Genomic DNA, 576,716 nt, shown 5'->3' with positions numbered 1-576,716 from the left:
GTCAAACACCCCACACCCCCACATCGACACCTTACACATCCACACCCACATCCCACACACCCGCACTCAAACACACACCTCACCCCCTTCCACCACACACACACACGCACATACACACAAATATCTCACAGACACACCCCACACATCCCACACACACATCTCCCCCCCACACACACACACAGACAACTTACAGACACATCCACACATCTCATACATACATACACATCCTACACACATACCTCCCACACCCACACACACCCCACACACACCTCACATACCCACATTCCCACCTACACTCAAACAACCACACACACACCTTACATACCAATATCCCCACCCACATCCATATACCCCATACACCTATACACCTCATCCCCCTAGACACACACACACATACACACCTCACAGACACCCCCCGCACATCCCCCACACACACCTTCCCCACGTCTACACATGGGGAAAACTAAGTGAAATACTAAAATAATAATTTCTCCCCACACACAGTTCACACACACACACTTCCACCCACACTGAAACACCCTACACCCCCACATCGACACCTTACATATCCACACCCACACCCACATCCCACACACCCGCACTCAAACACACACCTCACCCCCCTTCCACCACACACACACACATGCACATACACACAAATATCTCACAGACACACACCACACATCCCACACACACATCTCCCCCCCCCCACACACACACAGACAACTCACAGACACATCTACACATCTCACACATACATACACATCCTACACATATACCTCCCACACCCACACACACCCCACACACACCTCACACACCCACACTCCCACTTACACTCAAACACCCCACACAGTCACACCCCCACACACACCTTACATACCCATATCCCCACCCACATCCATATACCCCACACACCTATACACCTCATCCCCCCTAGACACACACACACACACATACACACCTCACAGACACCCCCCGCACATCCCCCACACACACCTCCCCCACGTCTACACATGGGGAAAACTAAGTGAAACACTAAAATAATAATTTAAAGTGCTTAGAGGTAGGGTATCTCTGAATAGATTTGTTGTGTTGTTTGGGTGTTTTAAGTACCAACATGTAGGTACCAATGCTGAGTCTTAAAGTCAATGTACACCGTCTCCTCTGTGGATAATTTGCATGTTGTTACAGAAGTTATTGTGGTATATGGAATCTATACCATAGTCTGTCAGGGAAGCAGAAACAACATGGAGGCAGGAGATGAAAAAGAGATGTCAAATACACATTGGAGATAATATAGTGGGAGAAAGGAAGTAACTATGAGCAAAATTATTATGTAACAGAAATACGTTGCACAGTATACTATAAGTCTGAGTTTATATTATAATCAATTTGGTACTAGTTTATGAATTACATATAATAATGAATAATGTCTCGAACAATTTTTGATTATTAAATATAAATGTATTTTTCTGATTCTTTTTCAAAATTTAATAGAACGTCTAACATTTGACTGTCCGAAATGTCTTCTTTTTGACTGAACATAACTTCCAACATTTGACTGTCAGAAACGTCCTCGTATTGAATTAAGAAATCTACAGATTCTACACATTGTAGAAGTTCATGGTCCCGTGATTCATCCATGAATTCCAAGTCAATGGGTTCAATGATTTCCTCATTGTTCCTCTCTAGGACAATTTCAAAGGAAATGTTCTGTTCTCCTTCCATTTTTGTGCTGAAATTTGCATTAAAAAAAATCAGTAGAAATATGGCACTTATGGGTTTAAGTTCAGACAGGTAGTTTTGATTTTTTAATAGTGAAGTTAACTTTGGGCAATGTATGGTAACAGGCAGGAAGTAGAAATATTTAAAAGTGCCTGTGAAGAAGCGTAAGTAAATTCATAATTATAGCAGAGAAGCCTAAGTCAATTTATAAATATAACAGAGGAGCCTATCTCTATCTATAACTATAGCAGAGGGACAGTAAATAACTATCAGAAAACGTTTTTAAAAAATAACTTAAAGTGCCCCTTACAAATTATCAACTTACTTTACAGAAAGGTGAAGAAGACAAAATGCGAAAAACCTTTCAAGATGTACCTCAGGTAGTTGTAGTCAAAATGGTCGTGTTTCCCTCTCATTTTTCATTTATATTCATGTACATAACCAATCAAATGTCAGGAAAAAAAATAGAAAATGAAAGTAACATTTTAATTGGTTGTCAATTCTAACACTTCAGATGTGTTTTTGTTATGTAATTTACCTCAGGATATTTAGACAGGGCTACAGGCCAAATGGCTCAATGGAATTCCACTTTATTTGGGAAAATGGTAGGGACTGGTATGTAGTATGAGCTATTCTATATTTGGTGAAAGTGTCTCCAGTGGTTTTTATGTAAATTAACTTTAAACATTTTTAGGGAGCGCTTCCCAGTGCGCGCCCCGGTACGCGTACCGGCAGCGCTACGGGAGTCCTCCATTTTGTGTTTCGGTAGATTTAAGACAGAAAATGGCGGACAAACAACGTTGGGAATGGGTATAAGGGGGCATCGTAGGCACTCTTTAACCCTCTAGGTGTTCTGAGGGGGTCTTAGGAGGCCCAAATAGGCAAAAAAAAATATGTTTTTATTTTTTTCGCGGGGGGAGCGCCCAGTACTCGCACCGGGAAGCGTACCGGGGAGCGTACTAGGTGAAAAATAGTGAAAAAAAATAGAAAAAGATAATCATTTGGAGTGGTCAGAGATAGGGTAGCCCTGAAAAGGGCTTTTGGGTTCTGTGGCTGATTTAGGTACCTACAAGTAGGTACCAATGCACAGTCTTAAATTCAGGAGGAATATTCTATTCCCTTCATCTGAGAAGTGCACACCATCTTCTCTGTAAATATCTTGCATGTTGTAACGCAAGTTGTTGCTGTATATTGAACCCATTCCATAGTCTCTCATGTAAGCAGAAACAGATTTATTCACATGTTTCCGTGCTTTTTCAAATTGTGGACAAACTTGGTTGGACCACTTCCATTTCTGCCTTTGGCATATATTGGAATATACCAAGGCAGTTTGTGGAAAAAGTGCCATCAATTGCTCAAAGGTGTCCTTTAAAAGCATTTCCAGACCTACCCCAGTCAAAGTGCCCAAGTCATTTCCTCCACAGTGCACAATTAACAGGTCAGGGTGTGGCAAATGCAAAAAGGTGTTCACCAATGGAATCAATTGGTGACATTTTAATCCTCTGTGGCCAATCCATTTTATGTTCAAGTTTGATAAATCAAGGTTGTGTAAATTTCTGGTACTAGCATACCTTTGAGCCCAGTGGATATAGCTATGTCCAATAATCCAGACAGAATACATGGTCAGAGGAGATTCTGGTGCAGTTAGATGAAGTATGGAAAAGAAATGGCAGTTGGAATAATATGAGTTTGCAAAAAAAAAACCTGTGGAGTTTCAGTGCTCTTGAATCACAAGCAATGATTGGTAGAATGAGATAGGTGAAAACTGAAAGTTAGGGTGCATGGTTGTGTTCTGTGTAAGAAGTAATTTGAATGGTTAAAAAAAAAGTTATTTAAAGAATCCTTACACCAGATAAGCTGGTGTATTTGCAGGTCAAACATCCTTGCAGAGGTGATTTGCAACATTGTAGAATAAACTTTTAACCCTGGGAGCTCAGTGAGGAGGCAGTTGCTATGGTAACAGGTAGAAAGGGCTGAGGGGGGGAAGGGTGTTGGTTTGAAAATAGAGAGGGAAGAGTTTTAATTGGTTAACAAAAAGGGATATCTGTGTAGAATTAGAGGTTTTCTGTGCCTTTATGGTTTGCAGTGCCTGGAGAACATACCTTTTGCTCTGCTAAAGAAATATTGGTGTGTGTATCTGACACTGTTGTGAATCTCCTAAAGCATTTGTAAAGGTGAGTTATGATTCATTTAATATACATAGAGACTTGTATACTCTATGGAGAAGATTTGGAAGGAAATTGTGGTCTTTACACGTTGCTTTGTGTCATGCTTTTTGATAATGCTTGGTAAAAAGTTTTTACTGCATAGAGTAATTGTATTTTGTAAAATTGTGCATTTTTAGTCGTGACATGGAATGCTTCTACGTAGGACCTGTGCTGTGTTTTGTAAATGTGATGTAAAAAACGATTTTGGGGGGAAAAAATAGTTTTTACATTTTTTAAAAGGAAAAGGAATAAAGAATGTGTGCATGTTTAATAGAAATACATTTGACTCTTTACAATGATGTTACCTGTGTTAACTCAGTGTAGGAAGCATATTGAGTTTGTTTGCATAGAGGAATTGTATTTTGTAAAATTGTGAAGCTTCATGTGAAAGATTTTGCCTCAGTATTATCCCTGCTGTGAGGCAGATGGTTGTAAATATGATCTGTGCTGTCTTTCCTAAATGTGATGTCAAAAACGATTTTGGGGAAAATAAATGGATTCTACATACTTGAGTATAATATGGTGCAAAGGTTTAAAAAATGACGCATACTTGGTCACTTTTTAAATATGGGGAAAAAGGTACATGTTTGGGCTTTCCTGGGGAGCCTAGGTGGTGAGGATTGTATCTAAGTGTGCAGTGGACTAGGCTTCATGAAGCATAAAAATAGTTTTTACATTTTTTAAAAGGAATAAAGAATGTGTGCATGTTTAATAGAAATACATTTGACTCTTTACAATGATGTTAGCTGTGTTAACTCAGTGTAGGAAGCATATTGAGTTTGTTTGCATAGAGGAATTGTATTATGTAAAATTGTGAAGCTTAATGTGCAAGATTTTGCCTCAGTCTTATCCCTGCTGTGAGGCAGATGGTTATAAATATGATCTGTGCTGTGTTTCCTAAATGTGATGTCAAAAACGATTTTGGGGAAAATAAATGGATTTTACATTTTTGAGTATAATGTGGCGCAAAGGTTTAAAAAATGACGCATACATGCGTCACTTTTTAAATATGGGGAAAAAAGGTACATGTTTGGGCTTTCCTGGGGAGCCTAGGTGGTGAGGATTGTATGTAAGTGTGCAGTAGACTAGTCTTCATGAAGCATATCCCTGTCTGCATTCTTAGACACAGGTGTCAATTTGACTCTTTACAATGATGTTAGCTGTGTTTTAAAACAGTGTAGGAAGCATATTGAGTTTGTTTGCATAGAGGAATTGTATTTTATAAAATTGTGAAGCTTCATGTGAAAGCGTTAATTGTATTTTGTAAAATTGTGAATTTTTAGTCGTGACATGGAATGCTTCTACATAGGACTTGTGCTGTGTTTTGTAAATGTGATGTAAAAAACGATTTTGGGGAAAATAAATAGTTTTTACATTTTTTAAAAGGAATAAAGAATGTGTGCATGTTTAATAGAAATACATGTGACTCTTTACAATGATGTTACCTGTGTTAACTCAGTGAAGGAAGCATATTGAGTTTGTTTGCATAGAGGAATTGTATTTTGTAAAATTGTGAAGCTTCATGTTTGCAAGATTTTGCCTCAGTCTTATCCGTGATGTGAGGCAGAAGGTTGTAAATATGATCTGTGCTGTGTTTCCTAAATGTGATGTCAAAAACGATTTTGGGGAAAATAAATGGATTTTACATTTTTGAGTATAATGTGGCACAAAGGTTTAAAAAATGACGCATACATGCGTCACTTTTTAAATATGGGGAAAAAGGGTACATGTGTGGGCTTTCCTGGTACGCCTAGGTGGTTAGGATTGTATTTAAGTGTGCAGTGGACTAGGTTTCATGAAGCATATCCCTGTCTGTATTCTTAGACATAGGTGTCAATTTGACTCTTTACAATGATGTTAGCTGTGTTTTAAAACCGTGTAGGAAGCATATTGGGTTTGTTTGCATAGAGGAATTGTATTTTGTAAAATTGTGAAGCTCCATGAGAAAGCGTTTGCCTCACTCTTATTCCTGTTGTGAGGCAGGTGCAAGATTTTGCCTCAGTCTTATCCCTGCTGCGAATTTTTATCTTAGTACACAATTAATTCTGGCAGCAAAGCTAGTCAATGCAAAAGAGTTTTATTCAGATTTGCATGATTCCCTTTCATTGGTTAGAGTTCATCATACATTTCATTATATACATGACAAATTAATAATAAACGTACGTGCCCACATTCACAACGGGGAGGGGATGGTGAAGGTAGTGTCAGGGATAGGGTGGGGTCAAGGAGTAGTCAGATTCATTCAGTGGCAGATATTATTTTCAATTTCAGAAACTAAATGCATGTGGTCCCTTTAGCCAAAGGGCCACCTCAAACAGCTCTAAAAGAGTCCAAACGCTTTGTTAATTCACAGATCCAAACTCCGTTGCAGCCGTTAAAGTCCTGCTTGGGGTAGGAGATTGGTCGTAGTCGAGTAGTCAACGTTTCGACCCGTAATCTAGGTAGGTAAATGTTCCTTACGAGGCGGGTCTTCTTCAGGACAAAGGAGTTGTGGGTGGGCAACCTCCTAGACCTTCACCATCCCCTCCCCGTTGTGAATGTGGGCATGTACGTTTATTATTAATTTGTCATGTATATAATGAAATGTATGATGAACTCTAACCAATGAAAGGGAATCATGCAAATCTGAATAAAACTCTTTTGCCTTGACTAGCTTTGCTGCCAGAATTAATTGTGTACTAAGATAAAAATTCGCAGTACTTTGTCCTTTGTCTTGGACCCCTTTTCTCCATACCGATATTTACCCAGGTCCTATTGACAGTAGTGGGTTTAACCCTGTTTTTCATAATCTTATCCCTGCTGTGAGGCAGATGATTGTAAATAGGATCTGTGCTGTGTTTCCTTAATGTAATGTCAAAAACGATTTTGGGGAAAATAAATGGTTATAGTATAGAGTATAATGTGGCACAGAGGTTTAAAAAGTGACGCATCTACCTACATGCGTCACTTTTTAAATATGGGGCAAAAAAAGGTACTTGTTTGGGCTTTCCTGGGGAGCATAGGTGTTGAGGCTTTTGTCTAAGAGTGCAGTGGATTAGGCTTCATGAAGCCTATCTCTGCTGCATTCTTAGACACAGGTGTTTTGAGGCAAAATCTTGCACTTGTCTCACAACAGGAATAAGACTGAGGGAAACGCTTTCTCATGGAGCTTCACAATTTTACAAAATACAATTCCTCTATGTAAACAAACTCAATATGCTTCCTACACTGATTTAAAACACAGGTAACATCATTGTAAAGAGTCAAATTGACACCTGTCTCTAAGAATGCAGACAGGGATATGCTTCATGAAGCCTAGTCCACTGCACACTTAGATACAATCCTCACCATCTAGGCTCCCCAGGAAAGCCCAAACATGTACCTTTTTTCCCCATATTTAAAAAGTGACGCAGGTATGCGTCATTTTTTAAACCTATGCGCCACATTATACTTAAAAATGTAAAATCCATTTATTTTCCCCAAAATAGTTTTTGATATCAAATTTAGGAAACACAGTGCAGATCATATTTACAATCATCTGCCTCACAACAGGGATAAGACTGAGGAAAAATCTTGCACCTGCTTCACAACAGGAATAAGACTGAGGCAAACACTTTCATATGGAGCTTCACAAGTTTACAAAATACAATTCCTCTATGCAAACAAACTCAATATACTTCCTACACTGATTTAAAACACAGCTAACATCACTGTAAAGAGTCAAATTGACAACTGGGTCTAAGAATGCAGACAGGTATATGCTTCATGAAGCCTAGTCCACTGCACTCTTAGACACAAGCTTCACCAACTACGCTCCCCAGGAAAACCCAAACAAGTACCTTTTTGCTCCATATTTAAAAAGTGATGCATGTAGGTAGATGCGTCACTTTTTAAACCTCTGCGCCACATTATAATCAAAAATGTAAAAACCAATCATTTTCTCCAAAATCGTTTTTGACATCACATTTAGGAAACACAGCACAGATCCTATTTACAATCATCTGCCTCACAGCAGGGATAAGACTGAGGCAAAATCTTGCACCTGCCTCACAACAGGACTGAGGCAAATGCTTTCTCATGGAGCTTCACAATTTTATAAAATACAATTCTATATAACTATATAATTCAATATTTTCTTGGGAAGCATAGGTGGTGAAGCCTGTGTATAAGAGTGCAGTGGAGTTAGACATAGGTCTGATCTTCTTTGTAGTTGTGGACAGAGCTGTCTTCCACTATATTTTTCAATACAGGCCTCACCTTTTGTGCACCACTGGAGAATCCTCACCTGATATGAAACCCTGTATTGATCATTTGCTTTTTGTCATTGCTTTGTTGTTTGGTAATAGTGGTCTATAATGTGCTACTGTTTTTCTTGAACACAGATTGAAATCGTTATTTGAAGAAAAAGCAAAGATGCCCACAAAGGAAAGGACAAAGAAACAACGTAACCGGGAAAAATCAAAAACAGCAACGGAATTACAGCATTCTTCCACAACAGATACTTCAAAAAACAGGAAGAAAGCTCCTGGTAAGACAACTAAGTCTTTTTTACGCAACATATGTACATCCCAAAAAAATGATGGACAGCATGTAGAAAAAGAAAATGAGAGAGTAAAATTGAAAAGGAAGGAGAGAACTTCAAAGAATCCTAAAACTGGAGCAGGAGAGAATAATATGTATAGGAATAGAAGGCAGAATCAGTCTAGAGACATTCGTAGACAAATGTTTTGCAATAGAGTGGTTTTAAATTTGTTAAAAAACATTAGGAAAGGTAAACAGAGAGCTGCTTTTTATAAGAAAAAGAAAAGTGTAGAGAAGATTGTTGATCAGGCTTTTGAAGTTAAGAAAAAATTATTTATTTTAATAATCAATAGATTTAGGACACTTAACAAGACAATTGATGTTTTCAAATCAAACAGTAGATGGAAAAGAGTAATTAATTGGACTAATTTTTGTAAAGTTTTTTCTGGAGAATGGATGCACAGTTCAAGTTGTGAGCCATTTTTTAATGAGGAGAGTTACTTACAGGAGAATGATTTAGTGCATGCAGTTGACACCAGTGGTAGAGCGCATGAAGTGAAAGACGGTTGTCCGATTAAAAAAGAGAAACTTGTGCCTAGAGAACCAGAAGAGGTGTTATCTGATGGAGTTTTAGGGAGACGTACTAAGGGTCCAGTGTACACTTGGAAGTGTAGTAGTATTTGTAGTGTGCGACAGGAATCAATTGATTTGTTTTGTAATTTCTTATGTACATATAGTAAAAAAAGTATAAAGCAGAAAGTGAAGTTGTTGCAAGACTTAGATTCTTGCAGAGTGAGAGGAATCACAGGTTTGCAAGGCCATTCACTGGCTCGTCTTTCTAGAAAAGTCTGTCAGAGTGTGTTTCATCATTTTAGGATGTTAGCAGTGCATCATACCAAAATGAGGAAATTAGTGAGAATGTTGTATTATGCAAAAAGTCCAGCACTTAAGCTTAACCCATTAGGTGCTGCCGTCGGCCAACGGTCGTCACGGGCACTACCTCCCCAGTGCTGCGTGCGACCGCTGGACGTCCAGTTCAGCACTGGATAATGGACAGCGCAGCACTGGGGAGGTTTGTTTACGAAGCTCCTAAGGTGTTAAACAATTAAACAGTGCTCTTTTGCATGGAACAGAATTAGATGTGAAGAAGATTTGTGAAGAAATTGAGATTTGTTATTTTCGTGAAAAAGAGGACAGTGTAGAAATCGAGACAGCAATTCAAGGTAATGTGGAAGACAATGTACAGATTTTAAATACAGAAAAGTTTGAGAAGGAAATTACAAGGTTTAAGGTGAAATCAAGTGAAAGGCCGAATTTTACTTGTGTGTGTTGTCGACAGAGTCATTATAAGATTCAGACTAGGTTAGTTGATTTATATGCAAAAAGTGAAAAGATGAATAATTATGAGTGGAAAGATTTAGCAACTTATTTGTGGGTGGAGAATTCTTTTGATTTGAGTTCTGATCAGGGTATTTGTAAATATTGTTATGACAAAGTAAATCAAAACAGAATGCCTCCTAGAGCTGTTCATAATAATCTGGAGTTGGTAGACATTCCCCGTAAATTGATGGATTTAAATACATATGAGTCTATTTTGATTCAATGTGTCCATCCTTTTCAGGCAATTGTTCGCATGGAGCCTAAGATAGAGAAATTGCCTCCTACAGATTTGCAGAGAGGATTAAAGGGAAGAGTTGTTTATTTGCCCCTAGATTTGAAAAAAAATATTGATACAATTGGTATAGAAAAAGTAGAAGAGGAACCTTTACTTATTCTAGTTAATGGGGTTCCAACAAAGAGTAAAAAAATCTGGCAAGCTTTAGTGGATGTTAGGAAAGTCAAAAATGCAACGTTGTATTTAGTCAAAAACAATGAGTACTACAAAGATGTATGTGTTGCAGCAGAGGAAACAGCTACAGATGAAGACAGTGATTGTTCAGGCGGCCAAATTGAAAAAGTTGATGTGTCTAGAAGTGAAGAAATATATGAACATTATACTGTTCATCCTTTGCATTCCAAAGAAGTAATGGGGAATGCAATTGACTTGTTTCAAATGAAAACAGCAAAAGGAAGTCCCATTAGTGTATGGGAAGAAAGTTTGGAAGCTCGTTGTTTTCCACAGCTATTTCCAACAGGTCGAGGTGGACGATATGACGATCGACCACTTCAAATTCCTGCATCTGAATATCGAACTGTAAGATTATATGCTGAAGATGCAAGGTTTCGTCAATGCATTCCCTATTTGTTTCATCTACTGTATGAAAGTGACTTGTCTGGGCTTTCTTATGCAGTAAACCATATTCTGAAAAGTGGAGCACATCTACAAAATGTTTCGGCGAGGGACTTTATGGAGAAAGTGAATCTGCAAGATAATATTTTAGAATCTCATCTAATCAATCTCATGGCATGTCAGCGTGGTACAAATGAGTATTGGTACCGTCGCCATGGGGAATTGAAATGTATGCTAAGAAATTTAGGAACTCCTACATGGTTCCTCACTCTTAGCTGTGCCGAGTATGCATGGGAGGACTTACTTCAATTTCTACGAGAGGCCAATGCTAATATACAAAATATAGAATTCAAAACACCTGGAGAACTGTGTTCTTTGGATCCAGTGAATGTATGCAGATATTTTAATCATAGATTTGAAGCTATGATGTCTTTTATTACCAACAACAAAAAATCCTCCCCTTGGAGAGGTTTTGGATTTCTTTTGGAGAAAGGAGTAACAAGCGAGAGGTGCTCCTCATATACATATGTTGTTGTGGATTAAAGATGCACCCAAATTTAGAACAGATTCGGATGAGACAGTGATGAGCTTCATTGAAGAGTATTCAACATGTGCTGTTCCGAAAACTACGGAAGAAAACAGTTTAAGGCAACAAGTTTTATGTTTTCAATCCCATCGTTGTGGAAAGTACTGTCGTCGAAAATTCAGAAACAAGGACAAGTTCTACACAAAATGTCATTTCGGCTTTCCACGACCAGTGATTTCTAAAGGAAGAGTAAATAATTTGATGTCTTCTCTGCGACATACTGTGACGAGGAAATCACCAAAAAATACATACAATTTAAAAAGAGACGAAGAGTCCAAGTACATCAACGACTACAACCCAGTGATTTTGTCCATGTGGAATACTAACATGGATATTCAATTTGTTGCTGACAACTCTATTGCTGTGGCTCGATATGTGACGTCTTACATCACAAAAAAAGAAAAGACAGAACTAAAGGAAATGTGGGAGGACATTTCACATGAAAAGAGTCTAAGCAAGAAATTATACAGTTACAGTCTGAAGATGTTGTCGCATCGAGAAATTGGAGCGTATGAATGTTCTGATCGATTGTCGTCAGCAAGTCTCTATGCCAAATCTAGAACTATCATTTGGGTAAGTCTAGGTCTTGCTGCAACATGAAATCGAGTTTTGAAATCTGTACAAGAGATAGAGTATTTGGCGGAGAAAGAACCAGAAAGTACAGATATTTTGAAGACAAACATGTTGGATACATACTATCCAAATAGAAGTCATCACCTTGAGAATGCTTGTCTCTATGAAGTTCTGCAGAGATATATTTATAAGAGGAACATCAGAGAAGATATCAATAATGGAATATATGGAGTCATTGGATGTGAAGGATGTCTAGTGAAACAGAAAAAAGGTTATTTGATTAATCATCGCAAATTGAGTTGTGATAATCCAGAAAAAAGAGAATTTTATTATTTGGCTCTTTTGCAACTGTTTAAACCATGGCGTGAAGAAGAGGTACTTCTTGGAGATTTTCTCTGTTATGAAGACTCCTTTAATGCAATGAAGGATACCATAGAATGTCCTGTTTTTCCAAATTATCTGCAAATGTTGAATGAAGAAATAGAGCAAGAAGCTATAATTGCTGCAGAGATTGCGAGAGACAGTTCTCAAGGCAGTCAGAGTTCTGCTTCATTGAGTCAGGATCCACTAGGAGGACCAATTATCCAAAATGAAGCTGCTACTGCCATGGATGAGGTGGAAAGAGCTATGGAACAAGCTCAAGATGATGAAGTTAACTTAGAAGATTTGGTGAAACAACTAAACCTTGAGCAGAAACAGATATATGATGAAGTAACAGAACAGATTGAACATGGATTCAGTCATGAGAAAAAAGAGTGCTCATGTACATCATTTAAGCCTGTCCAACTGTACGTGAGTGGAGAAGCGGTAACTGGAAAAAGTTTTCTGATTAAAGCCATTGCAACTTATCTGCAGAAAAGGACTGAATCACCGCTGTCTTGTGTTGTTACCGCTCCAACAGGGCTGGCAGCACATAACATTAAAGGGATTACTTTACATCGTTTACTGATGCTGCCAGTGGAGCATGATAACAAATTGGAGTTTCACAAGCTATCTGGAGATGCGTGTTCCGAAGTTTCAAGAGTCCTGAAGAAAATGAAACTTCTTATCATTGATGAAGTAATTCTTAGAACAGACTATGATGTCTTATTTGGAGGAAAACATATTATTGTTTTTGGAGATCTTCTGCAGTTGACTCCAGTAAAAGGACAACCTGTGTTCAAAATACTCACTCATGAAGATACCAGGAAGTGCTTAGGGAGCATCGGAAACGTTAATATATGGTTAAACTTTAAATGTGCAGAACTGCTTCAAAATATGCGGCAGGCAAAGGATGAAGATTATAAAAATATTCTACAAAATGTAAGGATCGGAAAAGTAAGTCAGCAAGGGAAAGAAGCTTTACATGCACGATTAATTTCAAATTTGTACCCAAATGAAAACATTCTTCCAGAGAACATATTTAAGAAAATTAACGAGAAGAAATCTGGCATATGTTTGTTGCCAACTCTGAAAGAATGTTCCATGTTCAACAACAAAATGTTACAGTTAGAAAATGAAGAGATAGTGAAACTGGAAGCTATTGATAAAATAGAGCATATGGGAGCAACAATTATTTTGTCTGAAAATTTGAAATCAAAATTGGATTCATTAGAGAAGACTATATCTAAAACTGCTAGTTTTGAAAAGACTCTGAATGTGTGTTTGAATTGTCGTGTCATTTTAAGAAGGAATTTAAATGTTGAAAGAGGTCATGTAAATGGAGCAATGGGTTATGTTGTTGGTTTTGTGAATTACAAAAATAGAGATGTAATTGAAATTTTAAAAATTAAATTTGATGACATTGATGAAATAGAACAAATTTGTCGTTGTTCAGCTAGATTTTTGCTCGTGAAAGACTTATATGTTCGCCGAAAACAGTTTCCTATTTGTTTGGCATATGCGGTGACAATTCATAAGTCTCAAGGTTTAAGTGTAGATAGCGCTTTGGTGAACATTGGAAGTTCTGTGTTTAAAGAGGGTACGGCATATGTGGCATTATCACGAGTCAGAACTTTAGCAGGATTGTACTTGATTGAGTGTGATGAAACAAAGATTTGTGCAGATTTAGATTGTGTCAAAAGAATACAATAGGTTAAGAAGAGAGTATGCTCCACATTTGCCTCAATATCCACTGATTGAAAAACGTGTGGTAGGCCGAAAAAGAAGAAATGAGAGTAATTGCAGTGAGGTATCAGCAAAAAGGCATAAAGTAGATAAAAGTGTAATTGTAAAGAGAAACAAAAAGGATTCTGTTGAAGATGTTGTTGGATTTCAGTTTGAAAACAGTTCTGGTGTCAACTGCTATGCTAATGTAGTAGTTAATGTTGTTTTTTTTCTTCAATATTTACAAAGACAAATTGTTGAAAATTGAGAACAAACATTGCGCTGTTTATTGAATTCTGTGTTAGACAAATGTAGTAGTGATAGAGCAAAAATAGAAAGTGTTTCAGAAATTAGAAATCTTCTAGATATATGTTCAGGTCAAAATCAATTTTCACAAAATATTCAGCAGGATTGTCAGGAATTTTTAATATATATGTTTGATGTATTACAAGATGAAGGAGTAGATATAAAAAATCTATTTGGCCTTTCTATTCAATGGCAACATGACTGTGATAACTGTGCTTCATCAAGTACTACTAGAATAGACTCTGAAAGATTTATATATTTAACTTTACCAGACTGAAAATCAGTGTCTTTCAATAATCTAGTTAAAGCTGCGGATCACAATATGGTGTGTACCCAATGTAAGTCTGCAATGCTGTCCACATTATTTCTACAAAATTATGGTCACTATGTTATTTTAATGTTCCAACGATGTAGACCTGATGGAACGAAATTGACAACTTTTATTAAAAATTTCGTGGCTTCTCAGTTATCAATATCAGGAAGAACCTTTGCAACTGTAGCTATTATTTTTCATGACCGTCCTTCTACAACATCAGGGCATTACACATGCTATTTAAAAACTTCTAAAGGTTGGACCCAAAGTAACGACACTCATTTGACTTTCAAACAACGTTTGCCTTTTGGCTTTATAAATTCATACCTAGTGTTTTTACAGCCAATATTTAGGTAAAGGTAGTTGGCCTATGAAGACGGGAGGAGTACTGATATATACTCATACATCTGACACTATTTGGCCAAATGGAGAGGTGCAGGAATGAGTAAAGAGTCATGACTGAAAAAAAGGAGTATATTAAAATTTTGAAAATATTTCCGATGTTCTTGGAGCTTTTCTTGTAGAAAGTCGATGAAATGGATTTCTAAGTGAACAGCAACATACTATGCAACGAGAAAAGGACCTCCATGATATACTATTTGGCCTCAAGGAAAAGTAAGTCAATCAAAGATTAGCGTACATTTGTCATTTGTCAGTATATAAGGTTTTTTTTAAAACACAATCTTTTAGATTGTGGTTTTTTTCCCGCTGTCATATGATGAGTAATTTGAACTCACTGCTTTAAGTGAAATTCAATATATTCTGAGAACAGCAAAAATAAACTATGTAACATGTTGTAGAAGTTATTCTATACTTTGGATTGTGTAAATTAAATTGTATTCCCATTCTCTGACATCCACTCTCCCTCGCTTATCTTTGTTTGCTCCTTACTTTTGACCTCTTCTCTCTATTTTTCGTTCACTACTTCTCTGTGCTCAGTGCCTCACTCTACTTGTGTTATTTTCACTTGTGTTTATCTACCTTCTATCACTTCTTTTACAACAACTTCACTTCTCCTCTCTCGTCGTTCTTCATCCCATTTCTTTTACTCTGGTTCCGTTACTATCCATCATTTCCTTTCTTTCAATGTCCTTCTCTTTACTTTCATGACCAAATTATTTTCTCTCAGTAGCACTGTTTTAGTCGTGTTCTCCTCTCTTTCCTTTTTTTTTGCTCACTTACTTTTTTTCTTTTCTCACTCATTGTACTCCATTGTACTGTGGAGAAGTGTGGCTCACTGGTTAGAGGAGGCAGACCTGGAAGCAGAGGTCAGCCCAGGACCAGGGTTCAATTCCCGGCTCGGAGGGGTCTTGAGTCCTAAAATGTCCATGGACTCGACAATTCTCGTTCCGGTGCTTACTCGATTCACGGGTTCACACTCTGCGACTCTGGGCAATAGCTTGCTTAATCTCCACAACCGCCCCTCGCGGTGGGATGCCTGGCTTTCACCTTGCGGATACCCTGCCGGGGTTATCTCACAGGGGAATACCAGGACGGGTTCCCTAAGCAAGCGCTTAGAAACCGCTTGGTGATTTGCGCTATATAAATTCCTGTACATTTACATTTACATTTACATACTCCGCCTCACTCAGTTTTTCTCTTAGTGTGTCTACCTTATAACTTCCTCAGTCTATTTCCTTCAATTGTTGTATATTATTCTGTCTCCCTTCATCCTTTCACTCTATGACTGTTCTTCACTTACTCTCAGTTATCTTCTATTCCTCATTCTTCTAAATGCATCCTTAATTAGACTGTTTTCTGTCTCAGTCATTATCTTTTTACTTACTTCTGTTTCCTGATTTAGTTTTGCTAACTCACATTGTTTTAATATCTTTCTTACCTTCAGTTCATTTCTCAGTTCTTCTCTTTCTTTTTCTCAGTGAATCTATATGCCTTACTCTTTGTAATTTGCTCTCCTTCTATTTCTTTTTCCCTCTTTTTGTCCTTCTACCTTAGTTTATTTCCCTTTCTGTGTTCTTCACTCTAACTTTATTTCTAAATAGAGTGTTATGATGTTTTTAGCTCTTCATTTGTATCTTTTAATTTAAAATACATATTTTACTAATTATAACTTATTTTTTCTTCTCTCTTTCACAGATACCAACTGTAGTAAAAAAAATTATAGTTACATTTATTATATGGTAAGTATGACTAAAAAAATGTAGTTTGTTATCACCCTTTGCTTTAAGGTCACTAACATTTTCTCAATCTACCTCACTCCTGTGTTTTTACTCTGCTTCTCTCACTTATTCTTATTCTCCATGTTTACTCCCCTTTCCCTATTTACCCTCTCATATTCAACTTCTTTTGATCCCTATTCTTTACTTCACTTACCCTCTGTTCCCTTCCTTTGCTTTTTTACTCATTCTCTTTTTCTTAATTATTTACCTTACTCCTACACATATACCTCATCCCCCACCCAACACATATACACACCTGTAACATACACCCCACACACACACCACACATACACCTCATACACACAAAAAAAACCTCCCACACACACTCCTCAAAAACACACACACATTCCATACACACACATACATCGAACACATATACACCCCACACTCATACACTTCTCACACATATTTCACACACCTTCATCTCTACCCACACCGAAACACTCCACACAACCACACCCACAGACACACCTTACACACCCACACTCTGACCTACACCCACTAACTCCCTGTAAGTCACACACACTGCATTACTTATATTTTTTTGCTGTTTTACTCAAGCCCATTCAGGTACTGTTTACTTTACTCTCTTTGTCCTCTCTCTTTGTCACTCACCATGTGTTATCCTAATTCAATATTTCTCCCTCTTTCACCCGTCTTTACTTTTACTATGGGTAGCGCACCGGGGAGCGTAACAAGGGGAAAATAAAGAGAAACAGTAAAATAATATTTTAGAGTGCTTTCAGGAAGGGTAGCTGTTGTGTTGTGTGGGTGATTTACTTACTGCACTCTTTCCACTCCTTTTCTCAGTCCCTCTGTTCTCACAGTTCCTCACTCCCGTTCACTCAGTCCGTCTCTCTTACTGTAATTGTCTCTGTCTCTTCAGTCTTTCACTACTTGTTCATTATGCTTTCTCCCTGAAGTTCAAGCACACTACGTTATTTACAATTCTTTGCTGCTTCAAATATTCCCTTTCTGTTACTTCTTCTTTTCTTCTTTCAGTTTTTTCTCTCTGTCAATCCACATGTTTTAACGTTAGTAGATTTTATCCATCTTATTTCATCCCTCTTTAGTTATGCACACTACTTTTTTCTCTCTCTCCCTTACCAGTCTTATTTAAATGTGGTTCCGTTATTACCTTTTATTTGTACATCATTTTTTCTCTTTCCTTTTACTCTTTACAGCCACTCACATTCTTCATGTGCCTCTGCTTTAGTATTCTTCTTCTCTCTTTCTTTGTTTCACAGCCTTATATTTTTTTCATTTTCTCTCTTACACTTTCTTATATCTTTTACACTGTTTTACTATGTATTACACAGTACCTCTGTTTTGCTCTCTCTTGCTGTCTGTCTCTTAACATTACTCTCTCTTTCTCTTTCTCTTATGCTCTCCTTCTCTTGTTTTTTTTTTCTTTGTTTTTAATTGCGCTAACGGGTCGCTCCCCGGTGCGCGTACCGGGAAGCGCACCCATGAGAAAAATGAAGTCAAGAGTGCTAAAAATTTTAGTAATTTTTTTAAAAATGGGAGGTAGTTCTGAAAAGAACTTTTTTTAATGTTTTTGTTGTTTTATATATTTTTTTAGTTTTCTGAACATTTTTTTTTTTTGTATTTTTTGAACAATTTTATGTTGTTTTTGTTTTTTGGGGGGGACAACGAAAAACAGGCATTAGAAAGGGCTCAACAGGAGCAAAAAAATGTTTTTATTTCTTGGGGCGTTTTGAGCACTTGTGGTTCTCAAACGCTCTATTATTCAAATTGATACGCATATTTCAACATGAAAGTAGGTCACCACAATAAAGGCACACTATCTTCATGTGCACAAAATTCTGTTGGATGTTTGGGACCGTCTCCCTCGCCTCTGGTCCCGATAGAGTTACATGTGCCGATGTACTGGCCACAGGAGTTGGTGGGTTATCTTGCAGGTGACGCATCTCTGCAACGCTGTAATTGAGTGGATGCCACCTCTGCATATGGCGGTGCATAGTATAGTTACCATAACTATACTTTTTGTCTGTACCTCTAGACAAAACATGTTTACAAATGAGGCATGTCACATGTCGGGCATTGACTGTTTTTTGGCCTTGAGGGTATGAATAAAATTGCCAAATAAAACTGTCTTTGTGGTGGGATTTCCGGGGCTCTTCACGTAAGAACTGCCTCGGCTCTACGTCTTCTTCCTCTTCTTCTTCCTCTTCCTCCTCTGGGTTGGGAAGGAACTGTGGAGGTGGTCCTTCTTTCCTAGGTGGTGGGGGTCCACTAGCTGCAGCTACTACAGATGCCATTATTTTAACAAGCAAAAACAGGTCTTCCTCTCACAAAGATGAAAGTCAGAGTGAGGAAAGAAGGAGGGGTTTTCATCATTTGGGAAAATAAAAGTTCTAAACCAATGAAAAGTGTTATTTACAGGTCACATGACCTGTTACGCTTACGTTACGCGTCCCGCTCCGCGCCCGGAGCGCTTCCGGTAAGCTGCGCTTCGCGCCTCGTTCGCGCACCGGAGCACTTCCGAGTGCGCGAACGCGGCGCATCATAAGATGCATTACGCGGCAACGCGATACGTCGCGCTTACGCGACGCATCACGATGTTGTTCTCGAACGCGGCAGTTGTGCAAACGGTACGTTTCCCGGTACGCGGACCGGGTCGCGGCATAAAAATGAGCTAACGGGAAGCTACCCGGTGCGCGGACCGGTAGCTAAACTAAAAAAAATATATATATATATATACATACAAAAATTATATTAATTACATATAAAATATATTTTTCCTTTAAAAGAAGAATACATTTAACAGCTTTTAATATTTGCTATTAAAAAACCATTGAAATTCACTGAAAAAACCATAGGTTATAGACCATATATAGTTAGGAATTAGCATTTACAAAACCTTGAAAATTCGCCGAAAAAACCATAGGTTATAGACCATATATAGTTAGGAATTAGCATTTACAAAACCTTGAAAATTCACTGAAAAATTCATAGGTTATAGACCATATATTGTTAGGAATTAGCATTTATAAAACCTTATTTTACTCACACAAAACCATTGAAATTCGCATATATAGTTAGTTGCACTAACTATATATTTCGTGCACCCGCAATCCACTGCTGATGATGTCACATATTACATCATTCATGACATGGTCAGTGACATCACTGATGACATCTCAAATGACATCACTGATGACATCACTGATAACAACATCCAGTGACTGTATGTTTCTGTAAAGTTAAAACATGTCTTACATATTGAAGAATGATTGGATGTATAAGTGTCTGGATGAAGGATTTAGTAGGTGCATGACTGACTGTATGAGTGAGTGATTAAATGTGTCTCACTGAGTGCATGGGTTAGTGACTAAACTGTCTTAATTTGTGCATCATTATGTCTGTTGTTCTGTAAACTGCTGCATGTGTTGATCAGTAGCTATATGAGTAACTATATGGGTTATTGATTGGTTGCCCAAGTATTTGTATGGGAGACTGAGTGTGTGTGTTGGTGGTTGAGAGGTGTATGACTCTGTGCATAGATGTGTGAGCAGTTGATTCACTAGATGTATGGGTTCAAAAGTGCATGTGGAAACAGCTGTATGGGTGGTTGACTGCGTGCATGAGTGTATTGGTGAGTGAATGGATATCTCAGTGCTACATGTCAAAGTAAAGACATATGTAAAACACAGTATATGTGAGAGTTGACATATATAAATAGCTGTGCAAAAGAGCCAGTGAATGTGTGAGTGGCTGTATGGATCATTATGAAATTGTATCAGGGATTGTATATGAGAGTAAATATGTGTTAGTATCTGTTTGAATAAGTAAGGTGTGTATAACTGTATAGTTGAGGAAATGGAGGTGTGATTGATTCTTTGCATGACTGACTAGGTGTGTGAGTAACTCCATGGACGAGTGACAGTCTGTGAGTGTCTGTTTACACTGAGTGTATATAAGGTTATATTAGAGTCTGAAGAAGTTCATCGTATTATCACATGAATGATGTCATCAGTGATGTGCTCAGTCATTTCAAATGAGATGTCATCAGTGATGTCATCAGTGATGTCATTTGAGATGTCATCAGTGATGTCATCAGTGATGTCACTGACCATGTCATGAATGATGTAATATGTGACATCATCAGCAGTGGATTGCGGGTGCGCGAAATATATAGTTAGTGCCACTAACTATATATGCGAATTTCAATGGTTTTGTGTGAGTAAAATAAGGTTTTATAAATGCTAATTCCTAACTATATATGGTCTATAAGCTATGGTTTTTTCAGTGAATTTTCAAGGTTTTGTAAATGCTAATTCCTAACTATATATGGTCTATAACCTATGGTTTATTCAGCGAATTTTCAAGGTTTTGTAAATGCTAATTTCTAACTATATATTGTCTATAACCTATGGTTTTTTCAGTAAATATATATATATATATATATATATATATATATATATATATATATATATATATATATATAATTTTTATTATAACAAGTCCAAAACACATCAACTCCCCACCCTAAGAAAAAGGAAACTTAATCAAAAACACTAAGTAAAGATTCAGAAAAAGCTAAGAACTAACTGCACCTACCACTATACTATCCCTACACTTAAACTACACTTATCACTAAATAACAAAATATTGGCAAAAATGGATTTAACAGGGAGAGGAGTATTGGAAGACTGTACAGGGGGGACAGCAACCATCCTTTGTGCATGAATAGGAGAGCTTCAGGGCCCCCTGAATGGCCATGAGGTGTCCCTTGAATTCGTCATGGTCACATTTCAGACGGGCCACTCGAACATTTAATTTGTAAATATGCTCCGCTCCCACTTTGTCGGGACTGATATGTTGGTGTCCTGCAGTTTTTGATGGTGTGCCTGGTTGAGCACTCTGTGATTTTGCAACAATGGTTTGACTAGAGGTGGGTGCAGCATGTTGAGCATGTGAGGATGGACCGGGAACTGCCGAGGTTTGTCGATGTGTGCCACTATGTCATACAGCTGAAGGGCCAGGGATTGGCTGTGTCTTTTGACACCTTTCTTGGTGCTGTCAGAAATTACCTTCCACATGCCAGAAGACCTCCCCTCTCGGTACCTCTGTGTCATGTCATGAAAGGCCTTTGACACATGCCTAATGTGTTGGTACCATTCCTTACGAATTAGGAACTGCCTCTGTTCCTCCGGTGAAATGTTGTCTGATAATAAAGTAAACATGTCATGTTTGCTGATTTTCAAAAAATTATGGCATTCTGTACAACTGGCACAAACAGAATTCTCACAATTTGTTCTCTATAGACCATCATAAAAATCAGGGGATATCACACATGACCTGACAACTTCTAAGTAAATAATACCCATAATCCTAATCTGATGTTAATGACAACATGTTGACTCCTGTGATGGGACAAAGCAAGTCCAGAGTGCAGTGACAACAGTTGTGGAATAGCTGTTTGAATTAGGCTGCGACCGCAAACAACGATTGAGTCCAACAGGGGACATTCCATAAGGATGAAGTGTAACTGGCCCTTAGCAAACCATGACCATTACATCTACACGAAGACAGTAGGCTTCACTGTCTGCAATCATTGCAGATGACTAATCACAACAGGGGTAGTTAGTAGGACATTTGAAGAAATGGTAATTCATTGTATTAGAAACACTTTGGAGGTGTCAACACAGTTACACATCCATAATAGATGATGTATACATTTACTTGCAAATATGTGGAACCCTGCAGATAAATTAATATTATTGCAAGTAAAGAGGGCATATGTTGCATGAATCATGGTGTTGTGGTATTAGCCTGCTCTGCACCATTGTGTGCTATGAGAGAGCAAAGCTGCCGCATTTCCACATCAAGTTGGGCTGCACTGCTTTTCTAATAGGAGCAGTGTGAACTCCTTCCTGCTAGTGCTAAGGAATGCACCCTTGCACAACAGTGCTATGGTGTCTGACTTGAGCAGATGATAGTCAATGTGATGGAAGGATCACCGTCAGGCACTTGATCAATCATTGACCTATAGTGTTTTTCAAGTGTGTCACTCTCTGATGAACAACCCGTAACCTATAGATTGATGATTTATTAAGCATTTCACAGTAATGAGCATGTTAAGAAAATATTTGGTGTACAGTCTACACTATCATGCACTCCACAATAAGTTGGTGGCTTCCCGCCCGACACTTGGGAGCACCCTTCTGGAGAACGTTACTAGGTTCTCGAATTGGATTAGTGACGCTGTCATGGGCCTTTCGGCCTCTGGCCCCCGTAAGCTGGGGAGAGAAATCTCCTCCAAGCCTTGGTTCAACGCAGAGTTAAGGGATCTCAAACACTCTTGTAAGGTCTTGGAGAGAATATGGAGGGCCAGTGGCTATTGTCCTAGGGCCAAACAGGCTCTTAGGGACAAACAGAAACTGTATTATTCAGCCATCTCCGTGGCAAAAAGCACCTATTTTGCCGTGCGCATTGACAGGGCTAACAATAATGCGAGGGAAATCTTTGCTATTGTGCAGAGCTTTGTGGCGCCGCGTGCACAGGAGATAGTGGCCACGCCCTCAGTCCTCTGGGCAAATACTCTGTCCAGTCATTTTAGGTAGAAAATCAGGGATATTCAAGACTCTTTTCCAAAAAACCTGACACCTCCCTGGCCCCAGCGGCGGCTTAGTGTGGCGAAGGACCCAGATCATTTCTTCTCGGCCTTTTGCCCCATTGACCTCTTGGCCTTTTGCAAAATCCTTGGGGCGTTAAAATCTGGTTCCCCCAACGATCCTTGCGCGGCTCGGCTGTTGGCTGACCTAGCCGATACGGTTAATCTGGAAGTTAACATTCTGATCAACCAGTCGCTTCGCGAGGCACACGTCCCGTTTGCTTGGAAGCAGGCCCTCTTACTTCCTTTACTTAAGAAACCCACCCTGGACCCCTCGCTTCCCAGTCATTACAGACCCATTTCGCTTTTGCCTAGTTTGGCCAAGGTCTGTGAAAAGGTGGTCACCTTGCAGCTGACCAACTATGTGACAATGTCGGGCACGCTACATCCTGCGTAATCGGGGTTCCGGCCCGCCCATAGCACAGAGTCGGCACTGTTGGAGGTGGCTGAGTCTATCAGGGACTGTTTGGATGCCGGCGGGAGAGCAGCTCTGGTGATGCTCTCTCTGCAGCATTCGACACGGTTCCCCACTCCCTCCTCCTGGATCGACTTACTGACATTGGCATTGCGGGTTCGGCGTGGAGCTGGCTGCAATCCTTTTTGGAGGATAGGTCACAGCAAGTCTGGCTCCCTCTGTTTGCCTCGTCCCCCTCCCCTCTCTCCACTGGTGTCCCTCAGGGCTCCTCCCTTAGCCCCCTTTTGTTTAACATCTTTGTGACTCCCCTGGTCTATCTGGCGGAGTCACTGGGGGCTAGGGTGATGGCATATGCGGATGACATGCAGTTATTGTTTACCTGGAGAAGGGGCGAGGACTCGGTCAACACGGCTCAGCGCTGTCTCTCCCCGGTGTTTCGCTGGTTGGCCAATGCACAACTAAGTGCAATGAGGAAAAGTCGGAGGTGCTCCTGTTTGGAGCTTTTCCTGCGGGCTTCCGATCCAGACTGTGGCCTACTGACTTTCCACCTCCCCAATCAGACAAGGGCCTTGCAAAAAACTTGGGTGTCTGGTTCGAGGAAAATTTTAACTTTACGACACATGTCAAAAAACTTACAGGGATCTGTTTTGGCATACTTAAAACCCTGCGCAAATTCCTCCCCCTTCTGCTGGATGAGGCTAAAGGAACTGTAGTCCGGGCATTGATCCTCTCCCAGCTGGATTACTCCACCGCGCTTTTAGTGGGATGTCCAGGCTATCTGATAAAAAAACTACAGGCAGTTCAAAATGCGGCTCCGCATCTCCTTCGGGGTCTTTCTTCCAGGCAGAGCGTGTGGGTCCTTCTCCGCCACCTTCACTGGAACCCTGTCGAGGCCCATTTGAAATCTAAAATGTTGGTGATTGCCCATCGGGCCTTGTATGGATTGGGCCCACTATATCTACAGAAGCGCTTTTCTTTCTATATTCCTTCCTGGACCTTGCGGTCTTCGGACCAACTTCTTATTCAGGACCCACGCCAGAGGCTTGGGGGCTGCTCTTTCACCCGTAAGGCTGGTTTAGCTTGGAATGAGCTTTCTCTTGCTCTTAGGAGGATTGCGGATCCGGCTGTCTTCAAAAAGAACCTAAAAACATTACTATTTTAAGCCCATCTTTCTGTTCAGCTGGGGGTTGGGGTTTAGGGTAGCAGCGCCGGGATACTCTGAGTAGCTGAGCACTTTAGAAATGCAGTATAACATAACATAACATAACAATATACAAGGTGCTCCTGTGGAAATGGTTCTGCGTGATGATGAATGGGCTTAGAAGTGTAACAATGCTCATCCATCATACCCTAAATGTTGTGTGAAAGGGTGTCTAATTAAGGAGTTGACGTCCTATGTTGAGTGGATTATCACTGCTTTGTCACAGAGGCTAAGACAGTATTTCCAAAACAATGTTGTGACTACAGAGGCCATGTGAATACGTCATTGTGGGAATGTATCATGAGATTAATTATCAAAATTGTCAGTAATCAATGGAACATATTTAGGTTCCCTCAATCTCTTTTGCTTTGGACAAGATTCTTTTGCCAACGTTGTTTAAGTTTGATCATGTCAGGCAGCCATTTGTGAGAAATACTCAAGTTGTATTTGTGGTTATGAGACCTGCCTGTTTGACAAATAACTGTCAATGCAACTGTAACTCAAAAAGAAATGACAATTGCTGGGAGGCACATCAGTGCTGGGTATCAATGGGTTCCAGGGCTGTTCATACACATCAACAACATTACTCAGGTGTATCCCCTTAAGTATATAAACTCTGAAATGTACCTGCAATGGCTTGAGTGAGGTACACATTTTGTATTAATGAGCTCTTAAATACTGTACGTGAAACTAGGCAATATTTACATGACAAATAATTCCATGCTCAGTAAACATTTTCAATTTGATGTAGCAGTGGACATGCAACATGTCCCCATGATGACCTGTACATATTATACCATGTCAAGGAGCCATTTGGAGTTTTGGATGAGAATACATCACAAAGGTGTTTTACAAACGACAAATCCCATTCAATGTGGCTTGAGCACCCGAAATCACAGCATACATTAAATCATTGAGTTGTTGACACAGTAGATACCATGGGTACAAACATCATATGGTAATGTTTGTACATTATACAAACAATAGGCGCTAAAGGGGGAAGAAATGAACAGGCCGCCCTCAACTTAACGTATTATCAATCAACAATAGGCCTGATCATAAGATAATACACCCAAAAATTGTATATCCAGCAACAGAGGGGTCATCATAGACTTTATAACTCCCTCACAGACTTAATTAAGTCACTAAGCTGTGGTGTATCCAAGTTCTAAAAATATTTATACCAAAATAGACAAACCACCCAAATGTGCAGGAAAATGGTGTGGGAGGAAAGGAGGCACCTCACTGTCGTAACACCAAGGGGAGTGCTAGCTGGTACTCGTCAGCAAGTCCACATATCATCATTGGTAACCACCTTTCCATTCAAAGAAACATGTGTGTGTGTATTTAACAAACAACCTCAAAACCATGAATTCAAGGATATAAATAGAAAATCCTCACAACTAAAACTTGGTGGAGCTATCTAGCTATAACTGACTTTATTTGGTGCTACTAGCATCCCAGATTAAAAATGGTTCCAATCAAACCATAATCAATTTCGCCAATTAGGTATTTTCAGTACTCCTCCATGGAACCGGATGCTGACTGACATCACTGACATCACTTCTTGGCCGTTTGCAACCTGTTTTCGTACTTTGCGACAAAACTTTACCCACTAAGGGGTAAGCTGGAATATTTCATGGGAATACATGTGTTTTGCGAGTATTTTCCACTGAGGATATGAAAAATATTAGCGCTATAATTACAGTTAAAATGTTATCCACAAATTGCTACCTGATCAATATATTGACCATTTTACCAGATTTGGCATGCCTAATAACACAGCATGCATATGTGATGTGATCTGTGTGGTGTTCTGGAGTTTGGTCCATCTGGACAGTCCTGATATGAGTGATCCTGAGCTGTCAAGAGTCACTAGTTACTCAATTCAATTCAATACACTTTATTCGATTAGATTAAAATCATAAAAGGACACAGTATAAAAATACAGTAAAAATACATACAATCGATGAGTGAATACTATATAAAATCGGAGATGTTCATAAAATGTAAAAGCCAAATGCCACGCATGATTTTCTTAGCAAGAAAAGATGCAAAGATACATAACCAGAATACAATAATCTATAATAGCAGATGGGACATCATAATTCCACGTGATTTATGGGTCTTAACTTTTTCAGTCTAACAGCTGTCACCAAGTAGCTCCCAATATTAAAAATTACCCAGACATTTTGCAACAATTGCAGAAACATTAGAGCAGGTTTAACTTGGCGTAGCCACGTACCCTTAAGTAATGGGATATTATATTTTTTCCTTAAGAATGAATAGTGTTTACTATAATAGTTACTCACATTGATGTCTGTCTATGACTGGTCATGTGTGTAAGAAAAAGCATGCCTCAGTGTCACTCATTAGGGTTAGCATTGATGGTATGTGGCACTACATGTGAGGCCCCTACATCACACATTGCTGTGATGTCTGTACCAGTTAGATGGACTTGCTACACACATTTACTTGACCAACAGGCAGTCACTACTTGTATATGAGATTAATGATGCAGCATACAATGTGGAGCTATGACTGCACATTCACATTTGAGTATTTTATTAGCTGGGGGCACAGAGGTGCACATTGATGAGGGTTTGTGCAAAGGCACTCATGGCCATATTTTCAAGAGATAGATCTATGCATTTCATGCAGTATTGTGCATGACAAGATCTATGATCAGTGTCTAATGACCAGATACATTGTCTAACCCTGGGTGAAGTTCACGTAGGCACACTACGTGAGGTTACACGAAGGGGCACAAAAACTCTGCATCCCTACGCAGAGTTACGCAAGCATGCGGAGATGCTACTTTCCGCATGCTCGCGTGTCCTTGTGTATGCTCGAGAGATAGTTTCGAATTTCAGCAACGCAAATTACGAGTTTGGGGGAAATATCGCGTGAACTTCATCACTCGGTCGCCAATGGTCGCGGCCATCTTGTCTTCCTACACTTTGCATGATTCTGGGGCCTGCTTTTCATTCCCTCTCCAAACTTTTCAATCCTTTGTTTTTTACACTGTGTTTCTGATATTTTTTATGTATTATCTACCCCTCTCTGTCCCTAAGTGTATTTTTTGCATTTTATTTCTACTTTTACTACGTTTTTTGTCTTATTTTCACTGTTTTATAGTACTTCCTTTTTTCTCTCCTAGTTCTTCCCCTGACTTTATTTTTCACTGCTACATTTTCTTTTCTGCCCCCACCAACCGTAGGACCATGGCTAAGGGTACAGGCTCCAAGAGCAAGGCACTTGCGCTGAAGAAGAGTTGACTTCCCTGCATCACACTGCGCCTGGAAGGGGTGCAGGGCCGGTCCCTTTTTAACAAGGCACGGTTGACTGCCCTTGGTTTTTTTGTGCATTGCCACTTCCCCTTGACCTTGGCAGCAGGCAGCAAGCCTGGTTCCGTATATGCTACCCAGGAGCATTACTGCCGCTGGCGGCAGTGTTTTGCTGCTCTGGGGTCCGGCACAACCATAACCTGCTGACCCACTGGTGGTCAGACATCTTGGAACGGGAGCACGACCTGCTGGACCTGCTAGGTGTTGAGGTCATGGGGCTTGGTGAGTAGCTAATACTAATTGTATTATGTGTTCTTTAGACTGTGTTACTGTTATTGCAAATATATTTTTTTTCTGAAAAGCAGGAATGCTGCTGCTTACAATGCAGGTAAATTACGTTTAAAAATCTTCTGTAATTGTTATTCTTCTAGACACAGGTGCTCGGCGCTACTAATCTCACTTGTTTGCAACTTTGCGGCTGTGCTAGCTTGGGCTGATTACGTAAGAGAGTTTACTTTAGAGAACTTAAGTTAGGTAATGCTAGAGAGACTCTAGTCCTTACTTTGTCCTCCTGTCACTAAGATAGTGGTGGATTGATAGGTAGTTCAGTTACTTTGTTCATTAATATTAGTTGGTAATTTTTTAGTGATCTGCGTGACGCATCCTCGTCATGTCACATACTGCTTAGTGCTGCTTACTGGAGTCCTGAGTAGAACCTTTTGTAGTTTGTTAGTGAGTAAGCAATAGGCTTAGCAGAAAATCAGCACTAACCAACCAACAAATTGCTTTTTGCAAAAATGTATGCATGTGTCCTCCATCTATGCATTTTGAGGACTAAAATAGGTGGAAATGCAGACTTAGTGACCAATTGGCTGATCTGGAATAGGTGGGCTACATCAGGTGGTACTTAGGCTTAGGATTCTGGAATAAGAATGGAACACTGGATTAGTGTTCATACATAATAAATAGATGGCCCTCAAATCCCGCAATACTACTAGACCAGATTAGATAGGTCAATTTTATTGCAATTGTTGTTTCCAAAAATGTTTTTTTAGCGTTTTTTTAAATATTGTATCTGTTTCACACCAATCATCAATGTTTGTATCTTTCTTTAATATATCTTACATGATCAGCACCCAGGGGCAAGAAGACTGGGTCAGAGTCGGCGGGAGCAGCTGAACAATAATAAGATGGCTCCCAAACGCAGGGCCAGGACCGTTCCTCTACCAAGGGCTCTGCTGCTGGCCCCAGTAAGTCCTCCAGTTGTTAGCAATAAATATATTTCCCTAACTTTTAATGCACCTCATTTATTCTGAACTATTATTTCCGTTTCCTAATTCTATTTTTTACCAAATCTTCTTCGTTCTACACTATCTATTTCTAAATTCTTGTTATCCGTGCCTCTAACTGCCTCTGCTCAGACTTTCTGTACTACTACTTTATTAGTCTGTCTGTTGCTAAGCTTGCCCAGTTGGCTACTCTTTATTTTTATTTAAAATGTTTTAAAACTCAGATTCACCAATAGCTCTAGCCACGGAGTCCAGTCCTTTGATTTGTCCTCTTGGGTTGTCCTCTTCTAGTCTTCTTAATCTTGAAAGGCTTTTTGACAATTCCCAGCAATAATACCCAACCAGATATTTTACTATTTTTGATAGGATAATACATACTCCTACTAGTGTCTACTCTACTCTAGTAGCCGATTTGGATATGGCCGGGATGCCCGCCACCCCCTCCCAACACGTTTCCCCAAGAATGGGAATTCGGACAATAGTTGAACTTTTGGAAGGCGGGAGGGAGTCACCCTCCCGGCCGTATTTATTAAAATATGAAACAAAATTTAAAACATTAAATAAAAGTTTCATCATTATGCATAATGTACAATTTGTCATTTATTACATTTCGATGCAGTCATGTACTTTTGGCTAACATCCTGAAAATGCATACACTCTAACTCAAATTGTACATCCTAGCATTAAGGGCCAACGGCAAGGTCTTAACCGGTGTCAGATCTCTACTACCAGACTCCCGCCCTCACGGTGTGAGCGGCGCATGCGCAGAGGACTGTACCCTCATTGCCAACTGTAACTTCCCTTGTCGTGGTGGGGGCCCCCTTTCTACTCGACGCCATCTTAAGGGTCGTCCGAGTTCCCGTATGAGGTCTCTGTAGGAAGGACAGCGTGGACTCTCCCCCCATCCCCACACTCTCTATCCGCCGTCGCGGATATCCGGCCCCGGGAAATTAGTAGGAGGGGCATTTAACCACCTCCCCCCCTGGGAGGGGCCCATGGCCATCTCCCCCTAGGCGCCCCATCCTTAGTGGGTGCCGCCTCCCCGTGGAAGGGGCCAATGGCCGTCTTCCCCCGGGCGCTCCCATCCATTGTGGGTGGCGCCCCACTCTAGGGACCTTGAAATTACTGCTCACCGATCATGACCTTACCGCCCGACAAATAAATACGACAGTTGTTTACCTACTAAGGAAAGAAAAAACTCGACATCATCCTACAGTGCCATCAATTGCTCTTTCCTGCAAGAAGACATCTCTGCAAAAGGTCAATCTTTATTCTCAACATTCCTTCATTCTTTCTACCAAGGAAAAAAGGCCTATACTTCCATCTCTCTGCAAGACTTTATTTCTCCAAACATTTGCCATAAGGGGCTGGTGGGTGGGTCAAAATTGCTGCTTGTTCCGTCGAGGGCTCACGGGCAACGAGTGGTGCAGCCTTCCGATCCGAGGAACAAGAGGACGCTCCTCTGGATTCCCGCTCCTTTATTCTTCTGCGGGAGGGCGTGTACCCGTCCCCGGTACGCCTACGGGGCGTGGTCGTCTTCCGTTGAGGTGTCTAGGACAACCCCTCTTGGGCGGGGGAAGGTGCGCCCCGGCTACGCCACTTCGGGCATACCAGCCGGGCTACGCCCACCCCGCCCAAAATGGTTTCCCGGGAGGTTCGGGGCACCCATCCATACGTTCGGGGGGACCGAGTGGTCGCCCCTTTCCATATGGCCGGGATGCCCGCCACCCCCTCCCAACACGTTTCCCCAAGAATGGGAATTCGGACAATAGTTGAACTTTTGGAAGGCGGGAGGGAGTCACCCTCCCGGCCGTATTTATTAAAATATGAAACAAAATGTAAAACATTAAATAGACGTTTCATCATTATGCATAATGTACAATTTGTCATTTATTACATTTCGATGCAGTCATGTACTTTTGGCTAACATCCTGAAAATGCATACACTCTAACTCAAATTGTACATCCTAGCATTAAGGGCCAACGGCAAGGTCTTAACCGGTGTCAGATCCCTACTACCAGACTCCCGCCCTCACGGTGTGAGCGGCGCATGCGCAGAGGACTGTACCCTCATTGCCAACTGTAACTTCCCTTGTCGTGGTGGGGGCCCCCTTTCTACTCGACGCCATCTTAAGGGTCATCCGAGTTCCCGTATGAGGTCTCTGTAGGAAGGACAGCGTGGACTCTCCCCCCATCCCCACACTCTCTATCCGCCGTCGCGGATATCCGGCCCCGGGAAATTAGTAGGAGTGGCATTTAACCGCCTCCCCCCCTGGGAGGGGCCCATGGCCATCTCCCCCTAGGCGCCCCATCCTTAGTGGGTGCCGCCTCCCCGTGGAAGGGGCCAATCGCCGTCTTCCCCCGGGCGCTCCCATCCATTGTGGGTGGCGCCCCACTCTAGGGACCTTGAAATTACTGCTCACCGATCATGACCTTACCGCCACAGACCGGATAGTTGACCGACTATCCGGTCCCCCCAAATCCTCCTAAAGGTCATGCTTCCTCAAACCCCTTAGCCATGCTACGAAGTCTCCTATGAGTAAGTAATTCCCCTCCCTGGACAGGTGAACCCCATCGTTCAGATACATTTGATCACCCCGAATACACCCATGAGGAATGTTATGCAACTGCGAAGAACGGAACAATCTACCTATTTTATTATTGACCCGTTTAACTGAATGGTTCAGTGCTGACACCGAAAGGCCCCCCTGCCACATCTTCCTAGGAATCATGTGGGACCAGGCAATCGTACACCCCGGGACTCTTTTAGCCAACCAGCTAACCGCTGACAAAATTCGTTCAAGTAACACTCGTCTACCCAGTGTCACCAAGTCGTTGCCTCCCAGGTGTACTATGACTACAGATGGCGGTGACCTATACCACCCTAGAAGCCCCTCGAAAAATGATTCAAAGTGGTCAAAAACTAGCCCACCCTTCCCATGGAAGGACACTCTGAACCCGTATTCCCCAGGTGCGTGAATCGCGTCACCTTCCTTGAATACATCGCCGGCGCGCCTCACGTATGAGTGGCCCACGACCCATACCATCCTCTCTCCAGTCGGTGGCCTCTGACCGCTGGGCTCCTAGTGCTGGGTCGACCTCAAATTCCGCCCCGCGTGGCAGGCTCGCGAAACTGTAAAGTAAACAAAGACAGAAAACGTGAGTGCATGTCAATTGATCACTCACAACATGTGCAATCGCACATACCTCTTGAAGCAATTCGAGGACCAACGGCCCAATTGTTTCACTTCCTCAGCACTCTGACCCCTGGCTGTAGCCTCAGTAGCAGCCCCTATCCTAAAGGAGTGGTTCCCAAAATCGCACGGGTCCATGCCCGCGTCAGCGATTGACAGTGCTAGCACCCTCTGAAACTGAAATCTCGTTAGTGGAGTGCCATCCTTGTGTCGGAGCAAGCTCCCCCCCATGCAGCCGCCCTTAGCACCAAATAGTCTTCCACACACTTCAACGGGCAGATGGGGGACCCACGCTTGTGCTGTACGACCACACTGTTTCCCATAGCCCACTGGTCAGTCTTGGACCTGGCTATCACGATCAACATCGAATCACCCCTTATTTGGATGTGATCCCTGCACAAGCCTCCCTCCATATCTCTCTTGTTCCTTGCGACAAGTTCGCTCACCCTCATAGCCCCATGGAATGCCAATGTGAACGCTGCCCGGAACAGAACTGCTTCAAAATGGGAGGAACACGTCTCATCCAGCTTTGCTAAAAGCAGAGACAGTCTGTCTAAGCCAATCGGGTGCCTCGTATCTTGCTTGCAACCCTCAAGGCGCTGCCAGCCGCGATGGGCTTTTTTCACCAAAAAGGAACCTGTAGGGTCTTTTATGCCGTGTACCTGTGCCATGAATGAAATGGCCGCCCTATGCCTACTGGCCGTTGCCGCTGATCGGCCCTCTCTGTGCAGCGCTACCAAGTACCCCAGGAAGGATTCCTCCTGACCCCATTTCTGACTCTCTGTGGGACCCAAATATGTGCAATAGGAACGAAACGCTCCTTCGTATGCTTTCCTTGTCCTGGGGGCTAAACTCGCTGCCACGAGGTCTTGTAATCCGGGGCACCGATTAGCCATATTGTTTCGGGGAATGGTGCTGCCTCTAGGTCCGCTGTGGGTAGATAACCCCTGAATGCCTGCATATGTGAACGAGAGAGTGCATTAGCCGCATGATTCAGTACACCTGGCACGTGTTTCGCCCTGAACTGTACATTCAATCTCATGCAAAGCAGCACAATTTCTTTCAACAATCTCAAGATCAATTTGCAGCGTGCTGCCTGTTGGTTAATGCACTCGACAACAGTCATATTATCAGACCAAAACACCACTGAGCGGTCCCTGAAGTCGTCAGACCATGTCATCAGAGCAACCCAGATGGGGAATAACTCCAGGAAACCAATGTTACTTGTGAAACCGTTGGAGTGCCACCATGTTGGCCATGTTTGTGCCGACCATCGATTACCTAAGATGGCGCCAAAACCCACGCTCCCTGCTGAGTCGGTCCATAGACCTAGTTCATCTGAAGATTCCGGCGGGGAGTTCCACACGACTCGACCATTGAAGTCTGCCAGAAATGCCATCCAAATACGCATATCCTGGCGAACCTCCCCTGACAGTCTCGTACGGTGGTGACCCTCTTTGAGACCTACCATAGCTTGCGCGATAGAGCGCGAAAAGGGGCGGGCCATAGGCATCACCCTCAATGCAAAATTAAGCTGACCCACTGTTTGTTGTAACTGGTGCAGGGTCACTTTCTCCCCACTCAGGCATTGTATCAGGGAAGCCCGAAACTTGACCACTTTGTCCATTGGCAATCGGAAACACCCCTCCACAGAATCGAGTTCAATTCCCAGAAACTCCAGTGAAGTAGATGGTCCAACCGTCTTACCTGGTGCCAATGGGACTCCAAATTCACTCATGAGGATGCAGAAATCATACAGCGCCTGCGCGCAGTTCGTATCACCGGCTGCCCCCAAAAACAGGAAGTCATCCAGATAATGCATAACATGTCTATGCCCTGTAGCCTCGGTGAATGCCCATTCTAAAAAACAGCTAAACATTTCAAAATACGCACAAGAAATGGAGCAACCCATGGGCATGCATTTATCCATGTAATAACTCCCCTGAAATGCAAAACCTAGCAGGCGCTGATCCTGCGGGTGCACCGGAAGCAACCGGAACGCTGATTCGATATCACATTTCGCCATCAGCGCCCCAGGGCCTAGGTGGTTCAACATGGCCAAGGCATCGTCGAACGATGCATATCGTACTGCACAAACTTCTGGGTCAATGGCATCATTCACCGAGGAACCCTTAGGAGCAGAAAGATTATGTATGAGTCTAAACTCCCCTGGGACAACCCCCAACGGGGAACAGATGAACTCAGCCACCGGCGGGCAACGAAAGGGCCCAGCCACTCGCCCTAAACTGTCTTCTTTTGCTATTTTCTTTTCTGCCACGCCTGGGTTGTGCTGTACCGATAACTGGTTTCTACAAAAGGAGTTCCCCCGAAAATCCCCCGCCGGGATGTGGAAGCCATGTAAGAATCCCTTCCTCAACACCCCAGCGGATACATGATCAGGGTATTTGTTTAACCAAGGAATCATAACCATGAGATCAACGGGTGTAGGCAATCGGTCACCAAACTCTACCTCACTCCTGTTTAGACCCGCCTTTACCCCCCGTCCCGCCAATTTTTGATCTACATGCACTTTTCGGGTGTGAGGAATTCCCACAGCCGGCACACACATGCTTAAACTTGCATGTCCCCTGTGGTCTGTTACAGTTGCCTCTATTGAAGCCCCAACAGACCCCCCCTTTTCCGCCATTCCCGCCAACTCTGGGCTGGTAGCCCCCCCCTGTGCCTGCTCGAAAGGGCACCCCGGGCTTTTGGCGGGCCACTCCGGACCCGCTCCCGCCTGGCGAGGACGTACCTGTCGCCCCTGGCAGGAGCTGCTTGTGCCATGACACCGAGTCCAAACAATCCCAAGACAAAGAACCATCAAATTCTTTTGCTTTACGGAATTTCATGTCATAGCCTTTCCATTCTTCCCCCTCATACATTGAATAGAAATCCATAATGCGATTCTGATAGCAAATCAAATCAGTCATAACCTCGGGTTTACGTTCCCCCATCACTGCGGTAAATATAGAGAAGGCCTTAACCCAGTTCGTCACTGTCTCGTCCACCCTGAACTCGGCCATCTTGGCGCGCCAGACACTCGGGTGCCACAAATCTTTCTGTGTTTTAGCATACTCCATCTCGCGATGGTCAGTTAACAATGAAAACATGTTGACATACTTGTCTCCCCATATTAACTCTTTCGTGGCCATGGGAATGTGCTGTGCAACCTTTTCCCGCCTTGAGGGTATTGAGCCCTCCCCCACCATCGGTAATGCGAGCTTACCCGGATCGGCCGTTGCTGCCGCCGTCTTTTCCTGACCAGCTGCTGGTACTCCAGGTGCCACCTGTGGGGGAACAAGAGGAACACTCGCCTTTGCGACATCTCTCGATTGCCGCAACTGCTTTATTAATACTCTGGCTTCCTCGGCCGGATCTCCCAGGGTCACTGTGCCCCCGACTTTAGTTTTGAGCCATGCCGTCAACTGTGCGGCCAATTCTGGGGGCATTTCATCATCCTCGGTCGAGGTGATCACCACCGGGATAGGCTGGCCTAAATCTGGTTCCTGAACCGGGTTACCAGCCGGTACGAGGGGGACGATGGAGGGTACCTCTGGGACCGGGACCCCCCCCGAGACCGCCCTTTCTTTGACCCCCTTCCCTCTTAACCCAGGGACGACTCCCGGCAAGGCCGGGCCTATTACCTTTTTCGGCTGACCTGGGTCGTTCAATGCGGCCAATTGCTTCTTCACCTCCGCTAGACCTCTCCCGAGCGATTGGACTTGTCCGAGCTTTCGGTCCATACAAGCCATCCGGTTCGACAACAGGCGTAACACCCTCTCCGTCTCGGAACCCTTTCCTGCTTTCTTGTTAGGCATGGTTTCGAGTCTTCCGCCTTTGGTCGATCCACGAGGTCCTGAAATCTGTGAGCCTTCGAAACTGAAAGAGAAAAACAAGATTAACAAGTTCAAAATTGCTGCTTGTTCCGTCGAGGGCTCACGGGCAACGAGTGGTGCAGCCTTCCGATCCGAGGAACAAGAGGACGCTCCTCTGGATTCCCGCTCCTTTATTCTTCTGCGGGAGGGCGTGTACCCGTCCCCGGTACGCCTATGGGGCGTGGTCGTCTTCCGTTGAGGTGTCTAGGACAACCCCTCTTGGGCGGGGGAAGGCGCGCCCCGGCTACGCCGCTTCGGGCATACCAGCCGGGCTACGCCCACCCCGCCCAAAATGGTTTCCCGGGAGGTTCGGGGCACCCATCCATACGTTCGGGGGGACCGAGTGGTCGCCCCTTTCCACTAGTGAAGTATGTGGTATATATATGTATTTTTAGTTTTTTTTCAATCTTGCCAGTGAAAAAGAATACATAGGGGGAGTGTACATGGCATCTAAAATTGTGTAATATTTTTTCTAGGCGTACCAACCACCAGGAGAGAGCAGTAGATTTGGCAGCTGCCACAGGGGTGTGTGAGCCAGCAGCAGTGGCGGGCAGTGTTAAGTTATACTTATATTCCTTACTTATTGACAATAGTTACACACTCGCTGCAAGGGTGTACATTGAATATTGCGTGAGACTAAGTTGTTGTAAAAAACGGTTAAAGAAGACACCCTTTACTTAGCATTAGAGCAATAGCATTAGCGGTGAGAGTAGTAGTTGAGTAACTAATTGCCTCTTCTATTTGACTTCAACTCAGCTAGGAACATTTTATGGAGAAGACTAAGGGTCAGATGACCTTGATGGATGGGTTGAACGAAAAGGGAAAGAAGGGTGGAAGGAAGAAGGACAGATCAGGAAAATAGAAGTTGTATTTTCAGAATACTCCCTTGGCTCATAGTACTGGGAAAGCACATCATGAGATGCACGGGTGCTTGAAGAATGGGTGGAAGGTGAAAGAAAAGATGCCTGCCTGGGTGGATGAAATTGTATGGGTAATAGCAAGAATCATCTGGGCTGTTTCATGGGTCAAGCTCAAAGGCAATCAAGGAAGGAAGGGCACATGGGTGCTGGTTTAAAAAAAAGTTTGTGGTTGTTGTTGAAACAAACTAAGATTTGTTGAGAGGTTTGGAAGAATGAGAGACATGTTTACTTTGAATGGATAGATGCCTGGATGGTATTCATCATAGCATAGATGGAGACCGTTACTAGATGAAAAGTCTTTGAAGAGAATGTAAAAGGAAATAAACTGTGCCAGAGGAGCAAAGCCAAGGAAAATAGAAGTTGTATTTTCAGAATACTCCCTTGGCTCATAGTACTGAGAAAGCACATCATATATATTGTATACGTATTCTATCAGGCACCTCCCTCCGACTCCAAGGCCCACTCACCAATTTATTTTTGACTGTGCCAGCCTGCCATGGGTGGCCTATTGGTTGCATTGTTACACAATCAATTAAAACAAAGAACCTCACGTTGTCCCATATATATATAAGCAATGATCATTTGGATCAGATATCATCTGCCTTGTTGAAGTAGTCAGGGCAGGGTGAAAGTGAAATTGAGCAGTTGCCCTTGATGTAACAGAGTATGGCCAGTGCCACCCATAATAGAAAAAATAAGATGATTGTGTAGGCAGCGTCCCCATCTGCAGACAGTTGTAAATAAAAATAACGTGAAACTGCATCACAAGTATGTTTGTCTTGGGTGCAAGCTGACTGAGCTGGCATGCCGGCTACAACAAGGTTACTTAATTTAGCTATAAACAGCAAAGCTCTCGCAACCACAAGACAGTATGAAACATAAAGACAATAGTGACAATAAAGTAGCAGAAAGCAGCAGATCCCTATGTTCGTGTTCTTTTTCAAAAGGATGTTTTATTGGATCCACAATCAGCCGACACGTGTTTCATCGTGTTAAAGTGGAGTCAACACGACTCTTCAGGGCTGATGAAAAATAAAATTGACATGTGTAGAGTACATTTCACTGTAACACATCTGGTACATTTATCAGTGATAGAGACGTGCATGGAGGTGAAAGTGAGTTCCCAACAACGGATTGTTACGTGCCTAGTGTCCGTTTAGTGATTAGCGAACCATGCACATCTACACTCGCATCCTGGTGACGGTGGTAAAGTGCGTGGGTAACGGCTAAACCATTACTATCTGTTTTTGCAATTTGTTGTCTGTTAATATACAATGCCCAAATCACATGATCTGTTTCCTCATGCTCACGAAGAACCCGCGTTTGCGAAGGATCAGGGTGTAAAAGTGTCAATTGCTCCATTTTACTAAGCACACAAGTGAGTATATCGTGCTCAATAACAAAGTGGGTCTATGTACCAAAAACCAAAAGTTCATGCAACTTTGTAGCCTACCTGGTATAAAGACCCAGGCATCTATGGGTTGATGCGAAAATGAATATGAGTTGATAGAAGTATCTATGTGTTACAAAAAGAGTAAAAAATGGGAGAAAACTAAGAGTAGGCAAGTGGTGTGGATCGCAGGGTGCAGTAAAGTATTGTTAACTGTGGCTTACCCTGTAAAGATATCGACGGATGTGTCGATATATTAAATACTCAGAGAACCCTGGTTCCGGGTTATAAAGCTGTATTTCACACAGCTGTGTTGGCATATAAAAACAATGTTGCTCGTTTGCTCCAAAATGAGACTGCACGGAAAAGGAAAGCAAAATAAGGCTATATGAAAAAAAGCTGAGAGAAAAAGAATAGTACTAAAATATCAAAAAACTGCATATATAGTACGGTCCATTGGTAGTTCGTAGTGTACATACCTAAACACGTGTGGGTGTTTAACCGTACCGGGAGGGGATCCGAATGTTAACGTTTTAAGGCTGGTTCTTAGTTAAGAATCTCCGTAGGTGAACGAACTAAAACCAGAAAACACAAGAACGGAAGCGGGAGTGAGCATACCTCAAAAGAATGGATTATGTATCAGAAAAAGCAAGTACACCGGGTGTTGTGTTCTTACCTAAAGATCGGTATCCCTCCTCTGTGTGTTCCCGGTCGCCGTGTTCCAAAGACGGACACGTGACCGGCAACCGGAAAGACTAATATAGTCTAGGTCGATCATTGGCTAGAACGTGCTGATAGGAATACTACGTTCGAAACGTGACCGCCATCTTGGGTGTGAAAATGTATGTGAACAAAATTGAAAAATAAAATTTAAACGAAGTCACCATTCGGGGTGAAGGCAAAGTTGGTTGGAGGTAAATTCACCTCTGTTATCAATTGGCGCTCTTGCCGAAATTCTCTTTAAGAAATAAAGGATGAGATCAATGTATACGCATGGATCTGTAAGATTCTATTAATATCATCTCATGTTCTATTATTGAATATGTTTATAAAGGGAACAGAAACACAAATGGAAAAGTGAGTCGAGTCATCTATTTAAAATTGTGAAACTTCACGACCAGGTCAGATCGCGAAAAAGATTATGCCTAATGTTAGATCTAATCCATGGTGGCATACTATCCATTCCTGAATTGGAATCATGAATCAAGTGGTCCAGTGTAGAAACGGTGTGAGTTGATTCCAAGTAAACGTAGATACTGTTAGGTTGGATTGAAGAAACCTGACTTAAGCACCCATAAGTGAAATATAAAATCGCACGGTGACTGGTGACATGACAATCTTAATGTGTATATTGAGATCATTCTTAATATGAATTTATAAGAATACATGTCATGCTGGCAGAACATAAGACACAGTTTTGCACTTACTATTATATATATCATCAATGAGTAAAGAATATCATTTTAGTAAACCAGCACATTAAAGTCATACGGTAAATAATAATCAAACAGGCTGTAATGGAGTCGTTACTCCCATTATGAACTAATTATATGACCATATCTCAAATGAAGTCGTTCATGCAGTTCTCATTTCAGTCTAAACGAATTCATGTATATTTACAAATATGTTGTCATATTAAGGATAAGTGGTTCATATGCAACATTTATAGAGATAGTAGGACATTAGTTCCCTAAAAAGAATTGAAGCTCTGGGTCATAGTTCAGCCCGTGTTCCACGCATTGCAAACGCATGATCCACGTAGCCTCCCTACGTCTCAAAGTAAGTTCTCTATTGCCCCCCCTAATGTTTGGGGGGATTACGTCAATACCAAAGAAACGTACCTTCACTTCATCCTCAAGTGGTTGACAAGCTGCAATATGCAGTGCAACCGGGTATTTAGGATCCCTTTTTTGAATAGCCCGCATATGTTCAGCTAATCTCTCCTTAAGGGGTCTGATTGTACTGCCCACGTATATCTTGCCACACTGGCATTCAATAATGTAAACAACGTATCTGGTTAGGCATGTGATGTTGTGTCGGATTGTATATGTGACACCATCATGACCTTTGAATGTTCTAGTGCCATGTTTACCCCAAACACACAAAGAACAGAAACCACATTTGTAGAAACCTAAGCTGTGTGTAGTAAGCCAATCTGAGGCTGAAGTGTTAGCTGGGACTGTAGGACTAAGTTTGTTTTTTAGTGTACATCCCTTTTTGTATGTGATGGCTGATCTCTCTGGTAGCCACTCTCTTAGGGTTGAATCTTCAGTTAGCAGTTTCCAATGTCTGTTAAAACTCTTGGAGATTGTGTGGTGTAGTGCATTAAACTCAGTAATGAGTCTAATTTTCTGGGTGGAGGATTCACTTTCGGTACGCTTCTTTAAACAATCTGGTCTTGAGGCGCGACAAACCCTTTTCTCTGCTGAATTTAGAGTTTGGAGGGGATAACCTCTATTTAGAAATCTGTTTTTCATGTTTGTTAGACAGTTGTCGAATTCTCTAGGCTCACTACAGTTACGTTTAGCTCTCAGGTATTCACCATAAGGTATAGCCTGTATCTGGTGTATAGGGTGAGAGCTGCAAGCATGGAGGACAGAGTTACAGGAAGTGGGTTTCCTGTAAAGTTTACTGTGGAGTTCGTTGTCTTTTACGTAAAATTCCAAGTCTAGGAATTCCATCTTTTCTTTGCTATGTTGCATGGTAAATTGTATACCCCATGTGTTGTCGTTGAGATGTTTGAAAAAAGTAGACAACGAGTCTATTGTACCAGACCAAAGAAGAAAGCAATCGTCAATGTAGCGTCCCCAAAACAAAATCGAGTCGATATAGGCTGAACCTTTAGGGCCCCAGGTGAGATCGGATTCTAGTGCCCCCATAAACAAGTTGGCAAAGGAAGGGGAAAATTTCGAACCCATAGCTACCCCCTTCGTCTGTCGAAACCATTTGCGGTCAAAGATAAAGTAGTTATTGTCCAAAATGATCTCCATCATACGTAGTAACATCTACGTGTGAGCCCACAGCGAAGCTGGTCGGTTCGAAAGTGTTTTCTCCATTGCTTGCATCCCTAATTCAGGATTAATGCTGGTGTACAATGACACCACATCCATTGTAACTATTATGGTTTCAGGTTGCCAATCAATATCTGACATCATTCCTAAGATATGTTTAGAATCTTGGATGTAAGATGGTAAATTTTTGACTAAAGGGCCTATAAAAAGGTCCACATATTCCGCTAGTCTCTCTGTAGGACCCCCAATACCCGAGACAATAGGTCTGCAAGGCGGGAATGGTAGGTTTTTGTGTATTTTGGGAAGAGTATACAACCAAGGAAAAGTAGGTCTAAAAACCTTCAGATATAGGTATTCGTCATCGTCCAGAAGGCCAGATTGTTTCCAGTCAAGCAACAATTTGTTTATCAGGATGGTTAGAGGACCCATAGGGTTTTGAGAAAGTGGTTCATAACAAGAATTGTCACTCAGTTGTGTAAAAATCTCATTATTGTAATCCACGAGATTCATCACAACCACATTGCCCCCCTTGTCAGCCTCCCTAATGATAATGTTCGAGTTATCACTAAGAATAGAGAGTGCAAGACGTTCACCTTTTGTCAGGTTGTCCTTGTATTTAAATTTGTCATTTAAGTTCTTCATGTTTAATTTGTTTATGTCATCCAGGACATGCCTATGAAAAGTATCTATAGCATTACCCCCAGATAGAGTTGGGGTCCACCTAGATTTGTTTTTCAGGCCACTGGCCAGACCATAATCTATTTCAATATCTAGTTCTTCTAGAAGCCTCTCCATATCATAAGGGCTTTCTTCTCTATCCGTTAAAGAAAGAAGCAGATGGGTTGCTTGAACATCTTTAATAGTCAAAACTTCTTTGTCACAGACAGTAGGAGAGGGTCTAGATTCACTAGTAACATTAGATTTACAAGCAAAATATTTCTTCAACTTTAAATTCTGTATAAACTTGAAAATGTCAATTTTGCTCTGACAAATATCACCAGTGGTGTAAGGGTTAAAGTTCAAACCTTTGCCAAGTAAGGAAACCATGTCAGTGGTTAAAGGAAAGGAAGAAAGGTTGATTACTTGAACCGTATCATCTGAGTTAGTTAATTCCTTTGTGTGCCTGACCTGAGTTTTCTTCGATATTCCTCGTTTGAGGCTGCGCCTGCCCCTGTGGGTTTTGGGTCCGTGGCGCCCCTGGTTAGTGTTGTTCTGTTGCCCTTTCTGATGCGTTCCATTTCTAAAAAAAAAGGGCATATTGATAAGATCAGTGTTCTCTGTTCTTTCATTCTCAGATTCTATGAGTCCAGCAGAGCTAAGTGAGGAGGTACTCGAAGTAACTGAGCTAGCTGTAGTGGATCTGCCCGTTTGGGAGCCTTGTCTAGATTTGGGAATCAATGAATCGTATTTTTGTTCATAAGTATAAACCCTCCCATTTCTATAGTCAGCTTCATCCCTTCTGATTTGCCGGGCCTTCCTGGTCTTGATATCTGCCTGAAGGTTACTTAATTTAGCTAAACAAGAGAGAAGAAGAAAACTGGTGTACTCGAGTCCTTAGATACCACAAATGTTATGTGCTGCGCTTGCTAGTTGTACTGAGCCCCTATGCATAGAATTAATTTTCTGTTACTGTTTTTCTAACAGTATTGGTTACAATAGTATTTTTTTCTTTTTTGATATAGCTACTCCTTCCCAACCAACAGCAAAAGCAGACAGGAAGGAGTTGCCAGCCATCGCTCAGTGCCGGAAGCTTGATGCAATCCGTAATGAATATCGGCGGCTGGTGGCTCTGGTGGAGGAGGAGGAGGAGGTGGCAGGGGATGCAGCTTCCTGCAATGCCCCGGGCCTCAGCCAGGCCCCTCGAGTGGTACAGCACCGCGTTCTGACAGCCTCCCGCCGCACTTCATCCAGCACTGATGTCCCCCCGTGGATGCAATTGTCGAGCTTTTATGCGCTGCATGTTCCTCCGAATGACACGCCTAGAGGAGCAGGTGAAGCAGGTCATGGTGAATAACTGGAGACTGCAAGTCCGCCGATAGAGATCCGGTTGGATTACCCTTTTTTTATTTCTTTTTTGGTGGGTGGGCACTGGGCTACGGTGGGGAAAAGTTGGGGTTTATATATTTATGGACAATTTTATTTTTGAATTTTATGTAACGGTGATTGGTTGGACTCTATCCGTTAAAGAAAGAAGCAGATGGGTTGCTTGAACATCTTTAATAGTCAAAACTTCTTTGTCACAGACAGTAGGAGAGGGTCTAGATTCACTAGTAACATTAGATTTACAAGCAAAATATTTCTTCAACTTTAAATTCTGTATAAACTTGAAAATGTCAATTTTGCTCTGACAAATATCACCAGTGGTGTAAGGGTTAAAGTTCAAACCTTTGCCAAGTAAGGAAACCATGTCAGTGGTTAAAGGAAAGGAAGAAAGGTTGATTACTTGAACCGTATCATCTGAGTTAGTTAATTCCTTTGTGTGCCTGACCTGAGTTTTCTTCGATATTCCTCGTTTGAGGCTGCGCCTGCCCCTGTGGGTTTTGGGTCTGTGGCGCCCCTGGTTAGTGTTGTTCTGTTGCCCTTTCTGATGCGTTCCATTTCTAAAAAAAAAGGGCATATTGATAAGATCAGTGTTCTCTGTTCTTTCATTCTCAGATTCTATGAGTCCAGCAGAGCTAAGTGAGGAGGTACTCGAAGTAACTGAGCTAGCTGTAGTGGATCTGCCCGTTTGGGAGCCTTGTCTAGATTTGGGAATCAATGAATCGTATTTTTGTTCATAAGTATAAACCCTCCCATTTCTATAGTCAGCTTCATCCCTTCTGATTTGCCGGGCCTTCCTGGTCTTGATATCTGCCTGAAGGTTACTTAATTTAGCTAAACAAGAGAGAAGAAGAAAACTGGTGTACTCGAGTCCTTAGATACCACAAATGTTATGTGCTGCGCTTGCTAGTTGTACTGAGCCCCTATGCATAGAATTAATTTTCTGTTACTGTTTTTCTAACAGTATTGGTTACAATAGTATTTTTTTCTTTTTTGATATAGCTACTCCTTCCCAACCAACAGCAAAAGCAGACAGGAAGGAGTTGCCAGCCATCGCTCAGTGCCGGAAGCTTGATGCAATCCGTAATGAATATCGGCGGCTGGTGGCTCTGGTGGAGGAGGAGGAGGAGGTGGCAGGGGATGCAGCTTCCTGCAATGCCCCGGGCCTCAGCCAGGCCCCTCGAGTGGTACAGCACCGCGTTCTGACAGCCTCCCGCCGCACTTCATCCAGCACTGATGTCCCCCCGTGGATGCAATTGTCGAGCTTTTATGCGCTGCATGTTCCTCCGAATGACACGCCTAGAGGAGCAGGTGAAGCAGGTCATGGTGAATAACTGGAGACTGCAAGTCCGCCGATAGAGATCCGGTTGGATTACCCTTTTTTTATTTCTTTTTTGGTGGGTGGGCACTGGGCTACGGTGGGGAAAAGTTGGGGTTTATATATTTATGGACAATTTTATTTTTGAATTTTATGTAACGGTGATTGGTTGGACTCAATCATTTTGGACATTTGTTAGGGTTAGGGAGAGGGGTGGGTCAAGTGTTGTGGGATTTTTTACATTAGTTTATTTTGTTAGGAGATTAAATTATATTTATACTTAAACTTTACATTCAACGTAAATGTTATGTGGGGGGGTTACTCTTTTATGTCACATAGTTTCTTTCCTTTGCTGCTGCAGCCAGTTTTGAATTAAATAATCTGCCAATTTTATAAAACACAAACAGATAGATGCGGTACCCTCACTGAGTGACTTGTCCTACTAGTATTGTCAGTCTCTACTCCTAGTCTATGCTGTCTGCAACTGGACTCAAGGGTGTGGTTCTGTGAATCAATGAATTAATTTCCATTATAAATTAGGCCTTGCCCAAACTTCATCTCTTACCTGTGATTGATGTTTAAACTTAGGCACAGAGATGGCTGCATGCTGATGATAGTTAGGTTTCCCAAGATGCCATGATTGTGGTGGTAGTACAGTAGACACTGGAAGTACCATTTGAAAAGAAAGAACATGAGACTGTGGAAGGAGTAGTAGAACAAAGTACAGTACAATACACAAGAAGATTGCCAAACAAGAAACCATAACAATGATGATTAGCAATGCTAAAGTAAAATAAAACATAAAGGTGGCGGGGATAGCCTGGTACAACAAGTTACAAACTGCAGTTGACTCAAGTCACTCAACACAAGCATAACCTTTAGTGCTGTAACTTAGGAGGGGGATGATGAATCCAAGCGATGCCAGCAATTAATGATGATGAATTATGTTCCTTTGGAAAAAAACTTGACTTGCAAATATACTGATTTTGGGTGGGCATTGGCAAGTAGAAGAAATCCTCACCCTGCCTTGATTGAAATTGAATTAGTGTTGTTTTCACCACATCCGCCCCAGCAAGTGTTTGATTAATTAATGGTGTAAATGTAATTCAGTCACACTTCAAAATAAATCACACAGCCCAGGGAAAGAGGGTTAGGGTTTGATGACTGGTTGGGAAGGGGTGTTTGGGGGAAAGGCTTGACAAAGACAAACACTACAAATGGACAACAACAACTGAACACACACAGTCTTGGCAGACGACCATCATATATCTGTTAAGGGAGAAAAAGGAAATGCATACATGATGATGACTTGATGGTTAATGATGATAATTAGTACTAACTAACTGGTCTAGGAAACAGTATAGGACAGCAGTGTATTATTGATTATTATTATGCTATTTGCCTTTCCTGTCTGCCCTCAGAGAGACCCAAATTAGATACATTTTATGTTCTGTTGTACCGGGCTTCTTTTTAAAGCTAGCAGAGAAAATTAAAAAACATCTGTAGGGATCAATTTTAAGCAAAGAACAAATAATAACTACAACAACAAACACACAGTCGTAATGATTGGAGAGAAAAAAATAAAATAAATTATTCAAAAGATGATGAATGAAACTAAATTTACTGTATGTTATCCTGGTCAAATTTGGGAGTTGCATCTCGGCATTCCTCTTGGTCCTCCCTTTCATGGATGCTGCGTCCGTCAATCTTGGGTGCCACTGCCTTCCTTGCGGATGTAGATTGGTAGGTGAATGTGTTGTTATTAACTGTTTAGCACAGGGTAACGGCCGGCCTGTAAGTATAGATGGAAAAACAAAAGGGATATTGAAAAATTAAGGGAAAAAAAGCATGAATTACGGAGGAGTGCAAACACTTTCAGATGTAACATGGCTAAATCATGTCTACTCTGGTGTATGTTTCCAGCATTAACCTACAACTGCAACAGGACAGAGCAGGCCCACGGCACCGTCCCAACCACCACTTAGCTTAGGTTTTGACTGATCAAGACAGTCACAGAGCACACATATACAGCAACATAGCATTTTCCAAAGTAAGTAACTAAATCAATGCACAGCCGTCAGTCATGCCATGACTACACTTGTGACTATTCGACTCCACCACTACTACACAGACATGTAGGTCTGCTGTGGTTGTTTTTGACTTGTTTACCTTTTATGCCACTTCGTGATTTGAAACACCCTGAGTTATTCCATCAACCATCTCTGATACAACTGACTTGGATCTAGCCCTGATCTCTTGACTGGGTGAGAGTACTCTGCTTAATTCAGAGACTCTGTCCATCACCACCCCTTGTTGTAAATTATTTTGTCCACCCTAAGCGTGGAAGGGTATACTCAGATGTGAGTCCCTTGCTCATTGCACCATCAGGATTCAAGCAAGCCGGGCCGAAGACGCCTGAAATGGCAGAAACCGGTCCCCGGAAGCGTGTTTCCTTCCCAGTGTAAGAATTGGCTTTTGTAGTCTGGTCTGCCCTGTTCCCATGATGCACTGGGCCAGGGACAGACTAATTTGCATACAGCCAGGTTCTGAAACTGGGATGGTGCAATGAGCTAAAAAACGGTGTTGGATCTAGCCCTGATCTCTTGACTGGGTGAGAGTACTCTGCTTAATTCAGAGACTCTGTCCATCACCACCCCTTGTTGTAAATTATTTTGTCCACCCTAAGCGTGGAAGGGTTTACTCAGATGTGAGTCCCTTGCTCATTGCACCATCAGGATTCAAGCAAGCCGGGCCGAAGACGCCTGAAATGGCAGAAACCGGTCCCCGGAAGCTTGTTTCCTTCCCAGTGTAAGAATTGGCTTTTGTAGTCTGGTCTGCCCTGTTCCCATGATGCACTGGGCCAGGGACAGACTAATTTGCATACAGCCAGGTTCTGAAACTGGGATGGTGCAATGAGCTAAAAAACGGTGTTGGATCTAGCCCTGATCTCTTGACTGGGTGAGAGTACTCTGCTTAATTCAGAGACTCTGTCCATCACCACCCCTTGTTGTAAATTATTTTGTCCACCCTAAGCGTGGAAGGGTATACTCAGATGTGAGTCCCTTGCTCATTGCACCATCAGGATTCAAGCAAGCCGGGCCGAAGACGCCTGAAATGGCAGAAACCGGTCCCCTGAAGCTTGTTTCCTTCCCAGTGTAAGAATTGGCTTTTGTAGTCTGGTCTGCCCTGTTCCCATGATGCACTGGGCCAGGGACAGACTAATTTGCATACAGCCAGGTTCTGAAACTGGGATGGTGCAATGAGCTAAAAAACGGTGTTGGATCTAGCCCTGATCTCTTGACTGGGTGAGAGTACTCTGCTTAATTCAGAGACTCTGTCCATCACCACCCCTTGTTGTAAATTATTTTGTCCACCCTAAGCGTGGAAGGGTATACTCAGATGTGAGTCCCTTGCTCATTGCACCATCAGGATTCAAGCAAGCCGGGCCGAAGACGCCTGAAATGGCAGAAACCGGTCCCCGGAAGCTTGTTTCCTTCCCAGTGTAAGAATTGGCTTTTGTAGTCTGGTCTGCCCTGTTCCCATGATGCACTGGGCCAGGGACAGACTAATTTGCATACAGCCAGGTTCTGAAACTGGGATGGTGCAATGAGCTAAAAAACGGTGTTGGATCTAGCCCTGATCTCTTGACTGGGTGAGAGTACTCTGCTTAATTCAGAGACTCTGTCCATCACCACCCCTTGTTGTAAATTATTTTGTCCACCCTAAGCGTGGAAGGGTCTACTCAGATGTGAGTCCCTTGCTCATTGCACCATCAGGATTCAAGCAAGCCGGGCCGAAGACGCCTGAAATGGCAGAAACCGGTCCCCGGAAGCTTGTTTCCTTCCCAGTGTAAGAATTGGCTTTTGTAGTCTGGTCTGCCCTGTTCCCATGATGCACTGGGCCAGGGACAGACTAATTTGCATACAGCCAGGTTCTGAAACTGGGATGGTGCAATGAGCTAAAAAACGGTGTTGGATCTAACCCTGATCTCTTGACTGGGTGAGAGTACTCTGCTTAATTCAGAGACTCTGTCCATCACCACCCCTTGTTGTAAATTATTTCCTTGCGGATGTAGATTGGTAGGTGAATGTGTTGTTATTAACTGTTTAGCACAGGGTAACGGCCGGCCTGTAAGTATAGATGGAAAAACAAAAGGGATATTGAAAAATTAAGGTAAAAAAAGCATGAATTACGGAGGAGTGCAAACACTTTCAGATGTAACATGGCTAAATCATGTCTACTCTGGTGTATGTTTCCAGCATTAACCTACAACTGCAACAGGACAGAGCAGGCCCACGGCACCGTCCCAACCACCACTTAGCTTAGGTTTTGACTGATCAAGACAGTCACAGAGCACACATATACAGCAACATAGCATTTTCCAAAGTAAGTAACTAAATCAATGCACAGCCGTCAGTCATGCCATGACTACACTTGTGACTATTCGACTCCACCACTACTACACAGACATGTAGGTCTGCTGTGGTTGTTTTTGACTTGTTTACCTTTTATGCCACTTCGTGATTTGAAACACCCTGAGTTATTCCATCAACCATCTCTGATCCAACTGACTGACTGAATGTAAAGATACTATGTGGTCATCATCATGGTGTTGCCCAACTCAGTGTTCCGAGTGAGTCCCGATTCCATATTAAAAAATGCAATGGATCGGCCCGCAGTAGAAGTACAATTTTGTTAATAAACAACAAGAGGGGAAACATTGACTTGAGTCACTTTTAGTGTGTAGATTAAATACTAGTACACTTTGACTTCACTTCATGCATAACAAACAACATCAACACAAACACCAATCACTCGGAATCAGCGTTCAATGCATGCCATCATTACCTGTTCCTGCTCATCTTAAGTTAAGGGGCGGTCGCTCTCGACTCAGAAAGGAGGATGGCTATAGTCATCATGTTCCACTTCTTTTGGAGGGACTCGATCAGGCTCAATTTCTTGTACTATTCTCCTTCCAATGTCTGGCTTTAGTGAGTTGGGAGGATGGAGCAGGACTTGGAGCAGTGGACATAAATGCACACACCTGCATATCCAATGTGGCAATAAAAAGAGAAGACGGTGGTGATGGATTTGTTGTGATTCGAATCAGAGACAGAGACACTCACAAATTATAAAAGTAAATTAGAAAGATAGAAAGTAACTCGTTGAAAGCCTAGTTGTCAGGGCAGTAGAGCTCGTCCTCAAACTCTGTTGGTTCAACTGGGAGTAGGTAATCTAATACACTACTTCCATCACCTAAGACACCTTCCTCATCTTCCTGCTGTGATTCATGTATTTTTTATTCCGGGGGTATAAAGTGCTGATTCATTTTGATCATGGTTAACCTCTCCACGTCTTTGGGTGAGAGACTGGTCCTTTTCACTATTACAATGGCACCAGCAGCACTGAAAACACGCTCAGAAGAGACACTTGAGACAGGGCAAGCCAGATAGTTTATCGCCTGTGTGCTTAGGATTGGCCATTGGCGCCTTTTCCCGTACCAATACACCAATGGGTTTTGATCAATGTAGACCTCTGTTGGGTCATCCGGATAGGCCTGAACCATACGCTCAATGCTCAGGGGTGCTCTGCTTTGCTGGGACTCTTTTGCCTTTGCATCAGTACTGGACCTAACAAACCCTTGCTGAAGACACCAATCCTGGGCTGATTTTACTGGGGCTGAGGATCCTTCTCTTGCTGTTGTTGATAGTGTTGGTGACTGCTGTGAGCCAAACACACTGCCCTCAGGCTATAAAGTTGAACTTGATGCCAGATTCCCTGCAATACTTGTTGTGGGCAGGAGTAGTGGGCCTTTAATTACCAGTCATTATTTTTCAAAGTCACTGGCTACCTCAGCTATCCAAGTTTTGTTCTTGGCAACATCCAGTTCTGAAAAAGGAATAAATGTTTTAGTGTTCAGTACTGATTTGTACTGTGTACCCAGAATTGTGACAGAAATGTAATGTTTCTCTAGCACAATCTTAGTTTGCAGCCTTGTATTTTCAGCTAAGCGAAGGGCTAAGCTCTCCACCAACTCACATGCTTTCTTTTTATTCCTCCACACCTGCATACGTGCCAGACACTGCCTTCAGCTGTTGCTCTAGCATGTGCAACAATGGGATAGCTTGGCCTATAGTACAGCTCTCCTTGCTGACTTCACTTGTGAGAGCTCGAAAGGAAGTAGCATCTCTGTCAGGCATTTAACTAGGCCCCATGTGTCCATCTCAACGGTCATGCCTCATCCCCTAGTCTTTGCATGACATAGTCATTGATTGGTCTGTACTGCTCAAACAGATGTTCAAGCATGTAATAAGTTGAGTTCCAATGTGTTGGCACCTCCTGGATGAGTGATTTGACTGGCACTCTATGCTCACGTTGAATGATCCTCAGCTGCTTCTGTGCATTAAAAGAAAGGCTGAAATGTGTGCATATTTTTCTGTAGGTGGTCAGTAAGTTGCTGACTATGTATTTTTTTTTCAGAAAGTCTTGAACAATGATGTTAATGCAGTGCTCCAAACAAAGGACCCTGAAAAAGCCACTATCGCCCATGGCCTTAACTATATTACTGCAATTGTCCGGGGCAACACAACCAATGCTAGGCCCTCCTGGGTGCCATCATTCAAAGACCTTGCTGTTAAACTCTTGCAAAATGTTTACAGCAGTATGAGATTTCTCCAGGGCGAACTTGGCTACAGTTGCAAGTTTACGAGTGGCATTAAAAATCTCAGCAGTGTCCACAACACCTGCTGCAGATATCTTTTCTCTAACCCCCACAAAAGAGATCCAGTGTGAAGTGATGTAGATGTAATCAGTGGCTTGGCAACTGGTCCACATGTCTGTTGTCAGGTGGATATTGTGAACAGCACTCTGCTGCAAAGCTTGTCCAAGCAATTCCAGCACGTTGTGATGTAGTGCTGGAACAGCAACTGTGGCGAAATAGGACCAGCTGGCAATCTTCCATTTTGAGCTGATGGCTGTCATAAATTCCGAAAAACCCATCCCTTCCACAAAAGAAAAAGGGAGAAGGTCCAGTGCTAACATTTTAGCCAGCTTCGCAATGTACAAACGTGCCGATGGGTGGTTGCATTCGTACTTCCCCTTTGACTTAAGCATGCTGAAAATGGTAGGCTTGATTTTTTTTCTTACTCGTGCAGCTGATGCAGGTGACTTCTTGAACCCAGATGTTGTTAGGCTCAATGGCACACTTTTTTTATTGCGGTACTTGGTGTGTCAGCCTGACTCTTACTACAGTACCACTAAGATGTTGCTGAGGCTGATGACAATGTGGACAGTAGTGGTACCACTGCACTGCTGGGGACATGGCAACTTTCCGAACCAGAGAAAATGTCTACCTCTTGTTCACCTTCCACCACAATCATATCTTCTTCTTCCACTAATTCATCCCCACCAACAACAATGGGTGCAGTTTTTTGGCCGCTAAGATGCGCCTCCCACTGGATCAAGTGGTGTTTTTTCAGATGGGTTGTTTGGCCCCCGGTACCATAGTTTGTAGAAAGCTTACCCCGACTAACACCTTGTCGACAAATTGAGCATATAGCAATGTTCTCCTCCTTACTGTTAACTGAAAAGAAGTCCCAAACTGGGGAGGTGAGCTTTCTTGCACTGCTGAAGGTGCCACTTGCAATGCCAGATGAACTGGAGGGTGTGCCTGGAATTTGACTCTGTACAGTACCACTACCTACTGAGGTAGTGGTTGTGCTGGATGTAGGTCACTGACAGGCCTTTGCAAATGCAAATATGGAAGCTGGAGGTGGTGTTGGTGTTACCTGTGTTGGTGGTATCCATGCCACATCCCTCACACCAATTTGGGATGGGGTAATGTCGATCCCCATCTTCACTGGGGCAGGAGTGATGTTCATGAAGACTGGCTCTTCATCATCCTCCTCTTCTACATCTGCCTCCATAACTCTTAGGCTTTCTGGAACCTTCCTTTTCCCTAACCTTGTCTCGTCAGACTGAGCTGGTAGCTTCCAAGTGGCATATAGATCATCGGAAGCGGGGCTTGAAGAAGAAGTTGATAGACTAACCCTCCTTTTCCTTGCTGGGGATCTGGAAGACAATGGATCTTCTGAAAGAGCGGCTTGTTCTTCTTCTTCCTCTGCAGGAAGCTCGAGTTTCTGAACGGCCCCTACTTTGGAAGGAACAACTACTATTGTGGGCGGTGGTTGCTGCTGTTGTTGCGGCTGTTGTTGCCCACTTATCCACTGAGTTACCTCCTGCGTTGATTGGGTACTACTTTGCAATAATGATAAGTCAATTTCAACATCACTGCACATTGGCATTTTCGCGATTAGACTGGCTGCCTCTGCAACACTCATGGGCTGGGGCCTAGGTTGGTGGGGTGGGCCCACTGATGTGGAGGTGCTGCTCCCAGCTTGCTCCCCGGACACCGCTGCTGCAGGCTTAATTTTTCATTTCCCAAAAAACCTATTGGGCAGCACACCAGTCTTGGTAAGTGCCACTTCTTCCTTCTTCTGTTCCTTCTTCTCACTGGCAACTTTATTGGTACTGGAGGATCTGGTACCTTTCTTTGGGGCCATCTTCTTCAGATGTCAGCAGGACGCTGTTGCACAAGTTGCAGAGATCTGTGGTCACACATCATGTGTTGTCTTGAGCAGCAGTACTTCTGTCTGTCTGGTGATGATAACACCTCCTCAGTCTTTTGTGCACCTAAAAGCAAAGAAGTCAGAAGAACATCAGTGAAATGTTGAATTTGTTCTTGTGGTTCAATTACTACTAGTATAAACAAACAAATATAATATATAACTTAGTGTATGGTGGTCACACTTGTTAGTGTTATATCAATACATTTTATTAACTCAGTTATAAAACAAAATACCAACATTGTAGCCATTTATGAGACTTTGTCAACAAGGGTTTTCATGTTATACTGTGTACACCCTGGAAGGATAGGAAAGAAGAAGAACAAAAACAAAAATACAAATGTAATGGAAGTGGAAACTGTTTGTCGTTAATTATCGCACCACGTCATTCAGGGAGCTGCAGCTGGCAAAGGGGATGGAAGCAGTAAGCCAAGAAGAACAAAGGAAAGACATGCAGGCCTATATGGCAAAAGCAGCACACTACTAAACTACCACCACAAAATGGCCACCAGCCACATGGTCACTCACAGTTACAACAAGCAGGAGGCCTGGAAAACAATGAACTCAAGCAGGCCTATTATATGGCCAGACAAAGGAGGCATGCTAAACCAACACAGCTTTAATGCAAAATTGCAAACACAAAAATCCACAGGGCTAAACAAGGTTTGCAAGTTACCCAACAACCACACCACACACACACATCCAACAAAGGCATTTATTTAACACACGCGAAAAAAGTGAAATACCCCCACAAAACACATTTTGTAATTCAATCCAGTGCCATCCATACCCTAAATGATGTTTTAAATTCAACAGACACCACTGAAACAGTTGTTTCATGCACACAGGAGCAGCTTCGGGCCTACTGGCTGAAAAGCCTATTGGCAGGATACTGGGCTAGTGAATTTAATAAATGTTGCAAATTGATTGCCAAAGTTGGAGAAAATGTAGTGAACTTTGCAACATGTTTCCTTTATAAACCAAAACTAGTAGGAAAATTACATACAAAGAAAAACTAGGTCCCTACTGAAACTACTGGCCACCCACAACAATACATATAAAAAGAAAACAATGAAAGTACATCAAAATGTAGGTGCAATGCCACAATCAAACAAACAACACCAATTCTCCAACTTACTTGTAAAATCTCAAATCCAAAAATCCTCAATACAATGATATATGATGCAGCAGGCACAACTATTGATCCTCCCAGCTCCAAATCCAAATGGAAAGTGAACAAGACATGGACAAAGCACTGGGAGGAGCCTGCTGGACAGGAACAGGAAGTTGGAGAATCTGGGGCACTTCCTTCCTCTTAAAAAAGGTAAAAAGAGAAAAAGGACTCTTTGCACAGAAAAGTACAACCAAATGACAAACTGAGGAGGTTTTTTCATCCAGACCATCATTTTCGTGTATGTTTTCTGCTGCTCGAGAGATATTCTTCCGGAGATTGCAATTCTGCGTGTTTGGTATCGCAATCTTCACAGAACTTCCACAAGATGTCCGATGGCGCGTCCAAAATGACGTGTTCGCGATCACACACTCTCGTGGGACAATGCGGCCGGCTACCAAATCTCGTGACACACGCAAACGGATAGGAAATCTCCTCAGTGAATGCAGGGATCCCGGTAAGTCGCTATCATGTGCGTGAAAATGCATTTTGATACAGCAAACAAGAAAAAACTCTGTTCCACTGCAGTGTGCTGAGTTTTTGGTAACTCCGTGATCTATGCGAAATTGCAAAATATCTGCAAACTCAGCTAGCGGAGCAGATTTTAATGCCCAGGGTTACCATTGTCACCATTACAAAATATGCTAAACCAGGCATTACATGGTGTAAGGATCTTCTTGTGCAAGCAACATCTTAAGATCAGTCTAGCATGACACGAATAGTAGCTGGTATAACAATTTATTGATGTTAGTGTGCCATCCCATATTTTTCATCCCCTAAGGGCTACAAGAGCTTACAGAGACACCTCAGCTAATGCATATTTAAAATATGTGTGACAGATAGCAGAATGGAGCAGCCAAATCCAAATTATGCATAGGTCAACATGCCCCACTGAACCATGTACAGACATGTTGTAGAACAAGACTCACAGCTGAACATGACATTGTTACTTTAGAACAGCATAGTAGCACTTTGCATGTCACAATCCTTACAACAGCAAAGCTACTGATGGCTGTAAGCGCAAGCAGTCCGAATGGCTTGGAGACCATGCTGCACTTTTGTATGAGACCCAGGTGGCTAGACACAAAACATTGCAGAGTTACAGCAGACTAATGTTGAGGTCAATGCCTGCTTTGTGCGTGAGATGGCTGCCTTGTGCGCGAGATGGTGGATCCTGGCTCTTGCCATTGTTGCGTCAGCAATGATCATTACCTGGTGACAAGGAAAGGCATGTTATAGGTTTACACATTGCTGACATGAGAAGTAGGCATGGTGCAACTTGTGTTGAGCATTTAAGGTGATAGTGATCATGTACAAAAGGTGGTGTGATTGCATGACACACACCAAGAGGACACTGGTCTGAGAGGGGAGACATCTTATATCTTTGAAGTGCCTCTTAATGTCATTATGCCCGAGTAGGTTGTGCTGTCTGTTGATGTCGAGGCCCATCTACTCAGTTGATCCACAATTCTTTTTTTTTTTTTTCTTTTTTTTTTTTGGCAAACAAGTCACAAGCAAAAAGACATTATAACAGAAAAATAGCATATCATAGTTTAGAGTGATATCAGGGATAGCATCAGTATACTAATCCATCCAGTATTCTTTAAATGTTACAGCTTCAGCCTAACAAAAAGACATTTATAAAGAAAAAGAAAAAGAAAAACAAGAAAAGAAAAAAAAACAAAAAAAAAACAAGTAAGTTCATCTCATAACACTTTAACGTTTATACAAAATTAGCCCAAATCCTTTCCATTCTATCTACAGATTTTCGGCTCCTGTTCTTAGCAAGAGCCTTTTCCGTAGTATATATTTCATGTAACAACATTAACCACTCAGTCCTATTAGGTGGATTCGGTGAGATCCAAGCTCTAGCTACTACCAATCTAACACAGGAAATCGCTATGTCTAACCAACTTAGATTATGTTTGCCCCTCTCATGTATAGAAAGTAAAACCATAGGTGTAGTAAGTGGAGAACTAATCAGTTGTTTTTGATATAAAGTAATTTCTATTTCTCGCCAGAATAGTTTCAGTGCCGGACAGGAATAGATCATATGAATAAGATCTGCTGCCACCAGATCACACTTAGGGCATTTGGTACGCTCATTATTTTGTGACCATTTAGCAATTTTCTAGGGAGTATGATAAAGTTGACTGACCGTCCTGTATAGTTGAAGCTTTAGACTCGAAGAATGAATAGTCTTATTAAGAATTGTAAAAGCATTTGAGATATTCTGTGGTGTCACATTACTTCCTAATTCCAGCGTCCATTTTTGAGACAGTCGAGGACAATCATCCAAGTTATGCTGAATTAAATGTTTGTATCCTGTACTAATTAGTGATTTCTCTTTAGAGCTATACAAAAATTCCCAAATGTCCGAACTAATAATTTTTTTCAAATTCATTTTCCGTATAAAGTAATCCCTTACTTGCAAATATTTGAGTATCATTTCACTTGGTAGCGAATATATTAATTGTAAAGTCGAAAACTGAAGAAAACCCTCAGGGCCATATAGGTCTCCCAATCTCTTAATACCATAGCTGGCCCACTCTCTCCCGACTTTATCATTAAAAATACCAGGTAACCCTGGGTTGTCCCATAATGGTAAGTCTGAGTGAAAAAAGGAAGTATCACAAAATTTCATAACTAAATTAAAAATCACTACCAGGTCCCTTGCGGTCTTGAATTTGACTCGTTTGAAAAAATTCGGGTCTTGTATTCTTGTTAAAAATTTAGATGAGTTTATTCCTAGCATAAATTGATGAAAAAAAAAGGTTTTATTCTTATTTAATAAGCTCCTAAAGCGTCCTATAAAAGATGCAAAATAATATGACTTGAAATCCGGAAAATCCAATCCTCCCTTCTCTAGGGGTAACTTTAGTATCGCCATAGACCTCCTAGGTTTTTTGTAGCTCCAGATAAAGCTACTGCATATTCCTTCTAGCTTCTTAAAAAATATATTATTGACTCGAAGGGGAATAGAACGAAAAAAATATAAAAATTTTGGCAAAATATTCATTTTTAGCAAATTAATTCTTCCCAGAATATTCAATGGAATTTTGTGCCATTTTTTAAGCATCGATGTAACCTGTTTAAGTAAAGGTTCATAGTTCAGTTTGATTATTTCATTTATTTTAGAAGATATGGTCACCCCTAAGTAAACGGCCGAATTACATAGCCCAGTAACTGATTGGTTAGTTTGATAGTTCATGATAGTTTGAGTTTTATTAAAGTTTAATTTATAGCCGGAAATGTCTCCAAATTGTTTCGCTTCATCTGTAATTCCTGATAAGGCATCTATTACATTGGTGGTAAATATAGCTAAATCATCTGCATATGTAGTAATTTTGAGAGTTTTATGTTCATGTTCTACCGGTGTTATCTTCTCTTGATTCTGCAGGGCATTTATGAAAGGCTCCATAGAGAGGGCAAAGAGCAGGGGTGAAAGTGGACACCCCTGTCGAGTCCCCCTTAATATTGTGAAAGTTGATGAAAGTACCCCCGCATAGCTAATTTTAGCGTTAGGATCCCTATATATGGCCTGTATACCTCTAAGGAAGCGATCTTTGAACCCATACTGCATTAAGACTTTCCACAAATAATCCCACCCCACTCGGTCAAACGCTTTTTCTGCGTCCAGTAAAATCATACCGAGTGGGGTGAGATTAGTTGCCGCTATGTCGAATGCCGTAATTGCCATATTAACGTGGGCTGTAGTATCCCTTCCAGCTATGAAACCATGCTGTTGATCATTGACTAACTGCGGCATAAGAGATGCCAATCGGATTGACATTAGTTTAGAGTAGGCCTTAGCATCAGTATTTATTAAAGAAATAGGCCGATATGATCCACATTCCATTGGAGGTTTGTGTTTTTTCAAAAAAAACATAATTTTCGCCGTTTTCCAGGATTCCGGGGCCTTGCCAGATGTGCCTATTGAGTTCACAACTAAGCAGAAAAGAGGGAGTAATTCTTCGGCACAGATTTTATACAATTCAATGGGGATCGTGTCCTCCCCTGCCGCTTTATTAGAAGGGAGTGAGAACACAGCTAAACGTAGTTCCTCTATTGTATAGTTCTGTTCCAGATTATCTAATATCTCCTGATCTAAAAAGTGTCTTGCAGGGAGATTATCATTTAAGTAAGATTGAATCTGCTCTGGACTAGCCCTAATCTCTGGAGTGTATAATTCTTCATAGTAAGAAACAAATTGCTCCATTATATCTACTGGCTGTGTATATATAATACCATTGGGGCCTTTTATAGATTTAATTAATGTTGAAGCTCGGTCTTCGGCTACCTTATATGCCAGAAGCTTTCCTATTCGATCCCCGGATTCATATTGTGAAATTTTATATTTAAGTATCTTGCAGCTGTTTTTTTCCCTAAAAGAACTTTTCATGTCTGTGCGTATGTTCATAAGTTTATTTTCCAGAAATGATATATCTATGCTATTCCGATCCCTATCTCTAAGCCTGTCGGCCAATAGTTTTTCGATATGTAAAATATTATCTGTCATTAGCTTTGTTTCTTTTTTCCTTGTTACATTTTGTTTAAATATATATTGTTGAGCTATTCCTCTAATAAAGGCCTTACAGGCATCCCAAACTGAGAGTATACTAGCAGAATCTTTGTTATATGTAATAAACTCCTTTATCTGTTCTTTAAGCAGGGTTACAAAGACCTCATCAGAGAGTAGGTATCTTGGGAAAGTAAAAGAGCGCCCTTCTTTTATGCCTAAGGCTAAATCAAATGTAAATATTATGGGATTATGGTCCGATGACATTTTTGGCATGACCTTCATATCTCCCCTACTCAATAATTTGTCTGAGGCCCAAGCTAAGTCAATCCTAGAGCAGAGTTTATGGGGAGATGAATAGTATGTATATCCAGGTAAAGCTGGGTATAGGCTACGCCAAATGTCTTTTATATTATGAATTTTAGCTAGTTCCAGTATTGCTGCTCTGGTTTTACGCATACGTAGTCCTACTCCCTTTTTAGTTGTGTCCTGTTGATAATTCAATACACAATTAAAATCTCCCATTAAAATAAGCTCTCCTGACCAAGATAATAATTCAATGTTCAACCAATCAAATAACCGTGGCTCATCTTTGTTGGAGCCATACACTGAGCAAAAAACATATAGGGTACCCTCCAATCGTATTTGCATTATTGCCCACCGCCCTCCCTTATCTGCTGCCGTTTTAATGACCTCCCCTTGCCAATATCTTTTCTTTAAGATAGCCACCCCTCTTATTGGTGCATTTAAAGTCGTGCAAATCACCATTTCGTATCCCAGTTGACTCAGCAATTTTTTATCTTTAAAACATATATGTGTTTCTGTAAGCATTACTATCTGTGCATCATATATTTTTAGTTCTTGGTAAACTAAGTTTCTTTTAGTCTTATTGTTCAGGCCAGATACATTCCAGGCAAGACACCTGCAGTACGTCATTTTATGCACAATAAATCAAAAGCCGCTTCCCCTTTCTTATCACTCCTTAGAACTCTCTTTTTTGTTAATAGCATTATATCTTCCCATTGACTTGTCATGCCAGTTTTATTTTTCTCCCCCCTCTTCATCCCCCCCTCCCCCGTACCATAGAAAAACACCCCCCCTTTATACCTGCTGCCTTTGGTAGGGCAGCCTCTCAAAGGTGCAGCCCCCCGCCACCCTTCCACCACCCTCATTGTGTATGTCGTTTTCACTTAGACTATCTTTTATCCTTTATCATTAGTTTATCATTAAGTTGTCACATTGATCAGGCCTTTTCCACTAACAATCCCCTGAGGAATAATATTATATAGCTTATACGCTAGTAAGTTTATCTAACACCTTTTCTGCCTCCTTGACCTGATTGAGATAATACGTATGCCCAGCTTTTATAACCTTTAAGCATGCAGGTTCTTGAAGGAAAACCTGGGCCCCTACGGCCTTGAAAGAGTCAATTAGTTGACGCAGATTCCATCGTCTCTCCATAGTAGTTTTACATAGATCTGATCGAACAAAAAAAGTCACATCTTCAGTCACAATCGGAGAATTAGGTTTAGCTTTTAGAGATACCGCTTGTCTCAATAAAAAAAATTCCAAAATAAATCAAAAAAGGGCGAGGGAACTTATTGTTTCTGTTTCTATTGAGTAAAGGCAGTCTATGAACTCTTTGAAGCTGAGAGTCCCAGTCCCAGTCTGCGAGATCCGGGAACGCACGTTGAAATAGTCTAACTATGTACGCCCTGGGGTCCGCCCCTTCAGCCCCCTCTGGGACCCCAAAAAGTCTAAGATTCTGCCTTCTTTGCCTATTCTCCAAATCTTCCATCTTGGATTGTAAAGCCCGGATCTCTTCCTCTTGACCGGTGCTTTTCTGATCGTGTTTGACCGAGGTCTCCTCTATCTGTGCCACCCGTTGTTGTAGCTCTTCCACTTCTTGAGTTACTTTATTCATTTTGCCGTTAACTTCAAGTAAGTATGATTGAATTTTAGAATTATCCTCCTTTAACTGCGTAAAGTGTTGTTGTGCTTCTTGTCTCTGTTCGGTCAGCATATGTAGGATTAGAGCCATAGATGGGATCTCCGGGGATGAGGCCTCCTGGTGTGGGTCCTTTGTATTTTGCAAAGCATAATCAGTTTCTTCCTCTATTGTGGCAGTAGTTTCGTTTACATTTAGGACCATCTCAATACGTTCCTCTCTTGCAATAGAGTCTTGTCGAAGATCCTGTACTCCTTTAGGATCGACTACAATCGATTGACTTATAAAGGTGGACGGGGTAACACTATCATTATCTTGGATATCTTGGATATCTTGGTTATCCTGATTAGTTTGCAATGGAATTAATGGCCCCATAGAGCTATTGCCTGATAAGCGTAATGCCATTGTTTTTACTCCTCCCTTGGCTTGCATCCACTTACGTAGTGGACTGTCATCAATAATGGGCTTGCCACGAGTATTAGCATGATTTGTTGCAGAGGAAGGAGTAGAAAGATTAATATTCTTCTTGTTCCTTATTTTATTTTTGGCTTTCCCTCTTCCTTTTTTCCGTGGCACTGTTTCCCAATTATCCTGTGAAAAATTTCCCATATTGCCCTCCTCCTCGTCAATCAATTCCTCATATTCATCATTCGACTCTACTTGTTTTCCATAACACTCCTCTCCATTATCTTTAGGAGTTCCCATAGCTGGGACTAAGTTTTGAGTATCCATTGCCTCAACCGCTAGGGCTCCACAGTTCACCTGGGTCAGCCTAGTACTAATGGGGTCACTTCCTATGCCTAAGTCCGGGACTTGTGCCTGAGCCTGAGCCTGTGGCGTTAGCTTAGCTACTTCTTTTTCAGTATCATTATCATTGTCATTTTGAGCAACTATTTTGTCTTGTTCAGCAGTCTCAATATCAGTTGCACAAGCCTCACTTCCTAAAGCACTCTGCAAATCCCTCCTCGTATCTATAGCATTGTCCCCATTATTCTCTGTCAGCCCAGTCTCTTTGCTGACCCCTTCCGGCGCTGGATTTACATCAAATTTAGCCCCTTTGTCTTTAGCAGCATTGTCTTTATCACTAGCGGCGGGCATTAGGGATCGCAGTACTTGTTGTTGCTTACCGGCCAAGTTTGCAGCTTTCTCCTGCTTCCCAGTGTTAAGCAAGTTCTCTATTGCGGTGGCTGCTATCTCTGTTCCATGGGGCTTGACTGGCGTTTTCGCTTTGGCTGCCGCCGCCGCCGCCGCCGCCGCCCTCTTCCCCACTGCTACACTGACCGCAGGTGTGGTGGCATTCTCCTCGGGGTTCACGGTCCTAGCGCTCCTCGCTTGATTCTTAGGAGCCATGTCTGCTCTCCCCGCCTCTGAGCCAGGGGTGCTCTCCGTAATCGAAGCACTCCCCCAGCCCGGCTTGTCAGGACAGCTGGCTATGCGTCTGGTATCAGTAAATCCAATGAGCCCTCCGGATCCTGGACCTGTGGAGCCAAGCCAGGTCAACAAGGTCCAGCGAGCCCAGCGTGCACAGCCAGTCTCCGCCCTCCGTTCGCGGCCACCACCGCTGCTGCCTCCTACAAACAGCAGCCGCATCCAGCTTCCCTGCGACCTCTAACGCTCGATCAATCCGTAGGCAATCCGTAGGCAAGTTCAGGTGAATCTTAAGCTCGTCTATTCCATCAGTCTTCCTTTCCGTCATTGTAAGTTGTCCGTTAACCCGTTATTCGTGAGGTGGTGGGAGCGGCGTTCTCAAGCTGCACCCGGCGGCACCTTCAATCCGCCATCTTGGTTTTTCTCCCCCGATCCACAATTCATTTGTCAAATAATCAAATTTGTAGCCAATTTTGAGACTTTATTGAAAGGATAATATAGGTTACATTCATAGTTCAGCAAATTCCGCTTGGTTTTAAAACAATTTGTTTAATATGTGGTATCAATAGTTTACATTTAGCATTTTATAGTATGTAAAGGAAATGCATTTTATGTTCAGGAACATCTTAATGGTTTTAAATAGCTATACAATAAAGAATTTTCTTCTTCTACTCTACAAGACTTGTGAGGCAGGGGACTTGTCAGTTGGCAACAAAGAGGGTCCACTTGCATCTCCTGTATCTGTAGCTTCAAATGCATACTTAGAGTACCATGCTGTAACCAGGCTTGTATGATTGGACTAATCAAGAATTATGCTAGATGAGTCAGTGACTCAGAGAACATGTTGTGATTTGAGGCATGTAGTAGTATCCAAATTTAGGAGATGGTTGGCTGTGAAGCAGAGGAGGTCAGTGTTGTATCTGCACATTAGCCATAAACTGACTGCTTGTACCAAACAGTTTTCCATGGGCAATATGGAAGACGTGATCTGCTTGCCAATGTTGCCATTCATGAGGCAAACATGTGGTGCAGCTTATCATCGCCACATGTTATAGAGCACTTGGGTGTATATTGGATTTCCATGGATGCTAATGGAACAGATATTTTGGTCAGGCATACTCCTGACTGGAGTGGAGTGGCTTGTTGTCCACACTGTACTAATACATGAACCATACATAATGCCTGGCCAGCTTGCCCAACATCATTTCATGATGAGTATTTGTACAATGCTTGAGAGATACAACATTGTGTGACATTAACATTTCTTCTTAGAAGCATGCTTGCCTATGTGTTCAACTGTGCCTGTAGATGTGTGGCTATTTTGATTGTTGTAGTTGTGCTGAAGATCCAAATTACACACATCATGTAATTAACATGTGTAGACTTGTAGTGATAATCTAGATCTGGGTGGTGCACCTTTTGGGGGCTAAAATAATTAATTTCATGTCCGTATGAGCCAAAACAATGCCTATTCCTGTTGACATAGATTGCATGTTGTTGGCATATTTGGGCAGTACTTATTGTATTACCTTTAGCACTTCACTCATGTGTATGTCTGTTCTCTGTGTTGGCGTGTGAACACATATCATTGGAAGATGATGTAGTTTGTTCTACTGGTTCGTTGCCATTACAGTCTCATGTTGTTGTGCATGTGACATTAACACTTTATTGACATTGCATTGGCATGTACATGATACATACACATTGTTGTGTGCTGCTGTCATTGTTTGTGTTTATGTGACTATAATATTGTGAGATCCTTGCTGTTTTGTAGGATGATTCATTCACAGTGTTAGTGATGCATAACATGTGCGTATTGGTAATTCTTATGGACATGTGTCATCTCATGTGGTATTCCCACTTTCTGTTGTAGTTTGACTGTGTATGCTTGGTGTTTGTGGCATTACCTGCACTGTATTGATACATCAGTTAGTGTACCTGTACTATCCTCTGTATCTTCATCCTCCAAACCCACAAGTGGATGCAGAGCAGATTAGCCATGTATATTTGATATTGTTGTCAGTTACCTTTATTCCTGTGCCAATGCATTCACAAATATGTTGGATTTCCCATATTATGATAGTTTTTATCTATGTGGTCACAACTACGCTGATGCATCAGACATACTGTGTATGTTGTAACACGCTCTTGTATGTAAACAGACATGTAGGTGCTCCTGTGTTGGCATAGGACACAATTATTGATTCTCACTGAGGAACCATTCACATTAATTGGCGCAGATGTCTAATACGTTGTTGCATTCCCACTCTTAGTTTAATTGGTGCCATGTTCCCTACTAGGCGTGAGAACTGTGTGGCACTGTTGTTTTGTTAACTTTAACTTAACATATTGATCAACTTCAGAAGTCAGAAACCAAGCATACAAGACTGGGCTGTAGTGATATTTTATTTTTTCAAGGTAACAAGTTGTGGACTTTGTTTTTAAGAAATGATTTTGATAGGACATTTGTTGATGAAAAACTGCAGATGATGGCATTCCTCCTTGCTGTTCCAGCAGCAGAAGCTGTGGTGTGTCTAGCATCAGCTTCTTTGTCCTGGCCGCGCCCTGGATTAGCCTGCTCCTCCTGGTCTTCAGCCAATGGTGTGTTTGTCCATCACAAATATTTTGCAAAATCCAACAAGCCATTATAATTTGGAAGACCAGTTTAGGACTGTACAGGAGTCTCCTCCCCTAAATATCAGGGCACCAAAACCTTGAGTTAAGGACTCCAAAGGTCCGTTCAACAATGGCCCTTGTGCATCCCCGTGCAATATTGTAGTCTCTCTGGGCCTGTATGTTGGTTACTTTGATGGGGGGGGCATCAGCCATGGCAAGAGTGCATATCCTTGATCACCTGAAACATATAATGGAGAAATGTGTCCATTAGTATTTGCGCCTGCTGGGTTTGCAAAGTGGATTTTTTGGTGTTTGTGCATTGTGCAACTTTGTACTTTCTGCTTTGTCATGTAAATTGCCCTGCATCACTGAAATTGACTTACCTATACCTGACAGCCTCCACATAACCATGATGTCATTGGCCAGGTCCTGTGTATTACCTCCATGTTGTGTCTGTCAGGATGACTGAGTCACTCAAAAAATGTTTGAGGTTATTTACTGGGCCATTGCACCAACAGTACGTCACTCATGCACATATATTTTAGTGAGCATCATTGGTGCATGGGTCTAGTGAAGAAGACACCCTGAATTTTGGCAGGTTACTATGTTTCAACATCACCAAGATACCTCATTGTTTAACAATTGACAGCCTGAGCAAAAACACTAAAGTGAAAGCGCATATAAACATTAGTCAATAATTTCTCCAATCTTCAATAAAAAAGATTTTAAATAAAAAAAGAAAAAAAAAAACATTAGTCAATAATTGTTTCTTCTTCTTGTATTCCACGGTTATGTATCTACCAGTCAGTCTTCTTTACATATGTTGTCCAACCCCCAAAAAAATACAACACGTGTTTCGTCTATACGGCATTAAGCCATAGACTTCATCAGGGCTAAAACAAGAACAAAACAGTCACATTACAATACATAACACCCTGCACTTGTATATATCATACACCAAGTCCTTCAACCTTATTATCTTAATCGTAGTTGAACAATGTGTTATGTTAAACAGCATAGATGTGTCATAAATTCACAAAAAGAGATGCACATGTCTTAATAAGTACCAATCTTAAAGAGAGGCAAAGCTCAAGAATAAAAGTCAAAGGAAGAAGGAAATACCACCAATATCTTGCTTACATGCTCCTACACTCAGTGGTTCTGTGAATAAAGGAAATGTAAAGAAAATAGTAATTTAAGACCAAATACCACCACACCACTTGGTGCTCATAATAAAACCACTATAAACTTACCACTTGCAGAAATTTTGTTAGAAATTATACTCTCAAGATCAAAAGAAAATCGCAGTAATCCAAAATCCCTAAAATGAAGTAAAAATTATCAGTCTACTAGACTAAAATATTCAACGTGAACATAACAACACACAACTCGATTAAGTCCATGTAAATCGAATGCCACGTATATCCATCAATATAATCAAAAGAACCTATTATGAACGGCACATACCATCTAACAAGAATTGGTGTAAAGAACAGTTTGACCATACATATTTTCACATTTAAATGGGTAAAGTGGAGCACATTAAATACAGAGGCAGCAGCCAAAACTGGTCATAAGTAAATGATCAGTTAAGAGTATAACACAAAACGCTGTTTACTTAACGGGATCGCCTATATCAAAAAGCAAAATGTTAACATTTGTGCATAACTATACGTAAAATTAAGGTTATCTCAATATTCTGGCAATAACAATAACTATCTAAAATTAGATACCTTATGTCCATATCCCAGCGTTAAGGCTGGTATCAATCATCAAATTTCATCATAAATAATAGCAGGAAGAGAAGGCGTTCATGGTAGACCAAGTATCCTACAAAGACAAATTACATTCTCCCTAAAACCGTGTGGCAACTAGTTACCTGATACAAGCAGAACCAGGTTAAAAATATGTGATTCAATATAAGAACCACATTTCTCGAATATCATATCCCTTTATTAGTAAAGGACGCATCATAATTGACGAACTACTTGTAGTACCAGCGAATTTATACACAAAGTAAAGTATTATGTAATCTATACCCCTTATAATATCTATGATTAACCTAATAATACTACCTTATTCTGGGTGGAGGATAAGACGGGATATCACGCGTGTCCTAAATGGCGTGTAGCACCGAGGCCCTATTGGAGAGTCTATTTATATCAGTTGGCAAATAGAAACTGAAGATAGCAATGCGGCAGTCACTAAACTAATGCATTACCAATACCGCAAGTAAAGTTCAGAGCGTCATATTAAAAAACCTTATGTAGCTTATAATTCAAACCCATAACCTCATCTACCTCAATGTAAAAGTAAGACAAAATATAGAAGTAAACCCACCAACACAGAATATATAAGTCTGTGTGAGCGTTATTATTAAACAGCCAAAAGAAGATATGAAAGATTGAGGAAGAAGACAGATACTAATACAATCATCAACTTGTTCCACAAGCTTTATTGTTAAACAGCAAAAATAAAATTAGGAAAAATTGAGGAAAGAACTAGATATTAATACGATCGTCAACTTGTTCCACATTAACAAATTTATATAGTCCAATTTGTCTTCAGATATGTAATAAGCCATATTGGAGTGTTTATTTTTCTCAGTTAGCAAGTAGAAACTGAAGATAGCAATGCGGAAATCGATAAACTAGAGCATCCCCAGTACCGCAGGTGAAATTCAGAGTGCCATATTAAAAAAAACGGTGTTGGATCTAGCCCTGATCTCTTGACTGGGTGAGAGTACTCTGCTTAATTCAGAGACTCTGTCCATCACCACCCCTTGTTGTAAATAATTTTGTCCACCCTAAGCGTGGAAGGGTATACTCAGATGTGAGTCCCTTGCTCATTGCACCATCAGGATTCAAGAAAGCCGGGCCGAAGACGCCTGAAATGGCAGAAACCGGTCCCCGGAAGCTTGTTTCCTTCCCAGTGTAAGAATTGGCTTTTGTAGTCTGGTCTGCCCTGTTCCCATGATGCACTGGGCCAGGGACAGACTAATTTGCATACAGCCAGGTTCTGAAACTGGGATGGTGCAATGAGCTAAAAAACGGTGTTGGATCTAGCCCTGATCTCTTGACTGGGTGAGAGTACTCTGCTTAATTCAGAGACTCTGTCCATCACCACCCCTTGTTGTAAATAATTTTGTCCACCCTAAGCGTGGAAGGGTATACTCAGATGTGAGTCCCTTGCTCATTGCACCATCAGGATTCAAGAAAGCCGGGCCGAAGACGCCTGAAATGGCAGAAACCGGTCCCCGGAAGCTTGTTTCCTTCCCAGTGTAAGAATTGGCTTTTGTAGTCTGGTCTGCCCTGTTCCCATGATGCACTGGGCCAGGGACAGACTAATTTGCATACAGCCAGGTTCTGAAACTGGGATGGTGCAATGAGCTAAAAAACGGTGTTGGATCTAGCCCTGATCTCTTGACTGGGTGAGAGTACTCTGCTTAATTCAGAGACTCTGTCCATCACCACCCCTTGTTGTAAATATATTAAAAAAAGCCTCATTTAGCTTTGAGTTCAAACTCTTAACCTCATCTGCCACAATATAAAAGTAAGCCGAACTATATAAGTCAACACACCAATACACAATATATATGTCTAAGTGAGCATTATTATTAAACAGCCAGAATAAAATATGAGAAATTGAGGAAGGAGCCAGATAAAAATATGATTGTCAACTTGTTCCACATTACAGAATTTATATAACTCAATCAGCCTTCAGATGCGTAATATAAGATTATATAGGTGCAATTATCAAAATACCAAGATAAGATAAAATATGAAATTGTGAAGAATGTAAAATAATTAAATAACTTACCATCCTCTCCCACATATACATGGGCCATGAAGTATGGGTAAATTAAAAAAAAAACTCAACCTAATAGATCACATTTATTATGCTTCTAGAGTATTATGTCAATTCCTAAACAGATTATTATCTAATGCAACTTAGCTCTTAACAGAGAGGCTAAGTAACTGAGTGGAGTATTCTCATAGACTAACCTGTCTTGCTGACACGTGTAAAGCGAAAAAAACACACATGGGCATCTCTCAGACATACATTCATGTGAAGCCATATATAGTAAGATTCAGAACCCATCTCCAAGGTGAAATCTAGAAAACAGGCAAAAAGCTACAGAATTTATGAATTAGTAGACCAAGATAAGGTAAATGTTCTACTTTGTCATGAAATCGTCCAGGAAAAACAGACTAAATATGTTAAAGTTAAGGAAGGGATGTACATCTCTCACACGCAGTACAAGTATAAACTAGTACAAGTATAAACTATACAATTAATTATACAGTATATTGGGGAAGAGTTGAAGTTGCAGAGATCCCAAAAGTTAACACATTACATAGCATCTTTTGCTCAATGTATAGACGGAGAGGAAACAATACATTGAAAGTATCAAACTCCCAAAAAGTACTGCGATTCATTATCGTTATAAATTCCCTGTTCCACCGCATGAAGTCTGAGGATCCAATGACCTTCAGTCTGTCGCACCTTCAATTCCTGATTCCCTCCCCTGGGGTCAACCGGTACAGTTTCCAAACCATGAAATTTGAAAGACAGTTATTTATGTTTTTCTGCACAGTCTCTTGCATGGTTCACAATAGGATATCTCTCATCCAAATTTTTAAGCGCTCTAAAGTGTTCAGAGAGAGGTTCTTAAAGGCATCGAATGGTGCTCCCCACAAAGACTTTGTAACATTTACATACAATAATGTAAACCACTTATTTTGTGGAATAATCTATATGTTGATTAATACAGTATTTCTAGGAACCATTATATTGAAAATCTCGAATTCCTGTCAAAGCAAATTTGCACATGCTGCAATTGCCACATTTATAAATAACAAAATTACAGTTGTGTAACCATGTGTGACCCTGTAAGTTTATCTTGGGGTAACTAGAACTTACTACGTTACAAATAGTTATCCCTTTCCAGTACGTAATACTAGGATGTTTAGTTACGTGTCTCTGTAAATGTGGGTCAGCTGTAAGCCAATGCACAGGATGTTTCAAAATATTGAAAACTTTATTTGACCAGGGATGATAATTTGTAATCATTCTCACTGGTCCTTGCACCTCAGTTGCCTTAATAGTCAGAGAAATAAGGGTCTCTTCTCTAGCTAGTACGTGGGCTCTCTTCTTTGCTTTGGTGATGACATGTTTGCCATACCCCCTTGCTAGAAATCTCTGTTCTATGTCAGCAGTGCAGTCATAGAAGTCCAAATCCTTACTGCAGTTCCTACATGTCCTATAAAATTCTTCAAAAGGTATAGAATTCATTTGTGTTTTAGGGTGAGCTGTGCATTCTGCAGTTAAATTTATCACCTTCAACATATAGCTCCAAATTAAGAAAGGATATTTTTCAGTACTGTATGCCATTGTAAAAGTCATGTTATACATGGTATCAATGCTGCAAAAACAACAGTTGATGGACAGAATGCAGAACAATGTCATACAATCACCCCAGTACAGAGATCTGGGTTAAATCCATTGTTTTTTGGCTCACCACACCACCCCAGTTCAGACATGGACATATGCAAATCAGCCTTGACCCTGTGCCTTATGGGAACAGTCCAGCCCGAACTGCCAAGCCATGTCTTCCCTGGGCCAGATTCAAGCCTCCTAGGACCGGTTTCTGGCTATCAGCCGTCTTCAGCCAGCCTTGTGTGCTATACATGTTATCATTCAGATAATTAAAAAAAGAAGTAAAAAAAAGAAGTAAATCAGTAACACTGCCAGTCCTGATTAAAAGGCAGTCATTTATATATCTGCCAAAATGCATTATACAAAGAAAAACCAAAGGTGATGATGGACGGAGCGTCTTCCCTGGACCGGAATCAAGCTTCCCAGGACCGGTTTCTGGCATTACAGCCGTCTTCAGCCGGGTTTGCTTGACTCCAGTGGCAAAGTGAGCAAGGGACTCACGTCTGAGCATACCCTGCCAACTTAGGGCGAACAAAGAAAAACCAAAGGTGATGATGGATGGAACGTTGACAATACAAACACTCTCCCCCAGTCAACTGATCTGGGTTTAATCCATCACCGTTCTTTAGCTCACTCCGCCACCCCAGTTTAGACATGGCCATATGCAAATCAGTCTGACCCTGTGCCTTCTGGGAACAGTCCAGCCCGAACTACCAAGCCATGTCTTCCCTGGACCGGAATCAAGCTTCCCAGGACCGGTTTCTGGCATTACAGCCGTCTTCAGCCGGGCTTGCTTGACTCCAGTGGCAAAGTGAGCAAGGGACTCACGTCTGAGCATACCCTGCCAACTTAGGGCGAACAAAGAAAAACCAAAGGTGATGATGGACCGAGCGTTGACAATACAAACACTCACCCCCAGTCAACTGATCTGGGTTTAATCCATCACCGTTCTTTAGCTCACTCCGCCACCCCAGTTCAGACATGGCCATATGCAAATCAGCCTTGACCCTGTGCCTTATGGGAACAGTCCAGCCCGAACTGCCAAGCCATGTCTTCCCTGGGCCAGATTCAAGCATCCTAGGACCGGTTTCTGGCTATCAGCCGTCTTCAGCCAGCCTTGTGTGCTATACATGTTATCATTCAGATAATTAAAAAAAGAAGTAAAAAAAAAAGTAAATCAGTAACACTGCCAGTCCTGATTAAAAGGCAGTCATTTATATATCTGCCAAAATGCATTATACAAAGAAAAACCAAAGGTGATGATGGACGGAGCGTTGACAATACAAACACTCACCCCCAGTCAACTGATCTGGGTTTAATCCATCACCGTTCTTTAGCTCACTCCGCCACCCCAGTTGAGACATGGCCATATGCAAATCAGTCTGACCCTGTGCCTTCTGGGAACAGTCCAGCCCGAACTGCCAAGCCATGTCTTCCCTGGACCGGATTCAAGCTTCCCAGGACCGGTTTCTGGCATTACAGCCGTCTTCAGCCGGGCTTGCTTGACTCCAGTGGCAAAGTGAGCAAGGGACTCACGTCTGAGCATACCCTGCCAACTTAGGGCGAACAAAGAAAAACCAAAGGTGATGATGGATGGAACGTTGACAATACAAACACTCTCCCCCAGTCAACTGATCTGGGTTTAATCCATCACCGTTCTTTAGCTCACTCCGCCACCCCAGTTCAGACATGGCCATATACAAATCAGTCTGACCCTGTGCCTTCTGGGAACAGTCCAGCCCGAACTACCAAGCCATGTCTTCCCTGGACCGGAATCAAGCTTCCCAGGACCGGTTTCTGGCATTACAGCCGTCTTCAGCCGGGCTTGCTTGACTCCAGTGGCAAAGTGAGCAAGGGACTCACGTCTGAGCATACCCTGCCAACTTAGGGCGAACAAAGAAAAACCAAAGGTGATGATGGACCGAGCGTTGACAATACAAACACTCACCCCTAGTCAACTGATCTGGGTTTAATCCATCACCGTTCTTTAGCTCACTCCGCCACCCCAGTTCAGACATGGCCATATGCAAATCAGTCTGACCCTGTGCCTTCTGGGAACAGTCCAGCCCGAACTGCCAAGCCATGTCTTCCCTGGACCGGAATTGGAATCAAGCTTCCCAGGAACGGTTTCTGGCATTACAGCCGTCTTCAGCCGGGCTTGCTTGACTCCAGTGGCAAAGTGAGCAAGGGACTCACGTCTGAGCATACCCTGCCAACTTAGGGCGAACAAAGAAAAACCAAAGGTGATGATGGACGGAGCGTTGACAATACAAACACTCACCCCCAGTCAACTGATCTGGGTTTAATCCATCACCGTTCTTTAACTCACTCCGCCACCCAGTTCAGACATGGCCATATGCAAATCAGTCTGACCCTGTGCCTTCTGGGAACAGTCCAGCCCGAACTGCCAAGCCATGTCTTCCCTGGACCGGAATCAAGCTTCCCAGGACCGGTTTCTGGCATTACAGCCGTCTTCAGCCGGGCTTGCTTGACTCCAGTGGCAAAGTGAGCAAGGGACTCACGTCTGAGCATACCCTGCCAACTTAGGGCGAACAAAGAAAAACCAAAGGTGATGATGGATGGAGCGTTGACAATACAAACACTCACCCCCAGTCAACTGATCTGAGTTTAATCCATCACCGTTCTTTAGCTCACTCCGCCACCCCAGTTCAGACATGGCCATATGCAAATCAGTCTGACCCTGTGCCTTCTGGGAACAGTCCAGCCCGAACTGCCAAGCCATGTCTTCCCTGGACCGGAATCAAGCTTCCCAGGACCGGTTTCTGGCATTACAGCCGTCTTCAGCCGGGCTTGCTTGACTCCAGTGGCAAAGTGAGCAAGGGACTCACGTCTGAGCATACCCTGCCAACTTAGGGCGAACAAAGAAAAACCAAAGGTGATGATGGACGGAGCGTTGACAATACAAACACTCACCCCCAGTCAACTGATCTGGGTTTAATCCATCACCGTTCTTTAGCTCACTCCGCCACCCCAGTTCAGACATGGCCATATGCAAATCAGTCTGACCCTGTGCCTTCTGGGAACAGTCCAGCCCGAACTGCCAAGCCATGTCTTCCCTGGACCGGAATCGGAATCAAGCTTCCCAGGAACGGTTTCTGGCATTACAGCCGTCTTCAGCCGGGCTTGCTTGACTCCAGTGGCAAAGTGAGCAAGGGACTCACGTCTGAGCATAACCTGCCAACTTAGGGCGAACAAAGAAAAACCAAAGGTGATGATGGACGGAGCGTTGACAATACAAACACTCACCCCCAGTCAACTGATCTGGGTTTAATCCATCACCGTTCTTTAGCTCACTCCGCCACCCCAGTTCAGAAATGGCCATATGCAAATCAGTCTGACCCTGTGCCTTCTGGGAACAGTCCAGCCCGAACTGCCAAGCCATGTCTTCCCTGGACCGGAATCAAGCTTCCCAGGACCGGTTTCTGGCATTACAGCCGTCTTCAGCCGGGCTGGCAGTTCGGGCTGGACTGTTCCCATGAGGCACAGGGTCAGACTGATTTGCATATGGCCATGTCTGAACTGGGGTGGCGGAGTGAGCTAAAGAACGGTGATGGATTTAACCCAGATCAGTTGACTGGGGGTGAGTGTTTGTATTGTCAACGCTCCGTCCATCACCACCTTTGGTTTTTCAAAATGCATTATACAGTCATGCAAGACGGCCCCCGATCGGCCCCAGATGTGCGTCGCCTCAACACCCGATAATGAGGAAGGCAAAGGAGGGTGCAATTCTAGAACGCATGGTGGTCCCACATGTCTGTTGGTACCAATTTGCTCCAAATAAGAACACATTATGCTCCAAGATCATTTGTGCTATAGCTATTAGCATTTCAGAATTTTCAAACAATTCAACAGGCCGTTTACAAAGGAAGTGGCGAAATGCTGATAACCCTTGTTGGTGTAAAATGTTGGTAAACAAGGACACCACGTCTAATGTAACCAATATCATGGATCAATCCCAAGGTATATCCATGACGCTAATTATTATTATTTTTTTTTTGTATGTTCTTATATAGCGCTTGAATCACCCGGAGGCATCTCGGCGCTTGCCTTGGGAACCCGTCCTGGCTTTTCCCTGTGAGATAGCCCCTACAGGGCATCCCCAAGGTGAAAGCCAGGCATCCCGCCGCGGGGGGGCCGTTGTGGAGATTAAGCAAGCTTAATGCCCAGAGTTGCAGAGTGAGAACCCATGATTAGGGCAGGCACCGAAGCGAGAATTATCGAGTCCGTGGACATTTGAGCTCAAGACCCTGCCGCGTCGGGAATTGAACCCTGGTCCCGGGTCTGACCTCTGCTCCAGGGTCTGCCTGCTCTAACCAGTGAGCCACACTTCTCCACTGCACTCCACTCCACATAATCAGAATGTGCTTGGTGTCTCTTATTATGGAGTTAGTCACATAAGGTTGTTAAGGTATAATAAGAGCTAGGTCGCTGTGGGCCCATTTCTGATGTTCTGCTGTATCCCTACAGTTTGTATAGGAGATGTGTTTCACATTGTTTATATTGTATATTTTTTTTTTATGTATATTTTTAGATACGTGTATATTACCTACTAGTTGTATGTAACAATGGATTTTTAAATGATGAATCAAGATTGTACATGCTTTTATGATATTTTTATATCGAATAAAGTACATACAACAGAAGGTTGTAAATATGTGTCAACAAATTCCGAAATTTTTTAAGTGGGTCCGCCAATTCCAGACACAATGAGCCTTCCTGGTGCAGAAGTGGCATTCTTATGAATCTGGGGTATTGAGTAAAGACATGGGTCCCTAGGCCTGTCAATTAACAAATACAAATATCTATACTCATCATAATTTAGTAAATTTTTTGTGTTCCATTGTTTTAGTTGTTAATTAATGAATTTGGTAATCTTAAACACAGGGTTAAAAGAAAATGTCTTATAATATAGTACATTGTTTAGTTGACTCATAATGTCACCTTCATAGTACTCTTTCTCCATTACCACAATATTGGCACCCTTGTCAGCTTCCCTTATGATGATCTCGTCATTAGCGGTAAGTTGTTTTAGTGCGGCAGGTTTATTGGGAGTAAGGTTATCTATAGGTAGCATTGATTTATGACGGTTCATAATTTCTTCACATTTATCAAGTTCATTAGTAATATCCTTATGAAACACATCAATATTGTTTCCACTTCACAACTGGGGTGTCCATTTGGATTTGGGTTTGTTGGAAATCGCCCTTTTTGCAGGGTTCTCCCCAAACATTTTGCTTCTTCCTGCCTTATTTTTCCTGACCTGTGGTTGTTGGCAAAAGGACACTGGGCACTTTACCACTGCTGATCAGTGCTAAAGTGCATATGCTCTCTGTATAAATTGCTATTGTTTTTGGTTATCCATCATTGTCATATTTGTTTTACCAGGAAGTCCCTAATAAAATACATTGAGTGTGGCAGGGCTGGTGATTCAAATGCTACAAGTGGGCCTGCAGCACTGATTGTGCCACCCACATGAGTAGCCCTAAAATGGTGTCTCAGGCCTGCCACCATAGTGCCTGTGTGCAGTCTGTGAACTGCCATGTCAACCTGGCCAGTGCCCCCACTGACCAGGCATAACCCTTCCCTTTCTGTACACAGTAGACACCCGTACGGAAGGCCTAAGGTACCCCCCTGGGCAGGGTGCAGTATATGTGAAAGGTAGAGCATGTACTAGTGCAGGTGACATACTCGGGTAGTGAATTACAGCCATTTTTGTTTTTCAATATTGTAAGGCTATCTTGCCCATAGGCTATCATGTGGAATGCTGGCAACAGTGGTTACCAGCATACCTTCCCATAGGAGCAAGATAGGACATAAAAGTCTGGCATCCCTGAATTTCATAACACATCTTTTAGGAAAGGTGGTTTTTAAATCCTGTGTTTGAGAACAGCACTTTTAGAAAGTAGCTGTTCTCTTGTCTGACCTTTCTGTGTGCCTTGAGTGGTTTGTGAATTGACTGTCTGGTTTGTGAGTGACAGAGGCTGGGGAGCCCCCAGGAGGCTGGATGAGTCAGCCCTAGGATTGCATCTGCACCTTGAGTGGTGGGAGGGGATAGCACCTGGGCCTGATTAGGGCTGTGCCTGCCTTTCACAATGCAGGCTACACCTCCTGCTGGGGGGCTGACGACCCTGCCCCTCTCTCTGAAAGGAAAGGAGAGGCCAGGAAAACAATGTGCTCAATGAACACCCAGAACTGGTTCAGACCAGGCTCTGAGCCCTCCTGCACAAAGGGAACAAAGACTTTTAGGGGTATAAGTACAGCACCCCTGACTACAGAAAATTAGATCATCCTGGAATCAAGAAGGAATCTCTGCCAAGGAGAAAGCTGGAAGACTGAAGAAGGAAGACTGTCCTGCTGTTGCTTTGATGGACTGACCTGCAGTTGCTTTGCTGCCAAGGAGATGGGAAGGACTTTGCATTGTGCTGTGTCCCCTTTCTTGAAGGGATCTCCATGGGCCTGAGAAGAGCTGGCTCCCTGGAACGAAAGGAATTCACCCTCAGCTTCCCTGAACTCTACTGAGAGAGTTCTCTCCTACCTAGAGTGCTTGGCCCATGTGTGGTGCCTCTGGAAGTTGTACCTGTGTTGAGAAGCTGGAAACTAAGATTTTAAAAACGTTCTGAAAAGTTTAACGCATCGCTCGCAAGCGGAGCGCATCCCCATCAGTGCGAGGAAATTTCCGCCGCTGGGAAGGCCGAGATTGTTGCAGCGCCTGTTGCCGCTGCCAGAGTCATCGCATCCTTAACTTGCCGGACGCACCAGACCGGTGCGTAAAGATTACCATTGCTGCGAGTATCGTCGCAGAGCCTGTAATCACTGGGTGAGATCGTCGCACTACTTGCTTGAGGACTGCATCACGTCGCTGCGAGAGTCATCGCAGAGCCATCGCATCGAGGGGCCGTGAGAGGAGAAGATCAACGCCAGAATCCACACAAGTTATCGCATCCCTCCCCAAACAGACTGGAGTCACCGCAACCCGCCCGATGCGTCCAGCGGATTTGTCGCATCGCCTCCCCAGGGTCTCAGGAGTGATGCATCGCTTGCTTTTCAACGCTACAGCTTTCACTTGGAACTTTTGTCGCATCTAAAGGTACTGTTGGCTAAAAGGTGATGCAACTGTGGATTATTTTAACATAACTTGAAGAACACTTCTGAAACCATATTCTTGAACTGTGTATGTTGGATTTTTGTCGTTTTGGTCTTGTGTAGTTTAGATTAAATACCTTTATTTTTCTAAACTGTTGCGGAGTCAGTTTGTGGTGTTTTCACCGTGTTACTGTGAGTGTTGGTACAAATACTTAACACATTGCCTTTGATAAGCCTGACTGCTCGTGCCAAGCAACCAAGGGGTTGACCAGGGGTTATCTAAAGAGTGTATCCTCCTTACCCTGACTAGAAGCAAGGGTCCCTATTTGGACAGTAGTGCCTACCTCTGCCAACAAGAGACCCCCAGATCTAACAGGGCTTAAGAACACTATCTATACTAAAATCAGTGCTACATTCAAATCTTGTAAATCCTTGTGCATCGTAATAGGATCTTCTTCACTTTCTGTGATAGATAATAGTAAAGCCGTATCTCGAGTATCCTGGATAGATAAATCTCCCATGATAACATCAGATGCAGGTAGTTTATTATTTGGAATACTGGAAGAAATTTTTTTTTTAACTTCAAGTTCCTAACAAACTTATACAGGTCAATTTTAACATTAGTCATGTCACAATAGGTAGTTGGACTAAAGTTAAATCCTTTGCTTAAAACAGATACCATGCCATTGGAAAGGGTAGTTTTCGACAGATTAATTACCTGGAGTTCCCCTCCATCTTTGCTCATTGTGTGGCCCTGCTCCAAGAGCGTGTCTTCACTCACTCTTTTTTCTGGGTTTGCCTCTCCCCTTGCTCCCTCTCTTGGTCTTCTTCACATATCCTCTCTCTGTCTGCTGTTGTTCTCCTTGTTACCAATGTGTATATATTGGACCCTTAATAAAAAACTGCTTACCATCATTGTACTAGGTGCACCTTCTACAATTCATTCTTCTCCTATATATTGCTTGATGAAGCTGTACTTAAAGCACTGAGTAACGAAGCTCTACTCTCGCCATGTTGTAAATCCTGTTTGACTAAACTGTCAATTTCTTTTGCAAAAGTAAAAACTCTACCATTACAGTAGGCGATTTCATTTCGCTTTAATTTATGAGCTTTCTCGTCTTTGATCTTACCTCAAAATTATTTAACATTTCTTTTAGAATCAAATAGTTTTTCTTAGTAGCTTGTGTAAGCTTCATATCAGCTATTTCTTTCTCCAAAGCATCTGCCTCTTTTGCTGCCTGCAATACTTTTCTTTCTGTATTCTCAATAAGCAAATTCATTAACCGCATTGAGTTCCCCATGTGTTCCCCATGTGTTCTTTTTCCCAGAGGAGGAGCAAGTCTTCCTCTAAGTCATCATAAGTAGGGAAAATATTAGAGCGAAGGCCCCGTGGGATCCTCTCAAGTCTGATGTACTCCTTGAGTGTTGCCCCATCCCACCATTTTGCAATCTCTGTCCTTTTTAGCCTCTCTAACCTAGTGAATTTTGCTTTCAGGCCTTCATTGGACCTTACATTTCCCTGAGTTACCGCTTCATTCACAGAAATCCCAGCACACAGGTTTTTGAAAAGATCTTCAGCTACTGTACTTCTTTCATTTCTGGAGCACAAATATGAAAATATTGAGCAACTAGGGTAAAAGACAACCCGCAGCAGCCCCAAAAAACAACTAAACTAAACGAAGGTAGGTATTAGGGGAAATCCTGCGCAGGGTAATGTACACATTTCTACGGGTCAAATATTACGACAAGTGTAAATGCTTCAAGGCTAGCATACAACAACTACCCCATGTTGTAAAGATGTAGAACAAAGTTCACATAAAATACAAATTTAACAATTGACAGACTAAGCAAAAACACTAAAGTGAAAGCCCATATAACTATTCAATCCTTAGTCAATAATTGCTTCTTTTTAGTTTTATTCCATGGTTATGTATCCATCTGTCAGTCTTCTTAACATGTGTTGTCCAAGCCAAAAAACATGCCAACACATGTTTCGTCTATGCGACACAAAGACATAAACTTCATCAGGACTAAAACAAGAACGAAACAGTCACATTACAATATATAACACCCAGCACTTGTTTATATCATACAAGTCCCTCAACCTTATATCTTAATCATAGTTGTACAATGTGTTATGTTAAATAGCATAGATGTGTCATATATTCAACCATAAGAGAGGCACATGTCTTATTAAGTACCAATCTTAAGGAGAGGCAAAGCTCAAGAATAAAAACAGAGGACAAGAAAATACCACCAGCGCCGCTTTCGACACTGTTGATCATAACATCTTGCTAGAGCGACTAAAGAATCTTGGAGTGACACATATGGCTCTTACTTGGCTCCAGTCCTTCTAAGTGGACCGATTCTTCCAGGTCTCTGGGGCTCTGTCACCTCAAATCAATGGCTGCTTAGCTGTGGGGTTCCTCAGGGCTCTTCCCTGAGCCCCACTCTTTTCAATTCCCATATGGCGCCTTTGGCTGAGATAGTGCTTCCATTCGTCATGGAAATCATTACCTATGCAGATGATACCCAACTGGTGGTGGCTTTAAACCACCCAGAGTGTTCATCTTGCGCTCTGGGCACCTGCCTAGAGGCGGTATCCGAATGGATAAAACTATCTCACCTCAAAAGAAATGGGGATAAGACTGAACTGTTGTTCCTGGGTAAATCTCCTTCACCCTCTACGGCGATTTTCTGTCCGTCTTGTCTGGGAACTATGCCCGCCCCAAAGCATCAGATTAAGAGCTTAGGTATGTGGCTTGATAGCTCCTTCGGCTTTATCCATCAAGCGAGCAAATTCTCTGCCACATGCTTTGGCCTGATGAGGATGTTAAGGAAAATTCTTCCTCTACTTCCCTTCCAGGCACGTAGGATTTTGGTGCAAGCCCTCATCTTGTCCCGCTTGGATTATGGGAATGACCTATATTTGAGCACCCCTTAGGCTACCCTCCAATAATTGCAGGTGATCCAGCACTGTGCGGCGCACCTTCTTCTCCAGATTCCTGAAGGGCAATCAGCGGGATCTGCCTTGAATAAACTTCACTGGCTCCCATCCAGTCCAGTATATGCTTTAAAGCCATGTGCTTGCCACATAGAGCAATTTGGAAAACAGGACCTGCCATTATCCACTCTCTGGTCACTCCTTATCAAGCTTCTAGGAGTCTCCACTCCAGCTCTGCCTTCCTTGCTACTACAAGGAAAGTTCGTAGATCCAGATGGGGTGGACGCTCCTTTTCCTTGAATGCTTCCAATTTCTGGAATTCTCTCCCTCCTGTGCTTCATAGGGAACCTAACCTACAGACTTTCCGTAAACTCCTTAAAACTCATCACTTCAGTGCCACCTTTTAATTTCATTGTGCTCTCTGTCTGCTCTCTGTCTGTACGGTCCTAAGTGCCATGAGGCCTCAGGGTAGAAGCGCGCTATAGAAATGTATTTCATTCATTCATTCAATGCCAGGCACACCTGCTCATACAGTCATTGGTTCTGTGAATCAAGAAATTGTAAAGAAAAAAATATTTTAAGACCAAAAACCACCACACCACTTGGTGCTCATAATAAAACCACTATAAACTTACCACCTGCAGAAATTTTGTTAGAAACTATACTCTCAAGATCAATAGAAAATTGCAGTAATCCAAAATACCTAATCCCCTACTAGACCAAAATATTCAACGTGAACCTAACAACGCTAAACTTGATAAAGTCCATGTAAATCGAACACCACGCATATCCATCAATAGGATCAAAAGAATCTATTATGAATGGCATGTACCATCTAACAAGAATTGGTGTAAAGAACAGTTTGACCATACATATTTTCACATGTAAATGGGTAAAGAAGAGCGCATTAAAAACCTAGGTAGCAACCAAAACTGGTCATAGGTAATGATCAGTTAAGAGTATGAAACAAAACGCGGTTTACTTAACAAGATTGCATATATCAAAAAGCAAAATGTTAACATTTGTGCATAGCTATGCCTAAAAATAAGGTTATCTCAAAATTCAGGCAATAACAATAACTATCTAACATTGGATACCTTATGTCCAAATCCCAATGTTATGGCTGGTATCAATGGTCACCTTTAATCATAAATAAAAGCAGGAAGTGAAGGCGGTCATGTTAGACCAAGTATTCTAGAAAGACAAATTACATCATACCTAAAACCGTGTGGCAACTGGTTACCCGAAACAAGCAGAACCAGGCTTAAGATACGTGATTCAATATAAAAACCACATTTTTCGACTATCTTATCCCTTTTATTATTAAAGGACACATCATAATTGACGCACTACTCGCACTAGCAGTGAATTTATACACAAAGTAAAGTAATACACGATCTATACCCCTTATAATATATATGATAAACCTAATAATATTTCCTTATTCCGAATGGAAGTTAAAATGGGATATCACACGTGTCCTAAATGGGTGTAGCACCAATGCCATATTGGAGATATTTATATCAGTTGGCAAATAGAAACTGACGACAACAATGCGGTAATCTTTAAACTAATGAATCACCAGTTCCTCAAGTGAAATTCAGAGTGCCATATTAAAAAAACCTTATGTAGCTTAGAATTATAACCCATAACCTCATCTGCCTCAATGTAAAAGTAAGCCGAAATATATAAGTAAACCCACCAATACTCAATATATAAGTCTGTATGAGCGTTATTATTAAACAGCCAAAATAAGATATGAAAGATTGAGGTAGAAGCCAGATATTATTACAATCGTCAACTTGTTCCAAAAGCGTTATTGTTATTCAGCATAAAGAATATTATGAAAAAATGAGTCAAGAGCCAGATATTAATACGATCGTCAACTTGTTCCACATTACCGAATTTATATAGTTCAATCAGCCTTCAGATATGTAATATGCCATATTGGAGTGTCTATTTCTATCTGTTGGCAAGTGGAAACTGAAGACGGCAATGGGGAAATCTTTAAACTAAAGTGTCATCAGTACCGCAGGTGAAATCCAGAGTACCTAGGTATTTAATACGCCCTTCTTTACCCATTTAAATGTGAAAATATGTATGGTCATACTGTTCTTTACACCAATTCTTGTTAGATGGTATTTGCCGTTCATACTAGATTCTTTTGTTCCTATTGATAGATATATGTGGCGTTCGATTCACATGGACTTAATCGAGTTGTGTGTTGTTAGGTTCACGTTGAATATTTTGGTCTAGTAGACTTATCATTTTTACTTCATTTTAGGTATTTTGGATTGCTGCGATTTTCTTTTGATCTTGAGAGTATAGTTTCTAACAAAAATTGTGCAAGTGGTAAGTTTATAGTGGATTTATTGCGAGCACAAAGTGGTGTGGTGGTTTTTTGTCTTAAATTATTCTTTTCTTTACATTTCCTTTATTCACAGAACCACTGAGTGTAGGAGCATGTATGGCATTGGTGTTCTTTTCTTCTTCCTCTGACTTTTATTCCTGAGGTTTGCCTCTCCTTAAGAGTGGTACTTAATAAGACATGTGCCTCTCTTATGGTTGAATTTATGACACATATATGCTGTTTAACATAAAGCATTGTTCAACTATGATTAAGATAATAAGGTTGAGGGACTTGTTGTATGACACATAGAAATGCTCGGTGTTATATATTGTATGTGACTGTTTTGTTCTTTTTTTAGCCCTGATGAAGTCTATGGCTTAATGCCGTAAAGACCAAACACATGTTGGCATGCTTTTTGCCTTGGACAACATATGTTAAGAAGACTGACAGATGGATACATGACGATGGAATAAAACAAGAAGAAACAATTATTGACTAAGTGTTGAATGGTTATATGTGCTTTCACTTTAGTGTTTTTGCTCAGGCTGTTAATTGTTAAATTTGTACTATATGTGGACTTTGTTCTACATCTTTACAACGTGGGGTAGTTGTTGTATGCTAGCCTTGAGGCATTTACACTTGTTGGAATATTTGACCCATAGAAATGTGTACATTACCCTGGGCAGGATATCCCCTCCTAACTACATTTGAATAGGTAAGATACATCATTGTGAGTTATTGTGCTGAGGGTAGATGAGAGCGAAAATTCTTGGCTACTAAATGTTTTACTCATTGTGTGTTCTTCATATCTGCCTTGCCCCCGAGGTGGGTCAGTGTTTGAGTGACAGTGGCACTGCTACCTGGTGCACTTGACTTACTGGTACATGTGAAGAAAATTGACATGTGAATTGATGTCCTTGTGCATAAGTGTCTTGCTTTCACCTACCAGATAATACAGCTCTCACACGATGGTCAACACTCGGTGAAGCAAAAGACTGTAACACAAAACAAACAGCACCTTTAGAAAAGGGTTTTATGTCTACAAAATGCAAGGACTCTCTCCTTTAGAATAAGGCTTGGGGTTTTATTTCACACAATGCTCTTTAACAGAAAGGCTTTCTCAGATGCCAAATGCACAAGATTCAAACACACAAAGATATATACATCAAAAATTACTTTGGATGTGCACCTCAACTAACTCACACATCACAAAGAAAGCACCTCAAATGATCAGAGCCACTGGCAAAACATCACAATGGCAATAACAAAAACTCAACACTTCAAATGACCACAGCCACTGGAACCATGCATCACAATAGCACTCGTCAAAACTCAATACTTCACCTGGTGCTAACACTGCATCTAAGCCCACTCCTGACTGGGGTATTAAACAGCCGGGATTGAGAGCCTCAGCACCCACGGTGCCACGCTTCGAAGTAGACGTTCCATCCCGTTCGGATTCCAAACTCACGGTTTCTAAGTCACCAACCCTCAGCTTTATAATCTCAAAACACACTAGAAGGTTCTGAGAGACCTCCCCCAGTGCCAGAGGAATCTTACCAGAACTGACCATCTTCCAAGCAAGCATTCCCTGGCAGGAAGGAGTTCTCACGTCCCCTTCTTCAATCTCGCATGTTCCAGCCTTTATGTTGACGAAGCTCTCAAAGCCTTCCAGGTACATTAAACAATCTCTCACAAAGACAATAAGACCTTGAATGTGATTAACCCAAACAACTTGGAAACTGCTGTCGACGCAGATAAAGCTCAAGCAAGCCAAAGTCAGAATTCAGGATGACCTGAGGCCATGTCAAAGCCAACAGTAAGAACTTCATACCACTGCACAATTTTGCACAACTGCGTATATATTCACATTCTTCATCTCTCTATGTCCTATAGCATCACATACTTCATCTCTCAATGTAAAACACTGAGTGCATATGTGCATCACTGCCCACAACACTGCACTTCGAGACCAAAAAGTAAATTCCACAACTCTCTCTCCCTCTAATGCTTGCAAATGCACATCCCACACCTTCTGTCCTTGGCAAGGCTGTCCTACTCTGTGACAGCTCCCACTGAAAGTAAGCAAAATTACAAGAAAGAAACTTTTAAGAGAGATAGGCATATGCAGGACATTGTACATTCAGGCTAGAATAAAAAAAACACACCAAAGTCAATTAAAATAATGGTAGTCAAAGCTCATCACAGGGTGTTAGACCACAAGAGTGCCTCTAGCACTACAATGAGTTAACTTTGACTCTGATTGTATTCAAGTTGGGGTAATACCCATCGATATTGCCGTGTGTTTGTCTGTTCCCAATTGACACACTTTTGTTTGGCTACATTTGTGCATCACGCTGCTACACCTCATCTGGGGTGTCATATGGATGCACAATATGTAGTGAGATTGAGATTTCTATTGTTTGAATGCTCTTTCTATGCATGTTCCATCCTGCACAGACCCAGACTGATGTTTAATCAACTTTAGTGATTCTTTGTGTGCAGTTGGTGCTCCCTTCATGCAGCAATACTTGCAACCCCATGAGGCAGGTACCCCCGCAGCATGGTGCATGGCTGACTGGGATTTTGCATATCAGCTAATTGTGCACCATCACAAGGGAGAGTTGGTTGATCAGTCATCTTATTCTACATATGACACATGTGTTTATTTCAGGATGGATGTAGCCCAGCAGATGCATATGTCTTCTGTCACGTGCTGCATTGATTAGTTTACATTTTTGTCTGAGGAGTTCTGCAAAATCTAGATTTAGAAAGTGCTATAGTGGTTTGTGAGAGATTTTCTGGGCTATTCCCTTGTTGGGCCTACTTACATAAGTCTTGATTATTTGGCATTGGGTTCTTGTGTATAGTAGGTGGACTGATTACAAGGTATGTTGTAGTACATTTGCTACATGTGCTTTATTACATATTTGAGCTACATGATTGGGGACTTGAGGTGTGTGGTGTGTTCAGTATGTACCTACCAACAAGCAGTCAATGTCCATAAGTGCCATTCTCAAACTGCTGGTTAATGATTGATTGGCAAAAGATGTAGGGGCCATGCACACGCTCTGGAAACTTTGCAACAACATTGATGAACAGGCCTAGGTGGTCCACAATTACCTGCACGTTTATTCAGTGTGTGCTTCCTGTTCCTGTATATATGTGCAGTGTCCACAGAAGGCCCAAGTTGAACATGGGTGCAGTCAATTTCTCCCAACACATGTGGACACCCAGCAATGTCACAGAAGCCTTGCTTGTTGTCAACTTGTTCTTGCGCAGTGTTGGTAAAGCTTAGGTGCTGCAGCATCAGGCTGATGATGGCATCCAAGAAAGTCAGGATGTACCTTTAGAATGATGACTGTGAGACTCTACCCACTCTGGCAGTGGTTGTTTTTAAGTTGCCAGAGGCGAACATGTGCAGCACTGCAAGTAGCTTTGTCCGTGCAGGGATGTTCGTGCACCGCTATGAATCTGCCTGCAGCCGTGCCGCTATCTGAGTGTGCATGCATAGGATGGAGGTCCTTGTTAGCCCTTAGAGGCCTATCGAATACTCTAGCTGGGGATCTATCAGGTTGATGCATTGGCAGTAGACCCGCTCTCTTCTATGGCGACACCCCTGTGGTGGTGCTGATAATGGTGGCTGTGGTGGTGGTCTTCTTGGAGCTCCAAGCTGAAAGGGTAGTACCTCCATGGTGCCGTTGAGAATGCCAATGAGGGTCTGGGTTAGTCTCCCTTATATACAGGTGTGTTTGCACCATTTTTTAGACTAGCTTTTTCTGTCTTAAAAACTATCCACTAACTGGACTTAGCAGCAGTTATGGAGGATTATCGCCTGACAGAAAAATTCATTTGAAATATCATGAAGTGGGGTTAGCGGCAGTTTTTTCACAGGAATGCCCACCTTGCATCTCGTTTTCATTAAGTGCCGCTAACAGAAGTGGCAATCTTGTAAATTCATGTTTACACTGAAATAAAGCAGCTAACTGCAATTGGAGGCAATTTGTACATTCAGAGATTAAAAAAAAAAGCTGCTGTAACGGCAAATAGTTTAAGCTACGGCGGCGTTAAGGTCTTGTACATATCCCCTTATGAGTCTTAGCCTTTGATATCCCATTTATCCATTTTTGTTATTCCTCATAAAATAACCTTTTATTTAGTTTGTCATTTTAACCTCACGATCATTTACATTCCTCCCCCACCCCATTTCCGTCTAGATCTTTTTTTGTTCTAATTTTGATCATTCTTTTTCTTCCAAGGGCACAGTGTCCAATCCCCTCTTTTATATTTCTCCTCTACCTTCCCATCTCTTCTTCCCTTTATTCGTTGTTTTCCTTATCTGTTCCTAAGCATTTCCCCCATTTATCAAATTGTTATTGTGTTGAATGTTGACTATTTTAATATTTCGTTTTTACAAGTAAAATGTTCAAAGTGATATTCTTTATACAAGCAGTTAGTGCAGTTGCTATTGATAGTACTAAATCAGTGCTTATTGTTTAAATTGACACCAGAAGACTAGCACCTGGATGGATCGAAATTGGGTGGTTGGGTAAGGAGTAAGTCAAGTACTTTTTTTAATGACAACTAACTACTGCATTCAACAGCCCCAATGTGGCAGTCTTTACTTGCCCACAGAAGCCTGGATACTAACCTTATTGAACCACCTTTTTATGTTTGTGCCTCTACCTCTTGACCATTAAACCATCACACATCAGATCATTGTACACACAACATACCTTCGTCCTACGTTTCTTCGTATGACATTCCTTATACTGGAGACTATAAGTTATGGTCATGCACTGTTGTGATGTTTATATCAAGTCTTAAATAATATGCCGGGCTCCCGGGTATCACTCCCCACTCGGGAGTGTGACAATGTCCAATGTTTAAGTTGCAGACTCAAGAATCCCTGGTCTGTCTCCCTGGGCACTGGCTTGATGGGTGCTGGAATTCCAGCCAAAATTCAATAAATGATCTTCACGCTTTTGAAGCTTGGTTTTATCTTTTCATTTATTCATGTCGATGTTTCAACAATCAAAACTCCATATCCCATAATGCATTTGTCTTCATAAATTAAATGTATATTCAGTTCTTTCGATCCCAATGCATTTCGGCTAAATTAGCCTTCATCATCAGAAATATCCCCTGATGAAGGCAGTATAACTTTACCACGTTTTAATTAGGCCTGGGGGGTGAACTTTGCTCCATTTGCTCCATTTGCGGAGTTTACTGTGTTTTCAGCACCTCTGCAGAGCTCGCGGAGTGCAGAAAACTCTGCTTCGCGATGTGCAGAAGATTTTTTTCCCCGCTTGCGATCGCAAATGGTAAGTTTGCAAATGGTAAGTTCGCGAGCGGGAGCTGCAGCTCGGGTACAATTTCTACCCGAGCGGCAGGAATACCAGCACAAACTGCAGTTCGCACTGCACTCCGCTACTCGCAGAACTTCAAGGCGCTTTATTGTATTTTCGTGGAGTTCCGCATAGCAAAACTCTGTGAACTACGCCCAGGTTTAGTTTTAATGCTGTCTGGTCTAAAGTTTACTTCATCAATTAATTTGGCACCTGTTGAACAACACATGAATATAACAGTGTCAGGAATGGGTGATCGGGCAAAGGAAACTGCAGATTATTCCTAGGATTCCTAGCAGTCTCAATAAACATATAGATAGGATCTGCAAGGAAAGAGATGGCTGTGAGCAAACAGGAAAAAGAAGGAGAAAAGGGGAAATATAACAGGACCAGAAGGGATGCTCCAGAACCTGCAAACATGTTCATGAGATGTTATCACTAAGTTAATACAGTTCATAAAAACAAAAAATGCAACTATCACAGAAAAGGGCATGTAAATAATTGCTTTCTACTTGCAACTCCTGTGAACTGCTGGTGCAAAAACTGAAGGGTAATAGTCCCACTGAAAACAATAGGTAACAGTAATATCATCACAAACGCAAGAACAAAGGATTAATCTGAGTTAGGGCTAGCTTGATGGAAAGAACGTGAAGATAACAATAAATGTGTGCAAGGGATGACAACTGCACAGAGGAGAAAAACGCACCAACTCGAAATGTTGCCAGCAATGTTCTTCTCCTTTCAATGTATTTTATACTGTTGTGTTTAATCATTACTTGGAAAATACCCTGTCTCATTACTGGATAGGGATCATTTTTCATCTGGACTTTTTATCACAACAATTAAGCCGCAAATCATGGAATCGGTCTAAAGCGAATGTAACTGAATGTCGTGTTCCAACACCATCCAAGACCCGGAAACTAGATTCTCCAGCTAACGCACCTACAAACCTGGACTTGCTATCCGCCACTAGGACGCTGAACCGGACATTGAAGCAAGTGCCAATTTGCCAGTGCCTGATGCAATTTCTTCTCAAACACTGGCTGGATGAACACCTAGGCAGGAATTCTAAAATTCACAAACTGAGGGCCATGAAGAAAAGGGGCGGGTTCCCAAGACAATCCAATGCCCTTCAGTTAATGATACTGCAAAGTAAGATATGAAAAATGGGTGGACATGCCTATAAGCAAAAAAGTCTCCACAGACCACAGCGGAATCAACATGGGCTAAACACTAAAAGTACCCAACAAAATGTTGTTTGAACTTGTAATGCATATCTGGAAGAGAAAGGCAATGTTTTGAGAGCTAAAGATTGTCACCCACCTTGTATGAAGTAGCTTGGAAGCGGCAAGCATCTGCAAAACATTTGTATGCTACCATTGCTGCCACAAGGCATGAGACAACCTGCTTATGAATTAGATGGGGAGCACCTATCGGGAACGAAACCAAAGGTACCTTAGTGGGTGGAGAAAAGACAAAACTAGAGTAGCAGTAGACTATAATGGTGGTAGCCATCAGAGTTGGATATCCAATCTATGAAAAGTGAAACTAAAGCACCCCATCTGCAGGGTGGTGTATGAAAACAGCATAAGTATTGTTGTAGTGCATGATTTACATGTTTTGTTTCCCTATCAGATTGTGTATGATTCTGATAGATGTCATGCCTTCAAAGAGCAGGAGAGATTGTAATTTGAATCATAATTTTGTGGTGAATTGGTAACCATTATCAGTGATGAATGCTTGATGTTTTAAAGAAAACATCAGCTGTGTTAATGTCTGTGGGAATGCTATTCAATGCCTTGACAGGACCCTTCCTATTTACCACCATGACGATAACAAAATAGGGTTATGATAGAGATAGGTCTAATATAAAATCCAGGGAAATGCTAGAGCATACATGTGTATTAAACAGTTGTTGTAGCCCCACAGGTTATGTGTGCAATGATTTGGTTTATATGAAATTGCCAGACATGACAACTATATCTTGTGCTAAAGGAGCAAACACAACAGTATAACACACCAAATTAACTCCCTTTGTTAAAGCATGATGTCTTACTACTGGTGAGTCATTAGAGAACTGAGAAAGCCTGGCTTGCAGATGTGTACTTCGCATGAACACTTTCTTTGTTCTACAAAGAAGGCATTAAATGACTTAGGGGGGTTCACATTCTATCCACATTTTTATGTTGGATGACTGCTGGTCATCCATGACCTATCTAAGGAAAATGTCCACCACTGAATAAATAACAGGAGCCATAAATTCCTGGGAATTGGTAAGGATAAATGTTTGGTTGCCTGAAGAAGCAAAAATGAATCTGAAAATAATAATGTGATAAGAATAACATCTCATATATGATGGTTTCACATCTCATTCGGGGTAAAACCTGAGGTTCCTTTGATCAGTTCAGATAGGTATTCCTTGGGCATTTTCAAGAGAATTACACCAGTGATCAATCCAGTCTTTAATGACTAGTAATCAAGATCATACATCATATAATGCGGCTCTGTTGTCAGGGTTCTACAAAGAATGGAGAGCTTTGATTTCTGGATCTCATTGAGAGAAAATGGCATCTACAGCAGTTGTGGAAGTCTTGGTTTCTACTAATAAAGGTACTTCACAAAATAGAATTGTTGAGTGCTCTCTTGACTCTTGAGAAGCTTTGTTGTTGTTACGGGCCCAACAAACAGTCATTTATTTTGTTATTAGATGTAATAGGCAGTATTATAGAGGAAAACTTGGTTAATTTGACAGTAACATTTGGTGCAATCAATGAAGCCCTAAATGTCTTTAGCATGTGTAGGAGTGCACCACTGGAAAACAGCGTTTACCTTAACATTGACCATACTGGCATATTCAGTAGAGATATAATATCCTGAAAAGCTTACTTGATTGACCACAAATATGCATTTGTGCAACTTGGCATTGAAACAATTCATCCTTAAATAAGGGAGGAGTTCTGAACATGATAAAAATGTTCTGTCATGGTCTAGAGCAGACTATCTGTTTTTCTAGATATACAACAACATATGCATTCAGTTTATCACAGAAGATGTTGTTTACCCAATGCTGGAAGGCCGGCAGGGCATCAAATAATCCAAACTCAATGACTAGATATTTAATAGGTCTGCGAAAGATGTCAGTTACGCTGGTGTAATTCATCTAATTGCAGGAACCTCTCATTAAGGTCCCTCCTGTCCTCATCCCCTTCATTATAACAAGTGAGATAATCCTATCTCAACAACAGAAAAAAAGAATAAAGGAATGCTGGTACTTCCCCTCCGCATCCCTCTGGGGGTACATAACTGTACCCTCCCCAACATTTCTCCTATTCTTTTTTCTGTCTACCTACAGTTTTAATGAAGTTATGGCAACACACAACCTAGGATTGGCAAACATGCTGTGTTCTCCACCTGTCGATTTCAGCCCCACATTTGTAGGAAGAGGTCATAGTACTTTGATTGATTTCATTATCCGTTCTAATTGTTATGCAACATGGGCAGCGGATTTCGTTACACACACAATTGGAATTAGTGACCATCTCCCGCTTAGCATTAATATCTAATTTCCCCATAAAAAGGCAAGTTCTCTGGTTGAGAGTTTAGCCTGGACTCAAGGGTGTGTGCTAGAACGACAGAATGGGTTTTCTTTACGATGGGCCAAAAGCGACCCAGAGGCTACTAATTTGAAAATAATGACACAGGCAAAAATCCCAATATTAAAGTGCCTGCACGAAGATTCTTCATATACTGCTATATTGGGCTCCTTTTCAGACATTACCAGGGTAATCCAAAAAACTCTGAATCGCCCATGTAGAGATTTAAAACCCGAAAGAAATGGATGGTTTGACTCTAATTGTACTAAGGCCTATTGCCTTTTAAAAACGGCCCTCCAAAGAACCTTGAGGGACAGCAAGGAAGTTAGGAGGCGAAGGAAGGAATACAACTTAGCGAGAAGTAAGCGCAAGAGGGAAATTAAAGAACAGACCTAGACTAATCTGTATGAAGCCTCGCAAATGAGGGATGGCTCCCTTTTCTGGGTGGTTGTCAAGGCACCATTTATTCCTGAAGATTCATGGATTGATTTCTTTTCAGAAGTGTACAAGCCAGGGGAATAAACAAAATAGTAGCTACGGAACATGACATCAGGAGGGGCTAGCAAAATGTGTACCAATTAATATCAACATTACAAATGAAGAAGTACTTGCAGCCATAAAAGATAGTAAAGGAGGCAAAGCGCCGGGCCCGGATGGGACCTCGATCGACTTATATAAATACTCCACCGAGCTTTGGTCCCCATTATTAACCCTACTCCTTGAAGCAAGCTGTGTGAAGGGTTTCATCAAATCCTGGTCTGAGTCGATAATCATCCCCATTTTTAAAAAAGGGGACCGGGACAACCCCGCTTGTTACCGCCCCATATCCTTGCTCGACTCATTCAAGAAAGTCGCAGGCAGGGTCATCTTGAACCACCTCCAACAATGGGCGGAAGACAGGAATGTCCTAAGCCCTGTTCAATCTGGTTTCAGGGAGGGGCGGGGCATTGTAGAGCAGGTGTTAAACTTCTCCATTTTACAAGGAAAATATATTCAGGCCAAGAAAGGCAAATTGTACGCAGTATTTGTCAATTTAACCGCGGCATTCAACTGTGTAATTCATGGCACATTTTAGCAGATCTAAAGGTAGATCAGGTACTAATATTATTTTTAAGGCAACTGTATGCGAGTTCTACGGCTAAGGTGAGATTTGACTTAAAAGGAGAATGCACCAAGCCCTTCCACGTAAGAAAAGGAGTTAAACAAGGCTGTGTCCTTGCCCCTTTCCTTTTCACTTTATACACTAATGACTTGTTAAAGGAACTGGTGGCTAGAGTACGAGACTCACCCCAGGTTAAAAACAATCAGATTGTCTCGCTCTTATATGCTGACGACGCCGTTTTAATGGCGAGAACCCACTTGGTCTTCAGACGGCACTTGACACCTATATAAATTTCATGGATAATCAGGGACTGAAACTTAACGTTAAAAAAACCTTTGTTATGTCCTGCGGTCAAGGAAAAAAGAGATCTTGTCCCTTGTGAGCTCAGAGTGAGAAAATCGCACCTACTAAAATATTCTCCTACCTAGGTATTGTTTTAGAGGAATTAGGATCCTGGGGACCAGCCATAAAAAACAGGACATTGCTGTTTAATGATATTCGCCAAAAAGATGGGGAAAAGGCCCAATCCTATTGAAAAATTACCAGGCCAAGTGCATTAGTATAGCTGTATATGGAGCAGGCGTATGGGGAGTCTATGATACATCACCTATTCAAAGGGTAGAAAATGCATTTTTAAGATTCATTTTAGCTATTCCTCAAAGAACATCTGTTTTTTTTTTGTCGGATCTGTTTATTAGCATTTTATATGTTTCAGGATGCAGTACAAGAGAAACAATCGATTTATCAGGACATTGCGGTCATGCCGGTTCAACATTCAAGCATCTCAATTCAGTGCAAAGTGAACCCATGACGCCGCTCTGGCAATGTCTCATAAACGAAGTAGATGTGCTCAGGACTGACTAGTACAGGTGGGGCCCGCGCCGATGCCCTAAATATTGTTCATGACTATCTGGTGGTTTAGCCTTGCACAATAGCATAGCTATGAGGTGGATCCTTTAACTATGGACTTTCGCCTTGAAATGAAATTACTCTAACAGTTATACAAAAAGAAAACTTGAACAATAGCGGAAACAAACATACACCCAAGCTTACCGATCCCCCTCCCCCTCCCCCCCCAGACGCCCACCCCATGTGCAACTACATCTGTGGGCAAGTGTGTGTCTCAGGCTTGCGCGTCGAAAGGCTGGAAGAGTGCATGACAGGTTATCCGGGCAAGAAAGCACCCCAAGTTGTGTTCTAGCCTCCAGGGCTTTTGCCTAAGTCATTTCAGCAACCTATTCGCCGGCTCCCCCCGGCAACTGCAAGGCATTAAGAAAGCGCTCCCATTGTTCCGCCATGGGTTCTTTTCGGAGCCCCATCGTTTCCTCCCTTCGTATGGCTATCCATTCCGCCCGGGCCCACGCCTGAAGGGAAGAGACCCATGCCTGCGCAGTTGGCGATTTGCGCGCCTTCAACTCCTTGTGAGGAGATGCTTCGCCACCACCAACCCCAGATCTAAGAAGCGGGAAGATGCTTTATCTTTGGGCGACCTCTTGAAGTGGTGCAAGATGTACTCCGGCCAGCTAAAGGGAATGATACGGCCCGTGCACACCCCGAGCATTTCATGTATATTATTCCAGTAATCCCCCAGTTTAGGGCAGTTCCATAGGAGGTGGATAAGTCCTGCATCCAACTCATCACATCTGGGGCAGGATGCGTCTGAGCGGTTGAAGTACCTATTGATTAGCTCAGGTGTAAGGTAGGCTCTATGGACGATGAAGAGTTGTATCTGGCGGAAATACATATTGTGGGGGATGCGCACCGGGCTTTTAAGGACTTTCTCCCATTCTTTATCAGCCAGTGCCCGATACAAGTCTCGCTCCCATTTGCCTCTAAGCGGAGTCAAACTGATCTCTGTGTGAGCTCTTAGCGATGTGGCAAACCAGCGGACCAGGTGCCTGCCTCTCCCCATAACATGCAGGTATTGCATGATTAAATGTTGTTCAGGCTCTGTCACCATGTCTCTCCATCTGGCCGCCATCTGTGCTACAAGCGAGCGATGCAACAGGAACCCCCAAGGAGGCAGCCCATCCTCAGATACCAGTGTCTCATAGGCTACTAGTGCTCCATCTCTGAGGAGATCGCCCAGTGTCTGGATATCAGCCTCTCACCACTGCTCCAGCATGAGGCGTGTGATAGCCCCTTCACCACCTGGAGAGCCCTCCAAAGGTATGGCACGCCCGTACGGGAGGACCTTCCGAGTGAGGAACATGGCTCTACGAAAACATTTGTATGCCACCGCCAGCAGTAGCGGTGCGGGCTTCTCAGGTGCCGTCAGCGGGTGGAAGAGCTTAGTGACACGGAATAGAGAGTACGCGGCTCAATCCTGGCAGTGTCTTCCCAACCCCCATCCGCCAACCAGCGCAGCCAAGTAGTAGTGCTCAAAACAAGGGGTGGCTAGTCCTCCTTTGTCTGTTGGCAGAAACAGTTTCGTCAGCACTAGCCGATGACAAGACTCGCCCCAGATGAAGTCATGCAGGACTGCATTTAGCTTTGAGAAGAAGGGGGACGGGATAAATAGTGGCAGATTGGTAAAGTAGTAGAGGAGCCTGGGAAGCATGACCATTTTGGCAAGGGCTACTCTGCCTGTGATTGTCAGCGGAAGCGTGGACCAAAAGTTTATCTGCGATATGAGCGCTGTAACCGCCCGCCCCAGATTTCCGTCGAACAGGTCCGCTAGTTGGCGGTAGATCTGAACCCCTAGGTACTTAAAAGTATCAACCTGTCATTGGACTCTCGTGCCCCCCAGGCAGTACTCTGGGTCCTCCACCCCGCTATCAAATGCGTATAAACAGGATTCGGCCACGTTTACCCGGAGTCCCGATACTTTTGCGAACCGACCCAATAGTTGGGCCAGCTGTGCCGGCATGCAGTGCACGTCGCGTACAAACACCAGCAGGTCATCAGCATAGAGCGAAACCTGGTGTATTGCCTCTTTTAGGGGGATACCCGCATCCAAGGTCTGCCGCATCGCCGCTGCCAGAGGCTCTATCACCAGCGCAAACAGTAGGGGTGACAGGGGACAACTTTGCCTAGTGCCTCTGCCCACCGCCACCGCATCGGAGATGTAGGGGCCTAATCTCACACATACTACAGGGTTTTTGTAGAGGAGGTCGACCATTTGCAGAAAGTCCACATCAAACCCAAGGCGCCTCAACACCTCAGCCTCAAAGTACATCTGTTTTTAACTGTCACACAGAATTGGGGATTAAATACATTAGTGATTTCATTAATATGCAACCCCTATTATTATGGCATCGAGCATGGACCTCACCTGATCTAGTTTTAAACAGGGAAATAATCAAAGATTCTGTTGGCGTTCGTCTTTGTACAGTAAGGTTCTTTGGATCTACACCCATGAGGCGGCTGCGTCACGCCTCTCTGGGTGCCGGGAAAATTGGGTGCTGCGTTTACGGATTTTACTGCAGTTTGACCCGGCCGTCCTCTGGTAGAGGATCCTTTCCGGGGCACCATTGCCTGACTTCTGCGGTTATGGGGCAGGGAGTCAGGCATTAAGAAGATGTGCGGCAGGCGGCTGGATGGGGAATGAAAATGCTGGCCTGCCGTAAGTACTGCATAGCGCTTTTTGATTTCTTGGATGTGCTTTATGAGTGACTGTACGCTCCTGGGCTCGGGTGGCTGATATTTTCACTGCTGTTACGATTTGGTCTTCTTCTTTGGCAGTTGCCTGTGGGATTCCTCTGTCCAGGTGTTTGCTGGGAGTTGTTTCTTCTTCCTTACTGGCACTTTTGGTACACATTGCTGAGGAGCTTTTGTGACTTTGGGACTGTTTCTTTCATAGTGTGTCTTGCCAGAAGGGGGCTGCTATTCCTGAATTTTCTTCCTGGTCATTTCTTCTGCTATTCCTGGGCCTGTGGATATGGATAAAAATCCCAAAAAGAGCAGGCATGTGGACTATTCCACTTCCTCATCTGAGTCTTTTTCCTCACCCTTCCCTGTGTGCTTAAAATGGTGCAAGGAGAGTGATGATGCCAGGATTAAGCATTTGATTAAAGAAATCTTGCACGAGATGTGTATCGGTCCTCAGTCCCAAAGCTCTGTGCGTATTACACTTTCTCATTCTTCTGACTCTGAGGAGGATTGAATGGGGTTTGAAGAGCATCGGGGCAAGTATATTGACAAAGATATGTTGCCAGACATGCTGAAGCATGTCACGTCTAATATGGGGTTTTCTTGCGACGATGCCACTGGTACTTCTGGGGGTTCCTTGCTTAGCCAATTGCAGAGCACTGCGGTGGTAGATGTTCCAGACCATTCCTACATCCAAGAGGTTCTTAAACGGGAGTGGAAGGACCCTGAGAGCATCATGCTGCCCAGGTTCATGGCTAAGCTCCACCCTCTACAGTATATGTCCAAATATTTTCCTGACTCAATTCCTATCGATTCTTTTGTGGTGAGTCTGGTGGGTTGTACTTCGTTGGCTGAGGATGCCGTGGCCAGGGATCCCATGGACCTGAGTGTAGATGCTTCCCTTCGAAACGTTTTTTCAGGTTCCCATCTGGCTCTCAGGGCAGGCATTTATGGGACATATGTTGCTTGGTCTAATAACAAAGCTCTTTATGGATCTATGGATGACTCTTCCTTCTTGCCCTCAGTAGGGGCTGTTGTCTGGTGCTTAGTCTCAGCATTGTTTAGCAGTTTTAACGGCACGTGTGAGGGCAAGAACCACACTTTGCTACTTTTTAAAATAGTATAATACTCTTCAAATTTTTATATTTTCGTCTTTTTGCACATTGCTTTTTGTTCACTCATCCCACCTTCCTGTGCTGCTTTACTCCGGGCTGAAACTCTAGTTTGCTCGACCCTGGGGGTACCCGGATCTTAATCGGGACCGCACTGCACCTGGGTTGGTGTGCTAGTTGCTGGTCAAGAACTATAAAGAGGACTATGGGGAGCGCGCGCAGCGGGCGCGCCAAAGGCAAACCCGTCTGCGCCCATCCGCGCCCCAAACATGCCTCGGGCCAGGACCCCTGGCTGTTTCCAGGTAATTAGATACAGCAGACAGCAACTATTAGATCTGAATGATTGTGAGTGCAAGCCTTTCGATATCTGGCCCTTAAAAACTTCAGGCTGTACCAGTTGCGCATATATGGTAAATCCGGGGGCTGCTGATAGAGCTAACAGACCCGCCCAAGTTCAAAACCAGGGGTACTTAAGGACGGGACTACCGTCTGATGTTCATAGAGGGGGTGACATAGAAGATACATCATATAACGTCTTGACCCCCGATATACATGGGAAACACAGGCTGACGCAAGCTGCATATCAGCAAGTTCAGTGCATGTTAATAAGCATACGGTCGCTGGGAAAGCATAAATACGAAATTGAAGACCTGATTCAAAATATTTCGCCAGACATTTTTTTTTTAACAGAAACCTGGACGGACAATTGTTTCCAGGCCCGAGTGGAACATTGCATTACCTCTGGGCTATGCAGTCAAGTTCCTGGACAGAGGGGTGAACAAAGGAGGGTGGTTAGCAATTGTATATCATGACCTTTTTAACACCTTGGCTGCTAGGGAGATTCCCCTCCTGTGCTGAAGACCATTATTTACCATTGTTCATGACGAGCTGAGCTCGTCATGAGCACACGATCAGTGTACTGCATGACGAGCTGAGCTCGTCATGAGCATCGAAGGGGTTAAAGTTTACCCTGAGGCTGTTATCGATTTACCAGCAGAAGCACTTCGCTTCTCTATTAAGACACATAATTTTTGGAAGCTCCAGGGAATCCTTATCTACCGCCCACCAGGACCTAGAGCTGCTTTTTCCCAAGCCCTGATGACACATATGGAATCTTGTATGGATTCTGATTCTATGCTTATACTTGGGGATTTTAATATTCACCTTGAGCTACATAATAACAGTGATACTGGTAGACTAATAGACAACATGGCAGCCTTGGTTTTAATCAACGCATTACGGAGTCTACCCATCAGGCGGGCCATACATTGGATGGCATTTTCTATAATAATGAGAACCTGAATGTGACTAAGGTGACTGATCTCCTCTGGATAGATCATAGAGCAGTTCACTTTGAGTTTAAAGCCTCTTTGCACAGGCGCAATGCACAGAATGCTGTAGTGAAAACAAAAATCAGAGGCTGGAATAAGGTCCAATTAAACGATCTAGAATCAGCATTAGGGCAACCCCCGAGCGGGACTGGTCAGACCAATAATAGTGCAGTAGCAGATTTTAATCAATGGCTTCAGGCAGCCACAGATACTGTGGCCCCGGAGAAAGCGGTAATAAGTAAGAGACTTAAGCCCTCGGCGCCATGGTATAGTTCTGACCTGAAAGCCCTGAAAGCCAGCTGCAGAAGAGCGGAACCACTCTGAAGGCAAAACTAAAAAGAAGATAATAAACAGTTATACAATCAGGCCCTTTCACAGTATAAAGAAGCTATTACTATGGCAAAACAACAGTTTTTCACACAGAAGATCGAGAATGCCAGCAACTCAGCTAAAGAGTTGTTTAAGGTGATCACCTCTCTATCAAAACCCCAGCAAGAGGAGAAATTTCAGCCAGATCAAGAGATGTGTAATAACATGGCCACCCATTTTCAAAGTAAAGTCTACCTTATTTATGACGACCTCCAGAAGTCTCGCATAGATCTGGATGAGGAAATACATACTGAGGCAGAACCAGTTCAGACCAGTCTAGTTAGTTTCCCAGCTGTCACGAAAGAGGAGATTTTGAACACACTTGGTTCATTAAAATCAGGCGCACTTAGTGATCCAGTTCCCCCTAGAATTATGCATTTAGGGGCAAATAAAATTCTCAGCCAACTAACTCCTCTTATTAATAAGGTGCTTGAGTCAGGGAAGTACCCTATGGCCTGGAAGAAAGCGATAATTAAACCCATCTTGAAGAAACCCATTTTAGATCTTTCGGAACTTAAGAACTATCGCCCTATAAGAGGTCTCCCAATGGCAGCTAAAGTGCTTGAAAAAACTTTCAGTAAGACTCTTACTGAATACCTGGATGCCAAAATTCTGCTGGACCTAACCCAACATGGTTTTAGAACTCACCACTCCACAGAAACTGCACTTACGGTAGCAACTGAAGAGATTCAGAAGACTGTTGACAGAGGAGGCCAGACGATTTTTGTCTTGTTAGATCTGTCGGCAGCTTTCAATATGGTAAATGACTCAGTGCTAGTCCAACGGCTACAGGACATTGGTATCGGAGGTTCAGCCTTGTCCCTCCTGACATCATTTCTGGAAGGAAGAGAACAGAAATTGGTTTGGGAGGGAATGCAATCAGAGGGCTTCACTATTCCCTGTGGCGTCCCACAATGGTCTGCACTCTCGCCAACACTCTTTAACATATATATTACACCCCTGGCAAGACTTGTAAGGAAACATGGATTTGCGATGGTATCTTACGCGGATGATTCGCAGCTAATCATCTCATTAGCTAAACAACCACACAGCAGTTAGATTTCATGTATGTTTATTGGATATCCTGACCTGGATGAACCAAGCCTATTTAAAGATCAATACCGATAAGACGGAAGTCATGGAATTTGGGCCGGGACAAGCTCTGTGGAATCATATGTGGTGGCCAATAAGTGCAGGAGAATGCCCTAAGCCTTTGAGAAATCCAGGGATAATTTTTGATACCCAGCTCAATTTTTCAGCGCAGGTAAATAGTCTTACATCATCCTGTTTCTATCTTATAAAAAAATTCAGGAAAATCTTCCCATACATTGGCCAAGCTCTGCAGACGGTGGTAGTAAGCCTTCTGCTGTCTAAACTAGACTATTGTAACGCGTTGCTTCTGGGAATTGATAAAGCGCAGTGCAACAAACTACTGTATTTGCCGAATGCAGCCGCAAGGCTGCTGCTGGACATTCCCAAAGGTAGCTCGGCGCAAAGGGAATTAGAGCCCTCCATTGGCTTCCTGTACAGCAAAGAGTAGAGTTCAAGGCTTTATGCACTGTGCATAAAGCACTCTACGGGGGAGGAGCCAAGGACATGCAGATACTTTTTAGGCTCTATACCCCAGCTAGGATGCTAAGATCTAGTAATGCCTGCCTTATGCAAGTAAATAAAATTTGGAGAGCAAGATGGGGTGGAAAAGCATTCTCCCACCGGGCAGCTAAATTATGGAATAAGCTGCCATCTACTCTTCGACTGCAGCCTAGTCATCAAACTTTCAGGAAGATCTTAAAGACTCAGCTGTTTCCACAGGCTTAGTTTGACATCTGCACAACATCTCCTCACTTACGTTAGCGCCAAGATGCCGTTTGCATTCGTGTGCTTTATGAATATGAATCCTATCCTATCCTATCCTACTCTTCAGACTGTTCGGGACTTCTGGAACATATTGACAGGCAGGTGGACTTCCTCTCTGATGTTTCTATGTAGTGAGAGCATCAGCCCTTTCTGGGTGTGTGGTAACCCACCACAGTTTAGTTCTGAAAGACTGGATGACAGATTCTACCCAGAAGTCCCCGGCCCTTCGGTTGCCCTTTCAGGGTATCATGATGTTTGGTGTGGAGTTGGTGGGCAAAATGCATAGGCTTTTTAAGGAAAAGAAGCATTCCTCCTCTTTTAAGCAGTCATCGTCTTTCGCGGTTCCTTCTAAGCCCAAGTCCTTCTTACGTGCCCCCTCTAGGAGGCAGTTTTCTTGTGGCCGTGGGAGTTTTTCTTCTGGTAGGGGCCGGGACAAGAAAGCAAAGTCTTCACCTGCGAACCTTCATTCATGACTATCTGGCGACTGACTCTGGATTTTTGGTTGTAGGTCGGCTTTAGGATTTTCTCCCGGCTTGGGTGCGATCCTGTTCACATTTAAGGGTCCAGACCCTGTGAGACTGGGTTATCTCATCAAATTCTCTGAGGCTTCTCCAAACTCTGGGGTCCGCCCGACTCCCTGGACATCTTGTCTGGCCAGGCGATCGGAGCTATGTCTAGGGATACAGGCGTATTTGGACAGGGGGAAGAGGTTTTACTCCCTGATTTTCCTTGTGCCCAAAGAGACAAAGGGGTTCTGTCTTGTCCTGGATTTGAAGGCCTTGAACAAATGTGTGTTACTTCTGCCTTTCAAGATAGAGACTCTTCAACAGGTGATTCCCCTGGTTCTCCCAGGTCATTTCATTTGCACCCTGGTTCTCCAGGACACTTATCATTTTGTCCCTGTTCACCCCAGTTTTCATAGGTTCCTGAGGTTTTAGCATTATCAGTTTCAGGTACTGCCCTTTGGCCTGAGATCTGCACTGAGGGTATTCACCAAGGTTGTGGCACCTTTGGTGGCTTCATTCCATCTTCAGGGACAACCTAATTTACCCTTACCTGGACGATTGGTTGATCCATGCTCCCTCCCTGGATCTGTTGTGAGGTATCAGGAATTGGTGTGAATGGCGTTGAGGGACGATGGCGTTGAGGGACCATAGGTTTCAGCTGAATCTCCCCAAGTGTCAGCCGGTGGCCTCCCAGGACTTGACATCCATAGGGGCTCGTTTCTGCACCAATCTGAATTGGGTTTTTCTTTCTGTGTCTCGGTCGTGACCTTGTGTTCCCTTGATCGTCATTTTCTGGAGGGGTGTTCCTCCCGGACCATTTCTGGTTGCAACTTCTGGGTCTTATGGCTGCAACAATATTCACGGTGCCTTGGGCATGGTTTCATCTGAGACCTCTTTGGTCGCACCTGTTGTCTCATTGGGATCCTTTGTCTCAAATTTTTTCCCTCTTGATTCCAGTGTCTCTGTCTGCCCTCTCTGCCCTGTGCTGGTAGACGGTGTTACGAAATCTCACCAGCGGTCTGCCTCTGCAACCCTCTCCTCCAGTTGTCCTCATCAAGGGATGACAGTGCATTGCGGTGGGGGGCTATGTTGGGTCAGCATCCCTTCAGGGTCATTGGTCCCTTCTGGAAGGGAGGAATTCTTAGAATTGGCGAGAGTCACGGGGTTCCGGGATCAGTTGTTGGATTACAATGTTGTGGTTTGTTTGGACAACATGGTGAAACATGGTGAAATATGGTGAAGGTGAACTACCTAAATCATCAGCGGGGTATACAATCTAAGTCCCTGAATGTGGTGGTGATCCTGTCATTTTGTTGGGCGGAAGGGCACCTATTGTCTCTGATGGCTGTTCAATCTCGGGGGTGGACAATGGGGTGGCGGATGTCCTCAGTCATTTTTTCTGTGCCTCCCAGAAGTTGTCTCTGACTCCATTGGCCTTTTGTCTGGTGTGCAAGAGGTTTGGTCTTCTTTTTCTTGACCTCTTTGATTCCCGGCACAATGCTCAGCTTCCCCGCTTCTGCTCACTGGTCCATCAGGAGGGGGTTTTGGGGGTGGATGCCTTGACCATCCCTCGGCCATATTGCCTGCTGTATGCCTTTCCACCTCTTGAGCTGATCCCCAGATTTCTGTCTCATTTGATGTTGGAGTATCGGGAGGTGGTGGTACCCTTCTGGCCCCAGAGATCTTGGCTTCCCACTCTTCGATTATTGGCTGTCCAGCATCCTTGGTTGTTCCTGTTCCTCCCATCTCCCATGCGGCCCATAACGTTGTTTTCCTTCAGCTGATTCCTCTGATGGTCTGGAAATTGAGAGGCAGGGTTGGAGGAGTCGGGGTCTTCCAGAGGATTTAGCTGTGGCCATTCAGCAGTCAAGGAAACCTTCTACTCTCAAATCCTAAGGTCATCATTGGGGTAATTCCCAGCTTTGATGTCTGGCTCTGGCGATGTCTCAACTGGTTTGTCCCCTGCCTGATATACTTCAGTTTTTCTGGAAGGGTTTTGAGAAAGGTTTGTCTGTCTCTACTATAAGTCCTCAGTGGGCAGCTATCAGGCCTTTCCTTTCCCCTTGAGGGAATTTGTCTGATGTGGACGACTTACTTTCTCGGTTACTGCACAGTTATTCCTTATCCCGCCCTGTGGTGAGGCCTTCTTTACCTCTTTGGGACCTCCCTTTGGTTTTCTGTGCTTTGGTGGCTTCTCCTTTTGAGCCTTTCTCAGACGTTGATATGAAATTTGTGACTTTCAACATTGTCTTTTTGGAAGACATTACTTCAGCCAGGCACCTTGGGGAACTGGGGGCCCTGATGGCTCATGAGCCTTTGTTGTCCTCTTCTGAAGATAGGGTGGTTCTGCGGTAAGATTCTTCCTTTGTTCCCAAAGTTCAGTCTCAGTTCCATTGCTCCAAGGAGCTGGTGCTGCCTGCTTTGTGCTCAGGGTAGCTGGCGGATGATGATCTTCCTTGGGCTTTGCTGGATGTTTGTCGGTCATTGCAGATCTATTTGGACCACACCAGTCTTTTTGGGAAGTCTGACTCCCTGTCTTTCCTCTTGGGGAAGCAGGGCTTTTTCTTCTTCCATTGATTGCTGATTGAAGCAGGTTATCGTGTTGGCCTACTCCTTTTCTGGCTCCACTCCTCCGGTTTGGGTTCAGGGGCATTCTACTCATGGGAGGGAGGCCTTTTGTGCTGAGGTCTGTGGGGTGTCCCTGTCTGAGATCTGTAAGGCAGCTTCCTTGGTTTCTTCTACTACCTTTGTGAGGCATTACCACATTCACAATGTTCTGTGGGATGATGCTAATTTTGGTTTGGGGGTTCTTCAGGCTGTATGCTCCTGATTTCCTTGTTTTCTTGTCCTGTTTTCAATAAAGTAATGGGTTTGCTGTTGGTTCTGTGTTTTGGTGGTTTGTTGTGGAATGTTGGCCCGTTGCTCCTTGGGTATTCTCACTTGTTATATTGAAGGAGACGAGGACAGGAGGGAAGTGAGGGTAATGTCATATTACTTACCGGTAATCTTCATTACTCCTGGTCCCGTTGTCCTTGTCCCCTTCATTGCATCCCTCCCTCCCTCCCCCCCAGACTTACCGGCCTTCCTCTGGGGCTTGGTGGTTCAGGAGGACTGCTGGGAAGGGTACGGTATGTACTCCCAGAGGGAGGGGGAGGAGTAGTACCAGCATTCCTTTGTTCTTTTTTTCTGTTGGTGAGATATGATTATCTCTATTGTTGTAATGAAAGGGACCAGGACAACAGGACCAGGAGTAATGAAGTAAGTAATAGGACATTACACTGTGTTCATGCCAAAATTATAGTACAGGAGTTATATGTAATGATGTGTGATATCATGTTATTTTCTCAAACTTTTGTGGGTATATGTGACCGAAAAGTACTCAGATTTTGCACACCTCCTAATATTCATTTTAACCATTTTGCTGTTGAACACTTTGGGGCAGATTTATGAGGCCCTTGCGCCACGTTTACACCGTTGTTGCGTCACGCAAGGCGGCGTAAATGTGGCGCATCCCTACAAACGATTTACAACGTGACGCATCTAGGCAGATGCGTCACGTTGTAAAGCCCTGCGCCGCTTGTGGGCGTTCCGGCGCAGGGTGGGCGTTCCGGGGCAGGTGCGCCTCGCAAAAGTGGCTGAGTGAAATCTATAAGATTTCACTCAGTCACTTTCAGGCCAATGTTGCGTCAAAAGCCTGCGCCTGCTTGAAGCAGGCGTAGGTCTTGACGCAGCATTGTTAAGATGGGCCACCCCCGAGCCTTGCTGGAGCTGCGTCGCGCTTGCGACGCAACTCCAGCAATGCACCACCTTAACGGCACAGATGCGTCACGCATCTGTGCCGTTTTTGCCCCATGGTGCGCTGCATTGTAAATGCGGCGCATCATGGGTGGCGGAGCTGTGGCGCACTGTGGCGCACATTAACTGGCGCATCCCTGGGGATGCGCCAGTTAACATAAATCTGCCCCTTTATTCCTTACAAAGATACAAACCCACTAAATCCCAACTTAGTAAATCACTGAGTTGACTTCATCTTGTCCAAGATAATAGAGATACATGGAATGTACATGAATTTCTAATGAAAATTATATTTAATTCTTGATGTTCATTTTATGGTTTCAGCTCACCCTGGAACTAGGGTAAAAAAGATGGGAGCACCTGCTCAAAAGCTAGAGTGTCTGATAAACCTTTATTTATGTTATCTTGGTAGCAACTTATAGGCATCTGTTTCATAAAACACATCATGTAAGTCTTGTCCAAAAAGCAATATTAGTGCAAGTGGTTGTATTTTATGTTTTATATATAGTGAAGGCAATAGTGCGCCATGAACACTTAGCGTATATGGCATATGCCTACTGTTGAATAATATGGCCCAGATTAAATCAAAAAGAGGGAGAAGGATGAATTTGTGATCCCTTCAGCTTCCTTGTTCATAATCAAAAAAATCAAAGTGGGGAAGGATCACTTGTCCTGAGTAACCAGGGATTTGTTATTGTTCGTTCTGGTACCGATGCAAAACCCTCATTCACGTACTTAGGCTCGAATGGCGGTATATCTTGGTTCTCCGCTTATCTTAGGTTTCTAGCTAAGTGACTGCATCATCATTGTGTTGATTTGTGTGCTTCATCCACCCGGAGGTGAACCACTGTTTAGTACAGTAGTGATTTAGTGATGAAAAAGTATTGGTGCATAAGGAAAAGTGTTCTTGCTAAAAGGCCCGGGTAAACAAAAAGAATGCAATTTTATTAGGTCTGGTATCAGGCTTGTTAAAAATATTTTCGTGTGTAGGAAGTAATGTTATGAGGCTTCCGAACTGTTGACATGTTTCAGCCTTGGTCTGCCCAGGGGGGTCAAGTAGGCTTTCTTCAGGACCTAGAAACTAGTGAAAATTAAATCTGAAAAAACTCTTCTTTGTGAAGGTCTGTCAAGGTATATTATCCTGACCTGTATCAAGGTCTATAAGTACCTGCAAACAAAAGAGGAAACATAACATACAAACGGAGAAAATGGCAGATTGTGCTTCATCTCATGATAGTTGCTGTTTAAGTACCATATAGACCACAGGTACTCATAGTACGGCCCGCGGGCCAGGGGTGGCCCGGCAAGCCTTCCCTGGCGGCCCGCTGACCTTCCTGACATCGTACCTGTGTTGTATTTAAAAAAAAATGTAATTGTGTCTTCAAACACCGCTGGTTGCTGCAGCACGAGTCTGAGAGACTGCTGCTCTGTGGCGGCTGGCCGCCGGGTAATTCCAATGATAGTGGAGCTGCAGGGGCCTAAGAAGAGGTTAAGTACAGCAAGGCCTCATTGTCATACAAATGGTCTTTCTAAAGACCTGTGAAGTGCTCGGGTGGTGCTGTGTGTGCCAGGAGGCTGTCTCAGCCCAGGCTGACACACGCAGGGTGAGGTGAACACGCAGGGTGAGGTGAAGAGGGTGACAAAGGGAGAGGGAGAGGGAGGGAGGGAAAGGAGACAGAAACATCGGGGCTTGTTCCATTAAATATGAGCCAATGAAAACAGTTTAACATAGATACTTTAAGTAGATATACACCACCTATGTGTATCTCGCCTGCTGTCTCTAATGTAGTCATCAAGTGTTTATTTAATGACAGTGCTTATATCGAGATTACTTTACTCTCTCTCTTAATTACAGTGATCAAATAGCACGTGCTTAGCAAGAGCAGCAGCAAGTGCAGAATCCAGAAACACCGTCTGGTGTACAAATTCAAAAGGTTTCTGAGTTACATAGACGCATTCCCAACTTTCCTGCAGTCAGTGCATGTCGAAGCGCTGGTGCGCTTCCGTTCGGGTAATTATGTTATTGATGGCAATTCCTGCAGTGCAGGAGTATTGGGACCACTCAGTCCAATGCAGGTAAGCAATTGAAACTGCCAAAGTATTGCGGTCCTTCAGACAATCAGGGCTAGTGTTTAGGGCAGTGTCTTTAGAAACCACATTGTTTTAAAAACAGGCAACGTTTCTCAGTCCCGGCGTCGCAATGAACAAGATGCTGGCGCTCCCTTTTAGGGGAATTATGGTAATGGCAGCCCCTCACAGATAAATGTGCTGGGGCACTGGGATGGAGGAAAAGGGAGGGAGACAGAGGGAGAGGGAGGGAAAGGAATAGAGAGGGAGACAGACAGACAGAGGGAGGGAGACAGACAGTGAGAGGGGGAGGGAGACAGACAGTGAGAGGGGGAGGGAGGGAGGGCGAGGGAGACAGAGACAGAGGGGGGCAGAGGAAGACAGACAGAAAGAGGGAGACAGAAAAAAGAGGGAGACAGACAGAGGGAGGGAGACAGACAGTGGGAGGGAGACAGACAGGGAGACAGAGGGAGACAGACAGAGAGAGGAGGGTGACAGACGGAAGGAGACAGATGGAGGGTGAAGGGAGACAGAGGGAGGGAGGGAGAGGGAGACAGAGGGAGGGTGACAGACAGTGGGAGGGAGACAGAAAGAGGGAGACAGAAAGAGGGAGGGAGACAGACTGAGGGAGAAGGGAGACGGATGCAGGGAGACAGATGGAGGGAGAAGGGAGAGAGAGGGAGACAGGGAAGGAGACAGGGAGGGAGACAGGCATTTGGAGACAGAGGGAAGGAGACAGGCATATGGAGACAGAGGGAGGGATGCAGAGGGTGACAGAGGGAGACAGACAGGTGGAGGGAGGGAAAGGGAGACAGACAGATGGAGGGAGTGTCGTGTTTTGGCAGCTCCTGAGTTAGCGTTTAGCACAGCTACACGGTCTTTTCTGTTAACTTGACCAAAACGAACGGGGGCCATTTTGAATCCCTCTGACTTCCGTTTCCTATGAACGCTGCCTCGTGGTCAGTGTGCCCTTTCGTCCTTTCTCGATACCCATGGTCACTAGTCTGCTCGGCAACAGGCTATTTTTAGTACTGGTCAAGCGCACATGCGCACTACGCACCAATTGGTCACTCTTTAGGAATGTTCACACTAACTGACCAGTGCTGTTGAAACTCCTCCCACATGTTGGCTGTGTTCCAAAAATGACCTTATATGTACCTAAAATGTGTAACTTGTACCCGCCTATCTTTTTATTGCTATCAAACTGTATAAAAGAGGTCGCGCATCGATGTTCGGTGTGCTACTTCTTACATTGCCGAAGGGTGCTGTAGGAATGTATCACCACCCCATGGGGTCTTAATAAACTTGTCTTTTACCTTTTCCAGTGTCCGTGCCAACTTCTATACTAAGGTGTTCGAGAGTTTAGCAGAGTATGTAGGCCTGATTTGAACCCTATACCACAATTGGCGACCACGAAGGGACTCATCGGCGACTCGAATGCCCGAAGGAGAGGTCGTGACGAAGGTCAGGAAACTCGCCATGGACGCGTACGCTGCCACTGAGTGACCCGAGTCTCGGCACCCACGGTGTGTTTTCCCGTCCTTCCGATCTGACCTTCCAGGTGGCGCCGGTCTTCGACTGAGATTCTGATCTTGGATTGTCGTGATGTGCCGTTTTGGCTGATTTGACCACAGAACTTGGCAGTTGGACTTTGGACGTTTGAAAAGAAAATTGGTAAGCTTTTGATTGGTGAGGTAGTCTACTGACACTTACTGTGGCTTTTTGAAACTTTGAATTTGAATTTGAATTTGTTAGCTAACGTTTTGAATCTTTGATTTTGAATTTGAATATGTGGAGTGCACCTCACATAGGCAGGCATGTAGGGATATTTCTCTGATTTAAACAGTGCACCGTGTTAGGTGGCATTTTTTGTAGTATCGCGTTTTCGTGGTACTCTTTTGAAACATGCCTGTTTTTAGCACACTCCGTAGGATGTGCTGTTCTGAAAATGGTACCAATTATCGATTAAGTGCAAAACTGCCGGCTCCTCCAGAGGGGACTCCAAATCGTGAAATGTATGTCAAATTCGGTATTCCACCAATAATGTATAGTACATTATGGCATAAGTATACTAAAACTGATCGTGAATTACAGTGGCCACTATATGGGTCGTTTGACCTTCGAAAGGTACAGTATGTAGAACAGTGTTTGTTTCAGCGAAGGTCTAGGCAAGATATGTTTGATTGTGTGCGTATGTGGGAGAAAGAGGTGCGTGAACGAGCGAAGCGTGAGGTAGCCTTGGCGGAGAAAGTGCAGCAGAAGGCTGCACATGACAAAGCTTTACAGCTGCAGGAGAAGGAATTACAGGAAAAGAAAGAGAGGGAGAGACGAGAACGAAATTTACAGGTTAATGGTCAATTCCCTATCAGGCGTCCTCTTTATCCGGTCCTTACTAATGAAATAGATGATTTTTCCTTACTAGATCGTTGTCCGCCTCCGTACGTCGTACCTACGGCTCCGAACGAGGACTCGGACGAGGATAGTGATCGAACACAGCGTACCAGGTTACATGCGGAACGAGCTGCGGAATTACGCTCATTTGCACGAAAGCTAAATATTAATACTGTTACTGTTTCTGATGTTACTAAACAAATGGAACAGTGGCCTGATAAGGAACGACTGTATTTTTTAGATCATTTTGGAGATGAAGTTGTTGAGCGGTATAGAAAATATTCTCTCGAGTTAGAACCAAAGGAGATATCCAAGAGTCGTGAGAATTTTCGTAAAGGTCTTTTTGTTCTTTCAGATGCGGACGACTTCTTCAAGCGTTTGATTGAACTACGTAATGAAGCGACACGACTACGGGAGGTGGAAAAGTCGAAGAATTCGTCTGCGTCCGGAGCGACGGGGATATCCAAAGAATGCCCTATCTTTGAAACAGATAAGATCGCTGCGATTAATGTTAGACCTATGCGAGAAGCTGCGCCTTTATATGTCCCTCATAAAGGGGATGGCACAGATGATGATAAAAGATCCAAAGACGCGAAAGGGTATTTTGTATATAATTGGGTTTATAAGCCTTGGAATAGAGCAGATGTCATGGCGCTTAAGAATGCTTTACCTGATCCCCGTAAAAACCCTGCGGCTTTTTATGAAAATGTTGAAAGTGCAATTTCTTCGTGTATCATGACGTTAGTTGATATTGATCTATTTTTCGGGTTGATATTGCCCCCTGATATGTGGAGAGCGATTCGTAGGTTTGATGACCTCACGACTCTCGGGGCCACTTGGAAAGATCTTGTTCAGGCTGATTTAGATAGAGAACCAGCATGTAAGCCATGTCAATTAATATTAGACCTTCCAGGGGCCATACTGACAAAACTAAAAACTCTTGCCCCCGCTAAAAAGATTGATTGGACTATATTAGCCTCTTGTAAGCAGAAAGCGGATGAATCAGTTTCCGATTTTTTCTCTCGCTTCGAGGAAACGTTCCATGATTACAGTGGTCAATTATTGACAGAAGATACTGGCAGGCATCTATTCGTTGATAAGTATGTAGCTAATCTCCTACCGGAGATTGCGAAACGATTAAAAGCGAGTGAAAGTTCATGGACCACAGCAACCCCTGCTTCTTTATTGACTATGGCTCAATATTATGAAAGACAGGAATTGGAGGCGAAAGAAAGTAGTGAAAAGAAGGCGAAGGAATTGAAAACGAAGGTAATGTTAGCTCAGGTTCAGGCTACGAGAGGGAACAATAGAGGGGGGCGAGGATCGTACAGTAATGCTCCTCCCCCTCGTTCTGACATTTCTGTGAATCAATGTGCATACTGCAAACAGTTCGGGCATTGGATTGCAGACTGTCCGGTGTTTCGAGAGCAGCGTAATTTGAGGGGACGAGGAAGTGGAAGGTCTAGAAGTTATTATGGAGGGTCAAGAGGAGGTTATGGCACGAACGATCGTGGGGGATATGGAGCAAGGGGTCGTGGTCAGTCAGATTATAATACGTTTGATAATCGCAATCAATATCAGATAAATGAGGGTGGTCCTGCTGAACTACGGGATGAGCATTACGCATAGGATTGCGTAGGATGGGGTGTGGAATCGGTTGAGGTACCAGTTGATCAAAGGGGTCCATACATAGAAGCACATGTTCTGGGTTCCACTGATCAATTTCTGGTCGATACAGGAGCTACTCGTAGCGCTTTGTCCAAATACTTGGTTCCAAGGGCTCCCCTGTCTGGCGAGGTAATTACAGCAATAGGGTTCGATGGAACACCTACTTCTAGCCCACTATCTCAACCAGTTACATTTCATGTTGATAAATTTGCTGCCCCTTGTCCCTTTTTGTTGTCTCCAAATACACCAGATAATATTATTGGACTCGATATGTTAAAACACTTTCGAGCTACTATTCGCTGTGCCCCAGAAGGAGTGCGAGTTGTGTTGAATGAGAATTACCCGGAATTAGAGCGAGTGTGTTTTCTCCATGAATCTGAAGTTCTGGCCTCCTTACCGAAAACGTTGTGGGCCACTTCCGATACGGATGTAGGGCAGATGATAATTCCTCCAGTGCGTATTACTGTAATGGAGGGAGTATCTCTGCCACGTGTCCCACAATATAAGATTTCTAGAGAAGGTGAACTTGCTTTGATACACATTGTAGATGATTTAATTTCGGCAGGAGTAGTTGAGGAAGTCCCCTACAATGTTTGTAATAGCCCAATTTTACCAATCCTTAAAAGAGATACAGATGCTAAGGTTTACCGTTTCATTATTGATTTGAGGGAAATAAACAAGATAGTAGTGCCTCAGTATCCGGTGGTGTCTGACATCACCACATTGCTTACGTTGGTTCCACCGACGGCAACTACTTTTACAGTCATCGATTTGAAGAATGCCTTCTTTTCGATCCCTGTACATCCTGACAGTCGATATCTATTCGGCTTTACATTAAATAATAAATCGTACAGATTCTGTCGAGTTCCTCAAGGCTATACTGAAAGTCCTAGCATTTATAGTCAGGCATTAAAAAGACAGCTTGATTCCTTTGACTTACAGGAGGGAGTGATTCTCATTCAATATGTAGATGATATCTTACTTGCTGCAGACACGCCAGAACAATGTGAGAAGAGTACCTTTTCCTTGCTTTCCTTCCTGGCCAAACATAATCATAAAGTTTCGAAGAAAAAGCTGCAATATTGTAGACCAAAGGTGACCTACCTCGGTCATCTTTTGTCTAAGGAGGGCCGTGCATTGACACCAGATCGAATTCAAGCAATTCTAGATACTCCAGTCCCTCGCACTCAGAAGGATGTTCGCGCCTTTATAGGTTTGACGTCTTTTTGTAGGCAATGGATATTGGGTTTTTCACATATTGTTAAACCATTGTTAGCTTTGTTGTCTAAAGATACACCGATTCCCATTGAATGGACGGATGAATGTCAGAATGCTTTTGAACAATTGAGACAAGCTCTTTGTTCTGCACCAGTGTTAGGTACACCTGATTACACGAAGGTTTTCACATTATATGTACACGAGAAGGATGGGTGCGCATTGTCAGTCTTAGTGCAGACACACGGAGACAAACAGAGGCCTTGTGCATACTTCTCGGCGGTACTCGACCCTGTGGCTCGAGGATTGCCTGGATGTTTTCGAGCAGTTGCAGCAACAGCAGTTGCGATACGACAAAGTGAGGGAATAGTTTTGTCGCACAAATTGTTGGTGCTAGTTCCCCATGCGGTAGATGCGTTACTGAATCAAACGAAAACGCAGCATCTAACCAGTGCCCGTCTGACAGGATATGAGCTAACGTTGTTGGCGCCTCACATCACACTAAAACGATGTGCAACACTAAATCCTGCTACTTTATTGCCGGACCCTGTTGCTGAGACCCAGAAGGAAGAACAACATGATTGTGTTTTTCTGACTGAGGAACAGACAAAGGGTCGTATCGACTTACAGGATACGCCATTTCCAGATGTAGATGGGGAACTGTGGGTTGATGGATCGTGCGTGAGGTTACCAGATGGTACGACTTCCGCAGCTTATGCGATCACGACACTTAAGACTGTGGTAGAAACAGCACGGATACCCCAAAAATCGGCTCAAGCAGCTGAGTTGATAGCCTTAACGAAGGCATGTGAGTTAAGTTCTGGACTATGTGTGAACATTTACACGGATAGTCGTTACGCTTTTGGAGTAGTGCATGATTTTGGCCTACTTTGGAAGGAACGAGGATTCCTGACTTCACACGGAGTACACATCATGCATGGAGAATTTGTACGCGATCTCCTTAATGCACTGTTATGCCCAGAGAAAGTTGCAATAGTCAAGTGCAGTGCACACAAAAAGGTGACGGACAAAATAGGACAAGGCAATGCTTTTGCAGACCGTATTGCAAGAGAGACCGCTATGCTGCAAAATAATTTCCCCATGTATGTGGTGAAGTCACAAGCTGAACGGTGACATGATGCTAGAGAAGAAATATTAGATATACAGAAGTCAGCATCAGAGGCAGAACTTGTGAAATGGGCCACTGAAGGAGTATTGGATGATGAGGGTTGCTGGCGTAGTAAAGATATGGAGAGATGGAAACTACCCATGGCCTATTTACAAACAATGGTGCAAATGACACACGGGCTGGCACACATTGGAGCTCTCGCAATTACTAAATTGCTTACACGAGTTTGGGAAAATGCTGACATTGCTAGCACGGCTAAGAGAGTAGTGCAGACCTGTCTGATATGTTTGCAGCACAATCCTGGACAAGGGACTCATACTCCTAAAGGTGGGTTTGTTCCACCTACTGCACCATTCGAAGTACTACAAATGGATTACATCCAGCTGGAGCGCTGTAATAATCTCAAGTATGTCCTAGTAGTGGTGTGTGCCTTCAGCAAATGGATTGAGGCTTACCCTACGAAAGACAATACAGCATTGACAACAGCTAAGGTGTTACTCAAGGAATACTTCCCGCGCTACGGAGTTTGTAAACTAATGTGGAGTGATAATGGCCCTCATTTCATTGGAAAAGTAGTGGAATATGTCCTGAAGGGATTGGGAATCAAGCAACGATTCCATGCTGTCTTTCATCCGCAATCAGCAGGTTTAGTAGAACGATACAATGCAACTCTGAAGCTGAAGTTAGCAAAGATAGTGGCATCGACATCTCTGAAATGGCCGGACGCTTTGCCTCTGGCATTGCTGTCCATTCGGTCAGTGCCACATTCTCGATCTGGCCTCACACCCTACGAAGTGGTGTTTGGAAGGCCTATGAATATTTGGGGGGTTCCAAAGCCTCGTTTGATACATGATTTGCCTTGTATAATGATGAACGATTATCTGGCACGATTAACAAATGATTTGCTTTCTATTCATCAACAGGTTCGAGAGGCGCTCCCTGATAACTCCACTGGTGAGGCTCACGATCTCCGCCCTGGAGACCACGTGATGGTCAAAGTATTTGAGCGATCCAGCAGTTTGGAACCGAGATGGCATGGCCCTGAGCAAGTGCTGCTGGCTACGCGAACTGCTGTGAGAGTCACCAACAAGAAGCGGTGGATACATTCAACGCATTGCCGACGTGTCTCTCCGGATCTGGTGAGCCCTGTGGTGCTATCCGACTACAGAAAGATTTTGGATACAGAAAAGAGCCCAGCTGTCACGCCTGATGAATTGGAGGGAGCCTTCCCGGACCACGTTGTTTCAGATAAAGTGAAGTACAATCTACGCCCCAGGAAATAAGATTCCTTTTGTGTTTTTGAAACTGGTTGGTAACCGCTCTGAGGTTTGTGAAACGGAAGCCGGGAATATCAAGGGGGGGGGATCAGTTCTGCCCAGTGTAGCGACACCCGTCTTGAATCCTGGAGAACAAATCAACGGCAGCCTCGGTTCAGAACCATCGTTTTATTTTATTTTTTTCGCTTAGTGTTGCTTGTGAAGAGTATTGTTTTGTGAACTATGGCATCTCCTTCGACACAAAAAGGGAGAATTCTTGGTGCTGTTTTTTTTGTCTTGACCGTAGTGGTGATCGCAGTATTAGCCTGGACTATAGAACTATTGTTTCCTGTACGAGAACATTTGCTGCCCACCACTCCAAGTCCATCTGAACATTTTCATTTCACTCTGCCTTTTCACGAAGAAAGACATAGGCAGACTTATTTGAACAACAGCTTTATTAAGATTTTGCATCATACTCATAATATGACCAACACGTCCAATTGTTGGGTATGTGGAATGTTGCCCGGACACCAGAAGAAGGGAGGAACACCACTCATTCCTCTCCCGTTTTCTCATAATGGTTCTTGTCATGCTTGGTACACTCTTCTTTTTACTCTGCGATGGCCAACGAAAGGTGGATTACTTTTTCGGTTGAATAAAATATGCTATAACGATAAAGATGGCTATCCACACGCTGAAGGAACTAAATTCGAATGGGAAGAATATCGTCCGGACAATGTTTCTGCACCTCGTGTATATACGAATCAAAGACTTATAAATGTGACGGGCATGCATATAATAACCGTTATCGATACAAAAGCAGATTTGTGTATTAGAAATAAAGGTACAATCCCTGTAGGCCGCAGTGAATGTAATATTACACTTACCTTTGATACACCAACTGGAATTGCATTTGTAGCTTCACGTAACACATATTTCATTTGTGGAAATAAGGGATACCATCGTCTACCGTTGGGATGGTTAGGAACGTGTTATATAGCTTTTGTATTACCACCTGTATTTATTGCTCCTCCCATGTACCACAATGATTATGTTCTGTACCATGATTTCATACTGAACAGAGTAAAACGAACAATAGATCTTGATGAAATAGACCAGACTGATACCACATTACAACAATATGTAGATTTCAATTTGGGGTTATTTTCATTCGTAGGAGCTGCACTGAATAGCAGGAAGATAAGGCGGCTTACACGTGTGGTGGAAGCCGTCGCTAATGAAACTGCCTCTGCTTTAGGGAATATTACTGAAGAATTACAAATTACCAGAATTGTGGCGCTCCAGAATCGAATGGTTCTAGATGTGATACTAGCTGATAGGGGTGGAGCATGCCGCGTCATCGGAAGTAGTTGTTGCGTTTACGTACCAGATAACTCACCTTCTGTATATGATTCGATTACAAAATTACATAAGATAGCTGCTGAGATCCACCCAGAAAATGGAACATGGACCTTTTCTGGTTGGTTCTGGACCCTGCTTAGTACTTGGGGTTGGAAATTATTAACGATTCTCTGTGTTTTTATTGGAGTACTATTTTTCCTTTGTTTATGTATTCAATGTGGCCCTACATTATGTTCTGTATGTATCACAGCCTGTATTCCGTCCAAACGAGCTATTGTCAAGCAAGAGAAAATGATCAATGATGAAGTATTGAAAATAATGGCTATTGACATTGAGGATGAACATTCCGACTACGTTCACTATGAGGTAGCTTTTGCTAAACGCTAAAAGGGCCGTCTGTCGTGTTTTGGCAGCTCCTGAGTTAGCGTTTAGCACAGCTACACGGTCTTTTCTGTTAACTTGACCAAAACGAACGGGGGCCATTTTGAATCCCTCTGACTTCCGTTTCCTATGAACGCTGCCTCGTGGTCAGTGTGCCCTTTCATCCTTTCTCGATACCCATGGTCACTAGTCTGCTCGGCAACAGGCTATTTTTAGTACTGGTCAAGCGCACATGCGCACTACGCACCAATTAGTCACTCTTTAGGAATGTTCACACTAACTGACCAGTGCTGTTGAAACTCCTCCCACATGTTGGCTGTGTTCCAAAAATGACCTTATATGTACCTAAAATGTGTAACTTGTACCCGCCTATCTTTTTATTGCTATTAAACTGTATAAAAGAGGTCGCGCATCGATGTTCGGTGTGCTACTTCTTACATTGCCGAAGGGTGCTGTAGGAATGTATCACCACCCCATGGGGTCTTAATAAACTTGTCTTTTACCTTTTCCAGTGTCCGTGCCAACTTCTATACTAAGGTGTTCGAGAGTTTAGCAGAGTATGTAGGCCTGATTTGAACCCTATACCACAGGAGGAAGAGGGAGACGGAGGGAGGGAGGGAGACAGAGAGAGGGGAAGGGAGGGAGACAGAGAGAAGGGGGAGGGAGACAGAGAGAGAGAGAGAAAGAGGGACACAGAGAGAGGGAGACAGAGGGAGGGAGACAGAGGGAGGGAGAGAGAGACAGACAGAGGGAGACAGAGAGGGAGAGGGAAGGAGTGAGACAGTCGGAGTGAGTGAGAGAGAGGGAGAGGGAGTGAGTGAGACAGTCAGAGTGAGTGAGACAGAGAGAGAGAGAGAGGGAGTTAGACAGTCAGAGTGAGACAGGAGGAGAGAGAGGGAGTGAGTGAGACAGAAAGAGGGAGGGAGACAGACGGAGGGAGAAGGGAGACAGACGGAGGGAGACAGAGGGAGGGAGAAGGGAGAGAGAGAGAGGGAGACAGGGAAGGAGACAGGGAGAGAGACAGGCATATGGAGACAGAGGGAAGGAGACAGGCATTTGGAGACAGAGGGAGGGAGATAGGCATATGGAGACAGAGGGAGGGAGACAGGCATATGGAGACAGAGGGAGGGAGGCAGAGGGTGACAGAGGCAGACAGACAGGTGGAGGGAGGGAAAGGGAGAAAGACAGATGGAGGGAGGAAGAGGGAGACGGAGGGAGGGAGGGAGACAGAGAGAGGGGGAGGGAGGGAGACAGAGAGAAGGGAGAGGGAGACAGAGAGAGAGAGAGAAAGAGGGAGACAGAGAGAGGGAGACAGAGGGAGGGCGACAGAGGGAGGTAGGGAGAGACAGACAGAGGGAGACAGAGAGGGAGAGGGAAGGAGTGAGACAGTCGGAGTGAGTGGTGAGAGAGAGGGAGAGGGAGTGAGTGAGACAGTCAGAGTGAGTGAGACAGAGAGGGAGAGAGAGGGAGTAAGACAGTCAGAGTGAGACAGAAGGAGAGAGAGGGAGTGAGACAGTCGGAGTGAGTGAGACAGAGGGAGACAGGGAGAGAGGGAGAGAGAGCTAGAGAGAGGGAGGGAGAGAGAGATAGAGCGAGATAGAGATAAAGAAAGAGAGAGAGAGAGAGAGAGAGAGAGAGAGAGAGAGAGAGAGAGAGAGAGGGAGAGATGTGTGTATGCCGGGTCTGGTGGCTCAGTGGACGAAGGCGTCCGCTGCAGGGACCTGTGATCAACCTCATGGTCACAGTTTTTTTTTTGCTCTAGCCCCGCCCCCTCCCCCACTGACCCCGCCCCTACTGGTGCGGCCCTCAGACACAAACCACACTGTAAATTTGGCCCCCGAGAGAAAGTTTGTGAGTACCCATGATATAGACGGAAGAGAGTCAAGAAACTAGAAAATGGCAATTATATCAACATTTAAATGTTGCTTTGAACTGAGTTAGGAATGCATCAGAGTGTTGTAATAATGTATCTTCTTTTAGTATTATTGGTGTAGCCCAAACAAGGGCTTCTTTAGTCAAAAGTAAAGCACACACGATTCTTTAGACAAATCTGAAAAACCCCGACAAGCACAAGCCAAAAAGGACGAAAACATATTGGGAGCTCCAGAAAATGTATGAGGGGAAGCCCTGATAGTAACCAGAGAATCCACTGTAGATGGATCTTGTTGAGGATTATTTGATGGCTTAAGAGGGGGTATAGATGCTGCAGGACCACCAAAAGAAGGTGACTGCACAATCAAAGATAATGGTGCAAGTCTTCTTTGTAACTGTTTGAATTGGCTCAAGAATCATTTGCCAATCCTGAGCGTTTGTCACATCTATTTGCATTACTTGATAGTTTGAGTCAATGTAAATAAGAAGTTAGCTGCAGTACCCATTAATGCCCATTAAATTGTCCTTCAGGGCACAATACTTACATAATGTACTAAGAAAGAGATTGCTGCGAGCATACTGGGGAATAAAATAAGGAGAAAAGTGAAAATACAGCAGATCCAGATGAGATGCTCCACGACCTGGGAACAAATGTATGAGTTTTTGTTTTTGTAAGCTTTATTTATTATTTTTCAAACTTAACAAACAACATCACATTAGAGCAGAGGTCTTCAAACATTTTTGCTCCAAGCCCCCCTAAGCAAAATGTTTTGAAGTCTGGCCCACTCAAAAATGTTGTGACAAGAATTGGGAGAGCTGAGTGAAGATGGTGGGGCTTAGGAGATCATTTCAGGACTACTTTTTCTAAAGCTCATAAATCACTTTAAATATGATGCTTATAAAACAGCAAATAGATCAAACAAAAGCAAGTATTGACCCAAAAATACTGCCCACCATAATTGAGGTGTTGTGAGCCCCTTACGCTACTCGACCCCAATACAACTACACTTCCTGCACTAATGATAACTGCAGTCCTGTGTAGTAGGCCATCTCCCCTGCGTCTTTTACCCATTCCCACCATACCGGACCATCACTCCAATCTTGAAACAGGCCCCTGTCTCTTTACTCCCCTTTTTCTACAAGAGTGTCCTCCATCCTAATGCTAGAAATGAAAATAAGCTCCCATTCCCCTTTCTTTTTTTAAAAAAAGGAGATGGTCATAACTGTAATGCAATGGGCCCCTCCGATTCCTGGGCCCCTCCGATCCCTGGGCCCCTCCGATCCCTAAGCCCCAGTGCTGCTGCGTGTGTTTACAGTGCTTTCTGCAACAGGCAAGGCCCTCCGAGCACCATAAACAGGGACTCTGGTGTTAAGCAGCAGAAGGACAAATTATGTGACAGGGTTGACTAAATTATGATGCAGGAAAAGCAAATTATGCAGGATCTTGTGGAACATGTTGTGATAGTATTTCTGCATTATTTTGACATTTGTTAACACTGGCCTGACATATATTGCCCCTAATAAGTACCAGTTTAACACCCACATACAGCAATAAGCAACAGAAAGGCGAGCAGTTAATCTTTGCAAAGGGCCTTCCACTCTGCACCAACACATGTCGCTGCATTTTAGTAAAGTTATGAATTTTTTGAGAATATGCAAATTATGCAGCAGATGATGGATCATGTGTCAAATGCAGCCGATCCATAACAATCGCATAAATCCAGTGGCCCTGACTATAAATACAAAGGTCACTTTGTCCCAATGCACCAATGAGGATTCAATTATGTGTTGCCCACCTTTAAAACACACAAATATCTTTAGTGATGGTATTTGCTAACTGAGGTTTCATAACCTAAAAAAGTACATTTATCACTGGTTAGTTTAACCTACATTAATTTTTCAATTATAATGGAGCTTTTTCAGGCACATTCATCATTTGAAATTGCAAACGTTGCGAATCGCTAAATTCGGCCGTTTGCGACTGCAATTTCATCTTCTGGGATGCATCAATGTGAAAGTCACATTCGCATTTTTAGGAATCGCAAAAGTGTTTGCGATTTCTTAAAAAAATCGCAAACAATAAGGAATCGCAAATAATTCTCATAAAATTGCATGCATGAAAATTCGCAATTTGTGATTTTATTAGAAATCGCAAATTGGAATTCTTATTTTTAGAAGCACTCTGACCAGGTGGTATTTTTTTTTTCTCACAGATATTCAGGTGAAACTTATTTTGAGGGCATATAAGGAGTACCACAATGCATCTCACATTCTTTCACAATGGCTGCAGTCATTGTAGTGGCACATAGATGTAGGTTAAGAGCAGCTGCAAGGAGGAGAAGGATGATCAATGAAAGAATATTCAGAGTGCGCATTACTTTGTTAGGGCAGACAGAGGCAGAAATGTATGATAAGTATAGGCTCAATGGTGACTCTATTTTAGACAAACACGTAGGACCCAAGCTATTCCTACTCATGTTCCAGTACTGTGTTCCCTACACCTTCTTGCCTCGGGCTCTTTCCAGGGTGTCATAGCCATTGCTGGTGGGGTGTCGCAGAGTTCCCTTTCTAGATTTTTTAACAATTTTCTAAATGCCATGTTGCAAAGGATTAGGCATCACATTACTTTTCCAAGTACACAGCAGGAATTGCTGCAAACTAAGTTAGACTTCTGCAACATGGAACATTTTCCACATGTCATAGGCTGCATAGATAGCACCAATATTCCCATTTGCCCACCTTCAGAAAATGAGTACATTTACCGCGATAGGAAATGTTACCATTCTCTGAACATTCAAGCAATTTGCAACTCAAAAACAATTATCACTGATATAGTGGCTAGCTACTCTGGAAGTGCCCATGATTCCTATATATTCAGACATAGTGCCATCCACACACGACTGCTTGCTGGAGATTTTGGAGATGGATATTTGCTTGGTAAGTACTTTAAAATTTTTGTTATTCTTCAAATGGCATGTAACTCTTCATTCGTACTCAAACTTTGTGCTTTCCATTTGCAAAAATCGTAGGTGATAGTGCATATGCTGTGAGATCATTTATACTCACACCTTATCTCAATCCTACTACCCGCAAAGAACAACAGTACAACCATGCCCATATAGCAACCCGCAATGTCATAGAGAGGACTTTTGGTGTCATGAAATCAAGATTTCGCATACTTCATAAAACTGGAGGAGCATTACAATATCGACCAGATGTGTGCTGTAAGATTGTTGCGACATGTGCCATGCTGCACAACGTAGCCACTAAAAGAGGGCTTGAACTGGATTTTGAGGATGTATTACCTAACATTGACAACCAACCTCAACAACCCCAAGCAAGAATACATGGACCAGATGCAGCAGAGGGTAGGAGAAGGAGGGCAGAGATCACACAACATTATTTTTAGCAGAGGTATGACACTTACAATGTTTGTAGTGTGCTTACATGTAATGTTTATTTACTTCACATTCAAATGTAAGTCATGGAACTCTTGACACCATAATGGCTATTGTACAAAGTAAATTGATATGCATTTACTTCTTTAACTCTGTGAAAAGCATTAAATCTTATGATGTCACTCAAAATGCAGGCCATTGCAAACATGTCATTTTTTCCTTCCTCGCACCCCTAAAGCCTTATATGTAAGATTAGCAGTGCCCATGGGTATGCAACTTGCTTTGTCTATTTTTCTACTGCTACGGCGTTCTGCAACTTGGCTTGTATTCCCTTGACGGCTCATTTTTGAACCAACATCACTAACTGCCCCTTTCACTGACATTCCTGTTGTTTTCACAAGTTGCATGTCATTTGCAAAACTTTGGAGTGAGGTCATTCCTCTGGAAAGGTCCCCACAGCACTGTGTCATGTCCTTCTGCATGCCAACTGTATGTTTGATAAGCTGAGCAGTGCTGATGCACATACGATTCATTGTCCTAGTACATGCCTGCATACTTAACATTGACCTATTAGACCTACTAGAATTTCCAAATTGCTGTGCCTGCATTGCTGCACACATTGATTCCATGGCTACTGCCATGCGGTCTAGTTTTTGTGTTGACACCATATGTGCCTTTTCTATGACCTTTGTCATTTGAGTGAGACTACTGCTAATGGCACTGTTGTTAAGACTGATGTGATTTAATTTCCTCTTCGTCACCCTTATGTATTTTCCTTGTAGACGTTGCACTTTCAACAGCTTCAACTCAACAACACTGGCACTGGTGTCATCATCTAAGGTTGATCTGCGCTGTGAAGGACGTGCCCTCCGCCTATAAAATTGCTGGATTCTATGTCGCCTGCCAAGTTGACTTTGTTGAGGTGCAGGGGTTTGAGCAGAGTTTTGGACAGCAACTTTGACATTTGTAGGATCATCACTGTCAGAGTCTTGAATTTGGCGCACTCTATGTCTTGGATTTCTTGCCTGCACTGTCGGTGATGATGTTTCAGAATTAATTTCTGCTGAGTTCAGCATTTCCTGAGTAAATGACTCAGCAAAGTCAATGAAAGGAGTGTTCAGGTCTGCATCTAAGGTTAAGAGAGTGCAAACAGTATGTTACTTTTAAAGAAATGCACTTCATGTGACATTAAATAAAATACTTTCAATGTGAAAAACACATGCTTCAAGCCTAGTCATTAACTCTAACTACTTTTATGTCTTTTATTTATTTGTGTAGTCATTTCTCATATGTCAGACAATTTACAGTTCCATGAACTACAAGTACCATGATGCATTGCTTCTACCATTAAAAGAAGCATTGAGAGTACACCCATCATGTGATATGTACAACACAAGCAGGGGAATTTGAAAATTACGTATGACACTGTTAGGAGTGTCAAGCAGACACCAATAAGACATGAAAAAGTTAATCATGTTTTCTTACCTTGAGAGGTTCCAGCTTGGTCAGAAGTATCAATATCTATGAGTCTAATCACCGCTTCGGTGGCAAGTGTTCCTTCTACCAGGTCCTCGAGGGGGGTATTAGGTCTGTCCCTGGGAGACCCACCACCAGTTTTTTTAGCAGCCTTGATGCGGGTAGCAATCCTTTCTTTGCCACGACTGCGCAGGTCATACCAGCGTTTCTGAAGGTTATTGATATCTCTGTGTGCAACACCCATTGCATTTACTTTAGCTTGTATTGCAAGCCAAAGTTTTCTTTTCACCCCTTCAGGAACATTCAGGGACTGCCTACCAAAAAGCTGGTCCTGCCTCGCAGTGACCTCTTCAATTAATATCTCAAGCTCCTGGTCACTGAATTTCATTTTCCTTTTTCTGACATGCTGCTCTTCAGAAACATTTACTGAAGCCATCTCTAAAACCACAGCACACAGAAAGCCTCCCACAGTAGCTTGAAGCTGAGCTCAAACTGCCAAAAGCCACTCCTCCTGTTCAAACAGGACTTCAGGTGGGTGTAATTGCTCTCCAAGCTTCCTGGCTGTAATGAAAATGAGATGCTTCATGTGTGGTTTCTCGCATTTTGCGAATTCGCAAAATGCAAATTCGCAATTAAGAATTCGCATTTTTTTTCCGCGATTCGGTAAAAATTGCGATTTTTACCGAATCGCAAAAAAATGTGAAAAAAATGACGCATAACTTTTTGCGATTCCTTATTTGCGATTTCTTATTTCTCGCAAATAACGAATCGCAAAAAGATACGATGATGCATGTGGCAGTTTGTGCATTATTTTATACTTGGTTACCTGATGGTGAAAAAACAAAACACTTAGACAATTGTGTTCTTTTATTTTTCTTTAGCCACCTCTTTGACCCTCACCCACACATCACTCTGATCACAATTTTCATTCTTTTTAATTTACTTCAAGGGCTCTGGGTAATTGAAGACAGCCTGCAAATGCGGCGAGTAAACAAGACCTCACTACCAAGCCATCTTTATTTACATTTACTTGTTGAACCATTTGCGCCCCCCTGGGAACCCAACCACAACCCCCCAGAGAGGCGTGCCCCACAGTTTGAAGATCTCTGAATTAGTGACAGCATATGAATACAATGTGGAGTAATACCTATATGTGTGGAAGTAAATATAGCAGTAATACCTATATGTATATAAGTAAAAAATGCAAATGAGCAGTACGTTCCATACAAATTATAACAGTTGTATCCATGCATAAGTCCATCAGACAATGTTATGATTCAGGCATTGGGGTTGGGAAAATATAAAGTGCTGGAGGGGGTCTCAGCTGCACTTGCCAAGAGGAATTCTAGTCTGTCCCATATTGAGCCATTTGCAGTAAATACATGCACAGTGGTTGCCAAATGTCCCGGGGGCGATATGTGGGTGGTTGTAGTGAGGCATACAGCTATCTAGTGGTATCACAGACTGTGAAACTCTTAAGCTATTGTGCAGCAGTGGGACACCAATTTCTTTCCCAGAAGATCGCCACCTCCTGTTTGGCCAACAATAGTGCTATCTTTGTAAAGCGGCAAATGCTCTTAGGGACATCTGAAATATACCTCAGAATTGCCAGCAATGGGTCCTAGGCTATGTTTGTTTCCACCATATGAGATAGGTGTGTAAAGATTGCTGTCTAGAAATTACCTATGTGCAAGCGAGTCCATGCAAGATGGATGTAATCGGCATCTTCTGCGTGACACATAGGGCAGGTCGAAGAATGGAGAGGGTCTATCTTGGCCTTGAAGCTGGGTGTGATGAATGTACATTAGAAAAATTGAAAGTGTATCAATTTATGCCTATTATTAACCCCTTCGACGCTCATGACGAGCTCAGCTCGTCATGAGTTACGCCTCTCGTACACTCATGACGAGCTGAGCTCGTCATGATCCGCGGGTTATTGAAAAACTCAGCGCACAGCGGGAAAATGCTTAGCGCGCATGCGGTTAAGGGAGAAAAACTTAGTTTGCTGGCAGCAAAAGTTACAGACATTGGGCCTCATTAGGATCGTGGACGGACGCCCCAGAGGATGAGGGAACGTCCGCATGGGCTGCGGCGTTCCCTCATGTGCGATTAGGATGTGACCGCCAGGATATTTAACATTGCGGAGGGTGCTGCTTCAAGCAGCACCCGCCGCAATGTTAAAAGTGCATGTTTAACATTTACATGCACAAAGCGGCAGGCACCGCGGGGTGCCTGCCGCTTTGTGCATGTAAATGCTGGGGGGTACCATAGGTACCCCCCATGTGCACCCCCCACCCGCCAACACCCTGGGGGCCCGCAACGGGCCCCCAAAATCAAAAGTACACATGCTTTTCCACGGCGGAAAAACCGCCGCGGAAAAGCATGTTTAGAAATGCATCCTAATTCGGCTGGCGGTGTCTGATAGACACTGCCAGCCAAATGAGAGCTTTTCCGCCGCGGTTGTAATCCGACCGCGGCGGAAGAGCGGCGGACAGAAACCAAGACCCACCAGCCATCGTAATGCGGCGGTGGGTCTTTGGTGAGTCCGCAGAGGATTTTCCGCCTCCTCCGGGCCGGAGGTGGCTTCCGCCGGCCCGGAGGAGGCGGAAAATCCTCCATCATAATGAGGCCCATTGTCTGGGAGGAGGCAGCACAGATCCTCAACTCAAGCCTCCAGCTATCGTTCATCTGTCACGGGCAGTAATGCAAGGCAAGCTTTATACAGTTTAGAGACCAAGTGACCTCCCACTGTGTCCTCTATAAGGCTTGTAATGGGGATGAAGTCCGCCGGGGTAATGGGGTAAGAAGAAACCCAGTGGCGTAATGTGCTTTGGATACGATGTACAATGAATCTGTTAATTAGGGTAGCTGTGGCAAAGCGTGTGTACTCTGCCCAGGAGATAGTGTGGCCATCTGGAAAAAAATCGATGCATAGCACATCAGTGTGTTTGTAATGATGGACTCCTTAAGTGGGTGTGGCCATCGACTAGCAGCAAGTGGCATTGTGGGGGAGTAAAGTTGCTCAATCCTCAACAACCTCAGGAGCCTGTGCCACACTCAACAGGTAGCAAACAATGGTTGAATATCTGGAGAATCTAAAGGTAAGCAAATGGGAAGTATGACATTAAGAGCGATCTCTCCTGCATGATCGTGCTCCAAACTCGAGCCTCACTATGATGTCGGAAACTTGCATACTGGAATTGTGCAAATAAAAAATAAAGGTGCAAGTGCTGCACCCCAAAACCACCCCTCTCATACAGTAAAACCAATGCATGCCAGCCCCCCCGTGGTCTGGGGCCTGCCCACATAAGGCACAGGAGAAGACCTCTCATCATGCCGAAGAATGCATTTATAAGGGGAATGAGTATATTTAGGAATAGATAAAGAAAACAAGGCAGTACCACCATTTTAATAATGGCAATACAGACAGATATCAACAGTGGTAATTGTATCCATCTCTCAACCTGCGATGTCAGGATGTCAGGTGGTCGACCGCAGGGCTGTAATTCAATCGTAGGACTTGGTGCTTAACCCAGTAAATATGAATTCTCAAATACTTAACAGTGTCCTCCCACCACTGCAAGTGGTATGCACAGTGGAATCGCTACGTCACAGAGGTCAGTGGAAACAGCTCTTCTTTCCCCCAGTTAATTTGCAGTCCAGAATAGAGGCCAAGAGGGTAGATGTATCAAGCCGTTTGCGATTCGCAAAGGCTGGAATTCACAGAATTCTGGCAATTGCGAATCGCAAATGGTCTTTTTGTGTGTTTTGACATGTAACAAAAAATCGCAAAATAAGGAATTGCAAAAATTTGCGATTCCTTATTTTGCTTAAGCATTTAAGGAATCGCAATTTTGCGATTCCTTAAATGCTCTGTATGTAGCATTTTGAAATTGCGAATTTAGGTTAAGAAATCGCAAATTACCACCAACTTGTAGTTGGTGGTAATTTGCAAATTCTTTTGAAAATGCACAATTTGGCATTTGTGAAGGTGGCATGTGACGCACATACATGCCCATAGGGCATGTATGTGCGCCATATGCACACACATTTAAATTTCAGGGGTGCAGCAGGGTGTTCTTAAGACTCCCCTGCACCCTTGAAATTATTTTCAATTTGCGATTAGCAAATTGCGATTCGCAAATTGAAACTTATTTCACAATCGTCCTATGGGCCTCCTGGCCCATAGGAATGAATGGGAAATTATTCCTTAATTGCGAATTCGCAAATTGCGAATTCGCAAATAAGGAAGAATAAGAAATCGCAAGTAAATAGCGAATTTCAACATACATCCCATTTGCGATTTCTTAATAGCGATTCCTTAAAAATTGCAATTTAGAAATCGCAAAAGGGTATGTTGATACATCTACCCCCAAATCTCTGAATCTCCTAAATGATAGTGTCAAGATTCGTAACCAAATTTAAGAAAATCTAAAATGTCACCTGCGTATAATGAGAGAAGTAAGTGACCAGGGCTAAACTGCAATGCACCCTGTAGCTGTCTCTCCTGTAAGTGCTGTACCAGTGGGTCCATGGCAATAATAAATAAAAGCGGGGATATTAGTCACCCCTGCCTAGTGCCCCTGGCCAAGGTGAATGAGGAGGTCAGGGACCCATTCCCCCTGATGAGTGGTGTAGGCAGCAAGTAAAGGAGCATACACCCTGTGGGATGCCAAGTTTCTGAAGTGTGACTTATAAAAAAAGCCACTCCAGGGAGTCAAAAGCTTTTACTGCATCTAAAAGGGAACAGCAGCTGGTATGTCTGGGGATATCCTATTCAGTATGTAAAACGTGTGCAGGTTAATAGACATAGACCGATATGGATTAAACCCATATTGGAAAGGAGAGACCATGGTCTCAAGAAGAAGAGAGAGTCTAGAGGCACGTATTTTTGCAAGGACATTTGTATCGAAATTCAGCAGCAATAGGTTTCACCAACAGAATTATAATCGCATCCCGCACGGCAGGGGGAAAGCTCCCCATGTCCAGCACCTCGGCATAAAGTTCCAGAAGATGGGGTGGAAGCAAACATTTATACGTTTTATAGAATGCTCCTGTCAGTCAATTGGAGCCCAGGGGCTTGGACCAATCCATAGAGTCTATGGTTGAGACAATCTCTTCCATTGCTATTAGTTCAACTCAGAAATTGATGCTGTGGGGAGGACAGCCAGACCATTGCCACCTCGGAAAGGTAATCGACAAGCTTGTGGTCTTTCCCCGAGCATCAGAAGGTATAAAGTGCAGTATAGTAACGCAATAATTCCACCAGAACTTCACCATTGTCCGAGGGCTGAGCACATCTGTGAGAGTGAGTTCAGGAATATAATCACTGCCCCTCTGTTGACGAAGCAGTCTAGCCAGTGTACGGCCAGGGCGCTCACCCTCACCATACCGTCTTCCCTAGCGTACTTCTCAAGGAAGTTCACCTCCTGAATCACTATGTCGTGAAACTTTTCAAACATTTGAGCCCAGAGCCATAACTGAGCATTATCTGGTCCCCGGGCCGCAACAGCAACTATCTGCTGTAGAGGGATGTATGACTTTACAACGCATGCTATTACAACGCATTCCTTTACGACGCAAGTTTTACAACGCAAGTCGTTACAACGACTTGCGTTGGGAGGGCGCTGGATAGTGAATAGTTTAATTTACTATTCCAACTCCAGTCCCCGTGGATAGTAGGGAAGGTGTTGGAATCTATTCCCTATCCTAGAGCGCCCCCCAGCGCAAGTCGTTGTAAAAGTTGCGTTGTAATGGTTGCGTCGTAAAGGTACTTCGTTGTAAAAGTTGTGTTGAAAAGGATGTTCCCCACTGTAGAGCATACTCAACCCTCTCCAGGGAATGGCAGATATCACAAAGTGTACTGCTTAGGTATTGTCACCCCACGGATATAGGCCTTGAAGGGTTCCCAAAGGGCGGCCTGTGTGGAGATGTTGCCTTAATTGAACACAAGGTATTCGAGTTTAGCTGAATGCAGTTTGTCCTATAGAACAGAGTCAAGAAGAGCCTCTTAGGGAAAGATCCAAATATACTTAACACCCCCCAGGAATGGAAAAGTCAGCATTAAGGACACAGGAGCATGATCTGACAATGTGCAGGGGAGGCAGTTCACCTTACCTAGCCACAGCAGGAACAATTACGATAGGAGCCAATGATCTAAATGGGACCAAGTACCATTTTTGTGTAGTTCCTATAAATCTATATAGGATCTGCATGTTTATACAACATAAACCGTGGATCTGGTAGGAACTGGTGTCCAGACTGATTCCAGCCACCCCACTGGATATGTTCTCCTGTATACCAGGTAGCTCACAGTGCCACTATGAACCCCTCTTTCCAAAGAGCAAATAGTTTCTGGCAACTATAGAACGTGACAACCCTGACCCCTCAGGGATCGTGGAAACTGTACAGTACTTTTCTTTCAGTCACTCATGCTCACTTTGTCTCAGAGTGATACACAGAATAAACGATGGGGACACTTTCAATAACCATTTATTGAACCAGCGTCATTCTAGTGTGTGCTGCAACAACCATAAGACAGAAACATGTATAAACGGATATAAGCACCAAGAGAATAAATGGATGGTAGATTTCTACCATAGTGCTAAAACAATAGATATATGCAGGTATATAGATACATGATAGTAATAATACATACTCCTATCATGCTAACCCTAACTAGATGTACTGAAATGTAACTAGCATGTATGTAGGTGTAGAGCCAAAAAATCCCCGTAGGATAAAACCAACCACATTTCCTGAGGTGCGAAAATGAAGGACCTCTTTTTGCAGGAGCTTTAGGGTCTTGTGTCAGCATGTCAGCATGGAAGTCTTTCTCCTCTGCCCGCCCCAGCAAAGATATGGTGTTTATATACTCAAAAGGTACCCTCAGGGGTTCTACCTTGCTGTGTCATGTCGGCCGAGGATGACGTAAGGGATGATCCTTATACATAGTTATTATGCAGAAAATGCGGAAGATGATAGTTGTGCTGTGATTCTGAGAATCCTTGTGCATAATAAATGAGGCTAGCTTTGAGAGAAAACCACAGGTCAGCACAACCTGTTATTTAGTATAATGGCATGGCAAATGCAGGTGAATGGTTAGGTGTCTACCCAAGCCTATATTGTGGTACATTATAAATCATAACACCATTTGTTGCCGAGAAGTAGGTATGCCTCGGGGTTAAGGTGGGCCGATGCCGCCACGCATTCTTAAGGGAGTATGCGGTACATAAATCCTATAAAACCTGAAGCGCTCGGGGCTTCCCATCTGGGCTGCTTGTAGTTGAGTCGTGAGCAGGTATTATTCATAGATTAATGTCGCCCCCATTATGATGTGATCAACATCCACCCTCACCAGTACAGACAGGAATTCTTTGAAAAAGTCTGATGAATCTACTTTCGGCGCGTACACATTTAGTAATAGCCCCTTCTGGCCCGCTAGGCTGGCCGTGACCAAAACATACCTCCCCTTCTTATCACTGAAGAAGTCTGTAAGTGTAAGAGGAACTGAACAATGAATTAAAGTGCAAACCCTGCAGGAATATGTACTTTAGGTAGAAAGAAATCTGTGTGGGCACCAAGTGGAAGTGTAGTAAAAGGACGAGCTAGGAGAGAGATGTGTGCCCTGTAAAAACGCCACCTTCGCCCTTTGCCGGACTAGGTATTGTAGTACTAACTTGCCCTTCCAGGGGCAATGGATACCCCTAATATTCAAAAGTCAATTTTTTCTCTGATATTGATACTAGGGACATGATTCCTGTAAATACTAGATTTACATGTGGTTTCAAAAGTTAGAGTTAGCATCAAATAGACAGTTGCTTGAATTGTGTATGATTAAGCACTACAAAAGCCCTTGTTCCAGCCTTGTGGTACTGGTACTTAAAGCCGCCACTCCAAGTGCAACCCCAGAACTCATTTCCCATGTGAACTATCGGGGTCTCAAATCAGTTATAAAAACTGATGCATACCTCAACCCTTGAGCTGTGCCGCTCATAGATAGGTTGGGAGCTGACAAGCTGTTCTGTGCTTTTAGGTACTGGCAAATTGCCCTAACTGAAGGGGCTGAGGAGAGGTCTGAATTTTCCACCACAGGGGACTACTTACAATTCAGAGAGATGCCCATTGGGTTAAAGAATGCCCCTACTACCTTTCAGAGGAGGGTTAACATGGTTATGGCTAGGATGGAGGCGTTCAGGGCTGCGTTCCCAGATGAAATTGCAGTCTTTAGTTCCAGCTTAGAAGATCACCTGTTCTATACATCCAGGAGTTACTCGAGGACCTGCTACAGGCATGCCTGAATATCAAGGTCAGCAAATACCACACAGGGCAGGAATCTGTGGTGTATTCGGGACACCTGGGGGAAAATTTACAAGAAACTGATGCAGTTGTACAGATGCCTCAGTTTCCCTGCGTCTCCATACGAAACCCTTGTGCCTCCATGGATGCGCCATATTTACAATACGGTGCACTATGGCGCAAATATTGACAGATGCGTCAGAAATTCTGACTCATCTGGGGACCCAAAAGTGACGCATAGATGGAGGTACTCATGAAAGTGATGTAACTCCAGTAATGCGCCACAACAGATAGGTGAGTCCCATCTAAAAAGCCTTGTGTCATTCCTTATGCCTGGTCTGAGCAGGTATAGGAATTTTGACGCAGTAAAGGCGTAGAGTGACGCAGTGAAATGTTGGAAATTTCACTGCGTCAGTTCTACATGGTTCTAGATGGTGGGCATGCTCACCCTGCATACATTATACCTGATGCAGGTATAATGTGATGTAGGGCTTTACACCGTGACGCAACGCATCTCCCTAGATTGGTCACGTAAATGTGCTGCAATGTGGTGCATTGTATATGCCTCCACTACATTTCAAAAAGTAATGCAATGGTGGTGCAAAATTGTCTCAAGGGGCTTTCAAAGTTTCCCCCTGGTGTCTGGGGGCAAAGTGCAGACCATCCAAGCCAAGATTGAGACTAACCTGGCTTGGGAAGCACCCACAACTCTGAATAATGTGAAGACCTTCCTTGGCCCCACTGGATATTACAGGCGGTTTGTCAAGGCATATGGCACCATTGATGCACACCTAACTGAACTAACTTTTAAGAAGCAGTTAAAAAAGGTGATCTAGACAGAAGCCTGCCAGACAGCCTTTGATACCTTCAAGGAGGCGATGTGTAAAGCACCAGTGCTCAAAGCCCTTCCGTCTCCAAGAAGTTTTTAGTGCAGGCAGATGCTTCAGAGGATGGCATAGAGGGTCTGTTGGCAGAGATAAATAAGAGCAGCCTGGACCAACCAGTTACCTTCATCAGTAGAAGGTTGCTCCCCAGGGTATTCAGATCTGGACACCGAAGAAGCTGAGAGCATACCTGTTTGAGACACACTTCTGGGTTCAGACAGACCGCATGCCCCTCAGATGGCTCCTGCATATGAGGCTTGAGGATCCCAACTGTAGAGGTGGTCCATCTACCTACAAGGAATGCACTTAGCAGTGGAACACCACCCTGGGTCTTACCACTCCAATGTTGATGGTCTACCCTTATTCTTCCACCTTAGTCTTGAGAACTCCCATTGGGGCGGGTAGTTCTCCCTACTGTCAGCTTGGGGGACACATGTTAGACCTGACAGCCTTTGGTGTGGTCTTTCCCCAAACGTTTTGCCTTTTTCCCTCCTGATTTATGAATTTAATTTGTGATGGTCTTATGACTCTGTGCTTTTTACCATAGCTAACCAGTGTTGTACTCTCTCCTTTAAACATGGTACAATTGGTTTACACGGAATTGGTACATTAAATTCACTTAAACGTTCTTACTGAAGTGGAACTACCCAGTTCCTTTACATGAAATGCTACTAGTGGGCCTCAAGCACTGATTGCACCACCCTCTTAAGTAGCCCCTTAAACATGTCTCAGGCTTACCTAGCTTCAGTTTTAAACTGCCAATTCGACCTGGCAAACTAAAACCTTTTGTCATGCCCGAACCGCCCTTTTATTTACATATGTGAATTCTCACGCAGGTACAAAACAGCCCATAAGGCAGGGTGCATTGTAATTAAAAGGTAGGACATGTGTTTTTAAGTTTTACATGTCCTGGTGGTGAATCACTTCCAAATGTTTGCTGGTATTGTGAGGACTAACTCTCCCATAGAATAACATTGGTTATCCATATTAGATTAATTTTGTGTTAATCTTGATTGGGGACAGGTAGCAATGTCATGTATGGTCTCAAAAGAATTGTAATAAAAAATCCCATATATGGTAAAGTCAGACTTTAATCTGAAAATGCCACTTTTAGAAAGTTGGTATTTTCTTGTTCTAACCTTATGGTGGCTGCAGACTGTGTCCTGAGTCCCATGACTTTGAATATTTAGCAGTTGGTCTTTGTGTATTCCTCCCGGACATTCAGTCAAAAGAGGACTAGTTGTTTGCAGGGTGGGCCATCCTGCCAGGATAGGTGGGATAGAGCTGTAAGCTGCCACCCTTATATTTCAAAAGGCAACCTCTAGTACACCAACAAAAGTACTTGATACTAGCCTCTTGTCACCCTAGATCACTTAGATCCTGGGCAGGGGACAGAAGGATATTTCCAGAGCCAGATCTAGGATAGCCTAGAAGTTTCCCCACTTCAAAGGATGGCACCAAGTATAAGTGTTGGACCTCTTGAGCCACTCTGCAGTATACTTCTTGGCCAGAGAAAGACTTCTGAAGGACTTCCTCGTTCCCCACAGAGAGACCAAGGCTAGTAGCCTGACCGGACACCCAGAAGATTGCCCTGCTGCTAGAGGCCTGCCTTTCTTAAGGAGGGCTGGACCATCTCCTTGTTCTCAAGCTATCTGAGTGATTCCAAGGGTCAGTTTGTTGACCTCCTTTTCAAAGCTATAGGGACACAACAAGCTCCAAAGGCTCTCCCTGTAACTTCCAAGCTCACCTGCTGCACTGGATCTGCCTTGACCTGCAAGTGGACCTGCCTGAGCCCTACTGGCCGCTGCTGGAGGGAGCTGCTAATACCCAAGAGATGCCTTCTCATGTCTTGGATCCTTGGCTGGTATCAAACAGAACTCCACCTGACTTAACTGAAGGTTCCATCAAATCTGGGGTGAAATGGCACAAAGTTGCCAGGTGATGCAAAGCCCCACAAAGCCTCACTTCAGAGCTGAAAGCTTCATAAGAGCTAATGTAAGTGACACCTGCCCCACAGAGTCTCGCTGCACAGCTTCATTAGAACCAACACTGGTGACGCAAAGCAATGCAGAGCAAACCTCCCAGCAAGGACATAAGGTATAATCCTCAATGGGACAAACTTGGTCATGTACCAGGCCTGCACTCCATTGCAGTCAGCCTGAACTTATGAGTTTGTCCTGGACCCGCGACCATATATCCACAGTTAACCCTTTCTGTTTCTTGGTGAATAAAGATTTAAGATTCAATATCTCTAGTTCTATTCATTGGAGTGTTCATGTTTTGGTAACATTTTATTTATTACAATGTACTCAATTTTATTAAATTAGTTTGGAATTGTTTTGTTTTTTCACTTTATTACTGTTTGTATGCTGCATAAATAGTATACTTTACACATACTTCCAAATTAAGCTGACTGCTTTTGTGCAAAGCTACCACAATGTTAAGCATGGATTAATTTAGCTACTTTTTTTTAGTTCACCCTGACCAGGTTTGTGGTTGTTGCTTAAGAAGGTTTCTCACCCCCATAACCAGAAAACCCAATTTCTTACACTTTCTAATTCCCACTCTAAACACTTGAACTGACTCACTCACGAATGCCTCCACAGAGCTAGACAATCACACACGTAGGTGTGGTGCATCCCACTACATATTAAATTCTTCCCACACATGCCAAAACTCTTGAACAATTATTCCCTTTCTCAAAACATTACCAATAAACAAACTAAACTAGGGGTTTATCTCCTTCAACCCCTCTTAAACTTTATCCCTACTCTAAATATAACTAAAAAGAGCTAACACACCTTCTACTAGTAGTCTTCCACTAATCAGAGACATTTTAAGGCCTGGTAATGTGGGCTATTTCCCATGACCCCACCCTCAGGAGGCCCCTAGGGAAGGGGAACTTTTTCTCTATTTGACCTTGGTATCTTCAATTTCTCTAACACAACCACTCTCTGCCTGCCTTTACGCCTGACTCTGTCTCTTTTCCCTGTGTCATCTTAAGCATTTTGGGGTCACTGGACAAGAAAGATTTCACATATTTTTGTGCAATCCAGGTTCTGAATTTTTAAGATATATTCAGTATTGTTTGGCATTATGTGGACCGTAAAATGTTGTCTTTTGTGCGGCCTCCAATATCCTTACGAAGACACTGCCACTACTCATTTTATACTGTACTAACTTATACAAGTTTGTGATTACAAGACTTGCACTATTAACCTAAAAATGTATACTGAAATAATATTTATTTCAAACCAGATGCAAATTAATTTGTTTTCAATTACTTTTGTAATGTTTTAAATAAGCGTATATATCTATTACAACCCTAAATGCATAAACAATGGAAGATGTTTCTTCTTTAATACGTTTTTCAACAAAAGTAACAACATTTACTACATACAATTTGAATAGGAGCCCAGACCAGTGGCCTTCCCAATGCTTCTATCGTTAGTTGGGCAACTATGCAACTCTGGTAAAAGGTGAACAAAGTATGCGAAGTTGCAAAAGCATGTGTTGGACACTTCTCACTCAACAAACAATGGCAGACGTGCACAGAAAAATCCACAAGTTAAGTCAATTATAAAATCAATAATGAATAAATCTTATTTCTTTCCTGTTTCCTGTAGGTTCAGCTATAACATCTTTTCCTTATGCCATAGGATGTTGCCTTGCTAAAACAGATGGAAATAAAAAGACGTGCCTTGCCATAGTGAGTAAGTAAAACAAGTTAAACAAGTTAAACAAATTGCTGTTTCAAATCAGTAATCATACCTATGCTACACTCAACTCCTTCCTCATATAAATCAGATCAATATTATTCCTCCTCTTACTTACTCACACATTTGCAGCATCACACCTCTCGGGTATCTCTAGAGGTGCTAATGTTAATGTTAATGTTAGTAGGTATTTGTAAGCGCTCGTACGCCCGGGGGCTTCATGGCGCTGTAGAAAGGAACGAACGCAAAAGTCACAGAAAAAGGGGGAGCAGCTCAGCAATGCGCCTGAATGAAAAGCCAGGTTTTCAGGGAATGTCTAAAACTGAGGATGTTATCATTCAGTTTCAGATGAAGGGGAAGGGAGTTCCAGAAACCAGCTGCAAGATGGTCAAAACAGCTGCCTCCAAGACGTTTCCTCTTATAAGATGGGACAGTCAAAAGGGATTTGTGGATAGACCGGAGGTTACGGGAGGGAGTGTATCTCTTAAACATGTCTCTAATGAAAAGGGGGCCAGAGTCATGCAGAGATTTGAATAAAATGCACCCTGTTTTAAAAGCCACACGCTGCTCCACGGGCAGCCAGTGTAGCTGTTTCAGGCCAGATCTAACAGACTGCCTCTTAGAGAGGTTCAGGAGGAGTCTGGCAGCCTGATTCTGAACCAGCTGAAGGCGTTTTAGCTCTCCAGCTTGAATGCCAAAATAAAGACTGTTGGAAAAGTCTAGTCTGGACAGAACCAGGGAGATGACAATCTGAGTGAGGGCAGCTGGGGAAAAGAAGCTGGCGATTTTCTTGATTTTCTTCAGCTGGAAAAAACTAGCTGAGACAACTGCTCCTACTTGTTTTTTGAGAGAAAGGTCCTCGCTGATGTGTATTCCCAGACTCTTGACCGAGGAAGACTTAGATGGAGGGGCTCCCATACTGGAAGGCCAAAAGCTGGGGTTCCAACTGAGAGCACTCTGTCCCGGCAAGACCAATTCAGTCTTGCCAGGGTTAAGTTTCAGATGACTGCAGTTCATCCAGTTTAAAATGTGGGACATAGTATTTTGAAATTCAACCACAGCGTCCTTGGTGTTTAAAGGAAAAATGAGCTGCAAATCGTCTGCATAGTTGAAAATTGTCACTTTGGCCTTCCTAAGGGAGTACAGAAGGGGACGTAGATATAAATTAAAAAGCAGGGGTGATAACGAAGAGCCCTGCGGGACTCCACAGGTAGAAGGTATGGTGGCAGCAGTGAAGGGTCCCAGTCTGACAGCCTGAGTGCGCCCAGTGATAAATGAGCGTATCCAGCTCAATGCCAGGCCCCTGAGACCTGCCTGCTCGACACGGTCGACCAAGATGTTATAGTCGACCGTGTCGAATGCAGCCGAGAGGTCCAATAGCACCAGAGCCTGATGTATTCCTTCATCCGCATTCCGTCTCAGAGTGTTCTGCACCGAGAGAATAACCGCCTCGGTAGAGTGACATGGGCGGAAACCCGCCTGATTCGGTGCAAAATACTCTGATTCTTCCAAGAATTTGGAGATGCTGTTACAGACATGAGCCTCCAAAAGTTTGGCACAGTAAAACAGCAGGGATATGGGCCTATAATTTTGCAGGTCCTGCGGGTTAGCTCCTACTTTTTTTATCAAGGGAATGAGAAGGGCTTTTTTAAAATTTTCGGGGACTTTACCCTGAGTGAGCGTACCATTCAATAAAGAAAGTATACCCTCAGGAATACTGGTTCCCACTTCTTTCAAGATAAAAGGGGGGCAGATGTCATCAGGGGAGCCTGATTTAACTTTGGCGAGGAGTTTGAGTAGCATAGTGCTGTCAACAGGGGGGAGCAAGCTCAGGGTCGCAGTATTGTGGAAAGTGTCAGTCAGTAAGAGCGGAGACTGAGTGATGGGAATGCTTTGTTTGATAATGCAAATTTTATCAGACAAAAATGAATTTAGAGAATTGCAAAGCTCCTGAGTAGGAGCTACCGGGAGAGACGTTCTATCGCTAGCACTTAAATTCTCAACGATGTTAAAAAGCTCTTTGGATTTGTTATGGGCATTAAGGATCTTTTTAGAGAAGTAATCAGTTTTATGTTCCTGAATGAGTTTTTGGTAGTCCTTTCGTGTCTTACAATAGTTAACTCTATCTACTTCTAAGTAGGCTGTTCGCCACTTGCGCTCCATTTGACGGACTTCAAGTTTAGGATTTTTCAAAAAAGGTGTTAACCACCTATGAGAGTCATTGGGGCGAGAGCGGGGAAAGTTGGTGCAAGGAGCATAAGCATCAGCTGCCTGAAGTAGCCACCTAGAAAATGCTGCTTCCATTTCTTCAGTATCCTGATCTAAAAGAGGACAGGAAGATGTTAAGGTGCCAATGAAGGCAGAAATATCAACATTCTTCCAGATTCTAGTCTTGCCTCCTATCTGGACCGGAGGCTTCCTACTATTTTCGATGGTCAAGGTGAATTTGATCATGAAGTGGAATTGATAGCCAGAGGAATGTTCTGAGACCAGATTTGGTCAAGGCTGTGCCCTTTTACATGAGTAGGGAAGTGAATCTGTTGAATGAGATTCATGTCTAGAAGGACATCTTTCAGTGCAGCTGCCTGAGTACCTAACTCAGCCGAATCCAGCCAAAGATTCAGATCGCCTAGCAGCACAATTTTTTTATATGAAATTATTAAGGGAGCAAGCTGTTCTGCTAAGGCTGCCGCAAAACTGGGCATATTTTGAGGGGGGCGATATATGAGAATCATAAGTAGAGTGCCGCTATTGTTATCCATTTTGATAATCAGATTATCTGAGCATATGAGGTCCAAGGACGGTAAAAGGGAGACTTTATGGGTCTTACGAATGATCACAGCGACCCCCCCGCCTCTTTTGTCAGCGGGTCTATCCGCATGCAAAATGTAATAGTCGGAAGGAACCGCTGCCAAAATGTCGGGTAGGGAGTCTGCATTCAGCCAAGTCTCCGTAAGAAATAAAATATCAGGCTGCTCAGTTTGAAGAAAAAGAAAGATGTCCAAGTGGTGCTTAACCATGGACCTAGTGTTAAGATATGAGCATTTAAGATTGGTATTTAGGTTAGGAGAGGGTGGAAGACAATCTAGAGGGCTAGGCCTTAGAGTTTTAGCGATAGTAAACTCTGGTCTCAAGATACCATAGGTGGCAGCACGTTTTAAAACATAAGCAGGAAGGGCGAGTCCCGCACTAGTAGAGGGTCTAAGTAACAGTAACTCAGAAGAGGAGTATTTCTGTTTTTGACCAGGGGTTGTGGCCCCGAGCCCCGGTCTGCCGCGGATGGGCGCAGACGGGCTTGACTTATGCGCGGCATTCGTCGCGCCCGCTGCGCTCGTCCGCTGCGCTCCTGTATACACATTGGTTATAAAGCCTGCCTCCCGGGAGGACTAGACCGCTAGATCCGGTCCAGCCCCACCTAAGATGGCGGCTCGCCTCACCCTCCACACAAACGGCACAAGCCGCGATGGACCAGGGCGGGTAGCAAAGATACAATCACTACAGCCGGTAAGTAAAGTAAATATAACTACAATTTTAAAAATGAGCATAAAAAGATTCTCGAGCGCTAGCGCCTAAATCGCGCCAGAGCTGCTACAATGTCTTCCAGTGACAGCGTTATTACCACGAGTGATTTCAGGGTTCCCAGAGGGCTAGGTTGCTGCCACCAACCAAGCGTTCTCGGTAGGCTCTGAAACAGGGAGCGTTTTAAAGCCTGCCTCCCGGGAGGACTAGACCGCTAGATCCGGTCCAGCCCCACCTAAGATGGCGGCTCGCCTCACCCTCCACACAAACGGCACAAGCCGCGATGGACCAGGGCGGGTAGCAAAGATACAATAACTACAGTCGGTAAGTAAAGTAAATATAACTACAATTTTAAAAATGAGCATAAAAAGATTCTCGAGCGCTAGCGCCTAAATCGCGCCAGAGCTGCTACAATGTCTTCCAGTGACGGCGTTATTACCACGAGTGATTTCAGGGTTCCCAGAGGGCTAGGTTGCTGCCACCAACCAAGCGTTCTCGGTAGGCTCTGAAACAGGGAGCGTTTTAAAGCCTGCCTCCCGGGAGGACTAGACCGCTAGATCCGGTCCAGCCCCACCTAAGATGGCGGCTCGCCTCACCCTCCACACAAACGGCACAAGCCGCGATGGACCAGGGCGGGTAGCAAAGATACAATCACTACAGTCGGTAAGTAAAGTAAATATAACTACAATTTTAAAAATGAGCATAAAAAGATTCTCGAGCGCAAGCGCCTAAATCGCGCCAGAGCTGCTACAATGTCTTCCAGTGACAGCGTTATTACCACGAGTGATTTCAGGGTTCCCAGAGGGCTAGGTTGCTGCCACCAACCAAGCTAAGCATACTCCTTCACTCTGACGGGCAACGTTTATTGGCAACACGCAAAACAAAGCTTTTTTTAAAAACACCATTGCTAGCCAGTATTCCTGCATTGGGCTGCAGTCATTCACTCAGCCCCCACGTCCACTCAGAGATCCTCATATTCTCATGAGTGGCAGTGGGGAAAATATCTTCCACCGTGCAAGAGGTAGGATACTTTACATCCCCCACCAGCTGCTGCTTACCAGGCAAGCCATAATCATGGGAGCTGCAACAAGTGATAACCACTGTGCTTCATTCTGACTGCGATGTGTGGCACAGTCACACCTGCATCTTTTGATTGCCACTTTGTTTTAATTTTTTTTCCAAACTTCACCGGCTGCACACAAAGGGGCATATAACCAAGCAATAGCGATAATTCTCGCTATTGCTTGGTTAGAGACAAACATTTACCGCTGAGCTGCGGCGATTTTTATCGCAGATAAACCTTGGTATTACCAAGGTTTATCGCAAATGCGTTGAAAAACGGCCGCAATGCATGAATATCGCTGATAAGTCAGCGATATTCATGCATTACCGAGCTAATGCTCTTAGCCATGTTATCCACCTCCCATTGGATAACATGGCTAAGAACTGCTCAGGGCAGGTGTTAGCTTTTGGAGATATTCGCGCTTAGCGCGAATATCTCCAAAAGTTGGTAATAGGAGATAGCGATGTTAGCGACTGTTTCCAATCGCTAACATCTTGGCACGCCCACTTTGCATGTCATTAGTGATAAATATCACTGACATGCAAAGTGGGGCCCAAGATGGTCGCTATCTCCTACTAGCTGTCGCTAACTGGTGTTAGCGACAGCTAGGTAATAGAGAGGTAATTTTATCTCCGCTTTCTTGGCTTTTAAAGCCAAAAAAGCGGAGATAAACCCCCTTGATAATATGCCCCAAAGTTTGTAAAGAATATGTAAAGTTGCAAAGAACATGCCTTGCCAATTTCATTCATTTCTATCTTTATTTCGATCACTTGGCTCATACAAGATGTACATCATAGATTTAAAAAACATTTGTGAATAGTACATGTTCATAAAACAGGAATTAAAAGAAAATCATTACAATTGTCATCTTATTGTACAGGTTCAAAGTGCTGGTGCAAGTTACAAGTTCGACTGGTACATACTATAAAAAATCACATTTCTAGTAATTAGTAAAAGCAATTACAGATCATTCCGGTTTAGGCTAGTCTGTGCAATGAATTATTATGAAGCTTGTACCAAATCTGTATCAGAATTCAAAATGTAACGAGTGCGCTTATGCCACATCGCAGTTAAAAATTTAGCTATCGCAAACACAGTTGAAGGTGATAAATCCGTCTTAAGTGTTCTGTGGGCTGGAATGCAATGCCTGAAACCTACGTTTTTAAGAAGATGAACAAGCCAATACTTTCGGGGTTTTTGATAAGCTTTACAGAAGAATAAAACATGTATTTCATTTTCCAGTTGAGATGGACATGCAGGGCATTGCTTGGCGGAGGAAGAGAGGGACCAGGTACTTGTGAATGCTCTGAGGGGGAGGGTGCCATACCTCCACTGTAAATATAATTTCCTGGTCAAGGCCGGGCAGATGCCATCAAGGACATGTTCCAGGTGGTAGGAGTCTTTAAATTGAATGAATGACCTTATTAGAGACCCCAACCGGATGTTCCCTAGTAAAGTGTTTAATTTTAAGTCATAATGTTCCTTAGATAAATGTTTGCGTGAAACCTTGCTGCAAGCGTTTTCAGGGTCTAACCATAATTCTGGCCTTCCCAGAATCTCGCATATTTTTTTTATATATTTTAACCAGGGGATCTTCGTTGCATTTGGTAAGCTTAGAATCTCTTTCAGCTCCATCCTATATGTCAAGAGCTCTGTGGTCCAAAGTCGTCGCTGATCCAGCGCTCTCACTAAAATATTGCACAAATGACACTATCTACTACCACCAAACTTACAATACAACACTAGGCCCATATCAACAATAGAGCAACTGAATCATGAGGCGATAAGATCTAAATATGTTGTTTAAACTATCCACAATAATCAAGACCAGCTTATCATTTTAGAAAGTTTATTTAAACACATCTAGAAAAACTTAGGTTTTGGTATTTTATTAAACAAGCATTAGAAAATGTCATAAATAAAGATTTATTCAGAATTAATAAAAAGAGCATAAATCAAGAATTATTATTCATTAGCAGGAATAAGTAAAATTAAGCATTTCCAAAATCCTAACTATCTCGCTGTCTCTACCCTCATCACCTAGTAATAAAGTAATTAATAAAAAACTCCTTTCCTCACGTGTAAAGTCCATCAGCATAACACGTCCTCCAGAATTTCTCGAGCGTAAGCCAACTATGTGTTCTCTGAACCCATTCTTATACCCTAAATTAAGCTGAGCTAACTATTTTTCACATTCCAGCAGACGAATTCTAGTTCTCCATTGGCTGAGCCACCTCGTACCACAGTAAACTGTGACACCTCCTTCTTACATGCCCGGGCAAATTCACTAGTTCATTGTTCATGTAGAAGTCTTGGCAGCTCTTCCTTAGGCTGCTACATTTTGTAGCGAAAGCACGATTCTTCCTTTCAACCTTGAGCCTGTCCGCTCTGAACTCCCGTGGCACGTTAGCAAACGTTAGCAAATTTCTCCAAAGAGTCATCTTTTTAGCAGTTCATTCCGAAACCTTTCAAAATAAAAGCTCAGAGGCTTTTTCCATCCTTTCAGAATTATTTTTCCTTGGGCCATTTTCATCATTAGGCCTCTTTTCAAAGAGCGTCAATTTTCTGCGCCACTTCTCCTGCGCCACTTTTAAAAGTGTACTATTTTCCTGCAGCCATCTCTAAGCTTCATTTGTAAAACTATTATATAAACAAACACAAAGAATAATTAATGCAAGAAATACAGTTTGTTCTGTTGCCTCCCATCATTGCTAATAATTAACCCATTAGTCTAAATTACCTAGCAGTAAAGCACAAATAAAGCAGCATTTTATATCTACCATTCTTCATTGAATCCAGCAGGGTTCTTTATACACCTATAAAGAATATAGTGACACCACATAGACAAGGGAAGCAAAATAAGCACATGCCATTATTTTAAAAACAGCTGCTATTAGTTATGACATGACAATAGACAAGATTAATTTATTATTTTCCACATACATAAGAATGCAACATAATGCACATTTATGAGCACACATGTTAATTTCCCGCGTGTTCTGTGAAAATGCAACTTTAAACTAGATTGAATTAGTACACACACAGCACAAATTGTTAGCATTATTAATTTATTTATGGAAGTGTGACTTCACAAGTTTAAACAGATTTCTGTTTTCTATCTCGCTCCATCAACTCCCTCATCTGGTGATTAACAAATCACCACACCACCACCCAAAAATTTAGCAAAAATTTTATCTAAGATGAACATGATTCAATTTCACCTGTGTTAGTAGTTCTAAAGACTTATCTCATCAGTTTATCTACAATTCTCATATTGAGTTTTAAGAGACCCCTCTAGTTCTATTTCTTTCTCTTGTGTAACATACAACTGAGCTTCAATAAAAGTGTTGCAAAAACTATAACTAATAAAGTGTCAGTATCTTGCTTGTCATATTAACCTTAAACTTCTCCTTGATAATTTCTAAAAGAACAATAACCTAAATTAACCCAAGCAGAATTATTAGGAGCATATATATCAGAGACATCTTACAACATTTATTTAAAATTAAGCATCTTGAGCTTGTTGAATGTATTTTCATTAAGCTTGCAAAGAAAAATAAAACAAAAATTTTAAAAATGTTACCTAAATTTTCTAAAAATTTCTAACACCCCCCTTTTTCAAATTTTTTTTTATTTTTTTTTATATATACTCTTTAAACCTTCTAACAGTTTTTCTTCGACCTAATGTCACAAATTAATTTTTCAGCGAACATAATTTCTTCGACCTTGTGTCATCTAACACATTTTCTTCAGCCTTATGCCAAAAACAGAAAACCAAAAATGTTTTAACAGGTAAGTACTTCAATCATTGTCACTTTTGTTTTCAATCTCTTTCTGACTGTGATTATTTACCTCCATTACAGGTATCACTTCTATTTTCTTTCCTGCCTTACTTTTCTTTTCACAATCTTTTTGACTTGATATCTCATCAATCTGTTCCTTTGATCTGTATCTCAATTTCAATTTTAGGCCTTCAATTTCTTCTGGCCAGTTATCACTTTTTCTTAGTAATTTCTTCTTTTGCTTGGTCACTTTACATTCTGTTCTCCAAGCTCCTTTTCTGAATTTTCTCATCTGAGAATCTTCATCACTCTCATCAGTTTCAGTGTCAGAAATTTTCATTCTGGACTCAGGTACTTCTTTACTCAGCAGCTTCACTCCGTTAGGAACATCATCTTTGTAGCTGGTACTTGGCAATTCATCTTCTTTTTCTTCAATTACCTTCAACTTCCCAGTTTCAGAATTCTTGTTCCTGCTTTCAGAGCTACTTTTCTGCTTTTCAATACTCTCCTGGTCTTGAATCACAATCTGATCACATCCTTCTTCTGCTTCTTTTTCTGGCAGATTTCCATCATTTTCTGAGTCTTCAGTCACAACTTTCAAGTCTTCTTCATTCAAGGCTTGTTTTCTTTTCATATTCTCCAGATGTCGACCAACTTGTCGATCTTCAAGATCTGGATTCTTTTCAGGCTCTTCTTCAGAATCTGAATCAGCAATGACGACACTATCCTCATCAGGATTTTTAGGTGTAGTTACACGAAAAGTATGGCCAGTGTCAATCCACCTCTTCAGTCTTTTTCACTTCTCTGCATTTGTTGTGACAAGACTGACTGGCCTCCTTTTCTGCCACCTAGGCACTAGACAATTTCTTTTTAGACTAACCTTTTTCCTGATCCTTTTACCTGGTAATAGATCAAGTACTTGCTCTTTTTCTCTTGTTTGCACTTCAGTTTCATCTTCATCAAACACAGAGATCATTTCATCTGATAAATTCCTGCAGTTCTCCAAATTGATGCTATCATTGATAATCATCATTCTTTTCTCTGGTATGAATGCCTGTCTCATGATCTTGTCCATCATAATATCACGTGGACTTAAATCTGTCTTTTTATCAATAGTGTTTCTCAGAAACATCAAAACAAGTGGAAGAATATCTGTCCACTTTGTACCTGCAGCTAGGCACATTTTTACATCTCTGTCTTTTATAGTACCGTTCTCTTGCTCCTCAACATCTGAAATTTCTGTTCTATCTGTATAATGGAGCAATCTGTTTTCAATATGTCTTTTGCCATCTGATAATTTTTCAGCAGTAATGTCATCATTATCTCGCATCTGAAATGTTTCAACCCAATTTGAAATCAAACAGAAAATCACAAAAATGTAGCACAATTTGTCATGCAGTGACATCTCACAGAAATCCTTTTGTAATCCAGTTAATAATTCACTCTCCTGTCCTTCCGTTCCCAATCTCACAACTGTTCTCTTAATTGTGTTCTCTTGCTGACAAGCCAGACACCTCTGGTAAAGAAATTCTGCAATTTTATGGTACATTCTGTCCATGTCAGTAATCATGCTATTTAGCAAAACTACTCTGTCATCTTTGTGTATCCAAATCTCATCCTCATCTCGCTGTCTAAAATCTGTTCTCAACCATGTGTTTCTCAACCATGTGTTTTTCTCCTCATGAGTTGCTTCATCTTGTAAGTCTTTGACTACCTGCCATGTTTCAACTACAGCTGTTAGTATTAGTGAACTCAAAGCATGTTCATCATTCTTTTTGTATGCTGCACATATCACGACAGCAAACCTTTCTGCCAATTGAATGTCATCAATCAACCTTTTAATTATATTAGCATTTCTGTTAAGTGAACCTGCAGAAGTCAATGTTTCAATCTGTTGATCAATTGTATCCTTTACCTTGATGTCTTCACTCAAAAGACCATCATTTTCATTCCAAAATTCTGGAAGTGCATCTATTCTTTTTAGACTGTTTTCTTGTTCTTTATTTAATCCTGTATCTGTTTTGTCTGTCTGCTCATTAACAAAAATTTGCAATGGCAATGAAGCCATCTCAATCTGCTGAATCATCACCTGTCGCTGTATTTGTAGCTCTTTATTTAGCTCATTTATCTCAGTTTCCTTTTCATTTGACCATAATTTTGACTCATCAGGCTTTATCAATTCAATCAGATCAATGTCAGACCTCGCACTTACTAGAATTGAGGTCATCTTTGATTCTTGCTGAGTTGTAATCCCTACCAGTTCAATCTCAAGTACAGTAGAATAAACCTTTTCAGTTAATGGGACCTTTAAAACTGCGGGACTAGTTTCATCTTTTCTAAGTACAGGGACTATCTCTGTTTCCATAATTTTCATGGACTCTTTCAAATCATTTATTGAATTCAAATAATCAGGAATATTAATTCCAGAAGTACTAGGCATTTCAACATGCTTTTCTGTCACGTCAATTTGAGAAGAAGTTTGAGCTGGGACTCTTTTAATCTGATCTGGTATTTTTGGCGTTACATTAATCTGTTCTGGGGGTCTTCTTGAATTTCTGTTCTGATCCGTATTTACAACATCATTTTTACATTGATCAACTTTTTCTATTCTGACACCTTTATTATTTACATTCGTTAATTTGGGAATCTTTAATTTACTCTCACATTTAGCAACAACCTTTTTCATTTTCTTATACAAGGAAGACATTTTCTTTAAATAATTTGGTAAATGTACTCTCTAAATTTGCCTTGCAGCGTTTGCTGATCAATTAATTAATTAATTTAACACTATCAGGTGTAGAAAACCTTATAATTTGGTCAATTTAATATATCTCCTAATTTACCTGTATCACTAATTATAATTAACCTGAAAAGAAAGTCATTAATTTGCAAAAACAACAATATAAAATATTTCATTTTGCAACAACTAAACACCTAAAATGCAATCAGCTATTTTTAAAATTTATTTATTTTCACTTACACACCTTTCCGCATCAATACCTGTGAAAAAAGAAAACCTGACCTGTTTGCCTTAATTTAAACAAAATGTCTGCTTGCAAATAACCTTTGACCCCTATCTGCTTTCTTCTAACCCACACACCCTTTAAACCCCATAAATCACTAATTCCAATTATGTCACAACACTTGCTGGCTGCTGCAAAACGAGTCAGCTGTAACAAGCACTTTTAAAAGAAAAGAAACCATGCGATCTAAATTTTCTAATTATAGAACAGAATGTTTCAGCAAAAGCTTTCCTTCACGCTCTCTGCACACGATATTAGTGGCACAGCATGTATTTCAGCACGAGCCTCTCTCCACACTTGGCTGAATGCAATGTTTACTTTCAAGGATCCTTGCAGTGATAAAATCACTTTCAACAGTCAACTACCAACTAAAGCCTATCATTTTCAGTAAAGCGTGAAAGGAGCAATGAAAAAGCACAGTTATTTATTATCCACTGTAAAAGCTACCGTCAGGGAGTGTGAGAAAGAACATTGCGCACATGCGCTTTACTGACAGGGCATCTGGTAACACCTGTCTAATTGAACCAAACACTGCCCTGTTCCCACGCTGATGTGAAACTATGAGAGGACTGCAGAAAAGGAAAATAAAATGCTCTAGAATATGTCCTTTAAATCTGTGCTTAATATTGCACACTCACTTGTAAGAATATCTGCAGATACCAGGCATAAACGACAGACAAGGTCTGTACTAGCAAATATAAGATAGCGCTAGAGTAAAAGTAAACAAACAACACACATCAACCAATTGCAGTCCCTCAGCCAATCACAACACGGCGCTCCAGCCAATCAGAACGCGGCTTTCGCGAGCTCAGCCAATCACAGCACGGCTGTAGCTATAACGTTATGCTGCTGCTGTAGTCTCTCTCCCCTCGCGCTCAGCGTCTCATTTATAATATTAGCTCAATACTTAATATGAGGAACACTATGGCTCATAACATCGTGCCATTAATTCTAAAACAGCACGCAACACTCATCGTCAGCTATACACAAATCAGCTGTGACACGCAACGAATCAGCCATGACACACTTTCCTTTCTTTAAATTAATAGCGCTGCTGTAGCGGGGACTAAAATTAGAATGAGGACACTCACAAAATATTAATAACTATTTCCGAAGTGGCAACGCGCCTCAGCCAATCACAGCACTGTTGACAAGGCTTCAGCCAATCAGAGCGCTGTTTGCTCTAACACTCCGGACATTTCAACCAATCAGAGCCCAGCTTCACTGTGATTCGTCAGACTGCCCAGCAAATCAAAGCTTTGCTTTGCCCCGAAGCTCCTAAATACTTCAGTCAATTTCAGAGCGGCTCTACCATGACGCGCCAGACATTGGAACTAGAGCGCGGCTGCCCACACAGTCATTACGGCTCTCAGCTCCTCGCTGCTGTTTTTAGCACCTTGCGCCTTGCCTCCCCTTTCACATAGCCCTTCGTTAGAAAATGGAATTTAATATAACGTGCAATCGCTTTTATTTTATTTCAATTATGCAATTTTATTTAGTGTGTACTCGTGCAAACACATCAGTTATTACATGCTTTTCCCCTTTTAACATTAACGCGTCGATGATAAGGGGCTAAAGCGGTGTTTTATTTCTATATTTTTAAGTATAAAACACTTCCTCGGCAGGCAGTAATTATAAAGCCCACACTCGAGCCTCAACCAATCCGGTCGCGGCTCCCTTATGACGCTGCGCGTCATCAGCCAATGGGTGCGCGGCTCCTCAATGACGCGCTGAAACAAGGGGCATCTCTCTCTATGAAGCGCACTCTTCACGGCCACAGTCAGTTTCCCTCCACACGCGCTACTACATAGAACACCCAGGGCCAATACACATTCAGACCACCCACCAGAAGTAATAACAAATATTTATTACTGGGGCATCTATCTATGAAGCCTCGTCCAATCAGAGCACAGTTCCCCTGACTAGGACACGAAGCGGAGCCTCGCCCAATTAGAGCGCGGCTCTACCTATGACGCGACGGCGTTCTAACCAATGGGAGCGCGGCGGCTTCAACACACCCAGCCGCTGCAGATCCAAGCATTTCTCCCTTCGCGCTTCAAACGATACACAATAGCGCTATAAGGAAGGGAATTAAAACGGGCACTCTACTTTATTTAGAGTGTGTTCATGCAAGTTTAAGAACACTTGATAAATGTAAAAATTTTCGACAGGGAACCATTCTAAACATTGGAGCACTGTCAACAAATCACAGCACAGTTCCACTGTGACACTTTAACCAATCAGGGAGCAGCCCTGTTATGATGCTACGGCACTCTATCCAATGGGAGCGCGGCGGCTGTGACGTAGGCAGCCGCTGCGGCCTGCAGCTCTCCCCTTCGCTGCTCACTCGACAAATGGCCCCTCCCTCACTAAATGTATTTCAACAAAGCGCGCTACTCTTATGACACAATTTTCTTTAAAACAACAGCGTGGTTGTAACGAAGAAAATCAAAACGGTCATTCTTTTCTATTTTCACTATATATCGGGCATCAGTTCATGTAGATAGCTTATCCACTAGGACATGCTCCTTACTTTTATCATTAACTTTGGGACATATCATTAAATAAAAATCTTGACAGTCAGTAGTGACGCGCATTAGCCAAAATAAAGCACAACACAGAAACGCTCTACAGCCAATCATAAAGCTGCTTTTCACGACGTTTAAGCCAATCAGGGGGCAACTTTTCTATGACACGCCGGAACTTTCAGCCTATCAGAGCGCGGTTGTTCTGACGCAGACTGCAGCTGCGGTTTCAGGCTCTCCCCACACGTTCTCACTCGCAAAACCAGCCCCTCCCTTTCAATTTTCGATCGGGCACATTTTAATTAATTTAAATAGCGTGCAATGCTTTTTAGTGTATTTAAACACTGCACAACATCTTAAAAAGTCTTAGAATGGTATAGACTTTATCCTGAACTTTCCTAAGTACCTTAGAATTACCTTTGGTACAATTTAGTAAATACATAAAACGAACTCATCTGTCTGTTTCTCTAAATAGGATAGTTTACATACATTCAAGTATTCACACCTCGGAATAGTCGGCGCTATTCTCATAAGAATAATTTCCAATTGCCAGTAGAGCAACTCTTACTCTACCCTTCTAACAAGTAAAATATGAACTCATTTTCCCCAGAACGCACAACTAAGTGACTGTTCGAAAGTTCCACTTGAACATACCTTACAAAACAATCACGCACTTTCACACGGAAAAAATCCCTAAATTCAAACACACATGAAACGCCTACAGGACTCTCACCTGTTTATAGATATCATGCACCGTTAGCAAAATAACGACGTTCTCCGTACAGGACTCTCACCTGTTTATAGATATAAAACATGTACCCCAACAGGACTCTCACCTGTTTATAGATAATCATGCACCGACATTACCCTACCCTTCACTCAAGCTCGAATATAACTAATACTCTTATCACAGTGAGTTTTACAACAGGCGCTTTGTCCCTATTCTCATGCTGATCAAATTTCTTAGATAATCCTCACTATACAACATTCACACCTAGCCCTAACATGTGTTGCACGACCACAACACTGTGTTGCACGACCACAACACGTGATACACGGCGATATCACTTTTGATACACGACGATATCACAAAAAGATCAGATGTCTTGCGTGACTACCTTCTCATCACACAATCTGTACCGGTACAACTCACATATAGCACAAAACAAACAAACTTAACATGTGTTAAAATTTAATCCTATGAATTTACCAACATATATGTATCATGCATGTAACATGTATGTCAAAAACAACATATATAAACCGTCCTCTGCTACCATGAAATTGATCCAGCGCTCTCACTAAAATATTGCACAAATGACACTATCTACTACCACCAAACTTACAATACAACACTAGGCCCATATCAACAATAGAGCAACTGAATCATGAGGCGATAAGATCTAAATATGTTGTTTAAACTATCCACAATAATCAAGACCAGCTTATCATTTTAGAAAGTTTATTTGAACACATCTAGAAAAACTTAGGTTTTGGTATTTTATTAAACAAGCATTAGAAAATGTCATAAAGAAAGATTTATTCAGAATTAATAAAAAGAGCATAAATCAAGAATTATTATTCATTAGCAGGAATAAGTAAAATTAAGCATTTCCAAAATCCTAACTATCTCTCTGTCTCTACCCTCATCACCTAGTAATAAAGTAATTAATAAAAAACTCCTTTCCTCACGTGTAAAGTCCATCAGCATAACACGTCCTCCAGAATTTCTCGAGCGTAAGCCAACTATGTGTTCTCTGAACCCATTCTTATACCCTAAATTAAGCTGAGCTAACTATTTTTCACATTCCAGCAGACGAATTCTAGTTCTCCATTGGCTGAGCCACCTCGTACCACAGTAAACTGTGACACCTCCTTCTTACATGCCCGGGCAAATTCACTAGTTCCTTGTTCATGTAGAAGTCTTGGCAGCTCTTCCTTAGGCTGCTACATTTTTTAGCGAAAGCACGATTCTTCCTTTCAACCTTGAGCCTGTCCGCTCTGAACTCCCGTGGCACGTTAGCAAACGTTAGCAAATTTCTCCAAAGAGTCATCTTTTTAGCAGTTCATTCCAAAACATTTCAAAATAAAAGCTCAGAGGCTTTTTCCATCCTTTCAGAATTATTTTTCCTTGAGCCATTTTCATCATTAGGCCTCTTTTCAAAGAGCGTCAATTTTCTGCGCCACTTCTCCTGCGCCACTTTTAAAAGTGTACTATTTTCCTGCAGCCATCTCTAAGCTTCATTTGTAAAACTATTATATAAACAAACACAAAGAATAATTAATGCAAGAAATACAGTTTGTTCTGTTGCCTCCCATCATTGCTAATAATTAACCTATTAGTCTAAATTACCTAGCAGTAAAGCACAAATAAAGCAGCATTTTATATCTACCATTCTTCATTGAATCCAGCAGGGTTCTTTATGCACCTATAAAGAATATAGTGACACCACATAGACAAGGGAAGCAAAATAAGCACATGCCATTATTTTAAAAACAGCTGCTATTAGTTATGAAATGACAATAGACAAGATTAATTTATTATTTTCCACATACATAAGAATGCAACATAATGCACATTTATGAGCACACATGGTAATTTCCCGCGTGTTCTGTGAAAATGCAACTTTAAACTAGATTGAATTAGTACACACACAGCACAAATTGTTAGCATTATTAATTTATTTATGGAAGTGTGACTTCACAAGTTTAAACAGATTTCTGTTTTCTATCTCGCTCCATCATCGCCAGAATGATAGTGGTTTTAAACCCAATTCCTCCTCTATTGATCTGAGGCCCAAGTCTAGTCTAAGAGGGAGAAGCGGGGTGCTAGAAGGTAGGGCTGCCAACTGCCTGGTGAACTTGTTTTCTGTGGTCATCAAGTTTAGGACAGGTGTATGCCCCCACAGTTCTCCGCCGTGTGTGACTGCCCCCCTCACCTGCATTTTGCAGATTTCAAGCACTGAGCCGAGGGGTTTATAAGTCGATCTATTTGTTATCCTAGAGATACCACCTGTTAACTGCGCCAATTTAAGATTGGCCTTTATTCGGTGAGTATCCCAGGTCATATTTTGATTGAGAGTCACCCCTAAATACTCGAATGTTTGAACGCTCTTTAGTCTCGATGTGCCTATAGTTGGGTTAGGGCGAGTTGAGGATGGGGGGTTAAAAATCATATATTTAGTTTTCAGAGCATTAATCTCCAGCCCCCGCTCCCCGCATAATGACACGAAGCCATCCAGGACTCGTTTTATCCCCATCGGGGATTTGGACAGCAGCAGTGTGTCATCCGCAAACATGATTGCTGGCACCCTGCTGCCGTTAAGCCTTGGGGCATCAATATCATTAATCCTAGTTAAGTGGGCGATTACCCCGTTGACAAAGAGGCAGAACAGTGTAGGTGCGAGCACACAACCCTGTCTCACCCCTCTGTCAATGGGGAATCTTGCCGAAAGCATCCCATTCCTACCGCACCTGACCCGCGCAAAGTTTTCTTGATGGGGTCTTATCAAAATATTCAAGATATCAAGTGGAATGCCCAACTCCGCTAGCACAGACCACAGTTTTCGTCTTGGCACCAAATCGAAGGCGGCACGCAATTCTACAAAGACCGTATATAGGCTGCCGCCTTCGATTATCGCTTTTTTCCAAAATAGGAGATTAAGACGAAAGATCTATCCGTTGTTGAGATTTTCTTTCTGAATCCTGCCTGGTAAGGGCTCAGAATAGCAAACGCCTTCAATCCAATCTTGGAGGCGATCTAGTATCAGTCTCCCGAATAGCTTTTGCGACACAACGAAGAGGCTGATAGGCCTGTAATGGGCTGGTAGCAGAGGTGAACCCTTCTTAAATATAGGAACAATCTCTGCCCCCAGCCAAGTACAGGGCACCTCCATGCCCCTCAGCACGGCATTGAAGATCGTCAGCAGGTTTGGAGCCCATACGTCTGGCTCTTGCTTAAAAAGGTCACCCGGGAGCCCATCCAGGCCAGGAGCTTTGCCAGATGCCAGCCTAGAAATAGCAACTCGGACCTCTTCCTCGGTAAAAAGATCCCCCTCCAGTTGTAGGCCAATAGTTGGCAATGGGCGAGTTAGGGCCCCATCTGTATCCACGTCAGCTCCAGTATAAAGAGCTTGAAAGTGTTCTTGCCAGACCGTGGCTGAAATATTAGGTTTGAAGGCCGAGAGTAACTCATTGGACCCCGTATTTACTCTTCGCCAGAATTTACGTGAGTCCCTATCTACTAATGTGGCGGTGAGATTCTCCCATTTATCCTGATCCCATTCTGCCTTAGCATGGGTGATCAAGCGCTTGTAGTCCCTTCTCCTTGCCTGTATTACAGATCTGTTGTTACCTTGCTTTAGGGAAATCAACAGATCTGCTTTAGCCTTTCGGCAGGCAGCGTTGTACCACATAGGGCGATGGCGCATGCTAACCCCAATTTTTACTGGGGAAAAAAAGACTTCAGCAGTAGTCTTAATAAGCTCCTCATGAGCGGACCAGAGTTTTTTATGCATCTCATGGGCGTTGGGTTGCACCACTAGTACACTCACCTTTTCGAGTATGGGAATAACGCAGCCATACAACTCTGAAACATTTTCTGGATTGGTGGCTAGTTTTTCCCACCTCACTCTACGTCTGTTGTTTGCCAGGGACAACCCTATAGTGGGCACATCTTCGCCATCCCTATGTTCATTATCTAGACTGGGGAGAAAGTATTCTAATTCAAGCGCATTGTGATCGCTGTCATCCCTCGCTATCACCCTGAAGTCCTTGATTTTAGACCAGGAGGACAGTTGGAATAGAATATACTCCAATCTTGACTCCTTCCCCATTTTATTAAATGTACATTTAGAGGGCATGTCTGAATTCAGACGCCCATTACAGGCCCTAATAGCGTGTTTGAGGGTTAAGGCGGTGATCTGAACTGCTAAAGGTGTCCAGGCTCTGGGGGGAGGGGCCACCGTGGGAGGTACTAGCCACAGCGCGTCCTCCTCCATTGACGTTCCATCTAGTAATCCTGTTAGTGGCTCAAAGTGGCAGTTCAGATCGCCCCCCACCATGAAGGGTATATCCTTGGCAATATCATTGAGGAAGGTGGAAAGTTCCTCAATGGTACTTGACTCCCGGGTTATATTCACCGGCCTAGAATAAACATTTACCACTGCCAGTTTGATGGAATTGGGCAATTCCATGGGGACGCACTGGACGTCCTCGGAAGCTGTGGGGTGTGATGTAGCCTTGCAACCCAGGTGGGTTGCCACCCAGATGGCAAAGCCACCAGAGGGACGCCCCTTGCCCCCCCATCGAGCAGGAATGGAAAATGCAGCAAAACCAAGGCGATTATGTTCCTCTCTTGCCCAAATTTCTTGAAACATACAGACATCCTTAGAGTCTATAAATGTGCTCCAGTCTATGGAATCGAGCTTATTTCCCAAGCCAGCCAGGTTCCAAGACAGTATCTTTAACGGAGCTGGTTTATGATGAGAAATCGAACTTGGGGTAACTCATTACTAACAATTGCAGACGCCTCCTTTGGAAAATGTTTGCTGGTCACACACATGTTAAATGAGTGCATTAGTTAATTATAAACATCTTCAGTAAATAAATATTAAACACCATGTATACGCTAGTGCATCAACCTCCTGTCAGAGGTGCTAGAAAAAGACCTCTCAAATTTAATAACATCTGCATAGTGGCGATACTCTGGGTTCAGGGACCCAAAATACACTTTTGTGTTGCATTCACCAACACAAAGGCCCTCACAAGCAAGGCCTCTTCAGGAGGGTTTAGCCCTTCCCAGGCTGTGACATGCCGTACTCTTAAGATGGAGGGGCTTGCAGCTAAAACAAGCATTTGCAAAGCAATTGGTCTCGCATTTATGCGAGTTTTTGCTACTGCCATTGTAAATGACAAAGCCTTTTATTTATGTTTTAAAAACTAAAAGAAAAATAAAAGGTATTATTATTTGCAATGTTAATAGTTCAAAGTAGCGTACATTTTCAAAACCAACACATAGATAAAAGGTTTGTCATTTACAATGCCAATAGCTCAAACTTTAGCAAATGCGAGACCTATTGCATTGCAAATGCTTGTTTAGATTATAGTAGCAATCTGATTCCACTCATACAACGTTGGTTGCTCCCCCACCCCAAAAAAACATTGACCTATCCTATCAGACAGAATTCACATACATTTATTGAATATAATGTACCTATTTAGGACATGAAATAATTAAATACAAATAATTCTTCTTTAGTGGGAAGCAGGAGACAATAATACAGTATTCGATCTGCACAATGTGTAACCAGGAAACCTGGGTTCACAACCCAGCTTTCTCACTTGACCTTCAATTGTGTGATTTTAGCAAATCCGTTTCCTTCACTGAGACCGATTTTAATGATGTTGCAAACAGACAGCCATAGATAAAATATGGTCAGGATCTCTGGTATAGATTACCCCTTTTTCATGTATGTTAATGGGGCAATTTTATTCCTCATAAAACGATATTGGCACACCGCAAGCGGACATGCATCGGTTCACTTACACCAGTGCCGTCTGGGCATGGGAGTTGGGTTAAAGGTTATGTTTTAACACTTTGACTTGAAAGAAGCCAATACAGTCCTAAGATGTAATCAAGTGAAACACAAATTCAAGAAATAACCCATTTTTAAACTGAATAAATCTTAAACATATTTTACCCTATTTTTGCCAAGTCATTTCAATGCAGATTCTTTATGGCTCTGGACTGTTTTGGCTATTAGGGCCGAGCCAGCCCCTCCCTGGCTCCGCTTTCCCTGTGCATTTTCAGGGTTGTCCCCCTCGGCGGGGATTGAATATTATCCTTTCCCACTAACACACTCCTTTTGTTCTCAACATTGAGGGGAAAACGGGGCAATTGTATGTGTACTTCCATTAAAAGAGACAATTGTATGTGCACGTCTATTAAATAAGACAATTGTACATGCAGGGGTAGGAAGGCAGGCATTCTGTAGTCCTCGGTGCAGGCCGGGCACAGGGGTTGCTGTTGGCGGGATGCGGTGAAGAGGTGGCGGTTCGGTGTGCCAGCTAGGAAACACGGATCTTTGTCTGGCAGGGGCCGGCAAAGCGCTGGGGCCCGAGACCAATGTAAATGTAGGCCAGCCCATTAGTAGGCAGAATGTGGTCGGGGTTGTCCGGTGTCACGCTGCAAAACAGGCTGGATACATACGCATCGGAGATGAAGTCACTGCCATCACTGGGGGAGCAATAAATAAAAAAAAGAACAAAATAATGCGCTATGGTGTTGGGGGAAGCTGGGGAGTGCAAGCAGTGCTGTGTGCTGCAGCAGTGAGAGGGTGGAAAGCTAGGGCGGCGTGCAAAACATTGAAACCATTAACAGCGCGGTGCTCATGACGAGGATTATGTATGCAAGTGGGGCCTTAAAAAGAAACTTCCCCTCGGACACCCATTAACAGCAAGAGCACACTAAAACTGGAGTTAGGCGGTGCTGCTTCCGGAATAAACGGAAGTCACGCATCGGATCTACAGCCAATAGTAAGCCCTCAAAAGGAAAGCATTGCCAGTGTTTACAAATGGCAAACGGCAGGAGAAATTCCCCGGCAATAGGCAGAGTTGCACCCCTGATACAAATTACTTGATGTCTTGGAGAGACAGCGCTTGCGTACTGCCTAGGGCGCTAGGCGATACCTAAAAACAACTAGCCCGTCTACCTTCTCCTGAAAGTGTTAGGTGAATTGGTGGAAAGCCTGGTTTCACCATTCAGCAGATGACAAAAAATATAAAACCTAGCAAAAATAAACAATGCGGTTTTTTTCTTAAACAATAAACATCAGGAAAAACAGTAGCATGCAGGAAAAAGCAAGAGGGGGAGAGGGTAGGAAGTATACGTGGGGTGTGAAAAGTAAAAATGTAACTTTGTGTCACCTCCATGATTCAGCCACTCACTTGGTAAAGGAAAATTAAGAACATTTTGCACTAGAAAACTGCTCATACGGCAAGATGTCAGGCGCTGGTATATCATTTACATTTTTGCAAATTAGGTTATAAGGTATGTACATTTTTGGGGCAAGCATCTTAAAGTGTGCAAACATGTATCCCTACGTTGAATCATAATATAGTGAAGAAACCTGACTCGATATTGAAACGGCAATAGCACCAACTTGTTTGTTAAAGGTTCTTGTGCATAACGGCCAGTACATTAACTAGGAGCATCACTGTTTTAATTCATCGATAGTAGAGGAAGCAAAGGAACATAGGCGATCAAAGCATGTGTAATCAAATGAACAAATGAGTACTAACTAAGCAATCAAATTGACTTGAGTGGCCGTGTGGTATTAAATTGGTGTGCGCAAATCAAATCACCGGGAGCAAATCTGATGAAGTAAATAATTTCTTTACATATAAACAACATGATGAAGACTTTACATTGGCTAGTTCTATAAGAAATGTTCCGCCAGTTGCCCAACCAAAATGAGTATGCAGGACCATCTACCCAGCAATTACTGGATTGTGTTCAAAGTTTGACACTGTATTAAATACGTTCCTATCAGGATTTCCGTAACCAAGAAAATTAGGCACACTTCTATGTCGATATCAAGTAGTTTTACAGGATAATTTACATTGCATCATGGTACAGCAGGGATTTCCATACAGTTGCCTCACTTTCAGGACCATCGACTGGTATTTCTGGATCTTATATCTAAGAGAGCATATATCCACATCTTACATCTGCTTGAGCGAAGCAGGGAGATAATGACTCTTTATGTGCACCCTGAAGCAACACTTGCCTTTTTTCAAACAGAAGGATTACATTGATCCAAAGTCCCTTTAGGAAGCGGGCACCATCCCTCGCCACCCCTGCCCACCAGATCAGACTCTACATCACACTTCTCATTCAGTTGCTGTGATGCCCTTCTAGGACTTCATTCCCAGAGGTCGCATCCTGCCAAGCATGTCAAACACCTTTCCGGACATTTAATGGACCTTCCACTCGAGCTCATCCTTGCTGAAAGAATGATAGAATAAACAATACTTTTTTTTATAGAATAAATTAAGTGCTTAGTGTATTTTTTATTTTAGAGGGCATATCGATTTCACATCTCACAGATAAAACGAGTCTGGTTTATTTAAAAGTTTTGCTTTCGAGAGGGCTGTTTGAAAGGGTATCCATCAGAGAAATGTCTAGGCATGACTGGCTATTCTGAAAAAAAATGTTTTTTCCACCCTGTAAATGATTGCAATTTACCTTTCGGTCACGAGGAATACTCTTATGTTACGTATTGGGAAAATATGTGTCTTTCTGTATTATGTATTTTGACCATTTCCACCATAGGTAGCATGCAGAAACAAAAAATGCATGCGAATGTTTACAGATTGTTAAGAGTATCCTGAACATTTGAGAATACATACAGAAGGCCCATTTACCAAAAGAGCATGAAGATGTATAGAAATTTACAATACATTACATAATAACTGTTATGTACAAAGGACGAGAAAGCCAAGAAACAGCACACCTTTCACTTAAGAGATATTGCAGAGATACTACCCAGCATTCTTGTAAGAAGAGTGTTAGACCTGTCGTTCTTAGTGCTATCTTCCTCCAACATTTTGCCTGCTTACCTCTAATTTTTGCTGTATCTTTTTGTTGGCCTTAGGACTCCGAGCACTTTACCTTTGCTGAGCAGAACTAAAGTGCATGTGTTTCTCCCCTAAAACATTGAGGCATTGGTAAATAGCTGATTGGCACATTTAGTTTACTTATAAGTCCTTTATAAAGTGGTATACCAGATACCCAGGGATGTAATCTAAGTGCTACAAGTGGGTCTGCAGCACTGGTTGTGCCACCCACACACATAGCATTTAATACCTGTCTCAGACCCCCCCCCACCCCCCATTTCAATGCCTGTGTGTGTATTTTACTGCCACTTTGACTTGGCATTTATAACCACTTGATGAGTCTTAAACCTCCCCTTTATTACACTTAGGCCACCCCTAAGGTAAGACCTGGGTAGCCCTATGGGAAGGATGCTGTGTAACTAACACGTAGGACATGCACTTTTGAGTTGTATATGCCTTGGTAGTGACACACAACTAACTTAGTTTTTCACTCTTGTGATGCCAACACATTCCATCTGCTAGCATTGGGAATTCCTTAAGACACTTTTAAGCTATAATTCCTAATTAGAAAAGAGTGGCAAAATCATGTTTCATATCTTTGGAACCGTGATGATAAATTCTTTTAGTGGTAAAGTGGATTTGACATTACTATTTTTTAGAAAATGCCACATTTCTCTGCTCTAAGCTGTGCTCTGTGTGACTGCAGGCTATCTCCAATACACATCTGGGCTGCCTAACTGCTACACTTTGTGCATTCCCTCTAGAAAACCACAAACACAGGAAGGTGAGGCTCATCTTCATTCTGGGCACCCATCTGATTCATCTGCATTCTGATGGGTCTTACTGGTGAGGGAGGAATGGGAGGAGCTGACACTCACACTTCAATAGGGAGTGTCCTGTCCACTTGCAAAGCATTGATTCACCCCACAGTTAGCCTGGCAGACAGGACTGGGTTAAAAGTGACTTCAGAAAGCTCCTTAGAAGTCACCCCCTGCAGTTTTGGGTATATGTACTGAGGCTTTGACCCTACCAAATCAGTACACTGCTTGACCTGGGACGAATTCTGCATAGGTAAAGACTGCTGTGCTGTATCGATTGCCACTTTGCCTTGACTGACTGTTTCGAGGAACTACTTCTCTCCTTTCTTGAGCTGCCCTGCTGCTTGGTGATCTCTGTCCTGCTGAGGACAAGGACTGGACCCATCTCAATTGAACCCAGCGTGTCTCCAAGGGCGTGCTGGCTTACCTCATGTTTTCTAATGTCTCAGGGACACTAAAGACTTCCTGCAAGCCTGCTGGTTCTGCTGGGCTCTGCCAACTGTGAGTCCTACCCTTGCCTGAAGTGCCTCCTCCAGTCTGGAAAATTACATTTTTGACTGCTAATATCTTCTAAGCACTATTTTTGGTTTAGTCTTTAAAAATTCATACCTCAACTTCTACTTATTGGATTTTTGTTGTTTTGGTCTTGTTCTACTCAGATACATATTCTCTTATTTTCTAAATCTGTGTGTAGTCTTTTATAGTATTTTAATTGTGCTACTGTGTGTGTTGTAAAAATACTTTACACGTTACCTCTTAAATTAAGCCTGCCTGCTCTGTGCCAAGCTACCAGAGGGTGCGCGTAAGTTAATATAAAGTGTGCATCTAGCTTACTCTGACTAGGCTTGTGGTCCCTACTTGGGCAGGGTGCAAACCTCTGCCAACTAGAGACCAAACTTCTAACAGGTAGGAAGGCCCACATAATATTTGTGCCGCTAAACAAATCATCCAATAATACTACATGTACTTTTTGCCGACAAATATGGATAAGCAATTAAAACACCCATATACCAATGAAACCTAGAGGTCACAAATTCAATTTCAGTGTGCAATGGGTTTAGAACTGCACATGTCAAATACATACATATTTTGATCATTAGCCCCCATAAACACAGTATTGTGCCTGAATTGGTTTATTTTGCACTAGTATTATGTTGATTCTCAAAAGTCAGGGAAATGTTAACAGTTTTATTGCCTCCTTTAGCCAATTATTAACATTTAATTGTATGCAAACATTGAAAATACATTTTTTATATATAGTCTTTGGGAAAACACTGTAGAATGTTTTAACTGTAAATAATTACAGTCTAAGTTTAATATCGTTGACGATAAGGACTGAAGTTGTGAAGGGTCATATGTACAGAAATGTGCCAACATCTTTCACTTTCTCTCCTTCTCTATGCATCAGGAAATCGTCTATTGCATTCTGCACTTGCTTGACCACATCCGCACGGTGGAAGATAGTGTCAGGCAAGCACCAGTGGCGGGAAGGTCACTGCCTTGGGGGGTGTGTAAGGGTAACTACAACTGGGACATGATCATGAAGAGAGGCAAAATCTCCGACTCCTCCTTCAGAAACTGGAACGCCTCTGTGCCAAGGAGGCATGCATAGGTCCTATGGACACTCAAATAGAATGAGTATTCGTGGCTATGCAGGTGGGTAGGATGCCATAGATCCGTAATCCCCAACTCCCTCAATCTATCTAGGCCCCTCTGGGAGAGTGCACCTGTCTGGCCTGAGCGCTGCATGGATCTGTCCCTCAAATTGTCCATCACCAAGTTCAAGCCCCCCCCCAACAGGATCCTACGGTCTATTGTCGGTGTGGCTTCAGTCAGTGCTTCGTGCAGAACCTTTCTTGTCCCTCAATAGGGGCATAGATGGACGCTATTGTGAGCGTCAATCTCCCGATGGCGAACTGATATGTGAGAAGTCTCCCTCAAATCTCGGCCTCTCTCTGAAGAGCCGTCCCTGGAAGGAGCAGCAAACCAAGATAGGCACCCACCATTTTGGTAACGCTACAAGAGGTGAACTGAGTGGGGAACAAGCAAGATTTAAGGCGGTGACAGTCCCGAGCTAGTAGACGCATCTCCTGGAGGAGGCAAATGTCTGCTTTTGAGTGTTCTAGGTAGGAAAGGACTGCCCTCTGCTTGAAAGGGTTGTTAAGCCCCCTCACATGCAGGATAAGGATGCCATCCAGAGAGTAAGAGACCAAGAGCACTCCTGAACACTAGGGCCTAATGGGCAGGGATGGTTAATCAGTAAAAGTAGCCTAGTAAAGGCGATATTAAAAAGCAGTGGTCGAGGGCCCCCAAAAGAAGAACAAAAGAAAAAAGAAACCCCAACAAGAACCATGATGTCCTGAGTAGATACGATTTCTGACCGGACCCAGGGGGGAGCCAAAGGATAAACTCCCCCATCGGGGAAGGTCGCAAGCAAACAACATCTTGAACTTAGAAGTCCGTCATGCCGAGATGAACAAAAAAGGGTCCAACAAGGGGTCCATGGAGTGACCAAGATTATACCCTCCCCGCCTCCCGCCTCAGTAGAAAAAAGAACACACAGGCCCTTCTAAAGTCATGAGGAGTGGGTTTTTGCTAGTTCCTCAGGGAGGCACACCAGGGTGACCCTCTGACTCAGTGTGATTTCTGTGGGGTCCGGCAGTTTAGGGAGCCTTCGGCGTCGTTGTCTCTGCCAAACCGATGGCGAAACATTCACAGCAGGGCTCAAGCCACGACTGCTCCCTTCCTCATACGGAATGTCAGCTCCAAGAAGTCTGCTAGCCTCCGTCAGGGAGAGAAGCTGGCACTGTTTCCCGTCTGTTGGACCTGGGGTCTCCAGACCACATAGGGTAGCCTGGCACAGAGTAGGACGGTGAAACCCAAAGGCAAAAGTGTTAAGCTTGCGTCACACCTTTACAGTAACTCAGTGTCCATCCATTCAAAAATAACACTACACCAGTTTAGAAAAATACGGTTCACTTTTATAAAAGTTCTTTTGTGTTCACTTATTCCATCAGATTGTTTTGTCTTTATTCACAACAAGTATTTCTCCATCTGTCTCTTTACATCAAATAAAAATTCAACAATACATTGCATTTGATGATACGCTTTCTATCCAAAGAGATAAAAATTCAGCAACAACCTTGGCACTCCAATCATCTAGCAATTACTTCACAGTTTATATTAAGTGAACAGCAAGTTGGAGAAATCAAACTGTACAGTACCCTCAATACCTCGTGGTCTTTTTAAACATAAAGGAATAAGGGTTCAGCAGTCAGTTCCACAGTTGATTCTCTTGGATATATGAGTTCAAGCAGCTAAATAGCTAAATGGAAACAGGCAGGTTAATCCTTTATCTCATATAGCTTTTTTGGTTCACTCTATGACCACATTAGATTAACAGCATAGCACAATAAATCTTCTACGCCCTGAATAACCTGCACAAAATCATTCCCTTCAATCAATCAGGGCTTATCCCTGGGTCAGCCTTGTTACCCCGACTCCCATCTGCTGGGAGCTCCCTTAGCTATATCCTGAGGATTCTTTATCCAAGAAAGTCTCTTCCCAGGCGGTAGATTTGTCACATAAACAAGTCCAATAATCAGGGAGACCTGTCTGGGACGTAGTTCATAAAGTTCGAGTCACCCAAAGCCTGCAGTATATTCCCTTAGTCTGGGCTGAAATTGCTATAAAAGGGGTAGGAGCTTCCGACGGCTTTCCCTCCCCTCCTGTTTACGTTCTCAGCTTACTTCTTTTTCTCCGCAGTCATGCCAGGCCCTCCGGCCCAGGAATAAGTTTTCTTAGCCTGGCCTTGTTCTCCAGCTGATGCGGGTTTTCGATGGGTGGCGGGCTCACTCCGAAGCCGGTTCCCGTCTGTTTACCTGACAGAGTCCGATGCACTTTCTCCTTGGCGCTTCCAAGATCCTCCCCCTATCCGGTTTCACACGGGAGGGATCTCGCCTGAGCCCAGCCTCCGTCAACTCCTCCCCTCCTGTCTAACGTCGCGCTGCACTTACTGGGCAGCGTTTCACTCACTCCTCTTCCGGCGCTTCCGTTTCACCCCTGTGAACCCTGTCCCGAGTGCGCTGACAGCTCCGCTAACTCAGCGCAGCGTCCCTCACTTCACGAGACTTCACAGATCTGCCGCAAAGAGCCGCCCAAGCGCGAGGGACCCCAGGATCAGCCGACAGCCACCCCACTCGAGTGTGTTCCTGGCCAAGAGGGGGGAAAACAGCCTCAGGCAGATCACAGAGCTACAGGTAAACCAGGTCGCGCCAGGCGGCTGAGTATCCGTTAAGGTCTATTTTCACAGGTGGGGGGGTTCAAATTCTAACAGAAGGAGGCAGTCTCAGGGGCCCTCACCTGACCTTCTTCAGTACATGCCCCGTTCTACTTCTGAAGGCAAACACTCCCTTTTAACCTGAGGGGAATAAGAGGTAGATACCCCCGCTGGGCCAGATCAATAAGTGAGGGATAGCGTCAGCAAGTAGAAAGAGCAGCCCCACGAGACAGTCAAGCCCTCCACACTGTGCCAGCCTCCTCCTCTCACAGCCTGTACTCCAACTGAAAAACACTCCACTCCACACGACACAAAATGGCTGCCCAACATTCAGCCTTTTATAGGCTGACCCTAGAATGTCCAGAGGAGTCCAGAAGGTTCTGGAAACCCTCATACTGTCCTATGGACCTGAATCCTGAGGTAACCAGGCAGGTGGCAGTTGAAAGCCACCATTTTGTGGAACCTGGGGATCCAGTCATAAAAGCACCTAGGTCAGGGAAAAAGGGGGGTTCCAAGGCCTAGAAACACCTTGCCCCAAGAACAACACCATAAAAATTCCGGTGGACATAAAAAAACAAGGTTAGGAGGCAGAAAGGGAACAAAAATAAATAACCAATAGGAGGGACCACCCAAAGGGCTGACAGGTCTAACACGGGTCCCCCCCAGCTGAAAGTGGGGAGAGCTACCCAACCCCTTGGGAGTTCTCATCACTAAGGCGGAAATACCTGGAGAGACCGTCTGCATTGGTGTGGTCCACTCCAGGTCGATATTCCACCCGGAAGTCCATTCCCTGTAGGGAGATGGACCATCTCAACAGCTTGGGATTCTCCCCCTTCATTTGCATCAGCCAATGAAGGGGTCGATGGTCGGTCTGAACAAGGAAGTGCGAGCAAAACAGGAATGGCCGCAACTTCTTCAGAGCCCATACCACTGCAAAGGCTTCCCGCTCAATTGCACTCCACTTCTGTTCCCGGGGAAGCAGCCTCCTAGACAGGAAGACAACAGGTTGATCCAGACCCTCTTCATTGAGTTGCGATAACACTGCCCCAATGCCATGCTCTGATGCGTCTGTCTGGACAATGAATTCTTTGGAAAAATCCGGGGCCCTCAGGACCGGTGCTGCACACATTGCTCGTTTCAACTTTTCAAAGGCTTGCTGACAAGCCTCCGTCCAGACTACCCGTCGAGGTTGCTTCTTGGATGTGAGTTCAGTCAGGGGTGCCACAATAGTGCCATACCCCTTCACAAAGCAACGGTATTAACCAATAGCCCAGGAAGGCTCGGACCTCAGTTTGGGTCTTGGGGGGTTCCCATGCCATGATGGCGTCAATCTTTGCCTGGAGGGGCTGCACCGTTCCCCTACCCACCAAGTGGCCTAGGTACACAACCGACCCCTGCCCGATCAAACATTTACTGGCCTTGATTGTCAAGCCAGCCTGTTTCAGGGCCTGGAGAACAGCAGTAAGTGACATAAATGGTCCTCCCAACTGCTGCTGAAGACGGCAATGTCGTCCAGATAAGTAGCGGAGAAAGCCTCCATCCCAGAGAGGACCTGGTTCACCAGCCGCTGAAAGGTGGCAGGGAAGTTCTTGAGCCCAAAGGGCATTACGCAGAACTGGTAGTGGCCCTCAGGCGTGGAGAAGGCTGACCTTTCCTTTGCTCCATCTGTAAGGGAGATCTGCCAGTACCCTGAAGTAAGGTCAAAGGTACTCAAGTATTGGGCAGCTCCCAGCCGGTCAATAAGTTCATCCGCCCTAGGGATCGGATGTGCATCAGTCTTGGTCACTGAATTCAGTCCCCGGTAATCCACACAGAACCTTATTTCTGGAGTGGTGCCCGGTGGGGCAGCTTTCGGTACCAGAACCACCGGACTGGACCAGACGCTACTAGAAGGTTCAATTACTCCTAGCTCCAGCATCTTTGTGACCTCACTGTGGATGCTGGCCTTCACCTTGTCTGACAGCCGGTAGATCTTAGACTTCACAGGTGGGCTGTCTCCTGTGTCCACATCATGAGTACACAGGTGGGTTCTTGCCGGGACGAGGGAGAACAACAAGGAGTACTGCTCCAGGACCTGACGGCAGTCTTCTCGCTGCTCAGGAGTTAGGGATGGTGAGAGAATCACTCCCTCCACCGACCCATCCTTTTCCTGAAACGAAAAAAGATCAGGGAGAGGCTCACTTTCCTCTTCCTCTGCTCCATCAGTCACCATCATTAAGATGACCTCAGGCCTCTCATGGTGGGGTTTGAGACGATTGGCATGCAGCACCCGTAGGGGCTGTCGAAGGGTCTTAAGATCTACCAGGTAAATGGCCTTACCCTTCTTTTCCATCACCTCAAAGGGGCCTATCCAGCGATCTTGGAGGGCACTTAGCTCTCCAGGTTCCATCACCCACACTTTCTGGCCAGGCTCCAATTCCACCGGGTGAGCATTGTGGTCATACCACTCCTTCATCACTGCTTGGCTGGCTTCCACGTTGTCAGAAGCTTGCTTCCACAACTTAGCCATTTGGCTCCGGAAGGCCAGCATATAGCTCACCACATCCTGGGGAAACTTCCTGGGAGTCTTTTCCCATCCGTCTTTCACCAGGCTGAGAGGTCCACGCACAGGGTGCCCACAGAAGTTCGAAGGGGCTGAAGCCCACTCCCTTCTGTGGAACTTCCCTGTAGGAAAACAACAAACAGGGTAGGAGGACGTCCCATTTCCTCCGCAGGCTCTCAGGCAGACTTCTTATCATGCCTTTCAAGGTCTTGTTGAACCTTTCCACTAGACCATTGGTCTGTGGGTGAGAAGGAGTGGTAAACCGGTAGGTAACTCCACACTCCTTCCACATAGCCCGCATGTATGCTGACATGAAGTTGGTCCCCCTGTCGGACACAACCTCCTTGGGGAAACCCACTCGGGTAAAGATCCCCATCAGGGCCCTAGCCACTGCAGGTGCAGTAATGGTCCTCAGAGGAATTGCCTCCGGGTACCGTGTGGCGTGATCCACCAGAACCAGGATAAACCTGTGACCAGCTGTAGTTGGTGGATCCAATGGCCCCACAATGTTGATACCCACCCTTTCAAAGGGAGTGCTAACGCCAGGAAGTGGTTCCAGGGGAACTTTCCGCTTCACCCCTGTTTTCCCACTGGCTTGGCAAGACACTCATGTCCGACAGTACGTGTCGGATGCCACCCTCATCTGAGGCCAATAAAAGTGGGGGACAAGCCGGGCAAAGGTCTTGTCCTGTCCTAAGTGTCCTGCCAAGGGTATCTCATGAGCCAGTTCTAAAAGAAAGGCTCGGTAACGTTGAGGGACAACCAAGGCCCGTGATGAACCGTGCACGGGTGCCTTAGGTTCACTGTAGAGGAGTCCATCCTCCCAGTAAATATGGTAATTCCCAGTAACGTTCCCTGCTGCCTGGGCTTCGGCCTCAGTCCCTCAAGGGTAGGGCACTCATTCTGGCCCTTACAAAACTCCTCCCTGGTAGGCCCTCCCTCCACATGCCACTCAGCAGGGATAGGTAAGTTCTCCAGGGAGACAACGTCACACTCCACGGACTCCTGGTCCACCACCACAGGTGGCCTATCTGTCTCATGGGGCGTGGAAGCCGAGGCAGGCGTCTCCTGTCCCCGGTTCTTTCCCTTTTTGGCAGCTGGCTGGGCTTTTGTTCCAGGCTCCAGTCCAAGTGAACTCCCCCTCCGGGTAGTCGCGGACCTTGTGCTAGCACAGGCCCAGTCAGGTGTACCCAGCATCTCAGAATGAGTCCGGTATTCCACCTCCTGCCAAGCATTGTGCTCCATATCATTCCCCAGCAGACAATCAACTGGCATGGCAGGGCTTACGGCAACTCGAAGTGAACCTGCAACCCCTTCCCACTCAAAAGGAACCTTGGCCACAGGGTAGTGGCCCAATCTACCATCAGCCATCGCGGCGGGGTGGAGTACATGTAGAATCACCTGCTCTGGAGACACCAGTTGACTCCTTACCATAGTCATACTGGCTCCTGTGTCTCTCAGAGCCTCCCCTCTTTGACCATTGATGGTGACCCACTGCCCATACTTTGTAGTATTTGAGGGCACCTGGATCTTAGGAACCATCTCCCGATCTCCCAGGGACACTAAGGTGACACCCGCCCACTCCCCCCCTTATCTAAGGGCAACTCCTCCCCGAGCACTACACTAGCTACTCCCCGGGCTTTTCCTCCAGTGGGAGGGGGCGGTCTCTTTGGGCACTTGACATCTCCCTTATAGTGTCCGACACCACCACACTCAAAGCAGTGGACAACCCTTGGCTGCAGACTTTGGCCAGGATGAGGGTTTCTGGGCGGGTTAGCCTTAGGGGTGAATCCTGTTCCCTTTCCCTGGAAACTGTTTTGGGGGCCTTTTGAGAACTTCCTCTTTTTATCTCCCCCCTCATTCTTCTGGGGGCGCCCTGTCCGGTCCTTTGGGAATTCCCTCCAGTCCCCTTTGAGGTCACCCGGGTACTAGCCCAGATGTCCGCCTCCTCAGCAAGCTTCCGAGGGCTGGTCAGCTTGCTGTCCACCAGGTGTTGTCGCAGCTCGGGAAAACATTTCTCGAGTAGGTGCTCCTTGAGAAAAAGGTCATACAACCCCTCATAGTCCCTCACCTCGCTGCCTTGTACCCAACCCTCTAATGCCTTCCTTGCGTAGTCCAAGAAATCCACCCAATTCTGTGTGCCTAGTTCGTGACTACCCCTAAACTTCTGTCGGTATTTTTCTGGAGTCAGTCCAAACTTTCTTATTAACGCCACTTTCATGGTGGGGTAGTGGGTCTGCTCTCCCTGCTCCAGGCCCAATAGGGTATCCCTTCCTGCAGGAGGCATGTATTTATACAAGCCACCCCCCCAGTGTTTCTCCAGTATCCCATGGGCTCTTAAGGAGACCTCATAGGCAGCCAGCCACTTGGCGATGTCATCCCCTGCGCTGTAGCTGGCGACTACCTCCTTTGGTAAATAGGGTCTGGGTTCCCTGGTTGTATCTTTGGATTCGCTGCCACCATTAGGAGTACAGGGAGTCCCTACTTGCAAGGCCTTAAAGTCTAACTTTCTGAGACTCAACTCATGAGCTAGCCTCTTCTCCTCCCTCTCCTTCTCTAATTTTGCCAACTCCCATCTTAACTGTCTCTCCTCCCTCCTATCCACTAGTTCGGCTTCAGTCAAGCTTCTCACGGAAACACTGCTGCCCTCCCTTGAGAGTGTTCTGGGACCTGTCAGTAGGTTCTCCTCCCCAGGTCGGTACAATACATCTGCCCCGATGACAGTGTCCCGCTCCTCCTCTTCCTCCTCCTTCCCATCTGGGTGCGCTGCCACCCATGCTCTCAAGCTGGTTTGGAGTTCCCCCTTTTTAGCACCACGCTTGAAGAACACTCCCATATTTTGGCAAAATTCTCTAAGTTGGGCCACAGTATAGGTATCCAATTCTTCCAGAGCAAATTCCATTTTGCCAATGAGAGTCAGGGACAGCCACTTGGAAAAAAATAGTTAATAGGGTAATTAGAAGCTACCTCCACCCACCACCAGGAGTTAATTTGGAAAACAAAAATATAATTAGGGAGTCCGCTAGGAGAAAACTCCAGGTGTAGGTCTGTGGAGTACACTACGTTACTATTGAGTGGACGCAAGCACAAGCTCTATCCCACCGCTGAACACCAATTATGTTGGACCTGGGGTCTCCAGACCACATAGGGTAGCCTGGCACAGAGTAGGACGGTCAAACCCAAAGGCAAAAGTGTTAAGCTTGCGTCACACCTTTACAGTAACTCAGTGTCCATCCATTCAAAAATAACACTACACCAGTTTAGAAAAATACGGTTCACTTTTATAAAAGTTCTTTTGTGTTCACTTATTCCATCAGATTGTTTTGTCTTTATTCACAACAAGTATTTCTCCATCTGTCTCTTTACATCAAATACAAATTCAACAATACATTGCATTTAATGATACGCTTTCTATCCAAAGAGATAAAAATTCAGCAACAACCTTGGCACTCCAATCCTCTAGCAATTACTTCACAGTTTATATTAAGTGAACAGCAAGTTGGAGAAATCAAACTGTACAGTACCCTCAATATCTTGTGGTCTTTTTAAACATAAAGGAATAAGGGTTCAGCAGTCAGTCCACAGTTGATTCTCTTGGATATATGAGTTCAAGCAGTTAAATAGCTAAATGGAAACAGGCAGGTTAATCCTTTATCTCATATAGCTTTTTTGGTTCCCTCTATGACCACATTAGATTAACAGCATAGCACAATAAATCTTCTAGGCCCTGAAAAACCTGGACAAAATCATTCCCTTCAGTCAATCAGGGCTTATCCCTGGGTCAGCCTTGTTACCCCGACTCCCATCTGCTGGGAGCTCCCTTAGCTATATCCTGAGGATTCTTTATCTAAGAAAGTCTCTTCCCAGGCGGTAGATTTGTCACATAAACAAGTCCAATATTCAGGGAGACCTGTCTGGGACGTAGTTCATAAAGTTCGAGTCACCCAAAGCCTGCAGTATATTCCCTTAGTCTGGGCTCAAATTGCTATAAAAGCGGTAGGAGCTTCCGACGGCTTTCCCTCCCCTCCTGTTTACGTTCCCAGCTTACTTCTTTTTCTCCGCAGTCATGCCAGGCCCTCCGACCCAGGATTAAGTTTTCTTAGCCTGGCCTCGTTCTCCAGCTGATGCGGGTTTTCGATGGGTGGCGGGCTCACTCCGAAGCCGGTTCCCGTCTATTTACCTGACAGGGTCCGATGCACTTTCTCCTCGGCGCTTCCGAGATCCTGCCCCTATCCGGTTTCACCCGGGAGGGATCTCGCCTGAGCCCAGCCTCCGTCAACTCTCTCCTCCTGTCTAATGTCACGCTGCACTTACTGGGCGGCGTTTCACTCACTCCTCTTCCGGCGCTTCCGTTTCACCCCTGTGAACCCTGTCCCGAGGGCGCTGACAGCTCCGCTAACTCAGCGCAGCGTCCCTCACTTCACGAGACTTCACAGGTCTGCCGCAAAGAGCCGCCCAAGCGCGAGGGACCCCAGGATCAGCCGACAGCCACCCCACTTGAGTGTGTTCCTGGCCAAGAGGGAGGAAAACAGCCTCAGGCAGATCACGGAGCTACAGGTAAACCAGGTCGCGCCAGGGGGCTGAGTATCCGTTAAGGTCTATTTTCACAGGTGGGGGGGTTCAAATTCTAACAGAAGGAGGCAGTCTCAGGTGCCCTCACCTGACCTTCTTCAGTTCATGTCCCGTTCTACTTCTGAGGGCAAATACTCCCTTTTAACCTGAGGGGAATAAGAGGTAGATACCCCCGCTGGGCGAGATAAATAAGTGAGGGATAGCGTCAGCAAGTAGAAAGTGCAGCCCCACGAGACAGTCAAGCCCTCCACACTGCGCCAGCCTACTCCTCTCACAGCCTGTACTCCAACTGAAAAACACTCCACTCCACACGACACAAAATGGCTGCCCAACATTCCGCCTTTTATAGGCTGACCCTAGAATGTCCAGAGGAGTCCAGAAGGTTCTGGAAACCCTCATACTGTCCTATGGACCTGAATCCTGAGGTAACCAGGCTGGTGGCAGTTGAAAGCCACCATTTTGTGGAACCTGGGGATCCAGTCAGTAAAGCACCTAGGTCAGGGAAAAAGGGGGGTTCCAAGGCCTAGAAACACCTAGCCCCAAGGACAACACCATAAAAATTCTGGTGGACATAAAAAAACAAGGTTAGGAGGCAGAAAGGGAACAAAAATAAATAACCAATAGGAGGGACCACCCAAAGGGCTGACAGGTCTAACACCGTCCATGTGGAAAATCAGTCGGAACAGGTGCCCCCAGGAATAAGAAATATCCCGTTGGTGGAGAGGGGATGTGATGGGGTGAAAAAGCCTGCGTTTCTGCAATGTAATCGCCGCCAGGTCATGGTAGAGGACCGGATGTTGGTCCTGGTAGCCAATTGGATGCATGGTCCTGGCCTTGTAGAAGGTCTCCTCTTTTGTGTGATAGTCCTGGATGCTGGCCAGGATTTCTGCCAGAGCTGCCCTGTCCGCTCTAGGGGGCCCACCTCCGTATTCGCATTAACTCCTCGGATCCTTATGTTGTACCTCCGGGATCGATTTTCCAGATCTTCAAGATGTGTTTGGAGGTCTACCTGCTACTAATGGATGCGGATGACCTCCTGCTGGAGGGCAGACAGTTCTGAATCTCTATCGTCTCCTTTACCCTCAAGTGCCGCAACCTGTTCCCCAATGTCATCAACGTCCCTGTGGATGTCCTTGATCCCAGAGGTGAGATCGCGTTTCATGGCTTGCAGGTCCTCCCAGGGCGGACTCAAGAAAGGCATGCGTCACCGGTTCCTCTCGAGCTTCTCTGGGTGTTAGGGTGGACTCGGTCTCTTGAGACGAATGAGCCATCTTGGATGGGCCCCGTTGGGTGCGAGAGAAGAGGTCTTTCACTGTAAGGTCGGGCTTAGAGTCTCTCTTTGTTTTGTCCCTCCTGGGTCGGGTAGAGGTCAAATATCGACAAGAGAATGAAACGAGATAAAGCCCTAGTGAACATTTCATCTTTTCCAGTAGCTGATGGTATTGTTTGGAATAAAGTACAATTCGATAAGTATGGTCCAACAGAAATTTTGCAAATTCCATATGTCTTCCGAGTTTCTTTGGGAGATGTTGTGTTACCTGGAATGCACTCTGGCGATTGGGATATCAACGCTGTTAACTCACTGTTTTCTGATTTATATTATTACACTGTGTTTGATACTGAAGATTTGTATTTAAATTTCACAAATTATGCAGATTTGTTTTGTTACCACATTATGGCCCTAACATTTTACTTAAGGCCAATACACAGAGACCACAATTTAGTTACACACAATGGGAGCATTGCCCAACCCCTTTTGAGGGGCGTTCAAGTACTCAGAAAAGGAATTTGACCTACTTCGTGGCTATAATTTATCAGACCCGAGATCTTATATTTACAAATTAAATGACTGCTCACAACAATACATGCTTACCCACACCAAATTGGTTTATTCTTTGTTCTTCATAACTTAGTTGTCCATAAAATGTTATGAGTATTGAAAGGACACAATTCATTTAAAATCTATATAGGGAAGTAAAAGTTGGCAGGTCCATGGTATTGAGTCCTTGCACCGTGCCTGTTTAATACCGTCTCAGCTGATATTTTTAAATCAGACAGTTCAGCAGACTACTTGCATTTGTTTGGTCACTGCTAAGCATTTAAAGGCTCCATCAATTCCATCCTTGACTGCCTATGACATATTGAATACACACACCAACTACACCATTGAGTATTTAACTGCTATGTTTCCAAACAGTACTTTTAATTTATTTTCTATTGACCCCTTCTGGTTTGTTGAGGTGGTCCATGGACACCAATGCCTGCCATTTGAGTTTTACTAATGCCACACCAGGGTTCACTCAGAGTTGACCTGACCCTCGTTACCCCCAGTCACATCCACATATTCTGTTGGCAGATTATTACAACAATGGTTGGAACATTCCACACTGCTGTCTGTTAATCAACCGCTATCACTTTGGTCAGGTGACATTGATCTTGCAGATTTTCTTTTAGGTCCAAAATCCCCGTGCACTAAAGGTTTTGCATGTGTAGCATATAATGAATTTTGGAAACTTTCCCAAATTGAAGACGCAGTACGCTTACGTGAAATTGATCAGGTTAATTTGGCAAAAGTTCTTGCTTCGGCATTGTAAAAACATTGAATTGCTTATCTATAAATGTCTGTATGTTATTCTTTTAAAAGATGTCGCTTTCATGTGCGTTTCATTGTTGTTGGTAAAGTGCATTTCATTATTGTATGCAGACATTGTTGGTAAAAGGACGATATATTTGAATGGTTATGGCAAAACTCGTTAATACTTGACTTGTAGTGCCCAATGCTTGTTGCTGGAGCATAGAAGAACTTGTGATAGTTGATTGTAATACAACGTGTATACAAATGACACGTTTCTGAACTTGTGCTAACTGATTTCCCCAATGTGTGCAGAGAAGCGTGCACAGGAGCCTATTTAAACCCCACCTGTCCCACAACCCAGCACTTCGGTTTGTGCCTTTCAAAACGTCTCTTATCTGCATCCGTGTTCCCGAGTCTCCAGTTTTCTGAGGAAGGCATCCGGCTGGATTTATGTCTCACCCGGCGCTCTTCCTCTGATTCCTGTCAGCGCCAGATTCCCGTAATCTTTCCCTGCTGAACTTCCGGTTGGTTTTTACTCCTTCCTACGGAATGGGAAGACAGAAGAAAACAAAAGTCAAGTGTTAACGTTGCCTGGCAGCACGATCGCGGGCTTCAATCTTGATTTCTGAACATTCCGGTAAGGTTTTTTGAGCATGTTAAAACTGTAACAAATACTCTGCATACCTTTCTGGGCAAAAGACTCTTCGGACAAGAAACTAAAGAGGAGTTCCAGAACTTTTAAATCTAACAGCAATTAAAGACTCAGTTTGAGCTCAACAGTTATTTCAGAGCTCAACGTTTTCTAAAGGCTGCAATAGAATATTTTCAACCTTTTAACCTCATGCGTGCGGGCGGAATTCCGCTCGTACGCTGAGGTTTTTCAAAGCGCATGTTACGTGACGAGCTGGGCTCATCATCAGCGTGCGAGGAGGCTACGCCATGACGAGCCCAGCTCGTCATCAGCGTGGAAGGGGTTAAAGTACATCCCATTTGTGATTATCATTGTCATACAAATATTATATTGTATGTATGTCTTTCAGAATCCCCCTCTAGGACCAGAATCTGGTGCTCAGAAGGTACTAAATATTCTTGCCATGCATGTGAACATTTTTCATTGCTTTTGAATCATAGATGAATACAATTGTATTTTATTATTTAATTTTAGAAAGGTCAAACCCCGAGAAGAATTCACCCTAGAGCTCAAGTCTATAGAAAGTGCAGACAATTCAAAGAAAGTGTCAGAGCATCCAATAATAATTATTCAGAGCTTGGGTTAACATTAGAGATACCAATAGTGTGTGTGTTGTGTTTTTTAGAGTGCATTCCTCACCTTCAGACCAAAGAAAAGCACCAAAGAAAACCAGATCCAGTCCCTAGAACCCAGAGAGGCAAGCTAGAAGTCAGTCCCTCATCAAGCTAGCAGTGTTTGTCTGTCTCTCTCTATGCCATTCCCCTGCCCCAGGAATCAGTCTGGGTCGGTACCTTGCCGTTCCTGATTGGTTTCAGGTGGAGTTGGGGATTAGCAGCATCACGAAAGGAACATAACAACCGATTGCAGGTGAGAGTTGGTCGTGACATTTGGTTGACAACAGTATAAATATGCTATCTTCTTGAATATTTACATTAGATAATATTGTATCATCTGTTATTGACAATGTCCAAAATAAAGTGTCGACTTTGTATCATGGTTAGAATCAGCTGCATTCCTTTATGCAATTTGGTTGGATGTTGCAAACACTGAAAAATGGGGAAGTTCCTTGGGATATTATTTGAAGGCTTCAACATTATTTTTACCATTTAATTCGACAGATAAACAAAAACGTTTATCAATGAAAGAAGCAACATACACTAAGTTACACTTTGAGAAACTAGAACAGTTACCATTTCTGTGGCAGAAACTGATTCAGCAGTGTGGATAGTACATGGGGTTAAATCCTTGCCCATCTCACTTTTCCCGTTTTCATCTTGCATGAAACATATTCCTGTAGTTAGCTATGAGCCACTTGGAAGCAGTTATATTCATGAATTATGGTCATTACCATTCACATTTTGTTATCGGCGAGCGGACAAGGATGTTTTCCTTAAAGGGGAGGACTGTGATTCTACAGTAGGACACTCCCTTGTTTGTAAACAAGTAAAACTTCATGGCTTATTTTTTATAGGGGTCGCGGTCCCTGCTTTCTAATGGCAGTTATCTTATCCTAAATAACCAAAACTGCTGAGGCTTACGGGCCGGAATCCTGTATATAGTCACAGTGTCCCAACGTGTTACATGTTGCAGCATTTACAAGAAAATAGCTCAGAAACAAGCATTAATGGTGTGTTGAACTTTCTAAGAGTGCTGCAGAATGCAGCACACATAGGAAAAGCAAAAACAAGGAGAAATAAAAGTATTTCTCTGCGTTGCTCCAAACTAATGCCTGCTTTTGCATGGCATTAGTATTTGGCGTTGCCTCAGATTTACAGATCTATGCAGATCTGGGACAACATCAAAAGGCAATGGGTGTTTTGTGATGGAACGCCCACAGCAACACCAGCTGAATGCCCCTTTCATGCAGAAACCTGCGTGAAAGGATACCATAATTACATCTTGTTGTTAAGCCATGCAAAGTGGTTTATCGCTGCTCTGTAAATATGGTGCATGGCATTACGCCACCGGAAGGTTAAAAAAATTACGTTCCTGTGCCGTAATCCCCTTGTACATATGTTCCTATATGTTTCAAATCAACGAGTATCATGAGATTAGTAATGGCAGCAGCCATTTTGGATTCATGAAATATTAGTCTCTCATGTTTTCAAAGCTTTCTTTTCTAGGCTATCAAAATTCTTAGTTGCTGTAGTTGGAGACTTGTTGGCAGAAGGCTGGAAAGCACTGTGATTTCTTCTGAATTTATCAAATATGTATTTGGTAACGAGAAGTATTTTACTACAGCACTAGAAGATTTTAATTTGCAGAATAGTACTGGAGCATCCTTTTCAAGGACTGTGTATGTATTTTTTCCCAAAAACAAGAAGAATCCACAGCTTGTGAAGACTTTGCTTATATTACGTTTGAGTGATGAATGTTACCTAGGCATTATTTGAAGTGGGCAAGCAAGTGTATAATATCAGAAGGAAAAGCACAACACTAACAACCATTACATTGCAACTGATGACCTTGTTAGCATGAGAAGCATTGCGATCACAGACTTGGTGCATAAATTACTGTGGAGTTCTTTATATAGAAATGCATAGTAAAGTTCAGGATATTTCATATATCTATCATAAAGCCTTTTCATTGATGTTTCAGCTTTAAGATGTCAGAGCACGTCAACCAACCAAATAGAGTTGGTTATAAGGAGATTGTCATAAGATATATTATACATCATATTTGGAATACAGATCTGGAATGCAAATGATGAAATACTAAAAGCGGTTTCTAGTTGAAGATATCAATCCATCTGTATAACAAAGAGAGTGAAGATATGCAGTATTTCTTTCTCTCTCTTGTACAGGTCTACTGCTGACCAATATAATAATCCTATGCATGGCTGTAAATAGATTTAGCACAGTGAGACATTAGCTCCTGTTGGATCTGGATCCCAGGTTAGTGCATACCTGATACAACCCTTTCCATGACATACAGGCCAATTGAGTCACCGGTCTAAAGCCCTGTGCCTCATTCAACACGTATAATGTATGTAGGGTAGGCGTTCCCCCGCAAGTAAGTCTTATAGAAGTGGCACAGTGTAATCTATGAGCTCATGTATATATTAATTTCCTTTACATGAACCTTGTTACTATTATAGCCTTATAATTTCATGCTAATATTATCTGAATGTGGACTATTTGGAAAATGTTTGAATCCTTTGCTGAACTAACTCAAGCTTTCATTGCTCAGGCTGTTTCCACTGTGGGCAATGTCACTGATTGCATCAATTCACTTTCCCACATTATTTATACTAGATTGGTCATGTTATTTTGCCACATCAGTATTTTCCCTTTTTCTTAGTGAATTATTTCTCTTTTTTAAAACATGCTTAAATCTGAGTTTATCATTTACACTTGTCAAGTGACACTCAAAGCTCAATTGTGAGTTGGGTGGCAAAGTACTCTAGGGTGTGGTACTGCTCTATCCAATTATAACCAGTCCAGAGGACCTGATTTTACTGCCCAGAAATTACATCTGGTAAAACCAAGCATATTGGGGTCATGGCTGAGGCAGCCAAGATAGCAGATGTGCCCTAACTGCTCTTCCACAATCTCTTCTAACACATTAGTGTCCCCTCTTTAGCCTTGTTCAGCCGTCCTGGGGCTCATTGTTGCCTGCCGAAATGCCGGAGGAAGGATTGACACCAGCGCCCTGCTGAGAAGATTCTAACATGGTGGCGACATGATACATCTGGTCCTGTGAATGATCGTCTAAGTCGCACTGAGTCGGGGATCACAAGTGAAGCATTATTGTTTAATTTTCTAAGGTAGCTCAGGGAAACCTTGCATTTTTAACAAATGTGTTGATGTGGGCTCTCATATTCAAGTTCTTGTCCAGTTTAATTCCTAGGGATTTGGCTGAGTTCACTATGGTCTGGCTGTATTTCAGAGCAGTTGATCCATTCCAGTATGCCAGTTGAACTTCTAGGAGAGGAGATGGTTGCTAGCACATATGCTTTAGAGTCTCAATAATGTTTTTAATCTCTTCTAGGGATGAGATTTTAATGTACATATGTGTTTCAACTGTATACTTTTGGAAAGAGATGTTGACGATACACAGAGTTTCAGCTAGTGGTTCCAGGCAGAGATTAGAAAGCGTAGGGGAGAGAGTTGAACCTTGGGGAACTCCGATCGTAATCGGAGAAGGAGTGGAAAGCTAAACTAAGAATCTTTGGGAGCTGTCACAGTAGAAGGATTTAAACCATTCAAGGATGATTCCCCCTAATCCCATGCTGTTTTCAAGACAATCTAACATCTTCTCTTGGTCTCTGTGTGGAATGCCGATGATAGGACCAGAAGAATTAAAAAACATGTCTTGTCTTGGTCTATGGTGAGAAGGGCGTCATCTACTGTGTGGAGATTAGTAGTTTCAGCGCTGTGGTCTGGCCTCAAGCCAGATTGGCATACGTCTAGCAGGTTGAGATTGGCAATGTATTGTGTAAGCTGGTGTTCCACACATATCTCGGAAACTTTAGTTAGCAGAGGAATATTGGATATCGGTCTGAAATTGTCTGGTTCTGCAGGATTCAGAGTGGTTTTTTTAAGATGGGGATGACTTGACCAGCTTTTAGCTAGTCAGGTACGGACTCCTGAATTATAGAAGCATTGATTATTTTGGTCCAGATGGGTATGATAAATTGGTTGGTTGTGGACAAGGAGTTGGAGGGGAGCTGGTCTTTGAAGTGGTTATTCGGTTTAATGGATGCTAGGATTGTTGAGATGGTGAGGTATAGGTCTAAGGTAGACCAGTGAGCTTGGTTTTTAGGTGCTGCCTGGTGTTGGTGAGTGGAGACGTTGGTTTATGTCGCTGGAGGAAGAGAACGGGCACTAGCAGCGGAATTCAGCTCATTATGCAGGAACTTGATTTTGGTTGCAAAGAAGGAGGAAAACTCATCAAATGTTATTAGGGATTTTGTTGCTTCCTGTGCAGTCCTAAGCACGTTTGTTTGATTGTTGTTTTACCATTTCAAAGAGCTTGCAAGGTTTATTCTTAGCGTTCTCCAGTTCCAATCCAAAGAATTCAGTTTGGATTTGCAAATGCTCTTGTTGTATGTATTTCAGGTCTTTCTTAGAAGTTTGAGCTTGGGGAGGAGGGGTGTTGTCTCCATTTCCTTTTTGTCAGTGGCAGAATCATCTTTTCCTTGTTTAGTGCAAAATTGAATAAAAGATTGTTGTCTTTGCCCTGAATATTCTTTGCAGTTTAAGTGGAGCTAGAGAGTCAATTATATCTGACATTGTTGAGTTGTAGTGCATTGTAAGATCACAAACTTTAGATAGCTTGGGGGGAGGGGGGAAAATCCTTTTCAAACCAAGCTGCCAGCTTCTCATAGTCTAGATTTTTTGTATCCTTGAGCCAAATTCTTGGTTTCCCTATTTGCACTGATCTTTCCTTATGTATACCAAGAATTAGGAAGGTAATAGAATGGTGGTCTCACCAGACGCAAGGAGCAATTGAGGTAAGCCTGACTGTTGTTTTCTTTGAAACAATCCAGTTCAATGTGGATCTTTTCGGGTGAGTTGGTAGGGTGCAGACTCGGTAGAGTGATTGGTCAGCAAAGCAGTCTTTAAGGATGCTGATCTCAAGGTCATTGAGGTCATTCCAGTGAAGAGTAAAGTCACCAAGGAATAAATCATTGTAGTGGAGGGAGGCATTTCCTGTAATAAATTCCATGAGGTGGCCGATGTATAGGTCATTCCCTCCTGAGGTGGTAGAAGGAGTGTAATTTGCACAGTTGGTTAGAGTTGTTATTTAAGGAGAGTGCAAGATATTTGTAAGACTCAAGAACGTCTGCGTTGCGTTGGATAATGGAGAGGATGGAGCGGTGGATGCTTGCAATACCTCCCCCTTTTTTATTTGTCTATCCAACCTTATGATGTTGTAGTTTGGAGGTACCAATAGATCTATGCAGAGGGAGGATATTTGGTTAAGCCAAGACCCAGTTAGGATTGCCACATCAATATCTTGACTCAGTATGAGATCGGTAATGTCGGATACATGTTAAACCGCTGATCGGCAAATGAGGGCAGTAATTCCCTGTACTCGTGTATGTATCCTTCTCCTAGCGCTTCATATCTGCCTAACTGATGGCATTTGAGACAGTATTGACATTGGAACGTCGTTCCTAGCATTGTAATATGGATTAACCATTCTGTCGAAGGTGGCTCAGCCACGGTGAAAGGCAATTGGTCCAATTTTTCAATGTGCAACTTGGTATATTTTGTATCTCTTTGTGCGACAACCTTCTGTTTTTCTGTTAGATTGTATACAAAGAACAGGGTTGTGCTGATGATGTAAAGACAGGGCATGTGGCCTGAAAGCAAAGATTGTAGCATCCAGCTAAAAAATAGAAGGGATTGCATTGTGATTGTCTGTGCTGTAGAATAGACAGATCTTGTTCCATTATGTCTATTGTAGAAGACACAATGCTGCTGAGTGAATACATTTTAGAAGATAGTGTGGTCATACAATTGTTGATCACTGCTAAACCCTTTCCTAGGTTAACCCTTTCAATCCCGCATAATCTCTCAACAGCCTTCTGTTGAGAGATTGTCCATAGCTCATGGTAAATAGCTTTCAAGAAACACTTCTGATGTGTCTTCTAGGGACCTAACAAATAATCTCTAAGATCCATGTCATCTGAGAGAAGAGATAAGTATTGTTTCACTTGGGACAGTGTTGAGGTATTTAGCCACTCTAGGTAAAACTTCCCAACACTGTAAGATGTCACCACTCTGATTGTACATAGCGTTGATCAGACCTACGGATACTAAACCCTTTGTTTGCACCCCTGAATCTTGACTGACACCTATTTGTGTCGATAGGCCAAACCAACCATCCCTTCCAATTAGGGTCTGACGAATTGTAAGAACCACTGTATAGTATGGCATCTAATGTATCCTCACTGCATTGTATGCACTTTTGCCAACCCTCAAAGTATGTAAGCGAGGGAATCAGAGGTGGGTTCAAGTCCTTGATCTTGGCTAGCCCAAGACTAGAAATCTATTGCACTGTCATGTTCAGGAAAATCAACTGATCTGAATAAGGCGTTGGTTCCCTGAACTTGTCAATCTTTAGTCCCCAGACAGATTTAGTGTCTGTAGTGTTCTATCAGCTTAGTGTTCGTGAGCATACTTTTCTTTGCAGGTGTAGGTGGAAGCTTATAGTAATAAGAGGTCAGGTCTGAAGTGGTAAACCATAAAAAATAAGCAACCTTCTGTGAAAATGTTGTTAGAACCATCTCTCTGGGGTGTTGGGCAATTTTCCCATTGAAAACATTATGTGGGATACTTGCTTTGTTCATAAAATGGTGAACATAGTGTTGGTAACAAAACATGGTATCAAAATTAGATGTACCATCATAGAATTCATCATTTGAAAATGCTGCAGATTGTTCTAAATCAGATTGCATAGTATGTACCGTTTCAATGTCCCAATAATCAGAGAGAGTACTAGAGGTGATGATATCATTAAGAGACATATTGAATAAATGTGGTATTCTTAATAGTTTAGTAGGACCATACACATCATAAGAAACTCTGTCCCATACTGTTCCTTCAGGAACTGAAACTGCTATATAGTTCACTGAGGACAGGTCCTTCTGTTCACGGTCTGATGATGCATGCAGTTTCAGGACCAAGTTCACATGTTGTACTGCAGAGCGTTCTGGGAGACAATGTCTATCCAGGAGCAAGAAGACATACACTATACCCATCCAAAGAACTAGGAACAGTAGACCAATTGCAATCCAGAGCTGTAACCAGGGAAAAACAAAGTAAGTCTTTCTCACCCAAAGGTAAAACACACAAATGGGTTGTTTGTGGGAAACAGGTGGTGGCGGTAACTTGGGTTCACTTGGATGCATTGAGAAATTGTCAAAACCGATGAAGTAGCCAGACGCAGTTCGATCTATCTTTGGTAGCTCAGCCGGTTTTGTGGAACTGGCAGATGCCTCCATTTGAGGCATAATCTCATAGATGTTGGTGTTAGGTCAAATTGAGATCTGTGTTTCATTTGTACTCTCAGGTTGTTCAATATCAACAGGCACACGTTGCATTCCATTGTAGGTAACTCCTTCACTTCGCAACATGGAGTCTTCAAAAGTTATTAATCTTTTCATCTGAACTTTCTGTATGTTAGTGAGAGGAGATCGGTTGCTGCCCAGTAGCCCACATTGCCTACTGTTGAGTATCAGCCACATAGTGTGGTTTGATCAGATCAATTGAGACAAATATCTTGTCTTTGCAGCCAGCAAGAGGCAGAAGAAGTTCTGTTCTTGTGCCTTTGACAGCCAAGACAGGTACAGGAGCTCTGTAGGTTAGCCCAAATTCTTTTTTGTCCACAATTATTTTCTCTGACCAGGCCCCCCACTTTCTGGAATCCAGGCATGTCTTGCCGGAACAGCTTTCACTTCTCCAGTGGTGGTGCATTTTACTTGGACGTTGCTTTGTAATGCCTGGAATTCATTGAGTTCCTAGAAAACAGCCAAACAATCATTGATGTTAAATGGTTTTTCATCCGCCACTGTGCTGCCACAGTCTAGGTCTGCTACCGACATTCTTATCCCAAGCAGGACTTCATATGGAGTACGGCCTCCCAAAGAAATTCTCGGCATGTTGTTTAGTGCCCTCTGGACTAAGGGTGGGCGGACATCACCGTTCCGCCAACGGAATTGGCAGAAATTTGCACTTTCCGCCTTCTGCAAAGAAGACGGAAAAATGGGGCAAATTTCTGCCCATTTGTGGGCGGAACGGAAGTTGGCCGCCCGCCCGCCTCCCGCTTCCCGCCCGCCTTATTAAATTAAAATAAAAGGCTAAATATAACTTTAAATCAAACTTACCTTATTGCGACGCAATCTTCCCCATCGCGGCTTCATCTTTGGAAACTGCGCATGTGCGGGAGCCTGCGCATGCGCATTCCTGGCCAGGACTGCGCATGCGCAGGCTCCAAACAGTTTCCAAAGATGAGGCCGCGATGGGAAAGATTGCGGAGCAATAAGGTAAGTTTGATTTACAATTATATTTAGCATTTTAATTTAATTTAATAAGGCGGGCGGAAGGCGGGCGGGAGGCAGGTGGCGGGCAGGCAGCGGGCAGCCTCGTGAAATGGAAATATGGCGGCGAGGCATGGCGATTGGTTCAATCTCTGTGCCTCTCCGCGATAGTCCCTTCCGCGACTTCCGCCCACCCCTACTCTGGACCCCATATAGGTGATAGACCCCACTGCCATCCGAGCCTAATACACTAGCTGTTAATGATTGCTTTAAGTCCTGGTTCTTTCGCTCCACAATCAAATTTCCCTCAGGATGATATGGAGAGGAGTACTGCAATGCTATACCCAAACTTCCCATGGCTTTTTTGTAAGCTTGTGAGCTAAACGCAGGGCCACGGTCAGAATGTAATGTGCCAATTGTGTATGTCCCCATGAAGACTCGCACATCCTTTATAAAAGTTCTGGCATCAGCCGAGCACTGAGACCAAACTCAAAGGATTCTACTGCATGAATCCACTACCATCAAGATGTACTTGTTAGCACCTTCAGATTGTAAGGGGCCACAGTGGTCCAAATAGACACATTCAAGAAGTCTGTCTGTTATCAGTAGTGGTGTTTGAGGTGGACATGCTATCTGCTGACTGATGTTGCACTTAAGGACAAAGGCTTTCATCTGTTCAGTAAGACCTCACCACCAATAATGCTGCTTTAGTGCCTTTGTGTGCTGAACTCAGACCGTTGTGTGCAGCTAGAATGAATCCTAATCTGCGATCCATATTTCGTATAACTCTAACCCCTACTTCTGGAATTTGAGCATACAGAATGTTTTGCGCATCAAACTTGTAGGAGTACTTGAGTGGAAAATCTTTTGACTAGGCCGAGCTGTTGCGCATAGCATTCATAGCTATCATTATCTATCTGTGTATTCTCGTGCTAGAACGAGTGATTGCAGCAACGGCAGCAGTTCGCACTGTCACGTTAGGGGCTTCATCAGCCAATTAATTCCCTTAAACGTGCACACCAACACGCTGATGACTGAATGTGTGAATTGCATGAGTCCGTGGCATGCAGTTTTTCATCTTTGCCACCTATTCCGAAAGCAACTTGTCCTTTATTTTGCAACCTTTGGAATCTCTAAACCCATTCTTGCCCCAATAGTGAAGATAATCATTGTATGACTGGGCATAATAAAACGAATCGCACACAATGAGTGTGGGGAATTATCCAATCTGTACTTTTCAGTGCCAGTATCACAGCTTTCAGTTCTGCCAGCTGTTGTGCAATCTCCCAGAGACTGCGTCTGTGTATTGCTTGTACAGAACTTGCCATCCCGCATAAGTCCCTTCACAATAGCACTTGCTATTTATACTATCCTTCAGTATAAATGATGTATTCATACTGATCTAGAGGCATTATTTTATGCAGGAGAGGATATTCTTGTTTGTACTGCTATAATGCTTGTGTTTTTAATGTAGAATCAATTTTGTAGTCTACATCTGTTGCAGTCAGAGAATTAGCCACTGTATCCATCACGGATGCAGTGTGTTTGCATTTGGAATGCTTGCTTTGGTTACAGCCTATAATGTTGGTACTGAAGTCAGGAAAATTATGTGTTTCCCCTGTGCTAGTCCTCTTTCTCTCACTACAGCCATGGAACTGCTTGAGTAATTTTTCTGTGGATGCAAAAATCATTTCAGCGTTTTTGGACAAATGTGATTTTGTATGCTATGGGTACCGTTTCGCATTCATTGAAGGTGTGGTAAGTGTATCCTGATTGATCCGTGAATACACAGATCATCAAATTAGTGGTATTTACACGTGTTTGGAAGCTATCACGTTAGCTTGCTCCTGTGTCCAATGTTGAACTGAAAAATCAGGTCTGATTAGGTCGTAAAAAGGTTTAACCCATTCTGCATAATCCAAAATGTGTATTCTGTCAAAATTTAGGAATCCTAAAATGGATTGTAAACCATTCAGAGTCTTTGGAAAAATTAGCTGCCAGGATTTTCACTTGACTTGATATTTCAAATCCCAAAAATAGGACACTGAGGTGAGCAATTTTTGTTTATTTAAAGTTACATCTTGTAGCCCACAGTGGCGAACCCCAAATTATGTTGTTAACCCTGCTCATCGTCCAACAGATGAATATCATCTATGTAGGACAACGCTTCCTCATCACAATTTTGAAGTAACTCTGTTACTCTAGCTGAGAACAACCTGGGGCTATTCCTATACCCTTGGGATAGTCTACAGAATTGGCAATGTAGCCAAGGGCCAAGAATTCTGAAAAATATCTGCTTCCAGGCAAAATGTTTTGGCAGAAGAATCCATTTGATATATCTAGTGTTGTTTTGGTTTTCTTCTGCACAGTGTTATTAATTAATGCGGCACTGTGTGCATTTTGTACTGCAAATGTTCATGTGTGTGTGTTGAAATGCCTAGAGTCTAAGACTAGATGGTATGGTAATTGTCGGGTTTCAGTACAGGACACAAAAGGATTATTCATAGAAGAAGTGCAATTTTCAATCACACCTTTGTACTCAAGTTGATCTATAATCTCTCTGACTTGTTTCTTTGCATCATGTTTTATTGGGTACTTCCTCTATGAAGTAGGTGTAAATTTTAATCGGATTTTATGGTGAGGTGACTCAGCATCCCACCCTACATGATTGAGGTAAAGTACGGGAGCTAGCACTAATGCCCAGTTCTGCGAGTATGAATGTTTTACTGACTTTGCAACAAGGTCGGAGAAAGCTGGTAAAATTCCATCTTCCCACATAGGGCATTCCGTAACAAACTCGGGGTGCCAAACTTGTTCAGCCAACAGGATTTTGTATCCATATGTCAGGTTCTCTCAAAAAAGACCTTTCACTTTTCTGGGTATGTCCCCCTTCATTTGGACCGTAATTTCATTTAAAAAATGTGGGGCACTTACCCTTGTATCCTGTGTCTCCACGTGATATGTTCATTCAGTGCTACCGTCACCCGATATTCCATCATGATATGGCGAGCTATTGTTACTTCTGCTGCACTGTCTAGCATCATCAGAGCCTATTCGTGATTCAGCAGCAGAGCTCTCAGTAGCCTGGGTATTTCCTATTTTAAGGTCTGCTACCTTTCTCTTTCTAAATTGATGATTAGTTTTGGGTTCATCTTCGTGTTTGATAATGTAGTCTGAAGTGCGATGTGTCTCTCTTGTTGGCTGGACTCGCTGCTCTGATCTGTGTCTGACCATCCTTCCCTCTCTGATTGTTTTGATGAACTCTGAAATGAACAAGAAGAAGGTGTATCAGTCTCCTCATACCTGTCAGTTTTTTTAATATTATCACGGTTTCTAAGATTGTATTTTCTATCAGAGGGCTCCTGTTGCGGAGACCCACCCTGTGATTGTGATGCATTCTGCTTATTATTTTTTGTTTGTTTGTTTTCCAATTTCATCATCATCAACAACTTTTTTTCGATCACAAAGATCAAAGTATTACACTGTTAATAAAATACAAATATAGACAATTAATTTTACATAACATAAATACCATAAGATACTTTAAGATCAAAAAAGGTTAAAACAGAATAAAGGTTAAGTGCGTCATACAATACATTAGTAGCGCTTGATCCACAGTGCATGCCAATATCTGGAAAGGCGAAAGACCACTACTCTGCGTGTATCGGTCGTCAAAACTATCCATTTTTTCCTCAACGATTTGTAGAATGGATAGAAAAAGAGCAAATGCACAATGGATTCTGGACTAGCATTGCAAGCAGGACAGAGATCATCATTTGAAATATCATTGCACCACTTTTTACAAAACTGCTTTATAGGTCTTATAGCAGAACTGAAAGAATAATTTGAATACCAGAGGGGGAATAATTTCATCAATGGTATCCTCAAAGCGGGAAAGAGGTTTAAAATTAAAAAAATTACAAGTCAAACTTCCCTCAATTGTTGTTAGAGCATGCTCTGATAAAGCTTCCCAAAACATTTCTTTCAGCCTCTCCCTTGGTATTATGGTCAGACTTTCCTGGTTTGACCAAAAGCACTCCATCCCAACCCTCCCCAGTAGATCCCTTAAAGATCTAAACCCGGGGATCGAGGTTTCTAGTGAGGACTTCAAGATGTCAATAAATGGCTTGCTGTAGGATACAAGCTCGTACACAGACCACAACCTGTGCCAAAACATAAAAATTTTATAACTCAATTTATGTAACAGCTATCCATGGGTGATGCCCAAGTATAGGGGCATCAGAGGGGATCTAAAAAACGATTCTCAGTGGTAGACAAACAGTTGGTATTGTCCGTACCCCAGTGTTCTGCTCCATAAAGGGCCCTGCCTAGAACCTTTTAAAAGAATTGGGTGCTTTCTTCCAGGTATCCTTTTCAGAATAACTCGCTATTTGTGGTTTTCCAGATCTAACTCCCAAGGTATCTCTACCCAGTGAAGCATAGGTTTCTTCAATAATCTAAGGTAAATATTGCTCCTTCTGTGCAGGAGTAAATTTCCTCAGGTGTTGGAGTATAGCCACCGCTGCTTCCTCCCCTTTTATGTTACCTAACATAAATGTTCATAGTTTCATCCCTAAGTCCAGGGCAGGTTCTGCCCCATACTCATTCCTCATTTGTTTCAATACATCTGGTATAACTGCTATTGTTGGGGTACCATGATTTCTGGGATAAACAGCAGAGAAAACTGTACCACACATGGTACAATCCTTTTGCTGGGGAGCCATCCCCATTGGTAAGCAAATTGTTAGTATTCTGTGTTTTTCCTGTGGGCACGTATGGGGAACTAGTGCTTCAAGCTGTGCTATTCTCTGTCCTATCCAGAACGACATTTGCTCACATTTCGTCAATATTCTTCCCATAATCATGTTCAGCATTTTTGGGCTGATATTTATTGTAGAAATTTGAGGTTGACCATCTTGTGTAACCCTCGCAGGCTGAATTGTAAGTGTGTGCATTACGACCTGTGTATAGTTTTACTACATCTCTGTAAAGTGTACATAATTCTGCTGCTTGCAATATTTCAATCTCTGGATATGATGTGTAAGCAGCAAAGACTGGCCTGGTTGCTCCTTTTCTGCTGAGTGGACAAAGCCTCACAATTTCTGGGTTGTAGGGGAGGGCCCCTTTAAACCAAATATTATGCTCTTGGTAGGGTAATGGGATTTCTACATCCACATATGGAAAGCAGAGAGGTGTCTCATCTTCAATGTAAATGTGAAACAGATGTGTGCATGCATCTGCAGACGGGAATTTGACCCAAGAATAGAATACCTATGTTCTGAATGCCTCGTGTGCCTCAATCACAAAGGTAACACTACCACCCATTGAAGGGAGGCCGTATTCCGTAAATTTTATAGTAACTGTATGTCTTCAATTTTCTGTAATGTTAGGAGCACCTTCATGATGTTCTTCTCCTGTAATTGCAATGCCATCTCCAGTGACCGACATTGTGAGAGTAAGAAAGTAAGGCAAAGAGATAATATTTTTTAGGGTGAACTATAATCCTTCAAACTTGAACAAACCTACAGCCAATACATACAATATACCTACTCAGCTGCAGCAAATGTCCCTTCGCACTCCAGACATACCAGGTTTAATCTGAGTGGGGGTCTCTAAGAAAGCACTACTGAACTACTCAGATTTGACTGTTAAATAAGAACCAAACCCACGTTGGGTGCCATGCCATGCCGTTCATAAAAATGCATAGGATCTGCATGTTAGTTGGACAACATAAACTAATGGATTGGTGTCTAGGCGGAGTCCAGAAACCCCAACAGGATATGTCAGCCTATAGACCAGCTAGGTCACTGTGCCACCATAAGCCCCCTAACCTTATCAAGGAGCAATTAGGGTCTGGCAACCATCAAACATGACAACCCTTGACACTTCAGGGATCATGGTACACAGTGCAGTACTTTTCACTCAGTCAATCGTGCTCACTTAGGCTCAGAGAAATACACAGAATAAATAGTGGGGACGTTTTAATAAGCATTTATTGAACGAACGTCATTCTAGAATAAAACATGTTTCCTCTGACAATCTTTAGAGAGAAACACATGTAAAAGGTTAGAGGTACCAACAGAGTAAATAGAAGGTATAATTCTACAATGGTGCTAAAACAGTGAATATATGCAGGCATATACACATGACAGTAATTAAGTCTACTCCTACAAAGTGGACCCTACCTAAGTGTACCTAGCATGTATGTGGGTGTAAAGCCAAGAATTCCGTAGAAAAGAGCCAACCCCATTACCGGATGGCTGAGAATGAAGGACCCCATCTTGGTCTCGAGTTGGACAACCCAGAAGGTATGTCAAACCGCTGCATATTGAGGCTTCACGATACAGGGACCTCAGTGTCTTGTGTCAACGTGGAAGCATCTCCTCTGGTTACCTAGTGAAGGTATCGTTCTTTTATACCACAAAGATCGCCCCGGGGCACCTACCACAATCCATATGTTGTGAGTACGATTATGTAAACTAGCCTAAAACAATATTAGCAACTATGCAAAGTAGCTCTTTTGCCCTAGGATGAAGTTGACTTCATTGGATTTTCGTTGACTTGTTGGATTTGGACCTTGGTGCAGGGTCATCCCTGAACTTTTTTCCTTCCTCCTGTATTTTTTCTGACCTGTTGTTGGCTGTTTTGTGACTCTGGGCACTTTACCAATGCTGATCAGTGGTAAAGTGCACATGCTCTATATGTTAAATTGATATATGGATTGGTGATTCCATGATTGGAGGGTTTGGTTTACTTGTCAGACCCTAGTACAGAGCACTGAGTGTACCCAGGGCTTGTGAATCAAATGCTGCTGGTGGGCTTGCAGCACTGGTTGTGCCACCCACAGAAGCAGCCTGTAAAAGTTTGTCTCAGGTCTACCATTGCAGAGCCTATGTGCAGTCTGGTACTGCCATGTTGACTGGGCAAGTGCACCCACTTGCCAGTCCCTAAACCTTCCCTTTTCTGCATATTAGTCACTCCTAGGGTAGGCCCAAGGGCTGGGCGCATTGTAGGTAAAAGGTAGGACATGCCCTGATGTGTGTGGCATGTCCTGATGGTGAATTACAGCCATTTTCGTTTTTCACTATTGCAAGGCTACCTGTTCCCCATAGGCCAGAATGAGCAGTTTGATTATAACACCTGATAATCCTAATTGACTCAGGGAACCAGGTAGAAATTCGAGTTTAGTATGCCTGAACTCAGAATGATAAAAAAACATCTTTTAGTGAAGTTGGTTGTAACATTCTGTGTTGGAAAATACCACTTTTAGAAAGTGGATATTTTATTGCCTAACTATCCAAGCCTGTCTCTGCGAGGTTGTGTATTCCTTGTCTGGAGTTTCAGTGACAGAGGCTGGGGGATTCCAGGAGACAGGGTGAGTCAGCACAGGGCCAAATAGAGCTATGTGCATGTAGATGGGTGGGAGGAGTTGCACCTGGGACCTGAATAGGGTTGGACCTGCCTTCCACAATGCTGACTCCACCTCCTGTGGTGTGTCTGATGGCCCTAGCCCACACTGTCAAAAGAAAGAAGGAGTCTTGTCAACAAAGTTCTCCAGGACTGCCCAAAACTGGTTTGGGCTGGGTACAGCACCCTCTGCCTTCAGAGGACAAAGGATTTGCTAGTATAAATATGGGGACCCAGACCCCAGAACTTTAGATCACTTTTGAGAAACAAGAATAACCTATGCTGAGGAAAGGAACCAGAGAAACTGAGCAGTAGACTATCCCTAAACTGAGTGCTCTTTGGGGGATTGGCCTGCAGTGCTTGCCTGACTTCCAAAAAAAGGAGAAAGGACTTTGTGCTACTATCAAATCAACTTGTAAAAGGATCTCCAGGGCTTGAGATAGAGCTTGCCTTCTGCTGAAGTCTCAGGGACAACAGACTTCACCAATCAGCTCCCCTGCATTCCCTTGCTGGGAAGTGAAGTGTCTGATGTTGAGCTCGGCCTTCTGAGAGACTGCCTGTCGCTGGGAGCTGGTAGAGCCGCTCAAGATGAAGAAGAGTGTCGCCGCCGCAGCGGATGCCGTCGCATCACCGGAGAAGCGTTCCACCACTGCCGCTGTCGCCATCGCATCACTCGAAGCGCCTCGCATCACCAGAGAAGAGTGTTGCCGTCACAGCAGATGCCTTGCATCACTGGAGAAGCGTGTCACAGGGCCTGTCGCCGCTCAGAAGAATCATTGAGTCACTGCTTGGCCGTCGGGCGTGCACACATCGTTGTTGCATCAAGAAGAAGACGCCATTTTGTTTCATTGCACCGGATCTTTATCACACGGAAGTGCAGTAAGAAAGTGATGCATCACCTCCCCACGCGGAGAAGAACCGACGCATCCTCTATGCAGCAGTAGGGACCGGACGCATCACCATTCTTGCGTGTAAGGAACCAACGCATCACCTTCCCTGCAACACTTTCGTTGTATAGCCTTACGCATCCAAAGGTACATTGAACTTAAAGTCTTACATTTTACGTCTAAAGAGAACTAAGTTATTTCCACCATTTTTGAAGTACAGTATTGTGGATTTTTGTCGTTTGTGGTCTGTGTTAAGTCTATATAAAAATACTTATTTTTATACTACAACTTGTGTGGCGTCCATCTGTAGTGTTGTCATTGGGTAACTGTATGTGTTCACAAATGCTTTACACTCTGCCTCTGAAATAAGCCTGACTGCTCGTGCCAAGCTACCAAGGGGGTGAGCAGGGGTTATTTTAGAAGTGTAGCCCCTTACCCTGACTAGACGCAAGGGTCCCTATTTGGTCAATGGTACCTACCTCTGCCAACTAGAGACCCCCAAATCTAAGAATCCTCATGCATAATAAATGAGGCTTGTTTCAAGGAAACCAATCATCTTTTATTCAGCACAGAACTGGGTAAAAGGTCAGTGCTAGAACCGTTATGTAGCGCAAGATAGAACAAATGTAAATGGAAGGTCGCTTTGCTGCTTAGGCATGGGTTGGGGAACATAACAGAGGTAGCAAAAGAGCATGCCCTGCTGACTGTGTTGCCCTCCTCTGTTACCTGGCCTACTTTGACTCTCCCATTCTTGGGCTAACAATGTCTCCCCCACTTCACCTCTTCACCTCTAGCTGTGAGGTGGACCTGGCCAGCACTGCTAGCCTGGTGCCCCATTTGAAGTGTCTGGGAGCTACACCTGGATGCCCCTATGGTTTATTGTCAGCATGAGCCTTGGCTCCTCATTGGGAAGCTCTCTACCTCTCCCTCGTAACCCAAAAGACTGTCTGGGTTAATTGTCCGTCCCCACATGACACTGGACTTTTCCTTTGCTGTCTATTTAGCTGCCTGTCAGTTCACATACATGCGTCTGTTATTTCCACCTGGAGATGGCAGACACGTTTGGAAATGTGGGTGATCATGGAAGCAATCTGTAAATATGCCCACTTTGATGGATAGCTGATGTGCCTTAATTCAGATCCTAGTGCTGCATCGTGGTTTTTGAAGTAAGCAGGCCAGGAGTTTGGGGAACTGATACTATGAGCTTTGGCCTGGAGCGGACTTCCCCATCTCTCATGACTAGAGAGACACACACGCTTGTGGTAGCAGTAGGTCGCAACACAGTCCTCGTTTGCCTTTTTTCCAGGGACACAGTGATGGGGAAAGACAAGCTCCATGTGCCAGGCTCCAAATCAAAAATAGACAAACTCAGGACATCAACCTCTGATCCCAGTCGACGGCTCCAGAGTGGTAACTCCCTCCTGAACCCTCTCCATCTCCAGATGCACAGCAAATCTTACAAGACATTGAGGTTTTGCAGGAAGCACTCTAATCCAAGATCAGAGAGGTCAGTTTTGATGTTGTCCTGCTGCGACAAGTTCTCTGCAAAGTTGCTCGGAGAGTGACCGAGGTGACGAGTTGAGTTTCCACTCTTGAAGATGACTCAGCCGACTTGAAGTTCAAAGTGGTTTGTGGGCAAGCATATCGTTTACTGGTGCAGCATCCTCCTTTGGGGGCCCCTCTTCTGCCACTCATTATTATGATTTTGAACTTTCCATGATCAAGACACTATCCTTCGGTAGGCCTGAATCCATGGTAAGCTCTACTTGAATTCTTTTCACAATATGACCCCTTCGGCTTGGGGCGACTCCTGGTGGTGACAGCACTGGGAACAGCTCCAACACCCACCGGCCACGCACGCAACCCAGGGATCATCCTTGACTCCACCCTCTCCATGACCAAGCAGGTCAACGCCGTCTCCTGCTCCTGCTTCAACACCCTCCGCATGCTCTGCAGGATCTACAAGTGGATACCCACCGCAGCGAGAAGAACGGTCACCCAGGCCCTCCTCAGCAGCAGGTTGGACTACGGAAACGCACTGTACGCAGGAGCCTCGACCAAACCTCCGATACAGCTGCAACGCATCCAGAACGCCTCCGCAGGTCTGATCCTCGATACCCCCCACCGCAGCCACATCACACCCCAACTGAGAGACCTGCACTGGCTCCCCATCAACAAGAGGATAACCTTCAAGCTCCTCACCCACGCACACAAAGCACTCCACACTACCGGACCAATGTACCCCAACAAACGACTCAGCTTCTACACCCCCACTGCCAGGTCCGCTCCACCGGCCTCGCCCTTGCCGCAGTCCCCCGCATCCAAAGAGCGACCTCCGGCAAATGATCTTTCTCCCACCTCGCTGCCAAGACCTGGAACACCCTCCCCACCCACCTACAACAGACCTAAGACCTGCTGACCTTCAGAAGACTCCTCAAGACCTGGCTCTTAGAGCAGTATCAGAACCCTCCACCCCCAGCACCTTGAGGTAAGTGGTGCGCTTTACAAATGCTATGATTGATTGATTGATTATTGATATTCCCAGATTATACCATTCTACCCAGCTGCAATGCAAATCCTTTGACACTGTGAAGTAGAAACTCAGGGCAATGTCCTTTTGGTGCATGTTGCTTTTTCATGCACAGCTAGGGTTGTCCAAGATTCTTTCTATCATTTTTCAACACTTTTTAGGCAGCTTGGGAATGGGCAACTCAGCAAAAATCCTGGCATAGGTATGAACCCAAGAGGGACACCTCCCAAATAGATCCGGGTTCCTTGTGCTCTGCCTCCACCCACTCTCAAAATGAAAATGTTCCCAAGTCCCCAGCATCATCCGAATCTGACCCAGCTGGGTCTCAGATGGAGACTGAGAATTCTTTCACTCCCCTGTTGTTCTCCGGGGGGTACGTAAGATGTTTCGGTTTCCTCTGATGTAGACCCTCTGTTGGACTCAAACTAACTCTTTAATACATTTTTTCTGCCTGACCATTAGCTGTAGACCCAAGGCTCTCTATTTGCGATTTGATCTCCACATCTATATCCTACAAAAGAGGACATTCAACTCATTTACCCCATCATGTTTCTTTTTTATATTTGTCGGAACCATTGGGTGACAGATACTTCAGGAGTTAAAGTGTGGGATGGGGGGTTGCTGGGAAATGTTGACATGGGGTTTATGTTTACTGTTTCTTAATCTTTTGCTTTGTTTGCTTTTGTTTATGCCTGGTCGTCCACGCTACACCCCGAGTGACTGATTTGCTTGATAGTTCTTACACACCAAGACTATCTCCCATATGGAGCTTCATCTTATTTCCTGGCTCAATAATGGTCTACTGGACTGAATCAGCGCCCAAATGGCTTTACTCTTGAGTACTACTCCTTATAATTCTTACACACCAAGACTATCTCCCCTATGGAGCTTCATCTTTTTTCCTCGTTCAATAATGGTCTACTGGCCCCCAATCTCCTCAGGTTTTACTTAGAGGCTGTGAAACATATTGTTGCCTCCGGAACTCAATCAGGCAACTATTGTCATTTCCCCCCAGACCAATGAGCCATCCTCAGACTGCACATCCTATCAGCCTATTTCTTTAACTAATCCAGATGTAAAAATAAGTGCCAAAATGTAGGCAACCAGGCCACCCGGATAAATGTGATTTCATGCCTGGCTACCAGACATTGTATTTGGCGATTGCATGTCGCTCTGGCCCATGTAGGCTATATCAAAAAGGCAACGCCCATGTAGCTGGCTGAAATTAAAAAATATTTGATGTAGTTAATAGGGACTATCTTGGTGCTGAGCCAAATGGTTGTGGTTCCCAGTTTTGGGACATGGTGACACTATTGTAGTCACACCCGAAAGCTCAGGTCATAGTTAATGGAGTATTGTCCTGCAAAATCTGGTAAGTTGTGCTACCCGTCAGGGATGTCCCCTGACTCAATGAATCCATTGTGATGCTCAGATGTGGGGCTGGATATGGAGGGGAAACATCCATTACAACACAGTCATTATATCGCAATGCCTTCACAATGCAACTTTTACAACCCAGTGCCTTTACATTGCATGCCATTACAAAGCAGTCACTACAGTGCATGTAATCCAACGCATGCCATCACAACACATGTCATCACAACACATTATGAGGTAAGTAATGGAGAATTTTAAGTTTTAGGTTGGGTATGGGTTTTGGGGAATTTGGGAATAGTAATTTTTACCCCAACACTATCCAACACTTTCCTACTGTTGCACTTACTGGAGTAAGAATAGTCATTTTTACCCCTACGCTATCTAACACTTTCTCTACTGTTGCACTCACTGGAGTAGGACTAGTAATTTTTACCTCTACACTATCCAACACTCACTCAAGGGGGAGTATTGTAATTTTACCCCTATGCTATCCAACACTTTCCCTACTGTTGAACTCACTAGAATGGGAATAGTAATTGTTACCCCTACACCATCCAACACTTTACTTACTGTTACACTCAGTGGAGGGGGAATAGTACTTTTTATCCCTACACTATCAAACACTTGCACAACTGTTGCACTAAAAGTATTATGCATTGTAATGGTATGCATTGTGTTGGAATGTGTTGTGATGGAATGCGTTGTAATGCTAGTTTAAAAAAATGCATTGTAATGGTATGCAATGTAAAATCATGCAATGTAATGGTAGTAGCGATGTAAAAAATGCATTGTCAAAGCATGCGTTGTAATTGTTTGCATTGTAACATCATATGTTCGAGATGGAGTGGAGCCATTGAAGACAGAATTGCCCTACATGTGGATGATGTCCTTGTGATCCTTGCAGATCCGGCAAGGTCTGGCCCACGGGCCCTTAAAATCCTCAGGCCCTTTGAAGATGCTTCAGGCATCCAGGTAAAGAAGAAGAAGTTGTTACTCATCCCTTTTCAGCGGAATAGTGCTTCGATGAACTGGTTGCTTGGGATTCCCATCAGTCACCTTCATTTTCAGTATCTTGGGGTACATATGTCTACGTTGACCTCACACACACGCTTAACCTCACTCCCCTTTAGAAGCTGACCAGAGCTAGCCTGGCAACATGGCAACACCTACCTTTAATGTTTTGGGTAGGGTTGTGTTGATAACAATTATGATTTTACCCCGTTTTCCTTATCTTTTTCCGGGCCTTTCTGCTCCAAATCCCTAACAAATGGTTAAACAAAGTGGCAGCAGTGCTCGAGTCCTTTCTCTGGAGAGACCATCTCCCTCACATTTGCCAGGCCAAGTGTCTCTAATCGTTGTATGATGGAGGCATCGGGGTGGTAGATATTCATCTGTATTACTGGGCCGTCCAGTCAAAAGTCATAAACGACTGGCAGACAGGTGTTTGGGATAACCCGGCATTGAAGCTAGAACTTTCTGGCCTTAGTATCAATGGGGTCATGCACCACGTGTATGGCCATCTGATCCCTCTTGCTCTTCTGGAGATTGCCAGGGTGGTCTTTTTGACATGAAGGTGAAGCCACAAAATTCACAGGCTGGGTCAGACATCTAACACTACCCCCTTTAGAGGGGGTGCTGGTTGGAACAGGTGGCACTCTTAAAGGGATTTAGTTGTTGGAACTCCATCGGTATTACAGTGATGGTATACATGTGGCAGGGCTCTACTATGTACTCTTTCACAGACATCCAAGGTTATTTCACTCTTTCCCCCACTCAGTTCCATACCTACTCACAGCTGTGTCACTACAGCGCCCATCTGCAGGAAGTGGAGGCGTTTAGCCTCCCTTGAGGCTCAATTGTTGATGGGGAAGTTGGCCAAGGGGGTCTTTCCCATCCATACAGAGCCCTTGTATGCACTGCCCTAGAAACACTCGACCCACTAAAACAGAAATGGAAGGGGTAGGTCGACAAGATGGAGGAGGTTGAAAGACAAGTGGCCAGCATGGTCCCTAGGGAACTGGCGATCTCTGCATGGATCCTCCTGGTGCACCTACACTACCTCCACCAAACCTTGATTACTCCACATGGGCTGGGACACACCAGTATATTCACTCACCCCAGATATGCTCATTGTCAATCTCACAGACACACATGGTCTGGCAGTATCATGCAATTACTCACTACTTGACATGTATAGGTACAGACCTATCGCAGGTTGTACATACTCCAGTTGCATTGATTGCACAGCTGGCCCTGCTGGGGAAAATGGATGAATTTGGAGATACATGTGGAGACAGGGCTGTCATTGAATTGGTTACCCTGGTGGCTAAAAGAGACATTGCACAGTCCTGGAATCGACCAAACCAACCAACCCTGAAGCTATGGCACGCCTACATTAGTTGGTGTGCCAAACTGGAGGAACTGGTTAATGTGGCCCAGTGATGTCCGCAAAAACTCATTAAGATCTGGGTGAAATGGTGTAATTATCATGGGTTGTTGTTTTCCATATTCAGATAGTAGTCTCGAACTGTTGTCCTACAATTGTGGTCGGCTGCAGGTGGGGGGATAGGATGGTTTTGGGACGGGAAGGGGAAGCTGCAGTTATATATTTTTTTGACTCAGTCATTAAAACAAATACAATTTGTTGTAAAAAAAATCACATGTATTGTATTGCAAGTGGGGCTCAGCTTTGACACCCTGCCAGCCCTTCCATGGAACATGGGGATCACAAAACTTCCCTTTGCCAACCCACAGCATTTGCTGTCTCCTGGCACCATCCCCATACTCAACCTTACAAACTCTGTCTGCAGCTCTCACTTTCGTATATTTACTTCCTCCTCAGAAAAGGAGGTAAATAAGTGCAGATTTCTCCCAGCTTAGTTATTTACTATTCCATCTGCAAATAATTGTAATAGACAGAGTCGTGTGTGATGATGCTGGCTGGAAAAAAAGTATTTAACCACCACATGGTATCAACACACATACACCTAGCCATCTTGTAATTGGATAATCTGGGTACATTTGTGTTTCTTCTGTTGATCTGCTAAGTTTGGCTTTTAGATGAAAGTGAAGCCTGGAAACACCTACCTCTCAAAATCCATTGATGATCCAAATCAGTCACTGTTCCAAAAATCGAGAAAACTTTGTGGGGAGGCAGAAGCTTTGTTCAGTTCACCTGTCAACTTTGGGACAGACTACCTATGCACCTTAAAAGTCAGTCTAATTTGGCAGCATCCGGAAAATATTGAAATCCTCGCTGTTCTCTCTGTCTCTCTAATGTTCCTTCCCCCCCTAGCTTTGGTTCACATATCAGGAATTAGGTGAATGCCAATGCCTAAGGGCATTCGTGTGCTTTAGAAATTGTGTTAGGCAATTAAAGTGGACAGTGATTTTCTCTTTACTCATGGATCTATTGTCAAGTCCTATCGACAGTCTTTAACACAGTCCACATCATGATTACTGAGTCCAGTTACATAAAGTGCAACTTCACCCGAGGATTGGCCTCTGATGTCTATGGGTGCACGGTTTGGTTAGATGTTTTGGATCAACTGCTACTAATGCTATTCTGTTGGCCACTCCATGAAATTGCAAATGTGCCCACGTCTCGTTGTGAGAGAAGTTTAGTTGCTCGCAATAATGGCATCTTGTTACAATGAGCGCTCTACTGTAATTTTCCTTCAAACAAAATGTATTGAATTATTAATTTTAAAGTGAATACAGCTTATATAATTGCAGAAACATAATTCTATGATTAATCAACATCTTTATTTTTTATATATTCCATTTTAACAATATCGCAAGCAAGCACTGTACTAATAACATCTGCAGTTTTGATTAAAATATACTCATTTTTTAACACTCAAAATGATTAATCAACAAACAAATGTCTTAAACCAGGGATCATTGTAAGGCACATCATATGTGGAGATTTTCATTGCATACATGTGTGTGTTTCAATGACAGCAGTGATTTAATGATTTACAATGGAACTTCATCACAAGTCTTCAATTCTTTAAGGTGGCACACAAAGTCTTGGATGTACTTTGTATCTTCTTGCCAGAGGGTACCTGGTTACCTGAAATATATGCCGTATTCATTAACATTATAATAGATCACTTATTGTAAAGCATCTACAGCTTCCGCTGGACGTTGTGGCAATGGTCCTTCAGAACAGATTTCCATCAGTAAGGTGGCGGAGCGCTATACTTGCAGAGAAATGGAAACTTTTGTTCACAGTGTTCATCATTCCAAAGACCTTCAGCTGTTAAAAAAAATACAGAATGTTTTATTGGTCGTTGTTTTACAGACTATTTGTGAATTCAGCATTGCTGTTATTAGATGGTTAACGTTAGCTGGTAAGGTATATCTCAAATGAATTTATAAAAATGCATTCAAAATGTCTGTTTGATCTTTCAGCTACCAACTAGTGGCTAGAGATATGAACAATCATACTACCACAATACCTTACCATTTTTTTCTGTTGAAATAAATATTGCCTCTAGTGATATCGCAGGAGATATCAGTTTGAGGTCTCAATATTTTGTTACAGTTTGTTGGTCAATTGAAATGTATTGTTTCATGCAAGCCCATTAGTCTAAAAACAGCACAAATAATTATAAACTCATGCTGATAAAGCTAGACATCGAGGGCCCAATTCACAAAAGTAAACTTAGGCCTGAAGTCTAAGGGCCTAATTCGCAAAGGTAAACTTACACTTCATATCTAAACTCATACTTCAGGTCTAAGTTTACCTTTGCGATTAGGGCCTTTAGACTTCAGGCCAGGTCTAAACTAAGGGTCCAATTCACAAAGGAAAAGTAAGATCAAAAGTATTTTGCACGGATAAAGATAAGAGTCATTTTGAGTAGGAAAACAAACCTTACATTTATGTTGAACGTTATATAGCACAAACTCAACCCAAAGGTATTGGAGTGCTTTACATGAGCACTGATTATGTTACACAAGGACACATGAATCTTTTTTTTGGTAGGCACGGAGAGATTAAGTGATTTGCCCAGAATCACCGGATGTGGATGTGACTCCGTGGTTCAAACCTTGGTTTCTCAGCTCAAAAGTCGGCAGTCTAGCCGTCAGACCACATCCTCTTCCCACATTGGTATTAGCAAATATCTCCTACTGTCAACCAAGGGAATTAAGTCAGTGTGACAAATGTCAGTGCTAGGATGAAGAAAAGCTGGTATGTGGAGTAGCACCAAACAGAAAAAAGGGCTATCCAGTGTGATGGAGCAAGGTCTTGAAGAGAAGAGACTTGCTCGGAGCAATTCGCTTGTTTAAGTTACTAACACAAACATTTTTGGGCTAGCGAACCTTGTGTATGGATGTACTAATGCAGATAACATTGAAGAAGGACTAATACCTCTTTAAACGGGAAATCTGTTTTGTGCATGCGTCAACTTAATCTACGTAGTATGACTAGGTAACGCTTAGAGGGAAATTCTAGTGCATGAGCAGAAGCTATTAGCATGGTGGCTTGAAGACTCGCATGCATGGCACCTGCTTATCTGAAATAAGAGCAAGCTATTTTACTAATGCCAACACAGAGATAAAAGTAAGAAATACAATGGGTTAGAGTAGAAGTGAGTGGTATACAGTGCAACCACTTATTTTGAGAAATTAACATCTGTCTTTTGATTTTTATAATTAGTGTGTATTTGGGCCTTTCTCACGTAACTGAATGAGCTGAATGACGCGAAGCCTGCGCATGCCCAATGAGGGAAGTCATGAAGGTCAATGACACAGCAGTTGAAAGAAACCCAAGAACTAGTACTACAGCCTGGGAACAGAGGGTGCAGAGTTCAACAGTGACATTTTTCATTCATTGTAGTGTCTTAATGTTTCAAAATGGATACATGTAGTATATGGGAATACCATTTTTGAATAAAAAGTAAGGGGTTGGGTTTGCAAACAATGGTTTGACTGATTTTTGTGACATGTAAGCATGGTGTGATGAAGGACTCCCTTTGCCGGACCAATCAAATTTCGTATTTTCCCAATATTGAAACATTAATGGGTGGAACATGCAGAAGGAAAGGTATAATTAAGATAGCAATAGTTAGTTAATCAGAGCTGATGGAGAATTGCTGACAGCGGAGACCTGTGAGTGCTGGGGAGAGAAGCTGATGCTGTGAGATGCTGATGAAGATTTGATTGCAGAGCCTGAAGCAGAACTTTCCATCCTAATTTAATTGGGTTAGATTTGAAGATCACAAAAGAATCTAGAGGAGGAAGAGAGTGTCAGAGAGAGTTGCAGCGCAATCGTTGGTATCTTAGAGAGGGGGAACAGTGTTTACAACGCAACTTTTACCACGCAGTACCTTTACCACAATAGTTTAATTTACTATCCAACTCCTTCCCTACTATCCACGGGGACTGAAGTTGGAATAGTAAATTAAACTATTTACTATCCAGCACCCCCCAACGCAAGTCGTGTAACGACTTGCGTTGTAAAACTTGCGTGGTAAAGGCATGCATTGTAAAAGCATGCGTAGTAACGACATACATCCCTTAGAGAGGGTATCTATCCTGTCCTATAATCTTTCTCAGGAGACCCTCACCAGCCCTTTGGCCAGGGGGTTGGTCTTTCACACCATCCTTGGTAAATATAACATTTCTGTTATTTGCTGATTTTTTTCATCTTTTCTCTCTGTCCTCTCCCTTACCAGCATCAATCATTGCGTGCATCAGAGATAAATGTGTTATGTTTATTAATTGAATTTTCTCTCCTATGAATGATGGGCACTGCACTGTATTGAAATTTTACACATGCATCTAAAAATGTAGATAAAGATTTGAAAACATCTTGAGTCTGTGGTGATTTACTTAAAGTTAATTTATGTTAATTATCACCATCAACTAGTGATGGAGCAAGAATTCGCACGTAAAGCGGCTTGCTTGTACTCATGAACCTTGAATAACCATAATGAACTAAATCAACTTGTTTGTCTTATTAATTTCCTCCTTATTCTGACATTTTGGGTATCCGAGTGATGCTTGCCTATGTGTTTATTAACCTTAACACGTTTGCCACTAAAATGGCCGCTGCTTGGCGGGATTTTCTTCTGCGCATGCGTTGGTCACACTCACGTGACGTGACATACTCGCAGTACTGGTGGGAACTTTTCGCGCTTGCGCACTTGATTAAAGATGGCTGCTTTGTGTTCTCACATGCCGAAGCTTGTCCTGCCGCTTTCTGTTTTTCTGTTCATTTGCACTAATAATAATGCTATAGTTAAAATAAAGTAAGGGGAGTCATATAGGAATTCCTGGTATACAGTGTATTCACTTATTTTCTATGTTCTAAATTGTTTTCGCTTACTTTTCATGTATCGAAACCTGTGTGCCTGAGGGATGGGAATACTCCATATTGAATAACCTTTCTGTGCATGACAGTCTTCTGCCGGTGGACGAACTCTATGGCATTGAATTCCTGCCAACCCGTGGTCCCAGCCAAGAAGTGCCTGGGAAGATGCACCTTCGCCTAGCAGAAGAAGCTGAATTGTACCAAATGTATCATAATTCATAGATGCGCTATTGTAATGTTGAGATTTATGTCATGGGAACCCCAAATTCAATAGGCGGTCCCAAAACATGCAAATTAAGGATTGAAGATGTAAACTCTGGTTGTTGTGTTGATCTGTCCTACTTGAGGACCAATTGAAATTGGGGATTCTTACACTTGCAACATTTGGGGGGTGGTACACTGACCCAAAAACAGTGTAACTAGCCTAGGTTTAGCTAGAGAAATTGCCCGACTTGTCCGAATAGCTGACCTGTCACTGACCCAACGCACTCAATAGGTGACTAATACAGAGAGCTGCGGAGCACTCTGTCCATAATTTCCAGAGACCCAAGCGGGGTTTTGGGAAACCGTAAGTGCTGGCGGAGCACTTTGCTGGGGAATTCGATAACCCAATCGGGGTTTTGACTGATAGCTGCAGAGAGGGTGGAGCGCAGGCGTTGCTTCCGAACTGCGGGTGCTGGTCTTACCTTGGTAGTCCCGTCCTGATCCTAATCTGGTTTTCCTGTCCTGTCCTGGGGTGTCCAGTCTGCACCTGCTGGCCTACTGGCGACTGTCCTTCCTTGGGGTTTCTCCTGTCCTTAACTGACCCGTGGCCAGGGTTGGTCTTCACACCGTACTAGGTAAATATAGTGCTGGGAGATTTTATTCTGCATCTTTCCTTCTTTTCCTTGCTTCAATAAAGACGTACTCTTGCATATTGGTTTTCCATGTTTTACACTCTGCCCTGATAGATGAAATGATCATACCTTACTATTGTTATACTAGCATGTTCCATTTTTCCCCTTACCTATAGTTGAATACAGCACTGTTTCTGAAAATTAGATGTTCCTTTTCTTTACCCATCCTTTAGTCGATTCAAGTAATTGCATTGTTTTATTAGTATGGTCCATTCTTACTTTACCTATAGTTCCTCTTCATGGGGAAATATTTCAATGTGAAATTCTAGTATGTTCCTTATTTGCCCCGTCCTTTAGACATCATACTGAGTCCAAACTCTGAAATGTCTTATTAGTATGTTCCCTGTTCTTACCTTTCCTTTAGACTCTTAAATGGTTGGTCTTATTCACTTTTTATATGGATACGTGCTCTTTATAATTTTAGTAATTGACAGTTTAATTGCTGTGAACCTAATGCTTTCAGAACTTGATGAAATTTAGATAAAGATTTTTAAAACTTCTTGAGTCTGTGGTCCTTACATGAGTGCAAAGAAATTATATGATAGTTGGTATTTTGTGTCTGCCTTTCTTTTACAGCTAGCTCCCTGATCCATTGTGATCATAGGTACCCGTAACAGTGGATTGGTAAGTCGGGTGCACTGGAAATAAAATAGGAAGGAGCAGGGTTACTGGTAGTAGAGTGTAAGGTTACCCGATTAATAAATATGGTGAATTGAATTTATGGGCCCAATACGTATATGGTAAAATTGTTGGTCGGGTGACCTGCGCGCTCTATCACTAGTTTCAATTAATGGTCCATCGACCAGAGGAAAGAACTTGTAGATCTGCGAAGGGTTAGTTGAAAATTAAACAGAGGTTTTGAATAAACTAATTCTAAGCAGTTTGTGAAATTATATAAAATCTGAAACACCTCAGCGGTTTAACCACTGTGTGTTTTATGGGCCCTGGTTAGTATGTGGTAGTAGAGTATCTGTTGTTGGTGATCCGCTGGATCAAGAGCATTAACAGCTACCTTCTTTCCATTTTTGACATTTTAAAATATAAATTAATTTGCAAAGTCCTGGAAGCAGATTTAGTGTCCTTACTTTCTTATACAATGTATAATTCATCCTACCAGAACGGTAATTGTTATTGTTTCTAGTTATTTAAAACCATAAACATGATCAAAACAAGTAAAAATCAATTCAAACAAAATAGTGATTAATGTCACTATTGATCAATCCATAGCATAACACTATCAATTCAGTACGTCATAAAAGTGCTTGGACATTACATCCTTTCCAGTCGACAATCAAATAATGGTGCAATAGATAACCTTTAAGAAAAAAAGCACTGTTCTGCCATGCAACTCCTAGACAACATTCTGTCTGAAGAATACAATGTATTGTGTTTTCGGACAGAAGCAAGGTATGGCAAAATGCTAAATTGAGAATTAAGAAAACTTGACAAATGTCACCATGGAGCTATTGACATTAATGCAAATTCACCTTTAGCAAACCGTGATCACTAGAGAGCCAGTCTTTACTTATTGGAAAGCTGTACAGTGAATAATGTACATGTTGCATTGGATCAAGGTAATAAAAAGTGGTACAGAATATACAGGATCCTAAGGAGGTTTTAGGATATGTGAATGAATGAATGAAAATAATCTTATATAGCGCAACTTAGCCCAAGAGGCATGTGGATGGTGCCCACCAGCCTGTGAAGAACAGGATAGGCCAACTATTGGAATGTGTTGCCCAGTATCAACCAGCCAGGTGGGCTCCGTCTCAGATCATACCGTGTATTTTTCCACTTCAGTGGACCTACCAGGTCTAGCTCACATGTCTGGGGGTATGGAGGGGCACTGTGTGTACCAGCTATATGCTCTGAGCGATTTAATCAGGCCACAAAAGCCAGGGGGAATCTCATAAGTAGAGATAAAATATATTTTGCATAGGCATAGGGTATCCTACCCCTGGCTCACACTAGCCCTGACCAGAATGAAACAGCTATAAATTGCACCACAGTACAGTTGCATTGGAATTAAAAGCTAGCCAGGTCAAAAAAAGAGCATTTTACAATATTGAAGTGCCCATTGGGTCTGTTCCGCCCTAGTCCTGGCAGAACTAAAAGAACCAATTTCTGAGCCAAATGGTGCCTGGATTTCAGAAGACAGAGGATTCCCAGAAAATGTATAAAATGCTTTTACAGTAGCTGGCCAAACACTCCTAGGTTCCACTGGTTCTAGCCAAGATGTGATAACACGACTACGAGCCGATTAAGTGCAGAAAACACTCACATCGGGCGTAAAGAGTTCGATAGTAACAACCGAGTGAACAAAAAGAACATATTCATGAATCGATTCTTAAACAAATTAATTCCGATTAGGTTCTGAGGGCCAGGAGAATTCCCATCCGTTTCTTAAATTGCGTTGGTACTAAGAAAAGACCAGACCACTCCACACTTGTCATAAGCAGAATGTAGCAACAAGGCTGTAGGCCAGAGATTAAAGTGCACAGTGCAATCTCCTCGGGCTTTAAGCGTCCGATGGTAAAGTGCCCTGTGCTGGTCCAGTTTGCGACAAATGGGTGCAACAATAACTGCGTTCAAGCTATTGTTGAGTGGAGACAAACTGTCTGCCACTTTGGCTGTCTTTGGAACTCGATTTCAATAATTTAACAGCTTCCATGAGGAATTTCTCACACATAGCTGATGGCTGTGCATCTACAGACAAAGACAAGGTGGTGTGGCAAACATTATTTATGTCGCTGATGAGAAACTTGCACAGCTGCATTAAACATCCAGTGGGAGACAAGCAACAATTGTAATTTCATGTTTTGATGCTCCATGAAAGAAACACCTTTCATCAGAACTGCGAATCCCACCTTCATTAATTTGTAAGTCTGAATTGCCACCACAGCTGTCTGCAAGGCTTAATTTTTCAAATATACACAAACTGGCCTGTGGACCAATCCTTCTCAGCCAATGCTTGTGTGAATTAGTCTCTTTCAGCTACCGACTTGGATCTTTTATAATCACATCGTGGCTCAGCCCAGAAAAGTATACTCTCTCACCTCATAATATTGGCATTTTGGTTCATTATTCTATGTCTAAAGCACTGCTTTCAGAGTGATGCATGAAGGTAAACAACTTGAAAAGGTGCAGCTTTCACAACTCCACCAGTAGAGTCAGCGCCAGCAGCTAAAGTGGCATCCTTTTTTTCTCCTCGTGTCTGGGGATTGTGAATGTACCAAGGGGGTGTGATTTACATTACACAGGCCTTAGGAAATACACATATTGAGGCAACATTTTGTGTTTTAAAAAAAATGGGAAAAACATTCTTAACTAGAAAGAGATTTTTGTTTTTCTGAAATGGTAGTAACAAAGGGCACTGTTGTGCTAAGATCACTCTGGGCCCGATTCACAGAATGAACTTAAGACTAAATCCTAAACTTACTCCTATTTGGTATTCATAGAATGCACTTACTACTTTCGGGATTCACAGAGTGAACTTACTACTTTCGGGATTCACAGAATGAACTTACTACTTTCGGTATTCACAGAATAGATTTAAGACTACTAACTTTATGTCCGCACTCGGGCCGGAAATTCCGTCCCGGAGGTGGAGTTTCCGGCCCGGAGGCGGAGCTTCCGGCTTGGGGGTGGAGCTTGCAGGCCAAAGGTGGAGCTTCCGGCTCAGAGGCGGAGCTTGCGGCCCAGAGGTGGATATTTCAGCCATGGCTAAATCCCCACCTCTGAGCCGGAAGCTCCGCCTCCAAGCCGCAAGCTCCGCCTCCGGGTCACAAGCTCCGCCCCCAAGCTGGAAGCTCCGCCTCTGGGCCGGAATTTCCGGCTTGAGTGCGGACGTAAAGTTAGTAGTCTTAAATCTGTGAATACCGAAACCCTCTATTCCCAGTGTTAGAAATGGGATTTCTGGTTGGCTAAGACTTGCCCCAAAGCCAGGCAGAAACCACCACTCTAGTCAGGGCAAGGGAGTTACACGCCAAAGATAACCCCTGCTCACCCCCTTGGTAGGTTGGAACGAGCAGTCAGGCTTATCCCGGAGGCAATGTGTAAAGCGTTTGCGCAACACACTCACACAACAGCAACACCCTAGGCACACCACAAAAAGGAATTCCACACAAGGTTATACATAAAAATAACCTTTGTATTACCATAAACACATTAGATCATAATCACAAAATTACACTGTGCCAATTGGCACTGGGCAGTATTTACAGGGGATTATATACACGTGACAGGGCCACGTCAGAATCAGCACTTAGTAGAAATAGCACTTAGTAGAACTGTAGCACAGAATAATAATTGTAGAACACAACAAGTAACCACTGGTAAAAGGTAGGAACACACTACGCAACACTAATCACCATATCCATAGGTCACGTAGGGAAACATAAACTGACTAGCATAATTTATACTAGGCAAAACAACCTCCTAGGCATGAAAACACAGTTAGAGGTATCACAGGCATAAAGGCATTGCACATTACGCATAAATCACATTAGGCATAAACAGTGTACCCCTAGCAAGGGCACAACACATGAGGACTGTCCCTCAGGCCAACTGGCCTTCCACAGGGGCTCAAATGCTCGATGTCCGGAATGTCCGGGCTGGCTGCGCACGCAGCGAAAGCAACAAAGGAAAAGAACAGGTCTAAACATGGCAGCTTCACACTACTTGCTGGGCAGCTGTAGATATCACCAAGAGGGACTCGGGCGTACACTGTGCCCCCTGTAGGAGACTGCACAACGTTGCAGCTGCCAGGTGGGGCAGCTGTAGAATTGGTCAAACAGGCTCTGACACTACAGTGCCTCTGGGCCTCGCGGGGGCTTTTAGGTGTCCCCACTGGGACTTTTAACTGGACATGGCCCAGAGGTCTTCCTTGGGACTTCTAGAAACAATGGGCCCCCAAAGAAATATGCTCCCAAACATTGCCGCTGCCCACTGTCCAGCGGGGCAGTGGGACGGAGAAATGGGCACCAGGTCCGCGGCACTCCTCTTGCTGCTCTCTAGCCGGGCCGTCTCCTCTGGAACCTGCAGGGGATCCCACCACACGTCTCCTTTTTTCATCAGTCTGGGCACTTCTCTGCCGCCAGGCGGGGCTCTCCTCTACACACGGGAGCCCCGCCAGCTCCTGCAGCACTCATCTGCGCCATGAGTCTCCGAGGCATTCTGGGAGGTGTTGGCGGCACACAGAGCTCTAACCGTGGTCATGGGAGCCCCGCTTCAAGACAGGCTGCCTCCTTCCTCCGGTTAGCAGGTCCCAGTGCAGGATGGGCTCCTGCCTGGGTCCTTCAATGCGACGCTACCCGGGACACACGCAGGAGCACGGGGAAGGCTCCCGCTGCTTCCTGTTCAAGCACTTCTGGTCAGGCCCCGCCCATGTCACGGCGAGGGTTGCCTGACTTCTCGGGTTTGCACGGGCTGCGGCGGTGATGCAGCACGGTACGGGGTAGGTACCCGCTAAAAAGCAAAGTTCCTGGCGGGGTGGGCATCGGCTAGGGGTATATATAAAATAACAATGGCACAAGGTTCCTGGCGGGGTGGGTACCAGCTAGGGATCTAAAACACAGCAAATATGCGGGGTAGGCACCCGCGCTGAAATAAGGCCGGTTGCAGGGGAATCTCCACGCCAGGGTTTTCCTTGCCCAGATGATCGCAGCTCGACGCTGCAGCCCACAAGGATGTCGCTCCTTTGGACAAACAAAGTGCTCCCAAGGAAGGCAAAGTGCTCCTCAGGACAACAAAGAGCTTCTTGAGTAATGGACTTAAAGCACTCTTCAGGATGAGGGATAAAGCACTCCCAGGCGCTAGAGTTTAGGTCCAGGGAAAGTCCTTGAATGAAGGGGGGGGGCAAATGCTGGGCCCAGGGGCAGCTCAAAGGGCCTCCAACAGGGAGGCAGCACCCAGTGGCGGTTCCTCCTGGCACCCAGCAGCAGCAGCAGGCCCCCTTTAAGTTAGGATCCGAGAGAATACTTTACCTGGGGTCACAGCCCCTTATTATACAGATATTTCCTTTGTATAAGGCTGTAGGGCAGGGGAGAACCAGTTACAAATGGTTCTTGAGGACTTTGTTTTGCTCAGCCCATCTCTTCATTCACAGGTCAGGCTAGGGACATCAGGCGCACCACAGGGGGTGGAGCCAGCATTGTGGAGGGAAGGCCCAGCCCTATTCAGGTCCCAGGTGCAACTCCCCCCTCCCATCTACATGCAGATCTCCTCATTCACCACCGGGCAGACCCATCCTGACTCCTTGAGCCAGGCACACCAGCCAGCTCCAGCCAATCACAAGCCAGACAGTCAATTCACATTCACTGCACAGACATTCCAACTTCTAAAAGTGGCACTTCTACACTAGACACATTAAATCTGCGCACACCCTTGTGCAGCGTTTAATCTCACGAGTTCGCACATACCAAACTCGCCCCTGCACTCCTCTCACATCAGGAACTACCATGAACACACATATCACTCATTGCATTCCTATGGGAGGGCAGGCCAATCTCACAACATGCACTCAGAGTGCGCACGCACTTTACACTCGGACACAGTGTTATAGTGTGCAGAAGCCAAAAACAACGAACACCAGGTCACTTTTAAAAGCAAAAAGTTTTTGGGGTGAACCTGCCAAAAGGGCCAAGTCCAACACCCAGATTTCGGAAACAGACAGAATGGAAGAAAAGCCAGCGGGGTTTTTGCAACTGGTTTAGTCAGGGGGCAATATTTTCTATTTTCATGGTTCGAACTTGCAAATAGTGGGGGGAAAGAAGTGTAGAACTGATGGGTCAACCCAGAAAGGTATGGATAGAATCCTGAATTCTGAAAGGGGTTAATGCCCTATATTGCTCAAGGCTTTTGCAAAAAAAACGAATTGCTGCAATAAAAACAAGGGTAAGGCAATAAGAAAATAGATAAATAGGTGACAAGATTTTCATTTAAAAATTTTGTTGCAATGGATCATAATCTGCAAACGTTAAATACTGCTACGTCCATCAGACACAGAACGAATACAAATGCAATGCCCAATGGATAGTTAAAGTTAATTGGCCCATTTATGATATTTGCAGATCTTTGGCCAAAAAAAATAGCTGGTATAAATGCAAGCCACACCGCTCTCAATCTCCCTGGGCCTCCTATTTTCAGAAATACTCATGGTTTGTAGGGCTCCTTGGTTGGTGGCAGACCCCAGGCATATTTAGTACATTATGTGTAAAAAAGCAAGCTGGGATACATGCAAACTTCCCTGCACTGCAATTCTATAGTTACGAGGGGCCATTATTAATGTCAACACCTCGGTACAGTACAGCAAGTCACTTTGTGTGGCATAGAAAGGACAGAAATGTGCCGCATTTAAGTCAATATGGCACATTACTGCCTTTTACCCTGAGCTGGCACACTTTTGGCTTACTAGTGCCAATGCAGGCACATTTGCACCATGATGCAAGGCTGGCAGCATTGAATAAGGATTGCTTTTGTGCAGGAAGGGGGACCTTCCTGTATACAAACAATCCCCTAATGCTTTTTTCTCCTTCTATGTGTTCTGCTGAATACAGTACACGGAGAAGGAGGAAAGAACGAGGAGAAACAAATGTATTTTCCTAGTAATGCCTCACATGGGAAGGTGGTGGCTTTTTGCACATTCCCATGTCTACCCCTTCTGGTAAATCTGGGAATGCATCAAAATCATGTTTGTTGCATGCAAACACCCATGCAATAGCCATGACAATGCCTCTCTGGTGCAGAGTAATGCAACACAGCGATTTGCGCTGTATTGCATTACTCTAGATTTATGTAGCCACTCAGGGCCATGCATGTTAGCTTTGTGTGGCTTCATACATCTTAATTTTTCATTTGTGTCATTCATGCACCACTTTGCTTGGTGCAAGAGCGAAACAATGGGGCTCATACAGATGCCCTTAGTTTTCAGAAATGGTCAGGGTTTGATTAATCCCCTGGATTCAGACTGATCCTGGGACTGAATAATGCATCCACCTAAATTAAAAAGAGAGACTGGGTAATTTAGTCATCCTAGGTTATGAAATGTGCTAGAACCCTAGAAAGCCACACTGACATTGATGCCCCTCAATTCCTAATTATCAGACCTAGGCAGAATTAGCACAGCCCAGGGAAAATGAGAGGACATTGGGATTTCACTGATTGTACTTTTAGCAAATAAACTGAGAGGTAGGGGTCTAAAAGCCCCATTCTGCCTCCGCAGAAAGGCAGGTTAACTGGTACTCAGTCCTGATTCTTACACCATTAACTGGCATCTACTTGGTGTTCCACACCCCAGAGGACAGAAAGACAGACTGAGGCTGGTGAAATGGGGGCAGGGTGGGTACGACATACCTAGATTAGCCAATCTCCAACCCTATCTTTATTCAGTAGAGGCTCCTCCACTATGACCCCCTTGCCAGCAGCCTAAAAACATAAAAAATAAAATGATAATAAAATGTGGTTATTATCGTTTTATTTTGCCTTCTTGTGTTGAGTCGTTGGGGGTTGGATCATCGGGATAACAGTGATGGAGGATGAGTGGGTGGGCACTGTTGTCAGTGTGCAAGTTGGTTTGGCATGCCATCTTATAACAGCCAAACCAACATGGGCACTGAGCTGTCTCCAACCCAAGATATATTATTAGGTTGCGGAGAGCAGGCACATGCTCCCAGTCTCTCTGGGAGGGAAAATGGATGGTACTCAGGCCCATCCTGAATGCTCGTATGCTGCCTGCAGCATGAGACCAACATCTGGATTGGCTGCACAGGAGTCTGGTAGCCTGTGCGTACAGTGGCCAGGAGCAGAAGTCAGCTAGTAAGTTCTTTTTTATGTTTATTTTTATTTTCAGCCATCTTGCAGGAGTAAACGGAAACAACCAGTCCATTGGAGCTAATTTTATGAAGCACCCTTTTTGCATTCTGACTTCACTCTCTTTTGTAATTTAAACAACTCACATACAGAGCAATGGAAATATATGTTTTTCAATCTATCAAATCATAGCATTGTAATCCAAAAAACAGGCACTTGAGACAATTAAATGTTATGAAGATAAATGCAGTCAGCCCAGATAGATCGCTGTGAAGGTTGTGTGGCATAATAAAACATAGCTACAAATGGTAAGAGGTTCAACGGGGTGACAAGAAGAAGAGAAAATAAAAGTCGCACCTCAGTCACAGCACGATTAGTTCTATTTTTCAAACCTGGTGCGGGATCTTTTTTTGTGTGGTGTTTTCACTGCTTTACTGTTTGCAGTGTTGTATGAATACTTTACACACAGCCTCTAAAGTGAAGCCTGACTGCTCTGTGCCAAGCTATCAGAGGGTGAGCACAGGTTAATTTAGGGTTTGCCTGCCTATTACCCTAAATAGGATTGTGGTTGCTGCTTGACTAGGACTCATACCCCAGTCAACCAACAACCTAATTTCTAACAGTTATGCAAATGGACAAGGAGGAGATCCTTCATATAAGGGGGAAACGAACAAGATAGGTGGCAAGATGGAATGTATTCAGCTTCATGTGATCCAGTCCCTAACATGGCTTTATTTTAGAGTCACCGAACTTTCTTACCCATGGATTCAATAGTGCATGTACAGAAAAACAATGCTATATCTTCACACTACACATTGCTGGCAATTGGTGCGTGCACTATATAACAGACTTTTTTTATGTGACAGTATTTTTGGCATTTCACAATAAAGTGCTGTTGGAAACTCCCAACTCACATTCAATCGGAGTGAGTTAATGGTGTCCAATTATTCTCTACATCTTCGTTCTAAGTCTTTAGGCTGCAGATTTTTATTTCATGATAGAAAAAGCCAGTGCAGCCTGGGCTACATTCTCCAAAGGACCCAGGACCATAGACAATGGCAACACTGTGGACACTGCCCCAAAGCAAGAAGTCAATTGTAAATATAGAGCACTTATGTCAAATAATGAGGGATTTGTAATAGGAGCCCAAGGGAAGTGACAGGGAATTTTAGATGAGCTGCTAACTGAGGGATAAAGGTACTCTTGGTAACGTCACAGTCAGGGTTGTGATTGCATTTCGTGGTAAAGGATGTTTCGGATCATGGATGTTAGGCCTCATTTAAAAATCTCTTTTGTAATCACAAACCTTGCGAATCTCAAAATCACAGAGTTTACAACCAGTATATGGCTCTTCTTCATATTCATATTAGACTTTTTGTGAGTTAGAAAATAATTTCCAACTTAAAAAAAGACCTTTGAAAAATTCACAAATATGATGGGGGTGGGGGAATGAAAGGGCTGCCCTCTTACTATTTTCGATTCTAAATGTAATAGTAAAGTTTTCAGTGCGCATTTGTGGTTGCTGGTAACAACATTTCTTTCAACAGCAGTTTTAATATTGGTTGCGTTATTGGTTGCATTCCGGTAGTTTTATACATAACTCCTCCACTTGACTTTGTTTTTTTTTTTTTTTTTTTTTTTTAATTGAAATCAGACATGATACAGTAGGATAACTTAGGGCCAGATGTAGGTGGCTCATTACCGGTCGGTAACGGCCGAAATTAACGAATTTCGGCCGTTACCGACCGGTAATGGGCTTTTCTTATGTAAGTGGCCAAAATTAAAGATTCGGTAATTTACCGAATCGGTAATTTAAGGAATGGGTAAATTACCGATTTCTTAAATACCGATTCGGTAAATTACCGAATTCCTAATGTAAGGAGCACTTAAATGAGTGCTTATCCTATGTTAGGATTCGTTATTTACCACCAACTACAAGTTGGTGTTAAATAACGAAAACCCCCAAAAAGCAATTTAATGCAAATTGCTTCAGTGCCATGTTGCAGTCATACATGCCCTAAGGGCATGTATGTCTGCAACATGTGCACCCATAAACAATTGAGGGGTGCAACAGGGTGTCAAAATGACACCCTGCCACCCTTCAATGTTTTGCCCCTTTTACCGAATCAGTATTTACCGATTTGGTAATTGACATTTATTCCTATGGGCCTCCAGGCCCGTAGGAATAAATGGCAATTACTGAATCAGTAAATACCGAATCGGTAAATACCTAATCTTAACGATTCAGTAATTTTTACCAATTTTTTAGCTACATAGTATTTACCGATTCGTAAATACCTAATCGGTAAAATTCGGTATTTTACGAATCGGTAAATACTATTTACCTACATGAGGCCCTTAGTAAAGAAAACTATACAATCGGTACATTATGCAAACATAAGAAAACAAAAAATTGTAGCATTAACATTTAATTGTCATTCGTTATGAGCATAATACAATCTATTCCTCTATCCGACCCTTGTCTATTTTGATCCGCCATCCAAACAATAAGTGGTTTCCAGACTTTCATACCTTTCTTCATAGTTTTTTGCCCTTTACATTTATACAAAGCAATTTTTCTGCCTCCGAATAAATATTAGCCGATTTAGCCACTGATAGTATGTTGGTGGTTCAGAATCCTTCCATACAGTGGCAATCAGGAGACGTGCTATTGATAGACTTAAGAACACAAAATCGCTCTGAAGCGCATCAAATTGCAGCCTTGCATTATAGCCCAATAACATTAATGTAGAGGAGATCTTAATATTTCTCCCCAATGTCTCTACCATAGACCACTCAATCCCCATTTTTAAGTTATCTAATTTTGCAAAAGAGTAAAACATATGTATCATGTCTGCTGGTCCACTTCGACATCTAGGGCAATCATCCGATTCTCTTTTTCCCCATTTGAAAAGTTGCGAAGCTGTATAGTATAAGCTATACACCGTTTTGTATTGTTGAGCCTTTAGGTTAGATCACATAAAAACATTTTTACCCATCTCCAACACCTTATCTATATCAAACTCCCCATCAACTAATTTACTTGACCAGTTTACTTCTGTTTTTTCCAAATCGTTGGGCGTGAATTTTAGCAGCTCTTGATAAAAATCTTTTATTCTATTCTTAGAATTGCTCATGAGCTGGAGTATTGGTACCGACCCAGAGCTTATACTCACTTTTGAAATACCTCTTATGCAGTTCCTAATTTGTAAATATTTAAAACACGAAGCACTTTGCAGGCAGAATTTCTGTGCAATTTCTATAAACATCACCATTTCTTAATTTGAATAAACATCTGTAAGCGGTACAATCCCCTTTTTCTCCCACTTTCTGGCCATCTCATCATATATAATTGGGCGCAGAAGGTCAGAGTGCCAAAGTGATGAATAGTTGGTAAACCTGCTTATCATACAGGTTTTCCCTACCCTTCGCCAGATTTTAATTGCACAGTCAATGCATTTGTAGCCTTTCTTTTGGTATTTTATCAAGCCATCACACGTTGAAATATTCCGCCTGCAGCTTCCCCAATCGCCAGTTGATAGATACTTGGCACTTCAGTCATATCATTTTGGATATTTTTATAATAATACAGACTGCCTAAATGTTGTGGGGCCGTAGCCCAATAATATAGCTGTATATTAGGAGCATTCCACCCTCCCCGATCAATCGGTTGAATCAGATATTTGCAAGCATGTCAAGTTTTCTGATAGCACGAAATGAAGTTGGTGAACATCCCCTCAATTTTCCGTATTTTTTTTACCGTTAACTCTACTGGGATGGCCCGGATTAGATATAACATTTTGGCAAAGATTTTCATTTTAATTACATTTATCCTGCCAATTATTGTGAGGTGTAGATGGTCTATTGATTGAAGCCATCACTGGATCTATATTTATTGTCCAGATATCACCAACTTTCGCTGTTGATCTGACTCCTAAATATGTTGCTGACTGATTCACTCGAAGATCTTGTAATATACAGTGGGGGGAGAAGATGATTTGTGTCTTTGAACTTTTTAAAAGATATCCTGATCTCCTCCCAAATTTTTCTCCAGCTTTTCTACCTCTGCAATTGCCTCTTGTGGGGCTGGTGTTAGCAGGGCAATGTCATCGGCATATGCCAATATTTTTGTCTAATATCTATGAGAAACTACTGATTTAATTATAGGATTATTCACAATCAGGGAGTTACAAGGATTCAAATAAAATGCAAAAAGTATTGGGGAACACGGGCAACCCCGGTGAGTACCCCTTTCTATCTTCAGCCTCTTAGATGTATAACCCATTATCTGCATCTTGGCGTGAGGCTTATGATACATAGCCTGTATTGCTAGAATAAATCCTGGACCAAAGCATCTCTCTGCCAGTTTATCCCACAGGTAGCCCCAAGCCACCAGATCAAAGGCTTTCTCTGCATCTTGGAGGACCACAGCCACCGCTCTTTTCTCTATCTCAGCAATATTTAATATTGATAATACACGCCGCGTGTAATATAACACAGTTATCAATATCTTCTAGATCAACTTGCTCCCCTTGATCCCCTACCGAGAGTTCTGCCTGATATAGTTTACTATAAAATTCCTCGAAGATTTTGATAATCTTCGAGGAATCTGATACCAGTACACCATTCTCATCTTGCATTTTTGATATATTATTTCTAACACTTTTTTGTCTTGTTCTTAGAGCTAACAGTCTCCCGGTTGTCTCGCTGTATTGGTATAACTCCTTACGATATGTCTGGAATTTTTGGGCCACTTTCTCCTGGAAATGCTGATTAATTTCAACTTTAGCCAGTACTATCTTACATAAATATTGTGATAATATATCTTCCCAGCTCCTATACAGATTATTTGTACATGCTCTGATTCCAATTTACCAAGTTTGTTAATTAATTGATCCGTCTGTTCTTTACGTTCCCTCAGAGTGTGAGCGACAAACCCTATTATTTCCCCCCTCAACGCTGCCTTAAACGAATCCCACACCACTGCTCGAGATGAGCTAAATCTATTACAATCAAAGAACATTTGGGTCCAGTGTTTGATATATGCACAGAACGTATCGTCTAATAGTAGCTTTCTGTCAAAAGTCCATGAAGTTTGTCTTTTCAAACCCTGAACTTCATTAATCTCCAGAATTAACGGATTATGATCTGAATAGAGCTGTGGAAGTTTTATAATATCCAGATTATCTAACGATTGTACAGGGGCCAAATAATAATCCAAACGAACAAACTTTTTGTGAGGGTATGAGTAGTAAGTAAAATCCGGGTCATTTTGTTGTTTCTCTATCCAAACATCAGCTACCCCATGAATATTTTTGAGCAAGGAGAATGCTTTAAATACTTGAGTCTTCTTCCCTGTGTATATATTAGCAGCATTACTTCCACCCAGATGTATATTAAAGTCACCACAGATAATCAGAGAACATGGCCACTGTGCTAATTCGCCCTCTAGCTCCTCCCAAATTTTTGGATCGTCTAAATTTGAACCATATATATTAACAACAGTAAAGCCCAATGATACCTCCATTATGGCCCAAAGACCCTATTTATCTGCTTTTGTTCGATGGACCGTACCGCTCCGATGTTTAATATATGTAGCCACACCTCTCGTTGTTGTTGTTTGGGTGGAGCACACGGCTAAGTTATACCCTCTGATCTCTAGGCATGTTTTGTTAGCCCATGGGATGTACGTCTGGGCTCAACATAGTGATTATTTGAAACACCTTTGCCCGTTTTGCCTTGTCATTCAGACCACCAACATTTGATGAACAGATCCTAAATTTACCCATATTTTCCTAATTGGTGTATCTTGTATACCCATTGCATTGATTATGCCATCTCTGCCTGATGCAACACACCCCTTTATACATCCGTCTGTATCTGTCTTATTTTCGTCTTTTTCCCTCACTGCACATTTACCCCCTACCCTGACTACCCCTATTACACTACCTCATTTCCCACCCTTCTGTGACCCCAACTCTCACCTCCCCCTTCACCACCACCACCACCACCCCTTGAGTCTTCCCTCCCCTTTCCCCACCCACCCTCCACCCGACAACTAAGGAAAAAGGGCTTACGGCCCTTAACGATGGGAAGAGACTTTACTCCAGTCTCCGCTCTACTCCGCCATTATAAGCCTTAGCCACCGCATTTTGGATATCAACAATACTAATACACTGTTATTCGAATTTCATCTACTGTAGATTCCTCATTATCCTACCCATGTTAGATATATAAACAGCTTTATCTTGCATATTATTCAAAATTCTTATTTCAGACATCCCAATCTTAAACACAATAGTATTTCATATTTCATATCTCAAAGTGTATTCAGGTATTCTTGAGCTTGTATCTCTGATATAATAAAAATGTGTACGGCCTTGGTACAGCACTTTTAGGGTTGCTGGATTCAGCAGAAAAGCCTGTGCACCCTTGCTTTGAAAGGGAGTGATTAGTCGCCTTAAATACCACCTCCTTTCCACTGAATGGTGGCAGAAATCAGGTCTTACAAAGAATTGGAATCCTTTTCCTTGTCTTTTCCTATCGGGCCTTGCCAGATCATATAGCGCCTCCTGTGCTCGAAAGTTATTCAAATTGATCAATATGGCTCTAGGGTATTTTGTTGCTGAGCCTTTTTTCCCCTCGGGCAGTTAAAATGGAAATCTGTGGGCTTGCAGTAACTCACTGGCCCAATTCCACATGGTTAACTCCGGAAAGGCTTCCAAAAAAAGTTCCTGTACAAATTTATGCACATCCATCCCTTTCCCCCCTCTGGTATTCCCAATATCCTGAGATTATTTCTCCAGAGTCGATTTTCTAGGTCAACTATCTTTACCTCCACTTGACTTTGCAGGTTGTTCACTGTATCTGTCACACATTACCAAAGAAAATTCTGTAGTCCATATGTTTTAAATTACCTCATATTCTGTGTGCATATACCCTTTCCTTACATACCCAGATGTATTTCAAGTATTTTTGTATATCTATTTCTTTGACTGCCTCATCCCTTTCAACAATTAATTGGATTGCCAAACCACAACTAACTTTCTGCAGGTGGTACCCACACTTTCTGTACATCAATTTTGTTTGGGACAGAAAATCCATTAGAAGAGAAATGGTAGGAGTGCAGAATAAGAAATATACTATTACTGTTGGAACCTCATCAAGAAGTATACTTTCCTCACCTAACAGTGGGTCCAATTCGCAAAGGTAAACTTAGACCGAAACTCTAAATTTAGACCTAAGGTCTAAGTTCAGACCTAAAGGCTAACTTTAAAAATAATAAAGTTAGACGTTTGGACTAAGTTAGACTTTTGGTTCAAGTTTAGACTTGTTTAATACACCTAACCACTTGGAGAAAAATATAATTAACAAGGTTAATTGCCAAATTGTACAGAGGCAGGTACTTTGTAGCTACCTGCCTTCCTTGGTAGATGTTGTCTTTGAGCTCCTAAATTACATCTATCATAGCACAGCTCAAAAATGTGGTTTGCATGCAAGCTTTTCGGTTTATCTTCAGAAATGTCCTTGGTGGGTTATGATTTGCATTCATTTTTAGTATGCCCTCCTTATTAAAACAGACCCTGCCTGATTCTCAAAATCACAAACAGTGACGTTAATGTTTGATGATTTTCCTTTTTAGTCATTGCCAAACTGCTATGTAACAGATTATCTGCTGTTTTCAAAAAAGGAGTCACTGTAATATATAGCTGTCAGCCAGTGCCTCATTTTTTGCATGGCCACCCTCACTTTTTGCTTACTGATATTGCTGGCTTGTGAATTCGGCAAATTAGTGCACTGCTGTCCAGGCCCTCGTGTTTGTGCTTTGACCCTTAAAAAGAGTAGGAATTACTAATTAACCTCCATATCTTTATGGTAACTTCACTATAAGGCCATAATATATTGTGCAGGAAGATACACCAATGGCATGAATATTTAAATGTGACCTGTAGGCTGCAGCAGTTATTGCACCTTTCACCAAAGTGGCAAAGAACACATTGCTTCAGGCCTGCCTGTGTAGCCTCGCTAGTGCACCTTTTTAAACCTGCAGGTGAACCTGTGAAGAGAACTCCTTTTTGGCAGGAAAACCCCTACTTTTAACTATGAAATGTTATTCCCTATGATTTAGTTATATCCCACAAGATATGGTGGCTAGTTTTTTAAAAGGGCTCATGTAAGAACCTTGTGCTGGCATGTACATACATTGGTTACATCTATTTTCATTATGAAGGGCTGTTGCTATCCTGGGAGGAAACATCATAACTCTGGTTTAGGACAAGCTACCAGGACAATAGGACAATTCATACAATATTTTATTTTTAATGAATATTGAAAATCTCCAGTACGAAATTTAAAAAATATTTAGGAAATTGACTGCTAAAAAGTTAGACATTGTCTGCATGAACTGACAAAAGCGTATCTAGCATTATTTTCCTGGCAGATGTCCAGGCTAGTGCTTCCTCTTGGTGTGAATACTGCTTCCAGAGCAGAAACAATGGCTTAGTCCTTTTGTCAGGAACACCTGGGTCTGAGGTAGGTACCAAGTACCAGCTCATGGTGAGCAGCTAAGAAGGTGTTCAGGAACAAGAAACTTCATTAACTTGAAAGGGACAAGGGTGAGGTCTGCCCATTTATACTTTAGTATAAAGGGAGACCTGGTGAAGAAAATTATTTTGTCCCCTAATCTTTCCATAGCTAGTTTGGCAGAAGCCCTATGGGAGGTTGAGGTGGTGCCAGAGCCAATTTTGGTGCAGCTGAGGAGGGAAGTGCTTGTTTCGCTTATCGTGCAGAGGTCTGACACACAAGCAACCTCCAAGGGCAGATTGGGCTGCAGGCTTATTCCAAAGGAGGATATGACAACAAAGGCCTGGTGAAGCACAGGTCCTCGGTGTGAGCCTCAGCTCCTGGGGGGAACTTGGCTCAGTCAGCATTGACAGCGTGAAAACCCCAAGTGGGTGAAGTCTGGAGCCTGTACCCTGGAACATCTCATCTGCACTTTATGGTGTTTGGCATTCGCCTTGGTGAAGTCAAAATCCTTTTGGTGGGGGAGACCAGTGAGTAGTATCATCACCAGACATAGATTGCTGCAACTTTGGTGTTGGTCCCAGTCTCTCTTGTTTCTCTGGAAGAAAAGTTCTGAAAAAGTTTCTTAGAGTCTAGTTTTAGCAGTTGTAGGTTCATAGTACTTTCTAACACCAGCCAATAGTCTATGAGGGACATACTTGGCAAATTTAGACTCTGTCTCCTGCAAGCTATCAGCAGGATTCAAGGCAAACCCATTTGGAATGGGCCAGGCTTTGTTTAACATTTTGTGGCCCTGTGGCTTAACAGGAGGTCAGCCAACTGTCTCTTGGAGTCCAATCTTGGTCCTGGAGGGACCAGGTCTAGCCCTTAGGTTTTTCTCCACAGGTTCAAGAGCTGGTGCACTCCTTCTTCTGTTGTCCACATGTTTAGAGGTGCTCTGGAAAAGGTACTCCGGGATGCATAATTTATACCTGGCACTTGCATGTGGGTAGGGCAAACTAATAGGAAAAAGGTTCATAGGCGCGACCCAACCGACTTAGACATCACTTCCTGGGGGTTTGGCCCTACACATTCCTATAGTGTACTGATCTGCTGAATCCAATATGGCGGAACCTTTCTTCCTTCGGACTTACCCCTCGGCCATCTCCAGAGTTGTGTTTATGCAATTTCTGAAACAGGTTTTCCCCACTGGTGTTGGTGCCATCCTGAGTACCTTGACAATGGAAAGGGTAAGCCTAGGTGTGAGTTACATTTGCCTGTAGCAGGGGATGTCCGTTGAAGATTATGAGGTTGGTGGGCACATTTCTCAAGCCATCCTCTCAGGAGGAGGTCACACCTCCTCCCACTTGCGGACTTTTTGGTCCCTTTTTGGGAGCCATTCACAACCTCCATGCAGGGTGTCAGCAGGCTGCCCAGTGATAGTTGGGGTTGAACTCTGAAAAGGCTACAGGTGGCTTAGCAGAAAAATAGTGGCTTTTTAGAAAGTTAGAAAAAATTGTAACCTTGGCATTGAGTGGGATTTTGTTTAACTATGACAATTTGTATCTCAAGTCTATTCTGAACTTGTGCCAACCATGTTACAATGAAAAATTGGGTTGGGGCCTAGACAACATTAAATCCATATTTTCTACTTTTAAATACAAGACACCCTGTCTAAGTGCTGGTAGGGCCTACTGTAGGGGTTTCTTACTACGAATTACAAAAAAATGAAGCCAACACAGGGCAAAACAGCAATTTTAAAACTGCCTAGCTAGGCTTCTGTGAAAGGTCTCAAGTCATATTACATAGTCACTTTAGGGGTAGTACAATAAGTGTTACAGTCCACTAGATGCAATTTAATTACAGTTCTAGGGTTCTAGGGGGGCCATTGACTAGAGACGTATTTGTAAGGTAACTGTTCCAATCAGGATTTTAATCAATTCAACAAGCTTTTAGGGGTCAGAGTACATGCACTAGTGTACATAGTTCAAAGCCCAATAAGCATCAGTTAAAATAATGGGGCTGATCATGCAAAAAGAGGCATTTTTTTACATTGCCAAAACCAGCATCTTCAGTGAAAACTTGTTCACAGACTATCCAGCTTTGAGAGACTTTGTTGAATATGGCCTGCAATCTTGCCCACTGGACTTCCATTTCAGAGACTATGACATAAGGTTAAATCTTTCACTGATATAACTTGCTTGGTATATCCGTACCACCGTCCATCGAAGTCGGTCTGAAATTATGCCTAAGTCCAAGTCACCTGTGAACAGTGACTACTGATTAGCACTTTACTATTTCATGCCACTTTTGCCTTAACTCTTTAAGTTCCCCTTTAGTATCTTTTGTCTGTAATTAGATTCCTCACATCGTTCCCAATTGATAACCCACTCTCTTGAAATAGAGTATTTTTTCCATCTTCTTTTCCCACCTTGGAGTTCCAATTAACTTGTGTTATATTTGCTGCCCTTTATGTACACAATTATTCTGAATACAACATCAAATACTGCTGTGTATGTGGAGCTCAGTATTCACTGTAATGAACCACTCTGCCACACATTTAAAACAGTAAATTTGGTTTATCAGTGGTAACTCAGTTAAAATACGATAATTGTAGTTTTATCCACCTATTGCCAGAGAGTTTCTATATGCAGAACTCTTTGGTCTGCATTATAACTCAGAGATGTCCTAACAAGATGCCATAGAGATTTAGGTGGTTAAAGTACCAGAATCCACATTTTTACCTCAAAGGTATTATCTAGGCCAATTTAAAAAAAAAAACAACATCTGCATCATTAGATTTACTTTAAAAGGAATTTACAACTTCTTGTTATTCAAAAACATTCCCAGAAGTACACATTGTGCAGGTTTCCAGTGAGCCAGGGCGGAGTTCTCGTAGCTGTGCTACTTAGAACACTGCAAAGGGGTAAAAAACAACTTTGCTGTGCTAGGTGGAGTTCCACGAGTAAGTAGAGTTGCTTGTCCTGCTCCATTCGTTTGACGCTTTCGCCGTACGTCAACACAGATTGCTTGTTTGGGTCAAAATATCAAGCAAACTGCAATACGTGGGCATGCATGGGTATGGCCATCTTGTTTCTTACTCTGTTTGTGGTGTTGGGGCCTACTTTTTCATCCTTCCTTAAGCTCTATAATCTTTGGCTTTAAAAACTTTTTCACCATCTTTTTATTTATTATCTAACCCTCTGTATTCCTAATTATTTTGTGTTTTTTTTCTATTTTTTGTGCGTTTTTGCATTTGTTTATTCTTCAGCTTTACTACTTCCTTATTACTCTTCAACCTTCATTTTGCCATTTCTTTTTTTCTCTCTTTCCCCCCAGCGCTGTGCAAGTAGCAACCACCTTACGTGCGGAAGGTGGCGCCAGGTAGGGGTGCAGTCCATGCCCTGTTTTCCGAGGTGGAGGTTGCCTTTTTTATAGCAGACCGTCTCCCCTCCACCCTGTAGCAGCTGGCTGGCCTGGGTCCAGGATGCAGAAGCAGCACTGGGCGAGGGTGCTCCGGAAGTGTACCGCTGATCTGGGGTCCGGTGCATCTATCATCAGTTGACACACAACCGGTCCGACATCCTGGTCTGAGAGCAGGACCTACTGGACCTGCTAGGGGTTGAGGGTTCCTAGCTAGGTGAGTAGTTATCTATTTATTAAAATTATACATTTTTATTATTACTTGTGTGTTCTATGCTATTGCTAATATTTTTTTCCAAACAACAAGCATGCTGCCCACATGCAGGTAAGTTAAGTTTTAAAATGTTATGTGATACTTATTTTAGACATATGCTACCCAACCTAGTTATAATACTTGGTGCTTGCTTGGGCTGATGATTAGTGATGATTATGTAAGAAGTTCTGTACTTAGCTATTTGTAGTTTGTAACTGCATGGTTTATGCCACACGGACATTGAAGGGATGTTTGTGAACAGCAACATCCATTTTACAATGAAAGTTTGTGCTGCGGGCTTTTTCTGTCTGCCGCACGAGCTTCCATTGGCAAATGGAGGCTTGCGAGTGCCCTATGGCCTATGGACGATCACATCATAATAGTGAGGTTGGACCATGGACCTAAGGTCAGGCAGTTTCAGAACCGCAGCGGAATTGGTCAAAAAATGAATTAGGCCCAAAGTGAATTGCCAGTCAAAGGCAGTCGAGAGATTGTGAATGAAATTTGAGAAGAAGCAAACATAATTCATTGGAATTTATTATTAATAATTCCAAAATATAGTTTAGTAAATTTGGAATAGGACTAGTAAGGTAGGTTTTGGAAATTTGGAATAGGACAGGATGACCTGCGATACACTATTAGTCGATCTGATTTAGAAAAATTAAATGATATGGTGATTGTCTTTTCCTGTCTAAAAATATTTTGAGGAGATTATTTATTTACCACCAATATATTTTTGTCTTTATGTCTTACATCACGATCCATGAGCAATAAGAGGGTTGAGGAGGGTGAGGGTCCGGTAGCTGAAGGTACCTCCCAGAATTCCTCTTCTGATGGCTCTTCTGGCCCCAGTAAGTCCTCCTTGTGTTAACGCTCCTTTTTATAATTATGTATACGTGTTTTATATTTTCTTTCCAAATTATCTTTGATCTATCCATTTCTTAATTCTTGTTATTCCTGCATTATCTTATTTACTTATTTTCTATATCTCAAGTTTCTGTACTCAACTTTAAACTGTCTCAAGGCTGTAGTTACTAGTCTGTCTGTAGCTTACTTTCTTCTGCTTGTCAGTCAGCTTTCCCTCTCCCCTTATGTTGTGGACAGCCCAGTGGTGGTACTCTGAGAAAACCCATTGGTCGCATACTAGATTACTACTCTGCCATGCAGATTGCATGTCCATTGCCCAAGTAAGCTTTTCCACGCTTGTTTCTTGAGATGAGAAGGCTTAATCACTAAAACAAGAGAGTATCCATGTTCATGTTGGATACCCTAGAGTTGTGTCTTTTTAGCTAGGTCTAGTATTATCAGCAGCAGCTGGTGAACTGATGACTGTGCACCATGGTCGGGAGGAAGTACGAGGAGGATGGCCTCATTGCATTTGCCAACTAAGGCCTTATGCTATTTCTTATCAAAGCATCACAATCATCGATAGTTCCAGCCACTATGTAACAGTTTGTCACCAAAAAAATGTCCAACCTGATATTTTTGATAGAAGATTCTGTCTGTAATGCATCCAGGTTGTTGTGACTGATGTTTGTGGTGTATTTTGCTATAAAAACAACGAATAGGGGTAGGCGTATCTGGCATCTAAGAAATGTGTAATCTTTTTTTTCAAGCTCCACTGACCACTTGTGCCTGGGCCAGCAGTGATGGCACCAGCCAGTCTGCATATGCAGCTGCGGAGGAGGGTGATCAAGCGGCAGTGATGGGTGGTGATAAGTCATATTGCTTGCTTATTGACAAATAGTTATATTCTCACTGTAAAGGTGTAGCGTTAACTTGTGAACAACAGGTGAACACAGCAGGAGTTGAGTTGAGTAACTAATGACCGCTATTATCTTCAACCCAGCAGAGAATATTGCATGAACAAGACCTTTAACTATGTGTTGATTCAAAAGGGAAAGAAGAATGGAAGGAAAAGGACGGGTGAAATGTAATATATATGACTGAAAGAGAAGGATGCGTGGGTGAAACCATGGATGAATATAATATAGGTGGCTGCTAGCTAGGATGCATGGGTGAGTGAAGGATGGATGAAAGGTCTTCAGTAGGATGCTTGCCTGGGTGGGTGAACGTGTATGTGTGAAAGGATGCCTGCCTCTGTGGGTGATTGGAATCCTATGGTGGTTTCTTTTGCTTAAAAGAAGCTTATGGATGCATGGATAGGCAAATGTTGCTGAAAGGTTTGTAGAGAGTGCGAGAGAGAGCCATGTTTGGATGGATGGTATATGGATGGATTGTTTTAATGGTGCAGACTGGATTAAGAGAATGTAAAACTGAAATGGTGGTGAATAGCAAAGCCAAGGGTGAAGATTAAAAAAAAAATAATAGAACAATGGAATGATGAATGGAAAGATTCTCGGGACGGGAAGGAGAATAAACAAGCGACTAGTGTGCTCCTCTGTAGTGGTGTTCTTCTCATTTTTACTTGCATCGTTTTTTTAGGTGTTTTTTATTCAGGGTGGAGGAGGTGGTATTTCAAACTCCTCCCTGGACTTACAGTAGTTTTCAAGTGCAACATATTATGTATTCTTCCTACCACCATCCAACCATCATCAATGACCTCCTTCCCTCCATACCCATGGCATACAATTCTTTACAATTTGTCTTTTTTTCTTGATATATAGCTACTCCTAGCAGGCAGGAGATTGCGACCTGGACCTGACTTAATACTGGAGGCCAACAGGGCTGGGTACTGGCAGCTGGTGGCGTTAGAGAATGAGGAGGCAGAAGCAGCTGCAGATGCCCCGGCCCCAGCCAGGCCACAACAAAACCAAACTGTCATTGCAGTCCAATGGGTGCCCACCGCTATTCCACCATCACTGCTGCTCCCTCTTATTTCTGCCGATTTGATTGCCGCATCATGCTGAGGCTTGCGACTATTTTAGCCAGGCAGAAACGGATGGACAGGCTTCTTAAGAAGATTCTAGTCTGTCGTTAGTGCCCTCTTCAGCCCCTTTTGTAATCTCTTTTTATGTTGGGGCATTGTTGAGTTTATCTTTATTTATGGACAATTTTTTTTTTTAACACTACTTGGAGATTGGTTGGTATTAGGGAGGGGGGTGGCTCGGTTGTGCGGTTTGGTAGTTTAGATTTGTTCAGGGAATAACTTTTTCATACTTTTACATTATAAATGATTTAAAAAAAAATTGTGGGGTTATTGTTTTGCTTCGCACTGCTGCCTTTGCTACAGACAGTTTTCAAAATCTCCTGATAGTGTAAAAAACGAAATTGTTATGCGGTACACTCCTTTGTCCTACTATTCTCTCCTCCTAGTCTCTGCAGTCTACTCTGCTATTCTGTATTATTATGAACTCCTAAGGACTCAGAGGGGATGGGGTGAATTTCCATTTTATATAATGATTGTCGTTCTGCAATGACTCAAATAACCACAGTTCACTTCTCTGGTTTCCCAAGGTGCCATGGTGGTGGGAGTAGCAGCAGCATGTCTTGTTAGCATTTTAACATTGAAAACAAAGTCATCAGAACTGAAGCGAGGCTTACTCCCTCCATGTCCTAGCCAAACTTGAACTGTAGGATAAGGAGACTATTCATCGCAGGGAAGTTAACAAATTGAAATTTAAAAAACTAGAGATTAGACTACTAGAACAGACTCAGACACAAGAAGACAAACAATAGAAATATGTTGGACTTGGCCCTTTTGGCAGGTTCATCCCAAAACTTTTTCATTCTCCTAGCCTGTTTTTGTAACCTGGTGTTGGTGATTTTAGGCCTCTGCGCACTTTAGCACTGTGGCCGAGTGTAAAGTGCGTGTGCTCTCTGAGTATGTGTGGTGAGATGGGCCTGCCCTCCCATAGGAATGCATGGGGGATATGCGTGTCCCTGATAGTTCCGGATATGAGAGGAGCGCAGGGGTGAGTTTGGTATGTGCGAACTCGTGAGAATAAATGCTGCACAATGGTTTGCGCAGATTTATTGTGACTGGTGGAGAAGTGCCACTTTTAGAAGTTGGAATTTCTGTGTGCTGTGAGGTGTGAATTGGCTGTCTGGCTTGTGAGTGACAGGTGCTGGATGGTGTGGTTGGCTCCAGGAGCCAGGATGGATCTGCCCGGTGGTAAATAAGGAGATCTGCTTGTAAATGGGAGGGAGGAGTTGCACCTGGGGCCTGAATAGGGCTGTGCCTTCCTTCCACAATGCTGGCTCCACCTCCTGTGGTGCGTCTGATGTCCCTGGCCTGTCCTGTGAAAGGGAGAGAGGGGATGAGCAAAACAAAGTGCTCAGGAGCTCCCCTGACCCAGTTGTACCTGGTTCTCCCATGCCATACACTGTTAGCAGAAAAGGAAAATACTGCATAAAAGAAGGGGCTGTGACCCCATGTAAATGTTCAGTTCCTGGAGTGTGCTGATCCTGCTGGGGGCATGCTGCTGGGGCCCAGTGGGGGCTGCCATGAGGGCTTGCCTCCCTGGGCCCTGCTTTGCCCCTTGATGCCTCCAGGAACTTTTTCTTTGGACCTTTTTGCTGGCCTAGCGCCCTGGGAGCGCTTTATTTTTATGTGGCCAAGAAGAGGAGAGTGGATTTCCCGCAGCGCTCAGCTGCCTTCCGTGATAGAGGGAATCCCAGTGGTAGGGGTTCCCCCGTGCTTCAGAATCGAGCGTGTGCCCACCCGCCTATTTGCATAGTTTACTAACGGGTGCCTACCCCGCTTTATATTTTAAAATGAGGGTAGCCTACCCCGTATGAAAGAAATTACCGTGGCCCGCCCGAATGTGGGCAGGGCCTAGCAGACGGAAGGGGAAGGACCATGCGGCCGGAAGTGAAGCACCGCATTTGGAAACCCAGGCAGGAGTCTACCCCGTGCCGGGACAGACGGACGAGGACGGGAGCCTACCACTCCTCCCCAAGGAGCCATGAAGAGTCCTGGGCCCCTGGAGGGGCCCCGGGCGGAGGAAAAGTGCAGCCACCAGCGAGGCTCTCAAGAGTGAGAGAGCCCCGCCCGCTGTACCGGTGAAGCCAGCCCAAGTCAGGTTGGGAGCCCCGGTAGACCGGCGATTCAAGGAGAGGAGTCCGGGGTGAGGTACTGGGGCGGGGGGCACGAGGCACATTGTTGGTGCCTGCCCCCCTGAGCTGAGAAGAAGAAGAGAGTCCCCCAAGGAAGCTCCGGTGAGTAGGGACTTGTCTGGGAGGCTCAGCGGTCCCACCAGGAGAGCGGGCCGCTCCACCGTTGCTGCATAATTGTTATCAGGGCCCAGAGGGGTCCATGCTTTGATTGTTCAGAGGGGCCCATGGTTGTTTAAAGGGCCAGAGGGGCCTGTGAGCCTTTTTCGGTGCTCCCAGTGTTGGGATAATCCTCACAGTGATGGCGCAGTTGCGGCTGCCGCAATGAGGGAGCATGATTATTTTGAGAGCCCCATGGGGCTCCAACAATGTGGCAAGTTTTATTTACAAGAGCCTTTGTGGCTCCAACATCTCGCCTAATTAGTCCTAGAGCCTGCATGGCTCCAACAGGGGGCAAAGTCTATCTGGAAGCCTCGTGGGGGTCAGAGGGCCCCGGGTGCCAAGCCCCTACTTTAACTTACAGCTGCCCCGCTGGCTCCAGGGCAGCTGCCACGTTTTGCAGGCACATGGGGTTTTGAGTGCCTGTGGGCTCCAAAAAGGGGCTATGTATTTTTAAGAAGCCCCAGTAAGGCCACAAGGGCACATCCGTGCCAGGGCCCGTTTGGCCTAATTGGTCAGAGGGCACAATGAGTGCCAGGTCTTCAGGTGTGACTAACAGCTGCGTAGCACTCAATGGCAGCTGCTCCGCTTAGGAATTCATGTGAGATTCACAGCTGCTGAGCAAGTAGAGGGCAGCTGCAATGTTTAGGTCTGCGCACTCTTGACTTTCGCTGCTTTGGCAGCGTGCCCTGAGTCTGTCAGGTCACACTCCGCGGAATCCGGTTGTAATAAGTATGTTCCACCTCCGGACCTCACCAACACACTGACGTACAGATATACACAGGGTGTTCGAGTGGTCGGGCGAGGGAAGGAAGGGAAGGGGACAGCAGGGAAGGGAAACCTGTAACAGAAAGCACACAAATTATTACATTCAAGTATGCATTCTTCTCTCATCAATTCTCACTAATGGTATCTCTATTCACCTTTCTATTCACGGAACCTGGGCGTCATCCTGGACTCCTCACTCTCGATGACCAGACAAGTCAACGCCGTTTCATCTTCTTGCTTCAACATTCTCCGCATGCTCAAAAAAACATTTCGCTGGATCCCCTCCGAAACCAGAAAAACGGTCACCCACGCACTGGTCACCAGCCGCCTGGACTACGGAAACACCCTTTACGCCGGTACCACCGCAAAACTTCAGAAAAAACTCCAACGCATCCAAAACGCCTCAGCCAGACTCATACTAGACATCCCGCGTAGAGACCACATTTCCGGTCACCTGAAAGACCTCCACTGGCTTCCCGTCAATCAGAGGATAACGTTCCGCCTCCTCACCCACGCACACAAAGCACTCTACGAACTTGACCCGAGTGCCTCAACACGCGACTATCCTTCTACACCCCCTCCCGCCAATTACGCTCTTCCAACCAGGCACTCGCTGCTGTTCCACGCATCAACAAAACCACCATGGGAGGAAGATCCTTCTCCTATTTAGCGGCTAAAACCTGGAACTCCCTTCCCATTCACCTCCGCCTTACTCAAAACCACCTAGCCTTCAGAAAGCAACTTAAAACCTGGTTATTCGACAAGTAATTCCCCACCCTTCCTCAAGCGCCTTGAGACCCTCTGGGTATGTAGTGCGCTATATAAATTTATTGACTTGACTTGACTTGACCTTGAGCAAGCTGACTATGACTCCTGTCTCTCAGCGGAGGGTTCAATAATGAGATATTCTCTTCCGCTACTAATCAACATAAAACATAGGTTAGTGATCTCTACTGGTATACCTTTCTCTATATCTACTGAATGCAAACTAGAACATACCCACTGTTCTTAGAGAAACAACCCTAAACAAGAACTTTCTGTCATCAGACCCCATTCATCAGAGCGCTGACAACCTCCAGAAATAACATCAGAGGCACCACTGACGCTATCTTCAGTAAAGTGAACAAGAAACACAAGTAGTTCCTTCCTTCTTTGAACGTAAAAAAAGAATCAGAGTCAAAGGGTTTCAATCACCGCATCAACAACATATGTCTTAAGTCAAGGGTTTTTACTAGTGATCCAAATACGGCAAGACGTAGTAAACCGCACTACTGTATTCCGTTTTGGCAATTGAAATCCCCAAGGTTTCCAATACTAAACTCTTTTAACAAATCCCCCAAATACGGTAAAGTGTAGCTAGCCCACTCCGCTCTGGTAATTATATTCCACAGGTTTTAAACACGCATTTCTTCATGTGCATGTTCATAACAGTAATGCGTGGACCTCCACTGCATTCCGCTCTCTCTTGACCTAATCCGTGTTCGAATAGTTGGTACCCAGGATAACAAGGAGCGAACGCCAAGATGTGCTGGAGAAGCCTCTCCACTACGGTGCCCACTCTCAATCCTGTCCCGATCTCGTTCTGATGCAGAACGCTGCACTCAACGAAGCGACGCGACCCACCAGCAAAATAGGAACTTATATTAAGCAACATGCGCTTAGTTCACCGTACCTTAACAGCGTACAGCGCCCCAAGTCTTTGATGCGCTAAAGGACCAGCCGTCAGATCCCCATAATCCGGAAACTCGACTTCTCGAGGGAACAAATAATTCAGTATCACGCACAACGCCAGGCCAGACCCGCCCTCTATACATAGAGTGCCGCTTGCCGTGGCCTCATGGGAAATGTAGTTCAATGGTTAGACTGGCGCGGCTGGGCTAGATCTTGACACAGTCTTGGGACACAGGGCATTTGAGCCCCTTTTTGAGATGGCCAGTTGGCCAGGGGGGACTGTTAGATTTATAGGGCGCCAGGCCATAATGTGATGTGGTGCTAGGAAAGGTTTTATGCACCCTGTGTTATACCTCTAAACTGTGGTTTATGATTATGAGGTTGTTTTGCATATCATGTGTTTATGCTAGTGAGATTATGTTTCACTGAGTGATTTATGCCCCTAATGTGAGTTATGCTTAGGAGATTAGGGTCTAATGTGTTTAGACTTGTGAGATGATTGCATAATGTGTTTATGCTGGTGAGGTTTGGGGCAGATTGTAATTCGCGTCTTGATGTGATACTGTGCATAATGTAGTTTATGTTACAGGCTGATGCTGAGTATAGTGTCTACCAGTGGTTACTGGTTGTACGTTTATGATCTGGTTTACTTTCACTAAGTTTCCTTTGTGATGGTTCTGACAGTGGTCCAGGTGGCCCAGTCATGTGTAGATAATTCCTTGTAAATATTGCCCAGTGCCAGGTGGCACAATGTATTTTGTGTGATTACTATTCTAATGTGTTATGAGAATACAAAGGCTATTTTTGATATAACCTTGTGTGGAATTCCTTTTGTAGTGTGCCTGGGATGTTGTTGCTGTGTACGTGCACAAATGCTTTACACATGGCCCCCGGGATAAGCCTGACTGCTTGTGCCAAGCTACCATGGGGGTGAGCAGGGTTTATCTTTGGTGGGTAACTCCCTTGCCCTGACTAGAGTGGTGGTTTCTGCCTGGCTTTGGCGCAAGCCTTAGCCATACAGTAGGGGATGATGAACGGAGCATTGGAGCAAATCAAACACTCACCCCAAGACAACTGATCTGGGTTTAATCCATCACCATTCTTTAGCTCACTCAGCCACCCCAGTTCAGACATGGCCATATGCAAATCAGTCTGACCCTGTGCCTCATGGGAACAGTCCAGCCCGAACTGCCAAGCCATGTCTTTCCTGGACCGGAAACAAGCATCCTGGGATCGGTTTCGGATTCATAATCCTCATCAGCCAGGCTATCTTAAATGCAGTGGCCAAGTGAGCAAGGGACTCACGTCTGAGCATACCCTGCCAACTTAGGGTGAACAAAGCGATACAAAAGGGGATGATGGACGGAGCGTTTGAGCAAATCAAACACTCACCCCCAGTCAACTGATCTGGGTTTAATCCATCACCATTCTTTAGCTCACTCAGCCACCCCAGTTCAGACAGGGCCAAAGGCAAAACAGTCTGACCCTGTGCCTCATGGGAACAGTCCAGCCTGAACTGCCAAGCCATGTCTTCCCTGGACCGGAAACAAGCATTGGCAGTTCGGGCTGGACTATTCCCATGAGGCACAGGGTCAAGGCTGATTTGCATATGGCCATATATGAACTGGGGTGGTGTGGAGTGCAAAAAAACGATGGTTTTAGGCCCAGATCTCTGTACTGGGGTAAATGTATGACATTGTTCTGCATTCTGTCCATCATTTGTTGTTTTTGCAAGCCTTAGCCAACCAGAACTCCCATTTCTAACAAAATATGATAAGCAATGAAGAATTGAATTCATCAGAACAATGTTGAGCAAGTAAAAGTTACAAAATGAAGTCAACCACCACTTTGCTTCAAATTTGAACCAGACAGCACAGAGCAGCACACACACCCCCAGCAACATAGTATTGTCCCAATCAAGTAACAAATCAACGCACCGCTATCAGTCAAACCAATCACCACAATATTAACAAGAAATAAACTCCACCTATTTAACTTAAACATATGCAATATGTCGTATATTAAGTCGGATACTCTGGCTGGAGCATTTACAAAAATATTGACATTAAAGAAGGTGCATTCATTATTTGATTAATTATTTCATAAACAATTTTTGATGTTCTTATACATATTTTTTCAGTACATAACATTAAAATTCATTAATAAATACAATCAGATCCCATCGCACAAACATTCATCCACAAACACTCAGCCACCTTCATACACAAACCATACTGACACGGAACCGCAGATACATATATCACATACATACAAAAACAAGCTTAATATGCACCTGAGTCCCTCAACAATGTCTATTAATGTTACAAACGGCAGATTTAAACTACTGAACAATACCGTAAACATTACACATATTTAACATTTTTAACAATTATTGATAGGTCCATACTAGTAAGAACCTCAAAGTCACTTCAGTCAAAGACAGTTATTGTTTTAAAAGAAGGGACTTCTCAACATGTTTCATTATTGTTTCAAGGTACATGGTTCAAAGGTATCAAAGGAGGGGACTACTACCAATCACCACAACCACTACACAGACTTGTGTAGTTCTGGTGTGTTGTTTTCTTTTAAGCCACTTTAAAGTCATCAAAGTCATCAACAATCATCCAAATCGGTTAGTTTCAGTAATTGTGAAAATGTCCATCTTCTTCTGGTCACTGTTCTTGAAGTATTCACAATCTCGCCGACGTCCTGAGTCATTCCTTCATCTCTGATCCTCCTGAGTCTGACTCCGAGTATAGTGTCCAACTCCGTACCAACAATGTTCATTCTCTCGGCTCAAAAGTTTAATAGATTGGCCTATAGTAGTATAATGTTGTTATTGAACAATAAGAAAGAAAAGATTGTGTCACTTTTTGTAGACTAGATTTGTGTTTGCAAACATTGCATTATCTAAGGGACTGCTTGGGTCTGAGTCTTTGAGGACTATAAAGCATTAAAAAATCCAAAAGCAATGCAGTGTGGAATGTGTGGAGTGGACCCGATGAAGGAATCTTGCTATTCTATCTCTCAAAGAGAAAGGAAACTAATAATAATCCTTGAGGAGCAACTTATTTATCAGTCATCTGTATTTGGGCCATCAACATTGTGAATCTCAAATCTGAGTCTTCAATAACACATTATGCTGTCATGTAGTTCTTCAAAATACATAGGATCTGCACGTTTAGATAACATAAACTAAGGAATTGGTGTCCAGACTGATTCCAGACACCCCCAAAGGATATGTGTAATAACTCGCAGACAAGAGGTGATTTTAAGAGTTAGGTATTTATTAAGTTCCCACAACAGGTCCGACACGCAGGTCGGAAAAGCGCAAAATGGCCGGTTCAACCATCCGACCTAACTGTCCCCTCATAGGTTCTCGAGTGCCAACGGGCAGTACGAGACACAGGCTGATAGTGTCCACGCGCACAAAGCGCGCAGAGGACGAAAACACTACATATATCTCCTTTCCTTAAAGGGGAGGGAAGACGAGGGCGGAAGGGGAGGAAGGAAGAGAGGGAAGGAGAAGAGGTGGAAGGATTAATGACGATATCTTGCTGGAATTCTGACAACCCTTGAGCTCCTTCCAACAGCCGAAGAAGAATGGTAAGGATCGTGAACACTGCAGTCCTCCACAGCAAGATCACGTGACAGGTCACCGTCATCAGTAGAAATATGCAAAGTATCCTTCACATCATTAACTTTTACTACTTTGTTCAAATTCCACCAATTGTGACCATTGACTCGAACTGCACTGTCACACACTTTGTCAACAACAACAGGTTTGGTAAACTTGGATTCACCTTTCTTCACAAAACCCTGTTTCTTTACTTTGACACAGTCGCCTACAACAATCTCCTTGTTTAGAGACCGTTTTCCTGTTGTCAAAATATTCCTTTTGTTTGGATTGTGCCAAGTTAACTTTGTGTCTGACATTTTCATCAAGCTCTTGTGGATTGGATTTGGATTTAAACCATTTTGACATCCATGCCGGTCTGATTTCTGTGCATGCCTTCCGGCCCTTCAGAAGCTCAAAGGGGGATACACCCGTGGTTGAATGGGGCATGGTCCTGTAGAACCACAACATCATTCTCACAGTGGGGGCAACAGCTCTGTTGTGTACAATTGCCCATTTGACATAATCCCCTACGACTCTATTTAGCCTCTCGACCAAACCGTTAGTTTGGGGATGATAGAGAGAACTCCTCAAGTGTGAAATGGAAGCCTCGTTAAGAAACTCTTCCACGTCAGCAGACACAAATTGCACCCCATTGACAGACACAATTGATTTTGGGAAGCCCTCCCTCATGAAAAACTCTCTCATGAATTCTAAAAGAGTCAGCTTTATGGACAAACTTAACTTCAGGCCACTTTGTGTAGTAATCCATCATTACAATGGCAAACTTACACTGATGGGGAAGGGAATGAAACGGCCCTAGAACATCAATCCCTACCTTCTCCCATGGAGCTTCCGGGAGGGGAATGGGTGTGAGGGGGGAATGGATGTACGGTGGCACTTATCGCTGCTAGCACAAATTGTACATTCCTGCACCAAAGAGTCAATGTACCTGTCCATCTGAGGCCACCAAAAGTACTCTCTGACTCTCCGCTTGGTCATGGTGGCACCCAAATGTCCCTCATGACCTTTGTTGAGTAGGGTGCTTCTAACACTTTCTGGGGGAACCAGCTTGTCTAATCTGAACACAAGCCCATCCTCAATAGAAAGTTCTTCGTTAACCTTTATGAATGGTTGCAAGGCCGCATTCACATTTCTCTCCCTAGGCCACCCCACAATTATGTAGTTCTTTACATCTTTCAACACTTCATCTTTGGCCATGGCAGCCATCCAACTTCCTTCAACCACAGAACATACATTCCGCAACTCTACACAGGCAATAAAACAATCTTCCTTCACATCGTAATCGAAGTCATCATCACACTGAACTGAATCACTTTGAGCTGGAGGTAAACGCGACAGAGCATCCGCCCTCACGTTTTTCCCTCCAGCGATGTGTTCAACCTCGAAGTTGTATTGCAAGAGCTTAGACGCTAGACGGGCTAAGCGGGGTGTGGCATTGCGATTGTTGCTGTTACCAAGGATGGCCACCAACGGCTTGTGGTCCGTTTGTAAAGTGAATTTTCGCCCCCACAAATAATTCTTGAACTTCTCAAAGCCCACCAACATGCCAGAAGTTCTTTTTGAATCACTGAATAATGAATTTCGGCCTCCCTCAGTACTCTTGAAGCGAACCCTATGGTATGCTCCTGATGGCCTATTTCTTGGGTCAAGATTGCTCCCAACCGGTAGCTATTGGCATCGACAGTAAGAATACATGGTACATCAGAAACAAAAGGTTTCAACGCTTTAACAGTGCTCAATTGTTCTTTTAACCAAGTAAACAATTGTTTACACTCATTGTCCCACACAAATACATTTTTATCTTTCAACAATCTTGAAATTGGTCGAATCTTGGTGGCATAGTCTTGAATGAAACGCGCATAAAATTCAGTCAAGCCTAGTAAGGATTTAACTCCGCCCTTGTCTGTTGGAGCGGAAGCATCCAATATGGCTTGGAGCAGGCTGGGTTTTGGTGTGACTCCAGCGCTAGATATAGTGTGACCCAAGTATTCTACCTTGTCTTTGGAGAAGACACATTTATCACGTTTAAGAACCACACCATGCTCCTGAAAAATGGAGAGAATCTTATTGGGGATCATATCATGTTCAATCTGATCTTTGGCAAAAATAAGAACATCATCTTGGAATATAGCTATATTTTTTACATCTTTGAGTAAATTGACCATGACTCTTTGAAAGACAGAAGCTGCCGATGCTAGACCGAAAGGTAGCCGACAGAATTGGAACATCCCAGAGGGAGAGTTGAAAGCAGTGTAGTGGCGCGAATCTTTGTCAAGTTCAATCTGGTGATACGCAGAGGCTAGGTCTAGCTTACAGAAAACCTTAGCCCCTACAACCATCTCCAGCATCTCTGTGATATTGGGTAAGGGGTGTGAATCCACCCAGATCACCTTATTGAGGCTGCGGAAGTCAATGCAAATTCTCAACTCATTATTTTTCTTTCTTGCGACCACCAGGGACGAGGACCAGTCCGAAGACTCAATGGGTTCAATTACTCCTTTTTTTGTAGGAACAGAAGTTCTTTTTCTAAGTCATCTCTTATACTGAAGGGTATGCTTCTGATCTTATGTTTTACCGGCACTGCATCTTCTCTTACTTTTATTTTGTGTTTAAAACCTTTAATCTTACCAAGTTCACCCGAAAATACTTTGGGATATTTGTTGAGAAGCTCTTCAACCTGTGTGTGATCGCGGACTGCTAACACCTGTTCCCTTGCTCCTGGACATATCATCATACCAAACAAACCCTGATTGAACCAACCTAATATGTTCAATCCATGCACAGCTACATATATCTTACCATATATATGTCTGCTTTTAAAAACCATTACCACCTCAAAATACCCTAGGAGCTCTATCTTGCGCCCTTCGTAGGATACGGGTTCACGGTCAGGAGGTTCCAGAGGTTTTTCCCCCCATTTTTCCCTGAACAAAGACTCCATAATCATTGTGATGCGTGCACCAGAGTCCACCAGGAGCCTCAATTTCTTATCACCAACCTCTATCTCAACATATGGATCCACACAGTCATTTGGATCGCCACTTTTTACATCTCCATCTTTCACTACCAGCGCCATGGCTTTTAATTCGCTCAAGTCATCGTCATTTTCACTGTCACTGGTGTCTTTGACACAGCTTACACGTACGTTGTTCTTATTATAAGTCTAACAAACTTTATCAAAATGACCCAATTTGCCACATTTACGACATACCGCGTTCCTTGCCGGGCAGGGTCTTCCATTTTTTGTGTGAAAGGGATACCCACACCTGAAGCAGATGTCGGTTCTTTTGAAGAAATTGTTTTGTTGAAATTCTTTAGAAGTTTGGGAAGTTTCGATACTTTTTGCAATCCGTATGGATTCATCAAGCGAAGGATTTTCCAATGAGAGTAATTTTTGTCTGATGCTTTTGTCGAGGCATTTACTTATGAATTGGTCACAAACCAATTGTTCGCTGAAATTTTCAAACTCACATTCAGCAACCATTTTTCTTAACGCAGTTATGTAAGTGTCAACATCCTCATTTTTTTGCGCCCTTTTGAAGAACTTATGCCTCAAAACAACAATACTGGATTGTTTGTCATATCTTTTGACCAATTTCCTAACTGTTTTTTGATATTCATCAGTTTCCTCACCCATATCATCCTCAACCTCTGGCAATTGTTTTAAAGTATCCCTGCCTTCAAATCCAAGAGAGTGGAGCAACAAAAACCTCTTTCTTTCTGGTCTAAATCTGTGAGCTCCTATTGCTCCCAATTAATTCTCAACGGCGTCGAACCATTTCCTCCACACCACTGGTGGTTCTCCTGGTGCATCGAGAAAAGGTGGCGGAGGATGAATAGCCTGCATATTGTGAGGAAGTGGTGAGCGAAGTGTTATTAGATAACTACCAAAATGTCAACGATAATAGGATGACCACAGTGTCTTTAAACACGGTAAAACTGCCTTTTTGTCAAGATGTCCCGCAAAGTATTAATTGAAAGCAGCCTAGATCTTTTAAATATATTCCCCAGGCAGTTCGTGCCAATATTTTCTGCACGTTGTCATTTAGTCGATTAGTTTAAGCTCCCCCCAGCCTTACAGCCACTGCGGCCTTTGCTCACGCTGAGTTTGCCAATATTTTTTCTTAAACGAGCGCTGTTGCTTTAAAAAGTACCTCATTAGTTTCTGCTCATAGCTGAAAGAAAGTGGGGCGGAGCTAGTGAAGTCTGAGGCAGATTCAAGACGCGCAGCCTTCTCACCACTTGTAGCGCGTCGATCGCTCAGCCAAGCCCCGGATTTCATATGATCACGGCACATCAGATCGTGACTTTAGACGCCTGGGAAACTCACTTCATAATGCCGCTCAAAGTGGATCTAGCGTCACGGTACGTTTCTCCACGCAGTACATTCTCGCCTTTTCTTCACATCTGTATCCTCTTCGTGGGTCTATGTGGGAACTCAGTACCTCGTCGTCATAAACAAGCGTAATAACTCGCAGACAAGAGGTGATTTTAAGAGTTAGGTATTTATTAAGTTCCCACAACAGGTCCGACACGCAGGTCGGAATAGCGCAAAATGGCCGGTTCAACCGTCCGACCTAACTGTCCCCTCATAGGTTCTCGAGCGCCAACGGGCAGCACGAGACACAGGCTGATAGTGTCCACGCGCACAAAGCGCGCGGTGGACGAAACCACTACAATATGCTTGTCTATCGACCAGCTAGTTCACAGTGCCACCATAAGCCCCCAAACCTTACCAAGGAGCAAATAGTTTCTGGCAACTATCAAACTTGACAACCCTTGATCCTTCAGGGATCATGGAAACAGTACAGTACTTTTTGCTCAGACAAACGTGCTCACCTAGACTCAGAGAGATACACATAATAAACAATTGGGACATTTTTAATAAGCATTCATTGAACCAGCTTCATTCTAGTATAAAATATGTTTGCTGTGACAATCATTAGAAAGTAACAGATATATAGGATTACAAGCACTGATGGTAAATAAATGATAGTATTCTATCATGGTGCTAAAACAGTAAATATATGCAGGCATATCGATACACGGCAGTAATCAAGCATACTCCTAAAATACAAATCCTGCTGAAGTGTACCTAGCATGTATGTGGATGTAAAACCAAGAATCCCCTAGAAAAGAGCCAACCCCATTACTTGATGGGAGTGAAAGAAGGACCTTGTCTTGAGTTAGACTCCCCTTAAGTTATGCCGGATCACTGCTTGCTGGAGCTTCTGTAAGCAGGGACCTCAGAGTCTAGTGTCAGAGTGAAGCTTATCCTCTGGTCACCCAGTGAGGATGTGATTTTTTATACCTAAAAAGGTACCCTCAGGGGTTCTACCTAGCTATGTAATGGTTTGCCATTATGTACAGTGGACCTGTCATCCAAGGATGATGATAGCGGCAACTTTTGTACAGAGTTATTAATCAGAAGATGGTAATCCTGCTATGTATGTCCTGGACTGGAGATTAAGATATGATATTAGGAATCATCATGCATAATAAATGATGCCAGTTTTAGAGAAAACTGATAAACATTTATTCAGCAGTAACTAGGTAAAAAGTCAGTGCTAGAACCATTAAGCAGAGCAAGGTAGGACACATTTAGATTGGGGTACATTGGGTTCATAGCAAAGCGTAACAAACAAACACCCAGTCTCACGCTGCCTCCCACTACATGAATCATCTCTTGTCAATCTCAAAACACATGAAGATGGCATATCATCCCAACAAGTTCACATCACAACAAACAATAATCTCTCAGTGTGCAATGCATGCAATCATTTACCTGTTCTTCTAGTGTGTTCACCGTGATCGATTGGTGGTACATTGCAGGATGCAGATCTTCCATTTGTCACATGTGGGGCAGTCCCTCTAGGGTACAACAGGAATGGATAGATAGTCCCGGTCACAGCCCAAGGTTGGAGGAAGGCACACATTTGTTTACTCTCCATCAAATGTCTTGCTTGAGGGAAAGGGCTTTGGAGGTCGAGTTGGGTCTTCTTTACTGCACACAGTTCAGAGTCCGACTCCAATCCAGCAATAAAATGAGTTCCACAGCTATATTTTTTTTTGGGGGGTGTCAAGGAAATAAAGCCTATTATAAAGGAAAGTATAGCTTGTCCTCAAACTCTGCTGGTTCGCCCAGAAGTAGGTAATCTAATACACAACTTCCATGACCTGAATCTCCGCCAACTTCCTCCTGTTGTACTTCAGGTATGGTGTAATCCGGTGGTATAAAGTGCTGATTCGTTTTAATCATGGTTAATCTCAACACATTTTAGGGTGAAAGACTGGTCCTTCTTACTGTAACAACGACAACAGCAGCACTGAAAACGCACTCAGTGGAGACACTGACTACAGGGAAGCCAGATGGTTTATTGCCAGACTGCTAAGCACTGGCCTTTGGTGCCTCTTCCCATACCAATACACCAATGGGTTTGGATCAAGGTAAATCTCTGTTGTGTCTTTCAGATAGGCCTGGGTCATTCGCTCAATGTTTGTTACTGGTGCTCCACTTTGCTCAACCTATTTTCCCTTCCCCTCTGCACTGGACTTAAGCCCTGCCAATCGAAAACACTCACTTGCAGATTTGGGGTCTGATGCCCCTGGTCTTGGTATTGTTGACTGAATTTTGGGAATTTTGGGAATTTAAACTTTATTGTTTAGTTAATTAAAACCATAACAATTTGATGTATAAAGCACAACCGTTAATAACATTTATAAGATTCTCATTAGGATAATGGATGATTAAAAAAAAAAAAAAAAAGAAACATCTTGTAAATCAGGAAGTAAAACTCAATAATTTTCCTACTGTTATTCACATCATTATAAAAATCAGAGTGGCAAAAAGTCAAATCATTAACAATTAAATCTTCATGTTGTTTAAGGTGTTTCTCAAATGCCTGCAAGAACTTCACCAACCTGCAATGTATTCGAGGGGCAGTCGCGTCCAGGCTTCCAATAATGGCAGATCTACATGTTGGTAGCCTCTCAATCCGAAACTATGCTTTAAAAAGTATGTCCGTTCCTTGGTCAATATCTTACAATGATAAATTATATGTATTAGATCTTCTTTGGGGCTACCACACAGTCGACATGAAACATCTGCATGCTGTTTCCAAGCAGGTTCCTCAGCTAATGTCGAAAATTTGAAAACAACAAGAAAACTTAGGGGTCTAAACTAGGAATCCTCTAGTGATTCCATGGATTTATCCTAATGTCTCCCAGAGTACACAGGAAAGAAAAGGTTTATACTAACAGATCATATCGCCAACATGTGAAACACCAGTGATTGTCAGTCAACCGCAGTGGGGATTCCCATCAATGTCTTGTGTTGATCAATATTATCATCATATTACCAAATCGGGATTCATTACACAAAATTTTAATGATTTCTGCGTCAGGGTGCCTAACTCCGTGTTCAGTGCTTGACGCTCACGGTTAAGTGAATCCTTTCTAGTTTGAATAGTATGGTCTGTTATAGTTTGTGTAGAGGAAGCTGGAATTGCCTTTGGACCTTCATCACTACACGCTGACATTTGTGCATGGCTAATTAAACTATCTAGGGCAGTATTTGTTTTCTGCCGGTTGTTCGTCTATCTGTGATTTAGATGGTATTGATTTAAAAGTGGTGCTACTTAATTGCAATTGCCCCTCCTTGTTATCATTATCCGAGCCTTGGACAATAGCTTCGATAGGCTTGGTCTTATGCTTTACTACTGACTGCATGCACTGATCATCAATTTTAGTGCACTTTTTATAAGAATTTGGAGTAGACAAATGATTTGTGCTAACCTTCTCAGTTTGCTGTGTTTTTGCAACGGGTAAAGATTTGGTCACAGTGCCTGATTGCTGAAGGCTTTTAGGTGCATTTTTAGTCAATGATTTTCCTCCATTAGACATGTCATTACTTACTAATGTGTCTGAATGACTTCCGCTAGTGTCAGCATTTTTAAATAGACTTTGTTTCAGGTTAGAAAAGATGGGATATACTCCATTACCCAAGTTTGAAACTACCTCACTTTTCTTGTTTCTGGCTTTCCTCTCTTTTTTCCTTTGTCTCTTTGTTAGCATTTGCTTTGAGGTCTCATTATTTCTAGACTCTTTCTCGGCTGTCATATTAGTGACTTCACTCATATTGGACTTAACAAAGGCCATATTGACCTCGTTGGTGGTTAACACATTTGGGGTATTTTCATCATCCTGTAAGTTTCCTTCGGATTTAGGACTAATCAGACCATCCAACTTCTGATCCGCATTAATCAATCTTTGATTTAAGGTTAGAATCTGTTCAAGGATGATGGGAAGAGAGCTCAATTTGTCCAAGACGGGACCACAAGTGCAGGAGGATTGTGACTGATAAGTATGTGCTTGTGCTCTATTTATTAGACTATTCAAGTTGTCCAACTTTGTATTTATCCCTGCAATATTGGACGCAATAATGTTCATTACATCGATTTGAATGTCCAACTTATCTGATTGCATTATCAAATGTGTTGTTGACCTTTGCAAAGCTTTTAAAAGAGGGACAACCAGATTCACAAATGCCATATCCATTTGAGATTTAGTCATGAGTTCCTCTTTCGATGGATCCTTATAGATTGAATTACCTGTTGGCAGTAAAACCGCCCTGGGACCCGTTGGCCTCTGTGGGTGTTCAATTAGGCGCTCACTGGCCAGGTACTTGTCCTCTTTATAACTCTCCGTTGCTCCTACTCCCTCTAACTCCCCGTTTCCTAGGAAGAACTCAGCCGGCTCATCCTTCCATTCACTTTTGTCTGTCAATCCGCTTGTGTTAGGACTGAAGGGGGCCAACTCATCGGAGGCCGATTCCATTAGAGCCGTGCCTTTGTCATCCTGATTTACTGTAGAATCTGTTAAAACTGTTAAAACTGGGCTTGGATTGGTAGTTGTTAGCATTTTTGGGGACTGCAGTTTTAATGATGTCATTGGTTTGTCCTCAGGGGTAGTGTGTACTAATGCTGCTGTTATAACTTCACATTTTTTCCCCCAAAGACCTGTTACTTTTTCTATATTTCCTATAGTCTCCAACTGTTCAGTATGTTTACAGGGATCACACGTATCGCTTGATTGAGTACTTTGTCTCCCAGGGGCTGTTATTGTTGTTGGTAATGAAGAAGCTTCATTTGGCATGACCGCCACGTGGTCCACCAGGGAAGTCATAGTAATGGGTGTAATCGGAGTTGATAAGCCCAAGACTCCCTCCGTTGAGGAGAACAAAACAGCCCCTTGTCTTTCAAAAACTAGAATCGAGAAAGCGACGAGTTTTTATTTTGGATTGACTTTTCAAAGAGAGAGGCGATTGGTGAAATAAGTGGATTCTGTATTGGACTATTTGCCTTATTAGCATTCAGTTTTTCCAATCTTTTCCATTTGAGGGCACCTCATGAGGCTGGTATCTTGTCTCCTGGTGCCTTCCTCACTTTACCAGACCTCATGGTGTGACCAGATGGTGTAACCTGATGGTGCTAAATCTTGACTTTTACTTCAACTTGGTCCAGCCTTTTGCAGACAATATGTAGGATTAAACAGAGCCCTTCCTGAACTCCCTTTTCCACCCTGCAAGATGTTTCACGAAGAAGGGCCTCACTACATTTTGTTTCACTTCCCAGATGAGCTCAGAGATCTAAACTTCCCCAGGTGGACCACAAATCATACGGTCCTCTTTCACTTATTTCAAAGGCTCTGGGCTCTGGGCTCCTAATCGTCCCCACCAGCAGCTCCCAGCTCTCGGCAAAGACCTGGCACCTCACAGATCCTCAGGGTCTAGTACTTCTATAGCCCTGGGTCGCCGTGCTCCTCCCAGCACTCACTTCAGCAATTTGATAGTTAATGATTAATAGGCGCGAGTGCGCGCGAGTGCAAGTGTACAATTCACCACAGTCCACTGTACACTACTATCAGTCCATGTGTCAAATCAGCCCTCTACTTATCTCGCCTTATAACGCCCCTGCCTTGCCACAGGGCTCACTAATCATCACGACTCAGGGGGCTCAGCTCCAGCTCAAGCCCCCCACACAACGACAGGAAGAGGCGCCAACACGGGCTTATACAGGTGTGAGGAGCGAGGTATGAGGCTCCAACAGCGGCGTTTGAGACGCCAAAACACTGGAACACTGCTGATACACCTGAGCAAAGGGGAGGGTAGCCACAGGAACGGAAAACCGGCTGCCGGCAGCCGGGGCGTACTCCGCTTCCCTCTTCGCACTCCCGCTCCCAATGCAGCTCACAGTCGACTCACCAGGGCCGTGTTCTCCTGTCTTCCTTACAGTCTGGGATTACGGAACCGGGCTCGACCGGGCTCATCCAAGCTCATTCAGTCGTTCAGTCGTTCGGTCAGTCATTCGGTCCCCCGCAGGGCTGCTGCTCCGCTCTGCTCCATGGTCCGTGCGACTGCTCTCCAGCAACTGCTCGCTCACTCGTCGCTCGTCTGCTCACTGGCTACTCGCTGCTGACCTCTGCTGACAACCACCAAGCTTGGAACCAAGCACTGTCCTGGTATTGTTGACGGTGTTCTTGTCATTGGTTTTGGCTGCTGTGAGCCAACAGCACTGCCCTCAGGCTTTGAACTTGAAGGCTGCTACAAAGGACTTGTGTCCTGGACCAGTGGCCCTTAAATTCCCTGCCGTTCTTTTTCTAGCTCAGTGCCTTGCTCAGCTATCCATGATTTTGTATTTTCTAACATCCCTGTCTGAAAAAAGGAATGAAAGAGTACAGTAATGGTTTGAATCCTGGATCAAGAACTGTGGCACAGATGTAATGTTTATAGGACACTATTTCTCTTTGCACCGTTGTATTAGCAGACAAGTGAAGGATTAAGGTCTCCACCAAGTCATATGCATTTTTTTCACACCTGTGTACATTTCCGACACCTCCCTTAGCTGTTCCTGTGGCCTGTGCAACAGTGGAATAGCTTGGTCCACAGTAGTGTCCTCTTTGCTGACTTCCCATGTGAACTCCTCAAAAGGAAGCAGCATCTCTGTCAGGAATTTGACTGGGCCCCATTAGACCACCTCAATGATCATATGTTTTACAGTTGCATCTCCTCTTTGCATGACATATTCATTGATAGGTCTGTACTGCTCAAACAGGCAGTGTGGTGAGCAAAAAAAACGATGGATTTATGCCCAGATCTCTGTACTGGGGTGAATGTATGACATTGTTCCGCATTTTTCTCAGACGTGAGTCCCGTGCTCTCCACACCACTGGAGTCAAGCTATCCTGACTGAAGACAGCTGATAGGCGGAAACCGGTCCTAGGATGCTTGATTCCGGTCCAAGGAAGACATGGCTTGGCAGTTCGGGCTGGACTGTTCCCATGAGGCTCAGGGTCAAGGCTGATTTGCATATGGCCATGTCTTAATTGGGGTGGTGTGGTGAGCAAATAAACGATGGAATTAGGCCCAGATCTCTGTACTGGGGTGAATGTATGACATTGTTCTGCATTCTGTCCATCAACTGTTGTTTTTGCATTTGTCACCCCGAGTGGGACGGGTATGCTCAGACGTGAGTCCCGTGCTCTCCACACCACTGGAGTCAAGCTATCTGGCTGAAGACGGCTGATAGCCAGAAACCGGTCCTAGGATGCTTGATTCCGGTCCAAGGAAGTCATGGCTTGGCAGATCGGGCTGGACTGTTCCCATGAGGCACAGGGTCAAGGCTGATTTGCATATGGCCATGTTTGGATTGGGGTGGTGTGGTGAGCAAAAAAACGATGGATTTAGGCCCAGATCTCTGTACTGGGGTGAATGTATGACATTGTTCTGCATTCTGTCCATCAACTGTTGTTTTTGCATTTGTCACCCCAAGTGGGACGGGTATGCTCAGACATGAGTCCCGTGCTCTCCACACCACTGGAGTCAAACTATCCTGGCTGAAGATGGCTGATAGCCAGAAACCAGTCCTAGGATGCTTGATTCCGGTCCAAAGAAGACATGGCTTGGCAGTTCGGGCTTGACTGTTCCCATTAGGCACAGGGTCAAGGCTGATTTGCATATGGCCGTGTCTGAATTGGGGTGGTGTGGTGAGTAAAAAAAAAGATGGTTTTAGCCCCAGATCTCTGTACTGGGGTGAATGTATGACATTTTTCTGCATTCTGTCCATCAACTGTTGTTATTGCATTTGTCACCCCGAGTGGGACGGGTATGCTCAGACGTGAGTCCCGTGCTCTCCACACCACTGTAGTCAAGCTATCTGGCTGAAGACGGCTGATATTTGGGAGGACAATAATTTAGGAACAAGGTTTGTTTTGAAAAAAAATGAGTGGGAAGGACTGACAACAATGGTTACTGACAACAAGGATAACTCACTTGGAATTAATGGAGGAAGGTGTAGAGAAACATATCATTAAGTAAATATGGTATTCAAGAGATGTAGTTTTATTTTGATTTATATCTTTATTTAGAAACTGTTATCAACATTCATTAGCGATACAACATATATTATTGTGGTATGTATTTGTTGTGTATCGCAGTACAGTTCAGTAAAAATATACAATTCATCAATAGATTTTAAATAGATACAAAAAAATATATATAATGTGAATACAGAGATAAATTTATAATCACAAAAACATGGCTGAAGTTATTTAAACATTGCTTGACATCGCTACGCGCGTTTCGGCCTTTAAGCCTTCATCAGGAAGCCATGATCTATGTTCCACAATGCACCTATACAAAAATACACGAAAAAATCCATATCAGTGTCAGTGTCTTATCCTACTATTTACATTATATACATGTGCACTACATTTGAGTCAATATTTACAACACAATACAATAAACAATCTAAATATGTACATCTATCTTTCTATATACAATGTAAAATTCTTCCTTAAAACTCTTATGCAGTTACCACTCTTCGGACTTTAAGATAAGAAAAGGCTAAGGTTTAAGCAAATTTTAGGAGATCCACTAATCAATGTCTCTGGTTATATTTGCATGTAAGATTGACCGATGGAATATATGGTCCAATCTGATTTTTACGTCCTAAAGGAACCAGAGGTGTGAAGAAGGAGATTTGTTGAAAAGAGAAAAGAGAAAAGAGAAGAAGAAGGAGAACTGAGGAGGAAAAGCAAAAGGGAAGGAAGGGAGGCTAAGGTGGGGTGAGACATGTTTGGGAGAAGCGGTTTTACAACGGTTGGGTACAGTTCTAATTTACCCAGACACTATATGTCGTATCTTACCCGTATGGTTCGAAGACCTTAGTGAATGGAGGCGAATTCTGAATTGTAGTGATGCCTTGAGTACCAGGTGGGGTATCGGGGCTATTGCTTGATACTATTAATGAAATAAGATGGAAGCAGAGAGATACCTTAAGTTCTCGAGCAGTGATTACATGTGAATTGAATCATTGCTATAGAGGTTGAATACCTACAGGTAAACTGCAGCTGGTAGTTGGATGTAGCGTACTGAATCTGTTGTACGAATATATGTGGGCTGATATTATATACAGTCACCGTAACTGCTAAGGGCGTGTGTAGGTTACTACAAGAGAAAAACATAACCATGTGCGGATGTCAAGGCCCCACAATTAAATGAAAGCACTTAATTGCAATACTTATTACTACGTTGTTCGAGGTAATGGTATGAATTACCTCAATGTAATAACAACAGGGTATCTTGTAAAAGAATCATGAGGGAGATGGCTGCAATCAGGTTCGAACTGCAGCCTACATGAATAAAGCTGTAATGGGAAAACAAAACAAAATTTGGAGAGTTTTACTCGTAGAGAATTCTGCTGTGTCCAATTTTGCGATGTATAGTCAACTGCTATGCTGTACTATGTTCTGCTATACGGTAGACTAATGCAATTACCTGGTTTTATCTATTTTTGATCGTCAAAGGGGGTCAGTTATTTAACATCAAGTGTATGAGGAGAGATGATTCTCACTGTAATAAATGGTCGATAGAAAGGAACGATTAAGTTATGCACTTTTAGACGGATAGATATTTCTACATCTATTTAGTGCACGGGGATACCACAGTGAAGATGAAACTAAATTAATTACCTTACAGACCCAGGGTGATAGTCCTCTCGGGTCTATGTTTTCTACAAGCACGATAAACGACGATACATGGAACAATGTTGCTGTAAAGATAGTAAACAGAACGGACCGTGTAAATGAACCGATGCTGAACAAGCTGAGATTAGACGAAACGGTACGTGCAAACCGGCCGGTTGGACTGAAGCTCTTACCTTGAACTTTCATTGCTGTTGCCATTCAATGATGGGGTCTGGTCAAACGCCGACTCGACTGCAGTCGAATACTCAACGGCAATGGGACAAAGTCCTATATATGTTTTTGTTTCGCGCGTGTTTTACTTCATTGGTGCACCGGAAGTGAAGAAGGAGTATTCGGAAGTATATACTCTAAAGTTCCAGGCCAATACTATTGAGGAGGTTTACGAAGCGGCCATCTTAGCATGGCTAGTCGGTAAATGGTGCCACAGCTATTTTATGGATATAATGTTAGGATCTGGGCAAAAAAAGGGGGGGGATTGGTGGAATAGATTGAAAGAGAAGGTAATAATACTTGATAAAAAAATCTCTAATACTGTTACTTGAAAAAATATTTTCAAACACTTGGTATGACAACGATATCAACTATAGTTGTATTTAATGACCTGGTCCTAGGGCAATTCATTGTTCATTCCTTGGTTGTAGGTGTTAAGGGTAAAGATCCAATACACTTCCCTGCACTTCCGTATTTGAGTGCTTAACATCCCTGATGTTTTCCTGATCTTTTCAAGGATGAGCCAACGGATATCGTTGGGCTGATGTTTTGCTTCAAGGTAATGCTTAACTAATGGTGCCTGGATTTTGTTGGTTCGGATGGCTGACCTGTGCTCAAAGAGTCGTGTGGACATTATCCGTGTAGTTTCTCCCACATAGCCTAGGTTACATGGGCACAATAGTAGGTATACTACATTGGTAGTCTTGCAGTTCGTTAGGGTTCTCAGTGATATTGGTACATTATTATGTGTCCAATTTTTACTCTCAATGGCAAATTCACACGCAGTGCATGACAGACATCTGTAATTTCCTATAACAGGGGAACTTCCAATCAAAGATGTCTGTGAGTATGTCATGTCTTTGGTTTGCATTCTTGACCGCGTTATTAGGTCTTTGAGGTTTTAGTTTTTTCTGTAAGCAAACACTGGTTTAGGTAAATGTTCTTTCGGTCTGGGCCAGGGACAGACTAATTTGCATATAGCCAGGTTCTGAACTGGGATGGTGCAGTGAGCTAAAAAACGGTGATGGATCAAGCCCTGATCTGTTGACTGGGTAGGAGTGTTCTGATTAACTCAGATACTCTGTCCATCACCACCCCCCCCCTTTTTGAAATGATTTTGGCCACCATAAGTGTGGAAGGGTATGCTCAGACATGAGTCCCTTGCTCACTGCACCATCAGGATTCAAGCAAGCCGGGCCGAAGACGGCTGTAATGCCAGAAACCGGTCCCCGGAAGCTTGTTTCCTTTCCAGTGAAGAATTGGCTTGGTAGTTTGGTCTGCCCTGTTCCCATGATGCACTGGGCCAGGGACAGACTAATTTGCATATAGCCAGGTTCTGAACTGGGATGGTGCAGTGAGCTAAAAAACGGTGATGGATCAAGCCCTGATCTGTTGACTGGGTAGGAGTGTTCTGATTAACTCAGATACTCTGTCCATCACCACCCCCTTTTTGAAATTATCTTTCGGTCTGGTGGCATTGAGGATATGCCAGTTAGCATGGATTATTTGCTGGAGCTTGGCGTTTATAGTGGAGTGTCTAGTTATGAATACCACTCTGTTCATGGGTTCTTTAATTTGGGGGGTAAGCAGATGTTGTCTGTCGAAAAACCTAGCCCTTTTATAAGAATCACGAACTAGACGTTTAGGATAACCCCGAGTTATGAATTTGGCTCTCATGTCTTCTGCTCTTTTGTCAAAGTCTGCTACTGAGGAGCAGTTTCTTCTTACTCGTAGGAATTGGCTGAAGGGGATGCTAGATTTTTGTGATTTCGGGTGATAGCTGGTGTTGTGAAGAAGTGTGTTACGAGCCGTAGGTTTAACATACAAATCTACATTGAGGGTGTTGTTGTTGCTTAGTATACTTATGTCTAGGAATTCAACTTGTGTTTGGCTAGATGTAGCAGTAAAAAAGATGTTTTTATCGCACAAGTTTAACCATGAGACAAAAGTAGACAGATCTTCGGTCTCTGACGACCATACAAAGAATACGTCGTCGATGAAACGGGCCCATGATGTTACAGACTCACTAAAGGGGGCTATATCGTTGTAGATATACTTAGATTCATATTCTGCCATGTAGATGTTAGCTACAGTCGGGGCGCAAGACGCCCCCATACTTACACCCTTCGTCTGTTGATACAGAGAGCCATTAAAATCAAAAGTGTTTTCAGTCAGTACAATATTTAGGCAATCTAATATGAATGTTTTAGAGCAATCAATATGGTACATGTCAATGAACCATGAGACTGCTGATATTGCCCCAGATTGCGGTATGTTCGAATATAGGGCCTCTATGTCCATAGTGACCATCCATTGGGACTCTGGGTTGAAGTTAGTGTTTTCCACCATATTGATGATGTCTCTAGTGTCTTTAATATATGATGCAATTCTGGGTACGTAAGGCCTCAAAATTGCATCAATATATTTAGACAGGGGTTCTGTTACAGATCCGATGGTGGTGACTATTGGTCTGTATGGAGGGTCCTGACTGTTTTTATGGATTTTTGGAATTCCATAAATGGCTGCCATGGTGGGTTGATGGACATTAAGGTATTGCCACTCTTTCTCACAAATTATGTTGTCATTGAGCGCCTTTGTGGTAAGGGCTAAAATAGTTGACTGTACTCTTTTGGTAGGATCTTTTCGTATCGGAATGTAATGAGTGTCATCATGTAGGAGTTTTTCCATATTTTGAATGTATTGTTGAGTGTCTTGCACCACAATACCACCTCCTTTGTCACAGGCCTTGATTGTTATATTTTTGTTCGTTTTTAGAGTTTGTAGTGCCAAGTGCTCGTCATGAGTGAGGTTAAAATTAGGGGACGGAATGTATTTGGTTGCAGCTGTTAATTTGTTGAACACCACATTTTCAAATATAGCTATTTCAGGAGAGACTTGCTCTAAAGTGGGCAGGAAGGTAGACGGTGGTTTTAGTCCAGATCGATTGATGGCTAGATCTATTTGAGACTCAGTGTCTGCAAAAAAGTTTTGCAGTCGGATCTTTCTGAACAAACTCATCAGGTCCTTGAAAAGTTCAAATTTATTGATGGTACAATGTGGAACGAAAGAGAGACCTTTAGTGAGTAGCTGTTCTGTCGCAAAATTTAGTTGGTTGTTACTTAGATTAAAAATGGGTATCTCTTTCAGTCGCGCCAGTATTGAGCATGGCGCGTGACTAGGTATTGTTTGGGATTCGGATACATGTTCGGTGCTTCCTGATAATTTTGAGGTGGAGGGTAAGACTGCATGGGTAGACCCGTGTATTGTTGATTGGGCGGAGGAGGATAATGTTGATTTGTCGGTGGAGGATACTGTTGATTGTGCTGTTGAAAATTGCCTCTGAATCGAGGCTGATGTCTGGGTCTCCAGCGACCCCTTGTGTTCCCTCGCCTGGCTAAAAAAGGCCTGTTAACCCTAGTATGGAATCCTCGTTGGTAAAGGGTACCTTGGTCAGCATCACTATTGGTGCCTTCATTATCAGACCCAGAAGTGTCTGAAAATGTAGTAACTTTCTTAGATATGTGAATTTGGTTGGGTTGATCCAGCGCTTCTCCTAGAGGTTCTGGCTCGTAATAGTTATCTGCCAGATATGGATAAACTTTCTCTTTACTAAAATATTGAACATCTTTTTTGAGTTTATCCATCTTTCTTTTAAGCAGATAATCGCTATACGATTGCATGTCTTTCTCCATATCTTCAAGTTTTTTAACAGCATCTTCTACTGCTGTGTTGTTTTTGAGTTTTCCTTCTAGCTCGCCTATTTCTTGAAGGAGAGTTTCTACTAGGTGTTTGGCAGTATCTACTATCAGCATCATTAAATCCCTCGAGCATCTGTTAGCTATGAGGGACCACCTTTCTAAGAACCTCCGTATTTGTACAAAGAGTCCGGGTATGTTCTTGACCCTCAAGCCTTGAGGTATGACTCCTGCTTTAAGATACTGGAGCATAAAGTGGCCATGGAGTTCTATTCTTTTTGTTTTTTTCTTAAGTGCCAATAGTTGCTGATATTCAGTATTGTTTTGGATGTTTTTGCTCAATAGAGTGTCAGTGGTAGTTAGGTCTCCAACTATGGATTCAAAATCTTCGTCGGAGAACCCGAAGGTAAGTAGTTTCTCCATGAGTAATGGGAGGGAAGGAGGACAGGGAACCAAGGACAGGAAAAAAGGAAGAGAGGTGCCACAGGTGTGGAATGAATGAGATGGAGGAGGAGAGGGAGAAAGGGGGGGAAAGAAAAACAAAGAAAAAAGAAAAAGGAAAAAGAAAAAAGAAAAAGAACAAGAAGCGAGGGAGGGAGCGGAAAGGTGGACGTGAGGATGGACAAAAAGGATGATGAAGTTAAAGGTGGTGTGTAACTACAGAGTGGAAGGCAACCTAAAACATAAAACTAACTAAGAACCCCCGCACAGACAGGCTGTGGAGACCATGGGTGTGAGAAAATTAGGTATCCCCAACTAGAGTTCCTAAATTGGGATAACTAAATATTTGAGAGGACAATAATTTAGGAATAAGGTTTGTTTTTAAAAAAAATGAGTGGGAAGGACTGACAACAATGGCTACTGACAACAAGGATAACTCACTTGGAATTAATGGAGGAAGGTGTAGAGAAACATATCATTAAGTAAATATGGTATTCAAGAGATGTAGTTTTATTTTGATTTTTATCTTTATTTAGAAACTGTTATCAACATTCATTAGCGATACAACATATATTATTGTGGTATGTATTTGTTATGTATCGCAGTACAGTTCAGTAAAAATATACAATTCATCAATAGATTTTAAATAGATACAAAAAATATATATAATGGGAATACAGAGATAAATTTATAATCACAAAAACATGGCTGAAGTTATTTAAACATTGCTTGACATTGCTACGCGCGTTTCGGCCTTTAAGCCTTCATCAGGAAGCCATGATCTATGTTCCACAATGCACCTATACAAAAATACACGAAAAAATCCATATCAGTGTCAGTGTCTTATCCTACTATTTACATTATATACATGTGCACTACATTTGAGTCAATATTTACAACACAATACAATAAACAATCTAAATATGTACATCTATCTATCTATATACAATGTAAAATTCTTCCTTAAAACTCTTATGCAGTTACCACTCTTCGGACTTTAAGATAAGAAAAGGCTAAGGTTTAAGCAAAATTTAGGAGATCCACTAATCAATGTCTCTGGTTATATTTGCATGTAAGATTGACCGATGGAATATATGGTCCAATCTGATTTTTACGTCCTAAAGGAACCAGAGGTGTGAAGAAGGAGATTTGTTGAAAAGAGAAAAGAGAAGAGAGAAGAAGAAGGAGAACTGAGGAGGAAAAGCAAAAGGGAAGGAAGGGAGGTTAAGGTGGGGTGAGACATGTTTGGGAGAAGCGGTTTTACAACGGTTGGGTACAGTTCTAATTTACCCAGACACTATATGTCATATCTTACCCGTATGGTTCGAAGACCTTAGTAAATGGAGGCGAACTCTGAATTGTAGTGATGTCTTGAGATCCAGGTGGGGTATCGGGGCTATTGCTTGATACTATGAATGAAATAAGATGGAAACAGAGAGATACCTTAAGTTCTCGAGCAGTGATTACATGTGAATTGAATCATTGCTATAGAGGTTGAATACCTACAGGTAAACTGCAGCTGGTAGTTGGATGCAGCGCAATGAATCTGTTGTACGAATATATGTGGGCTGATACTATATACAGTCACCGTAACTGCTAAGGGCGTGTGTAGGTTACTACAAGAGAAAAACATAACCATGTGCGGATGTCAAGGCCCCACAATTAAATGAAAGTGCTTAATTGCAAAACTTATTACTACGTTGTTCGAGGTAATGGTATGAATTACCTCAATGTAATAACAACAGGGTATCTTGTAAAAGAATCATGAGGGAGATGGCTGCAATCAGGTTCGAACTGCAGCCTACATGAATAAAGCTGTAATGGGAAAACAAAACAAAATTTGGAGAGTTTTACTCGTAGAGAATTCTGCTGTGTCCAATTTTGCGATGTATAGTCAACTGCTATGCTGTACTATGTTCTGCTATACGGTGGACTAATGCAATTACCTGGTTTTATCTATTTTTGATCGTCAAAGGGGGTCCGTTATTTAACATCAAGTGTATGAGGAGAGATGATTCTCACTGTAATAAATGATCGATAGAAAGGAACTATTAAGTTATGCACTTTTAGACGGATAGATATTTCTACAACTGTTTAGTGCACTGGGATACCACAGTGAAGATGAAACTAAATTAATTACCTTACAGACCCAGGGTGATAGTCTTCTCGGGTCTATGTTTTCTACAAGCACGATAAACGACGATACATGGAACAATGTTGCTGTAAAGATAGTAAACAGAACGTGACCGTGTAAATGAACCGATGCTGAACAAGCTGAGATTAGACGAAACGGTACGTGCAAACTGGCCGGTTGGACTGAAGCTCTTACCTTAAACTTTGATTGCTGTTGCCATTCAATGATGGGGTCTGGTCAAACGCCGACTCGACTGCAGTCGAATACTCAATGGCAATGGGACAAAGTCCTATATATGTTTTCGTTTTGCGCGTGTTTTACTTAATTGGTGCACCGGAAGTGAAGAAGGCGTATTCGGAAGTATATACTCTAAAGTTCCAGGCCAATACTATTGAGGAGGTTTACGAAGTGGCCATCTTAGCATGGCTAGTCGGTAAATGGTGCCACAGCTATTTTATGGATATAATGTTAGGATCTGGGCAAAAAAAGGGGGGGGTCGGGGGAATAGATTGAAAGAGAAGGTAATAATACTTGATAAAAAAATCTCTAATACGGTTACTTGAAAAAATATTTTCAAACACTTGGTATGACAATGATATCAACTATAGTTGTATTTAATAACCTGGTCCCAGGGCAATTCATTGTTCATTCCTTGGTTGTAGGTGTTAAGGGTAAAGATCCAATACACTTCCCTGCACTTCCGTATTTGAGTGCTTAACGTCCCTGATGTTTTCCTGATCTTTTCAAGGATGAGCCAACGGATATCGTTGGGCTGATGTTTTGCTTCAAGGTAATGCTTAACTAGTGGTGCCTGGATTTTGTTGGTTCGGATGGCTGACCTGTGCTCAGAGAGTCGTGTGGACATCATCCTTGCAGTTTCTCCCACATAGCCTAGGTTACATGGGCACAATAGTAGGTATACTACATTGGTAGTCTTGCAGTTCGTTAGGGTTCTCAGTGATATTGGTACATTATTATGTGTCCAATTTTTACTCTCAATGGCAAATTCACACGCAGTACATGACAGACATCTGTAATTTCCTATAACAGGGGAACTTCCAATCAAAGATGTCTGTGAGTATGTCATGTCTTTGGTTTGCATTCTTGACCGCGTTATTAGGTCTTTGAGGTTTTTGTTTTTTCTGTAAGCAAACACTGGTTTAGGTAAATGTTGTTCTTTCGGTCTGGTGGCATTGAGGATATGCCAGTTAGCATGGATTATTTGCTGGAGCTTGGCGTTCATAGTGGAGTGTCTAGTTATGAATACCACTCTGTTCATTGGTTTTTTAATTTGGGGGGTAAGCAGATGTTGTCTGTCGAAAAACCTAGCCCTTTTATAAGAATCACGAACTAGACGTTAAGGATAACCCCGAGTTATGAATTTGGCTCTCATGTCTTCTGCTCTTTTGTCAAAGTCTGCTACTGAGGAGCAGTTTCTTCTTACTCGTAGGAATTGGCTGAAGGGGATGCTAGATTTTTGTGATTTCGGGTGATAGCTGGTGTAGTGAAGAAGGGTGTTACGAGCCGTAGGTTTAACATACAAATCTACATTGAGGGTGTTGTTGTTGCTTAGTATACTTATGTCTAGGAATTCAACTTGTGTTTGGCTAGATGTAGCAGTAAAAAAGATGTTTTTATCGCACAAGTTTAACCATGAGACAAAAGTAGACAGATCTTTGGTCTCTGACGTCCATACAAAGAATACGTCGTCGATGAAACGGGCCCACGATGTTACAGACTCACTAAAGGGGGCTATATCGTTGTAGATATACTTAGATTCATATTCGGCCATGTAGATGTTAGCTACAGTCGGGGCGCAAGACGCCCCCATACTTACACCCTTCGTCTGTTGATACAAAGAGCCATTAAAATCAAAAGTGTAGACGGCTGATAGCCAGAAACCGGTCCTAGGATGCTTGATTCCGGTCCAAGGAAGACATGGCTTGGCAGTTCGGGCTGGACTGTTCCTATGAGGCACAGGGTCACGGCTGATTTGCATATGGCCATGTCTGAATTGGGGTGGTTTGGTGAGCAAAAAAAACGATGGATTTAGGCCCAGATCTCTGCACTGGGGTGTATGTATGACATTGTTCTGCATTCTATCCATCAACTGTTAAATCAAACAGGCAATAAAGCATGTTTTAAGTGGAGTTCCAGCGTGCTGGCAGCTCCTGTATGAGTACTTTAACAGGCATTCTATTATTATGCTGAATTACCCTCAGCAGTTTCCGGGTTTTAAATGAATGGCTGAAATGAGTGCAGATTCTTCTGAAATAACCACCATCGGCCATGGCCTTAACTATATTACTGCCATTGTCTGTGGCAACCAATCTAATCCTATGCCCTCTTGGACACAGCCATTCAAAGACCTTGTTCTTATAGTCTTCCAAAATGTTTGCAGCTGTATGGGATTTCTCCTTTGAGAACACCACAACTGTCACAAACGTCTGAGCGGCATTAACAATCTCAGCAATGTCAACACCTGCATACATTTTTCTCTAGCTCCACAAAAGAGATCTATTGTACAGTGATGCACATGTAATCCGTCAATTGGCAACTGGTCCACATGTCCGTTGTCAGGTGGATACTGTTGACAGCACTCTGCTGCAAAGCTTGTCCAAGCAATTCAAGCACATTGTGACGTAGCACTGGAACAGCAACTCTGGCAAAATGGGACCGGCAGGAAACCTTCTTTTTCGGGCAGATGGCTGCCACAAATTCAAGAAAAGCCACCTATTTACTACAAGAAAATGTAAGGAGGGCCAGCACTAACATTTAGGCCAGCTTCACATTGCCATGCCACTTGGTAGTTGCATTCATACTGCCCCTCTGGCCTAAACATGGCAGGAATAGTAGCCTGATTTTGTTTTTCTCCTGATGCCACAAATGCAGGTGACTTATTGATAGCAGGCAGTGGTAGGTTCAATGTGCTTTTCAGCGGGACAGTCAATGTCCTCTGTTGACTTGGTGTTGAGAGCTGAGTCTTGTGCCATTGTGATGTTGCTGATGTGGACAATATTACTGCACTGCTAGGGAGAGGACTGCTTAGCATAATGAATGTGTCTTCCTCTTCTTCACCTTCTACCGTGATCAGCTTCAGATTCTCTGCTCAGCCGGTTTTACCCCTTCACCAACAATGAATCATAGTGCTTTCCTAAATGGGTTGTTTGGCCCCGGTACCATAGTTTGACCAAGCCTACCGGACTAACACTTGCTCCGCAAAGGGAGCATATGGAAATGTTTGCCTCCTTCTGGCTCACCCAAAATAAATTCCAAACTGGGGAGCTCAACTTTCTGATCCTGGGGCTACTTTCAATGTTGGATCAACTAGCTGTAGATGGGCATTTTGATATCTGTCTCTCTGCAGTACCTACTTTTACTGATGTTGTTGTGGATGTAGGTCACTGCCGGGACTAAGCAAATATGGCAACTAGTGGTGGTTGGCTGTGTGTTGCCACTGCCACACCCCCAAGACGTTGGGAATGGGTAACATTGGTCTCCACTGGGGCCTTCCTTTTCCCTAGCCTCATCTAAGTCGTCTACTGGCATGTCTCACTCTCAGATTGAGGCCGGATCCAAGTTGTGTCTAGATCATGAGAAGTGGGGCTTGAAGACGAAAATGATGCACCACTAACCCTTCTTTTCATAGATGGAGATCTGGAAGACAATGGATCTTCTGGAGCAGATTGCTATACTTATTTAGCATGAAGCTCAATCACTTGAACTGCTCCTACCTCAGTTGTGGCTGTTGTTCTTGTTGTTGTCCAGTTATCTGGGTTTCCTGCAATGATTTGGTACTACTTTGCAATGGAGATAAGTCAGTGTCAACATCACTGCTCGTAGGCTTTGCCGTGATTAGACTGGCTGCCTCTGTGAAAGACATGGGATTTGGCTTAGATTGGGGTGGATCCACTGATTTGGGGGTGCTGCTCCCAGTTTTCCCCCCTGAGGCCGGTGCGGCAGGCACATTTTTTTGTTTTCCAGAAAACATTTGGGGCAACATACCATGGTGGTGGTAGTGGTTAGCTCCTTCTTCTCACTGACTACTTTCTTGGTGGTGGTTTTAGCAGCTTTTTGGGGCCATCTTGAACTTGTAGGTTAGCAGTGGCCCTTTCCTTCAAAATTTGAAGAGATATCTGATGTTTGGGTCACTAACGCGTCACACCATGTACAGGACTTCTTTCTGTGGGGGATGTGTTATTCTCTTGACTCTTGTTAGATGCTTGTCATGCACCTAAAGGAAAGAAGCAATAAGGATATCAGTGAAATGTGGTATTGTTACAGTTCAATTAGTAGCACAAAATGTTTTTTTACTTAGTGTGGTCGCTGCTGTTACTCCCTTAACTAACAATACAGTGTAAATAATAAATATTTCTACTCATTCGTAAAACAGAAAACCATACCAACATTCTTAACTAACAAATACTTTTATGGTGACTGACCACTCAGGAAGAATAAGATAGCAAAAACAACAACATACAGATGAAACTGTTTGCTTTATGTGTGGAATGTGACGTCACGTCACTCACATTGTGTGATGTGTCACAGCACTGAGGGAGGTGCACCTGACAAATTACAATGAAAGGGCTTATCCCTAGACAATGAATGATCTTGTGCACCTATAGCAGACATTGGGCTGATTTGATTGATGCAAGATGTAGTGGGGAATGGGATATACATTTTTTTAAATGATACAAAAAAATATAAACAATTAAAAAATAATGTACCAATTGGTAATTAATAAAAAAATGGAAAAATTCAATTATTTAAACATAAATGAATTTATCCTCAAATATATATTAATACGTTATTATTAAACTGTGATCTTATTGCTCAACCATCCATGCAGCCTATGGCAGACAGGGCTGAATTTAGTTGGATGCACAAAATGGCTACCAACCAGTGCCACATTGTCATCAACAACACTGAACAGGAAGGCATTCGTATGGGACACGGAGAAAACATGCAGGCATATAAGGAAAGCAGACTGTCTGGATCCACAAAATGGCTGCAACCCCCATAGTCACAAGAAGAAGCAGGAGACTTAGAACCAGGAACGCATGCAGGGCTATGTAAAAAGCACACTGACTGCCTAGTGCCTAAACAAACTGGTCACCAGCCACATGGTCACAACAGGAAGCAGGAGTTCTAGAACAAAGAACACATGCAGGCCTATGGAAAAAGCACACCGGCTGCCAACACAACATGGCCGCCAGCCACATGGTCACAACAAGAAGCTGGATGCCTAGAACAAAGAAGGCATGCATGTCTATGGCAAAAGCACAATGGCTATATATACAAAATGGCCGCCAGCCACATCTTCACTCACAAACCACAAGAGAAAGGAGGAGTGTAAAACAAACAGCACATGCAGGCCTCGGGACAGTCCACTGACTACACAAAATGGCCCATGGACAGTGCCCACATGGCATCTAGAACAAAAACAAATGTTGACTTATGGCAAAAACACATAAACACTCACACATTGGCCAGACAAAGAAGGCATGCTCATACAGCAAAAACATTATTCATTCAGCAATGCTACAATTTTGGGCTAAAAACAATGTTTACAGCAAAACACAATCTTCAAAGGCATTTCCCCATTTAGTCCTATACACTGTTTGCATAAAAAAAATGATACCACAAAAAAGCACATTTTGTATTTCAGTTCAAATCCATCCATGACCTAAGTGCTGTAAACACCACAGGAATTGTTGTTTCATGCACACATTACGAGCACTGGACCTGCTCACTGGAAGGCCAATAGATAACATAGTGAATTCAATCAATATTTCAAATGTATTAAAAAAATGCAGAAAATGTAGTGAACTGTAAAAGTAAAAACATTTTTCCTTTACAAAAGAAGAACAACAGGCCACCCACCACAATAACATGAACACATTAATTAATGGTACAAATAAATCCAGGTGGATGGTCCCAATCAAATAAACAACACCAGTTTTTCAACTTACTTGTGAAATCTCAAATCTAAAGTCTTTAAATCCAGTGGGGTCTGCAGCAGATACAAAGAGTGATCCTTCCAGCTCCAAATCCAAATGAAAAGTGACCAGATATGGACAAAGTACTGGGAGGAACCTGCTGGAAAGGAACAGGAAGTTGGAGACTCTGGGGCACTTCCTTCCAGTTGAAAAAAAGTTTAAAAAAAAGAAACAAGAGTCCTTGCAAAAAAAAAAAAACGTACCAAATTTCAATTCGAGGAAGCTTTTAACTCCAAATCGTCAGTTCAGGAAGATTATGATGCTGCTCGAGGAGAGAATCTTTGCCAGATTGCACCCATGGTAGATCCTGGGCATTCCGTATTGCATACAGCAGAAAACGTCTGCCGTAAATAGCTGGCGTGCCCAAATGACATGTTGGCGACTGGAAAATCTCTCAGGAACATGCAGTAGGCAAGCAAATATTGTGGCGCCCGCAAACTGTCCCACAAATCTCATGGACAATCACAAGCACATGGCAAGTCACTCCTGCATGAATGAAATGATGTTTTGAGCTCGCAAAACAAAAATAAAACCTCTCCTCTGTTGCCAAGTTTAACGGTAACTCCCCGTTCTACGCGGAGCTGCAGAAATTCAGTGCTTTCTTAAGAATGTCATGTGACTATTCCCAGAGGCCCATATCCAACTTATACAGTGTAAGCCATAGCGAATAAGTCCTCATGCGGGGATAGAGCTTCCTGTGCAATCACATACTTTTCTTTTCCTTCTCCAAGTAAGATCATTTTTTTTCATTGGAAAGCCCTTCCCCTCCACCCAGGAAAAGGAGTTTACTTCACTTATTGACTGCAGTCAGTCTCTGACCATTTTCAGACCACAGTATGTAGATGTATGTGTGCATTCTCAAAGTTTAAAGGAAAACCCCACCTTGACTCTCGCACTTCCCCACCACTTTAGTGGGATTTATGAATCCAGATTTCTCTGCGCTAGACACCCACCAGTAGTCCATAAGTGGATTTGTGATTGCTAAAATAAAGGTGAAATTGGGGGCTAAACATAAATTTATGTCCGCATTTAAATTTGTGAATTGACCATTGGACCACTTCAGTGCACCACAAGTCATTGTATGAAAACCAGATGACCTCCCCCCAATCAGTAGCTGTAGTTATACTTCATCTGAATGATCTTCTCTAAGTGTGCAAGCAAAATTATTCATGTTCACCCTCTATTGCATTTAATTTCCACTTTTCAAATTATAGCAGCAGTCGAGTAATACAAGATCATATGTGTAAGGACAGGGGTATGGCTAAGAAAATGCTTTCTTTGTGAAATGACCTGGGCTGCTCACCCTCATTCACCTCAATCAGCAAATCTCAGTCTCAAGCCTTCTGATATGCTTGTCAACATTGCAAAGTGAAAGTTACTCCAGGAGCTGGCAAATATAATGATCTAGCTAGGATCTGATGTCAGATAAGTAACATTCTGTATTATTGACTCTAGATCCATGATAATAGAATGTCCCGGATGGATCAATGAGAAAACAAAGAATATCCAAAATAATGATAATCATGATGAGTATAATCAATATCACCAATTTTCCATTTTTCATTTGTTAGTCATATGCCATGTTAAAATTCAACATTGAAATTATAACCATTACCACAAATTGTGTAATTTGCATTGAATTAATCATAAGGAAAATCCACCATAAAGGATTCCATAACATTAAAAATATGACTCCATCTCTAAACGTAACTTACCATTATCCCTTCCATTACCCAAACCCTAGCCAGATCCTTATCTATGACATCTATATTTGGCCGTAAACCTTACCATTACCCCTTTCCTTCACCTTAATACTTTCCCTAATCTATCTGTATTCTTAATATTAACACCTACCCAAAACCAATCTTTTTGGATTTGTCAACTCCACATTTATCTGTGCTCTACATTTAACTCTTCTTCTAGCAGTATTTTCAACAGTAACCATTTTTATCAATGTTATATTGCTTTTTAAATTAAAATTGTTTTTATTTACTTAATTTTTTTACTCAATTATTGTCTTGCTTTATAAGGGAATTCATGTATTCAGTATTATTAGTTACTGTATTTCTATGTTATTGTTTCTTTATTTTTACATAATGCTGTCTCCTGTAAGAGGATGACTTATCTTACCACTGTTATAGATCCACCTTCGATAGACATTAGCAAATACACCTCAGTAGCCAGCTATGCTATTCAACCAGGAAATTAAGGTAGCCCTTTAGCATTTTGCAGAGTCGGGGAAACATTATAAATTGGCAGTACACATATCACATCAAACCTGATGTGTCCACATAATTTCATTGCAGGTGAACCACAGGGTTTCAGTAGGTGGAGCCTCAGCTCGCTCAACCAAGGGGAAGTACATGCCAGGCCCATCCACCTCTAAAGTGTAAGGTCACAGTCACATTAACCGCACACTATTTAGGACTGGGTGATGTAATACAAGCAAACTCTCAAACATCTAATGGCCCTGACACCCTGGGAAATTACATCCATGATGTTAGGTAATTTTTAGTGTTTTTTTATTCGTTACCAACAAGGAAACTTGGGCAGTTGAAAACTGAAACAAATTAAATCAGACTGTCCAATCTAAATAAGGTGGCTGGTCTGACGCTCCGACACCAATGACCACAACTTTAGCAAGATGTGGGTGTAAAGTTTCTACCAGCAGAGGCTGCTGGGTCTAATGGTTTGCCTGACTCAAAAGAGAACGGGCAGACCTTCAGTCTGGTAGACAATGTGCATTGCTATATTTGTGGCAGGGGACCTTGTCCGCCAAACTCAAAATCAGACCCTTGTACTTCATTATGTAAGTGAAAGCTGAAGGTTATGTCTCATGAAGTTCTCTCAAAGTTGGATAGCCCTTGGGCGAGGTCCTGCTGAAGCTGTACATTTCAGTAATAAAATTTGCGTTGGAAGAAAAAAATGTCCCACTATTGAATTACTCTAATCAGGTGGCTACTTTGCGCGTCTTTACTTGACAATACTGGACAATATTTCTAAGTCCAAAGACTGATTTTGTGGCCAGGATGCAGAATCCTCTGTTGATCAAACTGATGGCCTGCCCAGTCTATTTTGAGTGTGGTGGGCTGTCATGTTTTTCACAATGGTGCTCCCACTCACTCTCCTAAGAGAAATACTACAATGATTGTCCAATGGAATTGGGTCCTTCAATGTAGGTGCATCAGACCATCCACCATATGTAGTGAGGGAGGTCTAATGTACTTTTCTTCAGTTTGAGGCCTCCAGGGAAGTTCTGGGTGTCCTGAATTCAAACGAATTAAAAATTATTGCCCCTCCCTTGAAGAAACCTCCCAGAGTTACCGGGTAATTTCTTTTTTGTCTTTCAAAAACAAACATACTCTTTGGGAATTTGATTTTGAAAAGCACAAATGTTTTCTAAGTGGCACTCAGGTAACTTTCAGTGCCTTCAGATGATCTGCCATATTAGTGAATTCTCTGAAGGCCTAGAGCTGTTTGTAGGACTGGTGGATATCTCAAAATATATATATATTCCGGGACCTCAGGGTCATCACTTAGGGAGCAGGCTTTATTTCAACAGAGGCCAACAGCATGGTCTAGACTGGGACCCGTTGGTACTGGTCTGTTGGCCACTCCACAAAAAATGCCTTTTGCCTCTTTTGATGTCTCAGTTGGAGTTCACTTCTCAGTTTAACTGGGAGTGTGTCTCCACACAGGTCACAGACAGCAGGTCCAGTGCTCTTTTGTTCTTCCACAGTTAGAAATTCTTTATGAAGAGCAGGGTAAAGTGCCACAATTTACATGCCATTGGGTGGGGTGACACCTGCACACTCCCTAATCAATGTGAAAGAATTTACCAGGACCAATTACTCCCTATTGTTCATTTTCCTTGAAGTACTTAAACATTCCACTTTATAAAAAAAAATTCAGTGAAATCCATCATGCAAGAGCCCTTTTGACTCTGGCGAACACTGGTGGTAAATACGGGTTGTGTTTAGGATAATGGGCGATCCTCTCCCAGTTGACAACACCAAACTGGTTGACAACACCAAACACCAAAGTTCCCTCCCACTGATATACTCTAGCTAAGATGTTTAGTGTACTGTTGGTTCAAAAAGCTGCTCTTCCCCAGGTTTCATTATATACTTAACTTTGAATAGTTAAGGTTTACCTTGGTCTTTTCCAAGATGAAGGAGTTCTTGAGCCCCTTAAACTGCCCTTCTTGAGAGATGTTGAGTCATAGACTTCATATCCAATTTTTCCAGCCAGAAGGCTTGAGCCAGGTTTCTGCTTAGGATCATTTTTCATACCTCATCAAAGGGAAGCACTTACAAGGGTGCAGCTGCAGTAATGCTAATGCAAACCAGTCTACTGGAAATTCAGACAGGAAAAATATAACTTTCTCAAAGTCACTGTTCTTGTGCATTTATCAAATTTCTAGCTATAGAGTTATAATAAATATAACAACCGTAACTTATTCAGAAGAAAGGTTACAACAAAAGCATTTTAAATGTATTTTTATTTTTGTTATTGAAACAATTACCTCCTAATATAGTTAAACTATATTTTAGGGGCTAGTCACTGTAGGAGCATGCAGACGGTGACTATCCAACTTTATATTCTTACCTGTCCCACTTTTAAAACATAGGCAGCTTACATTGTGGGATAGAGTGATTTACTTAATATTGAAGGTAGGGTACTTCCCATCAAAAATAGTTATTTTGACAGGTTGCCTGCAGGTTAAAAAACTGCAGTAGTCAGGCTACACATATTAGCCTGAAGTCATGGTTTCCTTATAAGGCCTAGTGTGTGGCACATTAAGTGATACAGTCCACAAATGATATTTAACCTTCGATGCTGGAAATACTACATTTTATGGTTCAGAAGACATATACTAGGCACTTGTCAGCAGTGCCAAAATGAGCAATTAAAAAACTAGTAATACCAGCCAATGGGGGTGACCAAGCAAAAAGAGAAATTTTCCAATAGCGCCCATCACTAGGGAGTAAGATGCAAGGCACGGTGTGAGACCTACTTTGGACTGAAAGTTGACCATTGAGTCCCGTTCAAACCCCTGTGCACCACCCATTTGTGTAAAGCCTTATTTACTAAAATATAATAATCTGGCTTTGCCACACATCCTAACACAAAAGAAATACTGCATGAAAGAGTGGTCAAGCAGGATATCACCTGAAATACTGTGTAGTTCCTATAAATCTGTATAGGATCTGCGCGTTTAGACAACATAAACTAAGGGATTGGTGTCCAGACTGATTTCAGACACCCCAAAGGATATGTTAGTCAGTAGACCAACTAGCTCACAGTGACACTGTAAACCCCACTATCTTACGGGGGCGTGGCCTGCAGGGGCAGCATGGCGGATGCGTATTGATCTCGCTCCACCATCTATCCCCTTAATTCAGCATATTTCTCTGCTATAATCGGATTTTCCTCTCACGGCGCCGAGACCGAAGGCCTGGTGAAACCCCGGGTGCCTGCGGAAGCTCTGAACGTGCTGTGAAAATGCTTGTGGGGGCACCAAAGCCGAGCGATGTACGAGGCCAGAAGGGCAAAGTCCTAGTTGGGCCTGAGAGGCATCCAGCGTGTAGCTACGGCCGGAGAAGATTGTAGAGGCAGGATTGCTGCTGGCGCTGCATTGCCAGTTACCGGTGAGGAGCATGTCAGAGGCCGAGATCAACACTCCCAGAAGACAGGAGAGGTAGGCAGTGCTGCCTACAAGGAATTCAGTCATGGCCCAGGCAGTTGACAAGCATCGGACTGGCCTGGTCCCGCGGTGAAGAAAACGGCTGTAAAGACGTTGACGAGACAGCGGGCAGAGGACGGGTGTGTAGGTTGGTGATGGGCCATGCAATATTTTTGCCAGTAGCATGGGAGAGTGCCGGTGGCCAGAGACAGATTAAAGAGGAGTGGACAGGGCCTGGGTGCGACCTTGTATGGAGATTGGACAGCAGGTTTGACTGGAGTGCAGAGCGTGGTGGGGCGCAGAAGGATCTACCTGACCACCGATCGGAGAATAAAATGCGCTGAGCACAATGGCACTTGGTTGAAGCGAGGGCAGGGGTCACCAGCTGCTGGATACAGCCCCTGTGACTGAAGGAATCTTGTGTTGGCCTACTTTAATGGAACAGGAGTCGGCCACAAAAACATGAACTGTGTGGTGGTCCCAGTGCACATGGGTTCTCTTTTAGCTGGGGCAATGATTAAGGTGCTTGACAGAGGCTTGGTTAATGCTCAGACAAGCTGCCGGAGCGGGAGTGGAGACAAGAGGTGGTTGACGGAGCATACTCTGCAAGGGGAGGCGTGAGTGAATGCGACTGCAGCTGGTGGCCCCTGGAGGATGCGCAGAGACGTTTGGTCTGTGGAGATGCCCGCACTCCTTTGATAGACAGAAGGGGTGTGCTGGGGAGCAGCAAAGTGCCTTTAGATAGCTGATGAGTGGCTCTGCGGCACTGAATTGCGGCAAAGGTTCATTGGAGCCGGGGCAGTCTGAAGGTGGTGGACCTATGCATAAAGCCAATCAGACAGACAGGGAAAATGCATCACAGGTCTAGAGGCGCCTACACTATTGTATTTACAAAACCCTGAGCTATACCTGATGCCATTGGAGATTGTGCCCTAGTCCACAGCACTAACAGGGTGTCCCACGCGCCTGAAAGTAGCATGTCGACCTTCCCTGCTCAGCGCACCAAGATTCCAGCAGTGAGTAGGAAGAATCTGTTGATCTGATGGATGTACCAAAGGAACTGGATCAAGGGTCTCCTCACAGGCTGCTGTCCCAAACAAAGCAGACCAAACGCAGCCCCCGGAATATTGATTTGATGCTATCCTGAATGCAATAGAGCAATCTAGAGAGTTGTGGAAGATAAATAGGATAACGTTGTTTTAGACCTTACACTGTTGTATGCTGACCACTGGAAACTAAAGGAATGTGTTACTGCTGTGGAGCACGACATAGCAGAACTGAAGCCAGCCACAGAATTTCAGGAAAAGCAACAAAATGCGCATGCGGTCAGAATAAGATTCCTCAAAGAGCGGGTGGAGGATGCAGAAGGCCGCTCCTGGAGGTATACCATACGGCTGATTGGGCTGCCGGAAGGAGCGGAAGGTAAGGATGCAGTAACCTTCTTTGAGCAATGGCTCAGGACCATATTACCATATGCCACGTTCTCCCCGTTCTTCACCATTGAAAGAGTGCACTGTGTGCCAGGCAGGAAGCCAGCTATTGGCGCCAGAGTTTGACTGGTCATCTTTACTTATTTTATTTTTATTTATTCATTTTGAACGTTTTATAGAGCGCGTACAAGACCCTTGCAGGTATCAGAGCGCTTTACAGTAAATGAGTTTGGTTATATCATATAATAACATATCATAGAGCACAGCATTATTCATGAAGACAAAATTAGAACAATATGACTCAGACGTGATCCTGTGACAAACTAGGAAACTGGATGAGGTCAAGTTTGAGAACACCAAGGTCTGTTCTTCTCCGATTAAACGACGAAGGCCTAACTAAATGTATCTAAATGTATCTAGCATGTATTTAGGTGTATAGCCAAGAATCCCCCGAGGAAATAGCCAACCCCATTATCCGATGTAAGAGAATTAAGGGCAAAGGACAAAGGGAGAGGCTTACCCTTTGTGAACTGTCACTCTCAGAGCATGCACTTTATGATGATGTGGGCCTGTCACAGTAACTTAAGCCTGCAACAGGATGCACAATAACTGGAATTGACTTCTCTGCCCTTAGTACATGTATGGCACTCTGCCAGCTCCGCCCTGGGTTAGTTTGCATGCAATGACAGCCATTGGCAACATGTGAAGTAAATCCTGAAGGTATTTATATGAATATTCCCATAACAAACACAAATATGGCCTGAAACAAAAGTCATAAAATACAAGCAGATGATGGACAGAGGACTAAAACTTATTAGACACTCATATACCCCGTGACAGATCTGGGTTGAATTTATCATCCTTCATGTGCTCTCTTTGCCACACCCAGTTCAGACCCAGTCATATGCAAATCAGCTTTGACCCTCTTCCTCATGGGAACCGTCCAGCCCCATCTGCCAAGTCAGGTCTTCCTTGTCACGGAAAAACAATCCAGGGACCGGTTTCGGTGTAACACCCCTCATCAGCCAGGCTAACTTAAATTCAGTGGCAAAGTGAGCAAGAGACCCACATCTGGGCATACTCTGCCAACTTAGAGTGAACAAAGCAAACACAAGGAGATGATGGACAGAGCGCTGAAACATGTTAGACACTCATCCCCATTCACAGATCTGAGTTGAATCTATCATTGTTTTTTTGTTCACTTCGACACCTCAGCTCAGACCCAACCATATGCAAATCAGTCTGAACCCTGTTCCTTATGGGAACAGTCCAGCCTGAAATGCCAAGCCAGGTCTTCGATGGACCATAAACAAGCATCCTGGGACTGGTTTTGGGGTAACACCCCTCATCAGCTGGGCTGGCATTAATCTGGTGGCAAAGTGAGCAGGGGACCCAAGTCTGGGCATACCCTGCTAACTTAGGATAAACAAAGCAAACACACGAATATGATGGACAGAGCGCTGAAACGTTTCATAAATGGATCTTAGCAAATCTGTACCACACAGCACCATTCATGTGGTGGTTGTAAGTAATTACCTTTGCACTCAGGTTTATACAAAAAACTCTGTACTCACAACATTTCTATAAATGTAGCTCTTCATGATTCAAGCCAAATATAAGTAATTTGCTTGTTCCTTCACAGTCCGCTTCACCCCAATAGATCCATACCAAATAACTAGTGAGTGAGCCTCGCTTCTTTTGGCCAGTGGAGACAATGTATTTTTAAGATAACCATTTGATTAGTACTAGGTCAACAGCATGCAGCTGATAACAACATTTCAGAATTTGTGCTTCCATGCAAACTGACTTGTAAGTCACACAATCTGGATCTGCAATTGATCTAAAGCCTTGTATAATTCAGAAAGGGGTTGGAAAGATGATATTGTCTCATATCCAGTACTCGAAACACCATGCCCAGGTTGTAAATTTACAGTGTACTAGCTGAATTATAGGATGGGTAGATTTCTGTTCTCTCTATTTTGTTTGTCTTCAAATTTAAAAAAATGATGGTACACAAACATCAAGACATTTAATAAGCAAAATGACTAGCTCGTTTGACTGATTTCAGTGAGCTAACTCATGCAAAGGTATGCACAAATCATCTTTGCTTCTATTTGCATGTTAAAATCAAAACCTATTTGCTGAGCGTGAGCTTCACAAGGCTCCAGTACCATATGCTACTAGTAGGTGATCTGAGAGTTAGTAGCACACGTCTGGATTGCCTTAGGCTGTTAACAGGTATCCTGAGAGTGATCAGAAGAAGCTTGTATTATCAAAAACTGTTTCTACATGCATTAAGAGTAATTAAATAGAGCAGGGTTAAACTGAGACAGACTATAGGCCTTGACATCAAATACAAGTGGCCCTCATTAGTGAATCAGATAGATAGAAAAGTTGGCTACATTTGGGCTGTTTTGAATTGGAAATGACATGTTGCATAGATGGTTTGCAAGGTATGGGAGACTGCATGCATTTGTGCATGTTAAAGGAAATATTAGTGGTACTATTAGTTAAATCAAAAGTATGAACCAGCCTACCACACCACAATCCTCAAAAATCTGGGCCACATTTAGACCTATCTGACCAGCCCCTCCGGCACTGTCTTGATTGCCCAATGGGTCAGTCCGACACTACAAACAAATTAGCGGTGCCACAGGCTGTTACCAGATTCCCCGAGAGTATAGTGGAGAAGCGTGGCTCAGTGGTTAAAGGCGGCAGACCCGGAAGCTGAGATCGACCATGGACCAGGGTTCGATTCCCCGCCTCAGCGCGTCTCGGTCTCATAAATTCCACGGTCTCGACAATTCTCGCTCCGGTGCCTACTCGACTCACGGGGTCACACTCTGCGACTCTGGGCAATAGCTTGCTTAATCTCCACTACGGCCCCTCGTGGCGGGATGCCTGGCTTTCACCCTGTGGACACCCTGCCGGGGTTTTCTCACAGGGGAATACCAGGACGGGTTCCCTAAGCAAGCGCCAGGATGCCCTTTGGGTGACAGGTTTGCGCTATATAAGTACACCTACATTTACACATTTACATATAGCACTGGCCAAATCTTCTCACAAAGAATCTGTGTTTTTTGTTTTGGAACCCACGGTTTCTCAGCTACGTCACAGATTTTTGTAATTGTCATTAATTTTACAAAATATTAAGAATACTGATCTCTGCAGTTTTCAAATCACTTGCATGTGTGGTTGCCAAAATATGGGTTGGTGATATATCTAGTAATAACCCATATCTTATGTAGCACAGCCAATATCCTGCTTGCAAGACTGGAACCAAGAAATTGAATTGTTTGTGTAAGTATTGTTCTGATGGTTTCACAATGTGACTAATATTCCACAAAGGACAAAAGGTTATGTGCATGTTGTTTGCAATTGTGATTTTTTTTGCAGGTGATCAGTTCAAACTGCATCACTGCCATGCCCCATGATATTCAAGTGACTAGTCACTGTCAAGTCAAGTCACTGAAAAATAAACATGACCAGGATTGTGAGAAAGTAAGTCGGAGTTTAGCGTAATGAAACTGAATTATCTAAAAATTCTGCAAGATTTTGCAGAATTAGACGAGAAGGGTAATTCTGCATTTAGCGCTATATTTTAGGGCAAAATTGCCTCCTTACAACCAAAATTAACCGAAAGATGAATTTTTGCAGTGATGCTAGTAATGTGTTGGAATCCAACCTGCAGCCTCCGCATCCTACGCAACACCATCTGCATCCTGCGCAAGACCGTCAAATGGATGCCACCGAATCCAGAAGGATCATCAGCCATGCACTCATAACCAGCAGACTGGACTATGGGAACGCCCTCTACGACGGAATAAGCATATTTCTAATCCTCAAACTCCAGATAATCCAGAAAGCCGCATCTAGAATGGTTCTCGGCATCCCACGACAACACAACATCATCCAACACCAACGAGAACTCCACTGGCTCCCCATCAAAAAGAGAGTGACCTTCACGCCTACACATCCCTCCACAACATTGGACCCCAGTACCCAAACAAAAATATCTCCTTCAAAGCACCCAATAGAAGCTTCTGATCTGCTGATCTTGCCCTAGTAGAAATACAATGCATCCGCAGAGCGAGAGGGTAATCCTTCTCCTACGTCGCATCCAAGACCGGGAAGGGACTCCCACTCAGCATCAGACAAGACCCCACTCTGCAAGTTTTCAGGAAAAACCTCAAGACCTAGCTCATCAGATGAGACAAAGCTGCACAAATACCCCCCCAGCACCTTGAGACCCTCGCAGGGAGTATTGTGCTTCACAAACCCCTGATTGATATATGTTAGGTTGGAATGTGGAGTGTTAACATTGAAATGTAAGTACGAGGGGACAGACAAAAGCTGTTCAGAGGTGAAAGCAATTGTGGTGCAGAATAAAACGCACTTCTTGATATTCGTGTGGGGAGTCGTCCTTACAGATTTGGTGACAAGTTACCACATAGTCCTGGTCCAAGGAACACACTTGTTACCAGTTGTACTTTGGCAGTTTCATTGATACCGCACTCCAGAGTGCTTTATGAGGTGATTTTTGAGGTCTAAGGTGATCAAAGCTGCTCACACCTCCTAGCTCCACGCTCCAGAGAAGTCAGTATTTCTTGAGGTAAAATTAAATATTTCGGCAATCAGCCTTCTGTTATTGCCTTTACCTGCGTGTGGACAGGTGTGTTGGGAAGATAGCTGTCCCAACAAATGAAGCAGGCAGCTTGAGACGCACAGCACGTGTGTGCTCAGTCAAGTCCTATCAGCTGTTCAAGCGTTTGCATGTGCGCATATGTGTATGCATGCCCTATCAACTGTTGAAAGAGACATCCAATTACATCAGAGTCTATCTAGTGGGGTTATTCCTATTCAAGTGTACTGGGTGGCCCGATCATCACCTGCACATCAGGAGGAGAATCGTACCAGCTGCTCCTTCCGACTATTTCAGTGATGAGCATGCTTCTTCTTCTAGTAAGAGCCTGTCCAGAGTCTGTGGGGGAGATTACAGTGACTGGCATATGGCGCACTTTACAGCTGACATGTCAGCAGTGTGAAGGGTGTCAGTTACATCAAGTATATTTTTTCAGCGACAGGCATGCTTCTTTCAAGGTAAAGACCTGTTTGGGGGAGTTTACAGTGTCTGCTATATCCATGCTATATTTCCTCAATGACAGGCACACTTCTTTCAAAGCAAAGGCCTGCTTTGGGGGAAGATCACAGTGACAAGTCACATTACACTCATTCTGAGGCTTTTATTGTGTACATAAGAGTGTGCTAATATAGCTTCAGTTTACATGTGGAATTTATCACCACTACAAGCATTTCTGACAGCTAAAGGAGAACCAGTTTTACAATGAAATGACTAAGAGGAGTACTTTAGTAATGATACATTCACCTTTAAGGATGAAGAAGAATTATCATCAGAGAAGTAGAAGTACATTTTGCTACATTGTTTGGAAGCTGGTGGCCTAATGATTTATAATCGTATTCAGAAGAAATTCAGGCCTCATGAACAGAGTGACATTTACAAGCATGCATCAAAAGACTTAGACATGTATGGTAATGTGTTTCAGGTGATGGGTACAAGTTTTCACATAAGAAGCAAGAGAAGGATAAGCCTCTTAAAGATTATATTGGCACATTAAAGAAATTAGTATTAACATGTAGGTTTTCAAATTTACATTATGAGGTAATATGTGACATGATCGATATGCATGCTGCAAATTTGAACATCCACGACAAATTGTTGTGTATGGGGGAATTGTCACTCCAAGAAGTGGTTGAGTGGTAAGAAAAAAAGCAGAGTTGACTGGCAGATGTGCCAAAACTGCTATTCCAGGAAAAGTAGAGAAAACTAGTGAGGATAGTGATAAAAGGTGTGGTTGCAAATGTACATCCTGAAAAGATGACTAAGAATACTTATAAACCTGAAGTGAAAGAAGCGAAGGTTCTGAATTGCATGGAGCACACAACATTTAGGTGCTTTAAGTGTGGTAACATAGGGCATTTGGCTAATGGTAGGAGATGCCCTGCAAGGAATCAAAGGTGTTCAGTTTTTGGAATAGTTGGGTACTTCTGTGCAGGAAGCTAAAATGGCAAAGGTGTGACTCTTCTTGCGCACGTTTCTACCACAGGATCGGAGGGGTCAGTTGAGGAAAATGTAAATATGTGCGTTTTGAGTGTTGATGACAAACTGCTAGTTGTTGCTGAACAACAGAAGAAAAAACCTCAATGTGACTATAACTGTTACAGCGGATTCAGGTTCACCTTATACCATAGTAAATTAAAGAGTATGGCAGGAGAAATTAATTCCAACGTTGCTGAATGTCTTAGACCTCACCGAGAAGTGTCCGAAAAACAGCCACGGGAGAGGACATTTAAATGGTTGGACTGAGTGAGTTACTTTTCAAATCTAAAAATAGGGAGGCGAAGTGCAAATTGTTTGCTGTGGTCTTGAGACCATCAATATTGGGCCGGTGGGATCAAGGAGAATTGTGAATTGTACTAGTGCCGACCATTCCAGACCCAGTCTTAGTGGTGCAACCAGATGCAGGGCTGGAACATGAGTTCTTGGGGAAGAATCCCAAAGTATGATCAGATAAGACTGGAGAATTAAGAGGGTTCCAGCATAAAATCATACGTAAAAGCAAGACTGTCCCTCATATCTACAAATTAAGAAATATACCTTTAGCCTTGAGGGGGGAGGTAAAGAAAGAATTAAAGAGATTTTGTGGTGTTATAGAGAGAGTTGATGTGTCAGAATGGATATCACCATTAGTAATTGCCAGAAAGGCTATTGGGAAACTCAGGTTGTGTGCTGATATGAGAGACCTTAACAGGAATATATTTATGGACCAGTTTCCATTGCCCAAGATAAGAACCATACCTTTGAGTCACTAAGGGAGTTAGATGGTTTGCGATCATAGACCTTACGGTTGCCTATCACCAGGTCCCAATATACCAGAATAGTAGGTGGTTTACTACATTCATCACTCCATTTGGGTGTTTTAGGTTTGTGAGAGTTCCATTCGGATTAGCATCTGCAACAGTACTTATACAGCATATTATGTTTGAGTTATCTAAGGATGCGAATAAGGTAATGTTTTTTCAGGACAACATTTGATTATGGGAAAAACCAAATATGACCATGATAAGACATTTACGGACATTTTGAGATCCAAAAGGCTTACCGCTGAAATTAAATAGTATAAATTCACCAAACAAAGTGTGAAGTACCTAGGGCATGAAGTGCCTGTTGAGGAAACTAGGCTAAAGAAGGAGTTGCTAGAAGTTGTAGTGAAGTCTCCTGTAACTAACTGTAAGGCGTATGAAGAACCTTCCTTGGCTTGTAGAGTTTTATTCAAAGTTCCTGGAGAATTTCTTTAATACAATATACATTAGGCAACGCCTCAAAACAACAATAAGTTTGAGAGGACGGGGCAGTGTCAGCAAAAATTTGGAGCAGTAAAACTTGTAATGTGCATGGCAGTGAAATTACAAGGTTTTGATCCCACGTTAAAGTACATAGTCATCACTAATGCAAGATTCAAGGGCATAGGGGTGGTGCTCACCCAATTGAATGAAAATGGTGAAGACTGTGTAGTGGCTTTCGCTTCATGTTCATTACCAGACACTGAAGAAAGATATTCAGTGATCGAGTGGGAAGCTTTAGCCTGTGTGTGGGGATTGGAACACCAGAGGCCATTAATTTAAGGAAGTCATGTGGTGTTGAGAAGCGACTATAAGCCCCTTACTAAAGTACTGTTCACAAAAGGGTTGTATGCGGCATCTCCCAGTTTGGCAAGATTGTCAGTAAAATTGCTCGATTTTAAGCATAGTGTACAGTATATGCAGGGGGTAGGAAAAAGGTTGCAGATTTCTTAAGCAGGTTAACACTTACTGGGACAGATGTGCCAAGATATGATATTGAATAGTATAGTGTGGCTAATGTAGGAGAAATTGTGGATGTTATTGCACCTCAAGAAGGGTGGAAGGCTTATGATGAAGATTCCATCTTAACTGATGTAAAGGCAAATATTTTAGAAGGGTGGCCTGGAAAGAATATTGTGCAAAATGACCTAATGGGATTTTGGAAATTAAAACAGGAACTGTCTATAGAGCATTACAAGGTACCAAGAAGTGGCAGGGACATAACACCCAAAAATCTGCTGTCCAGGATTGTGGACCCTTAACATAAAAGGCATTTGGGTATTGCCAAGGCAAAGAACTGCAAGAAGAAATTGTACCTGTGGCCGGGAATGGGATTAGCCATGGAAAGAAAAATAATGGATATCATATTTTGTGTGAATTCTTATTAATGTCAAGTTATACTTAGACTGCCTTCATGTTCGGTCAACGTTCCAGAGATGCTGTGGGAGAAAGTTGGAGTAGACATAACGGGACTGATTTTGGATGGAGCGGTACAAAAATCTTATCATAGCAGTCAACTATTTTTCAAAATGTCAGGAAGTAGAAATTGTGGAGAATGTCGATTTTGCAATGGTTATTATTGTCCTAGACACGGTTTTTCAGAAAGATGGAATACCCAAATCTTGCACTACTGATAATGTGGTGCAATTGGTTGGTGGGGTATTTGAGGAATTCCTAAAGCGAAATGGCATTAAACACTTTACTACTTAAACCTACTACTCAGTGGGGAATGGTACATTAGAAATGTTTAAAAGAGTGATCAAGTGGGCTATACAGTTGGCAAAAAATAATGGTATTGAATGAAAAATGTAATTGTTATGCAACAAGCTGGGTGGTAAGGATAGCACTGTGCACCTAAACTGGACATAGTCCTTTTGAATTAATGAGAGGCAGGATGGTATTTTCTAAAGAAAGTATCGGTTTGACGCCAAAAACTAAAGAGTGGCATGGGATCTAGAGGTTTTGTAAGGAAGAGTCAATGAGGCAAAGCAAGTTTACAAGAAATGTTATGATGTCAAGTATGGTTGTAAACCTTAGAAAAAACACTGAATAAATGATGGACCCTGCCTAGAGTAAGCACCTGACTAACTATCCCCCGTGAGGTATCTTAACCCTTAAGTTTAATCAAGGGGGTTGTGTGCACACTGAATGGCACCCATCATCACCGTGCCTATTCCCTAGGGAATTTTGATTCAGAACAAATTGCAGCAAAGGTGCACCACAAAACACAAAACAGTAAGTGCAAACAATATCTGAGCAAAATAACAAGATATTCCTCAGAAATGTTGAAGTTCTTCTTTGAATCTTTATTTTCAAGAGGCAATAAAACACATACAGCCGACGCGTTTCGTCCCAAACTGGGACTTCTTCAGGGCTTTAGATCAGTTGGACGTCGCATATGTGGGCGAACAAATGAGGAAACGGGGTCCAGGGGTCACCTTCCCGGCTAATATAATCCTGTTCTATAGTTGTTTTATCGAAGGTTGATTAGTTTAATATGAATTTATTAGTGGTTAGCAGAGGAAGAAGTGTCAATGGAGTTCTTTTTCGAAAGTGTGGAGATTCGTGTCACCTTGCTCTTAATGAATGCTCAGTCCGTATGCTGAGTCAAGGTTAGAACTGGTGTTGGACTAAAGGTCCTAATGGTCCAATGGAAGAGGGAGTGGGCACTGTGTCCCAGTAGGCCGTTCTTGATAAAACGACCGGCACCCATCCACAGCCCTCGACCTGCTGACACACCCGTAGCGACGTCGTGTTGGGACGAAACGCGTCGGCTGTATGTGTTTTATTGCCTCTTGAAAATAAAGATTCAAAGAAGAACTTCAACATTTCTGAGGAATATCTTGTTATTTTGCTCAGATATTGTTTGCACTTACTGTTTTGTGTTTTGTGGTGCACCTTTGCTGCAATTTGTTATGGTTGTAAACCTGTTAATTTGCAAATAGGTGATACTGTGAAAGTAAAAAGGAACTGGAGTTTTAAGAAGTGGGTAGAATAGATATTCAAGACCTCAGGTGGAGAAAATATTTTGTAATGCTGCTTTATTGAGCAACAGAAAGGTAAGACATATGAGTTCCTTTTCTGTATACAAAAAGGAAGGTGAGGAAAAAAGGTTACTGAGGATGGGGGAGGTTCAATGACCAGAGAAGTTATTCCCATGCCTAACAAAGGATGTGTTTCCACACCTAATTATGCGGGTTTGTCTTCTCATGGTGGAAGGAATAAGTAAGCTGAATGTAGGACTAACAGGTGTTGTAGTGTTCTGAGGAAACCTGCAATGTTGAATGATTACATATGTGTATAAGGAACAGTTGCGGGTCCTCCGCTAACGCAGAGGAGCGTTACTCCTCTGCTCTGCAAGTAGTAGTTAAAGGAAAACTAAAATGATAATAACCAGCATTAGGAGGAGGAGTGGTTGCTCCACTCTAAAGTGCACCTAACTGTTTGGCCATTCCTCTTGGGCCAGCTAATCAGGTATGTGCACTTTGCATGCTCTGCACATTTCATATTCTGCACCCTGGCTACATTACAGCTTGGGTACAGAACATTCTCAGGCCACCATTCCCCGTCTGAGTGCCAAACCATGGCAGTCAGACCTATCACATTGGCTAGGAGAGTCAGGAGTCTGGGTTCTTCCTTCTTCCGAGGAGCAAAAGAAGGGCCGCTAGCAGACTGGGAGGTGAACGGCCGGCCTGAAGGTTAGTGTTTTTTTAACTGATTAATTTTCATTTACAAGCCCCCCTCCCACTTCTACCACCCTGCCACCCTTGGTAAATAGCAGCCACCGCTGGTAAGGAATTTATACATCTAAAGGAAATTATATATGCAATTTGAGTGTGTTGTAAAGTTCTGGCATTTATCTTTATTTTATTTTGTTTTTGGGAAAAGGGAAGATGTTTAGTAATGCAATTAATGGGTTGGAATCCTACCTATGTCATGGGTTGGAATGTGGAGTGTTAACCACGTAATGTAAGTGCGAGGGTACTGAAAAGAGCTGTTAGGCGCAGATAACTGCAGTGCATGTACCAGGATTATATGAATCAAGCGCATTCATGATGTTCACGCGGAGATTCATCCATACATTTTGCCCAAGAAGAAAAGCACTAGGTGCCACAGAACAAGGGCATATACAGCAGCACAAGCAGTGTGTCATGCTCGCTAAATGTGATATCACTGTGGAATTCTAGAGGGAGTAAGTAAGCTATAATCATAGTTATTGCAGAATTACTGAAATTTCTCTGATTAATTTGGTGTAATTAAAATTACTGACAGGCCTAAAAATATATAAGCAGTGAAATGGATCAGTGTCAAAATATATAAATGTATGTATGTATGTATGTATGTATGGATGTATGTATGTATATATAATATATATAAAGTGCAACTTACAATCTCAGGAGTATCTTGGCACTGTGCAGAATGTGGTTGTGGGCTCAGGTGGATGCTATCATCATAACTACGCGTAAATTAAATAAGAGAGAAGCAGAGAGAATCCGTGGCTCCAAAAATCAAGGTTTACAATGACTTTCTGAAGGAAGGTTCTGAGTGAATGAACCTGAGATGACAGGGAAGAGTATTCCATGTTTTTACCCCAAGATCAGCTACTGATCTCACTCCCTTTGTTTTACATCAAAACGGTGTGGGTTTTAAAAGATTTGCTTAAGAAGACCTCAAAGGGCGTGCGGTGACATAGGGAGTCAATCTGCTTGTTAAATATTTAGGTCCCGATGCCCTAAAAGCTCTAAAAGTAATAGCGAGTATCTTAAAAAGTACTCTTTTATGGATCTGCAGCCAATGTAGTGATGTTAAGGTGGTTGAGGCTGAAGAGCGACGCAGCAATTTCAGCACCAGGCAGGCTGCTGCATGTTGAACAGTATGGAGTTGTTCGGAAATTGTCTTGTTGGCACCCGCATATACACTATTACAATAGTTCAATCTGGAGGTGACTAAGGCTGCTGTAACAATTTTTCTTACAGTGATGGAGAGAAAATCAAAGAACTTTTTAAAGGATTTTATCAACTGAAAACACTTCTTAGCTACTGATAATGCATGTGGATGAAAGGAGAGATTTGTGCCGAAATTCACCACCAAATTGTTAACTACTTCTACCGTGTTGGGTGAGGAGGGGGTGACTGCCGGGCACCAGAGAATAGGGGTGAAGGTATAAGAGTTACCTAGGATCATGATTTCCGTTTTTTGAGTATTGCATTTCAGATGGTTCTGCTTCATCCAGTGAATGATCTCCATGGGACATTGTAGGAAGTTTTCTTTTTCACTAGTGAAGAGATTGTCTAATGCTACGTTCAGCTGAAATAATGGTGTAGGTGGTGCAAAAAAACCCTTTCTTTGAAGATATGTAGTCGGTAGGACAAGACGACTGAACTTTCACTGTAGAATATAGACACACTAATTTAAATTATATATTGTAATTCCTCTCCTAACCATCATTCATTTATCTCTATTGAAGGAAATTAAAATATGTAATATTATAACAAATAAAATCATAAATAAAAGACCGACATTCTGGTGCCTGGGCATCGCCTGTCTGATGTTAGTGACCCCCAGGCTTTTTTTATGACTTACTGGCAAAGTTGAAGTTGAGGCATGCCTCACGACCACCATTGTTGTTGGGTTCACCACTGCGCCAGTTCAGATAGTCCCACTGTGAGCCGTCAGTCCACATGAAAGATCTGTCCTAAAAGCACGCACAAAGGACAATAAATGAATGAGAAGCATGCCTCATGCATCGATACCAAATGTTCACTACCAAAATTTGGGAACCACCACTCATAACATTTTGGAAGTAATGTGGTGCAGGCACCCATTTCAAAGCTGAACAACGTCTATTAAAATGCTTTGCTCCCAAGACCTGTAATGGTGGATCAAATATTTCTGTTAATGTTGTGGCCATCCAGTCATATCATAGCCAAAGGGGAAACAAAGCCTTCTCAACCAAACGGAATACACTATTTTTTAAATGTATGTAGTGTGGGAGTTTCACCCAGTCAGATATCAATGACCTTTTAGCCATCATTTCTCAAAAGCCTCAAAATGTATTTACACCGAATCATACTATTTGAGTAATGATCTTAATTTCTGGCAAATTTTGGGTAATACTATTTAACCATTTTTTCCAAAACCCTTCTTAAGATATCTGACATCTTGTAACACCCACCTTTTTTATGCTTCCACTTGACAGATCATCCTGAAACTTTCCAACTAGGAGATGAACTGGATGATCTTTTTTTGAAAAGTATAGTGAAGATTCATCAAACTGCATGACTGTTATTAGCAAAACAAAAAATGCTCTACCTAAGGAAACTCTGACCTAATAATAACACACACATACTCACACACACACATATATATATATAAATATATATATTTATACATATATATATATATATTACCTACTGGCGGTCGCCAGTAGGTAGTTATAGGTAAGACCTAGTTTCCATAGGAAATCCACAACAATCTATTTGGAATAACTTTGGCGCCCGTGGAGGAATCTTCGTGAATTTCACCAAGAAAATGGCCTACTCCGCTACGCTCCTTCCTTGAAAGTTTGGGCGTGATTCGTGAAGCAGTGGCCGAGAAAAAAGGTGGGTCCCAAAACATGTTTTCCCCATGCAATTTTCCATAGGACCTTTAGCCAGGGCTACAGCCCGAACGGCTGAACGGAATTACACCAAATTTGGCAAAAAGGTAGAGTTCTGTTTGCAGATCACTCTTTTTGTTGAATGGTGTAAATTCAGTCAGTAGTTCCTGAGAAAATCGTAAGTATAATTATAAGTATATCTAGAGGAGCTTACCGTACTCTGTACTGTACTCTGCACAGTACACATACCTTCCCGAGCACGAGTTGCATGCTGATTGGATGTCAACTGTCTGTCAACACTCCAAACCAGGGGCTTTGTATATGTTGGGAGGGGGTCGCGCGGCCCCCCTCCTGGAGCCCTTCATGGCCCTGGGGACCGCCACCCACCAGGGCCGGCTCCTGCAGTGTCCCAGCGTGCCCACCCTACCACAGCAAACTGCTTTGATTTTTGAAAGAGAGAGCAGGAAACCTGCTCTCTCTTTCAAAAATCAAAGCCGATTGCTTTTCTGCAAGGGGAGCAGCATGTTAGCTGCTCCCCATGCAGAAAAGCAATGCCGGCTCCCGCAGGATGCAGGGAGCCGGCAGGGACCGAGGGGGGCTCGGGGACCCCCCCTACGGGCCCCAACGAGGAAGGCCAGGCCCCGGGGGATGGGGTCCCCGGAGCTAGGATTGGCCCCCATCCCCCAAAAAATGTAATTAAAAAAAAGGCCCCGGGGCTTTAAGGGGGCATAGGAGGGGGGCCTCCTCCTATGCCCTCCTCTACGTAAAAAAAAAAGAAAAGTTAGCCATGCCCCGGGGGATGGGGCCCCTGGGGCCAGAATTGGCATGGGGAGGGGGGCCACGCAGCCCCCTTCCCCGTAAAAAACATTTTTTTTAAAAGAATTGGGGGCAAGCCCTGGGGGGTGGGGTCCCCAGGGCCAAAAAAAAAGAGAAAGAAGGGGGGCTGCACAGCCCCCCTTCTTAAAAGTATATATATTTTTTAAAACGGGATCGGTAGGAGGCCACGCCCCCTCCCTGTACCTCTCCACAAACACGCCTTCTGGCTGCAGCCATGACGCGTTTCGGCCCTCACAGGGGACTTGATCACATGGCGCGCTCATGGTTGAACAGTTGGTTTAAATACATATACAATATATATATATATATTCACTGAAAAAAGCATAGATTTCAGGGACGTTATACTTAGAAATTAGCATTTAAAAAACCTTTGAAATTCACAAAAAAAATATGTTTTTTTCAGTGAACTTCAAAGGTTTTTTAAATGTTAATTTCTAACTATAATGTCCCTGAAACCTTAGGTTTTTTCAGTGAATTTTAAAGATTTTTAAATGCTAATTTCGAACTATGCCTACATAAGTAGGACATGTGCAGAAAGAGGAAAAAAGGCGCAGAAAGAAGCAAGAGAAATGCAGGAAGAGGCAACAGAAGTCCAGAAAGAGGAAGAAAGGTACAGAAAGAAGAAAGAGATGTGCAGAAAGAACCAACAGATGTGCAGAAGGAGGCCTTGTTGCAAAGTCATCCTGTGTCCTGGGCACCCCCAACTTTTTGCTGACTGGCACTGGTGGTAACTGACTCTGACTGACCCTGGGCTCTACCTAACCAGGCCAGGAGCCAGTGCTATGCTGAAAGACTATTAGAATACAGTGAAAATACCCTCATACACTAGGGTACACTATGGCTTGGGGAATCCCTATGATTGGCATGACCTCCCCTGTAAGGCCCTAGTACATGATAGTATCTAACTAATCAAATGCCAATACTGCTACTTTATTTACACTCTCATTCGTGCAAGCATATTGTAATTAAAACAACATGTGCCATGGACTTCTTATTCTGTCCTAAATAAATCCTTTTCTTTTTAATTATTTTTCTTAGCAAAATGTACACATTTTTACATTTCAATTTTTGAAATCACAACTGAAGACAATTATCACATAAAGAAATTTTACATAAAGACATATTTGCATGCTCATATTCCTGATTCTCCCATTCAATCACTCATTCAACCTTTTCAGACGCTCTTACATTCATTCGTCACAATCACAGCCGTCACCTACTATTTACAATTTCATTTTGTTCATTTTTGTCCTTAATTCTAGAGGTATAAAGTGGCAAACTTTTGATTCTAATTTAAGAGTGAATTTAAGGAGAACTTTTGTCTTCCAGCTATTTGGTCCTGAAGAGAACTCGATATTTATCAAGAGTTCGAAACACGTAGACCATCAATGTATCAGCCATAAGAATGCACAACAAAGGTTGATTTGTTTATAGAAAGAATATAATTTGATGACATCGTTTACTATGACTTGTTTTTGAATTGAGGACAAAAATTAACAAAATGAAATTATAAATAGTAGGTGCCAAAAGAGGCAAGAAAGGTGCAGAAACAGGCAGAAAAGGTGCAGAAAGAACAAAATGGGATACAGAAAGAGGTAAGAGAGATATAGAAATTTGCAAGAGAGGTACAGAAAGAAGCAAGAGCAGTGCAGAAAGAAGCAGGAGATGTGCAGAAAAAGGGAAGAAGGGTACAGAAAAAGGCAAGAGAGTTGCAGAAACAGGCAAACCGGGTGCAGAGAGAGGGAACAGTTGTGCATATAGATACAACAGAGGTACAGAAAGAGGGAAGGGGGTACAGTAAGAAGCAAAATGGGCACAGAAAGTGGCAAGAGGGGTACAGAAAGAAGCAAGAGCAGTGCAGAAAGAACCAACAGAGGTGCAGAAAGAGGCCAGAGGGGTACAGAAAGAGGCAAGAAAAGTACAGAAATAACAGAAAAGTGCTGCAGAAAGAGGCAACAGAGGTACAGAAAGAGACAGAAGAGGTACACAAAGAGGCAAAAGGAGAGCAGAAGGAGGCAATAGGGGTACAGAAAGAAGAAAGAGAAGTGCAGAAAGAAGCAAGAGAGGTGCAAAAAGAGTCAAGAGAACTGCAGAAAGAGGTAAAAGAAGTGCAGAAAGAAGCAACAGAGGTAGCAAAAGAGGCAAGAGAGGTGCTGAAACAGGCAATCATGGTACAGAAAGAGGGAACAAAGAGGCAAGAGAGTTGCTGAAACAGACAAAAGAGGTACAGAAAGAGGGAACGGGGTGCAGACTGAGGCAAGAGAGGTACAGAAGGAGGGAAGAGGGGTATAGAAAGAGGCAAGAGGGATGCAGAAATTTGCAACAGAGGTGTAGAAAGAACCAACAGCAGTGCAGAAAGAACCAACAGAGGTACAGAAATAGGGAAGAGGGGTATAGAAAGAGACAAGAAAAGTACAGAAAGAAGCACAAGTGGTGCAGAAAGATGCAAGAGAACTCCAGAAAAAGGCCAGAGAGGTGCAGAAAGAGGCAGGAGAGGTGGACAAAGAGGCAAAAGGGGTACAAAAAGAGGCGAGGGGGTGCAGAAAGAAGCAATAAAAGTGCAGAAAGAAGCAAACGAAGTACAGAAAGAAGCAATAGAGGTGCTGAAAGAGGCAAGAAAGGTGCAGAAACAGGAAAAAAGGGGTGCAGAAAATGGCATACAGAAATTTGCAAGAGAGGTGCAGAAAGAAGCAAGAGCAGTGCAGAGAATACAGTTCAGTTCATATAAATTTTATTTCGGTCAGAATGACCTAAAAAGTACAATACACAGTGATCACACAAGTTTAAAATACATCAAAAATTCAGTAATGATTAAGAATCACATTAATAATTAAACACATATTTTTCATTCAGAGCATCCAAGTTAATGGTGTGTTGCAACTAGACGAAGGACACAAAGTTAATTCCGGAAAGTGCGTAGTACATTAATAAATATATGATTTATCTAAAACAAACATAGTAAAAAAGGAGTACAATAAACCTCCAATTTAAAAAGTGTAAAAAAGGGCTACAAATAATTAAGCCAGCTTGCTATAATAACACTATTAGTTAATTGTGGCGGGATCAATACAGAATTTTCAAGATTTCAGAAAAACCCTTCTGGTGCACCACATAGAGAACAAGAAGCCTGCAAATGAATAAACTATTGGGATACTTGAATCAGATTTCAGTATCCTAAATACTTCAAGGCAGCGCCTATCACCAAGATTTCTGCAGATCTGAACCAACCAGCGTTTCCTTGCCTTCTGATAGCCCGGACAGCTAAAGAAAACATGGAGCTCAGATTCCTCGAAGTGGTCACACACCGGGCACTGGAGCATTTGCTGATCTCTCCACTTAGATGTAAAACAGCTAAGAGGTAGCACTCCATATCTATACTGGAGATAAAGCTTCCTAGCCTCCGGAGGAATAATTAGATCTATTACTGACTCAAAGTAAGGGATATCTTTTGTTTCTAAAAAGACTCTAGTGAGTTTCCCAATACTGGAGGAATATGGAACTGGGCGTATATGTACTCGTTATAAAGTGCCTTCATTTTATTCCTAGATGTTAAAAAGCAGGCTGATTCTGGTTCTGACCAACAATCCCCTAGGCCCATGCCATTTAGCAAAGATTTGATATGGTTGAACCAAGGGAACTTCACTGCGGCCCTAGCCCTCAAAACCTCTAACAATTTCTCCCTGTAAGATGTAAGTTCGGAGGTGGTCCACAGGCGGCGCCAATACATTATAGGTTTAAGACCCGCCACATCAGCAATTGATGAAATTCCCATATCTAAACGTAATGGGACCAGCGGAGTGCTGCGTGGCAATCTAAATAACTGTTCTAAAAATTGGTTCTCCATCTGAGTTAAATTGTCAAGCTTTAAATGTCCCCATAACTCTGCACCATATAATGCCCCACTTCTGGCCTGTGCCCTATAAATTTCTATCGCCGGGCTAACTATTCTTTTGTTAGACTTATTAAGCACCTTTGGGGGTCATTTGCAAAACCGAGTGGGCGCACAGTGAGGGGTTCTAAAGACTACCTGCCCTACTGGATCTTTCTGGCAGCATAACACCGCTGGGTCCCTGACGCTGTGGTTTCCCCCGCCGCCGAGTTGGTGACAACGCTCGCCGTGGAGCGGGGTGGAAACTACAGCTCCCAGCCTGCCTTGGGAGGACACCGCCCACTTCCTGCACAGCTCGACTGGAGGTACTCAAATTCCGACAGCTCCCACGGAGGAGCAGGGGTCATTTTCAAAACCAAGTGGGCGCACAGTGAGGGGTTCTAAAGACTACCTGCCCTACTGGTTCTTTCTGGCAGTATAACATCGCTGGGTCCCTGACGCTGTGGTTTTCCCCGCCGCCGAGCTGGTGACAACGCTCGGCCGTGGAGTGGGGTGGAAACTACAGCTCCCATACTGCCTTGGGAGGACACGGACACCGCTCACTTCCTGCACAGCGCGACTGGAGGCGCTCAAATTCCGACAGCTCCCACGGAGGAGCGGGGGTCATTTGCAAAACCGAGTGGGCGCATAATGAGGGGTTCTAAAGACTACCTGCCCTACTGGATCTTTCTGGCAGCATAACACCACTGAGTCCCTGACGCTGTGGTTTCCCCCGCCGCCGAGCTGGTGAAAACGCTCGGCCGTGGAGCAGGGTGGACACTACACCTCCCAGCCTGCCTTGGGAGGACACCGCCCACTTCCTGCACAGTGCGACTGGAGGCGCTTAAATTCCGACAGGTCCCCCCGCGTCGCGGACGCACGCGGACGGCGCCGGGTGGAGCCCGGGCAGAGGGCGGGCAATCTGTGGCCATCAGTGGTCGGGTCGGGCCACCTCCCTTCCATTTGATATGGGGAAAAGGAAGCAGACATGTCGAGGCGACCAAGAAGGAAAGGTCGCCAAGATCCCACGCTAATCAGAATGCATAATATCATATCTAACTTCCGCGGTGGGGGTCTTAACCAAGGAATTCGCTCATGCTGAAAAGGAACTTGGTTTGGAATCTATCAGTGACACTTCTGTTATACACAATGGCCCTATTCCCGATTCAGTACAGCGCATACCACTTGAACCCACTATTATCACCATCAAAACGCCCTTTCCTGCTCCTCTACAGTCTGCACCTCCAACTCCCCCATCTTCTTTTAACCCCACCCAAACAAATGATAATCCGCAAGCTCCACTGCTTACGACAGCGCGAAGACGAAGATCTCAAGTAAAGGGCGTCAGAAGGAAATTCACTCATGGGAAATCTATCCATCAAGTTGCTACCACAAGGGACAATGTTGGTGACATTGTGGAAGAACTATTTGTGAAAAGACTGGAACCAGCTTTGAAAGCTGTAGCAAAGGACATAGTGGATACATTAAATGAATGTGTAGCGGGCTTACTGGCTAAGTGTAAAAAAATTGATACCCTTCTCAAACTATTCGTTAATCAGAATGATAAGGTGGTTAATCCCTCACCTGCTATCCCTAGCCATACATGCAGTAATATCGCAACTAAGCACACGGGAAGTCCGAGTGGGAGTACCCGAGCCAAAGGGGCACTGGGGAGGGGCCCAAAAACATAAAATGGGGAAACAATTCCATCAATCATGTTCCTATTGAACCCCCTCACAGACCGAAATGTTTGCACCTCCCCCCAGAGGCGGCCCCTTTGGTGGCCGTCTTTACAGGGATTTCTCCACTGAGGTCAGGCAACAGTGAGACAAATAAAGACTTGATGAACCTGGCCAGGGAATTCTGCGCAGAGTTTAGCTCTGGAGGCACAGATATTAAACGCACGGTCATCACGGCAAGAAGGGTGAGCTGGGTGGGGCACCTTCCCAAAACTATCCCAGGGGATTGCCTCGTTGTGAATTTTAACAGCTATGATAGCGCACACAGACTATTCTGGGATGCCTCAGCTTTGTCAAATTATGGTATCAGACCCCTCCCTCTGGGTCACTTTTATCCTCCGGGGAGGGATAACAAGTCCGCTGGGTAAAATTCCTGTGTTACGTCATGCGGGGGCTTTTCGAGCTACCACATATCCATCTTACCAGCAGTGTTTTAATACGATACAACAAAGACCTGCCCGAGAGCTTGCAGGTGGGGTGGGAAGTGATCTTCTTAGCGTAGTTGACTATGTATCACAGGATAGCCTAGGCCCACCTGCCATTAGTCTCACTAACCGTTTCTCCCCTTTGACTTCAATGGAGACGAATGATTGACTCCCAGATGCTCTAGGTGAGGACAAAGGGTTGCCTAGTTTACAGAGACAATGTTGTAAAATTCTTACTTGGAATGTGGCAGGACTAAGCGCAAAAACCTCCGATCCTTTTCGGCAGGGCTTTATTAAGCAGTACGATATATTGGCTTTTCAAGAGACATGGGATACATCGCCCAGTTTATCATTGGATGGCTTTCTCAGTTTCTCTACCCCAGCAATACCGGGATTGAGAGGAAGAGCTAAAGGGGGCTTGCTTTCACTGTTCTCACTTAACCTGGTTGGGGTTTTAAAAAAAGTAAATCCCGCCCCTTTGAACTCATTAATAATTGAATGGACCATCAAAAATTTGTAATTATTAATTTTTATAATTCCAGGGTGGGCTTATCTGAGAATGAGCATCTGATTGCCCTGGCAGACTTTTTGTCAGTCTACAAACATGATTTCACTTCTGTCCCAGAGATGGTTATCCTGGGAGATTTTAATATTCACCCTTGCGAGGGGGATTGTTATAATGATGGACATGGAGGATCACCTGTGGAGGGGATCCCCCATTTTGAACATAGTAAGGAGGGTGATGCCCTTGAGAGTCTTCTTGCCAACTCAAATTTATTTGAACCAGGCTTAGGTAATGACGAGGTCAGAGCACCCACATTCATTGGGAGGGACGCAAACACCATTATTGACTATATTTTTGTTTCCCCTGGGGTGCTAGCCAAAACGAAGGAGTATAGGGTAGTGACCGCAATTTTTTGGTTACCACAACCCGGTTTTATTGGCTATGGATCTTGAGAGTTTTCTGCATGGAAGGAACTTAGGTGTGGTGGCCTCAAGAGACTTGTCAACTGGGGAGCAGGGTCGGAGGGTAAAATGGGAGAAGATCATTCCAGAAACCTTTTTTAAAACACTTGCACAGGAAACAGAGGACAACATGGCTGTCTGCTTAGACCCCACTGCATCAGGGGCTGATGTTGTGGACGCCTATGTAGAGATATGCTCACGGATTTCCAAGAACTTGGAGTGCAGGAATGGCTCACATTGTGAGAAGGTGTATAAATGGTTTGATAAAAAGTGTTCACTTGCCCATAGTGCCCTACTTAAAGCACTAAAACATAGACCCAGGGACAGGTTACTTGTGGCGAACCTTCGTAAGGAATACAAATTGGCACTTGCGAATCGCAAGAACCAAATCAAGGAAGAAGCCTGGGATAATCTGCAATCGGCAGATGTGTTGAGGGACAGCAAAAGATTTTGGGCTATTATCAACCAGTCGTTTTTCATTGAGGAGGGGAAATAAGATATGGACTGTGTAATTGAAGATGAGAGTTGGCTTAACCACTTTAGAAACATCTTTGACATCGAGTTAGGGGTTACAACTCTCTCGGACACAGTTGCACCTCGAAATACTATGTCCATTAAGTATAACACCTCTTAAGTGGAAAAGGCGATTAAAGATACAAGCAAACACAAGGCCCCTGGCCCTGATGGGGTCCCTGCAGATCTCTACATCCTGTACCCACAATTCTGGTCCAAAATTCTAACTAATGTTTTCAACGCAATACCCACCGCAGGCTCCCCATCCTCTTGGTCAACCTCCATTATTGTTCCGATTTTTAAGAAAGGGAACAGGGGGGACCCCGCTTGCTACAGGCCAATCTCCCTGCTGGACTCTGCCGTAAAGATCGTAGGCAGAGTCATTTTACAGAGACTGGGAGATTGGCTTGAAGGGAGGGGGGTCCTTTCTGATCTCCAGTATGGTTTTAGAGCACACAGGGGGACAATGGATCAATGCTCAACCACTTGGATGCTAAGCATATTCCTGAACATTCAATGTAATTTCCATTGAAATCAATGGAAACTCCATGACGAGCTGAGCTCGTCATGAGGGTCGAAGGGGTTAAACCTTCACTTTATTATTAGCAAGTACACAGTGGTGAAGGAGGGGCTTTTATATTTGGGTTTTATGGATCTATCTTCCGCATTTGATTTGGTTAATCATTCTAAATTATGGCTTATTTTGCAGGATATGGGTTTGGACATCACGTTGGTAATTTTTTTAAATGATCTTCACCAGAACTTGTCGGCTTCTGTTAGGGTAACAAGGGAGGGCAGGTGTACTGAGCAATTTAGATCAAGAAGAGGGGTCAAACAAGGTTGCATTCTGGCCCCTCTCCTGTTTACGCTCTACATTAACTCTTTGGGCAAATCCCTAGACGTGGCCACCCTGGACGTCCCGCGTATGGGAGGGTCGGCTATTCCGGTCCTCCTGTACGCAGACGATGCTGTCCTACTTGCCCGTACAGGTACTGGATAACAAAGATTGTTGGATCACTTTGGCTCGTTTATGGAGGCCCTGGATCTAAAAATCAACACCTCGAAATCCCACGTAATGGTGACCGGTTTACGCAGGAAAACTATGAAGATCAAAACCTTTAGATGCAATGGAATGCCAATTTCAAGGGTACCCTTCTTTTATTACTTAGGTGTTATATTCAATGAAAGGGGGAACTGGGGCCCCCAGTTGAAACTCAAGGGCAATGTGGTTGCAAGATCTACCACAGCCCTCATGAATTTTTCAAAAAGATTGGGTGCGAGACCCATGGAGGCCATGATCTGCATCTATAAATCAAAGTGCATAGCAATTGCCTCATATGGGGCCGATATTTGGGGCTATGTCCAACACTAGGAATCCAAATTATAGAAAACAAGTTTATAGGATCCCTTCTGTCACTCCCACAAGCATACCCCACATATTCAATTCACTGTGAAGTAGGCTTGGGGTATATTTCTGATTACTTAAAAATGGCCCCTTTATTATGATGGGTTAAAACCTGGCTAAATGAGGAGATCACGCTTAACCACCTGATACTCAAGGACTGTATGGCCCTGGATAGAGTGGATAGAATACCCTGGCTTGTGTATGTTAGAGCGGCATGCGTGAGGCTGGGGGGTCCGGAAATGTATTTATCGCCACAGGGCCTCAGGAATGAGGAAGTAGGGTGGATTAAGCGCAGTTTCCTCAATTTACTGAAGTTAGAAAGGGAGGAGGTTGAACTCAGGAAACCTATGGTGAGATCAATTTATCAACAGGTGATCTCCCCAGTCATGGAACCTTATCTGAAGTACGTGACTAATTCCTACCATCGTTTCCTTTTAGTTAGATTTAGGTTCAACCTCATCCACCTTATACTTGGTACCTATCTGAAGTGGGGGACCCCCGAAGATACCCCACCCTGCACCTGTGATAGTTTTTCCACACAGGACACACTCCACTTAGTGATGGTTTGCGAGCACTATCTGGGGGCCCGCAAACATTTTTTATACCTTGTTCTGAAGGAACTAAAATTTGTCCAGGTGAGCCTGCCCTCCTACATTTACAAATGCTTGATTCTATGCAGGTTACTTACAGCGTAGCCAGTTTTTTGGTAGCGGCAGCGCGTGTAAACAAAATTAGACTTACCCAGAAGAATTCATTACCAGGATGATATAGAATATATTGAGAATTGTCTGAAACTGGGTTGGGCCTATCGATCTATGATACTGATCTTGTCCCTTTTCTCTTTGTATCAAAGATTTTAACTGTTTTTAGATTGTTTAAATGAACTGCAATCATGTGCATATCTTATTTCTGTATAATCTCAAAGTGCATAATAATCAATTTTGCATTGCTTTTATGGTTTTTGTTAACCGAAATAAAGATATTTGACTGACTGACTGACAAAAAAAAAGCATCTTCGAGATGCCACCTGAAGTTTGGGCCAATTTTAGCGTAGATTTTGTGATGTGATCCCCCCATCCCATAGATTCTGAAATTGTAATTCCTAAGTACACAAAGGAGGACACTCTCTCAAGAGGGATGCCATTTAAAGACGGGTTAGGTCGTGTACTTTTCGGGCAATTGAATGCCATGAATTTTGTTTTCTGTAGATTTATTTCTAGGCCTCTTTCCCTACAGAACAACTCAAATTTGTCCAAAACCCGTTGTAAGCCAGTTGGTGATTTGGCTATCATAATTTATAATTGGTGAACAATATGTTACATTTTTACGTTCAAGATCTCCACAATCCTGATTTAGGGAGTTCACATTCTCCTTCTGCTTGGGGATACTCCTAGAAACCCCTCTATTTGCTGGTGGTAGGGGTGCCAAGTTTGCCAAATTTGTTGACGCTAGATTTGGTCTCGGTACCGAGTTTTCATTTTGCTTCCTATGGTCATTTATCTGGTGGTCACTTCCATTTGAAATTAGGGGGGGACAGTCTTGCAAATTGCTCGTAGTGGCCTGGGTGCGGTTTTGTGGTTTACTGATAGTGGTCTGTGGGCACAACATATTAACTGTTTTGATTGGGGCTTTGGTGGTCTCTCTGTTGTCTAGCCATCCATTCAGTTTTGCTGATAGCCCTTCTAACCTAGCTAGTACAGGGGTTAGTTCTTCCTTTACAATCAGTCTCATTTGCTGCTGGAGATTTGTCATCAACAGTGATACCCACGCGGGCTGGTCTTTAGTGGGTTCTACTCTAGCCTCAATGGGGTACTCCCCTCGATTACCTATTTCCATGATTAATTCCTGTGCTTTTTCTTTTTTGCAGGGATTTTTACATTTTTTTATTTTGCTTTGCATTTTCTTCCTGGACACCTAGAAGTAGTAACTTTAGGAGGTTCTAGACACAAAGTTTCCACAGATATAGATAGATTTTTTAATTTTTTTTTATTTTATTGAAAATAAAACAGAACAAAACAGCAAAAGACACTTCACAAGGCAGACAGTCATTTTTGGGAATCACGGAGGAACAGGGATTAATTCCATACTTATGCATATAGTATTACAAATATCAATTTCAGGGTAAGAGGGAGGCAGCAAGGAAACCGCTCAGAACATTCAGTTAAAGTGCGAGAAACATTTATGCCATCTAGGGAGACAATGAAATATTAAGGGTAAAGTCCTGAGGGGTGGTACATATATTCCCACGATATGCATTCCATTGAGACCAAATCCTGCTCTATTTCTTAGGTATGCCCCGTGACAAGTACACCGTATTTTCTCTGAACATGTACCAGTCCATATTTTCCTTCCTAGCCGATACCGTGGGCAGTCTGTGGGAACCCCATAATTGTGCAATATCCCTTTTCGCGATCATGTTACCGAGGGTTACCCAACAGATCTGCGCAGTATCATAATCATTGGGTTCCCATACATTAAGGAGACAGCGTCTGGCTTCAGGCAGGAGTGTAACCCCGGTGACCCTTTCCATGGTGCTATGCACTCGGGACCAAAACCTAGCCACCTCAGGGCACTCCCACAGTATATGAAGGAAGGTACCACTCATGCCACACCCACGTTTACAAAGACCATCTACCGAGTACCCCATCTGTACCAGACGCGGACCAGTAACATACACACGATGTAGGATCTTGAGCTGGACGAACCGAAGGCGGGCAGGGATGGCCACCTCCTTGGGAGAGGACACGGCCATTTGCCAGTCCTCATCGTCCAGCTCCAACCCGTCAGCAGTCCGTAAGGCCCTAAGGCGCACAAGCAAGTCAACTCTGTTGTTAATGAGCTTTTTATAGATTAGTGAAATTGTGCTATCAGGTACTTAGCCGTCAAGGATACGGTCCTCTAGAGGCGAGGACTCGGGGATCTCCGTCCCCTTGGGGAAGACAGACAACAAGGCGTGCCGTACCTGAACATACCGAAAGAATTCCTTATCGTCAAGCTCATATTCAATCTTAAGCGCCTCAAAAGTCTTAACATTCCCTTTGGACCAAAGATCATTAATCTTGCTTATACCTATCATGTCCCATTTAACGAAGCCTTTCGTTCTCCACAAATTGCCCAAACCATCCGAATCATACAACGGGGTTGCACGGGATAATCTATCACTCAGTCCCATTCGCATCACGCCACACTCGCACCGCAATTTTGGTGGGTCCGGCCAGAGTCTTATAGGGTTCTTTAGAGTACAGCGCCCTGTTGAAATTCCCACCTGGCAAAAGACACTTATCCATTGCAAAGGCTGGCGTGAAACCGGGGGCATAAGTTGCATGATTGATTGCACTCAGCTGGGAGGCCCAATAATAACGTCTGATGTCTGGGAGGGCAATGCCGCCATCGTACCATGGAAGAGTCAGTTTGGAGAGGGCAATGCGCGCACGCCCATCCCAAATCAGCCATCTCTGAAGGCCCTCCACTTCTCGAAAGTAGCCAGAGGGAATATGATCAAAGGAATTCTGGAGGGCGTACAAAAATCTGGGTAGAGACATCATCTTGAAGAGAGCCGCACGTCCCAAGGGTGACAGGGGCAGCCGGCGCCATCGAACAACATCCAGCTTGAGCCGCTGAAGGGGGGCACGAAGGTTACGGTCGTATCAAACGGAAGGATCCAAGGAAACATAAATACCCAAATACTTAAAGCCGGACGTAGCTAGCTGGATCGGGAATCTACGGGGCAGCGGAGGGAGCTCTCCGGCCAAAACATAGACACATGACTTGGTCCAATTGATGACAAGACCAGAGTTCTTCCCAAAGGAGGTAAGAACATCAAAAAGCACATTAAGGGACTTCCGAGGGGACGTGAGGTAAAGAAGGATATCATCCGCATATAGCGAAATTCGGTCCTCAAAGTCAGGAGTCCACCGAATGCCATTCAGCGAGGGCTCCCAGCGAAGCCACTCAGCTAACGGCTCCAGAGCAAGGGCAAAAAGCAATGGGGACAATGGACAGCCCTGTCGGGTGCCACGCCCAAGCTTGAAAGTGCCGGAGACCCTCCCGTTTACAACCACCCGGGCCAGCGGCCTCTCATATAGAAGCTTAACCCAGGCAATGAATGTCGGATCGAACCCAAACTTAGCGAGAGTAGCCCAAAGATACGGCCATTCTATGATATCAAAAGCCATAGTGGCGTCAAGGGAAGCCAAAATGGCCGGCTCTGTCAAAGTCCCAGCTCTCGCGAGGACTCCATGGAGCCTCCGAAGATTAAGGGCGGTGTTCTGGTGTGGAATAAAACCAGATTGGTCCGGATGAATCAAGTCACCAATCACCTTAATCAAACGGGTGGCCAACAATTTAGAAAGTATTTTGGGTTCCGCATTGAGTAACGAAATAGGCCTATACGAAGCACAACGATCACGTGGTTTACCCTCCTTGTGAATCACGACTATGGTGGCCAGACGCTGATCGACGGGGAGGACACCAGAATCAAGGGCTTCAAGGAACATGTTCCTTAAGTGGGGCGCCATTTTGTCAGGCCGCAGCTTATAGAGCTCAATGGGCAAGCCGTTGGGGACCATGGCCTTACCCGACCGGAGGGCACGGATGGAGACTACAACCTCGTCCACCGTGATAGGAGCATCCATTAAGGCCCTATCTTCATCTGAGAAGCAGGGCAAGGCAATATCTCGCAGCAACAGCTGAGAGTCACGTTCGTCCCTGTCACTGACCGAGGCATACACCACCCTGAAATGTTCCACAAAGCACTCAACAATACCCACCGGGTCAGATACACACTCGCCAGTCAACTTCTCAATTACGGGCACAACCCGATTCATTCTCTCTTTCTTATCCAACCACGCAATCAACTTACCCGCTTTGTCACCCACATCATAAATTCTACCTTGCTGCTCTCTATTCATGACTTTCGCGGCTTCAGTCACAAGGGCTCTATAGTCAGCCTGTTTCAAACTGAGGGAGTGTAATGTAGCAGAGGAGACATCCCCATCGAGATCGCTTTCAAGCACATTAATTTCTGATTCGAGGCGTACAAGTTCCTCACATTTAGCCTTTTTGACAGCAGCAATCAATGACAATGAATGCCCGTGAACAACAGTCTTAAAAGCCTCCCACAATGAGATAGAAGAAGAAACAGACCCCACATTTTCATTAAAGTATCATTCAATAGTCTTCACCAGAGCGGAGCGGGTAATAGGATTCCGAAAATACCACGGATTAATGGGAGCAACTCTACCTTCGCTACCCACCCCAGCCTCAACAATGAACCAAAGGGGGGAATGATCAGAGATGCCCCTGGGAAGATGGCGGATCTCCCTGATGGAGGACGATTGCGCTGCAGGCATAAGGAAATAATCTAGTCTGGAAAGGCTACCATGAGCCCCGGAGTGGAACGTGTATTGTAACTGTGTGGGGTGCATGAGTCTCCAACCATCTATTAGCCCAAAGGTTTCGATCAGTTCACCAAGCCAAATTTGTGATCTAGGTAAGTCCCGGGGGGGGGGGGGGGTAACGATCCGAAGTGCCGGAAACCACAGAGTTGAAATCCCCGCCAATAATCAGAAGACCTTCAGGCAGCACCAGTAGAAGCCGCCCGAGGTCAGCAAAGGTAGTGGCCTGTAGGCCCGGAGGGACATAGACGTGACTACGGAAAGCGTCTTACCCTCCCATCTCCCAGAAAGTGCAGCATAGCGACCCCTATCATCGAGCAGTATCTCATCAATCTCGAGGGGAAGAGAGGACCTCATCAGAACCCCCACCCCTCTGGAGGCAGAGGTGAATCCGGCGTGTGCGACCAATCGATATCCACTTCTATTCAAAGCCTGGCAAACATTCCCGATTAAGTGCGTTTCTTGCAGTAGGACAATATCAGGGGAGTGGCGACGAAGGAACTGCAGCACCACCCCTCGTTTTATTCTGTCTCCCAAACCATTGACATTCCAGGATAGCAGTCTCAACTCACTACCCCCATCCCAAGAAAGAACCAGCGCCCCACCCCCATGAAACCCCGCAGGCGAGGAAGTTAAGCAGACAATACGGTGCCATGTGAAGGAAACAAAGAAACAAACACTCCCCACCCCCCCAACAAGAACCCGTTACAACACCCCCCACCCTGCACCCCTGCATTCGAACTGAAAACCACCCTAACTTGCAGTGTGCCTGTCGCCCAATCATTAAACTAGTCTACACGAAGGACCCCAGGAGGAAGAAAAGTCCCCTACACCCCCACCACCCCTGGACCCATCAAAGACTATAATAAAGGAACAAATAGCAAAACTCAGGTGACAAACGGTCAAAAAGTGAACAGACGTCAGGAGTCATAATGTCACTCTTGATCCGACGCGCCCCCCTCGGCTCCACCGGGGTGCTCAGATCGATCATCCCTTTTCGGCAAGGAATCAAGCCAGTCACTGACACTGTCCGTACGGTCAAAGAAAAAAGTTCGTTCTCCATATTCGATCCGAAGCCGAGCCGGAAACAACATGGCGTACTTGAGGCCCAGGTCTCGCAGCCGCTTCTTCACCCCCTGAAAACCCAGCCTCTGTCTCTGGACCTGAGGAGTAAAGTCCGGATAAAAGTTCACGGTGTTATTATCGTACTTCAAGGGGCCATGTTCCTGAGATGCTTGGAGAATAGCGTCTCTATCTCGAAAATGAAAAAGCTTGGCAACAATCGGTCTCGGGGGGGCACCAGGCTTCTCCTTCCCGCCGGGGAAACGATATGCACGCTCGACCGCAAAGAACTTGCTGAGTCCGGCTGGAGTTAGATGATTCAGGACCAGGTCCTCCACGAGGAGGTCGACAGCAGAGTTAACAGGATTTTCCGGCACACCGATGAGGCGCACGTTATTGCGCCTGGCCCTGTTTTCATGCTCCTCGAGCCGACGGGCCATCAAATCGTGCGATGATCTCAGGTTGCCAATCTCAGTCTGTACGTCCGTGACATCAGCGATCAGGCTGGAGGTCTTTAAATCCAACTCTTTCACTCTCTCATTAGTCTAGTCCATGTCCGCTCTAATCAACGTGACATCCACCGCCACAGTGTCAATTTTAGATGCAAGAGCCTCGTATTGCTGCCCCATAGAGGCTTGCATACTTGTAATGGCAGTCATCACTTCACGCAGAGAGACATCCGTAGGCACGGTCGGGTCTGCCCCGGGGTCGTCAAGAATACGACCGGTACCACCGGGGGTTCCCATCAGTTGGGTGTATCTATCCATGACGTTGGTCTGGGTATGTCCCCCGCGGACCGGCGTCTTTGTCTTACGCTTCTCAAGTTCTGGTTTGGTGGCCATATTGGAAGCTGTGCCCCGAAGGGGCCCCTTAGACCTGGTGAAAATGGCCGATCCTGGTGGGGCCAGTGAAGACAAGAAATGAGCCAAAAGATGAGTAAATGGCAGTAGAGCAGGGAGGCCAAAACCCTCAGGAGAGGCAGAGGTCGACAGCAGGCCAAATCCGCGCTGAGTCCGGAATAGGTCTGAGAGAGTGTCAGGAACTCAGAGCTCGACTTGAAAAACGAAACCGAAAGTGGGGATGGGGTCGACTTGGGAGGATCCCTCCGGCCGTTGTTGTTAAACTACTACCTGGCCTGTGAAGCAGCAGAGCCCCCCGGCCTCGTCCGGGGCAGGCCGGAAAAGTAGAAGTCGATGTAAAAACAGCTCCCGACGTCCAAATTCAATTTTGAAAAGGATGTTGAGGTCCACAAGAGTTCGTCTTCAAAGGCCCATGTTCAGAATAAGGATATGTTAAGGATATTGTCAGAAGGGCGGCACGGGTCTCGGGAGCTCTCTGCTCACGCGACCATCTTAGATGCCCGCGTAGCTCCTCCCCATAGGTTGATTTTTTGTGTAATCTAAGCTTAATGGTTTTATATCAGGAGATAAGTCACAAACTAATGGGCTCGGCTCTAGGTTTGGAGTGATGGAAAATCACCTTTCTGTACGTTCTATTTCAGTTGCCACCACTCCCAGTGCTTTCTCTAGCATTCTATCAATGGAAGTAGGTTTAGAATTGGTTTTTGATGGGACTGAACTTTGTTGCTTCCCAGCACAAGCCCTCTTCCCCATTCTACCGATGTGATCGTCTAACGGGGGCAAAGACTAGGTAGACCCTGTATTAAACAGATGTAATCCCTAAAATAGTCCAGCTATCAAAATAAGTAAACCCTGAACTTATGAACCAATAGAAAATACAATAGCCCAAGTTCAATAGGGTACTAGAGTCTATGCAAATGTACAACTTTTTCTTCTTCTTTTTTTAAAAAGAGAGTCAACAGTACCTCAAGAGCCGGGCATTGCTAGGCGATGTTAGGAAGATGGCCCAGCCCGGCCTCTTCTGGCCTCTGATGGCCACAGACAGCCCGCCCTTTGCCCGGGCTTACCCCGGAGCCTGCCCGCGCGCGTCCCGCGTGACGAGGAGGACCAATTATTTTAAGACCTTCCTGATATAAGGGTGAGGGGCGAGTAATCCGGTGCAAGCCCAGCAGCATCCTGGGGCTTGTAGTCCTCCACGCAGCCCCCAACAAGCGCACAGTCAGCTGAGCAATGCATCTCCGGTGGAGCATGAGACGCGAGAGGTAGGAGTAGCCCCCAGTCACAGGGGGGAGGGGCGAGTAATCCGGTGCAAGCCCAGCAGCGTCCTGGGGCTTGTAGTCCTCCATGTAGCCCACAAAAAGCCCACAGTCAGCAGAGCAATGCATCTGCGTTTTTTTTTTTTGTTTGCTTTCAACCTTTTTTACTTTATTTAAATATCTTATTGCTTAATGCTTTCTGCTTTATTTCTTCTTCTTATATTTCTTTTTCCCCTCAGGCCACTGGTGTTGCGAGTCTTTTGCGAGTCTTTTTTTTTTTAACTCCCTCAGAGGACTGCCTCAAAAATGTCTCCTCAGCACTTCACGGTCAGACTCCCGACGTTATCTTTCATAGCACTCCTGCAGCTACCCTGGCCATCACTTAGGAAGGCGCGCACCCCCTTCTCACCTTGATGGGCGCTGCACTCATCAATCAGCTCCTCCGGTGGCCACCAGAAAGTGCTCGCCTCCTCCTTCCTCGCAAACGCGGGCACTGTTTGCGTTGATCCACTCCGCCGGCAGACTCTCAGCTGCAAGCGCCCCGCGAATAAAACTCTGCTCAATCCTGATGCCGGGGGTTTAAATGCCAGCCTCACTTGTGAAGCGACTCCCGGAAAAAAGTCGCGGTAGAAGTCTCTCAAATGCCGTGCGAAACGCCAGCCAGCCAGCCGGTGCAAGCAGGTTTCAGATCGCCATGTTGGGGCTGGGGCTGCACTTTCTAACTTGAAGATGCAATACGATAGAGAATACGTATTACCAGTTTCCACACTGATAAACTCTTGCTCCACCCCTCCTTGCCAACTCGGACATTTGTCACCAGCAGGCAGTGCTATTTATCGCCTGACTCGCATTGCCAAGCAGGCCTATCGGCTTTCCCTGCCTAACGGGTCTTAGTACACTTTTTGCAATCCGGGTCACAACAAAGGTTAAACCCACATATAACCTTGGGGTTATCTTAGATGGTCGCCACGGTTTGCACTCCGAAACATTGTTTACCTGCACGGTCTCTAAGTACGAGCACCGTCATTTGACTAGAGGGGTCACATTCCACCCGTTTTACAATGCACAGCCCTGCTCGCGTATTATGCTGTAAATAAAATAATACATTATGACTGCAAACCGACTTGGTAATGTGCATAGGACAACATCTTGTTTATGTGGACGTTATATGTTGCGTTTAACATGCACAGTTTTGCTTGCGTATTATGAAGTAATAATACTGCATCACTGTAATCAAACATTTATGTGTACAATTAATGTGGAAATATTGCATATATAACATGATGTTTAGATGGAATACGTGCATACATGTACATTATGATTTCACCTTACGACTAATATTGTTTGTTTACTTGGGCACTCTAAAATGGCTGCCATTTTCATGCCATTCCAATGTTTGCTGTCCTCTCTCGACTGCCAGTACCGAGACTATATAACCACATGATAGGCTCTGGGTTCCTTGAGTGATCAAGGAAGTCTGCTTGGAAACTCGTTACCCTGAACCTTAAATAAACTTTCTTTTTACTGGGCTCTGAGAGCGCATGTTATTGCAGAGTTTGAAGTATGTAATGCGGTTTTTCTCCACTGGCGATCATCGTGCCACCGGACCACGGGTGGAGCTTCCAGGAGGGGCGTCTGTTTTAAAAAAAAATATATATATATTTTTTTTTTTACTGGGGAAACAACAAAGGTTATTGGTAATGAATGTAACTATGCAAATTGTAGAATGGATCTATTTAGATACGTAAGAAAATTGAAATTGAAAAACTACATGAAAACATCCCTAGGGATAATCAGAGACAAGAACACACAACTGATTGAACAGTTCCTTCAAATCTAACAGTATCAGATTTACCAATTCTAGAAGCTATGTGGTCTCTGTAAAATGAGAATGAAAATTAGGATCAGGAAAAAAAGGTGGGAACAATAGTTATGGATGTTACAAACTCCACAATTCTACCAACAGGAGCAAGAGATAGTACCCCCTTCGACCCAAATCCAGACATGTACCCCAAATGAGCCAGGACAATTTGGATACATGTTCTGATAATATCACAAAAGATTGAAAGCACTTTTATCAAAAACTGGGGATGGGATGAAGTATCGTGATCCAAAAGAAAGGGGAGTGTTTCGAACCATTGACAAAATAAAGAGAAGACCTGACATAACAGTCAAACGATCAGACAAGGGGGGCAATCTTGTACTTTGGGGAAAGGACTTTTACAGGAATGAAGCAATGAAGTAGCTCATCAATGTTGATCGTTATAAGAAGATTACATTGAACGAATATGAAAGTGTAAAAGAAAGATGTTATGATAAACTGATTATATGGAAAGAACAAGATCTTTTAAGTTGGGTTGAATATCATTTATTAAAACAGGAACATCCAGTTCTTTCCATCTTTTATATGATCCCTAAAGTTCATAAAGACAGACAAAATCCATCTGGGAGACCAGTTACCTCAGCTCAAAACACTTTATTTGAGAATTTTTCTAAGTACATTGATTTCTTTTTTAATCAAATTGTAAAAGCTCTGCCACCAAATCTAGGGGATTTGGCGGATTTTTCAAAACACATCCACGATGTCAAATAGGAACAGAATATGGTTCTTGTAACATGGGAAGTTTGCACATTATATACAAGCATACAGATGGGTTAAAAGCAACAGAACATTTCTTAAGGATGAAACCAATGAAATTAACTGAACATGACTTAATGATTTATTTTGTATTTTTATTTAAAGGGTTTTATATAGCGCTGACTCGACCCAAGAGTATCAGAGTACTTTACAACATTTGGTAATAACAGAGTTACAGTTAATATTTAGCACATTTAGATAATGAAGTAGGGCACTTTGATAAATTTGAGGAAGCGTACATAAGCTAGGAGGACCTAAGAAAGTAAAAGATTGAAGCCGGAAGAACTGGAGGGCAAAAGAGAAAAATAAGTAAGAGGGGGGCAAGCGAGAAAGTGAAGAACTATAGTGGGGCGTAGGGAATAAGGGGAACGCAGGTGGTAGAGGGTGGGTAAGATTCTCAGAAATAAAACAACGGGTGGAAGGGGTGGATGGGAAGAGAGAGAAAAGATGGGCAAGGAAACTGATAATGACAATGTAAGGAGGAAGAAATTAGTAGTCAGTGATCTATAACTTAGGGACCCCGGTATTTTTTAAGATGGAGCAGCTTAAGGTCTTTTTTGAAGCAAGAATAGGAAGGTTGCAACGTAAATCTTTGGGAAGGGCATTCCAGACAGAAGGCGCATTTCCAGAGAAAGAGTGATACTGCGTTGATCTCTTTTTTAACAGAGGAGGAACAAGTACAAGTGCGTTAGTGCTCCTCATAGTGCTAGTGCAGCCTGCTTTGTGGAGTTTGTTCAAGAGGTAAGAAGGGGTATTTTGGTGGAGGGCTTTGTGTGTGATGCAGGCGGTGTTGTAGGTATATCTGCCTTCGATCGGACGCCATTTAAGGTTTTTGAGAATGGGGGAGACGTGATCAAAGTGTTTGCAGTCAGTAATTAGCATGGCAGCGAGGTTGAGAACAGATTTGATAGGGGCTAGGTGGACTTTAGGAGTTCCAACAAGATTAGTATTACCGTAATCAATTCTGGACAGGACTAATGATTGAACAACTGATTTAAAGTCATCTGCAGGAATAAAGGGTTTGAGTTTTTTAAAGATGATGCAGTGTAAAGAGAGCGCCTTTGGCCGAGTTTTTTATATGGGGAGTAAGACTGAGGCTCTGGTCGACGCTGATGCAGAGGGACTTGACCGAGTTAGAGATGGTGATAGAACAGTTAAGAGCTTTAATGTCAGAGATCCAGTTTTGGATAGGGAGCGGGTTGTTTTTAGGAGAAAAAAGAATGATTTCAGTTTTTTAGAGTTTAATTTGAGGTGGTTGTAATGGAATCACAATTGAATCTTAGTCAACGTGTCATTAAAATGTAAGAAGTTGTCATGTGATTTGATCCTGTAGTAAAGTTGAGTGTCGTCTGCATAGAGGTGGTAACTGATTCCTGCTTGTTTAAGAATGAGAGTGAGGGGTTCCATGAGGAGGTTGAATAGAGTGGGAGAGGGAATAGAGCTTTGAGGGACACCCAAAGTAACAGGATGCGGTTTAAAGAGACAGTTACAGACTTTAATTTGTTGGGTTCTATGTTGAAAGTGTGAGGTGAACCACTTCAGAACGGCACCATCCAAGCCAAAACAATTTTTGAGAATATTGAGTAAAGCAATGTGGTTAACGGTATCAATGGCATCTGAGAGGTCAAGAAGAATGAGAAGGGAAGATTCACCCTTATCTAAGGAGCAATGGATGTCATCGATAATGTTGAGCATTGTAGTTTCAGTGCAACCACCCTTTCCAAAGCCGGACTGTAAGGTGTCCAGGAGATTGAATGAGTCAATATGTTTGTCCAATTGAAGTAGGGCACATTTCTCCAGGTCCTTTGATAAGAAAGGGAGGTGGGAGATAGGACGTAGGTTGTTTAAGTCATTAGGGTCGGCCGAGACGTTTTTAATGGTGGGGGTAACTAGGCCTAATTAAAGAGAAGAAGGGACACTACCATTAGCAAGGAGGAGTTGATAATAGTAGTCCAATAAGGAGCAATGATGTGTTTTAGTTCTTGTACCAGGTAGGATAGGAAGGGATCTTTTCTATGTGAGGATGGTTTAAGCTTGGTGATGATGTTGAGGACATCATGTTCAGAAACTGGGATTAAGTTGTTCCAGAAAGCCTTGTTTTTAAGTTGGGGGAAGGAGTGGGAGCGTTCAGAAGAGGAAGCAGCGGGGGGTTGGGTGGGATCAGGAGGATTAGTGGGAGAGGATGGAGATACGGAGAGGGAGGGGAGGATGGTTATCTGGAGGGAGGTAAAGAGGAAGGTTTGAACAATCTTCAAAATTTTATCAGGGAAAAATCTAGCAATATCTTCGCATCTTTCGGCCGTAGCTAGCAATTGAGGGGGGACTGAGGAAGTTTGGGTTTTGATGATGTTAAATATTTCCCTGGGTTGGTTTCTTACCCGGTCAAGTTGTGAATGGAAGAAAGTGCCTTTCTCATTAAAGATATGTTCTTTTGTAGTTAGCCCTAGCAGTTCTGAGGAGAACAAGATTCGAGGCGGAATGCTGTTGTCTCCAAGTGCGTTCAGTCTGACTAAGAGCACGTCTCTCATTATTAAGGTCAGTATTAAACCAGGATCTAGAGGGTTTATTTTTTGTAGTTTTAATTTAGCTGGGGCTTTTAAATCAAAGACATCACTGATAGAATTGTTGTAATGTTCAGTAAGACCCGTGGGAGAGGAGTAAGCTGTAGACAATCTTTTATTTTCGTTTCAAGCTCGTCAGGAGGAATAGAGTGAAGATTTCTAGTTAATTTATTTTGTCTGATTAAGCTGGAAGGAGGTGTGGGCACTGAGCTATTAATCGTGAAGAGGATGAGGTGGTGGCCAGACCAATCAAAGGGGATAATGTGGGAAAGAGAAGCCAGATCCTTGCTAGTGATTATAGCATCTAGGGTGGCTCCTTTGGAGTGTAGGAGAATTACAGAGTTGTTCATAATCATTGATGTCAAGAAAGTCATTGATGAGAATGACCGAGGGGTCATCAATTTTCTTGAAATGGAGGTTAAATCCCCTGAGGAAGAGATATCAAGGTTTGGAAATAGATGATTGTATAAGAAGATCAGAAATCTCTTTAGCAAAGGAAAGAGGTTCACCAGGGGGGTGGTAGATGTTATGTAGACAGATAGGGGGGAACCCTGTACTGTAAGCTCTGCACCAAGGTATTAGAAAGCGGTAGGGTCAGGGTGATTAATAGGAGAGAGTTGAAGTTCAGCTTTATAAATTATTGCAGGGCCCCCTCCAATTTTGTCAGGCCTGTCTTTTCTAAGGATGGAGTAACCAGGGGGTGAGAGCAAGTCAAGGGTTGATGTGGAGTGGGTATTGAGTCAGGTTTCTGTCAAAAACGCGATATCAATGTATTCACTGAGTATGGTTTCAGCAATTTCAGTAGCATGTCATGACTCATGAGGCCATTTGGCAGTTTATCAGCATGCAGTTGAGAGGTTTAGGGTTGATAGGTTTTGTGGGGGGTAAGCAGGGCCGGACTGGCTACCGGGCAGTTGTGTGTGCTGCCGGGCAGGGGGATGATTTCTCCATGATATGGGCGTATTTCGTTGATGGGGACCTGCGTGCGCTTTGGAAAAAAAAAGCAAAACTAATTTTGTTTTGCACACACAGGTCCCCATCAACGAAAGCATCCCCCTGCTCGGCAGCACACACAACTGCCCGGTAGCCAGTCCGGCCCTGGGGGTAAGAGTGGATATTGTTGAGTTGCTGAGGGGGTCTATGCGAGACTGGGAGGACTAGATCCTACTAGTTCCCACAATCACTGGATAGATTAAGGAGGTGGAGGGGAAATCGTAGTCGGGGTGGTGGTGAGGGGGTGGACTTTATTGAGATCAGGGAAGACATGTGAGGGGGGATAGGGTAGGGAGAAGGGCGAACTGATTGAGCTATTTTTGTCTGGAGGACTTTGGCAAAATATTCCCTAGGTTAAGGAATGCAGGGTACGTTAGTGTGGAGTCTAATGGAGAAGTGTAATTGAACTGGTTTCTTGTGGAGAGGGAGTTGACTTCATTTTTTAGTGAAGAAAGTTCTAACACTAGGGTTGAGAGATGGAGTTCAATATTGCGGAGTTTTTGGGTAAGAGGTGAGACAGGGAGGGAGTCTAGGAGATTGGTTGAGAGGGGGGAGTGGTCCATGTTATTCGGGGTTGAAGGTCTAGGGTGTGAAAGAGGTGGGAAACTAGGCGTTGGGATGAGAGGGGTGTTAAGGTTACAGGGTGAGAAAGGAGTAGATTTGTGGGAGGAAGTATTACCAGGAGTCAACATGGTGTCATGAGAGGAACAAAGGCTCTGGGAGGGGTGTTGGGTGCTGCTAGAAGAATCATGGGGAGGATGGTTGTCAGGAGAAAAAGTTAATGATATTAGTGGAGCCATTGTGGGATAAAGGGGAGGTGTTCCATGAGGGGGGGTGTGGATTTGCGTGACTGAAGGCAAAGTAGTAAGGTTATTAAGTGGGATGGATATTGGAGTTATTCAAGGAGCGTTTGAGGGCTCAGGGAATGAGGGTATTGAAGGGGGGTGTTTGGGAGAGAGAGGGGGGGTTGGAGGAAAAACAGGAGAGGGAAGCTAATGATGTCGTGGGGGAGGGCATCAGAGAATCAAGGGTTTCATTTGAGGTTGGTGAAACAGGGGAAGGCAAGCAAGGGGTCAGTGTGTGTAGGGACAAGAAGGCATCCTGCGATTGGGAGGCTGTAAGTGTCGGAAGTAAGGTTTGGGATAGGGATCTAAAGTGGTGTTCAAAAATGGAGAGGTGGTATTCGGAAGCTTGAATAAGGATATTTCCAGATTTGAATATAGAGATGTCAATTTCACCAGGAAATGTGGAGGGAGGGGTTGGTGGGAATTTCAAACCATAAGGAATTTTGCAGGACCTCGTAACAGGAAGGAGTTGGAGGGAGATGCTTTTTCATTTGGAGGCGTTTAGTGAAGAAGATGTAGTTAATTTTTATTATGAATAATATTTCATGGTGGCGAATAAGAAATTTATATTTAAAGTTTGTTTTGCCATTTTTGGAAAGGTTTGAAGGGTGAAGGATAGACCAAGAGTTAGAGCCATGTCTGGTGATGGGTGAGTCCAATGCCAAGAGAGTATTGTTAAGGGAAGGCATGATGAGTCTGCAATAGTGGTGAGGGAAGATGAGCGATAAGTCAATTGCGATGGAACAGATGTGTGTGAGGGGAATAGGTGAGCGAGGAACAGGGGCAGGGGAATATCAGTGAAATGTGAACATCGCCACGTGATGAGGCGGGCCAAGCAATGTGTTAATAAGATTGGGAGGCTATAGAAAGGGGGGAAGGTGGGGGAGGGTGGAGGTGTCAGAGGAAAGGCAGTAGACTGGTAGATCTTAAGAGAATGAAGTGAGTGGAAGGCAGGGAGATAAGATAGTTGAGAGAAGTGAAGAAAGGGAAAAGAAAGGCAGGTGAGTAGGACTAAAAGGGATAAAAGAGATAACGAAGTCAGTGAAACACAAGGAGTGGATAAGTAAATGAAGAGCAAGAAGAAGGGAGTATAAGTGCCATTGAGCATCAGAATAAAATAGAATACACATTTAAATTTCACATTGCAACAAAAGATAAAATGGGGTATGTCAGTATGAAAGCAAGGAGAGTAAAGATAGATAAGAAGCTTAACACCAAATAAAAGGTCAAATGAGGTAGATTGCTATGAATGCACTTAATGCATTAATAGATAAAAATTTGCACCATTAACAGTAAATTACAAATAGGATAGATAAACCAAAAATTAAGATATAATAAAGTGGCAGGATGAGGTAGGTCATAACAGTAACAATATGCAGTAAATATGCTTTGGTGTAGTTTGAATAATGGATTTATAGGGGACAATAAGGGAGGTGGGCTGAATTATGGTGACACATGTATAGTTAAGGATATGATTAAATAAATAGAATACAAATTTAAAAAGTTCACTTAACAACAAGAGGATAAGGTGACGTAATTCAATATGAGTGAGGTAATAAGGATAAATAATAAAATTAACACCAATGCAAAGGTCAAATGAGGTGGACCGCTGTGGATGTACATAGAGCATTAATGAATAACAATTTGCACAATTCAAGTAAGTAACAAAGAGGATATATAATGCCTAGAATAAAATAAAAGAAAAAAAAAGAAAAGAAAAGAAATAAAAATAAAGTGGCAGTATGACGTAAATTACACAGACAAATACAATTAGAAAACAGTATGTTTAGGGGAAGGTCGCATAATGGGTTTATGGTGGACAATAGAGGAGTTGGGCTGATTTATGGCCACACCTCAGATATAGTTAGGGGGATGATTAAATAGCAGATTCATGAGGGGTGGAAAGAACATAACCTAAGAAAAATAAATAAGAGTAAAATAAAGATAAACAAGGAGGTAGACAAATTAAGATAGTTAAATCTTCAGGTTCGTTCTCTTTTGAAACTGGATTCCATTTCAAGATGGCCACCGAGGTAGTGAAATGGGGAGAGTCCTTTTTCTCTTTCCACCCAAGTTAGAGCATCAGGAGGGAAAAGGGACAAAATGGCAACTAATTCCTAGTCAGCCACTCCAAATGGCGCCTCTGTATCCACAAGTCAGGATCTGTTTTTTGGGAAAACAAAGTAAGGCCATCATACAGTCATCAACATAAGGGTCTTCTGCCTCATTCTCAAAATTACTCAAGAGTCTTGTTTGCAATAGGGGGGCCGTCACAAACACATCTAGAGCCCAGCAGACTCCGATCAAGCAGTCATAGCAGTATCGAGAGGGCTCCCATACGTGCCGATCCAAAGCGGATGCAGAGCCTCCCCCAGGAAGGAGAGGAGACCACAGTGCAAGGCAACACTTCGGAGGATGAAACGAACAAACAGCCAGGTGGGAGCGGCATCGACCGCCAGCATGAACAGCAAGAGACCCGGGAGGAAGGACCACTCCAAGAAGGCCCCCCCACGTCCCTATCAAGCTGAGAGGCCGAAATCAGGACTCCAGGATGGGAGAGGCCAACCAAGACCATAACAGGGGGTGCCAAACTCAAGGGATAGCATATACACTCTCCCTCCTACACCAGGGAGGCCAGACTGCCACTAGGGGGCTCAACCATGTCTCCACCCAGGCAGACAAGGCCAGGTCCGGGCCCGCTCCGCGGGATGAAGCGTACTTCCACCGGAGCCGCTGAATGAACTCAGAGTTGAACTCCGTGAAGTAGCAATATTCATAAGGACTCTCGACCCTCGGTGCCACCCAAGGACAAACATGAACCAATCAGCGCTGCACGCAGGCTCCAGCGCGCCCTGATCCTGACCTACAGATCAGAGAGGCCAGACACCGACCAACAGGAATACTATAGAACTCAATGGCGTCAGTCTGCAGGAAGAGCGCAACCCCCGCTTGCAGGCCAGTGGGGACCGACAAAAGGACTGCGGGAGCTCGAGCACCATCGTCAGCCCCATGGACAGGGCAAAGGGAAGCAGCACGACCAGCTGCAGGGGCAATAGGGCACTGTCTCCGCTTGAGCTTAGATTTGTGCATGGCAAGGGGAGTCAGTACAAGCCCACAGGTATGTTTCCCATCGAGTATCTTCATTAGCGAATGATGTTAGGCTCCAAAATTGAGTCAATTCGGATGCAGGCAGGTTCCTGGTTGCAGCAATGTATAGAAGGGCAGGCGGCTCCTTTTGGAATTACATGATTTCATGTCAAGACCTGAGGCTAGCATTATGTATTAACTTTTATTGCCAGCTCTGTGCAGCACTTCAAAGAATGACATCACTTAACATCACAGAATTTTAGAATGTTAGGATGTCCCCAATGAATATAAACTCAGTCCCAGCAGCCATCTTCCTTTTTTTATGCCGCTCCTTGTCAGATAAGTATCACTAGTCTGTTTTTATTTATCGAAATTATTTTGAATTATACAAGTTAGTTTATTATGATTGTTTAAGTGTTGATAATGTATTTTTATTTAATTAGTTGTGATTGTATGATATGTTTGTTATAGTAGAATTATCCTTGTAGATATAGGATTAGCATTTTTATTATCTCGTTTTACCCACTTTATGGGTTAATTAGAAGTTGGTGGGTGTTAGGCATTTGGGATTACATTTTACAGATTTGGGGATTTTGTACATGATTTCATTGCGAAATAATTTAAAAGGTTACAGTTACGCTGCGAGCGAGTGTTTGTGGTTCGCGGCGTAATTACAGGCTCCAATTTAATCTCTGTGGGTGCCCGTAGTAATGATCTGCATCGTCACCCTGCAGGCGTAACAATGTCGGGGCCATTTTGGTAAAGTTAGTTATTGCACAGTTGATGGACTTAAGTGTTTCAGCCATCAGTTTATGAGGCGTGCAATTGCGGTCAAAGCAACTGTTAACAGCTGAGTTTGACAGGTGACAGGAGCACTCATTATTTTCACACTACGACTGTCTGTGAAGCTAAATTAGTTAATTTGTGAAAAGGTTTTTTTAGGTTGAAGTGGATTAGAGGGTTTTAGGAGGTTTTTGGAGGAAGTTTTGAAAAAATATATATTAAATAAAAGGGGTAATTTAAGGTATTTGAGCAGTGAGATAGCAGAATATGATGGATGTGAATAAAGTTGCACATATATCAGGTTCTGGTGATATTAATTCAAGGAAAATTGTACAAGAGGATGTGAAAAGCTCAATGAAGGAAGTCTTGCAGAGTGTTTTTCCAAAAAGGAGAGGAGCAGTAGATTGCTCTGAGGACGAATACTGGTCCATGGAGGATAATGAAAGTGGCGAAGTGAAAGGTTACGGGTAGAGAGCTGAAAAGTTAAAGAATATTGATGTAGGAGTCAAGTTTCTGACTGGAAATAAAGGAGAGCCTCGCACCAGAAAGAGGGTGCCCTCAGCGGCACGACTGAAGTAGAAAAGTCTCATTAGGAATTTCGAAAGCTGGATTTTGGAGAAGAGTTGGATGCGTTTGTCCTATATGATTACATGGATGATGATTGGGATTTGGACACAAACAGAGTAAAAACGAAGAGGAAACAAAGGGGTTTGTTAAGGATCCTCAGCGAGAGGACATGTGCCGTCTGGAGATGATTCTTCATCCTAGAAATGCCCACTGGTGGCCCCTGCCTCCTGTGGCAAACTTCATAAGGCTTTGGATTAGGAGACCTTTAGAAATAGAGGCAAGAGAAGTTATGTGGGCAGAATTCTCTTGTCCTCTCGTGAACGGAAAGGCTTGCATGATTCCAGACCTGGATCCGGTTTGGTCAGCTTTCTGTTTAAATTGGGGTGCAATCCGAGGAAAGGTTTGGAAAGGGCACGCAGCAGTGCCAAGATCGCTTATTGGACGTGTTAGGTCCTTTGGCCTGCGTTATGGACATGGCTGAAGAGGCAAGGTTGAAAGATGTTCAATTTGTTAATGAACTCTTGAGGGGTTGGTCGTAAAGAGCATTATCTTTTCTAGGTAATGCAAATGTGGCATTGTCAGCAGAGAGATGCAAGGTGATCCTTATGAGAATAAGTCCTAAATTAGGTGACTTTGCAAAAAAAGAAATCTCTGAGGATCCAAAGGGATATCTTTTTTGTGAGAGACTGGTCTAGGGGATTGGTAAATATGTTTCTACTTTCACCAGTTTGGACAAGGCACAGTCCTTTTTAATGAGGGTTTTTGGTAGAGATGTTTTTGACAGGGCTGTGGCAAGGGCCCGTTTCCCCGGCCGATCGTTCAGAAGGGCTCAGTACCAGTCGCAGGATCATGTTGAGTTCAGGGGTTTCCAATCAGCAACTGGATTTTACCCTCAGAGAGGAAGATCAGGCAGGATGTACCAAGCAAGGGGTCGTGTGCATTTCACTCAAGGATCTCAAGGTGAGTATGAAGGACAATTTGTGTTCTATCCCTTGCGAGGTAGGGGGAAGATTGAAATGGTTTGTAGTAAAGTGGGAGAGTCTAACCAGGGACAGTTGGGTTACTCAAACTATAAAACTATAAAAGGTTACGTTATTGAGTTCAAGGAGGTGCTGATTCAGTTGAAAGAACCAGCCCCCACATGCATCAATGTTGGCTTTTGCAATTCCTTATTTGCGATTATTAAGGAATCGCAATTAAGGAATTGCAAAATACTATGCATGTATGAATTGCTGAAAAATAGCGATTCCTACACATTCCTTAATTGAGACTCGCAAATTGCGAGTCATAACTAAGGAATGGCTTCCCATTCATTCCTATGGGCCTAAAGGTCCATAGGAATGAATGGGAATTGCATTCTCAATTTGCGAGTACTCATAGATACTCGCAAATTGTGCATGCAATTTCAAGGGTGCAAAAAGGACACCCTGTTGCACCCCTGAAATTATAATGTCCACCCATGTTGCGCACACACATGCCCCAAGGGCATGTGTGTGTTCAATATGGGACTTTGAAAAATGCAGTTTGGTGCATTTTTCAAGGGAATCGCAAATTGCCATCACCTTTCAATTGTAGGTAGGTTGCGATTCTTAATTGCAAAATCACAATTTTTTTAACTTTAATGCATTGCATTTAAGGAATCGCAAACTGTGATTCCTAAATGCAATTGCAATTAAAGTAATTGCAATCTGCGATTCCTTAAGTAGCGATTTTTGCATTTGGGATTATGCATCCCAAATGCAAAAATACCGCTCGCAAAGGGACAGATTCTGAGAATCTGCCCGTTGCAACCAGTTTTTCCTTTGATGTATGTGGGGGAAAATCAATTAGTTTTTAAGCAAGAATTGCTAGAGGTAATAGGAGTAGAGGTGTTGCAAAAGGAAGCAATACAGAAGGTATCAGAGAGGAGTCGAGGGTTCATGAGTACTATTTGTTTGGTAAGGAAGAAGAAAAAAGGTTGGAGACCTGTGATAAATTTGAAAGGGATAAATAAGTTTGTTGTATACAGGCATTTCAAGATGGAGGGTATCCATCTGTTGAGGGACATTCTTCAGGAGAAAGATTGGTTGGTAAATTTACACCAGAAGGATGCGTATTTCACAATTCCTATTGCGAAGGAGATTCTCAGATTTCTTCAGTTCAGGTGGTTGAGAGAGATTTACCAGTTTACTTCTCTACCATTTGGTCTTGTTTCAGCACCAAGGTGTTTTACGAAGGTTTTGAGACCAGTGGCCAGGGTTCTGAGAGAGAGAGGTGTGCGTATGATAATGTATTTAGATGACTCTTTATTTATGTTGCAAACCAAGAGGAGCTGGAGAAGAAGTTACTTATGACTTTGAATCTTTTGGAGGATTTAGCTTTCTTGATCAACAGGGAAAAGTCAGTTTTGGAGCCAAGTCAATGTCTGGAGTTTTTAGGTTTTGTGGTAGACACGGTGAAAAAGACTTTGAGTTTACCAGAGAACAGGTGGTAAAGATAAAGCCAGAGGTAAAAGGGAGATTGAAGAAGGAGATAGTTACTCTGAGGAGGTTGGCAAGGGTGAATGAGTTATTTTCTTTCTCTATTCAGGTGGTTTTTCCAGGTCCGCTTCATTACAGGGCTTTGCAGAGATTGACGGTAGAGGCATTGAGGAAAGGTCTGTGGTATGGAGATCCGGTGGCTCTTTCAGTAGAGGCTCGGGAAGAGTTGTGTTGATGGTGGGAAAATCTGGAGGCATGGAATGGAAGGTTATTTTTTGGGGTTTGTCCAGCTTTTGTTTTGGAGACAGATGCAAGTATTTTTGGATGGGTAGCAAGCTAGAGAATCAGGAGTCTGGTGGAAGATGGTCTTTGGAGGAGAGATCGGTGCATACCAATGGTTGGGAGATGAGAGCAGGGCTTTATGCTTTAAAGAGCTTTGGGAAGAAATGTCAATGTTTTGTTAAAGATGGACAATATTTCAGAGGTCTGCTATATTAACAAATTGGGTGGAAGCAAATCAAGGAATCTGATATTGTTGGCAAAAAGCATTTGGAGTTTTTGCTTAGAACAGAAGATTGGTTTGAGGGCGGAATATTTTCCGGGACAGGACAATGTGGTGGCAGATTGGAATTCAAGGTTTCTCAGGGATTTCAGCGATTGGAAGCTGAATGTCCATTATTTCCAGAGGATTTTCAATGTTTGGTTGCATCTGGATGTAGATCTCTTTGTGTCAAGGTTGATGTAGCAGTTGGATCGCTTTTACATCTGGAGACAGGATGCATTGGCAGAGGAGGTGGATGCTTTTCAGCAGGATTGGAGGAAGGTACAGGGTTATGCCTTCCCTCCTTTTGCAATGATTCAGAGGGTGTTATTGATTGTGAGGAGGCTTGGCCAGGTAAGGCGTGGTTTCCATGTTTGTTGCAAAGGGCAGTAGAGGAGCCGTTTTTCACTCCGGATTAAGAGGACCTGCTTCTAGCAGAAGAAGCTGTTTTTTCATCCTGTGGTTTAGGAAGGGGCATTGAGCTTTCTTGTTTGGAAGATTTCAGGAGAGGGGTGCAGTTCAGAGGTCTTTTGGAACAACCTCAGGAGTTTCTTAGGAAATCTTGGGCTCCAGGGACAATAAAGAGATATATCGGAGAATGGAAAAAGTGGGCTTATTGGTGCATGGAACAGGATTTGGATCCCGTAGAGGCATCTGCCATAGAGTTGACAAACATTTTATCATCTTTGTTTCAGAAGGGTTTGAGTTATAGAACTGTTTATTGTTACAGGTCTACTATTGCGGCAGGTCATGATTTAGTTGGAGGTTGTTCAATAGGTAGAGAGCCTTAAGTCTGTAGGGCTATGAAAGGTGTTAAATTGCGAATACCACCAAAGTCTAGATATGATTGTTTGTGGGATGTGAACAAGCTGCTCCTTCTGTTTGAAGAGTGGCCTATGAATACCTTTTTAAGTCTGAAGCAGTTATCAGGTAAGTTGGATACTTTACTGAGTCTGATTCCATTTAGAAGAGTGTGTGATGTTCAGGCTTTGGGTGTTTCTAGCAGATATTATAATACAGATGGGGTAATGTTTAGAGTTACGAGAAGGACAAAATGCATGTCTTCCTCGATTTTTCATCTTAAGGTTAGGGATTATCCTAAATTATGTGCTGTTGGTTGCTTGAAGGAGTATGAAAACAGATTACATAAATTCAGAAGGCATGGTGATGATCAATTGTTGAATTTGTATGTGAAACCATTTAGACCGGTTTCTTCTGCAACCAGTGGGTGAGATGATGTATTCTTGAGGTAGGTGTGAGTCTGCAAGATTTTGGTGCTCTTTCGGTAAGGGGTGCCATGGAAAGGAGGACATCTGGAGGAGATTTTGCATGCCACAGATTGGTTGAATGCTCATGTGTTTGCAAGGGTTTATTTATTTATTTATTTATAAAATTTCTAAAGCGCGCAAATACCTTCCGGTGTCTCGGCGGTTTATTTGAAACCTTTGGGTCATATGTCGTTTGTGGTTTTATCACAGCTTTGAACATGCAGAATGTGAGCCTCTGGTCTTGTCATGAAATTTAGATTCTCCAAGTTGGAGTAGAGACAATCTGGATTTCATTAAAGATACAGTGGCTAGCATTATCCCTCCCTCCCTCCCAGGTAAGTGTTTGGAGGGGGTGTGGAGTTTTCGAGTTTAGGTTTATGTCTTGAAAATGTTTGTTCTGTGGATTTTTTGGGATCCATTAAATACAAATGTATTGTTTGTTTCAGATAATCAATAGGAGATGGTGAGTGGCTCTTTTTTATCGTTTGCATAAGTTTTGGGGCCAGATGTAGGTAAATCGTTTTTACCGATTCCAAAATACCGAATTTTACCGATTCGGTATTTTAGAATCGGAAAATGGGATGTAGGTAAAAAATTGGTAAAAAATACCCAATCGGTAAAATTCGGTATCGGACAATCGGAACTTACCGAATCGGTATTTACCAATCGGTATTCCCCATTAATTCCTATGGGCCAAAAGGCCCATAGGAATGAATAGGGAATACCGAATCGGTATTTCCAGAATCGGTAAATACCGATTCGGTAAATACCGAATCGGAAAGCAAACAAAAGTGAAACTCAAGTAGGCAGCCAATCAGGTGCCACCACCACCCCCCTCCCTACCAGGAAGTGGCTACACAGGCAGCTGCAACTAATTAGAAGCTTCTGGAAAGGCAGTTGGAGCTGAGCAGAGTGCAGGAGCAACAGAAAGGGTTGGGGGCACTTTTAAAAGTGAAAAATGACTCGTAGCCAAGAAAAAGAGCAGCCTGAGAGGAGAAGGACGCTGAAATTCAGCAGCATGGAGCTGCAGGTCCTTGTGGAGGAGGTGGTCAAGGTGCACCACAAATTGTTTGGCAGGCAGTCCCTCACTGTGGCTGAATCAGCCAAAAGAAAAATCTGGCTGGACATCATGGAGAAAGTGAATGCAGTGGGGGTAACCACCAGGGACATAGATGACCTTAAAAAACGTTTTTATGACCTGAGGAGCCAGACCAAGAAGAAAATGGCAGAACAACACAAGCAGGCATCTAAAACAGGCGGAGGCAAGAACCCAGCACCCCTCCTGACTGACCTGGAGGAGATGGTGGCCTCAACCCTGGAACCAGAGAGCGTCTGCGGACTGGGAGAAGTAAACAGCTCGGCCAGAGCTGCAAGCAACAAAGGTAAGACAAATGCACTGCATTCCCCCCAACAGCAACACCCTTACCTGTACCTTTAGTGGGCAAGTGAACCCAAGTCCAGTACTGCTAGCAATATACAGGGCAAATGCATGATGAGATATGTAGACAGGAAATGTAAGGACATGTCATACAGCACACGAACCAATTAGTACACGTAATGACTGCATGCAGACCATGGCCAATGTGATAATTATTTAATTGCAGTGACTGTGAGACAGTAGCGCTTAGCTAATGTACGCTCATATGTCCACAGGTGAAACGTCTCGCAGGCGCTCGCAGGAGGCTGAAGGGACACCACCTGAGAGGGAGGAGAGTCAGGATGCAGGACAAAGTACCCCCAACGTACCACAGGAGAAAGCTGCATCAAGTAGCCATCCACCTGCCCACGACACAGAAATGGGCCAAGAGTTGCAGGCGTCCCCTAGCAGATAACAGTCCCCTCTCCTGCTGTCATCACCAGAAATGCCAGCATCACAGCATGATGTGATAACCCCTTCACAACCAGGCATGAGGCATGTTGTGGTTCCACTCCCCGATTTTGAGTCTGTAGCAGCTGACATGGAGGGTGACAGACAACAGAACTTGCCCGTAGCAGTGAGGCCTGGCACAACACACTCCAGTGCAGGGATGGGCCAAAGTACAGCAAGATGCCGCAGAGTGCAAAGAAGGCCAGCAGATGCACCAGTTGAGGGTGGAAGTGTGTTCCTTGGTCTGGAGGGGAGCATGGTGCGGATACAAAGGATGCAGGGAAAAGCCATCCAGGCATGCCAACGACAGCTGGGGTCCCTGAATACTAACATGGGAGAGATAGGAAAGGGCATCAGTGAGATGGTACAGGTCAACAAGGAGATGGTACAGGTCAACAAGGAGATGGTACAGGTCAACAAGGAGATGGCAGCAGGGATGCGGGGAATCAACAACTCGGTGCAGCTACTATGCACCAAAATAGACAATGATTTTGCTGAAAGGCACAGGGATAGGCATCGAGACAATGTTCGAAGTACAGCCATCAACCGCCTGGCCACAGCCACATCCCTGTTATGCAGGAGTAGCTCCAACATGCAGGAGGCCCTGACACAAAACACAAATGAGGTCACCAGGGGCATGGGCAGGATTACCAGTGCCCTTGAGGCGCTGTTGAATGCACAAACTGCAAACACAGCTGCTCTGCATGTGCCTATAAGTGAGGAGAGCACGAGCAGGAGCAGCATTGGAAGCACCCCTATAACTGAAACCAGGAGGAGCAGGCGCCATGGTGAGGCCGCAGGCCAGCAAGACAGTGAGCAGGTTGAACAATCTACTAGTGTTACTGGGAAGCGTGCAAGGAAATAACTTTCACAGTGCATGTTGAACTGGTCCAGAACTGTGAGTATTGCTGTAAAATGCTTCTGGTGCACTTTTGTGCTTTAAAATACCAACGTCATTACAAAATTAAACTAGTGTTCTAGCATTCTACATATGTCTTTGTCTTCTTACTTGCTCAGAAATAGTTGCGTGTAATCTCCTCACGTCTGTATCTGCCATCACTTGGTGTTGACACTCCAGCAGGTTGTGGTTCAGGCACAGCAACCTCGTCATCATGATCCTCAAAGTCTGACAACTCCACCTCTGTGCCCTTCTTCACTGCAAGGTTGTTCAACATGGCACAGGCAGCAATGATTTTACAGCAGGTGATTGGGGTATACTGCCGGGCACCTCCACTCTTATGCAGGCACCTGAACCTGCTCTTCTATATACCAAAGGTACGCTCCACAATATTTATTGTGCTCTTGTGGGCCCTGTTATATCTCCTTTGGCTGGGTGTTGAGGGGTTGAGGTAGGGGGTGAGGATGAAGGAGCGGAGGGCATACGCACTGTCTCCTAAAAGGAAATGGGAATACATTACTGCCTGTATGGATGAGTGAATTGGTGAGTCGTGCCTGTGTGGGGTAGTGAGTGAATGTGCAAGAAGCTGTGTGGGTAAGTGAGTATCTGTTTGGCTGCATTGGTGATTGAGTTCTTGTGTCAGTATGGGTCAGTAACAGTGTATGTGAAAGGCAGTATAGGTGAGTTACTGGGTATATGTGTGATTGTATGGGTGAGTGAGTAAGTGAGTGAATGTGAGAGTGGCTATATGGATGAGTACATGCTTCTGTCAGTGACTGTAGAAGTGAATGAGTATGTTTTACTATTTGTATGAGCAAGTGGAAGTGTATGTAATTATGATTGACTGTATGGGTAAGCATAGGTGTGTGAGTAGTTCTATGGGTGACTCACTCAGTGGGTGAGTGCCTGTATTGGTGTAGGAGTGGATATGCCAATGGCTGTATTTGTGACTGAGTAGCAGTATGGGTGAACACGTTGATGCGAGTGAAGATCTATGAATCAGTAACTGACTGTGTAAGTACTGGTATGGCTCTGTCAATGGGTTTGTGAATGGTTGTGTGGAAGAAGCAGTGGGTGTTTAAAATATTCTATAGGGGTGTGAGTGGGTGCGGCAGAGATGATGTGGATTCAACCCAGATCTGTGACTAGGGTGAGTGTCTGAAAGGTTTCAGAACTCCTTCCATCATCTCCTTGTGTTTGCTTTGATGTGGATGATGCTATCACTGATTTCAATTGAGATGTCTTAAGTGATTACTCATGTCATGAGTGATGTAATATGTGAGGTCCTAAGTAGTGCATTGTGGGTGCGCAAGTTATATTTAACTCAGGTAACTATAGCGGCTGAATGTCTCTGGTTTTGTAAGAGTGGAATGACAGCCTAACAATAAAGTCCTTGTAACCTTTGTTTTTTTAGTGAATATATATTTGGGTGTGTATATGAATATATGTATTTAGAGTGGGCTCGAGTGCAGTAGCGAATCTGTGTCAGTAAAGAACTCATCAGCAAAATATGAACAGTGACTGCTGGCATCCACGGTTGGGGATCGGATGAGAGAGTTGGTTTGATAGCAGGGAGCCCATGTTCTTTGCTACCTGAATGCCAGTCTGCATTCAGTGGGGAGGACTCCATCACCCACAGTCCTACGTACCAGGGAGGCGCCACCGCTTGTTTCCGACGCCAGGAGGCACATGAAGGGCGGTTGGGACTCCCGCAGCGCGGGAGCCGTGTTCTTTGCTACCTGACTGCCAGCCCGCATCCAGCCTGCATTTAGTGGAGGGGACTCCATCACCCACAGTCCTACATACCAGGGAGGCACTGATGCTTGTTTCCAGTGCCAGGAGGTGCATAAAGGGCGGCCGGGACTCCCCAGCGTGGGACGGGCGCGGGCGTGCAGGGGCCACTCCCTAGCAAAGCCCAGGCCATGGGCAGGCCCATCAGCAACCGGTGGAGGCAGGGCTGGGCCACACCATCAACATTTTTAAGTAGGGTATTTACATTTGTTAAATTCTGAGCATGCACAAAGGAACAGTTTATTAGCTACTTATTATAGACAAATCGAGGAGATTCCCAACATGAGTAGACATAAATCGCTCATGGACCAGGGAGTGGCTGGGACTCTAGATGCCTCTTTGATCAGGGCCAAGTCGTCATTAATACATGAAATATGGCTCACAGAGTGCAGGCTCTCATTGGAGCCACAATTTTCCCATGCTTACTCCTTAATAACCACGCCAGCAGCAAGCCGTACCCACGACTCCGATTTCTAATTGAACCATTGCACACCATGGCAAGTGGCTTGGATAATAATGACCACCCTGTGGCCAAGGAGCCTAAGAACACAACGTAAACTCTGACTGTGACCACTAGAGGAGAGAAAGCTAAAACCAAAAAAGGCAGTAATCCTCCTTCCCTACCCAAGAAGAAAAGGGGAAAGGGTCCTAATAAACAAAGTCATATTTTAAAGGCGCGGGCAGTAAGGCCAAAACCGCGGAGAGGGAAAACAACCAGGAGTTAAATTCCACCCAGAACACCCCAGAGCACACACATTTATCTCAGGACATTGAGCAGGAGGAGTACTGGAAAAGGATGTAAGCCAGTACAGCAGGTCTTTTGAATCCAATAAAAGCAGTACTCAGCCAAATCAAAGAGAGGCTAACTAAGCTTGAGAATTCGGTAACCTCGATTCCACCAGATCGCTATATCCCTTGTGTGTGCAGAACACAAGAGGCAACCTAAGGATCATTGTATGGGTGGGAGATCCACACAGAACCAGGGTCACTCAACTGTGAGACGTATAAATGATCCAGCAAGATCAGATGTGACGGGAGTAAGTGTACCAAATAATCACAAAATCAAGTGGACTCAATACACACATCTTTGAGCGCACAGGCAAGGTATAACCAGCAGGCGAAGGGCCCGATGCGGCCGACCCTTGGGGGAGAAACTTAAACTCCAGGCACAAGTGAACCCCACAACCACACCAAGACATCCAAATGAGACCCAGAGAAAGACACCCGAGATGAGGACTTTAAAGCTTCAACAGGAAACTACACCATATACATTCGGCCTGGCAATCCTGAGGGACCCCGGGGTCCAACTAGCCCACCAGGTGCTTCAAGTAAGCTCTACTGCTCTACTTTGCAGAGAGGTAGTCTAGGCCGTGCCCCTTTTTACAACTCTCTGCAATGCTTACTGGAGGTACCTAGTGGGCTAGTTGGACTCCAGGGACCCTCATGATTCAAGGGGACTTTATCCCCCATCCTAAAATGCCCAAAGTGCGTGTTTACACACATGTCAACTCAGGCTCTCTCCTCCCTTCACCAGTGTGGAAACACACACTGTGGCACGTTTTAACCGCTGCGGCGAACGTTCTGTGCTGGTGCGGAACTTTCTATTGCGCGGGCGGGGCCGGAACGTTCAGCGGACGTGCGCAGCACTACCGAGGTAGTGCACGCGACGTCTGCTGAACGTGCGCTGCAATGAAGGGGTTAATCCCCCTGCCCAATTATGTACTAGGGGCTTACAGAGAAGGTCATGCTAATCACAGGGGTATCCCAACGCATAGTGTTCCCTAGTGTATGTAGGCTTTTTCACTGTGTTCTAAGTGTCTTTTAGCATACCACTGGCTCTATGCCTGGTTAGTTAGAGTCAGTTAACACCAGTACACGTCTGTAAAAGTTGTGGGTACAGGATGATTTTGTAACAAGGCCTCTTTCTGCTCCTCTGTTGGTTCTTTCTGCACATGTCTTGATTATTCCTGTACTTTTCTTTGTTTTTGAGGACTTCTGTTGCTTCTTTCTGCATTACTGTTTTTTTCTTTCTGTGCGTGTTTTCTTCTTTCTTCGCATGTCCTACCTCTGTAGGCATAGTCAGAAACTAGCATATAAAAAAACTTTGAAATTTTGAAATTCACTTAAAAAACCATAGATATCAGTTACGTTAAAGTTAGAAATTAGCATATAAAAAACCTTTGAAATTTACTGAAAAAAACATAGGTTTCAGGCACATTATAGTTAGTAATTAGCATTTAAAAAACTTTAGAAATTCACTGAAAAAAAACATAGGTTTCAGGGGCGTTACAGCTGGACATTCCACTCATACGAAACCATTGAAATTCCTCCGTTATAGTTAGTTCAGCTAACTATAACTCGCGCGCCCACAATGCACTGCTGATGACGTCACATATTACATCACTCATGACATAGTCAGTGACATCACTCATGACATCACTGATGACATCTCAAATGACCCTGGTCTACTCATAGCCTAATCATCAGAGTCCATAACTTTTCTCTGTTTACGTGGTCAAAAGCTGCAGTAAGGTCCATGAACCCTAAGTATACCGCTTCGTTGCCAGCTATAGTGTACTTGGCCACCAGCAGATAAAGGTTCAAACACTGGTCCGTCGTTGATCTCCCTGATCTAAATCCGTACTGGACGTCAGTAATAATTCGATTATCTTCCGCCCAGTCTGTAAGGCGCATTAAGATCACTCTGCCCAGAATTTCGGCTGACACATCTATCAATGAGATAGGTCGGTAACACTGGGGGTTGTCCCTGTTCCCCTTCTTGAAAATTGGGACTATTGTAGCAGACGACCAAGAACGCGGTAGGCCAATTGCAACAGCCGCGTTTATCACCCTTTTAAGAATAGGAGCCCATAGCTCCACATTACTAAGGAAAAGGTCCGATGGTATGCCATCTGGACGCGGTGCTTTGTTTCGTGATAGGCCCTGGATGGCCACTGTAATTTCTCCCAGAGAAAATTCTTCAGAGGAAACCCACTGACCCCCCTTCCTGTATTAGAATTGTTCTCCTCTGAGTGATTATACAAACCTTTAAAGTGGTTGTACTATTGTTCGGGCAGGATCGTAGTGCCAATTTCTGGAGTGTTATTGTCCTGGAAACACGGTTTATTTATTGTTTTCCAGAAAGCAGTCATGTCTCTTCTCTCTGCTGCATCCCTTAAGTCTTCCTATGCTTGGAGTCGGAGAGAGGTTTTCCTGATTTTAATCGCCTTTTTATAGGCGCTCCTACACTGTGCAATTCTGAACTTGTCCCGGGGATGGCTTTTGAGACTAATTTTTAAATCCCTCTGTGCTCGGGAGCAGTCTTTATCGAACCATCTCGGAACAGTGTGTACCCTCCCAGGAGTTGAGGACTTTAGCAGGCCGTCTATCAGGTGGGCCACTTCCTCGAATGCCCTCACCAGAGATGGCCCCTCCACCGAAAGGTCTAAACACTCCCCGATAGGTTCTTTCCCAGTTTCCATTAGGGTTTTATAGAAGGCCTCCCCATTAACTTTAGACCATCTCAGACGTCTTCCCTGGTCCGTTACCTTCTCGATACTGCCTGCCATCTCTCCCCTCCTGACTTTCCTAGGGGGTAAATTCCTTATCTCGAGTACTAGGGGGTTGTGGTCACTAAATGTGTTCCACTCGATCTCAGCCCTTATTAACCAGTTCTTGAATAAGCTTGATACCATGATGAAGTCTATGTACGAGCTACATCCCCTACCTTTAAAGGTTGGAATGACAGCGCCATCCCTACCAATAGTGACCAAATCAATAGTGTGTTCTAGGGTATGGCTTTTTAATACATTGCCTATTTCCAAACCTTCCTTTGTGTGCTCGAGATGTGGGCCTTCCTCAATCGGGCAGCTAGACCATTCTTCATTAGGGGGTAATAAGGTCGGGCATAAGTGGCAGTTAAAATCACCGGCTAATACTACGAACGGGGCCACTGCCCCCTTCCTCCTAGCTAACTCAATACTTAGGTTGTTGTCTACTTCTTGGATTATTGATTCTTTCCCCTTAGTTACGGAAGCATTATACAGATTGATCAGTATTATGTTCAGACCATTTTTAGCGAACCCAAGAGCCTGCATATTGTTAGAGGTCCAATTTAAGTTAGTCCAAACTCCCTCCATGTGTAATTCAACAAATATGGAAAGTCCACCCATGGCTCTCCCTGACCCTGATTTCTGAGCGGGCACAGAAAAACGCTTATACCCAGCTAGATAGAAGGGACTACAATCTACTGCTCAAGTCTCCTGTAAACAAATTATCTGGAACCTTGTGATATATTGCCTCCATTCTTGGTTATCAAACTTACCTGACAAACTGGCTATGTTCCAGGATACTAATTTAAGTCCCCCTTGCATGTAACTTTCTATGGGCTGCGATATAACGGAGATATTAACAGTTAGTCTCTCACCATTTAGATCAACAGTGGGTCTTACGAACCCTGGTACGGTATTTATTCTGTGAGATGACGAAGAGGATTGCTCTACTTCCGATACGTCCTCACTCCCTAGTGTCGCAGGCAAAGACCCAAGTGGGGGTCCTGGGATGCTCGAGTGGACAGGGGGGCTCTTGTTATAATTCTCAGTTATTGAGGGCACATCTATCATTGTTCGTGAATCGCCGGAATCATTCTTGTGCGTGGACTGTAAACCCCAACCCAAATCATCTTCAACCCTGGGGGACTCAGTCAATGTTTGGTTGGGCGATAGGGGTAGTGTCTGATGGTTGATGGTAGGACCTCCCTCTTCCCCTAGAACCTTCTTGGAGTGACCTCTAGTGGGCATTAGTCAATCCAGTTCCTCTAAAGGCATCAAGGGTTCATAACTGTTTCTTAAATTCAATGCACCCGGGTTACCTAAGGGGGCACTGGGCATTAAAGGGCATGGTCCCATCCCATCATCGGGGGTATCCCTTCTTCCTGTATACTCGGGGCCATGGTTATAACTCTGGGTTCCCCTCCTGCTTGGGTGGGTTACCGGTCCACCTTCTAAGATATGGTAGACTAATCTACAGTCTCTAAAATTGACCACCACACAATTGCCAATAATATCCTTTTTCCTGTGCCCCAGCCAACTCACTCTCCGCACATGCAAAATGTCCCCCTGTTCGTTCCCTGGCGGCGGCCCATGCTTATTTAGCCAGAACATAGTCTTATTCCTTAGTACTTCATATGATTCAGTATGTTCAGGCTTCAGTTCTGGCACTCCCGCAAGTATAACCACATATGGAGCTGCCTCAGGGGGTAAGTTTATACTAGGTGGTTGGTTGATAGTCACCTTACGGGGTGACCCTTTTGAGTGACCCAAAGATGGAACTTCAGGGATAGTTTGCTTGTGGGTTGGGGCCTGTATATTAGTAGTTAGCGAGGCAATGGGCGCCTTTCCTATACTGGGCGTGCTTCTAGATGAGGCACCGCTATTGTGCACATGTGCAGTGGTGATAGACGGACAGTGATTATTCTCCCTATACACAGGGTGCTTCTGTTGGGAAGGCCGCCAATGCTTGGTTGTTGGCTAGATGTGGATGATGGTGAATTCGTGACAGTGGTGGTTTGTACAGCGGGGGGTCTGCTGTGCTCATTCCCTGCAGTAGACTCGGGGACTTTGTGATTGGCTACAGTAGTAGAAGGTAGATTGCCACCCTGAGCCCCCCCTGATTTTAACTAGGGTTACTATTTTGTCCAACCTGCTCACGATTAGTTTAATTTGGGTTTTAATCACTTGCTCGAAGTGGGACTGTAAATCTACAATAAGTTGTGACACACAGATAGGGGGTACTTGCAAATGCGTAGCATGCCCAACTTCCTCCCCAACCACATTTGTTACTACATTTGGCGCAGGGATCAATTTACACTTCTCGGACCTGGGTTTTCTAAGATTACCCCCCTTTTTCTTACTGGTAGAAACCTTTTTCCCTGTTTTGGTGTTCGCAGAGTCAGCATTGCTCACCCTCTGGGCACATGGGATTACCACAGATAGCGAGACTGATAAGCTGTGCGGAGAATTAACCGTCATATCATTGTCAGATTCTTGGGTCGTTGCAGTCAGGTCGATTTTTGGGGTTAGTGATAGGCGTCTTTCCGTTCACTCTATTTCATTGAAAACCACCCCAATCACCCTTTGCAACATTCGGTCAATTGCAGTGGGCTGTATAGTTGTAGGTGGGAGAGCTCTCTTTTGTTTGGTCGCTGAGCTGGGATTAGGTGTGATATTATGACATCTTTTGGCTGATCTTGCTTGCACAGTACTCGCCATTATATTGCACGGCAAACACTTTAAATCTCAGTTTAACAGGTACTATCACAGTACAAGTCCGAGTCCCCAAAATTGTTCTGTGACTGAGATGCAATCAACCCTAGTAACCAAAGTCTCATGCCACCCGGCTCCCCCGACAAATTGTATTTAATAAGAAACAATGTAATTGTCACTCACAGTCCAAGGCACCATCTCTTGTGTCAGCAATCAGGGGGTCAACACCAACAGGATTCAACACTCCCTCAAGGATCAGTAAGGGGGAGGCCCAGCCCAGCCTCGGTCTGCCCCGGACGGCCACAGATGGCCCACCCTTTGCCCGGGCTTAGCCCGGTGCACACCTGCATGCCGAATGGATGAAGCACAGCCGTCTGAAACTGAACTCAGACAAAACAGAAGTCCTCATCTTAGGTACCTCCCCCTCCGCCTGGGACGACTCTTGGTGGCCAGAGGCCCTTGGAAAAGCACCCATCCCGACGGACCACGCACGGAACCTGGTCGTCATCCTGGATGCCTCACTCTCGATGAACAGACAAGTCAACGCCGTTTCATCATCTTGCTTCAACATTCTTCGCATGCTCAAAAAAACATTTCGCTGGATCCCTACCGAAACTAGAAAAACAGTCACCCACGCTCTGGTCACGAGCCGACTGGACTACGGAAACACCCTCTACGCCGGCATCACCGCTAAACTCCAGAAAAAACTACAACGCATCCAGAACGCCTCAGCCAGGCTCATATTAGACATCCCGCGTAAAGAACACATCTCTGATCACCTGAAAAACCTCCACTGGCTCCCCGTCAACAAGAGGATTACCTTCCGGCTCCTAACCCACGCACACAAAGCACTCTACGAAATAGGACCCGAATGCCTCAACACAAGACTATCCTTCTACACCCCCTCCCGCCAGCTACGATCCTCCACCCAAGCCCTCGCCACTGTTCCTCGCATCATCAAAACCACCATGGGAGGTAGATCCTTCTCCTACCTAGCAGCTAAAACTTGGAACTCACTCCCCACTCACCTTCGCCTTACTCAGAACCACCTAGCATTCAGAAAGCAACTCAAAACATGGATATTTGACAAGTAACTCCCCACCCTTCTTCTAGCGCCTTGAGACCCTATGGGTATGTAGCGCGCTATATAAATCTATTGACTTGACTTGACTTGACTTGCACGCGTCCCGCGTCGCGGGGAATGGTGGTCAGTTAAATCCCTGATGACGGTAGTGAGGGGGAGGGGCTGCCGGTCCGCTGGCATGCCTGCTGGCTGCTGGGGTATGGTGTCCCGCTTCCTCGCCTGTCCCCACTGCTCCTCTGATCTCCTGGTCTCGCTGGTGAAGCGCGAGCAGTTATTAAAGCCGGTGGCGGGGGAGGGGCTTCCAGTCCGCTGGCGTCCCCGCTGGCTGCTGGGGAATGGAGTCCCGCTTCTTTACCTGTCCCCCCTGCTCCTCTGGTCTCCTGGTCTCGCTGGCTTTGGCTTACGTTTCAATGGCAGTATCTGGATTCAGTTGGATTTCATGTGCTAGTTGATGAAAGATCTTGCAATTTTTTAAAGACCTTTTAATCGAAAAGGTCTGACTTCGCGTAAGAATGTAGTAGAAAAGCTAAGAGGAGCTGCACCAGAGTTGAGCACAGTGACAACTCCATTGTAGCAGCAGTGGGAGAAAAGCTTTCTTGCTGCGCCCCTGGCTCTCACTCTCGAGGGGGGACCCAGAGAGAGCCGTGCGCGAGCCGGTCTCTCCCTGGGTAGGTTCGCGCGAGGGCTGGCCACGAGAGGCAGGTGGTTATCAGATTAATTAGCGAGGGAGGGAGGCTATAAATAGAGGTTGAAAGGGCAGGAAGGTAACTGTGCCGGCGGGAGGCGGGAAGAGGAGTTTGTTTTGCCCCACCCACCTTTCCCTCTTTTTTTCTGTTATCAGCCCTCCCCTCCCCCTTTTTTAGGTTTCGGTGCTTTAGGTATGGTCCAGGAGGTTAGGTTGCCACGCTAAGACAGGTTTAGGTTCATTTTTCAGTTGGTAGGCAGTTTTTATGGGGGGATAAGCAGCCTGGAGCGGGTTGGTCCATCCTCAAAAGGGCAGTTAAAGGAAAGAAGGAGGTATCAGCAAGAGTCAGGTTGCTTCTGGGTTTTGTTTGGGTTAACTTGGTGGGGGGTTTCCTCTTTAGTAAGGATGATAAGATAACTGAAGGCATTTTTGGCTATTAAATAATTCATTAAAAATGTTTGATCAGACTTTTTTTTGCACCTGTCTTAATAAAGTGGCCTTTCTTGCTAAAATAAGAATTTGTTTACAGTGAGTTCTTGCGCAAGCAGAGCTGCCTGAGACGGGCACCCACGGGCGTAGCACTACCGGTGAGAGAGTGCACCGGGCAGAAGTCTCGCTACAGCCCACCTAGCGGTCAATGATCTACACCGCACCTTGCCGAGAGATGGATTTATAAATGAGATGGGGCTCACAATTTTGAGAAAGGAAAACCGCCCGGCTTAAAGAGGAGTCACAGTAGTGGCGCGAGAGAAAAGTGTGCACAACATGAGCCGCCTTACCGCACCGGCGTCTGCATCTCAAGCCTCCAATAATCATCTTTTGCCAGCTATTAATCAACAGATGGATTGCAGTTTTCAGAGCAGAGTATGAAGTTGGGCTAAATGTGATTGAAGTGCATATGGTGAGCCTTTCTAGCGACCCAGAGTCACCGGATACCACTGCTAAATTGTGTTTAAAGCACATCGTGATTACTGTAATAAATAGTGTTTAACGCATGACATAAAATTGGCTTTCAGTGTTTAAAAGGAGAAGAGTGAACAAAGATAGAGGATAGAAATCTATTAATAAAGTTTCCAGGAGCAGCCGACGGGTATAGCAGTAGCTACACAAGACACTCGGGGCATTCAAGCAGAAATTCCAAGCGGAAGGAACAAAAGCCGAAATTAAAGCACTGCAGTTGATTGAATAAGTACAAAAAAACTTGGCAAACAACATTTTGGGAGGAGCTCAGGCCTGCTATTCATTTGACAATGCGAGTGAGTGTCTTTACGTCACTGGAGTCCACAGGGGCCGCTGCCTGTTGGTTTAGTCATGAGCCCCCAGATAACTGCATCTTACAGTCAGCCCTGCTCTGAGTCACAAAGATCTGGAAATTCATTATGAAGGATCTAGAGCAAAAACATGCTGTGTTTTGTTTGCTTTTTACATTTATGGGAATACCCCGGGGTGCACGAACTGCACTGCACAGATGGAAGTAGATCAGAGTTAAATAAGGAGGTGAGATGCAAAGTTACATATTGCAGAGGACACCGCCTGGGTATAGTGTTTTTTCTTTATTCTACAGCAAACACAAGGAATTATCCATCTACCCGGATCAGAAATCAGCGTTATCTTATAAAACAAATACGCAATAATCCAGTGGGTCAAACTGTTGCCAAATATCTGACACCCCACTGGTACATCTGACTCCATCTGACCACCTATGTTGGTACCTTTAACAAGCCTCAGCCGAGCCTCACATTGTGAACCTGTACAACAAGCATTGGCATAACCAATAGGTCTCGCCTTTGGGACCTTATTAGTGGCTAGCCAGAGGTTTTGGCTTTGCCTTTGTTTTTAAGCTATGTTGTGGAGCAGTGTGGCTGCTGTGTAGCATGTTAAAAAACTTATTCAAGAGTACTGACCATACCTATTTTTTATAGATGATGGTGAGAACTTTTGTTGAGCGCATGCTGTTTGTAGAGGCAGTGGAGTTGCTTGGTAGATGGGGGCAATTGTTGGGGATTCCAAGGACATTGTGTTTAGTATATTGGTGAATGTTTGGTTGTGTGTTTGGTTCAGCCTGTAGGAGAGAGAGTATGTTTACATATGTACATAGTGGGAAGTTGACCGTAGGGTATTGGAGCACTATGTATGAGCAGTAGTTACATATTTACTCAAGGACTTAAAGTGTCCCCGGACTCACTGAATGTGTCCCACCGCTAAGCCAAACTCCTACTCACACATTACAGAAAATTACAGAAACAGAGCTGGGGCCCTCTCGTATACCATTCCTAAAACATGGAGGGAATGGCCTCACACCACATCAGAGCACTGCATTGTATTACTAAATAACATAGCCTTTGTAAATATTTCTTAACAGAAACCTTATTTTGCATTACTAGGTAAATTTGTAGCTTTCTAGCACATTTTAGCAGCTCCTGTTACACATGCTGCTGCTGCCATGGTGCTGAAAGTTAAACACCAGAAAGGCACTCTCCCTTTAACTTATTTACCTTTGAATTAGCTGGGGGTGCAGAGCTCCGGGGCCCAGACGCAAACAAATGTATGTTAATGCGAAAGGGCTGGGTCAGTGACGAACAGCTGACTATTGGGGGGGAAGATCTGAGCACCAAGAGCACATGTGGCGTCAGGCAGTGGGAGGCCTCCTTTGTTAATTAGTGGTCAGTGGTAGTCGCAGAAGTTGCAGGCAAGTAAAAATATGGAAGTAGGGGTGTGAGCTTGAAACAATAAAGGGCAAAAAGGTTTAGGGTGGGGCCTTATACGTGCGGGCATGCCCAAGCAGTGAGGTATACATCTGAGCACAATTGGGTCAAAGGAACAAAGGGGCAGATCTGCTGGTTTATGGGGACAGGCTAAAGGTCAATCAAAGAACAGCAACATTCTCATAGGCCGTGGATCAAAGGATGTTTGACTGTGGTGTTACTGTGGGGAGACAAAAACTGGAAGAGGGGCGTGGTGAAGCAACACCCAGGCTGCAATATGGGTGCAAGGCATAATTCTGTACGTACACTGTGTGGATTGTCATTGTAGCCCAAAGCCTGGCTGTCGAACCAACTTCATTTTCTTTTGCATAATTAAGTTAAGGAAAGTATTGCAGAATTGTGGGAGATGTAGCCCAATCTGTCAACCCCGCTTCTAATTGGACATGAGGCGCGGATGGGGGGAGAGGTTTTGGAGCACAATGTGTGGGCTGGGGAGCACTGGGAGAGGGGAGGAGACATGCAGGGGGAGCCTGAGCTTTCCCTTGGTTGGATGGTGTAAAAATATAGAAAGCATTGGATACAATTGCAAGGTGGACAGCAGGCATGCTGTGGAGCTGGTTCACAGCTGCTGTTAGGAAATTCTGTCCTGGCACGGCCCAAGAAAAGCATGGTGTATAAACATGTGTTTTCGAGCCCGTCACCTCACTTTACATTAGAATTGATAGTGATTTACGCTGATACAAATTGAGGAAAGCCACTGTGCATCCTGCCTCGCTCCACAGCCAGATCAGAGAGAGAGAGAGAGAGAGAGAGAGAGAGAGAGAGTGTGGGAAGGAGCGAGAACTGTTTTAATAATAATCTGCACCATGATTTAACATGTACCAACAAACACAAGCAGCCCTGGCTTATGAGAGCACATAGAAACTTTTCTGCCTGGCTGCTAACGGCAGGGGAGGGGGCCATTAACAACCTCTGCGAATTGGCACAGAGACTTCGGAGCGGAATGCCTTGAAAGATCACTGATTTGGGGGATTTAAACATAGTGGCAACGAGATGAGCTGCTGGGGAGGGGGTGTTGTGGGTAAGAAGAACGGTGCCGATCTCTTCATGAAGGAATGCAGCTGCCACCCTGCGCGCTGCTGCTTGCTCCCGAGAGCCAAACGCCGTGGGAGTGACACATTGGAAAGGAGGTGGGACATGCACCCGCCATTGGCCATTTGCGGGCTTAAAATATTGACAGACACACCTAAAGGCCAAACCAATGTGTGGGAGGAGTCGGAACCACACAGAGAAATTTGGAGTGCTCACAAGAAGCCTCCCATAGAGCAGCACAGGCACGCTGCACTAGGCTCGACCTAAAAAGCGGTGTCTCTGGAAAATAAAAGAAGAAGTGACACTGCTCATCATGGTTAGCAAACACTGCTTAAACAATGGCGCCATCATAAAATGGTCAAATGTTCTGACATATTCATTAAATTAAATGGTGTAGTATTGTTTGATCTTTTGTTTGTTAAGGATACATGTCTTTTTAGGTCTGGCCGCTATTGTTTAAGTGGCAGCGCGGCATGGAGTGCTGCTGAAAAGTAAACATTATGTAAAGCTGAAAAAAAATAAAGCACTGTGTGCTGCTGGGCTACAATTAAAACATGCGTAGCTGAAAAAAAAAGTGCATGTCAGCAGCTCCCTTTGTCCAAAAGCAATGCCGGCTTCTGCAAGAGGCGGGGAGCTGGCAGGGACTGCGGGGGTATTGGGGCTACCCCTGTGGTCCCAAACACAGAGGCCAAGTCCCGAAAATGGGGTCCGTGGCTCTAAATGGCATAGAAGGGGGCTGTGTTGTCCCTCAGCCTTAAAGAAAAAAAAACATTTAAGAAAAGGCCAGGGGTAAGGGATGGGGTCCCGGGGGCCAGAATCCCCTTTAAAAAAAATAAAGAACAGAAAGGCCCAGCCCCGGGATGGGGTCCCTGAGCATATATTGACCTTGGAAGGGGGGCAATGCAGCCCCCTCCCTTTTTAATAAAAAAGGTTTTTTAAATGGGTCAGGCCCCGGGGATGGGGTACCCACGGCCCAAAAGAGCCAAGGGAAGGGGGCTACACAGCCCCCTTTCAAAAAAAAAGGGACCAGCAACTCACCAGAATCCCTGCCCCTTTCACCTCTACTCTGCAAATGAGCCTCTGGCGCAATCTTGTTGGGGTAAGGAAGTCCCCATCACTACTGAGGGTCCTTGGGGGCCACCTAGCCCACCATGTACCTCCAGTAAGCCACATAAAGTGGGATTGCTGAAAGGTCCCTCTTCTCACCATTCTGGAAACATACCTCTAGCCGCACTGGTGGTGGGTCAATTGGGTCCCCTTGTGTCCTAAGGACCTAAGGACTAAAGTAGACCTCATCCCCAAAGCAGAAGTGCGTCAGGAGATGTGATTGCAGAGTGGTGCAAAAAGAGGAAGTGGCCTCTGACTACCTCTCAGCAATCCAGCTGTGTGAGGTTGACTGGAAGTAACAGGTGGGCTAGTTCACCCCCAGAGACCCTTAAGAGGCAAAGGGACTTCATCCCCCAACCAACAGCACTCCAAGAGGAGTGTTTGCAGAGTGGTGGAGAATGGGGGCGTGGCCTGTGACCATCTCTCAGCAATCCCACTGTGTGTGGCTTAGTGGGATAACAGGTAGGGTAGTTAGTAAGTATGGGTGCAAAATCCGCTCCGCTCGCGAAATTTGCGATTTTCGACAATTTCGCGATCAGCGATTCTCGCGAAATTGCCGAAAAATTCACGAATTCGAGAGCAGGCGGAATTTTTTTTTGCCCCAGGAACCACAGTTAAGGCAGGTGCTCGAGTTGAAGCTAACTTTGTGACCGTTTTAGAATGGCGCCGGCAAGCTGCCAGAGTGCTTGCTAGCGCCATTCTAGAATGGTTACGAAGTTAGCTTCAACTCGGGCACCTGCCTTAACTCTGTAAGTGCTTCCTGTGGGCCAAAAAATAAAACCTCAACAGTAAGCACTTACAGATATAAATAAAGCAGCTGCCCGAGTTGAAGCTCAAATTCAGTAACGTTTTCATCAGCCCAAAACATTAGTGAGCACAGTCGAGTCTGGGCAAGTGTGCTTTAACCCCATATCTGCCGTCGAAAATTAGCTGTAATACCCGAGAGAGGTCTTTTCTCGAGCACAATCCCCGTTTCTGTGACCAGGAGGCTGCTTTCTCCTCACCTGCTGCCCTGCTCACTCTCCGACCCTTTATTCACGAGGCATGTTGACACGCTAGAGGCCCCGCACCACACACTAGAGATATCAAACGTCTTCCCGCCCTTTCCCAACTATGATGGACAGCTCACTCAAGGGACCTTGGCGCCTTTTGGCACTGTGGCAAAGTTACAGGCACACATGGTCAGTGGAGACAAATTTTCTGGCCCTGCGCAGCTGCAGTGTAGGAAAAGCACTATCATTCACCCAATGAGGTAGCACTTACTGGATTAGCCAGTAGTACTCCAGTTAAGTAGAGGTATTGAAAAAAACGGTGGCATCTTCGTGAATAACTATGCAGGGCAGGATTCATTCTGGCACGAGGCTCCTGTAACAAAAATTAAACCTCAACAGGAAGCACTTACAGAGATAAATAAAGCAGGTGCCCGAGTTGAAGCTCAAATTCAGTAACGTTATAATCAGCCCAAAAGCATTAGTGACCACGGTCGAGGCTGGGCAAGTGTGCTTTAACCCCATTTCTGCCGTCGAAAATTAGCTGTAATACCCGAGGGAGGTCTTTGCATCCCTGAGTTTCTCGAGCGCAATCCCCGTTCCTGTGACCAGTAGGCTGCTTTCTCCTCACCTGCGGCCCTGCTCGCTCTCTGACCCTTTATACACAAGAGGCATGTTGACACGCATAGAAGCCCTGCACCACACACTAGCGGTATCAAACGTCTTTCTGCCCGTTCCCAACTATGATGGACAGCTCACTCAAGGGACCTCTGCACCTTTTCGCGCGGTGGCACAGTTACAGGCACACATGGTCAGTGGAGAAAAATCTTCTGGCCCTACGCAGCTGCAGTGTAGGAAAAGCACTATCATTTACCCAACGAGGTAGCACTTACTGGATTAGCGAGTACTACTCGAGTTGAGTAGAGGTATTGCAAAAAACTGTGGCATCTTTGTGGATAACTATGCAGGGCAGGATTCATTCTGGCACGAGGCTCCTGTCACAAAAATTAAACCTCAACAGGATGCACTTACAGATATAAATAAAGCAGGTGCCCGAGTTAAAGCTCAAATTCAGTAACGTTTTAATCAGCTTAAAAGCATTAGTGAGCACGGTCGAGGCTGGGCAAGTGTGCTTCAACCCCATATCTGCAGTTGAAAATTAGCTGTAATACCCGAGGGAGGTCTTTGCATCCCTGAGTTTCTCGAGCGCAATCCCCGTTCCTGTGACCAGGAGGCTGCTTTCTCCTCACCTGCGGCCCTGCTCGCTCTCTGACCCTTTATACACAAGAGGCATGTTGACATGCATAGAAGCCCTGCACCACACACTAGCTGTATCAAACGTCTTTCCGCCCGTTCCCAACTATGATGGACAGCTCACTCAAGGGACCTCTGCACCTTTTGGCGCGGTGGCACAGTTACAGGCACACATGGTCAGTGGAGAAAAATCTTCTGGCCCTTTACGCACCTGCAGTGTAGGAAAAGCACTTTACATTTACCCAACGAGGTAACACTTACTGATTAGCCAGTAGAAAGTACTCCAGTTGAGTAGATGGAAATCGCAAAAAAATCCGTGATTTTGTGGGAAAATCCACAAATTCGCAGACTTAGTAGTTAGCTGCAAAGGACCCCCAGCAGTGAAGGGGAATTCATTCCACAACCAAGAGCATGGCAGGAAGCGTGTTTGCAGAGTGGTGAGAAAGGGACATGGTCTGCTATCAGAATTTAGCAATCTTGCTGCGTGGGACTTCCTAAAGGTAAAAGTAGGGGTAGTTGGCTGCCAAGCATGTCCTTGGGGCCATCTTCTCCTCCTGTTACCTCCAGTAAATCTCATCCAGTGGGATTGCTAGGAGGTCTTTGGAGACCCAGCCCCCCTTTGTCCACCACTCTGGAAGCTAGCAGTTGCAATGCAATAGATCTCTCAATTGCGAGAGTCAAAGCTAATGGCACTGTAAATGTAAACATGTTTTACTAATGTTTTTTGGAGTGGAGTGGATGTACAATATGTGTAGTGGGATTATGTGGTATGTAGTGCAGTGAAATTATGTGGACAGAAATAATGTGATATTTGGTGTATAGGAATTATGTAGAGTGGGATTAGGTGTTATGGAGAGTAATAATGTGGTATAGTAGTCTGTGTTGTGAAGTGGTAACCTCAGGTTTAGACTTCCTCGTTTCCATACAAGCTAAACTATAAACTCAATGAGACACAAAAAATAAGGAACAACTGAGGAGCACTTCTGGACCAGGTCAGAGGTATGAGCAGGGCCAATGGAATTATGCGACTGTTCAGCCGCACTGATTTTTGAATAATTATACATTTTCTGCATTTGCCACATAATCCATCACCACCCGCATAATCTGCAGATTTGTCCCAAAAAAAACTTGTTCCTTGCTCAAACAGCTCAAATGTTACGAAAAATGCAGCCACACGTTACAGCGTGGTGGAAGAAGACCCTTTACAAAGCTGGCATGGTCATCTGCTCTTATTGCTAAATGTGGATGCTAAATTTGAGCACAAACCACTCTCTCTTCTTTCTGCGCCGCTCTTGCCTCTGTCTGCATTTCTCTTCCTTCTTCCGGCACCCTTTTTCCTCTTTTTGCACTTCTCTTGCCTTTTTCGGTACGTCTCTTGCTTCTTTCTGCACTTCTCTTGCCTTTTTCTGTACTTTTCATGCCTCTCTCTGCACCTCTCTTCCCTCTTTCTGCACCTTACGTCCTCTTTATACAGTTTTGTTGCCTCTTTCTGCTTGTCTCTTGCCTCTTTTTATACCTCTCCTGCTTCTTTCTGTACTTCTCTTGCTTTATTCTGCACCCCTCTTGCCTCTTTGTGTACTTCTCTTGTCTCTTTCTGCACCTCTTTGCTTCTTTCTACAGATTGCGTCCTCTTTCTGCACCTCTCATGCTTCTTTATGCACCTTACTTGCTTCGTTCTGTATCTCACTTGCTTCTTTATGCACCTCTCTTGCTTCTTTCAGCACCACTCTTGCTGTTTTCTGCACCTCTATTGCTTCTTTCTGCACCTCTCTTGCTTCTTTCTGTACTTCTCTTGCATCTTTCTGCATCTCTCTTGCTTCTTTCCATACCTCTTCTACCTCTTTCTGCACCTCTCGTGCTTCTTTCTGCACCTGTCTTGCTTTTTTCTGAAGGTTTCGTACGTATTTCTGCACCTCTCTTGTCTCTGTCTGCATTTTTCTTGCTTTTTTCTCCATATTTCCTTCTCTTCATGCACTTCTCTTGCCTCTTGCTGTACCTCTCTTGCTTCTTTCTACATCTCTCTTGCTTCTTTTTGCACATCTCGAGCTTCTTTCTGCACCTTTTTTCCTCTTTCTGCATGTCTCTTGCCTCTTTCTGGACCTTGCTTTATATTCTGCACCGTTTTCTTCTTTCTTCACTCCTCTTGCCTCATTCTGCATATCTCTTGCCTCTTTCTGCAGTTATCTTTCCTCCTTCTGTACCTCTTTTGCTTCTTTCTGCAACTCTCTTGCCTCTTTCTACACTTCACTTGCCTCTTTCTGTACTTCTATTGCCTCTTTCTTCACTGCCCTTGCTTCTTTCAACACTTTTTTTGTCTTTCTGTGCCTTTCTTCCTCTTTTTTTTAAAACAAACTTTATTGTTTTTTTCCAGTGCATTTTTACAACCTTATAGCATTACTTCAATCTAGATGGTTCACATGAGTGTGAGATTCATATTACATATGTAGCATGACACGGAATCTTTACATAAGATATTCAAATGATATTTCACACAATCATAATATTCAAACAAGAATGAAGTCCTGTACCTTTTCATTGTAATCATGCATCATAATTGTCGTGACTAAGGTAAATATTTATTAAGAACCCAACGCAACCCATCTACCCTATCCCACCCCTGCAAACCCAACCCAACACAAAAACAAGCCAATTGCCACAGTGTAGTTACTACTTTTTACCCCGGTAAAGGTACCAGGTGGTAAATATAACCGATTGTAACAGGGAGTAAGGGATGGGGGGGAGACAATAATAATGCAAGGACCTAATGGGGAAAGGAGAGGGGGAGCTAGCTATCTATTCAGAGGACATCTACCAACAACTCAGGCGTTATGTGTAAGGGGATCAATGATCCGCTCGCTAATCATTTGTGGGGGTTGTGAGCCCACTGCAACTTCCTCCACATCTGTCCTAAATAGGTCTATCAACTGAGCCTAGTATAAGGATATTGGATGTTTACATAATCCACTCTATTCTTCCCGTTGTAGAGCCTCCCTCTCTGCAGTGGCACAAGAGATGACCTCTTCCCTCCATTTAATCTATATGTGGTGGCATGCTATATTGCCAGCACTGTGTAGTCACTCTTTTTGCAATCATCCCTCCATTTACCCTATATGTGGTGGCATGCTATATTGGCAGCACTGTGTAATCACCCTTTTTGCAATCATCAAAGCAGCAGCTTCGATTTTTTTGGGGAGTTGTAAAAGGCCCAATGGACATGCCTCTACAGTGTCCTAGGATGTGCACTCTGTTAATACAGACACATTCTGTATGATCTCACTCCAAAACTCATGCAATGCTGGGCAGGATAACAACATATGAATAGTCAGCTTCTTGAGCAGGGCATCTGGGGCAGGTCAGGGAGGCAGCAGTATACATTTTATTGGGTTTTTTCACGGTGAGGTAGGCTCTATGTACAATAAATGATTGTATTACTTTCAGCCGGCAATTACGAGATACCTTTCTGGGACGTTCTAATATCAGGGTCCATACCCTATCTTCTAAGCATTGTGATAATACTGTTTCCCATTTCTGCCGGAGAGATCACAACGGGATAGTCAGATGTCCCTCAGCCCACCGTACAAACACCTAACAAGGTGACAGCTGTGCCCCATTATGTGAATGGATTTCAGTCGATGGAAGGTGGGAGGCTATCTTTGGTTTACCAGCCAATATTTGTGGATATAGTGTGCAATAGTCGCGTGAGTAAGGAAAAGAGTATTGGGTACTGTATTGGTGCATACAAACTCTTCATGTGGCATCAGGTTGCCATCTTTAAAAAAATCCTCCAACTGTCTCAAGCCCTAGCTGAGTCCAAACTAGGATTTGTGCTCTTCTTATTATTCCACACATTGTGGGTAAGCCACAGAGTGGAATATTCAGGGCATGGGGTAGAATATTTTCACATATTTATGAGCTTTTTTCCAGTAATGAAGCGCTATATGTCAAAGAAAGGGAGGGTTCTGCAATTTGTCTGCCCCTGGGCACAGCAGCGTCGGTAAGGTACCACGTCCAATTTGGTCCGGAGAATATGCTATCCCAAATAAATGTTGGCCCGCTAGCCAACACCCTAGCCATTGCAATTGCCCATCCATGCAATATGCTTTAAAATCTGGTGCTCACATCCCACCTGCAGTGCTGGGAAGCCACATTTGCCTAGTGCCAGTCTGTGTCTAGTCGAACCCCAAAGTAAGGAGATCAATAGGGTGTCTAGTGTTTTAAATATCCATGCTGGAAGAATAACCGGAAGATTCACAAACTGATAATGGAGCCTGGGCAACATCACCAATTTGGATACTGCTAGACGGCCCGCTACTGTGATAGGAAAAGTATTCCAGAAGGAGATTTGGGACCGAAGGGAGTTGGCGGTCGGCACTACATTTCCAGCTATTGTGTCTGCGGTGGTTCAGTATTCGTAGATCCGTAAATATTTAAAGGTTACTGGTTCTACCCTAAACCGCAATTGACCAACTTCCAAGAAGGGGGCAGCATACTTATTATTAAAGGAATATGCTATGGACTTAGATGCATTAAGGTGCAATACCGATAGATCCCCGAATTGTGAAAACACGTCCGCTACCTCATACATGTCCGCATTTAAGTCCCGGAAATATAATAACATGTTGTCTTTTAAAGTGACACAGAGTGAATTGTACCCAGTATGGGAAGGCCATAGGGGACTATAGTCTGCCAGAGATATTGGTCTAGAAGTTCAAGTGCCAGGATGAACACCAAAGGCGACATGGGGTAACCCTGTCTTGTCCCTCAATAAATAGAATAAGCTGGCAAAATAATCGATCCTGTTTTTGTGCTGGCTGTAGGAGTAGTATAGAGTAGTTTTATCCAGTTACAATATTCTGGTGGTGGACCGAACTTGGTCAAGACCGCCAGCATATCCAACTCAAAGTATCAAAGGCTTGGCTTAAATCCAGGGATACACACCCAGCACGCGGGACCTGTGTCTTAATCGCATATAGTATAGCATGGAATTGACGAATATTTAAAGAGGTGCTACGTTTGGGAACAAATCCACACTGATCTATATGTACGAGTTGAGGGAGCAAGGGTAGAAGCCTTGACACCAGGAGTTTGCTGAGTATTTTATTTTCAGTATTAAAAATGGACGAGGCATATAGGATGTAAGTTCAAGGGGATCTTTGTCCGGTTTCAGCAAAGAGGTAACTAGTGCCTATCTAGTTGTGGGGGTAGTGTACCCTCAGCAAGTGAGATAGTGTAAAGCTGTAAGAGCTTAGGGACCAGTGCTGTCAAAACGGTTGACTAAAATTCAATAGGAAGCCCGTCAGAGCCCGGCGTTTTATTCTGAGCTAGTGTCTTAATTGCCATTTTTATTTCTACCAATGTAATCGGAGCCTTCAGGTCCCGGACGTCAGAATCTGAAATCAATGGGAAGTCTACCTCTGCAAGGAAGCGAGTAGTAGCATCTAGCATATCTAGATGTGGAGCCGTACATAATTGAGTATAGTAGGTTTGAAAGGCGGAATTTATCTCCACCTGTGTGGTGACCTGTGAATGTTGACCAGTATTAATCGCCAATATGGGATTGAGGCTATCGGAGGCACAATTAGTCTCACCAATAAGGTGCCAGCCCGATCTGCCTCAGAGTGCATAGAAGCGTGTATGCATTAAAATCTATCAGCATTAAACGTTCTAGTAATTCTGAATATTTGATCCTAACTGACTGCAAGCACTCTACCCCTTCTTCATCCATTTGGGCCTCTACCACATGTGTTTGTACTTTACCCTTCAACTCTGTGAGGTCCCAAACTGCTTCCCTCCTAATTTTCCCAAGGATCCCATTCTATGGATCGGGTTGTAGCTGCACCTTCATTATTGTAAAATACGACTCTATAGCAGTGACTAGCGTGGCCCTATAAACCTGTTCTTCCAGTTGCAGGGTTTGCATACACCAGGTTGGTATTGGCGAGAGAAAAAGGCCCGATTGGAGATTTAGTTCAATGGGATTGTGGTCTGAGATTGTCTTGCCCAAGTAAGTGCATTGCAAAATAGTAGATGAGAGTTTGGGTGAACAAAGAAAATAATCCAGGCGGGTATGTAATACATGGGGGTAAGAGTAAAAGGAGTATTTTCAAATGTTTATGTTTTGTGACCTTCAGACATCTATTAAATTCCATCCCTACGCCCAACGTGACAGTGCCGCCGCCTGGATGTGTGCTACCGTATTTGGCAATGGAGAGTGAGAGCGGTCTAGAGAGACATCAAAAACTGCATTCAAGTCCCGTCCCAGTAGCCATAAGTAGCAGGACCAATCCAAGAGAGTTAGTGACACCCGAGACAGAAAAGTATCTTGATCTACATTTGGTGCATAAAGGGAGCCCAACACCACCTGGGTACCATCTAAGGTTGCTCATAAAAACACATACCTCCCTTGTTTATCTATCCTATTCTCATTAAGTGAAAAGGGAATTCCTGCCAGGATCCATATTGCAGTCCCTCTAGATAATTACAAAAAGGGGGTGGTGATGGACAGAGTATCTGAGTTAATCAGAACACTCCTACCCAGTCAACAGATCAGGGCTTGATCCATCACCGTTTTTTAGCTCACTGCACCATCCCAGTTCAGAACCTGGCTATATGCAAATTAGTCTGTCCCTGGCCCAGTGCATCATGGGAACAGGGCAGACCAAACTACCAAGCCAATTCTTCACTGGAAAGGAAACAAGCTTCCGGGGACCGGTTTCTGGCATTACAGCCGTCTTCGGCCCGGCTTGCTTTTTTTTTTTTTTTTTTTTTTTTTTTTTTTTTTTTTTTAAGCGTGGAAGGGTATACTCAGATGTGAGTCCCTTGCTCATTGCACCATCAGGATTCAAGCAAGCCGGGCCGAAGACGGCTGTAATGCCAGAAACCGGTCCCCGGAAGCTTGTTTCCTTCCCAGTGTAAGAATTGGCTTTTGTAGTCTGGTCTGCCCTGTTCCCATGATGCACTGGGCCAGGGACAGACTAATTTGCATACAGCCAGGTTCTGAAACTGGGATGGTGCAATGAGCTAAAAAACGGTGTTGGATCTAGCCCTGATCTCTTGACTGGGTGAGAGTACTCTGCTTAATTCAGAGACTCTGTCCATCACCACCCCTTGTTGTAAATAATTTTGTCCACCCTAAGCGTGGAAGGGTATACTCAGATGTGAGTCCCTTGCTCATTGCACCATCAGGATTCAAGCAAGCCGGGCCGAAGACGGCTGTAATGCCAGAAACCGGTCCCCGGAAGCTTGTTTCCTTCCCAGTGTAAGAATTGGCTTTTGTAGTCTGGTCTGCCCTGTTCCCATGATGCACTGGGCCAGGGACAGACTAATTTGCATACAGCCAGGTTCTGAAACTGGGATGGTGCAATGAGCTAAAAAACGGTGTTGGATCTAGCCCTGATCTCTTGACTGGGTGAGAGTATTCTGCTTAATTCAGAGACTCTGTCCATCACCACCCCTTGTTGTAAATAATTTTGTCCACCCTAAGCGTGGAAGGGTATACTCAGATGTGAGTCCCTTGCTCATTGCACCATCAGGATTCAAGCAAGCCGGGCCGAAGACGGCTGTAATGCCAGAAACCGGTCCCCGGAAGCTTGTTTCCTTCCCAGTGTAAGAATTGGCTTTTGTAGTCTGGTCTGCCCTGTTCCCTTGATGCACTGGGCCAGGGACAGACTAATTTGCATACAGCCAGGTTCTGAAACTGGGATGGTGCAATGAGCTAAAAAACGGTGTTGGATCTAGCCCTGATCTCTTGACTGGGTGAGAGTACTCTGCTTAATTCAGAGACTCTGTCCATCACCACCCCTTGTTGTAAATAATTTTGTCCACCCTAAGCGTGGAAGGGTATACTCAGATGTGAGTCCCTTGCTCATTGCACCATCAGGATTCAAGCAAGCCGGGCCGAAGACGGCTGTAATGCCAGAAACCGGTCCCCGGAAGCTTGTTTCCTTCCCAGTGTAAGAATTGGCTTTTGTAGTCTGGTCTGCCCTGTTCCCATGATGCACTGGGCCAGGGACAGACTAATTTGCATACAGCCAGGTTCTGAAACTGGGATGGTGCAATGAGCTAAAAAACGGTGTTGGATCTAGCCCTGATCTCTTGACTGGGTGAGAGTACTCTGCTTAATTCAGAGACTCTGTCCATCACCACCCCTTGTTGTAAATAATTTTGTCCCTCTAGATAAGGCAGAATAGGCTGTGGCATCAAACTGACCCCTCCAACGTCATTGCAGTTTTGCGGTTTCAGAGGGTATTAGATGTGTCTCTTGCAAATACACTATTAGGACCTTACGGTGGTGTAGTTGTGCTGCTATACGATGGTGTTTAGGAATTGCTCCCATTCCTCTGACATGCCAAGATATGAAAGTATAAGATTTGGGAGTGGACATTATCACTGGATGATAGAAAAACCCTTCCATCCCTCCACCACCCCAACCCATCTCCCACCCGGCCCCCCACACCTCGGATCCTGCAGCAAAAGTGCTAACAATAGACCCATAACCCACTACTGGGTCCAACAACCTAACAACCATAGACCAAACTGTGTATAAAACATTAACATAATTTACATCAAACTGTTGTTATCGCTCACAGGGGAATCTGCAAGTATCACTTCTACGTGATATTAAAAAAGCAATTTGTGAATAAGCCCATGACAGGGGAGGGCTGGGGAACATATCCCTCAATCCCTTACTTAGTGTACAAATAAAACATTCTGAATTACAGAATACCGAACATAGAGAACATACAAAACCGTAGGGTACTGTTATGATCAACATACCATGTCCATGTGGTGCAGATTAACTGGGCAAAGTTAATGGTCTAAGTTACATACCAAAAAAGTCAACTCAGTGGATCGTTACTTAGCTGTGTTGATACCGATGGAAACAGCGCCACACTGCTGTCCGATTCAGAGTCCAAAGTGGCCACACTTGAAGGGCTTGTACTGATAGGTGGCAGGTGGGGTGGAAGGCCATGGCCTTGTTGACCCTCCATCACCTGCTGCTGGGGCTGTGAGCCGGAGCTCATGCTTTGTGTAAGGAGTCCGTAACTGTGCCTGCGGAGGGAGCGCTGTGACTCCGGCAGTGTAGAATCCAGGTGTCTGGCAGGAAGAGTGTCCCAGAAAGTTCTGTACAGCTAGTCCCGAGCACTATCAGGAGTATCAAAAAATAAAGAGCATTGATTATATATGACTTTCAATTTTGCGGGGAACAATGAGGAAAATGTAAGGCCCACAGCGCGGACCCGAGCCTTTACTTCCATGAGCGAAAAACGTTTCCGCTGCACAGCCAATGTGTTATCGGGGAAGATCAAACCGTTTGTGTTGTCCATCCATAGTGGGCCATTGTCGCGGGTGGCCTATAACAGATGGTGTTGGTCTCTATAGTTTAGAATTCTGGCCAACATTGTGCGGGGGTTAGCACCAGATATTGGTTGACGTGCTGGAACTCGGTGGGCCCGTTCAACAGTAACGTTAAAATGTGCGGACCATCCAGTGGGAGCCATTGTTGTCTTTAACCAGTTTTCTATATAGATCTTTGGGTTAGATCCCTTCGAACCCTCCGGAAGACCCACAATTCTCAGGTTGTTGCGGCGGAACCTACTTTCCGCATCATCTGCACAAGCCTGCAGCGAGTCAATCTACTCGTGCATTTGGCATAATTGTTCTTCATGAGCAGCTACTTGTGGCAGCAAAGGTTCCAGTGTTTGTTCAGTGGACTTTACTTTATCATCCAGCTTCCTATGGTCATCTTTAAGTAGGGTAAGGTCTACAGAGATCATGCCCAGTTAGTTTTCCAATGCTGTTCTCGAATCCCGGATTTCCTTTAAAATCATCTCTAATTTGTCACCTGGCGACTGGACATATCCCCTTTCTCTGCATGGCGCGAGTGACCAGAGGACTGTGCGGATGATGGCAGGAGTGATCCTGCCCTACCGTTTCTGGAATTACAAACAAAGTGGTCCCAGATACTGGAGGAATTAGAACAAGATTAAATAATATCTCAACTGAATTCGCAAAAGGTATCACACCATTGTTTTTAATCACAACGTGTACACAGTTATTCAATAAAACACTGTTCTTAAAATACATCAATATTAAATCATCAATAATGCACCTGAAAGAAGGGAGGGGGAAGGGTGGTGATTGGATAGTGAAGGAACTATACAAATAACAAAACAGTGGTCACTGAGACCTCAATGAAAAATTGCTACTAACTAATTAATACAAATTAAAGTAGAGAGATCACAAATTAATCAAACAAACTCATGCCTATCGGAACAAAATCATAAATGATGATTGGGGAGAGAGGCTGAGAATGGAGAAAGTGTCAAAGTTTCGACCCAGATTGGTGCAGGCATATAGTAGGGCCTTGCTAGAGGGTCTCCATCCGGACAGGGAGACAAAAGGGGCAGTCAATCTGCACAAAGAAATATAAATAATTCAATTAAAATTATGGTCAAATTGATCCATATTACTCATAAAAAATTATATATGGTCGCAGAGGGAATGTTACCGAGGGTGCAAACTAATCAAGACCAAGGAAACAAGAGGAATATATACAAGTGAAAAAACGAAGTTAAACTGCAGGTTACACAAGAAACAGAAAAAAGAAAAACGGCACAGTTCTTCTATTGTTATTTACATTTAAACAAGGTTGCATACAACAGAGTGTTCAAAAAATTGAGAATTGAACCCTCGTAATTCGGTCCAAACGATGGGGTACAATTATCGTAGTCTCATGCCAAGTAGAAATGGTTAAGACTCACTAGCGATGGAGTGTCATAAATTAGACAGCAAATGGATGTATCCGAAGTACAACGGTCAGTCAATCTGTTAAATAAACGACTAGGTTAATTTCAGAACCTAAAGTCGAGTAACAATAAATTAGATCACATCAAATTAATTACCTTATAGTGGAGTGTGGCGAATTAGGTAGCCAACGGATGTATATGATGTACACCGTTCAGTCAAACTACAGTTTCTGGAGGCCATCCTCGGCTTACCTCTGCCCATGGTTACCAACGTGCAGAGGAATGGAGTAGGTATGGGTATAGAAGGACCAAAGCGTCAGATTTAAGGAGGCTCCTGGGTGTTACAGAGGAACACTGCATGCAGTTGGTATACCCAAGAGCTTAAGGAACTATGAATGAATTGTGGGGACCGGGCAAGGTCAGTCGGCGTGCGGTGAATCAACGGATTAGGGGACTCGGTGGCACACTACCAAGATGGCCACACACCTGAGAGGGTCCGCCTGCTTGGCTGCATAATCATCCATTAATCCTCTGCCACTGCTGCATAATTTGCCTGATTACTGAAGGAACTTGTAGATCGGCACTCCTGCTATCTCCGGTGCTGATCTTGGTTGCAGGCAGTGCTCCGTGTGGAAGTCGAAACAGTGAGAAGGGAACAGCGGGGAGTGAGGTGAGACCTGCCTGGAGCTCTGATCAGCTACAGCGGTCACTTAAACTCCGTGGCTCCCACGTGGTCGGCGGGCCTCTTTTGACCAGCACGCACAGGCAAGAGGCGCCAGGACAGCCTATGAATTTTGGGCGCACCGCTAACAAGCTCATGAGACATTGAGATGCACTGCATGCGGTGAGTGCCAATGGACTGTGCATTTTATAAATACTAAGGCCTGCAATATTGGACGCCCGTGGTGCGGGCCGCACTCCCTAGCTGCTGCTATCTGGGCCTTCCCTGTCTGCCCGACTTCGGGATTCCACCGCACCCATCTGCTATTTGGACAAAGCATCCTTAAGTATCACAAGCCCCCAGCTGCATGCAAACAGTAACATACTACACTGCTGGAAAAAAGGGCGCTCAGGCCCCACCATGCACAGCACTTGTAGACATTTCTGGGGTGGCATAAATTGACACCGCTGACGTTTCGATGACAGGGCATCCCCATCCCTGGCATGACTGCATGCCCTGCATCTCCACTGTGTCCTATGGTGAGGAGAGGCGGCCCAAATTAAATGTGGTTCCCACTGCATCTTTTCTTTACAGCAAGGTATTTAACAAACTCACACGCCTTGGGTGCTCCTAATGTGACAGGGTGCGGTGCTGTGTGCCTCAAACTGACAACTGGGATGTTGCCATATGCCAACTAGGTGGCGGGAAACTGGACGCATTCGGAGTTTCTAGGCACAGGGTTCTTACTGGACTAACATCCAGATAGCTAGCCATATAGCGCTATCCTAGTGAGTAAATTCTCCTTGGGTACGCAAACTGATCGGACCGAGGTAGCACGGGGGCCTTTTGCACCGGGCCATCACAGCCAAAGATATTGCATCCCTTGCTCCTAATACTTTCCATCTTGTTTGGACTGAATCTAGTGCCCATGGGTGTGTGGGGGACACTGAAGAACCAGTGGGTTGAAGACCTTATCAACATATCATTAGCCCACTCTCTGATCCGCAGCATACAGTAATTCCCGCTCACGTTTGTGATTTACGGACTTCGCTGCTAACATGGGGAAGCCGGATGGCTGACAGCCTAAGCTGGTGTTTGGTGCCAAGAAAGTTGCCACACGCTCAACCTCAGAAGATTCGAATCAGACAACTGGAGAGATGTTGCAAGCATAGATTTCGCCTTCAGGGGATGAAGTTAAAGCGCTACTCCTTGCCCTACAACATAGCCTGTCTGACCTGTCAGGGAAGATGGACACTATGAACAACCACCTTGACTTCGTTGTCCAGAAGATAGTCAAACATGATGGACAGATCAAAGAAGCTGAACGGCGCATATCAGACAATGAAGATGTCACCTCCCAATAACAGCAGCAGGTGTTGCACATGGATAAACTGCTCAAGCTGATCGCTGCCAAGAATGAGGACCTTAACCCCTTCGCTGCTAGGCCTTTTCCCCTCCTGTGCTAAGCCTTTTTTTGGCGTTTTGGAGTAGTGCGCGCTTAGGCCCTTGTAACTTTTTGACCACATAAAGGATCCGCGCCAAATTTGCGTCCTTTTCTTCCAACATCATGGGGATTCTAAAGGCGCCCAGGGTTTGTGGATTCCCTTGGAGGGGTCCCAGAAATTAACCAAAATATAGTGATTTTTTTGTTTTTTTCAGAAAAATGGGAAAAACGGGCGGCAAATGAAAGCCTCTGGATTTTTCCCTGAAAATGGTATCACAAAAGGGTTTGTGGGGCTGAAATCTCCATTTTCTCAGCTTTCAGGGAATGACAGACTTTTGTCAGAGAACCGACATTTTTCACTCAGTTTTGGCATTTTTCTGGGACATAGCCTATTTTTGCTATTTTTAGAGCTTTCCACCTCCTTCCAGTTAATGGTAGAAATTAGTTTGAAAGCAATAATGGATCCTGGAAAGTTTTACTGCCACAAATGACAGCTCCCCACAGATAAGGCCTTGTCACACACTGGCACACCGCAGCTTACCAGACCTCCTCCAGCAGTCAGCCCGGCTCGAATCCACTGCCGGGCTATGTGTGAAGGCTCCCCCGCAGCACCGCCCGCACTAGGTCAGGGACCGCGAGACAGCCCCGGGCTAAATTTCCATGTTAGTCCGGCCGCGGCGCACGCAGAGGGCAGGCAGGGCAGGCACTTCGCAATACACCTGTGCACCGCTCGGCCAAACAGCACTCCCCGCCTTGGGAAACCAGCTATCTGGTCCTGGGCTGCAACGCAGCACGAGCCGCTACAAAAGACGCCGCAGAAGCTCTCTCTGTACAGGATCGTTTAAGGATCAGATCCCGGCCGAGGGAGCTTGCTCACAGAGCAGCCATTCCGCAGCACGACTAGCCACGCCCCCCGAGAAGCCTGCAAGAGGTTGATCTCTCCTGTAAATGGGCTGTGCCCAACCAGCGCATCAGCCACTGCAGCTGCTGCATATTACAACTCATAATTGGGGGTGCCAAGGCCACCCTCAAGAAGCAGGCCCTGGAGTATGGAGAGCTCCACCGCCTCCTGCCTGCACCCCATATTAGCTCCAGCAGGAGGCCATGGAGGTCCCAAAAGAAGTACTTGGCAAGGGAAAGCGGTTAACTCTGCAAAGTAGTACAGGAGTGTGACAGGTTAGGCATCTTGGAGATAGCCAGCCGGCCCAGCTGAGACAGAGGCGAGGACAACCAGAAAGGGAGGTATTTATGGATCGAGTCCAGGACCCTACCCATGTTATCATTACTCTCCACAAGGTCCTTGCTCAAGTGGTAGACCTGTGCACCAAAGGGAACAAGCAAGAATTAGACCAATTCACTCTGAGGCCTGACACAATTCCAAATTCCTACAGTATCTCCATAAGGGCTGGAAGTGTAGCAGTGGCATCACACAGATAAATGAGGACATCATCTGTTTATAAAGAGATGACATGGTATTCGTCATGTTCCAGGAGACTCTAAAGCTGCCCTTTCAAGTGCAGGCAGCAGGCCAGGTGCTCCATGGCCAGGGTACAAATCAACTGAGACAGGGGGCAACCCTCCCTGGTGCCCCTATTTATGTTAAAGCTGTGAGATATCAACTGTTCCGCCCTGACTCTTGCTGTCAGGTTCTTATAGAGGGTGCGTATCTAACTCTGGTAGCCCACCTCATGCCCATTTCCTCCAACGTCGCCAGTAGGTAATCACACCCAGTATGCCAAACGCCTTTTCTATGTCAAGCGACACCGCAAGCTGTTCCCCCGTCTCACTCGAGGCAGCTTTCATCAAAATAAGTAGTCGTCGTATGTTGAGGAAGGTATTGCAATCTGGAATAAACACAGACTGATCTACATGCACTTGGGAATTAGCAACAGGGAGAAGCCTATTGGCCAGGACCTTCCCTAATATCTTATATTCTATGTTTAATTGGGAGAGCGGCCAATATGAGTGGACTTCGGGGGTATCCTGGCCCAGTTTTGACAGAACCTCTACTAGCGCCTCACGGAGCAAGTCTGGGAGCTGACCCTTCTACCTTGCTTCATTAAATACTTCCAAGAAATTCTGGTAAAGATGTACACTGAAGATGGCATAATAATCTATTGTAACTCCATCCGTACCAAGGGTTTTATTTTGGGCAATTTGGGTGATAGCAGGAGCTCATCCAGTTCCGCTCATGGGAGCAGATTCAGCCACTGTAACAGAAGCCCATTAAGAAACCCCTTGATCCTGTCAATGAGGTGGGGGGGGGGGCTGTCTATAGGAACAAATAGGAATTCGCAAAAGTGGCATTAATTTCCACTTATGTATTAACCCCAGTGCCACTCCTTAACTTAATTACTCCTATGGAGGGGCGTTCCTGGTCTTCTTTAACCAGCCATGCCAATAGCTTGCCCAAGCGATTCTTCCTCCGCATGGAGATGGGCAAGGCAGTGCCTATAGTCATGTTTCCCCAACCGCACCTCTAGCTCCCTGTGACTCTTTCTCAGCTGCTTGCGTCTTTCCATCTCGTCAACCCAACATGACATCTCTGTCGCAAGTAGTCTCAACTCCATGTCCAGGAGTTCCTTGATCAGGACCCCCACCATAATGGCAATGCATTGCCCTCTGATGACCAACTTGTGGGCATCCCACTCCAGTGCTCTTGTGGAGGTGATGTCTGTGTTACGTTCAAAATAGTGGGTAATATGTGTTCACAGGGCCTCCCTGAAGGAGGGTTCTGAAGTGCCTCTGTCTGGAACCTGAAGGTCCATAACGTCATTAGCAGTTAAACCTGTCCCCTCCATTTCGCATGCACTTTTTCTAACTCTGCCTGTGTCAAATGTATCTCTTGCAAAAAATCTATGTTTACGCAGCTGCACTTAAGATATGTATGAACCCAGGACCTCTTTGTGAAAGTGCCCATGCCCCTCACTTTCTACGTCAGCAAGTTATAGTGTGTGGTAGTGTGGCCCGTAGGTGTGCCAATTGGGTGTTGGTGGTAAGTAGTGAAGCATTGCGTTCCACGAGTCCCATTGCCCACAACTTCAGTGTGCGTGTCTCCTGAAACGCACCATTGATGATCAAGAGACTGGTGTGGTACAGGGATATATAGGAGACTCTATCTGTGTATCGAAAGAAAACACAAGATTTGTAACCCGCCTTTCCTGACCAAGACTCCTCTGAGTACCCAGCCATACCATTCAATGAATGAACAACAACCAAAGTGAAATGTGTAATAAAATGCATGTCCTGTTTGAGAGGTCAGGGCTCACGGATACACAGGCCCGCTCCAATGATCTAGGCGTCCCACCCTCGCTCATGAGGCCCCAAGGTGTCTACAACAGTCACGGGTGGGCAGTCCACACCACTTATCACACAGCTAAGAAAAAAACCACCCTACATAGCAGATCATCTGCCAGCCATGGCGTTAACCTCGGCTCCCGGGAGTCCTCCCCAGCAGAGGCCTGGGAGCCATTAGTATCCAACTTTGTCAGAGGCCCAGTCTGAGCACAATGCTTCAAAAGGATTCTGGCCATATTGCACCAGGAAGTATGACGTTACAACGCATACTTTTACAACGCCTACCTTTACATCGCAAGTTTTACAACGCATACCATTACAACGCATAATGCTTTTGGGCGCTGGATAGTGAATAGTTTAATTTACTATTCCAACTCCAGTCCCCGTGGACACTAGGGAAGGTTATTGGATAGTAAATTAACCTATTCCCTATCCTAGAGCGCCCCCAAGCGCTATGCGTTGTAATAGTTTGCGTTGTAAAAGTTGAGTCGTAATGGTAGTGCGTTGTAAAAGTTTCGTTGTAAAGGATGTTTCCCATTGCACCATCACTTCCCCTACCTGTGCTCGCTCCCTGTCCATATGTGCCGTGAAGGGGCAGCTATGGGTCCCCCACTCCTCCTACCACTCAGTTATGATGTCAGCATTTACTACCATTCTGGTCATCTGATATGGGTTATGCAATTCCCTTGGCATGTAACCAGGTTTATGTATCTGCAGGAGTCAAGATAAAATGGGTTCACTGATCATCCATCACCTTAAGTTGAGCATGCTAGAAAAGAGCATACTTCAGGCCTAGCTCCCGGAGGCATTGCTTGACCACCATATGTGAGTTGCGAAGATGCTACAGCTCCACGGTAAAATCTGGGTAAGCTGTGATGCTGCTGTCCTCAAAGTGGCAGGGACCTTTCATCCAAACAACTGCAGAATCAAGTATCTGGCACTATAATTAAATAGTTTCACAATTACAGGACTCAGCTGGGCCCCCAGTGACTGTGGCATCCAAGGTAGACAATATGCTCTCTCCACAGAGAAGAATGTGGGTACGTTGCCTGCTAGCATTGTGGTCATCAACCACTGTTTGAGGAAGAGTTCCATACCCAGGCCTAATGAGCACTCCAGAGAGCCAGAGAAGAGGACATTATTACTTCTTAAGCGGACCTCCGCAACCCATCACTGTAGCGAGGTCACATCTGCCCTCATTTCCTTCAGTTGGGTTTGGAGTTCCTGCAATGTTGGTCGCACCATGGTTAAAGTGGATTCAGCATCTTCGACACCTTCCACCTGTTTCATGTGATCCGTACAGAGCAGGTTCACATCCAAGGTGACTGCATCAATCTTGGACAAAAGTGTGGCTTTTATGTCCAGAATTGCATGCAATATCTGTAAGAAAGTGCCCTCTTTTTTGAATGGTTGCCCCCACATTTTGCCAAACTGTTGATGTGCTTTGACTGAGTGTGCCCTGGGTTCCTGCCAACCAGGTACCCAGGACCTATGTTCTTTCCCTAAACTGCATTGCTACAAAATCCAATTGACAATCTTTGGCCACTTGTAAGTCCCTTGTAAATGGTACCAAGGGCACTATAGCCATGGAAGGCCTCTAAGGACTGCAGCACTTATTGTGCCAAACTTAGAGGCGCTGTACCTTTATAAACACAGACACTGCTATTGTAGGCTGCATGTTTTGGTGCAGAACAAAGTGAAGAGTCGACATGGCACACATTCCTGTGTGCCATGCTTACACCCACTGCCCTGGCATAGGTAAGCCATCCCTTTAGCTGGGTGCACTCTATCAGTGGTGAGTGTACAGATGCATGAGCTCCGTACAGCTACAGTGTCTAAACCAATTATTAGACATTGTAAGTGCAGTAATGCCATTAAGAGTATTAGGTGCAGGGAGTTGGTCATTACGAACTCCACAGCACCATAATGGCTTTACTGAAAACTGGGAAGTTTGATATCAAACTTCTCAGCACATTAAACCCACACTGATGCCAATGTGGGATTTAAGGAAAAATGCACTCAGAGGGCATCTTAGAGATGCCCCCTGAAAAACGACCTAACTGTAGTGTCCTGGCTGAGTGGCTGCTCACCAGCTGCCACCACCAGACATGTGTCTGGACCCCTGGGTCAAGAGCCTGCTGCTTCGGTGGTCTAAAACAATGCACATCCTGGGACAAGGTGCCAAGCCTCCCTCCCCAGGATGGGCAGGGTGCACGAAGGGGACGCTTCAAAGGCTTGCGGCCTTCGTGAGCTACCGCACGCATTTGCTGCGTCCAGCAACTGGTCCCCACTGGTTCTGACCACCACTTTGGGTGGGAGAATCGGCAGGTAACCAAGTGAGGAAGAGAGGTGTGCCCACCTTTGCTAACCCCACCCCTCAGGTGGGGAGGCAAGGTAAAGCACAGCTCTCAGTCCCCACCATCTTGCAGATGGGGTGACCCAGCAAACCAGAGAGAGACATGTGCCCCCTCCCACTGGAGGGTGGCATAATAGGGGGTGTACCCACCCAAAGGAAGAGACCATTGGTCCTGACCTTTACCTACCTGCAACGCCTCTAAATCTAGGGCCTCATTTATGAGGCCATGCGTCACTTTTACCCCGCCGGTGCGTCACTTTTTGTGACGCACCAGCAGCGTAAAAAATGTGCCTTCAGGCACCATATTTACAAAGTGACGCATCTAGGTAGATGCATCACTTTGTAAAACCCTGCGCTACATTATACCTACGCCAGGGATAATGTATGCAGGGGGGGCGTTCTTTTACCTCTGGCTACCTTTGGGGTTCCACTGGACTATGTGCACACTATACCGCATTTTGGTATAGTCTATACAGATCCGGCTTCCTACAATATCTTTTAAAACTGTACAGAGTGACTGTGGAGTGGCCCAGAGTGCCAACTCTATTATCAGGAGGGGCGGAAGGGCCTGGTGCATTCCCAGTGCCTGGGGTGGGGTTCTTAGTAGAATTGGGCTTCACCATCATGCCCACATTGGTATCAACCCCAAATGGATGCTCCAGCAGCATCTAGACAGTGTATCATTGCTCCCGGCTCTCTGCCCGATTCGGGCTGCCGGTTTGCACGGTTTAATGCTGGAGCCGTGCGTGGAGGATGCCAGGCCCCCTCAAATAAATCGAATGTTAAAGTTTGTGGAATGTTACAAAAAATGCAACAAAGTACTATAACATGCTATCAAATAAAAGGCAATGGCTAAAGGGTAACCAATGAAAAGTAGGGGATACGAGATATTACAGCAGACGCAGAAGCTGTAATATTTGTTATCCCCGAAGTGAGAGATGTTAGAAGACTCAAAGGCAACATAACACCATGTTCAATTTAATCCTGGTAAGTTATAACCCTAGAAACCTAGGGTATACCAAATTTTATAGTCCGTATGGGCCATTATATTTGGTATCCCTGAAAGGAACGGATGTGAAAGTTTGTGGAATTAAATCAAAAATGTAAAAAGAGACTGCAATCTGGTATCAAACCAAAAGACAACTCCAATTGGTCAAATGCTAAAAGGTAATCATTGAATAGTAGGAGATACAAGATATTACAGCAATGCATCAGCCGTAATATGTGGTATCCACATAGTAAAAGGTATTGGCAAACAGAAGGAAAGGTGCCAATTGGCAGAAAAATACTGTGTTCACCCAGCCAAGATAAGACCATATCAAACTGAATCTTGTTAAAATCTAACCAGAGAAACATAGGGGATACAAAATATTATAGCCCGTATAGGCCATTATATTTGGTATCCCCCAAAGGAACCAAATGTGAAAGCTTACTGAATGATATAAAAAATGTGAATAGATGGGGGCGTGGCCGAGTGGCAACACTAAACACTTGCTCTGGCCCTGCAAAAAGTGATCCTGAAGTATCCTGCCACCCCGGAGTCTCCAAAACACCAAAAACAAAGTGTGGCCTTAGCGCGGTGCAGGTGGGGGACTGTAGGGTACCTTGGGACCTTAAGCATTATCGTTGGTAGATTGCGGACGCCCTGTCGCAAAGAGGGCTGCCCGCTCCCATCAACGGGAGGCCTAGTCGCACAGTGGCACTAAACCAAGAGTGGTGACCGGGAAAAGAGCGCTGGTGGTGGATCTGAGAGCAGCATAGAGGGTACTGCCCCCCGCTGTGGTTGCAATACAAAATAGAGTGGGCAGGGGACCGGGATTGCGTCAGATCACACTAGAATTGTAGGGCCACTGTCACTTTGATTGGGAGGATTGCAGGTGCCAAATAGGTGCCAAACACATTCTCCTGCACCACCAGTTGAGGGCAGATCTGCACCACGGGATAACTGGCACATACACTTTGGGTCCCTCTGCTATACCATTGCACTTTTGGCTGCTATTGGATCATAACCTATTGGAGTGGAGGCAGGTTGGGGATATCCTTGATATAAGTGATGGTCGGAAGCCTGAAAAGATTGGTCTGCATTGCTTCGCCTCCCCTGGGACATTGACAATTAAAATTCAGATCTCAGAATTTGCATACTCACCTGCTGCTGGTTCATAATTGCCTCTTATGCATATTTTCTGTACCTTTGGGTCTGCTTGGGGGTCTCCTCTGGAGGTGTGTGGTGGTGGGGCGAGGTTTGTACCTTCAGTGTTGTAGTGGGCCCACTCCCTGGTGCATGACAGGCAAAGATAGACAGGTGTGGAACATGCAACAAACAAAATGGATGAGTTTACTGCTAAGGGTATGGGCAGAGCTCCACCATTCTGGGAGGATTGAACCGCCTGTGGTGCTGTGAAACTTTTCGGGGCTCATATCCTGGCAGCCATTGAAGCTTCAGGTATTGCAGTACAGGAAAAAATTGGGGCCATGGCGTTTGACGTGGATTTGCTCCACACTGACCTGTGCAAAGTGGCTGATTGATCAATAGAAATGGAGACGCGGGTCGCAGAAATGAGGAAAGAGCTCACACAACTGAAGACAGCAGCCACCACACTGGAGGCCTGATCAGGTGCGATGGAGGCAAGTCTGAGGGATGCAGAGGGGAGCTCCTGCAGGTGTAACCTTAGGTTTGTGGATTAAGAGGGCAATCCCAGATGCAGCCCTGTTCAGATTCGCCCCATTGATCCTTAGCCCCATCTCAGAGACCAGGCCCCCACCCCAGAACTATATTTGCTAAATTTCTCAACTATAGAGACCAGAATTAGGTTCTCCAGAAGGTGTGAAAAACAGGAGACCTGAAGATCGAGAACCTTGTTGTCTGTATTTTTCTGATTTTCACCAGGGCTGTCTAACTACAGCGGCAGGTCTTCTATAGGGTTAAGCAAAAACTTAGAGCAATTGGCTTGAAATATATGTTGCTGTATTCCGCCAATTTGAAAGTTATTATGGATGGCTGCATACACTTTTTTTACCACACCTGAAGAGAAGTGGGACAAGCCTGAGGTTTGTGGTGGGGATCGTATCCCTCCGGTACCGGTGAGGAGAGACCACGAGAGCCTCGGATGAGGGTCAGGAGGTGGCAGAACTACTCAGCATCGAAGAAGCAGGTGCCGACGAAATTCGAGGTCAGCCGCAAGGGTGGTGGTGAGAGCAGATGGGGCTTTAGACCTGGAGGCGCATTGCCAAGAATCTGAGGATGCCAGAGTTCTGGTGGAGACTGCTACTTCGGCTACGTCCTCCGGTACTGATTTCTACTTGATAGCAGAAGTTGGCCGAACTGACTAAGGTTCAGGCATGGCTTGAGGAGTAAGCTGAGCTGGTCTCAGGGTCTTGTTGGTGGTGCCCAAGTCATGGACTGCTGATGGGAACAAAGACTAAATATATGAGGATGGGGGTGCTTGACCTGCCACAGTGAGGGAGAATGGGGCACATGCTGCACTTCTGCATGACTGGGTGTTTTGCCCGAGTTCCGGGTTTGCTCACTCGGAATGGCATCTACTATGGGGTATGGAGGCATACATTACTTGGCCATTCCTCTCTCCCCCTTCTTTTTTTTCCTTTTTTCACTAACACACTTATATCTGTTTGTAGATGCAGAGGTAGAGGCGGGACCACAGAGAGGACCGGTAGCAGACCGGTAGCAGGAAAATAGGAATGCCGCCCTTTGGTCCAGGACACCCGGACTGAAGCAGGGCGCAGCATAGGAGAGAGGCGAGAGCAGGGGCTGGTCCGGCTGCTGCTCGCAGGTCCGCAGGTTTGAACTAAGGCGAGGCTCTGGGCGAGGATCATGGGCACACAGGCTCACAAGTTCACTGCCCGGTTTGCGAGTGCGACTCCATGTGATCCCCAATCTCTGTCTCCAGCCAACCAGCCTGCACCCTCCGCTGCACCCGGCGCCCTCCATGCAATTTGGGGGCTTAGCTGAGCAGTGTACAGTGGTCCCAAACTGGGAAAAAAATGGTGACTCTACTCCTGAATACTGTAGACTACTTCAGACCTGTCGCCCGGCAGCAGGATACAGCAGCTGCATTTGGAGGTGAGGGGACGAGCAGGCGGTAATAGCTACTGTCTGCCCAGCGTGAACCCGGGCTCCTTCAAAAGCAGCCCAGTCAGGTCTGGGTATGGCTTGCAGGTGATGCGGTGTGTTCCCGCTCGGACCCCACCCAGCGGCACTCCTTCCGGCCCTTTCACTCCACTGGCCCAAAAACTGTGTCTAACAGCGCTCAACAACAGCGCAATAAACAGGTGCCTGGTCTACACCTGGCGTATTGATAACGCCGGGGCTTTATCCAAGGGGAAAGCTCCAGGCGAAAACCTTCATCAACAGCACAACAATCAGGTGCCTTCTTTGCTCCTGGCTTACTGGCAGCTCAGCAGCAAAAGTTACAGGCGGGTGGAGGTGGCAGCTCCTTTTCCCTCCTCTCTCTCTGCCCTCCCTTTCCCATCTTCTGATGGGCTCAAGCCAATCCCAGCGTCACTAAGGCAGCCTTTAAGTATTCTAGCAAGGCCCCGAGAAGAAGTGAGCCGTATCAACAACAGAAAGAGGGGGAGAGCCCACTTACAACTCATCAAAAAATCTTACAGAATTTTCGCTCCTCTGTGCCATTCCCCAACAGTAAGCTCACAACAGCGAACTCCACAAAGTGGAAAAGGGAGTTAGACGCAACTGCTTTATCACCCCATTGCCCCCAAGCCAAACCCACGTATAAGTGTAGCAAGGGCAAGCAACCTCATGCCCCGCTCGACGCTCTGGCAGTATCCGAGAAACAGTCAAAGCAGTAAAGAAAAGGAATTCCAAGCGCAAATCCGAGCAGCCAGCAAAGTATCCGATGGAGACTATTCTTGCACATCAGAATCAACCATACCAGCCTTGCTCGTTCAACCTATAAAAAAGGAGATTCAGGAGCCTTAAAATGATGGATTTTATTTAAATCCCCAGAGAACCCAGGCATGGCAATGCCCAGGTCATCTCAACCAACTTTACTTGTACCTCAGATAGACAAACCTATAAAAACACCTGTCACACAGACAACAGTCAAAGCGCATGTCTGCACCACTGAAATAGAACAACAAAGCAGGGCCTCAACTATAATTTCACCCCAAGTTATTACCTTTGGGAATAGTCAGCTCATTCATCACCCCCTTCTTTACACACAAAGTTTAAGATATTTTACAGGTAGAACAATCATTGGAGTCATCAGTAGAGTGGCAGGAATTGTTATTCACCCCTTTCGAAGACTCATGTGACGAAGATGTGGTTCACTTAAACATAACCATAAACACCAGACCCAAGCATGATTACAATGCCTTGCTCTCCCCAATCAGACTCCAGACCAAAAACGGCCTCACCATCTATAATAACACCCCTGAAGGTATTTCCTAAAACAACGAAATTCCAGTGACCAATGCCACCTCATTCACAACACAAAGCAAGTCAGCTCAGCCCTCTCCATCATCCTCATCACCTTGGTGGGCCCCATTTATAAACACAATGGAGGTGATTTTATTGGCTCTAACATTTAATTCAGAAACCTAGAAATCCAAAGGCAACAATGGACCATAACCAGCTATTCAAATAGCTCTCCCTCAGAAACAAGTAACCTCAACCTCTGAGCACTCTCATACACCTGCCTGCCCTGGAAGCCTACCCATAGGCAAAGTCTGGCTCCAGAGCAGCGAGAGCAGCAAGGCAGACACATCTGAACCGCGCACCACCGTGATCCACTCCCGCCGGGACGATGTAAGAATAATTGATCCAATCATCACAAACTGAAAATTACCCCAGCTGCCTTACATCATACAGTACCACAATACTATTGATTGTGACGCAAAGACAAGAGAACTTAAACGCTAGACTAAGATAAATAATTGTCTAACCTTGACAATACCTGATACAAATCCACCGACTGAGCAATTTGACTATCAACTCCCTTACTCTGATGCAAATTAAATTCGGCCATCATTTTAAGAAAGCTCACCATGTCCTGATGATGATCTAAAATTGTCTAGATCGAAACGCCGTCGACCCAATCAAGGAAATTCCCCCACTTCACTGTATATAATTCTGTGGAATACATCCTTGTTTGTGACATTCTGTATATAGCTTTATTTTAATTTTTCACTCAGTCACCCTATGCACTTTGTCACCAATGTAAGCACCTGAAACGTATGTCTTCAAAAAACAAAATAAAGTATTCATTTATATGTTACCCTACAAAAAAGCCTTTCTCCCAAGATTGATTCAAATAACATAAATATACCTTACTATATTAGGACCTTTTTAGGCCACCAGAAACCACTGTTTTTTCTAAAAAAGCACTTCAACCTCAGGTTTAACTTATGGGGTACCCTTGTTTTTCATAACTACTGGCTCCAGAGCATGGCTCCACAAGATCGTGGTATAATCCATCGTGAATCAAAATTAGCCTGGGCGTGCCCTTTGAGAAAAACAAATCCCACAGTATCAGCCATAAGCCTGAGCAATCAAAACCTTCCACAGCAAATGCAAGAGGCACAAAAATGGGGCCGGGGCACGGCTGAGACAATGGCCCATAAAGGATCACCATATAACTCATTCTGAACCAAGTCTGTGCAGCATATCTCACCTGACTTGTTTAACCGCAAGAGCACACGTCACAAGCCCGATTAATCAGAACCTCCTTGGACAATTGCCAGAGGCACAAAAAGGTTTTAGGGCCCAAAACAGCCAATGGGCTCACCCACTTTTTGAAGCTACCACCTCTGACCACACCCAGTGCCTGCACAATTCAGAAGTAGAAACCCGGGCAGGGGCCAGGGATAGTCCAGGGGCCATACACTACCACAAAGCTACCACGTGTGATGCCATACCGAGACTAGAAATTATGGATGCCAAGACACATTGAACAGAAATGCAATCCTGAACTTGTCAACACAATTGAAACCTTAAATCATGTAACAACTCAAGAAATAGAAGGCATTGAGTTCAAACCCAAACGAGAAAGGGCAGGTCCTGAAGTAACGGTGATCACTTGGTCCAGCTCAAAAACAGCCACGGAGGTCTGGCAGCATGGAGGCTGCTTTCTAAATTGGGGTATTGCGCTAAAAAGAATTGAGCCAGAGAGGTATCCCATCCCCCTACAGCCACAGCAGACCCATCCTCCAAAAACCGGCACAGTGTCAGCCAGTACCTTCAGGGGCGCAATTGGCCCAGCAGGAAAATACCCCATTTGTCTAGAAAATCTATGCATCATCCATACAGCAGCTGCCGGAGCTTCGAGCTCCATGAGACAGGTCTCCCTGCAAAGCTCACAGGGCCCTGCTCCGGTAAGGAGAGTGACATGATTAAATCAAGTACAACAGAAACATCTCCCAATCACCTTTTAAAATTCTGTTCTTGGAATGTGAATGGCCTTAGAAGCAAGGGGCGGGAGTCAATTTTCATTTCTTTTCTTCACAACTTTGATATTCTCCTCCTTTTGGGAAACCTGGTCCGAGCATCCCACAGCAATCATAGCCTTCAAGGATTATCAACAAGGAGAAACAAAAAAATCAAAAGAGGGCAGAGCTGCGAGAGGATGCTCAACTTATATAGCAATATATAGAATAGAGCCACCCAATAATCCCACCGGGACTGGGTAATATCAGATAGATAAGCTAAATGTCCAGGTAGGAGTCATTCACAACAACCACTTTATATTTATCAGTGTCACATGAGTGATCCCACAAATCAATAGAGTGACCCGAGGGTTTATATCAAAAATATATTCACTTTATTTTTGATTATGCAATTTAGATTTTTTCAAAAACTGGCAACAGACAGACTAACATAACATGTAAACTAAATGCTAGTCTACATACACCTACAGCAAAATGTGTGGCTACGTGCTCTAAACCACAACAAAATGTCGCCACGTAATTTAATCAGCAGCTATGCGCCGGCTCTTCGAAGTCCGTGCTCGTTCACCGGTAACTACTCGGGACATTTTGACATAACGACCTGAGTGGCGTTTTATTTCTCACATTGCTGTGCAACGTCTTTGTCCTGAAGATGGTCCGACGGATCTACTTGACCAGCATGGACCGAAACGTCGACGCTTAACACCTGACATGCAATACACTGTATAATTCACTGTGCAAATTGATTTGTGAATTTCTATGTGTAATTACTTACTTTGTTGTGGTTTAGAGCACGTAGCCACACATTTTGCTGTAGGTGTATGTAGACTAGCATTTAGTTTACATGTTATGTTAGTCTGTCTGTTGCCAGTTTTTGAAAAAATCTAAATTGCATAATCAAAAATAAAGTGAATATATTTTTGATATAAACCCTCGGGTCACTCTATTGATTTGTGGGATCACTCATGTGACACTGATAAATATAAAGTGGTTGTTGTGAATGACTCCTACCTGGACATTTAGCTTATCCAACTTATATAGCAGCCCATCTTTGGTGGCAACAAACCCGGTAGGCCTCGGTCTGGCATGGATACAATGCAACAAACTATAATTATATCCAGATTTAGGACCACAACTCAACACCTGCAATGCTAATCGGTTAATGTGCAATGTTTACATCCATCCCAGCCAGAAGAGTAAACTTGATCACATTACCTCACTAGCAACAATCCTAAAATGGCTCCCAAAAACATTTCCTCAACATAAAATGTTACCGTTGTGAGACTCCAATATGCATTTTGTGAAAACAAATCCCCATCAACCTAATTTATTTATTTATTTAATGGTTTTGTAGAGCGCGTAGTAACTCCGAAGAGCATCCCAGCGCTAAACTGCTTCTCCAGGGGTTTTGGCCAACTAGTAGGATTATATTTGCGGGAAAAGGAAAGTCTTTAAGGTCTTTCTGAACTGAAGATAGTTCGGTTCTGTCCTCAGTTTTCGGGGTAGCTGGTTCCATCGTTTCGCCGTGTGAACCGAGAAGCGACGGCCACCGGTCTTGGCTTTTCTCACTCTAGGGACAGTAATGAGGTTTTCTGCATTGGACCGGAGATCCCTCTCTGCTTTGTATGGAATTAAAAGTTCTTTCAGGAGAGGGGGACCGTTGTTGTTGAGTGTTTTATGGGCCAGACAGAGGGCTTTGAACAAGACCCTTTCTCTGACTGGGAGCCAGTGGAGAGATTTAAGGGCCGGCCTGGCGGAGGATCTTCCAGGTGTGCCCGTGAGTAGACGGGCTGCGGCATTTTGGATTTTCTGCAGTGAGTTCAAGGTGGCTTCAGGGGCTCCCAAGTATATAGCGTTACAGTAGTCTAATCTTGCCAGGATTAGACCCTGGATGAGGAGCCTCCTTGCGGTCTCTGGGAGCAGGGGAAAGATCTTCCTGCAGGCTCTGAGTAGTCCAAAGCATGTCCCTGCGGTTCTCTTTGCCTGGGTTTTGAAACTCATGTCTTTCTCAATCCACACACCAAGGCTCTTGACCTCTTCCTTGGGTGCGGGAGGGTCCCCTAGGCACCTGGGCCAAAGGTGAGATGGTAAGGAGGGCCCATTATGGCCCATCAGGAGGATCTCGGTCTTGGACCCATTCAATTTTAAGGAGGAGAGATTCATCCATCGGTGGACTTCGGAAAGGCAGCTGTGGAGGTCGGAAGGGGCGTGGTGAGGATGGGAGAGGGTAACGACCAGCCGAGTGTCGTGGGCGTAGTTGATGACTGACACGCCGAACGAGCTAACCCTCTTCTCCAGTGGGGCCATGTACACGTTGAAAAGTGTGGGGCTCAGAGATGAGCCCTGTGGCACTCCACACCGGAGGGGGATGATGGATGAGCAGCTGTCGTTTTCCCGCACCTGGAAGGAGCGTCCAGTCAAAAAGGATTCTAGCCATTTCAGGGCCAGACCCTTTAATCCGATCTCTCTCAGTCGGTGGATTAGGGTGGAGTGGTCTACAGTGTCGAAGGCCGCACTGAGGTCTAGGAGGATCACTGCCACTGATCCTCCTGTGTCCAGAATGCTTCTGGCCTTCTCCACTGCTGTCAGGAGGGCGATGTCAGTGCCCTGCCCTGGACGAAATCCTGTCTGGGAGGCCGCTAAGAGGTTGTTACTTTCTAGGTAAAGTGATAGTTGTTTATTTACCAGCTTCTCTGCGATCTTGCTGTTTCCAGGGAGAAGGGATATGGGCCTGTAGTTGGCGAAGTCCTCCGGGTCTAAAGAGGGTTTTTTCAGCAGACCTTTGACTGCTGCCGCTTTCCAGCTGGGGGGGACGATGCCCTCTGAGAGAGAGGAATTGATCAGGGCCGTGAGGGGGGGGATGATGGTACTTGACACTTTTTTTAGAAAACGGAGGGGGGCAGGATCAAGGGGAGAACCACTTTTAATTGCGGCCATCGTGGTTCCTACTTCTTCCGTTGTTACGGGACCGAAAATGTCCAAGGAGGGTTGGAGGGCTGGCGGCAGTTGAGGATTGGCGATAGTGATGATAGGATCCGGCTGTGTGGGGTCCTGTTCGGGGGGGGTATGGTTAGGAGAATGTTTTCAATCTTCTCGTCGAAAAAAGTGGCTAATTTTTGACATTTGGTTTCAGCTGCTTTGGGATCGAGGGGTTTGAGTGGGGGGTCGGGGGCGTGGAGTAGTTCTTTTAGAACTATATAGGTTTCATGAGCTGAGCAGGCCGCGTTTTTAATTCTGTCCTCGTAGAAACTAGTTTTAATGCTACGGAGCTCTTTTTTGTAGGATTTTACCGCAGCGCGGAATGCTTCTTTCCGTTCCTCGGTTTTTTCCTTCCTCCAGATTCGTTCGTTTCTTTTGCAAGCCTTACGTAGCAGATTGAGTTCCGGGGTATACCAGGGTGAGGGATTAACTCTCTTGATGTGTCTAAGAGAGTGAGTTTTGGGCAGGATGGCGTCAAGCGATTGGGTAATCCAGGTACTGAATTTTTTGTCCCCTACTACGGTGTTATTGGGGGGATGAGGAACATTTTCTCGGAGTTTGGCTGCCCAGACGTCTGGTTCCAATGTCTGCCATTGTCTGGAATACATTCTGATTTTTGGGGGTGGCGGGGGTACAGTAATAATGTCCCATACTAAGGGAACCAAAAAGTGGTCCGTCCAGGGAAGGGGGATATGGTCCAGGGATCTGAGGTTGGGGATATTGGAAAGAATGGGATCAAGCAGTTGCCCTTTTTCGTGGGTGGCCTGTGGGTTTTTAAGGTCTAGGCCCATTGAGGTGAGATCCTGGAGTAGTTCATTGGCCAGTTCCAGAAAATGTACATTCAAGTCTCCTAATAATAGGTAGTTAGTGGTAGACGTACATTTAACGGAGGTCTGGTCAGCAATTTTGGTTGAAAAGTCCCCTAAATTGCCTGGTGGGCGGTATATCAACGTTCCTGATATCGAGGTGACAGGGGAGATTGTAATGGTATAGTGGCAGCTTTCATAACCCTTGATGTTGCCATCAGACGTTCTGCAGGTGAAGATGTCTTTGAAGATTATTGCAAGTCCACCTCCCCTACCTTCTGGTCTGTTCTGTGAGCACATAACGTACCCGGGGGGGAGTGCTAAAACGATGTCTGGGCCACTACTGGAGGTAAGCCAGGTTTCTGTTAAAAACAGAATATCTATGGCATTGTTGGTAATTAGGAGGTTCACTTCTTGTGCATGTTTCACAAGAGACCTGCAGTTAAGTAGGCCTAGGTACAAACCCTTTGATGCCACGGTCTGACTGCCCGGGTTACAGCGGTCACAGGAGGAGAATTGCGTGTCTCCGGTTAGGATACGCGAGCAGGAGGGATGTTTGTTGGTGTTCAAGGCTAGCAGGTCAGCCCGGGTGTAGGTCAAGTTGTTCGGAGCTGCCACGGCCAGAGTGACAGGGCCTAAGGCAGGCTGGGCCCGGACGGGCCCAGACGGGCTTGCCTTTGGCGCGCCTTCGGCGCGCTGACGGCGCGCCCGCTGCGCCCGTCCGCTGCGCGTCCGGTGGTTGCACATCTTTATGGGTGGAAAGGGGGCGGATGGGCGTGGCCTGAGAGTGGGCGTGGCCTCAGTTCCTCGCCGTGAATGGCGTCCAAATGTTTGTTTGTTTGTAAATCGGTGCAGCGAAGGGGTCGCTGTTTGGCGTGTCTCAAGCCCGCTGCACAGGTGCCAGCCAGGTGAGTCAACAATACACTGCAACAGTCATGAAGTATTTACCCTCAGTAATAACAAACTATTAAACAACTGATTGCTATGGGAAATCTTGTACAACTGCCCTAGAGGAAATTGGCCTGTGCTTGCTCATTGGCTGCTTTCCAAAAGGTCAACCAGCCAATTTCACAAGGATTTCAAACAAAACCAATTCCACCTTCGTCAACACATTTGTTGACTCCGGGATTTTCACCAAGATCTTGAGTTACTGTATAAAACCGGGAGGAGAGAGTGACCACTTCCCCCAGCAAGTTGAGCTCCTATTATATCCCCCAAGAGCTCCTCAAAGCAACAATCTAATAGAACAACCTAGCGCTTACAATATAAGATGCCTAGCTTGGAACGGAAGGATGGCAGATGCAATAATGAACCATATTATTATGTTCACTTCTCAAATAACCGCCATCCAACATGCGAAGTGGTTTAACTGGGAATCTCTCATTGCGATACATCCATTAAAGGGGCACCTTGGTACCCTATAGCTCTTCGGAGTAAAAAGGAGGACTTAACAAGGAAATCAGGCATCTGCGAAAAAAGGACCTAATGCCTAGCCATCCTACAATGGTTTAAATTGGGACACTGAGGCACACTTACAAAAAGGCAATTTGGTCAGCTAAAAAGACACATCTAGAAAAAATATGTATAAAACTACTGCACAAAAGCAAAAAAACAATAGCAAACAATTCTGGGCAGAAATCAATTCACTCACAAACGGCAGTTTTTGTCAACACAATGCCGGAATCTCAGAGTTAGACTGGATTACTTACATCAAATCTGACCTGCCCAGGACAAGCTACAAACAGTGCAATTGAGAAAAGCATAACCATGAAGGGTCCTACTCCCACAGAGAATCCGCCAAAGGAAAAATGGTTGATAGAATCGCATGTTAGGCAAGCCCTGAAGAAACTAAGATCATATGGGGCACGGGACCAAATAGTCTCCCTAATGCCCTGTTAATGTACGACCAGGGCTTTTGGGTTTTGTGTCTTACTCCCTTACTTAATTTGGCATTTACCACCAACATAATTCCAGCATCATGGAGAGTTAGCATTCTCCACCACATCTTCAAGCCAGGCTCATGGACAAAGCCAGCGAATTACAGATTGATCGGCCTGATCGATGTCAAACTAAACTCTACACTACCAATCTTTTAACAGATCTGGCAGCATGGACAAAAGCCAAAAACATCATCCCGTCTACTCAAATGGGATTTAGGGCCGACATGAGTGCAACCACCAATTGTCTGTCCCTCAGTCTCATGATAGAAAAGGCAAATTATAAGGCCTCCAATCCATACACCCGCTTCATCGACTTAAAAGACCATTCAACATGGTCCCAAGGGACCTCCTTTGGGCAAAGATGGCTAGATGGGGTGCACCTCCAAATCTTCTCAAGGCCATTACAGAGTTACACTTAGACTACTGGGTAAAAATCAAAATAGGTAAGGGTGATAGAATATCTAGGAAGATCCTCACATATATCGGCCTAAAACAAGGATGTGTCCTCGCCCCTTGCCTCTTTAACATATACACAGCAGATATGGATGCTGTGCTATCTGAAGTCTCAAGTGATCCACTAAAACTTCCAAACATACCAATGTGCAGTCTACAATATGCAGATAACATTGTTTTATGTAGCCAGACTCCCATCGGCCTTCAGAGCCAAATTACAGCCCTTCTCAGTTTTACTGAATCTTCAGACTTGAAGTAAAATTACAGCAAAAAAAAAGTAATTTGCTTTCCGCTGAAAAATAGCAGGCAAAGCACAAGGTTTAAATAGAAAGCAGTTGGAACAGGATCGACCAGGTCAGCACCTACAGATACTTAGGGGTGGAAATGGACTCCAGATTAAGTTTAGAAAGCATCTTGCACAAAGAAGGCACCAAGCCAATAAGTTATTCTTTGCCTTCAATCTGACAAAAAAAGAGATGGGGAGCTCGCCTTAACTATATTTACTGCAAATCATCGGCAACATTTCTACCCTCACTGACCTCCGGTTCAGAACTCCTCAAAGGCAAAGATGCAACCATTCTCAACCTGTTCTGTTCAAACGCATTTTTTATCTTAACAACACATCCCTCAAGCTCAATTGCGCCTGGAATTCTGACTTTTTCACCAACCATGGTAAGATTGGCCGCGATAACTAAATTGTATTGGAAGATGAGAGCTGCACCACCTGAGTCACTGGATGCTTTGTGTTGGTCTGAAATGGAAAGCCAGTGTACAACTGGCTAACAGTGCTTCACCAAGCTTTGACAACCCTTAATCTATCTAACACTTGGGAGTTAAACATCAGCTTCACAGTGTTTAAAAAAATTGCCAACAAAGCAGCCAAGTTAAAATCCTGGGCACTTGACAAAGCTGAAATGGGCAGGAAAAAGCACGGCTGGACAGTCTTACAATCTTTTTAGTAACTGGGGGTCCCAAACATATCTTACGTGCCATTTCTCTCGAACCATCCAGCAATACTTTCTATTAATCCGCATTGATGTTTTTGCCTCAAACGTTCAGGCCCCGTCCTGGAAACAAAGCTGGCCCAACTTCCTTTTCCATTTATGTGGACAATTTGACAAAAACCTATTACATTTTTATGTGTTTTTGCCCTGTACGTAATCAACTTAGACAAAAATGACTCTGCCCTGCCTTTCGGTCACTCAAGCTAAGATCCTGCCACTGTGTAGTGATGACATTATTGAATAGTAAATCAATCTAGCTGACTTGCAGGGCTGACAAGTTCCTTTTGCAAGTGAAAAAATTATTATCAGTACAATCTGCTACGTCAGACAAGAAATTTCCATCCCCAGGCATGGACACCATTGACTAATTAACTGGAACTCTCCAGCCAAATTTATACTGCCACACCTTGTTATTAGCTAATACATAGCCCTTATCCATCAAGAGACCCCTGGTCTTTAAAGTTTGCGTCTGACAAATCTATCTTTGCCAGGTTTGCAAATGTTGAGGACTCCTAACCAGCAGCTTGCACAAATACATCTGGAAACACGGGGTGCTACTGGCTATTGAGCACTTTATTGGTCTATCAGTTTTGAACACATGAGGACATCTCTTTTGCACAGTATGATTGTTTTGAACAAGTTTTCTATTTTATGATGTTTTTAGCAATTATTTCAATTGTCTTGCGTGGTTTGACTTTGTAATGATTTTAATTAATCTGCAAATAAACCTATTTACTTACTGTTTGTATTTTTCCATTTGCATTTGTTGGTTTTTCAAGTCAACTCTGACAGGGTGAGTGAGAGATTGGGAGTTGAGCAACAACAGTGGTCAGAGGGTACATAGGAGCAGAACAGGGTATGATACGTAGGGGCTAGTAGCTAGATGTAAAATCTTATGGAATTATATTAGAAATGTGAATAGGTACAGTAGTCTGCTATCAACTAAAAGAAACTTCAAGTGGTCAATGGCTGAAGGGTAACCCACGAAACGTAGGGGATGTAAGATATTAAAACAATATGTGAGCCATAATATTTGGTATCCCCATAGTAAAGGATGTTGGAAAGCAAAAGGAAGGGTGCTAATCGACATAGAAATACTGTGCTCATCCATCCAACACAAGAGCATGTCAAGTTGAATCCTGATAAGTTCAAACCAAAGAAACACAGAGGATACCAAATATTATAGGCAGTATAGGCAATTATATTTGGTATCCCCTAAGGGAACCTGATAAGAAGTCTTGGGGAATGATGTAAAAGAAATGTGAAGGGGGGGCGTGGTCTGGCCACGCAAGAAGATGGAGGCCTGCTGAGAGAGCTCCGCCGAGGGTCGGACCCCTGACGAGCCTCTTTGCCTCACCTGCTCCAGTGGGACGTCTCTCTGCTGATGAAAGAGCTCCGGCAGTCCTAAGGATTACGGCGGTGTGTTTATTTTCCGCATGGAGGCTCCTCTTCAAGTGGTGGCGGAGTGACGGTGAGGCGGCCGACTGCCAAGACGCAAGCCTCGACATTCGCGCGCTTCCGTGCCTGCGCCTCTCCTCAGCCGAGGCGGAGCCTGCGCTACTCCAGGACCGCGCCTCCTTCCAACCAAGGCCGCGCCTCCTCAGACGGTGGGAGCGCGATGTGTAAGCGCTGCAAACGTTTTCCCTGTCTCATGCTACTGTGACTGATAAAAAGTGCACTTCTCACTAAAATGAATAAGGGATAATTCTCGTGGCTTCATTTCAATGGATATATTGCTTTTTTGAAACACCATTTTTTCCACCTGGATTGCTCTTTCACATTGTTTAAGTCAGTGCCTGTGGTAAAATTACGAGGATTCGGTCTCTCCATGCAATAGTTATTTGCCTGACTACATTTGTACTCTTTCACTTCTTCAGAACTTTTGGAGTTTTACACTATCTTTGTTGCACTGAAGTTGGTGCTGCGTGTCAGAGAAGGCTATATCTTAATTAGACTCAGAAAGCGCAGGCTATGGTCCGACCTCAGGTAGAGCCTATGTAGCACGAGATTCACTAACAAAGGCAACATTCCACATTTTGCAAGCAAAATACTCCTAAAATTCACAAGACCACAGGCTATTCACAAGCTGCAATTACTCCTTTATGTCTGGGAACGGCACCTTAACAGCAATGAAGGAAATATAATTGTTTGGCACATTTATTTTTTCATGGCCACATAGTTACTCAATTAAATGTGCTCATGTGCACGGCGGCTTTGACTTACTGGAGGGAAAATTACTATTGCGCTGTATAAACTCTGCAAACTGCATTTCTATTTCCTCATGTTGATGTGACTAATAGGCAGCGCCCTCCTCAGGCTACTCACTTTTTACTTTCCTCTCAAGCTGCAATTACTCCTTTACGATTGGGAAAGGCACCTCTACGGGAGTGACAGGAAATATAATTGAATGGCACACTTGTGGTGTTTTTTTTTTTTTTTAATGGCAACATGGTTATTCAATTAAATGCGCACATGTGCCCGACGGCTTTATCAGTGCTGGAGGAGGAAAACTAATATTGCCTGACATATTCTTTCTATTATTAGCCCCTTCATTTAAAACGAGCAGTGACCACCATTGACAGGGCGTAAATCTTGGTTCTGGCAGATTCATGTGCAGGAGTACTGGTCCATTTCTCCCTCTCACTCTATGTGTTATAAGTGATAACTGGGTCAGACTGACTTCACCTTCTCAGTTTCAATATTTCCGCTCTCTATTTGTAACTTTTGTGTCAGATTGAATTGACCTAACCAACTATCTCATTTCTAGTGCATACTTTCCTCTTCGTGGGTTGAGGACGTGTTCACATGACGCACTCTTATGTTTACGGGGAGCTTTAATGTGTACAATTACTCTCTAATTGTTACTCTGCTCATTTATTGCTGCACTCATTCATGGTGTTTCTATGTTATGTTTCTGAGGTAATTTTTGAAGATAATTGTATGATGCTCATTTTGGTCATCTACTGAATGCTCACATCTTATTGTCTTCTTGTTACTTAATGCATTTTTGATTTCATCATTGCCTCCTATTACGATTGCGGGTGCCACTTGTCTGCTGTTTGCCTTGTCTTTTTTCTTGCAGTGTACACCCCATTGCTTCATAGTCATTCGATACATTCCTGGCTTTATCATTACTTCATATACCAATATTTCTTCCATTCGCTACTGCAGACCATCGTTAAAGCGGTGCACGGACATGGCTAACAATAGGAATGGTGGCCGTGGGCCCAAACAACCACTTTTCAATGAAGTGGTAAAGCAATCCTCTCCTGTGGTAGCTAAGGGCAATGGCTCTGTGTCACCTCCTTCATCGCAAGTTGCATTGCCTCAGAGTTACAACTCCTTATCTGACACCATGCAACGCATTTTGCACGAATTATCTGGGGTCAACCGGCGGTTAGAAGGTCTGGACATTACTATGACTTCATTGACTACAGAAACTAAATCTATCAGGGCAGAACTTACTGCATTTCACTCCAGGATTGAAGTCATCGACTCGAAAATACTAGACATTGAAGGTCGTCTGGATTTTGCTCAGGGCTCAGATCAGGACTTACTTTTCCTACACAGTAAGATCATCGATTTGGAAGATCGCAGTCGTAGGGACAACATCCGTTTTTTTGGTTTTCCAGAAAATATTGAGCAGCAAGACATGAAGTCCTTTCTTTGTGATGCCCTTCCCACTCTGACTGGAATTTATTTTACTCCCCTCTTGAACTTCAACGTGCTCATAGACAAGGCCCGCCTCGTCATGGATCTTCTGCACGACCTAGACCAATCATTGCTTGTTTTCTTCGACATGAGCAAACCAGACAAATTATATCACTAGCTCGCACTCGTGGCTCCTTTCTGTTTCAGGGTCATACCATCTACATGGCTGCAGATTTCTCTAAAGAAACAAATGAACGACGGAGGCGTTTCTTTCCATGCGACCCCAATTACGCCAAATGGACATCAAATATGGATTATTTGAACCTGCACGTTTTCGTGTTACTAGGAATCGAAAATCTACAGACTTTTATGATCCTGCATTACTACAGCAGTTTCTGAACGATATCAGGTCCGAAGACATGGAAACGCAGTCTCCTTCTTCTGCTCAATCTTCTCAGTCCAAATCCTCATCTATGAATCTTCCAACATCTCAATTATATTCCTCTCCTGAATCATCTGCCTCGCTATCAAGATGGCAAGGATTCTGCTTTACATTCTGTTTCTTCTCACACCAATACGCCACACAGAGACAAGTCCAGATCGCCTCTTAAAACACCTTCTGATGCAGTTTGACATTTTTTCGATATTTTAATGTATTATTAATTTTTCATATTCTATAAGTGTATAGCAGTGTTTATTGTTCATGATGCTTTCACTGCTTGTTTAGCTCACCGAGGTTCTATGGCATGGTAACCAATAAGATTCATTTTTCTTAGTCTTAAGTATTATTCTGTGCTCTATTGTTTTTCTATATTTACTATTACTATATGATTTACAGTTGGCAGTTATTTACCTATTTTCAGGTTTTGCTTATCATATCCTTTAAGACTATCCCTTTTCCCACAAGAGATAATTCTCCCTTCCTGTCCATTTTCCTAGAAAAGATGTTGTTATTGTTATTACGTTTATTACCAATTATTTCATTCTTATTCTATAAGTGTATAGCACTGTTTATTGTTCATGATGCTTTCACTGCTTGTTTAGCTTACCGAGGCTTTACGGCATGGTAAAATAAGATTTATTCTTCTTAGTGTTCTATATAGTATAGTATTCTGTGCTCTATTGCTCTTATATATTTACTATTATTATGTGATTGACAGCTGGTAGTTATTTAGTTATTTAACTATTTTCAGATTTTGCTTATCATATACCATAAGACTGTCCTCTATCCCACAAGAGATCTTTCTCTCTTCCTGTCCATTTTTCTAGATATGGTGTTGTTATTGTTATTACGCTTATTACCAATTGTTTCATGTCTTCATTATTCCGGTTTTCTCTGATGCCCCTTTGTTTTACTGTTTTCTTGGTTTAAACTGTGTTTGATAATTTATCTTCTGTTTCTACTCTGTTGTATGATCTTAGGGTTTTCTTTCTTCTTATACCTACTATCTCTTTCCTTCCTTCTCAAGGACAGTGTTAGTATGTTCCTTTTTATTTTTATTTTTTCTTGTCATATTATTCTCGTCTAGGTTTTTATTACGCTTCTTGCTATTCGTTTCATATATTAATTACTCCGGTTGTATAAGATATTCTTTGTTTCTTTATTGTATTATTGCTATTTTTTAGTTTAGGATAATTTCTAGTATCTGATGTTTTAATTGTTTACTTCTTCACATGTGGATCTATAGTATTATACACTATGCGCATTGTTTTATTTTGTGCTATATGTTTTATTGTTATACTGTGAGTTTTCAACAAATTGGAGTATTTAGGCATTGTAGGTATCGCCCATTATATACTGCATATGCATTACTTATTACATATATGACTTACTCCCCATTCATGCCCCTTTTCCATGTTCTGGTTATTGTGTTTAGATTTACACTGTTCATCTGCTTTATCAGATACTTTGGGTTTTGACATAATACACTTTTATTATATTGTTCTACTCACTTATATATATATTGTCTCTAGTCATGCTCTCTTGTCTCCCCATGAGTGTTTTTCTCTTTTGGCTACTACTTCTTTCTCTCTCTCTCTTCCTATGGCATTCTTTACTTTGTTCTGTTTCATACATTATTTCTCATGTTTCCTTCATATATCTTATTTCTTTTTTCTTTTTTACTGTTTGCTATGGGGACTCCTTCATTTACTCCACTTCCTTTAGTCTTCTTTTCTTGCCTTCTCGAGTTATTATTTATTGAATGATATTTATAACATGCATTTAATCATTCTCTTTATTCATTGGTTTTGCTTTATGATGATACTTAATGTTTTCACACGATTTTTGATAATGTTGCCTTGCTCTATTTTGTCTCGTATTTTCCATATTCGCCTTTGCTTTCTAGATCCCCAGTCTTCTTTCCTCGGAGGGGGTCCGATTACCCCTTGGCGCTGCTTTCAGTGCTCCCAGACCCGTAGATAACAGTCTAGGTTCTCTTCTATTTTTCTATTTTATTCTTTTTCTTTTGTTCGTTTCTACCTGATTTGTCTATCTTAGATACTTACTTTGCTTTTCTAAACTACTTCTGTATTTTCTTTCCTTCTTCTTTTCCTTTCTTTTCTTCTTTTCCTTTTCCTCGACTCACTTTGCCTATTATTTCTCAGTGCAACATCTTTCTTCTCTAATTTTTGTTCAATTGCTTCCTGTCCTTTCACCTTTTGACCTCCCCTACCATGTCCTTTCCTAATTCGTTGTCAGTGATTTCCTGGAATGTTAATGGTCTCACCCATTATATTAAGCGTAAAAAAGTACTCACATATTTACGATCTAAACATGTGGACTTTGCTCTATTGCAGGAAACACACTTAGATGACTTTGAATCTAGTAAACTCAGCAGAGATTGGGTCGGTAAGGTGATTCATAGTAGTGTCTCCAAGCATGATCCCACCAACCCTAACCCTGTTCGTAAGTGTGGGGTTGCCATACTTCTCCGAAAGTCACTTCCCTTCACAATTCTCAAAACATGGTCTGATCCGGAAGGTCGGTATGTATTTGCCAAGTTGAAGATTGGGAACTCTTTCATCTGTCTTGGTTCCATTTATGCTCCATTAGGCTCCAAAAAACAGTTTTTTCTCCGTCTGAACCGCCTTTTCACGGAAATTGATGCCTCCCAGTTTCTCATTGGAGGAGACTGGAATCTGACACCAGATCCGACTCTGGACAGAACGGGTTGTTTTGACACTGTTAATGCTCCAGATAGAGCCATTTTCCGGGACATTCTTGCTGATATTGGTTTAGTTGATCATTGGAGATTGAGTCATCCTCAGGACAAAGAATACACGTTTTTCTCCCCTTCGCATGGTACATTCTCACGTCTTGATTACTTTCTTCTTTCACAACGGGCAGTCCAATTGGTTACACAGTCCCGAATCCTGGAAGCAGCCATCTCTGACCATTCCCCTGTTCTCTTGTCTCTTGACTTGGGTCTTTCCAAACCAGGACGTAAACCATGGCGCTTGAATATAGCTAGGTACAGAGCACCAGCAGGTAAACTCCTTTTGCAATCACACCTCCAAGATTATCTTATTCTCAATGATACATCAGTCTCTTCTAAGAGAATGGTTTGTGCAGCGGCCGAGGCAACGATTAGGGGTCAACTCATGCGGGACGCTGCTTTTCGCAATAAAGAAAATGCAGATAAACAGACTGTTTTGGAAGAGGACATTCGCCAACTTTCTCAATCATATATCTTAAAACCAACCCTTCAGGTTCGGAAATCACTGGAGAAAGCACGAATGTCTCTTAATAGTCTCTTTACTTCTAAAGCTGAGTACGCTTTACAAAGGATGAAAGGACGTCATTATGAGCAGGGTGAAAAGACTGGTCGGCTATTAGCTGCGCAATTGAGACAGAGGGAGGCCAATATGGCAATCCCAGCTATTAAATCAAGTAATGGTGACGTACTTACTCGACCACAAGAGATTGTTGAAGAATTCGCTTCATTCTACAGATCTCTTTACTCTCCAAGCACTCATATAGACACACTTGCGATGTCCAATTTTTTAGCTGCAGTCCATCTTCCAAAACTCTCCGATGAGGGTAGAGCCCTACTGTAGGGTGTTATTACGAAGGATGAAATATCTTCAGCGATAGCTGCATTGCCATATCATAAAGCTCCGGGGGATGATGGTTTCCCTCCTGAATTCTTCAAATGGACCGGTCAGAGTATGATCGATACTTTACATGCTGCATTTGGGGAGGCACTGGAGGAGTCTTCCCTTGGCCCTATTTCCAACAAGGCCGTTATAGCTGTCTTACCGAAACCTGGCAAAGATCCTTTGTTGTGCAGTAGTTATAGGCCCATATCTCTTTTAAATTCTGATGTTAAGATACTTGCTAGCATTCTTGCTTCACGCCTTCGTAAACTTCTACCTTCTTTAATCCATAATTCGCAGGTAGGTTTTATTCCGGGTAGGTCATCTCGTAACCATTTACGCACCCTATCTCATACTTTATGGTCAGCTAAACATCTCACTGACAATGCGTTACTCCTTTCTCTAGATGCTGAAAAAGCATTTGATCGTATCGAGTGGGAATACCTTTTTTCTGTCATGCAAAGGTTTGGGTTAGGTGATCAGTTTATAGATAAAGTGCGATTGCTTTACGATGATCCATCGGCTCAGGTAAATTGCGGCGGTTTCCTATCCACCCCTTTCCAAATCAGACGAGGTACTCGTCAAGGTTGTCCATTTTTCCCCTCTTCTTTTTCTTCTCGCAATGGAACCTTTAGCTGCGGCGATACGACAATCTACTGAGGTAATAGGTGTTCCCCTTCCAATTGGTCACTCAAAAATGTATTTATATGCGGATGATGTTCTCCTTACACTTACTGATCTCCCCCGCTCCCTTCCTGCTCTCCTCCGCATCATTAATGATTTCTCTTCCTTTTCTGGCTACAAGATAAATTGGGATAAGAGTGAAGCATTACCCATGACTATTAGTACAACAAAGGATGTGACTTCTGGTTTTCCTTTTCATTGGCAATCATCCCGGCTTAAGTACTTAGGAATCTTAATAAATAGAGGGTTGGATAATATAGTCACGGACAATTTGACTCCTTTAATCGCGCAAATGCAAAGAGACTTTGATAAATGGAAGGCTCTTGGTTTGTCCTTGTGGGGGCGAGTACAGGCGGTCAAGATGGTTACTCTTCCTCGTTTCCTTTATGTCTTGAGTATGCTTCCTTTTCACATCCCCTTAACTACTTTGAGATCCATTGACTCCAAAATTAAACTTTTTGTCTGGGGCACAGCTAAACCGCGTCTTGCCTTTGCAAAATTAAAATCTCATCAGTTACAAGGGGGTTTGGGTCTCCCTTCTATCGAACATTACTCACTTGCTCTTCATCTTTCGCAACTTGCCTTTTTTCTATCTAAATCTAAGGATATACCTCAATGGGTCCCTCTTGAACGTCACTTGTTAGCCTCTGGTCCAGGTTTGTCCCTTCTCTATGGTAAAGGGGTCAGTTCTTTTGATCCTAAAAACCCTATCTTATTTGCAATGTCCAAATCTTGGCAGAGGAGTCATCGTATACTTAAATCTAACTCACGCATCCATATTAAAGCTCCTTTATGGATTAATTCTGCCGTTCGGGTTGGAGGTCGCACTCTGTCCTGGCCCATATGGCAGGAAGCTGGTATTCAGACAATAGATCAGTTGTTTCACAATAACACTCTTAAATCTTTTTCTCAACTCTGTGAGGAATTCCATCTGCCATCCACTCAATCCTGTAAATACACTCAGCTCCAGCAAGCTCTTACAAAACATTTAGGTCCCCCGCCTGATTTGATATCTGTATCTCCTCTTTTGTCCTATCTACAGTTGTGGGGGAATCTTAAAGGTGTGATTTCTGGTCTTTATAAAACTTTCTTGCATCCTCTATTTTCACAACCCCTCTCACAAGCTCTCCAGTTGAAATGGCAATCTCGCCTCTCGGTTACATATTCCAATACTCAATGGGACCAAATATTGGAAGGGTTACATAAGGGAGTTCGTGAAGCCCGTCTTAAATTTTGTGTTTTTAAAATTCTACACGAATGGCACTGGTCTCCAGTCAAGTTACACCATGCTAAGTTAATATCCCATACTTTGTGTTGGAGGTGTTCAGCCTCTGGTTGTGATATCACGCATATTGTTTGTGAGTGCCCTCATACGACACCTTTTTGGCTTTTTGTACGGAAGACGTTGGTCACTACTATGTCACTCCCTCTACCCCTTACCTCTCTGAACATTATCTTGCATGATTTTCGTAACCTTCCGAAGCTTTCTAAACCACAAACTCGTCTTCTCCATACGGCTCTGGCCAAGGCAAAAATTTGCATACTACGGCATTGGAAATCTCCTCTGCCCCCTTCGCAGGAGGAGTGGTTGGTGGCGATGATGCAAACAGCTCTACATGAACGTACAATTTATAATTTGCAGGATCAAGCTTCCATTTTTCTCCAGGTGTGGTCCCCTTTTCTGGAAGCCTCTGTACATGGCGATTTTGCCTCCACTCCTCCTTCTCCTCTGATTGTTCCACCTTCTTAATCCTATTCTTTTGAGTTCTTCCTCTCGTATTGCTCAGCTTTACATTTTCTTCCCTTACCTCTTTTTATGTAAATTTGTGTTGCTCTGGGATTTTTGTCTACTCTTTTCTTTTCTTTTTCTCTTCTTTTTCCTCTTTCTTTATTATTTTCTTCTTTTTCTGTTCTATTCTTCTTTCCTTTCCTTCATTCTTCTTTCATCTTGCACTTATTTTATAATCTTTTCATTATCATTGCATTTAGGATTACGGAATATACGTTATCCTTATGTTCTCATATTTATTATATTCTGTGTAATGCTTTTCTTAATTTGTACCATTTTTTACTTCCCAAAGATTTTACTCTGTATCATTATTTCCATATGTACTTTTATCTTCAAATTTCTAATAAAAATTTTCAATACAAAAAACAAAATAAATAAATAAAAGAAATGTGAAAAGACCCTGTAGTCTGCTATCAAATACAAGTCAATTTCAAGTGGTCAAAGGCTAAAGGGTAACTCATAAAGCATACAGCATACAAGATATTACATCAATGCATGAGATATAGTATTTGGTATCTCCATAGTAAATGATGTTGGAAAGCAAAAGAAAGTTTGCTATTTGGTATAGGAATACTGTGCTCCCCCATCCAACATATGGTGATATCAAATTGAATCCTGGTAAATTCTAACCCAAGAAACACTGGGGATACCAAATATTATAGGCTGCATGGGCTATTATATTTGGTATCTCCTAAGGGTACCGGATGCAAAATCTTGTAGAATGATTTACAAAATGTGAAAAGATACTGTAGTCTGCTATGTAATAAAAGGCAATTTCAACTGGTCAATGGCTAAAGCGTAACGAATGAAACAAAGGGGATACGAGATATTACCGCAATGCGAGAGCCATAGAATTTGATATCCCATAGTAAATGATGTTGGAAAGAAAAATGAAGGGTGCTATTTTGGAAAGAAATACTGTGCTTTCCCATCCAACAAAAGGCGATGTCAAATTGAATCCTGGTAACTTCTAATCCAAGAAACATTGTGGATACCAAAAAATATAGGCAGTATATGCAATTATATATGGTATCCCCCAAGGGAACCAGATGAGAAGTCTTGGGGAACGATGTAAAAAAATATGAAAAGACCCTGTAGTCTGCTTTCAAATACAAGGCAATTTCAAGTGGTAAAAGGCTGAAGGGTAACCCATAAAACGTACTGGATACAAGATATTACATCAAGAGATATATTATTTGGGATCCCCATAGTAAATGATGTCGTAAAGCAAAAAGAATGGTGCTATTTGGCAAAGAAATACTGTGCTTATCCATCCAACATAAGACCATGACAAATTGAATACTGGTAAATTCTAACTCGAGAAACACACGGGATACTAAATATTATAGGCGGAATAGGCCATTATATATGGTATCCCCTAAGGGAAACAGACGTAAAATCTTGTGGAATGATGTAAAAAATGTGAAAAGATACTGTAGTCTGCCATCAAATTAGAGGCAACTTCAAGTGGTCAATGTCTAAAGGGTAACCTATGAACCTTAGAGGATACGAGATATTACAGCAATGCATGATCCATACTATTTGGTATTCCCATAGTAAATGCTCTTTGAAAGCAAAAGGAAGGGTACAATTTGGTATAAAAATACTGTGCTCCCACATCCAACAATAGGCGATGTCAAATTGAATCCTGGTAACTTCTAACCAGAGAAACACTGGGGATAGCAAGTATTATAGGACATATAGGCTATTATATCTGGTATCCCCTAAGGGTACCAGATGTAAAACCTTGTAGAATGATTTAAAAAATGTGAAAAGATACTGTAGTCTGCTTACAAATGAAAGGCACTTTCAACTGGTCAATGGCTAAAGGATAACCCATGAAACATAGGGGATACAAGATATTACAGCAATGAGTGAGCCATAATATTTGGTATCCCCATTGTAAATAACGTTGGAAAGCAAAAAGAAGGCTGCTGTTTGGTATAGAAATACTGTGCTCTCCCATCCAACATAAGGCAGTGTCAAATTGAATTCTGATAACTTCTAACCCAAGAAACACTGGGGATACCATATATTATAGGCCGTACAGGCTATTATATTTGGTATCCCCTAAGGGTACTGGATGTAAAATCTTGTGAAATGATGTATAAAATGTGGAAAGATACTGTAGTCTGCTATCAAATAAAAGGCAATTTCAACTGGTCAGTGGCTAAAGGGTTACCCATGAAAAATAGGGGATACAAGATATTACGGCAATGCATGAGCCATAATATTTGGTTCCCCCATAGTAAATGATGTTGGAAAGCAAAAGAAAGTTTTCTATTTGGTATACAAATACTGTGCTCCCCCTTCCAACATAAGGCGATGTCAAATTGAATCCTGGTAACTTCTAACCCGAGAAACACTGGGGATACCAAATATTATAGGACGTATAGGCTATTATATCTGGTATCCCCTAACGGTACCAGATGTAAAATCTTGTAGAATGATTTACAAAATGTGAAAAGATACCATAGTCTGCTATGTAGTAAAAGGCAATGAGAACTGCTCAATGGCTAAAGGGTAATGGATAAAACATAGGGGATACAAGATATTACAGCAATGCGTGAGCAATAATAGTTGGTATCCCCATAGTAAATGACGTTGGAAAGCAAAAAGAAGGATGTTATTTGGAAGAGAAATACTGTGCTCTCCCATCCAACATAAGGTAATTTCAAATTGAATCCTGGTAACTTCTAACCCAAGAAACACTGGGGATACCATATATTATAGGCCATATACGCTATTATATTTGGTATCTTCTAAGGGTACCGGATGCAAGAATCTTGTGGCATCGTTTACAAACTGTGAAAAGATACCGTAGTCTTATATGTAATAAAAGGCAATGAGAACTGCTCAATGGCTTAAGGGTAATGGATAAAACATAGGGGATACGAGATATTACAGAAATGTGTGAGCCATAATATTTGTTATCCCCATAGTAAATGACGTTGGAAAGCAAAAAGAAGGATGCTATTTGGTACAGACATACTGCGCTATCCCGTTCAACATAAGGCAATGTCAAATTGAATCCTGGTAACTTCTAACCTGAGAAACACTGGGGATACCAAATATTATAGGCTGTGTAGGGCATTATGTTTTGTATCTCCTAAGGGTAACGGATGCAAAATCTTCTGGAATCATTTACAAAATGTGAAAAGATACCTTAGTCTGCTATGTAATAAAAGGCAATTTCAATTGGTCAATGGCTATAGCGGAACCAATGAAACATAGGGGATACAAGATATTACAGCAATGCGAGAACCATAGTATTTGGTATGCCATAGTAAATGATGTTGAAAAGAAAAATGAAGGGTGCTATTTTGGAAAGAAATACTGTGCTTTCCCATCCAACAAAAGGCGATGTCAAATTGAATCCTGGTAACTTCTAATCCAAGAAACATTGGGGATACCAAATATTATAGGCAGTATATGCAATTATATTTGGTATACCCAAGGGAACCAGATGAGAAGTCTTGGGGAACGATGTAAAAAAATGTGAAAAGACCCTGTAGTCGGCTGTCAAATACAAGGCAATTTCAAGTGGTTAAAGGCTGAAGGGTAACCCATGAAACATACTGGATACAAGATATTACATCAATGCATGAGATATATTATTTGGCATCCCCATAGTAAATTATGTCGTAAAGCAAAAGGTATGGTGTTATTTGGCAAAGAAATACTGTGCTTATCCATCCAACATAAGACCATGTCAAATTGAATACTGGTAAATTCTAACTTGAGGAACACACGGGATACCAAATATTATAGGCGGAATAGGCCATCATATGTGTTATCCCCTAAGGGAACCAGACGTAAAATCTTATGGAATGATGTAAAAATGTGAAAAGATACTGTAGTCTGCTATCAAATAAGAGGCAACTTCAAGTGGTCAATGTCTAAAGGGTAACTTATGAACCTTAAGGGATACGAGATATTACAGCAATACATGAGCCATACTATTTGGTATTCCCACAGTAAATGATGTTTGAAAGCAAAAGGAAGGGTAAAATTTGGTATAAAAATACTGTGCTCCCCCATCCAACAATAGGCGATGTCAAATTGAATCCTGGTAACTTCTAACCCGAGAAACACTGGGGATACCAAATATAATAGGCTACTATATCTGGTATCCCCTAACGGTACCAGATGTAAAATCTTGTAGAATGATTTACAAAATGTGAAAAGATACTGAAGTCTGCGTTCAAATGAAAGGCAGTTTCAACTGGTCAATGGCTAAAGGATAACCCATGAAACATAGGGGATACAAGATATTACAGCAATGCATGAGCCATAATATTTGGTATCCCCATAGTAAATGATGTTGGAAAGCAAAAGGAAGGATGCTATTTGGTATAGAAATACTGTGCGCTCCCATCCAACATAAGACAATGTCAAATTGAATCCTGGTTACTTCTAACCCGAGAAACACTGGGGATACCAAATATTATAGGCTGTCTAGGCTAATATATTTGGTATCTCCTAAGGGTACCGGATGCAAAATCCTGTGGAATCATTTACAAAATGTGAAAAGATACCATAGTCTGCTATGTAGTAAAAGGCAATGCGAACTGCTCAATGACTAAAGGGTAATGGATAAAACATAGGGAATATGAGATATTACAGCAATGAGTGAGCCATAATATTTGGTATCCCGATAGTGAACGATGTTGGCAAACAAAAGGAAGGGCGCTATTTGGCATAGAAGTACTGTGCTCACCCATCCAACATAAGGCCATGTCAATTTGAATACTAGTAAGTTCTAACCCCAGAAATACAGGGGATACCGGATATTATAGCCGGTATAGGCCATTATATATGGTATCCTCTAAGGCAGTGTTTCCCAAACTGGGGTCCGCGGACCCCCAGGGGTCCGTAGGAATTATTTTTAAAAACACAAACATTTCTTGTATAATTAGCAGCTTTCAAACAACAATAAAAGTGTCAAGATAATGTCAGTGATTTATGTAACTGCTGGAGAGAGATGAGAGTTTTTTCCAGTGGCAGCTCTGACTTAACTAATGTAGCACAGAGGGTTAATGTGCCTACTGCAAAGAAAGTGTAACCTGCATTTTAAAAAGCAGTATTATATGTGCATAAGTCTGTGGTTACTGCTTTTGTTACAGAGATTATTTTGTTACTGTGCACTTCACAAGTGAAAATCATAATCTAGCAGAGGGACCTATAAACTGTCATCAAAGAGCTGCTTGCAAACTGCATGTTACAAGTTAGTAACTTATGTTTTTTCCCAGTCAATCATTATCCTGATGCTGCTAAAAATATTTTTTGGGTGGAAATACATTGTTAATGCTAAAGCCAGTGCTAGCCACTGTGTTATGTTCTGAATCCTGAGTTTGTGCTTCTCCAGACCAAGCACTATTCAAAAATGCCTACCAGTATGAATAACATGTGAATACTACACCTTGTAGTCCCCTTTACCTTATGTAACATTTTCTATACACTGATTTACATGTGTATGATTCATTGTCTCTATATGTGTGATGTAAAGTGCTCTGACATCCTACAATGGTATGAGAGATGCTATAAAACAAATGAAATACATGTGACAGAGGGGCTGTTCCTTCAATATAAAATACTAAGGGCCAGATGTACGACCCGTTTTTATATGCGCAAACGGATTCGCAAACTGGCTTGAGCATGCAAAAACCTATTGGGCCATGTACATAGCCTATTTCGCGAGTCGCAATTTTTTTGCGACTCGCTAAATAGGTTTTGCAACTTGATATTTGGAATGTGGCATTCCCTTCCAACTAGCGAGTCTCAAAACCATGTACACATTTTTTGCGACTGCAATTGCGGACGCAAAACACTTGCAATTACCACCTACTTCAAGTAGATGGTAATGCATTCGCAAATGGGAAGGGGTTCCCAGGGACCCCCTTCCCCTTTGCAAATGCATGCAAAATTATTTTTTGAGGGCAGGCAGTGGTCCCAGGGCCCACTGCCTACCCTTAAAAAATTAAACGAAAACGTTTAATTTTCTTTTCTTTTAAATGCATCGAAAACGAGCTGCATTTTTAAAAAGGAAACTGCTTTATTTAAAAGCAGTCCCAGACATGGTGGTCTGCTGAGCCTAGCAGGCCACCATCCCTGGGAGGTCTGGCATTCCCAATGGGCTCGCAAATTGCGACCCCATTGGGAATCCCAAACAGTGTTAAACACACTGTTGTAAATTTCATTTAGCGACTCGCAATTAGCCATTCGCAATGTGTCGCCAATTGTGAGGCACTAAATGAAATGGTCGTACATCTGGCCCCAAAATCCTTAAACCTTTGAGTATTTGTTTTGTGTGCTCTTTTGTTTTTTTAATTACTGTTTTAATATTTGAAATTTAACTCATACAAATTGCTTGGGGGTCCCCGACTTCCAGTGGTGACTCAATGGGGGTCCTCAGGAGTCAAAAGTTTGGGAACCACTGCTCTAAGGGAACCGAACTTACAATCTTGTGGAATGAAGTAAAAAATGTGAAAAGTTACTGTAGTCTGCTATCAAGTAAAAGTCGACTTCAAGTGGTCAGTGGCTAAAGGGTAACCCATGAAACTTAGACAAGATATAACAGCAATGCATGAGCCATAATATTTAGTATCCCCTGAGGGAACAGGATTTAAAATCTTGTGGAATGATGTAAAACATCTGAAAAGATACTGTAGTCTGCTATCAAATAAAATACAACTTCAGGTGGTCAATGTCTAAAGCATAACCCATGAAACGTATGTGGATACAAGATATTACAGCAATGTGTGAGCCATAATGTTTGATATCCCCATAGTAAATGATGTTGGACTGCAAAAGGGAGGGTGATAGTTGGCATAGAAATACTGTGCTCACCCATTCAACATAAAACCATGTCAAATTGAATATTGTTATGTTCTAACCCAAGAAACATAGGGGATACCAACTATAATAAGCGGTATAGGCCATAATTTATGATATCACCTAAGGGAACCGTACGCACAATCCTGTGGAATGATGTACAAAATGTGAAAAGATACTGTAGTCTGCTATCAAGTAGAAAACAACTTCAAGTGGTCAATGGCTAAAGTGTAACCCATAGGGGATACAAGATATTACAGCAATGCATGAGTCATAATATTTGGTATCTCCATGCTAAACGATGTTGGAAGGCAAAAGGAAGGGTGCTATTTGGCATAGAAACACTGGGCTCACCCATCCAATATAAGACCATATCTAACTGAATCCTAGTAAGTTCTTAACCAAGAAAGACCAGATATTATAGCCGTTATAGGCCATTACATTTGGTATCCCTTAAACAAACTGGTTGTAAATCTCGTGGAATCATGTAAAAAATGTGAAAGGTTACTGTAGTCTGCTATCAAATAAAAGGCAACTTCAAGTGGTGACTGGCTAAGGGGTAACTGATGAAACCTAGGGGATACAAGATATTACAAGATACAAGATATTACAACAATGCGATGCACCCTGCATCGCAAAATTCGATGCAGGGTGCGCTACGAAATTCGTTTTATTTATTAAATTGTTTACTTACCTTCAATTATCCATACTCCAGTTTTTAGCACCCCCCACCCTGCCCCTTTCCCGCCCGCCTCTCCACCCCACCGAAACTCCCTCCACGGGCCGGGTCTGCGCTACTCCCGCTTTTGCAATGGTCTGATTCTATTTGTAGTTTCTTATGCCTAGTAGTGCCGCTGTGATAGGAGGTGCTATAAATGCATGACTAAGCATTTTAGTGTGGTGATGAGGTCTTCCATGCTAAACTGCATTCGTCTAACCATTGAGCATGATACTTGGCAGAGCTGTACCTCCATCCTGAAAAAAAAACTTGCTTTAATTCCCACACCCTTCATTGTCCATGTTGCCCCCAACACCAATTCCTTCCCACCCTCCTTGTATCCCCTGCCTTCCCTCCTACCCCGCCAGTAATTTAAAAAAAGGGTTACAACTGTATCATATGTCTTTTTTAGGTCAAGCCTAAAGTCAGAGTGCATGCAGTGTCAGTTATATGTTTTGTAAACAGTTTTGTAAATTGTTCATTGTGCATCAACTGAAATGTTTTATGCCTCCATTTTCCTATCCTGCTTTTTCCCATTGAATTTTTTCCATCCCTCACACTTTAATATTCCTCCCATATTGTTGGGTTTTAACCTTTTAGGTTTTTTAATCTCTGCCATTGTTTCCCTCAACTCTGCCATGTAGCACGCATCAGGTGTTAGACTAACGCATTTTAGTGTGGTGGTATGCATCACTGCGCTGAAATGGAAAGTCATGTATTTGTAGTGCCTCAGTATCAATCCAGAGTGCTATTAGTGCTCTGATAGAAACTTAAATCCAGATTGCAGCCCACGGTTTGCTCTGCTCGCACAGGCTTGAGGCGGCTGGCTTAGCTCGTGACTGGGATGGCTTAGGAAGGCTGAGAGCAGAGGCTATAATGTAACAAGGTTTATTCACTTTCCATTGACACCGGCTATTAATTCAGGTTAAACGTGTTACTCACTGTGAGACTCGTCACATGATGGCACCTCACAGTCAGTGTTAAAATGATGGCCAAGAGCTGCTATCAAGAGATTCACTCTCTTTAAATATTGGTGAGCAGGCACGTGCGAGCGGAAAACGTGACAGTAATGGAATAATGTGACTGTCTTTTGACATGTGGCCAGTCCATTCCCCGTCTAGACAGCCGCAGGATTGGTGGTGTCTGACAGGCAGCACTGAACTCATCTCAGAATGCATGCTGTGGCGCAGCCGGCAAGGAGTCGTCAACTCGACTCCTGAAGAAGCGTGGCTGCAGCCGACTCTGAAGACAGCTGCACCCAGGAGGGAGAGAGTGTGACTACACCAGCAGCAGGTAAGGGAACCTGCGACCCCACCATGAAACTTAATCTCGCTCCACGTGGGCCAGTACTAGCTTCCCCAGACGGTTTGGTCTTGAATCCCACAGAGCAGGCCAGAAAAACAAGTTAGGGATTATACTCATGCACTCAGCAGGTAATGGCCGCCACAGGGATGAAGGGGTCTGCATTTAGCACCAAACCCCGAAAATAGCATGCTGCCCTCCTGGCGCTTCACAGAAGATAAACAGCAGTTATCTGCAGCGCCACAAGAAGTAAGGGAGAACCCTGCCTACACTGAGAATCTTTCGCCCACACCCTCAAAAAACACCAGAGAAGCCCATACACTCTCCCACTTTACACCCAGCATCCCCGCTTCCATACTTCCCTTCCACATAGAACTGCCCTAGCACACCCCCTGCACACAAGTTTGCCGCAGGTGAGTAGGCCTACACATAAACAAGCTGGAAGCTGAGCCCAAGGGAGCAATCACGAGGATGGATGCAGCCTCCCCAGAGCCTCAATCTGTTGGCGCCTGAGTGAGTCCGGCCCCTAGCATCGACAACTTGATACCTGGTTATGGTAATGAGGGGCAGCGGTAATGGTGCTGGTCCAACTTTCAGCATGGCCAGCAGCTGTGTCACTTAAGAGACTGGTGTTTTCAATAGCTCTGGTACAGCTGCAGCCTGCTGGTGTGATCTGGTGCTGCGGGGTGGGGCAGGTAGTGGCGTACCAACCGGGCTGACACCACTCAGTTGCACTCCTCAGTTATCATTTTTATTCGGATTGATTCAACAGTACTGTCTTTGAAACAAACAGCATCCTGGCTGGCTGTAAGGTGTGCGCCTCACTCTCCTGAGCATTCTCAATGCCCGTGCTGCTGTCTGGGGCGGCTCGCGAGTACGAGGTCAGTGCCCTTCCAGAGCTGGACCTTTGCAGTAATTTTAAGAACTTCTTAGAGTTTCTCTTTGGTGAAATGGGTGTAACTTCTGATATTGATATGCTCACCTCATCTTTATTACTTGACTTTGCTTGCAAGAAAGAGTCACTCATAGTCAACGTACACAACAGCAAAGAGCTCTTCAACATCGGGAAGGAACTCTCCAACCCCAGCTCAAACTCCAACAACATCCTGCCGTCGCAAGACCTCTGCAACTCCGTAGCCACCTTCTTCCACCACAAAATCCCAGACATCCATGACAGCTTCAACACACAGACTCCCCCCAACATCAACCGACACCTCAGAATCACCGTCCCCAGCCACACCTACCTCCTGCTCTCCTGGACCCACGTCAATGACAACATCAAAATCATGAGCACCATCCACTCCGGATCTCTGGTTGACCCCTGCTCACACCACGTCTTCAACAAAGCAAGCACCATCATCAAACCCCACCTCCGCAAGATCATTAACACCTCCTTCAAGACCGCCACCTTCCCGGAAAGCTGGCTACATGCCGAGATCAACGTCCTACTCAAGAGACCCAAGGTGGACCCCAAGGACCTCAAGAACTTCAGGCCCATCTCTCTGCTCCCTTTCCGGGTGAAAGTCATCGAGAAAATGTCAACAAGCAACTGACACGGAGGGGCGCGGCCAACAACATGGCCGAGTAGGACGTGTTCCAGCGCTGCTCCGGCAACTCTCAGCGATTCGACAACTTTAATGGTGGCCTGAGGTTCTTAAAACTGAAGTTTTACCATCGGCAGGGGTCCCTGATCCCTCCTGACGACATTGAGCGTATTCTGAGAGCCGTGGTGTTCCTATTTCCGAGGCGGCGAAGAAGAGCTCGGAGGCCTCAGAACGCGATCCAAGATGGCGCCGCTGGGGCACTGAGCCTGATCGCGGTGTGGCCGGAGATACCGCCGATTGCTGGGCACCTCGGACGTACGGCTTCGTCTCCCTCCAGCTCGGCTGAGATCACGGAGGTGGACCGGGGTTCCGACAGGATACTGCTTCGGTCCCGGGGAGCCGGAGAGTGGTCTAGAGGGGGTGAGGACACCGTGTCTGGCCTACCGGCCCAGCGTAAACCTGCTGCGTCCCAAGGTGAAGGCTGGCCCCGGGGAGAGCGGCACTGACAGTGGAGGCTTTGGAGGGCCCGGGGCCGCGGCTGGACACAGAGTGAGGCGCCCGCCCCGTCTACCCCCCGGTCCGGGAGCGGGGGAACCGGCCTGAGCCCTCTGAGAACACTGACAATAGAGGGTCTCCTGGAGCTGTGGCGAGAGTGCGGGGATCCCGAAAAGTCAATGAGACTATACGGGGGGCCAACATCATTGCGGGCCCAAAATTAGACTTTGAGCGGCCCGTCTCCCACCCCCCCTCGCTTCACCGTCCCTGAGGAGTGAGAGATCGTGGCAAGAGGAGGCCTCCGATCGTTTCCAGGTGGCAGTGGAGGGCGCTGCTCAGTTCGGGGGCCCATATTGCACCTCCCTCCGGATAAGGGTGCAACGGCAAGAGCAGTGTGGGACACTTGAGGAAGACGAACACAACTGGACGGGGCACTGACTCCGCCTCCATCATCAGGTATTCTGCTCCGTGTGGGCTCCGCATGGTGCAGGGCACTGGGCAAGACCTCCTACGCATAATTGTGGTGATTTCTAGCAGACCCTACAGAGGTTTCCCGCCTGAGGGTGTGGAGCTCCCTGTTTGCCACCCGTGTCAGGTTCCACCCCCCTGCTCAGATGGACAGTTACACCATGGCGCCCTTTCCCCGGAAGATTACTCTTCCGGTGCTCGTTCGGACAAAGCCCTACTGATGGGTGCCATACAGGCGTCCTGTGAAGCCCTGGAGAATAAAATTGGAGAGGTGGGCACGGAGGTGACGCTCTTACGACAAGACCATCGAAATCCAGCAGAACGAGTGACGGCATCAGAAACTAGAATAGGGGAGGCCGAAGATACCATACAAGACTTGAAGAAAGGTATGGCGGACCTTCAATCCTCTCATAAGCAGCTTCTGTGGAAGGTGGACGATGCAGAAAACAGGGCAAGACACAACAACCTCCGCTTTGTGGGCTTTAGGGAGGGAATCGAGGGTGCAAACATGGCGGAGTTCCTGCACTCCTGGCTTCTATGCACCTTCCCAAAGGACAAATTCTCGACTTTTATCATAATAGAAAGGGCGCCCAGAGCGCTGCTGGCTAAGCCACCGACAGGAGCTAGGCCTCAGACAGTCATTGCTTGCTTCCTGAATGTTTTGGACAGAGATATGATTCTAAGGGAAGCTAGAAAACTTGGGGAAATCCGCCTAGAAAATTCCCAAATAATGATTTTCCCGGACTACAGCCTGGAAGTGCAGAGGCAGAGGCGCTCCTTCGACGCGGTTAAGGCTAAACTGAGAGACCTTCACATCCAGTACATGCTCCTATTTCCTGAAAAGCTGAAAGTGATATACAAGGAGAAATCATACTCTTTTCAAAACCCGGAGGAGGTATGGCAGTGGCTTGAGGAGCGCACTCCTCTGACAAGACACACGTCTGGGGTTCAAAAGGCACCTGCTATGGGGAGATCCATGGAAGGCCCGAGAGGATCGCCAAAACCAATGAGACTGAGGCATAGACATGGAAGCCGGAACCTGGCTGTAACCCCATATCCCAAATCCGGATCTGTATGGCAGAGAAGGCGGAGCACGGCCTCTCTCGATTCTAATCAGCCGACGGGCTCCAGATTCTGCTGCCTTGCGGAAAAAGCACAGTCGGAAGGGGAGGGAGAACCTGGAGGTACCTCCTCCGAGGGAGAAGAATCGGAAGAGCAATCACTACATCCCCTGGTAGTAGCAATAAATGATATGCAACAGGAGACTACACAAGGGACAGGGGCTTCTCAGGGCGACCCCCTGGACTACAATTCGTGAAGATGGGACAGTAATGGCTGACCGAGTATTGACTATGTGGCCAAGGAGCACGCAAGTTAGACACCCCCTTCTGTCTGCTTTGTTCTTTTGGTCTAACTTTCTTTCTTGTTCTTACCTGCTCGTGCTTCTACCTTTACATGTTCCTCTGTTAGAGGTTTAGAGCGGGTTTCTCATATTTTGGGGGTGAGATTGGGTGGGCGACAGACCTCCTTCACCTGGACAGCTTTATGTCTGTCTTTTGGATGGCGATGGGACTGGATAGGAGAGGGAGGTGGGGAGGGGCCGTTATCGGGGTGGAGCTACATTGCTTTCGGTGAAGGGAGGGGGGGAGTTTTGAATGAGTGTTGGGGGGGTTCACAGTTAACTTTTTAAAGCATGTCACAAACGGAACTGATCCATATACCTGCATACCACACACCAGATGCCTGCCTTTGCATGAGCGAGTCAGGACTAATGTCCCCTGCAGTGTTGGGTAGGCCAGGAACGTCCGCGCAAGACAGTGGCAGTGTCCGAATCCTTACATGGAACGTGAATGGCCTGGGCAACAAAATAAAAAGGGGGTTGGTTATGTTCTATGTTAGAAGGGTAGCCCCAGACATAGTCCTGCTGCAGGAGACCCATTTACACGGTACACGATGCGGGTTCCTGGCCAGGGGGTCGTACAAGGTTCTGGTCCATGCTGGGTACACGTCGGGCTCTAGAGGGGTTGCCATGCTGAATAAGAAGTCCCCCCGTTTTGCAGTCACACAAACATGGACGGACCCACAAGGCACTTATGTGGGGATTACGGGAACGCCAGAAGATCACAATAATTTCTGTTTACGCACCACCAAAACTTCAGGCTAGAACCCTCGCTGGTTTAGCTGATATCCTTTTGAATACGCCAGACACACTACATGTGGTGGGAGGGGACCGCAATGATGTTATGTACGCTCCATTGGACAGGTCAAGGGAGCGGACTGATCCCCAACCACTGTCCCACCCTGGCGAAGTCCATCGACGCGCTAGGATTGACGGACACCTGGAGATGGCTCCACCCGGACGCTAGAACTTACTCTTATTTTTCAGGGGCCCCCAAGGTGTATTCCAGATTAGACTATGTCTTCCTTCCCCGCCATGCTCTTAGCACGGAGGATAAGGCAGAATATCAGGTGCGGGGAATCTCAGACCACTCGCCTCTTCTGGTTATATTAGGGAGGAGACACAGAACAGAGGGCAGGACCTGGCGACTGACGGCATGGGACCTCCAAAATAAGGACTTACTGCGGGGATTTAGGGCGGACGTGAAGGTGTACTTCACAGAAAATCTAGGATCGCTACAGTCAGGGGTGATACTATGTGAAGCTTTTAAGACGGTCATGCGTGATAGGGCCCAGAACCGGTTAGCAGGGGAAAAGAAGAGGAAGCAGGGCGAACTACATGACCTGGAAAAGCTAGAGCGACGGCACGTGGCAGATCGTGCCGCACAATCTCTTAGACTATTAGTGGATACACAGCAGCAATACAAGGCCCTGGTGATGGACGAAGCCAAAACACAGGCACAGGCGACTTTACATAGATTGTATGATGTGTGGGATAAATCTGGGAAACTCTTGGCGTGGTTGAGTCGTAAAGAGCAGGATGCGATATGGGTGGAACAAGTGTCAGATAGCCAGGGTCATATTAGGCGGATTGATGTCCAGATATCGCAGGCATTCGCTGACTACTATGAGGAGTTCTACAAGGCCAGAGACCTAGGCTCGACAGAGGATGTAGGGCACTATTTAGACATTATTGAGACCCCCATTTTAGGGGATGAAGATCAGGCGAGTCTGGAGGAAGAGATAACATTCACAGAGGTCAGGGAGGCCCTAGCCAGACATCGCCCGGGGACATCCCCTGGACCGAACGGGTTCCCCGCAGGATTCTTTAAAAAAGAACGGCGGACCTACTTACTAATCACATGCTGGCCTTGTTCTTGGGGACAGTTCAGGAAAGCACGCCGCCTCCGGATCTACGTATGGCCACAATTATACTAATCTATAAACAAGGTAAGCCGCCGGAGGAGTGCGCGTTGTATCGCCCCATTTCTCTTCTAAACGTGGAGGTTAAACTCCTGGCGACGATTCTGGAGCTGCGGCTGAGACTCGTGATTCCAGATCTGGCCCACCTGGATCAGACCTTCATCCTGCCAGATAGGGCCACCAGGTTAAATTTGAGGAGAACTCATAATTGGTTGATGGAGGTGTGTGACCGTCAGGACTCCCATGTGTTCTTATCTTTGGACGCCGAAAAAGGGTTTGACGCAGTACACTGGCCCTTCCTGGAGGGAGTATTGCTTAAGTTTGGCTTTGGTCCTAAGTTTAGGAGGTGGGTAGGCCTCCTTTATACTGACCCGAGAGCGTGGGTAAGGGTCAATGGGGTGTTGTTAGCGGATTTTCCCATACGGAGAGGGACCCGGCAGGGGTGCCCTCTATCACCGCTATTGTTTGCCCTTACCACAGAAATAGTGGCGTGTGAGATAAGACTCGACAGAGGGATATGAGGGTTTAAAACTGACTGGATCCATACGGTTGAGGAGAAAATATCGCTATATACCGGATGACATCCTCCTATATGTCACCCAGCCAGAGTTCTTGATACCACGACTATTTACCCTGCTGGGCCGCTACGGCTCCCATTTAGGATACACAATAAATTGGCATAAGTCACTTCTGTATAGCCCTAGGGGAGAGGAGGTATCCCTACCCTGCCTGACGCATCTGGGGATGTACGTGACGAAGGACCGATCACTCTCGTATCAGAGAAATATCCATCGAGTGCTCACAAACTTTTCTAGTGATGCAGATAGATGGAAGACCCTCCCCCTCAAAATTCTAGGACGTGCAGCAATAATCAAGATGATAACCCTGCCATGGCTCTTGTACGCCCTACAGAATGAGTATTCCCCCTTCCCCGACAGGTTTTTAAAGATATAAATGAAGAGCTCCGGTTGTTGCTTTGGCTGGGGAAGCATCCTAGAATAGCCCTAGAGACACTGCAGAGGAACCAATATAATGGAGGGATCTCCTTACCCAATCTTGAGGCGTATTATTGGGCGGAACATTTAACGCCAATAAATGACTCGCTCCATGCACCGGCCGATCACCCCACATATAGATTGGAGAGAGGGACCATGGCGCAGCGCACCTGTCTGCATTACATATATGGAAGCAGGGGAAGGGAAAGGCTACTCTCAGCAACACGTGTGACTGTGGAGACATGGGAGAGGGTGACTAAGAGGATTGACTGGGTACACAAACTGACAAAACAAACACCGATATGGCACTGTACATGGTTAAAGGAATTGCATAAACTGAAGGGCTTTAAAAGGTGGGATGAGATTGGTATCTCTGTTCTGGGAGATCTGATGAAAAGGGGAGCTCTGAAGTCCTTCCAGGCGTTGAGGGTGGAGTATGGATTGCATCATACTCAGTACTTGAAATACGAGCAGGTACGTCATGCATGGAGGGCAGAGACGGCGCTCACAGGTCCCCTGCTGGAGTATGCACTGCTTGAGGGCTGTCTGCTGCAGGAGCACGTCCCAACTAAACTAGTTTCCCTCACCTATAACAACGTTGATTAACAATATGCCTGACGGACTGGTGAAATTGAAAGGAATGTGGGAACTAAATCTAGGGGAGATGGACACACTTGACTGGGAGACAGCCTTGATGCACCCCAGGGAAGTCGCGATAAAGTCTCGGCTTCGGCTCATACAATTTAAAATCCCCCATAGGGTTTATTACGATAGACACCGATTGCACAGGATAGGGCAGGCCAGTGATCCTAACTGTCTGTGTTGTGGGTATGTGAAGGGAGACTTTTATCATACCATCTGGGACTGCCATGTAATCCAGGACTACTGGGCCAAGATATGAAGTGAATTAAGTGATATACTTGAAACGACCCTCCCGGTGGAGCCTAAACTGGTTCTCTTGGATATAACAAATGAAGTGGATCTGAATCGCCCACTCTTGATTTTCCTTATACTGGCTTTGGTGGTAGCTAAGAGAGATGTGTCTAGAGCTTGGGGTGCTCCCATACCTCCTCGACTAGATGAATGGAAAAGAGGCATGGATATTTACATGGCAGCGGAGAGGGTCACTTACAAAGCTAGAGGTTGCCCTAAGAAGTTCAATAGAGTGTGGGGGAAATGGAGACGCTATTATGGTCTGGATGGAGGACTGTGAAAGAAGGAGGTCAGGCCACCCTGTTGTCCCAGTGCATGCGGGGGAGGATATAGACATCAATATGCAATGTTGCGATAGGTGGAGCACCACTGTATCCATGTGTAGTGTTTTCTGTGAGATTCTTGGAGGGGTGGGTGGAGGGTGGAGGGGGTACGGTATGGTGGACAATTTCATGTGACATGCTTATGTTTCTATGTTTTAAAAAAACAAATAAAAATATATATTTTTTTTAAAACAAGCAACTGACACGCTTCCTCGAAGAGAACAATGCTCTGGACGCATCACAGACCGTCACAAGACCTCTGCGACTCCCTCGCCTCGTTCTTCCACCGCAAGATCGCCGACATCCACAACAGCTTCGGCGCCCCACCCACGCACCCAACCGTCGAACCAATGCCCCCCACCGCCACCCTTCGCACCTTGACCACGGTGACCACCGAAGACACAGCCCGCACGATGAAAACCATCCACTCCGGATCACCAACCGACCCCTGCCCACACCATGTCTTCAACAAGGCCGACTCCACCATCGCACCCCAACTCCGGAACATCATCAACGCCTCCTTCAATCAATCAATCAATCAATCATCGCATTTATATAGCGCACTACTTACCCAGTGGGTCTCAAGGTGCTGGGGTAGGGGGATCTGCTACTGCTCGAACAACCAGGGCTTGAGTTGCTTCCTGAAGGCGAGGTGGTCCTGGGTCAGGCGGAGGTGGGTGGGGAGGGAGTTCCATGTCTTGGCGGCGAGGTAGGAGAAGGACCGTCCCCCTGTGGTGGCTCTACGGATGCGGGGGACGGCGGCAAGGGCGTGGCTGGTCGATCGAAGCTGGCGTTTGGGAGCGTAGAAGTTGAGGCGGCTGTTGAGGTATCCTGGGCCTTGGCTGTGTAGGGCTTTGTGTGCGTGGGTGAGGAGACGGAAGGTGATTCTCTTGTTGACCGGGAGCCAGTGCAGGTCTCTCAGGTGTCCGGAGATGTGGCTGCGGCGGGGGATGTCCAGGATGAGTCGTGCTGAGGCGTTCTGGATCCGCTGGAGTCTCTTCTGGAGTTTGGCGGTGGTTCCGGCGTAGAGGGTGTTGCCGTAGTCCAGACGGCTGGTGACGAGGGCCTGGGTGACCGTCTTCCTGGTCTTGGTGGGGATCCACCGGAAGATCTTACGTAGCATGCGCAGGATGTTGAAGCACGACGAGGAGACGGCGTTGACTTGTTTGGTCATCGAGAGGGAGGAGTCCAGGATGAAGCCCAGGTTGCGTGCGTGGTCTGTTGGTTTGGGTGCGCTGCCTAGGGCGGGGGGCCACCAGGAGTCGTCCCAAGCGGCGGGTGAGGATCCCAAGATGAGGACTTCCGTCTTATCTGAGTTCAGTTTCAGGCGGCTGTTCTTCATCCATTCGGCTACCTCTTTTATCCCTTCGTGAAGGTTGGCTCTGGCGGTGGCGGGTCGTTGGTAAGGGAGAGGATCAGCTGGGTGTCGTCGGCGTAGGAGATGATGTTGAGGTTGTGCTGGCGTGCGATGTCTGCGAGGGGGCTCATGTAGATGTTGAAGAGGGTTGGACTGAGCGAGGAGCCTTGAGGGACGCCGCAGATGACTTCGGTGGCTTCGGATCTGAACGGAGGGAGGCGGACTCTCTGTGTCCTTCCGGCGAGGAAGGAGATGATCCACTCCAGTGCCTTCTCCTGGACTCCGACGTTGCTGAGGCGTTGTACTAGGGTACGATGGCAGACAGTGTCGAAGGCCGCGGAGAGGTCGAGGAGGATGAGGGCCGCTGTTTCTCCGTTGTCGAGCAGCGCTCAGATGTCATCAGTGACTGCGATCAGGGCGGTCTCGGTGCTGTGGTTGGCCCGGAAGCCAGACTGCGAGGGGTCGAGGGATCCGTTCGTCCCGAGGAAGGCGGCCAGCTGCTTGTTGACGGTCTTCTCGATGACTTTTGCAGGAAACGGGAGCAGCGAGATGGGGCGGTAGTTTTTGAGGTCGGTGGTGTCAGCCGATGGCTTCTTGAGTAGAGCGCTGAGTTCGGCGTGCTTCCAGCTCTCTGGGAAGGAAGCGGTGTCGAAGGATGTGTTGATGATGTCCCGCAGGTGGGGTGCGATGACAGCGTCGGCCTTGTTGAAGACCTGATGAGGGCAGGGGTCGGTAGGAGATCCGGAGTGGATGGAGTTCATCGTGCGGACGGTGTCTTCGGTGCTGATCGGAGACCAGGTGCGGAGGGTGGTGGTGGGGGGCGGTGGTTCGGTCGTGGTGTTCGTCGGTTGAGTGCTGAAGCTGTTGTGTTTGTCCGCGATCTTGTTGTGGAAGTAGGAGGCGAGGGAGTTGCAGAGGTCTTGCGAAGGGGTGATGTCGTTGTTTCCGGCGTTGGGGTTGGAGAGCTCTTTGACGATGTTGAAGAGTTCTTTGCTGTTGTGTGCGTTGTTGTCCAGTCGTTCCTTGAATGCAGTTTTCTTGGTGGCGCGGATGAGTTGGTGGTGTTTTCGGGTGGCGAGCTTGAGGGCAGTCATGTTGTCCGGTGTTGGGTCTCTGCGCCAGGTTCTCTCGAGGGCTCGGCAGTTCTTCTTGGAGCTCTTGAGTTCGTCGGTGAACCATGGGGCTTTCTTGCTACCGGGTCTGCTGGGCGGGGTCCTCAGGGGGGCGAGCTCGTCTGCGCAGTCGCTGATCCACTTCGTGAGGTTGGTGGCCGCCTGGCTAGGGTTCGTTGTGCTGGTGGGAGGGTTCATGCTCAGGGAGGACGCGAGCTGGTCGGCTGTGATCTTGTTCCAGCTCCTGCGTGCAGCCTGTTGCTGGTGGTGGTGGATCGTGGTCCTTGCGAAGTTGAAGTGGACGCAGCTGTGGTCCGTCCAGTGGAGTCCGGTGGCGTGGCTGAAGGCGATGTCCTTGCTGGATGAGAAGACAGGGTCGAGTGTGTGTCCGGCGTAGTGGGTGCGGGTGGTCACCAGTTGCTTGAGTCCCAGGTTGGCGAGGTTGTCCAGCAGGGCGGTGGTGTTGCGGTCGTTGTTGTTCTCCATGTGGAAGTTGAGGTCCCCGAGGAGGATGTAGTCAGTGGAGCAGAGGGCGTGCGGGCTGATGAAGTCGGCGATGTCTTCGCTGAATTGTGCGCGTTGTCCCGGGGGTCTGTAGATGAGGGTGCCTCTGAGGGTGGTCTTGGGGTTGATGTGGACCTGAAAGTGCAGGTGCTCGGCGGTTGCGAGGGTGTCGTCGGTGTTGGTCGTGATGCGGATGGTGTTCCTGTGGACGATGGCGATGCCTCCTCCGGTGTGGTTGATGCGGTCCCTCCTGATGATCTTGTAGCCGTCTGGGATGGCGATGGCTATGTCGGGCGCTGAAGAGGCGTTCATCCAGGTTTCCGTGAGGAAGGCGACGTCTGGTGATGTTGTGTCGAGCAGGTTCCAGAGCTCGACGGCGTGTCTGTGAACGGAGCGGGTGTTGAGCAGGATGCACTTCAGGTGGTTGCTGCTGTTGCTCGTCGAGGTCTTGAGCACTGCTGGAGTGGTGCAGGTCCGGATGCAGGTGAACTTGCAGGCGTTGCAGCTGAAGGGTCCGTGGGTGCGTCTCGGGTTGGCTCGGTAACAGCCCGGGAGTCGGCCGGCGTTGAGGGCGTTGAGTTCGGTGGCGTCGTAGGTCCGGCGGGTGGGCTGGTGACGGCGTGGGCCAGGGGTCCTGGCACTGGGCGCAGTCCAGGCGCGGAAGGGTGCAGACGGGCTTACCTTTGGCGCACCTTCGGCGCTCAATCGGCGCTCCCGCTGCGCGCGTCCGCTGCACGGTCGCTGAGGGGGCGTCATAAGTAGGAGCCAGGAGGGAGGGTCAACGGAGAGGCGGGAGGACCAATGGGAGTGGAGGGGAGGCGGAGCTACTGGTCAGCGGCGGCGGGAATCACGGAGGTGACCGGAGCAGCGGGTCCGGAGAGGAGCGGGGGCAGAGGCGGCAGGCTGCGGGCAGAAGGTGAGCCTGATGCGGAGGGCAGCGGAGGAGGTGAGCGGAGGTCGGCAGCGAGCAGGTAGCGGCCAGGCAGCAGCTAGGGCAGCAGGCAGGCGAGCGGCAGAGCAGCGTGAAGTGGGCGACCGCCTGCGAGGGCACAACACTGCCACCTTCCCGGAGAGCTGGAAGCACGCCGAGATCAGCGCCCTCCTGAAGAAACCTACAGCGGACCCCACCGATATCAAAAACTTCCGCCCCATCTCCCTCCTCCCTTTTCCTGCTAAAGTCATCGAGAAGATCGTCAACAGACAGCTGACCGCCTTCCTCGAGACGAACGGATCCCTCGACCCCTCGCAGTCCGGCTTCAGAGCCAACCACAGCACCGAGACCGCCCTCATCGCAGCCACCGACGACATCCGGACCCTGCTCGACAAGGGGGAAACAGTGGCCCTCATCCTCCTGGACCTCTCCGCTGCGTTCGACACGGTCTGCCACCGCACCCTAGTCCAGCGCCTCAGCAACATCGGTATCCAAGAGAATGCACTGGAGTGGATCATCTCGTTCCTCGCCGGAAGAACACAAAGAGTCCGCCTCCCCCCGTTTCGCTCCAAGGCCACCGAAGTCATCTGCGGCGTCCCGCAAGGATCTTCACTCAGCCCCACCCTCTTCAACATCTACATGAAACCTCTCGCAGCCATCGCACGCCAGCACAACCTCAACATCATCTCTTACGCCGACGACACCCAGCTGATCCTCTCCCTCACCAGAGACCCCGACACCGCCAGAACCTGCCTACACGAAGGGATGAAAGACGTCGCCGAGTGGATGAAGGACAGCCGCCTGAAACTGAACTCGGACAAGACGGAAGTCCTCATCCTGGGATCTTCGCCCTCCGCCTGGGACGACTCCTGGTGGCCCCCAGCCCTGGGCACCGCACCCAAGCCAACCGACCACGCACGCAACCTGGGCTTCATCCTGGACCCCTCCCTCTCGATGACCAGACAAGTCAACGCCGTCTCCTCATCGTGCTTCAACACCCTGCGTATGCTTCGCAAGATCTTCCGCTGGATCCCGACCGAGACCAGGAAGACTGTCACCCAGGCACTCGTCACCAGCCGACTGGACTACGGAAACGCCCTCTACGCCGGAACCACAGCCAAGCTACAGAAAAGACTCCAGCGCATCCAGAACGCCTCCGCCCGACTCATCCTGGATGTTCCCCGATGCAGCCACATCTCCAGCCACCTGAGGAACCTGCACTGGCTCCCCTTCGACAAGAGGATCACGTTCCGGCTCCTCACCCACGCACAGAAGTCTCTCCACGACCTGGGCCCCAAGTACCTCAACGACCGCCTGACCTTCTACACGCCCACCCGCCAGCTACGGTCCACCAGCCTCGCCCTCGCTGCCGTACCACGCATCCGAAGAGCCACCGCCGGAGGAAGATCCTTCTCTTACCTGGCTGCCAAGACTTGGAACTCCCTCCCCATCCACCTTCAGCTGACCCAGGACCATCTCGCCTTCAGGAAACAACTCAAGACCTGGCTGTTCGAGCAGTAGCATACCCCTCCCCCCAAGCGCCTTGAGACCCTCCCGGGTGAGTAGTGTGCTATACAAATGGCATGATTGATTGATCCCAATTGGGATTCCGCAGCAACCACCGCACTGAAACTGCCTTCAGCGCCGGCACCGATGATATGAGGGCCTTGCTAGACAGCGGTGAAACCATGGCTGTTATCCTCCTCGATCTGTCGCTGCCTTCGACACCGTCTGCCACCTCACCCTACACACACACCTCCACAACACAAGGATCTGCGACAAAGAACTGGACTGGACCACGTCTTTCCTCATCGGCAGAACACAGAGTGTCCCTCCCTTACGCTTGGAAGCCACCAAGATCATCTCCGGCGTACCCCAAGGATCCTCACTCAGCCCGACACCTTTCAAAGTCTACATGGCACTGCTCACCAACATCGTCCAATTGCACCACCTCAACATCATCTCATACACCGACGACACCGAGCTGATCCTCTCCATCACCAATGACCCCACCACAGTCAAAACCAACCTCCACGAGGGAATGAAGGCCGTCGCCGAATGGATGAAGAACAGCCGCCTGAAACTGAACTCGGACAAGACGGAGGTCCTCATCCTCAGATCCACTCCCTCCACCTGGGATGACCCCTGGTGGCCGGCAAAACTGGGAGCCGCACTGAAACCCACCGACCACGCACGCAACCTGGGAATCATCCTAGACTCATCGCTATCAATGACCCAGCAAGTCAACACCGTCTCATCCTCCTGCTTCAACACCCTCCGTATGCTCCGTAATCTCTACAAATGGATCTCCACCGAGACCAGAAGGACGGTCACCCAGGCCCTCGTCAGCAGCAAACTGGACTAGGGCAAGAGCCCCGGCCAAACTCCAGATGCGACTCCAACACAAACAGAACGCCTCTGCACGCCTCATCCTCGACATTCCCTGCCACATCACAAAACACCTGAGAGACCTACACTGGCTCCCCGTCAACAAGAGGATATCCTTCAAGCTCCTCACCCATGCCCACAAGCACTCCACAACACTGGACCCGCATACCTCAACACACGACTCACCTTCTACCCCCCGTACCGCCAGCTCCGCTCCGGTGACCTCGCCCTCGCCACCATCCCACGCATCCAAAGAATGCCAGCCGGCGGAAGATCGTTCTCCCACCTCGCCGCCAAGACATGGAACACCCTCCCCATCGACCTACGGCAGACCCAGAACCTACTGACTTTCAGGAGATGCCTCAAGACCTGGCTGTTCGAGCAGTAGCAACCCCTCAGCCCCAGGGCCGGACTGAAAACCAAAACCAGCCCTGGGGCCGGACTGAGAACCAAAACCGGCCCTGGCAAAGTGCTCGGCCGGCCCCCTGGGGGTGCGACGAGCTCTTTGCCGGGGTCGGTTTTCGGCCGATTTTGTTACACGGTCGATTTTGCAGCCCCTAACAAAAACGGCCCCAGAGCCCGAAACCGGCCCCCACCCTTGCGACGCACCGGGGGATTGCCCGGTGCCCGCAACGGCCAGTCCAGGCCTGCTCAGCCCCCTCACCCCCCAGCGCCTTGACACTCTCACAGGTGAGTGTTGCACTTTACAAATTATTGATTGATTTATTGATAGTTGTTGAAATGTCACTCATAATTACACTGAATTTTTGAGAATGTCATACATAGCAATCTAAAACCTTTTCAGCTATGTTCCCTGCTCTGTCATTCTCTCTCCTCATGTTTTAATTTACAATGTGATTCCATCTCAAAAATAAAAATTCCATTCTTTCACTAAGACTCTGTGCATATGTTTAATTTTCACTTATTTCACTTTTCCTTCTTTGTACTACTTGCGATTTGTTTAAAAAATAAAAATTCCTTTCTTCCACTCCGACTCCGTACCTGTGTTTAATTTTAATTTATTTCAGGCTTCCTTCTTTTTGTACTACTTGCAACTTGCTTCAAAAAATAAAAATTCCCTTCTTTCACTCTGACTCCGAACATGTATTTATTTAATTTTCATTTATTTCACTGCTTCCTTCTTTGTACTACTTGCCACTTGCTTTAAAAAAAATCCATTATTTCACTGTGACTTCGTGCGTGCATTTATTTAATTTTCATTCATTTCACCTTTCTTTCTTTGTACTTGTTGCGATTTGCTTGGAAAATAAGCATTCTATTCTTTCACTTCGACTCTGTGTATTAATTTAACGTTCATTTATTTAACCTTTCGTTCTTCGTAAGGCTTTCGATTTGCTTCCTGTCTCTTGTGCAGCAGTGGCTCCAGTATTCAGAGAAACGTCAGATAATTTATAGCTTGAGCCTGGTCTGGTATCCCATGAAATCGTGTATCCCCGCACTCAGCCCGAGCAGAGATCGACTGCTTCTGTCTGATCCTGCCCGGGCTCAGTTAATTCTCCGAAGACGGCCGAAGTGAAGGGGATACACGATCCCAGGGGGATACCAGATGTTACACAACAACGGCAGCAACAGACTGTGCCCTTTGGACAAATATTCACCATGTGCACCGGATATCGGGAGCATTGCCTCGAGAGCCTCTCAAGGGGAAAAAACTCTCGCTGAAACTATCCCGGAGTACTCATCACCATGGGGGAGGAAGGGGCAGGAAGTTATTGGTTTTTCTTGTTTTAGGAGGAATGTTATGTTCTGGGAATATGATCCGCCCCTAGCGCCAAGGGCGTGCAGTGTGTAAGTCACGTGACCTGGTATAATAAAGAGAGGCCCCGCACGCACATACGCAGTTCTGCAGCGAGCGCACGGAGAGCCACCAAGTTATTCCCAGAGTCTGTCTCAGTTATTTCTAGGGCCACGTGTCAGGCCTAGTCAGACTTAGATGCCCCGAAGTGTAGGTCCGCAGTTGGTGTCCCTAGGGCTATCACTTCCCTCCGTCAGGACACAACAATTGGCGACGAGGGTGGTTGCTGAATCCTCGCCGGGTGGGTGTACCTGCCTCTTGCCCCGTGGGGCAGCTGCGAGCCCGTTCGTTGGCTCGTGGTGCTCGTGCCTTGCGGTGTGCCCCACCCCCACGTGGAGCGCCTGGAGGGGCGACTGCGAGCATTGGAGTCTGGTAGGTGAGCGGTGCTGTCCAGCGCCTACCCACGGAGCGCCTTGGTGTGTCTGCCCAATCGACACACCCTCTCTCCCGTGGTTTCACCCCCAGCGCCGCACTGTGCCTCACCGCCCGTGCGTGAAGCGCGCTTCAGTCCGTGTGGCCCGTCGCTCAGGGCGGTGCCCTGTCTCCTCGCACGCATCTGAGGGTCGCGCCGTGTGCCTGATCCAGCATTTCCCGGAGGATGGCCACGATTCCGCCCATCGAACCGTTTGTAGTGGAGGGTGCACCTTCGGCGCTCGCTCCGAAATGGAAGGAGTGGGTGGACAGGCTCCTAGTGTTTTTCGAAGCTACGAAAACCCACAAGGAACAGAAACGGGCCATGGTGTTAGATCTAGGGGGCAAGGACATTCACTCTATCGCTCGGACCCTCACAGAGGCGACCCCCAAAACGCATCACACGTTAATCAATGCCCTCAATGCCCACTTTGAGCCCAAGCCTATGAACGCTTTGTATTCCGACAAGCGAGTCAGCTCCCTGAGGAATCACTGGACACATATCACACCCGACTCAAAAAGTTGGCGGTAGCGTGTGGGTTTCAGGATACCACCGAAGAGATCCGTGGGCAAATCATACAGGGCTGTGCCTCGGCCAAATTGAGAGAACGGATTCTGGAGGAGTCTGGCAAGCCGCTGGCTAATATCCTAACTCTCGGCCGCACGAAGGAACTTTCCAAGGCCAGGGCTGCGCACATGGAAGCTGCCTTGCAAGCATCAGTCAAAGTGGAACCGGTTAACAAGATCCAGGCCCACACGCCCACCAAGTGGCACAAGAGACCGCCCACCCCGGGTGGAGCGTCGGGACAGTCATGTGGCTACTGTGGAGGTCCGCGACACCAGATGGCAGACTGCCCAGCGCGAGGCAAGCGGTGTTCGGGATGTGGCAGACAAAATCATTTTGAGAAGGTATGCCGATCGAAGAAGTTCCGCAAACCACGCCCCGCGGTGCAGGCCATAACGGAAGGGGAACAGAGTCACAGTGACATGGATGACGATGAGGAAGAAGAACGGTCGGTGCACAAGGTACACATGATCGGCACTGCCGCCCGACGCACCAGGCCGCTGCCTCAATGCTCTATACAGGTGGCAGACCAAGACCTAATGGCAGTAGTAGACACGGGTGCATCCATAAACCTCATGAGTGTCTCACTCTACAGAACCATGGCCTCGCCTCCGGTGCTGTGCCCCACCCCCATCACCGTCTTTGCGTATGGACAGGACACCCTCTCAGGATTCGAGGAAAATTCAGAGCGGTCATCCGCCATGGGAACAAGACCATCAGAGCTAACATCTTCGTGTCGGAAGAGGGCCAAGGCATGCTGTTGAGCTGCAGGACAGCCGAAGACCTGGGCGTGGTGACGTTTGCTTTTGGAGTCCATGAGGAGTCAGTCCAACAACTCCTCATGGAATACCCGGACCTCTTTGATGGCATTGGAAGGTTCAAGGGTCGGGAGATTCACCTACACATTGATCCGACGGTGCAGCCGGTGGCTCTGCGACACCGTCGCATCGCTTTCCATCTTCGGCCGCTGGTGGAAGAAGAACTCCATAAATTGGAAGCAGCGGGAATAATCGAGAAGGTCTCGGGCCCCACTCCCTGGGTTTCGCCCATCGTAGTCACCCGGAAACCGAAACAGCCTGGGGCGGTCAGGATCTGCGTGGACATGCGCCTTCCCAATGCCGCCATAAAACGGGAGCGTCACATCACTCCCACCATCGATGACCTCATCGGAGAGATGGCAGGAGCCTGCTGGTTCTCGAAGCTAGATCTAAGATCAGGATATCACCAGTTGGTGCTGGATATGGAGTCGCGCAACATCACCACTTTTTCCACCCACATTGGCCTTCGAAGGTACATGCGACTCAGCTTTGGGATATCCAGTGCAGCGGAGGTGTTCCAGAATGTGATCCAAGAGTTAATTGCTGGAATACCGGGAGTGATAAACGTCAGTGATGATATAATGATACATGCCCGCACCATCACTGAACATAATCACAGGCTGACTCAAGTATTTCGAAGACTCAGAGAGGCAGGACTCACGCTCCACAGAGAAAAGTGTGAGTTCCTACGGAGCAGAATAGGGTTCTTTGGATATATTTTCTCAGCCGATGGTGTCAATCCAGACCCGGACAAAGTGAAAGACATTAAAGATGCGCCACCCCCCAAGACAGTCACCGAAGTCCGGAGTTTCCTGGGCATGGTCAATTATTGTGGCCGGTTCATCAGAGATCTGGCCAATCTGACACTTCCCCTCCGTGACCTCACCAAGGACTCCACTCCATGGCACTGGGGACCGGAGCAGGAAAAGGCATTCCAAGATATCAAAGACTCTCTGTCCAGCAACACCACGCTTGCCTTCTTTGACCCACGAAACATCACGCTCATCACGGTGGACGCTGGGCCTGCTGGATTGGGAGCGGTCCTCATGCAAAACAAAAGTGACTACCTAGACTGGACACCTGTCGCCTTCGCGAGTAGATCCCTCACAGACACGGAGCAACGGTACTCGCAAATCGAGAAAGAAGCAATCGCCATTCATTGGGGGTGCCGACATTTTCATCTGTACATCTATGGCAAGCCATTTACGGTGGTGACTGACCACAAACCACTACTGCCTCTGTTTGCGGGAACCTCTTCGAAGCCGCCGCCTCGTATTGAAAAATGGCTGCTCCAGCTGCAGGAGTACAACTGCACCATTGAATACCAGCCAGGAGCAAAGAACCCGGCGGACTATCTATCTCGACATCCCAGGCCAGCTACCCCAGAAGAGATGGAGGAGGCTGAAGAGACGGAGGCTTATGTCCAATGGGTGGTGGTGCGATCATGCCCTCGTCCTCTTTCTATAAGTGACATTGTAAATGCCACGACCCAAGATGCATGTCTCCAGAGGGCCAAAGAACTTCTCCACACGGCTAACTGGCATCGAGCCAAGGAGGGGTGGAAGGTGCTCACTCCTGATGCGCAGAGAATAATGGAAAGTCTGTATCACGTCCGGGAAGAACTCAACGAGGATGAGGCGGGATGCTTGCTGCGAGGGCATCGCATCGTAATACCATCAGCCCTAACTGACCAAGTAATACAGCTGGCACACGTAGGTCATCAAGGAATAGTTAAAACCAAGGCACGATTGCGAACAAAGGTGTGGTTTCCCCTGATGGATGACATGGTAGAGAATGTGGTGAGGACATGTGCTGCGTGTCAAGTGACTGGAGAGGCCCCTCGTGAAGCCCCGATTGCAGTGGAACCTCGACCACAACAGCCATGGGAAAGGGTCAGCATGGATTTTGGTAGCCTCCCGGATGGCAGGTGCACGTTGGTAATGATTGATGACCATTCCAAGTATCCTGAAGTGGAGATAGTAGCCAGTACCAGTGCTGAGAGTGTTATCCCGAAAATAGAAAAGATCGTTGCTACTCATGGGGCCATGCGTGAGCTCCGCACGGACAATGGGCCCCCATTTCAAGGACAGGATTTGGCCACGTATCTGGCATCTCTGGGCACTCGACATCGACGCATCACTCCTCGCTGGCCTCAAGCCAACGGGGAAGCTGAACGCTTCATGAGGACTCTGAACAAAGTGATTCGTATTGCCCATGACAAAGGTCAGTCCGTGGAGATGGCCATCTTCACGTTTCTCCGCAGTTAGCGGCAAACCCCACACTCGACCACGGGTATAGCCCCAGCACATCTCTTGAGGGGACGGGTCATACCTGACTCTATTCCTCACCACCCCCAGTGGTCACCAGATGCTGTGAATGAAGAATGAATTGCAAATAAACGAAAGACTGCTTTTGCCACGATTAGCCGGAATAGAAGGGCAACAGTGACACAGTTTAGCAGAGGGGATGTGGTACTCCTTCGCAACCGGGTGACCAGTGGAAAGTTCAGGCTGAACTATGAAAAAGGACCGTGGCGAGTAATCAGTGTGAAAGGCACCCGCATCACTGTGGTCCGAGGACGAGAGACAGTAACCAGAAACGTATCACATTTCAAACATTTCCACGGTGAGCCGAAAACACCAAATCCCCCAACGCCGCCTGTAGAAACTGAAACTGAAACGAATTTGCCAGAACAGGGGCTGGTACCCCGTCTCGAGGTCACACAGAGTAACACTCCGAGAGCAGTGATTAAGGAGGCGGGGGATGGCGCTGAGGCCTTGGAGGGAGCTCCAGATCCGGAGGGTGCCGACATGGAGGCGCCTGAGACAAATGTTGCCCCAGAGACAGACTGTTCGAGCCAGAGGGGCGTGCACCAAAGGCTAAGAAGAAATCCCACGCCATCCTGCCAACTACGCGATTACCTCACGTAAGACTGTTTCATGTATCCGTAACAAGTACAAGGTTTATTAACATGTCCTAGGGGGTAGTGGTAGTTTTGGAAAAGTGAACTCGGAGTCTATGAAGACTGCTATAATAGACTGTCCACCAAGATTGTTGCTGAAGTTATTGGTTTTTCTTGTTTTAGGAGGAATGTTATGTTCTGGGAATATGATCCGCCCCTAGCGCCAAGGGCATGCAGTGTGTAAGTCACGTGACCTGGTATAATAAAGAGAGGCCCCGCACGCACGTACGCAGTTCTGCAGCGAGCGCACGGAGAGCCACCAAGTTATTCCCAGAGTCTGTCTCAGTTATTTCTAGGGCCACGTGTCAGGCCTAGTCAGACTTAGATGCCCCGAAGTGTAGGTCCGCAGTTGGTGTCCCTAGGGCTATCACTTCCCTCCGTCAGGACACAACAGTTACCACAGCTGCCAACACTCTGGCTATGCCCGTCAGTCCAAAGGAGCCACTTCACCCGTTAGGGGCAGAGCCCACACCAGATAGCCCAGGGGGAAAAGACGCAGCTACTGTAATGACGCACCGGTCCGTATTTCAAGATCGGCTCACCAGTCTTTTTCACGCGAGCAGGGGCACCCCAACTCCCCCCAGACCTCACGCTGTGCAGGTGTTGATGGCCCCACTCAGGGAGGCTCAAGCTGCAGCGATGCAGAGGCACTGCACACGACGAACAGCCCAGGAGAAGGAGACGCAGTTATGGTGATGATGTGCCGGTCTGCATTTCAAAAGCAGCTCACCAGTCTCTGACACCACAGCAGGGGCACTCCGCCTCGCCTCAAACCTCATGCTATGCAGGCGATGACAGATGGATAGTGCCGGCAGTAAGTGGAGACACCGGGCACTAGGCCCCAGTCGGGGACTTGAGCTGCAGCAGTAGCTGCTCTCCAGGCAGCTGAGTCCGGTGTGGCTGTAGGCAAGTTCAATGCACAGTAGGACACTCCTCCATGCCCGGAAATGTCCCGCACCAGAGATATCCACGTCTTACAGCTCGGGTCAGGAGGCCTCACAGAGTCCCGGAGATGTCAATAGAGGGAGTGCATTGTCTTTAGGTAGCGCATTGTGTATTCTTAGTTCTTCATCACTTAAGGGAGTGCCGGATTATGCTCGGATCAAGTGCCCCGGTCCAGAGCACATCGCTTCGGCGACCACCATCTTGGGCTGCAGACCACGCCCACGCCTTTCTTCCTGTTATTGTGCCTTTCTTCTTATTTCTTTACATCTCTTGCCCCTTCTGTATATTTTGTCCTCTCTCTGTACCTGTCTTACTTCTTTCTTCACCTCTCTTGCATTTTTCTGAACCTCTCCTACCTCTTTCTGCACCACTCTTGCTTCTTTCCTCACCTTTCTTGTTTCTTTCTGCACCTCTTGCATCTCTGCACCTCTCTTGTCTCTTCTGCATTTCTCTTGCGTCTTTCTCCACCTTTCCGTCTCTGTTTGCACTTCTCCTGCCTCTTTCTACATCTCTCTTGCTTCTTTATGTACCTTTCCTGCTTCTTTCTGTATTTAATTATTTATTTAAGAGGTTTTATAGTGCTGGCCAGACCCAAGGGTATCGGAGCACTTTACAGCAGAAATAGGGGAAATCACATAAAAGAGACAAAGGTAAGCGTAAATGTTCGAAACGTCCATTGTGCTGTGCTTTGTGGAGGTAGCGAGGTCCTGAGTCAGCCTCAATGCTTGCACAGAGTCTTTGGCTAAACCTACTTCCAGAGGGAGGGAACGAGGAGGGGGTTGGGGAGCGGGCATGAGGTACATAGTGGTGTAACATTGACAAGGGGCTGTACAGTGCAGGAAGAGGTAGGTTGTGTTGGAACATTGACAGGTGGCTGCAGAGTGCAGGCTTGTGCATTTCGGTAGAGGTTCTGAGTCGAGAAAAGCACGGTTGAGGTGGAGGTCTTTTAGGAGTCTTTTGATTGTTTAAAGGAAGGGAGGGTCCTGATATCGGGAGGGATGGAGAACCAGATTTTGGGTGCGTTTCCAGCGAAGGATCGTGCAGCGGTTGTTTGTTTGCGTGTTTTCAAAGGTATGAGTAGGAGGTTTCTTGTCTGGCCGGCTTTTTTGAGTTTGGAGGCCAGGTATTCCGGTTTCCCTGGGTGTAGGGCTTTGTTCGTGAGGCAGGCAGTTCTAAAGCTGGCACGCATTTTGACTGGAAGCCAATTTAGTTCTCTGAGTGCGGGAGAAAAGTGGTCATATTTCTTAACTCCGGTGACCATTCTGGCAGCAGTATTGAGAGTTGTTTTGAGTGGCGCTATGTGGTAACGAGCTGTACCGATGAGGGCTGCATTTCCATAGTCAAGTCTAGATAACACCAGGTATTGGGTGGCTTGTTTGAGGTCCTTGGGTGGGATGAAGGGCTTAATTTTTTTGAGGAGTTTCAGATGGAGATAGGCACTCTTTGCGGAGATCTTAATGTGTTTTGTCATGTTCAGTTTTGTGTTGAGGGTGATTCCTAGAGATCTTACCGAGTTAGCCGGGGTGAGATTATCGTTGAGAGCATCAATTGCTTTCAGCCACTCTACGATTTGAGGGTTTTCTTCTTTGTTGGAGATGAGGAGCATTTCGGGTTTTGTCTGGATTTCGGGTTTTGTCTTGATTGAGTTTAAGGTGTTTTTTTGATAGCCAATGTTGAACTTCTCTAAGAGTGTTGTTGAGTCTTAGAAAGTCATGGATGGAGGAGGTTTACAGGTACATCTGGGTGTCGTCTGCGTATAGGTGGAAGGGTATGATGGCTTTTTTGAGAATGGTGGTGAGGGGTACCATGTATATGTTGAACAGTTGAGGGGAGAGCACTGAGCCTTGTGGGACGCCTCTGTTGATGGGGTGTAGGTCGGACATAAAGGATTTGATTTTTAGCCTTTTGGAGCGGTTGTGTAAGAAGGAGGAGAACCATAGTAGGATCACCTCTTCAGCACCTACTCGGTCTTGGAGAACCTTGATGAGTAGATTGTGTTCAACCGTGTCAAAGGTTGTTGATACATCCAGGAGGATGAGTAAGCAGCATTGATCAGTATCAAGGGACTTGTGGAAGTCATCCACGATGTTAAGGATCATGTTTTCAGTACTACAGACTGCTGATCAAGCAGGTTGATGTTGTCAATGTGCTGAGTCAGTTGTAGGAGAACCCACTTTTTAAGGATTTTGGATAGGAAGGGGAGGTTGGAAACAGGTCTGAAGTTGTTCAGATCCTTGGTGTCTAGGCCTGGCTTTTCCAATAGTGGCATGATTTGGCCGACTTTGAGACAGTCTGGTATGATGCCGGGTTTAGCTGTTTATGATTTCACACCTTAGTGGAGCGAGGGAGAGTTTCAGCTTTTTCGTCAATTAGGTGGGTACAGGGTTGAGGATGTGGGTTGCGGGATTGGAGGAGGAGATCAGTTTGAGAATCTCAACTTCAGGTATGGGGTCAAAGGATTTTCAGGTTTTCATGAGGAGCATGCTTGTGGTGGTTTCGACTGTTGGGGCTAAGTTTTTGTGGGAGGGATTGAGGTTGATGTAAAGTGATAGCTCAATCTTGGTGATTTTGTCATTGAAGAAGTTGGAGAAGCTTTAACACAGGTCTTTGGAGGCCTGGACTGGGGTTGCAGAGGTCTTGGACATTTGTTGTCTGATGATGTTAAAGAGTTCTTTTGGCCTGTTTTTCGCGTTGTCGAGGGCAGTGCAGAAAAGGTTGATTTTTTCATTTATTTTTGTCGCTCCTTCGGGCTGCTTTGAGTTGCTCACAGAGGCTAGTGGAGGGATTGTTTCTCCATAGACGCTCTAAGTTTTCTCCGTTCATTGTTGATGTCCTTCTTGAACCAGGAGGGGATGTTCCTAGTTTTTTTCAGTTTCAGGGAATCTAGTTAATCTAAGATGGTCGACATAGTTGTGTTGTAGTGCGATGTGAGTTCTGTTGTGGAGAGACCACCTGGAGAGGTGAGCAGGAGGGTGCTTATTTTTTCTTCTAGGTCGACTATGTTGAACTGTGTTAGGTTTCTCGTCCATGTTGGGAGGCCTTGAATGGGAGGTTGGCACATGATCGGTTGCGTGATGTGGAATCGGATTAAGTGGTGGTCTGACCAGTCGACCAGTAGGCTGTGGTCTATTGTGATTGCATCGCGTTAGGCGATGATGGCATCCAGGATTGCCCCTTTGTTAGGAGTTTCTTCTGAGCAGTATTGGGTAAGGTTGTTACTATGTAATAGCTCGTTCAGGTTTTGTATTGGTGAGCTGTTTTTATCATTCCAGTGCATGTTGAGGTCATCCAGAATCAGGTTCTTGTTGTCTCAGAGAGAGCATTGAGCAACCAGGTCTGACAGGTGTTCAGTGAATGAGGTGATGTTGCCTGGGGATGGTATAGGAGATGGCAGTTTAGTATTTTGTTGTTGCTGGTATTAATGTTGGCGGTTAGGCATTCAAAGGTGTTAATGTTGAAAGTATTGATTTCGGTCACAGACAAGTTGTTGTTGTGAATGGCTGATGACAGCTGATAGCCAGAAACCGGTCCTAGGATGCTTGATTCTGGTCCAGGGAAGACATGGCTTGGCAGTTCGGCAGCCGCGGGCCGTGGAGGGAGTTACGGTGGGGCAGGGAGGCGGGAAGGGGGCGGGGCAGGGTGGAGAGGGCTAAAAACCGGCACCTGGATAATTACAGGTAAGTAAACAATTTAAATAATAAAACAAATTTCGTAGCGCGCACTGCATCGCAAAATGCGATGCAGTGCGCACTACGAAATTCGTTTTATTAATCAAATTGTTTACTTACCTGTAATTATCCAGGTGCCGGTTTTTAGCCCTCTCCACCCTGCCCCTCCCTCTCCCCGCCTCCCTGCCCCACCGTAACTCCCTCCACGGCCCGCGGCTGCAGTTCGGGCTGGACTGTTCCCATGAGGCAGAGGGTCAAGACTGATTTCCATATGGCCATGTCTGAACTGAGGTGGCGTGGTGAGCAAAATAACAATGGATAAACCCAGATCTGTGACTGGGGATGAATGTTTTGCCAATGTGCAGTATTCCGTCCATCACATTGTGTGTTTTGCTGATTGCTAAGCCTCTTTCTGCACCTCCATTGCCTCTTTCTGCAACTCTCTTCCCTCTTTATGTACCTCTCTTGCCTTATTCTACACTTCTCATGCAACTTTATGCACCTTTCTTCCTCTTTCTCAATTCAATTCAAATAATCTTTATTTCGATCATAAAAGATCATAAAAGATATACAAACAATTTATGTCATTAAAAAACTGTAAAAGTATACTATAAAAGGCTCATAATTAAAATCCAATTACTAGAAGGAGCATTATGGTATAGAAGAAAAGAAAAAAGGGAGATGTTTCATGTAGCTTTAGTGTTCCTGATAATTAATGCACGTGATCTCCACAATGCCGTCAAGAATTTTGCCATTACAAACACAGTTGGAGCCGCTAAATCTGTCTTGAGGACTCTATAGGCCGGAGCATAAGTTCGAAAGCCCAAGTTCCTCAAGTGAGGGACCAGCCAATAGCTCCTAATTCTGCTGTAGGCTCTGCAGAACAGGACCACGTGGAGATCGCTTTCCAGTTTATAGTTACATGCTGGGCACGCCCCTGAGTCCAGATTACCTTCCCATGATTTAGTGAGGGACCTCAGGGGAAGAGAACCATACCTCCATTGCATGTAGATCTTCCGTACAGACACAGGTGTCATACCGTCCAGTACATATTCAGGGCTGTAGGAGTCTTTTATCTTAATAAATGTGTCGGTTAGAGATCCTTCCCGGAGAGAAGTCATAGCTTTCTGAAGCATAGCGCTGTAAAATAAGTTTGAAAGTTCTTTTCTAGAAAGCCTTACAGACGCTACTTCCGGGTTGGACCATAATTCGGGTACTCCGACGTAGATACACATGTCCCTAATGTACTTTATCCACGGGATTTTAGTGGCATTGGTTAATCTAAGGAGTTCCTGCAGTTCATTTCTGTAGTGTACCAAGTCCTCACTGCTCCACAAGCGCCTCCAATAGGTCAGAGGTTTAAGGCCCAATTCCTCCGTGATTGGTCATAAGGCCAAGTCCATTCTTAGGGGGAGAAGTGGAGTGCTCAGGGGGAGAGCCGCCAGTTGTCTTATAAAGTTGTTTTCTGCGACCTGAATCGTGTATAAAGATATATGTCCCCATAACTCACCCCCATAGATAACACCCCCTCTGGCTTGGGTTTTATAAATGTGAATGACGGGTATCAGTGGGCGTAGAGGTGGCTTTTTAGCAATTCTCATAATGGCACCTGCCCTCTGAGCCAATTTTGTCGTTGCTTTTATTTTGTGGGGCATCCAGGTCAAATTCTTGTTGAGGGTTATGCCGAGATATTCTATTTGATGGACTCTTTCTAGGGTTGTAAGTCCCAGGCGAGGGTTTGGGCAACTTTTGGGTTTAGGGCTGAGAATCATAAATTTGGTCTTGCTTGGATTTATTTCTAGACCTCTTTCATTACAAAACCCCAAGAACCCGTTCAGGACCCTCTGAAGCCCCATTGGTGTTTTTGACAGCAGCAGGGTGTCATCTGCAAACATAATTGCAGGCACCCTGCTGCCATTCAATTGTGGAGCATCGATGTTAGTGATCCTGTTCAGGTACTCTATCACCCCGTTCACGAATAGGCAAAACAGGGTCGGGGCCAATACACAGCCCTGCCTCACCCCTCTACGGACTGGGAATCTGTCAGTCAGCCTGCCACCCTTTCCATATCTGACCCGGGCATAGTTGTCTGAGTGCAGCCTGATTAAAATATGGAGGATGTCTCCCGGGATGCCCAGATCAGCCAGCACCGCCCACAATCTAGCCGGAAGAACTAGATCGAAGGCGGCGCGTAGGTCCACAAATACCACGTATAGTGTCCCACCTTCTAGGAGCACCGTCTTCCAATATATGATGCTCAATCTGAGTATTTGGTCGACTGTTGAGACTCCTTTTCTGAATCCCGCCTGGAAAGGGCTTAAAATGTCAGTCTCCTCCATCCAGCTCAACAACCTGTTAAAAATCAATCTACCAAACAACTTTTGAGACACATCAATGAGGCTGATTGGGCGATAGTTGGCTGGGAGCAGGGGCGACCCCTTTTTAAATATCGGGACCACCTCCGCTCCCAGCCAAGTATCTGGTATTTTCATTCCCCCCAGCACTGCATTGAATAGAATCATGAGGTAGGGTGCCCAGATTCCTGGTTCATGCTTGAAGAGGTCGCCCGGCAACCCATCCAAGCCTGGTGCCTTCCCAGCGGATAGCCCAGCTATCGCCATCCTAATGTCTTTTATAGTGAAGGGTTCGGCGATCTGTCCCTGACAGGTAGTAGGCATTGCTGTTTCTGACCCCTCATTCTCTAGGGAGTATAGCTGCTCAAAGTGTTTTTGCCAGACATTTGCAGCAATGTTCGGTTCAATAGCCGTAGGAAGATTCCCGCTTCCGTGGTTAATTATTCTCCAGAATCTACGGGAGTCCCTTGCTGCTAGGGACTCCGATAGATTCTCCCAGTGCTGCATATCCCACTCTATCTTGGCATTAGCTAGAAGTGTTTTGTAGGCCCTCCTTCTAGAGGAGATCTCTTCCCTCGGACCACCTGCTTTTATGATGGATAGGAGGTCACGTTTTGCAGCTCGGCCAGCACTGTTGAACCAAGTATCATTTTTCAGGCCCTGAGTTCTGGGAGGTCTGGTGCTGAACAAGTCTGCTTCAAGCTTCCTAATTAAGTGATCATGTTCCTGCGCGAGGTCCTCACTGATTTCCCCAGTGGAGTCTAAGTTCCATAGATGGAAAGCCTCCTCTAGGGTTGGAATAATTCCCGCGTATAGGGAGGCTAGCTTGTCTTCGCTGGAAGCAAGATATTCCCATCTTATCCTCCTCTTGTTATTTTCTAGGAGGTGTCCCACTCTTGTCTCCTGCCCACTTGACACACTTTCCTCCAAACAGGGAATTGCAAAGTCTAGCATTAATGCATTGTGATCACTGTCCTGTCTCGGCATTACTCTGAAATCCATCACCCTTTTCCAAGCGTGCAACTGTACCAGGAAGTAATCTAGTCTGGATTGCCTCCCGGCTTTGTTGAATGTACATTGGCTCGGGATATCAGACCTAGTGCGGCCGTTACAAGCTCTCAAACCATAGGTGAGATTTAATGTATTTATTTGAACGGCCAGCGGTGTCCATGCTCCAGGAGGTGGGGCCTCTGTGGGGGGAACCTGCCAACTTGAATCCTCCTCTAGGGAGGGTCCATCAAGTAGTCCAGGTAACGGTTCAAAATGTGAGTTAAAATCCCCTCCTATTATGTATGGAAGATCCTCTGAGATGGTTTCCAGAAGGCGGGACAGTGCCTCAATGGTTTTGGAGGAAGCGGCTATGGGGACTGGCCTAGAGTAAATATTTATTACAAGTAATTTATAAAGTCCTGGCCATTCGAGTAGAACGGCCAGTATGTCCTCCGATTCCACAATGTATCGGGAAGCTGAGCATCCCAGGTCAGAGGTCACCCAGGTTGCCAGTCCTCCCGATGGTCGGCCTCTTCCTCCCCAACTAGCTTGTATCGAGAATGTCTGGAAGCCACTGTACGTGGTTTCCTCCCTTGCCCAGGTCTCTTGAAAGAGACAGATACTTTGTGAGTTTATTAATTCAGCCCATGAGTCTGAGTCTATTTTGTTGGCCATGCCTGCCAAATTCCATGAGAGCAGTTTGATTATTTGAGGGACGTGGTGCCCAGTCTGCATCGTGGTTTGATTAGACATTTCATTGTTATTTACAACGTATGCGGTTGGTGTGGGTGACTCCCCCTTTCCATCATTAACACCTACTTATCCACATCCTTCCTCCACATTCACGATATCATCGTCAGTGATCATGTGATCTAACCTCATTCCAGCATTTCGATCCAAGTTGTTACAGTCCCCTTGTTGATTCATGCTATTTCTTCCCCCCCCCAGCGTTCATATGATCAAGGGTTTGTCAACATCCCCAGCCTGGGTCTTGCCATTCAACCGAAGGGTTATAGTTCGGGCCAGTAAGATAGTTTTGGCGCTGTGACAGTGGGACAGGTGGGGGAATCCTTTGCTCATTGAGCAGACCAGTCAGAACACTAACAGGGCGTGGATAGAAGAAAGTAAGATCAACGATGTTAATTCCTCCATTGTTTATGCCCCAGCCCAATCTTGTTATCCATCCAGCTACCCTTGAGTCTTGGAAGTTAACCACAATACAATCCCCCCCCCAAAGTTTTGGAAGTACAGCCTATCCATTCTATTCTCCTCACCCCCAATATTAATCCATCAACTTCCCCTGGTAGAGGCCGGTTCACCCTTAACCAGTGCATAACCTTATTTTTGAGCATCTGGAAGGTTTCTCTCTGTCCCATTAAGAGTGGTGGGACATTTGTGAGGACAGCTACATAAGGAAAGGAATCAGGGGTAAGGTTCATTGGGGGTTTCTTTTGAGGTGGCTTTATCAAGGGTGGTAAGGGCAGTTTAAAAGCAGTAGGAGCAGGACGGGGTGCAGGTTTACTTACTAGGGGCTGATTACTAGTTGAAGGGTCGATAGGTGGAACAGTACCTATACCAGAGGACGCATTACCCCCTGCCCCCTCAGTAAACAATGGATTTAGACTAGGCGGCATAGGTTGCGCTGCCAACTGGGATGTAGTTACAATATTAGGGCAGTTATTGGCAGAGCCCGGCGGAACTGAGTCAGGAGGCTTGGGTGGTCTCTTTCCAACCGCACTGCCCGACTTAGATAACACTGGGGAATTGATTTGTGGCCTTCGTCCCTTGTCCTGCGTTGTACATTGGGTGTTGTTCTGGGGCTTACTGCTTTCAACTAGCCTTGCTTGTGTTTTTATGAGTGCCTTTGTTGAAAAAAAGTTATCTAGGGTTACCTGTTCGAAATGGTCTAGCCTATCAGATAGCTTACCAATTCGTTCCTCTATTGGGAGCAGAATTGACCGTAGCAACCTTTCTAGGTCAAGTAACAGGTTGCTAGGAAGTGGCGGTGTAACAGCCAATGGCAAGCCAGTGTCAGAAGAATTAAGAGTACTTGAATCTAGGCTATCTATTAGAACAACATCTCCCTCTTGTGTACTTTCCCCACTACGGCTTACTTCTGTGTCAACCTTACTAGGGCACGTATTTCTGCCTACTTTCCTAAGTTTGCGTGGGGGTTTTGGTAGATAGCATTTTTTTGGTGCAATACTCCTTTTTCTCTTTGAGCCTGATTTGTGTTGTGGCAGAAAAACCGGGGCACTTATTTCTGATGTACGTATTATAAGATCGGTTTGACTCGTACTAGAAGATGTTAATTCTGCCGCAATACCCTGGTTCTCTTCGTTATTGATGATATTAGGATATGTTTCTGCTACAACAGGCAAATTAAAAGAGTCACGCAGCTTCGAGCGGCTCCCGCGAAGCGGGGGCCGCGAGGCGTGTCTTTAAACCCCTGGGAGGGGGCGGGGTCGGGGGGTAGAGTCACCACAGGTGCGGTCGATGGCAGAGCTGCAGGCTTCCTGGGACTCGCAGTCCCACACTCTCTCGCCGTCCAACCAGCCAAGCAAGGCTCCAGGGAACACCAGATACAAAAAGGAAAGTCCTTCGCCACAGTAAGTCACGCAGCTTCGAGCGGCACCTCTCTTGCTTCTGTCTATACCTCTTTTGCTTCTTTCTGCACTTCTCTTGCATCTTCTGCACATGTATTGCTGCTTTCTGCACCCTTCTTGACACTTTCTGCACTTCAATTGCCTTTTTCTGTACTTGTCTTGTTTCGTTCTGTACTTCTCTTACCTCTTTATGCACATCTCTTCCACTTTCTGCACCTGTCTTGCTTTTTCATCACTTTACTAGTCTCTTTCGGTACCTCTCCTGCCTTTTCTATACTTCTCTTGCCTCTTTCTGTACTTCTCTTGCCTCTTTCTGCATATTTATCTTCTTTCTGCACCTCTCTTGTTTCTTAATGCACTTCCCTTCCTTCTTTCTGCACTCCTCTTGTTTTTTTCTGCACTTCTCTTGTCTCTATCTGCACCTCTCTTGTCTTTTTCTACACCTGTCTTGCCTCTTTGTAAACCTACGTTGCCTTTTTCTGCACCACTCTTGCCTCTTTCTCTATCTCTCTTTCCTCTTTCTGTTCCTCTACCGCCACTTTCTGCACCTCTTTTGCCTCTTTCTATGCTTCTCTTGCCTCTTTCAGTAATTCTCTTGCCCCTTTCTGTACTTCTCTTGCCTCTTTCTGGACTTCACGTGCTTCTTTCTTTACCGATCTTGCTTCTTTCTGCACATCTCTTGCCACTTCTGTACCTCTTCTGCTTCTTTCTACACCTTTCTTACTCTTTCTGCAGTTCTTTTTTCTTTCTGCACTTCTATTACTGCTTTTTGTACCTCACATGCTTCTTTTTGCATTTCTCGTGCTACTTTCAGCACCTCTCTTGCCTCTTTCTGCACCTCTCGCCTTGTTTTGCACTATTCTTCCCTCTAAACCTCTGTTTCCTGTTTCTGCACTTCTCTTGCCTCTTTCTGAACGTCTCTTTCCTCTTTCTATGCGTCTTTTGCCTCTTTCTGTACTTCTCTTTTCTCTTTCTGTACTTATCTGACCTCTTCCTGCACCTCTCTTGCCTCTTTCTGCACGTTCTTCTTATTTCTGCACCTTTCTTGCTTCTTTCTGCTCTTCACTTGCCTCTTTTTGCATTTCTCTTCCCCCTTTCTGGACTTCTCTTGCTTATTTCTGTACCTCTCTTGCTTCTTTCTGCACCTCTCTTGCTTCTTTCTGCACTTCTCTTCCCACTTTGTGTACCTCTTGTGCTTCTTTCTATACCTTTCCAACTCTTTCTGCACTTCTCTTGCCTCTTTCTGCACCTCTCTTGCGTCTATCTGCACTTCTTTTGCCACTTTCCGTACCTCTAGTGTCCCTTTTTGCACTTCTCTGGCCTCTTTCAGTACATCTATTGCTTCTTTCTGTAATTCTCTTGCTTCTTTCTGTGCCTTTCTTCCTCTTTCTGCACATTTCTGCCTATTTCTGAACAGCTCTTGCTTCTTTCTGTACTTCTCTTGCTTTTTCTGTATTTCTTTTGCCTCTTTCTTCATCGTTCTTGCCTCTTTCTGTACCTCTCTTGCCTCGTTCTGTATATTTATTTCTCTATCTTCACCTCTCTTGCTTCCTGCTTACCCTTCTTGCCTCTTCCTGTACCTCTCTAGCTTATTTCTATACCTCTCTTCTCCTTTCTGCACTGCTCTTGCTTCTTTCTGCTCCCCTCATGCCTCTTTCTGCACTTCTCTTGCCTCTTTCCCCTGTTCTTTTGTCTCTTTCTGTACCTCTCTGGCCTATTTCAGCATATTTCTTCCTCTTTCAGTACCTCTCTTGCTTCTTTCTGCAATTTCTTAGCTTCTGTATTCACCTCTCTTGCTTCTTTCAGCACCCCTCTTGCCTCTTTCAACACCTCCCTTGCTTCTTTCTGCATCTCTTTTACTGCACCTCTTTTTCTTCTTTCAGTGCCTTTCTTGCCTCTTTCTATACCTTTCCTCCTCTTTCTGCACCTCTGTTGTTGTAATTTGGCAGCGATTGGGTTAGCATTAGCAGAAGCCATCCTGTATTTAGAGGCTATCTTGTCCGTTTTGTGGAATCCATTATGTATTTCTGGCAGCCATTTTGTTTGCCATGTGCACTGTCCTACCTTGCTGTTGTCTGCTCTTGAAATCTGCCTAGAGACAGGTTATATTTAGCCTCTTCCACCTTGCACATGCTCAGTTGAGCTTGCAGCTGTCCATGCAGCTGCTGTTAATCTGTAAATGTCAGGATGTGTTTATCAGAATTAACAACTGTTGGCTCCTCCCACTTGTTGACTGTGCATTTTCTGTATGACCTTATATGTACCTAAAACCTACTTCTTGTACTTGTACCGCCTTCTTTTGAGCCCCTGTGTGTGTATAAAAGGACCACGCTCCTTCCATTCAGTGTGCTACTTCATACATTGCTGAAGGGTGTTGTGTGAATGTAGTTCCACCTCCTGAGGTTAATAAACTTTGTATTTTCTATTCCAGTTTCTGTGCCAACTTCTATCCTATTGGTCTGAGGACTTGTGCAGAGAAGGGCGAACCCCTTGCACTGGTAGGCCTTGCTGAGGCTCACCACTACAAATTGGCGCCCTACGTGGGGCTCATCGGCGACTCGGATGCCCGAAGGAGTGGTCGAAACAGAGGATCGGAATCTCGCTTTGGACGATCACTGCCCGAGGAGACTTGCGTCTTGCCAACCACGGCATTTTTCCTCCCTTTCTGATCTGACATCCCAGGTGGAGCCGGTCCTCGATTGAGATCTCTTCTGTTGATTCGCCGTGCAGTGATCATTTGGTTGATTTAAGAACTTGGCAGTTGGAATATGGACACCAGGTGATTGGTAAGCGTTGTTATGCAACATTTGCTGTTGGTTTTGTTGCCTGGGATTTGTAAGGTCATTTTTGCTGTGCTTGCTGTGGCTTTGGAGTTTGTGTGGGCCAATTTGGATTTGTATGTGATTGATATATGAATTGCAATTTATATAGGCAGGTAATGAGGAGAATTTTCTCTGTTTTAAATTGATTTGAACGGCACGTCGTACGAGAAGTACCTTAAGTGCTACTCTGGATATAATACTGCATTTTCTGCACTATTTTTGGCATGCCTGTTTCTAGCACACTTCGTAGGATGTGTTGCTTTTGTAGTGGTCAGAGAGGGGATGCCTAATAGGGACATGTATATTAAATATGTTATTTCTTCTATAATGTACAGCACATTCTGGAATAAATATACTCGTAAGGATCCGGAATTGTTTTGGCCTATGCATGGGTCATTTGATTTGCGAAAGATTCAGTATGTGGAAAAACGAATGTTTAAGCAAAAGGCTAGACAAGACATGTTTGACGGTGTACGAATGTGGGAGAAAGAAGTGCGCGAGCGAATGAAGCGCGAGCAAGCCTTGATTGAAAAAGAACAGCGTAAGAGCATTCATGCGAAAGCATTGGAAATGAAAAATAAAGAAATGAAAGAACTTAAAGACAGAGAAGATAGGGAGTGTCAATTACAGGTAAATGGCCAATACGCTGTTCGTAGACCTCTTTATCCTATTCTTAATAGATGATTCTCTCTTGTTAGATTGTTCTCCAGCTCCGTCTACTCTTTTTTCTGCTCCTCATGACTCAGATGAGGACTCTCCTACAGACCAGGACATAGCACGAGAAACTCGTTCTATGTTGTCCGCTGAGCGTGCGTCTGACATTAGAGCTGCTGCTCGTAAAGCCGTTCGTAGTTCTGCCCCTGCTTCTGACCTATTAGATAGCATAAAGGATTGGCGTGAAAGGGAGCAAATATATTATACTGAGTTTTTTGCGACAGAAGTCCTTGAGCGGTTCAGGAAATATTCGGAAGACGTAGAACCCGTTGATATAGCAAATGATTATAAGCAATCAGACATTTGGTTAAACTGCGTGCTGATGCAGTCTGTTTGCGAGAGGAGAAAAAGGCAGCGGATGCAGCTGCACAAACATCCCGGATTAACATGGCATGAGCTTCTACTCCCGAAACAGATAAGAATTATATGTTCCTCCTAAAGGAACGGGCACAAGTGATGATAAGGCTGCTACTGATGCAAAGGGTTATTTTATTTATAATTGGGTGCACACTCCTTGGAATAGAGTGGATGTTGTGGCTCTTAAAACTGCATTACCTGATCCGTGGAAAAATCCAGCAGCTTTTTATGAGGAAGTTGAGGGTGCTATTAGGTCTTGTACTATGACTCTGATATAACCTGATATAACCTGATATTGCCCTGTTTTTTTTATTGATATTACCCCTTGATATGTGGAGAACTGTACATAAGGTTGATGATCATGGGACTTTTGGGGCATTATGGAAGGATTTAGAACGACTGGATGTAGAAAGGGAACTTGCACAGAAACCATATCAGTTAGTTTTAGATCTTTCCTCAGCCATATTAGCTAAGTTAAAAACGATTATTGCACCTAAAAAGATAGATAGGACTGTATTAGCGTCTTGTAAGCAAAAGGCAGATGAATTGGTTTCTGACTTCTTTACACGTTTTGAGGAGGCATTTCACGATTTTAGTGGCCAGTCATTGACAGATGACACAGGCAGGCATCTGTTCATCGATAAATATGTTGCAAACCTGTTGCCAGGAATAACTAGTTGCCTAAACGCCAGTGAGAGCTCATGGACTACCTCATCTTCTGTTTCTCTTTTGACTATGGCTCAGTATTATGAATGACAGGAGTTAGAAGTGAAGGGTAATGAGGATCAGAAGACTAAGGAGTTAAAAACGAAGGTTATGATAGCTCAGGTTTATGGTCCACCTTCTAGAGGTAATGAGAGAGGTGGACGGGAATCTTATAGTTCCTATTTTCCTTCTTATGCTCGTTCGAATTTGTCTGTTGACCAGTGTGCGTACTTTAGGAAATTCAGACATTGGGCTTCTGATTGTCCAGCATTGCGTGCTCAGCAGTATCCACGTGGAAGGGGACAAATGAGAAATCGTTCAGGATATTCAGGGCCTAGAGGAAGCACGGATGATCGTGCTAAGTTTAATGCTAATACACGTGGAAAGGATGGGTTTAACACTTTTGATAGACGAAATCAATATCAAATGTCTGATTATGTGCTGTCTGATTTGAAAGATTCTGCTTATGCATAGGATTGCCTAGGATGGGGTAAGGAATCAGTTGAAGTTCCAGTAGATCAGAAGGGTCCCTATGTTACAGCACATGTTTTGGGTTCTATTGATCAGTTTCTGGTTGATACAGTAGCTACTCGTAGCGCCTTATCTAAACACTTGGTTCCAAGGGCTCCCCTGTCTGGCTTAACCATTACATCGATAGGTTTCGATGAAACACCTTCCCTTAGCCCGTTATCACAACCGCTTGCATTCCATGTTGATCATTTTACTGCTCCATGTCCGTTTTTGCTCTCTCGAAACACACCACAATATTGTGGGTCTTGATATGCTCAAATATTTCAGGGCTATGATACGATGTTCTCCTGAAGGTGTACGTGTTATTTTGAATGACAACTACCCTGAGATTGAGAGATCTTGTCTTGTAAAAGAGGATATTGCATTAGCTTCACTTCCTAGTACTTTGTGGGCTACTTCACACACCGATGTAGGGCAAATGGTTATTCCACCAGTACATATTAGTGTCAAGGAGGGTGCTTCATTGCCACGATTGCCTCAATATAAAATTTCTCAGGAAGGTGACGAAGCACTTATACGCATTGTCCATGATTTGATTAAAGTGGGGGTTGTGGAAGAAGTTCTTTATAATGTTTGCAACAGTCCCATTGTTCCTATTTTGAAAAAACACACTGACACTAGGATTTACAGATTCATTATTGATTTGCGAGAAGTTAACAAGATTGTAGTACCTCAATACCCTGTGGTTTCTGACATAACAACACTTCTTACTTTGGTTCCCCCTACAGCGACCACATTTACTGTGATCGACCTAAAGAACGCTTTCTTTTCGATTCCTATTCATCCTGATAGCTGATATTTGTTCGGCTTCACTTTGAATAATTGATCGTCTAGATTTTGTAGAATTCCTCAAGGGTACACTGAGAGTCCTAGCATTTACAGTCAAGCATTGAAAAGACAACTTTATTCTTTCATTTTGCCTAAAGGAGTGGCTCTCCTACAATATGTCGATGATATCTTATTGGCAGCCGATACGCCTGAACAGTGTGAAAAATGTACTTTGTCTTTACCTTCTTTTCTTGCTGCATACCATCATAAAGTGTCAGGGAAGAAATTGCAAAATTGAAGACCTAAGGTTACCTACTTAGGTCACCGTGTGTCTTAGGATGGGCGTGCACTTACACCAGACCGCATTCAAGCAATTTTAGACACACCAGTGCCTTCCACTCAGAAAGATGTCCGTGCATTCATTGGTTTGATTTCGTTTTGCAGGCAATAGATATTAGGGTTTTCACACATTGTTAAAACCCTGCTAGCGCTTTTGACTAAAGAAACTCCAATGCCCCTTCCATGGACAGATGAATGTCAGAATGCTTTTCATCAGTTAAGTCAAGATCTTTGTTCTGCACCAGTGTTAGGTACTCCAGATTACACGAAGGCTTTTACACTTTATGTACATGAGAAAGATGGGTGTGCATTGTCGGTTTTAGTACACACGGTGACAAGCAGCGTCCCTGTTCGTATTTTTCAGCGCTTCTTGATCCTGTTGCTCATGCAGTCCCTGGGCGATTTTGTTCAGTTGCAGCAACTGCTGTATCCTTACGTCAGAGTGGAGGGATAGTTTTGTCACATAAACTTTTGGTGATAGTACCCCATACAGTAGATGCGCTGTTGAATCAGACCAAGACGAAACACTTGACTAGTGCTCAATTGACAGGATACCAACTGACACTGTTAGCCCCTCACATTACACTAAAGAGATGTGCAACCCTAAACCCAGCTACTTTGTTACCATATCCGGCGACTCAGCCTCAGTCACAGGAGTCTCATGATTGTATATTCATTACTGAAGAACAGACAAAGGGTCGCGTTGATTTGCAAGATACGCCCCTTTCAGATGTAGATGGGGAACTGTGGGTTGATGGGTCCTGTTTGAAGTTACCAGATGGCACAACCTCAGTTTCATATGCAATTACGACACTTGAGAAAGTAGTGGAGACAGCTCGTATACCTCAGAAGTCAGCTCAAGAAGCTGAGCTAATAGCTTTGACACAAGAGTGTGAACTTAGCACGGATTTGTGTGTGAACATCTATACAGATAGCCGCTATGTTTTTGGAGTATCAATAAATATAGACGCAAATCCAATCTATATTTTAGAGTGACATGTCCAGCCGGACAGAGGTCATTCAAGTTTACTTAATAAACAAGTATCCAAAATATAACGAGAATACCCTCCACAATGCCCCTGTGAGGTAAACAAGCCTGTGCCCAACACTTGCGGGGTGAGTACAGTTGAAGAAGTGAAAGTAAGGGTTTAAAGGCAAAACAACGTTTTTCTGCTTATACATTCATTGTACAGAAAATATCAACTTGCACCATTACATCAATTTCACAATCAAATATGTTTGTATAAGGTGCCTGAGCGAGTCGACGGCGTTTCGGTTCCCTTAAAGGATAATTGGAACCATCATCAGGACAAAAACAAATAATTGCCTTATAACATTAAACCTCAAATTGCCTAAAGGAAATGGGGAAAGAATAAGAAAATTGACATTTTGTTAAAAAAAGGGGACAGTAACATTAAAAAATCTCAATGAAGTGACTCTTGGTGCATGGTGTAACAACATACTCCTACCATGCAGAGTGAAGTTATTACGCCGTATCTCTGAGTGAAAAATTGGTGTTGGTCATGACATTTAAAAATAGATGTAGTACCATCTGTCAATCTATCGTGAACCGGGAACTCTTAGCGGGAATACTACCATGCAAGACGCAGTGAGCAGGCTCATTTAGGCGAAGTGACCGCGGTGCTATGGAGCTGCAGTGCCTATTTAGGATGGTGAAAGGAGACGGAAACACTCGGATGGCGTGCTTACCGAGGCAGTGTAAAAAAGGACCAAGGCGAGTCGATGCTCAGGGTGGTCCGGGAAGGCAAGCCTCTAAAAATCAATAAATAATCCTCACGTTAGAGGTCGGGCATCGTTGTGCCGGAAACTTCACTTCCTGGGCTGTGCACAACAGCACGCCAGGGAATACATCCATGAACGCCAATTCAGGTAAGATTCACAGCTTGGCCCTGTCTTTAAATTTGTTAGACGTACCAGGGCCGGATCGTAATACCTTTTTCCTGACTCCCGCAGGCCTACCCTGGCGCCGTCCGGTTGCGACTGTGTAACTCGGACTCCGGCAGCCCTACATTCGGTAAGCTTAGACGCATTTGCTGGTTTCAACTTAATTTCCGGCACAACGATGCCCGACCTCTAACGTGAGGATTATTTATTGATTTTTAGAGGCTTGCCTTCCCGGACCACCCTGAGCATCGACTCGCCTTGGTCCTTTTTTACACTGCCTCGGTAAGCACGCCATCCGAGTGTTTCCGTCTCCTTTCACCTTCCTAAATAGGCACTGCAGCTCCATAGCACCGCGGTCACTTCGCCTAAATGAGCCTGCTCACTGCGTCTTGCATGGTAGTATTCCCGCTAAGAGTTCCCTGTTCATGGTAGATTGACAGATGGTACTACATCTATTTTTAAATGTCATGACCAACACCAATTTTTCACTCAGAGATACGGCGTAATAACTTCACTCTGCATGGTAGGAGTATGTTGTTACACCCTGCACCAAGAGTCACTTCATTGGGATTTTTTAATGTTACTGTCCCCTTTTTTTAACAAAATGTCAATTTTCTTATTCTTTCCCCATTTCCTTTAGGCAATTTGAGGTTTAATGTTATAAGGCAATTATTTGTTTTTGTCCTGATGATGGTTCCAATTATCCTTTAAGGGAACCAAAACGCCGTCGACTCGCTCAGGCACCTTATACAAACATATTTGATTGTGAAATTGATGTAATGGTGCAAGTTGATATTTTCTGTACAATGAATGTATAAGCAGAAAAACGTTGTTTTGCCTTTAAACCCTTACTTTCACTTCTTCAACTGTACTCACCCCGCAAGTGTTGGGCACAGGCTTGTGTACCTCACAGGGGCATTGTGGAGGGTATTCTCGTTATATTTTGGATACTTGTTTATTAAGTAAACTTGAATGACCTCTGTCCGGCTGGACATGTCACTCAAAAATATAGATTGGATTTGCGTCTATATTTATTGATACTGTATTTTTTCCTTGCATGGGACCATTGTTGTTTTAAAAAATTGTTCCCCGAGGTCCCGAGCAGACTGATTTGGGGTCCCTTGTTGTTTCTAAAAAATGTTTTTGGAGTGGCCCATGATTTTGGTCTGCTTTGGAAGGAAAGAGGCTTTCTTACATCCCACGGGATGCGGATAATGCATGGAGTACTAGTGCATAATCTTCTGTCTGCATTGGCATACCAGAAGAAAATAGCTATTGTTAAGTGTAGCGCACACAAGAAAGTAACTGATAAGACAGCTCAAGGTAATGCCTTTGCAGATCGTGTAGCTCGTGAGACTGCGATGCAACGAAGCACTATGTCTATGTTTGTAGTAAAATCACAAGCTGAGCATTGGCATGATGCTAGGCAAGAAGTACTAGACATACAGAGAGCTGCTTCTGTGTACGAACTTGAGCAATGGTCTAAAGAGGGAATATTGGATGATGAGGGTTGTTGGTGCAACAAAGACATGGATAAGTGGAAACTGCCTGCAGCCTATTTAAAACCTATGGTTCAAATGGCACATGGGCTGGCACATGTTGGAGCTCTAGCAACAATGAAATTGCTTACGCAAGTTTGGGAGCATCCTGAAATTGCCAGCACAGCTAAGAGAGTAGTACAGTCATGTTTGATCTGTTGGCAGTATAATCCTGGTAAAGAAACACAAACTCCTACAGGAGGGTTTGCTACACTGACTGCACCTTTTGAAGTTTTGCAGATGGATTACATCCAACTTGAACGCCGCAATAACTTAAAATATGTCCTAGTATTGGGATGTGCCTTCAGTAAATGGAAAGAGGCATACCCTACAAAGGATAATACAGCTCTCACTACAGCGAAGGTGCTTCTAAAAGAGTTTTTCCCTAGATATGGTGATTGTAAACTTTTGTGGAGTGACAACGGACCTCATTTTATTGGGCAAGTTGTTGAGCATGTCCTGAAAGGTTTAGGGATCAAACAGAAATTCCATGCAGTCTTCCACCCGCAATCAGCAGGATTAGTGGAGAGGTACAAAGCTACAGTGAAGCTGAAATTAGCGAAAATACTGGCTTCCACGTCTTTGAAGTGGCCAGATGCACTACCTTTGGCATTGTTGTCCATAAGATCGGTGCCGCATTCACGATCTGGGCTTACACCATATGAAGTGGTACTTGGGAGACGGATGAATAGTTGGGGGGTTCCTAAGCCACGCCCCATACATGATGTACCTTGTGTTCTGATGAATGATTATTTGGCACAGTGAACCAACAGTTTGAGCTTTATTCATCAACAGGTTTGAGAAGCTCTTCCTGACAGATCCACAGGTGAGGCCGACGATCTCCGACCTTGAGAGGTCAAACAGCTTAGAGCCGAGGTGGCGGGGACCACAGCAAGTGCTTTTGGCTACAAGGACAGCAGTTTGAGTGACGAACAGAAAGAACTGGGTCCATAGGACACACTGCAAGCGTGTGTCACTTACCTTGGTGGAACCTGCTGTGCTGACTGACCATCGAGAGATCCTGGATACGGAGAAAAACCAAGCCATCCCACCTGACGAATCTGAGGAAGTCTTCCCGGGCCACACGATTTCTGGAGAATTGCGATACCAACTGAGACCAAGAAAAGAGCCTGCATTGTCAAAAGGGACTGGTTGAGCTACTGCCCTGGGATAAGAAATCAACGGCTGCCCAGGGATAAGAACTCCAACGAATGTTTTTTTGATGACAAAATATTCATGTCTGCTGAAAGATCAAAAGTTGCTAATATCTGCAATAAGAAAATAATTTGTGCTGTAGGGTTTGTTGGTGCTATGGTGGTTATTGCAGCAAGTATATGGTATGTTGAGAAAGTGGCTACTGTTCGAGAGCTTTTGATCGCCACTACTCCAGTACCAGATGAGCATCACTATTTTATGCTTCCCTATCATGAGCAGAAGCATCAACAATCCTACCTGAACAACACGTTCATTCAGATGTTGCATCACACTCACAATCCCAAAAATACTACCAACTGTTGGGTGTGTGGGATGATACCTGCGCACCAAAATAAAGGAGGACCACATTTTATTCCTCTTCCTTTTTCACATAATGGTTCTTGTCAAGCCTAGTTTGCGCTTTTGTTTGCCTCTGAAAGGGCCACTATTACAGAGATGACAGTGGGACAAATCCATTATCACCTTAATAAAGAGTGTTATCCTGATAAGAATTATTAACCTCAAGCTAAAGGGACTAAATGGGAATGGGAAGAGTACCAACATGACAATATTTCTGTACCACATGTTTTCATGAATACGAGGACTATAAAGAACAATGGACCATGTGTGATTTCTGTTACCAGTGCTAAAGCAGACTTGTGTATAAGTAGTGTTGGGAGAACTCCAGTGGGGAGAAGAGAATGTACTGTAATTCTAACCATTGAAGGTGCTAATAACAGCAGTTTTAAGTCTTCACATAATACTTACTTGGTGTGTGGAAATAAGGGATATTATCAACTACCTGTTGGATGGTCAGGGGTCTGCTATGTGTCCTTTCGGTTGCCCACTATGTTTCTGGCACCTGCATCGTATCACCGTAACTTTAAACTTTACAATGACATTTTCAAGAACAGAAATAAGAGGACAATAAGTATGGATGAAGATGACCAAACTGACACCGCTTTGCAACAATATGTCGACTTTAACTTGGGCTTATTTTTCTTCGTGGGTGCTGCATTGAACAGTAGAAAGATAAGGTGATTGACTCGTGTTGTGGAAGCTGTTACCAATCGGGCAGCAATGGCACTTGGGAACATTACAGAGGAGCCGCAAGTGGCGAGGATTGTAGCACTCCAAAATCGTACGGTACTTGATGTGATTTTGGCTGATCGAGGTGGTGCATGTCGCATCATTGGAAGCAACTGTTGTGTTTTTATTCTGGATCACTCGCCTTCAGTATATGATACAATCTCTAAATTACAAAAGATCGCTGTGGAGATTCACCCAGACACTGGTACATGGACTTTTTCAAACTGATTGTGGACACTCTTTATTATTAGGGGCTGGAAGCTACTGACTTTGCTATGTATACTATTGGTGATACTATTTACATGCTGTATATGTATACAATGTGGTCCCATGCTTTGCTCTATTTGCATCACTGCTTGTACACCTGCTAAAAGAAATGTTGCAGAAATGAAAGCACAACAAATGCTAAATAAAGTGGTCACTGAACTGATGAGCATCGATGTACAGGATGCATATCTAGATTACCCCACATGAACGAATGTCTTCAGCTAATGCTAAAGGGGTCACCTGTTGTAATTTGGCAGGGATTGGGTTAGCATTAGCAGAATCCATCCTGTATTTAAAGGCTATCTTGTCTGTTTTGTGGAATCCATTTTGTATTTCTGGCAGCCATTTTGTTTGCCATGTGCTACCACGTGTATGCCATGTGCTCTGTCCAACCTTGCTGTTGTCTGTTCTTGAAATCTGCCTAAAGATAGGTTATATTTAGCCTCTTCCACCTTGCACATGCTCAGTTGAGCTAGCAGCTGTCCATGCAGCTGCTGTTAGTCTGTAAATGTCAGAATGTGTTCACCAGAATTAGCAACTGTTAGCTCCTCCCACTTGTTAACTGTGCATTTTCTGTATGACCTTATATGTACCTAAAACCTACTTCTTGTACTTGTACTGCCTTCTTTTGAGCCCCTGTGTGAGTATAAAAGAACCAAGCTCCTTCCAGTTAGTGTGCTACTTCATACATTGCCTAAGGGTGTTGTGTGAATGTAGTTCCACCTCATTTTCTCCCTATCACAATCCTCTGACGCCATGTCAAACTTCCAATCTACTATGATCTTTATCCGGGACTGGATGAACCACAACCACCTGAAATTAAACCCAGACAAAACTGAACTGGTTTTAACAGGTGGTTGCTCCAGTCCCTGGTCCCCCCTCTTTTGACCCCCTTATCTTGGTCTCTCTCCGTCCCCTTCCTCCTCCGTTAAAACGCTTGGGATCAAGCTTAACGATCAACTCACTCTGCACTCCCAGGTGAGCTCAGCGGTATCCTCTTCTTTTCTTTCACTCCGCACTATCCGCAAAGTTTCTCGCTTCTTCTCCTTCTCTGCCCTAAAACGTATTGTTCTTGCTATGGTCATCTCTCGATTAGACTACGGCAACGCCCTATACTGCGGCATGCCCGCATACAACGTACGACGTCTACAGCTGGTTCAGAACCAGGCGGCCCGTCTAGTCCACAACCTGGCCAAATTTCATCATGTCACCCCTCTCCTGAAATCCCTGCACTGGCTCCCCATCCGCGAACGTTCCCAGTTTAAGATGGGCTGTATCACCTTTCAGGCCCGGCTAGGCTCTGCCCCTGCCTTCATCTCCTCGGAGAGTAGAGCCTATGCCCCCGCTAGGGAACTGCATTCTTCCTCCCAGCACCTGCTGACAGTCCCCCGCTTTCGGCGCAAAAAGTGGGGGGGCTCTAAATTCTCCACACTGGCCCCCACCTTCTGGAACTCTCTTCCGGCCCAACTCCGATCCTCCACCCAATACTCTCTCTTCCAAAAGGCACTAAAAACCTTTCTCTTTCTATAAGCTTTCCCAAAATAATTCCTCCCTGACGTTTCGCCCTAGAGGCTCAGTAAACCACAGCGCCATGAAACCGCCAGGTGTACGCGCGCTTTAGAAATGATTTAAACTCAAACTCATGAGGTTAATAAACTTTGTATTTTCTATTCCAGTTTCTGTGCCAACTTCTATCCTATTGGTCTGAGGACTTGTGCAGAGAAGGGCGAACCCCTTGCACTGGTAGGCCTTGATGAGGCTCACCACCACACTGTTGCTACTTTCTTCACCTCTCTTGCTTTTTTCTGTACTGCTCTTGCTTCTTTCTACACTCCTCTTGCCTCGTTCTGTATCATTCCTGCTTCGTTTTGTATTTACATTGCCTCTTTCTGTACTTCACTTGCCTCTGTCTGCACTTATCATGCCTCCTTCTGTACTTCTCTTGCCTCTTTATGCACATTTTCTGCTTTTTCTGTACCTCTCTTGCTTCTTTCTGCACTTCTCTTGCCACTTGCTGTACCTCACTTGCTTCTTTCTGTACCCCTCTTGCCTCTTTCAGCACCTCTCTTGCTTCTTTCATCACTGCTCTTCCTTCTTTTTTGCATCTCCCTTTCCTCTTTCTGCACTCCCCTAACCTCTTTCTGCATTTCTATTGCATATTTCTTTATATTTCGTCCTCTTTTTGTACCTCTCTTGCTTCTTTCTTCCCTTCTCTTGCTTCTTTCTGTACCTCTCTTGCTTTTTCCTGTACTCCTCTTGCCTCCTTCTGTAGCTCTCTTGCCTCTTTCTGTGCTTCTCTTGCCCTTATATCCCTACCTCTTGCTTCTTTCTGCACCCCTCTTGCTTCTTTTTTTCACTTCTCTTGATTCTTTCTGCATCTCTCTTGCTTCTTTCTGCAGCCCTCTTGATTTTATTAAATTTTTCTTGCGTCTTTATTCACTTCTCTTGCCTCTTCTGTACTTCACTTGCCTCTTTCTGTACTTCCCTTGCCTCTTTCTGCATTATTTTATCCTCTTTCTCTATTTCTGCACATTTCGTCATATTTCTGTACCTCTCTTGCTTCTTTCTGCACTTCTCTTGCTTCTTTCTGTACCTCTCTTGCTTTTTTCTGCACTCCCCAAGCCTCCTTCAGTCTCTCTAATGTAATTTTATGAATCCCTCTTACCTCTTTCTGCACCCCTTTTCCCTCTTTCTGTACCCCTCTTGCCTCTTTCTGTATCTCTATTTACTCTTTCTGCTTCCTGTACTTTTCTTACTTCTTTCTGTACCTCTCCTGCTTCTTTCTACACTCCTCTTGTTTCTGTATTCACCTCTATTGCCTATTTCTGTAACTCTCTTGCCTATTTATGCACAACTCTTGCCTCTCTTTTGCTTCTGTTATCTCTTTCTGCCCATTTCCCCCTCTTTATCACCTCATTTGCTTTTTTCTGCACCCTTCTGACTTCTTCCTGCACTGTTGTTGCTTCTTTCTACACTCCTCCTGCCTTTGTGTACTTCATTTACATCGTTCTGCACTTCCCTTGCCTCTTTCTGTACTTCTCTTGCCTCTTCATGTACATTTCCTCTTTTCTTTGCATCTCTCTTGCTTCTTTCACCATGTCTCTTGCCTCTTTCTGTACCGCTCCTGCCTCATTCTGTACTTCTCTTGCTTATTTCTGCACTTCTCTTGCTTCTTTTTGTACTTCTCTTGCCTTTTTCTGTACCTCACTTATCACTTTCTTTACTTCTCTTGCCTCATTCTGTACTTTTCTTCTTCTTTCTGTACCTCTCTTGCTTCTTTCTGTACCCTTCTTGCTTCTTTCTGTAATTCTCTGGCTTCTTTCTGTACAGCTCTTGCCTCTTTCAGCACCTCTCTTGCTTCTTTCATCACTGCTCTTCCTTCTTTTTTGCATCCCCCTTGCCTCTTTCTGCACTCCCCTAACCTCTTTCTGCATTTCTATTGCATATTTCTTTATATTTCGTCCTCTTTTTGTACCTCTCTTGCTTCTTTCTTCCCTTCTCTTGCTTCTTTCTGTACCTCTCTTGCTTTTTCCTGCACTCCTCTTGCCTCCTTCTGTAGCTCTCTTGCCTCTTTCTGTGCTTCTCTTGCCCTTATATCCCTACCTCTTGCTTCTTTCTGCACCCCTCTTGCTTCTTTTTTCACTTCTCTTGTTTCTTTCTGCATCTCTCTTGCTTCTTTCCGCAGCCCTCTTGATTTTATTAAATTTTTCTTGCGTCTTTATTCACTTCTCTTGCCTCTTCTGTACTTCACTTGCCTCTTTCCGTACTTCCCTTGCCTCTTTCTGCATATTTTATCCTCTTTCTCTATTTCTGCACATTTCATCATATTTCTGTACCTCTCTTGCTTCTTTCTGCACTTCTCTTGCTTCTTTCTGTACCTCTCTTGCTTTTTTCTGCACTCCCCAAGCCTCCTTCAGTCTCTCTAATGTAATTTTATGAATCCCTCTTACCTCTTTCTGCACCCCTTTTCCCTCTTTCTGTACCCCTCTTGCCTCTTCCTGTATCTCTATTTACTCTTTCTGCTTCCTGTACTTTTCTTACTTCTTTCTGTACCTCTCCTGCTTCTTTCTGCACTCCTCTTGTTTCTGTATTCACCTCTATTGCCTATTTCTGTAACTCTCTTGCCTATTTATGCACAACTCTTCCCTCTCTTTTGCTTCTGTTATCTCTTTCTGCCCATTTCCCCCTCTTTATCACCTCATTTGCTTTTTTCTGCACCCTTCTGACTTCTTCCTGCACTGTTGTTGCTTCTTTCTACACTACTCCTGCCTTTGTGTACTTCATTTACATCGTTCTGCACTTCCCTTGCCTCTTTCTGTACTTCTCTTGCCTCTTCATGTACATTTCCTCTTTTCTTTGCATCTCTCTTGCTTCTTTCACCATGTCTCTTGCCTCTTTCTGTACCTCTCCTGCCTCATTCTGTACTTCTCTTGCTTATTTCTGCACTTCTCTTGCTTCTTTTTGTACTTCTCTTGCCTTTTTCTGTACTTCACTTATCACTTTCTTTACTTCTCTTGCCTCATTCTGTACTTTTCTTCTTCTTTCTGTACCTCTCTTGCTTCTTTCTGCACCCTTCTTGCTTCTTTCTGTAATTCTCTGGCTTCTTTCTGTACATCTCTTGATTTTCCCTGCACTTCTCTTGCTTGTTTCTGCTCTTCTCATGACTCTGTGCACTTTTCTTGCCTCTTTCTGCTCTTCTATTGTCTCTTTCTGCACCTTTCTTGCCTCTTTCTGGACATTTCTTTCTCTTTCTGAACCTCTCTTGAATCTTTCTGCACTTCTATAGCTTCTGTATGCACCTCTCTTGGTTTTTCAGCACCCCTCTTGCCTCTTTCTACACTATCTTTGCTTCTTTCTGCATCTTTTTACCTTTTTATGCATCTCTCTTCCCTCTTTCGGCACTATACTTGCCTCTTTCTGTACTTTTCTTCCTCTTTCTGCACCTCTCTTGTATCTTTATGCACCTCTCTTGCTCCATTCTGCAACTCTCTTGCTTATCCCTGCATCTCTATTGCTTCCTTCTGCACCTCTCTGGCTTCTTTCTGTACTTCTTTTCCCTCGTTCTGCACTTCAATTGCCTCTGTTTGCACTTCTCTTGCTTCTTTCTGTACTTATCTTACCTCTTTATATACCTCTCTTGCTTCTTTCTGTATGCCTTTGCATCTTTCTGCATCTCTCTTGCTTCTTTCATCACTTCTTTTGCCTCTTTTTGGACCTCTCTTGACTCTATCTGTACTTTTATGTACCTCTTTCTGCACTTCTCTTGCATATTTCTGCCTATTTTGCCTTTGTTTTGCACCTCTCTTGCTTCTTTCTGTATTTCTCATGCTTTCTGTACTTCTCTTGCCTATTTATGCCTATTTTGTCTTCTTTCTGTACCTCACTTGCTTTTTTCTGCACTCCTCTTGCCTCCTGCTGTACATCTCTTGCCTCTTTTTGCACCTCTCTTAGCTTTTTCTGTACCCCTCTTGCCTCTTTCTGTGCCTTTCTTTCCTCTTTCTGCATCTCGCTTGCCTTCTTCTGCACTTTACATTTCTTTTTCTAAAGCCCCTCTGCCACTTTCTGTACATGTATTTTTCTTTCTGAAACTCTTCTGCTTCTTTCTGCGCTTCTCCTGCTTCCTTCTGTATTCACCTCTATTCCCTCTTTCTTCACCTCCCTTTCCTCTTTCTATAACTCGCTTGCCTCGTTATGCACATCTCTTGCCTCTTTCAGAGCTTCGCTTGCTCCTTTCTGCACCTTTCTTCCGCATTCTGAACCTCTCCTTCTTATTTCTACACCTCTCTTGCTTCTTTCTGCACACCTCTTGCTTCTTTCTGCACTTCTCATGATTGATTCTGCATCTCTCTTGTATTTTTCTGTACTCCTCTTAGCTCTTATTACACTTCTCTCTCTTCTTTCTTCAGTTCTCTTATCTCTTTCTGCACTACAACTGCCTCTTTCTGCAATTCTCTTGCTTCTTTTTACAAATGTCATCCCATTGCTGTACTTCTCTTGCTTCTTTCTGCACATCTCTGGCTTCTTTCTGTACTTCTCTTGCTTTTTTCTGCATTCTTCTTGCCTCTTTCTGTATCTCTCTTGCCTCTTTTTATTTCTCTCTTGCCTTTTTCTGCACCCCTCTTGCTTCTCTCTGTATCTCTCTTTCTTTTTTCTGTACCTCCCTAGCCTCTTTCTGACACTCTCTTGCCTCTTTCCATGCTTATCTAGTCTCTTTCTGTAATTCTCTTGCTCTTTCTGTAGCTCTCTTGCCTCTATTTGCAAATTGTTCTTATTTCTGCACCTCTCTTGCCCCTTTCTGCACTTCGCTTGCATCTTTCTGGACTTCTTTTGCTTCTTTCTGTGCCTCTCTTGCTTCTTTCGGCACCACTCTTGGCTTTCTGCACCTCTCTTGTTTCTTTCTGCACTTCCCTTGCCACTTTCTGTACCGCTTTTGCTTATATATACACCTTTATTTTTCTTATTGCAGATCTCTTTTTCTTTCTGCCCTTTTCTCATCTTTTTCTGCACCTCTCTTGCTTCTTTTTACACTTCTCTTGCCACTTTCTGTACCTGTTTCTTCTTTCTGTACCTCTCTTGCCTCTTTCTCCACTCCTCTTACTGCAGCTCTTTTGCCTTTTTCTTTACTTCTCTTGCCTCCTATTGCACTTTTCTTGCCTCTTTCTGTACTTCTCCTGTTTCTTTCTACACCTCTCTTGCCTCTTTCTGCACGTTCCTCTTATGTCTGCACCTTTCTAGCTTCTTTCTACTCTTCTCTTGGCTCTTTCTGCACTTCTCTTTCCCCTTTTTGGACTTCTCTCGCTTCATACTGCACCTCTCTTCCTTATGTTTGTGCCTCTCATGCTTCTTTCTGTACCCCTCTTACTTCTTTCTGTACTTCTTTTGCCAATTTCTATACCTTTCATGCTACTTTCTACACCTTTCTTACTCTTTCTCCAGTTCTTTTATTTCTTTCTGCACTTTTCTTGGTTCTCTCTGTACTTCTCTTGCTACTTTCTGTACCTCTATTGCCTCTGCTCCTTTCTTCCTCTTTCTGCACCTTTCTTCCTATTTATGTACCTTTCTTGCTTCTTTCTGCACTTTTCTTGGCTTTTTCTACATTTCTCTTGCCTCTTTCTTCACCTCTCTTGCCTCTTTCTATATGTTTCTTCCGCTATCTATACTTCTCTAGCTTCTTTCTATACCTTTCTTGCTTCTTGCTGACTTCTCTTGCTTCTTGCTGTTCGTCTCTTGCCTCTTCCTGCACTTCTCTTGCCTCTTTCTGTCATTCTCTTCTCTTTCTGCACCTCTCTTGCCTCTTTTTGCACATTTCTTCTGCTTCTAAATCTCTTGTGCTTCTTTCTGTCTTTCTCTCACTTCTATATTTACCTCTTTAGCTTCTTTGATTGCCCCTCTTGCCTCTTTCTGTACCTCCCTTGCTTCTTTCTGGAACTATTGTACCTCGTTATGCACCTCTATACCCTTTCTGTGCTTCGTTTGCTTCTTTCTGTACCTTTCATAATCTTTCTGCACCTCTCTTGCTTCTTTCTGCACCTCTCTTGCTTTTGTCTGCACTTCTATTGCTTCTTTATGTGCTCCTCATGCTTCTTTTCAAACCCCCTTACCTGTTTCTTCACTTCGCTTGCTTCGTTCTGCACTTCTCTTGCCTCTTTCTATATGTCACTTGCCTCTTTCTTCACTTCTTATGTCTATTTCTGTATTTCTCTTGCCTCTTTGTGCATATTTCTTTGCTCTTTCTGCACCTCTCTTGCTTCTTTCTGTACTTCTCTTGCTTTTTTCTGCATTCTTCTTGCCTCTTTCTGTATTTCTCTTGCCTCTTTTTACATCTCTCTTTCCTTTTTTCTGCACCCCTCTTGCCTCTTTCTGTATCTCTCTTTCTTTTTTTTGCACCTCTCCAGCCTCTTTCTGCAACTCTCTTGCCTCTTTCCATGATTTTCTTGCCTCTTTCTGTAATTCTCTTCCTGCACAAAAACAATCAGTGAAGAAATTTTTCTCCTACAGTCTATGCTGGGCATTGTAGCGTATGTTGTAAGAAAAAAATGAGAAGACATGAAAAAAAATCTTCCACAGATTTACAAACTCTCTGCGCCACCAGTACGTCACTTTTTGTGATGTACTGGTTGCGCAGGTGGCTCGTCCCTATTTACAAGGAGACACAAAGTTACCTTACCCTGCATGACTTTTTCTTTCCTTCTAAATACGGCCCCTTCATACACAGCTCTTTACGTATAAATATTACATCATTCATGACATGGTTAGTGACATCACTGATAATATTACTGACGACATCCCATATGACATCACTTATGACATCACTGATGACAGCATCCAGTGAATGTGGTTTGGTTTGTTTTTTAAATATGTATTATATATAAAGCAATCTGCATTGATGAATGAGTGGATATAAAAAAATCTGGATAAAGGATTTAGTAGCAGTGTGATTGATTGTTTACTTGAATAATTTAAAGTGTCTCATTAAATATATAGGATAGTGACTAAACTGTATAAATATCTGTATTACTTTGTCAGTTGTTCTGTAAACTGCTGCACCAGTTGGTTACTAGCTACGTGAAAGTCTATATTACTTACTGATTAGTTAACTGAGAATGGAAATTCTTTACTTTTGCGGAGGGGCAAAAGAAATTTAATGATACCAAAGTAACATGCAAGATTTGCCAGGCAGTACTGTCCAGAGGAGATCCAAACAAGAAATACTTCTGTGGCACTGCTCGTATGGCAAGCACCTTGTTGTAAAGTGTATTTTAATCTCCTTATCTATCATCAATCTTCTCATGCTTTCTAGCTTGCCTGTATTTAGAATGTTATGTATGTCATAGAATGCTTGCTAAGAGATGGACTTCACTTGGTGATGGAAGGCTGAGCTTCCAGGAGGACAGCTCCTGGTGGGGCTTACTTAACTGCTTATTTAACCATTTAACTACCACCTTGATTCACCTATACCATCTGCAACTTCAACTACAATAAATATTAACTTGGAACTACACCTTGACTCCATGAAGATTATTACATTATTACACACCTCCAATCCCTACATCCTGTGAACTATGCTCACGAAGAATGTAGAAGACTGCGCCAAAATGTACCACCACCACCGGCAATACCAAGTACCTCTGCAGCATCACCTTCAAAATCACGACCAGACATACGTCCCCAATTCGTGAAAGTTAGAATGCACTGCGTGAAGTGCAATCGTTTAATTTGTTATGGGGACCTAGTTTGCAGAGCAATTGATAACCATCAATGCTAGTTTTTTTTAATTCCCTCAAAGTTCATGGTTTTGTTCGTCCAGTTGAATTTTTTTTCTTTCTAAAAAAACAAAAAAAACAAAGTTCTAAAAATCAAAAAATGTTTTAAAAGTTCTAAAAACAAAAGAAAAGTTATCTTCAGAACTAACCACTCAGGTTAAAGAAAGAGCTAAATGTATATGCTAGTGTGTGAAAGTTTGCATAATTGAGTAAAGAATGCATTTGGCATATATGGTGAATGCATAACTGCAGAACTATAAGGAAGTGCTGTAGCATGACACTGTAAGCTCTTTAGCTACAGCGTGCTGAGCTACTTCAGAAGGACAGAGATGCAACATATGTACATACATATGTTGTAAGTCTATCCTTCCCTCTGCACTGCTGTTTAAACTGCAGGCTTGTGGTGATACACGCATCCTTGCACCATGGTGCAACAATATCTGTGCCGTTGGAGTTTGTTTTTGTGCTGGAAGACAAACCTTCCTGCACAAAAACAATCAGTGAAGGCATTTTCTCCTCCTACAATGTATGCTGTGCATTGCAGCGTATATTGTAAGAAAAAAATGAGAGGAAATGAAAAAGATTCGACAGCAGATTTACAAACTCTCTGCGTCACCAGTACGCCACTTTTTGTGACGTCCTGGTTGCGCAGGTGGCTCCTCCATATTTACAAGGAGACAAAAAGTTACCCTGCATGACTCTTCCTTTCCTTCTAAATACGTTCCCTTCATACACAGCTCTTTACGTATATATATGACATCATTCATGACATGGTTAGTAACATCACTGATGACATCTCATATGACATCACTTATAACATCACTGATGACAGTATCCAGTGAATGTGGTGTGGTTTGTTATTTCAATATTTATTATATATAAATCAATCTGCATTGAAGAATGACTGGATATAAAAAATCTGGATAAAGGATTTAGTAGCAGTGTGATTGATTGTTTACTTGAATAATTTATAGTTTCTCATTAAATATATTGGATAGTGACTAAACTGTGTGAATATCTGTATTACTTTGTCAGTTGTTCTGTAAACTGCTGCACCAGTTGGTTACTAGCTAAGTGAAAGTCTATATTACTTACTGATTAGTTAACTGAGTATTTGTATGGGAGAGTGAATGTGTGTGTGGGTCGCTGGGGGGTGTCTGACTGCCCAACGATGTGTGAATAGTTGATTCAGTAGGTATATGACGTTAAGACTACATGTTATAATAATTGTTTGGGTGAGGTAATATCTTTATGGGTGTGGTAATGAGCAAATATATGTCCCAATGCTACATGTGCAATAAAGTACAAACATAAAAGGCAGTGTGTGTGACATTTGTTGTATATAAAGAAGTATACATCTGACTCAGTGATTGCATTAGTAACTGTATGGATAACAGTATACTTGTACTAGTGATTTTATAACACTAACTATGAGTTACTGTCTATATGAGTAAATGAAGTGCTGTTTGTATAAGTGTTAGGGGTAGTGTTTCAGGGTTTAGGGTAGTGTAGTGGTATTTGTGTACTGAACGTGTCGTGCTTGGGATAGATTTAGAGTTTAAGGTAGTGCATTGGTCTTTGTGTAGAGTAGGGGGTCGTGTTGGTGGTAGATTTAGCATTTAGGGTGGTACACTGGTGTTTGTGTAGTGTAGGGGGTCGTGCTGAGGTTAGTGATTTAAGGTTTAGAATAGTGCAGTGGTGTTTGTCTACTGTAGGGGATAGTGTTTTAGGGTTTAAAGCAGTGCAGTGGTGTTTATGTAGTATAGAAGTTCATGCTGGGAGTAGTATTTCAGGGTTTAGGAAAACGTTTATCAATATTAAATGCTATTAATCAAGTAAAATTCAAATCATTACACGCAGTGTGCCACAAATGATATTACCACAGCAGTAAGTCTCCCCAACTTAGATTTAAAGTGCATAAATATGTTTCATGTGACAAACCCATAGGCCAACGCTGCACCTTCCACATTCTTCAACATCCTCCACATACTCAGCAAGACCTTCAAATAGACCCACCCCCCGAATAAAGGAAGACCATTACCCAAGCACTCTTCACCAGCAGGCTGGACTACAGGAATGCCCTCTATGCCGGAATCAACAAATTTGTACTCCATAAACTTCAGACTGTCAAGAACACCGCAGCCAGACTCATTCTCAGCATCCCACAACAAGACCACATTACGCAGCATAAACAAGCACTCCACTTGCTCCCGTTGAAAAAAGAGTGACCTTTAAGCTGCTAACACACACCTATATAGCCCTCCACAACACTGGACTCCAGTACCTCAATCTCCTTCTACACCCCCAAAAGAAACCTCCACTCCGATGACCAGGCCTTGGCCGAAATCCTCTGTATCCACAGAACCAGACAGGAGGCACACCCTGGCCAAGACCTGGAATTAACTCCCCGTCAGCATCAAATGAACCCCCACACTGAAAGCATTCAGGAAGACCCATAAGACCTAGCTTTTCGAATCACCAATGCTGCACAAATCCCCCCACCTACTCCCCCAGTGCATGTAAACCCTCACAGGTGAGTACTGCGCTCTATGCATCCCTAATTGATTAGTTGATACGCCACCACAGTGTGTGTTTGAGTGTTATCAACAGGCCCTGCCATTCGTTTGACGGTCTGTAACTCTTAAGGGTAGTGAAATGAGCAGTACTACCTTCTTTAATATATACAGAATGTCTGAGATTGGCTTGGTTTGGCTTCACCTATGAAAGCTACTTTCAGAGTGCTGTTGAGTTACCAGCAGCTCCCGAGCTACTAGTTGGAGACCCCTGGTATGTATAGAGAGGGGGGATTGTGGTCCTGAAGCACACATGTGAAGGTTATTACACCACTACATGCATAATACATAGCACTTTGAATCAGAAAAAGCCTGGCCCACACTATGAGGACATACTTACTGCTTGAATGATTACATAAATATTAGTAAAGACAATGGGTGAATTATTAATTAGTTGATTTTTACTTTAGTGAATGAACTACTACATGGTACTGAAAGGCTCATTTTGAAATTGCAACAGCAGTCACACTGTGTTTGCTGGAGTACATAGATAGTGACTGGGTAATTGTAGGCATAAAGCACAAGTGTGAAGGTGGTTACACCACTACAGGCATAATGCATACTAGTTTGAAGCAATGCATACCCTAAAGCCTGGCTTACTGCAAGAGTGTACGTACTTATGTAACTGTAAACACATCAACCAACCATATCATTCTCTCTCAATTTTGCCAAATGGACACTAATTCATAGTGTGATTCTAGACAAATAGCAGTAACCCTTGCAATGTATAAAGAAAGATTAAAAATATTAGATAAATAAATGTATTAAAACCCGCAGTAATGGAATTAAATAAATTAATAGTCGGATATAAATTATAATACTCAAAGTTTAATACAGAGTGTCTCTGGCACGGGATGCAGGGAAAATAGGGGTTTAGGGTAATGAAGAATAATAAAAAAAGTTTTACAAAAAAAGGTAAGTTACTAAAATGATAAGTCGAAAAAAAAGGGAATGAATGTTAATACTCGTATTAAAAAAGTAACCCATAGAAATGCTTTATTAAGAAAAACAAATTTAAATAAAGCATTTTAGAAATTATACGAAACTTAAAAAGTATGGAAAGAGGCATGTGTACATAAACAAGTGACGCACTAAAACAGTGGAAATGCGAACACTTGTCAACTGAAAAATGTGACTTAAAAGTGGGAGGAGCAATACATTGATCCCATAGAGTGTTAAGTAACCAAAAAGTATATATACCACACCCATGGGAACATTTATTTCGTTTCAGAGAATTAATATGGGCGAAGAAACTATGAGCAAGGTAATGATTCGGGGCTGCAAAAGCATCTTGAGAATATCTTTCATTTCCAGGGAGGGAACATATGGTTAATGTATATTTAAAAATGCATTAAACATTATCTTCCTTCTAGAGGAGTTGGATGAATTTCGACGGAGGAAGGAAAGGATATCGAAGAGAGGTAAATTATCTGAATGGGTATATGTTTGATATTTTTTAAAAAGAAAGCAAAAATATTTAAATGATTATAGAATGTGGAATGATTACGTTTAAATGTAATATAATAACAATTTGACGAAACAACCATTGCAAGAAAAATAAGTTAATTAACGAATTACTATGTGCATCATCTTGAATTTATCTTTCAATTCCACAGAGGGATCATATTGTTAATGTATATTTTAATATATATCTAACTTTATGATCCTTCAACTGGAGTTGGATGACTTTCAACAGAGGATTTCAAAACATATTAAATAATATTTTTTTAGTATGCAAGTATTTCTTAATGATTGAAAAATGTACTATGAATTAACTATCGACAAAAACATTAAACACTTTGGAATAAAAGAGAATACTCTTTATCTTCTAGAGTGAAAATGGGCTAAAAGTATTTATTTTGAGTAGTGCTTTCACCAATTTTCACTCGTGAAGAACAGGAGGATTATATTTGCAAGCACTTTTTTTAAAAAACATAATATAATTGTGGTTTCAAATGTTAATAATTCTTTCCATTTTTGAAAATGATTGTTAAATATAATATTGAAATGAAATGTACATAAAAAAAGAAAGATGAAGTAGTGAGGGAGTGTTTGACATAGCGCTTCTATTCTACTTTAACTGAAAGTAAAAAAAGCCCAAACATTTAAATACAAATGATGGGGCAACACTTTTATAATGTAAACCTAAAGAATGAGTGCTTATGATATAAAAAAAATGTGGTCCAACACGTGATACCAATGATTAAAAAAAAGATTTTGCATTTCACTCATGTGATGAATATAAAGGACTCAATAAAAATATTTTGAAAACTTGTGCATTTTTCTTTCAAGGATGGTTTGAAGAGTGATACATTTAATGAAAGGAAAAAGTACTCCACGCTAAAGGAGAAAAGTCAGCACAGTTATGATAGAATAGAAAATAGAATAATATTTTTGAATACCTTCACAGTCAACAAACTTGTAAGCACAGTAGACAGTTTGAATTAACAACACCCTACCGGGGCGTGGCCAAGATGGCGACGGAGTAAGACGCTCTTTCGTGTCCCTCCGGCGCCAAACCCAGCTAAGCCTTGTTATAGCGGCAGCGGAGGCTTGCTTCTCGCCTGATTGGGAACAGCGGTGGCCCCTGGAGCTGGGGGGTCCGGAATGGAGTCGCGGGTGTAGCCGGGAGGTCTCACGAGTGACCGTCGCAGCAGCGACAGTCTGCGGCCTAGCAATCCCCGGCCTGGCGTGGAGAGGGGCGCCGGACTTCCGGTCCGCGACTGTGCGGAGCGGGCACCGCCGGAGGCCGGACGAAAAAGGAGGAACCGACCCTTGCCGACTAAGCGCAACACATCTTCGTCTGCTGGAGGCGGCGAGCGGCGTGGGGCACTTCTGGAGAAAGTCGGCGGGACCTGGTGAGTGCGGCGGCCTCGCTGCTTTCCCCTCCCCCCGGTCCCATTTCGGCGGTCTGGCGGCACGGCTCGGCCGCAGTCCCCCCTCTTGCATATTACTCTGAGGCACATCCAGAGGTGGACTGGTGGACAGCGGGGGACCGCACTGGACCGGGGTGGACCTGGGGAAGGGCCCCGTCTGGCGGCTCATCTTACATGGCCGGACGGGGGGGACTACGGAGGTGGCCTGTAGGTGCTTGGCGCCATCGCGGCCTCACCTCCGGCACGTCCTGGATCTGCCCCGGAACGGCATTCGCAGGGTCTCACGCCGGCCTCGACCTGCGGCTCCTGACTGGCCGCTGGCTGACCCTGGCGCACGGAGGCAGCTACCTTGAGCCTCACATCTGCAAGGGAACGGACTCTGGGCTTATACCAGCTGAGCCTGCAACCAAAGCGGCCGCGGCGCTGCGCCCATACCGTCTCTGCCCCCCCCCCGGGCACGGACTCCTTGCTTGGAGGTGGCGGTGGTGTGCAACTAAGGAGGGTGACACCGGACTAATTCTTTGGAGTGCTGCCGTCAAGGACTACATTCTGCCGGGGGTCCCCGCGGCGCAGGACAGGAGCGCACTCCTGTAGGGAGGCCACAACTGCAGAGCGGCCTGGACAATTGGTAGCCACCACGTCGAGCGTCCGGGTCCAACGAGAGCGGACTTTGCGCCGCCGGACTGGGCTCTGCCACCCTACTGGTCCTCCCTGCTCTTGTCTGGTGGGCCCACGGCGCCCAGCCCCCCGTCTTCGAATATAGCAGGAGGTGTGGCGGTGGTGTGCGTGGCAGAGGATAGAGTGGGGCAGTCCTGACCTTCCACCGAAGCGATTGTTCCAAGATGTCCAACACATTGCGCAAGGGGAGGAATGGGAAAGATGGCGCTCAAAAATCTTCACAGCAACCGGCGTCTCCCGGTGCCAGTGGGTCGTCCAAGCAATCGGATGATGATGCCCCCGCCACCAAGGCCTTTATGACTGAGCTCTTCACCTCTATTAAAGAAGATATCTCCGAGCTTCGGGCCCAGTTAGCTTCGGATCTCCGGGAGGTGCGGAGGGACGTCGATGGCATAGGGGAGAGGGTCGCTACTCTGGAGGATCATGACCTGAGTATGGCGAACGATGTCCACCAGTTGCAACAGGACATCATCCGGCTCACGGAACAAAATCTTGACCTCCAGGCTCACACGGAAGACTTGGAGAACCGTTCCCGGCGGAACAACATCCGCATTCGTGCTGTGCCGTGGGATGGTGAGGCAGGGGACTTACGTGGATATGTCCAGGCGCTCTTCCTGCAGATCTTGGATGAGGAGGAGGTGCAGGACATTAGGATGGATAGAGTGCATAGGCGCGGAGGGGGACCTCCTCCGGACATTCTTGTTTGTGTCCACGACTTCCAATTGAAGGAACGCATCCTGCGGAAGGCCAGAGCCATCCCATCTCTGCAATTCAGAGAGCATCGTCCGCAACTCTACCAGGACCTGGCGGCGACGACCCTCCAGAAACGACGCGAATTCCGGCCCGTGACCTCCTTCCTGCGTGAGTGCAATATCTCCTACTCCTGGGGTCATCCCTTCTGCATAATCTTTCGGTGGCAGAACAGGCTGGCGCAGATTCGCTCCCTTCAGGTGGCAAAGCATCTTCTGGGCCTGGAGGACGCCGCGTCAGCACCGGAGGCGAATAATTCACCATCGCGGAGACGTCGCCGGTCCTCCTCGTGGCATAGAGTGGGTCCGTCCCCGTACCGGGTGCGTCCGGACCGCACTGCTAGTCTGCAGGAGAGGGGAGATGCGGTAGCGTCGGTGGCATCAGCCACGCTGGCAGACTCCCAACAAAGCTCTGGGGCAGCCTGAGCACTAATCCACGGATGGTTTGGTGCCGGAGGGGCACGAGTCCTGGGGTCCTTTGGGGTTGATTGTACTTTTGGAGAAGACACCCCGGATCATGGCCCTGGGGGATACTACTTTGGCCCCCAACCCCTTTTCCAGTCCGAGGGGGTCCTTGTGGACTATGGACTACTGGTGCTGAGAAGTGCAAGGTTCAGGTTCAGTGCACTGTGTTTTTTCTTCATGTTTCTCTTGTTCTTTTGTTTGCAAAGGGGGTAGAGGGGGGCGACGGGGGGGACTGCGTGGGGGGGGGTTGGAGGACGGGGGGGGAGTTGGGTTGCTGGGTGGTGGCGTCTGGAATGTTTGCGAAGTTTCTTTAGTTCCGTTTTCACCTGTGTGGAATATGCTCCTATCTACCGGGCTCCGGGGAGGGCTTATTGACTGGATGGGTGCTGTCTTTGAGTTTGGAGCTCTAGGCCTTGGGAGGTGTGGGGGGGTTGGTGAAGATTTGGTGCGGCTTGGGGCTTGGGGATCTTCTTGGCTGCCTCGGTGGGGGGGGGAGCGTGAGCAGCTTCTGAAGATATACATGCAGGGGGGGAGTTTGATTCATTGCCATGCCGATTAGTGTGGGGACTTGGAATGTGAAGGGCCTTAACTCACCCCAGAAGAAGAAAAATTTGGAAATATATCTCTGATCACCACTTAGACATTGTGGGACTCCATGAGACCCACTTATCTCGTAAGGATGAGCTTCGACTACGTCATAAGCACTTGCCGCTCACTTACAGGTCGTCAGCAGCTACTAAACATAGAGGGGTGGCACTTATGTTCCGAGCGTCCCTTCACTTCCAACCTACAGGGGTCAGCTGCGACAGGGAGGGGTGTTGGTTGATGGTCAAGGGGGCACTTCATGGCACTGGTTGTACCTTTGTGGTGGTGTATGTCCCTAACTCGGGGCAGAATGGGTTTCTCCGTGATCTGCTGGACAGAGCGGGGGATTTCATTGAGGGGCAAATGATCCTTATGGGGGATTTTAACATGGTATGGGACGAAGGCTTGGACTGTTCTGGGACTCGGAGGGCGGGCACCGGGATTTTTTCTGGGGACACTCAGAGCGTGGTTAGTGACCTTGGATTGATTGATAGCTGGCGCTTCCTACATCCACACACACAAGACTACACATTTTATTCCCATGTCCATCACACCTATTCCCGTCTAGATCTTATCTTTTTAAGCCAGGCCCTCAGGGGCAATGTCCGCGACGCTAGTGTTTTCCCTCTGTCAGTGTCGGATCATAGCCTACTGGTGCTGGGACTTCGCTGGCCGACCGGTGGAGATGGGACGAGGAGATGGTATTTCCCGCCGGCGCTTGTTCGGGATGACACCTCCTGTAAGGCGCTGCGGAAAGCGCTTGGGGAATTTTTGGCTCTCAACCCGGCTTCGGATACCTCCCTTTTTAATACTTGGGATGCGTGCAAGGCCTCCCTGCGGGGCACCTGCCTCAGTCTTAATGCCAACCTCAACCGTTTGCGGAGGAAGGAGGCGGAACTCGCGGTCCTGGAACAGACCCACAAGTCCAATCCATCTCGGTTGACCCTTAGACCACTGACGGCTGTCAGGGGTAAACTTAAGGCCCATTATAACAACCGCGCAGAATTTACCCTCCTTCGGCTTCAGCGCACCTCCTACTCACAAGGGAATAAAATAGGCAAGCACTTGGCTCGTCAACTGCGGGACAAGAGGGAGAGAGACTACATTGGCGGAATCTTGGATCCAGCAGGGACGTTACACCATAGAGATGAGGATAAAGCTGCTGTCTTTGGCCGTTTCTATGAGACGCTGTATAGGGGTGAATCCTTGGATTCAGTGGCTCAGGACCGCTTCTTAGCGGACCTCCCCATCCCGCGGGTATCGAAGGAGTGGAATGACCATCTTGCTGCCCCCATCGCCAGATCGGAGGTGTTGGAGGCTATCAGGGATCTGAAGCTCCACAAGGCACCGGGACCCGATGGATACAAAGCGTTGTTCTACAAATCGTTTGCTTCAGAACTCTGTGATATCTTGGTGCCACTCTTTAATGAAATGGCGACCTCGGGCCGAACAACGGGCTCCATGGCGGAGGCAGTGATCACGGTGCTTCCGAAGCCGGGTAAAGATTTGTCTCAGTGCTCTTCGTATCGCCCGATAGCTCTCCTCAATGTTGATGCTAAACTATATTCCACCATCATAGCGCGCAGGTTGCAGGATCTGATGCCGGCGATAATACACCCAGATCAATCGGGTTTTATTAAGGGCCACCAGACACATGACAATTTGAGAAGAGTTATTCATCTCGTAGAGAAGGCCTCTCGGTTTCATATCCCGGCGGTACTGGTGGGGCTGGATGCGGAAAAGGCCTTTGACTGAGTGGACTGGGGTTTCCTATCTGGCACCATGGAGGCATTTGGCTTTTCGCGCCAAGTCATTACCATGCTTCGTGCAAACTACAGCACTCCTACCTCCAGGGTTGTTGTTAACGGTCACCGCTCCGCCGGTTTCGCCCACTCCAGGGGAACCAGGCAGGGCTGTCCTCTATCGCCCCTCCTTTTTGCTTTGAGCATTGAACCCCTGGCCCTGGCGGTGCGGGAGAGGGAGCTAATACAAGGAATCCCTTTTACGGGAGAACAGCATAAAATCTCCCTTTTGGCGGATGATGTGTTGCTGTCGCTAGGGGACCCGGCCCAATCCCTTCCGCAAGTTCAATCCTTACTTTCTGACTATGAGGAAGTAGCCGGCTTCAAAGTCAATTTTGGCAAATCATATATCTTGAACTTGACGCTCCCGCCAGCCGAAGTGGACCGACTCCGCCCACTCACGCCACTGGCATGGGCTCCCGCCTCCCTGCTCTACCTGTGGGTGCGGTTGACGCCAACCGTTGGGTCCTTGTTCGCAGCGAATTTCCCTCCTATGCTTTCGGCGGTAAGTGGGGAACTGGACCGATGGAAGCCGAAATACATCTCTTGGCTAGGGCGGATCCAAGCCATTAAAATGGTTCTCCTTCCCAGACTCCTCTACCTCTTCCAGGCCCTCCCCATCCCTATAGAGATGGATTTTTTTCGCCGCCTTAAGACATTATTGCTGAAATTCATCTGGCAGGGAGGATGGGCGCGCCTTTCTTATGCAACTCTGCGGCGCCCACGGGAGGAGGGGGGGGTGGGTCTTCCGGACATGCACCTGTACTATAAAGCGGCACAGTTGCGGGTGCTGGTGGAGTGGTCGCAACAAGAGTCAGAGAAACACTGGCTGCATATGGACAGGAGTGTGGCGGGAAGGTCGATTTGGGATCTGGCCTGGAAACCTAAAGGGGACAGGTCCAGAAACGCTTATATTAGCACGCCCACGAGCACTGTCCTGAAGGTGTGGGATACAGTGACGGGGGATGATCGCTGGACGACGTTCCCCTCCCCCTTCACTCCTCTGCATTTTAATCCAGCCTTTCCACCGGCACTGCAGGAGGGGTCGTTTCAACTCTGGAGAGAGGGCGGCTGTAGAGCCCTTATGCACCTGTTTCACGGCGCGGAGCCCCTCTCCTTTCCTCATTGCATGCGCGACTATGGCCTTCTGCCTACGGAGCAGTTTAGGTATGCCCAATTGATCCACTGGGCTATCTCGGCGGGCATACGGGAAGCGGCAACTAGCCCGCCCTCACTTTTTGAGGCCTTTCTCTTGCGGACAACCACGATGAAAGGAACAATTTCCTTTATATATAAACTCTTGCTTCGTACTGCGATCTCTCCTCGTCCGCGTTACATGGATCATTGGGAGGGGCTTCTGGGTAGGGAAATTGCGGAGGAAGAATGGAAGGGTCTCTGGCGTGACATCAGGGCTCACAATCACTCAATGGACCTGCGGGACGCCCACTTTAAAACTATGTTTGATTGGTACCTGTACCCCTCCAAATTGCATCGCATTTTCCCGGCTTCCTCGGACCGCTGCTGGAGGGGCTGTGGTCTTCTGGGAGAATTTAGCCACATATGGTGGGACTGTCCAATTATTCGGCCCTTCTGGACGGAGATCTTGTCACATATCAAAGAAATACTGGGGTATCCGATCCCGGATTCCATGGCCTTTGTCATCTTGGGCCTTCGGGACCCACTATTGGAACATCAAACGAAGGCGGACAAACACATACAATGGCTCTGTCTGGGGGCAGCTAAACTTACTTTGGCTGCAGCCTCGAAGAAACCCATGGCCCCGGCACTCTCTTTGTGGCACGCGAAGTTATGGAGGCTGCTGAGCATGGAGAGAATGGCGGACATATTCCTGGGCAATTTTAAGAACTTCATATTTAGGTGGGGACCTCTAGTCCGATTCTTATCGCGTGGGTTGCCATCAGCGGTCTGCCCGTCGGCCCTGCGAGCCCTTCATCTGTTTCAGGTTTAAGTAGCTTGAGTGAATGCGTGACTGCGAATGAGTATGTATGGTGGCGCCACCACCCTGGGGGGAGGGAGAGTTCGGGGCGGTGGGATGGGGGGGGGAGTCTGGGGGGATTTCTCTGTATTGTTGCGGCACTGCATAAGAAGCGGGGAGATGTTGAGTCCCCGGGGATCTATTGAGACCCATGAACTTGCTGGATTGACTTGCTTCCGGAAACGTGGGATTATGAGCTTCCGGAAACGTGGGATTATCGCCTCACGCGCTACTGTTGGACTTCCTTGCACCCCGGACGATCTACTTGCTGGACACTATCATAGCAGAGGTGTCTGTTGGGGTCTTTGCCCAGTCCTGCATATGTACTACTGAGCTACTGCCGCTTGTTTTCTTCTCTTTCTCTCTCTCTCTATATTTCCTCCTTTTTGTTTACTAAACAATAAATAAAAATTTTACAAAAAAAAAAACACCCTACCACAACTGGGGGCATATTATCAAGAAGGGTTTGAAACGCATTGCAAAATAAAGTGCGTCACAAAATGGGCTACATACATGGTGAAGGTATTGTAACGTCACATAGAAAAAACAAGCCAATCAACATTAAGATAAAAAAGGTAGAGTTAACCACACAACAGCAAATCAAATGTTGTTCAAAATCTGCGCAAGGAAAGGGATTGGTCGGTAATACGTCTTCTTACAATGCTTCACAACCAATTAAAAACAGGTGTAGGGAGTTTCTGTTTTTAACATACGAGCAAATCTGATGACCTTGCAAGTGCACGCAGCGAGAGGCAATTATTAAAGATGACTTGCTTTCGCAAGACCCCGAAAGGCTTCTTGCAGAATACATACGCACTTATCTGCCAGACCCCATTTAATGATTAACTAGGCTCTCCAGGCTAAACACGTTGGAAATCATGTCTCATCACTTTTTCTTCTTTCAGGTTCACCGTTAAAGTGTGTGTCTCCTTCTCTTTTAACTCCTTCCTTTTTCATAGTAATTGTTACTCATACAGTACCCACCAAATACCCCACAGATGAAACCCCCTGGATTTGCAATAGTGATTGTTACTCATACACTATCCAACACATACCCTAAAGATGCACCCTCCTGGAGTTAGAATAGCAATTGTTAACCCTACACTAACCTGCACTTACCCTACAGATGCACCCTGCTCTCTCTTTCAAAATACAAACCAGAATTACAACACCCTTGCACCACTTTTGCGTCACTTTTCCCATCTTAAAAGTAATGCGGGGATCCAGTGGGACCGTGGAGACATTGTGCCTCACCCCACAATCCCCAACATTTTTTATAAGACCCGGGGGATGCGGTCCCCGGGAATATTGGAAATTACTGAGAGGGGCAATTTTTAGGGAAAAATAAAAGTCGCGCACCCAGGGCAGTTCTCAGTGCGTCCCCCTGGTGTGCACTCGCTGGATGCACGACTCATAACCTGTAGGTGCACGACTCCAGCGCGTTTGCTGCACAACTTCTACACATTTGGGAGCCAGCATTACTTTTCCCCATGGCGAGCTACTAACCCCATATGGAAAAGCAATCTGATTTACATTTTGATAGAGAGAACAGATTTCCTTGCTATGGGAGAGTGGGATGGACACCCCGGGACACTGCAGGTACCGGCCCTCCCACAATACATAAAGTCCTGGGGAGTGGTGGTCCTCGGGGCTTTGGAGCACCCCCAACCATTTTTTTTTTGTAGCAACAGGGCCCTCGAGTGCTCCAAGAGGGGGGCCATGCAGTCCCCCTCCCACAATACATAAAGCCCCGGGAGTGATGGTCCCCGCGGCTTTGAGGACCTTCGATCCCTCCCCCCACCATTTTTTTCTTTTTAGCCCCAGGGGTGACGATCCCCAAGGCTGAGGGGCTCCTCTGGGCCTCACACAAAATTCAATCATTTTGCCCCTGGTATTTAACCCCCGGGGACTAATTATTTTGAAAAACCTCTGTTTTATTTTATTTATTTTCGGCACAGACCGCGCACCTTACAAGCACCTGCAGTGTTTAAAAATAAATAAAAAATTGTGGGCCCTGGGGGTCCTTCTGGGACCCCTAAGCAGGTCTAGAGGGTAAAATTATTTCTATTCTGCCCCCTTTCTCCATATTGCACACATATTCCACTGACTTCCTCAGCCTTGCTTTTACCGAGGCACAAAATGGCTGCCAACAGTTCCTGGTTTTGAATGTTGACAACCACTTGACAGCCAATTAGCATTCAGCGCGTGATTGGAAGGCTGCGCTTATGGTACAATGACAATCCTCGCACACTCCGCCGATCCACCGAGCCCATACATATATAAATGACTTCAACTGTAATTTTCTCAGGAACTACTGAACACATTGACACCATATAAGCAAAAGGCACAAGTCGGAACTGAGAACTACCACTTTGCCAAATTTGGTCTAATTCCGTTCAGGCGTTCGAGCTGTAGCTGTGGCTAAAGGTCCCATGGGAAATCGCATGGGGAAAACATAGTTTGGGACTCCCCCTTTTTTCTCATCCCCCACTTGACCAATCACCCCGAAACTTTCAGGATAGGAATAGACCAGAGCTGGCCAAAAGTTTGGAAACTTTCACAAAGATTCATCAATCGGCGCCAAAGTTATTGGGAATAGAATGTTGCAGATTTACTGTGCATAATAGGTCCTAACTATAACTACCTACTGGTCAACGCCAGTAGGATATGTATATACATATATATATATATATATATATATATATATATATATATATTCTTTTTTGTCACTAAAAACATAGGTTTCAGGGTTTCAGGCACATTATAGTTGGAAATTAGCATTTAAAAAACCTTAAACATTCACTAACAAAACCATAGGTTTCAGGTATGTTATTGTTGGTAGAACTGGGATTTCTAGATGGCTAAGGCTTGAGCCAAAGCCAGGCAGGGAGTTACACGCCAAAGATAACCCCTGTTCACTCCCTTGGTAGCTTGGCACGAGCAGACAGGCTTATCCCAGAGGCAATGTGTAAAGCATTTGCGCACGCACACCGCAACAACATCCCAGGCACACTACAAAAGGAACTCCACACAAGGTTATATAAATATTACTTTTTTATTCTTAAAACACATCAGATACTAATCACACAATATACATTGTGCCAACTGGCACGGGCAACATTCACAAGGATTTATTTACACAGGATCAGGGCCACGTGGACCACTGTCAAGATCAACACTTAGCAGAAATTGGTACAAGTAAAAATAGATCATAAACCTACAACCAGTAACTACTGGTAATCACTGTACTCCACCTCAACCTGTAACATAAATTACATTATGTGCACTTCTCACGAGTCTAAACACATTAGACCCTACCTCCTAAGTATAACTCACATTTAGGGGTGTAAATCACAGTGAAGTACATTCTCAGTAACACAGACCTCCATAGATAAAACCATCTCTAGAGGTATCAAACACAGGGTGCGTAAAACATACTAAATGCATTACATTTCCTAGCACCACATTTAAAACACATCAATCACATTAGGGCCTTTCGTCCTATCCATATACCAAAAAAACACACAAGATGATAGTCGGAATGTTGCACAATGGCAAAACATTCACCCCCAGTCACAGATCTGGGTTTAATCCATCATTATTTTGCTCACAAAGCCACCCAAGTGATCTCTCACTGATGACATCTCAAATTACATCACTCATGACATCACTCATGACATCATCCAGTGAATGTGTGTTTTCTGTAAAGGTTAAATATGCATTTACAAGGGCCTAAAGGAATTATTTTGTATGTTCGTGACAGATTGTTTAAGTGAGTGATTGAACGTGTCTTACTGAATGCATGGGTTAGTGACTAAACTGTGTACAAGTCTGTATTAGTCTCTCCGTTGGTGTGTAAGCAACTGCATGTGTTGCTTAATAGCTACATGAATGTCTGGATAGAATATTGATTTGTTGTAACCCTGGGCGAAGCACTACGCTACGCTCGCGTAGCTTGCAAAGTTTGCGCAACTTCGCACTACGCGAGCTGCACGTAGGACAGTGCGAACACGCGTAGCGCAGCGGTCATTTTTTGCTTGTTCGCGGTCCTCAACGTCATGTTCGCGACCGCAAGCAAGCAAAATTACATCCCGGCGAGACTCTCAATGCGGGGAGGTCAGGTTTCTCATTGCAAGTGGTCGTGCATGCTCGCGACCGCTCTCGATGAGAAACTACCAGTTCGCGTTGAGAAAGCTGCCGCTCGAGTAAAAGTCTACTCGAGCGGCAGAAAACTACAGCTCGCACTGTACAAGATGCTGTTTTCAATGATTGCACAGTGCCGGATGCTTGTTCGCACTGTGCAAACATTGAAAATGCATCTTGCACAGTGCGAACATGCTACTACGCAGCTCGCGAAGCGCTACGCGAAGTTCGCGTAGTGCGAAGTGCACTTCGCGCAGCTTCGCGTAGCGCTACTTCGCGAACTACGCCCACCCTTAATTTGTTGTCTGAGTATCTGTATTGGTCCCTGAGTGTTTGTGTGGGTGGGTGAGTGGGGGGTGTATGAGTCTGTGCATAGATGTCTGAGAGGGTGATTCAGTGGTTGTATGGATTAAAAAGTGCATCTGCAAAGGGCTGTATGGGTGAGTTAGTGTGTCTATAAGTGTGTTGGTGAGTGAATAAACGTCTCAGTGGTATATCTGTGAGAAGCTACATATGTTTTAAGGCAGTAAATGTGAGTGTTGGAGTATATTAATGACTTTACACGAGAGTGGGTGTATAAATACGTGTCTGATTCTATCAGTGATAGTATAAGACAGTAAATATGTGTTAGTATCTGTATAAATAAGTGATGTGGTATATCTAAAAATAACTTTATACATGAATAAATCGGTATGTGATTGATTCTTTGCTTTACTGACTAATTGTGTGAGTAGCTCTATGGATGATCGGCATAGTGTGACTGCATGTATAGATGTATGAGTGCATATTATAGTCCTGTATTGATGAGTAACTACAAGTATAAGTGACAGGATGTGTGTGTACACCTAGGAAATAGTTCGTGCTATGTAGTATATGGCATTCTTCTGTGTATGTTTTCAAAAATAGCAATCAGCATTTTAGAATGGGTGTATCAAAGTTTATATTAGAGCATCAGTATGTGCATCAGATTGTCAGGTGCATGATGTCATGAGTGATATCATCAGTGATGTCATTTGAGATGCCATCAGTGATGTCATCAGTGATATCACTGACCATGTCATGAGTGATGTAATATGTAACATCATCAGCAGTGAATTGCAGGTGCGCAAGTTATAGTTAGCTCAACTAACTATAACAGCCGAATTTCTCTGGTTTTATATGAGTCAAATGTTCAACTAACTATAACGTGCCTGAAACCTATGTTTTTTTTTGTGAATTTCTAAGGATTTTTAAATGTTAATTTCATATTTTAATGTTTCTAAAACCTATATTTTTCAAATATTTTTAAAAATATTTTGCAACTCTATTATACTTCTTTTTTTTACTTTAAAAATTATGTAATGTTTTATATCTTCGCAAAAAAATATGTATATTTTTTTTTTCTGAGAAAACTGCACTCCCATACCGGTAGCGTACTAAGCTCCATCACCACGGGTATCCTATCTGCCAAGGTACTAAATTTCGTATCCGACAACTTCATGGCGTAACATCATATACGCGTGAAGTCACCCCAGCTGCTACTTTGGTATCCGACGGGTACACAGTACCAAGCCAAGCGTTACGTCTTGTACGTATGGGGTCGAGTACATGCTGCGAGACCCTGTGTTAATTCACAGACATATAGTGTCGCGCCGGGTATGCCATTCCCTATTTTTTTTTGTCTCAGAAGTATAACTTAATAACTTTCAACAGTATATGAAAGCAAGTGATAATCTAAAATATTTCAAACATTTATATATTTCTAACTGTAATAAAGTTATACTATGATAAATATACTTTGTCAAAATCGCGTCGGGTGCAGCCTCCTTGCGAGCTCTGTGCGCAATTTCCATGTGACCTTAAAAAAAAGCATTTGATTGCTTCATAACATCACCCATTTTACTCATTCTCTCTACAGCGTTTGATGAGACACCTCTTCTGCTTAGAGAGCTTTTTTGGAAAGATTTTTTGCTGTCTACACATATCTTATACTACACACAACATGCAACGATCATCTTTGATCAATATTCATGGTCTGTACATTAGCCTTCCACGTGTGATTGCCATGCATCTGAAACGTTCCATCAAAAAACAAATATATGTTACACGATGCCCCTGGTGTGTGTGTGTGCACATTATTGTGCTCCCTTTCAGGCTGGGTATTCATGACTCTAAGAAGTATCAGGAGCCATGGGCAGAGTGCACATCATAGATCACATGTGACAAACAGTAAACAGCAATGTGTAGATTTCTTTTGCTGTATAATCTGTTGATAGGCTTTACCAATATTCTTGTGTGTTATACGTGAGACTTTCAGATTCACCATTGACAAATTTTTCTTGACTGTAATGAGTGTTATCACTGTGTATGACATAGCCTCACTGCTGATCCTCCCTCCATCTGACCACATTCACATGTGTACCCTTCGTGATAGCAACACTTTCAATAATACCGCACACCATTGACATGCGTGTCTGCGCATATCCACAACTTTGACAATGACATGTGATGTTCACCATTCAAACTTTTCAAACACCATCTCATTGACGATAGTTGCCGCCCTCCCGACACATGCTACACAAATGTAAATTGCACACTCTGCGAGGTCAAAACTGCAAAAGAAACACATATAAGTACACGTCCTGGCCAGGCAGGAACTGAACAATGCCCAGGTCCCCGGAATAATAATTCACACCCCTACACTGGCCTGGCGTAAGCCCAGCCCAGTTTGCATATGTATAAAAAGGATAAACACGACGACGCACGTCCCTCTTCTTCCACACTGCCTCAGGTGATATGGCCGCATCCACCCTGTATTTCACAATGCGCAACAAAAAAAACAGGGATCCATGAGGTGTAAGCCATCCTGGCAATCAACACAGGCTCTAAATTGTGAGCCCTACTGCCCGTCGTCTACGAAAGGGATCCATGAGGTGTCCACCATCCTGAAATCATCACTCCAGCTGAATTGTGAGTACTGCTGCCCGTAGTGTTTGCTCACAAAACAATGACAGCAGGTAAGCAGAGCGGCCTGGGTGCACAGGGCATCCAACTGAGCGTGGTGTGGTAGGACGGGTGGGGTGCATCACCCTGGCTGCTCAGATGCGAACAAACGATGTTGCAGAGCGTAATGATGTGATCTCTAACCTGATTCAGTGTCATCTCGGTCTCATTTTAAAGACCTGCTGGACCGCACTGTAGGCCTGAGCCAGCAGGCAGCACTTCCCTACAGACACCTGTTAAACGCAATGCTGCGGGAGAGGTGGGGTGCATCACCCTGAGTGCGCACTTGCAAAAAGACGATGTTGCCGTGCGTAATGATGTGATCCCTGACCTCATTCAGTCACATCTGTCTCATTTTAAGGACCTGGTGTACCATACTGTAGTCCTGAGCCAGCGCACAGCGCTTCCCCATAGACACGTGGCGTTGGCTTTTAGGGCACTGTAGTGAACTTGTTACTAAGTGTACATGCAAACAGCCTTCCCCCACTGCATTACACGGTCACATTATGCTTCTAGCATGCGCTCCCTTCCTTCCTATATGAATCTTCGTATAACCTATTATTATTTAACCTTGTGAATTCTCGAGCACTCCGACTCCTCTTTGAAACACGATTACCACTAACAGTTGGTAGATCGTACTTCAAAAAAGAAGGATGCACTTAACCCCTGTTTTCTATCAAGCTTGAAATAAACTTTCATTTACCTCCAGACGTTTCCACCATTAAATTATTTCTCCCGTTTCAGACATTCAATTGATTGACTCAAGAAGGGCGGAGCGGGAGTTCTCCCCGCAATGATGCCCTGGGCATTCTGACGCCTTTCATCGTGGAATCAAGACACTGTCCCCGACCGGAGAACTTGTCTCCTACTGTACAAACGTACCCAGACTCAGAGCTTGCACCAACACGTCCTGGGACACACCGGTGGTGGCAGGTGAGCAGTGAAGCCTCGGTGTGCAGTCCCTACAATTGAGCACAGTGCGGGGGAAGGGGCTGGGGTGCAGCACCCTGGGTGCAGTAGATTTCCCCCCAGCTAATAATGTAGGACCATATTATCAAAGAACGGCGATAACATTATTGCCGCTTTAGCAGCAGGAAACTGCAGCTAAAGCGGCAACAATGGGCTTGATAATATGCCCTTGTGAATTTTCATAGAAGGCCAGTTTCACACCAGAACCTGGGCTTCTATGGGAATTCACAAGGGCATATTATCAACCCCTTATAGCCTCTTTAGCGGCAGTCTCCGGCTGCTAAAGCGGTGATAATGTTATCGCCGTTCCTTGATAATTTGGCCCCTAATCTCTAGCCTCATGTGTTTCATTTTAAGGACTTGCTGAACCACACTCTCTCGCGGACCCCAGCATCTTAGACAAATGTGTGACAGGAGGGTAAACACTAAGGACTGGGTGCTGTAGGCCGACACTCTGTCTCTTCCACCCTCTCCTTTTTTTAACTCCCCTCCCCTTCTCCCTCCCACCCATTCCCCCTCCCTCCCATTCTCACTATCGTCCTTTCTTTCGTACTACCTTTCTCTACCTCTTCAACATAGCACACATACTTGTTTCATTTTTGTCTTGCAGGTTTCCTACGCTGCGTCCACTGGAGTCGAACCCACGTTTTTTCTATTATACTGTTTTTTCTATTATACTGTTTTTTCTATTAAACGTACGTTTCTATTTATTAGTGTTTTAATAAAGGTTACTTTTTTTTAAATAAATAACTGAGGGCCAGATGTAGGTAAATCTCATTTACCGATTCTTAAATACCGAATGTTACCGATTCGGTATTCATGAATCGGTAAATGAGATGTAGATAAAAAAATCGGTATTTTTTACCGAATCGGTAAAATTCGGAATCGGACTTTCGGAATATACCGATTCGGTATTTACCGAATCTGTATTTACCGAATTGGTATTTCCCATTCATTCCTATGGGCCAAAAGGCCCATAGGAATGAATGGGAAATACCGATTCGGTAAATACCGAATCGGTAAATACCGAATCGGAAAGCAAGCAAAAGTGAAACTTAAGAAAACAGCCAATCAGGTGCTACCACCCTCCCCCTCCCTACCGGGAAGTGGCTACCCAGGCAGCTGCAACTAATTAGAAGGTTCTGGAGAGGCAGTCAGAGCTGAGCAGAGACACAGAGCAGCAGGGAGAGTTTTTTGAAACTTTACCAACTGAAAAATGGCAAGCAGCAGTGAAAGCCAGAAGGCAGAAAGAAAGAGGAAAATAAAGTTCAGAAGCATGGAGCTGCAGGTACTTGTGGAGGAGGTAGTGAGTGTGCACAAGAAACTTTTTGGCAGGCAATCCCTCATTGTTCCCGAGTCTGGCAAAAGAAAAACCTGGCTGGCAATAGTTGAAAAAGTGAATGCTGTGGGAGTCACACCCAGGAATACTGAGGATCTCAAAAAAAGATTCTATGACCTCAGGAGCCTCACCAAGAAAAAAATGGCTGAAATCCACAAGCAGGCTGGCTTAACCGGTGGAGGAAGGAACCCAGCGCCCCCCTGTCTGACCTGGAGGAGTTGGCGGCCTCAACCATTGAGGCAGACAGCGTCTGCGGACTGGGAGATGTGGACAGCTCAGCCAGAGCTGCAACAAAAAAAGGTAAGACGCATGCGCTGCATTACACCCCATACCAACCTGCTTCCCTTTACCCTTTGTGGACAAGCAAACCCCAGTCCAGTACTGCAATCACTACACAGGAGCAATGCATTATGGGAAATGTAGTCAGCAAATGTAGGACCATGTGTAACAGCGCAGACATCAGCAAGTTAGTGAAAGTAATGCAGATAAATGAAAGTGAAATGTGTAATTCATTTATTGTAGTGACTGTGACACAGTAGCACTCAGTTGATATAAGCTTATTTATACCTGGGGGCTAAATCAGGCAGTCGACCCACTGACATAGAAGGGAGTGCACCAGCGAGGGAGGAGAGTGAGGAAGCAGGTCCAAACCAAGTGCAAGCCTCGCAGAAGGAGGGTGACACGACTGGCATCTCCCATGAAGATGAGACTGTACAGACCCCAGAGTTGCTGCACTCCCCACAGCTTTCACAATCCCCTCCCTTGGTATTCTCACCAGAAACTTCACCATCACTGCTACAGTCCACTTCTGCAACCCCACCAGCCAGGAGGCGTGTCGTGGCCCCACTACCAGTAATGGAGGCAGCAGAGGGTGAGGGGGAGGCTCAAGTCACCGTAGATGTGAGTTCAGCAGCACTGCAGTCCACAAATGAGACAGCCGCAGATCGCAGAAGGCAACGCAGACCCAGCAGTGCAGGTGGACGTGGTGAGGGCACTGTGTTCCGTGGGCTGGAGGGGAGCATGGTGCGCATTCAAAGGATGCAGGGCAAATCCATCCAAGCCTGACAACGCCAATTCAGAGCCCTGAATGTGCAAATAGGAGACATGGGGAAGGGCATGAGTGACATTGTGGAGGCAAATAAAGAGGTTGCAAAAAAAAATACGGACATTGCAGCAGGGATGCAGCAGATGAGCAACTCAATTACACAGCTATGCTCCAAACTAGATGGTCTGTCACACACAAGGCACAGGGATGCCCGTGCCCACAATACGGCCATCAATCGCTTGGCCACTGCCACATCCCTGCTATGCAGGAGGGGCATAAATATGCAGGAGGCTTTGACACAGAAAACAACAGAGGTCACCAGGGGCATGGCCAGAATTACGATTGCACTAGATGCAATGTTGATTTCCAACACAGCACAGAATCCTTCCCTGGACGTGGCAGAGGCTGATGACACTAGTAGCCGGAGCAGCATAGCAAGCGCTGTTGTGGAGACACGGAGGAGTAGCAGGCGCCCAGCTGAGGCTGCATGGCATGCTGAACAAAGCGAACAGCATCCTAGTGGCTCAGGAAAGCGCGGGCGCAAGTGACATTACCGGTCATGGGTGAAGTAACCCGGCACATACAGTCCCCACGTTTATAATGTTAATTTTGTTGCACTTAAGTGCTTGAACGTTGTGCCAACATTAAATTATGTTGGTCTCATACACAACCTGTCTGTGTCTCATTACTTACTCAGAAATAGTTGTGTGTAATCTCCTCACGTCTGTATCCGCCATCACATGGTGTTGACACTCCAGCAGGTTGTGTTTCAGGCTCAGCAATCTCGTCGTCATGATCCTCATAGTCTGACAACTCCACCTCAGTACCCTTCTTCACAGCAAGGTTGTGCAACATAGCACAGGCAGCAATGATCTTACAGCAGGTGATGGGGGTATACTGCCGGGCACCTCCACTCTAGTGCAAGCATCTGAACCTGCTTTTCCAGATACCAAAGGTACGCTCCACAACATTTCTTGTGCTCTTGTGGGCCCGGTTATATCTCCTTTGGCTGGGTGTTCAGGGGTTGAGATAGGGGGTGAGTATGAAGGGACGGAGGGCATATGCACTGTCTCCTAAAAGGAAATGAGAATACATTACTCACATGCATACATGTACTTCTTACTGCAATAGGTGTTAAAGGGGTCGCACACTGTGTCTTACCTAGGAGGTATCCTTCACCAAATTCCCCTGCTGTCAGCCGTGCATAGATACCGCTGTTTTGAAATATAAAGGAGTCGTGGGTACTCCCAGGAAATGTTGCCACAAGGTCAGTGATGGCGCACTTGGCATTGCAGATCACCTGCACATTGATGGTGTGGGTGGAGTTCCTATTCCTGTATATATATTCGGTGGCAGCAGGGGGACACATGGGAATGCAGCCAATGATATTGGGGAAACGCGCCATCTGGTAAAAGTCAGATTTTGTTTGGACCAGTTCAGCATGGGTTGCAGGAAAAGATATATAATGGTCCATCCTCTGTAACATGGCGTCAAGGAATTTGTGGAAAAACCGTGACAGGCTGCTCTGGGTCACCCCACCTACCGCAGCAACCACACTCTGGTAGCTCCCAGACGCAAGCAGGTGTAGGCTGCACAGCACCTGCATGTGGGGTGGAATAGCGTGTGCCCTTGGGGTAGTGTGCTCCAACAATGGTTGGAGGTTCCTGATGAGGTCCAAGATGGTGTCTGGGGCCAACCTGTACCTCTGGAGTATCTCTGCCTCTGTGAGCATGAACAAGGTGATCCTCTGTCTGTAGACCTGCTCCTGTCTCTGCCATTCCCTCTCACCTTCCTCCTGTAGCCGTAGCCTTCTTGCAATGACATAAAATGCCGCCATTGTGCAATAAGAATTGCATTTTGGGTCCTTTTTTATAGGCTGCACCTGGTTACCACCTGATTTCAATCCATGGTAAATACCGACTCTTAAATACCGAATTTCAAGCAAATTTGGTATTTAAGAGCTTACCTACATCTCAATATTCAATTTTACCACTTCTTATTTACCGAATCAATTTACCAATTCGGTAAATTTACCGATTCGCAAACCGTTGTGATTCGGTAAATTTACCGATTCGGTAAATTATCCGATTCGGAATGTTTACAAAATCGGTAACTTTACCGATTCTGTAAATTAACCGAATCAGACGATTTTCGGTCTCCTACATCGCAAATGCTCAATACCGGTCGGTAACGGCCGAAAATACAGATTTTCGGCCGATACCGACCGGTATTGGGCTACCTACATCTGGCCCTGAGTGTATAGGTCTTCTTTTTCTGACAACACTTGTCTATTATTTATTGTTAAAATCATCTGTTTATAGGAGATTATGAGGGCAAACCTTTTGTAATATTACAGTGCACCTACCAAACATAATCTAACTGACTATTACACAAATGAAGGCTGTGTAATTCTACACCTGCAAGAGTTCTGTGAGTGTTTCACTTTATAACACCATAAGTACTGCCCGTGTGATTACAGAACTAATGAGGCACTGCCTAGGACCACCGAGGCTTCAGGGACTGCTGAGGCCCACCCTGCATATTTAAATAAAGCCCCGGAGTTTGGTGATCCCCGGACTTCAGTTATCCTCAAACCCCCCGAGCAATAAGTAAACAATACCCGGGAAATGGGGGACCCCTAGACTGCAAAACATATCTGTGCCCTTCCGCACCTAATTTACATGTGACATTAAGATCCCCAGTCCTACAGAGACCCCGCAATATAATATTTGGATTGCCTATGGAACATTACCCTTCAGAGGCCTCATTTTAATGAACGGGTGAGACCCTGCTTTTTTTTTGTTTCTTTTTTTCTCTCCATTTTTACCATCTGCATCCCCTCTATTAAAGCGATACAAGGTTTTTCACCTCTCGCTTCAAGTAGTCAAACAAGGACTTGCTATCACAGGGCGGAAGCCATGCACCAGCCCTCTAATAGCAAACACAAATGTCCGGCGAATGCACACCCTGGGAGATTGTATGAGCTGTGCCTGAGAGGTCGCCCTCCCTAGGACCATGACGCATTTGTTAGTATCAACGCATACTAACACTACTTACACACGTGTGGTACAGTGACCAGAATGTAGTGAAGAAGCAGAGGAAGCGCAAAATCTAAAAATATAAATCCTACCATGTAACGGTGGGGTGCCGGGGGAGCCCCGCACTGACTCGGAGTGGTGGTCTACTACTGCTCTCTCACCCTGCCCATTGTCCCTACAGCTGCCCGAGAACGAGTGGCAAGAGATTCAGGACGATTGCTGGACATCCGCAGTAAAGGGACGTGGTACCTTTAAGTGGAACGACGAGGACGGCGCAGCTCCGCCCCCTTTTCAAAGCGCGACGTCAAAAGGCGGAAGTACCTCATCATCGACGGACGGCGTTTCCCTGGAGGTGGACGGTGTGGAGAGGACGCGAAGGAGCACAGAGGCGAAGCAGGAAGAGGTCGGAGAGCAGACGAGCCCAGCGGAGTTCTACAAGCCAGGAGGCCAACGTTTCCACCCATCGCCCCGCCACGGTCCCGAGGGAGGAACGTGGCTAAACAAGGTACGGGGCAGAGTCGCGGAGTGGGTGGGTCGGAATAGCCCTACCGAGTAAAACGCTTCTGCTGCCGAGAGTGAAAGGCGTCCCAGGTGCCCCTCCCTTCACGAGCACCGAGAGCACTGCGTGACGTTTTTCATAAAGCACCGACACTTGGTTTCCCTCACTTCCCCTACCCTCCACTTGATAAATAGGACGTCTCAGTAACCCATTGTATGTCCTTTGTTTGTTTTCTGGGTCGACTACCGTGCTGACGAGGGAGACACCGGCGAAGGGGAATCCACTGAGCCAGGACCCTTACACCGAGGCCGCCTAAAGCACAGACTCCCCAGCCTGATTTACCTGGACTTGGAAGTTGTTTTCCCCCCCCCTTTTTCAAGAGACTTATAATTCTTTCCGGGACACTGTGATTGGTATGCAGAGAAAAACATACATACCAATAAAACCCTCGTTAAAAGCACTACTGAGAGAGCCCACATTTGTGTTTACTCCTAGAACGGAGACGGTAGAACCGCAGGTACCCTCAGTACAACCCCCCCTGGGACATACCAGAAGTCAGATGACATAGTTCAATGAGCCGACAACCCTGGCATGAGTAGAAACAGCTACACGAAGAAAACGGGTCTTCAGCAAAAAAGCAAACAATTTTGAAATATTGGTGAGTGGTTCCTTCTGAAACAGCCACCAACAGGAGCAGACAGCAAGGCAACCTTCTTCTCCAGCACTGTGTACAAACTCCACAAGGTTCTCCTCATGACAGCCCTACATTCTAACATTACATACTTAGATTCTTGTAGAATTACATACTAACATTCTACTATGACTTACATTGGAATACTACACAGAGCACATGATTTTACAGCTATGAGCTTATGGTTTCATCCACAAGTCTTGAGACCGGTAGGGGTAAGTAGTTTGCTTCCCACTCCCTATATTGTATAAACGCAAAATAACACTTCTTCCACAGGTATGCTACAGCACCCAGAGCACATCACTTTACAGCAATGAGCTCACGGTTTAATCCCCGAGTGTTCACACCAGTAGGGTTGAGTAGTTTGCTTCCCACTCCCTATATACTATAAACACATACTAATACTACTTACACACTTATACTACAGCGGCTAGTATCCTACAGTGCCCAGAGCCCATCACTTTACAGCAATCAGCTCGGTTTGATCACTGAGTCTTCACACCGGTAGGCGTGAGTACTTCGCTTCCCACTTCTGGTACGGTATAAACGCACGGTACCGGTCAGTAGTTCTCTTCCCACTCCCTGTATGGTATCAATGCCTACTAACACTACTTGCACGCGTATACTACAGCACCCAGAGCACATACCGTTACTGCAATCACCTCGGTTTCATCCCCAAGTCTTCACACCGGTAGGCCTGAGTACTTCGGTTCTCGCTTCTGGTATACTATAAACACACATTAGCAGTCCTTAGTTTGCTTCCCACTCCCTGTATGGTATAAACTTCTACTAACACTACTTGAACAGGTGTGCTACAAACACCAGACCACATCACTTTACAGCAATGACCTCACGGTTTAGGCTCTCTGTTTCATACTGAAGTGTATCGGCACCATGTTACTCTGAGCAACACCGCCCTTTCAGACCGGTAACAGTGACTACTCTGCTTCGTACTCCCTCACAGACCTCACAGACCTCCTACCCTCCTTTCCTACTTTGTTCATCCTTTTTTACCCTTACTCGCTTCAACAGAATGACAAAATGGCAGCCAACACTTCCTAGTTGCAACCGCATCACAGCCAATAAGCAGCAAGCTCCTGCTATTAACGCCTCAGCCAATCAGATGGCAGAATTCCCAAATATCGATATCTGTAAATTTCAATATTTATCAAAAACTACTGAACAGATTTACACCATATAAACAAAAGCGTGCTTTCTACACCAAAACCTTTCTCCCTGCCAAATTTGGGATAATTCCGTTCACCCGTTCGACCTGTAGCCTTGTCTAAAGTTTCCTATGGAAATGAACAGGGAGAAAACATGTTTTGGGGCCCCTTTTTTCTCTGCCCCCCCTGACAAATCAACCCTAAACTTTCAACATAGCAGCTGATATAAACAAAGAATTCGTTTTAAAATGTTTGTGAAGATTCGTCAATCAGCGCCAAAGTTATTGGGAATAGAATGTTGCGATTTTCCTAAGGTAACTAGGTCCTAACTATAACTACCTACTGGCAGCCGCCAGTAGGTAATATATATATATATATATATTTTCACTGACAAAAAGATAGGTTTCAGGGGCGTTATAGTTTGTTGGACATTTCACTCGTACAAAACCATAGAAATTCCCCCGTTATAGTTAGTTCAACTAACTATAACTCGCGCGCCCACCATGCACTGCTTTATATCACTAATGACATGGTCAGTGACATACCTCAGGACATCACTGATGACATCTCAAATTACATCACTGATGACATCATCCAGTGAATGTGTGTTTTTCAGAAAATTAAATATGTTTTATATATGTATATCTTAAGGTTGATGGAAAAATAAATAGGTATATACGTGTCTAAATGGATGATTTGTTTTTTGTAAAATTGATTGTATAACTGACTGATTAAGTGTATCTTAGTGAACACATGGTTTAGCAAGTAATGTTTAAATATGTACATCTCAGTATCAGTCTCTCACTTTGTGTATAAGTGGCTGCATCGGTTGGTGAGTAGCTAAATGAGTGTCCATATAGGTGATTAGTTGTTTTTTTGAGTATCAGTATGAGTGTCTGAGTGTCTGTATGGTTCGGTTGAGGAAAAACAGCCCAAATTACAACCGATGCCCAGGCTGCTGGCACAAGACGCCTCTTAGTTCCTATCTTGAACAGTTACCAAATAAAGAGACGGGCGCTGGAAGCGGGAGTGCAAGAACAGATTTTTATTTCTCATGAGGAGAGCCTGTCATTTCGGACACGCGCACAATGTCTTCAAGAGGTGCTCTAAAAGTTTCTCTGAGGCTCCGTCTTTTATACACAGGTTTATGATGTACAAACATTCCTTATTGCAATAAAGGCACTTTGAAGTACGAAAAGGCGTGTTTGGAATCCCAGCTTCAGGCCTATTCCCATACCAGTCGTTCGGATGTCGTTTCCCCTCCCAAATGTAACATGTGATTGTAATCTTGCAGCCGGACATTCCAACAGGACACGAGGGCAAGAGGGGGTGGTCAGATCTAAGGTTGGGCAGGCGATAAGATCGGGCACTTCGGTTGGTGTATCACGCTTTGCTATGCGGGGCCAGGGGGGGTACATCCATGAGGCTTTGTTTTATGACTTGGGACCGGGTCGGGAGGCCAGGCGTAGCCGGGGGGTCATCAGAAGAGGGGAAGGGTGTACCTGGGAGGAATGCAGGGGGTGTCGGTCAGGTCGGTCACTTTTAGAGCAGGGTCGCGCAGAGGGAGAGGGTTTTATGGCCTATGCATGAGAGACCGGGGGCTGTCGGGGATGCTTGCGAGGCTGGGGAGTGAGGGGGGAGAGAGAGACGCTGGCTATCGGGAGTGGGCAGAGAGGCCTTGGTGTCTAAAATGGCTGTCGTGTACGTGCGTGCATGGGCCTATGCTGGCGGGATGATGCGGTCAATGCTTCGCGGTATTCGTTCAGCTTACAGCGAGGGGTATGGTGAACACAAATGAACGCCGCTTATGTACATATACATTGTCATTTTCCACAGTCGCCGCTTTTTAACATAAGTTAGTTCATTTCCGTGTTTATCATAACTGACGGGGTGTACATATAACCATGTGTAGTCAATGAAATAGCGTTGTCAATACTGGCGGATTGCATATAACCATGTGCAGTCGATGCGATAGACGAGGTGCAATACATATGAATTTACATTTGTCGTGATATATATATACGAGTCTAGAGATCGGTATACAACTCAGTCGGAGTCAATCAAGGAAATGTTCCGGCACATTATGGAACCATGTTCTGACTCTCTCTCCGGCGGTATCAATGTACAGTTGAAAGTGACGGATGAAACATTTTGAAAGCAATAAAAAGTGGTTGAGGGAGGAATTCAGTTCAATACAAGCAAGTAGTCAGAGGGGGGGGGTAGAAAGTTCGGAAAAGGGGGGGGGTCTTCACCACAGTGTCTTTTTAGCAGCGAGCCATCACTGGTAGGCTCTAGTAGTTCTTCTTCTTCCGTTGGCGCTGTTGAGCACCAGCGGTGGAGCTATAGGTCCAGCTCCGATCAATCCTTACACGTTGCAGGGTGCGATCTGTCCTCTGCTGTTAGACCACAGTCCTGTTTTCTAACTAATCTTTTCAAGGGTGCCTCATGCTGGGCACCTGCATTTCTTTCTCCTTCCGTGGCAAACCCTATTCTACCTAAATGCTGTTCTTCTTCTCTGAGTCAAAATCCATGTGAAAAAAAAGGGGGGGGGTTGTCGGATAATCGAGGGAAGAGAGGGTGGAGTGGGATCAGATCTTTGAGACAAACCAAGGGAGCAAAGGATAACAAGCAGGCAGGCCCATCAATCGGGCTAAAAGGGGCGGGGACTTCTGGCACGCGTGGGTCAGCAAGCAGAGGGCTTCAAAGCAGCCCTCCATCCTTTCATTTCCCGTGTTTGAGAGTGGTGCCTCGTCCCGCGTCTCGTTGCTCTGCGGCTCCACCTTTGGTCGAGGTCACATGTGCTTCATGATCTGCGGCTAGGCTGTGCGTCACGTCCGGCCCCTCTCCTCCGGTGATTGTGTATCTTTGAATGGGTACAAAACAAGCTTTAGAGAACTGGCAGGAGAAGACATTTATACATTTCAATTCCGCCCCCAATCTTAAGTAGTTGGGGATACGTTCATCAGTCACAGTCAGAAGTTATCACTATGGAGTATGTATGCGGGCATTTCTACTGAGTTTGTACTAAGTCTATTTGGCGTTCATTCATGACGTATATTGGAGAGAAGTCAGACTCTTATCAACTGCGTATTCCATCAAACTCGAAATCGGATCCTATGGTAGAGACTCGTCTTTCTAACCCAAGCCCTGGCAGTCTTCTATCATCATGAGAGAGGAACAGAGGCTAAACATTCTTTTCTCGGGGAGCAACGGTTAATCAGGGTCATCAGTTATACTTTGAGATATGGAGCTGGGGTCAATCGGGAGAAACAAGGACGCTTTGGACATCCGTACTTGGGTGCAGAGAGGTGGGGCAGTCGGGGCATTGGGTATTGTGTTTCTAACGGACTGAGAACAGAAGGCCACTGACATATAGTCCCCTTATAAAAAGGCCAGATTAGGGGACATCAGTCGTCTTACCTGTCCTTTCCTTCTTAGCCAATTCAAGTTCCATCATTTTACAGAAAGGAGAGGTAGTAATATGGCAAATTACAATTGTTTTAGTTGCTGTCAATTTTGCCGAACACCTTTGTGTTCAAAAACCAATTAAGCATGTGCCGGCGGGGCACAACGTTAGCACACAAAGGAAGAGGGAACAGGGGGACTCTCAGAGAGAGAGAGAGTCGTCCGCATTTTAAACGAACTATTCGGTACACGTACGACATGGAGAGGGAGAAAGCGTGTACAATAATAGGCCATTTTAGTGCGCACACAACACAGAACAACAGGGGTCAAGTTATATAGAAACACAGGCTGAGGGACGACGTACATCCATACATTACGTACACATGAATTCAGGCGGGGAGGGAATAGTACATGTATTATATACAAAAATCCAAGACAAAACATAGAACAGTACTTGGCCAAAAAGATTTCTTCCTGCATGCTGCGCATCCTTAGTATCCTACTTAATTCATCTGGCTGCCTTTGCTGGTGGCCTCGGTTGCAAATACTTACACCTTTGTCAGTTGTTCGGGAACTAACCTGGTCGGGCTAATACTCACGGTGGAATCTTTGAATCATTTTTAGCGAATGGGTATCCAGGCTGAGGCAACGGAGGGTGTCAGTCGGGAGAACAATGGGGCAGCTTTGAGTTTCATGTCTATGAGGGTGCAAGAAGGAGGTGGTAAATCTTAAACATTGACAATATTCCTAGTCTTCCAGGAGGAGTGTACTCGGGTAAACCTCACCCCGGAATATTCCTGAACCTTTCCCTATTTAGTTATCGTATGAATTTACTCATGGGTGCACGTCATTCTTGGTTGCATTATTTGGGGTGCCGGTTGGAGTCATATTTTGTCATACTGCAATAACCCGTCAAGTTTCTGCTTCAGGCCACCCTACCAGTCGCTGGGTTTAGATAGAGAGAGAGAGAGACAGTCGTTTCTAAGTAAGGGAGTGCTATATCTTTGTTTGTTCGTCGTGTATAGGCACCATGTTCAGACCCCTTTTCCTCATTCCATCGGCCGTTCGATCATCACTTAAATCATACATAAAACATTTCTCTTATCAATCCAAACGGGTGCAACATATATTCAGTCGAGCTATACACATCAGGGCATCCACACGTGCATTCATATCACACAAATTTGTCGGTAGGCAGACAAAATATCGAAAATAAAATATCGAAATACAATAATATCGATGTTTTAATATCGATGGAATAGTATATCGATGTGCCATAATATCGACAGACAGAATATCGTGTCGATATTTTTGTATGTGTCGATATTTTCAGTTCTCAGTCTTGGGTAAAGGGGTATTTTTTGGGTTCAGGGTCAGTTTTCAGTTTTTGGGTAAAGGGGTATTTTTAGGGTTCAGGGTCAGTTTTCAGTTTTTGGGTAAAGGGGTATTTTTAGGGTTCAGGGTCAGTTTTCAGTTCTTGGGTAAAGGGGTATTTTTAGGGTTCAGGCTCAGTTTTGGGTTTTTGGGGTACAGGGGTATTTTTAGGGTTCAGGGTCAGTTTTGGGTTTTTGGGGTATAGGGGTATTTTTAGGGTTCAGGGTCAGTTTTGGGTTTTTGGGGTACAGGCGTACAGGGTAAAAATAAAATAAATTTAAATTTATTTCAAATCAATTAAATGAAATAAAATAAAAAAAAAATTACATTAAATTATTAAGTTTTTAATTTATTTTAAATGTATATGTATTACTTTTAATTTTTTAATTATGTTTTAATGTTTTTATTTAATATTTGTTAAATTATATGTATTTTAAAATTATTTTTACATTATTATTAATACATTTAAAAAAACGATATTTTTAATTTCGATATTTTTGTACTACGATATTATTTTTTCGATATTTTTGTACTTACCATTATGTAGATATGATTTCGATATTTTTGATTTCGATATTTTTGTGTCGATATTTTTGTATGTAGATATTCTGTCTGTCGATATTATGTCAGACATTCAAATTTGTCACGTTCTCAGGGGCAGTCCCCATAGACAATATACAATTTTTCCGTGCGGAACCATGGCGTGTTGCTTAGGTCTTCTCCATACTTTAGTCGACGTTCCGATGTGACCTGCAGAAAAGAAGGGAAAAAGAAGGGGTGGGGGCAGCGTTTTAAAACACATCAGCGCGCATAAACCCGAAAATGCTTTTACTTACCACATACTCGACCTATCTCCACTGGATGCAGTCCCTTTCATCTCGGCGTTTTAACCCAGAGGGACCGGTAGTGCGGGAGAGATAATCATTGATGGACTGTATATTGCATAGATCGCCCAAGGGTGGTATTATGGATCGTGTGTAGGGAAGGGTCAAAAACAAAGGGCAGTCAGTGTAAAGTGGGGGTGAACTTGTGCTCTCCTTCGAGGAGGAGGGATGGTCTACAGTGGTACACGGTCGTTTTTGTTCATCAGGCACGGAAACTAGAGGGGCTAAGTGGCATTCCTTCGGAGTGGCATAGGGGTATCTGAAACAACTTCCCTGATACATGTGGCACATAAAGTAAAGGCTAAATATCGGGACCTTTATCGATCGCTTTTACGTTGCACAAAAATATAAAAAAAACACACACACAACAAACCTGGACCATTCACATTTGCGATATTTCTGTTTACTTTGCTTTTTAACCTTTAAGTAATCGAGTTGCTTCATTTCACCTGTATTTTACTTATATCGGAAACAGTGGCCATTTATTCGAAACTTACCAATCTAATCGCTACAACTATGTTTGCTTTTCAAAAAACCTTTATTTGAAAATGTTGGCGCGCAAATACGGGCCTACAACCACGTGGGCCGGCCACGGTGCAGACTGGAACTGTACATGGGGGGTATTTATTTGAGGAAAACGTAACGGAGTCGGTGACCGTTGATTTCATAAAGGTGCGACAAGTGCAATAAAATCATATCGAAAATTCATTGTGGGCAAGTACCATAAGTGTCGAAAATTCGAACTTTCAATAATACGGTAATCAATGACGCGTCAGAACTTAATATCAATTCATTGTCCGAATGTTCAATCAGTACCCATCCCCTCCCGCCATGCGCTTCAAAAAAACTGCATACATATCTCATGATATCACGGCTGAGCAACCGGAACACAACAGGGAGTTGCGAGTTTCATTTGTATCGGCGTCATTTTGGGTGCGGTCAGGCAGGTCCAAGTATAGTCAAAATGTCTCCATCAACTCCTTGTTGGACCAGAGCCTCTTTCGGCAGTCCAAAAGTTTCGTAAAAGGGCAACAGAAGGGGCCGCCGATAAGAACCATCAGTCAAGGGGGGGAGGGAGGCAACAATCTTTCCTACCGGGTCATACTGGTGTTCCACCGGAACTGATCAAATTGGTAGTCTGCAGGATTTTGGTCATTCAAACTGAGGCTGGCGCCAGCATGAGAGCGCCAACGTCTCGGGGCTACGTCTTGGTTGTTCCGCGGGCAATCATGGCAGTCTTTCCCCATCGGGGGGGCCAGCGGGAGTCGGGGGCCCCCGCGGTTCTCGTAGAATCTTCAAAGCTGGGGAGAACGCTTCTGGGCGGGGACTCATTTTCTAGCTGACAAGCGACCAGGCCATCTTTGCACGCCAGGCCCAATCTTGCAGAGTCGACCGCCATGTTATGAGTTCCACGGCAACCGGCAGTCACTGGATCGTAAGGGCAGACGGACTCCAGCCTGTCGGGCGTGGTGGTGCACCGCAACAGTGGACGAACCCTTGTCGGGTGAGTGGAGCGTTGGGGGTGCAGCTGAGGGGCCTCCACCTGGGGAGGTGGGAGAGGCTCGTCCGCGCCGCCTCTCCCTCCCAGTGCACCCCACGCCGTCTCCCGGCGCTGACTTTCGTGATGGCCGGACCAGGCGATGAGAGAGGGGGGGTCGGAGGCATAAGCAAGACATCCCCTCTCCGTGGCCTGCAAGGCGCCAGAAGAGGAGAATGGAAAGACCAGTACATTTCGGGCCATCCCCCCACGACCTCTCCGGCCGCTGACATTCGTGATAGCCGGACCAGGCGATGAGAGAGGGGGGGTCGGGGGCATAAGCAAGACATCCCCCCCCCGTGGCCTGCAAGGCGCCAGAAGAAGAGGATGGGAAGACCAGTACATTTCGGGCCATCCACCCCACGACCTCTCCGGCCGATGGCGGCCAGCCGGGCCCCGCCCTGCACGTGTCGAGGCCTCGTCTTCCGGATGGGCGTAACCGTGGACCTGTTGCACTTCGGGAGCTTCCGGAATGGGGGTAGGCATCTGCTGACTTGTATCTATTTTATGTTACCGATATTGGGCGTGGCGGGCGGTGGGACAGACATGCTTGGAGCAGTGAGGGGTGGTGGAGCCTAGCTACCTCGTGGCTGCCGTGATGTCAAGCTTGGCTTCTCTCACCACTTTCATGTTTCTTATTGCGGGCTATTTCTAATGTTTCTTATTTCTAGCGAAGTCAAAAAAACTCATCAGTGGCCTACTGATTTTGCTCGATTTCTTTTTCCTTCCTTTTCTAGTGCGTTTCGTGCTAAAGTTTCTGTTAACAGGATACGGTGATTACTTCGTATTTTACGTATGTCCTTTTTATTAGGGGCGCCCTCCGGTTGAGCCAGATGATCTACCTCTAATAAGTGGTCCGGGTGGAACTAGTTTACCAATCAGTGGGGAGTAGATAGGCATGACAGATTACAACGGGGGACAAAGGTCCGCATTACCTACCCTTCACTACTTGCAAAGACTAGACAGAATATTTCTATTCCACATTATTTGCAAACAGAGAATACCTCAAAATAACTATTCCTTGGACAATAAATGTACAGACAATCAATCAATCAGTGGGGAGAAAAACAGGCATGACGGATTACAACGGGGGACAAAAGTCCGCATTACCTATCCTTCGCTATCTGCAAAGGGAGACAGAATATTCCTATTCTTCTCTGTTTGTAGACAGGGAATATCTCAAGAGCGATAATCGATAAAAATCGATAACAAACAATCAGTGGGGAGAAAGATAGGCATGACGGATTACAAAGGGGACAAAAGTCTGCATTACCTACCCTTCACTATCTGCAAAGGGAGACAGAATATTCCTATTCTTCCCCGTTTGTAGACAGCGAATGTCTCAAAGAGCAACAGAGCAATCAATCAATCAGTGGGGAGAAAAATAGCCATGACGGATTACAATGGGGACAAAAGTCTGCATTACCTATCCTTCACTATTTGCAAAGAGAGAGGAACGTTCCTATTCGTCGCTGTTTGCAAACAGAGAATGTCTCAAAGAGAACCAATACTTCAAGTAGCAACCAAGGCTAAATGAACCAATCAATGAACAATACCAGTATTTAAATGCCGATTATCAGACGTGAAGACGTCCTACTTAACCTTACCCTGACCGGACCATGTGGACAGTTCTTCGCCTTCCCTTTCCAGCGCCCGATCGTTCTCTTACTCCATGTTTTTACCGCAGCATTCCTGTGGGATCCCAGTCAGGACATTAGGTCGCTTGAGAGAGGTCCGTTCGGAATCGGTGAAGTTCATTCAATCGGCAGCCGGACGAGGGCCCTCTCAAGGCAGGTATACTCCAATCGTTCAGATGTTCACCCCATCGTCTGGACCTCTCTTACCGGACCTTATGTCGCTGATGGGCCCCGCGTTGGGACGCCAATTGAGGAAAAACAGCCCAAATTACAACCGATGCCCAGGCTGCTGGCACAAGACGCCTCTTAGTTCCCATCTTGAACAGTTACCAAATAAAGAGACGGGCACTGGAAGCGGGAGTGCAAGAACAGATTTTTATTTCTCATGAGGAGAGCCTGTCATTTCGGACACGCGCACAATGTCTTCAAGAGGTGCTCTAAAAGTTTCTCTGAGGCTCCGTCTTTTATACACAGGTTTATGATGTACAAACATTCCTTATTGCAATAAAGGCACTTTGAAGTACGAAAAGGCATGTTTAGAATCCCAGCTTCAGGCCTATTCCCATACCAGTCGTTCGGATGTCGTTTCCCCTCCCAAATGTAACATGTGATTGTAATCTTGGAGCCGGACATTCCAACAGGACACGAGGGCAAGAGGGGGTGGTCAGATCTAAGGTTGGGCAGGCGATAAGATCGGGCACTTCGGTTGGTGTATCACGCTTTGCTATGCGGGGCCAGGGGGGGTACATCCATGAGGCTTTGTTTTATGACTTGGGACCGGGTCGGGAGGCCAGGCGTAGCCGGGGGGTCATCAGAAGAGGGGAAGGGTGTTTCTGGGAGGAATGCAGGGGGTGTCGGTCAGGCGGGGTGTCACTTTTAGAGCAGGGTCGCGCAGAGGGAGAGGGTTTTATGGCCTATGCATGAGAGACCGGGGGCTGTCGGGGATGCTTGCGAGGCTGGGGAGTGAGGGGGGAGAGAGAGACGCTGGCTATCGGGAGTGGGCAGAGAGGCCTTGGTGTCTAAAATGGCTGTCGTGTACGTGCGTGCATGGGCCTATGCTGGCGGGATGATGCGGTCAATGCTTCGCGGTATTCGTTCAGCTTACAGCGAGGGGTATGGTGAACACAAATGAACGCCGCTTATGTACATATACATTGTCATTTTCCACACGGTGAGGGTATTACGTATTGCATAGATGCATGAATGAGCGACTCACTGTTTGTAAGTGTTGAAGACAGCATGTGTGCAGAACTGTATGGGTGGATGAGTGTGTGTATGCATGTGTTAGTGAGTGAATGACTGTCTCAATAGTGTCTTTATGAGTAACTACATATGTTTTAAACTAGTGTATGTGAGTATAGGTTTATATAAGTGAGTATATGTGAGAGTGAGGTATTGGAAGAGTTCCTGTATAAATTATTATGTGTTTCTATAAGTGATTGCGTAAGAGAGTAAGTATGTGTAAGTTTCTGTAGAAGTAAGTGTGGTGGTGTGTGTACAACTGTATATGCAAATAAATGGATGTTTGATACTTTGTTTGAATGTGTGACTATATGTGTGAGTAACTCTATGGATTAGTGTCGGTATGTAATGGATGTATTGGTGTATGAGTACATATGATGAGTGAGGACATGTATGAGTGACTGTGTAGGATTGTTGATGAATGAGTGGATGTGTGTGTAGATCTTGGAATTACTGAATAGGTGTGTTGTAAGTGGTATTGGTATGTCCATTGTTTTGAAAATGTTAGTTTCTATTTTTGAGTGTGTGTATCAAAGGTTATATTAGGGTGAGAGGAGGTCTGCCACTCTATCACAAGGATGATGTCATCAGTGTTGTCAACGGTGATTTCATTGAGATGTCATCAGTGATGTCATGAGTGATGTCACTGACCATGTCATGAGTGATGTAATATGTGAAGTCATCAGCAGTGCCTTGCGGGCGCACAAGTTATAGTTAGCTGAACTAACTATAACGGGGAATTTCTTTGGTTTTGAACAAGTGAAATGTCCAACTAACTAAAACACCCCTGAAACCTATTGTTTTTCAGTGAATTTCTAAGGTTTTTTAAATGCTAATTTCTAACTATAACGTGCCTGAAACCTATGGTTTTTTCAGTGAATTTCAAACGTTTTTTAAATGCTAGTTTCTAACTATAACGTGCCCGAAGCCTATGGTTTTTTAAGTGAATTTCTAAGGATTTTAAATGCTAGTTTTTAACTTTGCCTATAGAGGTCGGACGTGTGAAGAAAGAAAAAAATGGTAATGCACAGAAAGAAGAAAAAGAAATACAGAAACAAGCAACAGAAGTCCTTAAAGACAAAGAAAAATGCATGAAGAAGGATGACTTGCAGAAAGAACAAACTGAGGAGCAGAAAGAGGCCTTGTTGCAAAATCATCCTGTTCCGTCAACTTTTTCAGATGGGTACTGGTGGTAACTGACTTGCTAACCAGTCCTAGACCCAGTGCTATGCTAAAAGACACTAAGAATACAGTGAAAACACCTACTTAAACTAGGGAACACTATGCGTTGGGGTACCCCTGTGATTACTATGGCCTCCTCTGTAAGCCCTAATACATAATAGGGCAGGGGAATTAAAACTACCTCTTAAAACACGCCACAGGGTGCGTTTGCACACTGGTGAAGGGAGGGAGGCCTGAGGTGACGTGTGCAAACATGCGCTGTGGATGTTTTAATTTGGGGGATGGCCTGGACACCTCTCTGCAACGCAGCGAAGAAGTGCTTACTGGAAGCTCCTGGTGGACTAGTTGGCCCTCACGGGCCCTCAGTATTGAAGGGAAATTATTTCTCAAACTTAAAACGCACCACAGGGCATGTTTGCACATGTCACTTCAGTCCTCGTCCCCTCCCTTCTCCACTGTGTAAACTCACCCCGCGACATGTTTTAAGTTGGGGTGTTGGAACCGGGACTACCAGCCCACTTAGGGAGGCAAATGTGACGTACTTGCGCAACACACACTACAACACCCCAGCGCAAACCCACCAAAAATGACACAACGCCGTCTTGGTAAATAGAAAATCAAGAGGCTTTATCTCTTTTCATTGAAAAAGGGGAAATGAAGGTCCCTTTTCTTAATAAATTAGGACTTTGGACATTTCATCTTGGGATTGCAATAATTAAATAACACATTACTTTTCCTCATCCTCACAGTAGTCCAAGCACCAGGTTTCTAAAATACATTTAGTTCGGCAATCAGCAAGTCCGTCTAGCACACATAAATCAATTGAAACAGGTTGCTGATTAAATTAGTCAGGTCAATACATTAAATATTACTATAATAAATATGAGTATTCACTTGGAGCAATCATCATTAAATGAAATTCTGGTATAGCAGGTTTTGCATCAGTTTGAATTAGGCTCGTAAAGGCATTTGTAAAAGCATCGCACTGAGTACTGATTCAAAATGCGCTGTTCTTCTTCACTCCTGTGCATGAAATAAATACTTTAGGAGGTCTTTCTTTCACGGTGGAATAGAGATTTGAAACCTACTCTTTAAATTCAGGATAGTCAAGTTGTGTTCAGAGAGTGGTTTACCTTATGGGCTTGGTTCTTGTCAACCCCGTTCCTGCATTCTTTCCCACTCTCTGTATAGCTTTTCCTTCAACCCCACCCTCCACTCCCTGGATCCCAGATACCTCTGCGCCCGTCCGGCGCTAGTTTTAAGCCATCCTGGGAACCAGTCTACAGCCCGACCTTCCCCCTTCCTCCCGCTTAGGTCTTGCACTTCGCCTGAGGTGGGCAGGGGTCACAGCCGATCCACGTAGTACTCCCCAGAGGCCCTGAAGCGTAAGGGCCTCCACACGCTCCGACTCCTGATCCACCGGAGAGTCAGCTAGGCCTTTCAAAGGACCGTGGCAGCCTCTGCCTCAGCGGGAGACTCCGGCTTGATGGAGAGAGAGGAAACGCGCTAGGCGGGAGTCCGGTTGCTAAGCGACCCCGCCCAGCATCTCTCTCCGAGCCGGCGCCGCTCTCCTTCTCCTCATGCCTTGCGCGGGAACAGCTCGGCCCGCTACCTCGGCACCTCAGCGCCTCAGAGAGGGCGCAGAGAGAGAGGGGAGGGGGGGCTCCGCCAGATACAGCAGGGGGAAACCTAGGCAGCATATAACGCCTGCCAGTTCAGCGCTCTTCAATAGGGCAGAACAGCAAGCCAGGGCAAGGTTTAAGACCCCCGCTTCACTTCAGGGGTAGTGGGCAAAGTTCCTTATCAGCCCACAGCACCACCCTCCAAGGTTTCTGGGGCTGAGGCCAGGTCACTCTCACCAGCTATTGAAGTAAAATAGTCCTTTTGATAGATGTCCACACTGGAATGGTGTACTCGCAAACTTCTCACAGGCAGGGCCAGATCAGCAGGAAGGAGGGCAGCGCCCACAGCTAACTTGCAGCCCTTAGGAGCAATCAGATTAGCCTGATACACAATCCCCCTACACTGTAGTCTGCACTCCAGCCAGCCCAGTAATGACAAAATGGCAGCCCAGTGTCCTCCCTTGTATAGCCTAGCGCCAGTTCACTAGAGTGGACTGGAAGGTTCTGGAACCCTCTAATGTAATCCTATGGGCAAGAGCTCTGAGGTAATTTCTAGCAGGCATCCATCTTAGGAACTCACTCTACCCACCATTTTAGGAAGGCGCACCTGTGCCTGAGCACTCGGAGACCTAAGGCCACACAAAAAAAAGGTTGGTGGTAAAAGTAATTTGAGGCAGAAAGGGTAAAAAAATAAGGGGAGACCATCCAAAAAGCTGACAGGTCTAACACGCGTCCCCCCAGCTGAAATCCCTTGGGAGTTCTCGTCACTAAGGCGGAAAAACCTCGAGAGACCGTCAGCATTAGCATGGTCCAATCCAGGCCGGTGTTCCACCCTAAAGTCCATTCCCTGTAGGGAGATGGACCACCTTAGCAACTTGGGATTCTAACCCCTCATTTGCATAAGCCACCGGAGGGGCCGGTGGTCTGTCTGAACAAGGAAGTGCGAACCAAACTGGTATGGCCGCAACTTCTTCAGGGCCCAGACCACCGCAAAAGCTTCCCGCTCTATTGCACTCCACCTCTGTTCCCAGGGGAGCAGTCTCCTGGAAAGGAAAACCACAGGTTGGTCCAGACCCTGTTCATTGAGCTGCAATAACACTGCCCTAATGCCGTGCTCGGACGCGTCTGTTTGGACGATTAATTATTTGGAAAAGTATGGGGTCTTGAGCAACGGAGCTGTGCACATAGCTTTCTTCAAGGAGTCAAAGGCTTGTTGGCACGACTCGGTCCAAATAACTTTTCGAGGGTGTTTCTTAGATGTAAGCTCAGTCAAGGGAGCCACAATGGTCCCGTATCCCTTGACAAAGCGACGGTAGTAGTCGGTGAGGCCCAGAAAAGCTCGAACCTCAGTCTGTGTCTTGGGGCGTTCCCAGGCCATAATGGTTTCAATCTTGGCCTGGAGAGGCTGCACCTTTACCCGACGCACCAAGTGACCTAGGTACACCACAGACCCCTGCCCCATCTGGCACTTGCTGGCCTTGATCGTCAGGCCTGCCTGCTGCAGGGCCTGAAGTACTTCCCGAAGGTGACACAGATGGTCCTCCCAACTGCTGCTGAAGACAGCGATGTCATCAAGGAAGGCAGTAGAAAAGGCCTACATACTGGAGAGGACCTGGTTCACCAGCCGCTGAAAGGTAGCAGGGGCGTTCTTGAGCCCAAAGGGCATCACTCGGAACTGGTAGTGTCCCTCAGGGGTGGAGAAGGCAGACCTCTCCTTCGCCCCCTTTGTCAGGGAGATCTCACAGTACCCTGCCGTAAGGTCGAAGGTACTCAGGTATTGGGCAGCTCCTAGCTGGTCAATAAGCTCATCCGCCCTTGGGATTGGATGAGCGTCAGTCTTAGTCACTGAGTTCTGTCCCCTGTAGTCCACACAGAACCTGAGTTCCTGTGTGGTGCCCGATGGGGCAGCTTTTGATACCAGTACCACCGGACTGGACCAGGGACTGTCGGAAGGTTCATTCACTCCCAGCTCCAGCATCTTGGTTATGTTATGTTATGGTAATTTTATTTTTATAGCGCACTGCTGCCCCAGCAAAGGGGCGTCCAGGCGCTCAGACAGGTACTATAACATAACACGCAGAAAATAAAAAGGAGCGGCTACTCGGAGACAGGAAACAAAAAAGTTTTAATAGCACGCCTAAAGATGGACAGGTCATTCAGAGCTCGGATGTGCACTGGGAGCGAATTCCACAGTCCCGCGGCAAGCACCCGATAGGAGCGGCCACCCATTCTACTAAGTTTAAAACGGGGGCAGACCGCCGCATGCAGAGCCTCTGATCTTAGGGATCTCGGAGGAATATAGGGAGTGAGCAAGTTAACAAGAGCCGGCGGTGAGGAAAGTTTCAGGATTTTAAAAGCCAGACAGAGCGCTTTAAACTTAATCCTCTGTCTGACCGGTAACCAGTGAAGAGCAGAGATAGTACCGGAAACAGAGCAATGTCTGGGAAGACCAACAATGGCCCGCGCCGCGGCGTTTTGTACCCTCTGAAGCCTGGATGCCTCAGCCTGATTAACCCCTAACATCAGCGCACTTCCGTAGTCCAGCCGAGATAAAACCGAGGCTTGGACTACGAGCTGCCGAGTGAGAGGGTCAAAGTATTTAATAACCGGCCTTATGCCTCGCAAAATGCCGTAACAGGTGGCTGCAACCTTCTTCGTATGCCCTGTGAAGGTGAGCGCAGGATCCAGCCAAATACCTAAGTTTTTCACTTCGGATGCTGGAATGGGAGTGACGCCCAGTTCGGGAGGCCACCACTGGTCTCCCCATAGCTCAGCCTGTTTCCCTAAGACCAACACTTCAGTTTTAGTGGCATTCAATTGTAAACAATTGGTACGTAGCCAGCTAGCTACTGCCACAAGTCCAGCTCGGAATCTGGGGGCCTTCACTTCCGGGTCTCCACTCACTGTCACCGCTAGCTGCGTGTCGTCAGCATATGAGGTCATCGTCAAACCCCACTGTTTGATGACTGCCGCTAGCGGTTTCACATATAGGTTGAACAGGGTGGGACTCAACGAGGAGCCCTGTGGGACCCCCAGATCCAAGGGATGAATGGTGGATTGGCAGGGTGGTATAGCCACTTTAAAGGTTTGATCTGAGAGGAAAGAGCGAAACAACTGGAGAGCGGTTCCAGCTACTCCGGCTTCCTCAAGGCGCTGAATCAGTATGCGGTGGGACACAGTATCGAAAGCAGCGCTCAGATCTAATAATAGGAGCGCTGCCGTGCGTCCGGAGTCAAGCACCAGGCGTAAATGCTCGATAATATGGAGCAAAGCGGTCTCGGTACTGAGTCCTGGTCGGAAGCCATTTTGGCTAGAGTCCAATATCTGATTACGGGCAAGACGATCAGATAAGATAGAGTTAACGTGGGCTTCGGTAACCTCACTATGGATGCTGGCCTTCACCTTATCTGACAGCCGGTAGGACTTTGACTTCACAGGTAGGCTGTCCCCTGTGTCCACATCCTGGGTACACAGGTGGGTCCTTCCCGGGATAAGGGAGAACAGCGAGGAGTACTGATCCAAAATTTGGCGGCAGTCTCTCCGTTGTTCGGGAGTCAGGGATGGTGAGATGATTACCACCTCCACCGACCCATGCTTCTCTTGGGACGCAAAGAGATCAGGGAGAGGCTCACTTTCCTCTTCCTCGGTCCCATCAGTCACCATCATCAAGTTGACCTCGGATCTCTCATGGTGGGGCTTGAGACGGTTGACATGGAGCACCCGATCGGGCTGCCTGGGGGTCTTAAGGTCCACCACATAGGTGACCTTGCCCTTCTTCTCAACCAACTCAAAGGGGCCAGTCCATTGATCCTGGAGGGCGCTAAGCTCTCCAGGTTCCATGACCCACACCTTCTGTCCAGGCTCCAACTCCATGGGGTGAGCATTGTGGTCGTACCACACTTTCATGACTGCCTGGCTGGCTTCAAGTTTGTCAGAAGCTTGCTTCCACAACTTAGCCATTTGGCTACGGAAAGCCAGCATGTAACTTACCACATCCTGGGGAAGCCTCCTGGGAGTGTTTTCCCATCCATCTTTCACCAGGCTGAGAGGTCATCTAACAGGGTGCCCATACAGAAGCTCAAAGGGGCTGAAGCCCACCCCCTTCTGTGGCACTTCCCTGTATGAGAACAACAAACAGGGTAGGAGGATGTCACATTTCCTCCGCAGGCTCTCAGGCAGACTCCTGATCATGCCCTTCAGGGTTTTGTTAAATCTTTCCACCAGACCATTGGTCAGGGGATGGTAAGGAGTAGAGAATCTGTAGGTGACTCCACATTCCTTCCACATAGCCTGCATGTATGCTGACATGAAGTTGGCCCCCTGTCGGACACAACTTCCTTGGGGAAACTCACTCTGGTAAAAATCCCCTTCAGGGCCCGGGCCACCGCAGGTGCAGTAATGGTCCTCAGAGGAATAGCCTCTGGGTACCGGGTGGCATGATCCACCAGTACCAGGATAAACCTGTGACCCGTTGGAGTGGGTGGATCTAATGGCCCAACAATGTCGATGCCCACCCTTTCAAAGGGGGTGCTAACAACGGGTAGTGGTTCCAGGGGATCCTTCAGCTTAACCCCCGTTTTCCCACTGGCTTGACAAGGCACACACGTCCTACAAAAAGACGCGTTTGCCTGTTGTTTGCTGGCCATTCTTGTTGCTACCTTCCACTGACTTCTCGCCTTCGTGATTGCTCTTGTGGGGGAGAGAGACCCCGCCGGACCCGCTTCGCGGGTCCCGCAGCGCCGCATACCAAGTGTGTGCTTACCTGGGAGAGGAGCTGTGACCTCGGGGCGCGTGGAGCTGCCGGCAGGGCTGCGAGCTTGGAAGCAGGGACTCAACCTACCAGGAGTCCCTGCGAGCCCTATTCGCCACACCTGGGCTGCTCTCCCTGCTGGCCCCGCCCCCCCACCCACGGAGTGAAAAGCGGGTGAGGAGCTTGTTGTTGCGGGACGCTTTTGCCTGTTGTTTGCTGGCCATTCTTGTTGCTACTTTCCACTGACTTTTCGCCTTCGTGATTGCTCTTGTGGGGGAGAGAGACCTCGCCGGACCCACTGCGCGGGTCCCGCAGCGCCGCATACCAAGTGTGTGCTTACCTGAGAGAGGAGCTGTGACCTCGGGGCGCGTGGAGCTGCCGGCAGGGCTGCGATTTTGGAAGCAGGGACTCAACCTACCAGGAGTCCCTGCGAGCCCTATTCGCCACACCTGGGCTGCTCTCCCTGCTGGCCCCGCCCACCCGCCCATAATCTATCCCCCTTTTATTTTAAAAGGAGCTATACGGGCCGATGCGCTGGAGCACACGGGAGCGCGCCCGGGAGAAGCCCGGGACAAGGGCGGGACCGTCTGTGGCCGCCAGGGGCCGAGGGAGGCCGGGCTGGGCCAGCCCTCTGACATTGACTCTAACGGAATATATAGTACCAAGTAAATTTCTGTGTCAGATAAGTGCCCAATATTAACTTTTGTAAAAGGGCTGGTGACCACAAGGTATGCCTGTATCCCCAAGTAGTATCATTTCGATGACCCTACCGGTCGAGGCTGGGCCAGTAGTTATTGGACCTTTAGACAAATTCTTTAACCGCCCGACCCAGATTATTGATAAAGAGATAACGCTTGCAGAGAGGCGTGCTGAGCGTAGATTATCTATTGAACTTCTTAAAAATCCTATAGACAAGCGCTCTGTACAAACCTATCCTGCATTGGTAACACCCTTATCATCAGTAAACCTGCCTGTTGTAGCCGAAATATGTCATGATGTTATCACTAACGAGGAGAACCAGGGTACTGTAGCTGAACTGATTTCATCTTGTGTGAGCAGAATTATGTGCTCAGGTTTCCTTGTCCCAACCTAAATCTGGATCAAAAAGAAAAAGGACTACTGTATCTAGAAAATGTTATCCAGCTAAACCCCCACACAAACTTAGAAAAGTAAACAAAAGTACGTGCCCCAGTAAGGCTGTCACTGAAGTAAGCCGTAGTAGGGAAATTATACAAGAGGGGGATGTTGTGCTATTAGACAGCCCAGATCCTAGTACTATTAATTCTTCAGACACTGGCTTGGCAATGACAGATAAACTGCCACTTCTCTGCAACCTGTTTCCTGACTTAGAAAGGTTGCTACGGTCAATTCTGCTCCCATTAGAGGAACGAATTAGTAAGCTTTCTGACCGGCTAGACCATTTTGAGCAGGTAACATTAGATAACTTTTTCTCAACAAAGGCATTGATAAAAACTCAAGCAAGGCTGGATGAAAGTAGTAAGCTCCAGAATACTACTCAATGTGTACCACAAGATAAGGGACGAAGGCAACAAATTAACTCTCCAATGCCACCTAAGTCAGGTAGTGCGGCTGTGAAGAGACCACTCAAGCCTCTTGACTTAGCACCACCGGGACCCGCTAAAAATTCCCCTAATATTGTAATCTCAGCTCAGATTGCGGCGCAACAACCGCCGCTTAGTTTAAACTCTTTGGTTACCGTGGGAGCAGGGGGTAATGCGTGTACTAGAACAGGTACTGCTCCACCAACTGCCCCACTAACTAGTAACCAGCTTTTAGCAAACAAACCTGTACCCGCCCTGTTCCTATAGTTCCCAGACCGTCCTTACCACCCCTGATAAAGCCACCTCATAAGAAACCCCCCATGAACCTCACCCCAGATTCCTTTCCCTTTGTAGTAGTCCTTATAAATGTCCCACCACTTTTAACGGGACAGAGAGAAACCTTACAGATGCTTAAAAATAAGGTTATGCACTGGCTAAGGGTGAATCGGCCTCTACCAGGGGAAGTTGATGGATTAATATTGGGGGTAAGGAGAATAGACTGGATAGGCTGTACTACCAAAACCCTGGGGGGGCTGTATTGTGGTTAATTTTCAAGATCCAAGGGTGGCAGGATGGATAACAAGACAGGGATGGGGCACAAATAATGGAGGAATTGGCATTGTTGACCTTACTTTCTTCTACCCACGTCCTACTAGTGTTTCGACTAGCCTGCTTAATGAGCAAAACTGCCCTTCCAACCTTCCATGGCCAAGGATTACTACATCAGCTCCACTGCTACAGTGCCATAACCATATCATTGGCCCGAATTATAATCCCCCGGGTGGATGGCAAGATCTAGGGTGGGGATGTTGACAAACCCTTGATCACATGAATACTAGTAGGGGAGGAAATAGCAGGAATCAACAAGGGGATTGTGATGGACTTGATTTAAATGTTGGTCTGACGTTAAATGTCATGAATATTGGCAATGAGATCGTGAATATGGTGGAAGGTTGTGGGGAAGCAAGTGTCAAAGATGGAGCGGGGGAGTTACCCACACTAACTGCAAATGTTGATAATGATATGGATGGGGGTGGTATGAGGAAAATCGTGAGACTAGTCGGGAATGATGAAAGCTCAATGAACCACCAATCATGTTCTAATACAAATGCAGCACGTGGGGATGGGCTTAGCTCTGGGAAGTTTTTATCTTGGAATATTGCTGGGCTGGGCAGCAAGTTAGAATCACAAATTTGGTTAGATTTTATTAATGGGTTCGACGTGTGTTGCTTTCAAGAAACATGGGCCTGTGACCCTGTTTTCCTCCGTGGGTATTTACATTTTTCAACCCCAGCCTCTAGAGGGGCTAGGGGTCGGCCAATGGGAGGGCTTACAGTATGGATAAAGCAGGACCTGGATATTTCTATTAAAGTGTTGGATTTGGGCCTTAGTGACATACAAATGTTAAGACTGTCCTCAGAAAGGTGGGATGTGATCGATCTGTATAACATCTACGCAAGAGGTACCAACTCAGGGAGTTCTTCCACCTTAGAGGCATTGTCCGCCTTCTTAGAAACTAAGTCACTAGGCAACAGAGTAGTAGTAGCTGGGGATTTAAATAGGACCTTCAAACCACTCGACAGTACAAATGATCCCCTAGGTCATGATGAGGACATGCTCTGGGGAGTACTATCTTTGTGTTTAAATCCTGTCAAGCGGTGGACGAAGGACATACTGCTACTAAACGCCATGTGTATGGAGCATGGGTTAAGAGCCCTAAATGGGAGGACATCAGGGGACAAAGAGGGTGCTTGTACTTTTGACAATGGTCACAGTAGGAGTAGAATAGATTATGTAATATGTAGTCTTTCACTCTGGCAGGGGGTTCTTGATATGGTCATCAAGGGTAGATTGGAAAGCGATCACAATCCCCTTTGTGTGACCCACAAATGGTGGAATGTTGGGCCCCAAAACATGCATATAAGAAATGTCCAAATCCCAGTAATGGCCAACGATATGCGAAGGTTGAAATGGCCAAGGGTACTAGCAAATGAAGAAACAATGACCTTTATTAATGTTGAGGTGGATAAGGCTCTTACTTCTATGGAAGTGGCAAAACCTACAATCCCTGGTTCCAGGGATATTACAGATATTCACAACAAGTTTTTCTGTCTCCTAAAACCACACTTTATGCAACTACAAAGCACCAAAGGTAAAAAACCTCCTAAAGCGGCCAGGTGGTTTAATCGCCAGTGTAGGTCAGCACGATTGGCACTGGGCCATGCTATCAGAGAAAGAGATAGGGCTGCAATTCGTGCAGCCAGGAAATTGTATAATACAAGCATTTCCCAAGCAAAGAGAAAATGGGATGAAGAGCACTGGGCAGAGTTGAAGGAGGCTTCCAGTAGTAAGGACTCCAGGCTTTTTTGGAAGATTATAAAGTGGGGTAGAGGCGGTACCCCTGGTAGGCCTGATAATAATGTAGCTGAAGAAGCCTGGGTTGAGTACTTTAGACCACAATATGCAGAAGTAAAGAAGGTTGGGATAGGGGAGGTGATATCGTCAGTCTTTGCTACTGATAACCTGTTTTCCCTTAAGGAAGTTGAAATAGCAATTTGCTCAGTCCAAGGGGGGAGGGCACCAGGGTTAGACGGGATACCCTCGGATGTCTTTAAACAAGACATGAAGAGGTGGGCGAGGTATGTTTTTTTATTGGGTAACGCCATTGCCAAGGGAGGGGTGGTCCCTAAGCTGTGGCAAGGTGCCGTTATCATACCCATCTACAAAAAAGGAGACCGGTCTCTCCCAGCCAACTACAGGCCAATAAGCTTGATTGCTACCATACAAAAAGTTATGGGGAAAATGGTTGTAAATCAGCTTATGGACTGGGTGGACGATAACAATGCTCTTTCCCCCTACCAAGCAGGATTTAGGCGGGCCACCAGCACAATCGACCAAGTTTTTCGCTTCACCATTTTGCGGTGGACGACGGTATTGCTTGGCAAAGGCTGCCTGTATGTTCCATTTGTCGACTTGCGGGCAGCCTTTGATTTGGTCCCAAGGTATAAGCTATGGATGGTCTTACTCAAACTCAAATAAGCTTTATTCGGTTTTTGTTTGAAACCATAAAAGCAGCAAAGAAATACAAAACATGTATAAATGACTCGACAAATCATTAGCAAGATAAAAAGAAGAACCAACTATTAAAAACAAAGTAAAATTAGTTTGTCCATTCAGCTATATAAAAAGGTGCATGCAAACATCAGGAAAAGGGGTAGTGTGTTGGTAGCACTGAGTACATGACATCCCCTTTTACCAAGAATTGTGGTTCCATGTCGTTTGCCTTAGGGACGGATGGGGTCGGGGGCCGGGGTAAAAATCGTACAAGTCCCAGATGCGAATGGGGCCATCTCCCTCTTTAGGTTGGGAGGATCGCAAATAGGGGACAGTGTTCGAAGTCTTGAATTTAATTAGAACAAGGTCGCCCGGGATGTCTTTGGGTGACGTACCAAGCCACCCCACCCTCCTAACTCTCAAGATGCCGCCATCTAGAGCAGGTGGCAATGGTCTGTGTTGTTGAAGCCAGGAGATGGTTTTGTTTAACAAGTCCTGGTGAGTTTCAAATTTACCCTGATTAGGTGCAGGGACCCCAGAAAGAACAGACACGTAAGGGGCAGCTTCTGGCGGTAAATTGATCCAATTCTTGCTTTTGTGTACAAGCCTAGGAGCTCTGTGGGGTACAGGTATGGGGTTAGAAATAATGTTCCGTCCTCTTGAATTAGGTAGAGAGATAAGGGGTTCAGGAGTTCGAACTGTCATAAGTGTCGTAGATTTGAAATTGTCAATGTTACTGGGAAGAGTTGGGTCAATGGGTGTGGCTGTTGTTTCAGTTGAGATATGGTTCCTTAATAATTTATTTTCGATGCTGGTCAGCCTATCTCCCAAATTATTGATTTTAGTGATCAGGGGTGATAGTGCAGTTGTTAACAGTTGCTCAATCTGTGCCAGTAGAGTCAATTGAAGTGGTGATACTGGGACAGGTGTTTTGTTCGCCTCATCAGTTGGCGGTATTATTGACGGGTAGGAGGGTTTTGGTGAGGGACTAGTGCACATTTTGTCAGTATTCTCATTGTCTTCGTTGTTTAAGTCATCAGCATGTCTACCCACTGTAGGGGGGGTAGATACAATCTGGGAGTATTTCGTACCACACAGGGCGTTCAGCTCCTCCCATATGGACATGATGGTAACACAGTACAATGTCAGAGTTTATAGAAAAATTAATAAAATAACTCCAACCTCGTAGCAGCCAAGTGGGGTGGCCCGACCCGACCTATTCGTGCCTCTGAGGGCCACAGAGGGCCCGCCCTTTGCCCGGGCTTAGCCCGCGCGCGGTCCCGCGACGCGGGGGCTCGCGCTGTCCTTAAGCGCACCTCCGGGGGCGGGGCAGGATGCTGGATGCGCGCCTTCCTGGGCGCTAAGGGTGCTGGGTAGTGTAGTTTCTGATCTACCGCCTCGCCGCGGTGATCGGAATGCAGGCTGGCAACAAGGTCCGGTTTCTCAGAGGAGCAGCGCTCGGTCTGCAGCTGTCCTCAACCCCCAAAAGTGACCTCCCAGGTCAGTGCAAGGCTCAGGTTCCCCGCTCCCCCGGGGCTCGCGCTGTCCTTAAGCGCACCTCCGGGGGCGGGGCAGGATGCTGGATGCGCGCCTTCCTGGGCGCTAAGGGTGCTGGGTAGTGTAGTTTCTGATCTACCCCCTCGCCGCGGTGATCGGAATGCAGGCTGGCAACAAGGTCCGGTTTCTCAGAGGAGCAGCGCTCGGTCTGCAGCTGTCCTCAACCCCCAAAAGTGACCTCCCAGGTCAGTGCAAGGCTCAGGTTCCCCGCTCCCCCGGGGCTCGCGCTGTCCTTAAGCGCACCTCCGGGGGCGGGGCAGGATGCTGGATGCGCGCCTTCCTGGGCGCTAAGGGTGCTGGGTAGTGTAGTTTCTGATCTACCGCCTCGCCGCGGTGATCGGAATGCAGGCTGGCAACAAGGTCCGGTTTCTCAGAGGAGCAGCGCTCGGTCTGCAGCTGTCCTCAACCCCCAAAAGTGACCTCCCAGGTCAGTGCAAGGCTCAGGTTGGTCTTACATAAACTAGGCATTCCAGCTGAACTCCTTACCCTAATCATGCGATTGCATGAATGTAATTTTGCTAGAGTCCAGTGGGGTGGGAATGGAGAGTCATCATCGGATTTCCCGGTAGAAAGGGGGGTCCACCAAGGCTGTGCAATGGCACCCCTACTCTTCTCACTATTTATTAATGGGATTGTGGGGAGGATGTTAGATGTTGGTGTAGATGCACCTTCGTTAGCGGGCGTCAGGGTCCCGATCCTGATGTTCGCTGACGATACCCTAATTATGTCAAAGACTCCTGCAGGTTTACAGCGTGCCCTAAACATATTTGATGATTTTTGTAAAGAGCACGGCCTTGAAGTAAATGTAGGTAAGACGAAGTTAATGGTCTTTTCCCCGAGCCATAAAGCCCACCCTAGGGTACTCTTGAACAATACTAAGCTAGAGGTGGTTAGGGAGTTCACATACCTAGGGGTCCAAATAGCAGATGGCCTGGGTTGGTCACATCACCTGGAAAAAACGGTATTAAAACACCAGCAAATTTCAGGGGCTTTGCGGGGGGAACATAGAAAATCTAAAACCAAACCCATCAAGCCTGTCCTCATAGTGTATGATGCAAAGGTTTTAGGTGCGGCCCTATATGGTGCAGAGTTGTGGGCCTGGGAAAAGTTATCGACCTTACAGACATCAGAGAATAAGTTCCTTAGAGGAATTACAGGCGTCCCTCAGAGCACCCCCCTAATTCCACTGCTTCTTGATCTAGGTTGACGATCAATTAGTGATAGAGCGCGATTGCGCCCCATTCTTTACTGGAGACGTCTTTGGACAACTCCAGAGATTAAGCATTATGCAGATGGATTCCTGGCAATAATTAAGGAAGATAATTTTCATAAGATCAACTGGCTAAAAAATTTAAGAGCCATGTTAATTAAACTGGGCCTTTTTAATCTTTGGACCAATCCACAGGGGGAAGTTTTTCCAAGTAAAGAAGCCCTCAAGTCTCACTATTGGGATTGGGTAGATAGCAGCCTTCTGAGGGGCACGAGATCTGATTCTATGGCTGGTCGCTTTCTGGAAGTCAAAATCTGTCCTATTTTAGAAAACTATTGGGACAGTATTACTGCCCCATTGGACAGGAAGTTAGTCTTCCAGTTAAGGTCTGGATCCCTTCCGCTAAAAATATTAACTGCAGGATGGCAGAGTTCGACCTCTATGTGTTGCCCAGCGTGTAAAACTGCTACAGAAAGTCTAGGCCATTTTTTATTTGTCTGCGATGCTTATTTGTTACCAAGGAGGGTATGGCTAACTCCAGTCTGTAAAAATCTTGGGACACGACACAGTGTAGTGGCTATGAGAATCCTATGCACATCCACTCAAGAGTCGATTGTTCTTGGAGTGGCCAAATATCTGGGGTGGGCTTGGTCAATCAGGCGGAGGTTGATAGGTAGGCTTATTTAATCTTATGTAATTTTTAATGTAGTCCTAATGCAATTTGGTCTTATTTTTGAGTGCAATTCTTATTGTCTAGTATTGTATGAGTTTGCACAACTGTTTTTTAGAACATGTATATGTATAATGATGAATGAATTAACTGTTTTTATCTGTATTGTATTTGATTATATGTTGTGCTTTTGTGAGAAGTTATCTCGAATAAAGCTTGTACTACTGTAGGTGACTCCACATTCCTTCCACATAGCCTGCATGTATGCTGACATGAAGTTGGCCCCCTGTCGGACACAACTTCCTTGGGGAAACTCACTCTGGTAAAAATCCCCTTCAGGGCCCGGGCCACCGCAGGTGCAGTAATGGTCCTCAGAGGAATAGCCTCTGGGTACCAGGTGGCATGATCCACCAGTACCAGGATAAACCTGTGACCCGTTGAAGTGGGTGGATCTAATGGCCCAACAATGTCGATGCCCACCCTTTCAAAGGGGGTGCTAACAACGGGTAGTGGTTCCAGGGGAGCCTTCAGCTTAACCCCCGTTTTCCCACTGGCTTGACAAGGCACACACGTCCTACAAAAAGTGTCGGACGCAACCCTCATCTGAGGCCAATAGAAGTGTGGAATAAGCTGTGCAAAGGTCTTGTCCTGGCCCAGGTGTCCTGCCAAAGGAATTTCATGAGCCAACTCCAAAAGAAAGGCTTGGTAACTACCAAGGCCCGGGACAAACCATGCACCGGAGCCTCGGGTTCACTGTAGAGGAGGCCATCCTCCCAGTAGATGTGAAAGTTCCCTGAAATGTTACCTGCTGCCTGGGCTTTGGCCTGTCGTCTCAGACCCTCAAGGGTAGGGCACTCCTTCTGCCCTTGACAAAACTCCTCGCTGGTAGGTCCTCCCTCCACTTGCCACTCCGCAGGGATAGGCAAGTCCTCCAGGGAGACAACATCTCCCACTGTGGACTCCGCGTCCACCACCTCAGGTGCCCCATCCATCTCACAGGGTGTGGACGCCGAGGCAGGTTTTCCCCATTCCCGGATGTTCCCATTGTTGGCAGCAGGCTGTGCCTTTGTTCCAGGCTCCAGCACTTGCGAACTCCCCCTCCGGGCAGTCGCGGACCGCGTACTTGCACAGGTCCAATGGGGTGATCCCAGCATTTCCGTATGTGTCTGGAACTCTACCTCTTTCCAAGCATTGTGCTCAAGGTCATTTCCCAGCAGACAGTCAACCGGCACAGCAGGGCTCACCGCAACTCGTAGAAGGCCTGTGACCCCTCCCCACTCAAAGGGAACCTCAGCCATGGGATAGTGGGCCACTCTGCCATCAGCCATCACAGCTGGGTGGAGTACATTGGGAATCACCTGCTGTCTTCTCACCATAGTCAGGCTGGCACCCGTGTCCCTCAGAGCCTCCCCTCTCTGGCCGTTGATGGTGACCCATTGCCTATACTTTATGGTATTTGGAGGCACATGGACCTGAGGAACCATCTCACTGTCTCCCAGGGACACTAGGGTTAGCCCTGCCCACTCACCTCCCTTGTCTAGGGGCAGCTCCTCCCCAAGCACTACACTCGCCACCCCTGGGGTTTTTCCTCCAGTGGGAGGGTGCGTTCTCTTTGGACACTTGGCATCTCCTTTATAGTGTCCAACTTCGCCGCACTTGTAGCACCGGACAATTCTGGGCTGCTGACTACGGTCAGGATAAGTGGGTTTTTGGTGGCCAGATTTAGCTGGGGAACCTGATTCCTTTCCTTGTGAGCTATTTTTGGGGCCTCTGTAGAACTCCTTCTTTTTACCTCCCCCCTCTTTCCTCTGGGAAGACCCCTGTCCAGCTATTTGGGAGTCCCCCCCAGATCCCTTAGTAGACACTCTGTCTGCCTCCTCTGCAAGCTTCCTAGGGTTAGTCAGCTTGCTGTCCACCAGGTGTTGGCGCAGCTCCAGAAAACATTTCTCGAGGAGGTGCTCCTTTAGGAACAGATCGTACAACCCCTCGTAATCAGTAACCTCACTGCCCTGCACCCAGCCCTCTAATGCCTTCCTAGCGTAGTCCAAAAAATCCATCCAGTTTTGCGTGGGGAGCTTGTGGCTATTCCGAAATTTCGGCCGATATTTTTCAGGGGTTATCCCAAACTTCCTGACTAAGGCAATCTTCATTGTGGGGTAATTAGTCTGTTCCTCCTGTTCTAAAGCTAGAAGGGCATCCCTCCCCACAGGAGGCATGTACTTATACAGGCCACCCCCCAGTGACTTTCAGGAACCCCATGGGCTCTCAATGAGACCTCAAAGGCAGCCAACCACTTTCCAATGTCGTCCCCTACGCTAAAACTAGCGACTACATCTTTGGGCAGGTAGAGTCTAGGCTCCCTGGTAACTTCTTTAGGTACGCTGTCACCAATGGGATTACCGGGGTCCCTATCTGTAGAGCTTTAAGATCCAGTTCCCTTAAAGTAAGCTCATGGATAAACCTCCTTTCCTCCGCTCCTTCTCCAATCGGGCTAGTTCTAAATTTAGTTGTCTCCTCTCCCTCCTGTCCACTAATTCTACTGAGGACAGGCTCCTTCCAGACACACTACTGCCCGCCCTTGAAGGTGTCCCAGGACCTGGAACAGATTGTCACCTTCAGTTTGGTACAGCATGTCTAATTCTGCAATATTGTCAGGCTCCATTCCTTCCTCACCCCCCCAACCGGGTAAGCTGCTACCCATGCTCTCAAGCTGGTTTGAAGTTCTGCTTTCTTCGCAACACGCCTAAAGAACACCCCTTTCTCCTGGCAAAATTCCTTAATCTGCACCACTGAGTAAGTTTCTAACTCAGGCAGCTCGAACTCCATCTTGCCAGACGGGCTCTCAGACAATTATATGGGATACTTGATAGGAAAGGCGTCAAATAGGAGCTACCAACAACCACCACCTCAAGAAGGATTTTGGAGAAAAAAAAATGCCAATTGAAGAGACCAACCCTTGGAAAAAAAATTGCCAGACAGAGAAAGAACAACAATTAGGTGTAAGGTGCGTGGTGCACACTAAGTTGCTGTAGGGTGTACGCAAGCACAAATCCAATCCCACCACTGAGCTCCAAATGTTGGAACCGGGACTACCGGACCACTTAGGGTAGCATGGCACAGAGTGGGAAGGCTAAATCTAGAAGGCAAATATGACGTACTTGTGCAACACACACTACAACACCCCAGCGCAAACCCACCAAAAATGACACCACACCGTCTTGGTAAATAGAAAATCGATAGGCTTTATCTCTTTTCATTGTAAAAGGGGAAATGAAATCCCTTTTCTTAATAAATTAGGACTTTGGACTTTTCATCTTGGGAACAATTGCATTAAATAAATAACACATTACATTTCCTCACAGTAGTCCAAACACCAGGTTTCTAAAATACATTTAGTTAGGCAATCAGCAAGTCAGTCTAGCACACATAAATCAATTGAAACAGGTTGCTGATTAAATTAGTCAGGTCAATACATTAAATATTACTATAATAAATATGAGTATTCACTTGGAGCAATCATCATTAAATGAAATTCTGGTATAGCAGGTTTTGCATCAGTTTGAATTAGGCTCGTAAAAGCATTTGTAAAAGCATCGCACTGAATATTGATTCAAAATGCGCTGTTCTTCTTCACTCCTGTGCATGAAATAAATACTTTAGGAGGTCTTTCTTTCACGGTGGAATAGAGATTTGAAACCTACTCTTTAAATTCAGGATAGGCAAGTTGTGTTCAGAGAGTGGTTTACCGTAGGGGCTTGGTTCTTGTCAACCCCATTCCTGCATCCTTTCCCTCTCTCTGTATAGCTTTTCCTTCAACCCCACCCTCCACTCCCTGGATCCCAGATACCTCCGTGCCCGTCCGGCACTAGTTTTAAGCCATCCTGGGAACCAGTCTGCAGCCCGACCTTCCCCCTTCCTCCCGCTCAGGTCTTGCACTTCGCCCGAGGCGGGCAGGGGTCACAGCCGATCCGCGTAGTACTCCCCGGAGGCCCTGAAGCATAAGGGCCTCCACGTGCTCCAACTCCTGATCCACCGGACCGCGGAAGCCTCTGCCTCAGTGGGGAACTCCGGCTTGACGGAGAGAGAGGAAACGCTCTAGGCGGGAGTCCGGTTGCTAAGCGACCCCGCTTAGCGTTTCTCTCCGAGCCGGCGCCGCTCTCCTTCTCCTCACGCCTTGCGCGGGAACAGCTCGGCCCGCTACCTCCGCACCTTAAACCTCAGAGAGGGTGTAGAGAGAGAGGGGAGGGGGGGGGGGCTCCGCCAGATACAGCAGGGGAAAACCTAGGCCGCATATAACGGCGGCCAGTTCAGCGCTCTTCAACAGGGCAGAACTGCAAGTCAGGGCAAGGTTTAAGACCCCGCTTTACTTCAGGGGTAGTTGTCAAAGTTCCTTATTCCATGTTGCCTTATCAGCCCACAGCACCACCCTCCAAGGTTTCTGGGGCTGAGGCCTGGTCACTCTCACCAGCTACTGAAGTAAAATAGTCCTTTTGATAGATGGCCACACTGGAATGGTGTACTCGCAAACTTCTCACAGGCAGGGCCAGATCAGCAGGAAGGAGGGCAGCGCCCACAGCTAACTTGCAGCCCTTAGGAGCAATCAGCTTAGCCTGATACACAATCCCCCTACACTGTAGTCTGCACTCCAGCCAGCCCAATAATGACAAAATGGCCGCCCAGTGTCCTCCCTTGTATAGCCTAGCCTAGAGTGGACTGGAAGGTTCTGGAACCCTCTAATGTAATCCTACGGGCCAGAGCTCTGAGGTAATTTCTAGCAGGCATCCATCTTAGGAACTCACTCTACCCACCATTTTAGGAAGGCGCACCTGTGCCTCAGCACTGATTAGCAGTGGTGGGGCACTCGGAGGCCTAAGGCCACACAAAGAAAAAGGTTGGTGGAAAAAGTAATGTGAGGCAGAAAGGGTAAAAAAATAAGGGGAGACCATCCAAAAAGCTGACAGGTCTAACATGGCGGATTAAGTTCCTTGAATCCTGAGGGTCCCTGGGGTGCAACTAGCCCACCAGGTACCTCCATTATTCACCACAAATCTGCGTTGCAGAGAGGTGTAAAAAGGGGGATGGCCTCTGAACACCTCTCTGCAACGTAGCTCCCTGTCGCATACTGGTGGTTCCTGGTGGGCAAGTTGGCCCCCAGGGACCCTCAGTATTCAAGGGGAATTAATTTTCCATCTTAAAATGCGCCGGGGGCGGGTTTGCAGAGTGCTGCAGGGAAGGGGCGGGGTCTCCGGCGCAATGCCGGTCTTTTTTATTTATTTATTTTTTGAATGAGGAGGCTGTGTGGCCCCCTACTTTTCCTTTCTTATCGTCCCTGGAGACCCCATCCCCCAGGGCCTGACCCTCTTTTTTTTTATTGAAAAATTGGACGGGGCTGTGTGGCCCCCTTCCCGATTCCATACTCGTACTGGGGACCCCATCCCCCGGGACCTGGCCAGTTTTTTTAATTTAAATTTATTATTGGAGGGTGGCTGCGTGGCCCCCCTCCTCAGGCCATTTATGGCCTTGGGTACCCCATCTCCCGGGGCCGGTCTTTCCTTTTTAATTTTTTTATTATAATGGGGAGGGGGGCTGCGTCGACCCCTCCCGGGCCACTTATGGTCCCGGGGACCCCATGCCCCAGGGCCGGCCCTATTTGTTGGGGACCATCGGGGGTCCCCAATCCCCCCACGGTCCCTCCGGCTCCCCCCGTCCTGCAAGATCCTGCATTGCTTTTCTACACGGGGAGCTGCTAAGATGCTTCATTTTTTTGGGTTTTTTTCGCGGCAGGATACGCGGATGCAGAGCTCATTCCGCGATTAAAAAAAATATTTTTTTTTGTGTGGGCCCTGGGGTTCCTTGTGGGACCCCCTCTGCAGGCCTAGGGGGTCAGGGTGTTTCTACCCTGCCCCCTTTTTGTGTTTTGCATGTTTGTTTTTCTCTTTTCTTGTGCCGCGGTTCACTTGTGCGAGTGAAATGCCAGAACATCATTGTAACCAGGGGCATTATAGTTAGGTTCAGATTTTATACACACAAAACTATTGAAATTCTGCAGTTGTACTTAGAGTTATCTCAAGTAAGTACAACTTATTCCCTAATAAAACTGTAACTTAAGTCCCAGTCATGCACAGTTCTCTCAGCAGTAATTTTACAGCTAATGTTGCCGTGATATTATCAATGATATACTAGAAGATGTAATGAGTGATGTAATATGTGGGTTATTAGCAGTGAATGGCGAGGGCATGGGGTAAAATTTTGCCACAGATCCGCAATTTAAAAAGTAAAGTTTCTGGCCCTAGGCAATGACCCCGCCACCAGGCTTGGTAGGCTACTGTCTTCCTACCTTGCCCCCTTGTGTTTATGTTTGCATTTGTCTTTGGACTTGGGCTGAGATGGATGTCACCTCCTGGTTGAAGTGGTGGCAGCACATTATGGCATTGCTGGTGGTATGTAGATTTACTGATTCACTGTGGTGGATATGAGTTTCTAGATATACATAAATCTTTTTCCTTTAAAACCTCCAAAACTACTGAACAGTTTTACAACATTTTACAAAAAGCTGTTTTCTAGACTGAGATCTAGCTTTCGGCCAAATCTGGTATACTTCCGTTCATCTGTTTGGCTATAGTCGAGTCTACAATCTCTATGGGAAACTGCATGGGGAAACCACGTTTTAGGACTCCCTCTTTTTCTCGGCTCCTGCTTGACGAATCACCACAACACTTTCCTGCAGGATCAAGGCTCTGGTTGGCTGGCTGCAACATGATAAAAAATATTGCAGGCAGCCATTCTAGGAACCAGCCACTTAGTCCCCTATCTTGAGGTTATTTAAAATAAAAAATAGAAGAGGGATGGGTATGGATACCTTAACTCCCTTGACGCTTTGTAGGGTCTCAAAGGGACCTCCAGGGACCTAAATATTTTTTTTTGTTTTTTTAAGTGTTGTTATACTGTTGGACTCCCATGAAACTCCCAGAATTTCAGTGAGATTGCAAGTATTGTTTTTTTTAAAAGAATGCCTTTTGGAGTGTTATTTTGTATAACATTTTGGGGAGGGGGCATCCCAAGTTAATTAAAAGGGGAGGGGTGCGTGCAGCCCCACCACAAGCTTTAAGATGCCCTGGGGGCACAAAATATAATAATAGGAGAAGGGAGGAGTGGCCCCCTCCCCAAACCTGAATGGAGACCCACAGTACAAAAGAATAACTAAACGGCCCCCTCTCCAAGCCTTGGAAGGGGCCAGCTCAGTCTTTACCTGTGTCTTACGGAGCCTACCACCAGACCTGAGTACACAGTGGTTTTCCTTGTCCACAATCCTGCAAACGCAGAAGCTTAGAAATGCCCCTGTGCTCTTGCGGGCAAGGAAACTCTGAAAGCTCCTGCCAAGTGAGCATACCAAAGCAGCTGCTTCTGCTGAGTGGGAGCAATGTTAGCTCAGGTGTGAGAGCCATTTGGTGCAATGGGAGCCCTGAGGTTCTCCCCACAGCACCATTGTTATGGGGTGCCTTGGGGGATACCAGGGCACACGCTTGATGGAAAAAGCCCCAGGGGCCACTACTGCATATCTTTGCAATCCCTTCTGAAATCTGGACATGGTCGTAGAATTCCACAGGATGTTGGACCGACTGATACTTCAGATCCCACTGCAGAGCCCACATATGCCACTTGGTGTACTCTGTCCGGAGGATGCAGGAGGCCATCAGTCTCTGGAGCCCCAAAGTCAATCTCACTGAAATCCAGGACAAAGGCTGACAGATTAGGGTCATAGTCTCAGGGTTCTGGACTCTGAAACTGAATAGTGTTCAGATTGGCTCTAATGAAGGACAATGTCTGCGAAAGAGTTAGGTGTAACTTTGGCACTTTCGTAGTAAATCCCAAAGATGACAGAACATTTGCCATATTCTGGAGGTGGTTGATGACTGCCTGGGGTAAGTCTGCCTTCAACAGCCAGTATTGAGGTAGGGAAAGACTGATTCCCCTGACCTCCAAAAGTGTGCTGATACCCCACCAACACTTTTGTGAACAGTCAAGTACAGCACACTTAAATTAAGCCAGTCTCACCATGAACAGCAGGTAGCACCAATGTGCCTGTGGGGTTAGGATGTGGAAACAAGCATTGTGGAGGTTTAACACCACCGTCAAGTCTCTATGGTTGAGTGGAGACAAAAACTGAGTTAGTGTAAGCATTTTAAATTTCTCATTCCAGAGGGCATAGGTCTAATATGGGAAGAAGACCTCTGCTCTTCTTGGGCACCAGAATGTAGCAGAAAACAAAAAAAACACATCCTACTTCAAGCATGGTCACCGTCTTGATAGTCCCTTTGGCCAAAAGGGGTTAAACTGTCTGCTGCAAAACAGAGAGATGCCCCTCCATCAGTCACTGGGGCAGAGGTGAAAGGTGCTGCAGCATTGAAAAGACGGTAGGGCACAGCCCTTCTGAACAATTTGCAGTACTAATTACAACCTTGCACACTTGGCTATAAAAAGTATGGCGGCCAACATAGAAGGAGGGTTTCCATAGAGTAAGGGAAATAGTCAATCACCGGCCCTTCAGAGCCAAATTTGAGACAGCCCCCGCAATTGAAGCACTGATAAGGAGTATGGAAGGGAGGAACAATGAGGCGGTCCAAGAAAGAGCCTGTAATAAGGATTTCAGGGCTGTGCTGGATATAGGACTGAGCTCACCCATAAGGAAAGGGATGGAGCTTTTTTTGTGGTAACTACCTTAAAACACTCTAGCCTAAGTGGGCAATAGCTCTGTGACTGGGGCACAACAGGCAAACCAGTTAATTGAACTTAAATCCAGAGAACGTAGCAGCCCATTTTGAAATGTAAACAGTTGTAGAGGGTAACCTCCCCCTCAAAAAGATTCTCTTCCCTAACGCAGATGGTTAAAGAGGATGTGGAAGGTTCATCCGGTTCTCACTAAGATTGAATCCTTATTAATGACTGTCTTGGCTGAAATACAGCAGGTCAAAGCTCGGCAAAATTCTTTAGCACTTACTTTGGATGCCTGAATGGTAGATACTGAAATAAGAATTGAGACTCTGGGGGCACAGCTGAAGGGAATGAGAGCTGGAATTTGGGGTTCTGAAGATACCCAAAGCGCACTTTGTAAAGAGAATTCTATTCCACAAAAGTAACTTGCCTCTGTGAAACAAGACCTGCAGGACCAAAAAAATAGTTATAGAAAGACTAGGCTTAGGGCCTGATTATGAGTTTGGTGCAGCGGCGTCGGCTCAACCCTGGCGCCGCTGCACCAAACCTGCGCATGGCCTGCCGGCCGTATCAAGAGTTGTAAAAGTACAACACTTAATACGGTCAGTGGTACTTTGGCCTTTCCCATGCTGGTGGCTTAAAACCAAGCAACGCAAAGGGAATGGACAATAGGTTGGAACCTACTCGACACCACCTCGCCGGACGTCGCCTTTCTTACAGAAACCTGGATGAACGCCTGATCAACGCCCGACATCGCCATAGCCATCCAGGACGGCTACAAGATCATCCGAAAGGACCGCATCAACCAAACAGGAGGAGGCATCGCCATTGTTCATAAGAACACCATCCGCATCACGACCAGTTCTAACGACACACTCGCAGCTACCGAACACCTTCACTTCCAGATTCACATCGACCCCAAGACCAAACTCAGAGGCACCCTCATCTTCAGGCCACCAGGACCCCGCACACAATTCAGCGAAGACATCACTGACTTCATCAGCCCACACGCCCTCCCCTCCAAGGACTACATTCTACTGGGAGACCTCAACTTCCACCTGGAAAAGAACAACGACAGCAACACCACCACCCTTCTGGACAACCTCGCCAATCTCGGACTCAAACAATTTGTTAACACCCCCACACACTATGCCGGGCACACGCTCGACCCAATCTTCACCTCCAGCAAGCACATCTCCTTCAATCACACCACAGCTCTCCATTGGACAGACCACAGCTGCGTTCACTTCAACTACAAAAAGACTACGACCCACAACCACCCACAACCAATCCCCCGCAGAAACTGGAACAAAATTACCACCGACCAACTCTTCACATCGCTTCACCAAAACCCTCCTGCAAAATCATCGGACCCAAACCTTGCAGCCACCAACCTCACACATTGGATCACCCACAGCGCTGACGAATTAGCACCCTTGAAAAAACATAAAATCAAGCAAAGTAGCAAAAAAGCCCCCTGGTTCAACGATGACCTTAAGAAATCCAAAAAGTTCTGTCGCACCCTCGAGAAAGCCTGGAGAAAAAACCCAACCACTGACAACATGGCCACCTTCAAGAACGCCACCCGCAAACACCACCAACTGATCTGCTCCACCAAGAAATCAGCATTCAAGGATCGACTCGACAACAACGCCCACAACAGCAAGGAACTATTCAACATCGTCAAAGAATTTACCAGCCCCACCGCCGGCACCAACGACATCACCCCCTCCCAAGACCTCTGTGACTCCCTTGCCTCATTCTTCCACAACAAAATCGCTGACATACATAACAGCTTTGAAAACCAGTCCGAAGACCAGTCCATCCCACCCACCTCCGAACTAAAACCCCCCTCCAACAACCTTTACGCCTGGAACCCAATCACCACTGAAGACACCATCCGCCTGATGAACTCCATCCACTCAGGATCGCCAACCGACCCATGTCCCCACCACATTTTCAACAAAGCAGACTCCATTATCGCACCCCATCTCCGAGACGTCATCAACTGCTCCCTCAACTCCGCTACCTTCCCGGAAAGCAGGAAACATGCCAAACTCAGCGCCCTTCTGAAGAAACCCACAGCAGACCCCACTGAACTTAAGAACTACCGCCCCATCTCACTCCTCCCATTCCCTGCCAAAGTCATTGAGAAAGCCGTCAACAGTCAGCTCGCCGCCTTCCTCGAATCCAACAAATCCCTCGACCCTTCACAGTCCGGCTTCCGAGCCAAACACAGCACCGAGACCACCCTCATCGCAGCAACAGACGACATTCGAACTCTACTGGACAACGGAGAAACAGCTGCCCTCATCTTACTTGACCTCTCCGCAGCCTTCGACACAGTCTGTCATAGCACCCTTATACAACGCCTCAGCAGCGTCGGAATACAAGGAAAAGCATTAGACTGGGTCATCTCGTTCCTCACCGGAAGAACCCAGAGAGTCCGCCTCCCCCCTTTTAAATCAGAGGCCACCGAAGTCATCTGCGGCGTACCACAAGGATCATCACTCAGTCCCACCCTCTTCAACGTATACATGAGTCCCCTCGCATCCATTGCGCGCCAACACAACCTCAACATCATCTCCTACGCCGACGACACCCAGCTGATCCTCTCCCTCACCAAAGACCCAAACACCACCAAAACCAACCTACACGTAGGGATGAAAGAAGTAGCCGAGTGGATGAAGAACAGCCGTTTAAAACTGAACTCGGACAAAACGGAAGTCCTCATCTTAGGTTCATCCCCCTCCGCCTGGGACGACTCATGGTGGCCACCGGCCCTGGGAAACGCACCCATACCTACGGACCACGCACGTAACCTGGGCGGTATACAACCTTTACCACGACCTACCTTTACCACGCAATTTTTACAACGCAGGATCCATTACAACGAAGTACCATTACAACGCATGTATTTACAACGCAGATACTTTTACCACGCATACCAGTACAACGTAAGTATTGGTAAGTATATAATTATATCAAAAATATTATAAGTTTGGGTTTTTGGGTAAAGGGGTATTTTTTAGGGTTTAGGGTCAGTTTTCAATTTTTGGGTAAAGGGGTATTTTTAGGGTTCAGGGTCAGTTTTGGGTTTTTGGGTAAAGGGGTATTTTTAGGGTTCAGGGTCAGTGTTCAGTTTTTGGGTAGAGACAGCCCCAGAGAGGAATAGGAAAAGCCCCAGCACAACAGGTGCTGACATAAAGCAAGAGACTTGGTGAGAGTCCTTCCACGGAAGATCAGGTAAAACATTAATACGGGAATTATGTTGCCAATCGCATCCCCCGCCTTCCCCCCCAGGCCACCCAAGAAGAAGAGAATCTAAGAAAGAGACATGGCCTAGGCTCCTTACAAGGGAAATATCTTGGCAAGGGTTCAAGATAGGGTCTCTAAAACTTCCTGCTGACCCTTTGCGATCTCCTTGGGATCAAGGCGTTGCGGGCGGTTAGGGCGGCGTCTGCGCAGCTGCTGCCTCCAGCATGGCTGTGTGTCACTGGACCCTCTATCTTGTATGTCACTGCCGTCATCCTCGTCCGGTATTTCAATCCTCAATACCCTGCTGGCCTCTGTGTGAGAGCGGAGTTGGTAGAGTATGCCATTGTAGCGGAATACAAGACGAAATGGGTGACCCCAGGAGTACGCAATGTTGCATTGGCGTAAAGCAGCAGTAATGGGGTGAAATGTCTTGCGTTTTTGGAGTGTGAAGGCGGCAAGGTCCTGGTATAGAACCAGAGACTGATCTCTAAAAGTGGGAGGGTGTTGTGTTCTGGCCCTCTGGAGAATCTCTTCTTTGGCGTGGAAGTCCTGGACACAGACCAGGATGGAAGAGTTGTAAGACAGGGTTGCATTTTAGCTCCCCTTCTTTTTACATTATACATAAACAATCTTGACACCTACCTGGGCACAGCCAGTCAAGATATCCCTCGAGTGGGGGTTCAGTTAATCCCCGCTCTTTTATACGTAGATGATGCTGTTCTGCTAGCACGCACAGCAGTGGGGCTCCAGAGTCTTCTGGATTATTTTGCGGATTTCATGAGATCCCTGGATTTAAGTGTTGATATTTCTAAATAACACACGATGGTCATGGGACAGAGAATTAAAAATGTTTAAAACATTCAGCGGCGAAAGAACGGTATTAGCAAGGGTGACCTCATTTACATACTTAGGAGTGCTGTATGATGAGAGGGGATCTTGGGCACCACAAAAAAAAGCAAAAAAGCATGCCATGGTAAGATCAACAGTAGCTCTCCTTTACAGATCTAAATGTATTGCTATTGCTAAGTATGGGTCTGAAATCTGGGCTACAAGGCAGCCAAGGAATTACAAATTGTGGAAAACAAGTTATTAAGGAACTTACTTTCGGTTCTGCAATCCACTCCCTCATATATTATGCATCAAGAATTAGCTACTGGCTTTGTTTCTGATCTGATAGGACTTGCTCCACTCATTAGCTGGATATTGATCTGGAGTAATCCAGAATTGACGATGAAGCGAGAGATTACCTGAGATTGTCTATTCTTGGATTAAAGTATGTAAAGACCATAATAAAGAAAGTAGGACGTCCCGATCCCTTTGATTCACCAAACAATATCAGGAAAGAGGATCTCCCCTGTGTTAAAAAACATTTTTTATACATGACGTACACTGAGAGGGAGGCAAATGAGATCATGAAACCCATGGAAGGAGCCTATCTTTTGCTGAAAACATCCCTATTGATTGAACCATATTTGGAAGTTGTAACAAAGCCACATCACCAGTTTTTATTAACCAGATTCAGATGTAATCTTTTGCACTATATATTGGCCGAACCGCAGGGTTGGAGAAAAGTGACAGATTTAGGCCCTTGCACATGAGATAACTTCTCAACCCAAGACATCTTGATTTTATGATGTTTTGTGACCACTTTCATGAAATTCGCAGAAGGTTTTTAGTGCATATTTTAAAGGGAAAAGGTTTTATTCAGGTACGGCCTGCCTTAGTGTACTTACAGATGCTGAATAACGCATGGTAGATTTTTTATATTGCCAGTTTTTTAGTTGCTTCTGTTTCGGAAAGGAAAAGAAGGCTCATCATGCAAGGTAATGTAGCAGCTCTTTTATAATCATGAGGATATGTGTTTTAAACAAATGCTGCCTCAACTGACGAGTACCTTTTATGAAACGTGAAGAAGTGGCTTTCATGTTTGATTGTCACTTGTGCCCTAGAGAAATCTCAAAGACATCTTGCATTGATTCTTTTATTGAATAAATGTAAAGGCTGAAGTCCATCTTTAATGAATTCTATGAAGTTGGAGATTAAATGTTTCTATGGTGCCTAAGGTTATTTTAATATGTCTTTTGTATATGTTTTTTATGTTGTGGTATAAGAGGGTTGTTGTGTACTTTTATGGGTTTTTTTAACCGAATAAAGTGGATTTCACTGTCTGACTGACATTTTAATCAGTTTTCTATGTTTTATATGGTCTCAAAAGTTTACAAAATAAGTTTGCTGAGATATACCGTCTCCTGAGTTTCTATGGCTTATGTTTACCCTCTCAACATTGCACTTCTGTATGTCCATCACAGCACCCGTTTTTATGTTTCATGCATGTTCACAATAACAATCAGGAACGCACTTATGCACGGTTAGTATAGTACTAACATTTCTCCAATCTATTACAGTTGATAGCTTTCATAAATGCATAATGTCTATATTGTTGATATGTCTGATACCTGCTCCATGTAAATTGTCAACATATCTCCTAGTTGGAGGTTAATAAACAAATTATATTTTAATACAGATTTTTGTATCTGTCTTATTTAGCATTCTCTACTCCGAGGGCATTAATTAATTGCCGGCCTTTTTAAATATTACCCGGATGCACTGTGGAACCCATTAAATAGATTACCTGGATGTACCCATCAAATGTTATAACCTTTATGAGGAAACAACACTAAAAACTCCCAAGCATAAACAAAGTAATAATCCGAATGCACCACCTTTTTGCCACACTAGGTGAACCTAATGAATTGAGACAACTTTCTACTACATAAGAAGAAAATCGTAGTATCCATCCTATTAAAATGTATCAAGAGGCACAAGGGGTTGTTCATTCTACTCCTGATACACACCTGTAATATTGCATTGACTCTATGAGGTCTGCTCAACACCTTAATCATTGTCTCAACTAATTACAGCCCGGGTTGCCACAAGGATAAAGTATAGTGAACCATCTGAAAGCAAAGATTCGCGTTATAGACTCTAAAGAAACAGTTTCTGGCATATACTTCAATACACCTCCAAGCAGCACAAATGGACTCTGAAAACATTACAATTGGCAAAGCATTGGGCAGTATGTAGAACTGTAGGCTGTGTGATGAATTCTACATTTTGGAAATGTTGCTTGTCTCTATTTGAAGCTACTCAGGACACTAACACGCTTCCTTGTGAAGAAGGATTTAAAATGTCCTATACGGAGTCTTATCATTTCCACCTAATCTGTGGTAATTCCTCCTCGTAGGTCTCTAATTCATCTGATCAATTCCCCCTAAAACAGTTTATTCATGAATCAGGAAGATTCATATCAGAAAAGAAGAGATATCTACATGCAATAAATAAATTAAGATCACTAACATTGCTGCCAGTTAAAGCTCACCGACCTTTCAAAACAGAAGGTAATGTATTTAACTCCCCAGAAATTAATGTTCCTAGATAAGTATCAAGCAAGCTGGAAATTTTCTGAGGGCCACAAGCTGTATGACACTGATGTGGCTCAAAACTCCATGTTTAACCAAAAGATATGGAATAAGACTATCACCAAATGTCTTCAAATTAAACCATAGAGGAGCCTGTCCTTGCTGATCTTGACTTAAAGGATTGCCCTTATTTAGCAGCGACCATACCCCAGATCACCTACTGTAGTGGCATTTATGTGATTATCTTAGGTAAGATGATGCCCAAGTTTCAAAGATTAGTCGTCGGGTAGCATCATCTATAGATTCGTCTACACCTCCGTATCAAATGACTCTGCTTCACGCGCGTTATTGGATTTTTTGCCGATTTCAGGCCACCATCAGGGTGCACGTTGGAGCTTCAACCTTATCCATGGCAGCTATACAGAAATATGGGAGGCTTCTAAGAATTAGCAGGGTAGCTTCTACACTTCAGGCCTGACATTGTTTTCAGGCTTCCTTTGTTGATATGCTTTTTTGGACCCCTGGATCCTTGACAAAATTATACGGTGGTAGCTTTCCACTTTCATTAGTTGCTCATTTGCAGACATCCTTCTGTTTGACTGACATTAGGATGGTCCTAAAGATGATAAGTCTACCATTTAAAATTATCAAAACGTTGTTGACAATGTATACCGACCCAACTTTTATTTATACAAGTTGTATTTCATGAGCTGTATCACAGTTAATGGAATTGTGATATACATACAATGCTTTTGAATCACGTGTCACACTTTACATGAGCACTCTTTTCAGTTTTTCACTTGTTCCGCACAGGTCAAGTTTGCCTACACCCCACTCAATACTTGTTGTAACTTTACTGATTACTGGATTGGTATATCTTAAAATATTAAAACATTATTTTTGTTTAATTAAATAAGATATTGGGAGAACATGGCGGTCGGGAGCATCAGATCTCTCGATACAGAATCACGGACTGGCACGGGCACTTCCCCCAAAATTAGTTCTCTGAGGACATGCATCGGTAAATATTTAAGAAACTTACCTTGCTAGGTTTCTTGGTAACCGAGAGGCAGCCAAAACACGGGATCCCCATGCAAGGCTTGTGTATGGCAGGTCTGTGCCTCAGGTGTCGGGAGAGTCCTGTGAGGCGTGAGTACGCTGTTTGAGTTTGGCAGAAGAAGCCACAGAGCTGCAGGTGAGATGAAGGACAGCCATCCGCGCCCCTTTCAGGGACCTCCGATTGATCATGGAAGTTGCGGACCAGACATTTGAAGCCCCGCAGCTGGATGGTATATTGAAAAGAGACAAAGACATCGGGTGTGTAGGACTCCGGTAAGTGGCAGGGGAGGGGGATGCTCATGCCCCTACAGCCCTACCAAATACCGTCAGAGGCCCCAAAGACAAAAAGGGCAAGAAATATACTCCCCCAGTAGAGGAAGATTAGGAGATTGCATTGGAAAACAGGGGATTAGTTATTGCCTGAGAAATAGGATTTTGCTGTGAATAATACGGTAATAAAAACCACATGTAAACGCCCCATTATTATGCTGGTAATCAGCACCCAAGAGGGCAATCAGTGGCTTGAACAGAACTGGGAAATAACCATTGTACCTCCAGCATCTTCCACATCTGTACAAGGCAAACAAGCAGTAGCAAAAATACACCCTCTCGATGCTCCTTTTTTAAAATCCAAGCCAAGAAAGATTTTATTGGCACACCAGCTGGTGCGACAAAAGAAGACTGCAGACATTGAGAGAATCAATAAAAGTTCAGAAGGAGAAGGGCTGGAGACTAATAATAGATTTCAAATATTAGCCATGGAAGGGATGCAGGTAGAAAATCCATTGCAGTTGGATATTCGCCAGAGAGACTTAAAGTAAGAGGCCCAACATCTCCAATTGCAACCACAAAAACAAATAGAGCAACCGGAGTTGGGGAAATTAATAGAAATCTTAGAGATGAGGGCAAATTCTGCCACATTTGAGAAAAACCAAGAGAAAATACAAGAGACCTGTGAGGCACTCGAAGCACAAGAGAACACAATAATGTATCAGATACTGGAGGTAGAAAACTCCCTAGACAAACCTGTGAGAGAATTAGTAGCCAGTCATGGAGATATTCAGATCCTAAAGACTAATGAGAAAAACCTAGATGAGATTGAGTCAGTAGAAAATACTGCAAGAAGGAATAATCTCAGAATTCTGAATGTTCGGGAGGGATAGGAAGGAAAAAACATAAAGAGCTTTGTGGTCAAGTTTCTGAAAGAATTCATCCCTGGGTTAGAGTACACAGGGTTAGATGAAGACATACAGAGGGAACATCAAAACCCTTATAAAAAAAAGGAAATTAAGAAAAAATACAAGGAGAATTTTTGTAAATGTTAAAACCTATGTCCTGAAAGAAAAAAGCCCTGAAAGCTGGCACTTTGCTAAAGGGGACTATACTTTAAGAATCCTCTCAGATTTATCAAAAGCCAAACAGGACAGGCAATGGGAATTGGGCCAATATCTGCAAGAGCTGCTAGGGCCTTGGGGGCGACAGCACAGATGCGCTCTCAAGACTCCCTGAAAATCATGTGGTGGAACCAAATGTACAATATAAGGGAGCCCACGGTGGTGGCAAACCTCATAGATCAAACCAAAGCCCAACAGAAGTAGAAAATGATGTATGGGAGAAAACAGATGTCTAAACACCTAGAGAGAAAGGTTCTCAAAAAGGGCAATCTAAGATTTGCACAATGAATACAGGGAGAGTTCTCCAAGGGTGGATGGGTGGTAGATGGGGAGTTTCACCAAACTTCGTTGTAATTTTTTCACTAGGTGTGGGAGCATAAGGGGGAAAAAAGAAAAAAAATCTTGTCCTTTGTGCAAATTGTCAGGAAGAACTGGGTCCTAGGTACAATGTAAGAAAGTTAGGACAAACCATTCACTGATTGAGAGAAAGGAGTATGGCTAGCCACATGACAATTAATATAATGGAATGGAACGTGAATGGCCTTAGAGTTAAAAAAAAGGAGACACACTTTTTGGGAATATATAAAAGTAGAGAACAGTGAAATTATAATTCTCCAAGAAACACATTTAGTGAGAGCAGAATGGGACACGATCATGAAAAAACAAAAATGGGTTGATAGTTACGTCTGCACCAATCAGACCTGCTGCATTAAAGGAGTGTCCGTTTTATTTAAAAGAAATGCAAAGACACTGATAGTGCATGCCCTTACAGACCCAAAGGGAAGATGGGTTATACTTAAGGTGAAAATGCTAGGTAAAAGATATACTTTATCAGGCTTCTAAGGTCCACATTTGGATGACCCTGAACCACTTCAGGCCCTATATAGTCAACTAATAGAAACCCCAGCTCCTACAATTGTGGGATGGGATTTCAACTCACTAATCGATATTAAAGAAGATGGGTCCCCCTTTAGTAAAAGTTCCAATGTACCAAAAATGAGGGTGTGGCTGAAAAGATATATAGAGGACTTGGGGTTGGTGGACGTTTGGAAAAGTAAAGGAAAAAAAGGAAACAAGTTCGACCTACAAAAACACAAAATACGGGCATGCCTCTAGAACAGACTTCTTTTTGGTAGATGAAGGCAGATGAAGGTTTAGGTAAAATTATTAAAAAAGGGGAACATATACCTGCCTACCTATCTGATAACTCAGTAGTTTCCATGACTATACAAGTAGGGAAATCTCAGGCAATTCCAAGATGGACTCAAGACCGTACTCCATCTAGATCAGCTGATCATGGGCAAGTTGAAGCTAGTAACAGAGGAATATTTCCTAATCAATAATAATGGGATTTCTTTAAAGATAGTTTGGGATGCGTATAAGGCAGTGATTATTGGTTTGAGTGCCTCTAGGAATGGCAACGCCAAGAATAAAATAAATCAATTAGAGGCAGAATTCCCTTAACTACATAAGGAACTGGAGGGTGATGAATCTTCACGAGATAATAGAAGACAAAATAAAATAAAAAATCTAATAAATATTTTGGAACCCAGAGTTAGAAAAAAAATGAGAAGCTAGTAAGCTATCACATTATGAATATGGGGAAGGTAGCGGAAAACTATTGGCCTAGAAGCTTAAAATTGAACAAAATAGAAACATAATCTTAGCTGTCAGAAGGGAGGGGCAACTCAGGATTGATGTGAATAATCCCGAATGGAAGAAGCTGTTACTGTTTTTTTTTTCAAAGTCTTTATACAGAAGACTTTAGAGGTATCAGAAGAACGAATTACCTGAACTAATTGGATACTCCAACTTTCAAAATGAATATAGAGAGGACTGTAACTCTGAAATTATTTCAAAAGAGGTGATGGGATGCATCGAAGAAACTAAAGAAAGGCAAAGCAGCCGGTGCTGATGCGCTCCCAAACAAGCAATACATGACCCTAAAAAAAGTACTGGCTCCTATATTAGTGAACCTGTTAAATACAGTTTTCTTAGAGAGACAGGTCTTGCCAAAATCTTGGAATGAGGCTCCCATCAGCGTAATACTTAACTCAGGGAAGGGCCCACTGTGCTTTGAATCGTATAGACTCATATCGCTTTTAAATAGTGATTATAAAATATACACCCAGATATTGACCACAAGACTAGGAAAGGTGATAGGCCAGCTGGTGCATGTGGACCAGAAAGGATTTATTAAGGGAAGACAGATGTAGGAATTGATCCATGAACTGATCGGGGCAATAGATGTAGCCACCCAAGAAATTTGCTTCAAATCCTCACCTTCGATGCAGCTAAAGCCTTTGATTGGGTCAGCTGCCTTTTTTTGCATAAAGTCATTAACCAATTCAGATTAGGAGAAAAATGTATAGAAGCTGTGGCCTGTATATATAAAACCCCAACTGCAAAGATATTGGTAAATGGCAACCTTACAAGGGAGATATACATTGAAAGAGGTATCCATCAAGGGTGTCCACTCTTGTTTTAATCTATACATTGAGCCCTTAGCCAATACAATCAGAGTTACTCAAGAAGTCATCCGCGGTCTGTGCAGGTAACAGCGGTGGGTGGTGGAGCCAGGTTGGGAGGGTATTCCGACAGACGATAACGCTGGGAAATGAATTATTTATTTAATTTTCACTTGCCATCGTCTGTCGGAATACCCCTCAACCCAGCCCCACGGTTGTTACCAGCACGGACCTTGGCTGCAAGAAGTTATTCCCTCCCAGTTTCAGGGGTGGCAGAAAAAAGTGGCATTATACGCAGATGACCTAATAATATTTACAAGCAATCTAATAATGTCACTACCACAAATAACTAACATCCTTGAAAATGTTGGGGTAGTATCAGGTTATCAAAATTATCATCATAAGACTAAAATTACGGAGTGGAACTCTCCAAACTATAACCCCCTATCAAAAGGCAGGATAAAATACCTAGGAGTAGAGGTATTATAATATATTGAAGAAATAGCTAAAGTGAATTTTAACATGAAGATGAAGGGAACGAAGAAGCTATTAAGAGTCTGGAGTCGTTCACCGTTATCGTTTAGGGGGGAGATCCAATGTGATGAAGATGTCAATATTACCCAAATGCACCTACATTTTTAATACCATACCACTTGTATTTGAATCAATATAGATTAAAAAGCTACAAGGGGAGCTAAATAGTTTTAATTGGGTCACAAGGAGAAAAAGAATAGCCTGTAAAAAATTGTGAAGAAAAAAATAACATGGAGGTATTGGTAGTCCAGACCTCTTACAATACAGTTGGGCATTTCATTTCAAAACTATAAGGTCGTTGCTTTGAACATTCCATCTACGCGCTATATGAACAAGCAATGACAGAAAGAAGTTTACAAGTTACGTCATCCTAAATACTTTTAAAAACTTAAGCTGAAGACTCTATATTCAGCTTGCAGACTATGGTATCAAATTATGAGAACATTAACGATCCCATACTATAGAACATATGCCCCAATTTGGGAATCCCCAGAAACCCAGAGTGCTTGAGAGACAAACTGGCAATTCCTATGAAAGACACAGGAATAACGAAGTGCAGCAGTTGGTAGAAGGAAGATTTGTGATAGGTTGGGGATCCCTGCCAATAACTACTGCCGGCAGGTTCTCTAGATTCAGATGACAAGTTGGGCAAAAGAGATGGAGAAAGACTGCACGGGAATTATGGAGTTAGAGGAAGAACTACAAGTCGACCAAGTATGTATGAAAGAAGAAGCCAAGTGGCACTGAAGTATGATTCAAGCTGGAAAAGAAGACTTTACACTCCTAATAGGGCATTGGGAACGAGACCTGCTGCTGCGGGATGTGGCAAGTATAGATGTTTGCATAATGGTACACAATTAAATCTGCACCTCTCAAGAAAAAACATTTGTTCACCCTATACAGAGCATACTGGACCACAGAAAAATTAATAAAGATAAGCCAGCGAGAGGTGAAAATATGTCCGAGATGTGGAGAAGTTAGAGCAAACGACATCCATATGTTTTGGCAGTGTACTCAACTCCAGCTATTTTGGTCCAATGTGGTTAAGTTCCTAAATAAAGTGTTGGGGCAAGATAAGCGCAGACCTAATTATTTTTGGGGTTGTGAGTAATAATCCTGTGTCACCTTTTTAACATGCAAAAAAGTAAATTATTTGCATTAATTTTACTTGCTAGGCGGGAGATATGTATAAAATGGATACTTAACAGTCCTCCAGCGCTGCACGAATGGCTAGTGTTTGTACGTAGGGTCAATAAGTTAGACTGTAGTAGAGAACAAAACAAGAGAACACAGTTTTGGGACATATGGGACCAGAACGGGAATAAGGGATAGGTGTTTGGAGGTATTTTGGTAGGAAGGGAAGTCCAATGATTATATATGGGAAGACAGGATCGCCTCTACTCTAACCTAGAGTGTGGTGAAGTACCTGATCGGTAAAGTTTTAAAAGTGGCCACCCATGTTTCTTCCTATCTACTTGTTACACAAATGAGGACAAATAAATGTAAATGATATATTGTATTCCTTTCTTGCTCTCTTAAGGACCACTGTTGTTTTTATAAATGTACTTACCCAGGTCCCCTGGACATTGATGGTTTCCCTTCTCTTTGATTAATATCATCTTTAGATTGAAGCAAACTGGATGCTACACATGTGCTCTATAGACCATCCACTCGTTCCTTATTAAACAACTGAGCATATTCAAAATGTGGACATATTCACATATATATCCAGTGTGTGCACCTTTATAGCTTGATAATATTTCCACCTGGGAAGAGGCCAACAATTTGCTGACAGAACAATTGTTTACTACACTCTTTTCTCTCAGACGCTCTCCCTCTACTTCTCCACCTCAAGGATGACATCCTGAGAGTCCATTCGGTTAGGCATTTGGGCTCCAAGAAAATGGTGAACTGCTAGCTACTACGTACTACGTTGACACTGTGGAACTGAAACTGTTACATGCATTCCTTGCCTGCCCAACTACAACGCTCAATGAAATAGCCTGATGAAAGCTTTACTGATGAATGAGAATATGAAGTATACTGCAATGAAGAAGAAATAAGGGTCACCTGATCCTAGCCATCCTACGTAACTGCCCTGAATAAATTAGAAAGAGAATTGAACGTAATTTACTCCAAAGCATATGCAAATAGAAGCAGTGTAGAACTCCTTTGTCTGAGAAACTTCCTGTAATTTTTCAAAACTCTTTCTTAAGATCGCAAGTGTGATGCGAAGGAGCGTATTATGAAACTATTTAATAAGCCTTCCAAAAATGTCCAGCCAAAATATAACCCCAACAAAGCCGAGCAATTTAATTTTGGGACTTAAAAATGCAGTGCAACCAACAGGGATCTCCAATATCTTCTGACAAAGTAGAGAGACAATGTTAAACACCTACGCTAGGTTCACAAGCTATAAATACTGGGTAATAGAATCCAGTTACTTCTGTGGTTTAGACATTATACTTATGCATCAGTGCTTTGAGTCTAAGCAATACATACTACCTTTACATAATACTAATGGTCCGATTACATTCCCATTCAGAAGGGCTCCGAATTGGATTCAGGTTTGCTAAATCCAATTCAGAACCCTTGTTTCCGACAGAATCGTACCCAGTTCTGAACAACCAATTACAATGTTCAGAAACAGTTAGAGCTGTTGGAATCAGTTCCAAAAGTCATTCGGACAGTTCACGCCTTTTAGAGCTGAATTGTACAGCTCCATGAAAACGGTTTCCGAGTGAGCGATTATGATGACAGATTCGGATAGCAGTTCCGATTTGGTTTGCCCGAGACAAAACGGCTGTCGGGATCTGTCTTTAGGGGCCCGTAGCAGGGTCCCATTACTCGGTGCCCTCCGAGTGGTGACTGTGGGGGTACCCTTAGGTCCCCTCTTCCTAACAATGCACAGTCCGAAAGGCACCATGGGGTGCATGATTCTCCCCAGTCCCCACTTTTTTTCAATAAGAGTCTGTGTTGTGGTTCGGAACATAGGCTTCCATTGAAGTCAATGGGAGTCGGCTTTCCAAACGACTCAGCTTTTTAAACGACTCCGCCGATTAGAGTCGTTTGGAAAGCATTCTCGAACCGATTCGGTCGGAATGCTTTCTGGATGAGATAATAATCAACTCCTAAGTAGGAACTTTGAACAACCAGATAAATATAAGATAAAGGTTCAATCAAGCATTAAAATAAAAACTAAGGGGCTCATTAGGATCGCGGACGGACTTGAGTCCGTCCGCAACCCCAGAGTAGGAGGGGACATCCGCATGGGCAGCGGCGTTCCCTCCGTGAAGATTAGGATGTGACCGCCAGGGTGGCGGTCACATCCTCTATCTTTAACATTGCGGCGGGTGTAGCTTCAAGCTGCACCCGCCGCAATGTAAAAAATGCATACATTGCATTTGTATGCAGAAAGCGGCAGGCACCGCGTGGTGCCTGCCGATTTCTGCATACAAATGCAGGGGGGTACCATGGGTACCCCCCATGTGCACCCCCACCCCCCTTCCACCCAGGGGGCCCGCAACGGGCCCCCGAAGTCAAAGTCCGTATGCTTTTCCACGGCGGAAAAGCCGCCGTGGAAAAGCATCCTTTTACACTATCCTAATATAGCTGGCGGTGTCTGATAGATAACGCCAGCCATGTTACAGCTTTCCCGCCACGGTTGTAAGTCAAGCGCGGCGGAAAAGCTGCGGACAGAAACCAGGACCCACCAGCCACCCTAATGTGGCGGTGGGTCTTTGGTGGGTCCGCAGAGGATTTTCCGCATCCTCCGGGCCGGCGGTGGCTTCCGCCGGCCCGGAGGATGCGGAAAATCCTCCATCCTAATGTGCCCCTTAATTCCCATACTATCCAGGGTACTATATTCTTGATCATGTGTTCACTATAATATGTATTTTAGTGAACGGTGTCATAGTAATTGATGGTTAACAATTTTATCTATCTAAATTCCAAGAATGCACACCTGTGTTTACAGATGTTTGATTATTGCATACTTATAGCCACACCTTTAGCACTTGAAAATATTCTAGTATTTGCATGCAGCACCCAGTGTATCACCGTACCAGCAAGAGAAGAAAGAGCAACAAAATTAGAAATGACTATAGGATTTTCCAAGTCAAAGATAAATAAATGTTTTACCTTGTAACAGTCACTGCCACCAACCCAGATGACAGGGTAACTATTAGTGATCTTGAAAGTGATTTCCTTGATGATGTCATTCTCGCCTTCAGAGTGGATTGATGCCAGATGGGCACTTGGGGAGAGTTTCTGGCAGTAGAACTGTAAAAAGAATTATGTTTGAATGGATGTGGAGATTTACTGTGATTTTTGGGCAATAGTAATGAAAATAAGTTGTGGCAGCCAGTACATGCAGGTTCCAAAGAACTGTTAGTTGGGGAGATTGGCACACAACAGAGAGGCATACAGTGAAAACAGTCAAAATGTCAATACAGAACTCGCTGAAAATTCCAGTCAATTTCTAAAAAATAAGAACCATTGGTTTGTTAGGCAAATGTATACCAAAATAAGTAAAATCCAATGAGAGGAACTGGAGATATGATTTTTTGAACATTTGAAGTCAGAAGGTTGTTTGTTGTTGACCAGCACCTTGTGCAATATATGGTCGACCATGATGGAAGGTAAAATATGCTAAGCGGGTCATCGCAATGAATTTTTTAATGTTTAGACTTAGGGCCTGATTACAATGTTGGCAGTCTTGTAGCGGGCCACCACGCCAGCTTCCTGCTGCAGGACCAGAAAAAGGTTACTCAGACCACCCACCGGATTGTGAGTTAATCCTGAAAGGCCCGTCCTGCTGTGGTGGTCCGACGGCAGTGCGTATCTAAGGCACATATGTGTACCTTCGACATGCACCACCATGAGAATGCCACAGCCTGTTACTGCACGGACAAAAGTGCACAATGTTTTACCAAGGAGGATCTTGGTACAGGCCCTTGTTGTGAGCCAGGTGGATTACGGCAATGAGCTATTAGCCTCTGCCAATGAGTCGTTATTGTTAAAAATGCAGGTTGTGCAAAACACAGCAGCACAATTGATCTGCAATCGACCGCTAGAACAGCCTCCGCTTCCCTTTTAAAATCTCCTCACTGGTTGCCAGTAAAGAATAGGATAATATTCAAAATGTGCTGCTTAACCTACAAGGCCAGTTTGGGCACAGGTCCAGAGTATCTCTGTCAGAGGCTTAAACTATATCATCCTGCTAGGAATTTGTGTTCCAGTGAGAAGGAGTTTTAAATGAGCCAGATTAGACGGAAGATCATTTCCCTATTTTGGCGATACCCTTTGGAACACGTTGCCATTTTCTTTCAGAACCTGTGCTAGAAAAGCACTATTTTAGATTTGGGTTTAGCATTTTTGTACTGACTGTGCACCGGGATACCCCAGATGGGGTGATTCCTGCACTGCATCAAATTAATTATTTCATTCATTCCTTCATTCATTCATTTCTTTCCGTGAAGGAATAGGGGGTGCAAAAATACATGGGGCACGACATCTGCCCCCTTGCATGCATCCCCATGTACAGAGTCGAGTGGGGGCCCTGTCAGAGTTTCCTCACTGAAGAAAGGGGCCTGATTAGGGTCACCCGGGTCACTAATGGCCATGTCTCAGCCTTCCATACCAAATGAAGAGTCGGTCAGATATTTGAGAACACAAAGCAATAACCGTTTATTAATATACATTAAGAGTGGAGCCCGGACTGCCTAGTTGCTAGGAGTGCCACAGAGAGGACTAAAATCGACAAGCATAAGGATACATTATTTACACTTCATAACTGAGATAGAAAACGCCTACAGTGGAATTTTCCAGGCAGGTGCAGCTAAACAGTGAAACACAAAAAACGGTTTAAGCACTTTAATCATTTACAAAGTATCTCGATTCCAAAGTTGTTCCATTCGGGCCCATCACCAGACTAGTGGGAGAGAGACTCTATCTAGTGAGAAAGGTATGCGCTAATAGGAACAGTGTACTCATTACGAGAACAGGTGTAACATGGCAGAAACAAAATTTACAGTGTAGCATTTTTCGGAACTGAACTAGATCAGTTTGGAACAGCCTAACATGGCGCCTGTAAAGAAAATGGTGCAGCAAATGTTAACTTAAAAAGGGCAATGTGCTAACATGAAAATGTCTATTCTAATTTAACCTCCACTCTTTTCATAGTGGGTTCACTGCAAGAAGGGTAGTGAGATAACTTGTAATATGCTTGGTGGTTCTGCAGTGGCACAGGCAGCTTATTGCAGACTCAGATCACTGCGCCACTGCCGCGAGATCCATGATCCCTGGTGGTTGCGGTGTTTCTCTGGCGTTCCCACCACTTCACTTGTAATACGGCGGTCGGACCACCAGTGCTGCAGTGCTAGGACCACCACTGAGGCTACAGTGGTCCTATGGATAGCCAGTGTCATAATCAGCCCCTTAGTCTTTTTTATCATAGTTAAAAATCTTCTAGCGGGACAGTTTGATGGATGTATCAAGCCAAGTTCTTGCAAAGTTGTATTGCCATTGGATAAAGTCAGACTGAAACCGTTGGATTTGGTGGGAACTTCAAGTAAGAAAATTAAAAAAAATTCTGAAGTGCCCTTGTTTGGTGGATACTTTTCACATGTTCTCTTAGTCAAGACTTCTACCTCAGTCTTCCTTTGAGCTCCAAATCTTCCAGCAGGGCAGGTCTGTTGTTGCAGCTGATGAAGTTCTCTTCAAATAAGATACCTTTGACATGAGGTCCTGCTGAATCACCACGAAGGTCCTGGAAAAGCAAACATTTTCTTAGTCCTAACTTTTCAGACTTTCTGGGGCATTTCCTCTTGGTCACTTCTTAGGCTCCCATAAATTCAGTGAAAACACTTAGGTGCCAAGTCACATCAGCAGAGACCAACAACAAAGTCCTGTCCAGGTCAATTTTAAACTGTTCACCTAGAAATTCCAAGAAAAAGGCCCTTCATCATTTAATGTTGCTGTAGCCACAGAGGAGGTCAGCCGTCTCACCCTTGAAGTACACTTCTAATTATTGGTTACAAACAGGTGAGGGACTAGCTCCCCACAAAGGTCATGGACAGCAGTGCTCTTCTGCGTTGCCACAGGTCCATAAAAGTGGTGTAAGGAGCTGGCATTAGAGTACTACTTTTGTTCAATTTACTAGCGAGTTTGAGGTGTTACTCCATGACAAATGTGTAAAACAGTTCATATGAACAATCTTTCTCATGTTTACAGTAAATTCTAGTTGCCTCACTGCAAACTATCACACAGTGCAGCATTTGGAGAAAACTCCAAAATAGCAGAACCCTTGTGCCCCCAGAGGGACCTTGTGGCAAAACGTTTCTATGGTAATGGGCAGTGCTCTCCCAACCAATCCCACTTCATAGGTTGTGAGGGGAGCTCCTTCCTCTACTGAGACTGAAGCCAGGAGGGCTAAAGTATACTCTGGGATCGGAAGACCTCCTCTTCTCCAGGCTTCCCTTATCACTGAGCTATAAGTGCACAGATCCCACTATGGTCCCTTAAAGTAATGAGTTTGTGGATCCTCCTGAACCACCGTTGGTCTGTTAAGGTATGTCAAATTCTTCACCCAAACTATCCTTTCCGGGCCATGGCATTGTCTCTGCCACGATAGCAGTATTTTATACCTTATAAAAAGCAGCAGCCTGCTGGTGCTGTAGGGAAAGTCGAACTTTGTGAATGTTATTTTTCCAGTATATTTATAAAAATTCAAATTGTGGTTGAATCATTTATATAGTGTATCCCAAACTAACCTTAACACTAATAGTTATTTAATTGCACTTTAGCTTTCCTCTTAGGAACAGCTGTAGGCCTGTACAGCAAAATTAGCTTCAGTATTTAGCTAGGTCACTGTTTGAGCATGCCAACTTAAAATTCTTACATGTTCCACTTTTCAATACTCTTTTCCCAACTTTGTGGGTAACGTGGCCTACTTTGGGGTGATATTTAATATTTATAAGTAGGGTTCCTTCCTAATAATAAAGATAAGTTGATAGGTTCACATGCATGTTTCATAGAAGCAGCAGGTAGGTGTTTTCTTCTTGCCATACTAGTGACTGGCACATAGGTGCTGCAGTTCACTTGTGTGATATACCTTTCTATGCCACTGGTTTAGTTTTTGTGCAATATACTATACATGTACAGGTAAGTTAAATAAGAATATTGGGGATAGAGTACATACACTGGGGAATGAATGACAGTAACCCAGAGCATGGAGTTGAAAAACTAGCTGCATCAGTGCACAAAACGGTGCTGACCACACAAAGAGGAACTTTTTCACAGATTTTAAACTCCAAAAGGCTTAAATGAAGTTCACTCAATCCAAGGGATTTCACCTTGTGTCTCTGTATCAACAAAATTAGGAACACTTTTACCATCTGTATTTATGTGTAGACTACTAAACTATGTGCATTTGCATTGACATCAAAGTCCACTGTCCCTTCTTTTAATTTTGATACATTTGGTCAATATGCTTTGAATATAGTTATAACAACAACACTTCAATGAGACTAAACACTCTTGCAGACTCATCAGTATGATGATTAAGACTCCACAAAATAAGTTCCCGCTCAACATTTCTAATAAACAGATAATGTTGAAATTCAGCTTTTCAATTTTTCATCTTGAGAATCAGCTCACACCGATCTTTCAAAATACTGCTATTGCATGTCTTCAAGGTGCCAGGCTTTTTGGGGTTATAACTTTATTCACCAATGGACTATTCTTGGAAGGGTGAATTATTGGACACCACTAATGAAAGTTTATTAATAATAAAAAAGAAAAATCAGAAGATATAGGATAATAGTATAAAAGATGTTATCTCTAAACCATGATAAGTCACCCGGCTTATAATATGTGAAACATATTGGACAGGTGCTAACTATGCCTGCATTCCATCTACCCATTACAGTAATTTAAATCTGATTTTGTGGATGAATTGTGTCTGTTAATCTCACACTTTATTTTCAACAACTCCACAGATCAAATCGGTAAATTGTTGTTATAAAACATCATCCAAAATGTCAGTCCAAGAATACAATCAACAATCTTGAAAGTTAATTGTATAGTCATGTTGATCCCATAATAAATATTATCACTGTTGGAAGCAGTTTTTCTGGCTAATTTATGCAGGTTCCTATAATCAAAAAATGCTTTAGAACTGTTGCATTAGGAAGGTGGTGTTTCGGAATACAGGAGTTTTGATATTGAACTCTGCATATAATAATTTCCAAAAATGAACTGCCAACATTATTATTTTTTTAATTTTTATTTATGAGTCTTGTAGAGCGCACGGCTACCCCTAACGCGGCTGTCCCGGCGCTGTGGACGGCAGCGGCAAAAAAACAGGAGTTAGTAGCTGGAAAACAGCCATGTCTTGAGCTTACTTCTGAACTGAGATTCCAGCTCAATCAATCTCAGAGGGAGGGAATTCCACAGATTAGATGACACCACCGCAAAGGCTCTTTCTCCCTTTCAGGAGCGGAGGAAGCGGGGGGCTGCAGGAGGCGTAGATGGTTGGACTTAAGTGCACGCGTTGAGTGCACTAACTTCAGCCTACTTCTTAAGTATCCAGGGCCTTTCCCGTTCAAGGCCCTGAAGATGAGGACTGAATGCGGGCGGATATCGGAAGCCAGTGACGATTCTTTAAGTGTGGAGAGATGAAGTGGAGGTAGGGCACTTTAAAAATCAGTCTGGCTGCAGCGTTCTGAACAATCTGCAGCCTGTGTAGGAGGTAGGCTGGGGCACCCACATAGAGGGAGTTGGAGTAGTCCAGGTGGGAGTTAATGAGGGCATGGACGATCGTTTTAGTGAGTCCATTGGCAGGTATGGCGCTATTTTTCTAATCATGCGCAGCTTGCCAAAACAGGCGGAGGTAACTTTGTGGATTTGGTTTTTATATGCCAACTCATTATCAATTTGGACGCCAAGATTACGCGCCACTTGCACTGGGGTTGGGGGAGGATTCAGCTCGTGGGGCCACCACATCATCGGCGGTAGAGGGGATTTTTCGTTAAAGAGTAAGACCTCCGTTTTATTAGTGTTTAATTTCAAGGTGTTCCGTGTCATCCAAGAAACGATGTCAGAGAGGCAGGTTTTAAAGTTTAAGTCAATAGGGAGGTAGAATACTAAATCTACACTTTTTATGTCTGCATATGCTGACAATATGTAGGTAGTCAATATTGTGTAGCTGATATATATGTAGGTCAATAATATTGCCCTCAAGTATTTGACATACAACCTGATAAAAGTATTAAAACATATGAATATCTGGATATTTTCTTCATCAATTACTTAAATCACGACATGGTATAACATATTTCCCGGGTGAGTCCTTACAGAATCCATTTAAAATCTGCAAGCAAAATGCCAGGCAATAGGTTGCCAGAAAAATCGAAGCTATAACAGTTACAAGGGCAATTGATGAAAATATCAAGGATGTGGGCAGAATGAAAAGTGGCAAGAGAATCAAGGCACTGTTTGGACCAACGTAAAGCAAACTTGAGAGAACAAACTGGATGAATTTTGGAATATGGTCAGTAGGACAACAGACAGGGCAATTAAACTGATTAATTTCAATTCAAATATCTGTGTAGGAATTCTATATTTCATAGTAATAAACTATGAATAATTTGACCCAATATAGAAAACGATATAGTGCTTAGTGTCAAACAATTAGAAGGATAAGATGCAGATTGCCTTTTGATTACAGTATTGCAACACAATTTTTTTTGTATGCACAGTTATTATAAAGCATATTTCCAAATGGAATTCCCAAATGAGAAGGAAGGAAGGTATATTACTAATGACGGATAAATACCAAGCAATAGGCTAACAATAAATGTATGTCAAACCCATTAACTTTTTTGATGCATTTTGGGTGGCTAGTAGGCCCATGTTAGTGTGAAAACTAGTAAAATGAGCATTCCAGCTCATGTGCTACAGCTGTTTTTAATACTGCAATATCATTCTACCTGGATAGTACCTGGATTTGTACTCAACTAGGTAATGATGGTGGGTATACTAAGCACTAAGAGGTCAGAAATGGGCTCAAATATGCATGTGTTCCTGCACCGCTTGTATTCTCACTGTATGTTACCAGTCTTCCTGAATACTTACAAGTTTGCTCTGATCAACCCGTAAAAGGAAAATTGTGTTCTTCACTTACATATGCAGATGATATTGTACTTTTAGATTTATCACCTCCTACTCACTACACTGGAAGTGGAAGGCTTTTGAAAAATACGTATCCATAAATAAGTTATTTCTTTATTTATTTTGAATAGTCATATAACTATTCAAATGGACCACTGCTTTTTGTGGAGGCACACATACAGCTTGCGCCAAAGCCTACACCTACATCTATCTGGTACTGGCCAGATTTTGATGAAACAAAATAAGCTTGTCGCTCTGGGCAACCATGGAGTGATTTCTGTGGACAACAACTGTTACATACACCAGAAAATGGTAGTTGGTAGTTAAATTTGAGGTCCATACAATTTATAGTGTTGACATATGCATTATAGTACCACCATTACTTTGAAAGAAAGAAAGCAAGTAATACTTTATTTGTTGATTAATAAAAGTCATTACAATCAAGAATAAAACACAATCGGTTAAGAGCATTGTTTTTTGTCAATAGAGCACCTATACAACTTTATACTGAAAAGTTAGCAAAAATGATTAAAAGTGTCTGTGCCAATCAATTAGTTAAAGTACAATTGTGTGAAGGCTTGTATTTAACGGCGATAATTAAAGTGCAGTTGAGCAGGATCTAACAAAAACATTTTAAAAGCTGTTGTTAAGAATAAATCGTTTTTTTTCCTCAGCAGAAAGGACCCACACAATACAGATAATTGTACATGTGTTAAGATATAACTAATTGAGGTGAACACATAGAATGTTTTTTTTGTTTCAAAAAAAAAATTTCTCTCGATTTTGTTTTTCCAATGGCTATAAACAATTAAAACATTTTAGAACTTCATATTCAGGATCATGCACAAAATGTTAGAAACAATTTTCGATTTAGCATTGATGGGTTTTGCGACATGTTCCTGCAATAACAATCAGTATCAGTCTAAGCAGGCGATTGATGTTGGGAATCACACTTGGTTAGTAACTTCTTTTCTACAATAAAAATGAACTTTACAAATTGGGAAGTCAGGCGGGGCATATTCCCAGTGAGACAGGGTATAATAGCTTGTCGACATGTTATCACCCTTAATTCATTAAAGATGGGTTTCAGCAGAGTCTTCCACTCTTCTAACAGCTGAGGGCATGTAGTTGCAATATGTATTAAAGATTCATTATAGAAAACACATAACCTACGGATTCTTGTGGACCAGTTATTTTCCTAGATAGGGATTTCGTCCTTTGAGGGATATCTAACAAACCGTAACAACATAAATTTGTTCCTTAAACACCATTGCTTAAAAAAAAGCATTGGCCATGTCAATAGCTCTTGAGTTAATCTGACTTCTCAGTTCTCAGGCAAACATAAGGTTGTGTGCAATGTATCCAATCTTTACTTTGGAGCAGCTGTAAACAAGAAGAAATTGCCATTGATATATGCTCATTGGGATAGGCCTGTTTAATCGGATGTATGACGTTACAACGCATACTTTTACAACGACTACCATTACAACGCAATTTTTACAGCGCAGGATCCATTACAACGAAGTACCATTACAACGCATGTATTTACAACGCAGATACCTTTACAACGCATACCATTACAACGTAAGTATTAGTAAGTATATAATATTTATTGAAATGTAAATTAATTAAAATTAATTTAATTTAATTTAATTAATTTAATTAATTTAATTTAATTTAATTTAATTTATTTTAATTTATTTAATTTAATTTAATGTAATTTATTTAATGTAAATAATTTATTTTAATTAATTTAATATAATTTAATGTAATTTAATATAATTAATTTAATTTAATTAATTTAATTTAATTTAATGTAATTTAATATAATTAATCTTTTTAAATTAAATTTAATAAATTAAATTAAATTAATTAATTTAATTAAATTACATTAAATTTATCATGTACCCCTTTACCCAAAAAACCCCAAAATGACCCTGAACCCTAAAAATACCCCTTTACCCAAAAACCCAAAACTAACCCTGAACCCTAAAAATACCCCTTTACCCAAAAACTGAAAACTGACCCTGAACCCTAAAAATACCCCTTTACCCAAAAACTGAAAACTGACCCTGAACCCTAAAAATACCCCTTTACCCAAAAACTAAAAACTGACCCTGAACCCTAAAATTACCCCTTTACCCAAAAACTGAAAACTAACCCTGAACCCTAAAAATACCCCTTTACCCAAAAACTGAAAACTGACCCTGAACCCTAAAAATACCCCTTTACCCAAAAACTGAAAACTGACCCTGAACCCTAAAAATACCCCTTTACCCAAAAACTGAAAACTGACCCTGAACCCTAAAAATACCCCTTTACCCAAAAACTGAAAACTGACCCTGAACCCTAAAAATACCCCTTTACCCAAAAACTGAAAACTGACCCTGAACCCTAAAAATACCCCTTAAAAAAACCCCAAAAATATAACATTTTACATATAATTATATACTTACCAATACTTACGTTGTAATGGTATGCGTTGTAAAGGTACCTGCGTTGTAAAAACCTGTGTTGTAATTACATGCGTTGTAATAGTTTTTGCGTTGTAAAACTTTCGTTGTAATGGTAGTTCGTTGTAAAAGTTGCGTTGTAAAGGTTGTTTCCCGTTTAATCTCTTTAACACAAAGTTCACAGATGGTGGAATACTTATTTCCGTGGCCAAACCTCTTAGAAGGGTACCTGGGAGAAAAGACTTGATCTGCCAACCTGCTTTTCAGTAGAGAGGGACACAGTGTGATTGTTTGCAACATGGAACAGAGGAAATGATTCAAACAAGGGTAAGTGTACGCTTACCCTATTGGTTAGGGAAAAGCCAGAAGTCCAACCTGCTAAACAGGCTGTTGCATCCAAGGTACTCTATTTAGAAATGTTTCTGGACCTGTGGAAGAACAGGAGTAGATTGGACCGCATGTCTGTGACCTTAAAAGAGCCTAGTGTTATATGACCATTAGGGTCATTGTCGACATTGCTAAGTTAGCCCGAGCTCTGCTGCCATGATGCTGCTTTTGCGCACGTTACTACATGCCTTAGTTTTGCAAGACTCTTTATATGCCTTTCACATGAGACCAAGTCAATCCTAGATTCCCTGCGGTGCCTAGTTTTAAAAAATGTATAGGTTTGCTAGGTGTCCCTAGGTGCCGGCAGAGCTAGGGTTCAAAATCTACAGCTTAGCGTTTTGCAAAAAAAGGGTCATTTTTCACTGTTAAAATGTGATGTGTCCATTTTGCATTTTGGGCTGTTTCCTGTTGCTGGAGACTCTGGGGAATGATGGGTGTGTGGAAGTTTGTGGATCTGAGCAGATTCCAGAACTTTCCATCACTGAAATGTCAGGAAAATGTGTTTTTTTTACAAAGTTTGAGGTTTGCAAGGGATTCTGGGTAACATAATCTATGAGAGCTACAAAAGTCACCGCATCATTAGTTGCCCTTGGTATCTAGTTCTCATAAATATACAGGTTTGCTATGTTACCCTAGGTGCCAGCTGCACTAGGACCCAAAATCCATAGGTAGGCACATTCCGTAAAAAAGTCAGCACCTAGTGGGCTTTCTGCTGCCCTGGGGAGGGTGGAAAGCTGGGGAAAATTCCCCAATATGCCTTCAAGGGCGGGCAGAAAGACTGTGGCTATTGCTTTGGGGTGATGGGGGTATTGGGATAGCCATTCTGGGCAGCCCCCACCCCTACATATAAAAGAGCCAGCATAATCACTGGTGCCTAGTGGGCTTTATGCCCCCCCAGGGGCAGATCAGGGGCTACTGCCCAATCTGCCTCCTGGGGTGGCAGAAAGACTGTGGCATCTCTTATTGGTGGGTGGGGGCATTGGCATACCCATTCTGGGCAGCCCCCACCCCTGATTTCTTTTTTTATCCCTGGTGCCTATTGGGCTATTTCCCCCATCTGCCTCGCGGGGAGCAGACCAAATGTGGCATTTTTTTTGGGGTGGGGGCATAGGCATGGCCATTCTGGGTGGTGCAAACCCTTGGTATAGAAAAAGAATTCCTGGTGCCTAGTAGGCTTTGTTCCCCCCCGGGAAGCAGATCATGTGCTACTGCCCCCATATGCCTCCCGGAGAGCGGAATGACTGTGGCATTTTTTGGGGTGTGATGGGGGCATTGGCATGCCCATTCTGGGCAGCCCCTGCCACTTCGTGAGCATCATAAACAATGCTCTCGAAGGACAATTTGTTGTATCTCTCACAAAAAGTCACATTTATGAATCATTATAGTGGCCTAGAATGGATGCTGAAGTGGATGAGGTGGTGGCGAGTATTGTGCTGTGAAAATTAGCTGACAACAGTTTGAAAGTAGCCACTTCACCCATGATGACTATTGAATGTGTGTCTGGACCATGGATTAGACTAGGCATTGACATCATGGGACCATACAATACTTTATCTGGAGGCTCTACGTTCATTGTGATGGACTACTTTTAAAAATGGCCAGTGCTTAAAATGGTTAAGGATCCCAATGCTGTAACATTTGTGGAGTTTTTAAGGGAATGTTTCTTGAGGGAGGATTTCCTGGATTTTTGTTTCCGACAATGGCACCCAGTTTTTGAGTAAGGAGTTTGAATCTTTCATGTAGAGTCAAACATTTGAAGAGTTCTCTATATCACCCACAGACCAATTGCTTGGTAGAGAGAATGAACAGGATGGTGGGTGAATGTATCTGGTGGGCAAACAGAAGTACTCTCTATGTCATAAAGGTGGTACACCGCTTTTTGTGGTTTTACTGCACCGCACCTCATTCCACTACATATTTTTCTCCCTTTGAACTTCTTAGCGATAAGAAAAGACAATGCTTGTCCCCATCCTGCATGGATGTTGAAATAGGTTACAAGTGAGATAGATGTCCTGCAGTTGTGAGGGCTTGTAAAGAAGATTGTAGATCAGATTCAGGAGAAACAGAAGGAATGATGAAAAGAAAAGTGTAAAAAAAATCTGTTGTGGAGCCGGGTGATTTTGTTTGCATTAATTCAGCTATTCAATTACAAAAAAGGAAGATTAAATTTGGTGCTCCTGTAATGGATGAGAAGATCTGTGGAAATGCTCAAATGCACAATTACAGTCAGAGGAGGCCACTGGTGGAATCTAGCAACAGTCATAAGGATGACTAACTTGCTGGATTTTTTTTGAGGGGTTCATGATGTTGGTAACTAGGTGGTACAACACAATATCAGCTATCTACAGAATAAAACACGGCAGTCTTTGCGATGCAAAAGTTCCGGAAGTATCATAAACCATCTAGGTGTCACTCATGAAAGGGCTCTCTATTGTTCTAAATTGTTTTGTGGGTTAGTAAAGTTTTTTAGTTTTAATGATTTTTTAGGCCACATGTATCAACATTTCTAATAGTGATTACCTAATTGCAATTTCTAAGGAATTGCAATTAGGTTTTCTTTATTACAAATGTAATGGAGTTTCATTTAGCGATTACTAGGGGGGGGTCACAAATTGACCTACCTCATTAACATTAATGAGGTGGGTCGCAATTTGTAACCCCATTGTTATCGCTAAAATCACGGGGATGGTGGTCTGCTAGGGTCAGCAGACCACCACGTCTGTGATTGCTTTTAAATGAAGGAATTATTTTTGTAAAGCAGCCACTTTTTCTTAAAGAAAAACAGGATGCTTTACAAAATGAAAAACAAAAAGTTTACCTTTCTTTTTTTAAGAGCAGGCAGTGGTCCACGGTTCCATCAGCACTGCACATTCGTCTTAGAATGATATTACGTAGGTGATGATGGAATGTGGGCTGAAGATTGTGGCAGTTAAACTGACATTTGCACAGTGCTGGCAGCGGAATGGTTCCTGCATGCCTGTCCTCCATTGCCATGTGATTCTTTCATAGTAATAAACTTGCCTCTATTTGTGATGATGTCGTAGAGTCTTTAAGTCCATAAGTAGAAACACAGGGGCATATTTACAAGCCTGTATCTAAGTCTGGGTGGTGAACTCCACTCAGTTTGCAGAATTTGTGGAGCTTTCTGTAATCTATGCTTCGCAGAGCACGTGGAGTTTTTTCCTCACTCACGCACGCTAATGTCAAGTTGGTGAAGGTGGGCAATGAAAATCCACCTCCCAGCGAGACGTCTCAATGCGAGCTGTCATATTTCTCAATGTGGGTGGTTGCATTGGATTGCAACAGCAAGCATTGAGAAACCTTCCTTTCGCGTTGAGACAGCTGCCACTCGGGTAGGAAATGTACTTGAGCTGCAAGATAAGAAGTAGCACCCTCTTGTGTTTTGCATGGTGCCATTTGTGCTGATTTTCCAGCTCTGCAGAAACACCCAGCACTGAAAATCAAGGTGAACAGCATGACCAAACATACTCCACAGCTTGTGGAATTTGGCATAGCACGGCAGAGTATTTTGGTCACTACACGGAACTCTGCAAACTCCACCCTGGCCTACCCATAGCTCTACCAGAGTGTCATTATTTGGATGCTCTGATGGTTCTGTCTGCTGGACCATATTTACAAGACCATTCAAAGCTGCTTTGTGTGGTGTTACACAGACTTCGAAATATGTTTTTTTTCACGCAGTATTCTGCATTAGAAGGGCATGTCATGGGTGTTGCTGTAGGTGTTCCCACACAACACAGCTGGCTTTTTGACACTGCCCCAGATTTATAAGGATTGGTAAATTTGAGGCACTGCCAAAAAAAATGCCTTTCAAGGGTAGGCCTTAAAGTGGCACAACGAGAAGACATACTTATTAAAGTTCAAAATTACTTTATTTGGATAAGACCATATCCATAAAAGCCCAATCACATTACAACAAATAAAAATGCACAACTTCATATTCAGGATGAAACTATTTCAATAACATTAGTAACAAGTGCAAAATATGTTAAAAATGCATACAGCAAGTTTCTAAAAGGAGCCCACGCATTTCAAAATAGTCATTTAAAAACCAGAGCAAAAACGCATTCTTCTTAAGTTGCACGTCATTATGCGAGTCCATACAGCAGTTCTCAAAAAAGTACCAACTCGAAAAACAAACTCATCATCTTCCAGCTTAAGTTTGCTCCTATATGCATCTATTATTTTTAAAAACGTTGTTAAAAGCCATTTTGCAGGGGGGCGTGGTTTGGACGCCGCGCAGGATGGACGGCTAGGTGAGAGCTCCTCCGCGCCGGACCATCTCCTTCTACTTTTCCTGATGTGACGGAGACCGGACTTCTTCTAAAAATACCGGAATTTGAGACCGGAGCGTGCCGTCAGCATGAGGTGTGTCTTTCCAACGTTTATTCACCAGCCTTCATGACTTTTCCACGACTCTGAATTTTGAGATGCCGGGACCCGCCATTTTGTAATCCGCCTCAGTGCCGGCGGTTTCCTTGCGGCATTGTTCTCCTTCAGTTCCAGGCAGCTACCGGCCTCACACCATCGGCTATTCTTGAAACCTGGACTCTAGAGGTGAGCTTTTGGGCGCATTCTGCTTATCTATGCCCCTCTTCCACCTCAGGTCGCTCTAACTTTTTCCATGTGTCCGCCATTTTCCACTAATCGCGGCTGATTGCGAGCCGCGGTTTCTGCGCAGCTCCTCATACTTTGCTGCCGTCTACGATGTTCCTCTGCTATTTGCCACCTTATACCCTCCTCTGATCTCTACGACCGGCATGTTTCCTAACCCACCGACCCCAACATACTAGCTGACTGAACGCACTTGCTACGGAGCGCCTGTCACGGTAACACCTCATTGTGCCTACTTCTGTCACTAATGATAAATATTGTGGGAGGCTCCTTAAAGTCTGCATAAATGCCCTTTCAGCTGCAGCGCTTGTCGGAGAAGTAGCGCTTCTGAGGCATTAGTAGAGCGTTCCTTCCCGCACTACAATCCGTGTTAATCTCAGCGCAAGGGTTTTGAAGTATCAGTTGCTCCCAGCCTCAGCTGTTGGTCATTTTGCTGTACATTTTAACTGCCTCCGTGTATACCACAGAACGAGAGAGTTGAAGTGTCAGTCTCAGCTGTTCTTCATCTGCTGTACATTTCCATCGTCACGTTTCAGTCAGGGAAGCCCAGCACAGGTGAAGAATTACTTTTATCATGGTCTTTGCCTTTACCGCCACCTACTGGATTTTGGAATTACAGCTGCATGTGCTATTTTAATATTTCACGATCTTTACCAGAGTCTCTGCCCTGCTTCTACAACTGAATGCTATTGGTTTGAGAATCGTCTTAGGAGGCATTATCTGTTGTTTGAATGCACAGTCGGAACTACCTTCTTTTCCTCATAAGACTGCCATTGTGGAATAGACCATTCACCCTAGGCATTTCACTGAATGTCGGCCTGTCAGTTCATCATATCGCTGACAGGCACAGCTGCTGTTACCTTTCATTGTTGACCTGCAGTAATTTCATCGCTGATAGGCACAGCTTAACAGTTTGAAAGATCAGTTGTTACCATCGAATGGATCTCACTCCTGATGCTAATGTCTACTATTAAGGCTCTCATCTCATACTAGAGACATCTCCTATCAGATTCTTTAGGAACGTTGGTTCCCTCTTGGCAGGCTCCACGGATTACGCTGCTCACATCACTATGGATTAAGCCCTCCAGTTGACAGCTAGAATGGTGATTCTTTTCTAATCAACCCTCAAAGTTTTGTGCAGATCAGCCTAAGCGGGGAACTCAGCACCATCAGCCCACTCTTGCTCTCAGTGGCTCAGTCTTCTACTTTCCATCCAGATTTCTTCACATATACTATCTCCGGCAGTACTTTTCTGACTTATTCTCCCCTATGGTGAATTTGCGCAATCCCAAATTTGTCTTCAAAGCCTCTGCAGTTACTCCTGTACATTCTTCTACCTTGGATACCTCCTCACGGTCAGTCGTGATGGCGACGTCCTCTTCTCAACGTGCATCTTCAGGCCAACCGCCAGCGAACAAGTCATCACCTTCTGCATCGTCCTCCAAGAGACTTAAGCAAAACTCCCCTACTCCAGATTCTCCTCCTTCGCACTCCATTGACTTAATTCTAGAAGAAATTCGTGCATTGCGTCCATTCATTGAGGAAACAAGTAAAGACATGCAACTCTTAAAGGATAAATGGGAGGTCATGGATACTCGTATCTCCTCCGTGGAACAGCAACTTCCTGAAGTTCAGTCCAACTCACGACGCATTGACTCGTTAGAAAAGACTGTCCTCTCTTTACAGCGCCACACAGAGGATTTGGAAAACCGTAATAGGCGGAACAACCTCCGTATTTATGGTTTGCCGGAAACTCTTGAGGGGGAGGACCCTGTCACTTTCTTCTCATCCTTCCTTCCGAAATTATTGGACATGCCACCTTCCACATCCCTCAACATTCAAAGAGCACATAGACTTGGAGCACGCTCGTCAACCTCTACCAAACCTCGTGGTGTCATCATCCTTTTCCTGAGATTTACAGACCTGTTGTCCATTATGTCTGCAGCCAGATCCAAGAAACAACTATCTTGGCAAGGTCAACGTGTTTATATTTCCCAGGATGTCTCTTCTGCCACTGCTGCACGACGAAAGGAATTCCTGGCTCTTCGTCCCTCTCTGCGCTCTCTTGGAGCCCGATATGGCTTGTTCCACCCATGTACCTTCAGAGTCACCCATCAGAACAAGTCTTGGTCTTTTCAAGATCCTGACGAACTCCGTAATTTTCTTCTTCTGCATACCAATGATGGCATGGAATCTTCACCTTCAAATAGTGGCTGATTAATGTTGTTATATCTTTTGCTGACTGTTTCCTGTCTTTCGCTATGATTGATCTTTCGCTGTCTCTTCCTATTCCTGTTGTCCTCCCATTATACTTAGTTCTAATTTGTTCTTAATCTTTCCAACTCCGTGTTACTTCTCTCCATTGTTTCCTCCGGTTTTTCTCTCTTTCTCTGCATCACTTCTGTCTTATCTTATACCGCTTAGTATATATTTATTATGTTCCTGAGTTAACTGTTGTTCTTTCTTTCCTTCTCCACGCAGATATGTCTCGGTTTCCCCTTCACCATGTGTCATCCTTTGTACCCCTGTGAGACTTCGGTACGGTTGTGCTTCTGATCCTGGTTTACCCGTCTTGCCCCGCGTCACCACTTCCCCACCTCCATTGTGTACCCCCCCCTTTTCAGGTATGGTTCTTGCAGTCATCCTTCTGGATTTGTACTGTCTTCTATGCATTCTCTCTTTGCTTTTCTCCTCTCCTATCTCAGCCTCTTTTCCTTTTTCTCCGCTCTCCTTCTTCCATCCTTTCCTATCCCTTCTCTTTTATTCCCCCTTTCTCCTATTTTTCCTTATTCTTTCTTCTAATACTCTACTGGTTATCATAATTTTATTATGCTATTGCTTGTTTTATTACCTGTACAGTATGTTTTTGCACCTTTCAGTTTTGAACAATTTATTATGTTGTAAATTTCAAAGTTATTTCATGGAATGTGAAAGGATTTAACCATCCTATCAAACGGCAGAAAGTACTCTCCCACCTCTCCTCTTATAATCCCGATATTGTTCTCATTCAAGAAACCCATCTTTCAGATGTTGAATCCTTAAAACTTAAAAGATTGTGGGTTGGCAATGTTTTGTTTTCTCCAGCTTCCCATAAGAAGAACGGTGTTGCTATTTTAATTCACAAACGTCACAAATGTAAAGTCCTTCTCGAAGACAAAGATGATGAGGGGCGTTGGATTCTTGTTAAGCTGCTTATTAATAATATCCCTCTTACTTTGCTCAATGTTTATGGTCCTACAGGTTTTGATTCCTCTTTTTGGCCTGCAATTACTGCAAAATGTATTCAACATAAAGATGCTTCCTTCCTTATGGGCGGGGATTGTAATCAAATCATCGACCCCTTTTTAGACCGCAAATCCTCTGTACGATTCACTCCACACAAACCTCATAAACAGTTTCTCGATACTATCGCACAGGTTCACCTTGTAGATTCCTGGAGGCTCACACACCCAGACACTATTGATTTTTCTTTTTTCTCCCCACCACATGCCTCTTTTTCCCGTTTAGATTATATTTTTCTTTCCTCTTCCTTATCTCAAACTCTTATCTCCTCATCTATTGAACCTATTGTCATTTCTGATCATTCCCCTATTATCACTGATTTTGATCTTTCTCCTCCAGCTCCTAAATATTCTCGTTGGCGTTTTAATTCTTCCCTACTTACAGACCCTCTTTTCTCTTCCTCTTTTCGCTCCTTTACGTCTGAATTCTTCCAGCTTAACTCTACTCCTACTACCTCTCCCCATGTCCTTTGGGACTCTTTCAAGGCCACAGCCCGCGGTTTTATTATTGATTTTGTTTCCAAAAAAAAGAAGAAATTTCTCCAAAAGCGCAAAGTTACTCTTGCACATATCAAATCGCTTGAACACCAATTTTATACCTCCTCTCCTACTCAAATACCTTCTGAACTGCTTCAAGCTAAAATTGCATTTAACAAACTTACTACAGATTCGGCCTCTTCCTTTCTCCTTCGAGGTAGTGCTCGATATTACGGGGGACGGAACAAATCGGGCAAATTGCTTGCTAATTATCTGAAATCTCGTAAAGAAAGGACTTTCATCGACTCTATCTACTCCCATTCTAACGTCCTCTTGCATACAGATAAAGATATTTTACAACAATTCCAATCCTTCTATGAGTCTTTATACTCTCCTGAGAACCCCCCTACCCCAGATCTTCTGCAATCATATTTTGAGGGATTGCCTAAACCAGATACTTCTACACTTAACTTCTCAGACATTGAGGCGGATTTTACCCTCTCTGAATTATCTACAGCGCTTTCTTCTCTAACCAAGGGTAAGACCCCGGGGCCTGATGGCTTTCCCGTTGAATTTTACTTACACTTCTCTGATCTTCTCTTACCTAAACTTCTTTTTCTTTTTCAATCTTTTTGTTCCACAGGTTTGGCTCAAGGCTCCTTTCAGGATGCTACCATCTGCCTCATACCTAAGGAAGGGCGTGACCCAAAATACTGTAAGAATTATCGGCCGATATCCCTAGTCAATGTGGACTATAAATTATATGCAAAACTATTAGCCCTTCGTCTTGATCTCTTTATGCCTCATCTTATTGGGAAGGAACAATGTGGTTTTGTTAAGGGCCGCCTCACCTCAGACAACTCCAGACTCCTTCTCAATGTTCTCAACAAAGCTTCCTCTCTCTCTATCCCTCTTGCAGCTATCTCGGTTGATGCCGAAAAAGCCTTTGATCGAGTTGACTGGTCCTTTCTTCTGACTTCCCTGAAATGGCATGGCTTTGGCCCGAAATTTATCTCCTATGTTTCTCTGATATATTCTATGCCCAAAGCTTCGGTCCTTGTTAATGGTCAACTTACCACCCCTTTTATCCTTCAACGTGGTGTACGTCAGGGCTGTCCTCTTTCCCCTCTTCTTTTTATTTTAGCTCTTGAACCCTTTATCTCTTCTATTCGTAACAATCCTTCCATTTCTGGTTTCCCTTATGGTGAAAGTCAACTTAAGTTATCGGCTTATGCGGATGACATCCTTCTATTCATTTCCGATCCACAGAATTCTGTCCCCGCCCTAATACATGAATTTGGTAGATTTTCCCGGGTTTCAGGATATAAAATTAATTCGGATAAGACGGAGATCCTTCCTATTACTAAATTTTGCCTTCCACATTTATTCACTTCCACCGGTTTTGCCTGGAATAGTACGAAAATAAAATATCTTGGCGTCCTCTTCTCTAACTCTATCCCTTCTTCTATCCGGCTTAACATGAGTGCAGTCATCTCTAGAATTGATTCACTTCTCTCTTCCTGGAATCCTCTGTACCTTTCCTGGTGGGGTCGTCTTGACTCGATTAAAATGATGATTGCTCCGATTTTGATCTATTTACTTTCTATGCTCCCTGTACATATTCCAGCTCTCTACTTCCGTCGCATTGATTCTCTTTTATCCAAATTCCTTTGGAAACAGAAGAAAGCTCGTATCTCTATTTCAGCTCTTCGTAAACCTAAATCAGATGGGGGGATTAATTTCCCGAACTTCCGTCTTTATCATAAATCCTTTTCTCTTCGTCAAGCCTCACGTTGGTTAGCGCAAGAAGTGTCCCCCTTTGCCCCCTTATGGTTATCGGTTGAACGTGAGTTACTCCTTCCTTATTCTTTTCAGGATGCACTTCGCTTTACTACCAAGGCTCCTTGTCTAAACCCTCCATTATTCAAACATACCTCCTCTCTTTTGCGACCCTTACTGTCCACAGCCTCTCTCTCCCGTGAATCCTTCTTATCGTCACCCATTTGGTATAACTCATATATTCTTATACGGAACAGACCTATTGCCTGGACGGCGTGGAGATCAAAAGGTATTATCTGGGTTCATCATCTCTTTGACGGTTCGTCTCCTCGTTCCTTCCCCCAATTTCAAACCCAATTTCATTGTCCTACATCGTTTGCAAAGAAATACTACATCCTCATGGACATTGTTCTTGAGCGATACTACTCTTTATCCACGGATGTATCATCCACCCCCCCTTCCTCCATACTCACCATTCTCTCTACTATTCCCAAGGCTTCTCTTATTTATAGATACTTCTCGGCTCCTGACCCTGACCGCCCCAAGTCAAAATTAGAACTCTCTTGGGAAAAGGACTTCAAAAGCTCGTGGCCGCCCTCGCTTTGGAACAAACTTTGGGCGAAATCAATGAAGACCTCTCGCACTGCATCCCTCACTCAATCCTTATTCTTCTTCTATCATAGACTCTATCTCTCTCCTCTTTCCCTCTCTCGCTTCCTTTCGTCTTCTACTAGCAACTGTTGGACCTGTGATGCTCCCGATGCTGATCTTTATCATCTTTTCTTTCTCTGTCCTTCTGTCCGTCGTTTTTGGTCTCAAGTGTGGTCTCGCATTTCTCAAATCTTTCATCTTTCTATTTCCTTTTCTACCTCTTTGGTTTTCTTAGGTAGCCTCTCAGAAGCTTTAGATCTCCCCCCACATTCATGTGGTCTTTTTGACCTTTTTTTGGCACTTGCACTCCAACATATTGCCTCCAATTGGAAGTCCTTGAACAACCTCTCCATAATCTCCTGGTGGAATTTATTATGTCATTCTCATAGATTGGATGTTGCCTTTGCGTCCTCCTGCACACCCCCACGAAATGTTGAACTTTACTGGTTACCTCTCACCTTATACTTAGATCATTCTGCCAAAAAGACTTATACTTCATTGTCCCCTGACAATTTTAGACCCCCTTGAACGTTTGTACTTCTGCTTGTAAGTTTATGCTTCAGTTTTTCACTATTGCAGTTTCTTGTTTCCTTTGTTATTCATATTTTAATAATGTTTTTCACGCGTGCATTTACTGTTCTATTTGCAATCACCCAGTTGCTTCTTTCATATTGTAACATTTACTGTATTATGCTTTGTTCCCTTTTTCCCCTCCCCTTCCCTCCCCTCCTTCCCTCCCTTAAAAAAATCTTAAAATGCTTTGTTTCCTCTTGTGCTAACAGCTGACTTAATTTTAGTCTCCCATGATTGCCCTTTTTCATTTTATTCTGCTGTTGTCACCTTATTGTATTGCTAATTCTTTATTTCAATAAAGCTTTCAAACATAAAAAAAAAAAAAAAAAAAGCCATTTTGCATATTTTATATAAAACTTACAGGAGAATAAAAAAAAATTAAATTATTTGACAACTCCGACCGTTGCACAGAGATGGCAAGGAGTCTAGGTTAGGATTGTACCCAAAGGGAAAATAGAGCACACATTTTACAGTGCCAGCCCTTAAACAGTAAAGAAGTCCCCGCTACCAATAACATATAGGTTTTGTGAGATAACTAGGTGGCAAGTATGAGGTGTGCTCAATGGTCATAAAGTCTGCAACACTTAGTTTCTTAGACTCCCTATCCAGTCTTGCCTTGTTATAAAGTGTGTATAATGCTGTCCTAAGGGTTTCTTTTGTGTCCAGCCTCAGTTTTGTTTGGACTTGAAAAGAGCCGGCCATGATGAAAACTAGCCACGGAATATCCATCCCCTTCTTGCAATTGAGGCAGTCTCCTACTATCTCTCCTATGAGGGACGCTGCTGGATTTTTCCATATAGCTAGCCAAAATAAAGCAGGGCAAGCATTTATAAAATCCTCAATGTAGTGTAGGTTCAATTCACTATGGTAAACGTAGTGAGAGGTTGAGATTGGTACGTCCAATAGTTTCCTCCATAATCTGTTCTCCTTGCACTGAAAACTGTCAATTTTTGCAATGCCCTAAACCTCTGTGCCATAGCTAGCTGTAGGTACGGACTGGGATTTAAAACAAATTACATAGCTGAAATGGCCCCTGTCCTCTTTGGTAGAGGAGGCTAAGAATTGAATTGGTGGCCTTTGAGAACTTGTTCCAACAGAACACCATATGATCAAATCAGGTGCTGTTCGCAGCAAAGACCAACCCAAGGTAAGGAAAAGTGCTAGTGCATTCTAACTTTTGGTGAACCACAGATAAAGAATTTAGGGAATCTTTTCTCGGCCCACAAGACATTATAAATGATTTTTTTTTAAATTGGTGCACAGGTCTAGGCTGGCCATAAAATCAACAAACCCCTGTACTAGGATCTGTAAGGCATTGGGTGTGAGGCCCATTAAGACCACATCATCAGCGTATAATAGCACTGTGAGCATGTTGTCATTCACTCATTAGTGAGCGCGGTCACTAATTTATGCAAATTAATAATATATATGATAAAAAGGAGAGGTGCCCCCTCTACAAACTTTATTGTCATTTGAAACCTTGCCACCATTTTTTTTATTCTAACCCAGACCTTCAGGTCTTTATGTAAATATGCCAAAATATGCACTAGAACCTCATCTATACCATATTCTAAAAGAATGGACCATAATCGTGACCGGTTATTAAAATCAAATCTAAGGTCAGGTCCATGAAGACCAGGTTTATTGGAGATCCCTGTGCTATGACATGATTTTAAAATGTGATTTTCCTGGGTCCATATTTTAATCTTATTATATAAAATTCTGCCTAAGATTTTCAGGGTGTTATCTATCAAGGAAATCAGTCTAAAGCAGCTAGGTTGGGAGCGATCGCCCTTTTGAAAAATCGGGACAATAATACTTATTAACCACGAGCTTGGTGGCGGAGCATTGGTTATATCATTAAAAACATTTAACAAAAGTGGCGCCCAAAAATCAGGCTTGTGCTTGATAATATCAATTGGTAACCCATCAGGACCTGCTGCTTTATTACCCAGGCTCTGATGGATGGCTTCCTCGATTTTTGATGGTGGGGCCCTATGCTCAATGAGGTCTATATCTTGTACTGGGGCAGTATAGATCATGGAAAAATGGGCTTCCCATGCTTCACTGGTTATATTACTGCTTATCGGGGTTAGTAACTGTCCCCTTGACCTCAAATCCTTGATGGCAGCCCAGCATGTGTTCCCGTTCTTTAGGCTGGCAGCATCAGCAGGAGCATCCCAGAGTTCTTTTAGTAATTCTTCCTTCCTTTTAGAGATGGCTAACATATACTTCTGACTAAGCAATTTAATAATTGAGTGACACCTCAGGTTAGTCGACAGGGCCTTGCGTAGCTGTCTGTTAGTCTCTGAACACTCGCAGTTAAACCATCTAGGACTGTGTTCTACAACAGTAGTGGGTTTTGATAGTATGGTTTTAATGGCCTCACGGAGTTTACTAAAGCACTGATTACGTCAGGATTTGGGTCCTGTACTGACAGGCAAGAGTCGATGAAGCTTAGATAGTCCTTTACCATCGTACAGAACAGGTCATTATTATTTACACCCTGCCAGACCAATCTTAAGTTGTCTGTGGAGGATGTTAGATTCCTGGCACCATATTCAGTAATGTATGTGTGCCTGGGGGACAGTCTCAGCACTGTTTTAATTGGATTGTGATCACCATAAGTAGTAGCGACAACTTCAGCTTTCAGTAAGCAGTCTTCAAGGGAAGGGGAAATGAAAACATAATCGATTGTGGAAGCGCTATCCCTCCTTCATGAGGGTTATTATATTTTGTTATAATGGCAATATTCATAACGTTGATTAGAATATGGTTTCAAATGTTCCATTAGTTCCTCACCCATGTGGCAAGTTTGCCCTCTGCCGCTGGTCCATTTACTGTTCTTTTTACTGGGCAGCTTAGTATTGAAATAACTTCCCAGGCAGACTCCAGCTATTTTTTTGAAACCCTGACAATGCTGTAGGATGGTGACACATTTGAATACATTATTAGAGTTTGTGGTTGTATGAGCTGAAAGTCAATGTTGTAAAAATGAATAGAATAAATAGAAAAACCCCTTTTGCATAACAAGGCTTGGAATTTGTCACTTTTAGTACATAAGAACTTAACACTACCTCCTGCAGCGATGTTTACCCAGGCCGATAAGCCGCCTGAAGGCTGATCAAATTTAGGGATTGGGGCTACAATGTATAACATTCAAAACCGTTGATATATAAATCTTGGGTGGGCCAGGTCTCTTGAAACATGAGGATGTCCTACTCTCTCACCAGTTTTAGACAGTGAGGTTGGTGTATTTTTTACTGTAGCCGGCCACGTTTCAGCTTAATAAGCTTGAATTCAAATATTTATATCTCTCTTCATTTTTGGCATTCTGCAGCACACATAGAAGGAGCAAAACGCCATTAACAATTGTTTTCATGCATTAAGTTTTCACTTCCTTCACAAACACAATCATCCCTGAATGCCGACATCCTTGCACCATGATGCAAGGATGCCTGCACTGATGCACGGCTGCTGTTTTAGTGCCGGCACAGGGGAGAGCAAAGGAGTGCACCGTATTACTACAAATACATCCCTGACTTTTTTAAATGAGGCAGCTCGGCACAGCAACATTCCTTGCAGTTTTGAGCCATTTCATTGTAAACATGCCCCATAGTTTTTGTATCTGAGCCGTTCTCTATTGCTGCCAGTCTTACCTTGCACTTAGATAACTGTTAAGCACAACTAGATGACCAGTGGTGCCTCTTAATGTTTTTTAGCATTATTTTTAGATGAAACTTCAAAAATTATTACATCTGATATTGCCTATTCAATTTTTGTAATTTTCGGTGTCATTATTTCACTTTTCAAAATGTACAAAATGTTCTAAATTGGTTTGGGTTTTTTGTGTGCGTTTTGATTTTATTAGTGTTTTGGTACTGTGTAAATGCTTTACACATTGTTTGTAAGCTAAGCCTGTCCTCTCTGTGTGATACCTATCAAGAGGTTGAGCTCAGGTTAATTTAGTAACTTCCAAGGTTCACCCTGACAAGGGTTGTAGTTGTTACATGAGGTGGGCACTCACCCCCTTCAATTAAAACTCCAATTTTTTACATTCAGTCACACTTTTCTGTTGACACATTTGAACCACTATAAGACTAAATTGCCTATATGTTGGTAATGATGCGAGTGGGCTGTTAGTGGTCTGATGGGGTGACAAGAAGGAATAGGGGCCTTATCAAGGTGCTCAATGCCTGGTGCTGCCTGCCTGTGACTGTAACTGTCACTATTTTCCAGTGGTTATGATGGTTCAAGGGGTCAAGTCACCAGGATTTGGTACTACAAGGCTAGGTTTGTCAAGGTTTTATTCATTTAGATAATGCAGCCCTATATGTGTCAAGTATGATATTTAAATTTTAGTTTACTTGTACTGTGAGTTTTTATACAATATAGTTTTTATGGCAGCTGCTATGGGCAACCATTCTGTCTGGGGTTGTGTTCTCCCTGTAGCACAACCTCTCAGCTGTTGGTCAAATAGGAGAAGCTGCAGGACTACATTCACCGCAATCTATAAAAATATAGGTGGTCTGACAGTGCCGGCATGACATTAAAAAGGGATAAAAGCTTGCATAGGTGTGCTGTGCCTACATGCAGGCAATCTTGATCTGTTTAAGCAGACACAGCCATTGGCAGTGCATTCTTTTTGAATTTATTAGCATCAAATAATTCATTGCTATTTCTGTTGTAATTTGTTACAGACATTTCATGTGAGACTAGCATTATGTGCGTATTCATCTCAGTGAGCCTCCTACCTTGATGGAGCCAATGCTCTATTTATTAAATATATTTATCTGTTCTACATGATGAAAGAGATTTTCTTTAGTAACTCTATAAGGATAAAATCAAAGGCTTCCCAGACTGCTCCTACAGTACAAAAAAACTAATAAAGAGCTCTTATTCAGTGTCTGAATGCGGTATTACTGGTAATATTTGCACAAAGAAAAAGCATGTGCTGCTGTTCAGTCTGCCAGATCACAATTATCCTGCATACTTTTGTAATGTATTTCAATTAACAAACAGATGTTGAAGATTTTACCATATTCAAGTAGAAATTAGATTTATAAATAACACCTAATAGGTTGCCTAGTCAGAGGACAATACTCTAGAAAACACGTTGGCACAATCGGTTTTATTTAGAGTCTTGCTGACAGGATACTCCACCAGAGAGATGGCAGAGTACTCTGCCGGCTAAGCTGACAGTCCACCAACTATCAAACAGGTCCTTATTGTCTGATCTTGAGAGTACCTCAGAATGTCCTACCTAAACAGGGCGGGCATTTAGAGGTACGTTGTTCCTGTTTGGGATCACCATGAAAAGCCTGAAGGTCCCCAAAAGGAAAGAATATAAATGATCCAAACAATCTGGCAGAGAACTCTCAGCGAGTCAGGGTTATTGTTATTGTATTACAACAAACTCCTGAAAAAGGCCAGGAGAGGATAAGAGATTGGTTGGATAGAGAGGAGAGCGAAAAATTAAATAGTGAGTAAAATATAGGTAAACGGGGAAATAATGGGTAAAGAGAAAAATCATTAATAGAGAAACTAGGAAGGATGTACAGTGCCTTCCATTCTCTTACCTCGGCATCAATCCAGCTCATAGCTGTTGGAATGAATTTGTAATAATTGTTGAAATGGCAAAACCATCCAGGGGCACAGTAGCACATGGGGAAGTCTGCATCACGCGTTTCTCTTATTTGCTTAACTGTAAAAAAACAGACTGAGCTGTCAAACACTGGAGAAAAACAAGTGGTAAATAGCAGTACCTGATTGTACAACATTGTAGCACAGTTAAAGCAGGGTTTGTTGCGTCAAGATTCCACGAGTTAGGTTTTATGGCATAATAACACAGAATTTTCATTTAACCAAGTTCCACTAAGAACAATGAATCACTGTATTAAATCTCAAATTTCCAGTATTATCAAACATTCTCTACAAAATTGTTTCGAACATAAAATAAAAAGTGCAAAGGATATAAACTGTATTTTCCTTATTATGCAATCTGAGGGAAGGGAAGGCAGGTAGGATGAAGCTAGACATCAGCACAAGAATCAAGTTATGTCATGCAATGTGCAAGCTTAAGAAATTTGTTGACATTTTATAAACAGTAAAGTTACCCTTCCCAGGTCCGAATTATGATTCCACCTGATTCATATGAGGTGGATTTTTCCACACCCACTTTTTCTGAGATTGGGAGGAACTACCTACATTTTTCTGGTGTTTAATTCCAGCAGGAATAATTGCACGAGGCTTGGCTACACCTGAAGCTAGGCCTGACTTCCCTCGGCAGAAAGGAACCATTCCCGTGCTTCCACTCTTCTCGTCAACACATCTCTGAACCACCAGCCCACCCACAGTTCTCTGCATACATTTACCACCTGCACAGAGCAGGCTGAAAATGTATACATTAAAAACCACACGCAATTTGGAAATCCGTATGGGAATTTCGACTGGAAAACTCCATCCCACATGATAATTCCCAATTCCAAGGGTTTTTACATGTAATTACACAATACTGATGGGGATCTATGGCACAGTAATAGGTCCCTCACAATCAGGGTGAGGTTCAACTTGTTAATCTAAAGAACTATTGACTTGCGTTTCCCTTTTACAACTTGTTCACCAGCTTGCATTATGTCATTATGTAGTAACCACACAGGCATCGTCAGATAAAATCAGGCAAGTTTATTACCACATTGGAGCTACATAGTAGCAGAGGACTGACACACAGGAGCTCCTCCGCTGCCAACTACTGTTCAACAGTGATAACATAAATACTAATATTGCAAAATGCTCCACATCATGAATTCTTAACATCATGAATTCTCAACTAGAATCTCTCAGACACCAGATTCTACCTGCATGAAAAGTATTACACATTTTCCCTTCACCCATAACTGACACAAAACACTGAATGAAACCTGGAAGAGACACAAACATAACAGTCACCACACATCAAGACCCTACACACAAAAAGTACTAATTACAATCAGGTAGGAAACCTGCTATATTTATCTATTGTTCCAGAACTAAATCCTCTAGGTGTGACCTGGAAATTCTCAGATTCATCCTGATACTCTTTTGGCTGTAAACATTCCTGCCCCTGTACAAGCAGAGGTATAATGTTTGTGATGGGAACTCTCAGTTATCAGGCACCTTGCCCACCTTAACAACTTTAGCTAGATTCCATCAGTGCCCCCACTAACTTTAATGCCATTATGACAAATCTTTTCCACCTTGACATGCAAACCATATCCCCAATGTCCACCGTGATCAACTTGACATTTTTTTGTCTTCAAAAAGTCCATCAACTATTCTATATCCAACTCACAATTTAGCCATTTAACCGTCCATGCTGGACAGAAACATGTGTTTGCCTTCCTACCTCTCAGCAGTTCAAAAGGAGACACCTTGTTGGTAGAGTGTGGCATGGTTAAATATAACCACAACAAACTGTGGGCAGACTTTACCACATCTAAAGTTGTACTCTTGGCTCACTTTATGTACTCACCTACCACTTGGTTCATTTTCTCCACCAGCCCAATGGTTTGAGGGTGATATGGTGAGTTTCTCAGATGTTTAATCCCACATGACTCCTGCAACACTTGTACTAATAAACTGTGTGACATTGTCTGAAACAAGGAAGAAAAGAAGCCACTCTCTCATCAAAATGTATGTAGGAATTTCAACAATCACACCATCTTGAGTTGTGGGCAATTTGATCCATAATCAACCAGTACAATGATAAATCCGGCAGCACCCGGCAAAGAATCATATGCCCCCATACTGTCAATCCCAAGCTTGATCCATGTCCCTGAAGGACGCTCAATAGGTATGAGGGGTGGATGAACCACCTTCAGACTCTTGTCAGCTGTCTTGCAGACACAGCAGTCTTTCACCATCTAATAGAGTTTAGTGTCCATTATTGTCCACCAAAAAGATTTGGGAATATGTTGCTTTGTGAAAGAAGTCCCTAAGTGTCCCTCATGGGCATCTTTTATTATGCTGTTTCTCACCGAATGTGGAAGAATCAACTTGAATGATCTTAGAAGGAGGCCATCTTCGACTAAAATCTCATGACTCAACATACAATAGGGTTGTAACATGGGAGACAAAGTCTTCTCTATAGGCCAACCTCCTTCAAATAGGTCAATGACCAGCTGCAAAATTTAACCACACTTCACAGCATCAATCAATTCTCCCTCTGAACAAACCTTTGATTCTGGAATTTCCAATGAAGACACTAACCAATGCTCATAATCTTCATCCATCAAATCAGATCACTTTACACCACTGTCATCATCCCCTCTGCACAGAAATCAAGGAAGAAAATCAGCTCTGCTGTTCCTACCACCTGGAATGTGGATCACATCAAATTGCAACAGCATTAATTTGGTGGAGAGTCTTAAAATTCTGGGCATACAACACTTACTTACACCCCAACCCAGAATGTATATTAGTGGCTTCTGCTCAGTTTGAATTGTCCCTCACTTTCATTGGCCCCACATGTCTGAAGACACAAAGGAGGTTTGTCGCTCCTGAGTCACCTGTCAAGCCAGTGGTAAGGCAGGTGGCACCACAAAGGCCCCCCTGATACCACTACCTGTGGTGGGGTTCCCTTTGAGAGAGTGGGGATTGATATTGTTGGACCAATGGATCCCCAGACAGCATCTGGGCACAGGTTTATCCTAGTGGTGGTGGACCATGCCACTAGGTACCCAGAGGCAATTCCCCTTAGGACCACTACAGCACCTGTTGTGGCAAGAGCCGTCTTGGGAGTATTCTCGAGAGTGGGTTTCCCTAAGGAGGTAGTATCTGACAGAGATGCAAACTTTATGTCTAGCTACTTGACTGCAATGTGAAAGGAGTGTGGAGCGAATTACAAATTCACCACACCCTATCACCCGCAATGCAATGGTTTAGTTGAAGGATTCAACAAAATCTTAAAGGGTATGATCAAGTGTCTCGCAGAAAATCTTAGGCGGAGATTGGACATCCTGCCACCCTGCCTTTTTTTGCATACAGGAAGGTTCTTCAGAAGGGATTGGCTACAGCCCTTTTGAACTTCTGTTTGGGCATCCTGTAAGAGGCCCATTGTGTCTGGTGAAGGAGGGATGGGAGTTACCTCTCAAACCCCCTAAACAGGACATAGTGGACTATGTACTTGGTCTCCGCTCCAGGATGGCTGAGTATATGAAAAAGGCAACGAAAAACCTTGAGGCTAGTCAGGAATTATAGAAAGCCTGGCATGAACAAAAGGCTGTACTGACTGTTTACCAGCCATGACAGAAAGGATGGGTGTTGGAGCCTGTGGCCCTGTTAAATATTGGACGGCTATGTTTTTCTCTCTCTCTCATAGATAGATGAAAATGGTGCTATTTTGACACTATGCTCTCTGTTGATAGACTGTTTCTGTGCCTTATCTAAAGACCTTTTGTTCTGTCCACCAATAGATATTTTCTGCTTTACAACCATTGCCAGAGGAACCTGGACATCAGATTCAGCCTGGAGAGTCAGTGTCAGCATCAGTCCAGCTTGAAGCCAAAGTGAAGGTAACCTGCACAGGCATTGCTGGCAACTAGGACCTGAGTGAAGGCGGAAGACCTGAAATGAAGTGTGTACCCCTGCCACTGTCTTGGGCAAAAAACGGAGTCACAAATCAGAAAGGAGAAATCGTGGATTATGCCAAGCTGAGAGTCACAGACCGACCAGAATGGCGAGGAGGCTTTGCTTGAAGCTACCCCTTTTGAAAAAAGGGTTGTTTCAGAGATCCTAGCATCAGGCCTCTGAATCCTGGTCCTAAAGTGAATGCAAGTTTGCTCCTTTGTGTGTTGGTCAAGAGATACCTGGGTACACTGGTTGCAATGTGTGGCCACAACGAATGAGCAGTGCGCCAGCAGAGCAATACAGGAGTTAGGGAAGGACTTGAGATTAGGGTACAGGTGCTGTGTCTCTGGTGCCTGTTAGATTGAAGTGAAAAAAACTGGTGCACTGCCTGAGACACTGGACAGGATCACTAAGAGCATTTGCCTGGTGGGTGACTGCCCTATCCTGAAAGAAGAGACTTTTTCCTTGAAACTGGGCTGTGATTCTTGAGTTGCGAGTTGTACAGCTCCACCGTGGAAACAACAAGAGCCTGCCTGTGAGTCTCAAACGGACACAGGAAGAAGACTCCCCTCTGGCTTGGTTGTACAGCAGCTTCAATTTCCCCAAGGACGTCTTCTTTTTGTCAATCATGTACCCCTTTAGTAGTCCAATTATTGAGGAGGAGCAGCCCTTTGCAGCTCTTCGTTCTAATTCCTATGGCCCTGAGTGGTCCTCCTGGTCCCTTGGAGCCAGGATTGTTTTTGTAATAATCTGTTTAGTAGCTTTAATATTTGCATTAGTTATATTTATTATGCACGAAAACCAGTTTTTTGAGCAATTGAAAAATGTGACTTTACCCTTTCCTTGAATGTATTAAATTGATGTTCAAGCCCTCATAAAAGGAACATGGAACAGTCTAGTGAAGATATTTCTATTAGAGATATCCTGTTAGCTATTCTGAAATTGAAATGAATAGTCACTGAAATGCATAGAAGCCCTGAAAATGTTTACTAGATGATTTTAGGATCTGCTTTTGCTTAGGACTAGGAAAAATGATAATTCTGTTTGTGATAGTGGTCATTACTTTCTCCTGCTATCTGAATGTTAAGTATGACCCAATGCTTTGTTCCCTTTGTATTCCTGCTTATATGCACCCGCTCAATGAAATGTTTAGAATGGAAAATGACCACCTAGCAATGAATTAGGATATTGATAAATGTATGAAAATTAATGTCCAAATATCTTCTATGTTCCTACTGGATCATAGGAATGTCTTTAGCTCATGCTAAAAGGAGCATCTGTTAAATATGGACGGATTTGTTAGCATGAGCTGAAAGCCATTTTGTATTTCTGGCAGCCATTTTAGTTAGCCATGTGCTCCCACATGCTCGCCATGTGCTCTGTCCTCCCTCAGTGTTGACTGCTCTTGTAATCTGCCTAGAAACAAACTATATTTAGCATCTTCCACCTTCGCACATGCCCAGAAGGGCCTAGCTAGTAGAATGCACCTGCTTCTCTAGTATAACTGTCAGGCTATTTTTGCTGCTGTATGGAGAAGTAACTCTCCTCCCACTTTGTTGAGCAAGCAGATCTTGTATGCCCATATCAGTCATTTTGCATGCTTACATGAGCCCCTTGGTCTTATGCTGAGTATGTAACCCTAAGCATATACAAGGCCTCTGTTTTCTGTACTCCTCAGACTGCCTCATTCAGTTGCTAAGGCTTCTGTGTGACGTAGTCTCACTCATTTGAGATTAATAAAGATGCTCTTTTATATTTTAGCTTTTGTGCCAATTTCTTCTTTGTTGGTTTAAAAGGACCAAGTATCAGTGGGTCCCCTAAGAATGTTTTTTGATTTCTTCAGCCCCACCCGCTCTCCAAGACAAGTGGAGTAGACCCCACACTATTGCTGATCAGAAGGGAGAGGTTACCTATTCGGTGGACCTAGGAACTCCCAGGAGCCCCAATAGGGTGCTTCATGGCAACAGACTGAAACCATATGTTGACAGGGCAGACATGGGCTTGCTCATGTCTACTGATGAGGGACAGGAGGAGGAGAGTGACCCTCTCTTTGACCTGCTCTCTCAGAATCCTGATGATGAGTCAGTAGATGGTATAGCCTTGGCAGGCAGCCTCACTGATCAATAGCAAACTGATTGCAGACAAGAGCTCAGTCAGTTCAGACATATGTTCTTCGTGACTCCAAGTCAGACCACCTGGTGCACTATGAAGTGGACACTGGGGACAGACTGCCTGTTAAAAATAAGATTTACAGTCAACCTCATCATGTCAGGGACAGTATCAGGACAGAAGTGCAGAAAATGTTGGATGTGGGAGTTATTGAACCCTCAGATAGCCCATGGGCTAGTCTAGTGGTCTTGGTACTAAATCCTCACACCCAGGGTGGTAAGAGAGAGATGAAGTTTTGTATTGGCTACAGAGGTCTCAATGCAGTCACTAGGACTGATGCCCAACCAATCCCAAGAGCAGATGAGCTTATAGATGCTTTGGCCTCAGCCAAGTTTCTGAGCACATTTGTTCTTACAGCTGGCTACAGGCAGATCAGATTAGCTGATGATGCAAAGCCAAAGACAGCATTTTCAACCCCTAGTGGGCACTATCAATGTGTGGTAATGCCCTTTGGTCTGAGGAATGCACCTGCCACTTTTCAAAAGTTGGTGAACAAAGTCCTAACAAGCCTGGAAGACTTTTGTGCAGCATATCTAGATGATATTGCTGTCTTTAGCTCCACCTGGGAGGATCACCTGGTCCACCCGAGACATGTTTGGAGACCCTGCAGAAGGCAGGCCTAACTATCAAGGCTACTAAGTGCCAGATAGGGCAGAGTCGGGTTGTGTATGTGGGCCACCTTGTAGGTGGAGGCCAGGTTCAACCATTACAGAGCAAAATCCAGACCATAATGGACTAGGTTGCTCCAACCAACCAGACTCAGGTCAGCGCTTACTTGGGCCTGACTGGGTACTACAGAAGATTTGTCAAGGGATATGGTTCCATTGTGATACCCCTGAATGACTTAACTTCTAAAAGAATGCCAAAGAAAGTTCAGTGGACAGTTAGCTTTCAAAAGGCATTTGATGACCTGAAGCAGTCAACGTGCACTGCACCATGTCCGCAAAGTCTTAACTACTCCAAAAAATTCATTGTCCAAACAGATGCATCTGAGTTGGTGGTAGGGGCTGTGCTATCATAATTGAATGATGAAGGTCAGAACCAGGCAGTAGCTTTTATTAGCAGAAGGCTGGCCCCTAGAGAGAAACGCTGGTTAGCTATTGAGAGGGAGGCCTTAGCTGCGGTTTGGGCTCTGAAGAAGCTGAGGCCATACTTGCTTGGCACTCACTTCACTGTCCAGACTGACCACAAGACCCTCTTATGGCTCAAACGATGAAGGGTGAAAACTCCAAACCTTTGGTCCATTTCCCTACAGGGGATAGACTATACAGTGGAACACAGACCTGGGAGTAACCATGCCAATCCAGATGGACTCTCCAGGAACTTCCACTTAGAACATGAAGACTCAACTGGTCAAGGTTAGTTTAATGTCCCTGCATTTGGGGGAGGTTGTGTAGGAGAGTAGGATATGCTTACTATGGTTACCCCCACTTTTTGCTGGTGTTTCACTATTTCTCGAATTTGGTCTGGCTGGATCCCTGCTAACCAGGACCCAAGCCTAGCTGTTGCATGTACATTAGGTACACTCCAGGTTGGTTACTGGGTTACCCTTGTGAGTCCCTAGTATATGGTACCTTAGGTACTAAAGGCATAGGTACCCCAGAGGCCTATCAGGGGCTGAAGCATGTATTATGACACCCATGGGAAGCCTTCCAAAATGGCACCACAGGTCTGTTACTGCAGCCTGGGCAAGGTGGTGCATGCACCCCTCACTGAGCTATAGGTTACCTATGTCTACCTTTAATCAATGACACATATAAACCTATAATTCACTCCTATGGCAGACCATAGCCATCCTGAAGGCAGAGTGCTTGGTTTTGTGTGAGAGGGTGCCCATGTATGAGTAGGACCCCTCTGCAGCTTTCAGAGCCTATTCTCTGAGGCTGTTCTGTGATGCAGTCAGACCATATACTCTTAAGTGCATTATAACCTTGCGGTGAATGCTAACTTTGAAATGGCTGCATGGAAACAACTCGTGTTTGGTGTCAAACACTTTGATATTCTACCCCCCACCAGTCCTGGTGGCAGGGGTGGAATTCCACCCTTCTAGAGGGAGAGACATGTACACACTGACCTAACCGGTAATAATTTAAAAGAGCCCCAGCATCACAAAATGGCCACGAGTCTGACCTCCTGCTGCTGAATAAAACTCCGGCAGGTTCCTGTCACAGGGAGGTGTAACAACCTCCCAGACAGGCTTCAGTGTATTGGGGCTGGGTGTGTGCATTCATAGAATGCTTTTCAGACAGTACTGGGGGCACATTTGGTGTCCCTGTGCATACCCCAGTTCAAACCGGTTGCAAGGGCGCTCAGCCCCTGCTCTGGTGAGAAACTGGACAAAGGGAAAAGGGTGTAGCCACCCCCTCCCTAGATATTCCATAAGTGGGTCCCCAGAGTATGTCCAACCCCCTAACTTAGTATAAGAATGGGACCCAATCAATAGGACTTTCAGATTACACCTGGACGGAACTCTACCAATTATATCCTGGAACTTCGACATTCTACATGACTAGAAGATGGAAGAATCTCCCTTGGGGTCAAAGAGTGACTCCCCTGTTCAGACAGGCACCAAAGAAGCATCTTGCCGGTCTGCATTTCCAAGGCTCCCGCCGGACCCAAAGTATTTGTGACTCAGGAAACAGATTTCTAGACTTCACAGAGGCCGACACGAGATCCCAGCAAAGCTGAGACCCGCAGCCCTCACGAGTGACGTGGGAACAGAACTCCTGGACACAATGCACATTTGCTAGTGCATCCACTTCCCGAAATTTCCCGAAGTTGTGCATTAGGATGCTTGTAGTCCAATTCCAGAGCACCATTTGCACTGAAGATTCTGGGCGTACACTCCATGAGTGTCCCATGAGTCAGCTTCTAGCATTTCTGCTTGAGGACCATTTGCGATCCCTGCTCTGTCGACTGGTGGGGCCCCAAGAAGGTAACTCTTCTTTTCCTTGGGCTTCCCTGGTTGTTCTTGATGTGCCCTGACTCCCCTCCAAAGGGTGAGTCTTTCAGACCTTGCTGGTCTGCACCAAAGCCAATCTCTGCTTTCTGTGTGGGTTGCTGTTGCCAAGGCTTGTTGGGTCCAATCAGGAAACCGACTCCGCAGCACTTGACATCTTTTGTGCGACAGCTCAAATCCAGCACCTGGTTGTTGTCAATACCTCCTGGTCCTTGTGGCTGAAGAGTCAAGCTTCACCTTCTTCACCTGAAATCTTCCGTCATAGGTGGGCATCCGCTCATCGCCTTCCTGGTCACTGGAAAGTGACCCAGACTCTGTCCCCTCTCCTTTCAGGTTCTTCACATCTCCGATCCACCCTTAGATCCAACCGGACAATTTCCACTTGGTCGCCAGCAGCACTTTACAGCAGCTCACCATTGAAATCGACGACGTACAACAACACGAAAAGACACCTTTGCCCCTGGCTTCCCTGGGTGAGGTAACTAAAGTACTCCAGTGTTGCCATGGGTGTTGTCTCTATTATCTCCTAGTTCTAAAGGGATTTGCTCCAAGTTCTCTTCTAAGTGTCCTTAATCTTTAAATTTCCAACCGTGACTTTCCCCATGGAAGTTAATGGTGAATCGCAACGGTGTTTAGACACATCACATGTCCCCCGTGAGTCAAATGTGTCACTACCTTGGGTGGTTCTTGGTGGCCCCAGTGGTTCTAAAGCTCTAGGCCTTGTATCTATGTCAGTTGTGGTTCATATACCACTTTCTTAATATATGGTTTGGGACGCCCCAAGGGCTCAACGTACATTGTGCTAATTTACAGTGTGTGTCAAGGACTAAAGTGAATTCTTGCCACAGGAACTTGCGCAGGAGCAGAAGTCGATAATTCCCAACACCCTCTAATAGATCCCCTAGAGCCTGTATAAGACTCGACCCTCTGGAACCCTCCAGGGGTACGGGGGAGGGGGTATAATAAGAAAATAACAGAAGAGACTGCTCTGGAACTCTTCCTCTGCTTCTCTTGTTTAGTCCGTCCCGCAGACTTAGAATTCAGAGAACCCTAAATTATCGTAAAAAAGAGATTAATATACTTCCTACTCTACTGTGACATTCTACTCTATTCTGCCTTATAGTATTATTTACCTAGTTTTCCAGAGATGTTGCTTCTCTTCTCCTTGGTTCTCTTACTTTTATGGTAACGATGAAAACCTGTTTATCAAATTATAGTTTTACTTATACAATTTATCTCTAACTCTTACAGTTATTGATTGTAATTATCTTTTACCATCTCAAATAGTTTGTTGGCTGTAACTCTTCCCAATCGTTTCCTTTTTGTTGATTCTAAACTCTCCTAAATACCTAAGAACTATTTGTATGTGTACCTAAGTATAGCCTATCTTAACCTTTAGGGTTTCCTAATTATAACTTACACAGTAATTCTATGCATAACTCTCTATGTGTTATTCTACGTTCTAACCTATATGCTATTCACTATTATATGTATTTGTGGTCCTTTTCTTCCTCCCAGGACTTCTTTAGCAGATTCTTGCACAGGTAAGAACTTATCTTTACTCAGGTGCAACCTTGTGTTTATCCGTATACACTTTCTAACTTTTGCCACAAGTCTGACCAGTTCATTGACTTATCTGGGTCTTCTTTCTCTCTCTCTCTCTTCTCTTGTTGTCTTCTCAGGATTCTCTGCTGCCGGTGGAGGCCTCTTGGAAAATGTCGGAATAAACTAGGACTAGGAGGCAAGAACGATATTTTTTAACTAAGTACTTGAGTTAGGGAAAACATGCTTGTGAACCTTGTATATGCCGATAGCACTGGAGAGAGTACAACGTGGTAAACGGCAGGGAAACAACATTTTTTTAATAGCTCTAAAACACTCGACTAACTCGGGTAAATTCTGTGGTGAAGTGCGCAGCAGTTTGGGCTTGCGCGCTTCACCTGAACTCAAACACCTGCAGAATGCAGAACAACTAGACTGCAACCCCACATTCAAAGTTGGCGGCCATCTTGGAGTTCCGATCGTGACTCCGCAGTCTCCAACAATTGCGTAATGGGTAATTTCCTTTGTGGCTCCAGCGTGGTTTCCATTTTAAGGCAGACACTACATAACTGGTCTGATTTGGGGTTCTGACCGTGTGTTAATTAAGTTTACTGAATGTACTTTTGCCACTAGCCTCATAAAGAGACTAGAGGGATGTGTTTAGAATAAATGCATGTATTTTATATATGTACCTGGTGTGGTTCTCCTTTCGTTTGGTCATTCATGAGATTATAGACTGGTAAAACAACCTGCTTTACATTCCTCCAAGACTTAGCCTGGAAGCTGCTCTCCACAGCTACCACTAGGATAGCTTTCTATATAGGTTGCCCTTAAACCTACCACCAATAAGGGTCGTTTGGACTGGTGCAAATGCCAGTCCAAATTCTCACAGTCCAGCCTAGATGTAACAAGGGCCTGGACTACGGTTCTCTGGGTAGGACTGGGTAGCATCCAAACAATTTTCCTCAGCCATTTCAAAATGTGGAAACATGTTGTAGCAACCTTCATGGCTTGTTGACGCATAGATTATAATTCGTCAATAATAAAGCAGAGGTTGCGAACATGATGGGAAGGTTGCGGCAATGCACCCATTTCTGTAGGCCAGTATTGTGGACCCCAGAGATCTGTATCTTTACCTACTACCAAGACCTCTTTTTTTGCACCATTAAGCTTGAGAAAATTAGCGTGCATCCATGATGCCACTTTGCTAAGCCCAGTCTTAAGAGTAGATTGCTCTGAAGTTTTTCCGGCAGAAAGAGAGAAAATAACCTGGGTGTCATCTGCATATGAAAAAAATGACAACCCAGCCTTTTCAACGATTGTTGCCAGGGGTCTAACATAAATGTTACATAACAGAGGACTAAGAATAGACCCCTCGGGAACGCCATAAGGAGAAGTGTGGGTCTTAGAGTTAGCTATAGAGGAAAAGACCTGAAAGGTGCTATCGGTGAGGAAGGAGGTCAGCCAGCTGAGTGCAGGGCCAGTAACCCCTATGGATTGCAAGGCCTTTATCAGCATAGCGTGAGACACCCAAAAGGACTTAACACCAGGTATCGATATGGAGGGAACAAACTAAATCTAAAAGCGAACCCAGCATACCCAACCGTAAAAGCCTACTCCACAGCAAAGGAATATCAACTTTGGCAAATGCTCTTGAGAAGTCTGCAAAAGCTGCACATGCCACTCCCCCTCTGGTTAACACATATTTTTAATTCATCATCTGTAAGGGGGACATATCAATCGTTCCATGGTACTTGTAAACCCTGCTTGCTCCATAGGGATTATTTTATGTCTTTTAGGCAATCATTAATCTAGGTTAATAAGCACTTAGCAAAACCTTTACCCACCGCGTTAAGGAGGGTGATCTGACAATAATTTTCTGGTGAGTTACGGTCCCCTTTTTTAAAAAGTGGTACTATAACACTCCCTGTCCATTAATGGGGGATTGTATTGTTTTGTTTCATAGCAACTTTTAAAAACAGGACAAAGGAATTTACTCTAAATGGAACCATTTATTTTTTAAACAGGAATAGGAATTTCAGCAGAGCTGATCATGTTCGAAATACACATTTCACTAATTGCAAGCTCCATCTCATTTTCAGAAGGAGGAACATACAAATTGGGATTCCCTTTTAAAGAGGATTTACTTACTGCACCCTGATTTGCTAGTGGTCAGTTCAACAGTACAACCCAGACTGGTCTACTTGGTCCTTAGGGGAGCCCTAAGTAAAACACTGATCTCTCGATCAAGGGACACAATGGGTGGCTTCAAAACCCTAAGCGTGGATCCTGTAGGAGCAGGAAACTGAGCATGGCTGTCTGGAACCCTGAAGTGAACCTGAATGCTCAGGTGACAAAGCAGCTGCTACATTGTACACTCAGGAATCCCACTTGAAATATGCTCCTAGAACATCAATAGTCTGGCTAACAAACTAGGCGATAAAGGTACTACGTCCTACTTACGCTACTTTGAAATCATCTTACTTAAAGGGATATGGCTACAGAAGGTATATCAACTAGAAGGTTTCATAAACCATCATATTTCTGCATTTAAACAACAGAACTTCGGCTGAAGTAGGGAAGGCCTTGCAATCTATGTATCGGCCAATAGTGCAATTCACTCTTGGGAACAAGTGAGCGACACCTCAGGGCTGCAAGCAATAGGCATCTCGATTAGAACCGACAATGGCCAGTCAAAGAGCCTAACTTTGATAAACGTTTATATTCATCCAAAGCCGGGCATAAAGTCAGAGATAAAATGAAACTGACTGCCATGGGATCAAACCTCAGATCAGAAAACCCCAGCACAGACATAATAATCTCGGGAGACTTTAATATTTTAATATGTGAATTATGACCAATCTTCCCGCAAATGACATAATGCAGTCACAAGAAGGCGATTGGGCTATATAATCCCAGGATCGACACGGTGAGGCAAAGATGACCCAAGAGGACGGGTCCTCCAAGCAAATCTGGAACACCTTGGTCTAAGAGCCCTCAATGGCCGATATCACCCCGATTAGCCACCTTGTTGAATCAAATCACCACATTTGGGTTCAGTGAAAACATGGACAGCGACCATTGCCCTCGAGAGGTCACCATTAACATCCAGCTGAACCAACACAACACAGCAACTGACCTAGGTTTTGAAAGCCACACAATTAATCTAAAACGCGTCGTGTTCCATCAAAAGCCTCCCGATCCTGGTCGAAGAAGCCAAACTGCTACTTTCCAACATCCACAAATCAGAGGGAGACCCAGTCCTCAGATGGTCAATGTTCTCAAAAAAACGGTCAGAAAACCAGGCAGACCAGTTTGCAAAATCTGGTACGGGGCAAAGGAAAGCCCCCTGTCTCACAAGGGTAAGGCTTCAATCACCCCTAAGATCTTCCCCAAAAAATATCAACCGGTTGTGGTGAAATCTCAAAAGGTCACTAATGGACCCAAAAATAATAAGCAAACTTAGAGAGGCTCAAAGACAGCTGAAGACGGCAAAACGTGAACTCCAAAGAAAAATCTGAAACTCCTTCTGGGCTAAACTACTACACAATATTAGGACAAACTACTCTGCACAGTTTTGGCTCACAGTAAATGGACTAGGGGGCTCTCTCACTAAGGTTGCTTCATCCAGTGCGTACCACTTACTACATTATAATTTCAATGGCCAACCATGACCAGACCAATTACTCATGCAGGCCAATGGTGTCCGGGAAGTTTCAACCAACTGTTAGGTTCCCTATCTCAGAAGAACCATTCCAAAAACAAATCACCATTGGACGCAGGGATGGGGCTCCTCGCATGGGGGAATACCACCTGCTCTAAATAAGGATGACCCAGCATTCTGGGCTACCCAACTAGCCCAAGTCTATTCATCCATACTGGAAAAGAACTGCATCCCCCTTCATGGCGTGGTTCGATACTCACCCCTATTTTTGCTGCTGTGCTGTTGGACTCTCTACAATCATCGGCTGAGATAAATATAATCATACCCTCAAATCAAACAGAATTTACAAGGCACGCTGGGACAAAAGTGAATCTAACCGCACTCTTCATTTTGATCGACCAGGGGGAATTTAACACCTACCCCTTATATATGGGGTTCATAGATTACAAATCTGCATTCAACAGGGATACTGTGCAGAAGTACTGTGATTGAGGACTGAGATTCCAGACCATGTGTTCCAGTCAAAACCGTACCCAGAACCGCAAGGCTGTGCAGCCGCGAGGGTGAAGTTGTGGGTGCAGCTGTGAGTGCAGCAAAGAGCTGTAGCCACCACTATCGTGAAGTTTGACCCACATCACAAGCAGAGTGGGGGGTCCTGAGGATTTCTGCATCCCTCTGGAGGCAAAGCAAGGCAAGGCAAAAGGGCAGCGTGGTGCGGTATCGACCTAGAATCTAGCGCTGTGCTCTGAGCGGGGTGGAGAGGAGAGTTGTTGTCGCAAGCCTAGGAGCACTGCTTCTGGGGGTACGTCTCCTTCGAGGCCCCCCGCAGCTGCACTTTTGCTATTGCTGCTGCTTGCTGCTTCCTTTCTGCCTTTTACTTCCTTGCTGCCTACTGCTTCCTTGCTGCCTACTGCTTCTGCTGCTGACTTTTGAATGTTGACTGTTGAGTGCTATTCCCGGCCATTAGTTCTGAGCATCAGGCCGTGGGACATATGGTGACCAATTGGAGATATATTTCAAGGATTTAAAGTATCTAAAGGATGCAAACTTTACATAACATTTATAAAATCTATACAAACTCATGAACCAAAAAAAGGTGCATAAGAGAACTGCAAAGTGACTGGAAAGTAAAAAAACAAACACTAAAACCTTGTAAACCAGCAGGTGAATCAGTAGGTAACACAGCATAGCACAGCACTGCAAAATATGAGGTCAGGACGTGTGTGTGGAGGAACTGCACCTACAAATATTATCAGCAAACGGAAAAGGAAACTGAAAACATCTGCTGGTACAGAGTGTGAACCGCAGGCAAAAACCAGACCCGCCATATGGAAACCTGATGCTTTATTCAAATTAACTCCTGACACCAAAAGGACAAAGCAAAACCAAAGGCGATGATGGACGGAGTGTTGAACATTGCAAGCACTCACCCCAGTCAACTGATCTGGGTTTAATCCATTATCATTCTTTAGCTCACTCCGCCACCCCAGTTCACGCACGGCCATATGCAAATCATTCTGACCCTGTGCCTCATGGGAACAGTCCAGCCCGAACTGCCACACCATGTCTTCCCTGGACCGGAAACAGTTCAGGCTGGACTGTTCTCATGAGGCACAGGGTCAGACTTAGGTCAGGTCGACATGTTAGAAAAATTCAGGTGAGATTTCTTCAGGACCTTATCAATGTAGTGAATGGTGTGTTTAAGTTTTACTTTAAACACACCATTCAATACATTGATAAGGTCCTGAAGAAAGCTCATCTGAATTTTTCTATAAAACTGAAACATGTTGACCTGACCTAAGGATAATTCAGACACTTAAATATAGTCCTAGAATATCATCCATCTAATTTTTTAACCATACCCTTTGCCACTGACAATATAGTATGGTATAGTGAGTTTCCTAGGTATTTTTAAACATCACCACTCGCACCACTTCATCACACACAATACAACAAAAAACCAGCTCCACTGTAATCAGGTGTCGCAGCACAGTCAGGTGGCACTCAGCTGCCCAACTGGGAACCCAATGATGAAGCATGACACTAACTAGGTTGGTGTGTGAGGGTTCTTTTAAACAATTTCTGTTGTGTCAGACACTACATGACAAACTAGTCACTCGAAAAAACTAGAGCAACATGGAATTCATCTACTATTGCACAAAGAATATATTGAGAAAGCGACATTTTCAAGACCTAGGGGATAACCATTCCCCAACATATTAAGGCTGGATACCCAGACCCGTTAAGGTCAAAGCACACAAGGGAAATCGAGGTGAGTGCAAACAGGCCTACTGTATCGGTACTGAAATGAGCCATGGGACACTGCAAAATGAATGGGGAAGTCCCTTCAGCAGAATTTGAAATCTATTGTGACTCCACTACATTGCAGAATTGGGATTCTGATATAAGATGGATCTCAAGAACAATAATTAACAAAAAAAGATTGACAATTTCCAGGTACACCAAAATGGCCAGGCTTGAAATAGTCCATACGGATATGCTCATGGAATGTGAATGGCCTGGCAAATACACTATGTGGCTTTACAAGAAACCTGGCTGATTCCTCCCCTCATTTGCAAGGATTCCTGCATTTTTACACAAGTGCACTAGCAGGGGCAAAGCACAGACACCTCCAGGGAGGTCTGATCATATATATTGCAAGTACAATCAATCTAACCCGTGAATTTGGTCCTACATCACCAGCAACTCTGGCTGTAAACTTATTTTCTTCAACATATACACATGTAAAGGATACCAACCTCACAATAATAAAAGTTTATATTCAACCAAACCGAAAAAGATAATTAATAAAATAAATGTGTAATTTTATAGAAACATTTATTAGAGAAGGACCTACAACTGAACTTATTCTTACAGGGGACCTAAACTTAAATCTAATGGTCTCCTCCTTGGATGATGAAGTATCCTTACAAAATACAATTTGGAGCATCCCAACTCAAGGGAAATTGTATCCATGCAAACAAACTAAGGCTGGACAGTCGGCCATGGAGGAACTGGAACATCTAAATCTAAGAGCATTAAATGGCAGATCAAGAGGAGACAATCCCCCTGTAGCAACTCACAGCTTAACAAGAACGAACACCATATTGGACTACACTTTTGACTCCCTTGAGTTGTTCCATCAAATTATATCTTTCTAACCGGGTGATGAAGGCAAAAGTGATCACCGGCCACAAGAAATCGAGCTCGAAACAATTGTCTATATGTTCGAGCAGTGCCGGGCATCTCGAGGATCAGATTTCACCATTAACCTTAAAAGAATCACATTTGGGACTGCTACAGACTGCAGAATGCCGGGAACTGCAAAAAATCATTTCAACACGAGGGCCGGACAAGACGAAGTCAGGAATAGGGAAAACTTCACAGAAACCATGGCAGTTTATGCTACCAAGATCAAACCCCAAAACCAGCAAAGATTTGGAGGAGTGAAGTCCATGTCGCAACCGCAAAGAAAGAAATCAAGCACACAAAGAATTCCATCTGTCGCTCATTGAGACAGCTTTGTTGTAACCCACATGATACAATACAGCTAATCTTACTGCGAAAGAACAAGGCTCTATTGAGAGAACAAAAAAGGAATGCTAACAGAGAAATTGAGAACGACCTCTGGGCAAAATTACATGCTGATATCAAACAAAATAACAGTGCAAGTTTTTGGAGAACCATAAGTCAATTTGTTCATCATAACCAAAATGGGATTTCTTCAAACATCTCGGAGGAAGCATGGGCAAAATATCTTTGGCCTCATTTCCATCAAGACAAGTCTAGTGTAAAGGGGAAAGTTTTCTCAGTTGTATCATAAGGTTCTACCACCAGTACAGCATACGCAAAAAGGAAACAGACTGCACTAGGGAAAGCAGATGGAAACGTCTCAAATGAGGATTTGCCAACAAACCGAATTAAGATCATTAAAAGGCAAATAGGCAAGGGCAGGAGAGAAGGGGCACCCGTCCCAAATGGAATACAACCAGCACACTACAAGCAAGATTCTACTTTTTGGGTGGAAGCACTAGAAACACTGTTCAGGAAAATAAGAATGGCAAACATCCTGCCAGACTCTTGGAGATGATCTATTATTTCACCAATTCACAAGTCAGGGGACAGGTCGAGTTTTGTGTGCTAAACTCAACTAATCATAATCCGCCAGTATTGGTTATCTATGGAATGGATGTATTATTTTAATTCTAGCCACGCCTACTACTAAGAACACTAGTATTGAGGAAACGCAATATAAACCGTGCTAAGCTTATAGTACTATAATACACCACGAGCAGGACTATATTTACTCCAGTATTTATTATGTTAGCAGCATCACTGCGAAAAGTGGTTAAGAGGCGCTTATATTGATAAACACCAAGACTTGATAAATTGATTGAATTCTAGACTTGATTTGAACAAGGAAAGTGGGGTACAAAAGAGATTGTTTGTGGGTCATTTGTGTAGAGCTAAATAAAGCATTTTGAATGTTCCTCCCGATCGTTCCCCCGAGTACACTGCATATCCCATGATTCTTAGAGCATGAGACGATGACGTCATCACGCAAACAAACGTGGTGACCAGCTGGTAAACAGCCTATACGGTTTACATACTACATATCCCATGAACCACAGAGCGCAATTCGCGTCATTACGTAAACGAACGCATTGTTCAGTGGGTTGACAAACTGCCTATTGATTTATAAAGCAGATATGGCCGTCCGTTCGGTACCTCCCCGACGGCTCCAATGACGGTCTAGAGGTACCTACGGACAGGTAAGACTTCGTGCTCCTTTTTTCATTGTGGGCACATTGAGAGATCGGGGTGATAATGGGCAGGAGTCAGCAAATAATATGCAGGCTTTGTGCTGTACGCCACCCAGGTCACGCTTGTCATTGGTTTTCCAACTTACAGGTTTAGTCTTGTTTAGCAATAGACATAAATCGGCAAAATAGTATGCAGGCATTGCGTAATGCACCAGGCGGTCCCGCCAACGAATGCGTTCTCACTCCCCGGGCTAACCCCCAGATTCATCATTGTCCCGTTTTGCGAGTCCTTAATAGCGATTATTAAGGAATCGCTATTAAGGACTTGCAAAACGGGATTCATGTAGAAATTGCAAAAAAAATGCGATTCCTACAGCTTCCTTATTTGCGATTAGCATATTGCTAATCGCAAATAAGGGATAACTCCCCATTCATTCCTATGGGCCTAAGGCCCATAGGAATGAATGGGGAGTTATTCCTTATTTGCGATTAGCAATTTGCTAATCGCAAATAAGGATGCGATTTCAAGGGTGCCAGGGGTGTCCAAAGGACACCCTGTAGCACCCCTGAAATGAAAATGCAGACTAATGTTGCGCACACACATGTCCAAAGGACATGTGTGTGTGTAACATACAACTTAGAAAAAAGTCAGACTTCGCGGTAAATAGCGGCCAAAAATTGTGAATTCGCAAATGAAAAAAGGTTAATGAATTGCATTTAGGGAATCTCAAAAAGAGATTCCTTAAATGCAATTCCTCACAATTTTGCGATTTTGCTATTAGCGATTTTTGCATTTGGGATGATGAATGCCAAATGCAAAAATTGCGCTCGCAAAAGTTTTGCATTTGCGAAAGTTTTCAGTGATTGCCATTGTAAATGACAATGCCTTTTATTTATGTGTTGGATTTTAAAACATAAATAAAAGGCATTGTCATTTACACAGCCAATAGTTTAAACTCTCGCAAACGCGAGACCTATTGCATTGCAAATACTTGTTTTGCAATGCGCCTAGTTGTGGCTTTGGGACCCTAGCTCAGCCGTCACCTACGGAAACTTAGCAAACCAATAGAAAAAATTGGTTTAAACTTTTTATTTGTTTTCCAACAACTTTGCATCGGTACACCTTATATATCTTAAACATATTGGCTTTTCTCACCCCTAGTTCTGATTTACATTCACTTCTGAGGTGAGCAAGGAGTATTGTTCTTCACTGCCCCTGTTCAAAGCCAAGCCGATTACAATATAGATTTTCAGAGAAAAGGTTACATATTCTGACATATTAAATGACATAGATCTGGCGTTAGTTTGTCTGCTAATTGGCAGGACGAGGAGACACAACTTCTGCTGTCAACTGGGCCATCAAGGTTTACCGTTCTCTCAGCAGCTCTACCGTAGGGGAAATGCAGATGTCTCCTCTGTACTTATTCCACTTCTGCCATTAATGGTCCCACTTCCTGGGGCAACCCTGTCCCTTGAACACCGTTCTCGGCAATCATACAGTGTCCATGTCTTTTGCCCATTCACCCACAAGCGGGACCATGTCCACCCCCCAGTTCTGTGCTATGTTGCGCTTAACGATGGAAAGCCCATCGGGGCCAAATTCTGTTCTGCCTGGGGGAGGTCAGTCACTCCCCAATTGTTAAGAAGACCGAGTTGAGGAGACAACTTTAGGGGCTTATCAGATGTCCTCTCAAGTTGGCGGAGAATCTTTTCCCGATAATACTGGATTTGTGGTCAGTCCCATAATATGTGTACTAAGGTACCCACTTCGTTACAATGTCGGAGACAGAGCGGGTCAGGGCGTCAACCCAGTCTAAATAGGAGCTTAGCTTCAAAGTAGACCCGTTGAAGAATTTTCAGGTGTATGAGCCACAGGTGCAGAGAAATGGACATCTCCCTGGGGGATGCCAGTTGGTCTCTCCAGTCGTCATACTCTATGCTTCCCAGGTCTGTCTCCAAGCTAACCCTCACTTTCAGCCTCAGATCTGCACGATTATTGGCCTTGTGATCCATGGGGTCCAATATTAAACTGGTCTTCCAGGGGGAAAGAGTCAGGGAGAGGGGTATCCTTTGGCAGGGTGGATAAAATTGCATGACTAATCTGCAAGTATCTAAAGATCTCGGATTGTGCCGATTGGTACTTTGTCTGGAGGTCAGCGAATGAAGCCAGCTTTCCATTAACCCACATGTCCTCAACCGTGGATATCCCAATTATATCCCACTTGTCAAATCCTGGGCATCGACCAAGGTGTTCCAAGATGTCAGGTTCCCACAGTGGTGTATTCTTAGTCAGGCATCCATTCCAGTCCTATTTTCTAGTGACCTTGTGCCTAGTCTCAACTACACGGGCCGTAGGACCGGTTAAATTAAGTTACGGGGATTGGTGTAGAGTGCCCTATTATAGCCACCCCGTCCCATAAGCCAGTGGTCAGTTCGGAAACTAGGCTCGTCATGCAGGTTGAACACTGATCTATTAATTGGAGTTAACTGGGAGGCCTGATAGTATAGTCATAAGTCTGGAAGCCCTATACCACCATCATACCAGCTCATTGCGAGCTTATTCATTGCAATTCGTCGTGTACGGTCTTCCCATAATAGACCGCGCAATACACCATCAATTTGGGAGAAGTAGGAGTCTGGAATAGGATTGGGAGTGTTTTGTAACACATAAAGAAAACGTGAAAGGGCAAGCATCTTAAACAGGGACGCCTGTCCCAAGAGAGTGAGAGGTCGAGATTGCCAGTGTGCGGCATCAGATTTTAGACGTTGGGGGGATCTGAGTAGGTTTCCTTTGAAGAAGAGGTCAACATCTGGGGTTACAAAAATGCCCAGATAGCGGAAAACCTCCAATGGCCACCGGAATCTCGAAGCCCCTAGGACTAGATAAGGGAGTGCCCCATAACACATACAACTGGGACTTGGACCAGTTTATCCTGTAACCAGAGTGGGCAACAAAAATATGGAAAATGTGTAGCACCCACTGCAGAGATTGCGCTGGAGATGTCAGATATAAGAGGATATCATCCGGGTACAGTGAGATATGGTACTCGTGATCAGCTGTCCATTTGATCCCCCGTATCCTCAGATCTCTCCAAACCGTGAGTGGCTCCAACACCAGGGCGAATAGTAATGGAGACAAAGGACAACCCTGTCTCATGCCCCGGTGAAGGGTGATAGCAGCAGAGCTGTGATTATTGATGATGACGTGCGCAGTGGGTTGTGTATACAAGAGCCTAATCCAGCATGTTAGTTTGAGTTTCGAATCCCATGCGGCCAACACAGCAAAGAGAAAGTCCCATTCTATGGTATCAATCTCCATGGTGGCATCTAAGGATAACAGGATTGCATCTTACTCAATGTTATTAATCGTGGCGAGGGCCCCGTGCACCCGTTGCAGATTTCGATCCGTGTTTCTCCTTGGTATGAATCCGGACTAATCCAGGTCGACCAAGTCGGTGATATAAGGAAGAATTAGATTGGCCTGGAGTTTGGCCAGGATCTAAGCCTCGACGGTCAAAAGGGAGATGGGGCAATATGATTTATATTCTTCTATCGGCTTGTTTGGTTTGTGGATGACTACTATAGTGGTCGTGCGGATATCCGCCGGAAAGAGACCCGACGCAAAACATTCGTTATATAGATTCAACAGGTGGGGAGCTAGTATTGTTGTCATGGGTTTAAAAAGCTCGATTGGAAGCCCATTTGGACCCATCGCCTTGCTGGATCGGACATCTTGTACGGCTTGTTGAATCTCCATCGCCGTGATGTTCACCTCTAGGGCTTCCCTGTCCTGTGGGGAGATGCTGACCACATTAATAGTCGCTAGGAGGTCAGCCGACATAGGGGCCAGAGATGTCTGTGGGACATTATAGACTTCCTCAAAATAAGATGCACAGGTGTCAGCAATCAGTTCGGGGTCTGTGACAATTGTTTCATCTAGGCTGGCTATTGCACAGACCCACCTTGCAGCTTGCACCTTGCGTTCCAGCCATGCCAGGAGTTTGCCTGTTCGTTCACCTTGCTCATAGATCTGATGTCGGGATGACAGAGATTACATCTTGGCTTCTTCTAAAAGAAGTTGTCTATAATCCTGTCATTTGATTGTAAGGCTATGTTGGTCAGCTTGGTTGGGGGCCCGCACCACCACATCCCTCCAGTTTCAACATGTCTGCCTCCAGCTCAACCACCCTCTTGTTTCGCTCAGCCCTATAACACACTATTAACGACAGCGCCGTGCCCTTTATGACTGCTCCGAATGCTCCCCATTTTGTCACAGCCGAGTCGACGTTCTCGGCAAAATATAATTTGGTATCCGTTCGGGGGGCCTCTTTGATCTGGGGCATCTTTAAAACCCATGGCTGTATTTTAATGGTGCCGGGGCATCTAGTCTGTTGTATACCAAAAGTCGTGAGTACTGGAGAGTGGTCGGAAATCCCATGGGTGAGGCGGCTCGAGTTTATGATGGCGTGGATATCTTGAGCTTTTGTGAATTTGTGATCTATCTGAGATTGGCTACCATGTGCCCCAGATTGGAATGTGAAATGTGTGTGTAGCGGGTTAAGCCATCTCCATATGTCTACATCTCCCAGTGAGTTAGAAAACTCATAGAGTTACGAGCCTCTTGGAGGGTCCTCCTGGGGCGGCAAACAGTCACGAGAACCGTCCATTGTGAGGTTTAAACCCCCCCCAGCACCAGCACCCCCAAGGGCAGTTCCAACAGCAAGGTGCCTACGTCACGTAGTGTCAGTCTTTGTAATCCTGGGGCAGCATAGATAAATACAACATAAAAGACACGCCCTTCGCAGGAGTCCGTGACTGCTGCGTACCTAACCTGAGCGTCAGTCCAGTTGTTATGGATAATATATGGACAACCCTTTCGGATGAGAATCCCCACCCCCTGGATCCCGAATTAAATCCGGAGTGAATGATTATTCTTTAACCTTTTCTATTCAGAGCCCGACAGGAGTTTCCGACCAAGTGTGTCTCCTGCAGCATCACTATGTCAAGCTCCTGCCGTTTAATATACTGTAATACAATACCTCTCTTAATCTTGTTCCCAAGGCCATTGATATTCCTCATGGACAAATTAAGTGTTAAGCCATGAGTCATCAATCCCGTCATTGAAAGATGTGTACAGCCAGGTGAACTCGTCTTTTAGGGGGTCCCTGGGCCCTCCCTCCATTACATAGCAGAGACTTTTTTGTGGCCAGAGGCAGCTCAATTGAACTTTATATGGACTAATTGCGGTGAACCCATTGGTGACATTGAGGAACCAATCGTTGTGGAGTACCTATACAAAACAGAGAAAAAACATCATAAATAACCCCACCTTCCAGATGAATCACCCTTCCCCAACCTGCCTCCCTGCATAATGGGTCAGAAACCACCCGCCATCCCCAACTTGCAGAGTGCCTGTCGTCCACCCTTATCAACTTCGGGAACATGTACAACCCCACTCCCTAGGGCAACAAATGTGAAAGCAAGTATCTAGCCCGGGCCTGAAAGCCCTCGGGTGTGAAAAAATATACTGCATTAAACTTCAAGTTATGTAGCGCCAAAGTTTTGTAAATTCTGACTGTCCAGCATCTTCAGACATCAGAGGATCAAAGGCACACAAGTATTTCTCTCAGACCATACAATAAGGAACTATAGCAGGAACACATTTAGTCAGTGTAACCCAAGCGAGACAGAAATAGCACAAGCCAGCCCCATGAATGGTCTATTGTTCATTATCATCCCAGAGAGCTTCAAGACTCTGAATCAGAGGGTGGCCGGGATCGTTTCTGCCGACGTCAATTGCTGGTACCTCCAGCCGAAGGTGTAGATTTGTGTGATATTTTATCAACTGTGCGCCAACCGTAAAGCCAGTCCCAAGCGTCCTCCGGCCTGGTGAAGAACCACAGTTTACCATCGGATTCAATACAGAGCTTCGCCGGGAACAACATGGCATGGTCCCTGAGAGCTCGCTTCACTTCGAGGAAACTCCGCCCCTGTTTCTGGACCCTCAAGGTGAAGTCCGGGAAGAATGAACTTTACTGTTTTCAATTGTCAATGGGGGGCAGCTCTCGCAGTTTGCAGAAACACGTATTGGTCGCGGAAATTAAATATTTGAGCCAGAAGCGGACGTGGAAGGGCTCCTGGTTTCGGCTTACCCCCTGGCACCTGATGGGCTTGTTCAACGGAGAAGCATTTGGATAGGCCTCTTGGTTGGAGACGCTGTAGGATCAGCTCCTTGACAAACAGATTAGCAGTTGGCTCCTCCACCTGTTCCGGAATGCCAAGATTTTGGACATTATTGCGCCGCATTCTGCCTTCATAGTCATCGAGTTGTATTGCCATCACCTCTTGGGAGTTGCGCAGGTCAGTAACCTGCTTCTTGAGGAGGGTTGTGTCAGTTACCAGTTCAGAAGTCATGCTCTCAACTGTGCTCACCCGGTCCACCATTTTACTCATGTCCTCCCTCAGTGGGGCCATTTCCGTGGCTACAGTGTCTATTCGGGTTTCAAGAGAGGTCCGCACAGTGGTGATTGTTGCTAGGAGAACTTTTTTGGAAGGCTCAGAGTCCTCATCTTGGACTCCAATAGTGCCAGGCCTTTCCTCCTGACCTTTTCCAGCTTGGCTTGCGTCGCCGTTCTTCTGCTGCGACCCGTCTCCATCTCAGCTCCGTGGGAAGGGTTGCAGGGCTAGAGAGTGACCGCTACTCACTGCCACCTGCCGTGGGATCACCCACTCGGCCTGTCGTCTTTGGCACGTTGCCCTCCAACCCTGCGTAATTACAATGCTGGGAAGCACCCCTCAGGCACACCTGGGGGGCTCCGGTCACTCACCGTGGCTCTGAGCTCAAAATACCCCCACTTAGGTACGAGTCATAGGACTCCAGGCTGATGACTCATGTCTGACAGACTCGCGGGATTCTGCCAGTGTATCAAGCCCAGGTCAAATCACGGCTGTAGTAGTAGTTCACACCTTCCCCTTGTGTGTTGTGCGACAGCTGGCTACGCCTCTCCCTCAATTTCCAGCCAGGCCACCAGCGCCCCCAGACCCCTTAGGGAAACACTGCTGGGTCCTAGCACTTGATTGTTAGCAAAACAGTACTTTAGTGTCCCCGCTGGGAGCCCACGTTTTATTTGTGAGGTAGCTCGTAAATCAAAAGCGACCCTGTGGGAGTCCGAGGGCTCTGCAGTTCTGGGGCAAGCCTCCTCTCCAAAATCTTAGCGGCACCCTGGATAGACCTCTAACATATTGCATCGTGTATGGGGTGATGGTTGCTTCGGGTGCTGGGGCTGTGGGGAGAAACCCGGCCGGGTATGTGTCCTCTCGATGGAACGTGGCAGCGCAGCAGGGTCCGCACAGGGCAGCGTCAATATGTGACCCACCTCAGTCTACACCAACCTGCTCCTTTACCCCTCTGTGAGGCTTCGGGGCTGCGGATTGCAGCTAGGGTGCTGGAATCGCCTAGTCAGTTCTTCCGGCCCACTCGTGGGCCGAGCCTCACCTGGGGTGTTCTGTAGCACACCTACGCAGCGCGGCAACACTTCCGCCTGGCAAGGCCACTTCAGGTGGAGCCGGTGTATGGAGCCGTCCTCGAACAGCAGTCTCGATCAGCCCCAAAGTTTGCCCGTACCTCGGGCGGCAGCAACAGCATTCAGGAAGCCCCTCAGGGGGATGATTTGGCAGGGGCAAATCAATTTAAGCGGATATTTCGGAAGTGGGACAACGGCGCTCGGCTACCGTGCGGCCATTTCCATTGGTTGTTGGCCGAGCCCCACCAACAACCAGTACTTTTTTTAAAACTAGACACACCGTTGAATCCAGGATGGGGTGACATGTGTGAAAATGTCTGGGATATGTAGGTTTCCCTAGATGGCCGCCAAGCCGGGTACCAAAAACCCAGGAGCCCCCCATGCAAAACCAGGTCTTTTTGTGATAGATAATTCTGATGTTTCCACAACACATTTTGGGCCCTTCCCTGTAACTATGGGACATATGATACAATGGACACAAAGCCTTTCAATCAAACAATTCAAATCATAATAAGTTGTGTTCTTGATATTGGTAGTTTTGAAAAGGTGTCTTTAATGTTCAACAGAAACCAGCCGACACCTGTTTCGTCGCACAAGGGACAGTCTTCTTGCGACTCCTCAGGGCTCAGAAGAAAAGGAGTGTCATTGCGAGAGTCGCTCTGTCGGTGATAATTCCGACCCGACAGGGCCCAGGACTGTAGGTAGGCGGTGGATGTCATTCAGGATTCTCTATCTCCCAGGATCAGAAGATGCTGGAGAAAGAGTGTTGGATTGGTAGTAAGGACACTCCAATGGCTTGGTATGGGCAATCCAGGATTTATCATGCGAATTCACTGTTGTCGTAACAGCTGTGTTTATAGGTAGCGATGGAAGTAAACCAACGATAAGCCTAGTCAGAAAATCTCGATGTATCAGACGGGTGCATCTGTCACCGGTTCCTCGTTCCGTGTTCCGGGTAGGGTCACCCTTCATCTTCTGATCCTGGGAGATAGAGAATCCTGAACGACATCCACCGCCTACCTACAGTCCTGGGCCCTGTCGGGTCGGAATTATTACCGACAGAGCAACT

General features: G+C 44.4%; 1 protein-coding gene across 1 annotated transcript; it reads right to left on the bottom strand.

Annotated features, from left to right (window-relative positions):
* Positions 1–201,032: 201,032 nt before the first annotated feature.
* LOC144753792 (lectin-like) lies at positions 201,033–549,120 on the bottom strand. Its single transcript, XM_078641367.1, has 4 exons — positions 549,001–549,120; positions 522,154–522,294; positions 283,885–283,996; positions 201,033–201,546 (listed from the first exon to the last, which is right to left on the bottom strand). Exons 1-4 carry the CDS (start codon positions 549,085–549,087, stop codon positions 201,467–201,469), a joined length of 420 nt encoding a protein of 139 aa, XP_078497493.1. The 5' UTR covers positions 549,088–549,120; the 3' UTR covers positions 201,033–201,466.
* Positions 549,121–576,716: the final 27,596 nt, after the last annotated feature.

Source organism: Lissotriton helveticus, chromosome 5_1 (genome assembly GCF_964261635.1).
Source record: "Lissotriton helveticus chromosome 5_1, aLisHel1.1, whole genome shotgun sequence".
In the NCBI taxonomy this organism is placed as follows: Eukaryota; Metazoa; Chordata; class Amphibia; order Caudata; family Salamandridae; genus Lissotriton; species Lissotriton helveticus.
Note: the sequence above shows the minus strand (reverse complement) of the source record. Positions and strands in the feature narration are given on the sequence as shown.

Coding starts and splice junctions, on each gene's coding strand:
- LOC144753792 (XM_078641367.1), bottom strand. CDS start 549,087: ATGTGCTACTGTGCCCCTGGATGGTTTTGCCATTTCAACAATTATTAC. Junction 522,295..549,000: donor TGAGCTGGATTGATGCCGAG/GTAAGAGAATGG, acceptor TTCTTTTTACAG/TTCTACTGCCAGAAACTCTC. Junction 201,547..283,884: donor CCTCAACTTCAACTTTGCCA/GTAAGTCATAAA, acceptor TTTTTTTAACAG/CTGAAGGTCTTTGGAATGAT.